Source organism: Pogoniulus pusillus, chromosome 17 (assembly GCF_015220805.1).
Source record: "Pogoniulus pusillus isolate bPogPus1 chromosome 17, bPogPus1.pri, whole genome shotgun sequence".
NCBI lineage: Eukaryota > Metazoa > Chordata > Aves > Piciformes > Lybiidae > Pogoniulus > Pogoniulus pusillus.
Window position 1 is genome coordinate 22,603,788 of NC_087280.1, and position 567,742 is coordinate 23,171,529.

The window sequence follows — 567,742 nt, forward strand, 5'->3', positions numbered from 1 at the left end:
GTGATCAGCATCTTCAGCTGATGCATCTGGACCTCTTTGTGAGCATCATTTGCCCATCAGTGCAGAACTGATGGTCTTGGCTGGACACAGACTGTTTTACTGGAACCAGCTCTACTCATGGGCATTCCTCTGGATCCAGACTCTGCGTCTGCACGGCCAAAATCTAAATTGTGGTGATGATCTGCATTGTTCCTTACTGAACTGTGTCCTTCCAAATTACTTCCTTGACAAAATCTGGGCTGAAATCCTGCTGTTCTGCTGAAAACGTGGGGGGTTTGAGCCTGATTTTCTACCAGACTGAGACAGAGGAAATTGTGTATTAAATGAACCCTCTCCGCATGCTGCATTCCCATTGATCTGGGGGCAGAGCGCAGCATTTCAACCCAATTGAAACATTTAGTTCAGATGTCAGCCCTTTGAAACAATATCTTCCTTTTGAAACAAAAGAAACATCCATTTTCTCCTTCAGCAGCATGTTTTGAGCAGCAACATGACAGCTTACAATTGCCAGGCTGTTACAAGTGGGGCATGCTGATATTATCTGTTTCACTCTTTGCAGGATGAAATCTGATGAGAATCAGGAAACTGCCACAAAGAAAACAACTTTGGTGTTTGTTTTTTCCCCCCCAAACCTCTGACAAATGTCTTCTCTCCATTACACCTCCCCTCAACTACTCTCTTTGCTTCTTGGGGTGGTTTTATTTTTGCCTGTCAGTCAAAAGCGAGTTTAAGCTCAGCAGCTTGGCTAATCCTTGGCTTCATTTCCCGCATCAGCTGTGTTGCAGACCCCTGTGCTATGTATACCTGTCCTCCAAATAGTGGCCTGAGACAAGCAAGGCATTTTCCATGAGTCATGAAGCAGCCACCAGATAGCAGTGCTATTCCATTTGTGCAGGCTGGGGCTGTGCTCTGACCCAGCTTTTTCTGCCACCCAATCCCACTCTCAGCACAGACCCAGCCATTTCTTCGGCTTCCGAAAGCTCTTTCCCAGGGCAGAAACAGATGAAAGTAGGAGGAAAATGGAAATTCTACCTCTATTAATGCTGCCAGAAAATGTGAATTTAAAACTGTTCACAGAAGAGGGGGAAAGAAAAAGAAAACAATCATGGCAGGATTCAGTGGCTGCTGAAAATGTTGAGTCACAACAAGGGCTCCTGTCTGCTTTCTGTTTGTTTCAGTGGCAGCTGAAGGAGGCTGGTTTAATTATTTGCTTTAAAGAGGGTGAGACAAGTGTTGATTTAGCAGTGTAGTCACCAAACAATGCCACATCCAGAGCTGCAGGACTCCAGAGAAACACATTCACAGGCTGCAATTGGCATCCTCCATGCAGCAGTGTAAGCCCTTTGTAGATTTTCTCCACAGCATGCAACAAGAAAGTTTATTTCATAGAATCAACCAGGTTGGAAGAGACCTCCAAAATCATCCAGTCCAGCTTAGCACTCCTTTGTAGGGAGGCTTCTACAGAAACTGGGTGGCATAGTATATTCTCTCTTTCTTCTTTTTGTTCAGAATGAAATCATAGAACCATAGAATCAGGCAGGTTGGAAGAGACCTCCAAGCTCACCCAGTCCAACCTAGCACCCAGCCCTGGCCAATCAACTAGACCAGGGAATCATAGAATTAGACAGGTTGGAAGAGACCTCCAAGCTCACCCAGCCCAACCTAGCACCCAGCCCTATCCAGACATCTGGACCATGGCACTAAGTGCCTCATCCAGTCTTTTCTTGAACACCGCCAGAGACAGTGACTCCACCACCTCCCCAGGCAGCCCAGATAAGGCAAAGAAGTCAGAAAGACATTGTCTGGTAACTAAACTGCAGCAAGCAAACTCATAGCAGAGTTATCAGCCAAATTAAGAGGTAGATACAAAGGGAAGAGGAGAAATTGATTTTGAAATGAATGTTGAAAAGAAATGGAGAGCTGATGAGGCAGGGAGAGAGCAGCCTGATCTTTCCAGGTGGCAGGAACTTCCCTAAGGAATATCACAGCTGCTCCTCTGACAGCAGGGTGTAAAGGGAAGAAACCACCCTCTGCCAAAGTTGGCATAACAGGTTCCTGCCTGCTCAAAGACCATATTTTTATGGAAGGTAGAGCAAAGAGCATTTTGTGCTGGCTCACAGAGTTTCCAGCAATGCTTCTCGCCCCAGTGAATCCTCAAACAGCTTTGCAGAAGTGATGTGGAAGGGAATGTGCTGTGAGATGCCAAGGGCCAATTTCCAAAGTTGCTGGCTTGCTAATTTATGGGTGTGGAGTGTGCTTACCCAGGATCTCCCTGCTCCCTTGGCTCTCTGGGCTAACTAGCCCCATGGGCAGGAATGCCCCTTGCCTCCAGGTGCAGCAGGCAGCGAGAGGCAGAGCTATGTGTGCACAACTATGCCTGTCCAGAGCCCGTTTAGAGATGATATACAGGTTAAATGTGCATCCAAGAGAGCAGGTGTCAGGGAGGGCAGTGAGCCACAGAATATTTCTGCTCTTCATCACAGAGCCTCTGGTTCCTTTACTTTGCTTCTCTTGTCTGGAGAGCTGGGAAGAGCCTGACAGTAAGGAAGAGGGGAAATTAAGATTGTAGAATCATAGAATGGTTTAGGTTGGAAGGGACCTCAAAGACCAGCCAGTTCCAACCCTCCAATATAGGCAGGGACACCTCCCACTAGAACAAGTAGCTCAAAGCCTCATCCAGCTTGGTTCTGAACACCTCCAGGGAGGATGTGGAGCACAGAAGCACAGCATTCTGTGCTTCTGTGCTCCACAACCTCCCTGGGCAACCTGTGCCAGTGTCTCACCACCCTCACTGTAAACAACTTCTTCCTCACATCCAGTTTCAATCTTCCCTCTGCCACTTCAAACCCATTTGTCCTTGTCCTGTCATTACAAGACCTTGTCAATAGTCCCTCCCCAGCCCTCCTGTAGCCCCCTACAGACACTGGAAGGCCACTCCAAGGTCTCCTCCAAGCCTTCTCTTCTCCAGGCTGCAGATCCCCAACCCTCTCAGCCTGTGCTCACAGCAGAGCTGCTGCAGCTCTCTGAGCATCTTGGTGGCCTCCTCTGGACTGGCTCCAACACTGCCATGTCCTTTTTGTGCTGGGGGCTCCAGAACTGTACACAGGACTCCAGATAGGGTCTCAGGAGAGCCAAGAGGCAGAATGCCCTCCCTTGCCCTGCTGGCCACGCTGCCCTTGCTGCAGCCCAGAGCAGCCTAGGGTGTAATGACAAACTGCTGTCCTGGCTGGTTGATGAGCCCAAGGGTGAGAGTATGGCTGTATATGCTTGGATGGGCTGATGGTGGAGGAGGTGTGTGGGAGCCCACACCATGCCTTCCTGCATCCCCACTGCTCCCAGAAAGTCACAAAAGCTCAGACTCTTTTTGTGGATCACAGAGTCACAGAGCTGAGAATAGCTGAGAAGTTCTTCAGTCAGTGCTAGCTCTGAGTTCTGCAAGATATTGCTGCCTAGAAAGGTTTGAGGCACAACCTTTACAGCATTTGACAATCCCAATATAAAGGTGACAAGCTCTGGAAGTGAAACTGACAGTCCCCAGAGACCTTTCCAGAGCTGCACAGGTGTCTGATGTGTTTGACCTAGAGGCAGGAGTTGGAAGTGAGTCTGCAAAGGGTCTAGAGTGTTTGCAATCAGTGGTTAATCACTTCCCAAAGAATTCCTCGATTGCATTTTATTGATCCTAATCTCCTGAACTTGCCTGTATGCTCTTTCTGCTGGATGTGAATAGTTGGGTTAAACAAGTCTCTGAAAATGTATTCCTTATTCCTATTTTGAGTCTCCTTTGCAATGAAAAACAGGGAGAAGAAAAGAAACGTGTGGGAAAATAGGTCAGAGAAGCAAAACTGAGAGGAAAAAGGGGAAGTGAAGATTATGAAAATGGAATGTTTCAAGTAGGTTATTCTTAAGATGTTAAACTCCAATAAATAGAGCTGTGTTCTGCAGAATAAAAATCTAAGTGCTTCAGTACAAGGGTGGGGGGACACTGAAGTAGGTTGCCCAAGGAGCTTGTGGTTGCTTCCTCCCTGGAGGTCTTCAAGATCAGGTTGGATGAAGCAGCTGAGCAGCTGAGTCTAGTTGAGAGGCATCCCTGCCCACGGTGGGGAGGTTGGAGTAGATGATCTCTAAGGGCCTGTGCTGGGTTAGGGTGAATCCCTTCTCCCCCACTAAACTCACTACAACACAGGTTTTTGGAAAGTCAGGGAAAATTAGATTGTATTTCTTATAAAGTAGGGTTCTAGGTTGGACTTGGTGCTCCTGAGGGGCTTTGCTAACCTGCATTGTTTCTGTGGCTCCACCACCTTCCTGGGCAGCTCATTCCACACTTTAAAGCTAATCCTTGTTCAGAAGCTCTAAAACTTGGGACATGCTGTCTTTTCTTTGGAAAATCCAGTACTTCTGGTGCTTCAGTGAGCAAGAGAAAAGTGCTTTCTGCTTCTTTCTGGCTTGAGTGGAGAAGCAGGCTCCCCAGTACTTCAAATTTGTCACCTATTTAAATAATTGCAATAATTACATCATAAAAACCTTCTTAGAAATAAGACAAATTAGCTCAATAGCTGCTGCACTGCATCTGAAGTTGATGAGGCTTTTTGTATTCATCAATTGCCTCCAACTCAGGGGGGAAAAAAACTGGCAGCAGTGGGATGGGAAGGGAATGTGTCTAAACTTCAGCAACTGAGAGGCTCTGCGTGCATCACTACTGGGGATGGGGCACAGGGGAAAGCAGAAGCTGTCAGTGATGCACCAGTACAGACCAGTGTAGTTATCCATCAGTGAGGCTCCTGTTGGTCTCTTCTCCCAGCTAAAGGATGAGAGGAAATGGGTTTGAGTTGTGCCAGGGGAGGTCTAGATTGGACATTAGGAAAAAACTTCTTCACTGAGAGAGTGGTGAGAGGTTGGAACAGGCTCCCCAGAGAGGTTGTGGAGTCTCCTGCACTGCAGGCTTTCAAGGCCTGTCTGGATGTGTTCCTCTGTGATCTGTGTTAGGTAGTGTTGTCCTGCTCTGGCAGGGGGGTTGGACTGGATGATCTCCTTGGATCCCTTTCAATCCCTAATATCCTGTGATCCTGTGACTCATGCCAAAGGGTTTTACTTCAATCAAGTATCATTGTTTGGCCATAACAAATAGAGCAGAGTGAGAAGAGGAAGGGGAAAAGTAAAGTGAAGAGAGGAAAGGGGAAGAAGAGGACCTATAACTACCAATAATGCAAGGGTCCCAAAGATGTCTCTCTGGTCCCAAGGTCCTTTCCTGCTGCTCCTCCTGTTCTTGTTGTTGGAAGAGACTTCTTCAGTTGGAGTGAAATGCAGAGGTGAAGTTGAGAGCTCAGGCAGAAGCTCTTGGAGCTCTCAAAGCTCTCACCTGTTGCCAGGGAGACATCCTTTTAAGTTTGACTTCACACCTGCTGATGCCCAAACTCTCCTCTCTCTGCTCCTCGAGGCCCCCACCATGTAAGGGCTCCATGCATGCTAGGGAGAAGTGCCTGAGGTGTGCTCTGGGCTAAGGAGGTGGGCTCAAGGTGTGGCCTGCCTTGGAGGCAGGTAGCCTGAGGCCAGGAGGTGTGTTCTGGTGTGATAATGGTATTATAATGAGCAGAGTTGACTTGAGTTCTCTGTTTCCTTAGCAACACCAAAACATCAGTCTCTGACGAGGGCAACTCCATTCTTTGGTTCTGAGATGATGGTCCTAAAGAGTGGAACCCTCCATCAGAGGTGGCAGCTATGGACCCTTGGTGCCAGGCTGGTTTCTTCCCATGAAGCCTTGCTTCTCTACCAGATTCCATTGTGTGGGAACAGCAACTCAATCATTACTATGGGGTAGGCCACTGCAGTCTTATGCTAAGATGTAAGCATGAGTTTTAGTCCACATCCTTGAAGGTAGGGGGGTCCTGATTGCTGATGGCAATGATGAGACAGAGAACGTTCTTCAGACCACTCCTTATGGACCCATCAGCTACTGTGTGATGAGAAGCTTTTGGAGTCTAGAGCAATGACAACCACACACCTCTCTCTCTGGCATAGAATCATAGAATCAACCAGGTTGGAAGAGACCTCCAAGATCATCCAGTCCAACCTATCCCCCAGGCCTAGCCAGTCAACTAGACCATGGCACCAAGTGCCTCAGCCAGTCTCTTCTTGAAGACCTCCAGGGATGGTGCCTCCATGAGCAACCAGAGGTTTTTTGAGCACTGAAGAACATTATTTGGATCACTTGGACACTGAGGTGCTGTTGTTTTGACTCACTGCTTTCTCTTCCAGCGCACTTATCAGAACAAGGATGTTGCTGCACATCTCCCTGCCTCTCCGTGTTGAATCCCAACTTGCCCTCACAGAAGACAAGGCTGTGACTCAGCACAGATTTGGGCAGGGCCACACTGTAATCAGCCTTCAACAGGAGAGCTGCACACACCTGCATTGGTTTGTCTGTGGCTACTCCCCTGAGAAGATAAATGGGCATTGACTTTAATGGGATTCTTGGTTGCCCTTCAGAGTTAAACACTATGTGTATATTTAATGGGGCAAGGGCTTATCTTCTTCTGTTTGTAGAACACTGAATGCCTTTGCCAGGACCTGACCAATACTAAATAATGCTGATAATGTGTGCCAGGATGCAATGAAACCCACCCTGCATTTTCAGTGCCAATTAGAAGCATTTACTTTGTGCAAGTGAGGTGGGCTGAGACACTAAATCAAGCAGGGATAAATCCATGCCAGATGTACTGTCAGGAATTGTGGGCATCTATTACTTGTGATGGTTGTGGTGGGAAGGGTCAGATGGGTCAGAACTTCCTCCCCTGGGATTGCAAACAGAATTGATCATATTTTCATGACATTCATTTCTTTTTTTGGTGTTTAAACACCAAAGAACATTTGATTATGTTCTTAAATCCCAGGATGGGGCAGGAGTCTGGACCCCAAAGGTGAAGGGGTGACTGGTTGCAACTTTTCCTATCAGTCTGGAGCTGTGCTTGGGCTGTGCAAGACCTCAGTGCTGAGCTAGCAGGCATCTGACTTCCATTATCTGCAGTAAAAGTGTATATGAGTGGAAGCCAGGACATGCCTGTTTGTCAAAAGCACTCAGAGCTGTTAAGTCACTGAGCTATGTGATGACACCTTTGTTCCTATTAGGTCTTGACCTGTGAGACCCACACCTGATGCCACCACGCAGCCCACCCTGCTTTGACCCAGCTGTCTGGAGGCTTGGCTGCTACAGCTGCAGGGCACAGAGGGACCAGATGAGGTTCAACCAGAGTCCTGCACCTGGGGAGGGATAATAAACTGCACCAGTACAGGCTGGGAGGTGACTGCTGGAGAGCAGCCCTGAGGAGAGGGACTTGGGGTGGTGGATGAGAAGCTCAACAAGAGCCAGCAGTGTGCACTTGCAGCCCAGAAAGCCAAGCAGAGCCTGGGCTGCAGCAGCAGAAGTGTGGCCAGCAGGGCCAGGGAGGTGATTCTCCCCCTCTGCTGCACTCTGGTGAGACCCCACTTGGAGTACTGCATCCAGTGCTGGAGCCCCCATTACAAGAAGGATGTGGGCAGGCTGGAGCATGTCCAGAGAAGGGCCATGATGATAGGACAAGCAGCAATGGATGGAAGCTGCAGCAGAGCAGGTTCCACCTCAACACAGGGGGGAAGTTCTTTCCTGTAAGGGACCCAGAGCACTGGCACAGGCTGCCCAGACAGGTTGTGGAGTCTCCTTCTCTGGAGATATTCAAAACCTGCCTGGGTGTGTTCCTGTGTGATCTGGTCTAGGAGATCCAGCTCTGGCAGGGGGGTTGGACTGGACAAGCTTTGGAGGTCCCTTCCATTCTGTGAACCTGCTCTGGACTCACAACGCTACAAACACAAGAGCATCCACCTCAGTGTTTAGCCTGGAGAAGAGCAGGCTCAGGGGTGACCTCATTGCTGTCTACAGCTGCCTGCAGGGAGGCTGTAGCCAGGTGAGGTTGGGCTCTTCTCCCAGGAAACCAGCACCAGAACAAGGGGTCACAGTCTCAAGTTGTGCCAGGGCAGGTCTAGGCTGGATGTTGTTAGGAAGTTGTTGTCAGAGAGAGTGATTGGCATTGGAATGGGCTGCCCAGGGAGGTGGTGGAGTTGCTTGTCCCTGGAGGTGTTGAAGCCAAGCCTGGCTGAGGCACTTAGTGCCATGGTCTGGTTGATTGGCCAGGGCTGGGTGCTAGGTTGGACTCGCTGAGCTTGGAGCTCTCTTCCAACCTGGTTGATTCTATGATTCTATGATTTATTCCCCTAAAATCACACTCTTGGGAGCCATTTGTGTCTCCATCAATTTGCAGCTTCAGTAGTTAATGGAAGAGATGTGTAGAACTCTTCCCCCTCTCAAAACCAGGACGTTTCTGCTTTGGAAGGTGTAAATAGTGAGCTAATAGGTGGGGTGGGAAACAGCAGAAGAATCAGGAGTGGCAGTTGTAAGATGAGAGAGTCACAAAAAGCTGATGCTGGAACAATCAGATCACCAGGGATGGAGGTGAACTCAGCCTCCAGTCTAGCTCTTGCACGCAGTGCAGTGCAGAGCTCTCCAGCAGCTCTCTCCAGAGCAGCCCTTTCATGTGGGTATCGCTGCCCCAGTTTCGCAGGAGTCAGCACTATTGCTGAGGCACTGAATGTCGAGGCAGAGGGATGGGCGGAGCTGGGACTGCTGCCAAACCAGCTACACTGCACTCAGCCAGCAGCTGCTGATGCCATCTGGATCAAGGTAACTATCCCAACGGCCCAGTATGGAAATCTAACTGGTCCAACCAGTATATGCTGGGAGAGTAATAGAGTAGGGATGCAAAGCAGCCTCCTGGTGTCAGCAACCGAGGAGGGATCACAGGCACACAGGATGTCAGGGGCTGGAAGGGACTCAAAGAGATCATCCAGTCCAACCCCCCCTGCCACAGCAGGGCCACACAATCTAGCTCAAGGCACACAGGAACACAGCCAGACAGGTCTTGAAAGGCTCCAGAGAAGGAGACTCCACAACCTCTCTGAGCAGCCTGTGCCAGTGCTCTGGGACCCTTACAGTAAAGAAGTTCCATTTTGTGTTGAGCTGGAACCTGCTGTGCTGCAGCTTCCATCCATTGCTCCTTGTCCTATCCCAGGGAGCAGTGAGCAGAGCCTGGCCCCCCTCTCCTGACCCCCAGCCTTCAGATATCTAGAAGCATTGATCAGATCTCCTCTCAGTGTTCTCTTCCCCAGACTAAGCAGCCCCAGGCCCCTCAGCCTCTCCTCATCAGGCAGTGCTCCAGTCCCTTCATCATCCTCACAGCCCTCCCTTGGACTCTTTCCAGTCCCTCTTAATCTGGGGAGCCCAAAACTGAAGGCAGTACTCGGGATGAGGTCTCAGCAGGGCAGAGTAGAGGCAGATTCAGGCTGGGGTACCTTTGTGTAGCTCTGTGTTACACCACATGTTTGTCCAGCTACTTCTGCTATGCACGAGTCCTGCTGGTGAATTATTGCCAGCAACCTCCTTCTAAGGAGAAGACAAATCTAAAGAGCAATGGAGGAGAGTCCAGGCACCCCTGTGCTCTTCTCTCTGGAGGCAGCATGGGTCATATCTCTACCTCACAGCTTCCTAATGCCACCCTGTCCTGGCACTGAGTCAGAAGGTCTGAAAGCAAAAAAGGCATCTGGAGCACATGTGCTGCTGCTGACTCAGCATTCTTAATCTCTTTATTTTGCATTTACACCGTGCTGGCATCCACTGGCTGCAGGCCAGCAGAGGAAGGCATGCACAGACAAACCAGGTCCCTGCCCTGAGCAACTCACCATTTCCTGCCCTGAATGATTCACAGGATGCCTGGTGAGGAGAGGCTGAGGGACCCTGGACTTCTTAGTCTGGAGAAGAGAAGACTGAGAGGGAATTAAATAAATGTTTATAAACATCTGAGGGCTGGTCAGGAGCAGGGGGGGACAGGCTCAGCTTGCTTGCTCCCTGGGGTAGGCCAAGGAGCAGTGGATGGAAGCTGCAGCACAGCAGGTTCCACCTCAACACGAAGGGGAACTTCTTTCCTGTAAGGGTCCCAGAGCACTGGCACAGGCTGCCCAGAGAGGTTGTGGGGTTTCCTTCTCTGGAGCCTTTCAAGGTCTGTGTGGATGTGTTCCTCTGTGATCAGTGCTAGGTCATGTGGCCCTGCTCTGGCAGGGGGGCTGGAGTCGATGATCTTTATGGGTTCTTTCCAACTCTTAATATCCTGTGTGCCTGTGATTTCACTTTAGGTAACAGTGCTTCAAGTCACTGCTATGGCTGACGTTGTGGGCTAGCAAACAGACAGATGGACTTTTTTTTCCTTACAGGCTCTGCTAAAGTCATAGAATCACAGAATAATAGAATCTACCAGGTTGGAAGTGTCCTCCAAGCTCAGCCAGTCCAACCTAGCACTCAGCCCTAGCCAGTCAACCAGACCATGGCACTAAGTGCTCCAGCCAGGCTTTGCTGCAACACCTCCAGGGATGACAACTCCCTGGGCAGCCCATTCCAATGCCAATCACTCTCTCTGCCAAAAACTTCCTCCTAACATCCAGCCTAGACCTGCCCAGGCACAACTTGAGGCTGTGTCCCCTTGTTCTGGTGCTGGTTGCCTGGCAGGAGAGACCAATCCCACCTCCCTTTAAAGATTCATTTATCTTCTTTTCTCTCTCCCTCTCTCTCTTTTTAATTGATCAAATGTCTTTGGAAAGTTTGAGTCTGTTTTTCCTGCTTTATCCTGGAAGCAAATAAGACAGATTTATGGCTCAATGTAAACTTCAGCCTTGTTTATAAATTGCTTCTGATTGATTAAGTAATAAAAATGCTTTTAAGACAGGGAGGTAAATCTACCAGCTAATTGCTCAGTGCTTTACATTAGAACCTTGTTACAGTGGCTGGGCTGAACAGCTCTGCTATTGCTCTCACCAGAGTCACACTGGAGCAGTCATCCCCAGTATGCTGCTCTGTCCTGACCATCAAAAGGCACAAACTGATAATGCTGGATCAATAAACAAAGTGAGCAATGTCTCTGAAACACAAGAACAAATCTTTCCTTCTCAAAGGTGATTTCCTAGGTGGAGATGAAAAGTTCAGCATGAGCCTGCAGTGTGAGTGCAGCCCAGACAGCAACCCTGTGCTGGGCTGCGGCAAGAGCAGTGTGGGCAGCAGGGCAAGGGAGGGGATTCTGCCCCTTGGCTCTGCTCTTCTCAGACCCCACCTGCAGTCATGGGTGCAATTCTGGAGCCCCCAACACAAGAAGGACATGGAAGTGTTGGAGTCCAGAGAAGGCCACCAAGATGCTCAGAGTGCTGCAGCAGCTCTGCGAAGAGGACAGGCTGGGAGAGTTGTGGCTCTGCAGCCTGGAGAAGAGAAGGCTTCCAGGAGACCTTGGAGTGGCCTTGCAGGATCTGAAGGGGGCTACAAGAAGGCTGGGGAGGAACTGTTGACGAGGTCTGCTAATGACAGGATGAGGAGAAATGGGTTTGAAGTGGCAGAGGGGAGATTGAAACTGGATGTGAGGAAGAAGTTGTTTACAGTGAGGGTGGTGAGACACTGGCACAGGTTGCCCAGGGAGGTTGTGGAGCACAGAAGCACAGAATGTGATCTGTGATCTTTGATCACATTCTGTGCTTCTGTGCTCCACAGCCTCCCTGGAGGTGTTCAGGACCAGGCTGGATGAGGCCTTGATCTACCTGTTCTAGTGGGAGGTGTCCCTGCCTATGGTGGAGGGTTGGAACTGGCTGATCTTTGAGGTGCCTTCCAACCTAAACCATTCTATTCTATGATTCTATGAGATAATTTCTCAGGCAGGAACATCACCAATTTCCAGGCATGGTCTGGCTGAAATACAGCCCAAGCACAGCTTCTCAGCTACCTCCTGTCTGCCCCCAGCAAGGAGCCTCAGGCAAAGAAATTAGCAGCAGGGAGCTGGATGTGTTAGAAGTGGGTAAGATGCAGAGTAGCTTGGACAAGGTAGTGTGATTCATATGCTAAACGCCTTCATTGTCCAACTGTTTTTCTCTGACACGAAGCAGGGACCCAGTTCACATCTTTGACTTTAAAGACCACAAAAATACATATCATAAATATTTAAGGGGAACTCATCAAGCCTGGATTTGTTTTTAACTTGTCAAACCTAAACTGCCAGAGAGGAGGGAAAGGTTGGCCATGAAGTGAACGCTTGGGTGGTTCCTCTAACACATGTTGGACTGAGAGTTAGTTCTGCTAAGTAATTCTGATGAAGTTCAGCCACACATAAATGCCATCCTAAAGCAACCCATGCATCAGTCCCCACTGCATTCGGGCTCATGCACAGGTAGATCAGATCAGACTCTTGGGTGACCTGAGCCAGCCGACTTCCACAGCTCTCCTTCCCAACAAATGCAAGCCAGCTGGCAAATCCAGATCAGCTCTGAAAGCCTCAGCAAGGTATCAGCCTCCCTTCCTGGCTCCCCCAAATCTGGGGGCATAAATGCACTTAGAATCATAGAATCAACCAGGTTGGAAGAGACCTCCAAGATCATCCAGTCCAACCTATCCCTCAGCCCTATCCAGTAAACTAAACCACTTCCACCCTCTCCTCTTTGTGTTGCTCTTTCAACCAAGTGGTCAATTAGTCTCTTGACTTCATGGCACCTTCCTGGCCTTCATCAGCCTCAGAGGCAGGAGGCTGATTGCTGGGCCTGATTGCATGGGGATGCAGCTGATTACAGAGCCTTAATTGTGATGACTAGAGAAAGACTACAAAGCCATTGAGTCTCAAAAGCCTCAGGGAGGCTGGGATCTGCTTCTGGGAAGCATCTGGACTAGCAGCTCTCCCTCCCTGATGGATGCTCCTGAAGTGCTGGGATGTGCTCAGGTGAAGGTAAGTTCACAAATGAGCTCTTTCATTTAAGGGGGGGGGGGGGGGTTGTGTGTGTAAATAGAGGTGTTTTTCTTATAGACTCCATCTCCTCAGCTAGGCCCACACAAGCAGACCCAGGCTGGCACTGCCAGCACCTGCAGCAGACACCCTCGCAGGAAGGTGATGCTGAGGGAGGTGGCTGTGACCGCAAAGAGTCGGCTGCAGCCAGGCCAGGTGGCCTCCCTCTGCAGGCTCACAGGTCTGAACAGGTACCTGAAGTTAGCACTTGTCTTTGTGTTGTGTGGGTTTTTTTGCACACCTGTGTGATAAAAATGAACCAGAGGTATGTAAGGCCTTTTTTATCACTGAAATCAAAGTAATGCTCTGACACAGAAGAGCTGCCAGCAGGCAGTGCTTTCATGTGCTCACCAGCTCCTTGGTGTGGCATCACGAGCTGATCCCCCAGTGCTGGAGCCAGTATCTTGAGGAGAAGAGCCTTAAACGTGGCCTTTTACACACCATGCATCCACTTCACTTAATTGTATCCATGTCCATACCTCGTGCTTCATTGTTAGGAGGTTTATTTGTTGTGTTTCCACCCTTCTGTCATGGCTTTGTTGTTATCATAGCCAATACTTTCAGGTGTCTTATCAAAATGCCCACAACCAAACCCACCTGGGATCTAGTTTACCTACATTCCAGCCTAATGAGCAAGCTTACCCTTGTAGTCTGCTCCCCAGCTAATGTGAGGTCAGGTTCAGGCTTTCAGTTAACACAAACTATCTAATCCAGCTCAAAATCAACCCAAAATCCCTCTGCTCATTACTCATTTGCTTAGTTAGCAAAGCTCTTCATGAAGGAGGCTTCTGAGGAGTCTAGGATCTTTTCAGCATGCACTGCTACAGTGCTGGAAAACTTCCACATCAGTAAGGCCCAGTATGGACATGTTCCTGTGCAACCTGATTTAGCAGCAGGGCTGGACTAGATGATCCCCAGAGGTCTCCTCCCACGCTGTGTTCGTGTGACCTAAGGAGATGGAGTGCAAAATGCTTTGCTGCCTTCTTGTGCCCAGCCTTATCCACCTTTCTTAGCTGCCTGCACACACCTCAAGAAGTTTTCCTTGTCCTTGCTAGGTGTAGAATCATAGAATGGGCTGGGCTGGAGGGGACCTCCAAAGGAGCATCTCTGCTATGAGGAGAGACTGAGGCAGTTGGGGCTGTTCAGTCTGGAGAGGAGAAGGCTCCAAGGTGACCTTACTGTGGCCTTTCAGTACCTTCCTTAAGGAGCCTACAAGAAAGCTGGGGAGGGACTTTTTAGGCTGTCAGGTAGTGATAGGACTGGGGGAAACGGAACAAAGCTGGAAATGGGCAGATTCAGATTGGATGTTAGGAAGAAGTTCTTCAGCATGAAGGTGGTGAGAACCTGGAAGGGGCTGTCCAGGGAGGTGCCAGAAGCCTCATCCCTGGAGGTGTTTAAGATGAGACCAGTTGAGGCTGTGGCCAGCCTGATCTATTGTGAGGTGTCCCTACCCATGGCAGGGGGGTTGAAACTGGATGGTCCTTGTGGTCCCTTCCAACCTTGTCTGATTCTACAATTCTAAGGTCATCTAGTCCAACCCCTGTCCTGCTGTCAGCAAGGACACCCTCAACTAGAGCAGGTATCAGAGGGGCATATTTCATGCCTCTCCTCTGAATCTTAATTACATAATAACAGAGCTAATCAGTCCCAGATGTCAAAAGTCATAGGGGAGTGTACTATTTCCTCACCCCCCACCTTACACATGCTGCTTTATGCAGTTAAGGAGCCCTTCTGCTTCTGGGTGGGCTAGATCCATGGCGATGCCTCAGATAAAGAGCTGAGGCATCAATGCTGGCTTCTTACTTTCTCCTGCACTTACAGAAGATTAATGGCAACTCCTAGTGAGGGGGGGAATAACACAGTATTTTACTTTGCTGGCAGCATGCACATACAATAAAAGTATCTATATTTTTTTTTTAATAAAAATCAATGATGACTTAAAATGTGCCATAAATGTTGCAACATTAATAAAAGATGATCCACATAAAATTAGACTTAAATGTGCAGTTTGCCCAGCTATTTACAACCCACATTTCAAACCTTACCCAGGCTTCCAGCAGAGAGTGGAATGGCCTAAACCAGCTGTCAGATGAAATAAAATGAATGCAAACTTGGTGGGAATAAACCAAACTGCATCCCAAAGATTCCTGATGGAGCTGCAGAGTCACCTCCCTATGGACTGGAGAGCAGGCAGCCTGTAGGCCTCACAAACAGATGAAGGTTCTATCAAGCAGAAGCTACTCAGGGTGCCACAGCTGTAGCAGTCACCAGCACTAGGAGCTTCAGCAGAGTGAGGGAGGGTTGGCTGTCTGAATGTGGGGCTCTGAAGGAACCACACAGCTCATCTGCCTGCTTCAAAGCAGGACTGACTGTGTTCTATAGTGCTTGGCAGATGTTGATGTAGCCAGTTCTTGAGCACTGGCTGTGCTGCACAGTGCAGCCTTGCCACATGCTTGGTTTCAGTGTTTGGCTGCTCCTCTCTTCACTTGCCTTCTATCTGATCCTGGTGCAATTTCCTTTGTTACTCCTTGTCCTTTCTGCATCAGGCTCAGAAACTATTCCCCTCTTTGCTGCACCTTTCAGCATGGCAGCAACTTTTTCTTTCTCTCTTTCCTATCGCCCCTCTTCATCTTGTCTTCTGTGAGTGAAAACAGCCCCATCTCCTTCACTGCTTCTTTGCAGGTCATGTTCTGCAGACTCAGATGTTGTTTCACCACTCTCCTCCAGCACCTCTCCAGCTGATCCTCTCCACGCTGTGCCTGTAATGGGCTGCAGCAGTCCAGCTGAGCGAGCACCACTCCAGAGCCAGCAAAGAGCTGACTTTTCTGCCCCTCCCAGGCCTCACTGCTGTTTGTGTATCCCAGCATGGTTTGCCTTTTTCTCAGCAGCGTGACATTGGCTGACTCTTGTTCAGCTTAATGGTAACTCTGTCCCCTTTATACAGGTATTGACCCAGTTGTCGCCGCTCTGTGTTTATTTTCTTGCCTGTCCCTGCTCATCTCTGCTGTGCTGAATTTCAAGCCTGTCCTCAGGTGTGGTTTGAGTCACTCTGAATACAGCCATTGTGACTAAATTGAATAAGTTCTTTTTCGATGTCATCATTCTGGAAATTAATGAAAATATTGCATAGCAGCAGAAGTGCCAGGCAGCCTGTAAATTCTCCCTGAGCTGTACCCTGCTACTCTAACAATGAGCCGTTTATTACTCTGGCTATGGCTTTTCAAACAGCTCCTCACAGAAAATATGAGCCTGATTCCTTAGTTTCTCATCAGCAACTGCTGTTAAAACCTTAGCAACCCAGGACACAGCATGCTTACTGTATTTTCTTAGGCATGTAGTCCCTTACCCTGAAAAGAGAGTAGAATAACTAGCTATGATTTTGTGACCAGCTACATGCAGTCCCTGTCTGGTAACACCCTGGCAGTGAAAGAAAATGGATCTCAGTGCAAGAAGAGAGGCAATTGCCTTGCCCAGAGACGTGCAGATGAACTCCTGAGAGAGGGACTGCCTAAGGAATGGGGAGAAACAAGCAAAGGAGGGATAAGAAAACCACTCTCTCCCTCTGAGGCAAATCTAGAGCACATAGTAATGTATTTGTGCTGGTACCATGGTAACTCTAAGGACACACAGAGAGCAGCACCACATGCAGCATTTATCCTGTTCAATGAGATGTACCTGTCTTAGCCAGCGAGTCAGACACAGTGTGTCAGGCACTGGGGCAGGCTAACAACCATAATGATCCCTCTGCCAGCTGCAGAGAGCTCTTGCTTCTGGATGAAGGGAGCAGGATCTGGCTCTTTCCAGATACTGTCAGTTTTGCAGGGTGGATGAGCCACTGAAGAGGGGGAAAAAGGGATTCTCAACCTGGTGTCTTGAAGGTGCCTCTAAAGAATGCCCCAAAGAGGTGGTCATAAATGACAGTTGGCTCCTTCTTGCAGTGGGAGCAAGTGTCAGTGACTGCAGCAGGCACCCTCTCCTGTGAGGAGGGACTGAGGGAGTTTTGGGCTGTTCAGTCTGGAGAGGAGAAGGCTCCCAGCTGACCTTATTGTGGCCTTTCATAATCTTAAGGGGGCCTACAAGAAAGCTGGGGAGGGAATTCTGAGGCTGTCAGGTAGTGGTAGGATTAGAGGGAATGGAACCAAGCTGGAAATGAGTAGATTCAGATTGGATGTTAGAAAGAAGTTCTTCAACATGAGGGTGGTGAGATCCTGGAAGGGGTTGCTGATGGAGCAGCTGGAAGCCTCATCCCTGGAGGTGTTTAAGGTGAGACCAGTTGAGGCTGTGGCCAGTGTGAGGTGTCCCTGCCCATGGTAGGGGGTTGGAACTGGCTGATCCTTGTGGTCCCTTCCAACCCTGACTGATTCTTTGCTTCTATGATTCTAAGTCCTGGTTGCAGAGAGTTCACTTAGAAGAAGAAAGGAGATGATGTCCCCATTTTGCTCTCCATACTTGCTTTATTTAGTGCACTCTGCTTGCTGCCCTTTGTGGACCCTAAACAATTTTGATTATTTATACCCTGAGATACACAGTGACTTTTATCAAAGACCCTGCTAGTCACTAGCTACCCACGTGAGCTATTTTTAGCAAGGTTAATCTTTCCTCAAAAGTCACTGCCTTTAGTTCCCTAATCATTCCAGTCGCTCTTCACTGAGCTCCCTCCAAGCTGTTTGGCAGGACAACCTTTTATTTTTGAAGAGCTCCTTTTGTGTTTTAATTCCAACTGGCATGAGCCAGCACAGAGATGCTGGGCAGTGTGAGTCACGGAAAATGCCTTCCAACCTTGACAAGGTGGAGGAGATGCAGGGCATCAGGGGGATGGGTGAAGCTGAGAGGGAAGACAATTGTATTATTTCAAATCACAGGATGTTAGGGGTTGGAAGAGACCTCCAGAGATCATCCAGTCCAACCTCCCTGCCAGAGCAGGACAATACTACCTAACACAGATCACAGAGGAACACAGCCAGACAGGCTTTGAAAGTCTGCAGAGAAGGAGACTCCACAACCTCCCTGGGCAGCCTGTGCCAGGGCTCTGAGACCCTTACAGGAAAGAAGTTCTTCCTCACATTCAGGTGGAACTTCTTGTGCTGTAGTTTACATTCATTACCCCTTGTCCTGTCACAGGGCACAACTGAGAAGAGTTTGTCCTCTCCCTGTTTGACCCCCAGCCCTCAGGTACTTATAAACATTGATTAGATCCCCTCTCAGTCTTCTCTTCACCAAACCAAGCAGCCCCTGGTCCCTCAGCCTCTCCTCACAGGGCAGTGCTCCAGCCCCTTCATCATCTTCATAGCCCTCCTTTGGACTCTTTTGAGCAGGCTGAGACAAAACCTGGAGCTGTACTAACTCACCTATTTCAGGGCAGTGCTCAGGTGTAAAACCTGAGAGCAGTGGATTGTCCTTAACAAAAGGGGTGGGTGAGCTCTCAAGACTTTGCCATCACCTTCTGCCTGTGAGGTTCGCTGTGCAATTCCCAGCTGCATGCAGCAGGCTAAGGTCTGCACAAGGACCACTAAGTCTGTCCACAAGCAGATGCATTCACACTTAGACTTGACAGTTTACCAGCCTGCACTGTAAATTCAAATGCCAAGGTTAGACCTCAGAGGAGCTGAACAAGTCTCACCTCCAAGATTTTTCAGCCTGCTACTCAAACTGAGAACACCTCTCAAGACATCTTGTGTATGCAGGGCAGAAAGCAGTGCCCCTCCTCACCCCTGCTCTTTCTTCATTAGGTTAGGATCCATTTCACAAAGAAAACCTGCCACATATTTTCATGTTCCTTTTTTTCCTAGGAGCAGCCAGAGGCTGGAAAACTGTCCTCTTTGTGTTGTTACCATGGAGAGAAAAGAAAAGCCCATTAACATTGTTACTTAGGCTCCTCGTGTTATCCATCAGTTGGAAGCATGGAGCAAGCTATATGAACCTCCCTGACCTGAAACACGGAGTGGCCAGGCAGTAAGCAAAGCCAACATATCCATCACCCTCTGCTAGTGCTCAGGGTCAGCTTGCTCACTGAAGAACAACAACATTTGCAAGAGCTGCTTAGCTTAAACCTTGAGTGGAGCTGGAAGGAAGAATCTGAGTGTATCACAGGCTCACAAGATGTTAGAGGTTGGAAGGAACCCAAGGAGATCATCCAGTCCAACCCCCCTGCCACAGAAGGACCATACAATCCAGCTCAGGGCACACAGCAACACAGCCAGACAGGCCCTGACAGGCTCCAGAGAAGGAGACTCCACAACCTCCCTGGGCAGCCTGTGCCAGGGCTCTGGGACCCTTCCGGACAAGAAGTTCCCTCTTGTGTTGAGCTGGAACCTGCTGTGCTGTAGCTTCCATCCATTGCTGCTTGTCCTATCCCAGGGAGCAGTGAGCAGAGCCTGTCCCCCCTCTCCTGACCCCCAGCCTTCAGATATCTAGAAGCATTGATCAGATCTCCTCTCAGTGTTCTCTTCCCCAGACTAAGCAGCCCCAGGTGCCTCAGCCTCTCCTCATTAGGCAGTGCTCCAGTCCCCTCATCATCCTTGTAGCCCTCCCTTGGACTCTTTCCAGCAGATCCCTGTCCCTCTTAAACAGAGGAACCCAAAACTGAAGGCAGTACTCAGGATGAAGTCGGACCAGGGCAAAGTAGAGGGGGAGGAGAACCTCCCTTGATCTGCTGGACACACTCTTCTTAATGCACCCCAGAATCCCATTGGCCCTCTTGGCCACAAGGCTGTAAGCAGTGGGCAATTTTGACTCCAAGCTGGCTTTAGCCCACCCCTCAGAAACATGCAGGCAGAGAGAAGTCAATGCTCTATTCTTTCCTTGCTTAGTTGCTTACTCCTCCCTTGCTTTATATCCCAAGGCAATTCCCCTTTGAACTAGAAATGAAGACTGATGACACTGGTGTCCAACAGCTCCAAAACTGACACAGCCAGGAGTTAATCTCCAATTGCATAATTTCACTGATCCCAGCAGGATTTACAGCTCCCAGTCCCTGTGCTGAGAAGAATGAAGCCAGTGCAGACTGGCTGTTCTTTATTACTCCTCTTAAACTTTATGTCTTCAAATATGCTCTGGTTATGAGTTAACAATACTGAAAAGATCAATACCAGAGTCTGACTAGGAGAGCTCCAAACATGTTCATAAAAGTTAAATTAGAATAATAAAATGATTATGGGCTCCAGGTTTGGGGTTTGGTGAAGGTTTTTTGCCTTGCCTGTGCACAAGATCTGGGTGGCAGTTTGCTGGCTGCTGGGGAGGCAATTCATATCTGTTCCCCTCCTCCTCTGCCCCCATTCTATCTTCCTTCAAGACACAAAAGGCTGCTTGGAGAGCCCTGCACAGTTCAAAGGGATTCAGGCCACGTTTAAGTGCTTCTCATGTTTTATAAGGAGGTGTTTTTTGTTGTTCTGAAGCAGGACTTTTGTAGGTGCCTCACAGAAGAGTCTCAAAAAATCCCAGAAAAGAATGAAACCCACAAAATCTATTTTCCATCTTTACTGCAAGAACATCTCTGCTGGATGCTCCAGACCACGACTGATTTCTAACCCTCTTTCCCACTCCCTGCAAAACTTGAAAAGAGAAACAATTTTGCTCTGTCCTGTTACTGTTTATTTCCTTCCCCCTGTCCCTTGAAATATCCTGGTGCAAACTGAAGATTAAATGCATCAGGTAGGCTTTGGGAAGTCTGCAGTGGTGTTTCTGTGAACAGCCATGAGCCATGCAGGTAAATCTGGCCCTAGTGTATTGTTAGTAACCTCGTGTTGATGTGTCCCACACATTAACACGTGCCTGGCTTGCCTGCTTCTACACTTCCTCTTCTTTGCTGTGTCTTTGCCAGGCTGCAGAGTGGACACCACCTCAGCTTGGTGGATGACTAAAAAAAAGAGCACAGAGTAAGAAGTGACCTTGTGGAGATGAGATGGGGGACCTGGGGTACAGCACAGGGTGTAGGCACTCAATCTCAGGGCACTTTCCTTTCCCCATGCCATGAGGAATTTATCATAGAATCAAGCAGGTTGGAAGAGAGCTCCAAGCTCAGCCAGTCCAACCTAGCACCTAGCCCTGGCCAAGCAACCAGACCATGGCACTAAGTGCCCCATCCAATCTTTTCTTCAACACTTCCAGGGATGGCAACTCCATCACCTCCCTGGGCAGCCCATTCCAATGCCAATCACTCTCTCTGACAACAACTTCATCCTAACATCCAGCCTAGACCTGCCCTGGCACAGCTTCAGACTGTGTCCCCTTGTTCTGTTGCTGGCTGCCTGGCAGCAGAGCCCAACCCCACCTGGCTACAGCCTCTCCTCAGGGAGCTGCAGCCAGCAATGAGCTCTGCCCTGAGCCTCCTCTTCTGCAGGCTGCACACCCCCAGCTCCCTCAGCCTCTCCTCACAGGGCTCTGCTCCAGGCCCCTCCCCAGCCTTGCTGCCCTTCCCTGGACATATTTCAACACCTCAATATCTCTCTTGAATAGAGGCACCCAGAACTGGACAGAAAACTTATAATGATTTCAGTGACAACTCTGCTCTGCTGTGGGTGGGGAGGGGATGTGCAAGTGTACCTGAGCTCCTGCTGCCGGACTTATCCTGTGCAATATCCAAATGCTCCTGAGAACTACCTGGAGTAACCTGGCTCTTGCTGGTGGGGAAAGGCAGGGGTGGGTGATTAGCATGCCTTTGTAATCTGATGTGGAGATTAGACAAAAACTGTTTTCCCCTTTAACACAGGACTCATGACCCCTGTGCTGGATTTGAGAGGGAAGTGTCTGCTCTTCATGTGGAAATGAGTCAGCCCATCCTGTGCCTGCAGTGAGCCAAAGAGACCTGAGCCAGGGGAACATGAAATGGGCTTTAATCTGATCACAAATCTCGCCTGTAGCCAGGAGAGCTGAGGGTTGCCAAGTGCCCTAGGTGGTAGAGACAAGTCCCCAATAATGGATGTGCAGCCTCAGGAGGATTAAAGGAAGGAGCTGGCAGGTGATGACATTGTGCTGGCTGCTGAAGCCAGCCCTGGCTGCCCTGTTACCCACATCATTTCTAGGCCTCTTGCCTTTGCATCACCCTTTCTTCTCCCTGCTGTTGGTGCACGGACAGGAACATAGTCATAGAATCAGAGAATCATCAGCTGCTTTCCTGCTTTAGTCTGCAGTTCCTCTGTGATGTGCTTGGACCAGCTAGAAACCAGCTTTGGTTAGCTCATCCCATGCAGCCTGCCAATGGAGATCAGGTGGCAGGAGAACACAGTACTCCAGAAATCCCATTGCTAATATGGCCAGCTTCTGGGAGGTGGTTTCCCTTCTAGGTTAGCTCTAAGACTAAGGCTGGGGAAAGAAAGAAGGGGGAGATTAAAAATGACATAGCAGGAGGGCAGGAAATATCATGGGTGGTCCAGCATCCCTTCTGAGATAGGATAGGAGGACATAGACACTCATACCAATTGGGTGGTTGGGATGCATGCCAATAGAGGAGTTCAGAGACCAAGTTCCTGGATCACTTGTTGAAAGCAGAGGGAGTCAAGCACTGAAGCTGCCTGGCAGAGGAGACAGCTGAAAAGAGAATCCCAGATCACCTAGATGGACAGGATGGCCATTGCCAGCCATGGGCAAAGGAACACAGAGCTGTCTGAGGGGAGATCTGCAAGTTTCTCATAAGGCAGTGAGGCTGTCTTGTGGGGAGAAGCACACTCAGGGGCAAAGAGTGCACCAGCACAGAATCACAGCATTAACCAGCTTGGAAGGGACCTTCAAGATCATCGAGGCCAACCTATCATCTAACCCTTCTAATTAACTAACCCACAGCACTAAGTGCCTCACCAAGCCTCCTCTTAAGCACCTCCAGGGATGGTGACTCCACCACCTCCCTGGGCAGTCCATTCCAATGCCAATCACTCTTTCCATGAAGAATTTCTTCCTAACATCCAGACTGAACCTCCACTGGTGCAGTCGGAGGCTGTGACCTCTTGTCCTATTGCTGCTTGCCTGGCAGCAGAGCCCAACCCCACCTGGCTGCAGCCTCCCTTCAGGTAGCTGCAGACAGCAATGAGCTCTGCCCTGAGCCTCCTCTGCTGCAGGCTGCACACCCCCAGCTCCCTCAGCCTCTCCTCACAGAGCTGTGCTCCAGGCCCCTCCCCAGCCTCAGTGCTCTTCTCTGGACACGTTCCAGCACCTCAATATCTTTCTTAAATTGAGGGGCCCAGAACTGGACACAGAACTCAAGATGTGGCCTAGCTAGGGCTGAGTACAAGGGAAGAAGGACTTCTCTGGTTTTGCTGGGACCATCTTGCATTTGGGTTCTAAGGGCTGGAGTATTATGCTGCCATAGTTTCAGTGCTGTGCTCCCCCGGGCAGACCACCTGGGCTCTTGCTCTCCATGATGCCTGTTCACTAACTCTCTCCTCCCCAGATAAAACTCAATGAGTCAGCTGTTAGTTCAAAGGCTCTGCATGGAGCAAAACCTGCTAGCAGACATCCAAAGAGCTCACCCTGCTGCTGCCACACACAGGGATCTGGGGAGGCTCACTTTGCTTTGAAAGGTGCCTGCGCAGCCCTGGCAGAGCAGCAGACACCACAGTGGGTGGTTGCCTGCAATCTATCAGCCCAAACAGACTACCAATGATTAGTCCTGCAGCCAGTCTGCTACTGCTGGCATTTTTAGTCTTATTTTTTTCCCCAAGTGCTGCTCTAGCACTTTACAGGTTGGATGGGTGGGCAGAGGTCAGTGGGGTGAGACTGAACAAGGCCAAGTGCAGGGTTCAACACTTTGGCCACAACAACCCCAAGCAGCACTACAGCCTGGGGACAGAGTGGCTGAGAGCAGCCAGGCAGAGAGGGAGCTGGGGGTGCTGGGAGAGAGTAGCTGAAGATGAGGCAGCAGTGTGCCCAGGTGGGCAGCAGAGCCAATGGCATCCTGGGCTGGCTCAGGAGCAGTGTGGGCAGCAGGACAAGGGAGGTTCTTCTGCCCCTGTGCTCAGCACTGCTCAGGCCACCCCTGGAGTGCTGTGTCCAGTTCTGGGCTCCTCAATTCAAGAGAGAAGTTGAGGTGCTGGAAGGTGTTGAGAGAAGGGCAGCAAGGCTGGGGAGGGGCCTGGAGCAGAGCCCTGTGAGGAGAGGCTGAGGGAGCTGGGGGTGTGCAGCCTGCAGCAGAGGAGGCTCAGGGCAGAGCTCATTGCTGGCTACAACTACCTGAAGGGAGGCTGCAGCCAGGTGTGGTTAGCAGCGAAGCTTTGTGCAGCTGCAGTTTCCCTGGCTGAGCTCTGTGCAGCAGCTCTCCAGCATTGCTCTCTCAGGCTCTGACGGGGAAAATTGCATTTCTCTTCTCTGACCTTGAGATCAAATTCCTCTCCCCACACCAAGTTTATTGCAGATCAATGGTTTTTAAGTGCTGACATAAACACAAATATTACAGCTGGGCAGTTGGCAATAGATACTGTTTATCAGAGCAGCATTCCTCAATAGTACACAATTATGTTTACATTTCTCTGCTTCCTTTCAGCTAAGGAGCTCAGGATTGCAAAGACTCAGAAGCCAGTGTGATGTAAGTCTAATGTTATTGATGAAGCCAAGAAAGCTGAAAAAGATAGAATGTACCAGCATGAGAACAGCTCCTGTGGCTCTGCTGGCTCAGACTGAAAGTTTGGTCTAGCCTAGAATTGTTATTTTCTGTGTGCATGGCCATAAGAAACCCTGTGTGACACTTCAAGTACTCTTTTCTTCCAAGCCATGACTAATCTGTGGCTCTGTAACTGAGTTTTGTGATATGAGTAGTTCTTAATAGGACTCATAGAATCACAAAATAGCTTAGGTTGAAAGGAAGCTCAGAGTTCATCAACTCCAATCTCCCCACCATGGGCAGGGAGACCTCTCAGCTAGACTCAGCTGCTCAAGGCCTCATCCAACCTGACCTTCAAACCTCCATGGAGAAGGCATCCACAACCTCCCTGGGCAGCCTGTTCCAGAGTCTCACCACTCTCCTACCGAAGAACTTCTTCCTCTGCTCCAGTCTAACCCTGCTCTGCCTCAGCTTCAAACTATCTCCTCTTGTCCTATCTTTAGACACCCTTATGGAAAGTCTCTCTGCAGCCTTCCTGTAGGATCCCTTCAGGCACTGGCAGGCAGCTCTAAGGTCCCCTCTGGAGTCTTCCTTCCTCCAGGCTGCACACCCTCATCTCCCTCAGCCTATTCTCACAGCAGAGTTGCTCCAGACCTTGGATCATCTTTGTGGCCCTCTTCTAGGCTCACTCCAACAGCTCTGTGTCTTTCTTATGCTGGGGACACCAGAACTGGAGGCAGCATTTGAGATGGAGTCTCAGCAGAATACAGGTCCATGGAACCAGGTATCATTTTAGCATTAACAAGAAGTTTATGAGGCAATGCTCAGTCAAACCACGTGGAGAGGAAATGAAGGCAGGAGCCCTTCCATTTCACCATCATCCAGCATTCTCACCCAGGCAGCAGCACTGCTACCTGATTTTTCTCCAGGGCTGCCAGACTCCCCAGGAACCCTGCAGCAACGCTGGAAATTAGACCTCTACCCTTAGATCGATCCACTCTTTTTTGTTATGGAGATCCACAACCCTCAGGCATATCCAGGAAGAGATTTCAAATGAAAAATGACGAGATTAGATTTCCAGCAAGTACAAAAGAGATGTAAAAGCCTTTTGAAACAGCACATTCTGTTCCCAGCCCTGCACTTGCATTCTCAGCGAGCGTTGCTGGGTAAATGAAGGTCACTGCAGGTACCTGCAGAAGTGTCTGGAGGGTTACTTTGAAATGAAAGGCTACTTCTTTCATTTCTTTCTGAAGTGTGGCCCAAGAGATCTGAAGATTGCACAAGGCTGGGCAAGGAGCCCAGCACTGCCTAGAAGCAGGAGCTGAAAAGATTTGAAATTTTCCATATTCCTTTTGTTGTTGTTGTTGCTGTTGTTGTTGGGTTGTGTTTATCTTGAAACCAGCATTTACAAAGAGCTACACAGCTCTTTGAAAAATCAATTCAGTGGTGCAAAAAGAAGAGTAATTAAAAAAAATTTTAAAATCCAAAGACCAGATGGTTTGGGAATTTAAGAGAGTCTAAGTCTTCACATCCCTGTTGTGAGGTCTGCTTGAAAATCATTAGCCACTATGAGACTTGGTTCTCAGGGAAACCAGGACTGCACTAAGGCATCTCATGCCAGTTTTTACATGGTGGTGTCTCTACTACTACGAGTACCTCCACCTGCTCACTGCAGCGTAGAATCATCATAAAACCAAGCAGGTTGGAAGAGAGCTCCAAGCTCAGCCAGCCCAACCTAGCACCCAGCCCTGGCCAATCAACCAGACCATGGCACTAAGTGCCCCAGTCAGGCTTGGCTTCAACACCTCCAGCCACAGCCACTCCACCACCTCCCTGGGCAGCCCATTCCAATGCCAATCACTCTCTCTGCCAACAACTTCCTCCTAACATCCAGCCTAGACCTCCCCTGGCACAACTTGAGGCTCTGTCCCTTTGTTCTGTTGCTGGTTGCCTGGCAGAAGTGTCCAACCCCACCTGGCTACAGCCTCCCTTCAGGTAGTTGTAGACAGCAATGAGGTCATCTCTGAGCCTCCTCTTCTGCAGGCTAAGGTTAGACATAAGGAGGAAGCTCTTTACACTGAGGGTTGTGAAGTAGTGGACCAGGTCACCATTGGTTTTGCACTGAGTTTCCACTGTGTGTAGGATTTCCTTCCTGAGACCCTGGGTAAGAGAACAGGGATGCTGGAGAAGCCATAGAGAGAAGGGATAAGCACCACTACACTGCTGTGTGTTTTAAGTCATGCTTGGGCCACAGGTTTCCCCAGTATGAAACTTAAACTGGGCGACCTCTTCAGCTATCAGTTTTAGTGGAGAAACCATGGTCTGAGTATGCTTTTTGAGGTTATCTCTTGTGTTGCAGCACAAGTTTCACTGGTACAGGAGAACAGAAACATCCCCTCAGGTTGCAAAGCCCCTTAGGATCACCAAGTCCAACCTAAAACCTTACTCTACAAGATTCACCTTAGGCTATAGCCCTAAGCACCATATAGCCCTAAGCACCACATCCAAACCACCCTGAAACACATCCAGGGTTGGTGCCTCTGAACCCTTTCCCTCTTCACGTTTCCTGGGGGAATAACAGGGCAAATGCCAGTCACACAAATCTTCTCCATCTGACCCATTTCACCACAACAAAATTTGTTCTGCTGTGGGAATAAATGAAGAGAGAGATGAAAAATGCTGGATGGGGATTAATTAATCATTTGGAGAGTCCCATCAAATTCTCAGAGCTCTACTGCTAGGGCTTCCTGAGCATCATCAGTATGTCCTGAGAGGCAGCCAGTGAGCAGGATCTGAACTAATCTATCTGAATGACTGTGGGATCCATCTGAAAGCAGCACTGAGAACTGGCCTATAAAAGGGCAGCCCATTTTTTTTTTGGTGGAAGCTACTTTGGGAAACAAATGAGGACTTTCCAATCTCTTTCAGCCATAAAAACCCAGGCACATCTCGCACTGCTGCTTGCCCATTTTAATTAAACCAATAATTAAATGTTAATGAAACTAAGGTTTTCCTGAAAAAAAGAGAATCATCAGTGATTGAAGAGTGTTCAGCTGAAGGAGGGAGGTGGAGTGGATACATCAGGCTCCCCCTTCTAGCAAAATCTTGGTGGAAATGGATGAAGAACTGGGGTCAGGTAATGAGCTGAGCAAGAAAGACACTAATGAAGTTGAGAGGCAGCTTGTTTCATATGCCTCTGTGTGGCTGTGTGCTTGTTTCTCTGCTTCCCCCAGGACAAGCTTGTATTCATAAGATTCTGATTTCTACCTGAGAAGCCAAGTCTGTCTAGATGCCAACACTGGCAGCCCCAAGGGTAATCAACACTTGGCTCCACACAGCCGTGGAGATATGAACCTCTGCAGTGGCTCTGAATTGGGGCTGGCCTTTGAGGTGAGTTATGGCTGCAAACGAGTTGAAATCTCAGGATTTCACTGGGCCTGCCTCCAGAAACAAGGCAGAGGCAGACACGAGCTTGCAGGGCCAAACCAGCAGCTGGCCAAATGTTCCCCAAAGGACCAAAGGGTGCAGATGTTCAGATGAACACTCAGGCATCAGTAGCAATGGCTGCTTGCCTGGAGCGCTGACAAAGGCTCACCTGGCCACAGCCTCTTTGACTTAAGGGAGGAATATTCAACAACTGTACAGATTGTAAATATAAATATACTAATTTTATTAAAAAAAAAAAAAAATATATAGATTGACCTCTTTGCTGTCTACAGCTACCTGAAGGGACATTGTGGAAGGGCTGCTGCTGGGCTCTTCTCACAGGTCACTGGAGACAGAACAAGGGGGAATGGCCTCAAGCTCAAGCTGGGGAGGTTTAGATTGGACATTAGGACAAAGTTTTTCATGGAGAGAGTGAATTGGCATTGGAATGGGCTGCCCAGGGAGGTGGTGGAGTTGCTGTGCCTGGAGGTGTTGAAGTCAAGCCTTGCTGGGGCACTTAGTGCCATGGTCTGGTTGCTTGGCCAGGGCTGGGTGCTAGGTTGGGCTGGCTGAGCTTGGAGCTCTCTTCCAACCTGGTTATTTCCATGATTCTATGAACTTATTTACGATGAACACAGACAGATTGTGTGATGTGGTTGGTAAAGCTATTTTGCAGCATGCATCTATCCAGCCAAGTTAAACAATTTAGGCAAGGTCCTTAGAAAACCTTTACAACTGGAGAGCCTTGCAGCACAAAGTGACGCTTAAAGGTTAAGCACAAACTTTCCCAAACTTGAGTACAGAGAGCTAGGTTACTCACTGCTTAGGAGCTTCAGTATCTGCACTCCAAAGGCAGCACCGGGAGAACACAGAGTGAAAGCCGCGGGGTGGGCTCGACGCGGTGATGATGCGATGGGGCTTTGCTGCTGGTTTAGTCCAGATCCAGCAGGTCGGCTGAGAAGGCCCACGGACACGAGAGAGGTCTCCCGTGGCTCTCAGGAAGTCATCGGGTGGTCAGCAGCCACCTGGGCACAGCAGGGTGCAGGGCTGCGGGATGGAGCGGTCCGGCTGAGCGCTGTGTGCGGCGAGGAGTCTGCCCCGGGCCGGAGCGGTCCGAGTGAGCGCTGTGTGCGGCGAGGAGCCTGACCCCGGGCTGGAGCTGTGAGCAACGAGGAGCCTGCCCCCGGGCCGGAGCGGTCCTGCTGAGCGCTGTGTGCGGCGAGGAGCCTGCCCCGGGCCGGAGCGGTCCGACTGAGCGCTGTGTGCGGCGAGGAGCCTGACCCCGGGCCGGAGCGGTCCGAAGTGAGGGCTGCGTGCAGCGAGGAGCCTGCCCCGGGCCGGAGCGGTCCTGCTGAGCGCTGTGAGCAGCGAGGAGCCTGCCCCGGGCCGGAGCGGTCCGAGTGAGCGCTGTGTGCAGCGAGGAGCCTGCCCCCGGGTCGGAGCGGTCCTGCTGAGCGCTGTGTGCAGCGAGGAGCCTGCCCCCGGGCCGGAGCGGTCCGAGTGAGCGCTGTGTGCGGCGAGGAGCCTGCCCCCGGGCCGGAGCGGTCCGGCTGAGCGCTGTGAGCAGCGAGGAGCCTGCCCCCGGGTCGGAGCGGTCCGAAGTGAGCGCTGTGTGCAACGAGGAGCCTGCCCCCGGGCCGGAGCGGTCCGGCTGAGCACTGTGAGCAGCGAGGAGCCTGCCCCCGGGCCGGAGCGGTCCGAAGTGAGCGCTGTGAGCAGCGAGGAGCCTGCCCCCGGGCCGGAGCGGTCCTGCTGAGCGCTGTGAGCAGCGAGGAGCCTGCCCCGGGTCGGAGCGGTCCTGCTGAGCGCTGTGTGCGGCGAGGAGCCTGCCCCGGGCCGGAGCGGTCCGGCTGAGCGCTGTGTGCGGCGAGGAGCCTGCCCCCGGGCCGGAGCGGTCCTGCTGAGTGCTGTGAGCGGCGAGGAGCCTGCCCTCAGGCCGGAGCGGTCCTGCTGAGCGCTGTGAGCGGCGAGGAGCCTGCCCCGGGCCGGAGCGGTCCTGCTGAGCGCTGTGAGCGGCGAGGAGCCTGCCCCGGGCCGGAGCGGTCCTGCTGAGCGCTGTGAGTGGCGAGGAGCCTGACCCCGGGCCGGAGCGGTCCTGCTGAGCGCTGTGAGCGGCGAGGAGCCTGCCTCCGGGCCGGAGCGGTCCTGCTGAGCGCTGTGAGCGGCGAGGAGCCTGCCCCCGGGCCGGAGCGGTCCTGCTGAGCGCTGTGAGTGGCGAGGAGCCTGCCTCCGGGCCGGAGCGGCGGGCCGGAGCAGCAGGACGGCGGGTCCCGGCGTCGCAGCTCGTTGCTAGACCTAGGCCGTTGCTGGGTCGTTACCTATACTGGGGCCTGGCGGAGCTCAAGCGGGCAGCTGTATCCCGGCCTAGGGGCAAGCCGGTTTCAGTCGCTCGGTTCGATCAGACAGGGCGAGGGCTGCCGGTCGCAGGCAAGTCCCTAATCAAGGCGCGGTGCAAGGCGTGGGGGCACACAGCGGCTCGTAGGCGAGCGGGTGGCGAACACAACAAAAGCAGCAGCAGCAGCAGCAAAGCGGTTTGCTGGGTTTGAAGCATTGTGAGCAGCGTCTTTGACTAACAGCAGCAGACAAAAGCAGCCCTAGAACCAATCCTGAGTTATTTCTCCTAAAAGGGAAAGCCTAGGACCTGACCTGTGTTTGTCACCACACAAAGCAAGCTGCGGAACAAGGCCGAACACGGGGCTGAGAGAGGCGCCAAAGACAAGGCCAAACACAGGGCTGTGTGAGGTGCCAAAGACAAGGCCAAACACAGGGCTGTGAGAGACTGAGGCGCCAAAGACAAGGCCAAACACGGGGCTGAGAGAGGCGCCAAAGACAAGGCTGAACACAGGGCTGTGAGAGGCGCCAAAGACAAGGCCAAACACAGGGCTGGGAGAGGCGCCAAAGACAAGGCCAAACACAGGGCTGTGAGAGGCACCAAAGACAAGGCCAAACACAGGGCTGTGAGAGACTGAGAGGCGCCAAAGACAAGGCCAAACACGGGGCTGTGAGAGGCTGAGAGGCGCCAAAGACAAGGCCAAACACGGGGCTGTGAGAGGCGCCAAAGACAAGGCCAAACACAGGGCTGTGAGAGGCGCCAAAGACAAGGCCAAACACAAGGCTGTGAGAGGCGCCAAAGACAAGGCCAAACACAGGGCTGTGAGAGGCGCCAAAGACAAGGCCAAACACGGGGCTGTGAGAGGCGCCAAAGACAAGGCCAAACACAGGGCTGGGAGAGGTGCCAAAGACAAGGCCAAACACGGGGCTGTGAGAGGCGCCAAAGACAAGGCCAAACACAAGGCTGTGAGAGGCGCCAAAGACAAGGCCAAACACAGGGCTGTGAGAGGCGCCAAAGACAAGGCCAAACACAGGGCTGTGAGAGGCGCCAAGGACAAGGCCAAACACGGGGCTGTGAGAGACTGAGAGGCGCCAAAGACAAGGCCAAACACGGGGCTGTGAGAGGCTGAGAGGCGCCAAAGACAAGGCCAAACACGGGGCTGTGAGAGGCTGAGAGGCGCCAAAGACAAGGCCAAACACGGGGCTGTGAGAGGCGCCAAAGACAAGGCCAAACACAGGGCTGTGAGAGGCGCCAAAGACAAGGCCAAACACGGGGCTGTGAGAGGCGCCAAAGACAAGGCCAAACACAGGGCTGTGAGAGGCGCCAAAGACAAGGCCAAACACGGGGCTGTGAGAGGTGCCAAAGACAAGGCCAAACACGGGGCTGTGAGAGGCGCCAAAGACAAGGCCAAACACAAGGCTGTGAGAGGCGCCAAAGACAAGGCCAAACACAGGGCTGTGAGAGGTGCCAAAGACAAGGCCAAACACAGGGCTGTGAGAGGCGCCAAAGACAAGGCCAAACACAGGGCTGTGAGAGGCGCCAAAGACAAGGCCAAACACGGGGCTGTGAGAGGCGCCAAAGACAAGGCCAAACACGAGGCTGTGAGAGGCGCCAAAGACAAGGCCAAACACAGGGCTGTGAGAGGCGCCAAAGACAAGGCCAAACACAGGGCTGTGAGAGACTGAGAGGCGCCAAAGACAAGGCCAAACACAGGGCTGTGAGAGGCGCCAAAGACAAGGCCAAACACGGGGCTGTGAGAGACTGAGAGGCGCCAAAGACAAGGCCAAACACGGGGCTGTGAGAGGCTGAGAGGCGCCAAAGACAAGGCCAAACACGGGGCTGTGAGAGGCTGAGAGGCGCCAAAGACAAGGCCAAACACGGGGCTGTGAGAGGCTGAGAGGCGCCAAAGACAAGGCCAAACACGGGGCTGTGAGAGGCGCCAAAGACAAGGCCAAACACGGGGCTGTGAGAGGCGCCAAAGACAAGGCCAAACACGGGGCTGTGAGAGGCGCCAAAGACAAGGCCAAACACGGGGCTGTGAGAGGCGCCAAAGACAAGGCCAAACACGGGGCTGTGAGAGACTGAGAGGCGCCAAAGCCTTTGTCTGCTTTCCTGCTTCTTCCACCCAGGGAGAAGAGGCGGGAAGAGGGGGCCAAGGTGGGTATTCGGGCAAGTGTTTAGGGCATGGGATGGATGTGTGTTCTAGGCATGATTTGGACCTTCCATCACAAGCTACTCTTTCGTTCTCTTTGGTAATGTAGTTATTTGGATCCTGCCCTTTCTGGGTTTGTTCCTCTCACCACAAAACCTGACCTATGGAACTATGTCAGAATGAGTTGGACAGAGAAGCAGAAATGCTGAAGGCGATGGAGTTGATGACTTAAGGGAGGAAGATTCAGCAACTGTATAGATTATGAATAAATCCCTGTATGAGTTGGTGATCAGAGGGCTGGAGCACCTCTCCCGTGAGCAGAGACTGAGGGAGTTGGTGCTGGTCAGTCTGGAGAGGAGAAGGATCTGAGGGGATTGTGGCCGTTCAGTATCTTAAGAGGGCTACAAGAAAGCTGAGGAGGGACTTTTTAGGCTGTCAGGGAGCGATAGGACTGGAACAAAGCTGGAAATGGGTAGATTCAGCCTGGATGTTAGGAAGGAGTTTTTCAGCATGCGGGTGATGAGAGCCTGGAATGGGTTGCCCAGGGTGGTGAGGGAAGCTGCATCCCTGGAGGTGTTTAAGGCCAGGCTGGATGAGGCTCTGGCCAGCCTGATCTAGTGTGAGGTGTCCCTGCCCATGGCAGGGGGTTGGAACTGGATGGTCCTTGTGGTCCCTTCCAACCTTGACTGATCCTATGGAGTTCATAGTTTGCTAGCAAAAATAGGTGGTTGGCTACAAATGAGGCACAATTCTGAGCTACTGATGAGGCAAAGGCTTTTCTAATAGACTGGAGGCTCTGTGGACCAGGAAAGTGTGAAAAGCATTGCCCTGTCTACTTCAGTTGGCAAGCTTGTGCTCTCAGACACAGCTGGTCAGCTGTGAAACTGCATTCAGTAGCTTCAGTAACTCTGTTGCTTCCAGAAATAGCTTTTGCCCGAGACAATTTCCACAGGGTTTGCCCTTTGACAAGAGGACTCTTCAGAAATTGCATCAAACCATCTTTAGCAGGTCTGCAGGGGTTCCTCCAGGAAGGCAGAAGAGAACAGAACAGGGAAAAAGCCCCAGTGATGGGAAGAGGAGGCAGAGTCTGGAATTGTGGATAGGATCTGTGGGCATACTGCATGCTGCTAGTTAGTGTTTCCATCAGGTTCAGGGATATGAGAAACTGAGGTAGCTTTTTTGACCTGCTTTTTTTTTTTCAAGAAGTCACTTTTCTGCACATCCAAAGGATTAAGAGGTTGTGCTGGTTTTGCTGGAATCCCAAGTTAGCCCCCACCTGCAGCCTGTTAGCAGTTTAGACTCAAGCAGGGCAGCTGAGCTGAATTGGCTACAGGTGTATGTACTTCAGACTATAAACATCCCACTCGTTATAAAGGCAGATGTTTGCTGTCCTCAGCTTTCTTCCTGGTTCTCCTGGCCCTCTTCCTTCTTGTCCTGTTCCAAGCAGGAAGAGAGAGGTCCTTGATGAGAGGCAGATGTGAGCCAGAGGCAACGGGGACAAGAGGGATGGCAGCAGTCTCAAACCAGGTGTATCTGCCACTTCAGAGAATCCATCGAGGTGAAGTGGTCCAGCGCTGAGGGTCAACTTGCAGCCTCTTCCTGAAGTGGCAAAAGCACGGCAAGAGAGAGAAGGCAAAAGTGGCAGGGGTGAGAGTGTGCCCTAGCCCTGCTGCCCCAGATGGGACAAATGAGCTGCCTGATGAGCAGCAGCCGTGACCAGGGACGAGAGAGACAGCAGCAGTTTCAACTCCAGCGTCACTCCTGTTTCAGTGAAGGCTTCCGGGGCACAGCCATCTCACAGACCCTTCCTAAGGTGGCAGAACTGCACAAAGATGCAGAGGAAGAAGGGAGAGAGGCAGAACCTCAGCCCTCCTGTCCTGAGAAAGATAATTGAGCTCCCTGCTGAGCGGCACAGATAAGGTGAAGAGTAAAGGTAATTGCGGAGCAATCCTCGGCCAGTGCGAGCTCCTAGGAGAGCAGCAGGGAGGACAGGTAATCAGCCAGGACTCCACAGTCTGCGTGCAGCACTCTCCACAGGCAGGGTGTGGAGGGAAGGAACTTCAGTTGTCATCACTCTCCCAGAAGAGGTCTGACCTATGGTTTTCACTCTTCTGCAAGCCGTGGCCAGAAGGACTGTGGTGACCCAAAGGAAACTCGCTCACAAGCAGACAGCTATCCTGGTCTCCAGCTTTTCATCCTTGCTAAGGTTTCCCTGGAAGCAGTTATCTCACTCAGGTAGGTTGTGTTAGCATCACTTTGTCAATGCCTCTCTCTTATCCTAAGGCAAGCAATGTCTCTGTAAATTTTAACCATCAGTCAGCAGTGTGGCACTTGGAGACATGGTTTAGTGGGCATTGTGCCAGGAGGCTGGAGCCAACCTCTTTTGGGTGATGCCCAGTGACAGGACAAGGGGCAATGGGTGGAAGTTAAGGCATAAGAGGTTCCATGTGAACCTGATGAGGATTTTTTTTCCCTGTGAGGGTGACAGAGCACTGGAACAGGCTGCCCAGGGAGGCTGTGGAGTCTCCCTCCCTGGAGATGTTCAAGAACTATCTGGATGCATTCCTGTGTGATCTGCCCTGGGGCAGTCCTGCTCTGGCAGGAGGGCTGGACCAGATGAGCTTTCAAGGTCACTTCCAGCCCCTGACATTGTATGATTCAATGATTACAGTGATGGGTTGATGGTTGGACTGAATGATCTTAGAGGGTTTTTGCAACCTTACTGATTCTGTAATCCTGCTTTCTTCCTATCCCTGAAGAGGCTTGCTTGCTATTCTGCTCCTGAGTACTGTTTTCCCATCTATTGTGACCACCATGGGCTGAATATGACTTCATGTACTCTTTATATTGGTATTAGGCTATTTCATTTCAGCCTGTTTTTATTTCAACCTGTGTACCTCCTCTCCTCTTCCTGATGCCTCTGCTAGGGAGGGGTCACTGGGTGGTGGAACAGCTGTTGCAGTTCAGCCATGGCTATGGGCCAAAGACAAAGGTAGAATGTTTATGGAGTGGAGGAAAGTCAGAAGGACCTTCTCTCCTCTCGTATTGCTCTCAGAGCCAAGTCTCTGTGAACTCTCCCTGCTTTCAATCACTCACAGCAAAATGTAGGGAAATGCTGTCCCTCAGCTTCTCTGTCTCTGAGATGATTTCCTTCCCCTTGGTGCAAATTTCCCTTCAAACATTGCTATGTTGCTGTTTGCAAGAGAACCATTCATCATCGAGGATGGGGAGGATTATAACGATGCAAGATGGTAAGTAATGTTCAACCTCAGTTCCAGCTGTTCCTGGTGCCTCAGTGATGGCAGCTTGCTTCCAAGGCCTCAGTAGCTCTGCTGACTTTATTATAACTGTTCTTCACCATGAGGGAGGTGAGACCCTGGAATGGGTTGCCCAGGGACATGGTGGAAGCTGCATCCCTGGAGGTGTTTAAGGCTAGGCTGGATGAGGCTCTGGACAGACTGATCTAGTATGAGGTGCCCCTGCTTATGGTGGGGAGCTTGGAACTGGATGGTCCTTGTGCTCCCAACCTTGGCTGATTCTATGATTAGGTCTCAAACTGTTGTTTAGATTCTGTCTTAGCCAAGTATCAGTGTGTGTTATGAGACTTCTCGTTCAGACCCAGAGAGTTCAACCCCACTTTACAGAAAGGCAGGTCTTGTGGGCTCAGGGGGATCAAGACAGGAGTTCTCTCACCATCATTATCACTGCTTCCTTGGGAAGCAGGGAAAAAAGGATCAATTTTCCTAGGAATTTTTTTGTGCTCAGCTCCATCAGTCTTAGAGAGAAGTCACTCCAATGGCTTCTGATGAGCCAGAGTGGGTGGGTAGAGAAAGTCATTCAGTATTGATCATCTGATGCAATTAATAAAGTTCAGTAGCCTGCTGTTGCTGGCAGCATCGACTGTGTGGGAAGAAGAGCTTGCAAGCTTGTAGGGAGTCACAGCACTTGTTACTACTGTGAAGGTCAGTCTTAGAAGTCTAGTGGGCTAAAATGCTTTCTGATTTCCTTAGGTGCTTCCACTTTCAGAATGCCCTGAAGCTGCCCCTCAGCCATTGCCTTGCCCGAGCTAGCTTGCACTGCACTAAATAGGAGCGTAAATAGGTCCTGCCTGACCAACTTGATCTTCTGATCTCACATTCTATGCTCCACAACCTCCTTGGAGGTGTTCAGGACCAGGCTGGGTGAGGCCTTGAGTGACCTGCTGAAGTGGGAGGTGTCCCTGCCTATGACGGGGGGGTGGAACTGGATGACCTTTGAGGTCACTTCCAACCTAAATCATTCTATGGTTTTAATTTATTTTTGAAGCTTGTGCCAATGAAATTAAAACAAGAGGATGGAGGATGGGCTACATTCTATTTGGGTAGAAATAGGTTTCTACCCAAAGTGATAAGGAATTGGAGTTAATTCATAGAATCAACCAGGTTGGAAGAGACCTCCAAGATCATCCAGTCCAACCTAGCACCCAGCCCTAGCCAGTCAACCAGACCATGGCACTAAGTGCCTTATTGAGTAGCCCAACTTTTCATGTTCTACGCTTGCTGGGCTTGTTAAAATGTTTAATCCACCAGACTACTCATTTGGGTTGAATTCTCTCTTTTTCTTTGTTTCTTACCTTTTCAGAGCCACCTTTGCCTAGTGTGGTGCTTAGGGGTATGACAGCAGTTGTGCATTCTGTGACAGGTCTGGAGGAGGGCAACAAAGCTGGGGAAGGGCCTGGAGGATAAATCTGATGAGGAGTGACTGAGGGAGCTGAGGATGGTTAGTGTGAGGAAGAGGAGGCTGAGGGCAGACCTCATTGCTGTCTACAGCTACCTGAAGGGATGTTGTGGAGAGGCTGCTGCTGGGCTCTGCTCACAGGTCCTTGGAGACAGAGCAAGGGGGAATGTCCTCAAGCTGAGGCTGGGGAGGTTTAGATTGGACCTTAGGAAGAATTTTATTTTCATGGAGAGTTGTCAGGGATTGGAATGAGCTGCCCAGGGAGGTCGTGGAGTCATCCAGCCTGGATGGGTAGTTTGGATGTGGTTTGAGGCAAATCTTGTAGAGTTGAGTTCTAGCTTGGTGCTCCTGATGGGCTTTGCCAACCTGCATGTTTCTGTGATTCTGTGAATGTTGTTTTGTGTGTCAGAGATGCTAAACATGAGAGAAAAAAATCACCTGTAACACAATTAGCTCTGCTAATAGGGAAACTTGGAGTACTGCTGTGTCTGGCTGATGTAGAGTCCATTTCCTTAAGCGGTCAACAAGCAGATTCTGCCTCATCTTGCACTTACACCTTGTGCTCACACTTGGGAACTTTTAAATTAGAACAGAGACGTTTTTAATCTGACAAAATTGTCACATTAAGTGACAAAAAAAGCAGAGCCAGGCAGTCAGGGCAGGAGGGAGGAATGGTTTCAAAAAGCTTGCTATGTCTGTGGAGAAAGAAAGGGGCAGGATGTTTGTCCAGCAGGAACGTTTACTGAGCTGTAACATCAGACCAAGGAGCCTTTGCCTTGCACTGCTTCCTAGGGAGCTGATGAAGAGGATTAGAGCATCTCATGCTACTAACTTAACTGTTTTGCTGTTATTTCATCCTCCTCCACTGCTTGTTCAGTACATCCCTACTGTTGTCCTTCAATATGAGAGCAGTATTATGGGTTATTTGGCCAGAGGTGAGATAGGCAGCTTCACACTGTGTGCTCTATCAACAGCCAGAAGACTCAGCAGCTCAGCTGCATAGCAGGTGATTCCCCTCCCACTGGACTGGGAGCAATCAGTAACACAACAGGTAGATCTGACTTGGACTCACTTGGAGCATTGAGTTGGGCAGATATTGTCCACCTGATCTATCTGAGGCATTGAACAGCACAGCAAGGGGCTCTGTAAGGATGAAGTGGGAACATCTAGCAGCAGTCAAGTGGTTAAATGCATCTTTCTCAAGAAAAGCTCTTTATGTGTATTTAATGTGACTGGCTTTTCACAAACTAGATTTAAATAAGAGCCCAACAACAGTACATTTCAGGATATTCAATGGTCTGTCAGGGTATAAGCAACATATTTTACTTGACAAGTGAAAATGTTGTTTCTCAAGTGAAGGGAAAACCAGCATGGTGCTGAGCCAGCACACTTTTGTTCTTGGTTTCTAAAGCAGTTTGTGGATGAATTGACCAACAGAGCACAGCTTCATTTGCCAAAATATTATCCATCGCTATTCCCAAAGAGAGCCAAAATGCCTGGAGGTCACCTGAATGCTGTTTGAGCTTAAGATGCAAAATCAGGATGCCTTCAAGCATGGGTTAGTGTTACTAGAGTGGGGGTCTTCTATTAATGCCCTTAATTGTATCTGCTTTGGAGACAAAGAAGTGGGAGCACCTATAGGAGCATGTCTCTCAGCGTGAGAAAGAACAGGGATGGAAGAAAGTATCCTGTCTGGTATCGTGACACAGCACACTGTATACCCACTGTAGCCTCCAGATCACACATCTTGTGACCTTTCCTATCCTATTTTCAGCAGCCTGATGGCCAAGCATATATGAGCCACAGTTTGCCCCTTAAGCTGATGCTCCCCAGGCCATGCCATTGCACAGTGACAAAATGAAAGGATAGATGGGTAGGGAGGTCTCCAGAGAAGCAAAGCTCTGATTAAACCTGTTTGTTCCTCTCTCTGCCCCAGGCACCCTGTACAGTAGCAGCCTCATGTTAAGCCAGTGTAACACCAGCAGCTTGTAGTGGACCCAGAAGATACTGTCTTCTGAGCCTTGAGTCACTTCCAGTACCCTCTGAAAATCAATTGCAGTCTGACAAATTGTGTTTCTACTTCGTTTTTGACTGTTTCACTACTGTAGAAGAGCAAATTATTTTGAGAGGCTGACATCTCCACATTCATAACATTTATTTTGGTTTGCCAAGCATGAGCGTGGTGAGACACTGGCACAAGTTGCCCAGGGAGGTGGTAGAAGCCCCTCTCTAGAATGTTATAAGGCCAGGCTGGATGGGGCTCTGACCAACCTGATCTAGTGTGAAGTATCCCTGCTCATGACAGGGGAGGTTGGAACTGGATGATCCTTGTTGTCCCTTCCAACCCTGACTGATTCTATGATCCTTGAGGTCCATTCCAGCCTTCATGATTCTATATATGATAAGTGTTGTGCTTGTAAGAAAGAATCATAGGATCAACCAGGTTGGAAGAGACCTCCAAGCTCAGCCAGTCCAACCTAGCACCCAGCCCTGTCCAATCAACCAGACCATGGCACTAAGTGCTCCAGCCAGGCTTGAACACCTCCAGGGATCGTGACTCCACCACCTCCCTGGGCAGCCCATTCCAATGCCAATCACTCTCTCTGCCAACAACTTCCTCCTAAGATCCAGCCTAGACCTGCCCTGGCACAGCTTGAGGATGTGTCTCCTTGTTCTGTTGCTGCTTGCCTGGCAGAAGAGTGCAACTCCCACCTGGCTACAGCCTCCCTTCCGGCAGCTGCAGACAGCAATGAGCTCTGCCCTGAGCCTCCTCTTTCCCAAGCTGCACACCTCCAGCTCCCTCAGCCTCTCCTCACAGGGCTGTGCTCCAGGCCCCTCACCAGCTTCATTGCCCTTCTCTGGACATGTTCTATAGTATCTGGGACAACAAAGCAGGAAGCTATCAATCAGGTGAAGAAGCAGTGGTAAGAGTAAGTAACTTTCTTTCAAGCTATTATGAAACAGTCTGTTCATGACTACGAGCTCCAGTACTACTGCAGGCAGGAGCAGAAGTAAGCATGGTGGAACCAATACTGGGATGTGCTAGTTTGAGCCTAGCTGGAATATTTTGGTGTGAAGAATTAGATGATAGGCTGTGAAAAGGAAACAATGGTGGTGGCTACTGCACTCATAGGCTTGCTGAGATGGATAAAAACAAGAACACAAATATAGATAACAGAGTTGCGCTTTGGCTGCCTCCCTTCTCTCTCTACCCTGCTGTCTGTCTAATCATCTGCTTCCTAACACCCATGTCTGATTCTCCAAACTCAACTTGAACGTAAGGCAAAGTCTGGGGTAAGGTAGAGGGGTGGAAGAGTGGTTGGGAGCCCCTCCCGGGCACTCTGGTTTCTGGGAGGGCTGCTGTGTTTCTGTATTACTTTCTAACTAGTCTATTTCTGTCTATAGGTATAGGTTTTGTAAATACCTGCTTGTACATTGTGTTAGGTTGCAAATATGGCTTCATTTTTTAATTTCCAGTTGGGCTGAGTCTAGTCTGGATGATTTTCTTAAGGTGTGGGGGGGAGCTGGTAACACCGAAACCATCACACAGGAGAAGGTGGAGTGGGAGATAGCAGAGCTGTGGCAGTGTCTGTCAGAGGGGCAGGAAGAGGAGAGCCTGGGGAGTGCAAACTGAAAGACAAGGGAAACAAAAAGTCTGTTAGAGAAAAAGCATCCAAAGAGGGGAAAAGGGAAAAAGGCAATATCCTCTTATTAAAATATATACATTTCTTGGCTACACATAATTGTGACAGGGGAGCTCATTCCTCTCTTTAATATAGATGAAATGTGGACAGTTAACTGGGTATTTTACACCAATATTTCAATTGCATTTCATAAAACTCAGGCTGGCTCTGGAATGAATAATTTATTCCATTAGATTCCCCCCCCCCCCCTTTTTTTTTTTTAATGGAACTTGGCTGTCCTCTTATCTATCTTACTGGTTGCAAAAATTGAAATAATCCTATTAGAAACCAGGTGTGAACTGGGAGTGCAAAACTGGTCTCATTTTATTTTTATTGAGGCAAATATCCTTGGGTTAATCACAGGTTTCCAAGCTGGGATTTTTTTTTTCCTTGTAATTTGGACTTCATTTAATGCTAATGTTGAAAAATTGAATGAGTTCTGCAGTTCATTGGCGTCAGCTCTAGACAGGCAACTTCAAGCTTGCCTGTGGCTGGTCACTGTATTCTGGTGATGGTTTTGTCAGTTGTTGTGTTCAAGTTGTCTCTGGGCTAATTTTGCTTTAGCTTGTAAATTGCTTTCAAGTGTCATTCAGTGGAGGATTCAAATAAGTAAGAACAGGCTGAATTCTGTTTTGGAGGGGTTGGAATTGGTGGGAATGTGAAGATAACCCAGGAAAGTGTTATCTAAATGTTAAAATCTTGTATGGGCCTTTCACTTTTAGTTTAGAAATGAGTGACACTCTGGTTGCTGGGTGTAGGACTTCTGTCTTCTTGTCTCACTCCTCAAGGAAAATGAAGAGGTTCTTTAATGTGAGGGTGGTGGCAGGCTGGAACAGGTTGCCCAGGGAGCTGGTGAAAGCCTTATCTCTGGAAGTGTTTAAGACCAGGCTGGATGAGGCTGTGGCCAGCCTGATGCAGTGTGAGGTGTCCCTGCCCATGGCAGGGGGTTTGTGGCCCCTTCCAACCCTGACTGATTCTATGATTCTAAATGTCCACATCAGCTCATCCAAGGAGACTTTAAACATTCTTGCATTGCATTGGAAAGATGCAGCTGAAAATCCATTTATTGTCGTTGTTATTTTGGGGGGCATAATGCTTCTGGGTGAAGGCTTGCAGCTTTTATAGCTGTGCAATTCCTTGAGGAGAACTTCAAACTTTCACAGGTAGAGAAACCATAGGAATAAGTTTGTGGTGAATATATTAGTGCCAGCTGATCCATGGTAATGGTTTCTGCATGTGCTCATAAAATGTGAAATAATTGGGCCAAGTGCTCTTTTAATGCAGGGGAAATAATCCTAAATCATCTTCTCTTTGCTATGGGGCTAAAACTATGTACATACTTAGTGGAGATCAGATGACATCTCTAACTTGTTTGTGTGTTTGAGCCCTGGAGCACGAGAAACAGAAAATTACTGGTCTGAGCTTGTGCAGCACCTGCGGAGAGCTCACAGGTCTTGCTTTGGTGTTTCTAATCCCCTCTGTCCTTTCCACAAGAACAGTAACTCTGGCACTAGCAGGAAGCTGGAGCCATGAGTTTAATTTCCATTTTGTTGAAGGATCACATAAACCTGAGGGCAGAAGGGAAACAGTGACATCAGTAGAAGCTAACAAGCTGATTTTCACCTGAGTTGGCACTATAATAAGGCTGGAAAGGGAGACTCCGTCTGCTATCCTTCTGGCACTTTTCTCTTTAGCTTCCCTAATTTATTCAACCTCTGTGTTGAGGTGGGACACTTCCTTCTCTTGGAAACTAACAGCAAAATCAGAAATGCAATAAAACCTGGAAGAAAAGGATCAGTGCTGGGCACAGTCCTGTACAATATCTTTATTAATGATTGGGACCAGGGGATTGAGTCCAGCATTAGTAAGTTTGCAGATGACACCAAGCTAGGAGCAGCTGTGGAGATGATGGAGGGTAAGAGAGCCCTGCAGAGCACTTTACAGGCTGGATGGGTGGGCAGAGGTCAGTGGGATGAGATTGAACAAGGCCAAGTGCAGGGTTCTACACTTTGGTCACAACAACCCCAAGCAGCACTACAGGCTGGGGCCAGAGTGGCTGAGAGCAGCCAGGCAGAGAGGGAGCTGGGGGTGCTGGGCGAGAGTAGCTGAAGATGAGGCAGCAGTGCCCAGGTGGGCAGCAGAGCCAATGGCATCCTGGGCTGGATCTCAGGAGCAGTGTGGGCAGCAGGACAAGGGAGGTTCTTCTGCCCCTGTGCTCAGCACTGCTCAGGCCACAGCTTGAGTGCTGTGTCCAGTTCTGGGCTCCTCAATTCAAGAGAGATGTTGAGGTGCTGGAAGGTGTTGAGAGAAGGGCAGCAAGGCTGGGGAGGGGCCTGGAGCAGAGCCCTGTGAGGAGAGGCTGAGGGAGCTGGGGGTGTGCAGCCTGCAGCAGAGGAGGCTCAGGGCAGAGCTCACTGCTGTCTGCAACTACCTGAAGGGAGGCTGTAGCCAGGTGGGGTTGGTCTCTTCTGCCAGGCAGCCAGCAACAGAACAAGGGGACGCAGTGTCAAGCTGTGCCAGGGCAGGTCTAGGCTGGATGTTAGGAGGAAGTTGTTGTCAGAGAGTGATTGGCATTGGAGTGGGCTGCCCAGGGAGGTGGTGGAGTCACTGTCCCTGGAGGTGTTGAAGCAAAGCCTGGATGAGGCATTTAGTGCCTTGGTCTAGATGACTGGCTAGGGCTGGGTGTTATGTTGGACTGGATGATCTTAGAGGTCTCTTCTAAGCTGGTTGATTCTATGAAATGGCTGTGGACTGATGTTTAAGGCCAGGCTGGATGAGACTGTAGATAGCCTGATCCAGTGTGAGGTGTCTCTGCCCATGGCAGGCGGGTTGGAACTAGATGATCTTCATGGTCCCTTCCAGCCCTGTCTGCTTCTGAATACCTGGAAACCTCTTGGATTGATAGCTGAGAACTTGATTTCAGAGGGTTTTTGCTGTACATCTTGCATTAATCTAACCATCACTGTCTCTTTTAGGCTCCTTTTTTAGTATTTTATTTCTTAATCACCCTTCTCCTGCTGTCATCTTTTCAAATCAAAAGGAGGGTCCATATTATACAATGCTTTATTGTGCTCTCTGGGAAGGACCAAGCGAACTACCCTAATATTTTAAAGAGACTTCCCTCTCCCTGGGTTTTGCTGTTGATGTTCCCTTCTTCTTGGGCTCACATATTTACAGTTAAATGTCTGCAATTTCTTCTAAAGCTTCTTCACATGGAGAGGAAGAACCAAATCTTACAGAAGAGATAATCCCACAGGAGGCCAATGTTGTGTTTTATGTAGGGCAAAAAGCTAAATACTGATCTAGCATCTCCCAATGCAACAGGCAGATGTGGTCACAAAGTGTATTTGTGAGCCATTCTAGGGCAGGAGGGCTTAAGGGATCTGGTAGTGTGATGTGGGCAGGGGAGGCATCCAAGCTGCCTGCAGCTCTTGCCTGCTGACATCCATAAGCCCTCGCTGCCTTCTGAAAATCCAGAGTGGAAATTAATAGTTCCAAACAGCTCTAGTGACAGGTACAATTGTCACAAGAAAGGGAATGAAGTGACAATGTGGAAGAGTTCCTTTTAAGCAGGTTCTAATTAGCTCTGAAGTAATTTTCTATCGTACTAATTTGCAGAAGACAAAGTGTGTTGGCACTGCTCATACACCCTGTGCCCCACCTTTCTCCTACCCAGCACATTTGAGGACACTGTGCCTGCAATCCCTTGGTTCTCTTCTTGACTTACATATGGTCTGCTGCCAGGTTTTGTTGAGTCCTGCTGATGTGAAAGAAACCTCAGATCTGCACTGGGTTTGCTGGGCAACGTTTTGGTAGTAGAAGGGCTACAGGGGGGTGGTGGTAGTGCCCTGGGGATAACTAATTTAAGAAGAGGGAAAAAGTGCTGTGCAGCAGCTGCAAGAGAGGAGCAAGGATGAGAGAAAGAGCTCTGCAGACACCAAAGCCAGTGAAAGAGGAGGGAGAAGAGGTGTTTCAAGTTCTGGAGCAGAGATTCCCTTGCATCCAGTGGTGAGGTAGGCTGTGCCCCTGCAGCCCACCTTAAAGGTGGAGCAGATCTCCACCTGCAGCCCATGGAGGACTCCAAGAGGCTCAAGCCACTAAAGAAGCCTTGCCTCAGAGTCACTTACAAAATGTATTAACTTTTGGAGAACTGAAGACTGGCATTGGATGTTTCCATTGCCTTTTTGCAAGGGAGAGATCCCTCTGTGTGCTTCCTGATCCATCATTTTTTCCCAGTACTTGTAGCTCACCCAAAGTGGCCCAGAATTCAATGCTCTAACAGCAGGACACCATCTCTCTATCCAAAATACACTATTTCAGGGACAGAACTCTTAAATTCAAATCAATTAATCTAACTTTTCTAAAGAAAACTAGCACCTTTGAGTCTGAATTGTCAAGGGAAAGGAGTCCATACACCTTCCTTTCTTCTTCTGCCTTGTCTGTAGAGCACCTTGTCCATGAATTGGTGGTTCTCAGTTCTGGGCTCCTCAATTCAAGAGAGACATTGAGATACTGGAATGTGTCTAGAGAAGGGGTGGCGAAGCTGGTGAGAGGCCTGGAGCACAGCCCTGTGAGGGGAGGCTGAGGGAGCTGGGGGTATGCAGCCTGCAGCAGAGGAGGCTCAGGACAGACCTCATTGCTCTCTACAACTACCTGAAGGGAGGCTGTAGCCAGGTGGGATTGGGCTCTGCTGCCAGGCAGCCAGCAACAGAACAAGAGGACACAGTCTCAAGCTGTGCCAGGGCAGGTCTGGGCTGGCTGTTAGGAGGAAGTTGTTGGCAGAGAGAGTGATTGGCATGGGCTGCCCAGGAAGGTGGTGGAATTGCTATCCCTGGAGGTGTTGAAGTAAAGCCTTTGTGGGGCACTTAGTGCTGTGGTCTAGTTGATTGGCTAGGGCTGGATGCTAGGTTGGACTGGGTGATCATGGAGGTCTCTTCCAACCTGGTTGATTCTATGTCCTTGTGATATTCTCTCTGAAGGGCCTGATGTGTCTCCATAAATGTTTTAATCTGGTTTGTCACTTGGTATTGGCATCCTGAGATGCTTCTGGCAGACAGAGAAACCAAGGAATGTCATGCTTGTACCACTTGTTCACACATAGCTGGGCTGAGCTGAGGAGAGTTTTCTTACCATTTGCCTAGAGCACTTGATCAATGGAGCTTCTCCAGAGTGTAACGATCATCACATGAGAATAGTCCTTGACCAAGAGTGAAGTGTTTTTATTCTGCTGCTTAGAAGATTAGGGTTTTATCTGCAGTCCATGATTGCTTCATTGACATCAGTAAAGTCTGTGCACACTATCTAGTATGCCTGTGTGGTGCTGAGTTCTGTAAGCATCTGCTTTGTGCCTGAACACCAAGATTCATGTTACTGCTTAAAAAAACCCTCTCAGTTAATCATTCAAAGGGAAAAGCTTCTAGTGAAAGGACTAAAAGAACCACACCAGAATAAAGGATTTGAGAGGAAAAAGACTGAAATTGATGTCCCCATATTGGAAAGGCAGGATCTAATATTTGTCTTCTGTATATCAAGTAATTATCTCCCCTGTCAGCCTTCAAACCACCCAAGCATTTCACTGGAAAATCCTTGTCTAACCCTCTGCTCAACTTCTTTATTTGCTCCTTGTTTAACAAGTCTTTGGATATTATTCAGCTGAAGCTCCAGGTGGATTCTGTGCCCTCCTAGGAATTCCAGCTATGACTCTACCAGCATGTGTTTAGTTTGAGGAAGAGGAGGCAGAGGAGAGGCCTCATTGGTGTCTACAAATACCTAAAGGGGATGTTGTAGAGAGACTGCTGCTGGGCTCTGCTCATAGGGAATTGGAGACAGACCAAGGGGAAATGGCCTCGAGCTGAGACTGGGGAGGATTAGGTTGGACATGAGGAAAAAGTTTTTTTCATGGAGAGAGTGGTCAGGGACTGGAATGAGCTGCCCAGGGAGGTGGTGGAGTCACCCAGCCTGGATGTGTTTGGAGTGGTGCTTAAGCATGTGGTTTAAGGTGACTCTTGTAGAGGAGGGTTCTAGGTTGGACTTGGTGCTCCTGAGGGGCTTTGCCAGCCTGCATGTTTCTGTGATTTCATCCAGGGCTAACCTGGCAGGCAGTGGTGTGACAGGGAGAATAAGAGATCCTTCCATAAGCAGTTTGCTTGGCATGGTGAATGCCCCCGAGGGGCTTTTCCAACCTGGATATTTCTGTGATGCTGTGTCTTGTGCACTGGGGAGTGAAGCAGGCTCTGAGTGACTAAACTACAGTGGTGGCCTCTGGAGTAAACTCTTCCCGAAGCTGCACCTCGCTGGTCTGTGCTGTGCAGCCATGAGATGCCTGTCTGCACACATTGCCGTAGTGGCTGCGGCTTGGGTGAACTGCTGGGTTTGGAAGCTGAAACCCCTCTGCGAGCCGTGGTGGACCTGCTCCACCTGTCCTTCATGCCGGCTGTATCTTCCGTTTGTTGTCAGCGCTCATTAAGACCGAGGGCATCTCCCTTGCTCTCTCTGCCTTCTCCGTGTCTCTGGTTTCACTGGAACGGAGTCAAAGGGACAAGAGTCCACGCAGGGTCTGGAACGGATCAGCAGGTCAGCTGGGAATGCCTGTCAGTTAGTCAGTGTGCTCCCTCCCTTCTCCCTGGCTTTCTTTGAGGTTTGTAGCTCTTTTGCTTTCTTGTTGCTATTGCCACCCTCCCCTCGCTCCCCCTGCCACACACCAAGCACCCAGACCTTTCCTGAGCACTTTACTTAATCCTCAGGATTCTTTATATAGGAATTAATCTTCTCGGCACAGTGGGAGCGCTTGCAGGGAGGGGGTGCATTTATCTCTCCTGCTGAGGTCTAGAGTTGCATTGCTGTGATTATTGGTGGGAGCAGCGTGCATGTGTCTGGGGATCTCTGTTTAGCTTCTTCGTTTCTCAAACGGCACAGGGACAGCAGCAGCAAGGCAAGTTGGCAGCTTTGCTTTCTAGCTGCATTGTGTCTGCTGCTAGAAAGAGGGAGTGTCAGTGGGGAGCAGCATGGCAGAACAAGAAGCCAGTGGCTTGCAAGTCCTCCTCTCCACCCTCCAGGTAAGAACGGCTTGAACTAATGAGAGAGGCGCTTGGGCTTGTTTTCCTCTTTAACTCACCAGCAGCGACTTGTTGGGCTGCGGCTGCTCGTCCGAGCTCCCTGCTGGCTTGTCTCTGAAAAGCATCAGCGCGCAGGAGCCCTGACCTGCACCTCCCGCCCTAAAAAAGCCTTTATGAAACGAAGTTTCACCGTTCGGAGACAGACGCTGGCAATCGCTGCTATGCATCAATCACCGAGGCCGCTCTGAGGGCAGTCTGGGCTTCCAAGAAGCCGCTGGGTTCAGCGGGGGAGGTGCGGATCGGCCGCTTTGCGATGAATGGGACCCGACAGCGCTGTCAGTCTGCGAGCTCGGCGAGCCCCAGCCGCGTACGCCGCTGCTCCCGGCGCTCCGCGGCACGACTAAACACATCTGCCTGCAAGCAGCCGCTTCCTCCCTGCCAAACTGCCTTCACCAGGGCCCTGAAGCACTCACGGGGAAGTGGCAGTAACTCTTTAGGCTGAGACCAGTGAGGTGCTGCGGTTGGGTGTGCTCAGTAGATGCTCCCGAGGAACTCGGGGAAGGCAAATTTCCTGGTTTGGGATCATACTTGTTGAACAAGCTTGATCACGGGACAGAAAGAGGTGTATTTCCCTCTGCTCGTGTTGATACTTTCCATTCTGTTTTCCCCCAGCATGGGTGTACTCTTCCTAGTCTTGCTGGAGAAGGTGTCTAAGCTGAGGCTTTGAGCACCTCATGCAATGGGGTTTGCCTCTTGAGAAGGACCCCGTGCTTCCATGAGCCATCGTTTTGTCATCATGGATAGGTGGGAACTGCTTTCCCAAGATAAGGAGCAGCTTTTAGCTAGGGTGCCATGTTTAGTTGTCTGTACTTCTCAGGTGCCTTCAGCCCCTATGTGCAACTGTGCTGATGTGAGTCAGAGCCCCATGGAGATGGGAGTTTGCCATCTGAGGCAGCAGCAGCCTCTGACTGCTACCTGTGTTAAAGCCCCACACGTTCAAGAAGCAGAAAATGAGGGATGTGTGAAACACCTGAATCAGCCCAAGAATTCATGTCTCCCACCCCTGCATCTCGGAAGGATTCTTACATCTGCAAGTGTGTGGAGAAGGTTATAAAGCCCCATGATACACAATTAACTTCAAAGTAATAGTTTTGCAGCTGAGCAGCCTTGACATTTTAACACCAGTTTAGGTAACTCTCAAAAGCTTTTTCTTCTGTCGTTCTCAAACCCTGGTTTGCCCTCTGGCACCCTGTTGTAGTGAGTTCTGCAGGTAAACTGGCACCCAAAAGGAAATTATTAGTAGTTTTATTAGTAGGCTTTTTTTTTAATCTAACTTGCTTGCAGCTTAATTTATGCATATTTTTTGTGAGGTCATGTTTTGATTGTATTCAAGTTCTAGCCTTCTTCCTATGCTTGTGGATAACTGAGAGCTGAGTGTACATCTCCTGGTTGTTAATGGTAGAGGGCATAAGAGAAAAAAAAGAAGAATCAACAGTCTTGGTACTCTCTGCAAAACTCAGGAACAGACCCAAACACAGCCCAGGATTAAATTGGAAGTTGTAGCTTGAGGTCACGCATGCAATTCACTGGCAAAGCTACATGGAGAGCTAGATTAGCAACAGTTAGGAACGTTGCAGGTGAAACAGATGGTGGTGTTGGTAAAGCTGCAAGGTAGCACAGCGTTCATCCCCAGTATTACAGAATCTAACCTTGGTTTCGAGACTTTTGTTTCCAAAAATTCTGTATTTCCTTAGAGAAGAGCAAAAGTCTTTCTTGAATATCATCAGCTAGGTGCAGAAGTTCGAGTGCTGGAGGTCAGCAGGTCTGTGGTTGATGACAATTACAATACTGCTGTGTTCTGATTTACCTCTTTCCCCCTGCCTTCGACTTTACCATTAAAATACTGTAACAAAAGTTAGGTGATTAAAAAAAATCCTTTAATTGGCACAGTTGGAAGGGTCTGGCCTGGGAAATAGTAACTTTTGTTGATTGCATTTGCTGATTAACATCTCTCCACACTGTTATTTCCTGCAACAGCTGTCCAAAGCATGGGTGCTTTGCTTCTGTGTCCTGCTGGATTGTCAGTGCTGATTTGTGTTCTTTTACTGGGCATGAAGAATGTCTGCAAGCTCTTGGTGTGTGCTTTCCATTTCTGTTAGCACATAATACTGCATTCGAAGTAGAAAGCTTTCAGGTGAGGAATGAGGGAACACTCAGCCACCAAGCCAGTGTTTATGAACATCAGAATGAAAACATCCTTTCTCCTTCAGTCACTCACCCAGGACTAAATTTCTGCCTCCCTTTCAAGCACAGGCACAGATTATTATTCTCAGAGCAATGTTTCCACCAAAGACAGGGTATGTCACCTTCAGCCAAGGCTGTGACCTACTCTGTCTCTTCCTGGTGTGGACTCTCACTCCTAGCCTCACAGTCTGGCTTTGGTAAGGATGGTGTGGCAAAACCAGAACGCTGTGCACTTTGTAAGTCAACTCCTGCTCTAGTCTGGGAAAGAAACACATTTGGTTTCTGAGCTCTTCAAAGCTGTTTCCAGTGTGATGGAGCATGATCCTCCACAGACAGCTCAACCCCAGAAAGTGCAGCGTGTTGCAGATGTTCTGGAAAGTGACAAGGTGGAAAACTGCCTTGGAAGTGCAGCTGCATTTTGTCATCAAAATGTCACTGCAGGGAAGAAGTGACATTTCAGATTTCTAGGTAGAAAGTGCTTCCTTGCTTACAAAGTGCAGCTTCAAAATGTGAATTTGGGGTTTAAGGAAAATCTTTCTCTCTGCCTCACAGGTTTTGTGTCAGCATGGCAGAGTCAAGCTCACAGGAGCTTGCTATAACTCCTCATTCTGCTTCTAACTCTGTTACCTTCCTTGCTCTCTTGGCTCTTCCCTGCTCATGTGTTCCTGCAGTTGTCACCTTCCACCTCTCTGGCTTTGATAGTGCTACCTCATTCTCTCCTGTCTCTTACTGTGTGACACAGATGTTCTCGCCTTGCATCCAGCTCTGCTCTCTTTCATCCACAGACACTGTGGTACTTAGACCAAGGCTGGGCTGGTTACTGCTCCTCAGCCTGCTCCCTGGCCACAGCATGGCAGAAATAAACACCCTCTGCATGCACATTTTTTTACCTGGTTGTAAAGCCTGACATTCCATTTCACAAGCAGGCTCCCTAATGCAACGTCCCAAAGAGGTTTGGGATTCTCTTCCCAGTAAGAGTGATTGGCATTGGAATGGGCTGCCTGGGGAGGTGGAGTCCCCATCCCTGGAGGTGTTTAAGAGGAGGGTGGATGAGGCACTTAGTGCAATGGGTTAGTTAATTAGAAGGGTTAGGTGATAGTTTGATCCTAGATGATCCTAGCTAGTTAATTAGAAGGGTTAGGTGGTAAGTTGGACTGGATGATCCTAGAGGTCTTTTCCAGCCTGGTTGATTCTGTTTCTTGTCTATTTTGATGCCAAGAGGAGGTATCTGGGCATTGGTTAAAAACATGTGTTTGTTGCTAAGAGGAACAACAGAAGACTGAAGCCAGGATCTTTCATTGTGTCCCATACTACTGAACCCCTTGAGACTTCCTATTCCTGATTGTCATGGCCCTGATCTCACTGCCAACTTCAAACCAATTAGCTAACCAAGAAGCATGTTGATTCTTCCCCTGCTTCCTCCCTGTTCTGTCCCTCACTTGCCTGGCCCAGATGTGAGTCCTGAGAACATCTCTCTGTTCCATGGCAGTGTACATTGTGTTGCCTGAGGAATCACAGATTTCCTGTTGGCTCTCAGCATGCTTTCCACATGCTTCCTGAAGCCATGGCCCCCCTCCACATAGTCTCCAAAGCTGGCAACCCCTGGAGCCGTTGGCAGATTTTTGGCTCAAGCTGTGTCCCACTATGTAGAACTCCACAGGTTCCCAAATGCTCTTTCCTAAGGTAAGAGGTGACAGTCTTAGGTACCGAGGAAGGATGTTGTTTGTGTGAAGGGATTCCTCTCTAATGGTGCCCAGCAGGGAACAGATACAGGATCCAGTGTTTGCTAACTTGAACCTCTGTGCTCTGTTGCACTGCTTCTTTCAAGCTGTTTTGCTGGCTGGCTGACAAGGCAGTTCTATTGTTATCCTAAAGACAAGTGGGAAGATATCACTGCTGCTCCAGTGACAGAATATAAACGTATTTTGCAAAACACACTCTTGTCTCCTCTGCATCCTGGTGCTTATTCTGTCAGCACAGCTGCCCAGGCTCCTGCCTTTGAGCAAAAGAGATGCAAAAATCCCAGGCAGTGCTCAGCAAGCAGAATGCCCTCTGCTTTGGGTTGGGGATCTAGGAGCTAAGGATCTAAATCTGTGGTTTGGGGAGGAAGCTTGGCAGGCAGGGCTTAGTGGAATTGCTTTAGAGGGAGCAAAAATCAATTCAAAACCAGATGGCCGTTTTTATGTGGTTCATTAACTGAGTTTATACTGAGCTGGTTGTATGTAGTGTGAGCAGTGGTGGACTTGCACAGCAAGTCACCTACTCCTTACAACAAATATTTCCAGCTTTGGAACAGCAGAAGTAGTGCAGTTAGGGCAGTGAAACACTCAGCTATGGGGATGGAGGGAAAACCCTTCATGGCAACACTGAGTGCTCCAGCAGCTCTTTTGTCTTTGCTTCCCAGGCCACTTTGGCTGTATGAGCCTGTTCGTTGCTTTAACTGTGGAAGGGAAGGATTAATTCTCTGCAAACAGGTCCCCCTGCAGCTTTCCAGGTCATTGCCTGTTCCTCCCATTTCGATTGGCATCTCCTGCCTGTCCGAGCAGAAGCTGAAGGCAACCTGGAGCTCTTCCGTTCAATCCTTTGCTCACCACCACGGGGCACTGCGAAACCAGGAAGGAGAAAGGAAGCTAACATCCATGCATTAGCCCCAAATCCCTGCCACCGAACAAACAATGAGGTTTGGTGCCCTTGTGAACCAGCACAGAGCACTAAAAGCCCTCGGAGGAAGCTGAGGCACATCTTGGATGCTGCCGAAATCCTTCCACTCTGCCGAAATCCTTCCACTGACTAAGCTGGGACCTGAATTTCGCCCTCTGTTCCTGGGCTGTCTGCAGCTGTTTCTCTGAGTGCACTGCTGGCTCCTCTGATAATGGCTCCAGTTGGGCTGTCCAGAATTTCCTGTGACTGCATTAATGAGAATTCAGGACCCCAGGGTGCAAAATGTACCCTGAGATTGATTGGAGCAGCAGCAGCTACAGCTGGACTGAGCAAAAAAGTGTGTGGCACTGGGACTCAGAAAAGCTTTCTCTGTTGAACAAGCCAAGTGGGCTCCAGTCTGTTTCTTGCCATCCCTTGTTCTTGCCTAGGGTAGCTTCTGCTTGGAGACAAACAAAGCTGTGTCAGGAATGTTCCTGGAGATCCTTTTATCCTTTCCTACTGATGTGGCAGGATAGGCACGTTGCTAAATCAGTCCAATGCACGTCTGGAGAAATGGATTATAGCACACTGCATTTGAGAGAATCATGTGTAAAATGGCTAATAATCCCACCATGCTTCACACCAGTGTTTGAGAAATCAGACAATAAACACTTGGGGGGGGGAGAGGGGAGCTAACAAAATTGAAGTTCTGGTGACAAGGTAGTAAAAAAAAAAGAAAAAAAAACAAATTAATGTTTTCAGTGCAGGTCTTGGATTCTGCACCATTAATAATGCACATGGTAAATGCTGAAGACAAAAACCTATATGGAGTGTTTGTCCTATATGGGCTGTTCATCCTGAGGCAGAGGGTTTGTGAAATAAATCAAGTTTGTCCTGAAATTTCCAAATTACTGCAGGGGGGGCAAATAGACTGTCAGGATTGGAAGGGACCACAAGGATCATCTAGTTGATCATCTAGTTCCAACTCCCCTGCCATGGGCAGGGACACCCTGCTCTAGATCAGACTGGCCTTAAACACCTCCCTGAGCAACCCATTCCAGGCTCTCACCACACTCATGCTGAGGAACTTCATGTAAACATGAGGATGATTTTTTCCCCTGTGAGGATGACAGTGCACTGGAACAGGCTGCCCAGGGTGGATTGTGGAGTCTTCCCCCTCTGGAGATATTCAGAACCTGCATGGATGTGTTCCTGTGTGATCTGTTCTAGGTGATCCTGCTTGGCTGGAGGAGTTAGACTGGATGAGCTTCGGAGGTCACTTCCAGCCCCTAACTTTCTGTGATTCTAAATGCTTTAAAACTGGTGATTCTTATCTGGTGAGGGCCTGACTTTGTCCTCATAGCCAGGCTGTGACTTGGATGATTTGGATGCAATCTAATGCACCATCCCATTCATTTGGGTGCAGCCTAACATCATCCCATGACAAACATCTTTCTGTTGTGTATTATTGGATGAGTGCTGCATTATAGACACTAAGGTACATGTTAAGCTATGCTGTGTAAGGAGATATATGGACTTAAAATATATATCTTAGTATAAAATACGTTCAAATGAACCTGCTTATATCTTTCTAAGTCCAGAATAATTCTTGGTGATTTTCCAGCTTCTACAGATGCTTTGTATGTCTGCAGATACATTTATACAGGACATCAGTATTTGTATGCCAGTGGAAAAATTTCTTCTTCTCCTTTTCTCAGGCTTCAGTAATTTCCCTCTGTGAAATATATGAGGAGATGTTTTCATACGGGCAGGTGCTTGCTTGAATAGATGCTGCTTGTGTTTCTTTGTGTAACATAATCTTGTTTTCAGTGCATTATGCTGCATTTTCTTGTGGTGCCTCAGATCTTTTCAACACATTTTTGTGCTTGATGCATGAGTCCAGACCTCTTGGCTTTATCTATAATGGGGGAAAAAAAAAGGTCTCTGATAGAAAATAATAGAAAATACATTCAAGGGCATCTTTGAATTGAAGTTTGTTAATTACATTTAGCAGAAAGAGCAAAAAAAAATACATATGACTGAGGCTGTGACCAGCCTGATCTAGGGTAAGGTGTCCCTGCCCATGGCAGGGGAGTTGGAACTAGATGATCCTTGTGGTCCCTTCCAACCCTGACTGATTTTATGATTCTAAATGTGCTTGCTGATAATGGTTAACTTTAGAAGTGCCTAGTGATGCCAGCAGAGCTGTTACTGATGTCTGTTAGCAGGAAGAAAGCCATTTCTTAAATGTCCTAGGAATCTAAGACATGGGAAGGGATTTTGTGTCACTTGGCCTGGAATAGCAGGGTTGAAAACTGCCTCTGGGGTTGTTGCTATCATAGGGATGCTGCCTTTGTGTGTGATCGTTACTGTTTGTGCCAGCATAGGTGGCACAATGGGCATCATTACTGCTCTTGTGATGAAATCTGGAGAGGATTTATGCCTTTGGAAGCACAGGTATAAAAGCTTTTCCTTCCATGGAGCTGCAGGAGGAGTCAGTGGGACAAGCAGAAGCAAGGCAGTGTTGGTTAGTAGCTACTGATGGAAGGAGCCATGCTCCTGGGAGAGGTTCTGTGCACACTGAGGTTGGTGTTTGCACACCTGAGAACTTCAGGCTTTCACAGCTCTTTGGAAGTCCTAAATCCATAGCTGTACTGTGTGCCCACATATGTCACTGGGTTCTGTCAGACTCCAGCCTCGTGACTGTTCTTCTCATCAGACCAGGATAGAAAATAATTCCCTCTTGCCTTTGCCTGTTCTTTTAATAAGTACTTGTCTCACAGACAGTCTATTTGCACCTGTTTGCCTACAAGCCCCGATGGGCCATGGGGTAGAAGAGCTGATCCACCAGCCTGGGCCATGCTGCATGCCGAGCTTGCTGCTCATCTCCACAAGAATGGATGAGGAGCTGTGATTCTCAAGCGGAGCAGGCTGAGTTTGGTCCCCCAGGGCATTGTAAGGCCAGAACGTGGCTGGAAATACACGAGACATGCTCCTTGAAAGGGAGCCACAACCATCCAAGAGCTGTCTGCTTGCATTCCAGTGTGATCTGCTCTAAGTCACCCTGCTCTGGTAGGGGAGCTGGACCAGATGATCTTTCCAGGTGCCTTCCAGTCCTGACATTCTGTGATTCTATGATCTTCATGAGGATCAGAAACAGTACAAATTAAGCTTATGAGACAGCCTTGCTTTTCCCTAGTGACAAACTGCTTCAGGAGGTGAGGAGAGTTTGGGGGGGGGAAGCCATAAGGCTTGCTCTTATCCAACTGAATGTTTGCTCGTGTCCATACTGAACCCAGTATCTGAAGGGGACATACAGGAAGGCTGAGGAGGGACTATTTACAAGGTCTTATAATGACAGGACAAGGGGTAATGGGCTTAAACTGGCAGAGATAAGATTGAAACTGGATGTGAGGAAGAAGTTCTTCACAGTGAAGATAGTGAGACACTGGCACAGGTTGCCCAGAGAGGTTGTGGAGCACAGAATCACAGAATGTGATCCGGTTCCCAATTCCCTGCCATAGGCAGGGACACCTCCCACTAGAAAAGGTCTTTCAAGGCCTCATACACCCTGGTCCTGAACACCTCCAGGGAGGTTGTGGAGCACAGAAGCAAAGAATGTGATCTTCAATCACACCTGCTTCAAACCACTCTACTCCAGGTGGAAGGAGGCCTCTGAAAATAAGAGAAGCCTGCTCATTCTCTTCCACAGGCCAGTGGAGGCACATCTGTATGGAGGACATAGTGACTCTTTTGGTTCTCTTGTGTTGTTTCACCCTTATAAAGAAAGCAGAAATCAAGAAATTGTCATTGATTTCATAAGATGTCTTCCAAAGAGAGCAAAGATAACACAGCAGAGGTTCTTCTGCCCACAGGCACTACTGAGCTATAAAAATAAAAGAGGAGAGTTAATGTTTTAGATTGGCCATCGATGGATTGAATAACATCTACTTGACATGAAATTCCATGGCCAAAGCTAAGTTTCCTTTAGGGGGTTTAGAGAGCAAGGTTGGGTTGTGTGGTGGGTGTTTTTCCCTCTTTTTCATCTGTTCTCCTGGAAGAACACAGCCTTATTTTCAAAAGATGCTGTAGGCTGAGGTGGAATTAATGAGAGCAGCAAAACTTTCATGGTGATTCTTATTAGAAAGGGAGTAATTTTCTGACACACAAGTCCTGTGGGAGAAATAACTGCTCTATCAAAGAACTCTTGGCTTTCCCTCCCCACCCCTTCTCAACAAGGGATGCTTTGAAACTGCAGCAGGCGTTCTCTGACACTACAAAGATGGAAGTACCACAGCATTGTGTTTTACTGCAATCAACTTCTGTGAAGCCTTTTATGCCCATTAATTTTTGGTGTAATTTACAGGCAGAGGCTTCCCACCAGGGCCCAGTGAGGATTTGATTGTTGTAGTAAACAAGGCCAGACTCTTCTCCCCTGGGCCCATCTGCTCTTGCTGCTACCTATTCCCTTCCTTTGAAAAGCAAGAGTGATGGTGCATTAATGACTAGAGCAGGAGTTAGAATCATAGAATCAGCCAGGGTTGGAAGGGACCACAAGGATCAGACAGTTCCAACCCCCCCGCCATGGGCAGGGACACCTCACACTACATCAGCCTGGCCTTAAACACCTCCAGGGATGAGGCTTCCAACACCTCCCTGGACAACTCCTTCCAGGCTCTCACCACCCTCATGCTGAACAACTTCTTCCTAACATCCGGTCTGAATCTCCCCATTTCTAGCTTAGCTCCAGTCCCCTCAGTCCTATCACTACCTGACAGCCTAAAAAGTCCCTCCCCAGCTTTCTTGTAGATACTGAAAGGCTACAATAATGTCACTTCAGAGCCTTCTCTCCAGCCTTTACAGTCTGGGCTTTGTTTTGGGGCTGCTACAGATTCCATCAAAATCCTTTAATGTCTGTGTCTCCAGATTTCTGCATGTGCTCAGTTAATGGAGATAAAATTCATCTGCCAAGTTAGGGCAAAGGGAGCCTTAGTTCACATTGTTTCCCAAAACAAGGGGTGGAAAAACTTCATAGAATCATAGAATGTCAGAGGCTGGAAGGGACCTCAAAAGCTCATCCAGTCCAACCCCCCTGCCAGAGTAGGATTTCCTATACCAGATCACAGAGGAATACATCCAGGCAGGTTTTGAGTATCTCCAGAGAAGGAGACTCCACAACTCTGGGCAGCTTGTTGTGGGGTTCTGTCACCCTCATAGGGAAAACAAATCCTCCTCATGTTCAAATGAAACCTCCTCTGCTTCAGCTGAGCAGACAACACTCCTGCAGCCTGGCTGTGATCAGTGCAATGCCTGTTGTCCTCTGCCATCCTCTAGGTGTTTGGGATTTTTTTTTTTTTGTGGGATACCTGCTGAAAAGTGAAAGCAGCTGATTTACAGTGAAGATGAAGTTGGCTCTCCAACATCATCTCCAAGAGAGATGTGGAGGTGCTGGAGTGGGTTCAGAGGAGGGCAATGAATCTGGGGAAGAGCCTGGAGGATAAATCTGATGAGAAGCAAGTGAGAGAGCTGGGGATGGTTAGTGTGAGGAAGAGGAGGCAGACGGGAGACCTCATTGCTGTCTACAGCTACCTGAAGGGACATTGTGGAAAGGCTGCTGCTGGGCTCTGCTCACAGTTAGTTGGAGACAGAAGAAGGGGGAATGTCCTCAAGCTGAGACTGGGAAGGTTTAAATTGGACATTAGGAAGAAGTTCTCCATGGAGAGAGTGGTCAGGGAGTGCAATGAGCTGCCCAGGGAGGTGGTGGAGTCGGTGGTGGAGTCAGCCAGCCTGGATGTGTTTGAGGGTGGTTTGGCAGTGGTGCTGAGGGTTATGGTTTAAGGTGAATCTTGTAGAGTAGGGTTCAAGGTTGGCCTTGGTGCTCCTGAGGGGCTTTGCCAGCCTGCATAGTTCTGTGATTTCATCCAGGGCTAACCTGGCAGGCAGTGGTGTGACAGGGAGAGTAAGAGATCCTTCCATAAGCAGTTTGCTTGGCATGGTGAATGCCCACCTGTCTGCACTGCAAAGGAAGGGAGGAGGCAGAATAGTGCACCTGACCTTTCCCTGCCATTCAAATTCTGATCTGATGAGGTCAGAGGAACAAACTGAAGTGCCTCTTTCAACCTTCAGTTTTTCCAGGAATAAATCAGCACCATCCACATGGAGGCAGTCTCTGGAGAGGCCAGAGGAAAGCAGCACTACTGCCTCGATATATCTGGCCTCCTTTTGGGGAAAATCTCCCATGTCTGAGTGGTGTTTTGTCCCATGCTAAAGTTAGCCAAGTCATGGAGAGAGCTGGAGGTGACAAATGAGAAAGAAAATACGTTCCTGACTCTGGTTTTCTTTGACAGACTCTCTTCCAACAGGGCTAAGGGCATTTGATCTCCCCATAACAGACAGGGATTTCAAAGGACAGCTGGAAGCAGTGATGCACTGAAGTGACTTTCTCTCTGAGGGAAAAAAAAATACCATGTTTATTAGCAGGTTGTTTCAAAAGTGTCCACAGCAGCAGCTGTATCTCACTGCCTGCCAGCTCAGGAGGGTTTTGTCTGAAAGGTGATCATCTGAGTGGCTGGCTGGTCAAACAGATGGAAATCTTCCTAGCTGAGTCCCCCTGCTACATTATAGCAAACCCCTGTGATGCCAATAGGTTTGTTTGAGAAGATGCTTAAAAAAAAGGGACGTGATCTGTGAGGTCTCTTCTAACCTTGGTGATACTGTGATACTGTAATAGGCTAACTGGAGTTGAGCAAAGCCTTTGGCACAGTCTGCCACAACAAGATCCTGGCAAAGCTGGCAGCTTATGGCTTGGACAGATTCACTCTGATATGGGTCAAGAACTGGCTGGAGGGCTAGGTCCAGAGACTGGTGGTGAATGGTGCCACATCCAGTTGGCAGCTGGCACTAGTGGTGTGCCTCAGGGATCAGTTCTGGGCACAGTCCTATTTAATGTCTTTATTGATGATCTGTAACAGGGGATTGAATCCAGCATCAGTGAGTCTGCAGATGGCACCAAGCTAGGAGCAGGTGTGGATCTGTTGGAGGGTAGAAGAGCTCTGCAGAGGGCCCTGGCCAGGCTGGATGGGTGGGCAGAGGCCAATGGGATGAGAATTAACAAGGCCAAGTGCAGGGTTCTACACTTTGGTCAAAACAACCCCAAGCAGCACTACAGCCAGGTAGAGAGGGAGCTGGGGGTGCTGGTAGAGAGGGACCTGGGGTTGCTGGTAGAGAGTAGCTGAAGGTGAGGAAGCAGTGTGCCCAGGTGGGCAGCAGAGCCAATGGCATTTTGGGCTGGCTCAGAAACAGTGTGGCCAGCAGGACAAGGGAGATTCTTTTGCCCTGTGCTCAGCACTGCTCAGGCCACACCTTGAGTGCTGTGTCCAGTTGTAGCCTCCTCCATTCAAGAAGTGAGGCTGTAGCCAGATGGGGTTGGTCTCTTCTGCCAGGCAACCAGCAACAGAACAAGCGGACACAGTCTAAAGTTGTGCTGGGGGAAGGATAGGCTGGATGTTAGGAGGAAGTTGTTGGCAGAGAGAGTGATTGGCATTGGAATGGGCTGCCCAGGGAGGTGATGGAGTCGCTGTGGCTGGAGGTGTTGCAGCCAAGCCTGGCTGGGACACTTAGTGCCATGGTCTGGTTGATTGGCCAGGGCTGGGTGCTAGGTGGGACTGGCTGAGCTTGGAACTCTCTTCCAATCTTGTTGATTCTATGATAAGATTTTTGTTAGTTTCTATCCTCCTGCCCCATGCTGGCAATGGATGCAAGCATCAGAGGTAGCCTGACACAGAATGATCTCTAGTAGGTATTCAGTGCAAGCCTCGCATTTCTTTCAAAGGTGGCTCACTGTGACCCCAAGACTGCATTTGCTCAGACCTCAGTGAGATATGGATGGGTCTGTAGAGAGAGCAGAAGTCCCTTCCCGATGCTAGAACACATGGCTCCTGCCAAAGGGCCTCTCTTTTCCCAAGACATATGCCAGCACATTCTGAGCCTGTTCCCTGTGTCAGTGTCTTGGGAAGGATAGCTCTTGGAGTTTGTTCTGGTGAACACCACAGGAGATCTCAATGGAGTGAAGTTAAGCAGTCTATAGAGGGTGGCACATGAGGAGACATTGTGCTCCTTTCCTCTTGGGTTGGGATGTCTTGGGTTGATGCTGTCCCTCACACTCTTTTGGGCGCAGCAAGTGTCCACGTTTGCTTCTAAGGACAGGTAGAGGAGGAATGGGTTTAAACTGGCAGAGGGGAGATTGAAACAGAACGTTAGGAAGATGTTCTTTACAGTGAAGGTGGCGAGACACTGGCACAGGTTGCCAAGGGAGGTTGTGGAGCACAGAATGTGATCTTCAAAGTTCTTTGCAGTGAGCTACCATATTGACAAGTATTTGTCCTCCTATGACGACAGGATATGAGAGTTGGGGCTCTGCAGCCTGGAGAAGGCTTTGAGGAGACCTTGGAGTGGCCTTCCAGTATTAGAAGGGGACTAACAGGAGGGCTGGGACAGGACTACTGATAAGGTCTTGTAATGACAGGATGAGGAGGAATGGGTTTGAAGTGGCAGAGGGGAGATTGAAACTGGATGCGAGGAAGAAGTTGTTTGCAGTGAGGGTGGTGAGGCACTTGCACAGGTTGCCCAGAGAGGTGTTCAGGACCAGGTTGGATGAGGCCTTGAGTGACCTGTTCTAGTGGGAGGTGTCCCTGCCTATGGCCGGGGATTGGAACTGGATGAACTTTGAGGTCCTTTCCAATCTAAATCATTCTATGATTCTGTGTTGCAAAAATGCCACAGTCTGGTTGCTCAGAGAGAGGTAGCGGTAGGAGTGAGAGCTCCCATTCATCTCTCACTTTGCAGCATCCCTGATCTACGTTAGCCTGGATCTCACCTCAGGAGCCTCTGAGAGGACAGTGAGCTTGTGTTCTTAGATTTAGCTCCTGTCACATTTTCCTGGAGGAAAAAAGCTGCAGTGGGCTCACTTACTGAGTTAATAAAATGCCTTTTAGCTTGACTGACCAGCACTTAGTTTGCAAGTGCTTCTGAGCTTCTCAATTGAAATAACAAGGGCTGAATAAAGCCCCAAACATATCTCTCTTTAATATGATAGCATTGGCTTGCTGAGTGTCTTGCACAGGGTGTAGACTAAAGATAATAAAAAACTTTGTTACCTTCCAGGATGGAAAATTACATAGCCCTGTCATACCTTTTAAAAACTTGGCAGCGTTCTCCCAGCACTGAGGGCTTTGCTTTTAAGAGATTGCTGTTTAAATCTAGACAAATGGGTCTCAGCAATGCAGTTAAACAGATCTTCTGCTCTACATTAGGAGGAATAATACTTTGAATCATTAATAATCTCGAAACAGAGGTTGCTGTTCATTGTGGCTGCCGAGTTTTGTTTGCTGTTTGATTTTTCACTTAGACCGGATGGTAAAAGTAGGTTCATCATTTTCACTTTCAGGTTCTATCTCTCAAGAAAATAAGCTGTGACTAACAATAGTTATTAGGTTTTTTTTTTCCTCTACTACTCATACCTCAATCATCATTATTAAGTGTTGACTGATTAAGGGCATTTTCACTGCTCTTCTGGGAAGCATTTTTGGAGGTGGGATAGGCTGACACATAAGGACGCTTGGTCTGGCAGGAGAGAGGGATGGAGTTTTACTAAACTAGAATGTACCTCACAGTGATCCTTTGCCTCAGCCTGTCCAAGCAGAGGCTGAGGCATCTGGGGTTGTTTAGCCTAGAGAAGAGGAAGCTCAGGGTTGACCTCACTGCTGTCTACAACTACCTGAAGGGACATTGTAGCCAGGTGGGGAGGAAGTTCTTCACAGAGAGAGTGATTTCCCTTTGGAATGGGCTGCCCAGGGAGGCAGTTGAGGCACCATCCCTGGAGGTCTTCAAGAAAAGACTGGATGAGGCACTTAGTGCCATGGTCTGGTTGACTGGCTAGGGCTGGGGGATAGGTTGGACTGGGTGATCTTGGAGGTCTCTTCCAACTTGGTTGATTCTATGATTCTAAGTCAGTGTCACACTGATGTGTGGCAAATGAGAGTGTTAGCACTGGAATACAGAGAGAAGCTGAGAATACAGCACTATCCTAGACAAGTGCCAGGGCACTGCTCCAAGACCTGGGTACTTCCATGGCTTTAGCATCACAAAATTAACTAGGTTGGCAAAGACCTCTAAGATCATCCAGTCCAACCTATGACCTAACTCTTGTAATTAACTAACCCGTGACACTGAGTGCCTCATCAGGCCTCCTTTTAAACACCTCCAGGGTTGGTGACTCCACCACCTCTCCCTGGGCAGCCCATTCCAATGCCAATCACTCTCTGGCAACAACTTCCTCCTAACATCCAGCCTAGACCTGCCCTGGCACAGCTTGAGACTGTGTGCATTCTTCTGTTGCTGGGTGCCTGACAGAAGAGACCAACCCCACCTGGCTCCAACCTCCCTTCAGGTAGTTGTAGACAGCAATGAGGTCTGCCTTGGGCCTCCTCTTCTGTAGGCTGAACATGCTCAGATCCCTCAGCCTCTCCTGCTTGGGCTCATGCCTAGCCCAAGCAGGAATATCACAGGAAATGGCCTTCAGCTGTGCCAGGGGAGGCTTAGATGGGATATGAGGGAAAAAAATTAAGTGAAGGAGTGGTCAGACATTGGAACAGGCTACCTAGGGAAGAGATGGAGTCACCATCACTGAAGGTGATGTGGCACTGCACTCATGGAGGCAGTGGATAGAAGATTGGACTTGATGATCTTAGAGGTCTTTTCCAACCTTAATAATTCTATGATTCTATGTCAGTAGCACCTTCACACAGCTATTTCCAGTTTTCAAAACCTGTGGTTTTATTAGATAAGACCCAAGTAGATATGGAAACTTTCCAAGGATTCTTCCACACTTGTATAGGGCTGGGTGCTAGGTTGGACTGGATGATCTTGGAGGTCTCTTCTAATCTGATTGATTCCATGATTCTACTTTGAGAAATGCCATTGCTTGGGGAAAAAAAAACAAACCCACAACTTTGTTAATTCCTAAATGCTACTCTTTGAAAGTTGGAGTGTTCTCTGGATTGACACCCATAAAAATCTCACAGGCAAAGACAGAAGTGTGTTGGATGCTGCTGCTCCTCCATCATCAGTGGAAAAGAGAACTACAACAGATGGAAAACCCAGATCCTTCTCTATTAAGTTTGGGTGGCAGTTGTGTTAAGTAACTGTAACTGAGTGGCATTTGAATGAAGCATTAATATTTAAAAATAGTTCAGTAACACCTAAAGTAATATAAAACACAGGAATAAAGCCAAGAAACAGCAATAAACAGTAGGTGCTAACGTGCCTGTAGAGATCATTGTGCAAGAATGGTTAATGCCTTACAGAAATTTATGGAGGGGCTGTGAAAGACATATGCTAGTATGAATTCTGGCATTAAAATAGATTAAAAAGAGGGGAGGGAGGGAAAAGTGAACAATGTAACATTGAATCCAGGCAGAATCTCTCGGTGTCATGGGTGACTTATTGTGAAACAAGAGCTAAAAACCTGGGAGAATCTATCTGCAGAAGAAATTACAGCAAGAACATTAGAAATAGTCAGAGGAAAGTCTAAAAGCCTTTTGCAGAGCATCACGTGTTTGGATTTATCTCAAAGATTCCTCATTCTCTTAACACTTCCAATTTGACAGAAGCATTTTAAGGTTATATAATAATGTGTTTTACTACTGGTTCTGCATAATAAAGTAATTGCTCTATTAGAGATGCATTAGTGAGAGGAACAAGTGATACAAAGGAACTCTGTATTGGGAGGAACTTGTGTGCAAGGGCAATCTTTCCTTGGAGAATGCAGAACTTTGGCAGGGAAAAAGAGAGAGAAAAGAAAACAAAATATATGAAGAGGGAGAGAAGAAAGGAGAGAATAATAAAGAGAAAATAGATGAAAAGGGACAAAAGAAAGGAGAAAGAGAAAGAAAAGATAATAAATGAGAAGGGAAAAGCAAAAAAAGAGAACAAAAGAAAGGAGAAAGTAAATGAAAAGGGAAAGGCAAGAAAGGAGAACAAAAATGAGAAAGTAAATGAAAAGGGTAAAGCAAGAAAGGAGAACAAAAGAGAGAAAGGAGAAAGTACATAAAAAGGGAAAAGCAAGAAAGGAGAGAAAAGAAAGCAATTCACTCTGCCAACACTACCCAATATGTTGTAGCTTATTAGGGCATGATCCCTGCAGACATCCAGATGTGAATACATTTTGCTGTGTGGCACTACTGGTCTGCCACAGACATACTGAACAAGCTGGCTCTGAAGCCAGCTGAAATACCTTGCAGGTTTTGTGAGGTAGCAGGTTGGAAAAGGATTAGGTGCTGGTTGATGTGCTTCTTAATTCCTGTATGGATGAATTAAATGTAGCATCTCCCTCATCCTTGGGCACAGGGATCAGTTGCTTCAGAAACAGGGCTAGAACCCACTAGCCCTGGAGGTGAGTAGCTCCTAAGACTCCTCAGAGAGGCTAGGTCTTTTCTGCTGCATGAGCTCCTGTGTGGTTGTGAGCAGAAGGCTGATGCCAGGGAGGGAAATCTTTGAACACTCCACTCCCCAAAGCACTGGAAGTGTGTGATTGAGAGCCAGACGGCTGTGCAGGCAACGCTCCTGCTTCACTTTGTTGGAAGAACTATCTGGGCTCTGCCACCAATCTTCTTAGGTAGTGACTAAGTGAATTTCCCACCACGGGGTGATATTTCCCACCAGGAAAAGTATAGGACAAAGAATCTGATCTTCTTGATGAGGGATGCAGTGGGGCAGGTGTTAATTAGTATTTGTGAAGAAATCTGTGATCCTGTGATGAAAGGTGTTATGTTAGTGCAATTTATTGCATTAAATATAGTAAGCTTCCTTGGCACAGATGATTTCCACCATGTTATTCACCAAGTTATTTTGGCTAGGGATCAGCTCAGGCCAAGCTGTTACATCTCAACACCTTCAGTGTTTCAAAGAATTTCAGAGAGAAGTTTGGAATTTGCCCATCTCTGAAGCAGTTTAGTCCCATAGAGTCTAGCACAAACTCCTTGAGAAGAGACCCTGAAGTTCAGAACACAGCCCCAGAGCCCTGTGTGCACCAAGGCGTTGTCAGAAGTTGGTTTTAAGGCATTGCTTCTGCCCAGTCGCCTGGGTGAGCTGGCATCCGCTGTGAAGGGTATGCAGTCATCACACCCAGCAGCAGGCCAGGGTGTTGTTGAAAGGGATACTGCAGGTTGTCAGACCCAAGTGCAGACAAGGGTGAGAGAAATCGTACCTTCAGGTGACAGCAGGCCATGAGGAAAGCCACCCACCTGAGTGCAGCAGAGCAGACAGAGGGACATTTTCATGGCTGTTTGCTGTATTCACACAATCACAGAAGCATCCAGATTGGCAAAGCCCATCAGGAGCACCAAGGCCAACCTAGAACCCTACTTTACAAGATTCCTCTCAAACCAGAGCCCTAAGCACCACTGCCAAACCACCCTTAAACACAGCCAGGCTGGCTGACTCCACCAGCTCCCTGGGCAGCTCATTCCACTCCCTGACCACTCTCTCTGCGAAAAACTTCTTCCTAATGTCCAGTCTAAACCTCGCCAGCCTCAGCTTGAGGCCATTCCCCCTTCTTCTGTCTCCAGTTCCCTGTGAGCAGAGCCCAGCAGAAGCCTCTCCACAATGTCCCTTCAGGTAGTTGTATACAGCAATGAGGTCTTCCCTCAGCCTCCTCTTCCTCACACTAACCATCCTCAGCTCCCTCAGTCACTCCTCATCAGATTTATTCTCCAGGCGTTTCCCCAGCTTTGTTGCTCTCCTCTGGACCTGCTACAGAACCCACAACTGGTGCTTTAGGCTGGTGCATTAGAGTTTGGCTTGGTTCTAGGCATCAGGAGGAGTGACAATTGCTGGTGCTTGGGTAAAAGGGGTGTGAGCCATGAGAGTGCTCTGCAGGGGCCAGCAGGAAGGACTCATCTCTAAGGTTTGGGAACAGGGTCAAGAACTTGTTGGACCATGTGTCTTGTTCTGGGAGGTCCCTTGGCTGCCCTGTGTACAGTCTGAGGGCTACATGATCCTATGCAGCTGTGAATGCCTCTCTTGCAGGATTAAAGAGGTCATGCAGGACGCTGCCCAAGCAGTAAGGTCCTCCTCTCTGAGTCTTTAAATAGCCTCTCTCCCTTCTGTCTCCTTGGAGTTTCCTCACTTGCTCAGGCCTGACTCCTCAGCAGAGGAAACCCAGATTAAGCCAAAGAAATGCACTGATTGTTGACCACAGAGGCTGGTGTCATCTGTAGTGCTGCTGAGGGTGTGTTTGGATGGGTGCTTTAGGAGCAGGGGTAGTAGGACCACAGCTTCCTGGGCTCCTTCTAATGCTGGATGGTGCTAGCACTGTAACAAAGGTGCTTCAGTAATACAAAAATCAGAGCTGTAATCACTCTAATTTGAATGCTCCCTCTCCAGAGGCTGCCTGCTGATATTTCAGAGATCCCTGAACCCCTTTTTCCCTTCTCAGAAATAACAATTTATTTTTCCCCCTAAACTGCCATGTATCCAATTCTGTGGATAATAACCTTCCAAGGAGAAGAAATCACAGTTAGCTTCGTGAATATTGAGGCTGAGGATGGGAGCACATAGACAAGAAGCTCTCCAGGGTATTTTGCTCTTTTATTTAAGTGTGAATTTTTAGCTCCACTTAAATTAGAAAAAGCAATTTACTCTGACAAGGCACAGAACATAAGGCACCAAACCTGGCTTCACAGTTATTGTAAAGCTGGGTAATCAGCTGTGGGAAGAAGATACCCAGCTGGCAAATCCATAATGCCAGTGGCTGTGCCCAACAGTTGGATCTGGTATGCACCTCTGCCTCACTAGCAGCAGAATGGCAGGAGGGGAAGCTTTGATTTAAGCATGAAAATAGTTAATAGCAGCCTGATAGTTTCTAGAGGTCTCAGGAGAAAGTGAGAACTACTGCTGCTCAGCCCCTAACCTAGGCTTGATTTTAGCTGGTGTTAATTTGAACCAGGCTGTCTCTTCACCAGGCTTTGAGTGCAGAGTGTGAAATCTTACTTGCAGATGCAAGTCTCATTACACAGGCAGTTAGCTTCTGACTGCTGCTATTTGTGTAAGCAAATTTATTAAGGGTAAGAGAAAAAAGGATATATTCTGAACCCATCAAATCCTTCTTCCCTGTTTAGAAACAACTAACTCCTGGAACTGGACATCCTAATCCTTGGCCTCTCTAAGAAAAACAACCAGGTCTGGAAGTTTGTTAGCCAAGTGCAGCAAAAGCTTTTCTTTAGGACCAGCCTGGGCTCTCTGCTGTGTGTTTTGGGGTTGTTTTTTTGTCAGTTATGAGATGACAGTTCTGGAGCCCCCAACACAAGAAGGACATGGAACTGCTGGAGTGAGTCCAGAGGAGATCCTCAGAGGGCTGCAACAGCTCTGCTATGAGGACAGGCTACAAGAGCTGGGGCTCTGCAGCCTGGAGAAGAGAAGGCTTTGAGCAGACCTTGGAGTGGCCTTCCAGTATCTGAAGGGGGCTACAGGAGAGATGGGGAGGGACTATTGACAAGGATGAGGAGGAATGGGTTTGAAGTGGCAGAGGGGAGATTGAAACTGGATGTGAGGAAAAGGTTCTTTGCAGTGAGGGTGGTGAGACACTGGCACAGGTTGCCCAGGGAGGTTGTGGAGCACAGAAACACAAAATGTGGTCTTTGATAACATTCTGTGCTTCTGTGCTCCACAACCTCCCTGGAGGTGTTCAGGACCAGGTTGGATGAGGCCTTGAGTGACCTGTTCTAGTGGGTGGTATCCCTGCCTATGGTGGGGAGCTGGCACTGGCTGATCTTTGAGGTCCCTTCCAACCTAAACCATTCTATACACTGAAAAAATAATTTACCAGTAGCATGGGTAGAAATCCTGCCCTGCCTTGTCTTGCAGGAATGGCTCCTTTAACCTTGCATGGATTATTTTTGTTGTGAGTGGAAATAGCTGCTTCCTATTTCTGCCCCCAGATCAAATATTTATTAGGAACCATCACACTGCACAAATTAATCCTCTTTGATTTCTTTCTGGGTAACCTCCTTAGACTGACAGCAAACTCTCCTGGTAGTTGGCATGTCTCATTTGAAGAAAGAGTTGCCTTTGGGCAAAGACATGAAAGCCCAAGAGTGAGGTAAAAGGCTGAGTTTATGGGGAAGTCTTCATCTTAAGGCAGTGCAGAAAGGGGAGCTGCACGGGTAGCTGGTGGTCTTCAGGTGGGACAGAAACAATTCCAGCCTCTGGATCTTCAGATCTTGCAGCAAAACCCTCTCAGGAGACTTCTCTGACAAATCAGGATTACTGTTACCGTGGCTTAGCTGCGATAATCTTCTCTGGAGTAAATAACAGCTTGCCTTCCTGTTTTCCCAGCAGCAGGACAAGGAGACAGAAAGTCCTTTCCTGCTTAATCATGGGTCAGCAAAATCACCTGAGCTGCCAGTCAGAAGGATCTGGGGAGCAAGCTGTTGTCCTCCAAACCCAATGTCACTAATCACTTGTATGCGATGTACTGCATTCAGTTTGGGGCTCCTCAGTTTAAGAGGGACAGGGATCTGCTGGAGAGGGTCCAGCGGACAGCTACAAGGATGATGAGGGGCCTGGAGCACTGCCTGATGAGGAGAGGCTGAAGGACCTGGGGCTGCTTAGTCTGGAAAAGAGAAGACTGAGAGGGGATTGAATCAATGTCTCTAAATATCGGAGGGCTGAGGGTCAGGAGGGGGGGACAGGCTCTGCTCACTGCTCCCTGGGATAGGACAAGCAGCAATGGATGGAAGCTGCAGCACAGCAGGTTCCAGCTCAACACAAGGGGCAACTTCTTGGCTGGAAGGGTCCCAGAGCCCTGGCACAGGCTGCCCAGAGTGGTTGTGGAGTCTCCTTCTCTGGAGCCTTTGCAGGCCTGTCTGGATGTGTTGCTGTGTGCCCTGAGCTAGACTGTATGGTCCTTCTGTGGCAGGGGGCTTGGACTGGATGATCTCCTTGAGTCCCTTCCCACCCCTAACATCCTGGGAGCCTCTGATCCTGTGATCAATGACTGTGTCCTGGGTTCTATATATTTATTTATCTATTAATTTTTATTTATGCCTTGTGCTCTCTGTCTCCTGCTGTTTTACCTATGAGGAGCTTCAGCCAAGCTAACCAAAACTCCAGAGTTTCAGGGATTAATTTCCAAAAACAAGCTCAGAGAGGAGCTATCATTTGGGAGCTGATTAACTGCACCTGAGCTCAGCCCTGTGATACACCTGGCTGGGTGAGAAAGGCAGCAAGCTTTGCTGGAGCAAGGCTAAGATGAGGGGATCTGGCCAACAGCTACAGCCATGCTTGATATTTTAAGTGATGGGTTTTGCTGCTTTAGCCTTTGTCCAGCTTCGAGCCCTGAAAAGCAGCCACAGGCTCTTGTTAATAGGTAACAATTTGGCTCTGACTTTATATCCCTTCAGTGGAATCCTGCAAGAGGGTGGGTGGTGTTTTGTGCAATTTCACTGGAGCCTCTGGGATCTTTGTGCTGCTCTCACTGCACCCATTTACCACGAATGCATCTTCATTAGCCTGTGAGCATGTGGATGTTAATATCTAACATCCCTAAATGCTGACAGGAAGGGAAAATATTTAGCAGGAGGAATTTTACATCTTTCCTTGCTTAGGGTTTATTCTTGAACCATCAAACACAGCTTTCAATAAAAATAACTAATGTGTTTATTTTAACCAGAGCTGGGTAAGTAATTTGCATTAAAGAAATGACTCTATTCATCTTTTTTAGCTCAGGCACAGGTTGTGGTTTTCTTATTTCTACTTACTGTTGGGGGGAAAAAAGATGATTTACTGATTTTTATTATTTTTAAAGTGTACTTTTTATGAATGGATCCTTTGGTAATTCATCCACAAACAGTTTGGTATGAGTACTAATTTAAACCCTGGAGGTGTTCAAGAAAAGGCTGGGTGAGGCACTTAGTGCCATAGTCTGGTTGATTGTCGAGGGCTGGGTGCTAGGTTGGACTGGATGAACTTGGAGCTCTCTTCCAACCTGGTTGATTCTCTGAGTCTGTGAATAGTTGCTAGTACACTGCAATGCCCAAATGTCTTGGATGACTTTGAAAATCTCAAGCTAACTAGTCAAGATCTGAGTAGTTTCAACAGGCAAATTGCAAGACAAGAGCAACTTTAGGGTTGTTTTTTGGGGATGGTTTGCTTTCCCCCTCCCCACCTCCACACAGGCATTGTCTTACTGTTATAAATTGGAGCTGTGTTCTTCTGCAGTGCTCTGTATTATGTAGTGGTGCCACAAAGGTTAGTGGGGAATAAGTTAGGATTTGTAATTTCATCCATTGGTGCAGCCAAGACAGGAGTCATCCAGAGGTGGGAGTCTGGTCTGGAGAAGGGAAGAGGTCTGGAGCAAGGAAGAGGTCTGGAGCAGAGTTTCCTGACTGGAGTGGTTTTGGAGTTTCACCACCACCACTAGATTAACCAGACTAACTCAGCTGGCTGGAAGTTAAGGAATGATGCTTTATATTTGCAGCTTAGCACAATTTACAAGCATATATATACAATCTGTTACAGATATTTACAACTGTATACAATAATATACAAGCTAAAAGTAATACAGAAATACAAGACCCCTCCCAGTGCCCAGGAGGGGCTCCCAACCACCTTTCTACCTTCTTTCACCTCTACAACTACCTGAAAGGAGGTTGTAGCCAGGCAGGTATTGGTCTCTTCTCCCAGGGATAGAACAAGAGGACACAGCCTCAAACTGTGCCAGGGCAGTTTAGGCTGGATGTTAGGAAGAAGTTCTACATGGAAAGAGTGATTGGCATTGGAATGGGCTGCCTGGGGAGGCGGTGGAGCCCCCATCCCTGGAGGTGTTTATAAGCAGGCTGGATGAGGCAATTAGTGCCATGGGTTAGTTAATCAGAAGGCTAAGGTGCTAGGTTGGACTTGGTGATCCTAGAGGTCTTTTCCAACCTGGTTGATTCTGTGATTCTGTAATTCCCTCAGTGGTGTGCTGGAGGAAGAGGAGCAAAGGGGCACCAATGCAGTCAGGGTTTTGGAGTTAACACATCCACAGTAAACAGTCAGGTGAAACATTTGGCAATATCACACAGATCTAATTTACACATTCTAAAGGTTGATCTTTCATCTCCCCTCGAGTCCTTTGTTCGCCTGAGTCCCTGGATTAAAGCACATGGCAAGTCAGAGGATATCTTATGTCATCACTATTTGTGTTAATGGCCTAGGAAACCCACAATCCAATCAGTTAAAATAAACAACCCGGTGTAATAGGAGCATAAATCAATGAAGACTTCATTACTGAAACCTTAATGTGTAATCCATCCACCTACAGAGGAAAGGGATACTGAGAGGCAGCAGGACAAAAGCAGAGGACAGCCTGATTTAGGCAGCCCTGATCTTTAAAAAGGTGCTGAGAACAGTAACTCTTCCTGGAGTCACTAAATTCGGTGGGTACTTGTCGCTCCTGACAGCCTGTCCCTGACTGTTTAAGTCCCTTCAATGAAAAATGCCAAGAATCTCTCAGGAAGGGAATTCTGATTGTGCTTTGCTTGCTCTGGGAGGCTTGAGACAGATCAGGACTGTGGAGTAGTGAGTGAAAGGATGAATTACTAAGATCAGCATATCACAGGCTCACAGGATGTTAAGGGTTGGAAGGGACTCAAAGAGATCATCGACTTCAACCCCCCTGCCACAGCAGGATCACATAGTCTAGCTCAGGGCGCACAGGAACACATCCAGACAGGCCTTGAAAGGCTCCAGAGAAGGAGACTACACAACCTCTCTGGGCAGCCTGTGCCAGTGCTCTGTCCTTCCTAATAGGAAAGAAGTTGCCCCTTGTGTTGAGCTTGAACCTCCTGTGCTGCAACTTGCACCCATTGCTCCTTGTCCTATCCCAGGGAGCAGTGAGCAGAGCCTGTTCTCCTCCCCCCGCCCCCTGACCTCCAGCCCTCAGAGATTTATAAACATTGATTAAATGCCCTCTGTGTTCTATTCTCCAGACTATGCAGCCCCAGGTCCCTCAGCCTCTCCTTATCAGGCAGTGCTCCATTCCTCTCATCATCCTTGTAGCTGTCTGCTGGACCTTCTCCAGCCAGGTGGGGTAGGGCTCTTTTCCCGGGCAACCAGCAACAGAATGAGGGGACACAGTCTCAAGTTATACCAGGGGAGGTCTGGGCTGGATGTTAGGAGGAAGTTCTTGACAGAGATTGGCATTGGAATGGGCTGCCCAGGGAGGTGGTGGAGTCACCATCCCTGGAGGTGTTGAAGCAAATCCTGAATGGGGCACTTAGTGCCATGGTTTTATTGATTGTCCAGGGCTGGGTGCTAGGTTGGACTGGATGATCTTGGAGGTCTCTTCCAACCTGGTTGATTATATCTCTGTCCCTCTTAAATGAAGGAACTCAAAAGTGAATGCAGCACTCAAGATGGAGTCTCACCAGAGCAAGAGCAGAGGCTAGAACTATCTGTATGACATAGGAATATGCAGAGCTGCTCTGACCCTGCTGCAGACTTTTAGCTCTGTGTGGTCCCTTGAGCCAGTGAGATGAATTTGGTCCCTTCTGTAAGGTGAGGGTGGCAGTGCCTGGTGAACTGAGTGTTGCTGCATTTCATTAAAGCCACATATTCTGTTTTTCTTGGCTCTGAAAGAAGCAGTAATCCTACCACCCTGAGCCTTGCCATTTCAACACGGTTCATAAAGGGACTGAACTTTTATGTTCAGTGCAGAGATCTCTGCTCGTTGAGTTAATGCAGTACTGAACGGGCACAGCAGGTTTTTGCTCTGGGCATGGGCCAGCTCTGAGATGGGAATGAGAATTGCACTTTGCCTGTGGATTTTAGCTAACAACAAAAGCAAGGTGAGCCTTCAGAGAGGCAGCAGTGCTCACAGACCCTCATCCCCTGAGTCCCTTGCTTCAGAAGTGCTTCTCTGTTTGCTCCGATCTCTCATCCTTACCTGACTCCTCTTTCTCTTTCTGCTGACCACACTTTGCTCTTTTATCTCACTCCCCTGCTGACACTCTTGTCCCTGTTGCTCACTTATACCAGCACGGAGTGTGAATTGAACAGTTAGAGTTTGGTAGTGCTGGGAACTGACCCAAGCTGATATGAAGGCAATTCTGGCTTTCAGAGATTTGGAGTTTGGTTTTGTTAATAATTATCCCCTGCTGTAGTGGGAATGTCCCTGCTGACTGCAGGGGGTCTGGAGTAGATGACCTCTGGAGGTCTGTTCCAGCAATTCAAGAGAGATGTTGAGGTGCTGGAAGGTGTTTGGAGAAGGGCAGCAAGGCTGGGGAGGGGCCTGGAGCACAGCCCTGTGAGGAGAGGCTGAGGGAGCTGGGGGTGTGCAGCCTGCAGCAGAGGAGGCTCAGGGCAGAGCTCACTGCTGTCTGCAACTACCTGAAAGGAGGTTGTAGTCAGGTGGGGTTGGGTTCTTCTGCCAGGCAGCCAGCAACAGAAGAAGGGGACACAGTCTCAAGCTGTGCCAGGGCAGGTTAGGCTGGATGTTGTGAGGAAGTTGTTGTCAGAGAGAGTGATTGGCATTGGAATGGGCTGCTTGGGGAGGTGGTGGAGTTGTCTTCCCTGAAGGTGTTCAAAAAGAAGCTGTATGAGGCCATGGTCTAGTTGACTGGACAGGGCTGGGTGCTAGGTTAGACTGGCTGAGCTTGGAGGTCTCTTCTAACCCGGTTGATTCTGTGATTCTGAGGGGTCTGGCATGTCACAGGGATGGATGGAAGACACTGTGTGCTTCCTTCTCAAGCGTAGTGTATCTTCATCCAGTGCAAAATCTAAAGCAGAATGTGTCAGGTTAAAGTATGGTGTTTACTGGGGCTCGACTGAAAATAAGTTTAGGGCATCTTTTCTATTTTCCAAATTCCAAGTTTCCTTGTGGTTGTATCAGCAAAGCTGCAAAAGCCTATGAGAAGGCTGGATAGGGACTGTTTGTAAAGGTCTGCAGTGATAGGACAAGGAGCAGTGGATGGAAGCTGTAGCACAGCAGATTCCAGCTCAACAGAAGGGGCTACTTCTTTACTCCAAGGATCCCAGAGCACTGGTGCAGGCTTCCCAGAGAGGTTGTGGAGTCTCCTTCTCTGGAGCCTTTCCAGGACTGTCTGGATGTGTTCCTGTGTGCCCTGAGCTAGACTGTGTGGTCCTGCTGTGGCAGGGGGGTTGGACTCAATGATCTCTTTGAGTCTCTTCCAACCCCTGACATACTGTGAGCCTGCAATGAGCAGCAATGGTTTGAATTTAGAGAAGAGGAGGTTTAGATTGGATGTTAGGGACAAGCTCTTCCCCATGAGGTTGGGGAAACACTGAAACAGGTTGCCCAGGGGGTTTGAGACCCCATCTTTGGATACAATCAAGGTTAGGCTCAGCAGGTCTCTGGGTAACCTGACATAGTGGAGGATGTCCCTGCTGACTGCAGGGGGGTTGGACTAGATGAGCTTTGGAAGTCCCTTCCAACCCAACCCGTTCTCTGATTCTGTGAAAGAGAGGAATTTTCTTGTGAGATTAATGTAATTTGAAGACATTCTTCTCTGACTGCCAGCAGCAAGGGGTGCTGTCATGGAAAACCATTTCACAGTTAGCAGTTCAGTGTGACAGATAATGTCCTCATTTTTGAGGTAGCCAGACCAACCCAAAAAAGAGAGATGTCATTTAGAATTGAGATGGAAAATCTGCAGAGATGCTGCAGCCTGTTAAATATTGTCTAGGATGATGAGGATGGCTGTCAGAGGCTTTTAAATTATATCAGCAATGTGATTCCACATATTCCTGGGCAGATGACACCAAAGGTACTCAGTATCCAAACAAGGATTGCCTCTTGTGCCTCTGTGCCACATGATGGACTATGGCTCTGTGTGCTGCCTCTTTCTAAACAGACCCCTAAATCTGGTGTGTTTCTGTTTCAGAGCTCCTGTGACAAGGATGTCATCCTGAATATTCTTGGTGTCCTCACTGACTTGCTCTCTCTGGGTAAGGAAACAAAACTCTGGGGCAATGCATGCGAGCTATGGCCAGGTAGGGAGTCCTCAAATAGCTCAGGGGAATCAAAGCTTCCTAAGCTTGACCAGCAAAACCTGGATTGTGTCTAGAGATGAACAGCCCTTCCTGAAGGGGGTCCTGAGGAGGGCAACCAAGCTGGGGAAGGGCCTGGAGAATAAATCTGATGAGGAGTGACTGAGGGAGCTGAGGATAGTGAGTGTGAGGAAGAGGAGGCTGAGGAATGACCTCATTGCTGTCAGCTACCTCAGCTACCTGAAGGGACGCTGTGGAGAGGCTGCTGCTGGGCTCTGCTCACAGGTCATTGGAGATAGGGCAAGGAGGAATGGCCTCAAGCTGAGACTGGGGAGGTTTAGGCTGGACATTAGGAAGAAGTTTTTCATGGAGAGAGTTGTCAGGGAGTGGAATGAGCTGCCCAGGGAGGCGGTGGAGTCAGCCAGGCTGGATGTGTTTGAGGGTGGTTTGGCTGTGGTGCTGAGGGCCATGGTTTGAGGTGAATCTTGTAGAGCAGGGTTGTAGGTTGGCCTTGTCTTGAGGTTCTTTTCCAAGCTGGATGTTTCTGTGCTTCCTCCTGTGTTTGCAAAACGAAGCTTTTTCTGTAAGTTAAAGGGAAATATCATAAGAAAGACCCAGAGAAAGTATCTTTTTTTCCCTCTGTGTTTCAAAGGCTGAATTTCAAAGCATTCCATAATCTCTGACACTCAACCAAAATGCCTCCTGCATCCCTCACTCCTTGAGCCTCCCACCACACACATCACCTATCCAGCTGGACCTCTCTTTTGAAGCACTGCAGTGCTGTTCCTTAGCTAGATGAAGGATTGACTACATGGAGGACAAGAGGCACTGTCAGCCCCCCTAGGAACTGCACATGTGGCTTTCTCCAGCCACGGAGCCTGAAGTTGCTGCTGCAGTTGCCCACAGATCAATATTTGTTGACACAGCAGGGCTCCCATGATTAGAAAGTAGTTTCTTTGCAGACCCAGATGTGTTTGAAAGCTGTCTGCAAAGCTTCTCTCAGATTCCTTTTTGTTTGGCAGAAGCCCACTGCTTGTTTAATTTCCACTATCTGAGAAAAGATCACTAAGCCTTCTGCTCCTTTGAAACCTGTTGATGTCTCTGCTGCTTCCTCTCTGCCACATTTCAGTCCACAATTAAAAACTCCTGCAGGACGTGGGTTTGGGGAGATAATGACTGCTGGAGCAAAAGGCAGTAGCCTGCATGGTTTCATGGTTTCCAGGCCAAGCCCAACTGAGAGCCAAGGAGGGCAACAAAGCTGGTAAGGTGCCTAGAGAATAAATCTTATGAGGAGCGACTGAGGGAGCTGGGGATGGTTAGTCTGAAAAAGAGGAGGCTGAGGCTACAACCATTTTTTCTACTACCTCCTGTTTAGCATCATAGAAGCAACCAGGTTGTAAGAGACTCCCAAGCTCAGCCAGTCCAACCTAGCACCCAGTCCTAGCCAATCAACCAGGCCATGGCACTAAGTGCCTCATGCAGGTTTTTCTTGAACACCTCCAGGAATGGCAACTCCACCACCTCCCTGGGCAGCCCATTCCAATGCCAATCACTCTCTCATACAGACATGGGGAGAAAAATGGCCTGAGAAGTAAAGAATTCAGCAAGGTGACCATGATGCTTCACCCCTTTCCTTACGTCATGGATCCTAGCTCAGTGGTAAACTGAGGATTGGGCCCTCAAGAGAGAGTCCAAAGAGGGGAAAAAGACCAGGGGGGTGACCATCACCTTGTAGTCAGCACCTGGGAGGTTGCACCCCAAAGAATGCATTCAGTTTTGGGCCCCTCACTAGAAGAAGGACATTGGGATGCTGAATTGTGTCCAGAGAATTTAGGCCTCATTGCTGTCTGAAACTACCTGAAGGGACATTGTGGAGAGGCTGCTGCTGGGCTCTGCTCACAGTTAGTTGGAGACAGAACAAGGGGGAATGGCCTCAAGCTGAGTCTGGGAAGGTTTAGATTGGCCATTAGGGGAAAGCTTTTAATAGAGAGAGTAGTCAGGGAATGAAATGAGCTACTCAGAGAGGTGGCAGCGTCACCCACCCTGCATGTGTTTCAGGGTGTTTTGGATGTGGTGCTTAGGGCTATGGTCTAAGGTGAATCTTGTGGAGTAGGGTTCTAGGTTGGCCTTGGTGCTCCTGAGAGGCTTTGCCAACCTGTGTGTGTGTGTGTGTGAGTTCTACAAAAGTCTTTGGGTTTATAGCGATACAACACTGCTGGAAGGTCATGGGAGCCCCACATGAGGCAAGGGTTTGTGGTAGCTGTGGATCAGAAAAGGGATGTTCTGAGCAAAGCCTCTCCTCTTGTTCGCAGGGACTGGCCGGAGGATCCAGTACGTGATCAGCAAGGGGGGCAGTGAAGCTCTGCTGCAGGCTCTCGCCATTGCCGCTCAGGCCAAGCCGCCTGACCACAGCATCCTGCTGCCCCTGCTTCGGCTGCTGGCCAGAGTCGGTCAAAGAGGTACTGCTGAGTGGGGGATGGACCTCTTGGGCTGTGGGAGCCAAAACTATCTGGGAGCCCCAGCAGTAATCAGCCCTGGAATGTGTCTGACAGACAGCTGAGGGTTTGTCATAGAAAGGTTTAGGACCTCAAGGATCACCCAGTTCCAACCCCCTGCCATAGGCAGGGACACCTCCCGCTACAACAGGTCACTCAAGGCCTCATCCAGCCTGGCCTTGAACAGCTCAGGGAGGGAGCATCTGTAGACTCCCTGGGCAACCTGTGCCAGTGTCGCACCAACTTCACTGCAAAGACCTTCTTTCTAATATCTAGTTACAACCTCCCCTCTGCCAGTTTAAACTTCATCAATAGTCCCTCCCCAGTCCTACAGTAGCCCCCTTCAGATACTAGAAGATCACTCCAAGGTCTCCTCTAAGCCTTCTCTTCTCCAGGCTGCAGAGCCCCAACTCTCTCAGCCTGTCCTCATAACAGAGCTGCTACAGCCCTCTCAGCATCTTCATGGCCTCCTCTGGACTGGCTCCACCATTGTCACTGTTTATGCCATTGATGAAGACACTAAAATGGCACTGGTCCCAGGTTAGACCCCTGAGAGACAGCACTTATTCCATCTGGACATCAAGTCCGAGATCAGGGCAATCCTCAGTTACCAATACAGGATGGGGGATAAAGCAACCTGTGGAGAAGAGCTTGGAGTAGTGGTGGATGAAAATCTGGAGATAAGCAGGCAATAAGTGCTTGCAACCCAGAAGGTCTACTGTATCTTGGGCTGGATCAAAAGCAGCATGACGGACAAGTCAAGGGAGGTGATTTTGCCCCTTTGCTCCGTTCCAGTCAGACCTCACCTGCAGTGCTGTCACTATCTCTGGTGTCTTCAGCAGAAGAAAGGCATGGACCTGTTGAAGGTGGTTCAGAGAAGAGTCACAAAAAAAGATCCAAGAACTGGAACACCTCTCCTATAAAAAGAGTTGAGAGAGTTGTTCAGCCTTGAGAAGAGAAGGCTCTGGAGACACCTTACTGAGGTCTCTCATCACTTAAGAGTGAGAGTAAAGATCGGGACAATCTTTTTAGCTGCAGCAGGACAAGGGGTGATTATTTTAAGCTAAAAGAGGGGAGATATAGACAAGACAGAAGGTAGAAGTTTTTCACAGTGAGGGTGATGAAACACTGACACAAGTGTCTCAGAGCAGTGGTAGATGTCCCAGCCCTGAAAACATTCCAGGTGAGTTTGGATGAGGCTCTGAGCCATCTGCTCCAGGTAAAGATGCAAAGGTGACCCTTAAAGGTTCTGTCCAACCCAAGCCATCTTGTGAGCCTGTGATTTGTAAGTGATGACACTAGGTAAATCCTATGTTTTCCTGTGTCCAGTAAGAATAGTGCTGACCTAACTCACAGATACAATTGAAAGCCTTTCTTATGAGGCCTTGAGTTATGAGCTTTGGTGCAAATCGGTTTATCAGCTCTGGTCTTTCTGGTAGTTTGATTCTTGCTTGCTTTTCATAGATAGGAAGTTTGGGCTGAAGGCACAGAAGTCAGAAGTAACTGATACAATACTGAGCTTGGCAAGAAGAAACTTGGGCCACCACCTGCACCTTATCCATTGCCTCTGGGTCCTGAGGGTTTGTGCTTATAATGGTAAGTACCTGGATCTTCCTCTTTTCCTCTTTGTGACAACCTCCAGAGATCTCTTTTTAGTCATTCCAGCACAAATAAACATAGAATCAGTCAGGCTTGGAAGGGACCATAAGGATCAGCCAGTTCCAACCCCCCTGCCATGGCCAAGGACGCCTCACACTTGATCAAGCTGTTCAGAGCCTCACCCAGCCTGGCCTTAAACACCTCCAGGGATGAGACTCCCACCACCTCCCTGGGCAACCCTTTTCAGGCTCTCACTAACCTCATGCTGAAGAACTTCTTCCTAACATCCAGTCTGAATCTCCCCATTTCCAGCTTTGTTCCACTCCCCTCAGTCCTGTCACAACCTGACAGCCTAAGAGGTCCCTCCCCAGCTTTCTTATAGGCCTCCTTAAGAAAGGCCACAATAAGGTCACCTCATTGCTGATTAAGGGCAGTGCCTGCATGCCCTGTTAATATACAGAATTAGGCCCAAAGGCCAGAATGACCACAGAGGGAGGTCATTCCCAAGGGGTCCATCCAGCCTTTACAGTGTGCATCATGTGTGGGCTGTGACAATAAACACATTCACAGCACTGGTCTCCTGTTCAAGAGTAGAGACAGGCAAGCCCTTTGCTTGAGACTTAGGTGCCTTAAGCCTCTCTGCAGTTCCCATGACCATAACAGCCACGTGTCTCACTGCTGCTGATTGCCCTGATCTTCACAGCAGCTTCATGAAGAAGGAAAATACAGGTGGAGAAAGACTGGAGGAGAGAAATCAGTTACTCATTCAAGGCCCCTCTGGAAGTACATATTAGATCCTGAGCCTAGTATCCCCTTTCATGCACTCTCCCAGCTTTTCTTGCTTGGCAGTGCCCTCAGCTTAAAAGATTCAAACAATGGGATTTGCACTGTTCTCTCCCAAGATCACTGCAGATTCATACAGCATTTCCCTGCTATAGGGCACTATGTTGTCAGCACAAATTTCCCTTTGCTCACCCTAACCCTTTCATTTCCTTCCTCACTTCCCTTGCCCGGTGGCTAACTCCTGATGGTCATTCTGTATGCAGTCTGCTGTATGCCTCCTATGATTCAGCACTCCTGGTGCCCAGCCCTGCAGGTCCCTTCTATCTGTCCAGAAGCTAGCTTCCTGCAATAGGCTCTCTCAGGCAGGCAGCCAAGCTTCAACATTAAAGCTCCCTCTCTGTGATAAGCAGCATTTGAAAGTCTGAGTGTGACTGAAAACGCAGCCAAGGCCAGCAGCTGAAACGTGCCTTTATTTGGGTTTCACAGCTGTGCAGTGCCTCTGTGCTGCCTCTCACCCAAAATGATGCTCTACACATTTTCCTGCTCCCTGCTTCAGTGCACCTGCACCCTCCTTCAGCTGCAGGGTTTGCAGAGGTTTTGGGAAGCACACCACAGCCTGACCTCCTTTCTGTTCATGTCAGACTCCAGAGCCCCTCCTCTGGAACTTTGCTGGAGCATTCTCCAGATGTGCTTCCCCCTTCCAAGGGGCTCTGTGGCCCAGCTGGGAAGCTGCAGTGAGGTTAAGTGAAGGTCTGTGTGGATGTGGCAGCAAACCAGGAGATTACATGCTCCCAGCCTTAAGAAATTATTTTTATGGAGTGGAACTAAAGAGGATCCAGAAGCACATAACAAACGCTGAGAGTGCTTAGGAATGAAAGCAGAAAAGATGAGTCTTTGTCACAATCTCATGCACCAGTTCTTTGCTCTGGGTTGTTCACAATCTCTGCCACCACTTGTGTGTGGCAGCCCACGCCTCACTCTGGGGAAGGATGAGTTCAAGCAGCCTTGTACACCACCCTGTCTCTAATGAATTACCAGCTAGTATGAAAGCAGCTGGCAAGCCTTGCAAAGCTTTCCATCACAGGACAAATTGGCAGGGACAAGGGTAGGATGCAGGAGATGATGAGGTCCTCTGGCAGCTCCTTGATAACCACTGGGAGATATTTACAAAATCACCAAACTCCACCAGTGGGCAGGCAGCCAGGCCTGCCTCTGGCTGCTGTTGATTAATTGATCCTTTCAACCCTGTTTGCTTGCATTTAATATTTCAGAGCTGTATTTGTCCCTTCTCTTCCTGTCTCATAGTGGGGAGGTCTGGCTAAGTACCTAGTTTATGCACAGGGCATTTCCAACATGAATTGCATGATCTAGCTGTAAAAGTCCCTGCTGCATTACTAAGTGAAGGATTAAAGATAAAATTGGTGCAGCTGAAGTAAAGCTGCATTCAGGAGCATCCCTGCCCCTTAACACTCCCATACTGATAGCACAGAAAGAAAACTCTGACCTCTATGCACCTGGGAAATAAACTGTCCTCATGAATTGCCTTTGGGAAACGTGGAATGAATTTAACTCCTGTCATATTGCTTGGAGATGACCCTATTCAGGCTGGACGTGAGGAGGAAGTTGTTCAGCATGAGAGTGGTGAGAGCCTGGAAGGGGCTGCCCAGGGAGGTGGTTGAAGCCCCACCCCTGGAGGTGTTTAAGGCCAGGTTGGATGAGGCTCGGAACAGCCTGATCTAGTGTGAGGTGTCCCTGCCCATGGCAGGGGGGTTGGAGCTGGCTGATCCTTGTGGTCCCTTCCAAGCCTGACTGATTCTATGATTCTGTTTAGCTGTGATTTGTTATCTGCTTACAGGAAAAAGGGCTTTGGGGAACCATGGTCTAGTTGATTGGCTAGGACTGGGTGCTAGGTTGGACTGGATGATCTTGGAAGTCTCTTCTAACCTGGTTGATTCTATGAAGGACTGAGGCACTGGTTTTGTGTCTGATTTTGGCTCAGACTGGATTTTGGCTCAGGCTGTGTCCACTGACAGCTTTCTGTTTCAGTTTCTGTGGTTATAAAATGCCTTGTGAAGTCCAGTTGGGAACCCAGAGATTTCTCATAGCCCCAAGGGCAGCCACTCTTCCTCCTTGCATCAGCTCTAAACACAACCTTGCAGGCCTCCTGCCTCTGATCTGATTGGGTTTTTTTTCCTCTTTGTTGGTTTAGTTACCACAGGAGCTACCCTTGGCATCAACGGAGCCATGGAGCTGCTTTTCAAAGTGATCAGCCCCTACAGCAAGAGACACGTCAGGACAGTCAGGTAGGCAGTAGCCCCAAGGGAACTCATCTTTCCAGGACAGCATGAAAGAAATAAAATTTTGGTTCCACTTGAAGAGGCAATGAAATCAGAAGTGGATGCACAATTTCCACTCACTTGAAGTCTGCAGGGTTTTTGAAGAGGCAGAAATAGTTCCCTGGAGGACATGTTAATGCTATGATTCATCATATGATTCATGCCAGTGGCCTTTTCTTTGGAGTGCACCCTATACAGTGGTGGCAGCTTGATTGAGAGGCATTGTCCTTCACTGCCCAGGCAGAACTGGCTTTTGAGGAGCATCTACTGGCTGCAGACAAACTGCTCTCACCTACTCTTAAGCAAAGACCTCCTGCCACCACTGCTCCTGGGGCAGGTGCAGCAGAGTCATGGCAGTGCTGCTTCATCCTCCTTTTGCAGACAGTTGTGACCAGGTCATGATGGTATTTTTGAAGTCTGACAGTTCTTACTACTATTAATCTGGGTCTGTTTTCAATCCCATGCCAAATAGTTCAGATAGCTTCTTTCTGAAGCCAGCAAGTCCATTTTATATCTCCACCTTAATGCTGAACATCAGTCCCTGAGTTGTCCTTCCTGAGCCCTTTGTCAGGTGCCTTCCAAGGCAAGCTTTGTAACGTGGAGAACATCCACAGAAGGACATAAAACAATTCACAGGATCACAGGACTCACTCCAACAGTTCAAATTCTACAAGACATGCAGTGCTTTGTGGAGCAGAGACTCCCTGCTTGTTCACACACACCTTAGGTGGGACATGGCAACATTCAGTCAGCTTTAGCTTCTGCATGGACCTGCCATGGGTGTGGATCACGGCTGGCGGTTGCTGTGGCTTTAGGCTAAGTAGCCCCCAACACAAGAAGGACATGGAATTGTTGAATTGAGTCCAGAGGAGGCCACCAAGATGCTGAGAGGGCTGCAGCAGCTCTGCTATGAGGGCAGGCTGAGAGAGTTTGGGCTCTGCGGCCTGGAGAAGAGAAGGCTTTGAGAAGACCTTGGAGTGGCCTTCCAGTATCTGAAGGGGGCTACAGGAGGGCTGGGGAGGAACTATTGACAAGGTCTTGTAATGACAGGATGAGGAGGAATGGGTTTGAAGTGGCAGAGGGGAGATTGAAACTGGATGTGAGGAAGAAGTTGTTTGTAGTGAGGGTGGTGAGACACAGAGAAGGTGTGGAGCACAGAATCACAGAAATAAAGATGTTGAGGTGTTCAGGACCAGGTTGGATGAAGCTTTGAGCAACCTGTTCTAGTGGGAGGTGTCCCTGCTTGGAACTGGCTGATCTTTGAGGTCCCTTCCAACCTAAACCATTCTATCAAGTGACTGATGGGTCCATGCCCTCTGCTTAACTCCATAAGCAAGTTCCACTTCCACTCAGTGCTTTAGTTTTCTTCTTATGGCAATGGTGGCTGTGATTAGCCTGGTGTTAGTTCTGCTGTGATAGCCTTTGCAGGGCAGGATCTGTGCATAGTGGAAGCCGAGCCTGTGGCTGTTAGGCAGTGGGACTGGCTGCATAAAAGCTTTGAAAATTAATTTTGTGCAAAGCTGCTGTTTTTTTTTTTTTCCCCTCCCCATTCACTTTTTACTCTGAGTAATGTGGAAAATTTGGTATCTGACACACATTTCCAGCCTAGATTTTTGCTGAGATTGATTTGGAGATGCAGCTTGTGCTGCTGAGGGTTGTAATGTAGGCTGTGAAGTAGGCTAAAACAGTCCCTTTTAAGCAGAAAGGGAAAGAAATAGCCTTCAGAGAAACACATTCCTTTTGATTTCAATTATTCCAGATTGTCAGTGTGCCTTATTGATGCTTTTCTTCCTTTTATCTGATGTACAAGAATTGTTTTGAGCTGTTTGTGAGTTTGCAGATGACACCAAGCTAGGAGCAAGTGTGGATCTGTTGAAGAGTAGGAGAGCCCTGCAGAGGGACCTTGACAGGCTGGATGGGTGGGCAGAAGCCAATGGGGTGAGATTGAACAAGGTCAAGTGCAGGGTTCTACACTTTGGCTACAACAACCCCAAGCAGCACTACAGGCTGGGGACAGAGTGGCAGTGTGCCCAGGTGGGCAGCAGAGCCAATGGCATCCTGGGCTGGCTCAGGAGCAGTGTGGGCAGCAGGACGAGGGAGGTTCTTGTGCCCCTGTGCTCAGCACTGCTCAGGCCTCACCTTGAGTGCTGTGTCCAGTTCTGGGCTCCTCAATTCAAGAGAGATGTTGAGGTGCTGGAAGGTGTCCAGAGAAGGGCAGCAAGACTGGGGCACTCCCCAGCCTTGCCCCGTGAGGAGAGGCTGAGGGAGCTGGGGGTGTGCAGCCTGCAGAAGAGAAGGCTCAGAGCAGAGCTCATTGCTGTCTGCAGCTGCCTGCAGGGAGGCTATAGCCAGGTGGTGTTGGTCTCTCCTGCTCGGCAGCCAGCAACAGAAGAAGGGGACACAGCCTCAAGCTGTGCCAGGGGCAGTCTATGCTGGGTGTTAGCAGGAAGTTGTTGTCAGAGAGAGTGATTGTCATTGGAATGGGCTGCCCAGGGAGGTGGTGGAGTCACTGTCCCTGGAGGTGTTGAAGCCAAGCCTGGCTGGGACACTTAGTGCCATGGTCTGGTTGACTGGCCAGGGCTGGGTGCTAGCTTGGACTGGGTGATCTTGGAGGTCTCTTCCAACCTGGTTGATTCTGTGATTCTTCATTGACCCGTTATTTCCACCTGGGACACACACACACACACATCCCCAACAGAAAATGGAAACACAAAATTTCCCTCAACAGATTTCAAGTTTCATTGCTAATGAGGCATTTTATTTATTGCTAAAAGCTTGGATTTATTTTCCCTTTGAAAAACCATGCACATTAATTGTTGTCTGCTTCAGCTTCTGCACTGCTAGCTCAGTTTCCTACTGTTTTTTCTTCTCTTCCCCTCCTAAAAGATTTGTACTCTTCTTAAAACTTACTTGTCTGTGTGTAAATGGAGGTTAAAATCTTTCCTGGGACTTAGCTCACAGGAAAAAGATGATTTGGTTCCCACCTACACTTGGTTTAATGAACAAGAACCATAAATCACTTGACTGGTAGCCACTGGGCTGATATGCCTAGGGCTTAAAGCTGCTTGTTTCATTTAATAAGGAGGAGCAGCTGAGAAGGTCAATGGCTCAGTGGAGGCAGCCTGTTTTACATCAGAAGCAGCACACAAACCTGTTTTGCTTTAAAAAGCATTTGCAACCTATTTAAAGGCATTTGCTTCAGGTCAGTAGGGATTGTAGAATCATAGAATCAGTCAGGGTTGGAAAAGACCACAAGGATCAGCCAGTTCCAAGCACCCTGCCATGGGCAGGGACACCCTACCCTAGAGCAGGCTGTTCAGAGCCTCATCCAGTCTGGTCTTAAACACCTCCAGGCATGGGGCTTCAACCACCACCCTGGGCAACCTGTTCCAGGCTCTCACCACTCTCATGATCAACATCTTCCTCCTCACCTCCACTCTGAATCTCCCAACCTCCAGCTTTGCTCCATTCCTCCAGTCCTGTCACTCCCTGACAGCCTCAAATGTCCCTCCCCACCTTTTCTCTAGCCCCCTTTATATACCAGATGGCCACAAGAAGGTCACTTCAGAGCTCCCTCTTCTCCAGCCTGCACAGCCCCAACTCTTTCAGTCTGTCCTCATGCAGAGCTGCTGCAGCCTCTGAGCATTCTCCTGGCCCTTCTCTGGACACACTCCAGCATCTCCACATCCCTCTTGTCATAGGGACTCCAGAACTGGATGCAGTCCTTGTGTTTGCTTGCAGTCTCTCTGGAAATGTTGCTTTCACTTGGGAAAGCAACTTCAAGAGATGGTGATGGGAATTCAAGTCCTGAGCCCAGGATTCCAGACTGTAGGGCGAGTTACTGATCTTCATTCCCAGCATTTATGAGTGCCTGGGATAGTGATGGTCTGCAATTCCAGGCATCTTCCCAGTTCATCAGAACTGGTGGTGGGTACATGTTAAAGTGTTCTGCTATGTTTCTGAGCTGTCCCAGTTTAAAAATGGTAAGGTGGCTGAGGGAGAAAGCTTCTGGATGGGCTTTCTGAAGTGAGTACAAGGAAGAAAAAGCAGTCATGTTCCTTGTGTAGCCCACCCTGTGCTCCTGGTCATCTGGCACTGGTGTGGCTCTTCCCAGAGCTCCTGTGGCTCTGCTGAAATCTGGAGTAGGTCATTTTGACATGGTTGGTTGGTCCCAGAAACATCTGCTTCTTTTTGGTGATCAGTGTGGGACTTGGAGAGAGCCCTACTCTGTAACCTGCCTGTGAAGGAATGTCCTCCCAGCCAGGCTCCAATCCTCCCTTTGTGCTTGCTCTAGATAAGGTCTTTTCACTTCATGACTATGTGCCACCATGGTTTGCCTTGCTGCTGGGAAGGAACAGCTGGCAACTGTGGGGGCTGGGATTATTCTGGTTCTTTGATCAGCTGCCAGGAATGCAGCATTGAAAATGCACCACATCTCTTGTGGGTACGCCTGTGGTGTCCTGTCCTGGGCTGCGGTGGCACCAAGGTCACTTTAAGAATCTGCACTGTGAGAGCTATTTTTTTAGCCAGCTAAGAGGTGGAAACAAGATCCATAGTTCTATTTATTTTTCCCAGTGCTAAAGCTCTGGGTTATTTAGAAATAGTCTCCCATGCTCCAATTGACCTTCTCTGGGTGTGTGCCAAGTATCTCTGATTCCCCTGGGACTGTGACTCATGGACTTTATTGGTCTTAGTTAGGCATTTGAAGTCTTCAGGTTGCTGGTACCATGACTGTGCCTGGATCTCTCCAGGACTACCCACTGCTGAAGGAAGAGCCACAGGAAAAAAATGTGCAACTCACTGAGGTTTAGAGAACTCTTGAGCAAAGCACTGTGAAATCCAAGCAAGATGGAGGCCCCAAACTGTCTTGACCAGCTCTGATGATGCTGTGCTGCAGAGAAAGCTTTCTGATCTCTTATGTAGGGGCAGTTTAAAATAAAGCCAGATGATGTTCTCTTTTTCACAGCTCTGTTTATGGCAGGAGCTGGGATATCTGATACCAGTGTGTGTGGGATGCTCAAATCTTCACTCCATCAACACTTTCCCTAATGCAACCTCCTTGATGTCCCACGCAACGCAGTGACCCCTACTCCTTTCACTTTCCACCTTTTCTTGTTCCTTCTATCATAGAATCAACCAGGTTGGAGCTCATCCAGTCCAACCTAGCACCCAGCCCTGTCCAATCAGCTAGACCATGGCACTAGGTGCTCCTCTTCTACTTTTCAGTACCCTCGCTCATTTTCCACCTGATTTATTTGGAGAGATACTTGGATATGTTGTGGGCAACTGGATGTGGAATGTGATAGTGGCAGATGTTTGCTCTCTGTCTAGCCAGCAGCTGGGTCTCTTCTGCAGGACTCTGTCTCCAAGTGGCCAAGCATCAGATATCCTCCCCAGGCTTCCAGCATGTCAGGCCAATGGCCTTGGAGGTTGTATGCTGTTTGTGGTTGCATGTTGTGCAAGCCTCCTCTAGGACTCTTCAGGTTAGATAGATCATCACAGTGACTTGAAACAGCAAACTGCAACTGCTGATTCTTTCAGGTGAGGGAGATCTGTGTTTGAGAGTGTGGTAGATGATGGTATGACTTGTGCCTGAGTCCTTCCCTTCATTACATTACCATTTCCTGTTGTAGGCTGTTACAGGCAGTCTGATTTCTGCAGTATTACTGAAAGCAATTTCAGGAGTCTTTCCAAATGTCTTTGTTTCTCAAGCCTCTTTGTCAGACCAAGCAGAGCTGGCTGTTGCTAAGTGTCTGCTTAAACCTCCTGCAAGACATAGCCTCAAGAATGAATATTTGTCAGAATGAAACTGTTTCTGTGAGTATTTGCAGAACTTGGCTTTCTGCACTGGGCTGTTCCAGTAAAGTTTGACTATTTAATTAAAAGTGGAAAGGGAAAAAAAACCCAGAAGTCTGGGAACAGTGCCAAATTAATTCACTAGAAAATGTGATATGCAGAAACTATCTGCCCTTGCCATGTCCAGCAATGCCCACTTCTGACATCTGATCACAAGTCTACTTCTGTTTGGTGCTTGCTGAGTGGTCCCAGCTCTTCAAACACTCGTCAATAATCTCCTGTTGGGTTAAAGAGAGGAAGTCCTCTCATGCCCACAGAATGGTGACAAAGCTGGTGAGGGGCCTGGAGCACAGCCCTGTGAGGAGAGGCTGAGGGAGCTGGGGGTGTGCAGCCTGCAGAAGAGGAGGCTCAGGGCAGACCTCATTGCTGTCTGCAGCTACCTGAAGGGAGGCTGTAGCCAGGTGGGGGTTGGTCTCTTCTGCCAGGCACCCAGCAACAGAAGAAGGGGACACAGTCTCAAGCTGTGCCAGGGCAGGTCTAGGCTGGATGTTGTTAGGAAGCTCCTGGCAGAGAGAGTGATTGGCATTGGAATGGGCTGCCCAGGGAGGTGGTGGAGTCTGTGTGGCTGGAGGTGTTGAAGCCAAGCCTGGCTGGGGTACTTAGTGCCATGGTCTGGTTGATTGTCTAGGGCTGGGTGCTAGGTTGGCCTGGATGATGTTGGAGGTCTCACTTCCAACCTGATTGATTCTATGTAACTCTGTTCCATCCAAGGTGGACTCTTCAAGTACTAAGAGCTCATTCTGTGCTCCACAACCTCCCTGGAGGTGTTCAGGACCAGGTTGGATGAGGCCTTGAGCAAGCTATTCTAGTGGGAAGTGTCCCTGCCTATGTCAGGGGCTTGGAACTGGATGATCTTTGAGGTCCCTTTTAATCCAAACCAGTCTATGAAAGTAATCTCCTGTGACCTTAACAACAGAAGAACTCAAACATCAGTGGGCCATGTCTCTTTTGGACAAAGAAATGTGTAGCAGGAGTCACCTGCACCCTGGAATTATCTCTCCTGTTCAGAATGATGGAGAAATGCATGAAAGAGATCCAACTGCAAAGGCATCCTAGACCCAGTGCAGGCAGTTAGTTTCCTCAGCAGTAATCCTGGCTCACTTCTCACTGGTAGGCTACCATAAATGTTTGCTGCAATTCCATCTCCTGGATAGCCCTAAATTTTCAACCAGAAGAATGGGTTCACAGCCATTGCCACCACCAACAGGGTGATCATTTTCTCTGCCAGTTGATAAGGTAGCCACTGTGACCAGTTCAGAGGAATGCTCCACATACAGCTTTATCCCTTTGTTTGATAGGAGACCAAAAGCAAATCATCCCTCATTCCTTTTGTTAGTCTGTGTTCTGCCATTAATTGTGTTGAGCAGTTTGGCTCTTTAATTGGAAAGGAACACAGGATTCTCTTGGAATGTGGTCAGAACTCATCACTGCTCAGTGCCTGCTTGTTCTCAAATTGCTCTTTGCTTCATTTGTTCTCTGCAGAAAATTCCCAGGAGGAGGTGGAATTTTTCTTCTGAGCTATGTCACAGCTAAATGACATGCTTCCCATCTGGCCTCCAGCTACATGGGATTGGCCTAGAACTCCTGCTAAATGAAACTGTTAATACTGTTCTGAATGAGATGATGCCAAGCTGGGGCAGAGCAAGTTCCGTGTGAACATAAGGAGAAACTTTTTGGCTGGGAGGGTGGCAGAGCACTGGAACAGGTTGCCCAGAGAAGTTGTGGAGTCTTCTTCTCTGGAGATATTCAAAACCTACCTGGATGTTTATAACTGGCTGGGGGTCAGGAAGAGTGGGTCAGGCTCTGCTCACTGCTCGCTGGGATAGGACAAGCAGCAATGGATGGAAGCTGCAGCACAGCAGGTTCCAGCTCAACACAAGAGGGAACTTCTTGACTGTGCAGGTCCCAGAGCACTGGCACAGGCTTTCCAGAGAGATTGTGGAGTCTCCTTTTCTGGAGCCTTTCAAGGTCTGTCTGGATGTGTTGCTGTGTGCCCTGAGCTAGATTGTATGGTCCAGCTCTGGCAGGGGTCTTGGACTGGATGATCTCTTTGAATCCCTTCTAACCTCTGACATCCTGTAACCCTGTGGTGTGTTCCTGTGTGACCTACTCTAGAAGGAGTATTGGACTGGATGATCTTTTGAGGTCCCTTCCAACCCCTAACCTTCTGTGAAGAGGGCAGAAGGGTTGGCTTTAAAATTCTTGTTGATACCAAATGCCTTTTCAACTTGACTAAGGCAGCAGCTAAGGTGGATCAGAGATGGGTGCAGCACTGAGATAAGTAAATAAACCCCAGTGCTCAAATTTAATGCAATGAGCCATTGTAACAACAGAAATTATCTTGGAGCTAAAGGTGTCCCAGTTTTATGGAGTTTCTTCTTCTCTGTTCTCTTTTTCTTTGGGCTCTATGTGGCTTCTCTCAAAGAATGGCCTGTTATTAATATTATAACAGCTTCTAAAAATCTCATTTCATACTGGTGGTTTCTCAGTGCTGCTTTGCAGAGTAAATAGAGTTGCACTGCAGAATTCATCCTTTAGTGGCATTGTAGCGTTAATAGCTGCAGATGAGAGAAATTGAAAAATTAAGAGGGAGAGGCAAGGGGGAAGGAGATGCTTTCAGACGACACTGCCAAAGAGATGACTAATTGATGAGGCAGAGAAGAACACCACACAGCAAGGTTGTTCCAGGTGGTTGGGCAAGCGTATTGCATCCAGAGACCCTGGCGCCATCTCTTGGTAGCCTCTGGTATGGCAAGATCACAGAATCAGAATCAACCGGGTTGGGAGATCTCCAAGTTCATGCAGTCCAACCTAGCACACAGCCCTGGCCAGTCAACTAGGCCATGGCACTAAGTGTCCCATCCAGGCTTTGCTTCAACACCTCCAGTGACAACGACTCCACCTGGCAGCCCATTCCAATGCCAATCACTCTCTCTGACAACAACTTCCTCCTAACATCCAGCCTAGACCTGCCCTGGCACAACTTGAGACTGTGTCCCCTTGTTCTGGTGCTGGGTGCCTGGCAGCAGAGCCCAACCCCACCTGGCTACAGCCTCCCTGCAGGCAGCTGCAGACAGCAATGAGGTCTGCCCTGAGCCTCTTCTGCAGGCTGCACACCCCCAGCTTCCTCAGCCTCTCCTCTTAGGGTTTGTGTTCCAGGCCCCTCCCCAGCCTTGCTGCCCTTCTCTCGTCACCTTCCAGCACCTCAACATCTCTCTGGAATTGTGGAGCTCAGAACTGGACACAGCACTCAAGGTGTGACCTGAGCAGTGCTGAGCACAGGGGCAGAAGAACCTCCCTTGTCCTGCTGACTACACTGCTCCTGAGATCCAGCCCAGGATGCCATTGGCTCTGCTGCCCACTTGGGCACACTGCTGGCTCCTGTTCAGCTACTATCTACCAGTACCCAGTCATGTAAAACCTGCCCAAGGAGCACCTTGGAAAGCAAAATCCATTTCTAAGTGTAAGGTGATGTGTCATGGGAAGGGAGGAGCTGATCTAGAAATGGATTCACTTAATGAGACTTTTATTTTCCAAGAGGTGTTTGCTTTTTTCTCCTGTTAGGTCTAGCTTATGTTTCACATCCACTTCAGGTGGGCATAAGGGTTTGTTGAAGAAGTGATGCTTTCAGCTGAAGGCCTGCCTGTGCTTGTCCCTTGCCTCTCCTCTCTCAGTGAGCTGGTGGGTTAGATTTGGACAGATGGCATGAGGACAAGCTGTTGCTCTTATTGAGCTCTTGACTTTTTGCACCCAGTGGCTATGGCAGATGCAGTTTATGGCTGACCTCACTTGATAGCTTTGAGTATGTTTCTCCTGCAGACAGCTCTGTGCTTGCTGGATGGGAGACTGTCTCTGTCCTAGCTCTAACTTACCCCATTCTATTTACATCTGCTAAGGCGTGCAGCAGGGCCTCTAGTGAGAGCTACCCAAGCTTCTTAGCACACATTATCCAGTCTGGGAGTATGATTCAAGTTGCCATTTCTGTCTCACTGTTGGTCTTTGTGCTAACTAGATTAAAGCTAACACTTGGGTACCTTGTTGCATTGCAGTCACATTGCCTCTTAGAAGCTCTCTGTGATATGGATCTCCCATACAGCTAGGGAAATCACTGTCACTCCCATCCAAATGAGAGGTGGGACTTGATTTCATGCATCAGTCACTCCTCTGAGTGTCTCCAGAGCTAACTGACTTATTAATGCTAACAACATTTCCTTGTAGCTGAGTACAACAGTCCTACAGGATAAGTCACATCTGGTGTGTAGTGGCTATGTTAAGCATTTTGTAAGTGGCAGAGAAGGAAGAGAGTGGGAGAAAAAATAATTACCCACCCCCAAAAACAGAGCTGGAAGGATTACAAAATATTTTGCAGTCTAGGAAGCAAATGAAGGGCTTAGGATGTCTTCTGGAAGCTGGCGGGGTTGTCTGAGAGTTGTGGAGTGCTCCTGATCTGGAGGTGCAGTGGTGGTAGGGCTACAAGAATAGAGAAGGCAAAAGAAAATGATCTAATGATAGAAAATACCTCTCATGTCTCAAGTGTTAATCTGAAACTCTCTTACTGTGGACAAGCCACTTGGGCAGAGTTTTCATGTGCTCAGTGCATTCACTAAACCCGCACCTTACTGAGCCTTTCCTAAGGGCAGTGAAGGCACAGGCAGTTGTGTTCATAAACCCACACCTTACTGAGGCTTTCCTAAGGGCAGTGAAGGCACAGGCAGTTGTGTTCATAAACCCACACCTTACTGAGGCTTTCCTAAGGGCAGTGAAGGGGACAGGCAGTTGTGTTCATAAACCCACACCTTACTGAGGCTTTCCTAAGGGCAATGAAGGGGACAGGCAGTTGTGTTCATAAACCCACACCTTACTAAGGCTTTCCTAAGGGCAGTGAAGGGGACAGGCAGTTGTGTTCATAAACCCACACCTTACTGAGGCTTTCCTAAGGGTAGTGAAGGGGACAGGCAGTTGTGTTCATAAACCCACACCTTACTAAGGCTTTCTTAAGGGTAGTGAAGGGGACAGGCAGTTGTGCTCAGTGAGGACAGAGAGGAGAGAAAACCAGCAGTGAGTTTGTGAAAGGTGTTATGCTTGGGCAGGATGCAAAGGCAGTGGACTGTGGAGTGAGTGCAGAGCTGGCTGAATGAAGAGAGGGTTGACCAGTGTGGTTCCATGTCCTGGTCAGTGTGTTTGAGGTGGGCATGAGGGGTTAAGCATCAGCCAGAAAGTGCTGGGGAAACTGGGACTGGAGGGGAGGGATCTGTAAGATCTGAGTTTACTCCTAGAGGTGGTGAACAGGTGCCCACCCTGCCTGCTTGCATCCACTTTGCTGTGAAAAGGGTACAAAGAATCCCTCCTCAGAAGTGATTTAGAGTCCTAGAATCAAGCAGGTTGGAAGAGAACTCCAAGCTCACCCAGCCCATGGCACTAAGTGCCCCATCCAGGCTTTTGTTTGACCACCTCCAGGGACAGCGACTCCAGATTAGGTTATGACAGGAATCTCTGAGAGAGGCCAGAAAGGGAGGAGGTAAAGCTGAGGGCACTCACTTGTGTGGCAGTGCATATGAGAGCCCAGGAATTTCCTCTCCTTTGCCTTTCACTTGATTTATTGCCATGTCTCCTCCCAGCCCCAAGCCTGTTATCCCTCTGAAGGGGGTAGAAAGCAGCTGCCAAAGCCTCCCCACAAAAGCTTTCAGTCCAAAGGTAGACAAGGGGAATCAGATGGAAACAAGAAGTGAAGGAAGCCTCAGTGTACAGCTTCTACAGCAACCATTGTGGAAAACACTGGCCCCCAGCAGGTGCTGTCCAGAAGGAAAACAACCCTAAGAACTTCCTGGGGTTGCTGTGGCTCTTCTCCAGCTCCACCAGTGCTGGAAGGTCTCTAGAACTATCAGTGGTTTTAAAGCACAGCAGTGATTAGACCTGCCCTGAGCAGCGTTATATCACACGGTGTCAAAGCCCTTAGCAACAGCCTTTCTGCACCAGGCTTCCCTGTTCTGATAGCCCTGCTGGAGCTGTACCAGCTGCAGCAGCAGCAGGGCAGCTAGGTTTAGCAGTACAGATGCAACACAGCTAACTCATTTCCAGCAGGCAGGAGAGAGAGAGAAATCCAAAATCTCCATGGTCTTTCAGGCTCTTTTGAGTACTTATCAAACAGTGATTATAGAGAATAAGAGAGCACTCATAAATACTCAAGTATTTAGCAAGCAGAGGTGGAGTGATTTGCCATCGGAATGGGATGCCCAGGGAGGTGGTGGAGGTGTTCAAGCAAAGCCTGGCTGGGGCACTTAGTGCCATGGTCTGGTTGACTGGATAGAACTGGGTGCTAGGTTGGACTGGCTGAGCTTGGAGGTCTCTTCCAACCTGGTTGATTCTATAAATGAGTTTGTAGGGTGAGAAGCTTTTGCAACAGCAGTGCTACAGATGCAGTGCAGATCTCTGGCTTGCTGACACTGGCAGGGCTCTTCTTGGTCTCTTTATCTGCAGGACAGCACTGGGAATGGCAGCAATGCCAGCAAAATCTGTAACTCAACCCAGAGCTGAGCTGCTCTGGGATGTGTTCAGAGACAGGGCTTGGAACACAGAGGGGAAAACCTGAAGACTTGAGGAAGTGGCTGGTGAGGAAGAACAGGGCTGCTGACTCCTAATACGGCTGCAGCTCTGGGGTTGGGAATGGAAATTCTCCTGGAGTGTAACCTTGGAAAGCTCACGGCTCACAGACCAAGCTTTTGCTGTCAGGCTGCAGCAACAGCCAGGCTATTGCAGATCAGAGAAGAGAAGCTCATCCCAGGTCTGTGGCATATCTACCTCAGGTGTTCCTTTCCTCTGCTGGCTGTGATTTGGGCTTTTTGTGGACCACAGGACATGCATTGCAGGGGCAGCACAGATAGAATCATAGAATCAGTCAGGGTTGGAAGGGACCACAAGGATCAGCTAAGTTCCAAGCCCTCTGCTATGGGCAGGGACACCCTACCTTAGATCAGGCTGCCCACAGCCTCATCTAGGCTGGCCCTAAACACCTCCAGGGATGGGGCCTCAACCACTTCCCTGGGCAACCCCTTCCAGGCTCTCACTGTCTGCTCAAAAGCTTCTTTTCCTGCTTGTTTTCCATTGTCCTTTGAAATCACACTCAAATATTTGTGTGTGTTTTCCCAGCTTGCACCAGCTTCCAGATTTTTTTCTCTGTAGGAAAAGAAAAAAAGGGGCACATGGAAGAACCATCCTGCTAATGATGATAATTTTTACTGTGCTCTTAAATTATTTATCCTTGTGGCTTTCAGTCTTGTATTTACAGCTCAAGTTTTACCAGCCTGGGCTTTGATATGGTCTGTTTTCAAATGCTAGAGTTTGGCTTGATTATATCAGATGGAAACTTTCCAATGAAAGGGGGTGGGGGGGAGGAATGTACTAAGCTTTATTACTTGGGCTTCTGCAAATTACTGCTTCACAAAGCCCTTGCAGTTATGCCAGTGTGGCACTGCAACTCTGAAACAGCAAATATCAGGAGAATTTGACTCAGTATTTGCTGCATCTTGGCTTGCTGCTACCTTTTTCTTCCCTCTAAATCCTCTAGCTAAATAAATGTTGTGAAGAACAGGCACCAGTGCTAGGATGTGACCAGATTATTGCTTAATAAGGAATTAGACATGAGTAACTGAAGAGAAAAAAATGAGTCTGAGGTTGACTGGAGCAGCTGTAACAGCGAGGTGCAACCAGTCTTGCAGGCTTTGTGGTGCAGTGACCTGTGTTCCTATGCATACTGCCTGCTCTCAAGACCCTTGCTGGTGGATGTGAGGCTGTGCTAGAGGCAGCCAAAGTTGTCCTGCTCGTCTTCTCACTTTTTAATGCATCCTGCTTGTTGAATCTCAGTCACCAGCTGGGCAAAGTGCTATATGGAAGGCAGCATGGACATCTGGGCTGCTTCAGAGTGTCCAGTGTAGAGCCACAAAGATGGTGAAAGGAATGGAACATTGCTCTTATGAGGAGAGCCTGAGGAAGCTGGGGCTGTGCTGCTGGGAGAAGAAGAGACTGAGAGATGACCTCAGCAGTGTTTATCAATATGTAAAGTGAGTGCCAGGAGGCTGGAGCCAGGATCTTCAGGGTGATGCCTGCTGACAGGACAAGGGGCAATGATGGAAGCTGAGCCATAGGAAGTTTCATGTAAACATCAGGTGGATTTTTTTCCCTGTGAGGATGACAGAGCCCTGGCACAGGCTGCCCAGGGGGGTTGTGGAGTCTCCCTCTCTGGAGATATTCAAAGCCTGCCTGGATGTGTTCCTGTGTGATCTGGTCTAGGTGATCTTGTTCTGGCAGGGTGGTTGGGATGGATGAGCTTTGGAGATCCCTTCCAGCCCCTGACATTCTGTGATTCTATGATAAAGAGAAGTGTGGGCAGCAGGTCAAGATAAGTGATCTTCTGCCTCTACTTTGCACTGGTGAGACCCCACGTAGAGTGCTGCATCCAGTTCTGGAGGCCCTGGGACAAGAGGGCCATGGATGTGCTGGAAGGTGTCCAGAGAAAGGCCACGACAATGAGCAGAGGGCTGGAGCTGCTCTGCTGTGAGGAGAGACTGAGGGAGTTGGGGCTGTGCAGCCTGGAGAGGAGAAGGCTCCCAGGTGACCTTCTTGTGGCCTTTCAGTATCTGAAGGGGGCTACAAGAAAGCTGGGGAGGGACTTTTTAGGCTGTCAGATAGTGACAGGACTGTGGGGGGAAATGGAACCAAGCTGGAAATGGGGAGAGTCAGCCTGGATGTTAGGAGGTTGTTCAGCATGAGGGTGGTGAGAACCTGGAATGAGTTGCCCATGGAGGTGGTGGAAGCCTCATCCCTGGAGGTATTTAAGGCCAGGCTGGATGAGTCTGTGGGCAGCCTGGTCTAGTGTGAGATGTCCCTGGGCATGGCAGGGGGGTTGGAACTGTCTGATCCTTGTGGTCCCTTCTAACCCTGTCTGACTCTATCATTCTATGATTCTATCATCTACCAGAGCATGCTCCTTCTCCACTTCCTGGGCATGCTGCTAAACCAGGCATCCTTCTCTTTCTCAGGACCTCTAGCTATACCTATCTAGCCTGTTATTGTTCTTTGGAATGCTAAGTAACATGGCACTGTGGGTGCAGAGCCTCACTTCTGACCTGTAGTCCATAGGCTGCCTTCCCTGCTCTAAGATACCCAACATCTGTGATGCTTGAGCTGCAGAGATGAGGGACAGGACAAGGACAAATTCACAGCAGGTGTTGGAGTGGAGCTGCATCTGCTGCTGTTGGAGCCTGTGGCCTCTGTGATGGTGGCTCAAGCTGCTTGCAGAGCCAGCTTCTGCAGAAAGTATGTCCTCATTTGCAGCATCTGCCCTATTTACTTTCAACCTGATCACATGTCCCCAGATGACTCTCCTGCCTTTGCTGTTACAGCTTGGAGATCTTGTGTCCAGAAAGCTGCTGCAGGGCAGAGTGAAAGCTCTTCCCTTCCCACACCTTGGCTCTTTTTGTGAAGATGTAGCTCTGAGTTCAATCCATGGTATAACAGTATCCCTATTTCCCCCTCCCAAGTGAGACAAACCACAGACTGGCAGAGGGAGATGAGCAGCAGGATGCCCTTTTCTCTGCTTTATTGAAAATCCCAGGCAAGTTAATCAGCTTTCCTCCCTGCTCTGCAATTGCAACATCTATTTTCTCAGAAGCTTCATGTTACTGTACTTGCCTGTTGCAAACCCAGGCAGTATTTTTCAGTCTGGAGAGGAGAAGACTCCCAGGTGACCTTCTTGAGCCTTTCAGTATCTGAAGGGGGCTACAGGAAAGTTGGGGAGGGACTTTTTAGGCTGTCAGGTAGTGATAGGACTAGGGGGAATGGAACCAAACTAGAAATGGGTGGATTCAGATTGGATGTTAAGAAGTTCTTCAGCATGAGGGTGGTGAGAGCCTGGAAGGAGTTGTCCAGGGAGGTGTTGGAAGCCTCATCCCTGGAGGTGTTTAAGGCCAGGCTGGATGAGGTTCTGATCAGCTTGATGTAGTGTGAGGTGTCTGGGCTCATGGCAGGGGGATTGGAACTGTCTGATCCTTGTGGTCCCTTCCAACCCTGATTGATTCTATGATTTTACATTTCTAGCCTCACTCTACAGGTGTCTGTCAGCCCTTTGTTTCGGCAGCACCCAGTGGGGAAATTGCCATTTCCCTAGCACACACCCTGGGAAAAAACCACCTGCTTATAAACTGGATGTTGAGGTCAGTGAGAGCTGAGTCCTCTGAAATAATGTCCAGATTTTCAGAGCTATTTAGATGTGTGGTGATGAAAAGGAATGTAATCATAACAGGGAGCCTCACAGCAGGTTAAAGGCTTAACTCCTGCAGTTAGAAGGTAATTCTGGCCTCAGTATCCAAAGCAGCTCACAAAAATTCTGCTGTGTGTTTAGACACAGAATTGGTTTTTAAATTCAGGTCAGGACATATATATGATGTGAATCTGTAGGAGAATGTTATTTTGTTGCTCAAGAGTGTTTATGCATTGTTCTCAATTGGAGCCTGATTTAATAGTACCAATTAAGCTCAGTGATGTATTCACTGTGGCTTGCAAACAAACATTCCAGTATTTCCACTCTTGTTTGTGTTTGGCAGCATCAGTTAGGAGCACTATTCTGTAAAGTGCCCGACTCACAATCAATTTCAGTGCTGAAGGCCAAATTATGTGTGTGAGGAAACACAGGCAGTGAAAGAGATGAAAAGTGGGGGAGGCTGAAAAACAGGACACTGTTGGTGACAGCTTCTGCATGTTTTGGTTGGAATTCCACTTGCATGTGAGCTTGCCAGGCAGCTCTAACTGACCATCCTCCTTTGGGGAATTCACAGACACCCCCAGAGCTATGCCACAACTTAGGGCAATAACTGCACCAGTGCAGGCTGAGAGGTGATCTGCTGGAGAGCAGCCCTGTGGAGAGGGACCTGGGAGTGCTGGTGGAGAACATCCATGGCACAGCAATGTGCCCTGGGGACCGAGAGGGACAATGGGGACCTGGAAGGCATTAAGCAGAGTGTGTGCAGCAGATCAAGGGAGGTTCTCCTCCCCCTCTACTCTGCCCTGGTGAGACCTCATCTTGAGTACTGCCTTCAGTTTGGGGCTTCCCAGTTTAAGAGGGACAGGGATCTGCTGGAGAGAGCCCAGCAGAGGGTTATGAGGATGATAGACTGGAACAGTGCTTGATGAGGAGAGGCTGAGGGACCTGGGGCTGCTTAGTCTGGAGAAAAGAAGACTGAGAGGGGACCTAATAAATGTTTATAACTATCTGAGGGCTGGGGGTCAGGAGGGGGGGACAGGCTCTGCTCACTGCTCCCTGGGATAGGACAAGCAGCAATGGATGGAAGCTGCAGCACAGCAGGTTCCAGCTCAACACAAGGGTCCCAGAGCCCTGGCACAGGCTGCCCAGAGAGGTTGTGGAGTCTCCTTCTCTGGAGCCTTTCAAGGCCTGTGTGGCTGTGTTCCTGTGTGCCCTGAGCTAGATTGTGTGGTCCTGCTCCGGCAGGGAGTTGGATTTGTTCTCTTTGTGTCTCTTCCAAGCCATGTTCCTGCTTTGCTTTACCTCCCTGGGAAGAGCAGGGCCTTGCTAAATGAGCAGTGTAGCAGGCAAGAAGATTAATTGGCATTAATACCTTTCTCCACTCTCTCCCTGCTGCAAACACGATGCTGTGTGCTGTCTGCTGCAGCTGATGTGTGAACAGCTACTCACACATTCAGACCACAGCTTTAGTCATGCAGGCAGGCTGTAACTGGACACTCACAGAAAGACAGAGCTGAGTAGGGCTGCAGGGTTATGTTATGACATGATTGCCAGTTCAGAGCCACCCGAGCCGCACCTTGTTATGCGGCATGGCAAGCGTGATTCCAGTAGCTGTGCTTGTGGGAAAGAGCTGCTTGCTCTGGCATAGTCAAGGCAACTCTGCAAGGCACCAATCTTCCCTAGAGGTTTTAAGCTTTAGGTTTTCCTTTAGCTGGGCTTTATGGATGTGCTTCATCTGCCTAGGACCAGAGGGGAAAGTGAAGTGCCGTATAAAGTCGCCCTGATGGATCTGTTTCTAGACCTTGCGTGTTACGGTACCAGTACCATTAGATTAAGAAGAACAAACACAGTTTTTCATCTTGCATTCAGTATCACTCATTCCTCCCTTCATTCTGAAGCAGCTGACTTGCTGTCATGCCAGTCAGCCTCGGGTTTTGGTAGAGCTGAAGGAAGGTGGCACTTTCTCAGTCCTTCAGCTTTACAGTTTGGGTTAAAGTCTCTTAAATTATGCACAGTTTTCAAATTAGTTTCCCTGAAAGATGTTTTTGTTTGTTTGAAAAAGACCAAACAAGCAAATTCCAAACAAAACAAACTTCAACATGCTAAGCAGTGAAACTGCAGGAATGGCTGAAATGGAGACTCCAATTTCCCCTCCAGTGCAGCAGTCCAGTTGTGTGCAGCAAAAGTTTGGTTTCGGACAGAGCTGCTTTAAGCTCAAGAGCTCCTTTCACTACAAAGTGCCATTTCTAAAGGTGATGCACCCTGAGATTACTGCAGCCTTAGAGATGAATTTTGCTAACCAGCAGTCAGGGAGAACTACAGCTCTTAGCCTTGTAAAAGTTGGGGCTGTTCAGTCTGGAGAAGAAGAGGCACCCAGGTGACCTTCTTGTGGTCTTCCAGTATCTGAAGGGGGCCTACAAAAAAGCTGGGGAGAGGCTTTTTAGGCTGTCAGGGAGTGAGAGGACTGGGGGGAAAGGAGCAAAGCTGGAGGTGGGGAGATTCAGCCTGGAGGTGAGGAGGAAGTTGTTGAGCAGGAGAGTGGTGAGAGTCTGAATGGGTTGCCCAGGGAGGTGGTTGAGGCCTCATGGCTGGAGGTGTTTAAGGCCAGGCTGGCTGAGGCTGTGTGCAGCCTGCTCTAGGGTAGGGTGTCCCTGGGCATGGCAGGGGGTTGGAACTGGCTGATCCTTGTGGTCCCTTCCAAGCCTGACTGGTTCTATGATTACTTTGAAACCAGCCTTGCTGTTGTACTGTCATAGCTGTGGGCACAAGCAGTGACATGCTGAGTACCTCACTAGCCAGGCTAACAGCAGCACAGGCTGCCCTTGGCTAGCTCACTGCCAGGAACTGATAGTATCCATAAAATAGATTTGTTTGCAGGCATTATGCTGTGAATGCAGGCTCAAAGTCCTGGATCCCCCCAAGCTCTACCTTCTCTCCTATAGTTCACCATCTGAGACTTCCCAGTGGGCACACACTTCTCTTAATGAGAACAGAAGTCACAGTTGCCCTGCTGAGATTTGGGCTTAGGGTTCTTAGATGACCTTATTGTGGCCTTTCAGTATCTTAAGGGGGGCCTACAAGACAGCTGGGGAGGGACTTTTTATGCTGTCAGGTAGTGATAGGACTGAGGGGAATGGAACAAAGCTAGAAATGAGGAGATTCAGACTGGATGTTAGGAAGAGATTCTTCACCACAAGTGTGGTGAGACTCTGGAACAGGTTGCCCAGGTAGGTGGTGGAAGCTCCATCCCTGGAGGTGTTTAAAGCCAGGCTGGATGAGGCTGTGGCCAGCCTGATCTAGTGTGAGGTGTCCCTGCTCATGGTATGGGGGTTGGAACTAGATGATCTTTGTGGTCCATTCCAACCGTGATTCTATGTTTCTTGGGTGCATTACCAAGCAGTGCCCTTAGCCTTCATCATGCAGCAAGCAGGGTTCCAGCAGGTATGTGGACTGTGTCCCTCTCCCTGCCTTTACTATGATCAGCACTCAGAGATGTTCAAGGCAGAACAAGCGAGAAGCAAACAGTGCTGAGTCTCCCCTCTGCGCTGGACACCTGCCTTGCTGTGAGCACAATGAATGTGGCAGTCCCTGGGGCCTCCAGAGGAGAAGCTGCTGGGTGTGGTGACCTTGATGAGCTACAACTAAATTGACAGTTAAGGAGTGAGCCAGCAGACCACTGCATTCTTTCTCTCCAGTGACTGGACTGGGATTGGAAGCCCGTCTGGGGAAAGGAGAAGGGTTTAACTCCGCTCGCTGACGTGCCTTAACTTTGTACAAGGTGTTGTGTAGGGCTGTGTTGGGGCTTGTTAGCAGATGTGGCCTCTGAGCATCCTCACCACTCATCTTAATCAATCAAGGGTAGCATGGAGCTCCTTTCCCAGACCCACTCCATGTGTCCCTTGGGTGGGAGAGCTGGATTCTCACACTGTCAGCGTGCAAGTGCCGGGCTGATGAATCTGTTAAGAATCCTGTCTTCCAGCCCCTTTGGCTTGATGTGAATGACAAGCTGTCACAGCCTGCCTCAGCCATATTGGTGACATCTGACCCTGGAGAGGGAGCTGACAGGAATGGGAAAGCTTCTGAGGCATGGCTTCTGCCTGAGGAAGCAGTGCCAGCTCTCTACCATGCTGTAAGAAATGCCTGTGCATGTTTTTTTGGCAAGGATTGAAGTGCATTTCTTGTACCTTGTTCTTCTTTGTTACTACTGTTGAGGCTAATTTAATTTAGGACTGCAAAGAATGCATTGCATTTTTAGTTGCCTCTCCCTCTGTACTTGTACACCAGAGAGCAGGAGACTTGTAAGGTTGCCTGGAGGATAGCCCTGGAGTGACTTTTCTTTCTGGGAGGCAGAGATGAAAGAGGCTGGGAGGCTAAACCTCTTCCTTGATCGTAACCTAACAGGCTCCAGGGCAAGCAGGGGTGTTTGGAAGATGCTACAGTGAAAGCTTTGAGCTGAACCTGGGAACTGAGAGATGCTTATCATATCAGCCATAAGAGCAAGAGAGGACCTCACACTGGGGTTCCTGCATCACAGCTACAGCTTCTTTACAAGCAGCAGCATGTCCTCTGGAGAACACATTGGCTTCAGCTCATCAAAATGGAAGGCAGAAGGAAATTTTGCTCCTGGATCTGTTTTAGGGCTAAAACCCAGGGAATCATCACTCAGTTTGCTGCCATTGACCTTGACACCTGTGCACACTTTGTTGTTTTGTTTCCACATTACCCCTCCCCCCCCAAACCCTTCTCTTAGAGTTAATAGTGGCATAAATGTTTAAATATGATAAATACTGCTCACTGTGGGTTTCATTTCTGTGCACCTTCTTGTTTGCTCACTAATTCTATTCAGCCAAATGAATTGAGTCACAGAGAATAGATTATACAGGAGATGCAGTCTTGTACTAAGCACAGATGTTCCTGCCATGTAATCACAGAACCACAGAATGTGGTTGCTGTGGTTGTTTGGACAGGGCTGGGTGATAGTTTGGTCTGGACTACCTTGGAGGTCTCTTCCAACCTGATTGATTCTGTGGCCTGTTCTAGTGGGAGGTGTCGCTGCCTGTGGCAGGGGGTTGGAACTGGATGAGCTTTGAAGTCCCTTCCAATCTAAACCATTCTGTGATTCCTGCATTTGAGATCAGGCTTGACAGGGCTCTGAGCAACCTGATTTAGCTGGGAGGTGTTCAAGAAACATGTGGATATGGCACTTTGGGCCACGGTTTAGTGGCCGTGGTGGTCTTAGGTTGATGGCTGGAGTTGGTGATCTTAGAGGTCTTTCCAAGCAAAAATGTGTTGAAGACTTGGTGGGGGCATTTCCAGGGAGGGTCAAAACCCAGACTGGTCACTGGAGTTGAAGTAATTAGTAGAAAAGGAATGTGTGATTTGTTTTCTTAATTCACTCTCTTTCATTAATGTTTATAAAGATGTGCAGAGCAGTGTCAGGAGGACAGAGCCAGGCTCTGCTCAGTGACATCCAGTGAGAGGGCATGGGGTGCAAGCTGGAGCAGAGGAAATTTCATGTAAACGTAAGGAAAAACTTTTTCCCTGTGAGAGTGTCAGAGCCTGGAGCAGGCTGCCCAGGAGGTTGTGGAGTCTCCTTCTCTGAGGACATTCGAAACCCACCTGAATGTGTTCTTGTGTGACCTGCTCTGGCAGGGGAATTGGACTGGATGAGCTTTGAGGGTCCCTTTCAACCCCTGACATTCTGTGGTTCTGTGATTACATGGCAAGCACACCTGTGCACAACAAGTGGGCCTCCAAGTCCTACCTGTTGGCAGCACATGGAACATTGCAGACTGAGCAGACACTGCCTTGAGCATGAATTTGCTAGTAAACTAGAAATAGTGGACATAGAATCATAGAATCAACCAGGTTGGAAGAGACCTCCAAGCTCATCCAGGCCAAGCTGTCACCCAGACCTGTCCAATCAACTAGACCATGGCACTAAGGGCCCCATCCAGTCTTTTGTTGAACACCTCCAGGGCCAATGACTCCACATGATGAGAGCTGTTTCCATGTAACTCCTGGAGCAGCAGTGCTATGAATATGCCAGCAGCCTAAGCACCTTTTGCCCACTCATGTTTCCAAGACCTGTGAAGCTTTTGGTTTTAAGCATTGAAAAGAAATTGCTGTGCAAGTGCCTGCATGGTTAAGATCTGTGTTTCTGGGCCACAAAGGAAATGACTATTCCAGGCATCTGTTTTGGATGAGCTCTGTCTTCTGGTAGGATTTCACAAGCACCTCTTGCTCTGGTGCATGCATGTTGTTTCTAAATGTCTCTCAGTTGTCAGATGTAAAATCATCTGAGTGAGTTGCTCTGTGAATGCTTAAACTCCAGTAGTTAAATACAGGTCCCAGGGGTTGGAGGCAAAATGCAGGCAGACAATGTATATACCCAAGGGCACTTAATTCCTCCTAGAGACAGGGGCTGTGGAAGCTTAGGAGCACTAAGCCCATAAGCTCTAATAGCTTGAACCTCCAGTCAGGGCTCCCATTGTGCTAGATGATGTCCAAATGCATATTGCATGGTCCCTGCCCCACGCTGCCTGTGGTATAAATAAACCTGACAGCAACAGGGGAGTGCACTGAGACATGGCAGGGTGAAGGGCAATAGCAGAGAGCATGGACTGAAGCAGTGGGGGTTTGCCAGGCAGGGGCAGAACCTTTCCTTGCATGCCTATAAAAATAGTGCTTCACAGCTTTATTATTACCCAGGTGTGACTGTCTCTTGGAATTAGATCAGGCATCGAGCTGAAGCATTTAATGAAGCACCAAGCTATTGGCTTTCAATCAATAGTTTGAAGAGGATGTTTTGTGTTTAAGCATGTGAAAGGTACAGGCTCACAGGGGAGGAAGAGCTGCCTGAATTATTTGGGAGTCTGACTTTCTTTAGATGGTTTATTTGTTCAGTTGTTGGCTTCTCTGTTGTTCCCAGTCCATAGTTCCAAACCTGTCCACAATGTCAGTGTGACCAAGCCTTAAAATCTTTCATGTAGTGTTCTTTGCAGCTCTGCTCTAGTCAAGTTTTTCATGAGGCTGTTTGTGGTTTTCCTTTATGTGTGGTGGGATTTTTGGGTTGTTTTCTTAATTACTGAATTGGAACAGGAATAAATGATCTGTTCAAGTGACAGAAGCAGAGGCACATTATTGTGTCCAGTTCTGGGCCCCTCAATTCAAGAGAGATGTTGAGGTGCTGGAAGGTGTCCAGAGAAGGGTGACAAAGTTGGTGAGGGGTCTGGAGCACAGCCCTGTGAGGAGAGGCTGTGGGAGCTGGGGGGGTGCAGCCTGCAGCAGAGGAGGCTCAGGGCAGAGCTCATTGCTGTCTACAGCTGCCTGAAGGGAGGCTGTAGCCAGGTGGGGTTGGGCTCTTCTCCCAGGCACCCAGCAAAAGAATGAGGGGACACAGCCTGAAGCTGTGCCAGGGCAGGTCTAGGCTGGATGTTGTTAGGAAGTTGTTGTCAGAGAGAGTGATTGGCATTGGAATGGGCCGCCCAGGGAGGTGGTGGAGTTGCTGTGCCTGGAGGTGTTGAAGCCAAGCCTGGCTGGGGCTCTTAGTGCCATGGTCTGGTTGATTGGCTCGGGCTGGGTGCTAGGTTGGACTGGATGATCTTGGAGCTCTCTTCCAACCTGCTTGATTCTATGATTGACCCTGCCTATGATGGGGAGTTGGAACTCGGTGATCTTTGAGTTCCCTTCCAACCTAGACCACTGTATGATTCTGTACTGTTCAGCACTAAAACTCTTGGGGTTAGATCAGAGTAGAGAAGAAAGCCTGAAAGATCCTGGCACTTGGTCTCCTCTGTCTATGACTATTTCCATCAAACACTGTCCAAATAGCTTGGATCTCAAAGGGTGGTCTAGGTCTAAGGCTTCTTCCTCTATACTCTTTAACCACCCAGTTTTGATGGCTGACCCAGTTGTTTTCCTTTGTTGCTGCTCCTGGTTCCTAAGCACTGGATCTGGAAGTTGCATTTGTCTACCTGTCTGTCTGTTGTAGTCCTGCCCTGTTATCCAAGCTGCTGACTTGGAAACACTTCAGAGATTTCCATTCTGCAGAGTGGCTCTCTCGACTGCTGCTCTGGTACTACAGGGAGTTGTTAATGCTTTCTGATTATGGAGGAGCATTGAAGATAGGACAACTTACACATTTATTACATTTTTAAAAATATATGAATGAGTCTGCATTGAGACAAAGCAGGAGTGAAAGAAAACACCTACATTTTACTAACATGAGAGCAAAAAAACCAAAGGAAGGCATCTGGACAGACTTAGCACAGTTTTAAATGGTGTCTTCCCCTCTCCCTCCTCCCTTCTTGAGACAAGTGCAGAGTTCCACACCAGGCACCTTAGCACATTCTCTGGTTTAGCCTATGGCTCATCATAGAATCAACCAGGTTGGAAGAGACCTCCAAGATCAAGTCCTCTTTCTTCTGCTCTTCAATTCTTCTTCCTCTTCCCATCTTCCCCCAGTCTCTTCTCTATGCTCTTGTGCACAACTTACTGTTTATTTGGTCTCTGGCTTCTTATCCCATGTTTGCTCATCTTGTGATCTTCTAATGCCAGAAAAGATACTGTTGGTTTTCCACGTGGTGTGCTACTATCACCAACACCACGTTTTGACTTGCTCTAAGCCTATTGTTGCACCTATCAGCAAGCTGCTGTGTCCAGTGAAAGTCCATCCTGCATTATCCTCTCTGACACAGCGTGTTTTGTGCAACCAAATTTGCTCAGCATCAAAGGGAATTTATATTCTGGGGATCCTTGCTGACAGCAGACTTGAAGTGTAAATTGCAATGCTGATTTACAGTCCACAGTTAAAACAAGTGCAGGTAGAGACCTCTACAGCATGTAGATGTGAATCCTTTCTCAGGGTAGCTGTGGACACTAAGAGTTTGCATAAGAAGTGTCCAGGGAAATATTATGGAAGGAAAGTCAGCTAAGAGCAATAAATGCTTCCTGAAGGCACCATTGCAAACTTCTGGAATCTCTGGGATGCAGATCGCTGGAGTCTGTTCTGGAAGTTCTATCACTGTGTGTTTGTTGTGGTCTTTTGGCCACAGAGTACTGGACTCGTTGGGCTTCCAGCTTAAGCTTGTGCAGCTGCTCTCTTCTGGCCTGACTAATCAGCTTTGCACTTAGAATACATATTTCTCATTTCAGTTCCTTCTTAATCACAGATAAAATTAGGGATACAGGACAACAGCCATCCCTAGTTCACTGTTTTCAAACCCTTTCCTCATTGGCAACTGAGCTTACTAGTCCTGTTAAAAGCAATTCGAGCTCCCTTTTCCAAGTCCTTGGATTGTTCAACTCATTGCTGCCAAGAGGATGTTTCTAGTGGGAGGTGTCCCTGCCTATGGCAGGGGGTTGGAACTGGATGATCCTTCCAACCTAAACAATTCTGTGATTCCAGAGCTTCATTTTCCAGTGCTTAAAACCTACCCTTTAATTTCCAGCTTCAATGTATCCACTGCCATTTCACATTCATTTGTCCTTATGCCAGCTTCTGTTCTTTTAGTCCATGTAGCTTCATGCCTTCCTCTGTGTTTACTTCTGCCCCCAACCACTGTACCTATGGAAAAAAATCAAGTCACTTGTCAACCATTCTGCCAAGGTGACAAGAATCTGATCTTTGAGACTTCTAATGAGAGTAGTTTCTGTTACCATGCTTGGTTCTTGCATGGTTCCTTCTAAATGCTGCACAAGCCGTTCAGGTGAAGCCTGCTATGAAAACAGTCACTCTCCCTTCTCTGCTGGCAGTGGCTTTTCTGAGACCTGATCTGTGCTTTTCATGGTTGTCACCCTGTGGGTCATGCTTGTCCTCATCCTCTAATGGGCTCATATATCCAGAGAGTCCTTCTACTCATTTCCAATGATGAGCCCCTGCTCATAACAGCAATCCTTATTAAACCCTCAATGCCTAACCTTGCACTTGGACTATTACATTTCATCACACTTCTGCTGCTTTAGAACCCAAGAGTATCCTCTTACTCCTGAAAGATGTCCTGAACTCCCTGCTGTTGGCAGCAGCTCCTGGCTGCCCACGGTCAGCACATTTTATTAGTGTACTCTGACTTTTTCCTGCCAAGGTCATTAATGAAAAAAGGGTAAAAGAAGATCAGTCTCCACACATCCTTGAGGGCTTCCACAGAAAGCTTCCCTCCAGATGAATAATTCTTCTTGTGACACGACTCCTGTCATTACCTCTTCAACCACTTCCTTCCCCAGCGTGCAGTTCTTGCACCAATCCTCATGTCCTCCAGCCTGCCTAACAATTCCCAGTGTGGCACTGCAGATAAATTACACCTACCACACTTCCCTGATTGAGATAATCCCTTCTCTTGGATAGCAAGTTAGGCTTGATCTGCTCTTGGTAAGTCCACTTGAGCCCTTAAACCTGTTTTTATCTATTTTGCAGTTCACCCTCATGCCTTTTGATTTGAATCTCTTTATTTATTTGTCCTCTTCCAAAACTTGTTCTAAATCCATGCATATCATCGAGGTCTGCAGCTACTCATGACTCCATCATGGAGGACATAACAGAACACAGCATAGTCATAGACTCATAGAATGGTTTGGATTAGAAGGGACATCCAGAGGTCATCTAGTCCAGCCCCTCTGCATTGAGCAGGGACATCCTCCATTAGACCAGCTTCCTCAGAGCCTTTGTGATGGTTTGGGAGTTACCTCCCTCCTGCCTTTATAAAATCACCCAGACTAGACTCAGCTGGCTGGAAGTTAAGGAATGAAGCTTTATATTCCCAGCTTAGCACAATAGTCAAGCTGAGATTTACAATGTATTGCAGATATTTTCAGCTGTATACAGAAATACACAAGTTAAAAGCAATACAGAAACACAATACACCTCCCAGAAGCCAGAGTCCCCAGGAGGGGCTCCCAACCTTACCCCAGAGTCTGCCTTATGTGCAAGGTGGGTTTGGAGGTGAGTTAGAAGCAGGATCCAATCAGAGGAGCAACACACACTCTGACAGACAGAGACACAGAGATTTGCTGGTTGGTTGATGGAAGTTTTGCTGGCAGTGTTACTGTTATGACAGTGGCACAGCTCCACTGAAAATCTTTGCAGTGTTCATAAGCACCCCCAAAATAAATCAGCTGCCTGCAGAAGATCCTTAGGTCTCTTGTGCTCAGAGCCAGGAATGCTCTGGTCCTTTTACTCTGCTGTTTTGATATGTGATTAAGACATCATATTAAGCCTGCAAGTGTAGGTATGAAATGTGATATCCTTTACAAGAGACATTCCTGGGTGTGAGCTTTGGGAGATGCTCTGGATGGAATTTTAACTTGCTTAGGGCTGTCTGCTTTGTCCCAGACTTTAAATTCAGGGAATGACTGAGTGGTCAGTGGTTGTAGCAGATCCCTTCTCTGAGTATGCAGAGTAGCTTTACAAGAGACATTCCTGGGTGTGAGCATTGGGAGATGCTCTGGATGGAATTTTAACTTGCTTAGGGCTGTCTGCTTTGTCCCAGACTTTAAATTCAGGGAATGACTGAGTGGTCAGTGGCCATAACAGATCCCTTCTCTGAGTATGCAGAGTAGCTGGCAGATGATGGTGTTCCTCCCACCAGCTGAATCATTGCTGTTTAGGTGGAGTTAAGGAAGCCAGGGCAGCAAGACTTCCACTGCTGAGGTTTTTAGCTGCTGATTTGCTGTTCCACCTATATTTGCAACCAAACTGCAAGAGAAATGCACACAATGTTGTTGAAGTCTGACATTAGATAGGGATGTTGACCCAGTGGCCTCAAGAACCAGCCCTTGGGCCTTTCTTAGCCTCAGACACTGTTAAGACACACAGCAAAAGGCAGCTTGATGATAAAAAATGTATCTATTTAATTCTATCTTTTGCTGCAGGATGATAATTGGCTCAGTGTGGAAGCTAATATGATTTTATTTGGGGATTGGTTTATAAAGAGATTACATTTTAAGGAGTCCTTTAAGCATGGAGGCTTTTGTAGCTGTAATCATTTAATCAGCTGTGGGAACCTGAAACTTCACAGCAGTAAGCCACGTTAGAAAGTGCATCTTCTTGCTTCAGCAGAACATGACTGGAGAAGAAAGTCATCTGTGGAGCTAATGGGGTGGAGATTGTAACACACAAGGAAGAATCTGGCCCCCAGATGGTGAGGCCTTTCAAGATGAAAATGTTACTGACCAGCTCCCATTCAAACAATGCTCTGCAGCCGTGGGCAGGTTCAATTGCACGTTGAAATGACATAGAAGGTCACATAAACCTCTCTGTTTCTCTCTGCCTTTTAGCTCCTTCCTCACTTAACTCTGATGGGCAAGAAGCCCTACCACAGAACTTTAGTATCTTACAAGTCCTGCTCTGCATAGAGATGTTTACATGCCACTGCATGTCACTGCAAGACGTTGTGATAATTAAATGGAGTTTCTTTTGTTAAAGCTGGTGGGAGGAAAGGGTAGAGGTGAACTTTGTCTGGGGAAAATGCAGGGAAAAAGAAGTGGAATTCAGCTGGGAATACTGAAGTGGATGTCCCAGGATGAGCCAGCAGTGTGCCCAGGTGGCCAGGAGAGCAAATGGCATCCTGGCCTGGCTCAGGAGCAGTGTGGGCAGCAGAACAAGGGAGGTTATTCTGCCCCAGTGCTCAGCACTGCTCAGGCCACACCTTGAGTGCTGTGTCCAGTTGTGGGCTCCTCAATTCAAGAGAGATGTTGAGGTGCTGGAAGGTGTCCAGGCAAGGGCAGCAAGGCTGGGGAGGGGCCTGGAGCACAGCCCTGTGAGGAGAGGCTGAGGGAGCTGGGGGTGTGCAGCCTGCAGCAGAGGAGGCTCAGGGCAGAGCTCATTGCTGCCTGCAGCTGCCTGCAGGGAGGTTGTAGCCAGGTGGAGTTGGGCTCTGCTGCCAGGCAGCCAGCATCAGAACAAGGGGACACAGCCTGAAGCTGTGCCAGAGCAGGTCTAGGCTGGCTGTGAAGAGGAAGTTGTTGTCAGAGAGAGTGATTGGCATTGGAATGGGCTGCCCAGGGAGGTGGTGGAGTGGCTGTGCCTGGAGGTGTTGAAGCCAAGCCTGGCTGGGGCACTTAGTGCCATGGTCTGGTTGATTGGCCAGGGCTGGGTGCTAGGTTGGGCTGGCTGAGCTTGGAGCTGTCTTCCAACCTGGTTGATTCTGTGATCTGCTGATGTAGATAGAAGGTCTTGTGTCAGGAGTGGGCATGTGCTGAGTCCCTGATTCAAAGATATGGCCCTTGGGCAGCAGTTTAAATACTTGCTTCATTACTTTGGATATGTGGGTGTTGCTTTAAATTTAATGGTCACTACAAATCAGTGTAACACTAAAGCTAGAGGGCTAATGGTCCTTTAGAATAACTGAATTAGCTGCAGGGACTGGAGCCTCTGCTGGTGTAAAACACTGCAGTTCTGTCAAAGTCCATCAGAAGCTGTCAGTTTAGGCCAGCTGGGAAGAGCAACCCAGAAGACTGAAGATGAAGGTTACAAAAATTATCAGAGAAATTGACATTATTTCTCCATCTCTCTTCTTTCCCCAGGGCAGCCATTGAGGCTCTGGCAGCTTTGCTGAAATCAAGTAAGAGCTTTTTTTTTTTCTTCGTATTCTTTTTGACTTTCCTTTCTGTGCTCTGCTGCTGGACAGAATGATCCTGCTGAACCTCATTTTCCTTGGTGTTAGCTCTTCCCTCAGTACCATAGGAAATAAAGTTGCTTCCATACATGTCAATGGCATCCTGCCCTGGATCAGGAACAGTGTGGCCAGCAGGACAAGGGAGGTTCTTCTATCCCAGTTCTCAGGACTGTTTAGGCTATACCTTGAGTGCTGTGTCCAGTTCTGGGCTCCTCAATCCAAGAGAGATGTTGAGGTGCTGGAAGGTGTTTGGAGAAGGGCAGCAAGGCTGGGGAGGGGCCTGGAGCAGAGCCCTGTGAGAAGAGGCTGAGGGAGCTGGGGGTGTGCAGCCTGCAGCAGAGGAGGCTCAGGGCAGAGCTCATTGCTGTCTGCAGCTACCTGCAGGGAGGCTGTAGCCAGGTGGGGTTGGGCTCTGCTGCCAGGCAGCCAGCACCAGAACAAGGGGACACAGTGTCAAGTTGTGTCAGGGGAGGTCTAGGCTGGATGTTGTTAGGAAGTTGTTGTCAGAGAGAGTGATTGGCATTGGAATGGGCTGCCCAGGGAGGTGGTGGAGTCTCTGTGGCTGGAGGTGTTGAAGCCAAGCCTGGCTGGGGCACTTAGTGCCATGGTCTCGTTGATAGGCCAGGGCTGGGTGCTAGGTTGGACTGGATGATCTTGGAGCTCTCTTCCAACCTGGTTGATTCTATGATTCTATGTCCAGCTATGATTCTTGGAGCCTCACAGCTCTGTGGGCACACAGGTCTATGGGAGATGGTGTCCTAGGGAGCAAGTTACTGGGGTAGCCATCTGTTGAGGGGACCATACCAGACCCTTATTTTGAGTATTCAGGGGGCAGTGGTTGTCCTGGAGCTTGGTGCTGTGGGAGAAAAGAGAAACCTCTCCAGCCAGTGACAAATGCTTGCTGCTTTGTTCCAGCATCAGTAGAGAGTGAGGTCAGGACCTGTCTGTCCTGAGGTGCTGCTGTGCTATGAGATGACCTGGTAACAGTGCTGCTGTTGGCAAAAGCTCGGGAAGCTTCTGTAACCCAGAAGAGGTGACCTTCTTCCCTCTTGCAAACTTGTCAGATCTGATAAGGTGCAGACAGGGCTGAGACCTAATGATTGCCAGGGTACAGTCCTGCTATGGCAGGCTGTGCTAAACACCTACACCAGCTGGCTGGGGGTGTTAAAGACCTTAATGTGAGTTCTCAGTCACACACTGCTGGTGTGACTGCTCCTGAAATGAACATGCTACCCTCTTTTTTCTTTTGCCTTTATCATATCCAAAAACACTTAGCTTTTTATTTCCAGAATTTAATAAAGCCTTGATTAAGAAGGAGCACTCTACTATTGCAGACAATCTACTCTATAATAAATCACAATGGTGCATTGTCCTTCTTCTCCCCCCCCTTCCTCCTCCTTTTTCTTCCCTTCCCCCTTCTCCTTTACTCACTATTAGGAATAAATGCATTTGTGAAAAATGGTAGCCCTGGAAGCAGTGCTTAAATGAATCTTCTGCAGTGGGATCATGCCTGAGGTGCAGCAGCTCGAGTGCTGAATCCTGAAATCGTGCCTCACTATCAACCTGACCACCTAGACTTAGAAGTGACCTGACTGAATGATGCCTCAGTATCAACCTAACCACCTAGATTTAGAAGTGACCTGACTGAATGATGCCTCAGTATCAACCTGACCACCTAGATTCAGAAGTGACCTGATGGAATGATGCCCCAGTATCAACCTGACCACCTAGATTCAGAAGTGACCTGACTGGACAATGCCCCAGTATCGACCTGACCACCTCCTGAAGGAGGAGGCTCAGGGGTGACCTCATTGCTGCCTACAACTACCTGAAGGGAGGTTGTAGCCAGGTGGGGTTGGGCTCTGCTGCCAGGCAGCCAGCACCAGAACAAAGGGACCCAGCCTCAAGCTGTGCCAGGGGAGGTCTAGGCTGGATGTTAGGAGGAAGTTGTTGGCAGAGAGAGTGATTGGCAGTGGAATGGGCTGCCCAGGGAGGTGGTGGAGTGGCTGTGGCTGGAGGTGTTGAAGCCAAGCCTGGCTGGGGCACTTAGTGCCAAGGTCTAGGTGATTGGCCAGGGCTGGGTGTTAGGTTGGGCTGGATGAACTTGGAGCTCTCTTCCAACCTGCTTCATTCTATAATTCTATGATTTAGAAGTGACCTTACTGCAAGAGGGAAAATCTTTCTGGCTTGAGCAGTACATTTTACAAAGGGAGTTGTGGTGCAACACCGCAGCTGCTTGCAAAACAAAAGCCAAAGAAGCCTTCAGGGTAGAGAAGTTGACAAAGAAAGGTGTGATAGTGAAGCAAGAGCTGAAAGTTGATCTGGCGGCCTGAGCTTTTCTCCTGTGCTCCTGTTTCATGCCAAGTGCTAGGAATGGAAAGTGAAATTCTGTTGTCCCAAGGTATTTATAGGATATGTTTTGTACTTGGAGGCTTGTTCTGGGTCTACAGATGAGAGCAGTGTATAGAAGCAGAGGACTAATTACCGAGAGAGGCTGAGAAATGTAGTCTCCTGGGGAGCCAGAAACACATGTTGTGAAAGTTTGGGGAGGAAGCTGAGAATGGTCTAGGGAATCTAAACAGGATGGGTACAGTTCCAAATTCTCTCAGCCTTTTTTGTGCTGGAGTGAAGTTTTTGAAGCCATTTACACTTAGAAATTTACTGTGTGACTTCTCAGGCAATTTAGGTTGTGAAGGCATTTTGGTTTGCTCTGCCTTGTGTGCTTTTTGTGCTTTAGGAAGTGCTTGGAGAGTTTCCAGTGCTAGAACAGCACAGCAATGGTTCTGGGTATTTGATCAGGTGCTTTCACAGAAGGCACAAGCCATGAGCTCCAATGCCCATGTCAAGCAAAGCAGTCCATCTTCTGTCACTCTGGCTGGTCACTGATGTGCAGATCCAGGTTCTCATGTTCACTTGTACTGTTGACCATGGGCAAGCAGAGGCATGACTCAGCAGAGGCATTACTTTGTTTTCAGGCACCCTTCCCAGTCTCTTATTGTGCCCCAAGCAAAGCCACAGGCTTGGGGCAGTGTGGCTGCGAAGCTGTCTGGCAGAAAACCATCTGGGGACTGTAATAGACAGGAGCTGAAGATGAGCCAGCAGTGTGCCCAGGTGGTGAAGAAGGCCAATGGCAGCCTGGCTGGGATTAGAAATGCTGTGGCCAGCAGGAGCAGGGAGGTAATTGTCCCTTTGGACTGTGCTCTGGTGAAGCCAGAGCTCGAGTGCTGTGTTCAGCTTTGGGCACTGCAATACAAGAGAGATGTGGAGGTGCTGGAGTGGGTCCAGAGGAGGACAACAAAGCTGGGGAAGAGCTTGGAATATAAATCTGATGAGGAGAGACTGAGGGAGCTGGGGATGGGTAGTGTGAGGAAGAGGAGGCTGAGGGCAGACCTCATTGCTGTCTACAGCTACCTGAAGGGACACTGTGGAGAGGCTGCTGCTGGGCTCTACTCACAGGGAACTGGAGACAGAAGAAGGGGGAATGGCCTCAAGCTGAGGCTGGAGAGGTTTGGATTGGACATTAGGAAGATGTTTTCCATGGAGAGAGTGGTCAGGGAGTGGAATGAGCTGCTCAGGGAGGTGGTGGAGTCACCTACCCTGGCTGTGTTTAAGGGTGGTTTGGATGTGGTGCTTAGGGCTATGGTTTGAGGTGAATCTTGCAGAGTAGGGTTCTAGGTTGGACTTGGTGCTCCTAAGGGGCTTTGCCAACCTGCAGGTTGCTGTGTTTCTCCTTCATGTACAGTTGAACAGCACTGTTGCAACACCACCAGCTACTGCTTCCATGGAAAAGTGATTATTATTTTTAAGGAAAACACATGGTCTGCTTCCAGCTGATGCTCTTCTAAGGCACTGGAACTGGGCTGTGGGAAATGGTGCCAGTATTGTGCAACCAGCCAGAGTGCCACAGCCTACAAGTCAGCCTCAGCTGTGCTTTTTGATGTATTCTGCAGTCTGATGCTGAGTGGTCAAGAATATCCTTTAGTTTTCTCCTTGTCCTGTGGCTCAGGACACAAGAAGCTCCAGGCTTGTGGAGCAGACTGCTCTGGTAGCTGCATACAAATGAGCAGGGAGGTCTGCTGGGAGGTGTGGGTTAGGAGATGTGAAGCCCGTTCTGTTTCTTCCAGAGATAAATCCACCCTGGCTGGAAGAGAGCTGATTTCTTTCTCATGATTGCATCAAGACAGCTTTCTCTGTCACAGTTGGCTTATGCCCATGACCTTAGTGCTTTTGAATGGTTCAGGGCCTCCTAGAAAGCTAAACCCACAATCTGGTGAATGCTATAGTGCTTGGAAATTGCTGATGAAATCAAGGGGATAAAAATGTGCATGGCAAAGCACCCAGAAGCCTGTTAGCATGTTTTAGATGGGATACAAACTAAGTGGGAGGCAGGAATCCTGGAATGTGCTGCAATGCTGAAGTGGGGCACTGATTACTGAGGGTTTGGGGAGCCTTGCAGCAGCTCACTTGCTGGGAAATCATAGAATGGTTGAGATTGGAAGGGACCACAAAGATCATCCAGTGCCAACTCCCTGCCATAGGCAGGGACACCTCCCACTAGAACAGGTCACTCAAGACCTCATCCAACCTGGTCCTGAACACCTCCAGAGAGGTTGTGAAGCACAGAAGCACAGAATGTGATCAAAGATCACATCACATTCTGTGCTTCTGTCCACGACCTCCCTGGGCAACCTGTGCCAGTGTCTCACCACCCTCACTGCAAAGAACCCTTTCCTAACATCCAGTTTCAATCTCCCCTCTGCCACTTCAAACCCATTCCTTCTCATCCTGTCATTACAAGTCCTTGTCAATAGTCCCTCCCCAGCCTTCCTGTGCCCCACTTCAGATCCTGGAAGGCCACTCCAAGGTCTCCTGCAAGCCTTCTCCAGGCTGCACAGCCCCAACTCTCTCAGCCTGTCATCATAGCATCTTCGTGGCCTCCTCTGGACTGCCTCCAACAGTTCCATGTCCTACTTGTGCTGGGGGCTCCAGAACTGCCCCCAGGACTGCAGGTGGGGTCTGAGGAGAGCAGAGCCAAGGGGCAGAATCCCCTCCCTTGCCCTGTGCCCACACTGCTCTTGCTGCAGCCCAGCACAGGGTTGTGTCTGGGCTGCACTCACACTGCAGGCTCCTGTTGAGCTTTCCCTCACCCCAGACCCCCAGGCCCTTTTCCCCAGGGCTGCTCTCAGCCATTCCCCACCCAAAATAATGGTGAGTTTCAGTTTTGCAGGAAGTGAAGGTTATAAAACAGGCAGGACAATGACAGAGCCCTTTTTGAGGGCCTTCCTGTAGGGCTGCTGTGTCCTGCAGTGCTCCGGCCCAAAGAATTGCTGTTCCGCAGGGAGCTGTGCTAGGGGTGAGTGTCCCTCCTGCTTGCGGCAGCAGCTGCGGCAGGGCAGCAGCGTTAGCGGGAGCAGGCAGATGGCAGTGTCCCTCCTCCCTGATGGGCTCTGCAGCAGGCAGCTCCAGCTCCTCAGCCTGCCAGCAGCTCTGCCTGACACTTCATGTGCCTGCAGAGCCAGGGGCTGGCTAGGACGTGGGGGGCTTCCCTTCTTGTCCTGACAGAAGCTGCACCTTGAGTGCTGTGTCCAGTTCTGGGCTCCTCAATTCAAGAGAGATGTTGAGGTACTGGAAAGTGTCCAGAGAAGGGCAGCAAGGCTGGGGAGGGGCCTGGAACACAAACTCTGTGAGAAGAGGCTGAGGGAGCTGGGGGTGTGCAGCCTGCAGAAGAGGAGGCTCAGGGCAGAGCTCATTGCTGGCTACAACGACCTGAAGGGAGGCTGTAGCCAGGTTCATATTTACATGGAACCTCCTATGGCTCAGCTTCCACCCAGTGCCCATTGTCCTGTCCCTGGGCATCACCCAGCAGAGCCTGGCTCCAGCCTCCTGCCACTCACCTGCACACAATGATAACCACTGCTGAGGTCACCTCTCGGTCTCCTCTTTTCCAAGCAGCACAGCCCCAGCTCCCTCAGGCTCTGCTCCTAACAGAGCTGTTCCATTCCCTTCAGCATCTTTGTGGCTCTGTGCTGGACTCTCTCACCTGCTAATTTATTTGTCATTTTTAGCTTTCATCTTGCTCTAGCACTGTCTGAGGGTGCAGGGAGCTCATCACTAAGCCCTCCATTGCCTGCCTGAAGCCCAAGAGTGGAAGACAACTGGACATGGGCTCTGTAAGCACCATTGGGTGCATCTCCTGACATCCTGGAGCAGCTTGGCCAGGGCCACTCAGCACCTTGAGCCACATGATGGCGATGCTGTAATAGGGATCCCTGCTGGTGTTTAACCTAATATTTATTTCTGATGAGTAATTTGTTTATCAGCAGGTTATTTGAATCTAATTTTGGTTGCATTTGTTATTCCTGGCTATCTGCACTGCTCGGAATTAGCAGCTTGCATGTCTTTAAGGGAATTAGCTAGAGCTGCTCTCAGGGGCATTTGCTCAGTGGATCCTGAGGGAAAGGGCTGGGCGAATGGGCAGGGTCCTCCCTGCAAGGCTTGCCTGGAAAAAACTGTAATGAGCAATTTAAAAAGACAGGTTGTAGTGACCTCCTGATCATGCTTATTTCACCAAGACAATTCTGTATGCTAACAGTTACTGCTGATGGCCTTTCCCCCCTCTTTCTGTATCTTTTCCTTCCTCCTTTTGTCTTCCTTATCCTCTCACCTTCCCTTTTCACCCCCAGCCTTTCATCTCTCATTTCCTGCTCTTTCCTCATCGTTTTCTGTCAACTAACCTTTATTTAACCTTTCACCTGCTCTCGTTTTTTCCTCAAAGCATAAGGATTATGCCTTGTGGCTGGTGGGATAAAACAATCAGTGTCACTCTGTTCCTTTTATGCTGGCATCAAGGAGGGGTAAGTCACTCTGTCAGAAAGAGAAAGTGATGTTCTAGCACATAAGCAGATTATGGTTTGTGAAAGGCCTGCACCCTCCATGGCTGAACTCATAATACTCTGCACCACATCTTCCCATGTAGGGCTTTGATCTTGTGTCAAAAGAGCCTCACGGTTAGACCATGACAGAGCCTGTAGCCATCGTCACAATGGCTGTGATTTGTCGCCTATTTCACTGGGTACTCACTTTGCATTATCAGTGTAAGGCTTCCTTACCTTCCCCTAGATTCAAACCACTACCAGCCTGGCCCCCAGTCAATCATAGAATGGTTGGAAGTGATTTCAGGAGTCATCTACCCCAACCTCCCCATCATGGGCAGCGACACCTCTCAGCTAGACTCAGCTGCTCAAGGTCTCATCCAGCCTGGCCTTCAACAGCTGAGGAAGGAGGCAACAACCTCCCTGGGCAGCGTGTTTCAGAGTCTCACCACCCTCCTACTGAACAACTTCTTCCCCAGCTCCAGTCTAACCCTGCTCTGCCTCAGCTTCAATCCGTTCCCTCTTGGCCTGTCTCTAGGCATCCACATGAGAAGTGTCTCTGCAGCTTGCAGCCTAATCAGAGCTGAATTGTGCAACCATCTAAACCAAGGTCTTTGCTCTTTCTGTGTGGATTTAAGAATGTGAATAGTCTCAATTCTGTATTTCAGTTCTCTTTGAGAAGAGCCCAATCTCTGTGGGGAAAAAAAAAATGGAATGTCCTTTACATTTTCTTCCCCTAAACTGCTCTTCATTCAAAGACTAATTTCAGAGGGGGAGTCATAGACTCTTAGAATGGTTTAGGTTGGAAGGGACCTCAAAGATCATCTTGTTCTAACCCCCTGCGGTAGGCAGGGACACCTCCCACTAGAACAGGTCACTCAAGGCCTCATCCAACCTGGTCCTGACCACCTCCAGGGAGGTTGTGAAGCACAGAAGCACAGGATGTGATCAAAGCACATTCTGTGCTTCTGTGCTCCACGACCTCCCTGGGCAACCTGTGCCAGTGTCTCACCACCCTCACTGCAAAGAACCCTTTCCTAACATCCAGTTTCAATCTCCCCTCTGCCACTTCAAACCCATTCCTCCTCACCCTGTCATTACAAGACCTTGTCAATAGTCCCTCCCCAGCCTTCCTGTGCCCCACTTCAGATCCTGGAAGGCCACTCCAAGGTCTCCTGGAAGTCTTCTCTTCTCCAGGCTGCACAGCCCCAACTCTCTCAGCCTGTGCTCACAGCAGAGGTCTGAGCATCTTCGTGGCCTCCTCTGGACTGGCTCAAACAGTTCCATGTCCTGCTTGTGTTGGGGGCTCCCGAACTGCCCCCAGGACTGCAGGTGGGGTCTGAGGAGAGCAGAGCCAAGGGGCAGAATCCCCTCCCTTGCCCTGTGCCCACACTGCTCTTGCTGCAGCCCAGCACAGGGTTGTGTCTGGGCTGCACTCACTCTGCAGGCTCCTGTTGAGCTTTTCCTCATCCCAGACCCCCAGGTGCTGTTCCTCAGGGCTGCTCTCAGCCATTCCCCACCCAGCCTGGAGCTGTGCTTGGGATTGCACCCACCCAGGTGCAGGAGCTTACATTTCACCTCATTGCTGGTCAGACACTTGGTGCTGGAGAGGGAAGAGTTGCTTTCATCTCCTGGGGCATGGCAATTTTCTTCTGTTTTGCTCCTCAGGGTGGGTCTAACAGAATCAAAGTATTGAGGAACTGCACTAGTCTCCGTTGACAACTTTAGCAGTGACTGCTTGCTGCCTTTGCCTTTGGCATGGGCAGTGTTTGTGCCTCCAATGACGATCTGGCTGAATCTGAACAAGTCTTCCATTTCCAGCAACCTTACTTGGAGCTCTTTCAAACCACTTTGGTCAGGAAAAAAAAAATCAAACTGGAAATGTGCAGATTTTTGTGCATGGGAATTTCCAGCCTACTGAGAAGTTACAACCAGAGGATCCTGTGGAATTGAAAAGTAAGGGAGAAAAAAAGGAAATAGGTTTGAAAACCAATCTCCTTCTGGAGTTAGTTCAGAAAGCTTGGAAGGGGCTGACTTGCTTGCTTTTAATTATTACACATGAAAAATGTAAAGAGGGCAAATTAGAGAAGAGCCATCACGTTGTCACATTGTTTGTATGACTGCCACTCCATTGGCCAGCACCTGGGACTAAAGCAAATATTTTCAGGTAGAAAGGGTGAGTTCTACTGAAGGGAACCTTGTGGCTGATTCCTACTCAAGAGGCAAAGCACAACACGTGTAGTTGCTAGGAAATGTTGCCTGTGTTCTCTGTCTTTTGCGCCAGCGTTGTTCATCCCCTCTGCCACACTGGTGAGAGCCCACCTGGAGTACTGTGTCCAGTTCTGGAGCCCCTGGGACAAGAGGGCTATGGATGTGCTGGAAGGTGGCCAGAGAAGAGCCACGAGGATGAGCAGAGGGCTGGAGCTGCTCTGCTGTGAGGAGAGACTGAGGCAGTTGGGGCCGTTCAGTCTGGAGAGGAGAAGGCTCCCAGGTGACCTTATTGTGGCCTTCCAGTATCTGAAGGGGGCTACAAGAAAGCTGGGGAGGGACTTTTTAGGCTGTCAGGTAGTGATGGGACTGGGGGGAATGAAGCAAAGCTGGAAATGGGGAGCTTCAGACTGGATAGAAGTTCTTTACCATGAGTGTGGTGAGAGCCTGGAAGGAGTTGCTGATAGAGGTGTTGGAAACCTCATCCCTGGGGGTGTTTAAGGCCAGGCTGGATGAGGTTCTGGCCAGCCTGATCTAGTGTGACCCTGCCCATGACAGGGGAGTTGGAACTAGATGTTGTCCCTCCCAACCCTGCCTGATTCTGTGCTCTACCTTAAGTACAGGCTCTGCTCACTTGCTCCCTGGGATAGGACAAGAAGCAATGGGTGTAAGTTGTGGCACAAGAGGTTCTGCCTCAACACAAAGGGGGAACTTCTTTACTGTAAGGGTCACAGAGCACTGGAACAGATTTCCCAGAGAGGTTGTGGAGTCTCCTTCTCTGGAGATTTTCAGGGCCCACCTAGATTCATTCCTGACCTAGATTGTAGGGTTCTGCTCTGGCAGGGTTGGACTCGACGATCTCTTTGGGTCCCTTCCAACCCCTGACATCCTGTGATTAACTAAATGAAGTTTACAGGGCTCTGAAGTTTACAGGGCACAATTACAGGAGCCTTCTGTCTTCTAACAAGAGTTGAGCTATTACCAGCTGCTTCTTGGGGCTACAGAGCCCACTGGGTCTGAATTGATTGCAGTGCTTGGTGGGTGCCTGGGTGTTATCTGTGAGGACAACTCTACAAGGAAGCCTCATGCTTATTTCTAGCAAAACTGGCTTCTCAATGACAAACTAAAACAACTCTTTCCCCTCTGCTTTAGGACACATCTTTGATTCCCAAGAGGCAGTCACTAGAGCTGCATGGGGAAGTTGGAGGTTTTTCTCATTTCTTATGCTGCCACAAAGTTAATTCAGCAGAGCATTCTTATCTCCAAACTGGAGCAATGTATGTTCTTGGCATAATGAATCAGCTGAGTGGCATCAACAAAGAGATTTATGCAGATAGAAAGATAAATATCTCTTTGTTCTGTCTGCTGAGCAGTGCATTGCTCATCACATTTCAGACTGACTGTGATTCAGTTTTGTGATTAATCAGGCTGCATGTTTTCCAGTGGTCCCTGTGCTCCTGGCAAACAATTCCAAGGGGATTGGAATGTGAGGATGGCTTCAGAAAAGTCCACAGAAACACTGGCAGTCATAGACTGGAAGTCTGGCTTCAGACTTTGTCCTTGTCCTTCAACACAGCATCAGAATTCTGCAGGAGCTGAGGGTTTCTCTGTAGTGTGACCACCTGCTAATTTAATGCATCTTTAACCACTCAATGCTTCTGTGTATCCATGTGAAATGTTTCTGGGTAACTGCACAGATCATCCAGGGCAGATATGCTGTGTTGCATTGCTTAAATGTTCACTAGTTAGCAGCACTGCCCCCGGAAGCCAGAAGTGGAGGGTCAGCTCTAGAGGTGCGAGACACAAAGGTGACACTGAGCATTTCCTTGTTGCCCATCCCAGGCTCAGCAGGCAGAATGGAAACTCTTAGCTAAGAAAATAGTGTGCCAGTGATAGGTTTGGGGAAGGGAGTGAAGGCAGCAGTTCCCTGCTAGAGATGCCAGAATAAAATTAGGAAGACAGACTGATGGCACCAAGCTGGGAGGCTTAGCTGCTACAGCTGCAGGCTGTGAGGCCATCCAGTGAGACAGAGCTGGGCACAGAGGAACCAAATGAGGTTCAACAAGGACAAGTGCAGAGTCCTGCACCTGAGGAAGGATAATAAACTGCAGCAGTACAGGCTGGGAGGTGATCTGCTGGAGAGCAGCCCTGTGGAGAGGGACCTGGGAGTGCTGGTGGAGAACATCCATGGCACAGCAGTGTGCCCTTGTGGCCAAGAGGGCCAATGGGATCCTGGAAGGCATTAAGCAGAGTGTGTGCAGCAGATCAAGGGAGGTTCTCCATCTCTACTCTGCCCTGGTGAGACCTCATCGTGAGTCCTGCCTTCAGTTTTGGGCTTCCCAGTTTAAGAGGGACAGGGATCTGGTGGAGAGAGTCCAAGGGAGGGCTATGAGGATGATGAGGGAACTGGAACACTGCTTGATGAGGAGAGGCTGAGGGACCTGGGGCTGCTTAGACTGCAGAAGAGAAGACTGAGAGGGGACCTAATAAATGTTTATAACTATCTGAGGGCTGGGGGTCAGGAGGGGGGGACAGGCTCTGCTCACTGCTCACTGCTCCCTGGGATAGGACAAGCAGCAATGGATGGAAGCTGCAGCACAGCAGGTTCCAGCTCAACACAAGGGGCAACTTCTTGGCTGGAAGGGTCCCAGAGCCCTGGCACAGGCTGCCCAGAGAGGTTGTGGAGTCTCCTTCTCTGGAGCCTTTCAAGGCCTGTCTGGCTGTGTTGCTGTGTGCCCTGAGCTAGATTGTATGGTCTTGCTGTGGCAGGGGGGTTGGATTTGATGAACTCTCTGTATCCCTTCCAACCCCTGACATCCTGTGAGCCTGTGAAAAGGCAGAGGTCACTCAGATTTGATCTAGTAGTCAGCTCACCGAGGTTTTGGTCAATAAATGTTAAGTATATAAAATACTTAGTGCAGATGGATTGGTGGACAATATCCTACTACTTACTGCCTTTAAAACTATTATGGGATGCAAAGCTTACTTGGTGTCTTAAATGTTCCATGAATTGAACAAAATGTCACCTAGCAACTCATCAATGTCTGGGTGTTGGGGATCTCTCAGCCTTGAGGAGGGTAATGGTTGGAGGTGTTCCTGCTCAAGGGGAGAGAATCACCACCACACAGCCAATCTGCCATGGAGGGAGAGCTCAACAGACTCTGATTATTTGTAGCATAAAGTGATTGTTTTGTAGTCAGATTTTCAGCTGCTAATGTAGTTCTGCTCACTTATGACCCCAGTCTCCAGCTGTTTCTCTGGAGGTTTGGTTCTGTATCTTCACTGATATGCTCACACAAGAGGAATGACTTCAGTTTGGTTTACCTCCTGAGCGTCTGTCTGCATCAAATTTCAGTTAGTTCAAGTGGAAGGGCTGCATCTGCCACACAGACCAAGCTTGGATTGCAATAGGAAGGAAATCCCATCCCTGGGCACTGTGTGGAAGAGGAACTTCATTTCCACTGGCTGTTATCCAGGGAAAGGGGACTAAAGAGATAACAACAGGAAAAGGGTCAAAAACCTGAGGCCATTGTACCTCTTACCATCACAGATCATTCATGCTCACTCCAGGAGAGGGGAGTTCTTGCTGCCTACAGATCTGTGCAGTGCTGCTTGTATCTGTGTGATTCACGTCCACCATCTGTATTTATGCCAAAATATAGATAGATACCTGTGCAGGTGCATCCTTAGATGGAGAGTCAAACAGACACAGGCAGGGGGGGAGGCCTCCTTTTTCTTTCCTGCCTTCTGGAAAGGTTGGCATACTTCCCCCTTCATTTTATTCACTGCTTTGTTGACTGTGCAACTGAGGAAAAAATGGGAAGCAAAAAAAAGCAGAAACCCACTGACAAGGCAGTAGATCAGAGAGGAGTCAATGGAATCAGACAGGAGAAGCAAAATTAATGTTGGATTGTTTGGGTTTTTTTTTGCCCCTTCAGCAAGTAATTCTCATAGCTTCAGATCAGAGTGCTGAAGAAACCAGAGTCTTGCCTCTTCCATCTCTTCACAGAACAGACTGTTGTGGCTTCATTCTCAAAGGAACACTTCTGACCTTAAAGGTGATAGGTAGTTCCAAAGATGAGGGAAAACCTAATGAAGCTCTTTTACTCCTCTTCCTCCATGCTTATCATCAAAACTGAACTGTAAACCAGTTGTCTGCTCTGGTCCCTGTGGAGCTGGGCTCCTAATGTGGAAGTCTGCCTTGAAAGACACAAGAAACACATCACAACCATTTAATGAGAACTCTTTTTAAGCTTCCCCCCCCCAGTAAATTCCCCAAGAAGCTCTGCCTGCAGAGCTTCCCAATATTTCCCTTATCCTATTGACATTGACACAGAGATCTTAGACTCCAAGCACTCAGTGCTAGGGGCTATAAATGCCTAGATCTAGTCTAATTTCATCAGTTTCTGAACAGTTCAGGGAAGCTCTGAGTCTGATTCAGGTTGTCCCTACCTTACATCCCCTGACTTTCATCTTCTTGTCATGTTTTATATACTTAGTGATTTTTACAGAGCTTCCCAAGTTGCTCTTCAGGGAAGAATGACTGATTGAAGGGGTTGGTCACTCTGCAGGTTGGTAAACATGACAGCTGGTTGAGGATTAGCAGGAAATCATGGATAAAATCATTGGGATTGATGAGGGATCCTCAAGCAATTAAAGTTTTCTTGCAGAAAGGTGAATAGTAAGAATGAAGCTGTGAAGGTCAAAGTGTTGGCAACCACTGAGCTCAGGAATGCAAGGTGTAGTGAAAGAGCTAGTATCAGATGGCTAACAACAAGGGGGGAAAGTGCTAGAGAGAGCTGCAGTCCAAGGTGTAAGAGATTGGGGACTGGAGTAGCTGTGGGACAAGTCAGTGTGGTCAAGTGTCAGAGTGGTGCAAAGATGCAGAGCAGGATTAAAAGGAGCTGACAAAATTATCTGGAGATGCTGTTTATTGCCTGCCCTCTGTTGCCAGTAGCAGAGAAAACTACAGGACAAGACCAGGCAGCAGAACTATCTTCCAATGCCTTCTCCAGGTAAGAGTTTCCTAGTGTATTGCAGAGAGCAGACTGAGGTGATCATAGGATGTCAGGGGTTGGAAGGGACCCAAAGAGATCATCTGAATCCAATCCCCCTGCCAGAGCAGGACCATACAATCTAGCTCAGGGCACACAGCAGCACAGCCAGACAGGCCTTGAAAGGCTCCAGAGAAGGAGACTCCACAGCCTCTCTGGGCAGCCTGTGTCAGTGCTCTGGAACCCTTCCAGCAAAGAGGTTGCCCCTTGTGTTGAGCTGGAACCTGCTGTGCTGCAGCTTCCATCCATTGCTGCTTGTCCTATCCCAGGGAGCAGTGAGCAGAGCCTGTCCCCCCCTCCTGACCCCCAGCCCTCAGAGCTTTAGAGACATTTATTAGACTTCCTCTCAGTCTTCTACAGACTAAGCAGCCTGAGGTTCCTCAGCCTCTTCTCATCAGGCAGTGTTCCAGTTCCCTCATCATCCTCAAAGCCCTCTGCTGATCCAAGGTGACTTCCTTCCTTTTCCAGTGCCTTCACCTACTTCAATGCTGGGATTGAGGCTTGCTGCTTCCTGCTATCTCTCTCCATGGATTTCCTTGTTGCTGCTATTCCTCATGCAGCACTTTCATGTTCTCTCTCTTAACCTCTAACTGCTTCTACTGTCCTGTAAATCCCCACTGATGACTTCAGTGTTCTAGGTTTGAGGAGCTCTGGTGCTTTGTTTAATGAACTGGAAATTAATTGGAACCTACTAGCTCTGGAGAACCCATACCAAGAGCCATCTGTTGTGACCTCCAAGTGCTGATTGGTATTCAGGGAGCTGAGCTCAAATCTTGCATATGCTTTCCTGGCCCTTTGGTTTGGTATGGACTTCCTGACAGCTTCTACTGGTCATCACAGCAAGGAATGTCAGGACCAGTCAGGAAAATGTTTAGGAGAGGGTGGTTTGAACAGAGAGAGCCTGGAGTCTGGTGTGGATTCTCATTTGTCCTGTGGGGCAGGTTAAGGACTGTAGGGGGTGAAGAGATGTCTTATGAACACTCAGTAGAATTTGTTTGATCACAAGTTTTGTCATCTTCTCCTTTTCAGTCTGATACCCCAGAGCTACTTGATTAAGGAATGTCAAGGGTTAGGGCTGGGCTGGCCATTGTGAGTGACAGATGCTCTCTGTTTGCCCCTCTCCTTTCCCAAAGGGAATGAGAAAAGGAATAAAGGAAAAGAGACTTAATGAACTGGAAAAGAAAAGCAAAATGAATGAAAGTAATAAAAAAAGACATAGACACAAAGCCAACACTGAGCCCAGCCCTGTGCTGGCAATTAGCCACTGGCACCAGATTGGACTCAGCAGGAGATGGGAACTGGACTCAGGAGGTGGTTTGTGGAACTCATGGATTCAGAAACCTGTAGATTGGGATTAAAGGCAGATGAACAGGGGCTCAGGGATGACCTCATTGCTGCCTACAGCTGCTTGAAGTGAGGTTGTAGCCAGGTGGGGTTGGTCTCTTCTGCCAGGCAACCAGCAACAGAACAAGGGGACACAGCCTCAAGTTGTGCCAGGGCAGGTCTAGGCTGGATGTTAGGAGGAAGTTGTTGGCAGAGAGAGTGTTTGGCATTGGAATGGGCTGCCCAGGGAGGTGGTGGAGTCACCATCCCTGGAGATGTTGAAGCAAAGCCTGGCTGAGGCACTTAGTGCCATGGTCTGGTTGGTGCTAGGTTGGACTGGGTGGTCTTGGGGGTGTCTCTTCCAACCTGCTGCACACCCCCAGGTCCCTCAGCCTGCCCTCACTGCGGAGCTGCTCCAGCCCTTGGATCATCTTTATGGCTTCCTCTGGACTCTCTCCAACACCTCTGTGCCCTTCTTACAATGAGAACACCAGAACTGGAGGCAGTATGGACCAAGAAGGCCTTAAAACAATGAGCAGCCACCACAGATGATCTCAGTGTGACCATAGCAAGAGTTTAACTCAGCATTTTCTCTTTGTTTCCAGAGCCTAACAGCCGCCAGGCAGTGAGCAGAGGATACCTGGGTGAATTGCTGAGGCTCTATCAAGACTGGCACCACAATGATGTCTCCAACCACTACATTTATATTCGTAGGGGTCTCCTGCTCTGCCTGAAGCACATCACCAACATCCAGATGGGCAGAGAGACTTTCCTTGGCTCCCGTGGCATGGAGATTCTCTTTGCAAGTGTGCAGGTAACTTTTGTGCTGAAGTAAGATGGGTTAGGTGTTAGTGTTGGGTTCTGCAGCAAATTCCATAGTTTTATCCTGAATTTATGTAGCATATCAATGAAAAAAAAAACCTGATCATGTTAAAATGACTCCTGGTTGAGTCCTGCTGTCTGCTTGTACTTCCTTTCCCAAGGAACAATGCAGTGTTTCTAGAGAAGAGTTGCTTGGGTGCTTCATGAGATGTTTTCTCTTGGGCATTCAGGTGGATAATTTGACCCTATCAATCTTTCACAGGGGAAAAAACAAGTTGTTTTAGCCAGGCCTTTGTTAATGAGAAACCTCCATCAACTATTTACCAGGAGACCCAGTTATAATCTCATGAAATATTGATCTGAGTTCATCAGGAAAGATGTCATGGTCCTGAGGAGGGGATCTCTGTAAGATATAGCAAGAGCAGGGTCAGAACAGAGGTGGCTTCCTCATTCCCTTACCAATGTGCTTCCTTAGTCCTCTTTGAGAAGTCATTTCTGAAGAGACCTTCAGTTCTTAAGCCGAGTGATCCTGCAGGGCCTGTTTCCCAGGGTCATTTTTACTGCCTGGGGCATGATCTCATTCTGGCCCCATCACAGGCAGTGGCAAACCTGTCACCTTCCTGGGCTGCAGCAAGAGCAGTGTGGGCATCAGGGCAAGGGAGGGAATTCTGCCTCTTTATTCTGCTCTCCTCAGACCCTACTTGCAGTCTCCTCTGTGCACTGCTGGAGCCCCCAGCACAAGAAGGACATGGAAGTGTTGGAACAAGTCCAGAGGAGGGTCACAAAGATTCTCCGAGGGCTGCAGCAGCTCTGCTGTGAGCACAGACTGAGAAAGTTGGGGCTCTGCAGCCTGGAGAAGAGAAGGCTTTGAGCAGACCTTGGAGTGGCCTTCCAGGATCTGAAGGGGGCTACAGGAGGGCTGGGGAGGGTCTATTGACAAGGTCTTGTAATGCCAGGATGAGGAGGAATGGGTTTGAAGTGGCAGAGGGGAGATTGAAAGTGGATGTTAGGAAGAAGTTGTTTGCAGTGAGGGTGGTGAGACACTGGCACAGGTTGCCCAGGGAGGTTGTGAAGCACAGAATGTGATTTTGTGCTCCACAACCTCTCTGGAGGTGTTCAGGACCAGGTTGGATGAGGCCTTGAGTGACCTGTTCTTGTGGGAGGTGTCCCTGTCTATGGCAGGGGGTTGGCACTGGATGAGCTTTGTGGTTCCTTCCACCCTAAACCATTCTATGATTCTATTTGCTGCTTCACCTTTCCCATCACTGTCATGAACAATTGCAGCTGAAAGAGATTTTTCACTTCACTTTCTTTATGAGGGGCTGCCCACTTGATCAGCTGGGATGAGATGGTCAGGACCAGCAGATCTTTCAAGTGACAGTGAGAAGTTCCTGGTCTGGAGAGGCTTGAATAGGATGGATGGGAACAGCTCCTTCAGGATAGAGTCAATCATGGAATGGTTTAGGCTGGAAGGGACCTCAAAGATCATGTAGTTCCAACCCCCTGCCATAGGCTGGAGCACAATGTCAGACTGTTCCTTCTCAAGAGCCTTCTACAACCCATGCAGCTATCTGAGATAACATTTCTTGATAGCTCAGCCTGAAAGCAACCCCATGGAAAGTGCAAACATGAGGTCACCTTGGGTGAGCAAAGAGGGGATGACACAGTAAGGCTGCAGCGAGCACTGATAATGCTAATCCTTCCACAGGCTGGCAGTGGAGTGGAAATGACAGCTCCAGGGGCCTCCAGTTTGCTTTTGTTTTTCTACTGTGGGCTGCTGGGCAGATTTGGGAAGGGGAATTACCAAGGTTAATAACGTCAAGGCTGAACATTCCCTTACTGCTCCTCTGGGCTGGTGCCTCGCCAAGACACGGTGCCAGGAGGCGAGCCCTAGGAGGCTTCTCATGCTCTTCTCTACTCCAACCTGGGGGAGAGGCTGCTGATAAATCCTTCAGGGTCTTCATAGCAGACAAAAATAGGAAATCTATTCTCCATCCATCCTCCTGAGAGACACTGCAGGCTGTAGTAAGAGAGAAAGACTTGAGACAGAGCAAGGCAAACAACTCCTGCTTGAGAGAGCAACCCCTGTGTGTGCACAGACGCTGGTTTGGTGCCTGCAGGAATTTGCTGGCTGGGATGATTAGCCTTGACCAAATGCTGAGCAGCTAATGATATTTTAAAGGTGCTAACAGCTGGCTAGAAAGGCTGAAACCTTTTTTTTCCTTTTCCCCCTTGTAAATTTTCTTTGAATCTATTGAAATGCAAAGAGTTTTGCCAAGATGGATTTGTTTTAACAGCATCCTGTGGAGCTTGTTTGCAGGAGGCTGGTTTTCAATCCAAAATTCTCCAGCTGCTTATTGTATGGGTGATGGACAGCTGAAATAGCTGAGCTTTTACTGGCCTTTAAGCCTGCATCTTTGCCCAGGGAGGTGGCTGGGGCCTCATCCCTGTGGATATTAAAGGTGAGGCTCAACAGGACTCTAGGCAACCTGATCTGGTTGAGGATGCCCTTGCTGACTGCTGAGGGGGTTGGACTGGATGAGCTTCAGAGGTCACTTCCATCCCAGACCATTCTGTGATCTTTACAGCAAGATCCAGCAGTTCAAAGAATGTCTCCTTACAGAGATTAGGAATGACTGAGGCTTTGGGGAGAGCTGTGGCAGAGGTTTGAGGGGAGAGCTGTGGCAGGGGTTTGGGAGGAGAGCTGTGATGGGTTTAGGGGAGAGCTGTGGCAGGGGTTTGGGAGGAGAGCTGTGATGGGTTTAGGGGAGATCTGTGGCAGGGGTTTGGGGGGAGAGCTGTGATGGGTTTAGGGGAGATCTGTGGCAGGGGTTTGGGAGGAGAGCTGTGATGGGTTTAGGGGAAAACTATGGCAGGGGTTTGAGGGGAAAGTTGTGGTAGGGGTTTAGGGGAGAGCTATGGCAGGGGTTTGGGAGGAGAGATGTGACAGGTTTGGGGGAGAGCTGTGGCAGGAGCTCAGGGGAACAGTTGTGGCTGGGGCTTTAGTTTTGTTTCTACCTGGAATGAAAAATAATTTCTGTGGTTATCTAATTTGTGACAAAGTTGCATTTTCTGCTCCCAAGCTCCACTTAAGTCTTTCATGGCAGTTAAATGGTATAGTCACAATAGTAAGCGTCTGGCTTTGTGTGCAGTAACAGAGAGCTGCCTGCTCTGAGACAAGCAAAGAGATTTGCATCCACTTTAGAGGAGACTGGTGTATAGAACATGATTTTGCTATTTCACTTATCCATCCAATTTCTTATGTCTTGCCAGGTTTCAGCTTTCCTGTACTATGTTCTACTCTAGGATAATACTCTTCCATGCTTCACTCTCTCTTTCCCAGTAGTAGCATCCCTTAGCATTGTTATTTTTCTGACTTACTGCTGTAGTGAAGCCTCCTTTTTCGTATGCATCACATGAATCATCAGGTCCAGACCATTCCAGTTTCAGCAGAGAAAAGGCTGAGTGTGGAAGCTAAAGGGTTGATCTCCCTGAATTCAAGTTTGCTTTGCAGGGAAGTTCTGAGCTAATGTTTCACAGGCTCACAGGATGTCAGGGGTTGGAAGGGATCCAAACAAATCATCCAGTCCAACCCCCCTGCCACAGCAGGACCATACAGTCTAGCTCAGGGCACACAGCAACACATCCAGACAAGCCTTGAAAGGCTCCAGAGAAGGAGACTCCACAACCTCTCTGGGCAGCCTGTGCCAGGGCTCTGGGACCCTTCCAGCAAAGAAGTTGCCCCTTGTGTTGAGCTGGAACCTGCTGTGCTGCAGCTTCAATCCATTGCTCCTTGTCCTATCCCAGGGAGCAGTGAGCAGAGACTGTCCCCCAGCTCCTGTCCCCCAGCCCTCAGAGATGTAGAGACATTTGTTAGATTCCCTCTCAGTCTTCTCTTCTTCACACTAAGCAGCCCCAGTTCCCTTAGCCTCTCCTTATCAAGCGGTGCTCCTGTCCCCTCATCACCCTTGTAGCCCTCCGCTGGTCCCTCTCCAGCAGATCCCTGTCCCTCTTCAACTGGGGATACATAAAGAAGAATGTTGCATATGGAATTTCATTCTCTTCCCAAATTCATAAGGTGCCACCATAACACAAATGGCATAGTTTGCACACAGACAAAGCAGGCCAGTGTCAGTAAAAAGAAAGCTTTTCCAGTACCATGATGGTTCCATGGTGTTTGCAGCCATCTCTAAACTGTGTTATCTTGGAATCTGAGTGCTCTTCATGAACAGTAATGAAAACAATCCCACACGTTCCCTGTAAGGGATCCAAAGGCTTGTTTGCACTTCTAATCTAATTTGCTCCAAAGAAAAATGACTTTCAAACAGCATCACTGAGTAATTTCACCTGTGGAAGTTCAGTGTCTGGATCAACCTGCCTTGTTCTTGGCTGTCTCAATTCACTCAGCAGTGGATTCATTTGGCTGCCCCAAGGTGGGCATTGGTGCAGTCCTGTGCTCCTTGTTCTAATAAAAGTGGGCAGAGGAGGGCAACAAAGGAGGTTAATGAACTGGTGGAGGGCCTGGAGAATAAATCTTATGAGGAGTGACTGAGGGAGCTGGGGATGGTCAGTGTGAGGAAGAGGAGGCTGAGGGCCAACCTCATTGCTGTCTGCAATTACCTGAAAGGACATTGTGGAGAGGCTGCTGCAGGGCTCTGCTCACAGGGAATTGGAGACAGAGCAAGGGGGAATGGCCTTAAGCTGAGACTAGGGAGGTTTAGACTGGACATTAGGAAGAAGTTTTTCATGGAGAGATTGGCCAGAGAGTGGAATGAGCTGCCCAGGGTCTCTTCTGCCAGACAACCAGCAACAGAACAAGGGGACACAGTCTCAAGCTGTGCCAGGGCAGGTCTAGACTGGCTGTTAGGAGGAAGTTGTTGTCAGAGAGAGTGGTTGGCATTGGAATGGGCTGCCCAGGGAGGTGGTGGAGTGGCTGTGCCTGGAGGTGTTGAAGCCAAGCCTGGCTGGGGCACTTAGTGCCATGGTCTGGTTGCTTGGCCAGGGCTGGGTGCTAGGTTGGACTGGCTGAGCTTGGAGCTCTCTTCCAACCTGATTGATTCTATGCCCAGGAAGGTGATGGAGTCAGCCACCCTGGATGTGTTTAATGGTCGTTTGGCTGTGGTGCTTAGGGCTATGGTTTAAGGTGAATCTTGTAAAGTAGGGTTAGAGGTTGGACTTGGTGCTCCTGGGGAGCTTTTCCAAACTGGGTGTTTCTGTGGTTCTGTGAAAACCAGAACAGCTTTACTAAATGATACTAATGCTGTTCAAGAGCATTATTCTGTTCCCACACAAACTTTCCTTATCTTTCCTTTAGCAACAAGCAAACAAAAGCAACCAAACATCAGGTGCAAGAGTGAATCAATTGCAATGCTGAAAATAGAAACCAGTTCTTCTTGGTGTTTGCTCTAACCACATTAAAACTTTCCTTGGAGATGAGTTCCAAATTGTCTTTTCTCTCCTGCTTGTTCCTAGCAGTCAGGGCTTTAGGAATACACATTAAGATTCTTGTAGTAAGTCTTGTATGTATGTCAGCTTTAGGTGATGTTTCTAGTCTCCCTACAGGAATCCTGGCTAATCCCACTGAATCTTATAAGGCTGTTCAATCAGACAGGAGAAACCAGAATACAACCTTGTACAGCTGAATAACTCCAAGTGCAACCATCTGCCTGACTGCAGGCAAAGTCCAACCTGGAACCCTACTCTACAAGAGTCACCTCAAACCATAGCCCTAAGCACCACATCCAAAGCAACCTGAAACACATCCAGGCTGGGTGACTCCACCACCTTCATAGGCAGTGCCTGACCACTCTCTCCCTGAAAAACTCTTTCCTAAAGTCCAGTCTAAAGCTTTGTGTGTTTATTTGTCTGTTCCTTTGTTCATTTTGCTTTAGTTTTGTTTGTATGGTTTTGGTGTGGGTTTTGTGGTTTGGTTTGTTTGGATTTTTTTTTGTTTTGTGCTTTTAGTTTGGTTTTTTTTTTCTCCTGTCCAGTCCAAATCCTATGGGATGTCAGACTTTGGTAATCTCTTCTTCTCTCTCTGGCCTGCTCCTTTTTATCTATGCTGCAGGAATGCAGAAATCATAGAATCATCACATCCAGATCATTGCTGTTTCAGCAGAGAAAAAGGCTGAGTGTGGAGGGTAAAAAGCTGATCCCCCTGAATTCAGCTTTGCTTTACAGGGCAGTTCTGAGCTAAGCATTCCTTCTCTTCCCAAATTCATAATATGCCACCATAAAATGCTCCATGCCTCCACCACCATGTCTGCTTTAGAGGCAGCTCAGGGGTGACCTCATTGCTGTCTACAATTACATGAAGGGAGGTTGTAGCCAGGCAGGGGTTGGTCTCTTCTGCCAGGCAAGCAGCAACAGAACAAGGGGACACAGTCTGAAGCTGTGCCAGGGGAGGTTTAGGCTGGGTGTTAGGAGGAAGTTGTTGTCAGAGGGTGATTGGCACTGGAATGGGCTGCCCAGGGAGGTGGTGGAGTCGCCGTGGCTGGAGGTGTTGAAGCAAACCCCAGATGGGGCACTTAGTGCCATGGTCTGGGTGATTGTTTAGGGCTGGGTGCTAGGTTGGACTGGGAGATCTTGGAGGTCTCTTCCAACCTGGCTGATTCTGTGATTCTATGAAAACAGATGGGATACTTTACACACAGACAAAGCCTAGATTGGAAGAGATCTTTAGAGGTCATCTACTCCAACCTGCCTGCCATAGCCTGCCTACAAAAGCACAGTTTTGGCAGTCCAAACCTATGCATTGGCTTTCTGCAGGACCCCTATTAAAGAACCTATCTTTGTAGTTAAGTTTTAGCTAGGATATTTTGATGTATGCTTCTATCATGCATTCCTTCAATGCACCCTGACCATATCACGTTAGAGGAGAGCCAGGGGATGCTGTCTCCTAAATGCTGTGCAGCAATGGAAGCCCTCTGAGGTTCATGCTAGTCTGTATTTCTGCAAGCCACAGACTGCAAGAACTTGAGTCTGGCTCTTGGCTGTTCCAGGGAGGTGGTTTGTTTCTTTGGGTGTTGGGTGATTTTGGTTTGGTTTTGTGGGTTTGTTTGGTTTGGTGTTGTTGTTTTGTTTTTTTCTTTTCTAATGGTGAAAAAGGAGGTAGAAGAAAGGTGAGGGAGGAGCAGAGAGGGAATTAAACCACTCCATAACTATGAAAACTTCACATTCTGCTCAGAAATTTCTCTGCTCTGGGAGATTGTGTGTCATAGGCAGGACAACTGCAAAAGCCAATTCTTATCACTGTTCTCCTTTGGTTCCTAGGACTGTTTGGCTGGCAAAAATCTGGATTCTATCATAACCACAGCAATACAGATTCTAAGAAAGTGCTACCCCAAGGAGTCTCTGCCTCTGAGAAGAGTAACAAGCTCCTATTGCTTCCCTCTTCCTGGAAATGCAAAGGCTGAACCTCCATGTGAGGCATCTGAAAGTAAGTGGCTGAAGAGTGAGCTCAGTAGAAGGAAAAGGAGGTCATGAGAATAGAATGTAAATGTGGGGAAGGGAGGCTTGGCAGCCTTGTGCTGAGGTTTAGGGTTGAGATCAATCTCATGTCTTACAGTGCCACTCAGTAGAAGTAAAAACTGCTCCTAGGTGGTCTTGAAGATCTGGCAATTGTGTTTGGGGAATACATGAGAGAAGATTAAAATGAGCAAGAGAAAGATGTGTCTGTGTGTGAGAAGAATCCTTTTAGCATCCAAAACCAAATAACTGAAGAGAATGGGTGTGGCAGAGGCTGAAGATACCACTGCAACCACAGATCATTTTAACATCTTTATTGATGGTCTTGATTCAGGCATAGAGAGTGTCATCAGTAAACTTGCAGATGACACCAAGGTAGGTGGCAGTGTTGGTTTGAATGAGGGTAGAGAGGGTCCTCAAAGGGAGTTGAATGGGCTGGATGCATGGGCCAACATCAATGGCATGAACTTCAACGAGGTCAAATGCCAGGTCCTGCATTTGAGTCACAACAACCCCAAGCAACACTACAGGCTTGGGGCAGTGTAGCTGGAGAGCTGCTGGCAGAAAGGGACATGGTGGTTGTAACAGACAGGAGCTGAAGATGAGCCAGCAGTGTGCCCAGGTGGCCAAGAAGGCCAATGGCATCCTGGCTGGGATTAAAAATGCTGTGGCCAGCAGGAGCAGGGAGGTGATTCTCCCCTTGGACTGTGCTCTGGGGAGGCCACAGCTCGAGTGTTGTGTTCAGTTTTGGGCACTGCAATACAAGAGAGATGTGGAGGTACTGGAGTGGGTCCTGAGGAGGGCAACGAAGCTGGGGAAGGGCCTGGAGAATAAATCTGATAAGGAGAGACTGAGAGAGCTGGGGATGAGTAGTGTGAAACAGAGGAGACTGAGAGCAGACCTCATTGCTGTCTACAGCTACCTGAAGGGACACTGTGGAGAGGCTGCTGCTGGGCTCTGCTCACAGGGAATTGGAGACAGAGCAAGGGGGAATGGCCTCAAGCTGAGGCTGGGGAGGTTTAAGTTGGACAGTAGGAAATAAGTTTTTCATAGAGAGAGTGGTCAGAGACTGGAATGAGCTGCCCAGGGACGTTGCCTAGCCTGGATGTGTTTCAGGGTGGTTTGGCAATGGTGCTTAGGGCTATGGTTTGAGGTGAATCTTGTAGAGTAGGATTCTAGGTTGGACTTGGTGCTCCTGAGGGACTTTGCCAACCTGCATGTTTCTGTGATTGTGCTCATGCATGGCTGTTTGTGGGGGGATCACTGCTCTGCAGCTTTTCCAGTTAAGAACTGTAGCAGAAGTTATCCTTTGTGTTTGCTAAAATTAAAGTGGGTAGCAGTCACTGCCTTAGGAAGGTGGCAAGACTCTGGAATGGGTTGACCAGGAAGGGTGTGGATAGCTTCTCTGTGGGGGTGTTCAAGACCAGGTTGGATGAGAGCTTTAGCAGCTGAGTCTAGCTGAGAGGTGCCCCTGCCCATGAGGAGGAGATTGAAGGAGATGATCTCTGAGATTCCTTCCAACTTGAGCTGTTCTGTGATGATTCTGTGAGTGAGAGACAGCGGCACTTGGTGAAAAGCAGAAGTGAAGCAAAGGCAGGATGGCCACCCTGCAGAAAGGGGAACTGGCAGACTCCATGACACACTCAAGTCATTTCTCTGTTGCTTTCCATTTCATAGATGCTCAAGCACTCTAATGATGATGGTGCAGTAAAACACCATAATCCAGATAATATAGATTAAGTGCATCCTCTAATACTATTGCAGCCAAGCAGAAAATCTCTGTATTGCTTTGTAATAGGAGCTGGATCTGTGTTATGGTGACATTTGTCATGGTTTTGAAAGGCAATGCTCGAGTCCAAGAGCACAGAGCTTTAAAAAGTGGCAGCTCCACTGCCAAATTCATTTACATTAGATTAACAAATAGGATGTGCTTTAATCAGGGTTGTGGTGGGATGCAGTTTGAAAGTGTGTGGCACACATAGAAGGCCTGGAGAAAGGTATTAGGTTGAACACCTTTGCTGCTACCTCTCTTCTACTTTTGCAGGTGATGAAAGTGATGGAGAGGAAGAGGCTGAAAAATACTTGGATATTGAAGATGTGGAGAGTAAGGATGAAGTAGGTATATAAGCTATAGTTTCCTTCATCATCCACCTTCTGGAAAGTAAACTTTTGCCTTGTTCGTTTTAACATCCTGATAAACTCAGCAGAGAATCATAGAATCAGGCAGGTTGGAAGAGACCTCCAAGCTCATCCAGTCCAACCTAGCACCCAGCCCTAGCCAGTCAGCTAGACTATGGCACTTAAGTGCCTGATCCAGTCTCCGGATTGTAGGTAAGCATGTGGTGCCACATAAATACACTTCATGAATAATAGAAGGGCACGTGAAAGAAGGAGAAGAGGAAGCTTTGTCTTTCATTGAGGAGGCTTCCCTGCATTTTTCCTTTCAATTGCCTTGTTTGTCACCCAAGGTGGTGCAGGTTTGGTGGCTTTTGTGTTCCTGCAGACTGACCAGGGACTGCACAGCTGGGAGTAATGATGCATTTTTGACTTCTCTATGTGTAGAGCAGAAATGGCACTTAGGAGGAGGAAAATGAATCATACCCTGGGGAAAACTAATTCCTTTTATTTTCACACACACACCCCCCCTTATACTGGAGCATATTTGAGCTGTGTGCCTACCTTAGGAAAAATAGTTGGTTCTCAGTCCCAGCTGGGTCATTTGAACCTGTATTCCTTCTTTATTTGCTGCTGCACATAAATAATACAATGAATTATTCACTACTTCTCTGACTTCTCCCTTTTTGCACTCTTCCTGTTGCTACCTAACTAGCAAAGCCCCCTACCAGCTGCAGATGAATGCAGACCTTTTTGCTGTGGAAGGACACAGAAGCACATAACAGAGATGGGAGGCACTGGGTGCTGCTGACAAGTTTTATCCACATAAAGTAGTTTGGGAAGGCGAATTCAAGAAATGAAGTTGCAAGTACACTCTAATTAGATATGATTGAGCCTTCTGTGCAAGAGTGTTCTCATCCCTTGCCCTGTCTTTTTCTCCTCAAGCATTAAACTGGAGTTGCCCAGTTTAAAAAGGAAGTTAAAAAGCCCCATGTGGACTCAGTGTCCCAACTTACCCCTGTCTGGCTGTTTTTATCTGAATATTAGAGCTCATCAAGATGCTTATTAGAAATAAAATTCATAGTGAATTTATCTTGGTCTTTAATTAGTTATTCACTTGGAAACAGATCCTATATTCCTCTGAACTATTTCATTATTCATAAGGATTTACCAAGTAGCTGTGAGCAAGGGTTTGAGTTTTTATTTTACCCAAGAGCTTGCTCAGAATATGAGTTTTAACTATTGTTTGTCTGCTGTGCTGCTCACCTCACATGGCAAAACCATTCTAAAAGGGGGGAAAAAAGGGCAGGGAATTGATGAGGAACTTCTAGTATGTGTGTATGTTGCACAATGTTTACAATCATGGAATGGTTTGGGTTGGAAGGGACCACAAAGATCATCCAGTTCCAACCCCCTGCCATAGGCAGGGGCACCTCACACTAGAACAGGTCACTCAAGGCCTCATCCAACCTGGTCCTGAACACCTCCAGAGAGGTTGTGGAGCACAAAATCACAGAGTGTGATCAAAGATCATATTCTGTGCTTCACAACCTCCCTGGGCAACCTGTTCCACTGTCTCACCACCCTCACTGCAAAGAACTTCTTCCTAACACCCACTTTCAATCTCCCCTCTGCCACTTCCAACCCATTCCTCCTCATCCTGTCATTACAAGACCTTGTCAATAGTCCCTCCCCAGCCCTCCTGTAGCCCCCTTCAGATCCTGGAAGGCCACTCCAAGGTCTGCTTAAAGCCTTCTCCTCTCCAGGCTGCAGAGCCCCAACTCTCTCAGCCTGTGCTCACAGCAGAGCTGTTGCAGCCCTCGGAGAATCTTTGTGACCCTCCTCTGGACTTGTTCCAACACTTCCATGTCCTTCTTGTGCTGGGGGCTCCAGCAGTGCACACAGGACTGCAGGTGGGGTGTGAGGAGAGCAGAATAAAGAGGCAGAATTCCCTCCCTTGCCTCAGGGTTTGAAGTGCCCTGGGCCCTCTTGCATTCAGGCAGTTTTATCTTTTCTTTTGACAAGAGCTGAGAAATGAGTCTGTTTCTCAGATGCAAATCACTCCTTTTGGCGTTTTGTGGAGGATAATTACTACTGACACATTGAGTCATTTACCTAATGCTATGGCATAATGCCCCATCATCAATGCCACATCTTCAGCCTTCCCTCTTGCTCCATATTTTCCTGGTTTCTTATGCAGTGCCTGAATGCTCGACACAGTTGGGCTTTGGTTCTCATCTGTGCTGCGGAGCAGGCTGCATATGGATGCACAATTGCCTCTGACTGAAAGTTTCAGATAGGGCTCTTATCCCTGATTCATTGATAGATGAGATCTGAAAAGCTATTTTTTTGGTTTAAATATAAGAATATCAAGGAATTTGGAGTGTGGAGAAGATGGATTGGGCAAAGAGTTCCACAGGTTTTATAAAGTAGCACTGGGAGATAAAAATAAAATGCAAGCAATTGGTGCTGTACAAGTTCAGTGATAGGGACATGGACCTTTCAGTTTGATTGGTAGGTACTCAGAAGCCATGTGGGTGTCTGAATCAAAGGTAGGTGTGTTAAGCTTTCTATTTTTGTGAGGACAATTTTGGCTTCAAGATGCTTGGAGAGGTTTCTTGCTAAACATGCATTAGTTTGGTTATTGTTCTTTGGCTCAGAATATTGCCAATTACATCTCCAGTTCTGGGCTCCTCCATTGCAGAGAGATGTTGAGGTGCTGGAAGGTGTTTGGAGAAGGGCAGTAAGGCTGGGGAGGGGCCTGAAGCACAGCCCTGTGAGGAGAGGCTGAGGGAGCTGAGGGTGTGCAGCCTGCAGCAGAGGAGGCTCAGGGCAGAGCTCATTGCTGCCTGCAGGGAGGCTGTAGCCAGGTGGGGTTGGGCTCTGCTGCCAGGCAGCCAGAGACAGAACAAGGGGACAGAGCCTGAAGCTGTGCCAGGGCAGGTCTAGGCTGGATGTTGTTAGGAAGTTGTTGTCAGAGAGAGTGATTGGCATTGGAATGGGCTGCCCAGGGAGGTGGTGGAGTGGCTGTGGCTGGAGGTGTTGAAGCCAAGCCTGGCTGGGGCACTTAGTGCCATGGTCTGGTTGACTGGACAAGGCAGGGTGCTAGATTGGACTGGATGAGCTTGGATCTTTGATCACATTCTGTGCTTCTGTGCTCCACAACCTCCCTGGAGGTGTTCAAGGCCAGGTTGGATGAGGCCTTGAGCAACCTGTTCTAGTGGGAGGTGTCCCTGCCTATGGCAGGGGATTGGAACTGGATGACCTTTGAGGACCTTTCCAACCTAAACCATTCCATGCTTCTAATTTCACAGCCTTCATGAGTATGATAAGAACAGTTATGGGAGTCATGCAACATGTTTGGTGTCACTACCAATCGAGGGGTATTATGCAGACTATTGACTTGACTTTAACAGTCATCATGTGGGGAATGTTTGCTCTATGTGCTTTTCTAATTCTGCTTTGGTAGGATTATGACCTGGAGACAGATGTGACCAAATTGAGATCACAACCAGTGCTTGACCGGCCAGAGGAAGAGCTTGAACAGTATGAAGCCATGTGCCCAGAACTTGCCCAGAAGTTTCAGGTACTACCACAGTGCTGCTTCCCTGCTTTGTAAGACACTCAAGAGTTTAAGTACTAATTGAAACGGAGCAGTGAGGAGATAACCAAGATAGGGTTTGGAAAAGCAAACCTAGGATTGGAAAAAGTCTAAGACTTTATGCTGTGGTTTATTGGTGTGAATCAAGAGTGATGGAAAAGGGACTGATGTTGTTTGAGCACATTTGGCTGGATGGGGATTAACTAAGCACTGATGAATCAGGTGTTGCTGCATGAGAAACCTGTCAGGTAATAATTTATATCCTTGATGGCAATTTGAATGTCAATATCAAGACAAGAATGAGATGTGGAGAATAAATACTGTCAGCTGGTGGTTTGAAGGAAGGGAGAAGATTGCACCTGCTGCTGAGATGCACAGTTCAAATCACTGCTATCCTGCAGTCTGGGACAAGGATTGGACTCTTGTACTCATTGCACGGCTTGGAATTTAGGAGAGTTAGAAACATGAATCTTGAAAGGATCACTGGCTTAGTACAGCTCCTGTACACACAATGCTGGGACATTTATCATGGCCATGAGTAGACAAATGGGATTAAATTATGCTCTTGTATGAAGGTAGGGGAGGAGTTTTGCATGGCAGATTTGCCTCCTTTGATGTAATAGTTACACTTTTAACAGAACACCTTGCACATTAGCATCTCTGATCTGTTCAGACAGTTGTGGTTGGAGATGACTCATCCAGATGACTTGGTCTGATCCTTTTAGTTTCTAAGGATTGCTGTTGGAGTAGCTTTGTGGACAGAAAAATTCTGGCAGGTGGTTTCTGGGTTGATTTTACTCTGTCTTATTGGAGTGGTAGAGTTTGGGGAGAACTGTAAATGTTTCTGTTCTTCCTTGAAAGGCTTTCTCTGGAAGGAGGCACAATCTGGTTTTAGTTTCCTTTTAACCTCTGGGGTTTTTTTGAACTTTAAAGGTGCTCGAATTTGAGTCTGAGGAAGAGAAATGCTTGGAGAACAGGACTGAAAGTCTTCCCTCTACTCCCTCTCATTTCGTTCCAAGTGCTGCTTCTGTCAAACATTCAAATTGCAAATGGAGAAACCAGTGTGTCACAGAGATGGGACCAGATCCAGGGAAAAACGAATTCAGAGTCCCCTTTCAGTGCTGGACAAAGGAGGAGAAATGCAGGTGGGATCAGACTGATGGAAAAAGAGGTAATGAAGAAGCAGCCCAAGGTGCAAGCTCCTGTGAAGAGGAACATCCAGCCAGGAGTCATGCGTTTGCTTTGCGTCCTCCCCCAGAAGATGTTGCAGAGAGGCTGGAGAGCTCAGACTTGGTGACAAAGCTTCTGGAGAAACACCAAGGGGACATTCCCTTCCACAGCCCTCTCTTCTACTTGGCTAGGGCCAAGTGTGTTAAGTCCATTCCATCCTACAAAGACTTGGCCTTCCCTGATTTCTGGGGTCACCAGGCACCTCCTCACAGCAAGCCCGTGCTGGAACGCAACTACGGTGTTCAAAGGTGATTGGCATGACTACACTGAGAGCTCTTGGGCTCAAAACTGGCTTAGGTAGCTTCTGGCTAAAACATCTCTCTATGTTGGGGCAATTACAGAAGGAATTTCTGCTTATCAATTTAGTTGGTCCAAGGCCAAAGAGCAGGTTGGGCTTTCCTCCCCAGGACAGGAAAGTGTTCTGTGGATTGTGAACAGGATTAGGCTTCTCTCTGACATGGGCTTTCTGTGTGTCAGTGGAGAAACTGTGAACTGTCTACATGGTTTGCTTTGTCTCACAAATCAAAGTGGCAGCTGCTTTTAGTGCTTACAGCACCGGGTCTCAGCTGTCTCTTTGAGGAAGGATCCTTTCTGTCCTCTCGGGGCCGTGTGTCTGTGTCGGGTTCTCAGGACTCTCCCTGTCCACCCTTTTGTGTGCCTTGCTGTGCCTTTCACTCTGCCTGCTCGATCAGGATATTAGGGGTTGGAAGGGACCCAAAGAGATCATCAAGTCCAATCCACCCACCAGACCAGGACTATACAATCTAGTACAGATCAGAGGAACACATCCAGACAGGCCTTGAAAGGCTCCAGAGGAGGAGACTCCACAGCCTCTCTGGGCAGCCTGTGCCAGTGCTCTGGGAGCCTTCCAGGAAAGAAGTTGCCCCTTGTGTTGAGCTGGAACCTGCTGTGCTGCAACTTACACCCATTGCTCCTTGTCCTAAATGGAGTCCTGCATAACCTCCCTTCCTTAGCGTGCACATCTGCTTCTGGGAGGTCTGTTACAAGTCAGCAGCAGCGACAAAGTCTCTCTCTGCTGCCCAGCCTACTAGAAGACAACATATATGGCATGCAGCATGCAGAAAGAAATGAAACCAGGTCTCACTCTGGCACACTGCTAGAGGCTGCTGGTTTTCTCTTTTTATTTGAGGGCTTGAGATGAGAGGAAAGTTGCATTTTGAAGTTGTGCTAGGAGTAGAAGCTACTCTTGTAATTGCAGCTTTGTTCTGTGCGTGGCTGTGTGCCGTGACTACGTTTCAGATACCAAAGAGGCTGGGTTAAAGCTGGTCCATGCTTATCTGATGGCATTTGTGAAGGCCAACTAATTTCTGACCTCTAGAGAGACAATGGTTCTTCTTGCAGCAAATATAAAAGCTAAAAATCTGATTTAGAGGCAAAAAAGATCACTCTACCATCTTCTCTTGCACTGTTGCTCTGAAAGCTGTGCCTTTATGACTGTAATAACACATGTAACCATACAGCTAGAATGGCAATAATCATATCATGCTTCAGGGCATAACATGATTGCTGCAAAGGTCAGGAAGAAAATCTGATATTTCACTTTTGATCATCTTTGGGGATCAGAGAACTTCAGTTTAATAATGAGCGGAAATTAGCTTGATTTAGAGTCAAGATTCTCCATGAGAGACTAGTAGGTCGATCAGTTATGGCAGGTATTGCCTCCCAGGGCAAGGCTGGCCATTTGGGGAGACTGACATTGACTGGGGAGAACTGGGGATAAATCAAACTTGACAGAGCACTGCAGAGAATACAAATTTCACACACAGTCATTTAACCCAAAAGGCAACTTGTTGCAGTGGGAATGGAACAGGAGCTTGCTCATGGCAAAATCAATAATATATGTACACAAACAAAGTTTACCTGGAGTTGGCATGTGGAAGCCTCCTTTCCTGCCAGCCCTCCAAAAGAATCTCTTAAGCTTGTTCATATTGCTTCTACAAGATTAGTCTGTGTCAAGCTTTCTTAGTGTCACTCCAATGTGCTTTATTTCCCTGTTACTGTTTTCTCTCCTAGGGACAAGGTGCTAGATGACATTCGCCGCTTAATCCAGCCAGGTGATGTGATAGGCAGAACTGTTTTTGATGTAGATGAGCCCAGGTAGGTAACTTAAGTACTATGATCAGGGGCAATGCCAGGGCTGGTGCGATGGTTTGGGAATTACCTGCTCCTCTCAACTCTTAGGAAATCACCCAGACCAGACTGAGCCAGCTGGAAGTTAAGGAATGAAGCTTTATAGTCACAGCTTAGCGCATGGTACAAGCAAATAGTTGGAATGTATATACAGCTACATACAAGTTAAAACTAATACAGAAACACAGCAGCCCTCCCAGAAATCAGTGCCCAGGAGGGGCTCCCAACCACCCTTCCACCTTCTTTCCACCCCTCTACCTTATCCCAGAGTTTGCCTTATGTGCAAGGTGAGTTTGGAGGGTCAGCAAGGGGGGGTTTAAAAAGCAGAAGGATGAATTACACAGAAGCAGCCCAGGGCACCAACTGTGACAGAGACACACACACTGACTCTCTCTCCCACTCTGTCTTATCTATATTTGTGTTCTTGTTTTTATCCATCTCAGCAAACCTGTGAGTGAACCAGTATTGTTTCCTTCTCACAGCCTATCATCTAATTTCTCTCATTAATATGTTCCAGTTAGCCTCAAACCAGCACAGCTGGGTTAGGGAGAGAACTGTTTACTTGTTCAGCTCTGACAGAGAGGAAAGAACCTAGAAGGTAAAGGTCCAGCAGGAAAAGAAATACAGGAGGAGGAGATTATTTATATGTGGCTCTGGGGAAAGGATTTGCTGTGGAAGTCACTGGAGCATGAGAATCTCAAAACCTTTTAGACAAGAAAGACTCTATAGATCAGGGGAACTTTATTATGTCTCTGGATACATCTGGATTGCATGTGGTGATTTGGAACATGTAGGGTTTATAGCTCTGAATCCAGATGCTGTCTCTATGCCCTGAAGCAGCATCTCCCAGTGAGGGTGCACTTCAGTGTCTCAGGCTGTACATGTCCCCTGAAAGGTGTGCCACTTAGCAGAGCCTTCTGAAAACAAACATCTGCCTTTCTGAGCAGTTTTAAGTCCTCACATGTGGCCAGCAGTTACAGGCTTTGAGAAGATGTAGTACACAGCATCTGGGAGGGTCCTAAACATGAAGAAGCTGAATTTAGAGGAGGGGTGAGTGACTCAGAAAGCATTTAGAGAGAGAAAAAAAACTGAAGGCCAGTTTGAGGCAGATTGTGAAGTTGTTCAAGGTGAATGTGAGGGTTCCTAAGCTTTAGGAAGAGGAAACTCTACAGAGGAAGAGAGAATAAATAAATAATAACTGTATAAAGCTGCCTTGTGCAGTGAATGAACTGATGGGAATAATTCAGTGAGGAAAGGAACTGGAGACAAGGAAGCAAATATGAATCACAGAATGGTTGGAAGGGACCTCAGAGATCATCTACTGCAGCCTCTCTGCTGTGGGCAGGGATGCCTCTCAATTAGACTTGGCTGTTCAAGGCCTCATCCAACTTGTCTGTCAACACTCCCAGGGAGGAGGCATCCACAACCTCCTTGGGCAACCTGTTCCAGGGTCTTACCACCCTCCTACTGAAGGACTTCTTCATAAGATCCAGTCTAGCCCAAGTCATTCTCCCATGTGCTATTGCTAGACACCTTTGTGAAAAGTCTCTCTGCAGCCTTTCTGTGGGATCTCTTCAGGTGCTGGAAGGCAGTTCAGAGGCCCCTCCCAAGAAGATGGAACAAAAACAGGTGCTGGGGAAAGAAAAGCTGAGCTTTCAAAGCACTTAAACAAGAATAGGGAAGAATGTTGCATTGGATAGGAGCAAGTTCTTTACCGTGATGGTGGTGGAGCACTGGAACAGGTTGTCAAGGGAGGTATTCAAGGTGAGGCTCAACAGGGCTCTGGGCCACCTGATCTAGTTGAGGGTGCCCCTTCTGTCTGCAGAGGGAGGTGGATTAGCTGGCCTTTGGAGTTCCCCTCCAAGCCAGACCACTCTGTGACTGTGGATTTGCTCACCTCTTGCTGTGTTTCTTATTAAAAAAACCCAAAAAGAATAAAAGATGAAAACCTGTTTGAGTGTACAGAAGGTGCTGGGGAAGGCTTCTTTGAAGCAACCTGCTATAGGTATCCTTGCTTTGATCTCTTGCAGTCCCTCAAGCCCAGGTGTTCCAGGCTGCCTGCAGTTCTTCTCCCAGTTTGAGTCGGGAAACCTTCGTAAAGCCATCCAAGTGCGCGAGTAAGTACACCTGGGTGGCTGTGCCCCTGTCTGCCTTCCTGCTGTCACCATGGTGTCACACAGGGGACTTTCCTGGCTTTGGAAAGGTTCCTCCAGGGAAGCAGGTTATGAGTTACAGATCTTATCATGCCTTTTGACACCTAGATGTCGGGGTGGTAAACAGGAGTGAGACAACAGAGCTCAAAATTACAGAAACATTCTGCTTGGTGAAGCCCCTCAGGATCACCAAGTCCAACCATTAACCCTACTCTACAAGGTGCACCCTAAACCACAGCCCCAAGCACCACATCCAAGTGACACAGTGAGGGTTGGTGACTCCACCACATACCTGGGCAGCTCATTCCAGCCCCTGACCACTCTTCCTGGGAATTATCTAGTCTAAACCTACTCAGTTGCAGCTTGAGGCCATTCCCCCTTGTTCTATCACTAATTATCTCTGAGACCTCTCCACAAGGTCCTTCCAGGTAGCTGTAGACAGCCGCAAGGTCTCCTCTCAGCCTCTGCTTTTTCAAACATCTCCAGCTCCTTCAGTCACTCTTCTTAAGATTTATTCTCCAGGCCCTTCCCCACCTTCATTGCCCTCCTCTGTGCTGGCTCCAGCACCTCCACACCTCTCTTGTACTGCAGTGCCCAAAACTGAACACAACACTCAAGCTGTGACATCACCAAAGCTGAGTCCAAGGGAACAATCCCCTCCCTGCTCCTGCTGGCCACAGCATTTCTAATCCCAACCGGGCTGCCATTGGCTTTCTTGGCCACCTGGGCACACTGCTGGCTGCTATTCAGCTGCCTGTCAGTTACAGCCCCCAGGTCTCTTTGCGCCAGCAACTTTCCAGCCACACTGCCCCAAGCCTGTAGCATTGCTTGGGGTTGTTGTGACCCAAGTGCAGGACCTGTTGAAGCTCATCCCATTAATATTTGCCATGGATGCAGTGGTTTTGAGGTGTCTGTCACAGTGTGAGCATTTGATGTGTCTGGGCACTGCTGCTTTGGGCTTCCTTGACTCTAACAGGATATTAATGAATTTGATCTTCATAGAAAGAGTCATTGGCCATTGGAATGGGCTGCCCAGGCAGGTGGTGGAGTCACTGTCCCTGGAGGTATTTAAAAGGGGAGCACTTAGTGCCAAATTAGAAGGTGTTAGGTGGGAGGTTGGACTCGATGACCTCAAAGGTCTTTTCCTACTTGATTGATCCTTTGATCATGGAGTTTGCTGCCCTCAGCAAGTTCAGTGGCAGGCTACTGAGGTGTCCATGGCCACCCATTAGATGTTTTTTTTTCTGGTCTTCCCTGGCAGATTTGAGTATGACTTAGTTATGAATGCAGATGTGAACAGCAACCAGCACCACCAATGGTTCTACTTTGAAGTCCGTGAGATGAAGTTAGCCGTTTCCTATCGCTTCAACATCATCAACTGTGAGAAGTTCAACAGCCAGTTTAATTATGGTATGGGTCTGTGGGGATTTGGGGTGCTCTGCAGCTCACAAGAATATCTTTTTAATGCCAGAAAGGTCTTGAACTTTTCATATCTAGAAGTATAAGGGAGACTGTAAGTTTAATCTTATCTACCCTAAAATCCCCTTACTTTAGATTTGTCAGAGGACCTCTCTCTCTGTCCTCTGGAGGACTCTGAGATGTAAGCTGAATATTAAGACCTTGGGGAGGATTTGTGGGGAGAAAAAGAATAAATCATTTTTTTTCTGTGTTTAGAGAGCAGAGCAGAGAGAGAATGGGACTGGGGTTGGGAGAGGGAGGGAGGAAGGCAGGCAAAAAAAAGCCTATTGGAATCGAATGAGCAGCCCAGAATTGGAAAGTGCTTCTAAGATTTAAATAAATGTAGATAATCCTCAAGCAAATATTCATGATCCTTTGGCTTTATCCAAAAAGATATCTCTGCCTTCAGACCTGCTGAGACTTCTGCTGATATTAATGATTAAAGACATTTCTGTTGCTTGCTCTCTTTGAGCTCTTGTCATAGTCTGTGGTTCAGGAGGAAGGCAGCATTGCTCAGAAATAGGCAGGGCAAATCCCAGCTTTCAGTGCCCATTTTAGAAGACAAATTATTTCTTCTGCATGGAGACTGTGGGTTGAATTCTTAGCTGGCACAGGCTGGTGGGTTTTTTTTCCCCCTTTTTGATTTGTTTCCATGGAGCTGTGTTAATTTAGACCAGCTTAAGACCTGACTCAGAATGTTTAATAAGCCACTAATATCAGACTTTGCATTCTTCTGAAGCCCTGTGGATACAGCCTTCGCCATCACCAGGAGAACTCTCTCAGGATCAATGTACCTAAACAAATAGCACTAGGAGCTTGAATGGCTTCTAGCTTGGATCTGTGAAACTGGCCAAATGAGGGGCAAAATGAGTTACACAACATTTGCTCTTTCTAAGGGCTGGAGTTCAAGTGTTATTAGAGATGCCAAATGAAAATGGCTGTTGTGTTCTTCCATTAGTTCGTTGTGGGGGGAGTTGGGGGTTTGGTTTTTCTTTCCTTTTCTTTGGTGGTTGATGTTTTGGTGTGTGGTGCTTTGTAGTGTTGTTTGGTTTGTAGTTCTTAACTGTGGTTCCCTGAATTGCCAAACAAGTCAGTGTGTCTACCAACAGCCTGAAAACATCAGGGTCTAAATGAGAACCCCAATAAAACCAGTAGCTTCGCAGCTAGAGATTCTGTCTGTTGATAGTGGGGAATTTCTTGTTACCTGCTGGTTGTTAGCATTCATAATCTCATTTTGTGCACCTGCAGTTGTCCATGATCCATGTTCAAGCATGCAGCCAAAAAAAAATATATCTGGAAGAAAAAAAAAAGGTGAAAATGCCACCCAGGGTAAAGGGGGAGCCTGAGCTGTGGCTTGCTCCAGAGTGGTCTGTAGGTGGCATTGGCTGGTAAAGCAATTCTTCTGTGGGTTACCTCTGCTCTATGAGGGCAGGGAAGCTAATGTGGCTTGGCTGAGTGAGGCTCATTACCCCTTCCAGCACATGCATCATGTTTACACAGGCTGTTGGTGAGAAATGCTGTGTGTTTGCTGCGTTCCCTCTGCACTTTCCTGGCCTGACGCCCGCGCTTACGACGTTAAAAGCTTCCAGTCGAGGTGCGGTGCTGAAGTGCCGTGGGTGGCAATGCTTTGCAGCTTTTGGTTGCTGATCTGTTTGGCTTTCCCCCTCCCTTTAGCTCTTGGTTAGATGGCACTGTGTAGCCTTCAGAGCAGCAAAAATGCTGTTCACTGAAATAGCTGTGACCAGGAGCAGAGCAAGGCAGTGGGAGCAGAGCAAGGCAGTAGGTGCAGCCTCCGCCTCTCTGTCCTTTCCTCGTTCTACTAACTTACTGTTCCACAAGAAAAAAGTAGGATTTCATCTGGAGCCTGGTTGTGCTTGCCTTCTAAAAGTGAATGTTTCCATGGGGGGAAGTAGAAAGGAAAAGCTGCTTGTATGTATTTTAATTGAAGTGAGATGGCAGAGCAGAATCAACCACCGCTCTCCGGGCTGAGGTTTGTGTCCCCTTTGGGAGGGAGAGGCTTGGGCAGACCTCCTCTCAACTCACTGTGCTCCATGTCCTACAACCAAACACAGAATCCCTGCTTGTGTGTGGTTTATGATGCTGGTTCAGGAAACAGCAAGACAGAAATTACTTGGAGCTGTACCCTGGTTAGCAGTACCCCATAACACGGCCACAGGGGAGCTGGAAATGCTGTTCTGCTGTGGTGTTTGCCAGCTCTTAAAGCACTGGAGAGTGTGAAACTGCATAGCTGCTTATGGAACTATTTCAGGAGGTCTAATGATTTTCAAGCATCTCCTCCCAGCACAAGAACAGCCGAAAGAAGGCTCAAGGGGCAACTTATCAACATGCACAAATACTTGTAAGGGAGTTTCCCCCTTCCTTAAGCAGGGCTTCACAGAAGTGCTGCCTGCACCATTGCTAGCCCAAGCTATGGATGTGCTGGGTCCACGAGAGCTGTCCGGCACCACCTCGAAGCAGAGGTCACCCCTGCAGTCCTCAGCTGCCAGTGCCTTGCAAGGGTCACCCTGAGCAGAGAGCTTTGCTGGTGAGGACAGGATCCTGAGTCAGAGCAGGCAGGTGTGTAGAGCAAAGGGATCTGGGACAAAAGCTGCCTGCAGATGGGCTGGCTTCATCCAGCTGTGAGTCATGTACAGGCAGCTCAGATCAGAGACAGCCTCATACCTTGGGGCACAAAATGGTAATATTTTGGAGGCCAGGAAGAAGTCATCTTCTGATATAAAACAGTACAAAGAAAGCAGCTCTTGTTGTCAGCATTTATGGCACACAGGTATTAGTTGGGTCTAATGACATACTTAAAACCCTCCAGGTTTTCTTGCTGCTTTCTGAAGGCATGGTGCTGGGTACGCTGCACATCTCAAGCCCCATGGTAGGATTAGGGTTGCAACAATGGTGCAGTGAAGCATAACATATTGGATTAAACAAACTACTGATCTTGTTGATACCTTGATCCCTATTCTTTTTGTTTCCCTTCCCTCTATTTCTGAATAGGGCTCCTTTGCAAAGGCCAGCATAAAATCATAGAATCAACCAGGTTGGAAGAAACCTCCAAGATCATCCAGGCCAGCCTAGCACCCAGCCCTAGCCAGTCAACCAGACCATGGCACTAAGTGCCTCATCCAGGCTTTTCTTGAACACCTCCAGGCACGGCGACTCCACCACCTCCCTGGGCAGCCCATTCCAATGCCAATCACTCTCTCTGACAACAACTTCCTCCTAACATCCAGCCTAGGCCTCCCTTGGCACAATTTGAGATTGTGTCCCCTTGTTCTGTTGCTGGGTGCCTGGCAGAAGAAACCAACCCCACCTGGCTACAGCCTTCCTTCAGGTAGTCAGCAGGACAAGGGAAGTTATTCTTCCCCTGTACTCACCACTGGTCAGGCCACACCTTGAGTGTTGTGTCCAGTTCTGGGCTTCTCAATTCAAGAGAGATGTTGAGGTGCTGGAAGGTGTCCAGAGAAGGGCAGCAAGGCTGGGGAGGGGCCTGGAACACAGCCCTGTGAGGAGAGGCTGAGGGAGCTGGGGGTGTGCAGCCTGCAGCAGAGGAGGCTCAGGGCAGACCTCATTGCTGTCTACAACTACTTGAAGGGACATTGTAGCCAGGTGGGGTTGGTCTCTTCTCCCAGGCAACCACCAATAGAACAAGGGGACACTGTCTCAAGTTGGAATGGGCTGCCCAGGGAGGTGGTGGAGTCGCCGTCCCTGAAGGTGTTCAAGAAAAGCCTGGATGAGGCACTTAGTGCCATGGTCTGGTTGATTAGCTAGGGCTGGGGGATAGGTTGGACTGGCTGAGCTTGGAGCTCTCTTCCAACCTGGTTGATTCTATGATTCTGTGGTGGTCTGAAGCACGAGGCAGAGCAGAACATGTTGTCCAAGCTGAGAGCAGTGAGGCAGAGCAGAACATGTAGAGCAGAGCAGCATGCAGCTTAGCTCCATTTCTATGACTTGCCTGAGTGTAATGCCTCTTTTGGCCACAGAAATTCACCAATCAGAATGGCCTTTGCAAACCCAACCATGTTAGGTGAAACCAGGGCTTGCTCACCCTTGTTTGGGCAGGACACTAACAAGTACCTAAACACCTGTTTATCACTTTAGGAGGAGACATAATGGTCCAAGCCTTTGTTTTCCTCTTGCCCTTGCCCCTCAGCAGAAGGGTGGGGCAAGCCAGGACATCTAATAGGCCTATTGGCCTGCCAGGACATGCAGTTACTTCAAATAAATTATCTGCAGATAAAGCACAGGTGAAATAATGCTGCTTCTTGTTTAGCCCTTTCCTCCTCACCCCTGTCTTTTGCACCCAGGGCAGTCCTGTCACTTGCCCCTGTTCTGTTTTGTGCAGGCATGCAGCCGGTCCTGTACTCGGTGAAGGAGGCTCTCCAGGGCAGGCCCCGCTGGCTGCGGGCAGGCCATGACATCTGCTACTACAAGTAAGTGCATGACTGATCTGTGGCTTCTGAGAGGAGATTGAATCCATGTATACAAGTGTCTGAGGGGTGGATGTCAAGTGGAGGGGGGCAATCTCTTTTGGGTGGTGCACGGCCATAAGACAAGGAGCAATGGCTGCAAGCCGGAACAGAGAAGGTTTCACTTCAAAGAGAGGAGAAACTTCTTTACAGTGAGGGTGACAGAGCTGTGTCCAGCTCTGGACTCTCCACTTGGAGAGAGAAAGGGATCTGCTGGAGAGAGTTCAACAAAGGACTGTGAGGATTACTGGGGGACTGGAACATCTCTGCTATGAAAAGAGACTGAGAGCCCTGGGGCTGTTCAGTGTGGCGAAGAGAAGGCTGAGAGGGGATCTGATCAATGTCTATCAATATCTGAGGGGTGGGTGTCAAGATGAAGATGCCAGGCTCTGTTTGGTGGTGCCCAGTGATAGGACAAGGAACAACAGGTACAAGCTAGAACACAGGAGTTTCCACCTTAACGTGAGGAGACACTTCTGAATGGTGAGGGTGATAGAGCCCTGGGACAGGCTGCCCAGAGAGGTTGTGGAGTCTCTTTCTCTGGAGACCTTCCAAACCTGCCTGGAACTGTTCCTGTGTGAACTACCCTGGGTGATCCTGCCTCGGAAGGGGGTTGAACTTGACCTCTGGAAGCCCCTTCCAGCCTCTAAAGTTGTGTTATTCTGTGATTTGTCCCCTCCTGCTAACCATGTTCATCTGGTCAGATTTGTCAGGAGCCAAGCAGTTAGGACTTGGTCCTGACAACGGACAAAGGGGAAACAGGCAAAGGTTCTTAATGGTGTCTAAGCTTTTCTTGTGGCATTTGGTGCAAAATTCAAGTAGTTAATGGCAAAAGGCAGGAGGATAGATCCACAGAACTGCTAAGTCAGAAGCAAAAAGTAACTGATTCTAGTTGTGTGGACAAGGCTCAGGAGTGGCACTTAGCTATTGTTCACCTCGGTGTTTTCGCAGCGTAGGGGAAACCTCTCAAATGCACAACACTGTTGTGAAGCAGCATGCAGCCAGGTGGGGTTGGTCTCTTCTGCCAGGCAGCCAGCAACAGAACAAGGGGACACAGCCTCCAACTGTGCCAGGGGAGGCCTAGGCTGGATGTTAGGAGGAAGTTGTTGTCAGAGAGAGTGATTGGCATTGGAATGGGCTGCCCAGGGAGGTGGTGGAGTCACCATCCCTGGAGGTGTTTAAAAGTTGTTTGAGGATAGGGTTTAAGGGTGAACTTTGTAGAGTAAGGATAGTGGTTGAACTTGGTGATCCTGGGGGTCTTTTCCAACCAGAATATTTCTGTGATTTTTGATGCTCTAAAGAGTCCTCATTCCTTCATGGAGTCATCTGATGAGGCTGATTTTAGGAGCTGATGTGAAATAACCTGCTTGTTCTTTGCACCAATTTGTGCTGTAAGTGACAGCTTTTGCTGTGAGACTCAGAGGTGGCTGCATTCACAAGTAGGTTTGATGAGCAAACAAACCCAAGCAACAATAAGTGGGCTGCCTTCTGGAATCACAGAATCATAGAATCAACCAGGTTGGAAGAGACCTCTAAGATCATCCAATCCAACCTAGCACCCAGCCCTGGCCAATCAACCAGACCATGGCACTAAGTGCCTCATCCAGGCTTGGCTTGAACATCTCCAGGCACAGCCACTCCACCACCTTCCTGGGCAGCCCATTCCAATGCCAATCTCTCTCTCTCTGGCAACAACTTCCTCCTAACATCCAGCCTGAACCTGCCCCAGCATAACTTTAGACTGTCCCCCCTTGTTCTGTTACTGGTTGCCTGGCAGAAGAGCCCAACCCCACCTGGCTACAACCTCGCTTCAAGCAGTTGTAGTGGAGCCTCAAACTTGTGTTGATCTGTGATGGTTTGGGAGTTACCTGCCCCCCCTAACAATGAAATCATCCAGACTAGACTGAGCCAGCTGGAAGTTGAGGAATGAAGCTTTGTATTCACAGCTTAGCACAAGGTACGAGCAGACATTTACAGTATATTACAATAGCTACAGTTGTATACACATTAAAGGTAATACAGAAACACAGCAGCCCTCCCAGAAACCAGAGTCCCCAGGAGGGGCTCCCAACCACCCTTCCACCTTCTTTCCACCCCTCTACCTTATCCCACAGTCTGTCTTACATGTAGGGTGAGCTGGAAGGATCGGCAAGGGGAGTTAGAAGCAGAATGATTAGTTGGGTTACACAGATCCAAGGAGACAGACACCGACTCCGACAGATAGAGACTCTTACCTATGTTTGTGTCCTTGTTTTTATCCATCTCAGCAAGCCCATGAGTGCAGCAGACATCCCCATTGTTTCCTTTTCACAGCCTATCATCCAATTTTTCTCCTTAAAATATTCCAATTAGCCTCAAACTATGACCCACAAAAATATCCAAGTCATCTCAAACACCTGCTGTGCTGTGGGATTTTGCTGAGGGCAAGCTGAAGGCTCAGATTATCCTCTTTCAACCTGGCACCTGTCTGTAGCTGCTTTCTTTTGCTGCAAGTTCTAATCACTAACCTTTACCCACCTGCCCTTTCCTCCTTCAAGAGGTAACCTGAGGTGTAGTTGCATGCCTGTAACCTTTGCCTTCCAGGAATGTGGGCTCCTGGCTGGGCAAACTTCATGCACTGACTACTGTGAGAGTGGCTCATTAACAAGGCAGTAACTGCGCAGTGATTAAACAGCAGCTGACACCCAAGATTAAGCCATGATTGTACAATTAAGCTTGTAATCAGATTCTTGTTCATAATACATGAGAGAATGGAGTTCTGCTGATTTGGAACATTCTGGGTTTTCCAGCTGTGCACTGAGTTGTACCTCAACCAATCCATCTATGATACCTACTTATTTTCTCTCTCATTTAGTGCTCGTTCTACTTTCCCACACAGTTTTCTAGGTACAAGACTGTACATACATACACTTGTGTGCACTTCTATCTCTACTGAGGCTCCAGTCTTTTTAAGTTATAGGTGGGGTGCAATGTGAAAAAAGTATGTTTGGGGTTTGCTGAGAGTAGGAGGAGCCAGCAGTCCCCTAGTGATAGCATGACACCTGTATTTTGGAGAAAGCTCTCTTTCTTTCTGCTCACCCTGGTGGGACTGACATGTTTTGGCTGCTTAGGCTGGGCAGGCTCTGCTCATTTGCTCCCTGGGGTAGGACAAGCAGCAATGGATGGAAGCTGCAGCACAGCAGGTTCCAGCTCAACACAAGGGGCAACTTCTTGGCTGGAAGGGTCCCAGAGCCCTGGCATAGGCTTCCCAGAGAGGTTGTGGAGTCTCCTTCCTTGGAGCTTTTCCAGGCCTGTCTGGATGTGTTGCTGTGTGCCCTGAGCTAGATTATATGGTCCTGCTCTGGCAGGGGGTGTTGTACTTGATGATCTCTTTGGGTCCCTTCCAACTCCTGACATGCTGTGAGCCTGTGATGAGAAGGCTGAGAGGGGATCTGATCAATGAGTATAAGTATTTGAAGGGTGAGTGTCATGGTGAAGGTGCCAGGCTCTGTTTGGTGGTGCCCAGTGACAGGGCAAGGAGCAACAGGCACAAGCTGGAACTCAGGAGATTCCACCTCAACATGAGGAAAAACTTTTTCACTCTTAGGGGGACAGAGCCCTGGAGCAGGCTGCTCAGAGAGGTCATTGAGTCTTCTTCTCTGGAGACTTTCAAAACCCACCTGGATGTGTGTTCCTGAGTGACCTGCCCTGGGTGATGCTGCTTTGGCAGGGGAGGTTGGACTTGGTGATCTCTGGAGGCCACTTCCAACCCCTAAAGTTCTGTGATTCTCTGATTATATTTTTTTAAGGGAACTTCATCTAATTACATTTTACCAGGAGTTATTGACAAACATGTGAAAAGAACACTCAAAGATGCCCATAGCTGCTTTTGCAACAGGGCTTTAGCTGAGAGCCTCAGAGCTGCAGGACAGTGGGAGGAAAGGAGCATCTGTAAGATGCCTGCGTCTGGGTGATGCACGTTAGCTGATCTGTGCTGCCATCCATCCTCGGTGAGCATGGGATAGCTCACTCATAGAGATGAATGTTGTGGCACAGATCTGTCACCACTCACCCTTCCCATGTGTCTCAGGAGAGGTTTTTTTTGGTGTCGAGGAGGATATTAGCAGTGCTCTTGTCAAAAGGAAGCTGAGTGACACTTCTGCTCTTATTTTATTGCCTCTTGGTGAGGTGACAGGATACAGCCATGATAAACAGAGCTGTAGTTACTACAAGATCATCTAATTCATTGGCCATGCTGGCAGCTTTTTGTGCACTGAATAACATTCCTTTCCAGCAAATTATTTAAGGAACAATAGCAGCATGCTGAAGTGCTGACAGTGTGCTTGTGCCTTTGGTTTCGTGGCTCGTCCCCAGCATATCATCTAACCTCCAGCTTGTGCAGACAATAGGCAGCTCACAGCTATTAATGAGCTACATGGAGTGCTGTGTTCTCATGTCACTACTCAAGACTTTACTGCTTGGTGATCATAGTGGTGTCAGAGCTAGGTCTATTCAGTGTCATAATAACCATTAGATGAAATATTACTGTGTCCAGCTTTGGGCTCCTCAATTCAAGAGAGATGTTGAAGTGCTGGAAGGTGTCCAGAGAAGGGTGATGAAGCTGGTGAAGGGGATTGGAACACAGCCCTGTGAGGAGAGGCTGAGGGAGCTGGGGGTGTTTAGCATGGAAAAGAGGAGGCTCAGGACAGAGCTCATTGCTGTCTACAACTACCTGCAGGGAGGCTGTAGCCAGGTGGGGTTGGGCTCTTCTGCCAGGCACCCAGCAACAGAACAAGGGGACACAGTCTCAAATTGTGCCAGGGCAGGTCTAGGCTGGATGTGAGGAGGAAGTTGTTGTCAGAGAGAGTGATTGGCATTGGAATGGGCTGCCCAGGGAGGTGGTGGAGTGGCCGTGCCTGGAGGTGTTCAAGAAAAGCCTGGATGAGGCACTTGGTGCCATGGTCTGTTTGACTGGATAGGGCTGGGTGCTAGGTTGGATTGGATGATCTTGGAGCTCTCTTTCAACCTGGTTGATACTATGAAATCATCATCACTGCACTAGCAGGGCCACATTTCAGTTGCAATGACATCTGCATGAGAGGGCTGAGCCCTCAATCTCACCCTGAGAACACCTGACCTTTACAATACCCATGGAGACCTTAGGAGCAGTGTGACTGTGGGAATATTCTGCTTCAGCTGGGAATCTGTCTGCACTCTTGACGTTAAAGATGCCTTAACGTGGATTTGGCCTTAGAAAAGGAAGTTGTGTTGTGCATCTTCCAGTTTCCACTGGGGCAGACCCCAAAATAGCAGCACTGCCCCCATAAACTGTTAAATACTGCTTGCTTTATTGTATGAGGCAGAGTGTTGCTAATGCTTATTGCACTTTGCTGCTACACATAGTAAGAAGGTGAAAACATGTGAAATGAGGGCATCATACTCCAGGTGGCAGAATGACTTTGGTCAAAGGGAGTGCACCAGCAGATCAGAAGTAATAAATGGGTTTACTTAATTTCAAATTCTGTTTTGAAATGGCCTAGGGATCTTGGATATTGATAAGTTCTTGGGTCATTTCAGTTCAAGCTGGCTCAATGCCATATTCCATCATCTGCCAGAGCTGTGTGCTGTCTCATATGCTGCAGATAGGTGATCTCTTCTCCCAGGCAGCCAGCAACAGAACAAGGGGACATAGTCTCAAGCTGTGCCAGGAGAGGTTCAGGCTGGATGTTAGGAGGAAGTTGTTGTCAGAGAGAGTGATTGGCATTGGAATGGGCTGCCCAGGGAGGTGGTGGAGTTGCCGTGTCTGGAGGTATTGAAGCAAAGCCTGGCTGGGGCACTTAGTGCCATGGTTAGAATACAATAGAATAGAATCAACCAGGATGGAAGAGACCTCCAAGCTCATCCAGTCCAAGCTATCACCCAGCCCTATCCAGTCAACTAGACCATGGCACCAAGTGCCAACAACTTCCTCCTAACATCCATCCTAGACCTACCCTGCCACAGATTGAGGCTGTGTCCCCTTGTTCTGCTGCTGGGTGTCTGGCAGAAGAAACCAACCCCACCTGGCTACAGCCTCCCTTCAGGTAGTTGTAGACAGCAAAGAGGTCCCCCCTGAGCCTCCTCTTGTGCAGGCTGCACACCCCCAGCTCCCTCAGCCTCTCCTCATAGGGTTTGTGTTCCAGGCCTTTCACCAGCTTTGTTGCTCTTCTCTGGACACCTTCCAGCACATCAACATCTCTCTGGTCTGGTTGATTGGCCAGGGCTGGGTGCTCAGTTGGACTGGCTGAGCTTGGAGGTCTCTTCCAACCTGGTTTATTCTATGATAAAGGCAAGCTGACCAAGAAATGTTGTTCTTGTATGACTTGGTGCTTTAGAACTCCTGAGTTACAATCCAGCTTTACTGACCTGCCTGCATCTTTGGCTAAATGGCTTCAGCTATCTGTGCCTCTCTTGCCTCATCTACAAAGAACAGAAAATTAGAGTTACTTATCTGCTACCCAAAGAATGGGGAAAGATAAATGAGGAGCAAGTTTTAATTAGATAATGCTTGCAAAAGCATTTAAGCTCAAAAAATTACCATGCAGTGTAAGTGATAAGTAGCATTATAATTATTATTAATTAACTTTCTATCACAGCCAGGCTAGAAATACACAACCTGCACATTACTTCTGAAGGAGAACAGCAAGTCAAATGATTTCACTATTAACAAAGTGATTGAAAGGCACAGTAGGTTCAGCTTGCATGCTGATTAAAAACCCTCACACTTTGGTCTCTCATCCTCTTTCCAATAATCAGTGTATTAGTTTCTAGAGAGCATGTGAGGATTTGAATGTTTTAAGAGAGAGAACAGAAATGTGGTAGCAAGGGCCGGATGTTTCTGAGCTCTTTTGTTCCTTCCCTCTTCCTTGCTTGTTAATTTGTGCTTCATGCTGGTGTGGTAGAATGTTGTGATGAAAAAGAAGTGAGGAAGAGAGCCTGGTGGAGGAGCAAGAGGAGGTAAAGGGCCATCTGGGAGTGACAGCAGTAGAAGGAAAGAGAGGCAAAGAGGAATAATGCTTTTTAGTGGGTATTGCTCCTTTCTAAATGATTCAGAGCTGCTGCATTGTGTGATGGCTTCCCAGTAAGCTGCAGCAAGAAACATCATATTGAGTGCTGTGTCCAGTTCTGGGCCCCTCAATTCAAGAGAGATGCTGAGGTGCTGGAAGGTGTCCAGAGAAGGGCAGCAAGGCTGGGGAGGGGCCTGGAGCAGAGCCCTGTGAGGAGAGGCTGAGGGAGCTGGGGGTGTGCAGCCTGCAGCAGAGGAGGCTCAGGGCAGAGCTCATTGCTGTCTGCAGCTGCCTGCAGGGAGGCTGTAGCCAGGTGGGGTTGGGCTCTGCTGCCAGGCAGCCAGCAACAGAAGAAGGGGACACAGCCTCAAGTTGTGCCAGGGCAGGTCTAGGCTGGATGTTGTTAGGAAGTTGTTGTCAGAGAGAGTGATTGGCATTGGAATGGGCTGCCCAGGGAGGTGGTGGAGTGGCTGTGGCTGGAGGTGTTGAAGCCAAGGCTGTCTGGGGCACTTAGTGCCATGGTCTGGTTGACTGGATAGGACTGGGTGCTAGGTTGGGCTGGCTGAGCTTGGAGCTCTCTTCCAACCTGGCTGATTCTATGATTCTATCTTAAGCAACCTGTTCTAGTGGGAGGTGTCCCTGCCTATGGCAGGGGGTTGGAACTGGATAAGCTTTGAGCTCCCTTCCAACCTAACCCATTCTGTGATCCTATGGTCTCTTAGGCTGTGTTTTCTCTTATGAGTAGTTCCTTTTCATGCATGAGCAAAGAATATTGAAGCCTCACATGAGAACTTGCTGTTGCTACCAGACAGTTTGCTGTAGATTGAAGCAGCTGTCAAGAAGTGATTAAAAAAAAAATCTAGAAAGATCTGTTCTGGGAGAGTGATTTGCTGGGACAGCAGAGGTGCTCACAGCAGGAGCTCTTCAGCTCTGTCATCATGAGATCTGAATGCTGTCAGGTGTATGGACTAGTGACTGCTGTCAAGGTCAGAGGTGTCTGGTGCTGTAAAAGCTCTGGGTTAAGTGGCTGGTTTAGAGAGGAGAAATGGTTTTGACTACAGAATTACAGCCTAGAGAGAAAGAACCTTTTACTGGAGCATTAGGTGCAGGTGGGAATAATGTCTATGTGAGATACTTAGGGAGCATCTACCTGCAAAGACCTGCTTCCTCCCACACCCCTAGCTACAGATGTGAATGTGGAGGGAAGACTCAGAAGATCTCAGCACTTTGTGACTGTTCTTTATGAACAAGCTCATCTCACCTTCCAAATCATAAATCACAGAATCAACCAGGTTGCAAGAGACCTCCAAGATCATCCAGTCCAACCTAGCACCCAGCCCTAGCCAGTCAAACAGACCATGGCACCAAGTGTCTCATCCAGGCTTTTCTTGAACACCTCCAGGCACAGCCACTCCACCACCTCCCTGGGCAGCCCATTCCAATGCCAATCACTCTCTCTGACAACAACTTCCTAACAACATCCAGTCTAGACCTCCCCTGACACACCTTGAGACTGTGTCCCCTTGTTCTGTTGCTGGCTGCCTGGGAGAAGAGCCCAACCCCACCTGGCTACAATCTCCCTTCAGGTAGTTGCAGACAGCAATGAGCTCTGCCCTGAGCCTCCTCTGCTGCAGGCTGCACACCCCCAGCTCCCTCAGCCTCTCCTCACAGGGCTCTGCTCCAGGCCCCTCCCCAGCCTTGCTGCCCTTCTCTGGACACCTTCCAGCACCTCAACATCTCTCTTGAATTGAGGGGCCCAGAACTGGACACAGCACTCAAGGTGTGGCCTGACCAGTGCTGAGCACAGGGGATACAATAGAGGCTGTGGAGATGAGTGCTTTCCTTCTCCCCTGTCCAAGAGATGGTTCTTAATCACTGTCAGAATTGCCAGGAGCTAGATCAAATGTCATTGCTGTGACTCAGTGGCAGCCTGAAGCCACAGAAACACACAGAAGAGTTGAATGGACGTTTCTATATTCAAGAGTCCATCTTTTTGGTGTCTTTGTCCCTTGTTGAGGTGGTTTATTCACAAAATAAATGCTGGGGTGAAGGGTTCAACTGAGTAAATCTGTTAGGTTTTTCAATGTGCACTGTGACACAGGGGTCCTGGGCTGTCTATTGATCCAGTCAGGATCATTCACCCTACATCTTCCCAACTATTAAAGCGAGGTGAAATCCCAGCAGCACTGTATTGTGTCTTCCTCATGAAAAAGAGATGATGGTTTTGGAGGGTTTGACAAGAATAATTATCTTTTCTCTCCACCCCTCTGGATAAAAATGAACAGCAGCAAAATAAACCAGAACTGTAAATTTCAGGAGCTGAAATGGCATTTTTTTTTGGTTGCCTCTTCTTGTTTTGCATTTTAATGCAACATTGATGACACCATTTGTCAAAGAAACCTCACAGTGCTTCACAATCAGAAGGTTCAGCAGGAGCATAATTGGTGCAATGTGGGGAAATAGGTTGTTTGAAATTTACTTATGGATTCAGGTTGCTCTGAGGCTTCTTCCTAAAGTGTCTTCCTGCCTCCATGCTTGAAAGAAAACTTTCATGGAATTAACCAGCTTGGAAAAGACCTTCAAGCTGGAGTCCAACCCAGCACCTTCTGTTTAACTAAACCATGGCACCAAGTGCCTCATCCAGTCTCCTCTTAAAAACCTCCAGGGATGGGGACTCCACCACCTCCCCCAGCAGCCCATTCCAATGCCAATCACTCTTGCTGTGAAGAACTTCTTCCTGACATCCAGCCTAGACCTGACTTGGCACCGAATCATAGAATCAGTCAGGGTTGGAAGGAACCACAAGGAGCAGGCAGTTCCAAGTCCTCTGCCATGGTCAGGGACACCCTACCCTAGAGCAGGCTGCACACAACCTCAGCCAGCCTGGCCTCAAACACCTCCAGCCATGGGGCCTCAACCACCTCCCTGGGCAACCCATTCCAGCTTCTCACCACTCTCATGCTCAACAACTTCATTCTCACATCTAGCCTGACTCTCCCCACCTCCAGCTTTGCTCCATTCCTCCCAGTCCTGGCACTCCCTGATAGCCTAAAAAGTCCCTCCCCAGCTTTTTTGTAACCCCCTTCAGATGCTGGAAGGCCACAAGAAGGTCACCTGGGAGCCTCCCCTTCTGCAGCCTGCACAGCCCCAACTCTTTCAGTCTGTGCTCACAGCAGAGCTGCTGCAGCCCTCTGAGCATCCTCCTGGCCCTGCTCTGGACACTCTCCAGCATCTCCACATCTTTCTTATAATAGGGGCTCCAGAATTGGATGCAGTACTCCAGGTGGGGTCTCACCAGAGTGCAGTAGATGGGGGGAATCACCTCCCTCAACCTGCTGACCAACTTACTCAACCTAAAGTGATTCCTTTGTTAGAGAAAGTAGCCTGCAAGAGATCCAGTTCTGGGACTAGACTGAGATGGTTGCTTCAAGATTTTGTGGTCTGAATGAGTCTCAAGGCTGTCAGTGCAATAGGAGACCTCTAGCTTCACCCGGAGCCTCCACCCCCACTTGCTGTCTTCCATGCTTTGCTATCAGCTCTGGTGATTGGAATCCTGACCCATCAAGTGGTCTGGCTTGGCACAGAGCTGCTGCATCCCCACAGACTTGTCTGATGATCTAGTTGTGTTGTTGAAGCTGTCTATCACCCTGGGCATGGCCTGTGGGAAGGACACCTGTTTGTTGAAGCTCTTCTCCTGCCAGCTCCTATACTGAGCTCAGCCCTGCCATCTTTTAGGAGCATCTGGTCCTTGCTTCTCCCTGGCAGGAAGAGGCTTGGGACTCCAAAAAGGAGGAGGAATCCAAAACAGGATTTCATTTTGGTAGCTTAAAACCTGTAAAGCTGTATGTGGTTGCTTTCCTTATGTGAGCAGTCTCTCCCCATCCCCACTCTCCTCCTCTTGCTGCTCTGCACAAAGCCTTAGAACACACTGCAAATATTTTGATGTTGATCCTATTTATTTACTGATATTATTCTTGGCAGCTCTTTTCTGTCTGTGCTAGAATGGGCTGGTTGGTTAGGTAGGGTGTTCACGTTTTCTCACTCTCCAGGCATTCACAGAGTATTTTCAGGTGGCATTGTTCAGGGCTGTGAATAGATACCTGTGTCTGAGCATGTAGATGTTGGAAGCAGTACAGCAGCATCTGCTGAATCCATCAGAGTAAATATCTCTGGCCTCTGCTATGTGAGCTAATATTAGCTGCCTTCTTTCTTATTTGCACCTTCTCAAATGGAAGCAAACCCTTTTCCTGTGGGAAGGCTGCCATCCATCAGCAGTGGCTACCTTCAGTTGGCTGCCCTCTGTGCTGCCACACAGTTTTGCTTCTCTTGTTCCCTGCTGGTCTTTGTACACTGCATGGATCCCAAGGCGCCCTTGGATCTGGTGCAGAGTCATTAACAAGTCATTAGAAGTCATTAAAATCATGAAGGTTGGAAGAGACCTTAAAGGTCATCGAGTCCAACTGGAAGCCAGCTACCAGCAATGCTAAACTGGAGCCTCAAGTGCAACATCCACATGCTTCTTCAACTCCTCCAGGGGTGGGGACTCCACCACCTCCCTGGGTAGGCTCTTCCTAGGCATAACCCACTCTATTTCCCTCCTAATCCACAAGCACAGCCTTCTGTGCTTTCTGCTTTCACCCCATCCTCTTCCTCTGGGTCATTCCCACCATCCCCAATATCCACTCAACAACACCATCCCAACCCCAAAGCAGCACCTTATTCCCATCCCTGTCTAGTGGAGCCCTGGTTTCTCTAACCTTCCTTAGCATCACAGAATGGTTTAGGTTGGAAGGGACCTCAAAGCTCATCCAGTTCCAAAACCCCACCATAGGCAGGGACACCTCTCACTAGAATAGATCACTCAAGGCCTCATTCAACCTGGTCCTGAACACCTCCCTGGGCAACCTGTGCCAGTGTCTCACCACCCTCACTGCAAACAACTTCTTCCTAACATCCAGTTTCAATCTCCCCTCTGCCACTTCAAACCCATTCCTCCTCATCCTGTCATTACAAGACCTTGTCAATAGTCCCTTCCCAGCCTTCCTGTAGCCCCCTTCAGATCCTGGAAGGCCACTCCAAGGTCTCCTGGAAGCCTTCTCTTCTCCAGGCTGCACAGCCCCAACTCTCTCAGCCTGTCCTCACAGCAGAGCTGCTGCAGCCCTCTCAGCATCATGGTGGCCTTTCCTGGACTCACTCCAACAGTTCCATGTCCTTCTTGTGTTGGGGGGCCCAGAGCTTCATACACTTCTTTCACACAACCCCAGGGTGTGCTGGATGTTGTTTAGCGCTGGGTTATGTTTTTGTGCCTGTTGGCTGCTGGCATTGGGTTGATTGTACTTGCACAGAGCCCTCTCTCTCTTGCTACAATGACTGGCTGAGCTTGGAGCCCATCTTTAGCAAGAGATGAAAGCTCACTAAGGGTGGATGCTTCTCTGAATGCTCAGCTCTCTGCTAGCTGTGACAAACATGTACCTAGAGGTGACAATTCTCTTTCCATCCTTCCAGAAACCACTACCGCTGCCGGGCAGCTACAGGAGAAGGCACGAGAGGAAAGTTCTACTACACACTCACCTTCAGCATCAAGTTCCCTCACAAGGATGATGTCTGCTACCTGGCTTACCATTACCCCTACACCTACTCTACAATGATGGTAATACTCATATGTGCATTTAAATGAGCTATGGGGCCTGCCAGGTCAGAGCTGCTTGGGTACACTTAGGTGCTGAGCTAGCCAGAGGGATGTTTTCCCAGGCAGGTAGCAGTCATGGTGCTGTTACTCCCTTGTTTGCAACTGCAGCCTCTGCCAGCTCTGAGGCCTAGAATGCTGTAGGAGAAGAGGTCTTCAAGAAAAGACTGGATAAGGCACTTAGTGCCATGGTCTAGTTGACTGGATAGGGCTGGGTGCTAGGTTGGACTGGATGATCTTGGAGGTTTCTTCCAACCTGGTTGATTCTATGATTCTAAGAGGAACTCCTGCATGCAGCAAGATGAAGTACAAACCATTAAGTGTTTATGCCAGTCACAAGACAAACCAAAGATGTCTCTATCTGCTTAGAGATGTAGGATTATAGAATCATAGAATCACAGAATGGTTTAGGTTGGAAGGGACCACAAAGATCATCCAGTTCCAACCTCCTGCCATAGGCAGGGACACCTCCCACTAGAAGAGGTCACTCAAGGCTTCATCCAACCTGGCCTTGAACACCTCCAGGGAGGGAGCAGCCACAACCTCCCTGGGCAGCCTGTGCCAGTGTCTCACCACCCTCACTGCAAACAACTTCTTCCTAACATTCAGTTTCAATCTCCCTTCTGCCACTTCAAACCCATTCCTCCTCATCCTGTCATTACAAGACCTTGTCAATAGACCCTCCTCAGCCCTCCTGTAGTCCTCTTCAGATACTGGAAGGCCACTCCAAGGTCTCCTTCAAGCCTTCTCTTCAGGCTGCACAGCCCCAACTCTCTCAGCCTGTCCTCACAGCAGAGCTGCTGCAGCCCTCTCAGCATCTTGGTGGCCTTCTCTGGACTGCCTCAAATACTTCCATGTCCTGCTTGTGCTGGGGGCTCCAGAACTGCACCCAGGACTGCAGGTGGGGTCTGAGGAGAGCAGAGCCAAGGGGCAGAATCCCCTCCCTTGCCATGTGCCCACACTGCTCTTGCTGCAGCCCAGCACAGGGTTGTGTCCGGGCTGCACTCACACTGCAGGCTCAAGGATCATCCAAGATATTTGCATAGGGCTTCAAGTATGACACAGGACCTCTGGGAGATTCAAATAGTGCTAGAGCAGGACCTTCTAATGCTGTATGGCTTCGATGACACCAGACACATTGCTTAGGAAACTGATTCCCACCTGCCAAGGCAATGAATTAATTCTTATTGACCTCATTAATGGTTATCAATATGTGCAGGGTGAGTGCCAGAAGGCTGGAGCCAGGCTCTGTTGTGTGATGCCCAGTGACAGGACAAGGGGCACTGGGTGGAAGTTGCGGCACAGGAGGTTCCATGTGAACCTGAGGAGGAAATTTTTCCCTTAAGGGTGACAGAGCCTCAAAGCCAGGGAGTGTGCTCCAGTCGTGGGTCTGACTTTCAGCCTTGAAGGCAGATGTATGCTGTGGGCTGCAGAAGGAAAGAAAAATGCAGTGCTGAAAAGTTGTGTGGACTTCTTCAGCACTATACTTTATTGCTGAAATGCAGTGCCTCATCATTATTTCACTGCTATTGATCTCTGTCTTCTGGCACAAAGCAAGACAGACTTGGAGAGTTTGTATGCTCTGGGAATTCCTGAACATCTCACCTGCTCCTGAATGAATAGAATAGAGATGAAAAAGATGTTATTCCTGGTCTCACAGGGCCAGGTCTGGAAGTATTTGCAATGTCTTTTCAAATATAAAGGTTATGGAAGTTCAAAGGAATTCTGATCCAGGAAAAGTTCCAGCACCTCAACATCTCTCCTGAATTGAGTGGCCCAGAACTGGACACAGCACTCAAGGTGTGGCCTGAGCAGTGCTGAGCACAGGGGCACAAGAACCTCCCTTGTGCTGCTGAGCCAGCCCAGGATGCCATTGGCTCTGCTGCCCACCTGGGCACTGCTGCCTCCTCTTCAGCTCCTCTCTTCCAGCACCCCCAGCTCCCTCTCTGCCTGGCTACTCTCAGCCACTATGTCCCCAGCCTGTAGTGCTGCTTGGGGTTGTTGTGGCCAAAGTGTAGAACCCTGCACTTGGCCTTGTTCAGTCTCATCCCATTGGCCTCTGCCCACCCATCCAGCCTGGCCAGTTCCCTCTGCAGGTCTCTCCTACCCTCCAACAGATCCACACCTGCTCCTATCACTTGATAGGAGAGAGAAGAGACTGAAGGGTGGTTGTGGCCAGGAGGAGGTTGCTCTCTTCTCTCAGGTGGCCAGCTCCAGAACAAGAGGACACAGCCTCAGGCTGCGCCAGGGGAAATTTCGGCTCGAGGTGAGGAGAAAGTTCTTCACTGAGAGAGTCATTAGGCACTGGAATGGGCTGCCTGGGGAGGTGGTGGAGTCGTCGTCCCTGGGGCAGTTCAAGGCAAGGTTGGATGTGGCACTTGGTGCCATGGTCTAGCCTTGGGCACTGTGGTAAAGGGTTGGACTTGATGATCTGTGAGGTCTCTTCCAACCTTGGTGATACTGTGATACTGTGATACTGTGATTCCCACCTCACTCCAACTTCCTTTCAGGGAACTATGGAGAGCAATGAGATCTCCCTTCTGCCTCCTCTTCTCCCAACTAAACAATTCCATTTCCCTTAGCTGGTCCTCTTAAGACCTCTTCTCCAAGCCCTTCACCAGCTTCATTGTCATGTTGTCATGCCCAGCTCTTTAGTCAAGGCAAAATTATTGCCTCTAATAATTCTGAAGGCCTTATTTGATTTCAAATTGAAGATTTCAAGGTCTTGTAATGACAGGATGAGGAGGAATGGGTTTGAAGTGGCAGAGGGGAGATTGAAAGTGGATGTTAGGAAGAAGTTGTTTGCAGTGAGGGTGGTGAGACACTGGCACAGGTTACCCAGGGAGGTTGTGGAGCACAGAAGCACCCAATGTGATCTCTGATCACATTGGGTGCTTCTGTGCTCCACAACCTCCCTGGAGGTGTTCAAGGATGAAGCCTTGAGCAACCTGTTCTAGTGGGAGATGTCCCTGCCTATGGCAGGGGATTGGAACTGGCTGATTCTTGAGGTCCCTTCCAACCTAAACCATTCTAAATGTCCAGTGTTGCAATTTGCTCATTTCCACATTGAATTTCCACAGTAAATAAACTAAATCAAGTTTGTGAACCAGTAGATTTCATTTTAAAAGCATTTGTCCAGTGCTGAAGTAGGTTGGTTTTTACATATCAGTCATAAATTAAAAGTGATTAGAAACCCAAGGGCTCAATTAACTACAGGGTGCTTTGGGGAAGAAGATAAACTCCCATGTGGAGTTAGTCATTTGGAACTGGTTTGAAATATCATATATATTTAATAGTTACAGGCATATTTATTGGAAATACACATTGCAGCCTCCTCTTTGAACTGGCTGCACTCTGCAGTTCATTACTTTCTGTCCATTAGTGATTACATTTATTTTATGAGCAGCCATACATCTGGTTTTACATCCCAGTGTTAATTGTTTGGATATCTAACTGGAAATCTCTGTGGCCAGCCCTCCCCAATTAAGTTTTGCTGGGTACCAGGAACATAAGTAAATGATGATATTGGATCCTCTCTATTTATGTGAGATCATTAGATGTGGCTAATAATTGAATTTACTTTACTGAGCAGTATGTTAATTGTTTTATGACAGAGATGGCTGTAAAGCTCAGTTCTGTGCTTGCCTTCCAATGGGTACTGGGAAAACAGCCTGAGAGCTGGCAAGCTCCAGGGTGTGAGAAGCAGGGTTAAGAGTAGCTCTGAAGAAAGAGGCTTGGGGGTGTTGATGGATGAGAAGCTCCCCAGGAGCCAGCAGTGCTCTCATGCATCCCAGGAGGCAGCTGTGTGCTGGGCTGCAGCCAGAGGAGTATGGGCAGCAGGGAGAGAGGGGATTCTGCCCCTTGGCTCTGCTCTGCTGAGGTCTCACCTCCAATCTTGTGTCCAGTTGTGGCATAAGGATGCAGAGCTGCTTGAGTGAGTTCAGAGGAGGCCACAAAGATGAACCAAGGCCTGCAGCAGCTCTGCTGTGAGCACAGGCTGAGGGAGCTGGGGGAGTGCAGCTTGGAGAAGGGAAGACTCCAGGGGGACCTTAGAGCTGCCTGCCAACAGTTCTTCTATGCCAATGAGATAAACATCTAGGAACTGGCCAGGTGAAATCATGGAATCTGAATGGTTTGGCTTGGAAGTGATCTTTCAAGCTCCCTAGGAGAGAAATGCAAGGAAATGAGCAGGGAACATCTCCAGCTAGATCCTGCTAGGGGCATACAACCGTGTGCAGCTTCAGTGAACTGGGAGCTGTTCTGAATGCCTTGTGCATATCTGTGAGATGGGAGAAAGTGGTGATATTACCTTGCAGAAGAGAGAGAGGCTGCAAAATTAGCAAGAGCTGAGGTTAGTGCCAACAATATCACACAGGTAGTGAAATGAAATCAGCTTCCACAGACCATGAGCCCCTTTGTAAACCTGCTTCCTTATTTTTTGTCAGTCCCATCTCGATATGCTGGAACAAAGCAGGAACCCCAAGAAGGTTTACTGGAGGCAGCAGACACTCTGCCAGACACTGGGAGGAAATGGATGCCCACTGCTCACAATCACTGCCATGCCAGAATCTAAAACAGGAGAAGACTTGGAACAGTTCTGTAAGTAACCAAAAGGAGCATTAAAAAAAGACACTGCTGAGCTGTGGTCATGTCAGCAGTGGCAACTACAACCTGGTTTATGCAGGTGTTGGTTTTCTTGCTTTTGGCAATCTAAATAGGGGGACCAGTCAGCTACAATGCTCAGTTGAAATCACAGGTTTGCAGAGAGCTTAGAGCTGACACCACTCAGTGCTTCATTTGTTTCTTTAGTGATCTGAATAAAAGCTGCTGAGGGGCCTGGAACACAGACCCTACGAGGAGAGGCTGAGGGAGCTGGGGTTGTTTAGCCTGGAGAAGAGGAAGCTCAGGGGGGATCTCATTGCTGTCTACAACTACCTGAAGGGAGGCTGTAGCCAGGTGGGGTTGGGCTCTGCTGCCAGGCAGCCAGCACCAGAAGAAGGGGACACAGCCTCAAGCTGTGCCAGGGGAGGTCTAGACTGGATGTTGTTAGGAAGAAATTGTTGTCAGAGAGAGTGATTGGCATTGGAATAGGCTGCCCAGGGAGGTGGTGGAGTGGCCATGCCTGGAGGTGTTGAAGCCAAGGCTGGCTGGGGCACTTAGTGCCATGGTCTGGTTGGTTGGCCAGGGCTGGGTGCTAGGTTGGACTGGCTGAGCTTGGAGCTCTCTTCCAACCTGCTTGGTTCTATGATTCTGTGAATTACAAAGCCCTCGATCGAACATCTCCCCACAGCAAGAAGCTGTGTTCAAATAACCCACAAAAAAGGTGTGTTTCATCATAGTGTGATGGTTTGGGAGTTACTCACCCACCCCCACCTAAGAAAGTCACCCAGACTAGACTCAGCCATCTGGAAGTTAAAGAATGAAGCTATGTTTACAGCTTAGCACAATATACAGGCATATATATACAGTTATATACCAGAAACACAATGGCCCTCCCAGAAACAGTCTTCAGGAGAGCTCCTGACCCAGTCCCCCCTTGCCCCTCACTCTTTCCCTCCCTTCAGAGATAAAGCAGATCAACCCACATATATCTGACGTGGTAAATGCAGAGATCTGAGGTGAGATGTCAAAAAAAGATGACAAGGAAGTTAGAGGAGAAAGGGTTAGATCAGACTAGAGTTAAGGCAGAGGCAGCCACAGAGACCAGACCACCAGAAAGAAGGCACAGCCAGAAGTGAGAGCTTAGAAGTGTGTGGGAAGTGAATGTCTTATCTCTATTTTGCCTATTTGTGTTTCTCAGCAGAAGAATGGCTGATATAGAGTACATGTTGGTGTTTTTTTTCTTTCTTCTCACAGCTAAGGATTTAATTTCCTTCAGTAAAATATTTCAATTAGCCTCAAACCAGCAGACATAGGAGAACAAAAAAATGCAGCTTTAAAATCTCTATTGCAAATCACCATTCTTGCTTTCTGACCAGCTCTACACCATGCCCAGGTCTGCAGTTGCCAGTGATCACAGAATCACAGAATGTTTTAGGTTGGAAGGGATCTCAAAGCTCAGGCAGTTCCAAACCCCAGCCATAGGCAGAGACACCTCCCACTAGAACGGGTTGCTCAAGGCTTCATCCAACCTGGCCTTGAACATCTCCAGAGAGGGAGTAGCCACAACTTCCCTGGGCACCCTGTGCCAGTGTCTCACCACCCTTACTGGAAAGGACTTGTTCTTGACATTGGGATTAAACAAATCTGGGAGAAAATCTCACCAGTCCTACACCAGTGGGATTAGAGCAGGGAAAGGTTAACAGTCGTAGAATCAGTCAGGGTTAGAAAGAACCACGAGGATCAGCCAGTTTCAACCTTCCTGCTATAGGCAGGGACACCTCACACTACATCAGGCTGTATAGAGCCTCATCCAGCCTGACCTTAAACACCTCCAGGGATGAGGCTTCCACCACCTCCCTGGACAACCCCTGCCAGCCTCTCACCACCCTCATGCTAAACAACTTCTTCCTAACCTCCAGTCTGAATCTCCCATTTCCAGCTTTGTTCCATTCCCCCCAGTCCTGTCACTACCTGACAGCCTAAAAACTCCCTCCCCAGCTTTCTTGTAGTCCCCTTCAGATACTGAAATGTTCTCATCTTTGGCACCAGAGACATCATTATTGTGCCAGGTGTGGTACAGCATGGAAGAAAGGATGGAGCACTGCATTCTCAGAGTGCAGCAGAATGCACTTTGGAGTGTTAAAAGAGAGCCTGAAAGGCTTTCAAAGGTTGTTAACCTGTCTGTGAAGCCAAGGCTTAGCTTCCTTATTTGGCACAGAGCTGCTGAAAGATTCATAAAGGATCTCAGCACAGTTTGGACAGATACTTGTTTTGAATGCTCTAGGCTGGTGTAATATGCAGCTTTGGGGTGCAGATGTGTTTTCTACAGAATGAAATAGTCTCTAGTTTGTGATATTACATGAATTCAGCATGAGCCTGGAGTGTTGACCCAGCCATGTGCCACCAAACAACTCCTCCTCTGAAGCTTTGCAATGCAGTAAGGTTAAGAACTGTATCAGGCCACATTGTGGCCAGCAGGACAAGGAAGTCATTCTGCCCCTGTGCTCAGCACTGCTCAGGTCACACCTTGAGTGATGTGTGCAGTTCTGGGCTCCTCAATTCAAGAGAGATGTTGAGGTACTGGAAAGTATCCAGAGGAGGGCAACAAAGCTGGTGAGGGGCCTGGAGCACAGCCCTGTGAGGAGAGGCTGAGGGAGCTGTGGGTGTGCAGCCTGTAGAAGAGGAGGCTCAGGGCAGAGCTCATTGCTGCCTGCAGCTGCCAGCAGGGAGGCTGTAGCCAGGTGGGGTTGGTCTCTTCTGCCAGGCAGCCAGCAACAGAACAAGGGGACACAGCCTCAAGTTGTGCCAAGGGAGGTTCAGGCTGGATCACAGGATGATAGGATGTTAGGGGTTGGGAGGGAGCCAAGGAGAAATGGGATGACTGGATGTTAGGAGGAAGTTGTTGTCAGAGTGATTGGCATTGGAATGGGCTGCCCAGGGAGGTGGTGGAGTGGCCGTGGCTGGAGGTGTTGAAGCCAAGCCTGGCTGATTGGCCAGGGCTGGGTGCTAGGTTGGACTGGATGAGCTTGGAGGTCTCCTCCAACCTGCTTGATTCTATGATTCTAAAACTTCCTAGACCTATCCACAAACCAGCAGAACTCAGTCCAAACAGAACATGTAGAGAACCCAACTGCTGAACTGAAATAGAGTTTGAGGGAAAGGCAGTGTCAAGGCAAAGCAACACAGCTTCAAGTTTCTGAGACTGTAGAAGTAGGTGATGAAAATATTTGTTGTTCTCTCAAGCAGAAGAACAGCAAGACAGCAGCACACCATGTTTTGTGCTGGGGGGATGCCTCTGGGCCAATCTGAATAATCACTTGTGTGCCTATTTTGTTTAAGCAGCTTGGATAATTATGGCTTTTGGGGAGACAGCCTAATTTGTGCTGCTTTGTGTGGCTTTGATCAGCATTTACTTCTCAGTTTCCTCGTGTTGTATGACATGCCATCCTCTCTGTGATGTGATTTGGCTGCTGGAAGGACCTATTATCAACCCATTCCATGCTAAAAAGATAACTCAAAAGTAAAACCTTGGAGGAAACATGATTGATAAAGAAGCACTGGGTGAGTTAGGAGCATTGGGAGGACAGTGTGAACAGCTCAGGAGGACTGCAGTGGGAAGGAGTTATTGTAGCAGTGGAGGTGCTGATAGAGTGGGAGAGGCCCAGAGACAATGAGGGCATGGCATCCTCTCTGTCAGCTCTGCTTTCTTTTCCTTGCTCAACTCTTTCAGATCAGTCTTGTCTGGCTTTTGATTAATGTGGGCCTAAGATGGTTAAATTTGTCTGAGTTAAATTTATGAAGGTGCACCTTGCTAATAGGAAGCACAAGGCGTGCACACTCCCAGCCACTGCACAGCCACCAGCTGCTGGGGGAAAGAAAAATGGGCTGCTGCTTGCCTTCATTATTCCTTGTTTATGTCAGCCTTCACTGTGCACCTTAGGCTTCTTTCTTCTTCCTGTCTCCCCTTCATGTGTGGGTGATGTCCTGAATAATTTTTATTAAAGGGACCTGGGGGTGCTGGTAGAGAGGAGCTGAACAGGAGCCAGCAGTGTACCCAGGTGGGCAGCAGAGCCAATGGCATCCTGGGCTGGCTCAGGAGCAGTGTGGGCAGCAGGACAAGGGAGGTTCTTGTGCCCCTGTGCTCAGCACTGCTCAGGCCACCCCTGGAGTGCTGTGTCCAGTTCTGGGCTCCTCAATTCAAGAGAGATGTCGAGGTGCTGGAAGATGTTGAGAGAAGGGCAGCAAGGCTGTGGAGGGGCCTGGAGCACAGCCCTGTGAGGAGAGGCTGAGGGAGCTGGGGGGGTGCAGCCTGCAGCAGAGGAGATATTCAAGAGCTGCCTGGCTGTGTTCCTGTGTGATCTGCTCTAGGTGATGCTGCTCTGGCAGGAGGGTTGGACTGGATGAGCTTTGGAGGTCTCTTCCAGCCCCTGACGTTCTCTGATGGTGTGACTCTGTGTGCTGTCCTCCTCTGAGCTGTCATTTTGCATTTGCTGGGTTTAATCCCCCACTCTGTTGACGTTAGCAACATATCGGTGTCCTCCGCGTTCCTAACTAGCAGGCAATCTTATCATCGCCTGGGTACATGTGTTTAGATCTTTTTACTCACACTTCTCTGAAGAGTTAATCTGTCCATTTGTTCTGCCACTTAGAGCAGTATCCTGCAGCTTTTGCAAGGTCTAGTCAGCTGTCTGCCAGGAAGTTGAGACAGGCACAGGCAGCACATTTGCCGGCCTAACACCATGAGCAAAGGCTTTGCAAACCCTTCCCAAGCAGACGTGTGCAGCTAATGCCGCCTTCACAGAGCTCTGTGTGGCAAGCTCAAGCAAACTGGAGCTCTGCAAGCACCTACTAGCTTGGCTGAGCAGACTGCTGGCCCCAGGACCTGGAGCTCTATCACAGAATTAACCAGGTTGGAAAAGACCTCTAGGATCATCAAGTTCAACCTAGCACCTAACCCTTCTAACTAACTAAGCCATGGCACTAAGTGCCCCAGCCAGGCTTGGCTTCAACACCTCCAGGCACAGCCACTCCACCACCTCCCTGGCCAGCCCATTCCAATGCCAATCACTCTCTCTGACAACAACTTCCTCCTCACATCCAGCCTAGACCTGTCCTGGCACAACTTGAAACTGTGTCCCCTTGTTCTGTTGCTGGCTGCCTGGCAGCAGAGCCCAACCCCACCTGGCCACAGCCTCCCTGAAAGGCAGCTGCAGACAGCAATGAGCCATGATCTAGCATTGAGCCTTGTGGTGAAGGGTTGGACTTGCTGATCTATGAGGTCTCTTCCAACCCTGATGGTACTGTGTTGTGTGCTACTGTGCATTACCCCATGTCCTGTCAGTACACAACCTTGAATCTCCCCTTTTCCAGTTTGAACCCATTACTCCTTGTCCTGTCAGTTCAAGACCTTGAATCCCCCTCTCTTCCAGTTTGAACCCATTACTCCTTGTCCTGTCAGTACATGACCTTGAATCCCCCTCTCTTCCAGTTTGAACCCATTACCCCTTGTCCTGTCAGTACAAGACCTTGAATCCCCCTCTCTTCCAGTTTGAACCCATTACTCCTTGTCCTGTCAGTACAAGACCTTGAATCCCCCTCTCTTCCAGTTTGAACCCATTACTCCTTGTCCTGTCAGTACAAGACCTTGTAAATAATCCCTCCCTAGCCTTCTTGTAGGCCTACTTCAGGTACTGAAAGGCCACTACAAGGGCTTCTCGAAGCCTTCAATGTCTCTAAGGTGGTACAGCTGCTCAGCATCAGCACTGCTGCCTTCTCAGCTGAAAGACACAAACATTGCATGTGAGCATCTGCCCTGGGGGTTAATCCCATGGGGGTTAATCCATCATCCAGTTAATCTCAGCCTGCTGAGAGCAGCAGCACTGCAGGGTGGGGTGGGACACTGTGTTTATGGTATCACAAAGCAATTACCAAGCTCTCTTCATGGCTGGTTGTGCTGTTGTGACTCCCATTAGTAATGCTGATTGTGTTAGGAGTGTTTCCTCCCAGCCAACGCACCTGATGAGTGCCTTTTGTTTTCAGCAGCGTGTAGTAGCATTGTGTGGCTGTGTTGAGAGGCTTCAAGTTAAAGCTAAATGTCCCAGGTAATTAGCAGCAGTGGCGAGGGAAATTAAGCAAAATAAGGCAGTAGCAAAGAGATCTACACCTGTAATAGCTGTCACTTGGAGCTGCTTTTCTGTCATCACATCTCCTCTTTATGCAAGGTTAGGGAATGCATTATGAACATTATCATAAAGAGCTAATGACACCTGCTTATCTTCAGTGCAGATTGTGGGGGAGTTGACAAGCATTTTCTAGGTGAGTCTGAGCACGATTCTAAAGATGGAAAGAGTAACATTTTGGGGGTAGGTATGGCAGGATGCTCCTACCCTTTGAATCTGCAGATGCTCCTAGAAGGAGGGAGAAAGCAAGACCAATGAAGTGTGTTTACTTGGACTCATCTTAAGCCTATAGAATCAGGAGGGGAAACGTTCTAGCATCTCTCATTTTGCTTGTGGAAGCTGTTTAGGTTGTTGGTTTGCAACTTTGATCTTGCCTCAGAAGGAAACAAGCCCTCTGCCTTTAACTATAACTTGCAGCAAAGAGCAATCCCAGAGTAAAGAACAGCAGAGGATGTAAACTGCAGAGGCCACTTAGGCAGGACACTGGGAAATGATGATCATGTGGAAAATGTACACAGTTTAATTAAGCACATTGATTAAATCAATATGATTCAAACAGCTTAGTTCTCCAATCAGCTTAATCTCATTAAATGTAATTCAGGCCTCGATAATTGATTAATAATGCATTATAGTTTATGAATTATTGACTTCAAGTTGTAATAACTGCCTGGTAACCAGTGTTGCATGTCAATTATGAAAGGTTCAAGCTCCCTCCTCTTGCATACCTTTCCCAAAGCTGAAGTTGGCAGGGATCAAATTAGATCATAGAATCATATGATCCTGGTGGTCCTTTCCAACCATAGCCATTCATAGTGCTTAGCTGTTGTGCTGAGGGATTTGGTTTAGTCAAGGACTTGCCAGTGTGAAACTAATGATTGGACTCAATGAGCTTGAAGGGCTTTGCCAATCTAAGAGATTCTGTGATTCTGCTCCCTGCATGGGAACCAGTGTTGCATGCCAATTATGAAAGGTTCAAGCTCCCTCCTCTTGCATACCTTTCCCAAAGCTGGAGTTGGCAGGGATCTAATTAGATCATAGAATCAGTCAGAGTTGGAAGGGACCACAAAGATCATCCAGTTCCAACCCTCCTGCCATGAGCAGGGATGTCTCACACTAGATCAGGCTGTTTAGAGCCTCATCCAGCCTGGCCTATCAGCACCTTATTGGAGTCAGTTCACCCCAAAGGAGAATGCAGTCTTTAAAGGAAGCTCTCATCTGATGATGTTGAAACTGAGAGGTAGAATGTCCTGCTTTGATTGGTAATGATCTATCAAGCAGCCAGCAGAACTGCCTGGAGCAATCCAGCTGGAATGCTAACCTGGCATTGTGCTGCTTGCAAACAGCTGACAACAACGAGTGCATCTGTTGTTGTAGCACCACTGCTTCTATACTGCCTCCAGAACATGTGCACAGGGTATAGCTGATGCTGCCGTACTCTTGGGTCATGTTTCCATGCCAAATGTTCCACATATTTGCCTGGGTATCTTGAGTGGCTACAGCAGAAAGGACCAGTAGGCTCTTAGAATGGCATCTCTATATTGCAAGTGCCAGCCAAGAAGAAAGAAACATTGCTGCTGTGGATGAAAACCTGAGGAGAGACCCAGGAACTGGAGAAAGCCTCTGGTTCTCAGATGCTTCCCTGTTATCCTGCATTTCCACTCAGTGGGAACACAGGGAGATGTCCCAGATTGTTTCATTTCTGCCTATCTAGGTACTCAATGTGGTCCAAATTGCAGAAAGCACCCACCAGCATTATACTGCCTTAAAACATTTCAGTCAAAGAACCTGTCCTGCTTTTTCCTTTCATCCTTTCTCTGTCTCTGCTCCTTATTTGTTGTTACAGTTAAAACTGAACAGATTTTAGCATGCATCAAAATTGCAGAGATGGTGATTGAGCAAACTGTGGAGTGAAACAGGTTTTGCTTTGTTCTTGCACCTGCACTAGTGAATTTTCTGTCTCTGTGCTCCCTTGAATTGAAATTTTGCTCCTATAATTTGTAGGGGTGCCAGACAGAGGTGCTGGTTCCTCCTCTGCTTGGTAGCAAACACTGGTTTTGGTGACAGGAAGAATCAGGTGTTGTGAAAACTGTGATCCTGTTTTAGTGCAGCAGTGAAGAAAGGCTGAATAAAATTGTCATGTTTTGTACAGTGCTGAATAATTACAGAGTTGAGACTCCTTTTTCACTTCTTTTCTGCTTCAGTAGACACCTTATTGAACCTCTGAAGCCAAATCAATGCTCTCCAGATATGCTACAGTGATTGTGTGTGCTCTACATTTCTCAACATCTTCTTTCCATTTCGAACATCTCCTCTCACTTTTCTTTCTGATGCCCCAGTCACAAAAATGGGGGGAGGGGGAAAGCAGACAAATTCCTGCAAAGATGTGTTCCCTTTGGAGTCTGCTGCTGTAATCATGGAATCATCAGAGAATGGCCTGGGTTGGAAGGGACCTCCAAAGGTCATCTGTTCCAACCCTCCTGCAGTCAGCAGGGACATCTTCCACTCCTCAACTACCTCCCTGGGCAGCCTGTTTCAGTGTTCCAGCACTCTTATGGTGAAGAAGTTGTTCCTCACATCCAATCTGAATATCTTCTAATCATAGAATCAAGCAGGTTGGAAGAGACCTCCAAGCTCAGCCAGTCCAACCTAGCACCTAGCCTTGGCCAACCAACCAGACCATGGCACTAAGTGCCCCAGCCAGCCTTGGCTTCAACACCTCCAGCCACAGCCACTCCACCACCTCCCTGGGCAGCCCATTCCAATGCCAATCACTCTCTCTGCCAACAACTTCCTCCTAACATCCAGCCTGAACCTCCCCTGGCACAGCTTGAGTCTGTGTCCCCTTGTTCTGTTGCTGGCTGCCTGGCAGCAGAACCCAACCCCACCTGGCTACAGCCTCCCTTCAGGCAGCTGTAGACAGCAATGAGCTCTGCCCTCAGCCTCCTCTGCTGCAGGCTGCACACCCCCAGCTCCCTCAGCCTCTCCTCACAGGGCTGTGCTCCAGGCCCCTCATCAGCTTTGTCTCCCTTCTCTGTGTGTTCTCTAATGTCAAACCATTGCCCCTCATGCTATCTCTGCAGGCCTTTGCAGACAGTCCCTCTGAAGCCTTCTTGTAGTTTCCTTTAGGTACTTGAGGGCAGCTCTCATGTCCCCTTGGAGCTTTCTCTTCTCCAGGCTGAACAACCTCAGCTCCCTCAGCCTGTCCTTGTAGCAGAGGTGCTCCAGCCCCTGGGTCATTTCTGGACCTGCTGCATCAGGTCATGCCCTTCCTGTGTTGAGGGCTCCAGAGCTGGGCACAGCACTGCAGGTGAGGTCTCACCAGAGATGGCAGAATCACCTGCCCTGTTGCTTTGAATGCAGCCCAGGATGGCTTTGGGCTGCAAGTGCACATTGTGTGCTCATGTCCAGCTTCTCACCCACCAGCACCCCCAGCTGCTTTTGTTTTCTAGAATAACCTTCCTTGTGACACTTGGAAATTTGCTTTAAGCCTTCCTCTCCTTAGAGGATAGAGCCACAGCATTTCCTGCTGTTTCCTCTACACTTGTCCTGCTGCCTTGCCTTCTTCAAATGATAACAGCCTTATCTTTGTCCCAAGAGATTTGCAACCTTTGCATGTCCTTCAGAGAGAAGAAATGTTGTGATTTTCTGAAAACACAAGCTGCCAATGTCATCTTGCTTGGTGTGGACTTGGGAGAGAACACAAGCAGTGCTCAGCATAGGCTACCTGTCACTCTCCCAGAATTATCAGAGCCTTTTCTGATTCTTTAATGAATTAAACATCTTGAAAATCTAAAGCAGCACCCATCTGGGTTGATAATTATTTTCATTTGGGCTTCATTTGTCAAGTGTCTCAGAAGTGTCTTCTCCCAGGAGTGTGGTGCTGCTTGTGCTTTTGGTAATATGGCATTGAAAGTTCTGAATGAAGCAGAAAAGAGTTTGGTTTAATGTGTTTCTTGCATTGCTTTGGCAACCTATAACCAGCTGCTTGGTCTCACAACACCCCAGTGCCCTGGCCTCATTGCAGTGATGCCACAAGCTTCTGTAGGAGTGAAAGGTTGCCCAAGTTCTTGCCTTGGCAGAAAGGGGAGTAAAGAAATGAATCTTCTCTCCCTTAGATGGAAACAGCTCAGGAAAAACCTGCAGATGCTGTGCTTCCAGTGCCCAATCTGCCGATCTGGTAGAGGTATTGAAACTCTGCCTGATGGAGCCCCCAGGCAGCTTTTACTCCTTCCCATGGTGACCAAAGATTGAACTGCTACCAGGCTTCTGTTATCAACTCCAAATCAGGGCATGGAAAAAGCCCCCTTGTTGCAGTGAGCTGAACATTTCCCATGCCTGGCCATAAATTCCAGTCACACTTGGTCCTGTGGGGCATCTGCTAAAAGGTCAATGTGGTGCTGTATCAATTAGCTGGAGGAGCATCTGAATTGAATGAAATCTGTTCTTGGTGTGACAGAGATGGGCTCTGTGAAAGGAGGGCATAATTTTTTAGGGTCAGATTGATTGTGGAGACTGAATATTGTTACGAGCAATGTGCTTGTTAAAGGATGAAGACTTAATGTTTGTGCCTCAAGATAAAAGCAGAGGTCAGGAAGGGGTTTCTTCCAGCTGGTCACATTATTGCCCAATTGCTCATGTGTCTGACTGCACAGGTTATTGCTTTCCACACACTGTAAGGTCTGGAGCATCTGCTCATGCAGGGTACAGAGTGGTAGGCCTGAAGGTAGGTAGGTTTGCCCCTCAAACCTGGGTTAGATCAGTTACTTTTGGTTGGTAGAGCTGAAGTTCTGGGTGACCATGAGCCAGCAAAGTGCCCTTGTGGCCAAGAAGGCTGATGGCATCTTGGGGTGTATTAGAAGGGCTGTGGTTAGTAGATCACAGAGTGGTTCTCTGTCTTCTACTCTGTGTTGGTGAGGCTGCATCTGGAATATTGTGCCCAGTTCTGGGCCCCTCAATTCAAGAAGGGCCTCAGGGAACTGCTTGAGAGTGTAGCACAGAGCTCCCAAGCTGCTGCAGACAGTGGAACATCTCCCTGTGAGGCCAGGCTGATGGAGCTGGGGCTTTGGAGCAGAGGAGCTGAGGGCTGCCCTCATTCATGTTGATAAAGATGTGCAGGGCTGTGTGGGGAGGACAGAGCCAGGCTCTGCTCAGGCATGTCCAATGACAGGACAAGGGGCAAGGGTGTGGGCTGGAGCAGAGGAGGTTCCAGGTGAACATAAGGAAAACCTTTTGGTAGCAAGGTTGGGCAGAGTAATCAAAGTGAGCTCTGCCACTCTCCTAGCACCCTTCTTTCATTGCTTTTAGTTTGGGAACTCAGCCTGGGTTCAGTTTTAGGGGAAGGTGGTCAAGTCTTGCACAGATTGTGTTAAAGAACTCCTAAGCTGTGAGAGAAACCAGAGTGAATCCTGCTGCCAAGGAAGCTTGCTAGTTCTAGGTGGTTGGTTTTCTTTTCAACAGCCTATGAATCTTGCTATGCACAGGCAAAACCTTCCTCAACAGCCAGCACTAACAGACTGGAAGCAGTGTGGGTTGGCATGATAAGGCTCGTGTTGTTCTCACCTTTATCCCTTGAAATTGGGCAGTTTCGTGGTGCTTCTAAATCTTGGCTGCCTGCTTTGGCAGGGCTGTCTGCTGCAGCTCACTTGGAACCAGGAAAGTCATTCACCTGATACCTCAAGGCTGTGAAACCTTTCTGCAGAGCATTGATCCAATTTCTGGATGTAATGTTCCTAGCTGCACAGGCTTTTTTGGTCTAATAAAGGCTGACCCAGGCAGGCATGCACTAGGAATGAGCAGTTGTTTGGATGTTGTGGAACAGCTTTACTGCCTGCTTGCCAGAGCTGCAAGCACTGAGTTTGGTCAGCTACCCTGCCCTGCTGAGAACACATCTGCAGTATTGTGTCCAGTTCTGGGCTCTTCACTTGAGAGAGGCAGGGATCTACTGGAGAGAGTCCAGCAAAGAGCTATGGGGATTGCTGGGGGACTGCTATGAAGAGGCTGAGAGCCCTGGGGCTGTTCAGTGTGGTGAAGAGAAGGCTGAGAGGGGATCTGATCAGTGTCTATAAACACCTGAGGGGTGTATGTAAAGATGAAGGTGCCAGGATCTTGGTGGTGGTGCCCAGTGACAGGACAAAGAACAACAGTTCAGTTTTGGGCTCCCCAATTTAAGATGGACAAGGATCTGCTGGAAAGAGTCCAAGGGAGAGCTGTGAGGGTGATGAAGGGACTGGAGCACTGCCTGAGGAGGAGAGGCTGAGGGACCTGGGGCTGCTTAGTCTGCAGAAGAGAAGGCTGAGAGGAGATTTAATGTTTCTAAATCTCTGAGGGCTGGGGATCAGGAGGGAGGGACAGGATTTGCTCACTGCTCCCTGGGATAGGACAAGCAGCAATGGATGGAAGCTGCAGCACAGCAGGTTCCAGCTCAACACAAGGGGAAAATTCTTGACTGTAAGGGTCCCAGAGCCCTGGCACAGGCTGCCCAGAGAGGTTGTGGAGTCTCCTTCTCTGGAGCCTTTCAAAGTCCAGATGGATGTGTTCCTGTGTGCCCTGAGCTAGATTGTGTGGTCCTGCTGTGGCAGGGGGGTTGGAGTGGATGATCTCTTTGGGTTCCTTCCAACCCCTGACATCCTGTGAGTTTGTACAGGTACAAGCTGGAACACAGGAGCTTCCACCTCAGTGTGAGGAGACACTTCTGTATGGTGAGGCTGAGGGAGCACTGGAACAGGCTGCCCAGAGAGGTTATGGAGTCTCCAACTTGATAAACCTCCCTGGATGTATTCCTGTATGACCTGCCTTGCGTGGTCCTGCTTTGTCAGGGGGGTTGGACTTGATCTCTGGAGGTCCCTTCCAGCCTCTAACATCCTGTGTTGCTGCCCACATACACGTGAGGGGGTCTGCACTCATGTAAAACGTAGCCAAGGCTATTTCTCAGTGCTGGTCTTCATAGACATCTGCTGGAGAGCACCGATGTGGGCAGAGGCCTGTTTGTACCACACTGTGTGTTGTGTCTGTAATTCTGAACACCTGCCTCCCCCAGTTCCCACCTGCAAGGTCACTTTGCTGGGAGGGTCTGTGTAGATTTCTGCCTGACCTGTTTAACTGAGTTTAATTTCTCTAATTGGAGAGCAGGACTGATGCAACCATTCTCATTCCATTAAGACAAGCAGAGCAACACACTGAAACCAGCAGTTTGCAGATGCCACAGGCTGCCACTTCTTGTTGCTGGTGACTGACAGATCCTACAAACAAGTATTTGTCCCTGCAATTATGCAGATCCTACAAACAAGTATTTGTCCCTGCAATTATGCAGCAATATTAAAACAGGCCTAAAAATACCTTGTAATGATTTCCCCCCCCCCTCACCTTTCTTTCCAAATGCTGTTCTGCTAGGGAGAGGATTTGTCCATCTCTACATCAAAGAGAAACTTGTTAGCTCTCTGAGCTTGCCCACCTGTTTGTAAGGCAGGAATAGAAATTGCTAATAAACAAGTGGAGACAGCTGCTCTGTTCAGACTGCAAATGTGCTGATGAGATCAACTAACTGATGAGTGACACTGGAGATGCTGCAGAGTGCACCAGAGCTAAACTGGGATGTCTGTATCATTTCAGGACACTTATTATATGGCTGTTGGACGTGGGTTTCTAGCTGACAGAAAAATATGGGTGTTGCTGTCTCATTTTAGGTCATTTTCACACAGAATCACTGAATTAACCACGTTGGAAAAGAGGTAGAATCATAGAATCAGTCAGGGTTGGAAGGGACCACAAGGAGCAGCCAGTTCCAAGCCTCCTGCCGTGCCCAGGGATGCCGTACCCAGGGACACCCTACCCTAGAGCAGGCTGCACACAGCCTCAGCCAGCCTGGCCTCAAACACCTCCAGCCATGGGGCCTCAACCACCTCCCTGGGCAACCCCTGCCAGCCTCTCACCACTCTCTTGCTCAACAACTTCCTCCTCACATCCAGTCTGACTCTCCCCACCTCCAGCTTTGCTCCATTCCCCCCACTCCCTGACAGCCTAAAAAGTCCCTCCCCAGCTTTCTTGTAGCCCACTTCAGATCCTGGAAGGCCACAAGAAGGTCACCTGGAAGCCTCCTCTGCTCCAGCCTGCACAGCCCCAACTCTTTCAGTCTGTGCTCACAGCAGAGCTGCTGCAGCCTCTGAGCATCCTCCTGGCCCTGCTCTGGACACACTCCAGCATGTCCATAGCCCTCTTGTAATAGTGGCTCCAGAACTGGATGCAGTACTCCAGGTGGGGTCTCAGCAGGGCAGAGTAGAGGGGGAGAATCACCTCCCTTGACCTTCTGAGATTGATTGAGTCAAATCTATCAACCTAACCCTTCTAATTAACTAAGCCATGGCACCAAGTGCCTCATCCAGCCTCCTCTTAAACACCTTAAGCACCTCTCCTCACAGGGCTGTGCTCCAGGCCATCCCCAGCCTTGCTGCCCTTCTCTGGACACCTTCCAGCACCTCAACATCTCTCTTGAATTGAGTGGCCCAGAACTGTACACAGTACTCAAGGTGCAGCCTGACCAGCACTGAGTACAGGGGCAGAAGGACTGAATGTTTTTTTTCCTTCTGACTTTTGCTGCCTTATTTTGATCTCTGATTTCACAGAATTGGTAGCAGAAGGGCTAGCAGTAGTCAGTGGAACTCCTCTTTGCCACTGGAATGGGCTGCCCAGGGAGGTGGTGGAGTGGCTGTCGCTGGAGGTGTTGAAGCCAAGCCTGGTCTGGTTGATTGGGCAGGGCTGGGTGCTAGGTTGGGCTGGCTGAGCCTGGAGCTCTCTTCCAACCTGGTTGTTTCTATGATTCTGAACAGAAGGCTGGGAGGGAAAGTTTCATTTTCCAAATGACCAGCTACCCCTTTCATCTGTAAAGAGGCCTCCTAATGAATTGCTTTGCCAGCTTTGCCAGGCCAGCTTTTATTTCAGAAGGCTTGTGGCATCCTGAAGAAGTTCCCTGCCTTTTCTCCCTGCTCCCTCTTACCTTCACGTTAACGAACTTTGCATAATCAAATCAGGCCCTGGAACCAACAGGCCTCGTTCCAGATCTTAATCTGCTTCCTGAGGAAGGCTTTTTTTTTCTTTCAGTAGCATTCAGAACATTCTGCCTCTCAAATCAGCAGTGCATTTAGAATTTAATTTGCTCTATCAGTTGCAATTGTCTTGCCACTTAGCTGCGGGGGGAGAAAAACATTGTCATTTTCCTTGCCACTTTAGAGTTCTTTTTACAAGCTTTTTTCTCTGCTTTCTTCAGTGTATTTGTTTAAGGAACTGTTCTTCTCTCTTCGCCTCCTCATCCTAGAATAGAATCATCATAGAGTTGACCAGGTTGGAAAGGACCTCCAAGCTCAGCCAGCCCAACCTAGCACCCAGCCCTGGCCAATCAACCAGACCATGGCACTAAGTGCCCCAGCCAGGCTTGGCTTCAACTTCAATGCCTCCAGGCACAGCCACTCCACCACCTCTCTGGGCAGCCCATTCCAATGCCAATCACTCTCTCTGCCAGGAGCTTCCTCCTCACATCCAGCCTAGACCTGCCCTGGCACAACTTGAGACTGTGTCCCCTTGTCCTGCTTCTGTGCCTTTGAAATAGGTGAGGCTAAATAAAACAGAGATTTTTCATTGAAATGTGAGCAGGAGCCAGCACTGTGCCCAGGTGGCCAAGAAGGCCAAGGGCATCCTGACCTCAATCAAAACCAGTGTGGCCAGCAGGAGTAGGGCAGTGATTGTGTCCTTAGAGTCAGCCCTGGTGAGGCCACATCTTGCGTGCTGGGTTCAGTTCTGGGTACCACAGGATAGGAAAGACATTGAGGGGCTGGAGGGTGTCCAGAGAAGAGCAGCAAGGCTGGAGAGGGGTTTGGAGGGCATCAAATGAGGAAGAGCTGTGGGTGCTTAGTCTGGAGAAGGCTGAGAGGAGATGTTATTGATCTCTTCAGCTACCCAAAAGGAGGTTGGAGTAAGGCTGGGGTTGCTCTCTTCTCCCAGGATAGGATGAAAGGAAATAGGTTTGAGTTGTGCCAGGGAGAATTAGGTTGGACATGAGGAAAAACTTCTTTAGTGAGAGAGTGGTTAGGGGTTGGAACAGGCTGCCCAGGGAGGTGGTGAGGTCCTCATGCCTGGAGGTGTTCAAGAAGCTGTAGCTGTGGTGCTTCAGGGCATGGTTTAGTGGCTATGGTAGATGGGTTATGGTTGGACTTATCTTAAAGGTCTTTTCCAAGCTGTGTGAGTCTAGGATGGGGACAGGTGTGCTAAGTACAAGTGAACAAGGAAGCAAACACTGACTTGGAGGTATGTCTTGGCCTGCAGATGAGGAAGGACTTGTGCATGACATTAAAAGGTATTATGGAGTTTTCTTTTGATCCTTTTGGAGGTTCTAGAGCTCTCTCTTTTGTTAGTCCTCTTTCTCAAGGGAGCCAGAGACCTTCTAGTGGGAGGTGTCCCTGCCTATGGTGGGGGGTTGGAACTGGAAGAGCTTTGAGGTCACTTCCAACCTAAACCATTCTTTGCTCCCATTCTATGCTCCCATTCTACTACAAGACCCCATTCCCTTTACTCCTCCTTTTCTGCTTTCTTACCATCCTTCACTTCCTTTGTGAGCCTGGAAGCAGGACATAAAATGCTGGATGCAGGAATGTCACAGCAGTCTGTGAATGTGCCTGTGCTAATTTGAAGAGGGGTAGGCGTGTTTCATAAGGACAATGGCAGCTGTGTCATAGCATCACGGTGTAGGACAACTAACATGACAGAGAGAACTCTCCTGCTGATGTTTAAGTGTGGGATTCAATTCCTCATGACTAATGACAAGAGGAGGAAGTGTTCTGAGGTAGTGGATTGTGCAGAAAATCACTTAGGTGAAAGTAGATGACACAGGACTTCAAGACTGGAGCTTGAGAAACAGATACTGAGCTGCCAACTTCAAGACTGGGGGTTGAGAATCAGATACTGAGCTGCCAACTTCAAGACTGGGGCTTGAGAATCAGATACTGAGCTGCCAGCTCTGTGACTGATTTGTATTTTATCACTGGGCAAGTTGATCCTTTCTGGCAAATCCCTGCTTTCTTAATTTGGGACACACTTGAAATTTGTTTTATCTTCAGCCTGTGAACTGTTTCAGGTGAAGATAAGCAAGGTGGAATTTGTTATTGTTGGCATCAGACTGACAGGGCTCCAAAAGGATGTTCAGGTCTCGTGGTGAACACCTAGTAGCTAGTGATTAAAGTGGAGATGAAGAAGAGAGGTGGATGGATATGAGGGCAGGAAGTCCTTAAATTCCTTCTGGGTCAGGCTGTGCTGGCCAGAAATAGAAGTAAAGAGAGGCTTTGGTAGTACAAAAGTAAAAGAAAGCTGCAGTAGATAATGCAGGGCTCAAAGGTGATCCAGGGGCTGGTTGGCTCTGCTGTGAGGACAGGCTGAAGGAGCTGGGAGTGTTCAGCCTGGAGCAGAGAAGACTTCAGAGAGATCTTAGAGCTGTCTGCCAGTGCCTGAAGGGATCCTCCAGGAAGGCTGCAGAGGGACTTTTCCTGTGGATGTCTAGAGACAGAACAAGAGGGAATGGTTTGAAGCTGAGGCAGAGCAGGGTTAGACTGGAGCTGAGGAAGAAGTTGTTCAGTAGGAGGGTGGTGAGACTTTGGAACAGGCTGCTTAGAGAGGTTGTGGCTGCCTCCTACCTGGGAGTGTTGAAGGCCAGGTTGGATGAGACCTTGATCGATCAAGTCTAGCTGAGAGGTGTCCCTGCCCATGGCAGGGAGGTTGGAGGAGATGAGCTCTGAAGTCCCTTCCAACCTGCACCATTCCATGAAAATACTTAGGATCTGATTTTTCCTTTGTTCCTGCTGTACTGGAGGAGTTTCTGACAGATTGTGTTGCCTTGTATGGAATAGTGCTCCCTTCCCATCCCCACTGCAGCCTGGTGTAAAAAGGTGCAAGCAGAGCTGAGGCCATTCCATCCTCTTCCTGACCAGCAGTGGACAGGGTAGGCTCTAACAAGATTAGTGTCTCAGCTGCTTTGTCACTCCGTAGTGCTGCACAGGTCACCCTGGCACAGCTTGGGAGTCTGTCCTGTGGCAGAGCAGCAGAGTGCATTCAGCAGAGCAGGCGTTGAAGGCTGTTGTCGAAATGCAGTCCTGTAAATCCTGGCCCCTGGCAGCCCAAGCTGTTGAGTTATGTTTTATGAATCAGGTCACAGTGTGTCTGTCACAGCCTCCAGATGCCAAGCTCCTTCTGTGACAGTTTAGTCGAGCATTTTGAAAGGGCACAAAAACAACAGCTAGAGGGTCACCATGAGGCACAACTTCACACGTGGGAATTGTGCTTCACAAAGAGCAAATGGCCAGGGGCAAAAGAGAAAGCGAGAGACAGATGAAGAGCTCAGGGGTGTCAGTGGATGTGGTGCTTCTGCTGTCCCTCTTCTCCCTGTGTTTAGCACATACTGTGGATGAGCAATAAAAATGCTGTCACCCTGGAGAAGAGAAGACTCCAAGGGACCTTAGAGCTGCCTGCCAGTACCTGAAGGCGTCCTGCAGGAGGGATGGAGAAGGACTTTTCATAAAGATGTTTAGAGACAGGCCAAGAGGGAATGGTTTGAAGCTGAGGGAGGGCAGGGTTAGACTGGAGCTGAGGAAGAAGTTCAGTAGGAGGGTGCTGAGACTCTGAAATAGGCTGCCCAGGGTGGTTGTGGCTGCTTCCTGCCTGGGTGTGTTGAAGATCAGGTTGGATGATGACTTGAGCAGCTGAGTCTAGTTGAGAGACATCCCTGCCCATGGTGGGAAGGTTGGAACAGATGATCTCTGAGGTCTCTTCCGACCTAAGCCATTCTGTGATGATAGATGTTAGGGATTGGAAGGGACCCAAAGAGATCATCCAGTCCAACCCCCCATTGCCAGAGCAGGACCAGGCAATCTAGCTCAGGGCACACAGGAACACAGCCACACAGGCCTTGAAAGGCTCCAGAGAAGGAGACTCCACAACCTCTCTGGGCAGCCTGTGCCAGGGCTCTGGGACCCTTACAGCCAAGAAGTTGCCCCTTGTGTTGAGCTGGAACCTGCTGTGCTGCAGCTTCCATCCATTGCTGCTTGTCCTATCCCAGGGAGCAGTGAGCAGAGCCTGTCCCCCCCTCCTGACCCCCAGCCCTCAGAGATTTAGAGACATTGATTAGATTCTCTCTCACCCTTCTCTTCTCCAGATTAATCAGCCTCTCCTCACCAGGCAGTGCTCCAGTCCCCTCATCATCCTAGTAGCCTTCTGCTGGGCTCTCTCCAGCAGATCCTTGTCCCTCTTAAACTGGGGAGCCCCAAACTTGCTTATGATCTCTGTGCATAGCTGGTGGCCTGCAAGCGACATGAAATGCCTGTAGACAGATTGAAACACTTCTCCTCCTCATAAATCATGACTTGCTGCTTGATTTCTATACCCTTTTAAAAAGAACAGTCCCAGGACCCACCTTCTAGCTTGCCAAAGATCTCTCCCACCAGCTGGAATATCACTTGCAAGGCAGACACTGTGACTTTATTCATCAGCTTATCGAGATGTGGCTTGAAACGAGGCTCAGCCCAGCTAAAACAATCTCTGTTTGCACAAAGGGTAGCACTGGCAAAATGCTCCCCACGAGGCCATCAAACCTGCCTCAAATAAAACTTAATAGACAGAAATCAAATCAAATTAAAGCATGCAGCTAATGCATGCAAACTGTGAAATGGATTTGGATTAGACAGAAGCAGTGAGACTGAATAGTTGGTTCCTTCATCCATGACAGAAGCAGAGTAAATAATAGAGGAAGAAATCATTTAAGGAGATCTTTTGATTTTGGGGAGTTGATGGGGCTGTTAGATGGCAGGTGAAGGTTATTTTTGATGTAAGGTGTTTTTCATTACCTGCACACATTTTTTTTTTTTGCAGTTAGAAAACATCAGTTAGAAGTCTCTTCATATTTGGAAAACAAGGTATTAGCATAAGAGGCTTTGTTAGATAGAGCAGGAAGATAAATCATCTTTGCAGCGTTAGCCATTAGCCTGTCATGACCATGATTTACTGGGGTTTTTCTTTTATTTAAAGAGGTGTTTGTTCTAAAAGCATGCTGATAGTTTGCTGAATGGGAGATTAAGTGGAGGTGGAGGTCCTGAAAGACAGCAGGTTTGATGGGAGTGTGTCTTGTGGCAGCTTGAGAGAGAGCAGCCTGCGCTTCACGGGCTCCAAAGGGTGCCTGAGCTACAGCGAAGGGGTTTTGTGGCATTGCTGGCTGGAAAAGTTCTGCTGGGGAAATGATGGGGGGGAAAGTGCAGGAGGGGACTGGGATTGAGGGAAGATTGCAGTGTCAGTTTGCAGGAGGGCATTGGGATTGAGGAGAGATTGCAGTGTCAGTTTGCAGGAGGACACTGGGATTGAGGGAAGATTGCAGTATCAGTTTGCAGGAAGGCACTGGAATAGAGTGCAGAGCCAGTGGCATCCTGGGCTAGCTCAGGAGCAGTGTGGCCAGCAGGACAAGGGAGGTTCTTCTGCCCCTGTGCTCAGCACTGCTCAGGCCACCCCTGCAGTGCTGTGTCCAGTTCTGGGCCACTCAATTCAAGAGAGATGTTGAGGTGCTGGAAGGTGTTGAGAGAAGGGCAGCAAGGCTGGGGAGGGTCCTGGAGTACAGCCCTGTGAGGAGAGGCTGAGGGAGCTGGGGGTGTGCAGCCTGCAGAAGAGGAGGCTCAGGGCAGAGCTCATTGCTGTCTGCAGCTGCCTGCAGGGAGGCTGCAGCCAGGTGGGGTTGGGCTCTTCTGCCAGGCAGCCAGCACCAGAACAAGGGGACACAGCCTCAAGTTGTGCCAGGGCAGGTCTAGGCTGGATGTTGTGAGGAAGTTGTTGTCAGAGAGAGTGATTGGCATTGGAATGGGCTGCCCAGGGAGGTGGTGGAGTGGCTGTGGCTGGAGGTGTTGAAGCCAAGCCTGGCTGAGGCACTTAGTGCCATGGTCTGGTTGACTGGATAGGGCTGGGTGCTAGGTTGGGCTGGCTGAGCTTGGAGCTCTCTTCCAACCTGGCTGATTCTATAAGGGTCAGTTTGGTGATGCCACAAATGAGGTGAACCTGCAGAAGGTCCTTCACTGTGAAGCTGTTGTTGTTGTTATTATGATGTCTTAGAAGATTTCTTTTGTAAACTTTTCTCTTTCCTTTCCATTTTCTCTTGAGTTTTCAGTATGTGACAGAACACACAAGTTAAAACTCTCATAGCTTGCTTACTCCAGGAGAAATAGAAGATCATATTTTAAGGCAGCATTCCCTGCCAGGGTATTTGTGGAGCACTGGAGTGATAAATACCAAATCAAGTGAAGACCAAGGATTTATTTTTCCCTTTAGAGTCCATCTGTGATGCTTTTATCTTAACCAAAAATTGATATTTTATCCCTTTGCTAATGAGAAGCTCTGATTGCACTTCTGTTTAATATATTTCATTTCTTACAAATCATTCCCTAAGGAAGACCTCAAGCTGGAGGCAGAGATGGATCTGTGCCTCTTAAAGGCACAGCATACATTTAAGGATAAGCATTGTTGTATGCTGTAGGTGGGGTTAGGTGGGGGTTTAAATCTCTGTTCTTTAGAGACAGCTTATGGGCAAAAAGCTCTTTCCTATAGAATTTGTCTTTTGTAGAGCAGAGTTGCTTGAAGGACTACACAGCAGACAACTTATTTTCCTGTTGGATTTGGCCATTATTTCCAGTGGTGAAAAGAACACTGTCAGGTGCTCCATTTTTCCAGACCTATTTTAGGGTTAACAGACCCCAGTGAGGGTCTAAAGTGGATCTTATCCCACCACAGAGCAACTAGGCAAAATGCTAAGGCTGTCACACAGCTCTTTACTCTTCCTCTCCTGCCTGAATTCCCAGAAGGAGATTTTTTTTCCCAGAGAAATAAGGGCTTTGGAACAGGATCCATTGAAATTAGTAAAGAAAACAAATGCCTCTTGGGTTACTTCTGTCCCCAGCTACTGCAAGATTGTTGTGTGCAGATTGGAGTCTTGTGCTCTGGGCAATGTGGTTTTAATGGTAGCTTCTGGGTCTCCACAGGGGAGACTCTTCAGTGTAACTCACTGTTACTCAGCCTAAATGTTCCTTTGTGAACTTTCAGCCCATTAACCCTGGCTTCACCCTAGCTTAGTCCTCCCAGCAATTCCTCTTGCTGCTGTGTCTGCTCACAAAGCCACGGCAGTGAAGGTTGTGGGGTGCTGCAGTGGGGTAAAGGCTGTGTCTCTGCTAAGTAGGAGACATGGGTTGAGGGACTGCTGACAGTGTGAAAGCCTTTTGCTCCTGGAGTGTGCTCTGGGGGCAACCTCCTGCAAGTGCCTCCAGCTGCAGCCTGTCCAGCTGCCTGCCTTTGCTTCTGCACAGAAGTCACTGGTGTCAGCCATGGAGCTGGGGCCACAGCTGGAGGGAAGCCCAGGGCTTGGAGTTCACAGCTCACCCTCTTGACCCAGGCAACCAAGAAGACCAGTGGCAGCCTGGCTGGGATTAAAAATGCTGTGGCCAGCAGGAGCAGGGAGGTGATCGTCCCCTTGGACTCGGCTCTGGGGAGGCCACAGCTTGAGTGTTGTGTTCGGTTTTGGGTGCTGCAGTACAAGAGAGATGTGGAGGTGCTGAGAAATGAGGAGGGCAACAAAGCTGGGGAAGAAACTGGAGATTAAATCTGATGAGGAGTGACTGAGGGGCCTGAGAATGGTTAGTGTGAGGAAGAGGAGACTAAGGGCAGACCTCATCGCTGCCTACAACTACCTGAAGGGACATTGTGGAGAGGCTGCTGCTGGGCTCTGCTCACAGGGAATTGGAGAGCAGAACAAGGGGAATGGCCTCAAGCTGAGGCTGGGGAGGATTAGATTGGACATCAGGGAGAAGTTTTTTCTTGGAGAAAGTGGTCAGAGACTGGAATGAGCTGCCCAGGGAGGTGGTGGAGTCACCCAGCCTGGCTGTGTTTCAGGGTGGTTTGGCTGTGGTGCTTAGGGCTGTGGTTTAAGGTGAGTCTTGTAGAGCAGGGTTCTAGGTTGGACTGGGTGCTCCTGAGGGGCTGTGCCAGCCTGCATGTTTCTGCCATTCTGTGATGCTCTGCCCCCTAGGTGCAAAGGTAGCCTCATCCCCTCAGGGATCAGACATGCAGAGGTTTCTCTGGCCAAGGATGTACCTAGGAAGTGCAGAGTTCTTGCTCTCAGTGTTGAGATGGGCCTTGCAAATGAGTTATATGGGCAGGGAGTGAGTAGTGGATACATAGAATGAAATGTAAGAGTAAGGGGTAAAAATATTGCTGTTTTGCAGCTGAAGTCTTATTAAAGTTCTGTCTGTCCTATTTGGGCAAATTCCTTCTAAAGTATCATGTGTCACCAAAATCCCATTAAACTGTCACATAAATTATCAGAGTTTCTTTTTTCCATCACTGTGGATTACCCAGGGAGATATTTTTATGACAATTGAAGCTTTTTCAGGCTGCTCCTCCTGCCTGATTTCATTTCAGATGAAATCCTTCTCTGGGAAAACAGCCCATGGATTTCATAGCTCTCTGGATCTCTGCACTCTGCCTGCACAGCAGTTATCCTCTAGGTCTCTGATGCATTTATCTCCTGCCTGCACCTCCTTTTAGGCATGGAGCAGTTTAGGGCAATGCTGCCACGTCTCCAGTCATACTAAATGAGAACAGTGGACAGTCTCTTTTGATGGATCTCTGCTCTGCTGTCTCCTGAGCAGTCACTGACTCGTTCTTCTCCCAAGCCAGTTTTATCATCAGACAAAAAAAGCCAGGAGGGGAGAGAGTCAGACATGCTTGTAAACCTTTATTTTTCTACTTGCCAGGTCTTGGAGGTCTTGCATCTCTGCAAGAAAATCTATGTTCTTTCCCATGCTGGTTGGAAAACACATGGATTGATGGCAGTGCAAAACACTTGAGTATCTGAAATTGCCTGCTGCTGCAGAACAAATTAAGGCTGTGTGTGTTTACAGAAGCACAGGATAACAGATCCTTGCCTGCCTCTGACAGATCCTCTCAAGCTCCCTACATCAGATAACTGGATAAGCTGTTGGGAGGCCTCTTGGAGAGGATCATAGTGTTTGTTTCTTGTTCATTTCTGTGCATACACAGAAGCTAAGAACCAGTAGACCTAAGGCTAATAGAGAGGCTTTGGAAGATCATAGAGTCATAGAATCAACCAGGTTGGAAGAGACTTCCAAGCTCAACCAGCCCAACCTAGCATTCAGCCCTGTCCAATCAACTAGACCATAGCACAAGGGGACACAGTCTCAAGTTGTGCCAAGGGAGGTCCAGGCTGGATATTAGGAGGAAGCTGTTGGCAGAGAGAGTGATTGGCATTGGAATGGGCTGCCCAGGGAGGTGGTGGAGTCACCGTCCCTGGAGGTGTTCAGGACAAAACTGAATTGGGCACTTAGTGCCATGGTCTGGTTGATTGGCCAGGGCTGGGTGCTAGGTTGGACTGGATGAGCTTGGAGGTCTCTTCCAACCTGTTTGATTCTATGGTTCCAATGTCATCCAGTCCAACCCCTTCTGCAGTAAGCAGGGGCATCCTCAACCAGCTCAGGTTGCCCAGAGCCCTTTTCATCTTTTCCTTTCTGAGTTTAAAACTCCTTTTCTCCACCTTTTCTTTGTGAGTTGTGACTTTTTGTCAGTCTTGATATCCTCTTCAGTTTTCATTGAATTGATTTTTAAGCTGCAGTGGCCTGCAGCAGATACCCCACTGCAGCTGTTTGCTTTTGCTCCCTGGCTTGAGCAGAGCAAAGCAACCACATTCCCTGTCTTTACATCCCAGGGGTGCTGCTGTTATTGGAACTGCTTTGCATCACTAACTCACTTGCTCTAATCCCCCAATCCTTCTTGGCAACAATTCTTCCTAACCAGCTGGCCCCCACCTTGATTTCACTCCTTTGGAATCTGGCTGAAGGGAGCAGAGAGACACAATGAGAACCAGAAGCTCACATGAGAGCAGCTGATGAGACCTGGGCAGGACCAGGAGCCCTGGTGGGAGACTTCAGGGCTGTGTAGCTGGCACCAGCTCTCAGTCATCACATTGAGTGACTCCAATACCAGCATGATTAGCTGCAGAGCCCTCCAGAACAGTGCACAGGGAAATGGGAGCCTCTGGGGAGCAGTTGGTGGGCTGGGGAGAGCCATGGTGTCCACTGGGCACAAAGCCACTGCCTCTCTGAGCTCTGCACCTGCCACGACTGACACAGCTGCCTTGACACAACTCTTGTGGGAACATGCTGCCACCTCAGTGCCAGGCTGCAGGGTGGGCTCAGCCCTTAGGCCAGCACTGGCCAGCAGCAGGAAGCAGCCCTGTGGGAAAGTGAGTCCAGCTGGAGGCACTCCTTTGTTTAGTGCCACAGCTCCAGGAGGGAGCTTGCTTGCAATGATTCTAATGAGGCAGCTGCACTGGAACAGCCAAATGGTTTCAGTTCTGAAGCTCACTGCTACCCAGGTGGCTCAGAGGGTGTGCAGAGCAAGGCAGGATGTACCACTGGCTGTGGAGCTGGCATGTGCAAAACTGGGTCATAATACAGTTGTGGGAAACTCCAGCTGCTCTGATTCAGCTCCACACACTTAGGCTGGGGATGTTATAAAGTGAAACAATTGGCAAAGGGTTGTGGTAGGTTTTCCAGGAGTATGAGTTCTGAAAATAAGATTTGGTTGCTCCTCCACCTGCCTCAAGAGGTAGGCTTTGATTTGAGCAGGAATTAGTTCAGCTGGGTTTCCTTTTGGCTTCAGGTATACAGAAGGTCACACTAAATAGAATCATAGAATCAGCCAGGTTGGAAGAGACCTCCAAGCTCAGCCAGTCCAACCTAGTACCCAGCCCTGGCCAATCAAACAGACCATGGCACTAAGTGCAATGAGGCTGTGACCAGCCTGATCTAGGATAGGATGTCCCTGCCCATGGTAGGGAGGTTGGAACTAGATGATCCTTGTGGTCCCTTCAAACCCTGACTGATTCTATGATTCTAAATGCCCCATCCAATCTTTACTTGAACACCTCCAGACACGATGACTCCACCACCTCCCTGGGCAGCCCATTCCAATGCCAATCACTCTCTCTGCCAACAACTTCCTCCTAACATCCAGCCTAGACCTGCCCTGGCACAGCTTGAGGCTGTGTCCCCTTGTTCTGTTGCTGGGTGCCTGGCAGAAGAGACCAACCCCACCTGGCTACAGCCTCCCTTCAGGTATAGAATCATAGAATCAGCCAGGTTGGAAGAGACCTCCAAGCTCATCCAGTCCAACCTAGCACCAAGCCCTAGCCAATCAACCAGACCATGGCACTGAGTCCCTAACCCAGTCTTTTCTTGCACACCTCCAGGGACGGCGACTCCACCACCTCTCTGGGCAGCCCATTCCAATGGTAGCTGTAGACAGCAGTAATAAATAATGGCAGTGGTTCCTGCTAGCTTCAGAGCTTGGGGTTTTGGAGTCTGCCTCCCAAACAGACTCAACAACTCACTTCACCAATCTGCTGGAGTTAAGCAGGGCTAGTAGGATGTCAGGGTTTACCAAAGCTGGGTAGTCTGTGCCCTCATTCAGCTCTCTGATCATCTCTGATTCAGAGGTGGATGAATTCATAAAACACAGGCACAAAAGGAGGTTGCCAGGCAACTTGGAGCCTGAAACTCCCCCGCCAAGCTATGAAGGTAGAGAGGAGGCAGCCGAGGTGATTTGCAATGTTTACTTCTTTGCCATAGGTAAGAGTAAAACCCCATCTAATATAGACCTGCTTAAGAAAGGAGCAGCTCCTCGATAATCCTGGAAGACAAGAGCTGGCCCTGCCAAACTGGGTGTTGTCCCTTGGTTAAGATGTGCCTGATTTGGGAGCATTTAGCCAACAGCAGTGTCAGCAAGCAGGCAGCACCTGGGGGAGAGAGGAGCTAGGGAGGAAGGGATGTCTAAGGCATCTGGAAGACTGACAACTATTGGGAAGGTTTTAGGAGGGGAGCAAAGTGTCTGACACAGACTGTGCCTCAAACCACTCTCATCTTCTCTGTCATCTCAGGGTTTGATGCTTCTTACCAAGGTACTTTATTCATTGCACATCACACCACGTCCTGTCTTCTCTCCAGCTTTGTGTAGCCACACAGCCTTGGGCAGATCAGCTGTATCCAGGACAGGGTGTAGCTGTGACACACATGGAAGTGCTGTGTCATGGTGTTTCTCTTTGCCCATCGTTTGACTCGGAACACCCTGGAGAAGCTACAGCTAATCAAGTCAGTAGGGAGAAATTAGCTTCCTTAGTTTCTCTCTACTATGGCCTGGGGTAAACCTGCCCCTTTGATTTGTGTGATGCTGGTGATAAAGTCATGCTGTGTTTAGGTACAAGGCAGGGTGGGGGAGGGAAGTAGTGAGTCTTAATGGCCCTGGGCTTGGGGTAAAGAGAAGAGAGGTATGCAAGAGCACAGCCAGAAAAATTCCAGTCGAGCCCTGGATCTAGGTTGAATTTCTCACATGCTGTGTAAATAATTCCCACTGCCTCCTCATAAAATCCTAGCCCTGTGTTCTTGCAGTGCCCTGTCCCTTTACAAATGGCATGACTCAAATCTCAGCTGGAAATAATTTACAGCATCAGCCCAGGTCAGGGCATCTGGAACTGCAAATGCAGTTCTTTCTGTGCTCCTCTTGATGAGGGACACTGCTGTGTTAATGGGGTTCTGTTCCTTTCTTTCAGCCTGCTCTTTTCCCAACTGATGTCACGATTAGTGCCATCAAAGTCACCTCTTAGTGAACTCTGGTGAAGACATGACTAGAGGAAGGGCCTTGTAAGAGGCAGGAGATTAAGCAGCAAGTTAGCAGTGCTGGAAGAACAAAGCTCTCGTTTTAATGAATACATATACAGTCAAAATGAGTGAAGAGGAGGGGAGATGGAAAGTAATACATTAGTAGGATTGATACTCAGAGGGGTTTTACTCCAACTTCTGCGAGAGGAATCAGTGGTACTTTCCCCTCTCACCTCAGGTACTGATGGTGCCACCTTGTATTCTGGGCATATTGAGATTGAACACAGTGTAATGAGCTGTGGTCTGTCAGGTAAGGCTTCATGTAGCATGAAAGGCTTCCCCTGCTTTCTCTTTTCATTATTTACATTCCCAGAGGAGGCTGTGTGCCGTGAGGGCTTTGCAAAGATTAATGGCTAACCTGAGCTTTCTGGCAGCCTCCCCAGAACTTGAGGGGAGGATCTGCTCAAGTGTTGGCCTGAGGATTTTGAAGATAAAACTCAGCTCTGTGCCTGGAAGGATGTATATGAGAGATGCTGAGGTGCTGGGAGGTGTCCAGAGAAGGGCAACAAAGCTGGTGAAGGGCCTGGAACACAAACCCTATGAGGAGAGGCTGAGGGAGCTGGGGGTGTGCAGCCTGTAGAAGAGGAGGCTCAGGGCAGAGCTCATTGCTGTCTACAGCTACCTGAAGGGATATTGCAGCCAGGTGGGGATTGGCCTCTTCTCCCAGGCAACCAGCAACAGAAGAAGGGGACACAGTCTCAAGTTGTGCCAGGGCAGGTCTAGGCTGGATGTTGTTAGGAAGTTGTTGTCAGAGAGAGTGATTGGCATTGGAATGGGCTGCCCAGGGAGGTGGTGGAGTCACCATCCCTAGAGGTCTTCAAGAAAAGCCTGGATGAGGCACTCAGTGCCATGGTCTAGTTGACTGGACAGGGCTGGGTGCTAGGTTGGACTGGATGATCTTATAGGTCTCTTCCAACCTGCTTGATTCTATGATTCTATGATCCCTAAGATAGTTTTAGTGGAGCAGAGGTAGTAGGGCAAGGGGCTCTGAAACAACATAGAGAGAAGGGCAAGTAGGCACCAGTGCAAATCTGTAGACTGTGCTGGGTAGCACCAGGGTGATCTGGTCAAGACTGCAGTCTGAGGGGTTGTTGGAAGGCAGGAAAGATGTGAAACAGTCAAACTGAGTGCAGAAATCTTGCCTGGTGCCTGTGAATTGGAGTGCTGAGTATGCTGCTGTCCACTGCTTCCAGGAGCTTAATGTCTGCCATGCTTAACCACAGTATCAGGGCATGGAGGTAATTGGATATGCTGTAAAACATGGGATTGAGTGCCTCCTGCCAGCCACAGAGTTCAATCCTTGTTTCCCAGGTGTTTCAAGGGTAGCAAGTTTTATGGCCATGTCATCAGCTCCTTGCTCTATTTGCTGCTTCAGGAGCCTTCATGCTGGGTGCAGTCTGGGGAGGGGGCACCGCTTGGATATGGGATTTGGCTGTGATGGCTTCCATGGGAGGAGCAGGCAGCCAGCAAGCTCTGTGCTTTCTGTGCTGGTAAATACCTCTGTTACAGCTCTCTTGTGGATGGGATGTCAGAGCTGTGGATGTTCTTGCCAGGAGGGGAGCTTTAAAAGGGAACTTGAACTGGAACAGAGAGATTGCCTTGGCTGGACCCACAGCATGTGGGCTCCTCCATTGCTGCCCACAGGGAAACAGTGTGGGTGATTTCTGTCTGGTCTCTTCCCCCGCTTCCCACCCCCTGCTGTTTCCTGGGCTTTAAGATCTGGAAGCTCCAGAAGCTTTTCTGACGTTGACTCTAAGTGAGGCAAGATTGACTTTGATCATCCTTGAGAGGAAGAACAGAAGTCAGGTCTGTGCTGGTCCCATGTGATTTGCAATTAGCAGAATTACAGCAACGTTTCCTGCGCTTCTGAGAGCAGAAAATCCTTGCTTAGTTTCTTGTTTCCACTGAGGAAATAACCTCTCAATGAAGATGCTGTGCTCTCGCTCTCAATATAGGAGAGAGATAAGAGTTGTTAAAGCTGTATTCATCAGCTGCAGAGGAGAACACGTTTTGCTTTGCTTCGTGCTATTTACAGCTGGTGTCCATTAGGAGTCCTCAGGAGCCTCGTTCTCAGCTACCACAGCCCAGCCCCGTAAGTTTAGCTCGGCAACGAGCCTGCAAAACAGCGCTAAATCATGGTGATGGCAGAGAGGAGGAAACGGTTGGAAGTGGCAAAATGCTGCTGATGTCTTTGTGAAAGCTGCTTTTGGCTTGTTGCTGGTTTAAAGCATTGCTAAGGTAGGCTCTAATGCACAACTAGCTGGAGCAGAGTGGAAATCGCCCGCCCTGATTTTTGGCTGGGAGTTCTGCAGGAGCCAAAGGAATCTTTTGCAGCCCATAAGTGCCTTAGGCACTTGTGTTTATGCATTGGTCAAAATATACTAACCTCCCAGTAAGGGGAGGTGTGAGAATGGTACAAGACAAGTATATGGCTGTTAAGAAAAATGGAGTTCTGGTTGCTTTCCTGGACCTTGATGATGATTGCTCTGTATGAGCTCTTTCAGCTGAGAGTGTAGTTCAGTCTTCTAGTGCCCACCAGCTGCTTAAGAGGAAAGCAGGGAAATCTGGAGCCTGGGAGAGGGGGACTGTGGCCAGATCTCAGTGCATGCCTGGAAGATGTAAATAAATTGTAGTGTAATGTAGCTATTGAGCAGAAAAATTAGTGGTTATTCCTTAGCTGAGTGTTTTTCAGCGTGGTGTCTTGCCTTCCTGAGGCATGGTAATTGATTAATGGTTTGGAAAGCATTTGGAACTAAATTAGGGAGCTAAGAGCAAAGGTGTACAACTTGCTCATTCAGCATTTGTTTCCCTAGGCTGCCCAGGGAGGTGGTGGAGGCACCATCCCTGGAGGTGTTGAAGAAGAGCCTGGATGAGGCACTTGGTGCCATGGTCTAGTTGACTGGCCAGGGCTGGGTGCTAGGTTGGGCTGGATGAGCTTGGAGGTCTCTTCCAGCCCGGTTGATTCTATGACTCTGATGCCTTCGGTTGTGTTTTCTGTCCTGTTACAGCTCCCAGAGCTGTCAGCTGGGGTCTCTCAGCTCACACAAGGGAGCCTTGTCTGAGCCCTGGCTTTGCCCAATAGAGCAAGACAAACCGATCTCGGCGTCGCCCTGATGTGCTGGCTGATAATGGTTTCAACTGAAGTAAACCTGTCAGGGTGACTTGTGACAATGGCCTGAGATTGTGAGCACTCACAGAAGGATCATTTTAAGGCAGATAATTGCTTTGTCCTTTCCCTTTATTTCCTGTGCCTGGCAGGTGTCTCCCTCTGCCTTCTCCCATTTCCCTGGCCCAGCCGTGGAGTATGCTCAGCACAGATGGGATTCTTGCAGAATCTGCTGTCAGACTTGGTCATTTCCAAGCATATGGATAGGGAGAGTTTCTGGAGACTTACAGCTAGACCAAATGCTGCTGCATTTTTTCCACAGGAATACCAAATAACATATCTGAGGACAAGGAAACTTTCCCTGCTAAGTTACAAGTCTGCTTTGAAGCGATTTCAGTAGAGCTCACCAATGAAGTGCTTGGCAAGGATTTGATTTTAATGAGCCTCCTCCCTTTCCTCCTCCCTTTCCTCCTCCCTTTCCTCCTCCCTTTCCTCCTCCCTCTCCTCCTCCCTCTCCTCCTCCCTTTCCTCCTCCCTCTAGGTTTGAACTAGATGATCCTTGAGGTCCCTTCCAGTCCTGACAGTTCTATGATTCTCTAAATCATCAACAGCTTTGAGTACTCTGCCTCTGAAATTCATAGAACCAACCAGATTGGAAGAGACCTCCAAGATCATCCAGTCCAACCTAGCACCCAGTTCTGTGCCTCATCCAGTCTTGTCTTGAACACCGCCAGGGATGGTGACTCCACCACCTCCCTGGGCAGCCCATTCCAGTGCCAATCACTCTCTCTGCCAACAACTTCCTCCTAACATCCAGCCTAGACCTGCCCTGGCACAGCTTCAGGCTGTGTCCCCTTCATCTAGTTAACACATTAATGTTATACATTTTATGTGTAACTTGATCACAGGATGTCAGGGGTTAGAAGGGACCCAAAGAGATCATTGAGTCCAAGACCCCTGCCAGAGCAGGACCACACAATCTAGCTCAGGGCACACAGCAACACATCCAGACAGGCCTGGAAAGGCTCCAGAGAAGGAGACTCCACAACCTCTCTGGGCAGCCTGTGCCAGGGCTCTGGGACCCTTCCAGCCAAGCAGTTGCCCCTTGTGTTGAGCTGGACCCTGCTGTGCTGCAGCTTCCATCCACTGCTGCTTGTCCTATCCCAGGGAGCAGTGAGCAGAGCCTGTCCCCTCCTCCTGACCTCCAGGCCTCAGAGATTTAGAGACATTGATTCAATCTCCTCTCAGTCTTCTCTTCTGCAGCCTAAGCAGCCCCAGGTCCCTCAGCCTCTCCTCACCAGGCAGTGCTCCAGTCCCCTCATCATCCTCGTAGGCCTCCCTTGCACCCTTTCCAGCAGATCCTTGTCCCTCTTAAACTGGGGAGCCCAAAACTGAAGGCAGGACTCAAGATGAGGTCTCAGCAGGGATTGATTAGTTTGGAGCCAGCAGCAGAGGGGAGATCAGACAGCTTGGGAGCTCTTGTGAGACCCCATCTCAAATACTGTGCCCAGCGCTGCTGTCCCCAGCAGCAGAAGCCACAGAGCTGTTGGAGTGAGGCCAGAGGAGGCCACAAAGGTGCTCCAAGGGCTGGAGCAGCTCTGCTGTGAGCACAGGCTGAGGGAGCTGGGGGTGTGCAGCCTGCAGAGGAGAAGGCTCCAGGGGGACCTCAGAGCTGCCTGAAGGGATCCTGCAGGAAGGCTGCAGAGGAACTTTTTGTGAGTGTGTCTGGAGACAGGGCAAGGGGAATGGTTTGGAGCTGAGGGAGGGCAGGGTGAGACTGGAGCTGAGGAAGAAGTTGTTCAGTGTGAGGATGGTGAGAGTCTGGCACAGGCTGCCCAGGGAGGCTGTGGCTGCCTCCTGCCTGGGAGTGTTGAAGGCCAGGTTGGATGAGGCCTTGAGCAGCCAAGTCTAGTTGAGAGGTGTCCCTGGGCATGGTGGGCAGGCTGGAGCAGCTGAGCTCTGAGGTCTCTTCCAACCTGAGCCATTCTAGTGTTCCTTGGAGTCCTTGCAGGCACATATATCTACTTGAGAATTTGGAAGTTCTAAGTTGTCAGTGGTGAGATACAGAAAGTGCAGCAGAACCACAGAAAATCTATTTCTTGGTGCTTTTGAAAACTCAGTGAACTTTGATAGGCTCAGACTTCCAGGAGTTGGCAGAGAACATGCTGGTGCCATCCTGAGAGGCCTACTGCAGCAAGGCTGGGGAGGGGCCTGGAGCAGAGCCCTGTGAGGAGAGGCTGAGGGAGCTGGGGGTGTGCAGCCTGCAGCAGAGGAGGCTCAGGGCAGAGCTCATTGCTGTCTGCAGCTACCTGCAGGGAGGCTGTAGCCAGGTGGGGTTGGGCTCTGCTGCCAGGCAAGCAGCAACAGAACAAGGGGACACAGTCTCAAGCTGTGCCAGGGCAGGTCTAGGCTGGATGTTGTTAGGAAGTTGTTGTCAGAGAGAGTGATTGGCATTGGAATGGGCTGCCCAGGGAGGTGGTGGAGTGGCTGTGCCTGGAGGTGTTGCAGCCAAGCCTGGCTGGGGCACTTAGTGCCGTGGTCTGGTTGACTGGATAGGGCTGGGTGCTAGGTTGGACTGGCTGAGCTTGGAGCTCTCTTCCAACCTGCTTGATTCTATAATTCTATGCTAGTCCTGAGGACCAAACCTGGCACCAGTTGGCAAACAGCACCTTCAAGAAGCATCTGGCCTTCTTAGAGTTGTGTTCCCCTTGAAATACACCTGTAATTATCTCAATTTATAAGGTATCAATCTCACTGGTAGAGATCTCTTCTGGAGAGGAGGAGGCTTTGAGGAGATCTTGGAGTGGTCTTCCAGTATCTGAAGGGGACTATAGGAGGGCTGGGGAGGGACTGTTGATAAAGTGTTGTAATGACAGGATGAGGAGGAATGGGTTTGAAGTGGCAGAGGGGAGATTGAAACTGGATGTTAGGAAGAAGTTGGTTGCAGTGAGGGTGGTAAGACACTGGCACAGGTTGCCTGAGGAGGTTGTGGAGCACAGAAGCACCGAATGTGATCTTTGAGGTTCTTTGCAGTGAGGGTGGTGAGACACTGGCACAGGTTGCCCAGGGAGGCTGTGGAGTTAGGGTTAGGGTGCTCCACAACCTCCCTGGAGGTGTTCAGGACCAGGTTGAATGAGGCCTTCTTCTAGTGGGAGGTGTCCCTGCCTATGGCAGGGGAGGTTGGAACTGGATGCTCTTTGAGGTCCCTTCCAGCCTAAACCATTCTATGATTCTGTGTTGCTCAAAGAGAAGTCCCAGCTAGATTTTGAGTTGGTTTTGCTCTGTTTTGCAGGCAGTCGTCCCTACGTGTTCCTGATGGCTCGTGTTCACCCTGGGGAGAGCAATGCCAGCTGGGTGATGAAGGGCACCCTGGAGTTCCTGGTGAGCACTGATCCCATTGCTGACCTCCTACGGAAGTGTTTCATTTTCAAGATTATCCCCATGCTGAATCCTGACGGAGTCATCAATGGCAAGTGAGTTGTGAGCTGTTCTTCTTCCTGGGTTTTGCTGGCTCTGCTTTCCCCTCTGCACCTTGTGCTCCATGGTTTGGGTGAGCAGAATTCCCTTTGTCTCTTGTTTTATTCATTCTGTATGCAAAATGTGAGCCTAAGATCCAGCAGAGTGTCATGCATTTGTCAGAGGTGTGTGGTTCTGTTGGAGGGTAGCAGAGCCCTGCAGAGGGACCTGGCCAGGCTGGATGGGTGGGCAGAGGCCAATGGGATGAGATTGAACAAGGCCATGTGCAGGGTTCTGCACTTTGGCCACAACAACCCCAAGCAGCACTAAAGGCTGGGGACAGAGTGGCTGGAGAGGAAGACAGGCAGAGAGGGAGCTGGGGGTGCTGGGAGAGAGGAGCTGCAGATGAGGCAGCAGTGTGCCCAGGTGGGCAGCAGAGCCAATGGCATCCTGGGCTGGCTCAGGAGCAGTGTGGGCAGCAGGACAAGGGAGGTTCTTCTGCCCCTGTGCTCAGCACTGCTCAGGCCACCCCTGGAGTGCTGTGTCCAGTTGTGGGCTCCTGAATTCAAGAGAGATGTTGAGGTGCTGGAAGGTGTTGAGAGAAGGGCAGCAAGGCTGGGGAGGGGCCTGGAGCAGAGCCCTGTGAGGAGAGGCTGCCCATGGAGGTGGTGGAGTCGCTGTCCCTGGAGGTGTTCAAGCAAAGCCTTGATGAGGCATTTGTTGCCATGGGCTGGTCGATTGGCCAGGGCTGGGTGCTAGGTTGGACTGGCTGAGCTTGGAGGTCTTTTCCTACCTGTTTGATTCTATGATTCTCTGATATGATCTCTTAAATGCCTGCATGGAGTATTAGTGGTGCCAGAGAAAAGGATCTCTCTTGATAAATGGAGGCTCCAGCAGCAGGGCAGGCTTCACCTGCAAGGCAGATATGCTTGGGAGTAGCTGGCTCTAATGAATGCTTTGTGTAGCCTAGTGGAGGGAAAGATGAGTAAGGATCTATTCAATTTTCACTTTTTCATGGAAATATTTCCACATAGTAAAGCTCCCTCCTTCTCCCACCTCCTTTTCAATCTTCCCTCCCACGTTTCCTAAGAGATACTGAACCTGAGCCTGGAAAATACTGATTCTCTTTTGCATTCTTTGCCTTTACACCATCCCTGCCCACCCACGACAACTTACCTGCCTTCTCACTGCATGTGAGTGGAGAAAATACAACTCTGCTCCTAATATGTTAACATGAAATAAATATTACTGTGCAGCCAGTGCAAGAGGAGTTCCTTTTGAAGGCTTTTGCAGAGTGCACTAAGATGAGGCAGACTTGTACTTTGCTAGGAAAAACCTCAAGTGTCTCTGGAGATGATGGAGTTTGCTCACTTCATTGTGTGTTTGTGGAGTGACTCTAGGTTAATAACTGGCAGCCTTGGCTCTGATGCAGGACATGATGGGTCATATCCCACAGGGAGATGGTAAATTTGCTGTTCTGAGGAGTAGGCATTGCAGGTTTGGGCTGTAGCTGCATCCCCTGGCTCATTGCAATGCAGTGTGCAACAAATCTTGAAGCTGGGCTTAGATGGGCCCTGAAACATGCAGCAGAGAGTGGAGGAACAGGTTTGGATTTTGAATTTGTAGGTCGAGAGAGGTTCTCCTTCCCCTCTACTTTGCCCTGGTGAGGACTCATCTGGAGTACTGTGTCCAGTTCTGGGGCACTCAGTACATGGAGCTGCTTGAGAGGGCCCAGTACAGAGACACAAAGATGATTAAGGAAGTTCGTTCGACATCTTCCTTGTGAGGAGAGCCTGAGGGAGCTGGGGCTTGGTGAGGAGAAGACTAAGGGGTGACCTCATCAGTGTTTGTAAAGATGAGTGGCAGGAGGCTGGAGCCAGGCTCTGCTGGGTGATGCCCAGGGACAGCACAAGGGGCAGTGGGTGGGAATTGAGCCACAGAAGGTTCCATGTGAACCTGAGGAAGAATTTTTTTCCCTGTGAGGGTGACAGAGCACTGGAACAGGCTGCCCAGGGGAGTTGTGGAGTCTCCCTCTCTGGGTATATTCAAGAACTGTCTGGATGTGCTCCTGTGTGATCTGCTCTGGGTGATGCTGCTCTGGCAGAGGGGCTGGACCAGGTGATCTTCTGAGGTTGCTTCCAGCCCCTGACATTCTGTGATTCTATGATTCTTCCATCTGCTTTTGTGTCAGGTTGTACAGATCAAATGCTGCAGAAGAAGCAGAGGAGCAATCCTGAGCAACAAGTGACCTGAGCTGGGTTCTGATCTAATTCATTCCAGCTTGGAGTGAGATGTTCTGCAGAGAGCAGCTTGGGCTTCTCTGCCAGTCTCTAGACTGCACCTACAAACAGTCATAGCTTTTGTGCTGCTACACTCCCCAAGACTAAGTTTGGGAGGACCATTCAGGGCAGCTGGATACTGCCCCAGAGTGTATGAAGCCTCTGCTGGCACTAAATGCTTCCTTGATCCTTCCAGACAGCAGAAGCGAGAAGGAAAGGTTGTGGCTTTTCCCCTGCTTTCTTTTTTTCCCCTTTCGCTGCACTTAATTAAAGTTTCCAGCAGATGGAGGGCTGGAGGGAATGTCTGACCTTTTTTCTCCAGCTGTCAGGAGTGAGTGTAGAAGAGAAGGAGGCCTCAGGAGGCAGGACATGGCTCTTGGTGACACCTGGATGAAGTGCACTGCCTGAGCTGGTGTCACAGGGGAAGGTGTTTTGCCTTCCCCGGTGCAGATGAGCTTAAACTGCAGTTAAATCTGGTGAGAGTTGAAGTTTAGTGTGCCTGGCAGATGGGACAGGAGCAGGGGAGCAGGGACTTGGCCATAGTTCTGTTATGGGTCCTGGGGCAGGGAGGGAACTACTTCTTTATGCTTTTAAACATATTTATGCCCTGAAGCCTCCTGTGGCCCTCACATTCTCCTTGTTTCTTCTCATGTCCTTTCTTAGCAGTCTTGGATCCTTCTACACTGCAAGAAACCCTTTTGTTCTGAGCCTCAGGTTTAGTGGTGGTCTGCTGAAGATAATCACACAGATTGGAGAAGGAAAACATCTTTCAGGCCCTTAGTGTCTCCAAGTGCACATGCAGATTTATTTGGCTACTTGGTGTTCCACCTTGTCCAGGTTTAAAACGCTGTAGCAGACTCTGTTGGCTTTAATGTTGAGAGGGAAGCTGCTTTCTGCAGGAGCTGGTCTGTAGCCCATTGTCAACCACAGCACTTGTAAGAAGATACTTGCTAAGTATTTCTTGCATCTGTAGAATCTATTTTACAACTCATTTCATGAAGCAGTTTGCATACCCTGGGACTCACAATCCCTTTTGTGGAAGTCCCACCAGGCATTGCCGAGCAGGCTGCTAGAGTGTCTGGTGTTTCCTCTGCCAGCATCCCAACTGTTCTGTTCTCAGCTTAGACAAGTTGCTGTGCTCTCACACCTTCCCCCCACGAGGGCTGGACATACTGAATACATCAAATCCACTAACCAAGCCAACAAGTATCTTGGCCCTGCCTTCTTGCCACTGGGAACATCTAGGTGTGGTAAGCAGAGATCTTCTCTCTCGCTGGGAAACAAAGATTCCTTCTGTTTCACTGCCTCTGCTTTCATCTTGGCATCTCAGTATCTTTATTTAAGAAAGAACTGGTTTCTCTTTCTTTGTTGGCAGTTCTTTGACTCTCCTTCCTCTGCCTGCTCCCCAGCCCTGTGTGCTGGTGTGTGCATAAGCCACAGAGACAAATGCCAGTGTGTGGTTACAAAGCTTTTTTTCCAGCAGCCCAGCTGCGTCCCTTTCCCTGCTGCAGGCACAGCTCAGCAGAAGATGCTCATCCCAGCAGGGTACCAAATCATCACACTTTTGGAGCTTGCACACAGCAACAAAGATGATCAGGGCCTTGCTATTTGCTTTGGTTAATGTGATCTGAAAGTTACATGTGGAGAGTGTTCCTCTAACACAGATAGGATTGCAGTAATGTGATTATGCTCTGGCAGAGCGTGGCTGAGCTGGGAAGCAGCTCTCCACCTTCCCTTGCACTTCTGTCACTGCTTGAGAATCTGCCTGTGCAGCTGCACTTGAACTCGTGATGTGCTCACAGACTGTCTTCAGGTCGAGAGATGTTCTCCTGCCCCTCTACTCTGCCCTGGGGAGGCCACATCTAGAGTACTGTGTCCAGTTCTGGCCTCCAAGTTCAAGAGGGACATAGAACTGCTGGAGAGAGTCCAGCATAGAGCCACAAAGATGCCAAAGGGAATGGAACAGCTCTGTTAGGAGCAGAGCCTGAGGGAGCTGGGGCTGTGCTGCTGGCAGAGGTGACCTCGTCAGTGTTTATAAAGATGTAAAGGTGAGTGGCAGGAGGCTGGAGCCAGGCTCTGCTGGGTGATGCCCAGGGACAGGACAAGGGGCAATGGGTGGAAGCTGAACCATAGGAGGTTTCGTGGAAAGATGAGGAGGAATGTTTTCATTGTGAGGGTGACAGAGCCCTGGCACAGGCTGCCATGGGGGGTTGTGGAGACTCCCTCTCTGGAGATATTCAAAGCCTGCCTGGATGTGTTCCTGTGTGATCTGCTCTGGGTGACCCTGCTCTGACAGGGGGGTTGGACTGGATGAGCTTTTGAAGTCCCTTCCAGCCCCTGCCATGCTGTGACTCAAGTGTCCCTGCTGTGTACCCTCCTGTCAGCAGCCTGCTCACACAGTTGTTCCCCAGCATCTGCTCGGACCTGTGAGCTATCCTCACCCACGCCTGGCACTGCCACACATCTACTCACAGTCACTACATGGTAGGCAGCACTTTGTGGTCTTGGCTGGACTTCTGTAGATAAATATTGCTGTTTATTACACCTAAATGTAGGATTATTAATCCTATCAGTACAACCTAATTTATACCACCATAAACAGCAGGAATAAACGATGCCAAATTCTAGCAGCACTCGATGTTTGCCAACTGTGCCTCTTTGATGAGGGTTTCCCCCTCCTCCCCATTTCCCAGAAGTGTTGAGTTAAAAATGATTGGCCTTGCAAGACCATTGATCAAGCAAGAAGTGTTCAGGTATTCTTGTGCCACTGACAGATTGCCTGGGTGGCAAACACCACAGCTCTCAGTTCCTGTCTCACTCCTACCTTGCTACCTTCTTCCTTTTCCTTTACCCTCACTTTATTTTCTCTCACTCTCCTCTGCCTTCTGCTGAATCAAAGAAGCTTTTCATTAAAAAAAAAACCAAACCTTGATGCATTTTATAAATGAATTGAACCAATCTGTGGAGGTTGAAAGTCTCCTTCCCTGAAGACTTTCAAAACCCACTTGGACATGTTCCATTGTGGCCTGCCCTATGTGATCCTGCTTTGGGGGGGGGGGTGGGGGTTGCCTCCATCTCTGGAGGTCCCTTCCAAGCCCAGACATTCTGTGATTCTGTGAGATGGGAGCTGGTGAGTGTCTCCTTGGTAAAGGAAGATGGGTTTCTTTTGAAGCTGCATGATTTCTTCAAAGCCATGGAGTAACCATAGTAGCAGTTATGAAGAGGAAATACTCATCTGCAGTTTGGATTGTAGCCATGGTCTATGCTTTATCTGCTCCCTCCTGTGCCTGCCCTCCCACAGCAGGGGCTGAGTAAGCTTTTCTGCTGCTCAGAAGTAAGGCAGGTGAGGTGATGGGTTCCTTGCCTCTCCATTGATATTCACTCCCACTTAATTTAATCTGTTTATTCTACCCTGCTCTATTTATGGCTCTGTCTTCATTACCTCCTCAGTCCAGAAGTGAAAAGCTGGAATGGAGGGATAGAAATGTCCACTAAAATCCTTTCTAGAACAGGTGCCCTTTGCATGCTCTCAACATACACTGGGTATGCTCCCACTTAGTCCTGGGAACTTGGGCCTTTGTTTTATGGAGGAGGAGCAGGAGCACATTTCTCTCTTCACCCCAAACACAGTATTTTTCTATGTGGGTTTTTTTTCTCTCTTGCTATTGATGCTTACTCTCTTTCACTGAGACATTGTGCTCTCCAAACAATAAGAGGCAGAACTGATCAGGCACAGGGAAAAAAAAAAAGCTAATGGCCAGGCTAAAGAATGGGTCTATGATCCAGACCTGCATCCTCAAGGATTAGATATTGAGGTGATGTCACACAAATCTGTACAACTGCAGACATCCCTCTTGTCCTCCCCCTCCTTCACTTTATTTCTTCCTGTGGTCAGAGGCTTGAGGAGGAGTTTAATTCTCAGAATGTAGCTTGCATAACTAAATTGTTGCCATGCACTCTGCAGAAACACTCCAAAGGCTCTCTCCAGACCAGCTAATCTATGATGTGCTTCCCTAAGGATAGTGCAGAGATGTGGGAAGGCTGGAAGAGGAATTTACCTTTTTAAAATCAGGGTTGTTTCTATTGGAAGAGACCTTTTAAGATCATTGAGCTGTTAACCCAGGTCACCACTAAGCTGTGTCCCTCAGCACCACACTCACACATCTTTTAAACATCTCTAGAGGTGGTGACTCCACCGCTTCCTGGGCAGCCTGTTCCAGCACTTGGCAGCCCTGTCAGTGAGCAAATCTTTCCTAATATCCCACCTAAACCTCCCCTGTCACTTTGTCTTTTCCTGTCACTTGTTACTTAGGAGAACGCTGACCTGCACCTCACTCCAACCTCTTGTCAGGCAGAGGACAGGAGCACAGGTCTGGTGAGGAACAGCTGAAGGAATCAGGCTTGTTCAGCCTGAAAAGGAGACTGAAGGGAGACTTCATTGCTCTACAACTCCCTGAAATGAGGCTGGAGCCAGGTGGGTGTCAGTCTCTTCTCCCTAGTAACAAGTGATAGGACAAGAGGAAATGGCCTGAGATTGTTCCAGGGGAGGTTTATGTTGGACATTAGAAGAAACCACTGAAATGGTTCTCAAAGATTGGAACAGGCTCCCCAGTTTGGTGGTTGAATCTCCATCCCTGGGAGTGTCTAAAAGAGACAGAGACATGGTGCTGAGGGACATGCAGGGAGAGAATGATTGGACTCAACGATCTTAAAGGGCTTTTCCAACCCAAACCATCCTGTGATTCCATATACCATGAGCTGCCATCTTCCTCATCTCTCAACTCTGCAGGCTGTTCCCTGCTGTAGCCAGAACTGGATCTGGCTCTGCACTGTGCTCTTCTCTGAGTACCTTTGCATGCTGTGGAAGGTGCACCAGTTTCACCCAAGCCCACACCTTGAGTACTGTGTCCAGTTGTGGGCTCCTGAATTCAAGAGAGATGTTGAGGTGCTGGAAGGTGTTTGGAGAAGGGCAGCAAGGCTGGGGAGGGGCCTGGAGCACAGCCCTGTGAGGAGAGGCTGAGGGAGCTGGGGGTGTGCAGCCTGCAGCAGAGGAGGCTCAGGGCAGAGCTCATTGCTGTCTGCAGCTACCTGCAGGGAGGCTGTAGCCAGGTGGGGTTGGGCTCTGCTGCCAGGCACCCAGCACCAGAAGAAGGGGACACAGCCTGAAGCTGTGCCAGGGCAGGTCTAGGCTGGATGTTAGGAAGAAGTTGTTGTCAGAGAGAGTGATTGGCATTGGAATGGGCTGCCCAGGGAGGTGGTGGAGTGGCTGTGGCTGGAGGTGTTGAAGCCAAGCCTGGCTGGGGCACTTAGTGCCATGGTCTGGCTGCTTGGCCATAGCTGGGTGCTAGGTTTGACTGGCTGAGCTTGGAGCTCTTTTCCAACCTGTCTGATTCTATGATCCTTGGCTCTCCCTCTGTGACAGCCCATCCTTAACTCTCCCTCTGTGATAAACATCCATCTGCAGGCAGCTTCACCCCAGGCCTCTCCCTTCTGACAGCGCTTCCAGTGCAGCATTGTTTATTCCTTCCTTTATCAGCCAGAGCTGCTGGGCCCCCTGAGTTATTAGGTTTACTCACTCATTGTCAGTGTTTCCTCTTTGGTAAATATGCCCATGTACATCTCTGCTCCCCAGGAATATTCTTTCTCTTCTATTTACTGCTTTTCCCAGGCCCCCACCTCCTCATCTCCTTCTCCACCCAGTGGCCCAATAACAGCCAAGGAGATAAATAAGCTCCATAACTCTTCCCAGCCATTATTTTGTTGTTGTTGTTGCCCTGCATGGTAATATATATAATAACAAGGAAACAAATCTTATTACTAAAGTAATTACAATAAATAACAAGCCGAGAGGGGAGATGAAGGAAAGGTCTATCGGGGGAGTGATTGCAGCAGGAATTTTTTATCAATTTAATTTACTTGAGATGTTCTCTGCCACTTGGTTGCTACCCTGCTGAGGGGGGTGGGGGGGGTCTGTGACTAATTAGCAGCCAGCTGTTGTTCTAACACCCTCACCTAATTTATTGTGTGGCTGAGGCTCCAAAACAGGAGCTCGTGCGATATGGTTGTCTGTGGAACTTCAGCACCAGCCTGGGGTCAGTGGTTGGCTTTTATTGCTTGGTGCTTTTTTGTTTCCCAGCAGGTGATTAGCTAAAATTTTGGTGCTTCTCTGTGATTCCTTTTTATCTTCCAGCCTATCCCATGTGCTTCCAGGATTTGGGACTGGAGAGTATGCTCAATTTGTTGCATTATAACTGCCTGTCTCAGTGTCCAGCTTACTAACAGTCCAACACAACTGCTAGCTTCTGACAGACTGCCCAGGGAACTGCACTGCTGTCATAGAGTCATAGAATCAAGCAGGTTGGACGAGACCTCCAAGGTCATCCAGCCCAACCTAGCACCCAGCCCTATCCAGCCAACCAGACCATGGCACTAAGTGCCCCATCCAGGCTTTCCTTGAACACCTCCAGGCACAGCAACTCCACCACCTCCCTGGGCAGCCCATTCCAATGCCAATCACTCTCTCTGCCAACAACTTCCTCCTGACATCCAGCCTAGACCTGCCCTGGCACAGCTTGAGACTGTGTCTCCTTGTTCTGTTGCTGGGTGCCTGGCAGAAGAGACCAACCCCACCTGGCTACAACCTTCCTTCAGGTAGTTCTGTGTGCCTGGGTAGAGAATAGAAAGGAGGCAGCAATAGCCTGGTATGGGCATGTTCCAGGCTTTGTTAAGCTCTGAAGCCTGGGACCTGTGATGGTTTGGGAGTTACCTGCCCCCCACTCTTATGAAAGCATAGAAACACATAGAATCATAGAATCAAGCAGGTTGGAAGAGACATCCAAGCTCATCCAGTCTAACCTAGCACCCAGCTCTGTCCAATCACCCAGAGTAGGCTCAGCTGGCTGGAGGTTATGGAATGAAGCTTTATATTCACAGCTTAGCACAATGTACAAGCAGAGAGTTACAATATATGTACAGCTACACATAGAAACAAACGAGTTAAAAGTAGTGCAGAAACACAGCAGCCCTCCCAGAAACCAGAGTGCCCAGGAGGGGCTCCCAACCACCCTTCCACCTTCTTTCCACCCTTCTACCTTATCCCAGAGTCTGCCTTACATGCAAGGTGAGTTTGGAAGGTCAGCAAGGGGGGTTTAGAAGCAGAATGAATTACACAGAAAGCAGCCCATGGAGAAAAGCACAGGCTTCCAGAGACACACACTGACTGTCTCACCTACGTTTCTGTTCTTGTTTTTACCCATCTCAGCAAGCCTATGAGTGCAGCAGACATCACCACTGTTTACTTTTCACAGCCTATCATCTAATTTCTCTCACTAAAATATTCCAGCTAGCCTCAGACTGGCCCAGGAACACACCCTCCTGTTTGCTTGGTTTCTGGTGGAAGTTGCCCGTTGTTGCTGCTCTCCAGCAGAGCAGAGATTATTGTGCCCTCTGTCTTCTAAATGGCCATGAAAACTAATTAGTTAATGGCTGGTTTAGGGAACTGAAGAGATCTAATGCCTTGGCCCCTCTTCCATCAGTCTTACCTTTGCAGAAGCCTGTGCTGTCTTCTAAAGGCTCTTCAACAGTGAAGGTACCCCAGGAGTTGAGTGCATCTCCCTGGGCTCTTTCAGACCCAATCTATGCTGCTGATGTGAGGTCACCTGGGCCCTGTCACTCCAGCAATCACTGGCTGTGGCCTCGGGGGCAGCACTCTTTAGGACTGCTAAAGGCTTCAGCTTTTAGCCTCGAAATGATTTCATTTCAGAGCAGCACTCCATTTTCAAGTGAGCATGAATATTAGATATGAACATGATGTTCCTCAGGCTGGCAAAGGAATGGGTTTGTGCTGTGGTGGTGTCTGCTCTCCTGACTGATGATGGGTGTTCCTAATCAGATGTGTGTGCTCTCCTCTGAAGACGTTTCAGGAGCCAGGAGACTGGTGCACAAAGCTAGCTTTTAGGAGAGTTAATGAGATGATTGAATTATAGTATTATTCCTGTTAGCTTGATTGTCTACCATTATCCCTTTTGTTTGTTATTATGCTTATTTGAATCCCCTTCATGCTGTATTATTCCCATAACAATTGTGTCTGTGCTAGGCTCTGTGTAGAGACAGGAGAAGAGCAGCTGGTCCCTTGTTAGGGGCTTTGGTGCATTAGTGGCACTGCCTATGAGGTAGGACTGGGAAGAATCAAAAGCATTCTGGGCTGCTGGCTCTCATTCAGTGTGCAGTTCTGGAGCCCCCAGCACAAGCAGGACATGGAAGTGTTGGAGCCAGTCCAGAGGAGGCCACCAAGATGGTGAGAGGGCTGCAGCAGCTCTGCTGTGAGGACAGGCTGAGAGAGTTGGGACTCTGCAGCCTGGATAAGAGAAGGCTTTGAGGAGACCTTGGAGTGGCCTTCCAGGATCTGAAAGGGGCTACAGGAGGGCTGGGGAGGGACTATTGATAGAGTGTTGTAATGACAGGAAGAGGAGGAATGAGTTGAAACTGGTAGAGGGGAGATTGAGACTGGGTGTAAGGAAGAAGTTGTTTGCAGTGAGGGTGGTGAGACACTGGCACAGGTTGCCCAGGGAGGCTGTGGAGCACAGAAGCACAGAATGTGATCGAAGATCTGTGCTCTGCAACCTCCCTGGAGGTGTTCAGGGTCAGTTTGGATGAGGCCTCCAATGACCTGCTCTAGTGGGAGGTGTCCCTGACTATGGCAGAGGGTTGGAACTGGATGATCCTTGGGGTTCCTTCCAATTTTAACCATTCTATGATTCTGTAATTCAGCCTCATCCACCTTAGCCCTGGCTGTAGGAGGAGGGTGGGTTTTGTACTTACAACTCTTCTTAAGTATTATGTCCTGCCTAGGGAAAGCATTCCCTTGCAATGACTTCTGCAATCACCTGATGAAGGTTTGTGAAGGATATCTCAGTAGCATCAAAGAAATGCATGAAAAATCTGGGGTGTCTGTGGTGTGGTCAGCAGGAGCAGGGAGGTCATTCTGCCCCTGTGCTCTGCACTGGTTAGACCTCACCTTGAGTGCTGTGTTCAGTTCTGGGCCCCCCAGTTTAAAAGGGACATTGAGATGCTTGAGTGTGTCCAGAGAAGGGCGACGAGGCTGGGGAGAGGCCTTGAGCACAGCCCTAGGAGGAGAGGCTGAGGGAGCTGGGATTGGTTAGCCTGGAGAAGAGGAGGCTCAGGGCAGACCTTATTGCTGTCTACAACTACCTGAGGGGAGGTTGTGGCCAGGAGGAGGTTGCTCTCTTCTCTCAGGTGGCCAGCACCAGAACGAGAGGACACAGCCTCAGGCTGTGCCAGGGGAGATTTAGGCTGGAGGTGAGGAGAAAGTTCTTCCCTGAGAGAGTCATTGGACACTGGAATGGGCTGCCCGGGGAGGTGGTGGAGTCGCCGTCCCTGGGGCTGTTCAAGGCAGGACTGGACGTGGCACTTGGTGCCATGGTCTGGCCTTGAGCTCTGTGGTAAAGGGTTGGACTTGATGATCTGTGAGGTCTCTTCCAACCCTGATGATACTGTGTGATACTGTGTCTAGTTGACTGGCTAGGGCTGGGGGATAGGTTGGACTGGATGATCTTTGAGGTCTCTTCCAACCTGGTTGATTCTATGATTCTATGATTCTTGGAGCTTGCAGGAGGCATCTGCACATCTTGAGCCAGCTGGCCACAGGGATAAGCCTCCACTGAGAAATATCAATTACTACTGAACTTGGATTTTACTTCTCACTTGGTTGTGGTAGGCATCAAATACTGGCACCAAAGTTGAGCATTTTGGAGATGAGCTAATTCCAGGAGTGAAGGGACTGTTTTGGTGGCCTATGCCAAGATCAAGTCTGCTCTCAGAGTTAATGACTGTTGGAAGCTACAGATTCAGAGATGGAGCTGTTATTCATAGGGACTGGGAGAGGGGAGTCCACAAAATGAAACTGTAAAAACTTCACTTTTATAGATGCCATGAAGAATGTCCAATACTTTTCTGCAATATCCACTCTACCTGGAAAGCTGAAATTGCCTGGGAATGAAGGTTATTGTCTCTTGTAATATACCTTCCTATATTACACTGGGTAATAAATCAGGCACTATTTCTTTTGCCCTGAAAACTGGACATCCCTGGAGTTCCAAGTGACATTTCATGTTTTATATGACCATCCAGTCCCTTTTAAGTATTAAAACACATCATTTGGGGTGAAATATGCACAGAAATTCTTTTTGAAAGCCTATAAATAAAACCCTTTAGAGCTTAAGTTATACAAGTGGAAAGCTGCTTCTCCAGGAGTTTGCTTTTAGAACAAATCTCTGTTAGATCAGCTCTGTGTTTTGGCTATGTTGGGCTTTAACATTTCTATTTATCTCTCTGTTTCTCCCTCACTTTTTTCCTCCTCTCTCTCTGGAATCTGTTTTTCAAGTATAACAGTCACAGAATCCTGGAATGCTTTGGGTTGGAAAGGACCTCAGAGATCATCTACTCCGAACTCCCCACCGTGGGCAGGGATGCCTCTCAGCTAGGCTCAGCTGCTCAAGGCTTCATCCAGCCTGGTCTTGAGCACCCCCAGGGAGGAGGCATCCACAGCCTCCCTGGGCAGCCTGTTCCAGAGTCTCCTCACTATCCTACTGAACAGAATCACAGAACAACTGTGATTCATACTAACAGCATCGCAGAGCAGTTTCTTCCTCATCTGCCTCACCTTCAAACCATTCCCCCTTCTCTTATCTCTAGATACCCTGATGAAAAGTGCCTCTTCCTGCAGGATCCCTTCAGCTATTAGAAGGCAGCTCTAAGGATGCCTTCTAATCACAGAATTAAACAGGTTGGAAAAGGCCTCTAGGTTCATTGAGTCCAGCCTATCACCTAACCCTTCTAATTAACTAACCCATGGCATTAAGTGCCTCATCCAGCCTGCTCTTAAACACCTCCAGGGATGGGGACTCCACCACCTCCCTGGGCAGCCCATTCCAATGCCAATCACTTTCTGCCAACAACTTCCTCCTAACATCCAGCCTAGACCTCCCCTGGCACAACTTCACACTGTGTCCCCTTGTTCTGTTGCTGGCTGCCTGGCAGAAGAGCCCAACCCCACCTGGCTACAGCCTCCCTTCAGGTAGTTGTAGACAGCAATGAGCTCTGCCCTGAGTCTCTTCTTCTGCAGGCTGCACACCCCCAGCTCCCTCAGCCTCTCCTCACAGGGCTGTGCTCCAGGCCCCTCCCCAGCCTTGCTGCCCTTCTCTGGACACCTTCCAGCACCTCAACATCTCTCTTCAATTCAGGACAGAGCTGGACACAGCACTCAAAGTGTGGCCCTGACCAGTGTTGAGCACAGGGGCAGAAGGACTTCCCTGGTCCTGCTGGCCACACTATACCTGATCCAGGCCAGGATGCCATTGGCCTTCTTGGCCACCTGGGCACACTGCTGCCTCATGTTCAGTCCCTTGTACTCTTCTCTAAGCTGCACACCCCCAGCTCCCTCAGCCTATCCTCATAGCAGAGGTGCTGCAGCCCTTGAACCATCTTTGTGGCCCTCCTCTGGACTTGCTCCACCAGCTCTGTGTCCTTCTGCTGGGGGCACCAGCACTGATCCAGGAGTCCTTAAAAGCTGGTGAAGTACTGTGATAGGAGAGAAGCTATAATGTGGCCTTAGACTGGAGAAATGGGCTGGCAATTGAAAATGGTGTTTATAGAAATGGCATGAAGAGACTTATCCACAGAAATCAGCTCCCTTTGAAAGCTTGGGTCTCCAAAATTGCTTGTGCAAAAATGTACCTATGGAGGACCAGCTGAAGTTGAATTGTTCACCTGTGCTCGTGGCTCATATGATTGCAGATGCAATTGGGCTAATTACATGGGCAAATTTTGCTCCAGTGATTTCAGCAAATTGCCATCCCTAATTTTTAAATCCACCTAAATGTCCTGCAGAAGCATCAAGAAAATGAAAGGCAGAAAATTGAGTCAATGTTGGAATGACAGAGTGAGAAATCAAAACCTCTTCTGCAGCCTAAGAGGCAGCTCTGCCAGGAATCAGGGGTGGGGAGGTGGGGAGGGGGAGAGGAAAGTGCAGTTTTAATGCTGCAAAGTAACTCTGAGTTTTGAAGGGGTAGAAAAACTGGTGAGTTTCTGAGGTTGCATAGCCTAGGAGGTGGGAGGGAAAACAAAGAGTGAAACTGAGGGGAAAGGGATCCAGTAATGGTGAATCTTGGCTCTGTACTTGCTGTAAAACCCTAAAGTTAGTTTTTGAACAGACCCTACCTCAGTGACAGCAGAGCCCTGAGGGGGCTCACATGGGACTCTGAGCATGCTCTGCTGCATAGGGGTGGTGGTGGTTCATACTGTAACACCTACTGGAACCATGCTCTGTTGGACTGGATGAGCTTGGAACTCTCTTCCAACCTGGTGGATTCTCTGATTCTAGGATCAGAATTGTGCAGAGCTTAGCAATTTGTCCTTAGAATGAAGTGGCTTGTTGGACAAAGCCCCTTGTGAAGTTCTTCTATAAAATGCTTCCACATTCCTGGCTTAGACTAGGTTTAGACTAGATAAAATTAGGAAAAAAAATTTCCCAGCCAGAGTGGTCAAGCATTAGAATGGGCTGCCCAGGGAAATGGTGGAGTCCCCAACCCTGGAGGTGTTTAAAAGTCATAGAATCATAGAATCAAGCAGGCTGGAAGAGAACTCCAAGCTCAGCCAGCCCAACCTAGCACCCAGCCCTGCCCAACCAACCACACCATGGCACTAAGTGCCCCAGTCAGGTTTGGCTGCAACACCTCCAGCCACAGTAACTCCACCACCTCCCTGGGCAGCCCATTCCAATGCCAATCACTCTCTCTGACAACAACTTCCTAACAACATCCAGCCTAGACCTGCCCTGGCACAGCTTCAGGCTGTGTCCCCTTGTTCTGTTGCTGGGTGCCTGGCAGCAGAGCCCAACCCCACCTGGCTACAGCCTCCCTGCAGGTAGTTGTAGAGAGCCATGAGGTCAGTCATTTGGATGTGGTGCTTGGGGATATGGTTTAGGGTGGACCTTGCAGAGTAGGGATATCATTTGGACTTGATGATCCTGAGGGGCTTTGCCAACTGCAACACATCTGTGCTTCTTAGGACTTTTCCATGTCTGGGGAAAGAGGACCCAGAAAGTGGTAGTAAACAAGATAGTCTCAGTCCTAATTCACCTTTGGATTGCTCTCATTTGTCTGCTGCAAATGACAAGGATTTAAGGAGTACTTTTTTAGTAGTTGGAGAATGCACCTCTTGGCCACAAGGGCACATTGCTGTGCCATGGAGAACTTGCTGGTCACTAGGACTCCAAGGTCTTTCTCATGGGAGCTGCTTTGCAGCAGGACAACCTCTAGTCCGTACTGGTGCCTGGTATTATTCCTGCCCAGATGCAAGACTCTGCTCTTGCTCCTGCTGAACTTCAGGAGGTTAATATCGAGGTGTGATTGCAAGGACTCTTCCCATGAGAGCATCTCTGGTAGCAGAATTTCCTTCTCTGTGCCCCACCTTTGCCTGTTTTTCTCCATAACCTTCAGGATCTCACCTTTCAAGAGAGAGGGAAGTACAAAACCTCCCAAGCACACCCTAAGGCCAAACTTTGTTTCCCACTTCTAGCTCTGCTTCATGGTATCTTCCACCAGCAGTAGCAGGGGTGATGCTAGTGGAAACTTATTTCTTGAGGGCTGCTCCCTTCAGTCGTTGTCTGTTAGGTAACAGAAGATTATTAACATAAAAACAAAAGTCAGAGATTAAAAAAGTGATGATTTTTCTGTCTTCCTCCTAACATTTATGGCACATAAGAGAATGTAAAGTGCAGAGCAGCTGAACGGTCATAAACTATTTTAATACCACTTAGAAATGAGAAGGAGCAGGGGAAGAGGCTTATGTAGCAATGTAGTTTATTGCACTAATCAGTCACTTCTGCAGAGCACTAGCATGGTTTTAAATCCTTTACTCCAGTGATGTTAAAAAAAAGTGGTGGTCTCTCATCTGAGCCTCTAATAGATCTTGGTCTGTATGATAGAAATCTGTAACACTGGCTGAGCTAGCAGTGAATTCTGTGCTTGGGTATAGTGTTAGGCTGCAGCAGGAGAAGTGTGGCCAGCAGGTTGAGGGAGGTAATTTTCCCCATCTATTCCACTCTGGTGAGACCCCACCTGGAGTACTGCATCCAGCTCTGGAGCCCCCATTACAAGAGGGCTGTGGAGATGCTGGAGAGTGTCCAGAGCAGGGCCAGGAGGATGCTCAGAGGCTGCAGCAGCTCTGCTGTGAGCACAGACTGAAAGAGTTGGGGCTGTGCAGGCTGGAGCAGAGGAGGCTCCCAGGTGACCTTCTGGTGGCCTTCCAGGATCTGAAGGGGGCTACAAAAAAGCTGGGGAGGGAATTTTTAGGCTATCAGGGAGTGACAGGACTGGGGGCAATGGAGCAAAGCTGGAGGTGGGGAGAGTCAGACTGGATGTGAGGAGGAAGTTGTTGAGCAGGAGAGTGGTGAGAGGCTGGCAGGGGTTGCCCAGGGAGGTGGTTGAGGCCCCATGGCTGGAGGTGTTTGAGGCCAGGCTGGCTGAGGCTGTGTGCAGCCTGCTCTAGGGTAGGGTGTCCCTGGGCATGGCAGGGGGGTTGGAACTGGCTGCTCCTTGTGGTCCCTTCCAACCCTGCCTGATTCTGTGATTCTATGATTCTGTGAAAGCAGCTCTGGATTACAGCTATGATAGCAGAGCAGTAACACAAGCTCTGAAAGCAAAGCAGAAGATGCTGAGGGAGATTAAGGTTAAGCTGTGTTTTGCTCAGCTGGTTTTAAGGGGAACACAGAACAGGTGCTTTGGATTAGACTGCAAACACAGCAGGCACTTCACTTGTTGGACTACCTGCATGGGACAGCAAAAGATTGTTGATGTATCTGCCTAGTGTCTCACTATCAGCACATGTAAAGGTTGAACATGCAAATCCCAAGAGTGAGGGCAGTGGGAGAATAGTTGTTCCCTGCCTCCAGAACCTGCATGTCACATAAAGAGCTTCATTGAATGGTTTGGGTTGGAAGGCACCTCCAAAAAGTCACCAAGTCCAAACCCCCTGCACTCAGCAAAGGCATCCTCCACTCCATTGCTCAGAGCCTTGTTGGGTCTGACCTGAGTACCTATAGGGTTGAATCACAGAATTAACCAGGTTGGAAGAGACCTCTAGGATCATCAAGTCCAACCTATCACTTAACCCTTCTAATTAACTAAGCCATGGCACTAAGTGCCTCATCAGCCTCCTCTTAAGCACCTCCAGGGATGGGGACTCCACCACCTCCCTGGGCAGCCCATTCCAGTGAGCCCTCAAATACCTTCCTGTCCAACCTGTTGCAGTGTTTCACCACCCTCACAGTACAGAACTTGTTCCTGACATCCAATCTAATTCTCTTCTAATTTCATAGAATCATAGAACCATGTTGTGACTGAGCAGATGTGTGGCAGTGCCAGATATGTGTGAGGATAGTTTATAGGTCTGAAAAGGTGCTGGGGACCAACTGCATGAGCAGGCTTCTGACATGAGGGTACACAGCAGGGACACTTGAATCACAGAAGCACAGAATGTGAGGGGCTGGAAGACACCTTGAAAACCCATCCAGTCCAACTCCCCTGCCAGAGTAGGATCACCTAGAGCAGGTCACCCAGGAACACATTCAGGCAGGCTTTGAATATCTCCAGAGAGGAAGACTCCACAACCCCCCATGGCAGCCTGTTCCAGTGCTGTCACCCTCACAGGGACAAAACCCCTCCTCATGTTTAAATGAAGCTTCCTATGCCTCAGCTTCCACCCATTTCAAACCATTGCTTATCACTCCAGGCTTTTGTAAACAGTTCCTCTCCATTCCTCTAGAGTAACTTGGGGAGTGAATTGTCTGGTCTTGAACAGATGCCAGTTTCCAAGAGAGTAGATTTAAGTCACAGCCATTTCTGTCTCTTTCCCTGACATGCAGGTGAGGGCACCCTTGAACTGTGCAACTTCTGTATCTCTCTTTAGACAGGTTAAAGTGATGGATAATCCCATCCAGCACACAGCCTGCTCAAAATCAAACAGTGGCCATTTCCATGGCTTTGAGCTTTCAGATTCATGGCACTAATACAGCTGGGAATGTAAATAAAAAGGAGAATATGAAGAGAAAGCTTCAGTTGCTGTAAACAGCAGAAATAATCCAACTCAAGTGCATCTTTCCATTATAGAGTTTCCTAGCAAAACAAAAGCCCTGCTCAGGGCTGTTAGCTGTAATGAATTAGCTTTGCTAGTGTTCAGACCTCTCCCTTCTTTTAAGCAGTGTTGATTCTCGTTGTGTGTACTGAGGACAGCAGTTTATCTGCTGCATCTTTTCTCCCAGAGGATCTCAGAGTGCCATAACAAACCATTTCCTTTACTCTCAGGCATTGCTTACTGTACCATCTTTGAGCTGGTACCAAGCAGATTCTTCATAACCTCTGAGCCTGTTGCCTCTTCAAGGTGGGAGTTGATGCTTTTAAGCCACTGGACAGAAGTTTAGAAAGGCTGGAGGGGGCCTTTTCATAAAGATGTCTAGAGACAGGGCAGCTCTGCCGAGACCTCACCTCCAATCCTGACTCCACTTCTGCTGTCCCCAGCAGAAGGACACAGAAATGCTGGAGTGAGGCCAGAAAAGGCCACAAAGATGCTCCAAGGGCTGCAGCAGCTCTGCTGTGAGCACAGGCTGAAGGAGCTGGGGGGGTGCAGCCTTCAGAGGAGAAGACTCCAGGGGAACCTTAGAGCTGCCTGCCAGTGCCTGAAGGGATCCTGCAGGAAGGCTGCAGAGGGACTCTATCTGAGGGTGTCTAAAGACAGGACAAGGGGGAATGGTTTTAGGCTGAGGGAGAGCAGGATAAGACTGGAGATGAGGAAGTTCTTCAGTACAAGGGCAGTGGTGGTGAGACTCTGGAATAGGTTGCCCAGGGAGGCTGTGGATGTCTCCTCCCTGGGGATGTTCAAGACCAGGTTGGATGCAGCCTTGAGCAGCTGAGTCTAGTTGAGAGGCATCCCTGCCCATGGTGGGGAGCTTGGAGTGTCTGACCTCTGAGGTCCTTTCCAACCTGAGCCAGTCTATAAAGAGCTGTGGTAACTGTGGTTAGCCACAGATGTTGTGAACCACAGGGCAACTTGAAAAGAAGCCAACCAAGCAATCAAACCCCTTCTCTCTTGTGTTTTGCTTGAAACATTTTCCCAGTATTTATCAAGCTCCTCCTCTCACAGTCTCAGGTGGAATTGTTGGTCCCACAAGAGCACACACCTACCAGGCTCAGTTCTCCACAGGCTAGCTCTAGGTTGGCTGTGTTAGATGAGCATGGAGCAGCTTGGCAGTGCTGGATGGTGGTGCAGTGACAGCTGAGGTTCCAGACTTGCCTTTCCTCTTCTGATGCAGGAGGAGGTGAAATTTGGACTGGCTAATGTAGGGAGGTTCTTTGCTGTGAGCATGGGGGTGACACTGAAGCAGGTTGCCCAGCGAGGTTGTGGGCAGGGAGCCCAGCAAGGTTGTGGGTGCTCCCTCCCTGGAGGTGTTCAGGGATGAATTGGCTGGGGACACTTAGAATCATAGAATCAACCAGGTTGGAAGAGATCTCCAAGCTCAGCCAGTCCAACCTAGCACCCAGCCCTGGCCAATCAACCAGACCGTGGCACTAAGTGCCCCAGCCAGGCTTTGCTTCAACATCTCCAGGGATGGCAACTCCATGACCTCCCTGGGCAGCCCATTCCAATGCCAATCACTCTCTCTGCCAACAGCTTCCTCCTAACATCCAGCCTAGACCTGCCCTGGCACAACTTGAGACTGTGTCCCCTTGTCCTGTTGCTGGTTGCCTGGCAGAAGAGCCCAACCCCACCTGGCTATAACCTCTCTTCAGGTAGTTGTAGACAGCAATGAGCTCTGCCCTGAGCCTCCTCTGCTCCAGGTCTTCACTTCATCTGGTGAGGGCTGTCCCTTGCCATGACAGGGGGCTTGAAACTGGATGATCTTTGGGATCCTTTCCAGCCCAGCCCATTCCATGAGTTTGTGCTTCTGTCATTGCCAATTCTTGCTTAAACTTGACATGAGCCTAAATAAGGAGTTTGCTTTGAGGTCTGCCAAAATCTCTGTGGTCCAAACGGTGCAGCATTCTCTGTGTGTAAATGCAGATACAGCCATGGTAACAGAAGCCAGCTTTGATCCAGATTGTCAGGAGTGAAAGGATGCAGTTGTACTCAAAAAAGATATCTTCATTTGCATGGGCAATTACTCGAGCTGGGGCTTAGACATTGAACTGGCCATTTGTGCTCTCATTTGGGATTATTATGCTCATCCTACAGGAATGGATTTGTGCAAATCAGCAGCATAAATATGCATATGTTTTGTTGGGTGCTATTCTGAACACACTCTGCCTTACTTGGACATAAACTGGGATTGATTTATCTCTACCCCGCTCCCCCCCACCCTTTATTTTGTTCCTCCATGAAATTTTGCTTCTAATCTGAGGAATGTGAGCTGTGGTGGTTTGAACAGCATTTCTTCAGCAGCATGTTTTCCTTTTCCAAGTGGTTAACTCTTATAATTGTTTCTGTAATGTAAGCCAGTATTTCTAGCTAACAGTTATTTAGGGCACTCTCATGGCAAGCCACAATTCAACTCTCTTGCCTACTGGTCCAAATAATGACCAAAGCTTGCCCCTAGCTGAATTATTTTGCTTCTTACTTCCTCCTTCTACGCATAAACAAGTCTGTCTTTCTGCCAGACTGAAATACAAAGGAAAGCAGAAGTGAGATTGTTGATGCAGAGGGCCATGAAGGTGCTGAGGGCTGCAGCAGCTCTGCTGTGAGAACAGGCTATGAGAGTTGAGGCTCTGCAGCCTGGAGAAGGGAAGGCTTTGACAAGACCTTGGAGTGGCCTTCCAGGATCTGAAGTGTGCTACAGGAAGGCAGAGGAGGGACTATTGACAAGGTCTTGTAATGACAGGATGAGGAGGAATGGGTTTGAAGTGGCAGAGGGGAGACTGAAACTGGATGTTAGGAAGAAGTGAGGGTGGTGAGAGACTGGCACAGGTTGCCCAGGGAGGTTGTGGAGCACAGAATCCTTGATCACATTCGGTATTGTCCTCCACAACCTCCCTGGAGGTGTTCATGGCCAGGTTGGATGAGATCTTGAGTGACCTGTTCTAGTGGGAGATGTCCTTGCCTATGGCAGGGGGTTGGAACTGGGTGAGCTTTGAGGTCCCTTCCAACCTAAACCTTTCTATGACTCTGTGAATACCTACAAAAACAGGTTGCCCAGGGAGGCTGTGGAGCACAGAAGCACAAAATGTGGTCAAAGATCACATTCTGTGCTTCTGTGCTCCACAACCTCCCTGGAGGTGTTCAGGACCAGATTGGATGAGGCCTTGAGCAACCTGTTCTAGTGGGAGATGTCCTTGCCTATGGCAGGGGGTTGGAACTGGATGAGCTTTGAGGTCCCTTCCAACCTAAACCATTCTATGATTCTGTCCTCCATCCTGGCAGCCTGGGGAAGAAAACTGCATGTAGGGGTGTAGAAGGCCTTTGGAAGGCTTTGTGGTGACTTGAATACTGGAGGCTCTTGCTCTGTTTAATATATCTCTAGAGAACATCTGCTGCAAATACTGAGCAGAGAGGTTGAAGAGGTCTAGTCGAACTTGGGACTGGAAGACTGCTTGGGCTGCTGGTAAACCACTGCTCAAAGCCTTTGATTGCACCAATATTTGCACCCAAACTAAAAAGCTTTGCTTTGGCTGGCTTGTGAGAGCCTCTGGAAATGACACCTGTAAAGCTTGTGCTCAATGCACCTTCTGTGATTCTCCTTTGAGAAGGCAGACATTAGGAGAGGACAGCAGTGATGTGACACCCCAAAGCTATGAAGGAAGAACTTCATTTCTCTATTCTCTGTATTAATAATCTTATTAAGAGTCAGCATAATAACTGTTTGTTGGTTCATTTCCAAGCACTGATTTGCCTGTGGTTGTTTGGCAAGCAAATTATGTGTCCATGGAATGGAAATCACAGAATCATAGAACTGCTGAGGTGGGAAGAGCCCTCTGAGAGCCAGTCCAGCCACTGTCCTACAGCTCACAAGCCCACCACTGCTGTCCAGTCACTGCCACTGAACCATGTCTCTCTGTGCCTCTTTTAGGTACCCCCAGGGATGGTGACTCCACTACCTCCCTGGGCACCCTCTTTTAGGTACCCCCAGGGATGGTGACTCCACTACCTCCCTGGGCACCCTCTTTTAGGTACCCCCAGGGATGGTGACTCCACTACCTCCCTGGGCAGCCTCTTCTAGGTAGGGCTTGACAACACTTTCTGTGAAGAAACTGTTCCTCCTGCCCAACCTAAATCTTTCTTGGCACAACTTGAGGCTGTTTCCTCTTGCCCTGTGGTTGTTCAACGCTGCTTAATGACAAAGGACACGTGAAAAAGGCAGACAAACTTGCAACCAAAAGTGCCAGGAGGAAATGTGTCTGAAAGAGTAGAAGCTGGTCAAGTTCTTGCAAAAGCTACAGCAGGTCAGATTTTTTTTAATGAGAAAGCTGAAGAATTTGGGGGACAAAAGCTTTTCCCTTATTATAGAATCACAGCTTGGTTTGGGTGAGAAGGGACCCTTAAGGTCCCAAATCCACGAGGCTGCCTGGCAATCACCTAATGAAGTGGCAAGCCATGTGTTTTAAAATCACTCATGACCCAAGCTGGCAGCACAATTCCTGGGATTTAGCACTCTTCAGGCTGGGGAAGTCTAGAAAAGATTTAAAATGATATCAAGTTTGTCTAACCTGGGAGATGCTAACAAGTACAAAATGTCTCTGGGAAATGGTTCATGCAAGGCAGGGCCAGGAATGATGGTGGGAAGCTCTGTAGATTGCTCAGAGGTGCAGGGTTGTAACTTTGCCTCTCTAAATGGTGACTCCAGAGCACACAGCATGGCTGCTATGACAATTTACCCTCTTAGACATGGGAGCTGTGCTCAACCATGAGGTTCTTCAAGGACAAGCCTTTGGCACTGTCTGCCACAAGCAGCTCCAGGCAAAGCTGTCAGCTCATCACTTGGACAGATTCACTCTGATATGGGTCAGGAATTGGCTGGAGGGCTGGGCCCAGAGAGTGGTGGTGAATGGTGCCACATCCAGCTGGCAGCTGTCACTGGTGGTGTGCCCCAGGGATCAGTGCTGGGCACAGTCCTATTTAATGTCTTTATTGATGATCTGGAACAGGGGGTTGAGTCTAGCATCAGTGAGTTTGCAGATGACACCAAGCTAGGAGCAGCTGTGGAGCTGTTGGAGGGTAGAAGAGCTCTGCAGAGGGACCTTGACAGGCTGGATGGGTGGGCAGAAGCCAATGGGATGAGATTGAACAAGGCCAAGTGCAGGGTTCTACACTTTGGCCACAACAACCCCAAGCAGCACTACAGGCTGGGGCCAGAGTGGCTGAGAGCAGCCAGGCAGAGAGGGCCCTGGGGGTGCTGGAAGAAAGTAGCTGCAGATGAGGCAGCAGTGCCCAGGTGGGCAGCAGAGCCAATGGCATCCTGGGCTGGCTCAGGAGCAGTGTGGGCAGCAGGACAAGGGAGGTTCTTCTGCCCCTGTGCTCAGCACTGCTCAGGCCACAGTTTGAGTGCTGTGTCCAGTTCTGGGCTCCTGAATTCAAGAGAGATGTTGAGGTGCTGGAAGGTGTTGAGAGAAGGGCAGCAAGGCTGGGGAGGGGCCTGGAGCACAGCCCTGTGAGGAGAGGCTGAGGGAGCTGGGGGGGTGCAGCCTGCAGCAGAGGAGGCTCAGGGCAGAGCTCATTGCTGTCTACAGCTGCCTGCAAGGAGGCTGTAGCCAGGTGGGGTTGGGCTCTGCTGCCAGGCACCCAGCAACAGAAGAAGGGGACCCAGGCTCAAGCTGTGCCAGGGCAGGTCTAGGCTGGATGTTGTTAGGAAGTTGTTGTCAGAGAGAGTGATTGGCATTGGAATGGGCTGCCCAGGGAGGTGGTGGAGTGGCTGTGGCTGGAGGTGTTGAAGCCAAGGCTGGCTGGGGCACTTAGTGCCATGGTCTGGTTGCTTGGCCAGGGCTGGGTGCTAGGTTGCACTGGCTGAGCTTGGAGGCTCCTTCCAACCTGGCTGATTCTATGACACTGACCAAAAAGAGCCTGTTCTGTTCTCTGGAGAGTCATGGATGCCCAGGTGGTGCTGCTCTGCAGGTAGAGGGCTCTGAGCAGGGCAGAACATTTGCAGGAGCACACTCTGGGGGCTGGAGAAGCAGAGGGAGAGTCACAGCCGTGGCTGTTTCACGCTGGAGGAGGGAAGATAAATCAGGAAGCAAGGAAAGAGGCATGAGTGCTGCTGACTACTTCTGTCTGCATTCAGCCTAAACACACTGATATAACAAATTAATCAGAGCCAGCACTGTGCTCAGGCTACATTCCTGCAGGCTAATGGCAGAAGAGCCTGGATGGATCATGGCTTGATTGCCATCTGTGCTAACACATGGGAGTCGGCTCAGAGACCTGTGGATTGATGGGAGTGTAAGCAGAGCAGAGCTGATGTCCAAGCAGTGGCTCCAGCCCCCTCTTGTTTGACTTTTCAGGTGTCACCTGGGAAGTGCCTTGCTGAAATTTTGCATTAGGGAGTGATTTCTGGTTACTTTAGGTTGCTCAAAACAGAGCCTGCTGGATAATCTCAAGAGGCTTGAATTGGAGCCTTGGCCCTTGAGGGGTCTGCAGTACCCTTGAGATATGTCTGCATTAGGCAGCCAAGTTCAGGAGCTTATCTGCATTGCTTTAAGCTTGCTAGTTTCACACCAGCCCATTAGAGAACCTCTTTCCCAGACTGGGAAGGAGATGAGACTCTCAATTCTCTGATACCTGGTGCTCATAGGCTGCCTTTTCTTTATCCACTTCAAAATGCCACTTTGGACTCTTGATGGAGTTAGAGATTTTGATCTTGCTTCCTCTCTGCTAGACCTCTGCCTTTTCTCTGCTGTTCTTCCGTGCTGAAGACTCAATGTCTCACATGTGAGATGGTGAAAATTAAACAAACAAGCTGGCAGACAGACAGAATGGTTCTTCATGTCTGGAAAGCTGCAATGAGCTGTGACTTAGGAATTAGAGTGCTTCATATTCAAACTTTTCTTTTTGATGCATTGAGGTGGCACAGGAGCTGACAGTGACATATGGAGAAGGCCCTCTTAGCAGGATTGAGGCTGTTGGGTGATAAATGACACAGTGTGTCAAAGGACTTCTGTTATCCATCATGATGGCTTCCTCTGAACACAGTCTCCCTGAAAAAAGAGGAGTAGCTGCACAAAGAGCTGGGGGATGCTGTAGGTAGGGTCAGTGGTGTATTCAGAGGAGAAAATGAGGAGGCTGGGAGGTGCATGCTCCTGTGGGAATTCATAACCTCTCAGTTCAGACTTTTAAAGTCAGCTTTTGCTTAAACACCTGAGGCATCTCACTTTTATGACTTGATCAGGAGTGAACATTAGCTCCAGCAGTTGTCTCAAAAACTGTTCAGTCGTGAGGTTTCAAAGCTCCAGGTTCTCAGTGCTGGGCAGCTAAGCTTTCCCTAAAGAAAGGCTGTTTAGCATCAAGGTTTGGATTGAAAGCATGCTTCTGTCTCCTGATACACCCCCAGGCTTCCCCTCTGCCTTCCTTTCACCTCTGTTTGGCAGTTTGCACTGAACTGCAGTGCAGTGGAAATTGTGATCTGTCCTCTCCTATGCCCATGAGAGGCCTGGGAAGGAGGCAGAGTGAGCAGCAGAGTGGTACAGTTGTTGTTATGAATGTTACAGACAGAAAGTACTTTGGAGGGAAGGAACAGACCTTTGCCTCACAACACACCTGATAGATAGTAGGTAGATAGTGCCTGAACATGACCCTGCAGTGTGCCCGAGTGGGCAGCAGAGCCAAGGGCATCCTGGGCTGGCTCAGGAGCAGTGTGGCCAGTAGGACAAGGGAGGTTCTTCTGCCCCTGTGCTCAGCACTGCTCAGGCCACATCTCCAGTTCTGGGCTCCTCAATTCAAGAGAGATGTTGAGGTACTGGACCATGTCCAGAGAAGGGCACCAAGGCTGGGCCTGAGTCTTCCCATTCCAGCAGCTTTTTGATGTCAATGATAAATAATCTGCCCACACTGGTGGGGTTTGGCACTCTTTTCCTAACTGCTGAGTCTTGTCTGGTGCCTGCCACCAGTGTGTGACAACATGTGGAACCCTTTCTTTCCATGTGGAGCTCTTCCTTGGTGCTTTACTGATAGACAGAGCTGTGAGAGGCAGGGAGAGAACCTGCAGCTCCATACATATTCTCATTCTCCCAGGAGCCAGCAACAGAAGAAGGGGACACAGCCTCAAGCTGTGCCAGGGCAGGTCTAGGCTGGATGTTAGGAGGAAGTTGTTGTCAGAGAGAGTAATTGGCATTGGAATGGGCTGCCCAGGGAGGTGGTGAAGTTGCTGTGGCTGGAAGTGTTGAAGCCAAGCCTGGCTGGGGCACTTAGTGCCATGGTCTGGTTGCTTGGCCAGGGCTGGGTGCTAGGTTGGCCTGGATGAGCTTGGAGGTCTCTGCCAACCTGCTTGATTCTATAGAGGAATGCCTTCTGCAAGGCAGCTGCCACTACTGTTGCCCGTTCAAGTTAGGAAGCCCTGCTGCAGGAGGGAATGTGTGCTGTAACATAGTCACCTCTCCACTGCAACCTTTTTTAGTCCTTCTCTTTCTGCTTTTCAGCAGCTGTAATGGCTTTTTCCCCCCTCCTTGTTTGATTAATTGACCCTCAATAGCAATGTAGTCTGTAAACCTAGACAAGTAGTCTGCCTCTCTCAAACCCTGAACTCCTAAAAGCCTGATTCTGAGTCCACTTAAGTGGTGTTTGTGTGCCCACATGCAGAGTAGTAATTGGTGCAGAGTATCAAATGTCACTACTTGACATTTCATTCATAACAGTAGTGTTTGAAGTGAAGGCTTTAACCTGCTGGCTCACCAGTGGCCAGTGTCAAACAAACTGGGATGGTCTTCATCTTACACATCTCAGTCAACAAATGGATGCCTGAAGATAATTTAATCAGAGCCCATGGGGGAACTAGCTCAAGAAAATCCCTCTTGCTTCCAGGCTATTACTGCAGGCTTCTTCCCTGTGAGATGAGAGACGAGCAGAGACCTGGTTGAAGAATGGCTACACCACCTCTGCAGCCTCTCTAACAAACCCGTCTCTGGGAGCATAGGATTGCAGGTCCCTCAGGGTGCATCTGCTCTGTAATTCAGTACAGACCCTCAGGTTCCATGGGTTTTGAGCTGGAAGCTCCTGTTCCAGAGCAAAATCTGCTAAACACAAGCCAACCTAAATATATGGATAACTTAGCCCTCTCCAACTCCCAGCGCCGCTGTGCTCCACTTTATTTGACAGTACAGCTTTGCCTTCACAAACTCTTCATGTGATGAGACACTTATTTCAGCTGTTGACCCCTATCAATGACCCCTCACTGGGACATCAGGTGTAGAGAACCAGGCTATTATCTGCCTTCCACTCACACATTTCTAATCAAAGCAGCCAATTTTGCTAACGCCTACAGCTGAAGTCACAGTGAGGGGGACCCGGCTGAGTACAGAGGAAAGAAGTGTTTGGAATGGCAGAGCCAGGGGTGAGAAATCTTCAGGGTGAGGCTAAGAAAGAAAAGTCAAGCTGGGAGAAAAGATGAAGCAGAGCAGGGAGAAATTCAACATTCCTGTTTCATATCTAATGTGAGAAGTTTGCTATCTACAACTACCTGCAGGGAGGCTGTAGCCAGGTGGGGTTGGGCTCTGCTGCCAGGCAGCCAGCAACAGAAGAAGGGGACACAGCCTCAAGCTGTGCCAGGGCAGGTCTAGGCTGGATGTTGTTAGGAAGTTGTTGTCAGAGAGAGTGATTGGCATTGGAATGGGCTGCCCAGGGAGGTGGTGGAGTGGCTGTGGCTGGAGGTGTTGAATCCAAGCCTGGCTGAGGCACTTAGTGCCATGATCTGGTTGGTTGCCTAGGGTTGGGTGCTAGGTTGGGCTGGCTGAGCTTGGAGCTCTCTTCCAACCTGGCTGATTCTATGACCCTATGATTCTAACTCCTGAGAACCAGTCAGTGAGGAAAAACATCTCTGCATCCTCTGCGAATCTCTCCATGGACCTTTAGCTCTCTCACACCACTGAATGTTGCTGCCATGCCACCTCTGTGCCCTGTTTTCAGTGTATATGCTTAAGACAAAGCAGCCTTAAAAAGGTAAAATTGAACTCCATCCAAAGCAACTCTACTAGGAAGACATTTTTATGTTTACTCCAATTATGACATCTGTTGAGTCTTTCTCTTCTGGCTGTTGAATTCTCCCAAGACTTAGAGATGACTCAAATATTTGAGGTCTGCTATGTGGCACCTCCTGCTTTGATCGTTAAAGCTACAGTCCAAGCTCCCAGCCCAGCACTGTTGTCATTGCCTATAACCAGAGAAGCCTTGTTAAATAGGGCAATAATCCTTGTGACATGTCAAATAGAATCACAGAATCACCAAGGCTGGTAATGACCTCTAAGATCATTGAGTCCAACCATAACCCAGCTACCCTGACCACTAAACTATATCCTGAAGTACCACATCTACGGCTTCTTGAACAGGGATGGGGACTCCAGCACCTCCCTAGGCAGCCTGTTCCAACCCCTCACCACTCTCTCACTAAAGAAATTTTTCCTAATGTCCAGTCTAGACTTCCCCTGGCACAACTCAAACCCATTTCCTCTTGTCCTGGTGCTGGTTACTTGGGAGAAGAGCCCAACACCAGCCACACTCCAACCTCCTTTCAGGTAGCTGTAGCAAGCAATAAGATCTCTCAACCTCCTTTTCCCCACTCTAAACACCCCCAGCTCCCTCAGTCCTGCAACCCCCTCACCAGCCTCTTTGTTCTTCTCTGGATGTGCTCCAGTACCTTGATGTCTTTCCTATCCTGTGGAGCAAAGAACTGAACCCAGCACTCAAACTGTGGCCTCACCAGGGCTGACTACAGGAGCACCATCACTGCCCTACTCCTGCTGGCCACACTGGTTTTGACCCAGGCCAGGATGCCCTTGGCCTTCTTGGCCACCTGGGCACAGTGCTGGCTCCTGTTCAGCTGGCTGTGCTGTTCCCCACCTCGAGTAGCAGTTGGATTTGGCAACCACACTGCTTGCTCACTTCCCAACATGATGTAGAGGGGTCACTTTCTCCTATTTGAATGGTCTAACTGCACTTCAGGAGCAGGTGAGCAGCACCAGTGTCTTATCCCCTGCTAGGGCAGCTTGTCACTCATTTGCAGTCACCAGTGATGCTCTGGCCTCTCAGACTGGATACCAAAGCACTGCCTTGATCCACCTTTGTCTCTGATTTTCATGTTTGTTTTTTTTCTGCTGTAAAGTTCCTGCAGGCTGTAATTGCTCTTTGGGACTGCTAACATTGCATCGTTAGCCCTGGGTTTGAGAGCAGCTGTTGTGTTCTGCTCCTGTATGTTTCACTGTCTGCTTTATAATTATGGTCCATAAATTGTGTTGGGATTCTTGGTAACGAGGAGTGTGCTGGCAATGGGATTCTTTTCAGTGGCTGTCTCATTTTCCACAGACAGGGAAGGAAGAGAAGCGTTGGAAAATGATGAGAGGGTGCTGGGTTTCTCATCTTCCCCAGGGTTTGACTCAAGCAAGTCTTTGTCTGGCATTTTTGCTAGGATCAGAATCAAATGTTCTCCCAGAGCTACCTGGATTTGCAGCACAAGCCAGCACCACCACACTGCAGAAGCTTCTTAGCCATAGGAGATTGATATTAGCATCTCTTCCAGTGGCTGACTTGATTCCTCATTTGTAATTCTCAGCAGTGGAGCTAATGGAAGATGCTCTAAGCAAAGCCCTGGGTCCCTCCATGTAAACAAAACAACATTGAGAACCCCCCTGAGGAACAAGATGGGCTTCTTTTTGTTATGTTTTATACCTTTAGAGTTATGTGAACAGAAATGTAAATATTTTCCCCTGCTATCCCATCATACAATGTTTTTTTCCCTTACTGTATCCCCATAAGGATTTAGATCCTAATTTCTTTTCACTTCAGAATCTGCTTCTCTTTATCTTTCACTTTTGCCCCTTCTTTCTCTGTGAATGCCTTTCTCTCCCCATGCAATTCTGCTTTTGCCTTTTTTTTCCCTGCCACTTTCCCACTCCTTTATTCTTTTTTTTTGGTGTGGATAATCCACTGGGTTAATTTAAAGTGGAATGGGTTGGGCATAGGAAGCTCCAGAGCATCCTGTGGCAGCCATTCACAGAGCTTTGTTTCCTGTTCACAGAGAGATTGTTTGGAAACAAGGGATTTTGGGCAGGTGAGTGTGAAAGGAGGACATCACAAATCACTTTCCACAGACCATGTAGAAAAGTTTTCAAGTTTCTCTAGCTGCTCTCAGGTCTTCAGATTATTATGTGGATTTGGTATCCAAGATCCTGGAGTGTTGTATGCTGTTCTGGAGCCCCCAGCACAAGAAGGACATGGAACTGTTAGAGTGAATCCAGAGGAGGGCCACAAAGATGCTCAGAGGGCTGCAGCAGCTCTGCTATTAGCACAGGCTACAAGAGTTGGGGCTGTGCAGCCTGGAAAAGAGAAGGCTTCCAGGAGACCTTGGAGTGACCTTCCAGTATCTGAAGGGGGCTACAGGAGGGATGAGGAGGGACTACTGACAAGGTCTGGTAATGACAGGACAAGGGGTGATGGATTGAAACTGTCAGAGGGGAGATTGAAACCGGATGTTAGGAAGAAGTTCCTTACAGTGAGGGTGGTGAGACACTGGCACAGGTTGCCCAGGGAGGTTGTGGAGCACAGAATCACCCAATGTGATCTTTGATCTCCACAACCTCCCTGGAGGTGTCAGAACCAAGTCAGATGAGGCCTTGAGCAACCTGTTCTAGTGTGAGGTGTCCCTGCCTATGGTGGGGAGTTGGAACTGGCTGAGCTTTGAGGTCCCTTCCAACCTAAACCATTCTATGATTTTATCCTAGGAGTTACTTAAGGTATCATGAGTTTTAGGACATGCAGAGCTGGTTAAAAAGGTCTGTTCTTAATGTCATCTACCTTCAGTGCACCATGTTCTGGTGTGCTCTGTGTCTTGTTTCTCTTTCTGTCCTCTCTGGTTTTTGGGATCACATGGGATGTAAAATGCTAATCCCCAGGAAGAAAGCTTCACACAGAATCATTTCTCAGTATTTTATCCATCTCTGATATAGGTAACTCAGGTTGTAGATGCCCCCTCCCTGGAGGTGTTCAAGGCCAGGTTGGATGGTGCCTTGAGCAACTAAGCCTAGTTGAGAGGTTGACAGAGGTGATTCTGCTTCTCTGCTCTGCTGAGACCTCAGTTGGAGTATTTGGTCCAGTTCTGAAGCCCTCAACAGAGGAAAGACATGGACCTGATGGAGTGGATACTCAGTAGGACTGTAAAAATGACCAGGGGTTTGGAGCACCTCTGCTGTGAGGACAGGCTGAAGGAGCTGGGGTTGTTCAGCCTGGAGAAGAGAAGGCTCCAGAGTGACCTGATAGTGGACTTCCAGTACCTGAAGGAGGCTACAAGAAGGCTGCAGAGGGACTGCTTGCAAAGGGCTGCAGTGATAGCACGAGAGGCAATGGTTTGAAACTAGAGAGGAGGAGATTTAGAGTGGATGTTAAGGAACAACTTCTGCACCATGAGGGTAGTGGAACACTGCAACAGGTTACTCAGGGAGATAGTTGAGGTCTCATCCCTGGAGATACTCAAGGTCAGGCTTTGCAAGGCTCTCAGCAGCCAGATGTAATGGAGGATGTCTCTTAGCACTGCAGGGGGTTGGACAAGACAACCTTTGGAAGCCTCTTCTAACCTAAAGCATTCTGTGATTCTGTATTCTGCCAATATGCTTCAGTAGTGACCTGTGGATGCAGTTGTGTCACTGTGGAGTCTCTCTGTGCTCTCATCTGAAGCAACTCTTTCCTGTTAGCTCTCCTGCATGTGTGAAATCATTCTTCCTTTGCTGTTGAAGCAAATGGGCTATATCACACTCCTTAAGTAGCTGTGCTCCCCGTTGGCCTGCACTATTACAGCACTTCCCCCTATTACTTATGTAGAACTGTTTTATATTAAATAACAGAGAGTGTTAAATGGTCTCATTATTAGCATTCAGAAATCTTTAATGTAGCTTAAACTCTCCTCAGGTCTCGAGCAAGCTCAAATCCCATTAAAAAGATTCCTGGGTTTATATCTTCCAAACCATAGCTTTCATTTCTGTGGCAATTTCCCTTCATCTCCAAGAAATAAGCAGCAGTGCTTGTAAATTATCTGGCTAGTAATTCAGTGATTACAGTACTAATGACATATTGTGCAAAACAGGTGGGGTGGTGCTGGGGAAGGATTAGGAGAAATGCCTTGAAAAAGGCAGCAAATTCCTCTGCTTCCCCCTCCTCAAAATGAATTTGGCTAAGTGAAGCAGGATTGGATTTGCTTACTTGTTTGAAAAATCACCTTAGCAGTAATTCATTAATCTGCAGGATACATGAAAGGACCTCTGGATTCCATGACTTAGTGTAAACATCTCTGGAGTCTCACTCTCAGTATCTGCATTTCATAGAATCATAGAATCAAGCAGGTTGGATGAGACCTCCAAAATCATCCAGCCCAACCTAGCACCCAGCCCTGGCCAATCAACACAGCATCAGCCAGGTTGGAAGAGACCTCCAAAATCATCCAGACCAACCTAGCACCCAGCCCTGGCCAATCAACATAGAATCAACCAGGTTGGAAGAGAGCTCCAAGCTCAACCAGCCCAACCTAGCACCCAACCCTGGCCAATCAACCAGACCATGGCACTAAGTGCCCCATCCTGCTCATCCCCAATAGGTAAAATGTATCTCAGCATGATTGAAATGATTTAAAAGCTCCATCGTGGGGCTTTGCTTAGGTAAAATTAACTCATGTATGCTTTTGGGTTTAGTTGTGTGATAGGAGTAAAACCTTTGTCTGTGTGGAGCTAATTGTGATGTAATGCTCCTCTTGCTTCCAGTAGGGGTTTGGGAAGGGAGTTACTGCTGTGTACTGGCATATGTGGAGGTAAAAATGAGATGTCCAGCAGGGAAAGGAAATGTTCTTATAGAATTTATGGATGATTTTGTTTCTTTAATATTCTGCCATGGCCTTCTAGTGGATACATCTGAGGGGAAGATAAACTTCTTAGGGTGATCTTTGAGACATCTGTGTTTCATCTTGCTATAGGATGGTCACTGATGGAGCAACCCACTAGAGGCAGGAGTTCTCTTTTTTGTTTTCCACTTTTGAGCAATGTCTTCATGATTTTCTAACCCTGCTACCACTGCAGCTTTGAAGTATAATCAGAGTGGCTTAGGTTGGAAGGGACCTTAGACATCAGAACAGAACAAAGGGACGCAGTCTCAAGCTGTGCCAGGGCAGGTCTAGGCTGGATGTTAGGAGGAAGTTGTTGTCAGAGAGAGTGATTGGCATTGGAATGGGCTGCCCAGAGAGGTGGTGGAGTGGCCGTGCCTGGAGGTGTTGAAGCCAAGCCTGCATGAGATCTTGCATGACCTGTTCTAGTGGGAGGTGTCCCTGCCTATGGCATGGGGTTGGAACTGGCTGATCCTTGAGGTCTCTTCCAACCTAAAGCATTCTGTGGTTGTATAATGGCATCTGACAATCTCAGGCAGAGACATTTCCTGTGTGGATGCTCTGGGCCGAGTTGGAAACATGGCGAAGCGATCAGGTTAACGGAGCAGCAAAGGCACATCTGCAGCTGCAAGCAGACAGCTAAATAATAACCATAACTCAGCAACTAAATCAATCAACATTCCAGCAACTCTGAACGTGATTAAGGGACTGTGTCCATTCAATCAGCCTTAGTCACTTTGCATCTGATGAAATCCTGAGACCTGGGTGTAAATAATATGGTGAGGATGGAGTTGACTCAGATGTCCCTTTGCGGGGGTGGGAAGCTTGTTTGGGAATGAGCTTCACCTCAGCTCACTGAGTCAGGGTACCCAGGGAAGTCACTCTTTGTTTCAGGGCTCTTATTTAACACCTATGGAAATAAAGCCTGTGTCCATCCATTTGTCCTGAGCTTTATTCCTGACACTCCCTCTGCTTCAGGAGGATTTACTAACCTGTAAGAAATATGACTTGGCTGAATCAATTCCTCTTGCTACTTTGTTCAAGTGGCAGCTCCCAAACTGCTGCAGCAGCAAGATTCCTTTTGCTTCTTAAGGGATAGTTTGTGTCTTTTAAGTTTTATGTTCCTGGAGATTTTTGGTGGGGTTCAAGTGTAATTTATAGCAGAGTTTGTGATGGATGCAGGCTAATTTACTCTGGACTCTGTTCCAAGGCATTGTTGTTGCTTCAGATAACATCCCTGCTGAGATGGTGGATGTGAGTGGAAGTTGGCACAGGAAAAAGCAAGTAAGAGGAGACCTCCTGAGGCACTCCAGTTGAAACAGTGATGTAACCTGTCATTGAATGATGTGAGAAACTGTTAGGCAACTTGCTATGGACCATGACAAATCACCTCTGGAGGAGCCCACGGGACAAGCAGAAGTAGCTGTGAAGGAATAGCATGAAACCCCAAAGCTGTCACTGTCTGTGAGGCCGAGTTGGCTCTGTGCATGGATCTCACTGACCCTGCTAGATGAGTAAGACCTGGTAATTATTTGTCCTCTGGAGTAAGGCAGTAGCACGAGGATTTATTAGAGTTAACAGGGATCTTGGAATAAATGGTGACAGCAAATCAGTCACTGACCACTGACTCATCCTATCCTGTTTGTAGGCCAACAGCAGAGATCTTTAAATTAGGTTAATTCATTCTTGTTCTCTTGCTCTTGCAAAGAGAAAATGTAAACTGTGAATCAGAGGTGGCCAAAGGCACTACTCCTCTTTCAGGATCCATACTGATTGTGCTTTGTGATAGATTGAAAAGCTCTTTGGGGACAGTGGGGCCAAGCTCTGGTGTCTTGCTGCCAATTCAAGGCAGTGAAGGCTACCCAAAGATTATGCCAGTAGCATAAGTAAAGATAGCCCCATGGTATCCTATCATCTTCTCATTGCTGGGCCAAACATCCACTTCTGGCAGTGCTGGGCCTGAGTCTTCCCATTCCAGCAGCTTTTTGATGTCAATGATAAATAATCTGCCCACACTGGTGGGGTTTGGCATTCTTTTCCTAACTACTGAGTCTTGTCTGGTGCCTGCCACCAGTGTGTGACAACATGTGGAACCCTTTCTTTCCATGTGGAGCTCTTCCTTGGTGCTTTACTGATAGAGCTGTGAGAGGCAGGGAGAGAACCTGCAGCTCCATACATATTCTCATTCTTCCAGGAGCCAGCATCAGAAGAAGGGGACACAGCCTCAAGCTGTGCCAGGGCAGGTCTAGGCTGGATGTTGTTAGGAAGTTGTTGTCAGAGAGAGTGATTGGCATTGGAATGGGCTGCCCAGGGAGGTGGTGGAGTGGCTGTGCCTGGAGGTGTTGAAGCCAAGCCTGGCTGGGAGCACTTAGTGCCATGGTCTGGTTGATTGGCCAGGGCTGGGTGCTAGGTTGCACTGGCTGAGCTTGGAGCTCTCTTCCAGCCTGGTTGGAACCATAGGCAGGGACACCTCCCACTAGAACAGGTCACTCAAGGCTGCATCCAACCTGGTTTTGAACACCTCCAGAGAGAGTATATCCACAACTGATGTATGCTGTGTTGGTTTGCTGTTGCCCATGAGATCCACTCTAACTCCCAATACCTTGTTTTTCTCTACAACAAAGAGTTTCTATGCCACTTAAGGTATTATTTGCCTTTCTGTAGACTTGGACTTGTTGTTCAAGAGAGATTTTGCAGCTGATGGAAGTTAGTATGAGAGAGAATTCGTTGGAGGTTGGGTGGTGTTCATTGTGAGTTCATGGAACAGATCTATTACTGGCATGGATGTGTCTGAACACCAAATGGGCTTGACTGGGAGGTCAAAGAAGGGAGAGGTGAGATAGCCAGGTGCCAGTGGTGAAGCAGAGCTCTCAAGTCCATGATGGTTCAAACTTATGCTAAGCACAATGTCCTTTGAGCTTTATCAGTGCCTCTGATGGAATTATCTTAGGCTTACACCAGCTGAACGAGAGCTGTGCCTGTGCTCTCCAGAGGCTATGTTCAGGAGCATCCACCAACATGGAGCACCTAGGGTGTAACTTTCATATTGGGGAAAACATGAGTTTGTGGTTTTGGATGTAACCCACCAGGCTGTTAATTCATCCTGAGCATCTGTGAACCATTTGAGACAGTATTTCTTTTGGACAGCAACCAGTACTGTGTGCTACAGAAAACACCATCATCTCCTCCCAGCAAATGTGAACAACAATCACCAGCCTGACCTTTAATCACTGGAGAATAGCTCATGACTGGAACTGTGAGAGGTTCATATTTCCTCTAAAATGCTTCTGCTTTGAAATTCAGTGCTTCTTTGGCTGTTTGAAGACTTAATGTGTAGGAGGCCACCTAATCACTTTTCCCTGTCTGATGCTGTTAAAACACATTCTGTGACTGAGGGAGCTGGGGATGGTGAGTTGGAGGAAGAGGATTGGCCAGGGCTGGGTGCTAGGTTGGACTGGATGAGCTTGGAGCTCTCTTCCAACCTGCTTGATTCTATGATTCTATGAGGGGAGACCTCATTGCTGTCTACAACTACCTGAAGGGACATTGTGGAGAGGCTGCTGTTGGGCTCTTCTCACAGGGAATTGGAGGCAGACCAAGGGGGAATGGCCTCAAGCTGAGACTGGGGAGGTTTAGATTGGACATTAGGAAAAAAAAGGTGGTCAGGGAGTGGAATGAGCTGCCCAGGGAGGTGGTGGAGTCCCCCAGCCTGGATGGGTTTCAGGGTGGTTTGGCTGTGACTGCTTAGAGCTATGGTTTGAGGTGAATCTTGCAGAGCAGGGTTCTAGGTTGGACTTGGTGCTCCTGAGGGGCTTTGCCAGCCTGCATGGTGCTGTGGTTCTGTGATCCCAAGCAACTCACATTCCCTCAACTGAGCCAGGAAGCGTTAGACTGAAACCAGACTACGCCTTTCCAACCCATTTCCTCACCTCCCAAATTTATGCTGTGCTAATGTTTACAGCCAATTGCAGTTAGTGCCTGGCTGCCTGCGAGCAGCTGGTGGCTGATGGCAGGGCAGCTGTAGCCTGCCACAGGCACCGCTGGAGTGCCTGCACCTAGCCAAACGCTGATACCTCCTGCCCTACAGCTACCTAATTGCAGCTGGGATTTTGCAGCTGTGGAGTCACACCATGAGAAATAGATTCAGTGCTGCAATTCAGTCAGCCTGCTTTTCAGGCCAACAGATTTGCCTTGTGAGCTGAAGAGCAATGAGCTCTGTGGACCTCATTCTTCTTTTTTATCCCCTTTCTTTGCCTGGTTGCAGCCACTTTTTGCTCTCTGTGGCTGGGAAGTTTCAGTTCTCAGGAACAGAGATAAGCATCCATCATGGCATCAAGCTTTGAGGACCACTGAGTAATTGCTTTCCTCCCTGTGTATAGCTTGAGGTGAAAAAAGGAAATAATTAATAAAACAATTATGAATGTTTGGTTCTTTTTGAATCATCATTTTCCTTTCCCACTTGCCCCTCATGTGTACCCTGCAATCTCAGACAAGTCATTAAACTGTTTTGCAGTTACTTTACCCAGCTATGAAGTGATGGCAATAGTACCTTAAAGCTCTTTGGGCTTAATTTAATCATAATAGAAGAATTTGAAAGGTTTGAGTGCTTGGAAAAAAAAAAAAATGAATTGTCTGCTGGAAATGGAGATTTCACATCAGCCATGCTCTGAGGGGGGCAGGGATAATTCAGTGGGCTTTGTTTGGGTATAAAGGTAGAAGTTTATTATTGGACATTCAGAAATGCCATCAAGTATAGAATCAGCCAGGTTGGAAGAGACCTTCAAGATCATCCAGTCCAACCTAGCACCCAGCCCTGGCCAATCAATCAGACCATGGCACTAAGTGCCTCAGCCAAGTTTTGCTTGAACACCTCCAGCCACAGCCACTCCACCACCTCCCTGGGCAGCCCATTCCAATGCCAATCACTCTCTCTGACAACAACTTCCTAACAACATCCAGCCTAGACCTCCCCTGGCACAGCTTCAGGCTGTGTCCCCTTCTGTTGCTGGCTGCCTGGCAGCAGAGCCCAACCCCACCTGGCTACAGCCTCCCTGCAGGCAGCTGCAGACAGCAATGAGCTCTGCCCTGAGCCTCCTCTGCTGCAGGCTGCACACCCTCAGCTCCCTCAGCCTCTCCTCACAGGGCTGTGCTCCAGGCCCCTCCCCAGCCTTGCTGCCCTTCTCTCGTCACCTTCCAGTACCTCAACATCTCTCTTGAATGGAGGAGGCCAGGACTGGACACAGCACTCCAGGTGTGGCCTGAGCAGTGCTGAGTTTGGGGCAGAATAACTTCCTTTGTCCTACTTAATGTTAGCATTCCAAGCAAACACCATGCTTGTTTCTCTTTCAAATCCATTTTGGAACAAGAGGGGAAAAAAAATCATTGTGCTTCATTTCCACATCATCCTATTGAGACCCACTACAGGGACATCTCCACTGATAACAATGGCTTGAAGTTACAGCTAAAGCTATTTCTCAGTGGCAGAATATTGCTCTTCAGAAAAGAGGGTTGAAAAGCTGTTGGTTCAAAGTTGGAGTTTAGCATAATTGTAATGACAGGGCAAGGGGCAATGGGTTTAAATTGGCAGAAAGGAGATTCAAAATGGATGTTAGGAAAGGGTTCCTTGCAGTGAGGGTGGTGAGATCCTGGCACAGGCTGTGCTGGGGGAAGTCTAGGCTGGATGTTAGGAGGAAGTTGTTGGCAGAGAGAGTGATTGGCATTGGAATGGGCTGCCCAGGGAGGTGCTGGAGTCACCATCCCTGGAGATGTTCTAGTAAAGCCTGCATGAGACCTTGCATGACCTGTTCTAGTAGGAGGTGTCCCTGCCTATGGCATGGGATTGCAACTGGCTGACCTTTTAGACCCCTTCCAACCTAAACCATTCTATGATTCTCCTGGGAGGCAAAGGTTGTGCTGCTCTGTTAGGATGGGCTGTGCAGTAGAGCAGTGCTGCTGCTCAGCTTTTGGGTTTGAGTGTGTGTGAGCAGTTAAGACATGCTCAGCAGTTTTATATAGGGATGCAGCATCTTGCCCTGTGAGGAGGTCCCAAGGACTTTGTTACTTAAGGAAAAAAGTGCAGCCCTCAGTGGCTGATTTCTCCAAGTCCAAACACCCTGATCCTGTGCTCTGGATAGCCTCTGGATGTGCTGAGTTGGATCAGCCAGGAGATATAAATTGCTTTCAATAGCACTGACTCCATTTTTAGCCCTGGGCTTTCAAAGTAGAAGAGCTATAGCTGTAAATTACCCTTCTATATGTCTTACAGTAAGTGATGGAGAGGTTGTAGTAGAGCTCTCCTCTTTGCTCCTTTTCTCCATGTCTAAATAAGGAATTCTGTCAGCCTTGTACTTTGTCATCTACTTCCCTAGGAAGTATTTCAACTTTTGATCAGGACCTGATAATCTTAACTCCTTGACAAAGGACACTGCCACTCACCTGGCAGATCTTCAAACATTTTGTTAGTAAGATGCTCCAGCATCTGAAAGGGTCCTACAGAAAGGCTGGGGAGGGACTACTGATAAGGTCTTGTAATGACAGAGTTAGGAGGAATGGGTTTGAACCTGGCAGGGAGGAGATTGAAACTGGATGTTAGGAAGAAGTTGTTTGCAGTGAGGGTGGTGAGACACTGGCACAGGTTGAGGGTGGTGAGACACTGGCACAGGTTGAGGGTGGTGAGACACTGGCACAGGTTGCCCAGGGAGGTTGTGGAGCACAGAAGCACCCAATGTGATCAAAGATCACATTGGGTGCTTCTGTGCTCCACAACCTCCCTGGTGGAGGTGTTGAGGACCAGGTTGGATGAGGCCTTGAGCAACCTGTTCTAGTGAGAAGTGTCCCTGACCATGTCAGGGGGTTAGAACTGGATCATCTTTGAGGTCTCTTCCAACCTTAACCATTCTATGGTTCTATGACTCTATAAGATGAGATGCTGATCATCAGTTTCATTCCTGGATGTCCTCAGGCTTACCCATCAATCCCAGAATATTCTCTATTTGTTCCCTTGTAAGAGATGATTCTTCTTCTATATTACCTTAAAAACAAATGTGGGGAAGGTGCAGAAGAAAGAGCTAAGGGAATAAACCTCCAACTGTTTGGATAAAGCACTGCATCCTCCATTCTGGAATATTGCTGATGCCTTCTGTTGCTTCAAGCTTCCTGATTCAATTTAGGAACCAAGTTAAAAATGAAGATTGGTTGCCCAGATCCATTTATTGTTTGTTTGGTTGTTTTTATTCTCTCTTTAGGAAGCTAGTTAAGAATCTCCTGACTGGGGAAGATGCTGAGAGCTTGCAACTCTATTAAACTTCAAGAGGCAGTGCTGAGTAGCTTCATATTTTGCAAAATCAGGTCACTTATTTTAGGATTCAAGCAACTTCACTTTACAAATCTGTTTCAAGAGGGAATTTTTTGATCCTACTACATCTCAATTAAAATTTGTCAATTGCTGTGCCAAAAGAGCTTAGATTTTTCTGCTCACATGAGTATCTGTGAAGCTCTTCTATGCATTTGTTCCTATCTAGTGCCCTAGTTTTGATGCACTAGAAACTTCCAGCAAGACATCTACAGTTCATCTGCAAGGCATGGCATCTATTGCAGTTCTTGCAGCTCCCCTGAGCCTCTGGTAGCATCTCTTAGGAATCTTAAATCTGTTCATAGAATCATAGAACTGCTCAGGGTGGAAGGGACCTCAGATGTCATCCAATCCAACCTCCCTGCCATGGGCAAAGATGGCTCTCAATTAGACTTGTCTGCTCAAGGCTTCATCCAGCCTGGCCTTCAATACACCCACAGAGGAGGCAGCCACAACCTCCCTGGGCAGCCTACTTCAGAGTCTCACCACCTTTGTAATGAAGAACACCCTTGTAATGAAGAACCTTCCTATTAAAGAACTTCTTCCTCAGCTCCAGACTAACCCTGCTCTGCCTCAGCTTCAGACCATTCCCCCTTGGCCTGTCTCTAGACACCCTGATGAAAAATCCCTCTGCAGCCTTCCTGCAGGATCCCTTCAGGCACTGGCAGCAGCTCTAAGATTCCCCTGAAGCCTTCTCCTCTGCAGGCTGCACCCCCCCAGCTCCCTCAGCCTGTGCTCACAGCAGAGCCGTGCCAGCCCCTGGATCAACTTTGTGGCCCTGCACTATCTACTGCCTTCCTGTAGGATCCCTTCAGGTACTGGAAGGTAGCTCAAGGTCTCCCTGGGGTCTTCTCCTCTCCAGGCTGCACACCCCCAGCTCCCTCAACCTATCTTTACATCAGAGCTGCTCCAGCCCTTGGATCATCTTCGTGGTCTCCTCTGCCCTCACTCCAGCAAACTCTGCATCCTCCTTATGGTGAACCTTGAATTTTCAGTGCCAGCTTTATTTAGCACTTGAAGAGAATTTGTTTTGTTCCTTGGCTAGGGCTGGGTGCTAGGTTGGACTGGATGATCTTGGAGGTCTCTTCCAACCGGGTTACTTCTATGAATTCCCTTCAAGCTTTGCCCAAGTCTTGCCAGCCTTTTTGTTCTCTCTGCAGAGTTCAATTCCCCTTTTGCTTTTTGCCTTTGCAGTTAATTTTGTCTGTTGCTGCCTGTTCTGTGGGTATATTTTAGTCCTCCCCCCACCCCTGCATGTTTTGCAGAGCTCTGCAAACCCATCAGGTTTCTCCAGTGGATACTTTATTTTAATAAGTGTGTATTGAATGCTTCGTTTAACTTTACTGTTGTGAAGTGCCCAGAGACACTCTGCTTGGATGAGCAGTTATGTAAGTGTGATTTGGGGTAGGTTTTTCAGTAGCAGAATTAACATGCAGCTGAGGTTTGAAGGCTCATAGCCCTGTGAGGAGAGGCTGAGGGAGCTGCCTTGTTTAGCCTGCAGCAGAGGAGGCTCAGGGCAGAGCTCATTGCTGTCTACAACTCCCTGAAGGGAGGCTGTAGGCAGGTGGGGTTGGGCTCTATTGCCAGGCAAGCAGTGACAGAATAAGGGGACACAGTCTGAAGCTGTGCCAGGGCAGGTCTAGGCTGGATGTTGTTAGGAAGTTGTTGTCAGAGAGAGTGATTGGCATTGGAATGGGCTGCCCAGGGAGGTGGTGGAGTGGCTGTGGCTGGAGGTGTTGAAGCCAAGCCTGGCTGGGGCACTTAGTGCCATGGTCTGGTTGGTTGGGCAGGGCTGGGTGCTAGGTTGGGCTGGCTGAGCTTGGAGCTCTCTTCCAACCTGCTTGATTCTATGATTCTGTGACTTCTCTTTTGACTTGGAAGTGTATTGCAAGGAGGTCTGATCCATAAATATTCTTCATCTCCACAGAAGGGAACCTTTATTGCAAAGAAAACAGACAGTATTTTATGGGAGCTCCTGGCTCCTCAGGGGAATTCACAGGCAGTTAGAAATCCCATGTCAGGAAGGAGAACTATATCAAGCCTGGATTCACGGTGCTGAGTAACCTGTGGGGAAATATTAGAAGAGGTTTAATTGTAATGCAGCTGGCCTGTGGAGCTGGTAGAGCTCAAGTCTGCTAACACTAAAGGGTGCCACTAAAGTGGGAATTTCTAGTGATGGTGTAGAGGGATATGCATGTGCTGGAATGTGCTGCTGAAAATGCAGGGACCATGAGGAAAAAAGGTACAGCACCAATATAGGCTGGGCAGTGACTGGCTTCAGAACAGCCCTAAGGAGAGGGTTTGGGGGTGTTGGTGGATAAGAAGCTAATATGAGCTATCAGTGTGCTCTGGCAGTGCAGAGAGCAATGAAAGCCTGGGCTGCAGCAAGAGCAGTGTGGGCAGCAGGGTGAGGGAAGTGATCCTCTCCCTCTACTCTGCACTGCTGAGACCCCACCTGGAGTACTGCATCCAGTTCTGGAGTCCTGGGACAAGAGGGCTGTGGAGCTGCTGGAAGGTGTCCAGAGAAGGGCCACAAGGATGAGCAGAGGGCTGGAGCTGCTCTGCTGTGAGGAGAGGCTGAGGGAGTTGGGGCTGTGCAGTGTGGAGAGGAGAAGGCTCCAAGGTGACCTTCTTGTGGCCTTTCAGTATCTGAAGGGGGCTACAAGAAAGCTGGGGAGGGACTCTTTAGGCTGTCAGGGAGTGATGGGACTGGGGGGAATGGAACAGAGCTGGAAATGAGGAGATTCAGCCTGGATGTTAGGAGGTTGTTCAGCATGAGGGTGGTGAGAGCCTGGAATGGGTTGCCCAGGGAAGTGGTTGAGGCCTCATCCCTGGAGGTGTTAAAGGCCAGGTTGGATGAGGCTGTGTGCAGCCTGCTCTAGGGTAGGGTGTCCCTGGCCATGCCAGGGGGTTGGAACTGGCTGCTCCTTGTGCTCCCTTCCAAGCCTGCCTGATTCTCTGATTCTGTGATTCTATGTTTCTGTGTTAGCAGTTCTGTATTCATAACCACATTGCTCTTAGAAGGCTGGGAAAAAAAGAAAGGCAAAGGTGGAAGGAAGATGGGGAAAAAGGCAACAGCTCCAGCAGGAGCAAGTAACACAGTCTAGTGTTACCTCCCTTAGCTTTCCTGGCTTGCAGAGGGAAGGAGCTGGCAAGCTGCACACTTGGCTTTGTGCTGTTCTGTAAGCTACCACTCAGCGTAGAGTGCTGCTTTAGCAGAACCACGAGCTGCTAATGCAGGCAGCTTAGTGTCTTTCTACATGCCAGCCTCTGGCCAGGTCCACTGTTAATCACTTCACAGCCTCAACTTCAGCCAGGTCCCTTTTTGTGCCTGTATACTGAACTGGGCAACTTGGTGCCAGAGGGAGAGCAGCGTTAGACTGGAGCTGAGGAAGAAGTTGTTCAGTATGAAGGTGGTGGGTGGTGAGACTCTGGAATAGGTTGCCCATGGTGGTTGTGGCTACCTCCTGCCTGGGGGTGTTGAAAAAAGACTCCAGGGGGGCCTCAGAGCTGCCTGCCAGTGCCTGAAGGGATCTGCAGGAAGGCTGCAAAGGGACTTGTGCTGAGGGTGTCTAGAGACAGGCCAAGGGGAATGGTTTGAAGGTGCACATGCCTTGGTTTTTGTTTTAACTGGGTGCCTGCGATTGTCTCTGTTAAGCTGAGATACCACACCTCACCCTCCTGCATTATTTAGTTTGGTTTGAGAACAATCATCTGCAAATTGCAATCCTTAGCACTCATTTATATGCAGAGATTGCACCCATTTCACTAACAGATTTTAAATCAACTCAGTTAATTCGATGCAACCCATATGTGAGCAATTAGCTTAAAGTCAGGAATCCTTCAGCTCCATGGATATAAGCCACATTTAAGACAGGAAAGTCAGAATACAGACGTTGGAAAGAGGCTAAAGCACATGAATTTCAGAGTAAAGTTGTAGTTAATTTGATCTGCTTTCGTTGGATCTCAGGTTCTATTTCTGGTTTTTCACTGATTTACTGCTTCCTTCCATGAATGGCTTCTCAATAGCCCTGCCTGCAAAATTAGGATGTGCTGACATTGCTAACAGGAGGATGTAAGTGGGGCTGCTTGGGAAAATGGGCTTTTTTTCCCCTATGGAAAGCTTAAGCTTTTCTGTGAATGATGGGCAGGCAAAAGTGGAGCCAAATCTGCACGTTTAAAAATAGGATTTTCACTGGAAAGTGTCATGGTGGTGCCTTTTGGGAGTTGTTTGGCTGCCCTGAGGCTTTGGCTCCCCCAGAAAAACTACAGCTCCTGTGCTGAATCCTAACTCTGCATCTTACTGAGCTGCTGGCATGGGGGTTTGATACTGCATTCAGGGGACATGGGCCAGCCAGAGGGAGCCTCTGGCAGAGAGCAGTGGGTGCCTGAGAAACCTCAGCAGATCACAGAATCATAGAATCCACCAGTTTGGAAGAGAGCTCCAAGCTCAGCCAGCCCAACCTAGCACCCAGCCCTGGCCAAGCAACCAGACCATGGCACTAAGTGCCCCAGCCAGGCTTGGCTGCAACACCTCCAGCCACAGCCACTCCACCACCTCCCTGGGCAGCCCATTCCAATGCCAATCACTCTCTCTGACAACAACTTCCTAACAACATCCAGCCTAGACCTGCCCTGGCACAGCTTGAGACTGTGTCCCCTTGTTCTGGTGCTGGCTGCCTGGCAGCAGAGCCCAACCCCACCTGGCTACAGCCTCCCTGCAGGCAGCTGCAGGCAGCAATGAGCTCTGCCCTGAGCCTCCTCTTCTGCAGGCTGCACACCCCCAGCTCCCTCAGCCTCTCCTCACAGGGCTGTGCTCCAGGCCCCTCCCCAGCCTTGCTGCCCTTCTCCAAACACCTTCCAGCACCTCAGCATCTCTCTGCAATGGAGGAGCCCAGAACTGGATACAGTACTCAAGATGTGGCCTGAGCAGTGCTGAGCACAGATGTTCTGTTTGAGTGGCACAATTTGGAGTTCTGACTGAAAAGTCAAAGTTTTGAGGGGAGGTGCTTGTTGGAAAGAACTTCATTAGTTGAAAACTTACTTTTCCATCCAAACTCAGTACTAAAAAGTACTGCTTTAAGGCTTTAATTGTTTTAAAAACCAATATCTTTATCATTACAAAATTCTGAGAAGAGACTCTGGAGATTGGCCCCAGCTCAAGGACAATGTCAAGAAACTGAAAATCTTAGGTTTTGTTTGCTCCTCAAACCCTTATTTGCTTCTTGCTACAAGAGTACAAAGGATTATTATTATGATTTCTCTCTTAAAGGAGAGTGCAAAGCAGGTGAATGAGTTCTCTGGTGTTTAATAGTTCCTGTTGCTACAGCTAGAAGAGAGAAAAATCTGCTGGGCATCCTTTGATGTGGAGCTGGGAGGGAGTTCAGCTCATCTAAAGCTAACAAAGCTAGAAATGGGTAGATTCAGACTGGAGGTTAGGAAGAAGTTGTTTGCAGTGAGGGTGGTGAGACACTGGCACAGGTTGCCCAGGGAGGTTGTGGAGCACAGAAGCACCCAATGTTATCTTTGATCACATTGGGTGCTTCTGTGCTCCACAACCTCCCTGGTGGAGGTGTTCAGGACCAGGTTGGATGAGGCTTTGAGCAGCCTGTGCTCCACAACCTCCCTGGAGGTGTTCAGGACCAGGTTGGATGAGGTCTTGAGCAACCTGTTCTAATGAGTGTGTCCCTGCCAATGTCAGAGGGTTGGAACTGGCTGATCTTTGAGGTCCCTTCCAACCTTAACCATTCTATGGTTCTATGACTCTATAAGATGAGTCCCTTCCAACCCTGAGTGATGCTATGATTCCATCTGTGCCAATGCTGTTAACTCACCTTTGCAGCAGCCCATGTGAGTGCCCTGTCTGGTTTAACTATGACATGTGTAGCAGTAGCTGGGGTGATGCAGATGTCCTGCATCTCTAACTGGTTTGTGACCAAGTTTGAGTTGAGAAAATGAGTCCCTTGTAACAGAGGGAGCAAGGATAGAGACACAGTGACATGCACTACACAGGACAGCATCATCTATCTTGGGAACCAAGGGTTGTCCATTGTGACAAAAGCAGCCAGATGTAGCACATGGAAGACTGAAGGCTCATTATGCTAATGAGGATCAGTGCTCAGCCCTAGGGAGGTGAGAGGAAACTGGCAGAATGCTACTGCAGGATAGCATTTGTCCAAAAAGAAACATCATGCATCATGGATACATTAATCAGTGCTGGGAGGGAAGAGTCGTGCAGGAGCCACAAAGTGAAATGGATCCTTTTAGTGGCATCCTCAAACTGGTTAGCACCCAGATGGCACAAGTGGTACTCAGGAGAGAGAAGTTTGGCATGGTGTGGAAGGTGCAATAAAAAAGAGCAGCAACCCTCCCAAAATCTGCCTTTGAAATGGTTAGAAATAAACTAAATTGGGTAGTAAGAGTTCACAGTGCAACTAAAAAATCACCACTGCTTGGTGCTTTGTGGGCATCCCTCAGGAGGAGTTGACTTTCTGCCCTTGGCTTTCATCCTCTAGTTAATCTATGCCTGCCTTGGTGCTCTGCTGCTAACTGTGGTCTTTACTCAAGATGAAAGTAGGTGTGGAAGTAAGATGTGATGCAAATAAGGTTTAAGGGCAATTAGCCTGGCAGCAGTAGAGCCTGAAAGGGGAAGGGAAGGTAAATATCATTTAGGAATGCACTGCACACTTAAAGAAGAAGGGATATGGAATAGGGATTGTGGCTTAGAATCACAGAATGGTTTAGGTTGGAAGGGACCTCAAAGCTCAGACAGTTCCAACCCCCTGCCATAGGCAGCAACACCTCCCACTAGAACAGGTTGCTAAGGGCCTCATTCAACCTGGTCCTGAACACCTCCAGCTTCTGTGCTCCACAACCTCCCTGGGCAATCTGTGCCAGTGTCTCACCACCCTCACTGCAAAGAACTCTTTCCTAACATCCAGTTTCAATCTCCCCTCTGCCACTTCAAACCCATTCCTCCTCCTCCTGGCATTACAAGACCTTGTCAATAGTCCCTCCCCAGCCCTCCTGTAGCCCCCTTCAGACACTGGAAGGCCACTCCAAGGTCTTCTGGAAGCCTTCTCTTCTCCAGGCTGCACAGCCTCAACTCTCCCTCAGCCTGTCCTCATAGCAGAGCTGCTGCAGCCCTCTCAGCATCTTGGTGACCTCCTCTGGACTGGCTCCAATAGTTCCATGTCCTTCTTCTGTTGGGGGCTCCAGAACTGTGCACAGCTTCTGAAGTCCAAATTGCTTTGGCTATGTTGGGAAGGCAAAACTGCTGCTGAGCCTGGTTCTGCACAGGCATGTTAGCATTTCTGTTGCTTGCATCAGAAGGAAAGAGTGAATGATCAGGAGTGAGCTGTTAGCTGCAGCAGCGCTGATGGGACTGGTTTCATTCATCAGTGAATGCCTTGCAGCTACTCACCTGCATTTCACTGGAGCAAGGACTTGTCACAGAAGCCACCCCTATAGTCCCTGTGCTACCAAACCCTTGCCCTGCCAACACAGTCACACGAGCAGGCTGTTTCATTGCACTGCTCTGGATGCAAAGCCTCCAACATTTGCTTTCCTTGGGTGACATTCTGTATCTAGAAAGCTTATTGGCATTACAGGGTAATACCAGGGTGCAGCACCTGGGTGGCATTGGATGAGCATCTCTGTCTAATGGGCACATGATGGAGACAGTCATTGTGGTTTCAGCACACAGGCTTGAGCAAAGGCAAGGTCAAGGGCAGAAAATGATGTTTCTGTTTCTGACACCTTCCTTTGAGTTACGAGGGAGAGCTTTGCTGGGGCTGCTGCTCACTCACATCACTGAGTCTTGCTTGCCACAGAGGTTTTTGACCAGGTTGGAAAAGACCTCTGAGATCATGGAGTCCAACCTATCACCTAACCCTTCTAATTAACTAACCTATGGCACTAAGTGCCTCATCCAGCCTCCTCTTGAACACCTCCAGGGATGGGGACTCCACCACCTCCCTGGGCAGTCCATTCCAATGCCAATCACTCTTTCTGACAACAACTTCTTAACAACATCCAGCCTAGACCTACCCTCACACAACTTGAGACTCTGTCCCTTTGTTCTGTTGCTGGTTGCCTGGGAGAAGAAATTAACCTCACCTGGCTACAACCTTACTTCAAGTAGTTGTAGAGAACAGTGAGCTCTGCCCTGAGCCTCCTCTTCTGCAGGCTGCACACCCCCAGCTCCCTCAGCCTCTCCTCACAGGGCTGTGCTTTGGCCTCCTCCCCAGCCTTGCTGCCCTTCCCTGGACATCTTCCAGCACCTCAACATCTCTCTTGAATTGAGAAAGAAGAAATCAAGGATTTCTCTGCCTCCTTTTTTTTCCCCCTCTCCAGATTGATCTGAGCTTTTTGAATGGCAAGACCAAAAGACCTCAATGCAAATACTCCTGCTTCCATCCTAGGCAGCAGTCATTGATAAAGTCCAGCCTGCTGAGACTGCATCCTGATGCTCACTCGTGCCTGTGACTTTTTGTATGGCTATTCTTATCCTATGTTACTACTGCTGTCTGCTTTTAAGATGCACAGTGAATGATGATGCTGCTCTCTACATATCAAACACAATATGTCCCTTTAGATTTCATAGTTCCATGTGCCCCAGGTGCTGTTGCTATCAGTCCTGACATCATCCATTCAATATGCTGGGCCCTGTCTTTCCATTGAAAAGTGATGGACAGGAGATTTGGAATCATTTTATCTCCCAAGCGCAGCAACACCTTCCCTTTAAAAAGTGTATTTTCTCTCTCCATTTCCTGTCTTCTTCCTTGTCTAATATCTTGTGCATTACATTTATCTTCCCAATCTCTTTGCTCTGCAGCTCCTGTCCCCTTTTGCTTTGTTTTTTTCCTGTGTATCTACCTTGTTCTCTCTCTTTTCCCTGCGCTCTTCCCATTCTGTATCTCTCCAGGACACTGATTCGGGCTTGTTGCAATCGACTAAAGAGTTCTGTTGAACTTATCAAGCTTCTGGTTAGAACCAGGTAGCATCTCCCCATCCAGACATGTGGCTCATGCAGAACTTACTGCAGTTTAATGCAGGACCTGAGATTGTTTTGCCCTCCAAGCCACCAAAGCTGGAGAGGAAGCCAACAAAGAAAACACCTCTTTGTAAAATGTGTTGTCAAGCTCTGAGGTGCAAGATTAAAAGCAAGGTCTTAGAAGTGCAAACAGATTTCAAATACAATTTCATCTTAAACAGAACAGATCTATTCTTTAGCTACTTAGCCTCTTTCTCATTAACTCCCTGTGAGGTGTCCCTGCCTCCAGAGCAAGAGTCTAATGCCTCAGTTAAAGCTGTTACCTCCTATGGGATCAGAAGGGAACTTTGAACCTGATCTTTCTTGTTGTGGTGTATGAACTTCAGATGCCAGGGATCTAGTTTTCATAAAAGAGTTCTCTTGCTGCTTTTATACATCTTCAGAGCTGAGGATGGCATAGAGATAAGGGATATTTTGGCTGGCAGATGGTGATGGGATTTGAAGCTAGCACTCACCAACAAACTCACTGAAGTGCAGGGCTAGGAGGATGATGAGGGGACTGGAGCTCTGCATGATGAGGAGAGGCTGAGGAACCTGGGGTTACTTAGTCTAGGGAAGAGAAGACTAAGAGGGGATCTAATAGTGTCTATAAATCTCTGAGGGCTGGGGGTCAGGAGCATGGGAACAGTCTCTGCTCACTGGAAGCTGCAGCACAGGAGGTTCCAGCTCAACACAAGGGGCAACTTCTTGCCTGGAAGGGTCCCAGAGCCCTGGCACAGGCTGCCCAGAGAGGTTGTGGAGTCTCCTCTGGAGCCTTTCAAGGCCTGTCTGGATGTGTTGCTGTGTGCCCTGAGCTAGATTGTGTGGTCCTGCTCTGGCAGGGGGGCTGGACTGGATGATCTCTTTGTATCCCTTCCAACCCCTGACATGCTGTGTGCCTGTGGTCCTGTGAATGAAGTGACTGCTTGAAGCCAGCCACATGAGTTACTTTTTGGCCAGGAACTGGATAGCCTGAATCTTTGGTTTATTCATCTTTACTGGACTATGCACATGTGAAGGACATACTGGCCAGGTGTTTCTTCCCCTAGGCAACAGGAAGAACTGAACACCTTGCCCTGTGTGACTGTGACAGTCAGTGTTTTCTGACCATGTTTACTTAGTAAGGATCAGAGGATCTCCTCTTCCACCAGCTTCAGACCTTCTCTGGAGTCATTCTACAGATACCTACAGAAACACTACTGGGGACTGCTTGGAACCCATTGGAATGGGCTGCCCAGGGAGGTGGTGGAGTCCCCATCCCTGGAGGTGTTCAAGAGAAGACTGGATGAGGCACTTAGTGCTATGGTTTAGTTAATTAGAAGGGTTAGGTGACAGGTTGGGCTTGACTATCTTAAAGGTCTCTTTCAGCCTGGTTAATTCTGTGATTCTGAGGGGTCAAACATATGTTGAGGTGCTGGAAGGTGTCCAGAGAAGGGCAACAAGGCTGGTGAAAGGCCTGGAGCACAAAGCATATGAGGAGAGGCTGAGGGAGCTGGGGGTGTTTAACCTAGAGAAGAGGAGGCTCAGGGGTGACCTCATTGCTGTCTACAACTACCTGGAAGGGAGGTTGTAGCCCAATGAGGGTTGGTCTCTTCTCCCAGACAACCAGCAACAGAACAAGGGGACATAGCCTCAAGCTGTGCCAGGGGAGGTCTAGGCTGGATGTTAGGAGGAAGTTGTTGTCAGAGAGAGTGATTGGCATTGGAATGGGCTGCCCAGGGAGGTGGTGGAGTCACCATCCCTGGAGGTGTGGAAGAAAAGACTGGATGAGGCACTTAGTGCCATGGTCTGGTTGACTGGACAGGGCTGGGTGCTAGGTTGGACTGGATGATCTTGGAGGTCTCTTCCAACCTGGCTGATCCTATGGTCTATGATCTATTTTGCTGTGCACTTAGTAGCCATGCACTGCTCTGAGCCCCCTACCAGCTACCCCATCAAAGAATGTCCTGGCTGTAGAAAGCTGAAAGAGGAGGCAGGGCCAGAAGAGAAGCATCAGGCTTGTGAAGAAGGGAAGTGCTGTTTAATCACTGTGAGTGTAGCTGCATAATGCCTCTGACCTGAAGATACAGAGCAAGCAGAACTCCAAGGAATCTCTACACAGACACAGGGGTGGGGGTTTCTTTACTGCTTGGAGTTTTTCTTGGCACACCTTGTCATGATTTCCTTTGAGCTGCTACCAGTTCCTTCCAAGGTGGCAGGCAGGCTTGCTAGCGCCGCAAAGGAGACAAGGCAAGGAAGGCACTTAGAGCTTGGAACTGTGCTGCAAGAAATGCTTTTGATGTGAGCAGTGGATTTCATTAAATCCTAGCAAACACACAAAGCCATCCTCAGCTTCCCAGCCCCTTTATTTGCTATCAGCACTTGAAATCAGCTTAATATTTTACCTTCACCCTTGGCTGCGGAGCATAACGGACAAAACCATTACCTGCATGTGGCAATGCTGCTAGGAGAGAGAAGGGAGGAAGGAAAGGATAAGGGGGGACAGGGCTGGCAGGGTGGAAAGCAAACAGAGTTTAACAGTAGGATGGAGGAGGGAGTGGGATGGGAAACATCAGCCTCTTGGAATTTAATTAAAGTTCTGCATCTCCTCGAGAGCTGTGGGTGCAAGCTGGCAGGATGAGGGCTAATATGTAAAGGTTAATTGTTGAAGGCAGAAAGCTTGAGCTTTGCTTCCAGCCCTTGCCTGTGTGCAACATCAGAGAATTAGAGAATCAAGCAGGTTGGAAGAGAGCTCCAAGCTCATCCAGCCCAACCTAGCACCCAGCCCTAGACAATCAACCAGACCATGGCACTAAGTGCCCCAGCCAGGCTTGGCTTCAACACCTCCAGCCACAGCCACTCCACCACCTCCCTGGGCAGCCCATTCCAATGCCAATCACTCTCTCTGCCAGGAGCTTCCTCTTCACAGCCAGCCTAGACCTCCCCCGACCTGCCCTGGCACAGCTTGAGACTGTGTCCCCTTGTTCTGTTGCTGGCTGCCTGGCAGCAGAGCCCAACCCCACCTGGCTACAGCCTCCCTGCAGGGAGCTGCACACAGCAATGAGCTCTGCCCTGAGCCTCCTCTGCTGCAGGCTGCACACCCCCAGCTCCCTCAGCCTCTCCTCACAGGGCTGTGCTCCAGGCCCCTCCCCAGCCTTGTTGCCCTTCTCTCAACACCTTCCAGCACCTCAACATCTCTCTTGAATTCAGGAACCCAAACCTGGGCCCAGATAATAAGAGCTTTTTCATCGTGGCTGTAGAGTGAGACCGCACCTACTAAACAAAAACCAAGCAATCAGCAGCAGCTGTGAACTGCAGGGGATGGGATTGGCTTTTTGTAGGGTCACCTCTGAGAGCTCACCATTTGTGTCAGAGCAACAGAGTTGGTCAGATGCATTATGGACAGTGCAAGCTGCCTAGGAGCGAGGGTGCTGTGCACCACAGAGGTGCTGGCAGGCTGTGTGCTGCCTGTGCTTGTGTTTGAATGTGCTGCTGTGTGGGCCAGAGGGGAGGCAGAGCCTGCAGCAGGGAGCACTGGAGCCTCACTGCCTTGCCTGCACTGCTGTAATGTCAGTGAACAGACTTGACTGGGAGGTTTTCTCACAAGCTTTTCTAGCAGATGATGAAATTTCTTTATGTGTCCTGAAGGAATGAGGATTTATATTTTTTTTTACAGAAGCTTTTAGTTTACTCTTAAGAAGTAATGAAATCAAAATTGGCCTGGCATTGGCTTGATGCTCACTTCTGTATTTACTGACTCCCTTTAGGAATAATTTTCAGTTGTCATGCTCCTACTCCTCTGCATATTTAGCTTTGCTTGCTGGTTTCTTCTCCAATGTGCACTGAGCCATTTTGGCTGAGGGGCACTGCAGATGGACAGATTAAGAAGGACATGGAACTGCTGGAGCCAGTCCAGAGAAGGCCACCAAGATGCTCAGAGGGCTGTAGCAGCTCTGCTATGAGGACAGGCTGAGGGAGAGTTGGGGCTGTGCAGCCTGGAGATGAGAAGGCTTCCAGGAGAGCTTGGAGTGGCCTTGCAGTATCTGAAAGGAGATACAGGAGAGCTGAAGAGGGACTATTGACAAGGTCTGGTAATGAGAGGAGGAGGAGGAATGGGTTTGAAGTGGCAGAGGGGAGATTGAAACTGGATGTTAGGAAAGGGTTCTTTGCAGTGAGGGTGGTGAGACACTGGCACAGGTTGCCCAGGGAGGCTGTGGAGCACAGAAGCACAGAATGTGATCTTTGATCGTGCTCCACAACCTCAATGGAGGTGTTCAGGACCAGGTTGGATGAGGCCTTGAGCAACCTGTTCTAGTGAGAGATGTCTTGTCTTGAACACCTCCAAGGACGGTGACTCCACCACCTCCCTGGGCAGCCCATTCCAATGCCAATCACTCTCTCTGACAACAACTTCCTCCTCACATCCAGCCTAGACCTGCCCTGGCACAACTTGAGGCTGTGTCCCCTTGTTCTGGTGCTGGCTGCCTGGCAGCAGAGCCCAACCCCACCTGGCCACAGCCTCCCTGCAGGCAGCTGCAGACATCAATGAGCTCTGCCCTGAGCCTCCTCTGCTGCAGGCTGCACACCCCCAGCTCCCTCAGCCTCTCCTCACAGGGCTGTGCTCCAGGCCCCTCCCCAGCCTTGCTGCCCTTCTCTCAACACCTTCCAGCACCTCAACATCTCTCTTGAATTCAGGAGCCCAGAACTGGACACAGCACTCCAGGTGTGGCCTGAGCAGTGCTGAGCACAGGGGCAGAAGAACCTCCCTTGTCCTGCTGCCCACACTGCTCCTGAGCCAGCCCAGGAAGCCATTGGCTCTGCTGCCCACCTGGGCACTGCTGCCTCCTCTTCAGCACCCCCAGCTACCTCTCTGCCTGGCTGCTCTCAGCCACTCTGGCCCCAACCTGTAGTGCTGCTTGGGGTTGTTGTGGCCGAAGTGTAGAACCCTGCACTTGGTCTCTTTCCATCTCACATGAGTTCCTGGCAGAAATACAGCTGCTGACCTTAGCCTAGCAGCTATTGTCCTGAAGCTCAGGAGAGGTGAGCCTAAAGGTTTCTTTGAGCTGAAGAGCCTCTAAGAAGCCTGTCAGTTGTGGGGGGTTTGGCTGAAGCCTCCCAGCAGCATTTGCTGCTTCCTCATGTGTTAGCCTTTGTTTATGCTTTCTGCTTTGCTGCAGGAGTAACAGTAGGAGGAAAGGAGGTATTCAGATACCAGAGAAACTAGAGCAGACTCGGAAGAGATCTTGTGATGTTGCCAGAAACCCCAAGATGGCATTAGAGACCTGTTTTTTTTCTACATTAAATATGTATTAAATATTCTTAGTGACTCTTAGTATTTATCTTCTGCTTCTAGCTGGCTCTCAGTTGTTTAGGCTTTTTTAAAGCATTCCTGCCTTATGACCTTTTTTCTTCAAGCATCATTTACAAGGGCATTGAGGATGTCACTGATGCTACAAACAGCACACTCCAGCCTCAATCAGTGCAAGGCTCTGCCACTACAGCAGATCATGTCCCCAGGAATGCATTTGCATTCCATCCTAGGAGACTGGAACAGCAAACCTGGGGCCACCTCCATAACATCCAGCACTTAGTATTGAACTATTTCATTCACTTTTAGTTTTTTAGAGCACAAGCCAGCCCAAGTGATTAATGCCAGCAGCAGCATTCTAGTGCTGAACTGGATAGCAGTGAGCTCCTGCAGTCCAGCAGACAAATCCTGTCCTGGGCTGCAGGCTGCATCCAGAGGAGTGTGGGCAGAGGAGCAAGCAAAGGGAATCTGCCCCTGGACTCTTCCCTGCTCACCTCCAATCCTGCCTCTAGTTCTGCTGTCCCCAGCTAGAAGAAGGATACAGAGCTGCTGAAGTGAGGGCAGAGGAGGCCACAAAGATGATCCAGGGGCTGGAGCAGCTCTGCTGTGAGGACAAGCTGAGGGAGCTGGGGGTGTACAGCTTGGAGAAGAGAAGACTCTGGGGAGACCTCAGAGCTGCCTGCCAGTGCCTGAAGGGGTCCTACAGGGAGGCTGCTGAAAGACTCTTCATGAGGGTGCCTAGAGACAGGCCAAGGGGGAATGGTTTGAAGCTGAAGCAGAGCAGGGTTAGACTGGAGCTGAGGAAGAAGCTGTTCAGTATGAGGATGGTGAGACTCTGAATAGGCTGCCCGGGGAGGCTGTGGCTGCCTCCTCCCTGGGTGTGTTGAAGGCCAGGCTGGATGAGACCTTGAGCAGCTGAGTCTAGTTGAGTGCTGTCCCTGCCCATGGTGGGAAGGTTGGAGCAGAGGATCTCTGAGGTCCCTTCCAACCTGAGCCATCCTGTGACAAGGAGCCAGCACAGTATCTTGTACATGCTGGAGGGTTGCTTTCTGAATTTCATCAGCACATTGTGATTTGAAAACTGTGAACCAAATGGCAGCAAACCCTTTGAGAAGTCCGAGGAGGCTTGGATCTCCACCCTCAGTGAGGAGGAAGATTGGGTGGGTTTTGCAGAGCTGAGCAGTGATGTGCTGCTCCACACGACCAAGCACCCTCCACAATCTGAGTGAGTAACAGAATATGTTCAAACCAACTCAGGGAAGCATTTTCTTGGTGCAAATTTGGGATCCTTGTGTAGCTTTTTATTCAGGCTTTGCACTGAAGCTAGGTAATTGTTCCACATAATGATGTAGCATGCATCAGGATCTTCTTGATGTGCTTTAGATAGCTGCATTTCTTGTGAGTGGAGGAGCTTAAATGAGGTACCCAGCTCATCTCATCTAAGTGCATTCATATTTCAGGCTAGTCAGAGAGATTCAAGTGCCTGTCTTCAATTAGAATGAGTAGGAGTTGGATGTACTTGTTTGCTGTGGAGGCTTTGAGAAGCCTGTGCTCTGTGGAAACTATGGGTGGATTTCATAGCCAGCAGAGAGTTTGGAACATTCAGAAGGCTTTTTGTTTGTATGTAGCTTTTTGATCTGTGCTTACTGAGGTAAAGGGGAAAAAAAAACCCACACCAAACTGCATTTCTTTTCAGGACTGCCACTATGGAAACCTTGGGAGGAAAGGAAATGATGAAATTTATATCTCCAGAGTTTTGATACTGATTGTTGAGGAGCTCACCATGAGCTGGCAGTGCACTCATGCAGCCCAGAAGGCAAATTGTGTCCTAGGCTTCAGTGAGGAGCTCCATTTCTCAGACTCCCTGTGTTACCTGGATCCAGGGCTACTGAGATTCCATTTGTTACCTGGGCATGTGCAGCACAGAAGGCAAATTGTTTTCCAGGCTATATCAGGAGTAGTGTGAGCAGCAGGGCAAGAGAGGGGATTCTGAACCTTTACTCTTCTCTGCTGAGACCTCACCTCCACTCCTGCCTTCACTTCTGCTGGCCCCAGTAGAAGGACTCAAAGCTGCTGAAGGGAGTCCTGAGGAGGCCACAAAGATGATCCTGCTATGAGGACAGGCCAAGGGAGCTGGGGGTGTGCAGCCTGGAGAAGAGAAAACACTGGGGGGAGCTTAAAGCTGCCTTCCAATAGCTGAAGGGATCCTACAGGGAGGCTGCAGAGGAACTTTTCCTGAGATTGTCTAGAGAGAGGTCAAGGAGGAATAGTTTGAAGCTGAGGAAGAAGAGAGTTAAACTGGAGCTGAGGAAGGAGTTCTTCAGTATGAGGGTGGAGGGCGGTGAGATGCTGGAATAGGTTGCCCATGGAGGCTGAGGATGCCTCCTGCCTGGGGGTGTTGAAAGCCTTGACCAACTGAGTCTAGTTGAGATGTATCCCTGCCCATGGTGGGTGATCCCTGAGGGCCCTTCCAACCTAAGCTCTTCCAGGCTTCTATGAAAGGCACCTTTGAATTACAGCAGGGACTCTTGGTTCATTCCAGCTCCAAGCTCAAAACCTTTATCTTTGTGTTGTAGTTAACAACCTCTGTCCCTGTGCCAGAGCTTGCTGGAATCAGGAACTTTTTGCAGGCAGATTGTGTTTTGCTGGTTTGTGATGTGTCTCTTTCTGATTTCAGCCACCGTTGTTCACTGAGTGGGGATGATCTGAACAGGCAGTGGCTGACACCTAATTCCCAGCTCCATCCAACTATTTACCATGCCAAAGGGCTTCTCTATTACCTGCGAAGCATTGGCCGAGCTCCTCTGGTGAGTGTCTTCCAAGATCTTTTGTGAGTTACTGTTTGCTTGCTGCTTGCATGGACAGTCTCCTTTTAGAGCTAAAGTGATTTGGAAAGCATCCTTTGCTGTTGTGCTATCCTCTTACACACTTCCAAACCTCTTCCTCTGGCTTGGAAGTCTTAGCTGATGTTTATTATTTACCAAGTGTTCCAACCAGCAGCTCCAAAGTTCTGAAGCTCTGCATACCTGGAACATAAACTTGAACATTAACCCCCTCAGAGCTCTTTTAGGCTGTCAGGTAGTGACAGGTCTGGAGGGAATGGAACCAAGCTAGAAATGGGAAGATTCAGGCTGGATGTTAGGAAGAAGTTGCTCAGCATGAGGGCAGTGAGAACCTGGAAGGGGTTGCCCAGGGAGGTGGTGGAAGCCTCATCCCTGGAGGTATTTAAGGCCAGGCTGGATGAGGCTCTGCACAGCCTGATGTAGTGTGAGGTGTCCCTGCCCATGGCAGGGGGTTGGAACTGGCTGATCCTTGTGGTCCCTTCCAGCCCTAACTGATTCTATGATCCTGTGATATCCTGGAAATACTCCAAGTTAACTGGAATATTATGAGTAGCTGATTGTTATCTTCCTGCCAAGGATAAGAAGAATTCCACACAGATTTAGTGTGAATGGACTGTGCAAAAACTCATGCTGGAACATCCCAAGCAATCACCAAAACACAGGAAGCAGCCCTCAAAATATCTCAACTGCCTCAGTGCTTTGGTAATGGGAAGGAAATTGGGGTGGGTTTGGTGGGTACCAGGAGTTCATGAAATAGATCTCACCTAAAGTTACAACTGGGATAGGGCTGGGATCCATCCCATCTGTTCAGCCATCCACGGAATGAAAGGATCTGAGACCTCAGGAGAAAAGCCATGAGGAGGTTCAAATGTTAACAAACAGCTGTGGGTGTACAGAGCAGCAGGCTGGCTGATGATAGCTACAGTCAGGCAGGAAATGTCCACAACCACTAAATTCCTGCTGGGTTTGAGGAGAAAAGCCCCAGGCAAGATGAAAATGTCTGTAAGCCTTTTAAAAGTGAATCCTTGTGGGAATGTGGGCTTCTTGGCTAAGACAACAGCCCTGAAATTCAACTCTTCAGGCAGAGGAATAGTGTGGAAGTTCACCTCAGCTGTGAATTTGCTCACCAACCTTTCCCTTCGCTTCAGAGCAGTCTTGTTCTGCTCTGCTCTTTGCTAGCTGCCCTCTTGCAATGCACAGCCCTCCTTGCCATATCCAGGTGCCCAAAGCTGAGCACTCAGTGCAAGTTTCATCCTTGCTGAGTGAAGGCAGACTATTGATTTCATCCTCTCCCTCACTCTAAGGCTGCACGTCAGACTAGGTAAACTGATTTTTCTTTGCCTTTGAAGAGTGCATTGATTTTAGTTTAGACATGCTCAGAAATGCCTGTTCTCTCCTCCAAAAGTAAGCTGGGCTGCTGCTGCTGCCTCTCCTTTTTTTCTTTCCTTCTTTTTCTTTCTTTGCTTCCTTTTTTATTTCTTCTTTTTTCTTACCTTCTTTTTTTCTTTCAATTGTTTCTCTCACTTTTTCCATTCCTTCTTTTTGTTTTTCTTCTTTCTTTTCTTCCTTTTTTCCCTTTGCTTCTTTTTTCCCTTTCCTTCTTAATTTCCTTTCCTTCTTTTTTCTTTCCTTCTTTCCTTTTTTATTTCCTTTTTTTTCTTTGCATATTTGCTCTTTTTTCCTTTCCTTCCTTTTCCTTTCCTTCTTTTTTCTTTCCTTCTTTTTCTTTTCTTCCTTTTTTTCTTCTTTTTCCTTTCCTTCTTTTTTCTTTCCTTCTTTTTCTTTTCTTCCTTTTTTCTTTCTTCTTTTTCCTTTCCTTCTTTTTTCCCTTTCCTTCTTATTTTCCTTTCCTTCTTGTTTTCCTTCCTTCCCTACTTCTTTCTTTCCTGCTTTTTTCTTTCTATTTTTCTCTTTTTTCCTTCTTTTTTCTTTCTTTTTTCTTTCTATTTTTCTTTCCTTCTTTCCTTTTTTTCCTTTCCTTCTTTTTCCCCCTTTCCTTCCTTTCCTCCTTTCCTTTCTTTCCTTCTTTCCTTCCTTTTTTCTTTCTTTCCTTTCTTCTTTCCTTCCTTTTTTCTTTCCTTCCTTTCTTCTTTCCTTCATTTGTCTTTCCTTCATTTTTCTTTCCTTCATTTTTCTTTCCTTCATTTTTCTTTCCTTCATTTTTCTTTCCTTCATTTTTCTTTCCTTCCTTCCTTTTCTCTTTCCTCCCTTTCTTCTTTCCTTCCTTTCTTCTTTTCTTCTTTTTCTTTTTCCCCCCTTTCCTTCCTTCTCTTCTTTCCTTCCCTGTTTTTCACCTTGGAGATCCCATGGAGCCAAGTTCACCAATAGCCAAGTGACTTCTGTGAAGTGATTTAGTTTCATTTATCCTAGGGATGTGCAAGCAGCTGCTTCAAAGCAAAGCACAGCTGCTTGAAGGAGGAAAAGAGCTTTAAAGCTAACAGCCTTTCAACCCAAAGCCATTTTAAGTGATGAGTTCTAGAGACAACAGCCCACTAAGTCCTATTCTTCTTTGTCACAAAGAGCTGCATGCGCTGCGGCATTGCAGTCCTCTGTGGCTGTGGCATCTCCTTTCAATTAATAGAAGCAAAGTAAGAGGGTTTGGAGACCTTTTGTCTGGAAGATCTGATGGGGAGAGGAAAATTGCTCCCTCCTTGAGCATTTGTGGTGAGAAGTTGGTCTAGAAGCTGCAGTTGACAATGCAGTTGCAGCATGCAACAGGGAGCCTGCAGCTTGCACAGAGCCTGAGCTGCAGTGAATACAGGATGCTGTTGGAGAGGGCAGAGAACTTCCTAGGAACCAGGAGGCACTGAGCAGTTTGCTGCCATTCAAAGGCATTATATCCTGCTTGGAAACAAGCTTCTGCCTGCAAGGGTGCAGCTCACTGTGAGGGAGAAGCCCTAGGTGTAGCTGCTTCAAAAGTCTGTGATTCAAAGTCCTGTCATGACGTTATTAAGGGGTGAAAAAGGAGACTTTGCACACACACAAATACATTTCAAACCCTTCTGTTTCCAACAGATCTTCTTGCTTTCCATTTTGCTTTTCCTTTGTTTTAAAAGGGGCCTGGTTGTGTGACTCATGAGGGGGTTGTTTTTGAGTTACAGAGCAGCCCTTACCTTTAGGATAATCAGTGCTGGCAAAAAAAAAAGCCTTTAAATAGATGAACATTTGCATGTGGCCTTGAGTCAGACCCCAGGGAGTGCAAGCCTTGGGATTTTGACTGGTTTGTGTTAGTATCCCAGTCATGTGGAAGGACAGGCTGGAGAGAAAAACACTGCTAGGTCTCACATTTGCTTAGTGTTTTGCAGGCACATTCCAGGAAGAATTCTGTTTGGGATTCTCAGGCTACAGAATATGGCTTAGGCTTGACTGAATGCAGAGACATCAGCCCTCCACCAGTGTGACAGCCAGGCACAAAGACACAGGGTAAAAAAGAACTGGGCATGAACATTGGAAGTGACTGCTGGAGAGCAGCCAGGAGGAAAGGGACCTGGGGGTGCTGGTAGATAGTAGGCTGAAAATGAGGCAGCAGTGTGCCCAGGTGGGCAGCAGAGCCAATGGCATCCTGGGCTGGCTCAGGAGCAGTGTGGGCAGCAGGACAAGGGAGGTTCTTCTGCCCCTGTGCTCAGCACTGCTCAGGCCACACCTTGAGTACTGTGTCCAGTTCTGGGCTCCTAAATTGAGGAGAGATGTTGAGGTGCTGGAAGGTGTTTGGAGAAGGGCAGCAAGGCTGGGGAGGGGCCTGGAGCAGAGCCCTGTGAGGAGAGGCTGAGGGATCTGGGGGTGTGCAGCCTGCAGCAGAGGAGGCTCAGGGCAGAGCTCATTGCTGTCTGCAGCTGCCTGCAGGGAGGCTGTAGCCAGGTGGGGTTGGGCTCTGCTGCCAGGCAGCCAGCAACAGAAGAAGGGGACACAGCCTCAAGTTGTGCCAGGGCAGGTCTAGGCTGGCTGTGAGGAGGAAGTTGTTGTCAGAGAGAGTGATTGGCATTGGAATGGGCTGCCCAGGGAGGTGGTGGAGTGGCTGTGGCTGGAGGTGTTGAAGCCAAGCCTGGCTGGGGCACTTAGTGCCATGGTCTGGTTGCTTGGCCAGGGCTGGGTGCTAGGTTGGGCTGGCTGAGCTTGGAGCTCTCTTCCAACCTGCTTGGTTCTATGATTTTATGCAGTATCCACAGCCCCAGCTGAAACACAGCTCTGTGCAGCTTGCAAATGGAATGAAAGTATTTCTAGCAGCACTGTGGTGAGAATCAGTGAATGATCCCATGGCCTGAAACAGCAACCATGCTGCAGAACCTGCCTTGGAGAATCTGTTGCCAGTAAAGAAGTCTCATTCCAGACCTGTCACTGAGGGATCATCAACAGATTTCCTGAGGGGCAGGATTATAGACCTGCTGCTGAGCAGGGAGCCCTGCTGGCTGACTGTCTGATCATCCCTGCCTGCTTCTGATACATAACATCATATTTTAGGCAGATAATATATTGTGGGGTTTGCCTGTTGGTAATTCTGTGAATTGGTAGGTAATTGATACCCAATTGAGCTGGGTTCTCAATCTTGAAACCAGGCAAGCCCCATAAAATCCTCATTGATATTCATAAGCATAAATTTTAGGTGACACCTGTGGTTAACCTAAGCTATGATAGCTATTGCTGATAGCTTAGATGAAACACTAGCTGGAGAAATGTCTGTCATTAAGAGAAGCAATAAATGCAGCTCTCTGGAGGCAGTACAGGTTAGTTGCAAGTGCTTCAGACAAAGTTGCTTCAAGTGCAGGGGGTACATAAACAAAACATGCACACAGCCTGGGGAAGGGAAGGCTGAATCTCTGGGATCTGTGGAGCCTTTGGAGTTGATGTTGGTTGTAGGTTTGCACCAAAGAGCAGCTTTCAGACTTCCCTGCTTGACTTCCCCTTTCTGCCTTTGCTTGGTGGCAAGGAGGAGCATCGTTGTGGGGTAGGTTGCTGCTCACAGGCTTCAGGTGTTGGAAGTTGTTGGCAGAGAGTGATTGGCATTGGAATGGGCTGCCCAGGGAGGTGGTGAAGTCCCTGTGCCTGGAGGTGTTGAAGCAAAGCCTGCATGAGGCACTTAGTGCCATGGTCTGGTTGAGTGGCCTGGGCTGGGTGCTAGGTTGGACTGGCTGAGCTTGGAGCTCTCTTCCAACCTGGTGGATTCTATGATTCTAAGTGTGTCCTGCAGGGATGGAGATCACAGAAGCACAGACACATGCAGGTTGGCAAAGCCCCTCAGGATCACGAAGTCCAGCCTATGACCCTGCTCCACAAGATTCCCCTCAAACCATGGCCCTAAGCACCATATCCAAACCACCCTTAAACACATCCAAAGTGGCTGACTCCACCACCTCCCTGGGCAGCTCACTCCAGTCCCTGACCACTCTCTTTGTCCTAATGTCCAATCTAAACCTCCCCAGCCTCAGCTTGAGGTCATTCCCTCTTGTTCTGTCTCTAAATACCTGTAAGAAGATCCCAGCAGCAGCCTCTCCACAATATCCCTGTAGATGTGCAGACCCAGAGGACTGCAAAGAGGTGGAGCTGAGTGGTGATGCTGGAAGGAAAAGTTGACAGGTCCACCTAGGTAGGGTGAGTGAAATGGCTCTTTTGTGCCTTAGCTTCTTCAGTATGTCAGGTTCCTGTCAGTGAGAGAAGCTGAAAGAGTGCACATGCTCAGTTCCTGGGTAATTAAACTCCCTGACTTGCTAGAGCTAAACTTAGTTACTGCATAGCTGGTAAATAAACATCCTAGAGTAGATCTTGCCCTAACAGTTGGTGGAAGGAGCTCATCTGCTCCATCTGTTTCTCCCCTCTTGTGTAAGTATTTACGTAAGGACATGAATATCTCTTTACCCCATAGTTAGACTCATAGAATGGTTTAGGTTGGAAGGGACCTCAAAGAGCATCCAGTTCCCACCCCTTGCTGTAGGCAGGGACACCTCCCACTAGAACAGGTCACTCAAAGCCTCATCCAGCCTGGTCCTGAACTCCTCCAGGGAGGTTGTGGAGCACAGAAGCACAGAATGGGATCTTTGATCACATTCTGTGCTTCTGTGCTCCACAACCTCCCTGGGCAACCTGTGTTTCACCACCCTCACCCCCACCTCTCTTTAGACTCATCTATGATCCTTCCCTACCAGTGTTTCACCACCCTCCCCCTCACTTCTCTTTATACAGATCTGTGATTCCTCCCTACCATTCTTTTGCCTCCACTATAAGCCCTGGAAAGCTGTTTCAGAAAGATCTTGAAGCTCCTCTCTCCATCTTGGTGTCTACAGCTTTAAAAGGAGCAGATTCCTCCTCTTTAGAAATTCTTGTCCTTCCATTGACAGATTTCTGAATATTCCTAATAAAGACATGGAGAAATATATGTAACAGCAGTGTGTATATTGACTTCATATCTCAGAGGGCACAGAGATTGATTATTCTTTAAGGCTTGGTTCAATATTTACCTCTTGGGTCATTAAATTGTGATTTTCATTTCTATAGGAGTCGATATCTGCCTATAAAGGCAACCCAAACTTCCGCTCAAGCTGGGAGGAATGTGCCTTGTGCCTGGTGTCTGTGACACCTGACATAGGGGAGGTGGATTAGATAGACAGATTAGTGGAGAGTTAGATTATTTGCCAAGAAGAAAGATCATGTTCTGCACTTGGCTACCAGAACATGAGCTGGCAATGCACACGTGCAGCCCAGACACAACCCTGTGCTGGGCTGCAGCAAGAGCAGTGTGGGCACAGGGCAAGGGAGGGGATTCTGCCCCTTGGCTCTGCTCTCTTCAGACCCCACCTGCAGTCCTGGGTGCACTTCTGGAGCCCCCAACACAAGCAGGACATGGAAGTGTTGGAGCCAGTCCAGAGGAGACAACCAAGATGCTGAGAGGGCTGCAGCAGCTCTGCTGTGAGGACAGGCTAAGAGAGTTGGGGCTCTGCAGCCTGGAGAAGAGAAGGCTTCCAGGAGACCTTGGAGTGGCCTTCCAGTATCTGAAGGAAGCTAAAGGAAGGCTGGGGAGGGACTATTGACAAGGTCTTGTAATGCCAGGATGAGGAGGAATGGGTTTGAAGTGGCAGAAGGGAGATTGAAACTGGATGGTAGGAAGAAATTCTTTGCAGTGAGAGTGGTGAGACACTGGCACAGGTTGCTCAGGGAGGATGTGGAGCACAGAATCACCCAATGTGATCAAAGATCAAAGATCACATTTTGTGCTTCTGTGCTCCACAACCTCCCTGGAGGCGTTCAGGACCAGGCTGGATGAGACCTTGAGTGACCTGCTCTAGTGGGAGATGTCCCTGCCTATGTTGGGGGGTTGGAAGTGGCTGAGCTTTGAGATCCCTTCCAACCTAAACCATTCTGTGACTCTATAGCGTGAGTAGACATTAAGGTCAACCCCAATTAATGTAGAGATCTGCCAGCATTGTGCCATACAGCTGCACAGTTATGCTCTCCTGAAAATGACATAGCAGGGATCTAAAGGTGCCAAAGTGATGATTAATTGCTCAGGAAGGCACAGATTTCATACGCCATGAGGCTAAAGCTGGAGTTTAGGAGTTCAAAAGGAGAAAGAGCCTGACGAGTTGCTGTGGTGTTGTGTCACAAGCTGCCTTGAAGCCTTAGGTTCCTGAGTTGCCATGGATCCTTGCACAGGTGTCATATTTGTTTCTGCTGCAGACAGAAATGTGCCAGCCTTGACTCTGGATCCTGGAGATGGTGTCACAGCAAATAAACGAAGCAAGATGCAACTGGCTAACAAAGTTTGACACAGGTTACAGGCATGGCCCAGAGTCCAAGCTCCTCTGAAAAGACCTGAATAAAAAGAAGTTGTTAAGCTCACCCTACTCTTAGAGTGCTTACTGTGAAGAACCAGGAAACTTTATTCTTTGGTGTTCAAGCTTTTGCCTTTTTTTGTGCTCTCCCTAGGTGTTCTGTGATTACCATGGACACTCCCAGAAGAAGAATGTGTTTCTTTATGGCTGCAGCATCAAGGAGACCCTGTGGCAAGCAGGCTGCATGGTTGACACAGCAGTTATCACAGAAGATGTTGGCTACAGGGTAGGTCCTGCTTTGTCTCCTTCTGCAGTTACTGCTGCCTGTGTGCACCTATCACCAGGGAGGTGGTGGAGTCACCATCCCTGAGGGTGTTCAAGAAAAGCCTGGATGAGGCACTTGGTGCCATGGTCTGGTTGACTGGCTAGGGCTGGGTGCTAGGTTGGACTGGATGAGCTTGGAGGTCTCTGCCAACCTGGTTGATTCTGTGATTCTATGCTGCTAGTTAAGATAAGGCCTGATCTTGGAGATAGGTGCAAGTCTTTCTTACTCCAGAGGAGCAATGGCCCAGAGATAACAACACAGGAGGATAGGATGAGGGAGCTTGGGGCATGAAGCTGGAGAAGAGAAGACTGCAGGGGGACCTCATAGCTGCCTTCTAATAGCTGAAGGAATCCTACAGGAAGGCTGCAGAGGGACTTTTCATGAGGCTGTCTAGAGATAGGAAAGGGGGAAGGATTCGAAGCTGAGAGAGAGCAGGGTTAGACTGGAGCTGAGGAAGAAGTTCTCCAGTACAAGGAACAGGTTGAAATAGGCTGCCCAGGGAGGTTGTGGCTGCCTCCTGCCTGGGAGCATTGAAGTCCAGGTTGGATGAGGCCTTGAGCAGCTGAGTCTGGATGAGAGGTGTCTGTCCACGTCAAGGAGATTGGGATAGATGACCTCGAGGTCCCTTCCAGCCTGAGCCATTCTACGCTTCTGTCTTCCCTTAGGGTTGCTACATCTTCCATGTTCATCTGCTGCTGTACACAGGGTATGGAAACTTTACTGCAAGAAGGTGCTGCAGCACTCTTGATGAGGGTCTCTGTGGCAAACTCTGCTTCACAAAACAAGCAGGGACAGCACTTACAGTCGGCTGGGGCACAGTGCCATGGTCCGGTTGATTGGATAGGGCTGTGTGATAGGTTGAACTGTGTGAGCTTGGAGGTCTCTTCCAACCTGCTTGATTCTATGATTCAGGACATCTTTCACTGTGTTTGAATTCAGAGGGCTTGAAGAGGCTGAGGATGGTTCACTGTCACTCAACCTGAATTCAAATGCTGCTGTCAGCATCCAGAACCTGTCTTGAACCTGCGATGAAGAAAGGCTCCAAAGCTACCCACTGCAGTGGCCTGTAGGAAAGATTTTGTGGTTCAAACTACTCACACTGGAGCAAAATGGGAGATGCCTACAGATCTGCCTACAGATCACCCTCTTCCTCCTTAGCATGGGGAAAGTGGGTTTGTAGAACCCAGCTACACTTAGAGGCTGCAGCAGAATCCCAGCCCTGCCTCAGACCTGCTCCCTTGCTCTGTTTGCACAGCCTTTCTCTCTTGCATTCTGTAGGTAGCTGGGGATTAATCCAGCCTCCATGACTTATTTTTCTCCTCTGGAGCAAGACATCAAATACCTCAAGATAATGTTGGTGTTTGGACTTTACCTCATAGGTCATAGATTTCAGCTGTAGCCCCTGGCACAATATAGAGGAGTAAGAGTCTTCATTACCTCCTAACATTCGGTGGCCTTGGGTAGCTTGTGCAGCGCTGGCATCACAAAGCCCAGCTTGAAGATTTGTCCTTTTGATAGCTGTTGCAGGCTCCTTTGACAGCAATCTGCCAGGACAGCAGTTGAGAAATATAATTCCCCTCTCTCCTAATGGGGTTGGATGTTTATGGGCAGGGTCCTGTGTGAGAGGAGCAGCTTCCTTTGCTAAACCCAGCTGTGCCTGAGCAGGGGAGCAGCCACACTGCTGCATTATCATGAAAGCATCCCTTAAAGGAGGGTGTTTTCACTCTTTCAAGATACACCATTGAAAGATAATTAAGGAGAAGGATAAGTAGAGAAGAAAGAACCATTAGTGTGAAATCCAGTGAAGGCTGCTGAAATGAAAAGAATATTAAATCCAGATTTGTTAATGCTCCCAAATGAGTCCTGCGCACGGAGACCTTTCTGGTACCTGCCAGAGTTTTGATTTAATTAAAGGGACAAGATTGATTAGGAATAAAATTTCACTTGGCTTAAAACTGCAAAAAGTGGATTAGGGACTGGGGATTGGTTTTGGATGGTGTGTATTTGCAGGACAGTCTGTGTGTGGGTGCAGGTAAAGGCTATGCTTCCATGTTCACAGAAGCACAGAATCATGCAATCAACAGCTTGGAAGAGAGCTCCAAACTCATCCAGTCCAACCTAGCACCCAGCCCTGGCCAATCAACCAGACCATGGCACTGAGTGTTGGTTGTTTCTGTGATTCTACACTGATTGGGTAGGGTGCTAGGTTGGACTGGATGAGCTTGGAGATCTCTTCCAACCTGCTTGATTCTGTGTTGACTGGACAGGGCTGGGTGATAGGTTGGACTGGATGATCTTGGAGGTCTCTTCCAACCTGCTTGATTCTGTGTTGACTGGACAGGGCTAGGTGATAGGTTGGACTGGATGATGTTGAATGTCTCCTCCTACCTGGTTGATTCTGTGTTGCTTGGCCAGGGCTGGGTGCTAGGTTGGACTGGATGATCTTGGAGGTCTCTTCCAACCTGGTTGATTGTATGATTCACACACAGTCTAACTGGATTTCAGCATCATTCTGATGCTTGTAAACACCCAGGGGATATGGGTCTGCTGCATTTTGTTTAATTCCTTTTCAACCCATAGCCAGGGAATCCTGGAAGCACTACATGGAAGCACACTTCCATAGGGGAACTCCTTGTCAGATTGTGGATGGTAGTGGGAGGAGATGTAGTATAGCTGGAGGGGAGAAAGCAGGAATGTCAGGGACTGACCCATGACGGGAAGGGCCATGAGCATGATCAGAGGGCTGCAGGCTCCTATCCTGTGAGGACAGGCTGAGAGAGTTGGGCTTGTTCAGTCTGGAGAAGGCTCCAAGGAGACCTTCTTGTGGCTTCCAGTACCTGAAGGAAGCTACAAGAAAGCTGAGGAGGGACTTTCTAGGGCATCAGGTAGTGATAGGATTGGGAGGAAAGGATCCAAGCTAGAGGAGAGGAGGTTTATATTAGGTATAGAAAGAAGTTCTTCACCATGAAGGTTATGAGACACTGGAGCAGCTTGCCTGGGGAGGTGGTGGAAGCCTCATCCCTTGAAGTTTTTCAGGCCAGGCTGGATGTGGCTCTGGGCAACCTGATCTAGTGTGAGGTGTTGGAACTGGATGATCCTTGTGGCCCCTTCCAACCCTGACAGTTCTGTGGTTCTGTGACTGCAGCTCTCTGTGCAGCACCACAGGAAGCTGCAGGTTAAGGTCTGAAAACAAAACTCTTGCAAGTGACTTGGGTGTGAAAATCCTTGATTGTGAGTGAGATACATCAAGTGTGCTGAATCTCTTCTGGTTTACCCACGGGGTTGAAGTAGATACTGGAATCTGAGGGTTTCACATGAGATGGACATGATGCCCTGGGTGGAGCTTTCACTATCTACAGATAGATCTGATTATATGCACATTAAACCCCACAGGTTTCTCTCTCTCTGTATATATATCTATAACATGTATAACATAAACATATGTATAACATAAAGACAAGCACATCTGCTCATTTTCTCATCACTGCTGATGTTTTCCCATAGACTCTTCCTAAAATCCTGGACAAAGTGGCCCCTGCATTTGTCATGAACAGCTGCAGCTTCCTGGTGGAGAAGTCCCGGGAGTCAACGGCCAGGGTGGTGGTGTGGAAGGAAATGGGTGTGCTGAGGAGCTACACTATGGAGAGCACATACTGCAGCTGCAGCCATGGACTCTACAAGGTGAGTAAACCTGCCAACAAACCTGTGCCATCCTCCTAACACACAGCTCACAAGCTTGGAAGGCTAAAGTGCAGGGGACAGTTGTTGTCTTGATGTTTGGCATTTTCTGGTTGTCTTGATATTTTGGTTACAACAACCCCAAGCAGCACTACAGGCTGGAGACAGAGTGGCTGAGAGCAACCAGGCAGAGAGGGAGCTGGGGGTGCTGGGAGAGAGGAGCTGCAGAGGAGGCAGCAGTGCCCAGGTGGGCAGCAGAGCCAATGGCATCCTGGGCTGGCTCAGGAGCAGTGTGGGCAGCAGGACAAGGGAGGTTCTTCTGACCCTGTGCTCAGCACTGCTCAGGCAACACCTGGAGTGCTGTGTCCAGTTCTGGGCTCCTGAATTCAAGAGAGATGTTGAGGTGCTGGAAAGTGTTTGGAGAAGGGCAGCAAGGCTGGGGAGGGGCCTGGAGCAGAGCCCTGTGAGGAGAGGCTGAGGGAGCTGGGGGTGTGCAGCCGGCAGCAGAGGAGGCTCAGGGCAGAGCTGATTGCTGTCTGCAGCTGCCTGCAGGGAGGCTGTGGTCAGGTGGGGTTGGGCTCTGCTGCCAGGCAGCCAGCACCAGAAGAAGGGGACACAGCCTGAAGCTGTGCCAGGGCAGGTCTGGGCTGGATGTTGTTATGAAGTTGTTGTCAGAGAGAGTGATTGGCATTGGAATGGGCTGCCCAGGGAGGTGGTGGAGTGGCTGTGGCTGGAGGTGTTGCAGCCAAGCCTGGCTGGGGCACTTAGTGCCATGGTCTGGCTGACAGGCCAGGGCTGGGTGCTAGGTTGGGCTGGCTGAGCTTGGAGCTCTCTTCCAGCCTGCTTGATTCCATGATTGTGGCTGTCTGCTTCCTCCAGAGCCATGCGGCCATGCCTCGGAGTTTCTCTCCAGTGAAATGTTTTCATGATCCCTTGCTCTTTTACCTTCCATGTCACAAAACTTGCTCTGAGGTTTCATTCAACAGTGAGATTTAAAGAAACTCCACTCTGGAGCTGAAAGCATTTCCCTGAAGGAGAGAATGTTTCTGATATGACATAGGGCACTTACTCTAATAAAGGCTAGCACAGCACTGTAAAAACTGTGTTGGCAGATCACATGGATGTCTTTGAGCCTAGTTCTAAGGTTATTAACTTGAATACTGGTGCAGCAAGCTCCTTGGTAGAGGCTAGCAATGTGAGCATTTGTCTGGCTAAATATGAGAGCCTGCTCTGAGAATCCTGCATTTGAAGGTGACCAGTTGCTGTCAGCCAAAGGCAGCTGATCTGAAGCTGTTTTTGACAGCTGTCCTCAAGCTCAAAGATATGTCTGCTACTGATCTAGGCAGAACTGAATTCCATACTGAGTGAGATTCCAGGCTTGATGGGAGCTGGGGGTGTGCAGCCTGTAGAAGAGGAGGCTCAGGGCAGACCTCATTGCTATCTACAACTATCTGAAGGGAGGCTGTAGCCAGGTGAGGTTGGTTTCTTCTGCCAGGCAAACAGCAATGGAACAAGGGGACACAGTCTCAAGTTGTGCTGGAGGAAGCCTAGGCTGGATGTTAGGAGGAAGTTCTTAATGGAAATAGTGATTGGCATTGGAATGGACTGCCCGGGGAGGTGGTGGAGTCACTGTCCCTGGAGATGTTCAAGCAAAGCCTGGATGAGGCACTTAGTGCCATGGTCTGGTTGACTGGACAGGGCTGGGTGCTAGGTTGAACTGATAAGCTTGGAGATTTCTTCCAACCTGGTTCATTCTGTGATTCTGTGATCAGTAGGAAGGGCTGGGCTGATACCAAATGCATCATAGACATTGGAATATTGTGTCCATTTCTGCCCCCCCACCTCAAAAAGGACAGGAGCTGCTTGAGAGAGTCCAGCACAGAGCCACAAAGATGATTAAGAAAGTTGAACATCTTCCTCATGAGGAGAGCCTGAGGGAGCTGGGGCTTGGAGCTTGGAGAGGAGGAGACTAAGGGGTGACCTCAGTCATGTTTATAAATATGTGAGGGGTGAGCCTGGAGCCAGGCTCTGCTGGGTGATGCCCAGGGACAGCACAAGGGGCAGTGGGTGGAAGTTGAGGCACAGGAGGTTCCATGTGAACCTGAGGAAGAACTTTTCCCTGTGAGGGTGACAGAGCACTGGCACAGGCTGCCCAGGGTGGGTGTGGAGTCTCCCTCTCTGGAGATATTCAAGAACCACCTGGATATGCTCCTGTGTGATCTGCTCTGGGTGATGCTGCTCTGGCAGAGGGGCTGGACCAGGTGATCTGAGGTCCCTTCCATCCCCTGACATTCTCTGATTCTATGATCCGTCTATGAGATCTCCTGGCAGTCCTAAAGCACACAGAACCAACCCTGGTAATTGCTTTGGTGTGATCATGATTCTCTATCCACTCAAATGGTGAATTCTGCCTCTTGTTTATTCCCCAGACCTGTTGCTTTCAGTGCAAGGCTTCCACATTCCACCTCATTTCTCCCACTAGGGAGCAATCCTTATCTGTACAGCACTAATAAGCAGTTAAGGATCCTGAAAGACCCTTAAGGAAAGAGTCATTATTACAAATAACAATTAATTAATAAGACATTCAAATTATTATCTTTGAAAGCTCTATGCTAATCCTTTTACCTCTCTGCAAATTGCAGCCAGGAAGTACTCAGCTGCTGTTCTAAGCATGCTCTGCTATCCACACATCAATCCCAGGGCAGGAAAGGCAGGGGAGAAAAACGACAGACAGCTTAAAGAAAGAGAATATAATTGCCCTGGGCATTACATCCAACACTCCCTACTCCTGAGAAGTGCTAATGGGTTTTTAATAGGCACCAGAGGTCAAAACAGTGGTTCTGAATCTCTTTTAGACAGTGGGGAAATGTGCCCTGACTGAAGTCAATGCCAAGGCTTGTGGTGATCTGCATAGAGGAGGAGCGCAGCGACCGCTTAGCGAGACCTAAAACCAGGGACCCAGCAGATTGTATCAATATCTAATGATTCATCCTCCTCCAGCCTCTGGGAGGTATTTAGAATCATAGAATCAACCAGGTTGGAAGGGACCTCCAAGCTCATCCAGTCCAACCTAGCACCCAGCCCTAACCAATCAACCAGACCATGGCACTAAGTGTCTCATCCAGGCTTTTCTTGAAGACCCCCAGGGACAGTGCCTCCACCACCTCCCTGGGCAGCCCATTCCAGCCAATCACTCTCTCTGTGAAGAACTTCTTCCTAATATCCAGCCTATACCTACCCTGGCACAGCTTGAGACTGTGTCCCCTTGTTCTATTGCTGGTTGCCTGGGAGAAGAGGCCACCCCCCACCTGGCTACAATGCCCCTTCAGGTAGTTGTAGACAGTAATAAGATCACCCCTGAGCCTCCTCTTCTCCAGGCTAAACAGGCCCAGCTCCTCAACCTCTAGTGCCCTATATCTGTTATGTAAGGGCAGCTGGGGATGTGAAGATGGCTGGAAGGGTTTTCCCTTGCCCCTTCTGGCAGGCACCTGGATCCATTCTTCTTGGTTGCTCTGTTCGTCTCCCTCTGGCAAGGGGGACTGCAGAGCATGGTGCTCTCTTTTACATTCCCTTTCAGCCTTCAGTCGTTCCACCTCTCCCTTGAGTTCAGCCACCAGGTTAAGCAGACAATCAGTCTGCTCACACCTAATGCAGCCAATGCCTGGGTCTCCCTCGACTTCGAGTGCCAGGCTCCAGCACTCCTCACACCCACGTTTGCTTCATTTGTGCCATTAGAAGCTCGAAATAATAGGAAGGAGACATGAAATGCCACGTTCAGATGCTGCATTTAAGCTCTGTGCTATCCATAGGGGCCCTCTTATGTAGCTGAGCTACCGAAAATAAGCAGGAAGACCTAATGCAGATGGTTCAGGATTCCTTTTGTGGTTGGTTGGTTGTTTCTGTCAAAGAAATCCTTTAAAGGCTATGAAATTATTCCTACATTCTTTTTCATCACTGAGCAGGACCACTCAGGGCAAAAAGCCACTTGAAATGTGAGAGCTTGTGACTGGTGGCAGAATCCAATTTTCTCCTGGTCCATAAGGATGTCTGCAAGCTGTAAAGTAGGTCTGAAATTTCCCTTCTGGACACCCTGAAAGCCTGAGTCTCTGTTGGGTCATTGAGTTGTTTGTCTGAGGACATTGATCCTCTTTGAATTTCTTTTTCATTTGTTCAGGGTTGTGATTCATCTCAAGGATGGAGGAGAGGAAAATATTCCTCTGAGGGAGCATTTCTTCATCATCAGGATAATTCAAACACTTTGGCTAGTTTCTCTGGTGCAGGCAGCTTTAAAATCATTCCATTCATTGTTTCCAAGGGCCCAACTGATCAGGGTCAAAATGGAACAGGATTTCTTAGGCTGGCATTTAAGCTGGAGCTGCATCTAAACACATAAACTGTCTCTTTCAACTAACTGATATTAATAGGCTGTTTCCTCTTCCTCTCAGTGGCATTTAGAGCTGGCCCTTGCTTGCTTGTTCTCACAAGTGGATTATTTATGGTATGGACTTAATAGGATGACTGAAGATTTCATTGAATAATACTCTTTAATGCTCAGCTTCCATCTATAAAGCCCAAACTACTTCATTAATATCTGCAATTATTCCTGTAAACTGGAAACTATTCACTTAAGAGGTCACTTTTTGTTTTCTAGAGACTTCAACCTGAGTTCTTCCCTCTTGGACCTTCAAATTGATGTGTGTCTAAGCAATAAGTTGAGACCAATGCTCAGGCAGCAGATGTCAGCAATCCAAGACTTAGAGCTCTCAGACATTTGGATTAGTAGATGTGTGTTTAACTGTGAACAGAACCAGGCTGTTAATTGCTTAGGATTGATCTCCTTCTAGGTATCTATCCAGGATGGACATCCAGTTGGCAGCCAGTCACTAGTGGTGCTCCCCAAGGATCAGTGCTGGGCCCAGTCCTGGTCAATATCTTTACAGATGATCTGGACCAAGGCACTGAGTTCAGCATCAATAAATTTGCATATGACACCAAGCTAGGAGCAGCTGTGGAGCTGTTGGAGGGTAGGAGAGCCCTGCAGAGGGACCTGGCCAGGCTGGATGGGTGGGCAGAGGCCAATGGGATGAGACTGAACAAGGCCAAGTGCAGGGTTCTGCACTTTGGCCACAACAACCCCAAGCAGCACTGCAGGCTGGGGCCAGAGTGACTGAGAGCAGCCAGGCAGAGAGGGAGCTGGGGGTGCTGGGAGAGAGGAGCTGAAGATGAGGCAGCAGTGTGCCCAGGTGGGCAGCAGAGCCAATGGCATCCTGGTCTGGCTCAGGAGCAGTGTGGGCAGCAGGACAAGGGAGGTTCTTGTGCCCCTGTGCTCAGCACTGTTTAGGCCACCCCTTGAGTGCTGTGTCCAGTTGTGGGCTCCTCCATTGCAGAGAGATGTTGAGGTGCTGGAAGGTGTTTGGAGAAGGGCAGCAAGGCTGGGGAGGGGCCTGGAGCAGAGCCCTGTGAGGAGAGGCTGAGGGAGCTGGGGGTGTGCAGCCTGGAGGAGAGGAGGCTCAGGGCAGAGCTCATTGCTGTCTGCAGCTGCCTGCAGGGAGGCTGTAGCCAGGTGGGGTTGGGCTCTTCTGCCAGACAGCCAGCAACAGAAGAAGGGGACACAGTCTCAAACTGTGCCAGGGAGGTCTAGGCTGGATGTTGTTAGGAAGTTGTTGTCAGAGAGAGTGATTGGCATTGGAATGGGCTGCCCAGGGAGGTGGTGGAGTGGCTGTGGCTGGAGGTGTTGCAGCCAAGCCTGGCTGGGGCACTTAGTGCCATGGTCTGGTTGGTTGGGCAGGGCTGGGTGCTAGGTTGGACTGGCTGAGCTTGGAGCTCTCTTCCAACCTGGTGGATTCTATGATTCTATGACAAGCATACCCTTATGTTTTGGATACCTTGAAAGACAATACAGACAGCAGCTAAGATTTAAAGCATCTCATTATATGCAGCAGAGGGACCCAAGCCCAGCATCACTCAGTGAATCAGTAGCCAAACTCCTAGTAGAGTGCAGCAGATCTGGACCCTGCTTCTCAGTGATGAAAGTAAATCATTCAAGTATATGCTTTGCTGGCTATGAGCACAGATACAGTGCTTGAAGATGCACAAAGACACCTAACAGGGTTTGTGCAAAGGATTTAGGAAGAACCAGGAAGCCTTAGAGAGGTGGCAAGAGATCAAAACATTAACTGCATAAGCCTGGTAAATGTGTTCCCTGATACAATATGCGGAGGAAGGGCTGAGGCAGACCAGAACTGTTTCTGCTAGTCCAGAAAAGATGCTGCCATTGTATTTCCAAGGAGTGTCCTCTCTGGGGTCTGAAATGCAGTCCTGATTTTAAAGCTAGTGTAGTGATCGAAGGGAAAGGCAGGAATTTGGTGCTATTAATATGTAAATGAGGAAGAATAGTGACCCCTGCCCCGTGTAAGAGCAATTTGATTTCAAACGGAGAGGAGGGCAGAAATGAAAGGAGGGAAGAGATGGTTTGTCTGTGTGATCCATGGGAAAGCAAGAAGCCAACTACCCTTAATGAAGTGAGGCATAAAACTAAAGGAACCATTGATCTTATCTAATGTGTTGTTCAATATAAGAAAGAAGAAAAGAATTGGGAGGAAAGAAATGCTCAAATCCTTGTTCCTTTTGCCTGGATTACCCAATCGAGGCTTAGAGGAGCAGTGTCTCCCTTTGGAAGATGCTAAAAACAAAGCAGTTAGTTGCCACTGAGATTTCTCCCTCCATCTTTGGCCACTTCACAACTCTAAACTCTAGGGTCAAAATAGCAAAGAATGGGGGGAAAAAAGTATTAAATCCCACACCACCATCACCACCACCCCTACCCTACCCCCACCTCTCATTTCAGACTGTGTTGTTCCCTCCATGGAGCTTTTATCCCTCCAGCTTTCCATCTGAGTTTTATTGCTGCCTCCCCTTTGCAGGATGTAGACCTTCTTAGCAGGAAGATGAGAAGGTTAGGAAGGGCAGGTCCAACTTCACCTCCTTTTATGATCAGGTTTCCTGCCTGGTGAATGTGGGGCAGGCTGTGGATGGAGTCTACCTGGACCTCAGCAAAGCCTTTGACACTGTCTGCCACAACAAGGCTGGACTGGGTGATCCTGGAGGTCTCTTCCAACCTGGTTGATTCTATGATTCTATCATTTGTTTCTTGAGCACTGCATGCAAGGCTCAGGAGCTCAGGAAGGAGCTCTGCTGAGCACAGCTGCAGTTGTGCCCCCAAAGCAATGGAACCTTCAGTGATGTCTGTTGCTATTTTCCCAAGTTTCTGGGGTGGTTGATTTTTAAACTTGCCTGCCCCTTTGCTGCTAGAATGTTCCATTGTTAGACTCCTTTTGATTCCTCAGTACCCAGCCTACTAATCATGCCCCTTCTATGGCCCAGTGCCCTGTGCTGTTCTCTTTGTTACTGCATCTATCGCCCTGCAATCTTCGGTGCATACAGCTCAGCTCCACATTCTATCATCACAGAACCACAGCATGGCTCAGGTTGGAAGGGACCTCAGAGCTCAGCTGTTCCAACCTCCCCACCATGTCCAGGGACACCTCTCAACTAGACTCAGCTGCTCAAGGACTCATCCAACCTGGCCTTCAACACTCCCAGGCAGGAGGCAGCCACAGCCTCCCTGGGCAGCCTGTGCCAGACTCTCACTGCCCTCCTGCTGAACAATTTCTTCCTCAATTCCAGTCTAACCCTGCTCTGCCTCAGCTTCAAACTTCTTGGCCTCAAGCTATGCCAGGGGAGATTTAGGCTCGAGGTGAGGAGAAAGTTCTTTACTGAGAGAGTCATTGGACACTGGAATGGGCTGCCCGGGGAGGTGGTGGAGTCGCCGTCCCTGGAGCTGTTCAAGGCAGGATTGGATGTGGCACTTGGTGCCATGGTCTAGCCTTGAGCTCTGTGGTAAAGGGTTGGACTTGATGATCTGTGAGGTCTCTTCCAACCTTGTGATACTGTGATACTGTGATAGACACCCTCAGGAAAAGTCCCTCTCCAGCCTTCCTGCAGGATCCCTTCAGGCACTGGCAGGCAGCTCTAAGGTACTCCTGGAGTCTTCTCCTCTCCAGGCTGCACACCCCCAGCTCCCCCAGCCTGTGCTCACAGCAGAGCTGCTGCAGCCCTTGGAGCATCTTTGTGGCCTCTTCTGGACTTCTTCTGTTCTTCTTCTGCTGGGAACAGCAGAACTAGAGTCAAGATTGGAGGTGAAGCCTCAGCAGAGCAAAGCCAAAGAGCAGAATCCCCTCTCTCGCCCTGCTACCTGCACTCCTCCTGATGCAACCCAGCACCTGATTTGCCTTCTGTGCTGCACATAGATGGAATCTCAGGATCTAGGTAATGCAGTGAGCCTGAGAAACAGAGCTCCACACTGAGTGCATGGGGTGCTGCAAAAGCCTTTCCTCAGCATGTTGTGCCTGGTGGAGGAGATGCAGCACCAACAGAAACAGATTTAACTTCTTGCTTGGAAGGGATTATAGGCAACGAGGAGTAACAAATGAGTTTGAAAATCATTGCAGATACCTTGACAATGCCCTTTGAAGGAGATTTTGCTGGTGATATGGATCCCTTATTGAAGAAAGCCCTTGGGAGAGCAGAGGGAAAAAAGAGTTATTTTTTTTCCCTGTCCACTTTAATGCTTTTAAGCCAGAGGAATTGAACAGTCCAAACTGTCTCATTGGTCCTGATTAGAAAGAAAAGCCATCCCACTGCAGAGACACCAGAAGCAGCATGGCCATGCAGCTCCTAAGGCTTTCTTGGTAGTTGTGGAACCAGAGTGGTGAAAGTCAGCCTCCTGGGAAGATCTGATGCTGTTGATCTCCCTTAACCTGGCTGGCTTCTTTAAACTGAGTGATGGAGCAGAGCAGTGGTTTGCCCCAGAAGTGTGGCTGAGCTACAGCAGTGTGTCACAGGGGCACAGAATCACAGAATGTTAGGGGCTGAAAGGAACTTCGAAAGGTTCATGGGGTCCAACTCCCCTGTCAGAGCAGGGTCACTTAGAGCAGGTTACACAAGAACACATCCAGGTGGGCTTGGAAAGCCTCCAGAGAAGGGCACTCCACAAGCTCTCTGGGCAGCCTGCTCCAGGGCTCCAGCACCCTCACCATGTAGAAGTGTTCCTCGTGTTGAGGCAGAACCTCCTGTGTTCCAGCTTGTTCCTGGTGTTTCTTCTCCTGTGGCTGAGCACTGCCAAAAAGAGCCTGGCACCCTGACTGATTCTATGGTTATCCTCTGATTCTACTCCTAGGCTTGCTGAGAACACATAGCTAAGAGGGAGTGTGTGTCTCTGTCTGTCAGAGGCTGTGTTTCTCCCTGAACATCTTCTGTGTAACTAATCCTTCTGCTTCCAACCCTCCAAACTCACCTTGCGCACAAGGCAGACTCTGGGATAAGGTAGAGGGGTGGAAAGGAGGTGGAAGGGTGGTTGGGAGCCCCTCCTGGGGACTCTGCTTTCTGGGAGGGCTGCTGTGTTTCTGCATTACTTTTAACTTGCATATAACTGTAGATATTGTAACTATCTGCCTGTATCTTGTGCTAAGCTGTGACTGTAAAGCTTCTCTCTTTAACTTCTAGCTGACTGAGTCTAGTCTGGGTGATTGGGTAACTCCCAAACCATCACAGCCTGGAAGCCTTATGTGCTTCTACTCCTTCCAAGGTGGACCTCAGCCCAAGCAGCCAAACAGTCACCACCCTCTGAATTGTCCATCAGACTGCAGCACTCTTCCTCTGTAGGTATCTGTAGGCAATGAAATAGTTTCTTCATTCTTCCTTACCCAAATTACTCCCCAAATTCCTCTGTCTGCTCTCTTCATAAGCAGTTTACTGCAGTTAATCATGAGCAGTTTATTGCAGTTAATAGGCAGAACTTGAGTGGTTTTGATGGGGTTTGCAGGCCACATGGTACTGCATCTCCAGGAAGATGGATATGGTTCTTGTAATTGGAAGTCTGTTGCACAAACTTAGAAATCATTTCTGCTGGCCTTTTGCCATTATTCAGCTCCCAGCAAATGTGGTTTCAGCAATATTCTTGCCATAAAGCATCTTTGGTAAGTGCTTGCAGAAAGAAAAGGTAGAGAAACAGGAGATGATCTGTGCTGCCTGCAGTATGCTTCTGCAAAATGTCTGCATCACCTCTGCAGCCCTGGCAGACTTTGTTTCTCATTTCTTCCATCCTCCAGACCTTGCACTTCATACAATCATGGAATGGCTCAGGCTGGCTCATCTCCTCCAACCTCCCCTCCATGGGCAGGGACACCTCTCAGCTAGACTCAGCGGCTCAAGGTCTCAGATCAAAGATCCCATTCTCTGCTTTTGTGCTCCACAGCCTCCCTGGAGGGGTTCAGGACCAGGCTGGATGAGGCCTTGAGTGACCTGTTCTAGTGGGAGGTGTCCCTGCCTATAGCAGGGGGCTGGAACTGGCTGAGCTTTGAGGTCCCTTCCTACCTAACCCATTCTATGATTCTATGATCTGTGCCATGGTAACCAGCAGGAGCTTGAGGATGGCCTAACTTTGGCTGCCTCAGACTGTTCAGGAAAACAAATGACAGATCTGGGACAACTTTGTAGGGATTCTTTAGCTTCCAAGAGCATCTGGAGTTTGCCAGTAGGACTATCCTGGCTGCTCTCAGCATTCTTGAAGGGTAACAAAAGGCCTGTAGTGGTAGGATGGGGCAGTGCTTTAAAATCAAGAGAATAGATTTAGATTGAATGTTAGGAGCAAGTCCTGCACCATGAGGGTGCTGGAACACTGGGACAGGTTACCCAGGGAAGTTGTTGAGGCCTCATCCTTGGGGATATTAGAAGTGAGGCTCAACATTGCTCTGGGCAACCTGAGCTAGTTGAGGATATCCCTGCTTGCTGCAGAGAGGTCGGACTGGATGACCTTTGGAGGTCCTCTCCAACCCAGACCATTCTGTGATGCTATGAATAAGGCAGCTGCATTGAGGCAAGTCTGAGCAGAACCACACAAGATGTGAACACCATCTCTGTCCCTAGAACTCAGTTGTTTAGCCTGGAGAAGAGGAGGCTCAGGGCAGAGCTCATTGCTGTCTACAACTACCTGCAGGGAGGCTGTAGCCAGGTGGGGTTGGGCTCTGCTGCCAGGCAAGCAGTGACAGAATAAGGGGACACAGTCTCAAGCTGTGCCAGGGCAGGTCTGGGTTGGATGTTAGGAGGAAGTTGTTGTCAGAGAGAGTGATTGGCATTGGAATGGGCTGCCCAGGGAGGTGGTGGAGTGGCCGTGGCTGGAGGTGTTGAAGCCAAGCCTGGCTGGGGCACTTAGTGCCATGGTCTGGTTGGTTGGGCAGGGCTGGGTGCTAGGTTGGACTGGCTGAGCTTGGAGCTCTCTTCCAACCTGGTTGATTCTATGATTCTATGATTCTTAGTCTTTGTTGCAGGTGCTCAGCATTGTCACAGGGGAGGACCATTTCTATGCCTTTCCAAGTCTGCAAATTATGCAAGAAGGCAACTCAGGCCTCCCTGCTCTGTCTTCCCAATTCCTGAATCACTGCACCCCCAGCTTAGCTCTGCTGCCTGGGAAAAGATCAGTAGTTGAGTAGGGTCATTTTTCTCATTAGCACTTCTGAAGAAGTCTTATTTCTTATTTGTTTGGGCTTTTTGGAGGCAGAGTAACTGGCTCGGGTTTTGTTAACCCTATACAGGACTGGACTTGTCTTCTGGCAAGAAAACTGCTTGAAACCTTTACCTGAGGAGACTGAGCCCCTCTTGTGTTTGGTGAATGAGCCTGGCACAGCACTGGTGTCTCTCTGGCTGCTGGGGAAGCCAACAGTTGTGCTTTTCAGAGTGACTGAGCAGTTCCTTAGCTCTTTCAAGAAGTCAGCATAGGAGTGTTTGCCTGCCAAACACTGTGCACCAGTGTCCAACCAGCGCTACCTTGACACAGACTTTGGATAAATGTGTCCCCCCTGGCAGCTGCTGGTTTCAGCTGTCACTCAGACCATCTGCTTCCCTCTTCCTGGGATGAAAGATGTGTGTTAGGGGACTGAAGGATGTTCCATTGTGTTTGAACTCAGATGGTTACTGGAACCAGGGGAGAATGACACTTGAAGGAGAGGAATGGGCACAGAGCTTTCACAGAATCACACAACCAAAGACCTCTAAGATCATCAAGTCCAACCTATCACCTAACCCTTCTAATTAAGTAAATCATGATTCTAAGTGCCTCAAAGATCACATTCCATGATTCTGTGCTCCACAACCTCCCTGAGCAACCTGTGCCAGTGTCTCACCACCCTCACTGCAAACAACTTCTTCCTAACATCCAGTTTCAATCTCCCTTTTGCCACTTCAAATCCATTCCTCCTCTTCCTGTCATTACCAGACCTTGTCAATAGATCCAGGAAGGCCACTCCAAGGTCTCCTCCAAGCCTTCTCTTCTCCAGGCTGCACAGCCCCAACTCTCTCAGCCTGTCCTCACAGCAGAGCTGCTGCAGTCCTCTGAGCATCTTGGTGGCCTCCTCTGGACTGGCTCCAACAGTTCCATGTCATCTTGTTTTGGGGCCTCCAGAACTGCACACAGGAGGAAACACTTCTTTGTAGTGAGGGTGATGGAGCATTGCAACAGGCTGCCCAGAGAGGTTGTGGAGTCTCTTTCTTGGGAGACTTTCCAAACCCACCTGGGATGAGTTCCTATATGACCTGCTCTGGGTGATGCTGCTTTGACAAGGCATCCAGTTGGACTGGATGAGCTCTGGAGGTCCCTCACAACCCCTAACATTCTGTCATTCTGTGTGAAACAGAAAACTAGGGAAGTGAAGCAAATTAGATGCCTAAAGATGAGTTTTCATGTTCTGTTCCAACCATTGCAGTGGTGTGAGAAACCAACCATTGCAGTCACACCCCCCTCTGCAGGATTGCTCTGGATGGAATGCTGCTGAGTCTCCTTTGAAGCCAACTAGGCAGTCTTGGCTGGCATGACCTTGAATCCCTGTGGGATCCTGGCCTGCTAAAGGAAAAAAAAACCCTCATGGGAAGGATAAGGAGTAGAAAAGCAACATTCCTACTGAAAACTAACTGCAGCATTTGAGTGGAGCCCCTTTACAAGTCCAAATCTCAGTGCAGATCTCCTTTTCAAGCTTGCCGTGGAATTACAGCAGCCAGCTTTTTGATTTCTGATGTCTCTCTTGCTTGCTAATCCTGCCCCGTGTGGATTTATTGTACAAATCTATTTGGCAGCTGAAAATTGCCCTTTGATGAAGCTCCTACTCTAATAATGAACTCCTCAGGCATGGAAAATAAGAATGGGGAGGTGGCAAAAGCACAGGCTGCAAGAGTCGTGTTTGTCTTTTCAGTCTGCATGGATTTTAGCAGCATCAAAATTTCAAAGTCTTTCACACACAGGATTTTCTGCACAGATTGATTTTGCTCCTCTTAGGATCATAGCATTTGCCATGCTGGATCAGACCACTGGGCCATATAATCAGGTATCCTGCCTCATACACAGGCTGCTTCCTCACAGCTCCGAGGAAAACAAACCCATCCTCTAACGCAACTGATTCAATTACACTAAGACATGGAAAGGAAATAATCCTACCAGCCTGACCTGCCTCTCCTCCAGGCTGCAGCATGAGGCCTGATTATCATTATCAAAACCTTGAAATAATGAACTCCATTCCCTGTGAATAATTTTGGCACTCTCTCATCCCTTCTCGTCAGCTTTCCTCAGCCAGGGCTCCCCACGGCACTCAGTCCCACTAGTTGATGCCTGGCTCCTGCATCTGGGTCAAGGCAATCCCAAGCACCAACATAGGCAGGGCAGTGATAGGCTTGAGAGCAGCCCTGAGGAGAAGGTTTGGGGGTGCTGGTGGACAAGAAGCTAATATGAGCTGTCAGTGTGCTCTGGCAGCCCAGAGAGCAACCAGAGCCTGGGCTGCAGCAAGAGAAGTCTGACCAGAACCTGGGCTGCAGCAAGAGCAGTGAGGGCAGCAGGGAGAGGGAAGTGATCTTCTTGCTCTGCTCTGCACTGCTGAGACCCTATCTGGAGTGCTGCATCCAGCTCTGGAGCCCTGGGACAAGTGGACCACAGGTGCTGGAAGGTGTCCAGAGAAGGGCCACGAGGATGAGCAGAGGGCTGGAGCTGCTCTGCTGTGAGGAGAGACTGAGGCAGTTGGGGCTGTGCAGTGTGGAGAGGAGAAGACTCCCAGCTGACCTTATTGTGGCCTTCCAGTATCTGAAGGGGGCTACAGGAAAGCTGGGGAGGGACGTTTTAGGCTGTCAGGTAGTGATAGGACTGGGGGGCATGGAACCAAGCTGGAAATGAGGAGATTCAGCCTGGATGTTAGGAAGAAGTTGTTCAGCATGAGAGTGGTGAGAGCCTGGCAGGGGTTGCCCAGGGAGGTGGTGGAAGCCTCATCCCTGGAGGTGTTTAAGGCCAGGCTGGATGAGGCTGTGGGCAGCCTGATGTAGTGTGAGGTGTCCCTGCCCATGGCAGGGGGTTGGAACTGGCTGATCCTTGTGGTCCCTTTCGACCCTGACTGATTCTATTATGTAAAAGAGCACCTGGCAGAGTAAATCCCTTCAGGAGTGTCTGATTCTCTCTCCACCCTTTCCATGTGATTCTATGGTATGTAGCTGCTGTCTATCACACAATGCAAACCCTGTGCTGAAATGTCAGCTCTCTCCTTTCACCCTCCTGTCACTTTGCTGGTTTCTGTAGCCTTGCAAAGATGCACATCCCACAGCTGCACCAGCTCCCAGTCTGTCTTTGTCAGCTTTCTTTCCATGTTCTCTGCCTTTATTGCCTCTGTTATCTACCCCTAGGTCCCCCTGTTATCATCTCCTCTAAAATCAAATTAGATTCATTTTCTCCAGTCTCAGACTCTGCAGATCCAACCAGCTTTGGCCTCTTTGGTCAGTTCCTTTGCTCTGTTTCTATTCCACTTCTATTTTTTTCCATGCTGTGCCAAACTCTCCTACTAATTATGTTAAGTTTTTTCTCTCTCTCTTTTGTTCTCCAACCACCAAATTTGTTTCAATTTACTTAACATACCAGGACTGATTGCTATTGCTCTGAATTGAAAGCATTCAATTCCTCCTTCACTGCCAGAGTGCTGACATTTCTTTTAGCTTAAATCACACTATGTGTCCTTGCCTGGTACTCCAAACATCATCAAGGACACATGGATGTCTGCAGAGCCTGCCATGTGGTGGCTATGGCACTGAGGAGAATCATAGAATGGTTTAGGTTGGAAGGGATCTCAGAGATCATCCAGTTCCAACCTCTTGCCAAAGGCAGGGATACCTCACAGTAGAACAGGTCACTCAAGGTCTCATCCAACCTGATCCTGAACACCTCCAGGGAGGATGTGGAGCAGAGAAGCACCGAATGTGATCAAAGATCACATTCGGTGCTTCTCTGCTCCACATCCTCCCTGGGCAACCTGTGCCAGTGTCTCATCACCCTCAACCTGTGCCAGTGTCTAACCACCCTCACTGCAAAGAACTTCTTTCTACCATCCAGTTTCAATCTCCCCTCTGCCAGTCTGCCAGCTCTTCTAGCTAGAGAAGGTCAGTATTAAAATCTCCACACCTGGAGATACCACAAGGTTGTGCTACTGGGACAGGCTGAGGGCTGGGCAGGAAGAAATTGGATGGAATTCCACAAGGGCAAGTGCAGAGTCTTGTACCTGGGAAAGGACAACCCCAGGGAACGGGATAGATTGGGACTGACCTGTTGGGATTGCTCAGCCTAGAGAAGAGAAGATTCTAGGGGGACCTGAGAGATGCCTTCCAATAGCTGAAGGCTGCAGAGGGACTTTTGCTGAGGTGTCTCACAAAGGGGAATGGTTTGGAGCTGAGGCAGAGCAGGGTGAGACTGGAGCTGAGGAAGAAGTTGTTCAGCAGGAGGGTGGTGAGACTCTTGCACAGGCTGCCCAGGGAGGTTGTGGCTGCCTCCTTTATGGCTGTGTCAAAGGCCAGGTTGGATGAGCTCTTGAGCAGCTGAGGAGTTGAGAAGTGTCCCTGCCCATGGTGGGGAGGTTGGAGTAGATGAGCTCTGAGGTCCCTTCCAACCTAAGGCATTCTGTGATTCCATGGACTGAAGGCTTGATTAATATTCCACTGTCACAGTGAAGGCAAAAGGGCTCAGTTCTGCTCTTGTCTTTGATGTGCAGAGGCAGCCTGTGCCGTAGCAGGGGAGGCTGCAGTGGCTGAGAAAGGCATTAAACACTGAAAACAGACTCTTGGAGTTTTAATGGTGAGAAGGGACCATTAACTCCTCTCATCTGACCTGTTAGACATCATAAGCCTTTGGGCTCCACCAGGCAGCTTTGTACTAAGCCTGATAACTTGTGTTTGTGTAAATAGGTTTTGCAGAAAAACATTCAGCCTGGCTTTGAGAGCATCACATGGCTGGAAATCCATCTGGGCCTTTGGTGTTTGGTTCCAGGGGTCAGTAACTGTTAAATATTATTGCCTTATTCTAATCTGTATTCATCTGCCTGCTGGGCTTAGCTGCATCCTGGTTGTTTTTCCTCTACCAGTTCAGAAAGGCTTGAAGTAACTTGCAGATGGCTCACTTAAAGCCACACACAATGCATCCAAGCCACCATTCAATCATTTCTTTTGGTAACTAATTAAACAGGCTGAACTCTTTCAATAATGTTCCCCTGTCAGAACACGCAGGGAAAGTGCCTGTGGATTAGCAAGAGGTGCAAGTGGAGAGTCCTGTGCTAAACCACATTAAGCTACATGTCAACACTCTGAAGCAGAATTAAGGTGGCCTTAATTAAATTTGGCTTAACTCATTTCTAAAGTAAATTAAGCCAAACTGAATCACAAACACTTTAATTCTGCACACCAGGGTAGAAACAGGGGCTCCTGCATGGGATACATCTGTAAAGCAACTGAATACCTGTGCTGGTTGAACTCTGAGCCAGCACTGGATATGCCCAACAGGAAAGATTGGAATTTGAATGGAATGGAATGGAATGGAATGGAATAGAATAGAATAGAATAGAATAGAATAGAATAGAATAGAATAGAATAGAATAGAATAGAATAGAATAGAATAGAATAGAATAGAATAGAATCTCCAGGTGGTTTCTGGTTGCAGTTTGCTGGGCTCAAGATGTGTTCTGTATTCTGGATGGATCTCAGGACTCAGGAGGGGGAGAAGAAATGTTTCACTGCTGTTCTCTGCTGCTCCCTGATTGATATGTAGAGAATCAGCCAGGTTGGAAGAGACTTCCAAGCTCATCTAGTCCAACCTAGTATCCATCCCTGGCCAATCAACCAGACCAATGGCAGTGTACTGCTTCTTCAGGTACTGGTAATTCAGGTCTGCCTATTGCAGGGATGCTGCCAGAGTCTAGGAAAGGCACCTGCTTGGCACACTGAATCAGGCTAGAAAATAGGATAAGCTGCTTCATGAGTGCTTGCACTAATAGGAAATGTGTGGCAGTGGAGGTCAGTTTGGATGAGAGCTATCTGAGATTTCCCACAGCAGCAGTAAATAGTACTAAAGAGTCCCAAGATTACAGGTGACTCTTTTCTACCAGAGAAAGGGCTTGGTGTCCAGTGTAATTCTGTTCTGGACTACAGCAGAACTGAAAAAGGATACATGAATCTCTGGTGTGAGAGTTTGTCACCTAGACACAGTGATCATGACCCAGATATATTTAACATGGGGAGAGGACAGTGCTCCTAGGAGTGTGTTCTTGTATATTTTTGTTTGCCTTACAAAGAGTTGATTTTCTCTCATCTAGACTCAGGTGCTCAGGGCACATCCAGCCTGACCTTCAACACTCCCAGGGAAGAGGCATCCACAGCCTCCCTGGGCAGCCTGTGCCAGAGTCTCACCATCCTCCTACTGAAGAGCTTCTTCCTCAGCTCCAGTCTAACCCTGCTCTGCCTCAGCTTCAAACTATTCCCCCTTGGCCTGCCTCTAGACACTCTCAGCAAAAGTCCCTCTGCAGCCTTCCTGCAGGATCCCTTCAGGCACTGGCAGGCAGCTCTAAAATCTCCCTGGAGTCTTCTCTCCAGGCTGCACACTCCCAGCTCTCTTATAGCAGAGCTACTGCAGCCCTTGGATCATCTTTGTGGCTTCCTCTGGACTCTCTCCAACAGATTTGTGCCCTCCTTCTGCTGGGGACAGCAGAACTAGAGGCAGGATTGGAGGTGAGGTCTCAGCAGGGCAGAATAAAGGGGCAGAATCCCCTCTCTTGCCCTGCTGCCCACACTTCTCTGGTTGCAGCTTAGGATCCTATGAATAAAAATTCAGGTGGGTTTTTTTTGGCTGTTTTTCAGATAATGAACACCCAGAAAGGCAGAGTTCTGAGAACATACTCAGTTCAACCAAATCCTGATTAAGCAGCAAGGGAAGGCAATAATTGGAGTGAGGAGGACAGTGAATCATAATATTGATGAAAAATCTCCATGATAGATGGGTTATAAGAGGAGAGATTTCTGTTAGTTCAGCCTGAGTTTCTTGTTTGTTAGCACTAATTGTTTGCTACCATTTCTGAATGTAATGAGTAAACAACAGTAGAGGTCATTTTCCTTAATGTGGCTGATGAAAGTAATCTTGGGAGGGATAACAGCACAGATTTAATGCTGCTGGGAAGAAAAAAAAAAACAGGGGAAAGAGATATCAGGCAATGTAATGTAGGAAATGGGCACCGTCCCTGGAGGTGTTCAAGCAAAGCCTGGCTGGGGCACTTAGTGTCATGGTCTGGTTGACTGGATAGGGCTGGGGGTAGGTGGGACTGGATGAGCTTGGAGGTCTCTTCCAACCTGCTTGATTCTGTGATTCTGAGAAGCTAAAATGTAAAGATCTGTGGCAATCAGTACTAAGAAGAAGGCATTTAACAGCTGGAGCAGAGAACAAGCTCTAGAACACTGTTCAAGAAAAGCCTGGATGAGGAAGTTGTTGGCAGAGAGAGTGATTGGCATTGGAATGGGCTGCCCAGGGAGGTGGTGGAGTCTTCATCCCTGAAGATGTTGCAGCCAATCCTGGCTGGGGCACTTAGTGCCATGGTCTGGTTGACTGGCCAGGGCTGGGTGCTAGGTTGGGCTGGATGAGCTTGGAGCTCTCTTCCAACCTGCTTGATTCTATGATCCTAAGGAAAGTCTCTAACCTGCTACACTCTCACAGACAAGTTTTGGCTTAAACAAAAGCAAACAGCTTTCTCAAAACATTTCTAACCAAATCCCTTACCAAGTTCCATCCCTCCTTAGCTCTTGGAATAAAGCAACAAGCTTCCTTTGGGGGTGCTGGGAATAATGACTGGACTCCACAGTAAAACTCCACAGAGATTCATATACAGCAACAACCAGAAAGATAACTTTTAATGAGTTTGAGGAAGATGCTACAAATGAGTTTGAAAGGGAAGTATGTGCAGGCAGGCCTAAGAAGCCCCCAAATTTCATCCATTTTACAGTAGCTTATTCCTGATGGAGAGCTCTTATCTATTTTGTAAAATAGGGTTTAAAATAGATATGTGGATTTGCTTCTGCCACAGGACCAAGAGGGCAGTCTGCATTGATGGAAGGCACTGGGCTCTTTCAGCTCTTTCTTTGGAAGCTGTTGGATCAGCAGATCACAAGTGCAGAAACTTGCTCCTCTGATTTGGAGGGGAAGCTGCTAGCTTTGAAAATGATTTTGTCTTGCAAGATAATAGAAGGCTGAGCAAGGAGAAATGTGGCTGGAAATGCTGTCCCTACACGAAAGTGGTGAAGGGAGAATCTGACACTCCTGAAGGGATTTATTTTGCCAGTCTCTTTTATACACAATAGAGTCAGTCAGGGCTGGAAGGAACCACAAGGATCAGCCAGTTCCAAATCCTCTCCTATGGGCAGGGACACCTCACACTACATCAGGCTGCCCACAGCCTCATCCAGCCTGGCCTTAAACACCGCCAGGCATGAGGCTTCCACCACCCTGCCAGGCTCTCACCACCCTCCTGCTGAACAACTTCTTCCTAACCTCCAGTCTGAGTCTCCCCATTTCCAGCTTAGTTCCATCCTCCCTGGCCCTATCACTACCTGACAGCCTGAAAAGTCCCACCCCAGCTTTGTTGTAGCCCCCTTCAGATACTGAAAAGCCAGAACAAGGTCACCTGGGAGCCTTCTCTCCAGACTGCACAGCCCCAACTCCCTCAGTCTCTCCTCATAGGAGAGTTGCTCAGAGAAACATAGCACAGGTTATCAGGACTATAGGCTCCCTAATCCACTGCTTGCCAACAAGTGCTGACATATAATTAAGTGGCAAAGAACATGGTGTATTTTCACCAAATCATTTTCCAATCCCTTTTGATTTTCATCAGGAGTCTGGAAGAATCTGGGTGACAGAACTGCTCAGCTTGGCCCTGTGTAAAAGAGGTTAAGTTTTGGGTTCCATTTGTTTTATTGTGTTGTTTCTTAGCTCACTGATGAATAACTCCTGGCTACACTCAGCCTGGGAGGGAGAAAAACAATCCTGAGCTATCCCTTTGTATGTACTGGGAGATCCAAGTCTTGCAGGGTGTAATTAATTCATTTATAAAGGGCAGAGAGCTGCATTCTTCTGTTTTCCCATTCTAACACTAATTACTAGAAATTATTAGCATGGTGCAAATAAATGCATGAAGACTGTGCACAATTTACAAGAGAAACAGATATGAATCTGTGTGTATGTGTTCAGTTAGCTACCTGCCCTGAATCACACATTAGGTGAGGGCTTGTGCTGCTGAGGTGTTTTGTGTGCAGTGAATACTTGGGAGTGCACACTGGAAGTGCCTTGGTGGAACCATAGAGAAGCTTAGACTGAAAAGGATCTTAAAGGTCATAGAGTGGCTTAGGTTGGAAGAGACCTCAGAGCTCCTCTGCTCCAACTTCCCCACCATGCCCTACCTCTCAACTAGACTCATCCAACCTGGCCTTGAGCACCCCCAGGCAGGAGGCAGCCACAGCCTCCTAGGCAGCCTGTGCCAGACTCTCACCACCCTCCTACTGAACAACTTCTTCCTCAGCTCCAGCCTAACCCTGCTCTGCCTCAGCTCCAAACCATTCCCCCTTAGCCTGTCTTTAGGCACCCTCAGACAAAGTCTCTCTGCAGCCTTCCTGCAGGATCACTTCAAGCACTGGCAGGCAGCAATAAGGTCCCCCTGGAGTCTTCTCTTCTCCAGGCTGCACACCCCCAGCTCCCTCATTCTGTCCTCACAGCAGAGCTGCTGCAGCCCTTGGATCATCTTTGTGGCCCTCCTTTGGACTCACTCCAGCACCTCTGTGTGGGAACTAGTCCTGCCCATGTTCTGTGTGCAGATGTGCAGTGGTGTCCCTGATGAACATACTGTCTTAACTGTGTCCTTACTGGGCACTGTTTGTTCTGGTACCTCTGTCTTTGAAACGTGTCCTTTTGCATCCGTGTTCATGTGCATCATAGAATCTCAGAGCTGCTTTGGTTGGGTAAGACCTCTAAGATCAGCAAAGATGTGTCTGCTAAGTGCCCATGAGCCCAAGCAGAAGACAGCATGATGGACACAAATCCAGAGGCTCCACCTCTGTCATGTTTAGCAATCATTTTGCATTAAGCAGCAGGGGATTTCCCTCTGCAAAACAAGAGGCACAGATGAAATCAGAGGGTGTCTGTGGCAGTGGCCATACAGCTGGCGCTCAGTCTGAGACAGAGAACTTCCCATATGTGACTTTTCCACTCACTGGTCCTCACAGATGTGAACTCTGCTAACAGCAGCTAATGAAGTCATTTGGATTTGGTGGTGGTGTTGGTTTTGTGTTCAGAGAAATGTGCATGAGAGGTTGGCAGAACCTGGCAGTTCTTGAAAGTCATGTCTCATCTTTCTTCCCACTGTCAGCTAGCTCCTTCCTTTAATCTCTGAGCACAAGATCTGCCAATACAAGCCCAGAAATAGCCTCTCTCACTTGAACTAATGTTTGCCCACAATAGCTAGGGAAGAGGAAAAGAAAGCTATTTTTGTGCTGGATTCTAACACTCAGCCACCCTTCTGGCTTCAACAAAAATTAATTTGGCACCTGCAGTTAAAAAGGTTTCTTTGTACTGGAAAAGCTTTTCATAACCATAGTCAAATATGAATTGAGAGGTGTTAGCCACTTATGGACAGGAAGGTGTCAGACAAGTGGGTGCAGTGTAGTGCAATGAAGCTGGACTTGACCTAGCTGTAGTTTAGGATGTTGTAAGCTCTGTGTTGAGGAGTGTGGGGAAAAGCAGGGTGTGCACCAGCCCAGCACCAGGGCTGAATGGCAAGACCTGTAGAGCTGAAGGTGAAGGTCTTTCAAGGTCCCTTTCAGCCCCTGACATTCTGTTATTCTGTGACAGGTAGGTTCATCTGTCTGGAGCACAGCCCTGTGAGGAGAGGCTGAGGGAGCTGGGGGTGTACAGCCTGAAGAAGAGGAGGCTCAGGGCATGATGCTGCTCTGGCAGGGGAGCTGGACCAGATGATCTTTTGAGGTCCCTTCCAGCCTCTGAGAGTCTCTGATTCTACAATCTTCCTGCTCCCAGCAGCTGTCATTTCATCTGAGTCTCTTTCACATATTGCTGCTTTATTACAAAACCAGATACAAGTCCTTTTCTGTTAAAGCAAACTCTCCACTTTAGATTTTAGGGGTGAGGCTTTTCTTGTTAGTCTCTGATTATTATCTGTTTAATCCAGTGTAGCAGAATCTCAGCTGAATAGCTTTAAACAGTTGTCTTCCTAGCAGTGAAAGCAGCACAAGAGCTGAAGAGAGACTGTGGGCTCTCTCCCTGGCTCTGCCAGTGCCCTTGATGAGGTGCCTTTGACTAGGTTACTCCCGTTCTGATTCAGCATCTCAGCCTGCAGTTCTGCCTTCCTGTCTCCCAGAGGGCATCCTGCGATTAATTGAGGGATGTATCTAAACGGCTTTAGCATGCAAGCCAAAAGTCACCAGGGACAAAGCTGTTACTAGGGCAGGAATAAAGGTCAGGCCCTTGCTGACATTGTTGTCTTGATTAATTAATGCACTAATCTCTATAACTCCACTTCAGCAAATATAATTTGGCCTCATTCGTTGTTTTGCTCATTTTTTTCTGTGGCTTAGCTTTGAGAGAATTAATGAGAAGACCTAAATGGAGCATTCTGTCTGCTGTCCCCTCAACCAGCCCTGCTCTGCTCCCTCCTTGGCATCTTTTGCCCTTGCTTGACTGAGGGCCTTGCAGCAAAGTCTCTGTGCCAGCTAAATGACACTTCACTGGCTACCAAACCAGACTTAACCTTCTGTATGGAGTTTGGTGGGCATTACCTGGTTGTTTGAATTGTTAACTGTGTGAGGAACTGACTGAAGGGGAGAGGTAGATTTGCTGCTGTTATCTCTGGTTATTTCGTATGGGAAAGTGCAAGACCAAAGCTGGAAAGTGTTAGGAAGTTTGTGTCCCTTGGAGAAGCCTGCTGAAGGGCTGGGTCACCATCTGTGACTGCAGGGAAGAGATGCCAGTGACTGATTAAGGGAATGGAACAGCTCTGTTATGAGGAGAGCCTGAGGGAGCTGGGGCTGTGCTGCTTGGAGGAGGCTGAGAGGTGACTTCAGCAATGTTTATAAAGATGTAAAGGTTGAGTAATAGCAGGCTGGAGCCAGACTCTGCTGGGTGATGCCCAGTGCCAGGACAAGGGGCAATGGGTGGGAGCTGAGCCATAGGAAGTTTCATGTACACACAAGGAGGAATTTTCTCCCTGTGAAGGTGACAGAGCCCTGGCACAGGCTGCCCAGGGGGGCTGTGGAGTCTCCTTCTCTATAAATATTCAGGAACTGCCTGGATGTGTTCCTGTGTGATCTGCTCTAGGAGATCCTGCTCTGGCAGGGAGGCTGGTCTGGATGAGCTTTGGAGGTCCCTTCCAGCCCCTGATATTCTGTGATTCTGTGTGATGCAAGCCTAGGGCTCAGTGTTTTGGGATGGCTGCTTTCAAACACTAATAATACCCAGGGTCTGAGTTGCTGTCCCTGGAGGTGCTGAAGCCAAGCCTGGCTGGGGCACTTAGTGCCATGGTCTGGTTGATTGGCCAGGGCTGGGTGCTAGGTTGGGCTGGATGAGCTTGGAGCTCTCTTCCAACCTGCTTGGTTCTAAGAAGCTACAGGGCTTCAGAGGATCAGGTTGCCCAGGGAGGTGGTTGAGGCCCCCATCCTTGGAGATATTCAAGGTCAGGCTCAACAAGTCTCTGAACAACCTAATCTAGTGGAGGATGTCCCTGCTGACTGCAGGGGGATTGGACTAGACAACCTTTGGATCTCCCTTCCAACCCAGGCCATTCTATGAGGGAATGCCTGCGGTGAAGCTCAGCTCAGCATTCCTGCATGAGCAAGAGGGAATATTCCCTCCAGGTTGTTACCTAGTGGGAAATCAGAGAACTGAAGAAAACCTCTCTTTGTCTTCTACTCAGCTCTTAGCTGTGGTTTGCTGTACTTTGCATGCCTTTGTGATTACATCCGTTCCTCAGTCGGGTATTGTTTTCTGCTTGAGTTGGGAACGTTTCCTAAAGCTGTTCTGCCTTCACATCGCTCTCATTTTCCTTCCCAGGCCAATTTCAGACTGAATTTTGACAGATTACACAAGTGCAGAGCTTTTTTTCCACCCCACCCCCCTGTCCTATCCTACCTCATCATTTCCCTGTATCATTTGTTTTCCCTTTGACAGATTTTTAGCACTGTCAATCTAATATGCAGCAGAGGTTGAAGTGCATCACCACAGCGCAGCGCAGCGAGGGTAATCCCCTGCTAACTGTGCTGGGGAGAGCCAGGCCAAGTTAGCTTCCTGCTGGATGAAACCAAGCCTTGGCTTTTCCTTGCTTTTTCTTTTACCCTTTCTTCTTTTTTCTTCTTCATTTTGCCTTTTTAAAATCTTTTTATTTTTTTCCTCTTTTTTCCCTTTTTTTCTTTTTTCTTTTTCTTTTTCTTTTTCCTCTTTTTTCTCTTTTTTCCCCCTCTTTTTTCTTTTATCTTTTTCCTCTTTTTTCTCTTTTTCCCCCTCTTTTTTCTTTTATCTTTTTCCTCTTTTTTCTCTTTTTCCCCCTCTTTTTTCTTTTATCTTTTTCCTCTTTTATTCTCTCTTTTTTCTTTTTTCTTTTACCTTTTTTCCTCCTTTTTTTCTCTTTTTCTCTTTTTTCTCTTTTTTCTTTTCTCTTCTTCCTTTTTTTTATTTCTTTTCCTTTTTCTTCCTTTTTCCCCCCTTTGTCTTTTTTATTTTTCCTTTTTTCCGTTTTTTTTTTCCCTTTTTCCTCTTTTATTTTTTTCTTTTCTATTTTTCTTTTTTTCTTTTTCCCTTTTTTCTTTTTTCTTTTTTCTTTTCTCTTTCTCTTTTTTTATCTTTTCTCTTTTCCTTTTCATTCTTCTTTTTTTAAAATCTTTTCTCTTTTCCTTTTCACTCTTCTTTTTCTTTTTTCTATTTGTCTTTTTCCTCTTTTTTCCCTCATTTTTCTTTTTTTCTCTTCTCTTTTCCCCTGTTTTTTCTTTCCCCTTTTTTCTTTTTCTTTCTTTCTTCCTCTTTTTTCCTCTTTTTTAATATTTTCTTTTCTCTCTTTCTTTTTTTCCCTGTGTTTCTTTTTTCCCCTTTTCCCTCTATCTTTTTCTTTTCTATTTTCCTTTTTTGCCCTTTTGTTTCTCTTTTTCTTTTTATATTTTCTCTTTTTATTTTTCTTTTTTTTTACCTTTTTCCCTCTTCTTTCTTTCTTTCTTCCTTTCTTTCTTTCTTTCTTTCTTTCTTTCTTTCTTTCTTTCTTTCTTTCTTTCTTTCTTTCTTTCTTTCTTTCTTTCTTTCTTTCTTTCTTTCTTTCTTTCTTTCTTTCTTTCTTTCTTTCTTTCTTTCTTCCTTTCTTTCCTTTCTTTCTTTCTTTCTTTTCTTTCTTTCTTTCTTTCTTTCTTTCTTTCTTTCTTTCTTTCTTTCTTTCTTTCTTTCTTTCTTTCTTTCTTTCTTTCTTTCTTTCTTTCTTTCTTTCTTTCTTTCTTTCTTTCTTTCTTTCTTTCTTTCTTTCTTTCTTTCTTTCTTTCTTTCTTTCTTTCTTTTCTTCTTTCTTTCTTTCTTTCTTTCTTTTCTTCTTTCTTTTTCTCTTTTGATTTTTTTTCCTTTTTTTCCTTTTCATTTGTCTTTTTTTTTTTTTTTTCAAACTGTTTGTCTTTTGGATTCAGAGCAGCTGTCAGGGGCACCAGGTTTAAGCCAATTGCTTTAGCAATTGAGGGAGGTGAGGCTGTTTAGTTTGATGAGGAGAAGCTGAGGAAGCTGGGGCTGGTTAGTTTGGAGGGACCTCATTGCTGTCTACAACTACCTGAAGGGACACTGTGGAGAGGCTGCTGCTGGGCTCTGCTCACAGGTAACTGGAGACAGAAGAAGGGGGAATGGCCTCAAGCTGAAGCTGGGGAGGTTTAGATTGGACATTAGGAAGAAGTTTTTCATGGATAGAGTGGTCAGGGACTGGAATGAGCTGCCCAGGGAGGTGGTGGAACCTCCAACCCTGGATGTATTTAAGGGTGATTTGAATGCGGTGCTTAGAGCTACGGTTTAAGGTGAATCTTGTAGAGTAGGGTTCTAGGTTGGACTTGGTGCTCCTGAGGGGCTTTGGCAACCTGTGATTGTGTGATATGCAGTGATACTCCTCCTGACAAGACACTGCTGCTAGTGACATCCAAAGTTGTGTGGCTAGCAGATTGCTTGAAGTGATCCTGCCACTCTGATCTGGTGAGACCTCACCTAAAGTGCTGTGTCCAGGTCTGGAGCCCTCGGTACAGGAAGGACATGGACCTGATGAAGTAGGTCTAGAGGAGACCCATGACAATAAGCAGGGGGTTGGAGCAGCTCTGCTATGAGGACAAGCTGAGGGAGCTGGAGGTGTTCAGCCTGGAGAAGAGAAGGTGGCAGGGAGACCTGACAGAAGCCTTTCAGTACTTGAAGAGGGCTTGCAAGAAGGATGGAGAGAGACTGTTTGCAAAGGCTTGTAGTGATAGGATGAGGGGCAACAGCTTCAAGCTAGACAAGAGTAGATTAGATTGGATGTTAGAAACAAGTTCTGCACCATGAGAGTAATAGAACACTGGAACAGGTTGCTCAGGCAAGTGGTTGAGACCCCATCCCTGGAGATATTCAAGGTGAGGCTTGACAGGGCTCTGGGCAACCTGACCTAGCTGAGGACGTCCGTGCTGACTGCAGGGCAGTTTCAACTAGATGACCTTTGAAGGTCCCTTCCAACCCAGACTATTCTGTGCCCTGCAGTGGATTTTCTCAATATGTGCCTCTGATCTTGAGTTTTAAATCACTGCCAGCTTGCCAAAGGAAAAAGCTGAGTGAATCTTGGAGTGGCACAGCAAAGAGAATTGGCTCTTGTTGCTTCTTCCAACTCCATTATCCAAACACTTGGAGGAAATATCAGATTTAGGAACTCAAAGGGCATCAGAAGCGTCTTGGGAGTAGCAGACCTGATGATAGGTAGTTTTGGTTTTACATCTTTGTCTTCTTTTGTTCCCAGCTACCAAGGATTTTTTAGCTTGGACACTGTCTGCTTTGTTCCTCTGCAAGTCCCTCCATGTACTCCCCCAAACCCAAGCAGTGATCCTCCTTTTGGGCAGAGCACCTGATGGCAGCAGAAATGATTGCAGCCTCACAAACAGGGCATTAACATTTTCAGTAGATATCATAAAAGCAGGTTGGAAAAGGACTCCTAAGAAACAAGCAGCTTGTTCTTATGCAAATTTGCTCAGGTGGTGTGGCTGCAAGAGGAGAAATCCTGAAAGCTTTTCATCTGGAGCTCTGTCCTTGAGTGGTCAGGAGGTTTTCAAAGGCTCGGAGACTTGCGGTTTGTTTTGACAAGGGCTGTGTTCTTCTCACCTGATGCATTCGTCAGCTGCTAAGTGTTTGCCTCCTGCTGCCCCCCTCTCTCTGAAGTAAACAACGTGGAATATCCACTGCAGAACAAGGGGAAACATCAACTGCTTTTGTGTGAGTCGCATCAGTTATCCCGCTTGCTAGAGAGCCGCCTCCCTTCCCCTCGCCCCAGCTCTGTCTCTCTGATCATGTCTCCCTTTCTTCAGTCTGCTCCTTACAGTCTTCAAAGGCCTGATTTCTTGTGCTCTCTCTCTCCAATAGCACAGTAAGTGGAGATGTTAAACTGAGCCTGTACTGGTGGGATTATGTAGAGAAAACGGCTTAGAGGTGGCTTGCAAAAGCCTACAGCCAGCTGCCAGGTCTGATACTCCTCCTTGGCAAGCAAGCCTAATTATCTGGAATCTGCATGCTGCTGGACAAGCACCACAGGTTCATCTCTCCTGGAACGAAGCAGAAGCTTCACTTTTGAGCTCAGATTTTTCTTTTCAGAAAGCGTTTTCCACCCAAAATTTAGGTAGAAGTATCCATCAGTCATCTTAGTGGTTGTCACTTTGTACCACTGGGCAAGTGGGCTGGTGATAAAATGAGCCTTTGGACTCTGCCAAACTAAATTCTGGTGCTGGTAGCTGTTCCACCTAAGAAACCTTTCCTGCTGTTTGACTTCTGACTGTGAAGTCCATGTTCCCAGGACTCGTTGCAGGATGTCCTTCCTAGCCCAGCTTCTTAATAAAGTCATCAGTGCCTTGCCCTTGGGCTGGCTGGTGAAAATCTCCCTCTGACTTAGCTTTCTCATCTGTTCTTCAGCTCCTTATGCTGCATTACTGCATGACATGTGTTTTACATGATCCTAGGTTAAATCAGAGCAGACATCAAAGAGAGTCCAGCAGTGCTGCCTGAGTTGCCCTCAGTGTTATCACCTCTTCTCTAGTGGCTACAATCATAGAATGGATTAGGTTGGAAGGGACCTCAAGGATCATGCAATTCCAACCCCCTGCTATAGGCAGGGACACCTCCCACTAGAACAGGATGCTCAAGGCCTCATCCAACCTGGTCCTGAACACCTACAGGAGGGTTGTGGGGCACAGAAGCACCCAATGTGATCACATTGGGTGCTTCTGTGCCCCACAACCCTCCTGGGCAACCTGTGCCAGTGTCTCACCACCCTCCCTGCTAAGAACTTCTTCCTAACAGCCAGTTTAAATCTCCCCTCACATTCTGTGCTCCACAGCCTCCCTGGAGGTGTTCAGGACCAGGTTGGATGAGACCTTGAGTGACCTGTTCTAGTGAGAGGTGTCCCTGCCTATGGCAGGGGGTTGGAACTGGCTGAGCTTTGAGGTCACTTCCGACCTAAACCATTCTGTGATTCCATTTTAATACATTGTAGAATTGTAGCTGCTTTCTGTGATGCTGAGGGTGTAGGGAGTGACAGGTGAGGAGGGCAACTTTGATGGTGTTTGACCAAAGAGAATATGTGAGATTAAAAAAAAAAAAAAGAAGGAATTAGCCTGGAGGAAGTAATTTATAATTTAGGGGCAATAAAAAAATCTCAGGTAGCTCTTGAGTCTTGTCAGAGTAAGAGGATGGACCTCCAGTGTTTGACAGGTTAGAACACTGAGCACTGGAATGTGAGAAAGAGGAGCCATAGATGGGATGGTGTCCCAGGCACCCAGCAATGGAACAAGGGGACACAGTCTCAAGTTGTGCCAGGACAGGTCTAGACTGGATGTCAGGAGGAAGTTGTTGTCAGAGAGAGTGATTGGCATTGGAATGGGCTGCCCAGGGAGGTGGTGGAGTTGCCATCCCTTGAGGTGGTGCAGCCAAGCCTGGCTGGGGCACTTAGTGCCATGGTCTGGTTGATTGGCCAGGGCTGGGTGCTCGGTTGGACTGGCTGTGCTTGGAGCTGTCTTCCAAGCAGGTGATTCTGTGATTCCTCTTCACCTTGCATCACTGTGTGAGGACCTGCTGAGGTTTTCAAGGAGATCAACACAGAGTTTCAGGATATCTTCTGAGTATGTGCACATAATTCTTCCATCGTGGAAGCTGCCATGTGGCATGCAATGTGGTCTGGGCAGCAAAACTACCACCAGGTGGATGCTCTGAGGCCATTGGCAGAAGAGCTTGGAAGAAATGAGTGGGAAAAAAAAAAAAGGAAGTATGCTTCAAGGCACAATCAAAAGGCTCTGGAAGAAAATCTTGGACCCTCAAGCTGGAATCATAAGAAATTGTGTAGGCTGAGATTTGGATTCATTCTGGAGCTGTTTGTGCTGCCTCGGAGCCACAGGAGTGGTGGCAGAGCTGGTAGACAGCCAGGATGGGAAGCGAGCAGGATGCTGTGGGACCATGCTGGCTGGTTTATCTACAGTGATGATGCTTGCTTGCTGTTTGCTGTGTTGTTTTATGTCTGGCTAAGGCTGCAACTTACAGAATCAGATGAAGCCCAGGTTTTGGTCCTGTAGGAGTTGTGAGGAAACTAAGAAGCAGAGGATTTGAAGTGCTAAGAAAAGAAAAACCCATGACAAATGACCTGCTGACTAGACAGCAGAGTGTCAAACGTGCTTAACAAGCTGCTAATTCTGATTCCTCAAGCTTAGAATCTTAGCTCCATGGAGTAAGAGAACCACAAGCACTGGGATACAGGCAGGGAGAATTACGAGGGCTGAGAGTGTTAACAGAGCCTTGGTGTGTTGGTTTGAGACTAGCTGGAATGTTTTAGTGAGAGAAATTAGATGATAGGTCATGAAAAAGAAACAGTGGTGATGTCTGCTGCACTCACAGGCTTGCTGAGATGTACAGAAGAACATGAAGATAGCTAAGTGTGTGTGTGTCTGTTGGAGCCTGTGCCTTCCCCCAGGACTGCTTTCTATGTAATCCTTCTGCTTCTAACCCCCCATGCTGATCCTCCAAACTCACCTTGCATGTAAAGCAGACTCTGGGATAAAGGAGAAAGAGGTGGAAGGGTGGTTGGGAGCCCCTCCTGGGGACTGATTTCTGGGAGAGCTGCTGTGGTTTTGTATTACTTTTAACTTGCATATATCTGTAAATACTGTAACTGTCTGCTGGTGTCTTGTGCTAAGCTGTGAATATTAAGCTTCATTCCTTAGCTCCCAGCTGGCTGAGTCTAGTCTGGGTGATTTCATAAGAGTGGGGGGGACAGGTAACACCCAAACCATCACACTTGGTGATGTGGTGGATCTGCATTTCGTTTATGAGAGTGTTATGGAGATTGGAGAATGAAGGAGAAATGGCACATAAAAGTTCCAATAGCTGAAGGAAGCCTCCAGGAAGGCTGCAGAGAAACTTTTTATAAGGATCTCTAGCAGCAGGACAAGGGGGAATGGTTTGAAGGTGTCAGAGAGTGTCATAGAACGTCAGGTTAGGTTTAGACTGGATCCAAGGAAGAAGTTCTTCAGTAGGAGGGTAGTGGAACTCTGGAATAGGTTACCAAGGGAGGCTGAGTCCTCAATTTGGATGATACCTTGAACAGCCAAGTCTGGGCTCCTCAGTTCAAGAGAGATGTTGAGGTACAAGAGGAGGCAGAGTGTCCAAGGTGTCCAGAGAAGGGCAGCAAGGCTGGGGAGGGGCCTGGAGCACAGCCCTGTGAGGAGAGGCTGAGGGAGCTGGGGGTGTGCAGCCTGCAGCAGAGGAGGCTCAGGGCAGAGCTCATTGCTGTCTGCAGCTGCCTGCAGGGAGGCTGTAGCCAGGTGGGATTGGGCTCTGCTGCCAGGCAGCCAGCAGCAGAACAAGGGGACCCAGCCTCAAGCTGTGCCAGGGGAGGTCTAGGCTGGGTGTGAGGAGGAAGTTGTTGTCAGAGAGAGTGATTGGCATTGGAATGGGCTGCCCAGGGAGGTGGTGGAGTGGCTGTGGCTGGAGGTGTTGCAGCCAAGCCTGGCTGGGGCACTTAGTGCCATGATCTGGTTGATTGGCCAGGGCTGGGTGCTCAGTTAGACTGGCTGAGCTTGGAGGTCTCTTCCAAGTTGCTTGATTCTATGTCTGTGCCCATGGTGGAGAGGTTGGTGCAGATGATCTCTAAGGTCCCTTCCAACTTGAGCTGTTCTCTGATAAAGTTTTTTCCATGACTTTCAAATCTGAGTCAAGACTGTAAGATTAATTTTCATGCAGATTTTGGGTTGCTGTGCCTTCTAGGTGAGTCAGAGCTGATAAAAAGAGAGCTTCATTAAAGAAAAAAAGCATCAAGAAATTCTGGGAGGTATGCAGTGAGAAACAAAAGGACTGATTGTGGAGTTAAAGCCTAGTTAAAAGGGTAGAAAAAAAGAAGTAGGACACATAAAGCATCTTTAGGGTGGAAAGAAATTGATAGCAACTTGACACCAGGTACCACTCTGTGGACTGGTGCTGGCCAGTATTTATAATTGCAATGACTGGAAGGAAAGGCAAACAGTAAGATATTAAGATTTACTGTCTGCAGCTGATACAAATTACACAGCAGGAAGAAGGGCTGCAAGACTGTGGGTACTGGAATGGAAGATGAAACATAGGCAGTGGCAGGGTAAAGCATCTTTGAAAGAGCGGTTTAAAGCCTTCAGACACATGGTTGGCCTCAGAATTAGTTCTAGCCATTCAAGAAAACATAAGTAGCTATTAGAAAGACAGCTTGATAAAGATGTCTGTGCCATGTGCAGCAGCAGCAGTAAAGAATAAAAGTGAATAAGGTGCCTGCATGTGTGAAAGAAAGAGGCAGACTTGGAAGATGTTCTAATATCCTTACAGACTTGAATGGCAATGCCTCCTGTGGAACAGTGTTTGTCATAGGTCATTTCTTTTGGAAGAGAGAAAGCAGTGATACAGAGGGGCTGGAAGGAGCACATGAAAGTGTTTAGTGGCCTGGAAGGCAGCTTCTGTATGAGGGAAACATAAGGGGTACTAGAGCTGTTGAGTTGTAAAGGGAAGGAATAGAGCCTTAGAGTGCAGAGAGAGGACAGCAGTGTGCAGCAGTGAGTCCTGTGCTGGGGAGAGGCTTCCCAATGTGTGACAGCAAAATGGACCTCATTGCCCTCTACAACTAGCTGAAAGGAGGTTGTAGCCAGGTGGGGTTGGTCTCTTCTGCCAGGTACCCAGGGACAGAACAGGAAGACACAGCCTCGAGCTGTGTCAGGGCAGGTTTGGGCTGGATGTTGGGAAGAAGTTCTTCATAGAAAGAGTGATTGACTTTGGAATGGGCTGTCCAGGGAGGTGGTGGGTCCCCATTCATGGAGGTGTTTGAGGAGGCTGGAGGAGACACTGAGTGCCATCAGTTAGTTAATTAGAAGGGTTAGGTGATGGGTTGGACTGGATGATCTCAGAGGTCTTTTCCAACCTGGTTAACTCTGCCATTCTGTGTTTGGTGGCAGCATGGTGGGAAGCAGGGACTCCACTCTCTGTTCTCATCTCCACACCATTGCTGCAAGGCCAAGATACAGTTTCACCGCTTTGCAAGTCTCCATAAGGCAGCAGTGTGGGAGCAGTGTGTCAGAGACAATGTGAGGCAGTCTGTTATCAGGCTGGAGGAACCAGGACAACATTGAATGGAATTCCACAAGGGCAAGTGCAGAGTCTTGCACCTGGGAAAGAACAGCCCCAGGCAACGAGATGGGTTGGGGACTGACCTGTTGGAAGGCAGCAAAGGGGAAAAGGATCTGGGAGTCCTAGAGGATGGGAGGTTGGCCATGAGCCTCCAATGTGCTCTGGTGCCACGAGGGGCAATGCCATCCTGGGGTGGATTAGAAGGGCTGTGGTTAGTAGGTTGAGAGAGGTTCTCCTGCCCCTCTGCTCTGCCCTGCTGAGGCCACAGCTGCAGTACTGGGTCCAGTTCTGGGCTCCCCAATTCAAGAGGGACATAGAACTGCTGAGAGAGTCCAGCACAGAGCCACAAAGATGCTGAAGGGAATGGAACAGCTCTGTTAGGAGCAGAGCCTGAGGGAGCTGGGGCTGTGCTGCTGGGACAGAAGACCAAGAGGTGACCTCAGCAGTGGTTATCAATGTGTGCAGGGTGAGTGGCAGGAGGCTGGAGCCAGGCTCTGCTGGGTGATGCCCAGGGACAGCACAAGGGGCAATGAGTGGAAGCTGAGCCATAGGAAGTTTCATGTACACATAAGGAGGAATTTTTTCCCTGTGAGGGTGACAGAGCCCTGCCACAGGCTGCCCAGGGGGGTTGTGGAGTCTCCCTCTCTGGGGATATTCAAAACCCTGCTGGATGTGTTCCTGTGTGATCTGCTCTAGGAGATCCTGCTCTGGCAGGGGGTTTGGACTGGATGAGCTTTTGAGGTCCCTTCCAGTCCCTGACATTCTGTGATTTATCTTCTCTATAAAGCTGTTCTAGTGGCTCAGTGCAAGAATGGGAGGTGCCATGCTCCCAGAGTCTCATTTTGCATGGGAAATAAAACACTGTGTTCTTTTGGTCAACACACATTTTCACCACCTCTGTGGTGGGAAGCAGAGCACCTATTTTGTTGGAGCAAGAGGGAAAAGCTGTAAGGTTTCCTCCCTTGCAGTTTACAGCTTGGTGAATTTGAAGATGCAAACTACTTTGGATGTCCCCAGCAGTGTTACTTTAAATACTCTAAAGGCAGAGAGGGGAAAAAAAGCAGCAAGATGTTGTGTCTTACTTGGCCATTGCATGGAATGAAGATGCAGCAATTGATTCTTTATGTAACTCATAATTAACCTGAGGATCCCCACCGTGGGTAGCATTATGAAGACAAATGCCTTATTAAGACTTCTTGGAGCACATTAGACGTTTTATGAATAGCTTCTGCATTTAGATTAGTCAGGAATGGAATTAGAAGTGTCCTAACTCCTTTTGTTTCAAGACATGTTGTGATCACCAGCCAGGATGACTTACTTTTTTTAACACCCTTGGTGTAAAGAGGTAAGTTCAGAGCTGGAAATAAGGCTTGGGTGGGCCAAGAGTAATTTTTCTGTGCACTGAGGTTATTTATACAGGCAAACTTCTAAGTGAGAGCAGAGAGGGAGGAAAAGTGATCCAGGGATTAGGCTGCCAATTTAGGACTTGCAAAAATTCAGCTTCTTGCTTTCCCAGACTGCTTTTAAGAGCTAATTCATTTGACACAGATTCTGAGACATACATAAAGCCTCACCTCAGACTTAATCTTCAGGTACCTCAGGCTATATAACCTGGCTGTGACTCATTCCAGGTTCCACAGGGTTCAGATAGTAGGAAAAGGTGTGCATGTGAGAGGAAGTCATGGGTAGACTGCTGATGAGTTTTGGAGGCCCTATCACAGATGGGAATATAACAGTTAACCTGCTGAAAATGAGCGTGAGGAAGAAGAGTACAGCACCAATATAGGCTGGGCAGTGACTGGCTTGAGAACAGCCCTGAGGAGATAGACTTTGGGGTGCTGGTGGATGAGAAGCTCAATCTGAGCTGTCAGTGTGCTCTGGCAGCCCAGAGAGCAACCAGAGCCTGGGCTGCAGCAAGAGAAGTGTGGGCAGCAGGGTGAGGAAAGTGATCCTGCTCCTCTGCTCTGCTCTGGTGAGACCTCACCTGGAGTACTGCATTCAGTTCTGGAGCCTCTGGGACAGGAGACATATGGATGTGCTGGAAGGTGTCCAGAGAAGGGCCACAAGGAGCTGGAGCTGCTCTGCTGCGAGGAGAGACTGAGGCAGTTGGGGCTGTTCAATCTCGAGAGAAGACTCCAAAGTGACCTTAGTGTGGCCTTTCAGTATCTGAAGGGAGCTACAAGAAAGCTGGGGGGGGACTTCTTAGGCTGTCAGGTAGTGATAGAACTGGGGGCAATGGAACCAAGCTGGAAATGGGTAGAGTCAGACTGGAAGTTAGGAAGAAGTTGTTCAGCATAAGGGTGGTGAGAACCCTCGAAAGCATTGCCCAGGGAGGTGGTGGAAGCCTCATCCCTGGAGGTGTTTAAGGGCAGGCTGGATGAGGCTGTGGGCAGCCTGATGTAGTGTGAGGTGTCCCTGGGCATGGCAGGGGGGTTGGAACTGGCTGCTCCTTGTGGTCCCTTCCAACCCTGACTGATTCTATGATTCTGTGATTTCACTGCCTTGAGCAAAGCACTTGGTTGTCACCAGTGGGAGGTAACTGCCTGCTTTCCTCACTGCTACAGAATCTCTACACGCCTTGAACTGTTCCTTAGTTTTGTTCTGTCTGCCAAACAGAACATTTAAGTGTCCCAGTGCAGCATTTGCTTTCCTTTAGGAATTATATTTCTATGTAATAGTTTTGGGTTATTTTAATGGAGGGGAGGTGGAATATTAGCACTGCCCATGGTTTTTGTTTGTGCTATCAGGAGCTTGCCCTCTGCCACCTTTAAGAAGCATAGGAATATAGAATCTTAAAATGGCTCAAGTTGGAAGGGACCTCAGAGGTCATCTACTCCAACCTCTTTGCTTCTGTACCCAAGAAGCTTGCTCAGCCAAAACACCATCTGAGTTCAGCAAAAGTTTTGTGATGGGTTCAAAGCAAGCTGGGCCTCGTGTCCTCACCACATGGGCAAAGCACCAGATGTAATGAGGACAGGCATGCAGAGCCAGGCACACCTCTCCGAGGGTGAGGAGGGGGTAGAGGTTTCCATTAGCTTCCTTCTTGTTATCATTCCTCTGTATCAGCATCCACTGACCTCAACAACCCTTCCTTCTTTCTCATCCTTTTATCTCTCCCATCCTTTTATCTTCTGTCTCTAACTCCAACCCCTCTCATCTTTCTTTCTAGAAATTCCTGTAGCCTATATAGGTGTTGTTTTTTCTTGCATCTTCAGTCTTTTCTGTTTGCTTAATCCTCTTGAAATCTTCTGGCCCAAATTCCCAGCCCCATCCCTTCCACTTCATCAGTTTTGCATGCCATACCTGCTGCTCAGGAGTCTCTGGGGGCATGAGAAAACCTGGTTTATTCCTTACTGTCCTACTTGTCTAAATAAGCAGCTCCCCAGCATGTGTCTGCACATTTTCATTCCCGAGGGTTGAAAGGACAGTACCCTTCAAGGCTGGCCCGAGCTAAAATTAAGGCTGCAGACACCAGGCACAAATGTTTCATTCAGCTCCCTGGTTTATCCCTCTAGAGCCTCCAAATGATTTCTATTAGTATTCCAAGGGAGAGCTCACTGATGGAATTAGTGAGAAACCAGACTGTCAATTTATTTATACCCTGCCTTAGGGCATAACCATTGTGCATGTGTAAAGCTATTGAGATGCAGAGAATATGCTGTAAGTGTGTATCTATTGTATTGACTGCCAGGGGGGTTGCAGGGCAAAGCTGCTGCTCCCAGGCTTGAGCAGTGACCAAAAGTGGGAGAGGCTGCTGTGAACTGGTTGTGCTCTGTGCCAAAGACCCTTTTCAGGAAGCAACAAATCACTCTGAGATCTTCTGTCTCCCTCTGTTTATTAGCATCTCCCAACTCGAATTTTCCTCTATCTCTGGTTACCCTTGTGGAGAAATTTCTAATTATACTTCTGGAGCCCTTCCATCATCTTCAGCAATATCTGTGTTATGAAACTATTGCAGCCTGTGGCTACAGGAGCATTTAGAACAATGAATAACAAAGGTGTGGGCTTGGTTGCTTTTTTTCCCCGTTGCATTGTGATGTAGCCTGTGAGGAATTCTGAGGGCAAGTGGAGAGAGGTATTGGAACCGTTTAGCTGTGGATGTGTATTTGATGCATCAGTGCTCAGTATGAACGAGCTGGTTTTTTTTTCCACTATGATCTGATCAATTTTGTTTAGAAAAATGTGTGTTGACAGTGTCCTGGACAAGTAATAATTCCAGCAATAGCTTTTACTTCTGCTCCTCAGCTTCCTATTACAGTGACAGTGTCACAGCACAGTAGTCGGTGCTGTCAATTAGGCGATGCAGATGAGCATCCTACTGTCCCAGCAAGCCTTTTGGCAGAAGAAGCAAGAAATGAATTGGTTTAACTAGACCCAGAGTCGTTAGACTACAGTGTCTGCTTCATTCATCCCACTGCCTGTGCCACCTACCTCTGGGATTTGTTTCTTCCCATGAAAAATGAATGCACCCAGAACTGGGACCGTTGTTAGGCAGCACCTCCCATGCTGTCTGTTGCAGGATGAAAATGGGGATGGGGATTAGTCCAAGTTGTTTAGCTCCATTATTCTCTGTAATAGCCAGGAAACAATTAACCTGTTAGCCCTTAACACGATGGCTGCGAAAGACAACGAGTCGGGGCCCATGAGACCAATTTGTGTTAGGGGAGCATGAGGCATCAGGATGCTGCCTGTTCCATACTGGTAGTTCCCTGTACCTGAGAGCAGGAGCTGTGGGGAGATGTGAGCAGACAATCAAAGTAAGGTAGCTGTGTCAGCTTGTTTCTGAGGCTGGGCTAAGCAGGCCTGAGGAGCTTGGCTGCAGCTCTCCAGCGCAGAGGTAACTGCTTCCTGCTGCACAACTCGCTTAGGCTCTCCTGGCTTGGAGGGTTTTGCACCATGCTTCACTGCTCAGGTAGTCATGGGCAAAGAGGACACAGCTGCACAGCGCTGGGCTAGAGATGGGGTCACTGCGAATGCAGAGTGGCAGGACGCTGCAGGAGAGGTGCCATCAGGCAGAGCAGCTTCCTCCTGTACAGCTGTGGCTGGCACACCTTGTGCTGTCACTACATCTGTAAGCGAGGCACTGGCACTGCCATGGAGCCTGCCATCAGCTCCTCACCCAGACCGAGGTGACCGAGGCGTGCCTGCCATCAGCCCCTCACCCAGACCCAGGTGACCGAGGCGTGCCTGCCATCAGCCCCTCACCCAGACCCAGGTGACCGAGGCGTGCCTGCCATCAGCCCCTCACCCAGACCGAGGCGTGCCTGCCATCAGCCCCTCACCCAGACCCAGGTGACCAAGGGTGCCTGCCTTCAGCCCCTCACCCAGACCCAGGTGACCGAGGCGTGCCTGCCATCAGCCCCTCACCCAGACCCAGGTGACCAAGGGTGCCTGCCATCAGCCCCTCACCCAGACCCAGGTGACCGAGGGTGCCTGCCTTCAGCCCCTCACCCAGACCCAGGTGACCGAGGGTGCCTGCCATCAGCCCCTCACCCAGACCCAGGTGACCGAGGCGTGCCTGCCTTGAGCCCTCACCCAGACCCAGGTGACCGAGGCGTGCCTACCATCAGCCCCTCACCCAGACCCAGGTGACCGAGGCGTGCCTACCATCAGCCCCTCACCCAGACCCAGGTGACCGAGGCGTGCCTGCCATCAGCCCCTCACCCAGACCCAGGTGACCAAGGGTGCCTGCAGCCAGCCCCTCACCCAGGCCCAGGTGACCAAGGGTGCCTGCAGCCAGCCCCTCGGCTAGGCCCAGGTGACCAAGGGTGCCTGCAGCCTGCCCCTTGGCTAGGCCCAGGTGACGGAGGGTGCCTGCAGCCTGCCCCTCGGCTAGGCCCAGGTGACCAAGGGTGCCTGCTGCCAGCCCCTCGGCTAGGCCCAGGTGACCGAGGGTGCCTGCAGCCAGCCCCTCACCCAGGCCCAGGTGACCAAGGGTGCCTGCAGCCAGCCCCTCACCCAGGCCCAGGTGACCAAGGGTGCCTGCAGCCAGCCCCTCACCCAGGCCCAGGTGACCAAGGGTGCCTGCAGCCAGCCCCTCGGCTAGGCCCAGGTGACCGAGGGTGCCTGCAGCCAGCCCCTCGGCTAGGCCCAGGTGACCGAGGGTGCCTGCAGCCAGCCCCTCGGCTAGGCCCAGGTGACCGAGGGTGCCTGCAGCCAGCCCCTCAGCCAGCGCTGCCACCTGCCCCTGAGCCAGGCCGCGGCGTGCCTGCTGCCAGCCCCTGAGCCAGGCCAAGTGACCTCTCTCCTAGTAAGTATTTTTCTTTCTTGAGTTTCCCGTCGCATATTTTCACAACTCTGCTTTGCAAGCAGAGTCTAAACACCTTTGCACGTGTGTGTGCTGCAGGGCTGCAAGGGGAAGGCCTGGAGAGCAGGCTTCCCTCTCAGCAACGCGAGTGGGACCAATTATTATCCACTCCACCAGCTCCTGGCATTGCTGACAGCTGCCATCAATAACATTAGTCTGCTACGTCAGTTCTGTCAACAGCTTCGCTTTAATGCTGGTCCTGCTGTGCACCTCCAGCTCCTCCCTCTGCCAGGAGCTGAGGAAGGAGAGAGGGAATGATATGAGCTGAAAAATGGAAGCCTGTCTGCGTTTGAAGTGAATCAAGTCTGTTAGCAAGAAATCCTCTTGCTGAGGTTTCCAGCTGCTCCTCCCGAGCTGTCTGGTAGCTCAGCAGGATGGGTCCATCGTACAGCAGTGCATGAGCAATTACTGTCTGAAGCTCCTGAGCTATATTGTAGGTTTTTTATTATTATTATTTCTCTGCTCATAGTTTCTTAAGGCCTTTTCATATCCTGAATAAAGCTCCAGGGACTCATAAAGCCACAGGCTGAGTTTTAGAGCAGTCACCATTCGCATCTCCTGGATTGATAGGTATTTAGTATGTTGCCTTGATCTCGCCAGCAAGACCCTGAGGTGCACCCCAGGGAAAGCCAGGAGATGTTCTTTGTGGTTGGGTTTTTTTTTTTCTTCTGCCCCTGAGAAAATAACTCTTTTGCTGTGGAAATGACATATTTTAGCTCAGAAATGTCACCGCTTCTGCCTGCCGATCGTAACTCTGCCACACCGAAACGCCTCCGCTCTGTCAAAGTACAATCATAAACCATTTAGGGAGGTATGCAGAGCCACTAAGCACTCTCATTGCTTTGCACTGATGACCTTTGGTGCCCATAAGCCTTTCCTTCTGTTTTCTTACTGTTATTAATTACTGCTGAGGTTCACTGTACCTGGGTCTTGCTTGGCAAAGCTTGCAATGGAGGTGAATAGGATGGAGAGGAGAAGTCATAGAATGGTAAATGGTGTCAGAGATTTGCCACTGTGATAATAATATTGAGGAGACTGTTGTGGGAGCAGAGGTTAGTTCTCCACAGACCCTAGACTTTGCCTAGCACTGAGGTTGTGGTTTGTCAGATTGTCTGTGTGCTTTTCGTAGAGTCATAGAATCAGACAGATTGAAAGAGACCTCCAAGCTCATCCAGTCCAACCTAGCACCCAGCCCTACTCAATCAACTGGACCATAGCACTAAGTGCCCCAGCCAGGCCTTGCTTCAGTACCTCCAGGGATGGCGATTCCACCACCTCCCTGGGCAGCCCATTCCAATGCCAATCACTCTCTCTGCCAATAACTTCCTCCTAACATCCAGCCTAGACCTGCCCTGGCACAGCTTGAGACTGTGTCCCCTTGTTCTGTTGCTGGCTGCCTGGCAGCAGAGCCCAACCCCACCTGGCTACAACCTCTCTTCAGGCCATTGCAGACAGCAATGAGGTCTGGACAGGTCCTATGCTTATTTAGTTGTCCAGCCATTCAGTATGTATCTGAGCTCAGTTGCAATTTGTGGTGTTCATGGTCATAACTACAGATTGATGCTTTGCTCACAGAGCCTCAGAAAGGAAATAAGAATACAAATCTTTATGATGGGAAAATACATTTGTTATCAGAGAGGGCATTTGCAATGCCAGGTCATACCTGCACATGCTGGACCCCTTAAAGATGAAGTGGTGGCCTTCATCCTGTCCTCTAATGAAAATGCCCAGAAAAAGCTTTTCAAGAAAGCTGCAAAGGTTTCTGTGAGGAATCTCTTCTTTCTTCTCTCCATGTGCACGTTTTTGGCTTAGGAGAAGAAGAAAAAAAAAAAATCATTTTGACTCTACAGAGCTGCTCAGGCCCAAAGGTCCTGAAAACACTTTACAAACAACTTGATGCAGGGGGAAAAAGAAGCCAGAGCGTACAGAGCTTCATTACCAGTAATGAAGGAGCTGGTGGAAAGTCAAGTGCAGGCCATGCTGGCATGGGGCTCCCGCCATGCTGGCATGGGGCTCCCACCATGCACAAGGCTAATGCCATGGCTGTGGGCTCCTGAGAGTTGCTAGGGAAACAGTCCTGAAATGGAGCTGGAGGTGTCATCAGAAGGCTGTCTGCAGCGGTGCTTTGTGCTGCAGAGGCACATGAGGCTGATATTGGCAGACACAGCAATTGTTCAGCAATTGATTCAACCCCTGATGTGTTAGCGTTAAGGAGAACATGTGACACGGCCTCTAAATGCCAAAGAGGAGAGATTTTGCAGTTCCTTAGTTTCTTTTTAGTATAGCTGAGCTTTGTTTGTCTCCTGCTCTCTCACCATTTGGATGGAACTGCCATTGATTGCATTGACTGACTCCTGGGCAGGCCCTGGGTGTGTTCCTTCTTAGCTGGAGCTTCATTTCATTTTTCTAATTAGGAAAAAAGAAAAGCAAACACAGACCATCCACAATCAAATCTCTTTCCAAGTGAGGATCCACAACTTGGAGGAGTCCTTCCTTGAAAGATGATGCTAATAATCCAGCCCCTGCTTCCCTATCTCTGCTAGAAAGAGATCAGTTTTTAGGCTGAGGAACTCCTTAGAGGTGTTTGTTGGTTTACAATTACTTTGCAGTTTGTTTCCTTAACAAACCATTCATAAGTTGTTAATGATCCCTTCCCCCCTTCTTTTTTTTTTGCCCCCCAGCTTCCTTTTTATGTTGCCACTGCCCAGTGTTTACAATCATGGAAATGACTTTTTTCCCTCCCCATTACTTTAGGGAGATGACTTCTTTACAGAGAGAAAGAAAATATGAATCCTAATGATTTCTAAAAGTGGATTTACAGTCAGCTCCTCCTGGGCTCTGAGTCTAATTCTTAACAGTGATTACTTCTGCAGCTGGAGCTGAGGCAGTTCAACTGTTTGCTTTCTTTTTCCCATTACTAAAATAGAGGCTTAGGTAGAACCTGGAGACCAAATGCTGCCAGTTAATTGACAAATCATAGAATGGTTTAAGTTGGAAGGGACCTCAAAGCTCAGCCAGTTCCAACCCCTTGCCTTAGGCAGGGACACCTCTCACTAGAATAGGTCGCTCAAGACCTCATTCAACCTGGTCCTGAACACCTGCAGGTGTTTGATCACATTCTGTGCTTCTGTGCTCCACAACCTCCCTGGGCAACCTGTGCCAGTGTCTCACCACCCTCACTGCAAAGAACTTCCTAACATCCAGTTTCAATCTACCCTCTGCCACTTCAAACCCATTCCTCCTCATCCTGTCATTACAAGACCTTGTCAATAGACCCTCCCCAGCCCTCCTGTAGCCTGCTTCAGATACTGAAAGGTCACTATAAGGTCTCCTTGAAGCCTTCTCCAGGCTGCAGACCCCCAACTCTCTCAGCCTGTCCTCGCAGCAGAGCTGCTGCAGCCCTTTGAGCATCTTTGTGACCTTCCTTGGACTGGCTCTAATAGTTCCATGTCCTTGTGTTGGGGGCTCCAGGACTGCACACAGGACTCCAGGTGGGATCTCAGGAGAGCAAAGCAAATCATTCTGTAAGGGAAATTTCCACACGATGCAAACATCAACAAATGTCTAATTCAGAGTGGAAGAATGCATCACAGCATTATCAGGTTGGAAGAGACCTCTAGGATCATCGAGTCCAACCTATCACCTAACCCTTCTAATTAACTAACTCATGGCACTAAATGCCTCATCCAGCCTCCTCCTAAACAGCTTCAGGAAATGTGACTCCCTGGACAGCCCATTTCAATGCCAATCACTCTTTCCATGTAAAACTTCTCAACCTGCCCTGTTGCAGTTTGAATGCTCAGAGTTGTCCCTCTGTAAAACACCCCTGCCCCTTTCCATGCAGCTGTGAGGTGCACACTCAGTACTGAACCTTTCTGCTTTTCTCCATCAGGGTGTGCAGCTGGGGACACAAGAGCTGGAGGAGATGGGAAGTAAATTTTGCCTGGGTTTGCTGATCCTGCACCTCAAATCCCTTCCCTGCAGCCAGAAGGTGATGGCTCAGGCAGCACTCCTGCTGGATCTGGAGGAGGAGATAACGGATCGGGCACAAAGGTCAGTGATGGTGGCGTTCCGATTGCTCCTGTGGGGATGTGTTTTGAGGTTTCACTCTCTAGTACTGAACTCTGCTCCTGGTTGAGATTTGCCTTGTGGAAAATGGAGTGTGTTGAAAGTAATTGGACACGAAGATACAATTGACAGTCAAAGAAAGTGCTTAGAAGAGTGGTTCCATGCCCTGCAGCCATCTGTGTAGATACAAAAAGGTGACAGAAATGGATGTGATTTATATTTGCCAATGGAGTTCCATTTTCCTATCAAAACTGATTACTGGAGGATAAGGATGGTATTTCCCCAGAAAAAAAAATGCATCAGCAGGCAACATTTTTCTACTCATTGGAATGTCAGGCAGGGTTTTATTCACCTCACATCCTCCATGGAGAGGATCTCTTACAGGGAAGACATTCTCGAAGAACTGCAGGGTAGAGAACAAATATTGCAGATTAGAAAAAGAGTTTGATATCATCATTTAGAAACTGTAGGCCTGATTCTGCCAGGATGCTTCCAGAAATTCCTCTTTTCATAGAATCAAGCAGGTTGGAAGAGACCTCCAAGCTCAGCCAGCCCAACCTAGCACCCAGCCCTGGCCAATCAACTACACTATGGCACTAAATGTCTCATCCAGTCTGTTCTTGAACATCTCTAGGGACGGCCACTCCACCACCTCCCTGGGCAGCCCATTCCAATGCCAATCACTCTCTCTGCCAAAAACTTCCTCCTCACACCCAGCCTAGACCTGCCCTGGCACAGCTTGAGGCTGGGTCCCCTTCTCCTGGTGCTGGCTGCCTGGCAGCAGAGCCCAACCCCACCTGGCTACAGCCTCCCTTCAGCAAGCTGCAGACAGCAATGAGCTCTGCCCTGAGCCTCCTCTGCTGCAGGCTGCACACCCCCAGCTCCCTCAGCCTCTCCTCACAGGGCTGTGTGCTAGGCCCCTCCCCTGCCTTGCTGCCCTTCTCTGGACACCTTCCAGCACCTCAACATCTCTCTTGAATTCAAGAGCCCAGAACTGGACACAGCACTCAAGGTGTAGCCTGAGTAGTGCTGAGCACAGGGGCAGAAGAACCTCCCTTGTCCTGCTGCCCACACTGCTCCTGAGCCAGCCTGGGATGCCATTGGCTCTGCTGCCCACCTGGGCACACTTCTGGCTCATCTTCAGCTACTGTATACCAGTACCACCAGTACTCTGAGCTTGGGGACTGAGTCTCTTCTGATTGACTTTTCCCTCTCCCATTTCCTCACAGAATTGGCTACTACAGAAATTTAGAGCATAGATATGTGACTTACTGATGCATAGGAAGAAGTAATGATCCCATTTATTATTTAGGTGGTGTTTTTTCCCAAAGTGCAAAGTTCATTTCTTTGCTCCCTACATTCAATTGGATGTATTGAAGTGAGGTTGTCTCATTATAAATATATGGACAGTTTGGCCTGGAGAAATGTCAGAGTAGCTGAGGGGCCTGGGAGTGTTTAATCTGGAGAAGAGAAGGCTGAGGGGAGATCTCTGCTCTCTGCAGGTACTGAAAGGAGGTTGGAGTGAAGTGGGCATTGATCTCTTCTCCCCAGTAACAAGAGATGGGACAAGAAGTAATAGCCTCAGGTTGCCTCGGGGGAGGCTGAAGTTGGGCATGAGAAGAAAATTCTTCACTGAAGGGCTTCTCAAACCCTACCACAGGTTGTCCAGGGAGGTGGCTGTGTCCCTGTCCCTAGAAGTGTTGAAAAGGGTCAGAAATATGATGCTGAGAGACATAGAATCATAGAACCATAGAACGGATTAGGTTGGAAGGGACCTCAAAGATCATCCAATTCCAACCCCCTGCCATAGGCAGGGACACCTTCCACTAGAACAGGTCGCTCAAGATACCATCCAACCTGGTCCTGAACAGAATCACTCATCAGAATGATTCCTTGCTCCACATCCTCCCTGGGCAACCTGTGCCAGTGTCTCACCAACTTCCCTGAAAAGAACTTCTTCCTAACATCCAGTTTCAATCACCCCTCAAACCCATTCTTCCTCATCTTGTCATTATAATACCATGTCAGTAGTCCCTCCCCAGGCTTCCTGTAGCCCCCTTCAGATACTGGAAGGCCACTCCAAGGCCTCCTGGAAGCCTTCTCTTCTCCAGGCTGCACAGCCCCAACTCTCTCAGCCTGTGCTCACAGCAGAGCTGCTGCAGCCCTCTCAGCATCTTGGTGGCCTCCTCTGCACTGGCTCCAACACTTCCATGTCCTTCTTCTGTTGGGGGCTCCAGAACTGCACCCAGGACTGCAGGTGCCTTGATGGGGTTAGAAAATGATTGGACTGGATGATCTTAAACAATTCCATGATTCCATGAGTTGTGATGAACTCATACTCAATGCAAACAGGATCTTCACAGAATTTACTTCAGCACTGAGTTTTCTGTGAAATGAGAGGCTGAAGGGAGCTGGGGGTGTGGAGCCTGCAGAAGAGGAGGCTCAGGGCAGAGCTCATTGCTGTCTGCAGCTGCCTGCAGGGAGGCTGTAGCCAGATGGGGTTGGGCTCTGCTGCCAGGCAGCCAGCAACAGAACAAGGGGACCCAGCCTCAAGCTGTGCCAGGGCAGGTCTAGGCTGGATGTTGTTAGGAAGTTGTTGTCAGAGAGAGTGATTGGCATTGGAATGGGCTGCCCAGGGAGGTGTTGGAGTTGCTGTCCCTGGGGGTGTTGAAGGAAAGCCTGGATGAGGCACTTAGTGCAATTGTGTAGTTGATTGGCTGGGTGCTAGGTTGGACTGATCTCAGAGGTCTCTTCCAGCCTGGTTGATTCTATAATTCCATAATCCTTTCCAGGCCACCATCACTTGTAGCACTGTGTACGAGCACATATGCTTGCAATAATGTTGTTCCAAGACAAACAGAGAAGGAAAACTTAGTGATGTGATATGATTTGAAGCTCCCCAATGGCTTTGTCATCAAAGAGCTCTCTCAGCTTTGTTAGTGTAAAGCAAGTTTTTCAGTTGCAGAAATGCTCCTGTGATTTATAGCAGGCTTCCAGGCTTCTCCCTGCAGGAATACTTAACTGACATCACTACCACCTGTTCCTTGCACCAAAACCCATCTTTACAAGCTTGTTCACAGTGCTTCATGTTTACCAGGGGTGATGGAAGGGGGGGAAAAAAAAAGAGAGCTAAAAGACAGAGTCATTGCTTTGGATTAGCTGTGCCCATTTGTAGGTGTACACATACAAATGAAGCACTTGAAGTGTTGTGCTAAGCACCGTGCGTGGTGTGGACAGCCACCGAGGATGGATTGGTGTGACATTAGAGGGAGCTGCTGCAGCCTGGCTGGGTGGGTGGTTCTGAGGTATAAATCAAGCTCTCGCTTTGGAGCTGGAGCTGGAAGAGCCTTTGCATGAAAATGAGAGGTCAGGACGGGTCCAGAGGAGGGAAATAAAGCTGGGGAAGGGCCTAGAGAATAAATCTTAGGAGGAGTGAATGAGGGAGCTGAGGATGGTTAGTGAGGAAGAGGAGACTGAGGGGAGACCTCGTTGCTGTCTACAGCTGTGGGACATTGTGGAGAGGCTGCTGCTGGGCTCTTCTTACAGGTCATTGGAGATAGAACAACAGGTAATTGGAGATAGAACAAGAGGGAATGTCCTCAGGCTGAGACCGGGGAAGTTTAGACTGAACATTAGAAAAAAGTTTTTCATTGAGAGAGTGGTCAGGGAGTGGAATGAGCTGCTCAAGGAGGTGGTGGAGTCACCCAGCCTGGTTGTGTTTCAGGGTGGTTTGGCTGTGGTGCTTAGGGCTGTGATTTAAGGTGAATCTTGTTGATAGGATTACAGGTTGGACTTGGTGCTCCTGAGGGGCTTTGCCATCCTGCATGGTTCTGTGATTCTGTGAAATGTTTGCAGGTTGCTTGCATGCAATGTTGCTTTGCATGCTTAACCCCCCAAAAAGTGTGCAACATCCTTGAATGCTCTCTGTGCTCTCTGCTTCTGAATGTGCAAGTAGGTGTGAAAATGTCCAAAGTTTTGTGTGTCTTTGCCAAAGCAGAGTCAGGCTCGGGGATTTGGGCTCCTCAGTTTAAGAGTGAAGGGGATCTGCTGGACAGAGTCCAAGGGAGGGCTATGAGGATGATGAGGGGACTGGAGCACTGCCTGGTGAGGAGAGGCTGAGTGACCTGGGGCTGTTTAGTCTGGAGAAGAGAAGACTGAGAGGGGATTGAATCAACGTTTCTAAGTCTCTGAGGGTTGAGGGTCAGGAGTGGGGGACAGGCTCTGCTCACTGCTCCCTGGCATAGGACAAGCAGCAGTGGATGGAAGCTGCAGCACAGCAGGTTCCAGCTCAACACAAGGGGCAACTTCTTTTCTGTAAGGGTCCCAGAGCACTGGCACAGGCTGCCCAGAGAGATTGTGGAGTCTCCTTCTCTGGAGCCTTTCAAGGCCTGTCTGGCTGTGTTCCTGTGTGCTCTGAGCTAGATTGGACTGGATGATCTCTTTGGGTCCCTTCCAACCCCTAACATCCTGTGATCCTGTGTGAAACCCTTCAGGTGCAGCACAGGAAATTCTTGTTCTGATTTTTTTCTTCCGTGCTTTACCTCATGAACAGGGGTGGCCTTAGACAGCTTGCAGGCCACCTCTATTCTAGGGGTCTGCACTCTCCTGCTCCCAGGAAAGGATACCCATGGTAGCTATTTAAGTGGGGAGCAATGGCTCTGACTAATATTTTCTGGCAAAGACATGCCTAGAAAAGGTACGACCCCTTTGTGACTCTTACCAGAGTGATACTCACTCACATCAAAAGGAAAGAATGGATGTTGTGCAGCCTTGATGAAAACACAGCCTTTATTTGCTTTGCTGGGGTTTTCTTCTGCAGAAAACAAGCCACTGTAGTGCTGTGAGCAGTGTGATGCATTGCACAGTGCTTATGCTGTAGACCTCTCTCTCCATCTAATCTACCTCTTAAATATGCATTTCTGAGTGCCCATCTCTCTAGTACTCTGGGTGACAGGTCAAGCCATGGAACAAGAAGTTAAGGCAGCACTGGATATAGCTGTCTCCCAGATGAAATGTCTCATTGCAAAGGTAGATAGATCAGAGGCTGTGGAGCCAGAGGTCTTTTCTGTTGTGAAGTCCCTGCAGTTCATGTCCTACATTTGTCTCTCTTTGCCCTGGTGTCTGGAGCGCGTGGCACTGACTTGGTCTCGGCATCCCACTCCGACAGCAAACGTTTTCACCTGTCAAGGTTTATAGCTGCATGTGTCTTTTAATTTTCCTTTTCAGGCTGTCTCTGCTCTGGCTATTTTGCAGCCTTATTCTTTCACCACTGCTGTGAAAGGGATGAGGAAGCAAGCTGGACACTGCCTGCTTCCCTGGGATAAACTATTTGCTGTGCAATTTATACAGCTCTGTCAGAACCAGTGGTTAGCAAATTGGAGCAAGGTAATAGGTGTCAGTGAAACGAGTGGTCTAGTGGAGGCATCCTGGGTGGATGGGGGATTTCTCACACCAGTTCAGGTCCAGTGAGTTCAGTGTCATGTCTCCAATGAGGCAAAGAAAGGTGAAAGAAGCCTTGAGTAGGTTTAACTAAATAGAGTTTGGTACAGAGACAGAATTTCTTCCTGTCCCTGCTCTGCAGCCTCTTTCCCCCCATGTGTGAGCAGTAAAGAGAGTCCTTTACAAGCATGGGAGCATAACTCTTGGATAAGTTGGTAGCAGAGCTGTATCTGAGAATAAATGTGGGTGGATGAACCTTCCATGAGTAGAAGTCTACTGCTAGTAGGATGCTAGGGGAAATATTCTAAACCCAGTAAATCCTTGAACATCCCAAAGTTGGCCTAAAAGTTCTGTGCCACTGCTCCCCAACGTGTCTAATGGAAGCTATCACAGGAACATGCCAAAAGGTGGAGAAAATCTAAGGGGCACACAAGATACAATGTGTGATGGTGAGAAAGATGGATTCAATTGCTCCAGACGTTAGCTGATGTCTGAATTAGCAACCTGTGCTCCTGGGACACTTCACTCTCACCTTGTGACCTTCCTGTTGCACAAAACTTACTTAGGCCTTTGTTGTTTGTGGCTTTTCTTCTCACAAGTGATATTTAGGTGTTTGTTCTGCACCAAAGAGCCTAGCACTCAGTAGGGTTGGACTTCTGGACCACTTTACCCAGGTCAAAGTCCAAGTATGTGGAGAGTTTCCTGGGCTTTGCAGCCACCTTCAAAGAACTAAGCCATATGTCAGGTGCTCACATAAGCACTTTGTTCTGCCCTCTCTCAGACCTGACCTCAGCACCATGCTATTGTCGTGCCCCAGGAAGGATCACAGCATCCTGCTGTGTTTTGCAGTCAGTTCTGCCATTCAGAAGCTCTCTGCTGAGAAAAATGAAATGCCAGCTTTTGCTTTGGACATCATGCTTTTTGGTAATAGGTTTCATGCCTCATTTGGTGTAAAGGCAATTAGGTTTTAAGTCAACACTGTCCAGGTAGCTTCACATTTGTTATGACTGCAAAGAGGATGAGAAGAAACTGTTTGTTCACTTAAAACAGGTTTGAGAGACAGGGAGAGCAAGCACAGCCCTCCACTACAGGTAGGGTAGAATGGAATGGAAAAGGGTTGGATAGGAGGGGAAGGGTAGGATAGGATCAACTTGGTTGATTTGATTCTGTTCATTTCAATTCTGTTCTAACCAGTTTGGAAGAGACTTCCAAGCTCAGCCAGCCCAACCTATTTCTCAGCCCTATCCAGTCAACCAGACCATGGCACTAAGTGCCCCAGCCAGGCTTGGCTTCAACACCTCCAGCCACAGAGACTCCACCACCTCCCTGGGCAGCCCATTCCAATGCCAATCACTCTCTCTGACAACAACTTCCTAACAACATCCAGCCTAGACCTGCCCTGGCACAGCTTGAGACTGTGTCCCCTTGTTCTGTTGCTGGCTGCCTGGCAGAAGCACCCTTCCCTTCTTCCTCTTTGAACTGCTGGCATGTTCCCTCCTTTTCTTTTCCTCTGCCCACCAGCTTGTGCTGGGAAGGGTTTTGCATAGGCAGCAGCAGCTGTGGCCATTTGTTCACGAGATCACTCTTATGTGTTGAGACAGGCTTTTGAGAACTCATTCTGCACGTTCTGCTGACTCAGCTGTTATTAACCTCACATGTTTCTTTATCATTTCTTGCCTTGCCTGAGCAGAAGCAAACCTCTCTTCGCCCCAGATGGTAAATATGTCTAGCACTACCATTAATCAAAAGCAGAAGGCTTAATCTCTACTCTGATCCTTTGTCCAGATGTAATCTTTTCACCTTCTGTACACTGAGCAAGAGTTAGATTGGTCAGTGAAGGGATGACAAACCCAGCAACTGGCAAGAAGGATTTGCAGCTCTTTTGGAACCCTGCTTAGTCTTCTTCTCCATCACATTGCTGCACCACCATGATCAATACTGAGCTGCTGGGTTTCCCAGCTTCTCACCAGGATGCACCTTCCCTTGGGTGCTAGGTTGGACTGGATGATTTTGGAGGTCTCTTCCAACCTGGTTGATTCTGTGATTCTATTCTATGATTGTGGCTGTGTAAGCAACTCCAGTCATTGTGGCCAAAATCTGAGTCAGAGCAAGCAAAAGTGAAGGAGCAGAAAAAGAAGAGGAAAGTTCAAGCAACAAACTAACACAAGCAACAAGCTAACACAGATAGTGGCTCTGCTCTGCCCTGGTGATGCCACATCAGGAGTACTGTGTCCAGTTCTGGGCCCCCCAGTTCAAGAGGGACATAGAACTGCTGAGAGAGTCCAGCACAGAGCCACAAAGATGCAGAAGGGAATGGAACAGCTCTGTTAGGAGCAGAGCCTGAGGGAGCTGGGGCTGTGCTGCTGGGACAGAAGACCAAGAGGTGACCTCAGCAGTGGTGATGGGAAATGGTTCCCTTGCCCTGGTAGTTTGGGTCTCTCTACTCACAGGTGAATGTGGGTCTCATTCCTTCATCTTATATTTGTTGTGGTTATACAAGTTGGAACAATTTTCAGCTGAAGCATCTGAGCACAACACACTACTTCACACTGCCATCATCCCATCTCCTCATGGGTAGGGTCTGCCAGCAGTGGCAGCCCTGAGGCAGGCTGTACAGATGGACTTGGGGTTGTACAGATGGACTGAGACTCACAGCTTCCAGTCCTCCCACACACTGATGGGCTCAGCTCAATAGGATGAAGTTAAGAAGACCAAGTGCTGGGTCCTGCCCTTTGGTCACAACAACCCCAAGCAACGCTCCATGCTTGAGGCAGAATGGCTGGAAAGCAGCCAGTGGGAAGGGATCTGGGATGCTGGTGAGCAGCTGAACAGGAGCCAGCAGTGTGCCCAGGTGGCCAAGAAGGCCAATGGCATCCTGGCCTGGATCAAAACCAATGTGGCCAGCAGGAGTAGGGCAGGAATGATGCCCCTGTAATCAGCCCTGGTGAGACCACAGCTTGAGTGCTGGATTCACTTCTGGGTGCCAAAGGATAGGAAAGACATTGAGGGGCTGGAGTGTGTCCAGAGAAGAGCAGCAAGGCTGGGGAGGGGTTTGGAGAGCATCATCTGAGAAGCAGCTGAGGAAGCTGGAAGTGTTTAGTCTGGAGAAGAGAAGGCTGAGTGGAGACATCATTGCTCTCCACAGCTACCTGAAAGGAAGTTGCAGTGAGGCTGGGGTTGGTCTCTTCTCCTAGATAACTAACAAGAGGATGAGAGGAAATGAGTCTGAGTTGTGCCAAGGGAGGGTTAGATTGGACATGAGGAAAAACTTCTTTAGTGAGAGAGTGGTGAGGGGTTGGAACAGGCTGCCCAAGGAGGTGGTGGAGTCCCCATCCCTGGAGGTGTTGAAGAGGCGCTTGAGGACATGGTTTAGTGGTCATGGTGGTTGAGTTGTGGTTGGATTCAATGATCTTAAAGGTCTTTTCCAGCTGTAGTGATTCTATATAGGTGAGGATGAAAGTGCTCTTTCATCATGTAGTGAATGTAACCTCAGGGGAAGAAGTCATCAGGAATTATGTGAGCATTTTGATTCAGATTTCTATTTGATTGCAGATTTGTTTTTCTGAGAGTAAAGATTTGGTGCATTTTTAACCTTGATCATCTGTAGACATTAAATACCTTGTGGCAGCTTTCAGAAGAGGAAGATGTTTATTGATTCTGTTTTTTTAGCTTAGTCAGATATTGTGCTACTGGTAAAGGAATTGGAAATTTCTGCTGCTTTCTGTGCCTCCCTGGATGTGGTATTGCTGCATGTGGATGCTGCAGGGAAAAGTGCTGTGGGAATTCATTCACCTAAGTAAGCTGAACTTGCACCTCCCTTTGGTGGTGCAGAACATGGGGCCAAAAGGAGTTCCTAAATGTAGAATCAGGCAGGTTGGAAGAGAGCTCCAAGCTCATCCAGTCCAATCTAGCACCCATCCCTATGCAGTCATCTAGACCATGGCACTAAGTGCCCCAGCCAGGCTTGGCTTCAACACCTCCAGGGACAGCCACTCCATCACCTCCCTGGGCAGCCCATTCCAATGCCAATCACTCTCTCTGACAACAACTTCCTCCCAACATTCAGCCTAGACCTGCCCTAGCACAGCTTGAGGCTGTGTCCCCTTGTTCTGGTGCTGGTTGCCTGACAGAAGAGCCCAACCCCACCTGGCCACAGCCTCCCTGCAGGCAGCTGCAGACAGCAATGAGCTCTGCCCTGAGCCTCCTCTTCTGCAGGCTGCACACCCTCAGCTCCCTCAGCCTCTCCTCACAGGGCTGTGCTCCAGGCCCCTCCCCAGCCTTGCTGCCCTTCTCTCAACACCTTCCAGCACCTCCACATCTCTCTTGAATTCAGGAGCCCAGAACTGGACACAGCACTGCAGGGGTGGCCTGAGCAGTGCTGAGCACAGGGGCAGAAGAACCTCCCTTGTCCTGCTGCCCACACTGCTCCTGAGCCAGCCCAGGATGCCATTGGCTCTGCTGCCCACCTGGGCACTGCTGCCTCATCTTCAGCTCCTCTCTCCCAGCACCCCCAGCTCCCTCTCTGCCTGGCTGCTCTCAGTCACTCTGTCCCCATTCTGTAGTGCTGCTTGGGGTTGTTGTGGCCAAAGTGTAGAACCCTGCACTTGGCCTTGTTCCGTCTCATCCCATTGGCCTCTGCCCACACATCCAGCCTGGCCAGGTCCCTCTGCAGGGCTCTCTTACCCTCCAACAGCTCCACAGCTGCTCCTAGATTGGTGTCTTCTGCAAACTTACTGATGCTGGACTCAATCCGCTCGTCCAGATCATCAATAAAGATATTGAGGAGGATTTCATATAGGACTTGTGAGATCAGAGGCTAGCACTGATGCAGTGTGACAGGTGTGAGAGGAGCAGAAGCTGAGCTTTGGCTTTCGAATGGTGTCATGTTGCTGTAACCATTTAGGATCAGTTCAGCAAACACCTTAACTCCTGACTGTCTTACAACACTCTCCAGTGATCTTTCACACTGGAATTGCAAGAGAGGGATATCTTCCTGCCCCTCAGGATCTGACCTAAAGAATTGTTGCTTCTGCTATTGAGAGGGGGGAAAAAAAAAGACCTACTTCAGATTTTGAGTTTGATCTATTGCAGGCTTTAGATTTTATTGTCATTACATGCCTGGATAATTATGTTTTCTAAATAAGAACGTGAACCTCCTTCTATCCACCCCTTCAGCCTTCTTATCCTGCACTCTTCAGTGCCTCTCCTTTTGTTATTGCTACCAAACAAGCCCAGCAAATTCTTTGGAGGTTCAGCCAAGCAATGCAGCAGCCTATAATGAATATATTTGGTATTCAGAAGGCTTTCATGTAGCTTTTCATAGGTGAGCCACTGTAATTCAGCAACTTTTCATTAAGGCTTTCTGGAGCTGTCCTTATTTTCCTCCTATTGATTTCTATTATTATTATTATGAAATACCTTGGGAGCTGCAGAGCTTCTGGTGGTTGTTAGCAAATTCCAGCCCCAGCTATGCCAGGCTGGGTACAATTATTCATGCTTCTTTTAGAGGTAATTAATTTATCATTTAATGGCTGATAATAGCAATTTAAAAGGCAGCAGAAAGGAAGGAGAGGAAAAGAGCAAACAGAAGAGAGCAAATGGAAGAGAAAGGCATCATAAAAGGAACTGGGAGCATGGGCAAAAGCACTGCTTGCTGTCATAGCTGAGGTCATTCAAATTGCTGTACACATAGAGAGCTGACTGGGCTGCAGCTAATGAACTTGTATACATCCAGCAGAACAGATGGGCTCTGCACTGCCCTTTCTGTCTAGCACATTGCCATGCAGCTGTCTGGGACTGGACATTCTCCTGTCGATCAGAAGCATCTGGATTTTGCTGGTGCAGTCCTTTTCCCTTCAGATCTGTCTTGAAATGTGAAAGTCATTGGGGTTCTTCACATGCTGGCATTGGAAACATAAAGCTGATTGCTCTGGAGAGTTCAGAAAAGATTCCCATTTAATCATCATCATAGAATCAAGCAGGTTGGAAGAGAGCTCCAAGCTCAGCCAGGCCAACCTAGCACCCAGCCCTATCCGGTCAACCAGATCATGGCACTAAGTGCTCTATCCAGTCTTGTCCTGAGCACCTCCAGGGGCATCAACTCCACCACCTCCCTGGGCAGCCCATTCCAATGCCAATCACTCTCTCTGCCAACAACTTTCTCCTAACATCCAGCTTAGACCTGCCCTGACACAACTTGAGGCTGTGTCCCCTTAATAACGAAGAGGACCAGCCATGCAGCCTCCAGTTCCTACCAATACCTTACACTGTTTGTTTGCAGACATCTGTGGTATTTAGCAGTCTCAGTGCTTGAACTCATGCAAGGTCTTCTGGCAATATTGTTAAGAAAACTACTTTCTAAGGACCGTGGATTTAGGTCTTCTTCTATCATCTCAAATGTAATGAGCAATGAGGTCTGCTCTGAGCCTCCTCTTTTCCAGGCAGGAGAAGCAGTGGAATGAGTGAGCCAGATGGCAGATAGGTGAAATGCACTTCCAGCCCTGTAAAAGGAAGCACATTTTTTTGTGGAAGCAGCATATTTTGGCTCTGATGAGTTGTTCTTTTTATTGCAGTTGTCGTGTGCAGTGACCTCTAATTAATCTGCCCACCACTCCCAACAGAGCCTCCTCAGTAACACACTCAAGCAGGTGAAAATAAGACTGATTGAGGGTCAAAACAGGCTTTAGTCTCCTGTGCATTGTGGTTAATTGTGGTGTGTAGAGTGCAGGAACAAGAGGGAGTTTGGTCTGTATTATCTGGGTCAATTAACTGGATTATCAGGTCGCTCAAGACCTCATCCAACCTGCTCCTGAACACCTGCAGGGAGGTTGTGGAGCACAGAAGCACAGAATGTGATCTTTGATCACATTCTGTGCTTCTGTGCTCCACAACCTCCCTGGGCAACTTGTGCCAGTGCCTCACCACCCTCACTGCAAACAACTTCTTCCTAACATCCAGTTTCAATCTCCCCTCTGCCACTTCAAACCCATTCCTCCTCATCCTGTCATTACCAGACCTTGTCAATAGTCCCTCCCCAGCCTTCCTGTAGCCCCCTTCAGATACTGGAAAGCCACTCCAAGGTCTCCTGGAAGCCTTCTCTTCTCCAGCTTACATTGCTACTGCCTAAATTACCTTTCCTGCTACGGGCTAGCAGGAGCTGATTCCCCTCTACCACCACCAGTGAGATGCAGATGCTTGTACCTGTGGAAGTTATCCAGACAAAAAGAGTGAAGCAGAGCTAAATGTCCTTGCTACAGCAATGCTCTGAGGCACATTGTGTCCACATGGCTGTATCTTTCCTCTGCAAAGGCACCTCAAGAGCTGCAGCTTCTGCTTGCTTTCAAGACAGGCAGCACATGGAAGGCCTTTTGGTCTGGTGCCCAGCCTGCAAATGAGCCTGACCGAGCTTCTTGTACAGTGGTGACAGTCTACAACAGCTATCTAGGAGCACATCAAACAGCTTAGCAAGGCAAATGAGAGGCTAAATAGTGAAGGGGTAGAGAAGGCAGAGAAGTTCATAATTAAAGCTGTCGAGTTGCAGTACAGGGAGCACATAGCCTGGAAGAAACGTGGGTGGGCGAGCACAAGTGTCACATTTGGAGGTGAAAGTTGGCACTTGGACAGCATTTTAAAGTACTCCAAAGCTACCTCCACTGGCATCTCGGCAGTATTGTGTGTTCTGTCAGAGGCTCTGGCTGCTCGCTGTGTTGTGGCTGTGACTTACACACAGACCTGCCCCTTCCTGCAGTGCTAGATGCTGGGAAAAAGAGACATGCTTTTGTGAGGGACAGGAGGGAAGTGTGTGCAGGGTTGTGGTTTCAGAGCCCAGCACACGCATGTGCCAGTGTACATAGAATGGTTTAGGTTGGAAGAGACCTCAAGGATCATCCAGTTCCAACCACCTGCTGTAGGCTGGGACATCTCCCACTAGAACAGGTTGCTCAAGGCCTTATCCAACCTGGCCTTGAACACCTCCCTAGGCAACTTGTGGCAGTGTCTCACTACTCTCACTGCAATGAACCCTTTCCTAACATCTAGACTGAATCTCCTCTCTGCTAGTTCAAACCCACTCCTCCTCATCCTGTTGACTTTGTCAATAGTCCCTCCACAGCCCTCGTGTAGCCCCCTTCAGATACTGCAAGGCCACTCCAAGGTCTCCTCCAAGCCTTCTCTTCTCCAGGCTGCACAGCCCCAACTCTCTCAGCCTGTTCTCATAGCAGAGCTGCTGCAGCCCTCTGAGCATCTTCATGGCCTCCTCTGGGCTGGCTCCAACAATTACGTGTCCTGCTTGTGTTAGAACTGCACCCAGGACTACAGGTGGGGTCTGAGGAGAGCAGAGCCAAGGGGCAGAATCCCCTCCCTTGCCCTGTGCCCACACTGCTCTTGCTGCAGCCCAGCACAGGGTTGTGTCTGGACTGCACTCCCACTGCAGGCTCCTGTTGAGCTTTTCCTCACCCCAGACCCCCAGGTCCTTTTCCCCAGGGCTGCTCTCAGCCATTCCCCACCCAGCCTGGAGTTGTGCTTGGGATTGTGCCAAGCAAAGTAGTACAAGATAGTCCCTGTGGCCTCGGATAATTCATTGTGTCCTCTCAGAAACTGTCTGGATATATTAGGATGTATCTCTTTAATGTGATGCTGGCAAAAACAACCTGTGAGAATTGGGCTGGAACTGAGACTAGTTGGATGTGAGTGGGTAGAGCCACATGAAATTAATACTCAGAGCAGAGATATACTGAGGTTTAAGACCCCAAATATACTTCCCACAGATGGTCTTAAGTTCATTTGCATGTACAAAATGAAGTCTCATCCCCTGTTGGCCCTGACCATTCTGTAACATTTAGCAATGCAGCCCCAGCTAAGGGCTCTTCCTTGGGAGAAGTCCAGGACACAGCACTACCACTTTCTCAGAACTCCCACTCAGCTCTGCTCAGGCCACACCTTGAGTGCTGTGTCCAGTTCTGGGCTCCTCAATTCAAGAGAGATGTTGAGGTGCTGGAAGGTGTTTGGAGAAGGGCAGCAAGGCTGTGGAGGGGCCTGGAGCACAGCCCTGTGAGGAGAGGCTGAGGGAGCTGGGGGGGTGCAGCCTGCAGCAGAGGAGGCTCAGGGCAGAGCTCATTGCTGTCTGCAGCTGCCTGAAGGGAGGCTGTAGCCAGATGGGGTTGGGCTCTGCTGCCAGGCAACCAGCAACAGAAGAAGGGGACACAGCCTGAAGCTGTGCCAGGGCAGGTCTAGGCTGGATGTTAGGAGGAAGTTCCTGGCAGAGAGAGTGATTGGCATTGGAATGGGCTGCCCAGGGAGGTGGTGGAGTCTCTGTGGCTGGAGGTGTTGAAGCCAAGCCTGGCTGGGGCACTTAGTGCCATGGTCTGGTTGACTGGCCAGGTCTGGGTGCTAGGTTGGACTGGATGAGCTTGGAGCTCTCTTCCAACCTGGCTTGATTCTGTGATTCTCTGTGTGGGATTGATTCTGGCCTGGAACAGTGCAGAAGAACCTGTGATGTGCTGAAGAGGGTGTGGGATGCTTGTATGAAGTGAAGAAAGCATACTGAGATGCACTGACAGCTCTGTGGAGAGCTGTAGCTCTGAAATAAGTGGATTTAAGATACAATGGCCAAACCAAACAAGAACTCACCTCTGTTCTTGCAAACTTTCCCAAGGATTTGGTGTGGCTTCCTTCTGTCTTGATAGATGCTGAGAGTTCAGGCAGTTGCTATCTGGACCGTGAGGGCTGAGGAAAGCCAAAGTGCCAGGGCAAGGGCTGCTGCCAGAGCAGGAGGGAGAGGCAGACTCAGTGCATTGTAAGAGGGAAGAAGAAAAAAGCTCTTCCTCTGCATGTATTTGGGGATTTGTTCTCTGTATCCTTCTCTCTTCCATCTCCCTTTATTATTTGCATTTGTTCCTGTTAATATTTGTGCTTTGTAAATGAAGGAAAACTCTAATTTCTGAAGGTTAGATTTCATTTTTGAGGTAGCAGTAGCAAGCTCTGTGGTCAGACTTCCAAATAGATCTGTAGCCATTCAAAAAGACATCAGCAGCAGCCTTATCTGTGGCACATTATTCACCGTTTAAGCTGGAATGGCTTCCTTTGAAGTGTTAAGAGTTTCTTACGACCTTAAATCCCTATTTCAACACCAATTGGAGGATTTGGACTTGGGAGATGGAATAAGCAGTAGTAGCAACTGAGCGCTGGGAAAAGATTCTGCTGTCAGGCCACTATCATCAGGAATTAAGAATAAGGGGAAGAGTGGAAAGCATCTGTTCTCCATCTCTTTCTCTGTCTAATCTGTTTGCTCTGTCTCATCTGCTAAACAAACGTTTGCATCATCCTCCCCTACTTCAGAACTGTTTCTGAAGGTGCCATTCTACAGCACCCTCCAAAGGGCACCAGCATCTCGTTAAAAGATAAGAGCCCAATGCATTCCAAGAGAAAAGCAAACGCCCATCTCAGAGAACACAGCAGTTTCCTCTCCCGTTCAGCTGCAGGGGGCAGCCAAGAATTTGGGTAAAGTTCTGCTACCTGGATTTGTCTTGGGAGCTTTGCCTAACACTAATACCTGGAGGTTGTTGGTTTCTTCTCTCGGAGCACACAACCTGTGTTTTCAGCGGTGAATAAGTGGATCAGAAGGAGGGAGGATCCACTGTAGTACATCACTTGTGAACAAGTGGATCAGAAGGAGAGAGGATCTGCTGTAGTACATCACCTGTGAACAAGTGGATCAGAAGGAGAGGATCCACTGTAGTACATCACCTGTGAACAAGTGGATCAGAAGGAGAGGATCCACTGTAGTACATCACCTGTGAACAAGTGGATCAGAAGGAGAGAGGATCTGCTGTAGTACATCACCTGTGAACAAGTGGATCAGAAGGAGAGGATCCACTGTAGTACATCACCTGTGAACAAGTGGATCAGAAGGAGAGGATCCACTGTAGTACATCACCTGTGAACAAGTGGATCAGAAGGAGAGGATCCACTGTAGTACATCACCTGTGAACAAGTGGATCGGAAGGAGGGAGGATCCACTGTAGTACATCACCTGTGAGCAGGTGGATTGGAAGGATTCGTGCACTGCAGTGCATTCAGTCCGTGGTCCCTTCTGACAGTGCTCAGCACTGGGGGCTTCAAAGAAGGCTGCAAGACATTAACCCACTCCTATCCTCGGGGAGGTGCCTCTCTAGCTTCAGTCAGTGATGGATTTCTAGCAGGATCCAGGAGAATCTGTAGCCTTTCCTGCAACAGGAATCCTGTCTAATGAAACGTTCCAGTGCTCCCATTCTCTGTTTAAAGCACCTAATGCTTTTGGAATCTGACATTGCTCCTGGCTGCATCCTGCTACCTTGTGACTGTTCCAGATGCAGCTGTGTGCTGTGCAGAAAGAGAAGCCATTTCCTCTCATCAGCTGGGCTTTCACCTTTGCAAGTGCACCTTTGTCCTCTGCTGTAAGAGAGAGTAATTTGGAGTGCCTAAACTGGCAGTTGTTTTGTAAACAGCTATCACCTCCCTTCTCCTGCCTCTGCTCCTGAAAGATGCTCAATTCTTTTTAGTCTTCCTGTGCCTCTAACTACTTTTGTCACCTGCTTGGTGAGCCCTGCTTCTTTATGTGGTATCTTTTAAGATCTAGGAAGAGAAGATTTCAGGATGGCTTTGCTAGAGAAAGGGCAGCATTTGTTAAAGTAACAGTTTGTTAATATTGTGAGTGTTGTCCATGTGCCTTGTTCTTCATAGAATCCTAGAATGGCTCAGGTTGGATGTGACCTCAGAGATCCTCCAACCTCCCTACCATAGGCAGGTTCACCTCTCAGCTACACTCAGCTGCTTAAGGCTTCATCCAACCTGCCCCTGAACTCCCCAGGGAGGAGGCAGCCACAGCCTCCCTGGGCAGCCTAGTCCAGAATCTCACCACCCTCCTACTGAACAACTTCTACCTCAGCTCCAGTCTAGCCCTGCTCTGCCTCAGCTCCAAACCATTCCCCCTTGGCCTGTCTCAGACACCCTCAGCACAAGTCCCTCTGCAGCCTTCCTGCAGGATCTCTTCAGGCACTGGCAGACAGCTCTAAGGTCCCCCTGGAGTCTTCTCCAGGTTGCACCCCCCCCAGCTCCCTCAGCCTGTGCTCTGGAGCATCTGCTTTCAAGAAGGATGGTAGGTTTCTAGAGTAATCATGTCTGTCCTCACCTGATTTGATGAACTAAAACCATTTTCCCTTTAAGCAATTATCTTAGAAGATTGCTGGCCTGGCCATAAATGAGCTAAGTGAAGGAAACCAGAGTCTCTTGTCTGAAAGGGCACAGCCATAAAAAAACCAAAACAACATCTCTTTTAAAAGGCCTAAAAGCTTTAAAGAAAGACGAAATCAGGGTTACATGTCTGGCCTGCAGACAGTGCTTATTGTTACCTAAATAGCCCAAAAGAGCTCAAAAAGAGCCCAGTAGAAAAGAGACAAACAAAGCAATGAGATGCTGCAGTTTGTGCATGCTACAGGTGGAGGAACAAAGGACAAAGCAAGGGGCCCTGTAAGAGATGGATATGGAAGGGTATGGGCAGGCCAGGGCTTACATTCTCCCCCTGCCTTCCCCTGCAGCTCATGCAAGTGATTTTCAATACCACAAAGAACCTGATGCCTTAGTTTCTGGGGTTCAGGACTGAAGAGAATACAAAAAGATAATAATAATAATTGTCTGGAAATATAAATAACGAATTAGGCTGAAAAATTGGTTTAGCCATTTCTGACAATGTCTCTGAGCTGTCTTGGCCCCTTTCAAAGAGGAGAAGTCTGGAGACACGAGATGCAGAAACACAGCTTTTGTTCACTTTTTCTCTCTTGCTCTTTAAAATCATACCCAAACTTATTGTGCAAATGTACTGTTCAGGATCAAAGACTCAGCTCCAAGAAAAGAAAATCCCTGGAGAGCAAGGCCTGAAGGCTAAGCCCACAGCACTGCTGCTGCTGTCTGGGCTGTTCAGGAAATCACTCGAGCCAGCAGCTGGTGCTACAGCAAGTCAAGAGCAGTGTACTTCATGTCCTCCCGTCGCTTTTGATCTGCCTCATCTTTGCCAGCTCACGTTCCTCAGGTGGCAAGGAATTTATCTTCACCAGTGTCAGATGTCCCTAAGGTTCTTCTGTAATGTAGCATCCTTAATTCCTTGCCTTTGTCTAAAATGGAATAACCTGGAGTTTATCTGGGAAGGGGTGATGGATAGGAGCACTTGAGGTCTCTGCCCTCAAGTGGATCTTAGGAAGAAGTTCTTCAGTAGTAGGGTGGTAAGACTTTGGAACAGGCTGCCTAGGGAGGTTGTGGATGCCTTCTCCCTGAGGGGTGTTGAAGTCCAGATTGGATGAGGCCTTGAGCAGCTGAGTCCAGTTGAGACATGTCCCTGCCCATGGTGGGGAGGTTGGAGGAGATAATTTCTGAGGTCCCTTCCAACCTGAGCCACTCGAGGCTTCTGTGTCTCATTCCTGGCATTCCCATCCCCTCACAGAAGGGATTTGAGGGAACCAGCTATTAGCAAAGCAGCAGCAGGAAGGTGTTCAGTGAGGCTTCAGAGATGGTTTCCCCTGCAGGTGTGACAGAAACAGCCACGAAACCAGCAAACCTGTTTGCAGAGAGATGTCTCCTGCTTCGTGCTTCTTCCCTGCAGTTGCTTGCATTGCTTGTGGGATGCTGGGTTTGTGTGCTGGGAATGCTGCTGCTAACACAGCTTAAACACAACACCTCACCAGCAGCTGTGCCCTTGATTCAGCATTAAAAATGTCCTTGACACACTGTGGCATCTGGGGAAAGGTTTGTGATGCTCATTGCTGGTAGCACTGCTCTGCCACACATTTTGTACAGGAACCCCCCCTCTACATTTTGGCTTAATTTTGGGGAGGAGGCTGGTTTGGTTTGGCTTCCTTTCATATGTTCTTGGCTGTTGTTCTGTGGGGTGACCTTAATGTTTCCCTGAAGGGTATATGAGGACTGTTGGGGTAGGTCTGTGATCCTGGGAAGAGAACATTTCCTATCCTTGCTGTTTCTGTGACTTGTGTCTTGCTTCTCTTTATTTATTTGCTTCAGTGGTTTGGTTTTCTGGTTTGGGTTGGTTGCTGCTGGGGTGGGTTGGTGCTCAGTGGTCTTTTGGGGGTTTTGTTTGGTTGCTTGGTTTTTTGTTTGGTTGGTTTGGTTTTGCTTGCTTGTTGGTTGGTTGGAAGTTGATTTGGTTTGGGTTTGGGTTTCTTTTTAACCTGAACAGCAAATAATGTTGTGGGGTTTTTTACAGTGAGGATTCCAATTTCAGACCTTTTGAAATGCTGGGACAGGAATTATGACTTCATTAAGTACAAGAGGGACAGGCCAAATTTCCTTTCTTTTTACAAGAGTGTTGAAGGGGGAGTGAAGCAGAGCAGTCTGTCTGTCCTTCCCTTCCACACCAGGAAAAGTAGCATCTGAAATATGTTAAGAATCCTCTGAGCCTTGGGAATGATGAAGCTCAGATCCCTGTTGTGCCTCCCTCAGCTGAGATTCCTCTTTTTGGCATTTGGACTTGATCCTTTGCCCACTGAGTGGCATTTCTGTGCAATTTGCAGTTGGCCTCTCAGATCTGTGGGTGATGTAACTGGGCATAGTTTTCAACTCTTCTGCAGTCTCTACACCTTCTGTGTGTCCAACCAACTACACTATAGTAATGGCACAAGTGTGCCTGGAGGATTTCCCTGCTTGTTTGCTTCTTGCTTTTCTAGTCCTTGCCTGTGCTCTTTAAGGGGTCAGCAAACAAAGACATGGAGGCACACATACCTTTGTTTAGTCCCTGCTGATGGGTCAGAAGTGGAGATGACCCTGGAGGTCTTCAGGAAAAGACTGGCTGAGGCACTTAGTGCCATGGTCTAGTTGATTGGATAGGGTGGGGTGATAGGTTGGACTGGATGATCTTGGAGGTCTCTTCCAACCTGGTTGATTCTATGGTTCTATGAATAGGACAGGAGATGAGTTTCTACTCTGCAGTCAGTAAAGGAAATTCACTGGAACTGAATTAAACATGAAACAGACACAAAGAAGGGAATAGATTAGCAGGGCATTAACTCATTAATTAGATTCATACTAAAGTTCAGAAGAGGGTTCCCTTCAAGATAAGAACCAAGTTCAAAGATCACTGAGGGGCACAGTGCTTTATTTCTCAACTCTGTCAGCTTTTATTTCAGCCCAACATTTGCCTGCTTGAAATGGCATCTCAAACAAGAGCTGCTGGGAGGAATTCAGCAGCTGGCAACACCAAAGCACCCAAGAAGCAAAGCTGTTATCAACCCATTCACATGGCTGCTGGGGAGGGGAAATTAATTAATGAGAGATATTTTCCAAAATCAAGACTGTTTATTAATGTTGCTATGCAGAACTCTCCCCACCCCCAACCACTAATTCTAATAATATTTTGGTTCTTACATGGTCGTGGAAACATTCTCTGGCTAATATCTACATCTAATAGAAACAGCAAAGTAGAGAAGCATTAACTGAACTGGAAGAGGCTATTCCCACGGTCAAACGCTGCTTGTGGCCAGCACAGTTTGCCCAGTAGCTGGGCCCAAGCTCTTTCTGCTCCATGGCAGAAGGCAGTAGAGAATCACAAAGAGGCATTTAAACATTTACTCACAGATTATCATTGTTACCCTCATGGGGACTAGCCACAGTCCAGGCAGTGCCCAAACGCTTTCAGCGCACTCTGTCTTGTTGGACGTTGCGGCTTGAATCTTCCCAGCTGCCTCAGTTCTGATTTAAATTCCCAGAGACTCTAATAAATTTGATAGAACCAATAACAAGTTGTAGAGTGCCCTTTCCTCTCCTCCCTCCCTTCCCAAAAGAAAGGAGTTAGAAGTAGAGAGGAAAGGTAAGCACACCCACAGAGAGAGTGATTTCCCATTGGAATGGGCTGCCCAGGGAGGTGGTGGAGGCACTGTCCCTGGAGGTGTTCAAGAAAAGCCTGGATGAGGCACTTAGTGCCATGGTCTAGTTGACTGGATAGGGCTGGGTGCTAGGTTGGACTGGATGAGCTTGGACCTCTCTTCCAACCTGGTTGATTCTGTGAAATCAATCTCACTCGATTTGGAAGTTAAAAAGAAAAGCTTAACAATAACTTAAAAGAGGTATCTGAGGTAGGGAAGTTTACAAAAGGTATAGGGAAGGAAGAACAGCAAAAATACACAAAATGTGTAAATGCAACCCAAGTTTGTGATGGTGGCTTTGTCCCACTCGTGGGTGAAGGCCACGTGGTAGAGAAACCAGGAGCAGATGGTATACAGGGAGCGGAGTGATGCAGAGAGTGGGGCAGAGAGAGACAGGAGCAGGCAGTCCCCCTGTTTTTATGGGACAGGAAGGGGGGCAGTGGGCTAACCTGGTGGTGTTCAGACCTAGCCCTGGGAAGGGTCAAGACCCCTAGGGTCAGCTTCAGGGTTACTCCCCCTGGAGTGTTAACCCTGTACACCAGCTTCTGGGGACAGGACGCAGACAATCTCTGCCCTTGTCTCCTGGCTGCTTCTGTGTGATCTGTGTACATTTGGTCTGGTTGACTGGATAGGGCTGGGGGATAGGTTGCACTGGATGATCTTGGAGGTCTCTTCCAACCTGGTTAATTCTATGATTCTATGTCCAGGGATTCTAGGCAGGACCATCAGGTGCAGAGGCAGATGTGGTGCAGTCTCAGCATGGTGTCACGCTGGCCACACAGGCTGATTGCATACAGGCATCTAGGGTCTGCTCCTGGTAACTGGCAGCAGTGGAGTTTAGCAGGCAGCAATAAGGCAGTGTGCAATGGCAGCAGGGCTGGGCACAGCAGAGAGAGCAGGCAAAGAGCAGGGGAGCAAAGCAGGTTGTTCACCTGCATATTTCCTTTTATCAATGTGGGCAGAGATTCATTGCCCTTTGGACACAGAACAGCCAATCAGGATGGCAGTTAGCCAAACCATAGCATATTAGGCAAAGCCACAGGCTTGCTTTTCCCTAATTTGGGAACAGCACAGGCCTTGCACTAGGCAGGCACAAGCTAAGTGTGTGCACCTTACACCACAGGGCCTGGGCAGGCCAGACCCAGTGGCTTCAGGTCCTTTTGTGTCTGTTTCTGTGCTTGCCTCTCTGGTGGAGCAGAAAAGCCTGCCTAGGCAAGGCAGGACATGGATAAGCCTATTTTGGGCCTATCAGAGCTACCATAACAATGGCCAAGCTCAGGTTCTGGTGTTAACACAAGTGCAGATGCCCTCTCTGCTGTGCCACCTTGCTTGGTGTGTGTGGTAACACATGGCACGCAGCTGCACAGCAGAGCTGGGGACTGGTGCTTTGAGACTGGGTTTTGCAGCATGTTTTTAATGAACTAACAACCCCAGAGCTGAAGCAGTGGTTCAAATGAGAGCCAATCCACGTGAGGAAGGCCCCATGCTTTAGGACTTACCCTTTCTCATCTTCTGGGGTTTTTTTTGCTGCTACTCAGCAGGAATGCAATCAAACTGTACTTGGGAACGTCTGAGCTGCCTGTTTGCCACTGAGGACTTTGCTGGTAGTGAAGTTTCTACATTGTTTATTTAGAGTTAAGTGTTCTGCTGAGTCTCTTATCACTTTCTGTAAATAACAACTGTCCTCAAAATTCTTCAGGCTGATTACTGAGCCTGACAATCTGTGTGTTTTGAGTCGCTGAGCCATATTAATCCCTAATACACTCTGGTCTGTGAATGGAAAAAGCTAATGCATTGAGGATGCCACCAGAGGTAAAAGCCAAAGGACTCTGTTTTTCGTGGGGGACACATGCAAAGAGCTTTGGTTGTGACAGGAATACATCTCCCAGTGGCAGCAGTGCATGTTTCTGCTACACATCAAGTGTTAGAGGAGTCTGCCATTGAATCTCACCCAGTAGAGGTTTTATAGCAGCAGAGATAATTCATTTGTAGAAAGGACAAGGCACACGTTTTTTTCACTTACTTGTAGCTTGTCAAGGTAGACTTTCTCAGAATCACAGAAACATGCAGGTTGGCAATGCCCCTCAGGGTCAACAAGGCTAACCTAGAACCCTGCTCTACAAGAATCAGAAACATGCAGGTTGGCAAAGCCCCTCAGGGTCAACAAGGCTAACCTAGAACCCTGTTCTACAAGAATCAGAAACATCCAGGTTGGCAAAGCCCTTCAGGATCACCAAGCCCAACCTAGAACCCTAATCTGCAAGAATTAGAAAGGTGCAGGTTGACAAAGCCACTCAGAATCAGCAAGTCCAACCTAGAACCCTAATCTGCAAGATTCACCTTAAACCACAGTCTTAAGCACCACATCCAAACCACCCTGAAACACATCTAGGCTGGGTGACTGCTCCACCTCCCTGGGCAGCTCATTCCACTCCCTGACCACTCTCTCCATGAAAAAACTTTTTCCTAATGTCCAATCTAAACCTCCTCAGTCTCAGCTTGAGGCCATGAGTTTATTTCACTTATTGTTGAAGTTAATGCTGGGGGCAGCCCACATAGACACACATTGAAACTACACCAAAGTCCTGCAGCCTCACCAAACGTTAACCGACTAAAAGGTCAGAATCCTGCCACATCAGTTAACAGAAGCTTTCTTTACAGTCATGGAGAGTGGTTCCATCTGTCTTACACACCTTTCATAGGTTCCACTTGGATTTAGTGGCAGAGTAACTGAAAAGGGAAAGCTATTTCATCAGAGGAAAAGAATGAGAGAGGAGGAGGCATAGTTTATGGCTGTAAGCTGCTATCCTTTCTCTTTTAGAGTCTAAGCATCTTGCTACTGGAGCATGAAAGCTGGAAATGCATCTTCTCAAGCCCTATTGAAAGGCACCTACTGGCAACCCTTGCAGATGGGGCAATGGGAGGAGGTATCAAGTCTATAGGCTATATAAAATCCTATGCAGAGTTTATGCTCTGATAATTCAGTCCTGTATAATCCACACCAGACTGCTGAAATATATAGACTTGTACAGAGGATGTGATTCAAGGCAACAGAAGTCTTTGCTGTGCTTTGGATCAAGGCACTTAAGAACGCAGAGTACACATTCAGTGAGCAAAACATTTCTTCTTTCTGCTTTTACCAGCGCTAAATGCTTCGCCCCTTCTTTTGTTTCCTTCTGCAGTCACAACAAAGGGGTGTTGCAAGTGGCTCCAGAGAAACAAAGCCTAGAACAGAAAAGGGATTTAGAGAGAGGAGATGAGGTGAAATGGGTAAGAAAAACAATATCCAGCACTACATTCCCAGCTCAGCCTTCTGAAGGGAAGCCCTCTGCTCCTGAGCTGTTAGGATTCCCTTGGCAGCTCTGCCCAGAGTGGCCTCTCTCCTTCATCTCTGCTTCTGTAAACTAATACCCAGTCAGTGCTGAAGCATTGTACACAGCCTTCATTAATCCAGTTATGACTAACAGCTCACCAATGAAAGCTGCTGCTAATTCCCTTCCTTCTCATCTCTTCTGGACTGTTTCTGAGGAGGAATGAGTTTGCAAGAAAGGTGTGACCTGTAATGCTCCCTAGGTTTAGCTGTAGCACAGGCCAAGCTGTACTCAAGCTTGCACAGCTTAGTGCACACCTTGATACAGACAGATTTCACCTCCTTATCTTCCTGCATTGACCTTACAGTGATTCCCTGTTAAATGCAGTTGTCTCTGCTAGCAGTTGAGTTTCCTGGTTTGGGTGCAAGCTTACAGCACATCCCATTGCTGAGAAGCAGCTACTCCTGCAATGCTTGGTGGAGCAGGATCCAAACCATCACACACTGTTCTAGCAGATCTGACCTCTTAAATTCCTGCTGCTCCTTTAGCTTTGCTCTGCCAGTTAGTAGGGGAAATATTCCCATTGGAATGGGCTGCCCAGGGAGGTGGTGGAGGCACTGTCCCTGGGGGTCTTCAAGAAAAGACTGGATGAGGCACTTAGTGCCATGGTCTGGTTGATTGGATAGGGCAGGGTGCTAGGTTGGACTGGATGATCTTGGAGGTCTCTTCCAACCTGGTTGATTCTATGATTCTGTTCTTCCTATGTGAGCACTATGGGAATGGACAGAGACAGAACAAGGGGAAATGGCCTCAAGCTGAGTTTGGACATTAGGAAAAAGTTCATCACAGAGAGAGTGGTTAGGGAGTGGAATGAGCTGCCCAGGGAGGTGGTGGAGTCACCCAGCCTGGATGTGTTTAAGGGTGCTTTTGATGTGGTGCTTGAGACTATGGTTCAAGAGAAGAGGAGGCTCAGGGGTGATCTCAGTGCTCTCTACAACTACCTGCAGGGTGGTTGTAGCCAGGTGGGGTTGAGATCGTGTGCCAGGCAACTAGCCACAGAACAAGGGGACACAGTCTTAAACTGGCCAGGGCAGGTCTAGGCTGGATGTTGTTAGGAAGTTGTTGTCAGAGAGAGTGATTGGCATTGGAATGGGCTGCCCAGGGAGGTGGTGAAGTGGCCGTGGCTGGAGGTGTTGAAGCCAAGCCTGGCTGAGGCACTTAGTGCCATGGTCTCATTGCTTGGGCAGGGCTGGGTGATAAGCTGGCCTGGCTGAGCTTGGAAGTCTCTCCCAACCTGGTTGATTCTATGATTCTAAGGTGATTCTTGTAGAGCAGGGTTCTAGGTTGGACTTGGTGCTCCTGAGGGACTTTATCAACTTGGATGTTTCTGTGATTCTGTGATTTAAGCTTTATATGTGTTAACATAAAATCAGAGAAGTTAAAGGTTGGCAGAGCTCTCCATAGGTCATCTCTTGCCCCAGTGAGGACCAAATTCACCTGTATCATTCCAGTTAGGTTAGTCTCATCTTGTCTCCAAGAGCACTAATATTGATCTTGCCAATCCCTCGCCAAATGATCTCTTTCAGCTCCTAGTACTCGTTTGCCACATCTTGAGGTCCTGCCACGGGAAGTTTTTCACAGTTCTTTTTTTTGCACTACCCAGTCTAGACACAGAGAACTGCTTGTTTACTTTCCACTGTGTCCTCTGCTCCCTCCTCAGCTAGTCCAAATCCTCCTTGAACTTCTTTGCCCAAACTGGAAGCAGAGCACTGGTGGAGATCTTCCTAGTACTGGCTGAGGAGTAGACAGATTAATTCATGGCTCAGCAGCTCACATTCTTTAAGCCCTGCCAGGACTGTGTTTGCATTTTTGTAGCAGAATGGAATGGATAACTCATGTTCAGGTTGCAGTCTTCAATAATGCCAATTCTTTTGTTGTCCAGTAGAAATGCTACCCTGTCATTGCTCCTCATTTGTGTGTTTGTGCCATTGATTATTCCTGCCTAATTGTAGCAACTGGCACTTGACCCTATCGAATTGCAACTGTTCTCTGCAGGCTCCATCTCCACTTTGTCCATAGTGTTTGGAATTTTAATGCAATTTTTGTCTTAATCTGCAAAGTGAATTAATATCTTTCATATTTCATCCAAATCTTTAATGAAAATATTGAGTTGTACCAAATCCATGGCTGAGTCACGTCAGAGCTGTTGGAGTGAGGCCAGAAAAGGGCCACGAAGATGATCCAAGGGCTGGAGCAGCTCTGCTGTGAGCACAGGCTGAGGGAGCTGGGGGGGTGCAGCCTGCAGAGGAGAAGGCTCCAGGGGGACCTCAGAGCTGCCTGCCAGTGCCTGAAGGGATCCTGCAGAAAGGCTGCAGAGGGACTTTTCATAGGAGTGTCTAGAGACAGACCAAGGGGGGAATGGTTTGGAGCTGAGGCAGAGCAGGGTTAGACTGGAGCTGAGGAAGAGGTTTTTCAGTAGGAGGATGGTGAGACTTTGAAATAGGCTTCCCAGGGAGACTGTGGCCCTCTCTGCCTGGCTGCTCTCAGCCACTCTGTCCCCAGCCTGCAGTGCTGCTTGGGGTTGTTGTGGCCAAAGCATAGAACCCTGCACTTGGCCTTGTTCAGTCTCATCCCATTGGCTTCTGCCCACCCATCCAGCCTGTCAAGGTCCCTCTGCAGGGCTCTCCTACCCTCCAACAGCTCCACACCTGCTCCTAGCTTGGTGTCATCTGCAAACTTACTGCTGCTGGACTCAAGCTATATTCCTCCTCAGAGCCAGCTTTGCCAGGGCTTCCTGCTCACAGTCAGTCAGATTTCCAAGAGGAATAAACCCACTTTGTTCTGGTACAGCATGGCTCAAACACTGATTGCAGATTTCATCACCCTCCTGTTACAAACTGAGGAGCAAAACCTTTGCTCATTTTATTGTAAAGACCTGGGGTTTAGCTCTCATTTTTCAGGTTCCCCTTCCCAAAGTCTTTTCATTCTTTGTGAGTATTGACAGGAGATTTTGTTTGATTGAAGGTATTTGAAAGTAGATTGGAGGTAGGCTCTGGTGTATTGACACTCCTCTAGTCTTCCTGATGCTCTTTAATAACCCAGACCAGCCTACTGAATCATCTGATTGTACCAGCTGGATGCCTCAGGACTGTAAACCCAGGAAGATTTGCTTTCAGAGCTCTCACTGGGTACCCTTGGTTTACCTTGTAGAATCAGGGGGAATCCAGTAACTTGAGCAGCCTTGATACTGAGCAGTGTCAGTGATGTTTCAATATCTTAAGGGGCTACAAGAAAGCTGGGGAGAGACCTTTTAGGCTGTCAGGTAGTGACGGGACTGAGGAGGATGGAACAAAGCTGGAAATGGGAGATTCAGACTGGATGTTAGGAGGAAGTTGTTCAGCATGAGGGTGGTGAGAGCCTGGCAGGGGTTGCCCAAGGAGGTGGTGGAAGCCTCATCCCTGGAGGTGTTTAAGGCCAGGCTGAATGAGGCTGTGGGCAGCCTGATGTAGTGTGAGGTGTTCCTGCCCATGGCAGGGGGTTGGAACTGGCTGATCCTTGTGATCCTTTCCAACTCTGACTGATTCTGTGACTCTGTGTTTCTCTTTCTTTTCCTTCTGACTGAAGTGTAGGTAACTTTTTCTTTCATTTGTTGCTGCCTCTTCCCTGCCTGGTGCTGGAGTGAAGTTTGTCATCTACCCTGCTGAGCTTTTTCATTACTGTATCCTATTAGTTCTGGGCTGTAAACATTTAAAGCTTTCCTCATATGATTTTATTGGTGTTCTGCACTGCTCAGAGCCTAAGGATGACATATTCAAATGCAATCAGCTTTATTGGCAGGTCCTTGTGACTGATCTCACTGGTGATAGAGGGTACCACTATTGTCACAGTGCTCATTTACTGACTGTCCTTGATCATCATGCCAGCACTGTCAGCAAATCTATTTCCCACTCTAATCAGTGTTTCAGAGGAAGTGGATGAACACCTCAACATTCAAGCCTCTAATTCCCTTGCCTGTCCATTCTGAAAGATCTGCACCTTCGTATTCATGTGCTACGCATTAATTTTCCTCTTGCTTGCCTCCAAAGACTATTAGACAACTAATTTCCTGTCCAATAGTTGGTTTGTCCTCAGCAGGCTTCTTTGTCCTTAGGAACTGTACATAAATGTGATGCTGAAGACATAATTACTGCTGCCTCCACTTCTGGTGGAGGTTACCCAGGGATATGGTTGAGGCCATGTCCCTGGAGACACTCAAGATCATGATGTGTCCCTGGGCAGCCTGATCCAGCTGGAGGTGTCCCTTCTAAGTGCAGTCAGGGTTGGGTAAGATGATCTTTGAGGGTCCCTTCCAAGTGGAAGCAGTCTGTGAGTCTCTGAATCTGTGAAAATGAGGCTCAGGTCTACATCACCAGGTCCACTTGGAGAAAGGCTGTAGGAAGAAGGATGTTGAACAGTGATGAGTCAAAGAGTGAGAGAGTGTCCCAAGCCTGCAAAGCCTGTTTGATCCCAGAGTTACAGCATGTTAGGGGGCGAAGGGGGTGAGAGAGTGTCCCAAGCCTGCAAAGCCTGTTTGGTCCCAGAATTACAGCATATACAGACCTTGAAAGATCATAGATCATAGAAAGCTCTTCACCCTTATGGTGAAGAACTTCTTCCTAACATCCTATCTGAATCTACCTATTTCTAGTTTTGCTTCACCACCCCCCAGTCCTAGCACTACCCACAAAGAGACCAATCTCCCTGCTAGAGCAGGACTACCTAGAGCAGGTCACACAGGAACACATCCAAGCAGGTGTGAATGCCTCCTGATTGGGAGATTCCACAACCTCTCTGGGCAGCCTGTTCCAGGGCTGTGTCACTCTCACAGTGAAGAAGTTTTCCCTTATGTTCACCTGGAACCTCCCCTCCTCCAGCCTGCCCCCAGTGCCCCTTGTGCTGTCCTTGGCCATCCCTGAGCAAAGCCTGGCTCTGTGCTCCAGACACTGCCCTGCACATCTTTGTAGACACGAGTGAGGTCTTCCCTCAGGCTCCTCTGCTCCAAGCCCCAGCTCCCTCAGCCTTTCCTCACAGGAAGGTGTTCCACTGCCTCCAACATGTTTGTGACTGTGCTGGACTCTCAAGCAGTTCCCTGAGGTCCTTCTTGAAAGGATCTGTCCAGTGGAAGGCTTCTTAGACTCCTGGTTTAGGACACCCTTTAATCAAGACGTTTGAGCTTTGATAGTTTCTTTTGCAAGGACTGTAGGCTTAGTGGGATAGAGCAGAGAGTATCTCACTATGTACATATGGAGGTGAGTGTCTTGAGGTGTAGGAGTGTGCATGCCTCAGTGTTTTGGAGCCTATTGTCAATTTTCCCTGGTGTTTATTATCTGAAGATTGAAATGTGTAGCTGCACTCCGTTGAGCCCTTTGTCTGCTTTAATTACAGCAGCTTCTAGCTCATATTGATTTATAGCTTGCTGAAAAGAGTATCCCATAGGATGGAAAGCAGTGTGCAGAAGAGAAGGCTGAGGGGAGATCTTATTGCTCTCTGCAGCTACTTGAAAGGAGCTTGGAGTGAGGATGGTGTTGGTCTTTTCTCCCAAGTAACTAGAAATAGGACAAGTTGTGCCAGGGGAAGTATAGAATCATAGAATCAAGCAGGTTGGAAGAGAGCTCCAAGCTCATCCAGTCCAACCTAGCACCCAGCCCTGGCCAATCAACCAGACCATGGCACTAAGTGCCTCATCCAGGCTTTGTTGGTCATGAGGAAAAACTTCTTTAGTGAGACAGTGGTGAGGGGTTGGAACAGGCTGCCCAGGGAGGTGGTGGAGTCCCCATCCCTGGAAGTGCTCAAGAAGCTGTAGATGTGGTGCTTCAGAGCATGGTTTAGTGGTTGTGGTAATTGGATTAGGGCTGGACTCAATGATCTTAAAGGTGTTTTCCAGCCTACAGGAGAATGTGTAGCTTGGACAAGAGAACCTCTTCCCTCACCCTGTCTGTCACTAGCTGAGATCATAGAATCATAGAATCAATCAGATTGGAAGAGAGCTCCAAGCTCAGCCAGTCCAACCTAGCACCCAGCCCTGGCCAACCGACCAGACCATGGCACTAAGTGCCCCAGCCAGGCTTGGCTTCAACACCTCCAGGCACAGCAACTCCACCACTTCCCTGGGCAGCCCATTCCAATGCCAATCACTCTCTCTGGGAAGAATGATCCTCCAGGTCCCTTCCAACCTAAGCCATTCTATGTTTTTAAGAAAAGGAGCTTCCACCTTCTCTAACTGCTGCTGTTTGCCTGAAGAGATGAAAACAGTTCTGTGAATACAGAATCCAATCTAGTTGGTTGGTTAGGGCTGGGTGCTAGGTTGGACTGTATGATCTTGGAGGTCTCTTCCAACCTGCTTGATTCTGTGATTCTAGACTTAGGCTGAGGTGGGCACAAGGTGGAAGGTGCTGGTGCAAAGCCCACTGAACGTGAGGCTGTTGAAGTCAGTGAGCTTTGGAGCAGCCCCCAAGTGCACAGTGTGTGAGAGAATGCAGTTTTCAGCAAGGCAAATTCAGTCCTTTTGTTTCCTTTCCCCTTTCTTCTTTCTTTTTCCCCCTCACATCACATTTGTATCTAATCATGTTTTGTATCTTTTGTGGAGCAAAAGGCACTCTGATGGCCTGCCTGCAATCTGGAGAATAATAATCAGTTCTGTGATGCAGCCTTTTAGCTGAATGCTAAGAGGGAGGCAATGACAATAGGGAAAAAAAGAAAGGCAATTTTCTTGGGATCTAATTCTTTAGACCTTCAGAGGAGTAGTAGGCACATTTGTAGGTTGAATGTTTCAAAGCAAAGACTGAGAGGAAAGAAGGACACAGGAAAATAACACCCAAAACTAACCAACCAAAGAAAGAACAAAGGGAAAGGCAAGAACAAATATTTCATATGGATGTCTGATTTCTCTCCCCTGTTCCTCCTCTTCTGCTCAGAAGGAATGTCTGATTGTTCAGTAAGGGATAAGGTGAGATACGAAGCATGATACAAAGTTAGGAGGAGTCTTCATAGAATCATAGAATGGTTTAGATTGGAAGGGACCTCAAAGCTCAGCCAGTTCCAACCCTCTGCCATAGGCAGGGACACCTCCCACTAGAACAGGTCACTCAGGACCTCATCCAACCTGGTCCTGAACGCCTCCAGGGAGGTTGTGAAGCACAGAATGTGATCTTTGATCACATTCTGTGCTTCTGTGTCCCAAAACCTCCCTGGGCAACTTTGCCAGTGTTTCACCACCCTCATTCCAAAGAACCCTTTCCTAACATCCAATTTCAATCTCCCCTCTGCCACGTCAAACTCATTCCTCCTCATCCTGTCATTACCAGACCTTGTCAATAGTCCCTCCCCAGCCTTTCTGCAGCCCCCTTCAGATCCTGGAAGGCCACTCCAAGGTCTCCTCAAGGCCTTCTCTTCTCCAGGCTGCACAGCCCCAACTCTCAGCCTGTCCTCACAGCAGAGCTGCTGCAGCCCTCTCAGCATCTTGGTGGCCTCCTCTGGACTGGCTCTAACAATTCTATGTCCTCCTTGTGCTGGGGGCTCCAGAACTCTACACAGATTCTAAAACTGCAAGGTCTATCAGGTAGCCTGGGAAGGGAGTTTGTTTCTTCCCACAACTGATGGGTGAGTTCCTCCACCTTGCATGTCCTCCAAGATCATTTTGAGACTGAGCTTTTGTGTGACTCCAGAGAGCTGCAGCGGGGCTTGGGACTGAGTTCAGGGATAGGAGAGTGATGAAAATGCAAAATCAGGCAGGACTGGAAAACCAGGAGATGATAAAGGTGAAGCCTGAGTGTCTTAGCAGAGCTACCAGACAGCCTGAGACTAGAATTACAGTATGTGCTCCAGGTTCCTGTTGTCACTCATTGATGTTGTTTAGGCATCTTCCTGCCCTTGAAAGCATAAACAGGGACTGTGATTCACTCTGAACCCTGTGCTGCTAGTGAGGGAACAGAGAATGCATCCAGCAGTGCTGAGAAGCAAGGGCTTGATTACTGGGCTGCATGGCTGTGTGTGGGAACCTGCCTCTCCTGCCCAGCACTTGCATTTTGGGGCATCTGTATGAGGACTTAGATAATCAAACTCTGACCAAAAGTGTTTGGAAAACTCTGGAGAATGTGACTGGGAAGTTCCTGCAGAGTTTGTTTTCTTTATTCCCATGTCAACAGATTTCCTATTTCTAATGGTTTCTTCTTTTATGGCTTTGGCCTCCTCTTTTTCTCTGTTCTGGCCACATCATAGGAAGCCAAAGCTTTCTAATCTGCCTTTGTAATACATACCAAAGAGGAGATTAGTTTTAAAATGAGAATAGAAAACAGTACCTGCCTCCCTCAGGTCAGCCTGAGACAAAGCTAGAACAGTGCTGATCTCTGTGGGGTCCTGGTTACTGCATTGATTCCTCTTTGCCTTTCACCCCTGCATTAAAATATAGTTCAGAGAACCAGCAGCAAAGATTACCTGGAGGGACATCTTATGCAATCCTTCTCAGTGACACCCAAATCCAATTTGCTCACTCCACAAATCACAGAATGAGTTTTCTTTCCCTCCCGAGGGTACCTCTGGTACCAGGAGAACTCCTTTAGAGCTTTCATGTCAAACTGGCTACTTTCTTAACTACTATACCAAGAGAGAGTATGGAAACAAAACCTCTTAGCAGAATTTCCTCTTCTTACAAAGTGACTGTGAGAGGTTATGGCAGCACCAACATGATCCTGTGACTTTAATTAGCTCTTTTCATCTTGGGTACAATATGATGCAATTTGCCTTGGAGCTTTTGGTGTAAAGAACAGCAACAACCAGTTGGCAGCTGTCACTAGTGGTGTCCCTCAGGGATTAGTGCTGGACCTGGCCCTCCACCACCTCCCTGGGCAGCCCATTCCAATGCCAATCACTCTCTCTGCCAGGAACTTCCTCCTAACATCCAGCCTAGACCTGCCCTGGCACAGCTTGAGGCTGTGTCCCCTTCTTCTGGTGCTGGCTGCCTGGCAGAAGAGCCCAACCCCACCTGGCTACAGCCTTCCTTCAGGCAGCTGCAGACAGCAAACCAACTTGAGCCATTCTAGGAGTCTGTGAAGATAACCCAGCAGACCTAAGGCAACCGAGTCAGCTGTGTGTTCATAATTGATCTCAGCATCTCTCTTGATGAAGGCCAGGGAAGACCACCTCAGATGCAGAGGGGAGGTAGAACAGGTTGTGTAGATCAGGAATGTTTTCTAGTGTGATCTTCAGAGGTGAAAGTTTCATGCAATTAGAAAAAAAAAAAAAAAACAGACCAATGAGAAGGATCTTTCCCTACATCTGTCTGGAATCATATCCCTGATTCTCTGCTGGTGGACAAGGAGCTCAACGTGAGCCAGCAGTGTGCACTTGCAGCCCAGAAAGCCAACTAAATCCTGGGCTGCATCAGGAGCAGTGTGGCCAGCAGGGCCAGGGAGGTGATTCTCCCCCTCTGCTCTGCTCTGCTGAGACCCCACCTGGAGTACTGCATCCAGCTCTGGAGCCCCCATTACAAGAGGCCTGTGGAGATGCTGGAGAGTGTCCAGAGCAGGGCCAGGAGGATGCTCAGAGGCTGCAGCAGCTCTGCTGTGAGCACAGACTGAAAGAGTTGGGGCTGTGCAGGCTGGAGCAGAGGAGGCTCCCAGGTGACCTTATTGTGGCCTGCCAGGATCTGAAGGGGGCTACGAAAGAGCTGGGGAGGGACTTTTGAGGCTGTGAGGGAGTGACAGGACTGGGGGGAATGGAGCAAAGCTGGAGGTGGGGAGAGTCAGGCTGGAGGTGAGGAGGAAGTTGTTGAGCAGGAGAGTGGTGAGAGCCTGGCAGGGGTTGCCCAGGGAGGTGGTTGAGGCCCCATGGCTGGAGGTGTTTAAGGCCAGGCTGGCTGAGGCTGTGTGCAGCCTGCTCTAGGGTAGGGTGTCCCTGGGCATGGCAGGGGGCTTGGAACTGCCTGATCCTTGTGGTCCCTTCCAACCCTGCCTGATTCTGCGATTTGTTGAGGTCTTTTCTTTCAGCAAAGAATTAGCCTGAGGAACTCCCAAGCCTGTGTGTTTTTCTAGGAAAAGAGAGTGCAGGGAAGCAAATTGTGAAAGGCACTCTGGATACCTCTCTGCAACGACAAGCACTTGACATCTTCTCTTAGTGTCAGCCATCCCAGAGCATTCTTGTTCCCCACAACACGGGACTTCAAGGAAGAACAATCAAAGGGAAGTAAAAAGCCTTTTTTCTTCTTGCAACCACTCTTCTCCACTCAAGGTGTGTGGGGGAGGGATTGAGTGCCCTGAGATAGCAACACTGAAAAGAGAAACAAAGGAGTAGAAGCTGCCTGCCTTCATCCTGCTGTCATATCCCTGCTCTTGCTTTGTGTTTTGCTCACACTGAGCACATTGATGCTGAGCTTCCTGTGAAATGAGGTTGTAGTGGCTTGGCTTCTAATTAGATTAAAACTGCAGTGCAAAATGCTGCATTTTGAGTCCTCTTAGGAGAAGGAAAAAAGGGAAGGGATCATAGTACTGGAGAAAGGAGAGAAACAGGGAGTCAGAGAAGGAATGCCTGCAGAAAAGCAGGGATGAAGTCCTGTCTCTTCAGGAATGTGTGTCTCCAAGTCCTGATTCTTCTGGGCTGCCAAGTGAGAAAGGACAACTGTCCTTCTTCAGGGACATAGCAGGATCTGATGAATCCTCTGTTTTATCACCTTTGAGGGCAATTTTCCAGTCCTGCTGCTGCTATATTTACTCACAAGGATTGAAGCCAGAGAGCAGAAAAGTAGTGCAACCCTCACCTACAATTTGAAGCAAGCCTGGGAACCTTGTTTTATGGAGGCACTTGAGATGTATTATTTCAGTGTCAAAGGTAATGGTTTCAGCTGCTAAATTCTTTTGTGGAATTAGAATTTGTTGCTGTTTGTTTTCCATCCTGTGTGGATATATCTAAACTGCAGGACTCTGGCAATGTACCACTTGTGGTTTTGCTTCTTTTCACCCCCATTTTGGTGTTGTAAATCCATGAGTGAGGGCTAGAAAGAAGCTATGGGCCTGAAGAGCGACTGCTCTGGGAGGTTGATGCACTGCAGGCAGTCATATGCCATGCAGTCTCCTGATAGCTTACACTGTTAGGAGCCAAGGGAGACTTTCAACAAGCTAAAGTGATTCTCACTTTGGCTTCTTGGGATAGCTGCTTTATCCTGTGTGGTGAGAAGATGAATGGGTATGGAGATCATCCTTCCAAGTGCCAGGGAATTCATAGACGTCATGGAATGGTTTAGGTTGGAAGGGATCTTGAAGAGCAGCCAGTTCCAAGCCCCTGCCATAGACAGGGACACCTCCCACTAGAACAGGTTGCTCAAGGCCTCGTCCAACCTGGTCCTGAACATCACCAGGGAGGTTGTGGAGCACAGAATCACCCAGTGTGATCTTTGATCTTTGATCACACTGGGTGATTCTGTGCTCCACAACCTCCCTGGGCAACCTGTGCCAGTGTCTCACCACCCTCACTGCAAAGAACTTCTTCCTAACATCCACTTTCAATCTCCCCTCTTCCAGGTCAAACCCATTCCTCCTCATCCTGTCATTACCAGACCTTGTCAATAGTCCCTCCCCAGCCCTCCTGTAGCCCCCTTCAGACACTGCAAGGCCACTCCAAGGTCTCCTGGGCTGCAGAGCCCCAACTCTTGTAGCCTGCCCTCATAGCAGAGCTGCTGCAGCCCTCTGAGCATCTTTGAATCATCACAGATCATCATAGAATGGATTAGGTTGGAAGGGAACTCCAAGATCATCCAGTTCCAACCCTCTGCCATAGGCAGGGACACCTCCCACTAGAACAGGTCACTCAAGGCCTCATCCAACCTGGCCTTGAACACCTCCAGTGAGGTTGTGGAGTTAACACTGCAGGTGTTAACCCTGGGATCTGGTGCACAAGAAAGGCTGATGGAAAAATTCCACTTGTCAGAGAAAGAAGTCAACACACTCATGACTTTTAGTGCAGATGCACTGGAGTGAGAGCAGGGATGGTGGAAATAGCCTTGACAAAGAAGGAGTAGCAGGCAAAGTGCAGGTGACAGTGCAATTTATCACATGGCCGCGAAATGTATTAGCTGCCTATCACCCTCAGTTATGTAAAACAAAGAGAGAGAGAATTGATTAAACTCTGACCTCTTCCATCTCCTGCCTGTCATTTTAGTTGTCCTGACAGAGGCTGGTGTCTAGTCATTAAACACACAGCTCCTCAGTTTCAGATTGCAGCACTAGATTAATAGTTCATGTTTGCAAGTTCATAGGATGTCAGGGGTTGGAAGGGACCCAAAGAGCTCATCCACTCCAACCCCCCTGCCACAGCAGGGCCACACAATCGAGCTCAGGGCACACAGGAACACATCCAGACAGGCCTTGAAAAGCTCCAGAGAAGGAGACTCCACAACCTCTCTGGGCAGCCTGTGCCAGGGCTCTGGGACCCTTGCAGCCAACAAGTTGCCCCTTGTGTTGAGCTGGAACCTGCTGTGCTGCAGCTTCCACCCATTGCTCCTTGTCCTATCCCAGGGAGCAGTGAGCAGAGCCTGTCCCCCCCTCCTGACCCCCAGCCCTCAGGGATTTAGAGACATTGATTAAATCCCATTACAATCTTTTCTTCTGCAGACTAAGCAGCCCCAGGTCCCTCAGCCTCTCCTCACCAGGCAGTGCTCCAGTCCCCTCATCATCCTTGTAGCCCTCCACTGGACTCTCTCCAGCAGATCCCTGTCCCTTTTCAACTGGGGAGCCCAAAACTGAAGGCAGCACTCAAGATGAGGTCTCACCAGGGCAGAGTAGATGTTGTGTGATTCCTTTCCCTTCAGCTTGGCTCAGTGTGCATGGTGGAATCTCTCTTCTAGACTTAGCTGTTTACCTCTCACAGAATTCTGGTGGGTCCCTCACTCATGTTGCTCTTTTGGCCAGATATTCCTGTAGGTGGCTCAGAATCTCTGTCTGCCCGTGGTGTCTTCTGAACAGCCTGACATCAAATCCCACATGGAGGACAGACAGAGACCATTCTCAGTTCCCAGGCCTTGGAGAAAGAGAGGAAACTATCTTCAGAACTCTAATTATACAAAGAATTATGGTTTTGCCCAGGACAAAAGAACTCAAAGTAGCAAATAATTTAGCACCACACTTAAGAAGAAGTTTTACAGGTTTCTGTTATAGTCTCTGTTTCCATCTGGTTAGCCCAGATAAGGCTTTAAAAGAAGCTCTTTTCCATGGGAGCTTAATACTTCCACCTCCTGTTTGCTATCTGGGGAGATGGATAGCTGTAAAGGTAAAACAAACCTTAAAAACTGGCTTCTAATTATGAAAATTAATTAGTGAAGCTGCACAGGCTCTTTAATCAATATAGATAGCAACCTGACCTGAGTTAGCAACCAAGCAGCAGGCAGGCTCTGTGGAGTCAGAATTGCAGCATCAGAGGCTGACTGCTGTGGCAAGGATTGCTGTGGCAAGCTCCTAGCTCCAAGCTAGGAGCAGGTGTGAATCTGCTGGAGGGTAGGAGAACCCTGCAGAGGGATAGAGGGACCTGGCCAGGCTGGATGGGTGGGCAGAGGCCAATGGGATGGGATTGAACAAGGCCAAGTTCAGGGTCCTGCACTTTGGCCACAACAACCCCAAGCAGCACTGCAGGCTGGGGCCAGAGTGGCTGAGAGCAGCCAGGCAGAGAGGGAGCTGGGGGTGCAGGGAGAGAGGAGCTGCAGAGGAGGCAGCAGTGCCCAGGTGGGCAGCAGAGCCAATGGCATCCTGGGCTGGCTCAGGAGCAGTGTGGGCAGCAGGACAAGGGAGGTTCTTGTGCCCCTGTGCTCAGCACTGCTCAGGCCACCCCTGGAGTGCTGTGTCCAGTTCTGGGCTCCTCCATTGCAGAGAGCTGTTGAGGTGCTGGAAGGTGTTGAGAGAAGGGCAGCAAGGCTGGGGAGGGGCCTGGAGCACAGCCCTGTGAGGAGAGGCTGAGGGAGCTGGGGGTGTGCAGCCTGCAGCAGAGGAGGCTCAGGGCAGAGCTCATTGCTGTCTGCAGCTGCCTGCAGGGAGGCTGTAGCCAGGTGGGGTTGGGCTCTGCTGCCAGGCAGCCAGCAACAGAACAAGGGGACACAGCCTCAAGCTGTGCCAGGGCAGGTCTAGGCTGGATGTTGTTAGGAAGTTGTTGTCAGAGAGAGTGATTGGCATTGGAATGGGCTGCCCAGGAAGGTGATGGAGTGGCTGTGGCTGGAAGTGTTCAAGAGCAGACTGGCTGGGGCACTTAGTGCCATGGTGTGGTTGGTTGGGCAGGGCTGGGTGCTAGGTTGGTCTGGCTGAGCTTGGAGCTCTCTTCCAACCTGCTTGATTCTGTGATGTATAAGAGATGTTAGAAGCCTTTAATAGTGCAAAAATCCACTGGGCCTTTGGGAAGCATTCCAGCATTTCTCTGGCCCACAGTACGCAGAATGGATGCAAAGGAGTTTCCATTTAGGTGTCTGTGCATGTCTTTATCCATCCCTGTGTCTTCAAGGGCTGGAGCACCCAGCTAGTGATGTGGTCTGGTTGATTGGGCAGGGCTGGGTACTAGGCTGGACTGGACGAGCTTGGAGGTCTCTTCCAACCTGGTTGATCCTATGAAAAGCATTGTCAAGCTGCTCCTACTTGTGCCAGCTATCAGCAGCCATGCAGGACCTTTCTGGTAGCTAAGCAACAGAGTCCAAAACCGCCTGGTGGCTACCTCAGCTATTTCTTTAGGCTTTCTTTTTCCTCCTGTGAAAGCTGTAAGAGTGAGCAGCCAGGTAGAGGAGAAGCCAGGGAAGCCAACAGTGAATTTCTTCCTGTATCTCCAAGGAAGAAGCCAAAGCAAGGAATAAGATCTGGCCACCTAAATGTGAGTTACAGAAGAAGAAAAAGTTCTGTGAGTTCAGCTGAGCCTTGGGAACCTTGCAAAAGCCCAGCAGGCAATCTGGAAACCTCATAGAACCTTTGTGTCCCTGGGAGTCCTCAGTTGCTACCTAATAAATACAAGTCTCCTTATGTTGATTACAGAGTTCTGCCTGCTTTAGTTGTCTGGGTCTATTAGTCACCAAATTAAATTTGGTATAAGTAATAGTGAAGCACTTGCAGGTAGTTTTGTTCAAGAAATAATGAAGAGCAGCCTGAAAATCAACTTACTTATCCATTTGTTCTGTGGATAAATGCTGGAGAAAGTCATAATAGCAATAACTGAGATTTATTTAGCTCCTTTCATTCGAGAGAATCCCAGAGGGCTTTTCTCACAGCATACAAAGAGATTGCTCATTCCCTGCTGAAATGCAACACTTCTGGGGTGGAACACAGCAACTGCTCTACTCCTTCAAGAGCTACATCAAACTTATTAACAGGTGGAGAGAGAAGTAACAGCAGTATTTTCTGTAGACAGAGTAGGATCTTCATAACTGGAATTTGACAGCATCTTGGATTTTAAAAGTTTAGTGCAAGAAAGGGCAGGGTGATAGAAACCTTGATTTGATGTCTTATCCAAAAGACAGCTGCAGGCTGGGCAATGGCTCAGTACAGACCAACAAGCAAGGCCATCCTGTCTGTATTCATTGCTAGCTCTCTGCAGCAAGTGGGTTTTCCTTAGAGACCATTCCATCACCCAGCTTCAAACTTGCCTGCTGGATAAAATACCATGAGATCATACTCTTAAAGAGGTGCAAGTCCTGCTTTACTACTCTTAATCAAAACTGGATTTTCTTTGCCTAGATTCACTTGCCAAAACCTAAATTAGGTGTATGGTGCTGGGAAGATCTCTTGGGGAGCTCAGGAAGAGATGCTGCAGTTTATTATCAGGCTTGCACGCAGCAGAGCTGATTGCAGCACATCCACTGCTCTGTGATGGCTACATTGTGTTAGTGAGGTGAGACCATATGAAATGACCTGCTGTTGGAACACCTCTGCTACAAGGAGACACTCAGGGAGTCGCACAAGTGAAGCTTGCAGGGCACATCAGTACCAAAGAGCAGCTGCTTTGCCTGCATTTCTGCCTTTGGATTTGCCCCCAAAGCAGGGGAGATGTTTCAGGAGAGGAGAGGCTCTCAAAGGCAGGCTCATGGCACTGTGTAAGCCCAGGGCTGTGCTGGCAGGAGGGCACACTGGCAGCCATGGAGATAGGCTGGGCTTGCTCCACCATGGTCAGGCAAGTAAAAGCTGCCCTGCATGGCCTGTGAACACAGGGGATGTGGGCTCAGAGAAGTCTGCCCCTTGCCTGGAGTACAGCCCAGTCTCACTTCTGGAAGTGTTTGGACAGACTTCAGAAATGGCTTTTTGATCCCTTAATTACACCTTTCCCTCACCACTGCTGATGGCAAGGCAGCCTGAGTCACAGGCTGATAAAACCTTGTGGCCTTCCACCTCCTCCTGCAGCTTTCTCCAGCCTCACCCCAACACCCTGGGTCTGGAAAGTGTCCAGAGAAGGGCCAGGAGGATGAGCAGAAGGCTGGAGCAGCTCTGCTGTCAGGAGAGAGTTGGGGCTGTGCAGCCTGGAGAGGAAAAGTCTCCCAGGTGACCTTCTTGTGGCCTTTCAGTCTCTTAAGGGGGCCACAAGAAAGCTGGGGAGGGACCTTTTAGGCTGTCAGGTGGTGACGGGACTGGGGGGAATGGAGCAAAGCTGGAAATGGGGAGATTCAGACTGGATGTTAGGAGGAAGTTGTTTAGCATGAGGGTGGTGAGAGCCTGAAATGGGTTGCCCAAGGAGGTGGTGGAAGCCTCATCCCTGGAGGTGTTTAAGGCCAGGCTGGATGAGGCTGTGGCCAGCCTGATGTAGTGTGAGGTGTCCCTGCCCATAGGAGGGGGTATGGAACGAGATGATCCTTGTGGTCCCTTCCAATCCTGACTGGTTCTGTAATTCTATGCTGGGTGAAAGAGAGGGAGAGTGCCTAGTCCAACCTCAAGCATTAATCATACACACACAGGCAGAACACTGATCTTGTGTCAAAGTTCTCTGTGTCTGATCATTGCATACCTTAGTGGTTTCCATTGCTTCCTCAGGCTGCAAAGTTCTGCTGCAAAATAGGATTAAGAATAAAATCCTATTCTGTGTTGTCTCTACCTAGTAATTATCAGAGACAAGTAACTGAAGGTTAAGGCTGGCTTTCTAGTGCTGCAACTCAGAGCTGGTATGTAGTGGAAGGTGGCAGAAGAAATTCCTCTCTGAGTGACCTTTCCTAATTAATGAGCAGTTGAGGGGTCACAACCACAGAACAGATAAATCAGGGAACAGTCTGAGCAAACCTAAGCAGTAAATTATGGCACAACACAAGAACATCAATCACTCTCCTTTGGCTTTGATATCATACCCTGTAGATGCAGGCTAGATAGAGACAAGAAAACCCAAGTGCCAAATCTGAAAGCAATGAGACCAACCCTTGGTCTGGCTGTGTGATGGGAAGTAGAGAGCTGTAAGCGTCAGGTTGTCCTCTTCATCCTCCTGCCCTCCAGATTATCTTAGTGCATCTTACTTCCTCCCCAGCCTTCCTGAAGGCTCCTTTCAGACACTGGAATGCCACTATAAGGTCTTCTGGAAGCTTTCTCTTCTCCAGGCTGCAGAGCCCAAACTCTCTCAGCCTGTCCTCAGAGCAGAGCTGCTGCAGCCCTCTCAGCATCTTCGTGGCCTCCTCTGGACTGTCTCCAACACTTCCATGTCCTGCTTGTGCTGGGGGCTCCAGACCTGCACCCAGGACTGCAGGTGAGGTCTGAGGAGAGCAGAGCCAAGGGGCAGAATCCCCTCCCTTGCCCTGTGCCCACACTGCTCTTGCTGCAGCCCAGCACAGGAGTTGCTGTCTGGGCTGCACTCCCACTGCAGGCTTCTGTTGAGCTTTTCCTCACCCCAGACTCATGTTCAAGGCCATGTTGGATGAGACCCTGAGCAGCTGAGCCTAGCTGAGAGGTATTCCTGGGCATGGTGAGGAGGATGGAGTAGATGATCTCTGAGGTCCTTTCCAACCTTAGCCATTCTGTGGTGCTGTGCTGGAAAGCTGGGACAGGATCGACCTGGGTTGGTTTTGTCAAGTTGACTTTTGGTGCGGTTGGATCTTTGTCATCCTTGTCCTGGCTCTGATGTACAGATTAGCCCTGTGATTGTAATGACTATTGGCAGCCCTCTGCAGCATGCAGATCTGAGGCAGCAAAGCAGCCATGTGGCAAAGATGCTAGGTGTAAGCACAGCCTGGCTCAGGTTTGTCATTTGTCAGCTGTCTGGGTCCCGTTGCGCTGTATCTAAAGAGTGAAGTCAAAATATTTCTCAGCATCATGGAGCAGCTATAAATGATGCCATAAATATCTAAGCAAAGATGGGAATCACCAGCACTCAGCTGTAGCTTGCATATGGGCTATGACATATTGCTGCTCAGGAAAATTTAATTGAAACCAGTTCCCATGGGAAAACACAGCTTTAGTAAAGTGGATCTTTTTCAGGTAATCAAAGAATTTCCAGCCCTCTGCCAAGAAATGATCAGAGAATCAGAGAGTCAACCAGGTTGGAAGAGACCTCCAAGCTCAGCCAGCCCAACCTAGCACCCAGCCCTGCCCAACCAACCAGACCATGGCACTAAGTGCCTCATCCAGTCTTGTTTTGAGCACCTCCAGGCACGGCCACTCCACCACCTCCCTGGGCAGCCCATTCCAATGCCAATCACTCCTTCCATGAAGAACTTCCTTCTAACATCCAGCCTGAACCTGCCCTGGTGCAGTTTGAGGCTTTGTCACCTTGTTCTGTTGCTGTTTGCCTTGAAGGAGAGCCCAACCCCACCTGGCTACAGCCTCCCTGCAGGCAGCTGCAGACAGCAGTGAGCTCTGCCCTGAGCCTCCTCTTCTGCAGGCTGCACACCCCCAGCTCCCTCAGCCTCTCCTCACAGGGCTCTGCTCCAGGCCCCTCCCCAGCCTTGCTGCCCTGCTCTGGACACCTTCCAGCACCTCAACAGCTCTCTGCAATTGAGAGGCCCAGAACTGGACACAGCACTCAAGGTGTGGCCTGAGCAGCGTTGAGCACAGGGGCAGAGGAACCTCCCTTGTCCTGCTGCCCACACTGCTCCTGAGCCAGCCCAGGATGCCATTGGCTCTGCTGCCCACCTGGGCACACCTCTGGCTCATGTTCCAACCTGAGCCCTTCTAGGATTCTATGATTTCTTACCTTATTCACCCATGAAATGTTGGTGGTGCCAATTGGCTTTGGCCCCTGCTGCTTGATCTGTCCCTTGTAAACAACCTGAATTGTGGCTTGTGCCATCCTGTGGCCAGACCTGGTTCCCCTGCTTAGTCCAGGCTGTAAATCCAAGCATTGCATTTTCTGGGCAGCAGGCTAAAAGGCATCCAAGAGAATAAAAAAGCTTTTATTTATGGCATTGCCCAAAGACTGAAGTGTCAACAGGGAAATAATACTCCTTTCTTATAAACACTGTTATGCTGTAAGTGAAGTCAACAAAGAGTTGTGCTGCTGGCCTCAGTGGGAGCAGGACTGGATCCAGGGAAGTACATCATGCTTCCTCCCTTTTACACACACAGCCTGTTGCTGCAGAGCTGAGAAGGCTTTGGGATTGACTTACCCTAATGTATGTTATTTGAAGTGACTCAAATAGCTGCTATTACTATTATGATTATTAGGACAGGGCTTGCAGACCACAATTAAGATCTGGGGACAGTACAGCTTGGCATTGTACAACTCTGAAGAGAAACATGGCTCTCTGATTTGCTGCTTCCCTGAAGCTGTGTGCACACTGTGCCTTTTGTTGTGGAAGAGTTTGGTACCTTTTATTTCAGTGCATAATTATTAATGGGATTAATATCTTCATGCAAAGCGATTTCTTTGTTGCCTTCCTCCTAGAACTCTTCAGTTTCCCTTCAAGGCCAAGCTGACCTTATGGTCAACATGGGGGTTTTGAACTCTAGGGAAATCTGCCTGTGTCCTTGCTGTTGTTTGAGTCATTCTGTCTTCTCCACGCATACACATTCTTTTCTCTCTTGGATTTCATTCTGCTCTGGCATATTCTCAGTGCACAACTCAGGGAGAATGAGATGGACAAATGCCTTTCAATTTAAGATTCATCGAAAGCTTTTTCATGCTGAGCTGATGGCAGGGGAAGCTGCATCACTTGGAGATCTGTCTGGGGAGGTGAGAGCAGCCTGGGAAATACTTCTGTAGAATCATTATAGTAGAATCAGTCGGGGTTGGAAGGGACCACAAGGATCATCTCATTCCAAACCCCCTCCTGTGGGCAGGGACACCTTACAGTACATCAGGCTGGACACAGGCTCACCCAGCCTGGCCTTAAACACTTCCAGGGAAGAGACTTCCACCACCTCCCTGGGCAACCCCTTCCAGGCTCTCACCACCCTCATGCTGAAGAACTTCTTCCTAACATCCAGTCTGAATCTAACCTTTTCCAGCTTTGTTCCATTCCCCCCAGTCCTATCACTACCTGACAGCCTAAAAGGTCTCTCCCCAGCTTTCTTGTAGCCCCCTTTAAGATACTGAAATGATGGGCTCTGGAGTCAGTCACTATTCCAAGGAAAGAATCATAGAATCAAGCAGGTTGGAAGAGAGCTCCAAGCTCATCCAGCCCAACCTAGCACCCAGCCCTGGCCAAGCAACCAGACCATGGCACTAAGTGCCCCAGCCAGGCTTGGCTTCAACACCTCCAGCCACAGCCACTCCACCACCTCCCTGGGCAGCCCATTCCAATGCCAATCACTCTCTCTGCCAGGAGCTTCCTAACAACATCCAGCCTAGACCTCCCCTGGCACAGCTTGAGGCTGGGTCCCCTTCTTCTGTTGCTGGCTGCCTGGCAGCAGAGCCCAACCCCACCTGGCTACAGCCTCCCTGCAGGCAGCTGCAGACAGCAATGAGCTCTGCCCTGAGCCTCCTCTGCTGCAGGCTGCACACCCCCAGCTCCCTCAGCCTCTCCTCACAGGGCTGTGCTCCAGGCTCCTCCCCAGCTTTGTTGCCCTTCCCTGGATACCTTCCAGCACCTCAACATCTCTCTTGAATTCAGGAGCCCAGAACTGGACAGAGTAGACATGAAGACATGTTTCTGGACACAGAACCATGTATGTGGAGAGCTAGAAGAAACAAATATTTGTGGGTACAGGTGACCAGGTTTTGGCATCCATAACTGAGACATTAGCTTGGCCAACTTTGTTCCTCTTGCTTTTGAGAGGTGAAATATAGAGATTGAATTGATCTCCAGAGGAAAATCAGGAGAAAGGTCTACCTCTCTTCCTCTTGAATTGGTCTTCAATTACAGCTCAATATTGGTCTTAGGATATTAGTCTCATGTCTGGTTTAAACAGATGCAGCTCCATGGGTTTTTCATGGAATTCCCTGATTTCCCCCTGTTGAGGATTTGGCTCATTGTTGTAGCCATGGCAGCTGGAGCCCTGGCCAAGATGAAGTCACTGTGCTGGGTGTAATCCAGATACAAAGACTGTCTCCAGCAAACAGCACAGCTTAGAAGGGGAGTCCTCAACTGGCACAGTTGGGAAGAAGCTTAAATCATTCCTGCCTTTAATCTTTTGGTTTTGTTTTCAGTGTAATGCAAACTGCTATTAATGGAGTTAAAGGGATGAAATGGAGCAGGGTAGATCAAATTCTCTTTTACTGAAGGAGATACCTTGCATTTCCCTCCTGGCAGAGCCTGCTGTCAGTTAGGATATGTGTGAGTTTGAGACGTGTTGTAACCACTGCATAGATGGTTCCTAGTCCAAGTATTGTGCATCTCTGCCTCTTCTGCTGCACTGGCTCTGGCTTTTGTCCCGTTCTCACAACCACTTCAGCACATCAGGCCAGCAGAAAACCCAACCAGCTAAAAGAAAGGGAAGAGTTATCTGTGCCTGCCAAGTGCTCTGAAGTGTCTCAGCAGTTCATCACTGAGCTCGGCAGGAGGACTCAGTCTGAGATGGGATTGATCTTTCTGTTTGAGATAAGGACATGTCTAACTGACCAGCTTCAGTTAAGCATCTGGTTCTAAGGTGGCAAATGTTCTTCTGAGCAAACAGCATCTGGACTGCTCTAAGCCAATGCACAGCTGTTTGTTCCTTGAAGGTGGAAACCTGTGGCAGCTCCTTTCCTCCTGAGTATCACTATGAAAATCTCTTCCATAAGCCTGGGAATCCCAGGGGAGGTTTAAATTGGTTATTAGGATAAAAATTCTTTCCTGCAAGAGTGGTCAGACACTGGAATGGGCTTCCCAGGGAGGTGGTGGAATCACCATAACTGGAAGTGTTTAGAAAATGTACAGACTTGGCAGTTTAGGATATAATTTAGTGGGCATGGTGGTGCTGAGTTGGCGGTTGGACTTGATCTTAGAGGTCTTTTCCAACCTCAATAAAATTATAGAGTCATAAAATCAGTCAGGGTTAGAAGGGACCACAAGGATCAGCCAGTTCCAACCTCCTTGCCATGGGCAGGGACACCTCACACTACATCAGATTGGCCACAGCCTCATCCAGCCTGGCCTTAAACACCTCCAGGGATGAGGCTTCCACCACCTCCCTGGGCAACCCCTGCCAGGCTCTCACCACCCCCATGCTGAAGAACTTCTTCCTAAGCTCCAGTCTGAATCTCCCCATTTCCAGCTTGGTTCCATTCCCCCCAGTCCTATCACTGCCTGACAGCCTGAAAAGTCCCTCCTCAGCTTTCTTGTGGCCCCCTTAAGATACTGAAAGTCCACAGTAAGGTTGCCTCAGAGCCTTCTCCTCTCCAGCGTTTCTGTGATCACTGTGGTGGTTATTCCCAAATGCCTCATGGCCTCCTGCAGTCACAGGATGTCCCATGGCTGTACTCTTCTCTGAGGAGCACAGCCACCTGCAGCAGGGCTTTCTGTAGCTGCAAGTAGAGCCTTTGTGCTTCTCCTTCTGGACCTTGGACTAACATTGAGACAGGTCTGCTTTAAAATCATAAAAAGAAGTAAGTTTTCAACTTTGGACTAATGTGGAGAAAGATCAGCTTAGAAAATCATAACAAAGAAGTAAGATTTTGAGCTTGGACTAATGTTGAGAAAAATCAGCTTAAAAACATTGAGCCCTGTGAGGAGAGGCTGAGGGAGCTGGGAGTGTGCAGCCTGCAGCAGAGGAGGCTCAGGGCAGAGCTCATTGCTGTCTGCAGCTGCCTGCAGGGAGGCTGTAGCCAGGTGGGGTTGGGCTCTGCTGCCAGGCACTCAGCACCAGGAGAAGGGGACCCAGCCTCAAGCTGTGTCAGGGCAGGTCTAGGCTGGATGTTGTTAGGAAGCTCCTGGCAGAGAGAGTGATTGGCATTGGAATGGGCTGCCCAGGGAGGTGGTGGAGTGGCTGTGTCTGGAGGTGTTGAAGCCAAGCCTGGCTGGGGCACTTAGTGCCATGGTCTGGTTGACTGGTGCTTGGTTGGGCTGGATGAGCTTGGAGGTCTCTTCTAACCTGGTTGATTCTATGGTTAATAATAAAAAAGTCAGATTTAGAACTTGAACTAATGGTGAGAAAGATCAGCTTTAAAAATCATAAAAAGAAGTAAGATTTTGATCTTGGACTAATGGTGAGAAAGGTCAGCTTTAAAAATCATAAAAAGAAGTAAGATTTTGATCTTGGACTAATGCTGAGAAAGGTCAGATTTAAAAATCATGGAAAGAAGTAGGATTTCAAGCTTGGACTAATGCTGAGAAAGGTCAGCTTTAGAAATCATGGAAAGAAGTAAGATTCTGAACTTAGACTAATGGTGAGAAAGATCAGCTTTAGAAATCATGGAAAGAAGTAAGATTCTGAACTTGGACTAATGGTGAGAAAGGTCAGCTTTAAAAATCATGGAAAGAAGTAAGATTCTGAACTTGGACTAATGGTGAGAAAGATCAGCTTTAGCAATCATGGAAAGAAGTAAGATTCTGAACTTGGACTAATGGTGAGAAAGATCAGCTTTAGAAATCATGGAAAGAAGTAGGATTTCCTCTCTCCTCTCTGCTTGTTTTTTTCATGCCATGCCATGAATCTGTGCCTGGAAAGGGCCTAGCAGCAGGCACTGCAGTATTAGGGGAAAATGAGGTGCAGAGTTATTTTTAACCCCCCTGAAATAGCACCAGACAGATTCCATTTATAGGGACTTGTACTTGTCTTCCTCTGTGCCTTGCAAAGGATAATGATTTCTGTGAAGTAATGATCCTCTCATCATAAACAGGAGCCCAAGTGCTGAACCTGCTGCCCTGCTTGATATTTCTATTAGGTTTTTGGGACTAACTTCCCTCTCTTCCTTTCCCCACACCCTTTAAATAAAGACACTCCGATGATTTTTTTTCCCTCCCCTCCTCCATCCTCCTTTTTTTCTTCATTATAACAAAATTAAAAGCTGGAAAAGAAGCCTCTCGTGGTGCTAAATTGTTACCTGCTAATAAAACTTGGAGGAGCCATACATGGTGAGGATTTTTTTTCCCCCCATAAATCAGCAGTGGAGGGAATTAGGTGGCAAGAGATGGAAGGGCAATGTTTAATCAGCTCGTGTAGGAAATCATTAGCTGCATACCCTCATTCCAGCCCTGGCTCATTCTTCATTCCCAATGGCTGCTTTGCCACCAGACCATTAACATTTTTCAATGACTTTCTAAATGCAGTGAAAAAGCAGAGAAGTGGTGAGCTACCAGTGGGCATTATGGAAACAAAAGGCTGAACGATGGAGCCTGTCTTGGCTTTGTTTTCTTTCCTTTCTCTTCCCCCCCCTCCTCCCCTTCTGATTGGAAATGTACCAAGGTAAGAGACAAGTGACCTGTAGCCTGGGAGTCCATCTCCTCCACCAAATAAAAAGAGACAGGAGATTTAGTAGCAACATGGCCAAGAATAAGGTTTTTTATGAGGTTTTCAGTATGTTCTCATTTATGGTTCTGTCGATTTCATGGCCTTTTGCACAATCTACCACTCTGATTCAATTCCTGCCTGCAAAACTGATCAGAGATTAAGTTGTGGTGGTTTTTTTTTTTGCTTAAGTGGCACCAAAGGGAAAAAAATGGAAAAAAATAAATTGGGAGACATTTTATTTGTCCCAAATTCAGGTCAAACTGAACTAGTGCTGTTTGGCCAGCATCTTATAGCTCGTAATGGCTCCAAAACTCAACTCTGTGTCTTGCTTGCAAGGGCTAAGACAAAACTTCATCTTCCACTGCCAGTTCTTTATTTGATCTGAAAGAAAATAGCTCACAGACTCAGCTGAGATAAAAGCCTCACCCTGAGCAGTCACTGTGATTTTCCTTGGGACTGCAGTGTGGAATCTCCTTCTCTGGAGACTTTCAAGCCCTGTCTAGATGTGTTCCTGTGTGACTTGTGATCAGTGTTAGGTAGTATTGTCCTACTGTGGCAGGGGGTTGGACTGGATGATCTCCTTGGGTCTCTTCCAACCCCTAATATTCTGTGATCCTCTGAATCCAACCCCCCTGCCACAGCAGGACCACACAATCTAGCTCAGGGCACACAGCAACACAGCCAGACAGGCCTTGAAAGGCTCCAGAGAAGGAGACTCCACAGCCTCTCTGGGCAGCCTGTGCCAGGGCTCTGGGACCCTTCCAGCCAAGCAGTTGCCCCTTGTGTTGAGCTGGAACCTGCTGTGCTGCAGCTTCCATCCATTGCACCCTGTCCTATCCCAGGGAGCAGTGAGCAGAGCCTGTCCTCCCCCTCCTGACCCCAGCCCTCAGAGATTTAGAGACATTTATTAAATCCCATTACAATCTTCTCTTCTGCAGCCTAAGCAGCCCCAGGTCCCTCAGCCTCTCCTCACCAGGCAGTGCTCCACTCCCCTCATCATCCTCATAGCCCTTCTATGTCTGTCTACCTCTCATGAAGCTCACTTGAAACCCATGACAGAGCTATGTAGGAAAACACATTTCTTCCTCAGCAGGGTGACCTGTCAGTGGTGGGGAGAAAGGGACTTTGAGTGAACAATTTGAATCTCAGGTAGGACTAATTGCATTCAGAGAGGATGTTGATATGAAAGTATTATGGGGTGAGTGGTTCCAGAAATAGTCCTCTAACACAAGGAGAGAAGGATAAATTCAAGTCCTGCTTTACCAACGCTTCAAGGAGTGTTGCCATGTTTTGGGAATGCAGTCAGGCAAGGTCCTCCGTTTAGAAAGAGAAGTGGAGAGCTGATTCAAAGAGACACAATTCCCCCTGGCTTCCTGATAGGTGACCTAATGCCAGGAGAGAAAAGCTGGAGTAGCAACCCCTTCCACAGATGGAAGGTGCTTTTAAACGGATCCTTCCCAGAAGGAAGTGTGCCACTTTGAGGATAAAGTTTGACAGCTCTACACAGAACTTTTTTTCCCTCTTTTTTCCATTTCATCTTTGAATTCAGAGGCTGTTTTATTCAAGCATTAGCTGGCACTTCATCATACCCTGACTCGTTCAAGCATAGGGACTGCAAAACCCAATGTGAAAGAAGAAACCAGCCTGGGAAGCAGAGGATATACTTGCAGTCAAATCTCCTTTGCCAGGCAGTTAAAGACATAGAGACCAGACTGATCAAAATGTCCTTGTGCTCTGATGCTGGTTTGCTTTGGTGAACTGAAGGGGTCTTGGAGCAAGAGACAGCCTACACCTGACTTTCCTCAGGGGATGCAAGAAGAGTGCCTCTGTCCTCAGGAACCTCTTGCCTTATTCTTGTTATCTTGGACCTGGGATAGAACTTGAAATGATAGATTCTGGAGTAAGTGTGGCCATAAATCAATGTTGCACTTATTGTTCTTCAGCAGATGCAGTCTAGCTTTAGATTGGCCCTGACTCTTTTTTCACCTCTTTTGAGCTGTGGGAAGCAAAACACAGCCCTTGTGCATCTCAGCCTGTATTATACTCTTAGCCTTCTCCCTCTGTTTCAGAACACCTTTATGAGGTGTGCAGAGGCCAAACAGCAGAGGCCACACGAGGAGAAGCACAAACTCGTTTTGAAAGGTTCAGAATTTCTGGGGACAGCTTGGAAGGAAGATGCCACAGTGTGAAGTAAAAGGCTGAAAGAGCCTTGAGGAAGTGTGCATGAGGCTGTGAACTCTAAAGGTGTAAATCTGGCTGGTGTTTCCCACAGCAGTTTGACACAGGTTGTCCACGTTCAGAGAGAAGGAGAAATCTCACTGTATGCATTTGGAAGAGCCAAGTTTAACTGCAGACATCAAGTCTCTGCTGCCACAGTGAGAGTCCCAGTGCTGTGCATGGAGATATGGTTGGGTAAAACCAGAGAGTCCAAAGCACTTAGTTCTGGAGGCAGATTGCCACGTGTGCTGTGATGGTTTCCTCTTTTAGGCTGTCGCTTTAAATTCAGCCCCTGTCATCTCTGAGTAGGATGTGTTAGCCTGCAGTGGCTCTTTGACCTACTTGAGGTTAATTGGTGGTTTCATTCCATCCCTTCTTCCATGCCTGTCCACATCCAACTGCCCTGTTTCCAGCTGCTCCCAGAGAATCTCTTTGTTTTTCACCCTGGCTTTTTGCAGTGCCCTTATTTTACAGAGACATATCAGTTGCCAACTGGCATCAAACCGGTGGCACATCTGCTCTTTGACTGGTGAAGAGCAGCCAGGATCTGCTGCCATGGGGAAATGGGCAGGGAAAAAGAGATATCTCATCCCTGCAGATGAAAGATGACTTCTGCCCCTAGGTTTGCTGTAAAATGAGATTTGGACCAACACCCCAGCTCCACGCTGACACTCAGTCCAGATGCGAGTGAGCAGGAGCACAAATGGATTGCACTCGTTGCTGTTGTTAGTAGCTGTATCTACAGCACCAGAGCTGTGAACTGAGACCCTGCTGTGCTAGGCAATGTGCAAACCTGTGACAGAAGGGCTGCTTCTTCCCCAAGGAGCCCACAGCTTATGGATGAGGCACGAGAGCACAGATGGGTGGGTCCAAAAAGAGGAGAGAGGAAATGATTTGCCAGTCCTAATCAACGAAATAGTCAGAAATTGCAGCCTGTCATTTCCATACTTCTACAGGCAGCACAGCAAATGAGAATGCTAATGAGGGAGTTGAAGGATGTCTGTAATATCCTTCCAAGTCTGAGGTGAGGCTCAGAGATGGTTGCTTGAAATTGCAGCAAGCCTGTGATGAAGCTGATGTGGTGCCATCTTTGGAGTAAACAACCTTTTACTGCTGTGAGAAGAGCCTGAGAGCACAAAGGCAGCAGGCAGAATGCCCTGGTGTGAGTGGAAAGCACTGGAAGCCATGAAGAGATGGTGGTTGTGTCACCCAAAGGCAGTTTTCTTAGTGTCACAGGAGTGTTGGATGCTGTGAAGGCACAAAGAGATGGTGCTTTTGCCACCCAAAGGCAGTTTCTTAGTGTCACAGGGGTGTTGGATGCTATGCAGGCAGGAAGAGATGGTGCTTTTGCCACCCAAAGGCAGTTTCTTAGTGTCACGGTGGTGTTGGATGCTGTGAAGGCACAAAGAGATGGTGCTTTTGCCACCCAAAGGCAGTTTCTTAGTGTCACAAGGGTGTTGGATGCTGTGAAGGCACAAAGGGATGGTGCTTTTGCCACCCAGGGGCAGTTTCTTAGTGTCACAAGGGTGTTGGATGCTGTGAAGGCACAAAGAGATGGTGCTTTTGCCACCCAAAGGCAGTTTCTTAGTGTCACAGGGGTGTTGGATGCTGTGAAGGCACAAAGGGATGGTGCTTTTGCCACCCAAGGGCAGTTTCTTAGTGTCACAGGGGTGTTGGATGCTGTGAAGGCACAAAGAGATGGTGCTTTTGCCACCCAAGGGCAGTTTCTTAGTGTCACAGGAGTGTTGGATGCTGTGAAGGCACAAAGAGATGGTGCTTTTGCCACCCAAAGGCAGTTTCTTAGTGTCACAGGGGTGTTGGATGCTGTGAAGGCACAAAGGGATGGTGCTTTTGCCACCCAGGGGCAGTTTCTTAGTGTCACAAGGGTGTTGGATGCTGTGAAGGCACAAAGGGATGGTGCTTTTGCCACCCAAAGGCAGTTTCTTAGTGTCACAAGGGTGTTGGATGCTGTGAAGGCACAAAGGGATGGTGCTTTTGCCACCCAAAGGCAGTTTCTTAGTGTCACAGGGATGTTGGATGCTCTGTGAGGCTAAAGCAGCCCATTGAGAGATTTCAGCTGGGTTATTGTTGTTTCTTCTAGATTTAGAGATGGATGTTCTGATGAGCTGTTATCTGCTTTGGGATCGTTTCCTTCAGTGAGAACTTGCTGCTGGCTTCCCCCAGGTTATCAATATGTGGTCAGAGTATAATCAGCATGGGTGCAGAAGGTGTTGCTCTTCCTGACAGCCTCTATCAGCTGTGCACCAAGACCTTTCTCTGTTAGTATTTGGGTTCAGCTGTAAGGTAACCTCTCACCTGAAGCCTTCAGTTGCCTGCAATGCCCTACCTGGGAAAAGAGAGAGGCACTCTTTTTGCACTTCATTACCTGAGCCGTGTTCAGTGGAGGCATTTGAACTTCTGTGGCAAGCCTTCTCTACAAAGGGCCCTTGGCAGTGAATAAAGTCCCCTCCCTGGTCTGGAGGAGCTGTCAGAATGCAAGGCACACAGTACATATGCTTGGGAGGGCAGGAGGGGGCTGCTCATGAAATGGCATTGATGTTTTTCTTGGGAGGACCTCTACCCCTTTGGCTCTTGGGATATGCTGCTGCACTGGTTTTGTTTTGATAACTGGAGTCAAGGGCAAGCAGGTTTGCTGTTGTTTGGCTTTGTTTTTATTGGAGAAATCCAGATGAAACTCAATAAATGAACACCAGCTGTGGGCTACATTGGAGAAGCTCTAAAGCAGGGCAAGAGGCCATGGAGAGGATGGAGATGGTTTCTGTGAACTCTGTGCATTACTCAGGGCCACAGATCAGGACACTGGAGAGTTGTAAAGCAGAAATCTGATATTCAACCATTTGAAATTGCTGTAACTGAAAAGATTCTTCACCTTCATTTCAGTGAGCCAAAAGGCTTTTTTTTTCATCCCCCCTAACCCAGATTTGCCTGAGCTGGCCTCGTCTTGGAGGTCACTGCAGCTTTTAATAGCCAAATACTCCTACTGCCCTTAAATATATATATATAAATTAACAGACTTAGACCCAGAAAAATCCCATTTGTTCAGGCTGATGGAGCCATGACCATGGAGCAGATTGTAATAAGCACTGAGTTCTGTTGAAACTGCACTCAACAGCACTAAAGGAAATGTTCTCCTCCCACTGGAGGTCAGCAGTGAAATGTTTTATCAGCTGAAGGCAGTGAGGACATCTCTGCTGAACGTGACAAGCAGCAGGACTTCACCATTAGGTTTTTTTCCTTTCCTTTTCTGTCAGCTTCTGATTAAAGTGAAATTTAATCAGAATCAGAGCTGAATGAAGAAAATCACTTTGTCTTCCTGCTCTTTATCTCTGTCATTTTAAATCTGGGGAGGGGTGTTTTCATTCAAAGCCACATTATATCTCTTTACTAACATGTCTAATTAATTGAGAGGCTCAGGAAAGCAACAGACTCCAAAGAGTGTTGCTGGGCCACTGCCTGGTGCTGCCTCTGTGGCTCTCAGCCTTTTTTTGGTTGGTTTTTGAGAATAAAAAACATGACCTCATGTGAAATTATTTTAATGTTTTCTTCCTCCTCTTTATGCAGTCTCTTTAGATGCTTGTTCCACTTGATCTCAGCAGGACTTGCAGGATCCCAGTGTAGCTTTAGAAATGGATATATATATAATTTAATCATAGAATCAAGCAGGTTGGAAGAGACCTCCAAGCTCAGCCAGCCCAACCTAGCACCCAGCCCTATCCAGTCAACCAGACCATGGCACTAAGTGCCCCAGCCAGGCTTGGCTTCAACACCTCCAGGCACAGAGACTCCACCACCTCCCTGGGCAGCCCATTCTAATGCCAATCACTCTCTCTGACAACAACTTCCTCCTAACATCCAGCCTAGACCTGCCCTGGCACAGCTTGAGGCTGTGTCCCCTTCTTCTGGTGCTGGCTGCCTGGAAGCAGAGCCCAACCCCACCCAAGAGATCTTGGAGATCTCTTCCAATCTGGTTGATTCTGTGATAGAAATTGCCTCCCTCTTTAGCAAGAAGTACACTAGTGAAAACAAAGCAAAGACCTTGTAGTCACTCTCAGCCCCTATCACAACCCAGTGGGGAACTGCATTTTCAAGGCAAAGCCTTCCCCTGCCTTGTGGCGTGTTGCTAAACTAAAGGGCCTGCTGACCCACACATGGGAAAGCTCAGAACCCCTCAATCAGCTGCTCAGCTCTCTATCTGGGTCAGAATTGAGCTGGCATCTAAGTTAATAGGACAACTCTGTTCTGCCAGTCCTGGCTGCTGTGTCCCAATGGGTTTGCTCCTAAGTAACAGAGCAGAGCCAGAAACAAGGGTCATTATGGAAATAAGAACTGCTGCTTTCCAGCCTCTATCTGCCAGCAGCAGAAGATGACATTCATTTTCCTAATCCAGTTCTGGCTTGTCTCGATCTTGTACTGCAAAGCATGCATGCAGCAGTGGTAGCTTTGCAGGGCAGGAAAGAATGGCATAAGGAAGCAGAGAGGAAAATAGCTACTTCTCTTCAGGAAACTGAGAGCAACAAAAGGCAGGCTTCCTACTTCAGGGGAGCTGCAAAAGGCAAATAGCAGGGAATGTTCCATCAATCCCAGCTCTATTTTTTCCAATTGCTGCCTGATCACTTTGAAGCAATTCAGCCTGAGCCAAGCATTTCCATTGCTTAGTATTTCCTGAGCTACTGTAGGCTGCTCCTTAGCAGAACACAAACAGGTGATTTCAAACGGACCAGGCTGCAGCAGCTTCTCTGGTAGCTAGGGAGTGAGCAATGAGCCTTTAAATTACAGCTCTTCAGAGCTGCCCTTACGCTATGCAAAACTGTAATCAGACCTCAGTCAGTGCTAATGGCTCCAGTGCCTGTGCTGGCAGTCTCCCCTAAGCCATCACCTCACGGGTCCCTCTCCAAAGAACCACCAGTGTGTTTTAGGCACACTCCAGATAGCTTAACCACCTCTGCCTAGGAGAAGGAAGGGCTGGTGTGACAAGATAATCACTGCTCCGAGATGAGCAGCTGCTCTTATGCAAAAGCACTGAAGCCTGGAGTGTCTCTGGTGAGCCTCTTGCAGCATTACTTACAGCCCCGGGGCTGGGAAGATGGGTGGAGTGCTGGGAATGAAGGAACAAGCCAGGCTCAAACTCAGGGCTCCTTTGTTCCTTTAACTGCTTGAGAGTGTCCAGCGCAGAGCCACAAAGATGCTGAAGGGAGTGGAACAGCTCTGTTAGGAGGAGAGACTGAGGGAGCTAGGGCTGTGCTGCTGGGAGGAGAGGAGACTGAGAGGTGACCTAAGCAGTGTTTATAAGATGTAAAGGGTGAGTGCCAGAGCCAGGCTCTGCTGAGTGCCCTGCTCTGCCCTGATGAGGCCACAGCTGCAGTACTGGGTCCAGTTCTGGGCCCCCAGTTCAAGAGGGACATAGAACTGCTGGAGAGAGTCCAGCACAGAGCCACAAAGCTGCTGAAGGGAATGGAACATCTCTGTTAGGAGCAGAGCCTGAGGGAGCTGGGGCTGTGCTGCTGGCAGAGGAGGAGGCTGAGAGGTGACCTCAGCAATGGTTATCAATGTGTGCAGGTGAGTGGCAGGAGGCTGGAGCCAGGCTCTGCTGGGTGATGCCCAGGGATAGGACTAGGGGCACTGGGTGGGAGCTGAGGCAGAGGAAGTTTCATGTACACATGAGGAGGATTCTTTTTCCCTGTGAGGGTGACAGAGCCCTGGAACAGGGGGATTGTGGAGTCTCCCTTTGTGGACATATTCAAGACCCACCTGGATGTGTTCCTGTGTGATCTGGTCTAGGAGATCCTGCTCTGGCAGGGGAGTTGTGCTGGCTGAGCTTTGGAGGTCCCTTCCAGCCCCTAATACTCTGTGATTCTGTGATCTGCTCTAGTGCCAGTGAGAGCACTCAAACCTGCATTTGGTCAGTAAAAGCCATTTCAAATCTCAGCGTGTGCTGATACCAGACAGGGCATTTGTATTGCTTCCAGGAGCCTGGTAGATAGTGTAACTGTGTGAAAAAAGCAAAGGAGATAGCATTTGGTGAAGGGCCTGGAGAATAAATCTTATGAGGAGGGACTGAGGGAGCTGGGGATGGTTAGTGTGAGGAAGAGGAAGCGGAGGGGAGGCCTCATTGCTATCTACAGCATGAAGGGACATTGTGGAGAGGCTGCTGCTGGTATTTGGTGACAGGGCAAGGGGGAATGGCCTCAAGCTGAGGCTGGGGAGGTTTAGATTGGACATTAGGGAAGTTTTTAATGGAGACAGTGGTCAGGGTCTGGAATGAGCTGCTCAGGGAGGTGGTGGAGTCACCCAGCCTGGATGTGTTTCAGGGTGGTTTGGATGCAGTGCTCAGGGCTGTGGTTTAAGGTGAATCTTGTAGAGTAGGGTTCCAGGTTGGACTTGGTGCTCCTGAGGGGCTTTGCCAACCTGCATGGTGCTGTGGTTCTGTGGTTTGTCAGTACCACCAACTGTGCAGAGAGAGAACAAGTCCTTTTCAGATGCATTGCTGTTGTTTGGAGCTAGAGTCTTCTCACTTTGCTTTGCCCTGTACTTGGAGCACGTTCACAGTGCTCCTGTGCTCTGCTCACAGACTCTGGCTCTGGGATGCTGAAGGGGTAAGGCAGGCAGTGCTTCCTCGTGGCTGCACAATTCATTTGCCAGTCTACAATGTGAATTATGGCAGGTTTCATGCTCTGGAGCATCAAAGCTGAAAGTGGGATGATCCCTGCACTTCACCACAATTGGCTCAGCTGCATGCCAGGCCTGCAGTAACACAAAGCTCTTGCTGTGGTGTAGCTCCTGGGTGGGATCTGTCAGATCCTGATTGCTTCAATCAGGCCACTGCCTGCATTCACTATTAATTGACATTTGTGGCTTTAAAGAGTTAGGAGGGGTGAGCTGTGTTGGGACCTAAGGCTTGATTCTCAGCTCTGCTAAACCTCTCTCTGCTGACAGCGCTAGATGCTGGGGTCAGCTACAGCCTGGCCAGAGCTCCTTCCAGGGAGCTGAAGTGTGCCCTGAAGGGACATTCAAGCAAGCCAGAATGTGGGGAGCAACCTTTCAGAGTCTCTGCTCCTCCCCTGTGAGCAGATCTTTACGGTAACCCTGCCTCTTGGAAAGTATCAGATGTCCTCTTCCACTCCAGGGGGAAGCTGTTTGTGTGGAGGATGGATGCTCAGGGTAGGCCAAAGTGACATCTCTAAATGCCCTCTTCAAGTGCAGGGGAAATTTCAAGAGCTTTTTGCAAACAGGACTGGAAAAGGAAACTGCAGAATCAATGAAATATTTTGAATGTTTGGTCCCGAGGGCTTTGAAAAAGAGGTGAGATCCCTGATTGTATCAGCAAACAAGTTAAAAAACAAACCCAAACCCTCCCTTCTTGCTAATTCCTTAAAGCTTTAGCTGTTTGCTCTCTAAACACATTGGAAGGGGTTTCTGATTAGTGTTCCACCTGTAGCAGAGCAAGGAGGAGAGGAAGCTGCTGAATGGTGGAGAGAATTTGGCACTCCAAAGAATTGTAATTGATTTCTGCTGCTTCCTCAGGCCAAGGGTGCTTCACACAAGGTTGATGCAAGGGCACATCTATTGGCAGCTGGAGCATTTGTGTCTCCTCTGATGGTAGCTAGAATCCAGCACTGTCAGTTCAGTTGATATTAGACTTGCTGGGTCTGTAGATCCACGTGTCACATTGTCAATGGTCATTGACTTGCAGTGGCCAGTGCTTGGGTATAAAGAAGGCAGGTGAAGGTAGGGGGAGTTACCAGGCTTAGCTGAGATGGGCTTGAAATAGCCTCCTGCCATTGCCTCAAGTCAGTACACAATAGACTCTTCAGCAGCTATGGAGGCAGAGCTGAAACTGGACTGACTGGAGGTGAGGAGGAAGTTCTTCACCATGGGAGTGGGGAGAGCCTGGAATGGGTTGCCCAGGGAGGTGGTTGAGGCTCCATCCCTGGAGGTGTTTCAGGCCAGGCTGGCTGAGGCTCTGGCCAGCCTGATCTAGGGTAAGTGTCCCTGGGCATGGCAGAGGGGGTGGATCTGGATGATGCTTGTGGTCTCTTCCAACCCTGACTGATGCTATGATCATTTTTGTGGCACTTCTCACATCTCCAGGTGTTTATACAGACAAATGTCTGTTTTGAAAGCCAGTCACAGAATCACAGAATGGTTTAGGTTGGAAGGGACCTCAGCCAGTTCCAACCCCCCAGCATAGGCAGGGACACCTCCCACTAGAACAGGTCACTCAAGGACTCATCCAGCCTGGTCCTGAACACCTCCAGGGAGGCTGTGGAGCACAGAAGCACAGAATGTGATCTTTGATCCTTGTGGTCCCTTCCCACCCTGCCTGATTCTCTGAAATTACCCCAAGAACTCAAAGGTTAGGTATTGCCTCTGAGGAATGCATCCTAAATGATTCCTTCTGCCCAATTATTAGGACTGAGAAGGCTCTTGCTGAGCTTGGCTGAACTTGGGTTGATTCAGGCAGGGCAGAGTGGAGCCAACCTTCTCCAGCTGGGTGAAGAAGCAGAGGGGTGGGGAGGTACAGCTGGGGCAGGGGATGTGCCTACTGCTGCCTTTCATGGCTGAGCTCTTACAGCTCTATGTGAAGTGCAGACTAGAAGTGAAAAACCCTTCAGGCTGAGGGCTGAGTTGGCTCAGCAGTACCAGCAGGGAGGTGTTCCTGGGAGAAAGAACAGTTACTGCTAGTGTGAAAGTAAGAACACTGCCTGGCTCTTTTAAAAGATCACCTGTAGGATGGTTCCTAAAGCTGAGATGAACACGAAAGCATTCCAAACCTGGGAGCAATCATGCCTTAAGGAAAAGCTGGTACCAAGAGAGCTCAAACAAGAGGGATAGGTCATGCAGCTAGAACCATATTTAAACTGCCCTGTCTCTGAGGTGTTTTGCTTCACTGCTGAAACCTTGGGTGTTTTCCCTCCTGTTTATGAAGATGGGATAGTGATGGTCAGAGGCCACAGTAGTTTGCTAACTCGTGGCTCTGAATGGCAGCTTCTTCTAGTCCCAGGCTACTCTCAGCTTTCCCTCCTGAGCATCAAATTAGCCATTTCCAACCATTCTCAGCACAGCACTTTCCTCTGGCTCTGCTATTGCATCCAAGTCTGTGGTAGATGTCCTTGTGATGAGTACAGAAGAGGGCCACAAAGATGCTCCAAGGGCTGCAGCAGCTCTGCTGTGAGCACAGGCTGAGGGAGCTGGGGGTGTGCAGTCTGCAGAGGAGAAGACTCCAGAGGGACCTCAAAGCTGCCTGCCAGTGCCTGAAGGGATCCTGCAAGAAGGCTGCAGAGGGACTTTTGGTAGGAGTGTTTAGAGACAGGCCAGGGGGAATGGTTTGAAGCTGAGAGAGAGCAGGGTTAGACTGGAGCTGAGGAAGAAGTTGTTCAGTCAGTGGGTACTAAGACTCTGGCACAGGCAGCCCAGGGAGGCTGTGGCTGCCTCCTGCCTGGGGTTGTTGAAGGGCAGGTTGGATGAGTCCTTGAGCAGCTGAGTCTGTTTGTGAGATGTCCCTGCCCATGGTGGGGAGCTTGCAGTAGCTGATTTCTGAGGTCCCTTCCAACCTGAGCCATTCTGTGGTCCTATGCTTCAGTGTGCTGAGGAATGTATAAGCAGCTGGACAGCACTGTGTCCAGTGCTCATGGCAGTGCTGAGCTGGAGGTTGGGCTCCATTATCTTTTCCAACCTTAACGATTCTATAGTAGTGTGTTTGAGTCCAGCTCATGGGTGGCTTCATCCAAGGCTCACTGCCATTGCTGTCTCCAGGGTTGCTGTTCCTGCTCTGTATAAAATGCACTGAAGCTCTGCCCCAGGAGAACGGCTGGGAAGCTGGAGAACACAATCCCACTTCAAAGCTTTGAGGGCAGCCTCCTTTTCCTATCTCCCACAGCTGTGGTGAGATGAAAGTATCACAGTGATCAGAGCCGCCAAATGGATGGATCAATAGAGAGCTATCAGCAATTAGCACCCTTGTGACTGCCTGGCACATTTGTTATCTGTGGAAGCAGCTGAGTCAAGGTGCCTGGGGGGATAAGCAGCTCCTAGCATACAAAGGTATAAGGAAGAAGGGGGGAAAGGGATAGCTTTGTTCATTGGAGGCTCCTCCTGTGCCTTCCCTTCACGGCTCTCCCAGCTTCGAGGCATGTGCAGAAACATCTGAATCTCAGCAGGGGCCAGGTGGCACAGTTTGCCAAAATGCATCTCTCTTTGGAGTCAGTTTGCCTACCTCACAGCATTCCCAGCTGGGCTTTTATTTGCTTCAGACCTGCACAGTCACTTTCTCCACCAAAAGAAGTTTTCGTGACGGTGTCACCAGCCAGGATTTAGCAGCGATGGGATTTGATAGAGAGGTGGAACTGGGGAAAACAGATCAGAGAATCATAGATTGGCCTGTCTCTAGACACCCTCAGGAGAGGTCCCTCTGCTGCCTTCCTGCTATTGACACGCAGCCCTAAGGTCCCCCTGGAGTCTTCTCTAAGCTGTACAACCCCAACTCCCTCAGCCTATCCTCCAGCTCTTGGATCATCTCTGTGGCTCTCCCTTGGACTCACTCCAAGAGCTCTGTGTCCTTCTTGTGCTGAGGACACCACAACTGGATGCAGTATTTGAGGCAGGGTCTCACAAGAGCAGAGGAAAGGGGCAGAATCACTTCTGATGACCTGTTGGCTGCACTGACTTGCTAGAGATCAGCTTCCTAAAGACTTGCAACTCCTTAGAGGCCTCTACAAGCAGCGTGGATAGGGCTGGGTGCTAGGTTGGACTGGATGATCTTGGAGGTCTCTTCCAACCTGGTTGATTCTTTGATTCTATGTTGCAGCTACTGCTAGGCTGTGTGGTGGAGAAGCCTCTTAGCTTAGTCCAGTCAAAGCTGCCCTAGCAGCTGGCACAGAAGGTGCCATGGTAAATTATAGATAGTTAAACTGGCAGAGGGGAGATTGAAACTGGATGTTAGGGAGAAGCTGTTTGCAGTGAGGGTGGTGAGACACTGGCACAGTTTGAGGGTGGTGAGACACTGGCACAGGTTGCCCAGGGAGGTTGTGGAGCACAGAAGCACCGAATGGGATCAAAGATCCCATTCGGTGCTTCTGTGCTCCACAACCTCCCTGGAGGAGTTCAGGACCAGGTTGGATGAGGTCCTGAGTGACCTGTTCTAGTGGTCTATAGCAGGAGGTTGGAACTGGCTGAGCTTTGAAGTCCCTTTCATCTTAAACCATTCTATGCTATTAAAAGCAGCACTGTTGGCCCAGGTGTCCTTGTCTGTTTGGGCACTATCTAACATTCCAAGCATGCCCCTGCTGCTCTCTTCCTGTTGCATTTCTCCACAGCCCTGATGGGTCCCTTGGTTGTTGTTGGCCTAAGGTCTGAACAGAGACATTCTCATTGCAGACACAGACAGACGATGCTTTGCCCTAGGGTGGGGGCCTGCAATACATAACCAGAGCTGCTTGACATCAGCTGAATGGGAAAACTTGTGTTGGCAAATGGCCTTTGCAGCAAATGATTCTTTCTGTTAAGCTGGAAAAGGTTGCCTGCTTTTATTTTATTTTATTTCATTTCTCCTCTCCTTCCTCCCCCCCAAAAAAAACCCATTTTGGAGTTGTTTGAAGGTTTGGGGGTTTATTTGCTGGAGATTTAAAACAATTCACCTAGATCTTGCCTTTGATTTTTGTTTGTTTTCTACGTGTTGCCTTGGAAATCCATCTGTGACTGGGGTTATTTTTCTTTGTCCATATGTTCTATCCTTGGACACTTTCCTTTTCCCCCCCTCCTGTGTGTTTAAGGCTGTGTTGTCATCCTGCTGCTTCTTTTTTTCTGTTGCCCTTTCTTTTACCTGCTCTGAAAGCTCTCCCTTATTTCTTTCTTTCCCTTCTTCCCTTTTCTGGTTATTTAACATTTCAACCTTTTCATATTGGCTTGGTAGACAGCTACTGCATTTTTTTCTGCCTTCCTCCTTTGTGTTCAGCCCTTGTACTTGGCTGGGTTTTGTGTCACACCTTTAGCCATTTGCCACACCTTTCTACTTCTGCTTCTTTGAGTCCCTTTTCCTTTCTGAATGTCTGAGGGCAACCACCATTCTTTTAGTTATTCAAGCATTAAACTCCCCCTCCCCCCCCAGGCATCAACTTTATTTCAAAATCTGTGATGAAAAAAGGCAATTAAGATCCTGTAAGGGGGGGGGGGGAAAGAGAGAGAGAGGAAAAAAGAGAGAAGAATAAAAGAAACAAACCCCAGACATCTCAGCCTCTGCTCCAAATGACAATTACAGCAATTCATAGTTATGCTTTAAATGCTTGGGGCTGCTAAATGTAGGCTGCCCTGGGAGATAGGATCCCAAAGCTGGCTGAGAGAAATGAAAGGCAAGGATGGAGTGAGCAGGATTCTTTAAAGCCTCTGCAGAAAATGGAGGGGAAAAAAAACCACCAAGTTTGAAAATAACCCAACTTTTTTTTTTGCCTTTTCTTTCTTCCTGTTGATCAGTAGAGGATTTTCACAGACTTAAACTGTATTTGACTTAATGAGACACATTCAGAAGTGACTTTAACTGAATCTAATGACTGTGAGTCTGTTCATTTCTCTGGTTTTCTCAGCATATTAGTGTGCTGTAATTTGGAGTCAGATTCTCTCCCACTTAGAGCCTTGTAGCTCATATCTACTTAGTGGTTACCAGAAGGTTTTACCTGGGCAAAAGGATAACTTAGTGCTGGCTGGAGGCAGAAACCTTTCCACTACCACAGTCCCAGGAAGAGATCTCCAGGCTACAAGAGTTGGGGCTCTGCAGCCTGGAGGGCTTGTAGCACTAGGGGAAGGGGCAGTGGTTTTAAAGCAGAGAAAGGAAGACTTAAACTGGACATTAGGAAGAAGTTCTTTATTATGAGAGTGCTGGAACAGGTTGCCCAGGAAGGTAGTGGAGACTTCATCCCTGGAGACTTGATGGGGCTCTGAGCAACTTGATGTCCCTGCTGACTGCAAGGGGGTTGGACTAGGTGACTTTTGGAGGTCCCTTCCAACCCAGTGCATTCTGTGATTCTAGAGGTGTGATTTAGGAAGATGTGGGATGATATTTAACAAGGCCAAGTGCAGGCTTCTGCACTTTGGCCACAACAACCCCAACAGCACTACAGGCTGGGGACAGAGTGGCTGAGAGCAGCCATGAAGAAAGGGACCTGGGAGCACTGGTAGATAGTAGGCTGAAGATGAGGCAGCAGTGTGCCCAGGTGGCCAAGAGAGCCAATGGCATCCTGGGCTGGCTCAGGAGCAGTGTGGGCAGCAGGACAAGGGAGGTTCTTGTGCCCCTGTGCTCAGCACTGCTTAGGCCACAGCTTGAGTGCTGTGTCCAGTTCTGGGCTCCTCCATTGCAGAGAGCTGTTGAGGTGCTGGAAGGTGTTTGGAGAAGGGCAGCAAGGCTGGGGAGGGGCCTGGAGCAGAGCCCTGTGAGGAGAGGCTGAGGGAGCTGGGGGTGTGCAGCCTGCAGCAGAGGAGGCTCAGGGCAGAGCTCATTGCTGTCTGCAGCTCCCTGCAGGGAGGCTGTAGCCAGGTGGGGTTGGGCTCTGCTGCCAGGCAACCAGCAACAGAACAAGAGGACACAGTGTGAAGTTGTGCCAGGGCAGGTCTAGGCTGGATGTTGTTAGGAAGTTGTTGTCAGAGAGAGTGATTGGCATTGGAATGGGCTGCCCAGGGAGGTGGTGGAGTGGCTGTGGCTGGAAGTGTTGCAGCCAAGCCTGGCTGGGGCACTTAGTGCCATGGTGTGGTTGATTGGCCAGGGCTGGGTGCTAGGTTGGACTGGATGATCTTGGAGGTCCCTTCCAACCTGCTAGATTCTGTCATTCTATGTTTAGCCTCCTGATTTACAGTGGCCAGGACAAGGGCAAAAGTGAAGAAGCAGCAGGGTGAAAAGTGTGTGGAAAAACCAAAGTGAGCGAGCTGCAGGAGTTTCACTTCTGCTAGCCTGGAAATGCTCCACACGTGCCAGCTGGTAATTACTTCTAATGAACGTCTCTGAAGCACTTTGATATGCTCAGATGAGTGGTGCTATGGGAAGTGTATGTCTGCTGTTTAGATCTAAGGGATAAGCCACCAAGAACTACCCATACAATTATCCTCTTCCGAGCTGTTGGCTCGCTGGTGCTGTCCCTAAATGTGTTATTAAAGAACTAGATTCCTTTTTTTTTTCCAGAATATAAACTTCAGAGGTAATAATCTAATGATGGTTCCTGTTAAGGGGTAATGTGGAGCACTGACAATTCCTGGCAGCAGTGCTGAGCATGGAATTTGAGTCCTTTCTTTCCCAGAGGAGTGATGTCATAATTATCCCTGAATCCATCCATCCAGCTGCACGCCTCAGCTGTGCATCTCCTGTGCCCATCAAGCCAATGATCAAGCAATCTGTTCCTTGCCTTTTCCTGTGGAATGTGCTTAATTAGGTGTTTCTTTTGATCTCTTGATTTGTAACAAGATCCCTTAATGAAGAAATGTTTCTGCTGCTTTTTGTCACTGGCATCCTGAGCTGGAACTTTGATTGTTTGATGCTTCCCTTCTGTGAGGTGTATCCCAATCCTCTGCCTTGCTGGGCTTTGGAATGGGGCCTCATGGAAATTTACTGTGCAGTGAGGTTGTAGATACCTGGAGTCTTGTGTGCAGTTCTGCACCTCACTGTGCAGTGAGGTTGTATGTACCTGGACTCCTGTGTGCAGTTCTGCACCTCACTGTGCAGTGAGGTTATAGAGTCCTGTGTGCAGTTCTGCACCTCACTGTGCAGTGAGGTTGTATGTACCTGGAGTCCTGTGTGCAGTTCTGCACCTCACTGTGCAGTGAGGTTGTATGTACCTGGAGTCCTGTGTGCAGTTCTGCACCTCACTGTGCAGTGAGGTTGTATGTACCTGGAGTCCTGTGTGCAGTTCTGAACCTCACTGTGCAGTGAGGTTGTATGTACCTGGAGTCCTGTGTGCAGTTCTGCACCTCACTGTGCAGTGAGGTTGTATGTACCTGGAGTCCTGTGTGCAGTTCTGCACCTCACTGTGCAGTGAGGTTATAAAGTCCTGTGTGCAGTTCTGCACCTCACTGTGCAGTGAGGTTGTATGTACCTGGAGTCCTGTGTGCAGTTCTGCACCTCACTGTGCAGTGAGGTTGTATGTACCTGGAGTCCTGTGTGCAGTTCTGTACTCTGTACAGTTGGAGCCCCCAACATAAGAAGGACATGGAAATGTTGGAGCCAGTCCAGGGGAGGCCACCAAGATGCTGAGAGGGCTGCAGCAGCTCTGCTGTGAGCACAGGCTGAGAGAGTTGGGGCTGTGCAGCCTGGAGAAGAGAAGGCTTCCAGGAGACCTTGGAGTGGCCTTCCAGTATCTGAAGGGAGCTACAGGAAGGCTGGGGAGGGACTACTGACAAGGTCTTGTAATGGCAGGATGAGGAGGAATGGGGTTAGACTGGCAGAGGGGAGATTCAAACTGGATGTTGGGAAAGAGTTCTTTCCAGTGAGCTGCTGGAGCAGCTTTTCTGTGAGGACAGGCTGAGGGAGCTGGGGCTGTGCAGCGTGGAGAATAGGAGGCTCCAGGAAGACCTAGTAGCAGGTGTCCAGTACTTGAAGGGGGCTACAAGAAGGCTGCAGAGGGACTGCTTGCAAAGGCCTACAGGGACAGGATGAGGAGTAATGGTTTGAAACCAGAGAAGAATAGATTTGGGTAGGCTGTGAGGAACACATTTTTTACCCTGAGGGTGGTGGAACACTGGAACAGCTTGCCTAGGGAGGTAGTTGAGGCCCTATCCCTGGAGATACTCAAGGTCAGGCTTGACAAGGCCAGCCTGGCTTGACATGGTCCCTGGAGGTATTCAAGCAAAGCCTGGCTGGGGCACTTAGTGCCATGGTCTGGTTGATTGGCCAGGGCTGGGTGCTAGGTTGGACTGGATGAGCTTGGAGCTCTCTTCCAACCTGCTTGATTGTGTGATTCTGTGATCTAGTGGAGGATGTCCCTGCTGACTGCAGAGGGGTTGGACCTGTTGAGGTCCCTTCCAACCCAACCCACTCTGTGATCCTCTGTTCCTGGCCATGGCACATGCAATCTAAGTGATAGGGGGCATTGTGTTTGTGGGAACACTGCAGTATAGAAGCTCAGGTTGCAGTGGAACTGGTGGCATCAAAACTGTTCATTGCTAATCTTGGTGAACATCTGCTTTTGCCTTCCCATCCCATGCCTTTGTATTGCTGCAGAAGCCCCTTCCTCAGCTGTGCAGGGTGCTGATGGCATCTGTTCTGGAGACAGTTGAGAAAAGTTGGCTGTGGCCCTGATGAAGTAGAAGAACCTAATTACCAAGCTAAATCTGGTTAGAATCATGTACTGCATCAGATTAAGGCCAAAATGTGTGACTTTAAAGGGGTTTCAGCCAAATTAAGAGGGAGGGAGGAAAGGAAAGAAAAATACTTGATTAAAGTAGAGCTCTTCCTTTTGCAGATATGCAAGTTAGGTCTCTTTGCAGAACCAGTTGGAGGCTGGTGACATTTGAGAGTTCAAGAGAAGTGAAGCACCAGCTGGAGATGAGTATCAAGGAACAATTTTTTCAGCAAAAGTTTTTACAAGAGGCCAAAGGTAGAAAAAAAAAAAAAAAAGAAAGAAAATAAAACCAGAAGTATAAAAATCTTCTCTTCATAGATGCATATCACTTGAGAAGGGAATAAAGCTTTCATGGTTAGTGTGTCTTTAGGTTCTGCTCTCAAAATGACCTGTGTATTCACTGTAGCACAGCTTCAAAGGGGACTCTCTTCTACAGCAGAGCTCATGGTGGACCTTTTAAGTTTCCATCTCAGGGCAGAACTGCTTTTTCTCAAGAAAAGGGAAAAAAAGAGAAAAGTAAAGAAGAGGAAAGAAAGAAGACTGTTTTGAAAGGAATACTGTAGTTTGCTTCTCTGCAGAGATTGGCTGGTTAACCCTTTTCATAGTTAAATGTGTGTGAAAAATGAATAGGAAGAAGAGAGACAGGAAGGTATAGCACAGAAGAAGGAGATGTGTGGCAGATCTCCTTGTGGCAAATCCGAGTTTTCTGCACATCTCTCATTTTAAAGCATTGCCAGATGGTGCAGCCCGTGGGAGTAGCTCTGTTGGACTCCCTGGGACTGCTTAATGGCAAAGCAGCAGCATCAGCTGCATGGCCTGACCCTAAGTGGTCTGCATGTACTAAAAGCTGTGTAGATAAGCCACGGCAGGAGGAAACATCACATGCTAAGAGACCTTATGCCATCCAGCCCTGCCAGCTGGAATGCATCCCAAAGGACAAACCAACTGCTGGGGTAGTGCTGGGTAACAACAAGGTCAGAGAAACCTGCTGGAATGTACAACCTGAGGAGTGGGTCCTGAAACAGTAGTTGCTGTTTGGCTGATGCAAATGTCTGTGCTGGTCCTGCTCGGGTGCTCTGTGATTAAAATATTCATGTGCTTAGTGCTGGGACATCTGTGCCTGAGAGGGGCATGGGGATGGAACTACTCCCTCCTTTTTTCCAGCTGGCTCTTTGATCTGGCATGCAGTAAGGTTCAGTGATCAGGATGGATGCGTAGAGAAGGTGTTCTCTGCCACACAGTGCTCTGCTCCCTTCTCCTGCCTGACCTCCAGCACATCCCCAAGTCTCTTTGTTCACAGTCTGTACAGTAGGGAGAAAAGCTCTTCTGTGCCTTCTCAGGCTATTGTGAGGATGAATATGTTACTGATTGTAATGAACTCACAGACTGAAACTGTGGGAGCCATATAAGCACCTGAGATAAGTAAGAAGAAGCCCACAGGAAAGGGCAGTGCACTAAAGCTTTCATTGCCAGAACTGCATCTTTCACATCCTGCTGAGCTTTGCCTGCTGCTGATCACAATGGACAACTTAGGCCCTGAAGCAGGGGGATTGATATCCTTTGTGTTTTATTTTTATCCAAGCTGGTGCAACCCAAAAATGCTATCTTACCTCTTCTTAGTAGTGTCTAATCCTTCCTGGGCTCTGTCTGAGCTCTTTGTCCATGGACTACCGTGTGGGAGTGAGTTCCACAGGTTAATTACATGCTAAACAGTGCTTCAGTTTTGTCTCTTTTCAATGGGTGGCCCTTAATTGCAAATTGCCCTCCAGGTCCTGTGTTATGGGAAAGAGTAGAGAGAATGGGAGCAAGTAATTGCCCTTCTACACATTATCTGCAGTGCTTCCTCCTGTATCTGCTCTTTCACTTTACTTTCTACCCCTCATCATCCCAAAGCTTTTCATTCTCCTTCTAATGGATTTACTTTCTTCCCCCTCCTCCTTTACTTTTCTTCCCCCCATAACAATGCAATCTGCTTTTGCTGTCCTCCATCATTTCTCTTTCTGCTTGGCCTTTTTGGTGACCAAACTTGAGCACACTGTGCCAGCAGAGGCTGAAACCTCTTTTTGCACAGAAGAGCAGAATGTAATCTGTGTTATCCTCTGTCTTTCTTGGAGTCTTCTTTTGGATGGGGGTTCTTTGGTGTTGCAATCCCCAGGAGCTCTTGAAAATGAACTCACTGGATGAGGCTCTGGCCAGTCTGATCTAGGGCAGGGTGTCCCTGGGCATGGTAGGGGGGTTGGAACTAGATGATCCTTGTGGTCCCTTCCTACCCAGACTGATTCTATGATTCTAAAACCAGGAGTGATTTCCAGGAGAGGAGAGAGCTGTGGTGCTGGGGAAGTGATGCTTGGATCACCAGATATCATCAGCCTCCTGGAGGCATTCTCAGTAAACTTTTAGGTGACTTAGAAAGACTCTGGAGCTCACTGCTGCTCTTTGTGCCTGCAGAGCAGAGCCTGAACCTGGTCAGTTTATGCAAAAGATGCCAAAACTGTGTGGATAGTTTATGGATGTTATTAAATACAGGCAAGAATTAAACTCTATTTTCTTTGGAGATTAAACAGCTCTCCAGCCAGTAGAAGTAAATCCTGAAAACGTTTTTATTGATAGGAAGGGATAGAAGTTGCTGTTTCCTTTTAAGAAGAAAAGCAAATGCATCTAAGAAGATCTGCACTGGGTACTGCCTGTTGGGAGCTGGTGATGCACATCAGCTCTGTCCCTCCTGCATGTCTGCCTGGCCCCTTTCTAGCAGCCTGTAAACATCCAGGGGTGGCACTGGGTGAAGTGCTGCTGACAGACTCCTGAAGTAGTGTGGATAGGTACTGTCTAGATAGATAGATGCATGCATAGAGAGATGTTTTTATAGGCACATCTCTCAGTGTATCAGGTGAACAGACACTTAGAGCTCATTCATCATGGCAGGCATGGCTCAAAATTGGGGTTTGCCAGCTCTACATCACTTCAGAAAGTCAAGTGTTGATATGAAGCCTGCAATCCTATCATGCAGTATCAATGAATCCTGGCTCACCAAATGGCACAAGTTGGAAAGGACCTCAGAGATCATCCACTCCAAGCTCCCCACCATGGGCAGGGACACCTCTCAACTAGACTCAAACTTCAGCTCAGCACTTCCATGACCACTGAAAACAGTGCTGTCCAGCTGCTTATGCATTCCTCAGCACAGTGAATCATGGAACCATAGAATGGCTTAGGTTGGAAGGGACCTCAGAGATCATCCACTCCAAGCTCCCCACCATGGGACACCTCACAAATAGACTCAGCTGCTCAAGGCTTCATCCAACCTGGCCTTGAATGCCCCCAGGGATGAAAATGATGACACAAATACACAAACTCTGTTATTCTTCAAAGCATTTTGACCCTGGGGTGAGGGAAATCTAGGTTGGACTTTGCTGTTCTCTTGTCTGTCCTCTCTACTATCATTTGTAATAAGACACTGTCATGAATTCTCTCCACTCCTTTTTAAACCATACAAAACCTGAGGGTCCATAAAGGAGCATTTATGCCCAGATCATCTTCTGATATACACCAAGAAAGATTGTGTAGAGTTTTCAGGACTGTGCTGGTTCATACCACTTGCAGTACCTTGCCTGTTGTTTTCTAGGCTGTCCTAAACATAGCCATGCTGTTAGCTACTCTGCTTTTCTTTGCAGCACTTAGGAATGGTGTTTGGTTCCCACTCTCCACTGTTTCTGAGAGATGCAAACAACAAGTTAAAAATACACTGAAAAAATGTCATGCCCTGGAGGGAATGAGGGGAAAAGTGTGGAGCTAAAGCTATGTAGTCTAAAAAAGAGAAGGCTCAGGGGATGTGATCAAAGTCTATAAACACCTCCCAAGGAACAGAACAAATTGTTTGGGAAAGGGAATTATTTACTCTACAAATGTAGGAATTATTTACTCTATAAATGTACACAAGCAGCAATGATTTGGATGGATGAAAGAGAAGCCTGAGTTAGTCTGAAAAGCTTTTCAGTGTTGGGAATTAGGATGTCAATGCCCAGTGTCAGTGAGCACACATAAGACGTGTTGTAATGTGATGGTGTTTGGGGAGTGGTGTCTGCTGGACAGTGCTGCTGCCAGCCCTGAACTTAGCTGAGTAAACTGTGGTGCCTACCTCAAGTTTAAATGCTGAACATAAAGGTGAGATGACTTCTGTGCTTAATGCATTTTAAGATGAACAGCTTAAGCAAGAGTTCTAATCTCAGTTGCTGGGCCTATCTGTAGGAGCCTTTCCTCTGAAAGCTTAACTCCAGTAGAGCTCTATCTCTAGCCAGTAGGCAGCTGGAGAGCTGAGAAATGTGTTGCAGCCAAGCCTGGCTGGGGCACTTAGTGCCATAGTCTGGTTGATTGGCCAGGGCTGGGTGCTAGGTTGGACTGGATGAGCTTGGAGTTCTCTTCCAACCTGGTTGATTCTAAGCATTAAGCATTAGAAAACAAGGGTGGCTTGGCTTCTAGCCCAAATGTGAAGACATTCCAAGGAGGAATATTTACCTTTCCAAGTCTCTTCCAACCTGGTTGATACTGTGATTCTATGGTCTAGTTGATAGGCTAGGGATGGGTGTCAGGTTGGAGGTCTCTTCCAACCTGCTTGATTCTATGATTCTATGGTCTAGTTGACTGGCCAGGGCCAGGTGCTAGCTTGGACTGGCTGAGCTTGGAGGTCTCTTCCAACCTGCTTGATTCTATGATTCTAAATAATGGCAAGATTAATTGTTTTCTGAAGGCAAGAGTTGATTTCACCCTGTTATCTGCAGGCAGAAAGTTCTATTTCCCCAGTGCAAATCCTGTAGAACTTCTTTCACCAACCCATAATTTTCCAAGGCATATTTGTTTGATTGCATTGAGCAGAAGGGTTGTAATTATAGCCATAGGAAAGCCTGTTGGAGAGGTTGATGTGCTGACCTTTAAAACACAAAGAACCTTGACACAATCTCAGCCTCCCCTCACCATGACAATCACTTTTTTTTTGACCTGCTTTTGTCAGTTCTAAGCAGAACTCTTGGCCAAAAGATCTGTCAGGAGCAGTTCATGGAGTGATGCTTTGCAGGAGCCAGGCAGACAGCAGAGCATGACCTAGAAAGAGTAAGGCTCTGCTCTGGGGAGGCATGGGGTCACCTTCAGTAGAAGTGCAGTGCTGTGAAACAAAGCATAAATCAATAAACATGGCTGAGGTCTTGAAAACAAAAGTGAAAGGCAGCATAAATGTGTCCCAGAACAATCTCTGAGGGACCCAAAGGAGCACTGGAGATTTAAGAAAGCCTTGCAAGGTCACCTGGAAAGCAGCAACGGAGTTTGGGTACTACACAAATGGGTCCTTGCCACTGACTCTCTCCTAAACACTTTGGTTTTCCAGCATCCTGAAGCAGAGAGGCCAAGGACAGACCAGGGTGTGTAAATGCTCTGGGACCCCAGAGGTCTGTCTCAGGGCTACAGTTTTAGCTTTGAGTGCTCAGTAGAATCATAGAATCATTAAATTCAGGAGCCCAGAACTGGACACAGCACTCCAGGGGTGGCCTGAGCAGTGCTGAGCACAGGGGCACAAGAACCTCCCTTGTCCTGCTGCCCACACTGCTCCTGAGCCAGCCCAGGATGCCATTGGCTCTGCTGCCCACCTGGGCACTGCTGCCTCCTCTTCAGCTCCTCTCTCCCAGCACCTCCAGCTCCCTCTCTGCCTGGCTGCTCTCAGCCACTCTGTCCCCAGCCTGTAGTGCTGCTTGGGGTTGCTGTGGCCAAAGTGTAGAACCCTGCACTTGGCCTTGTTCAGTCTCATCCCATTGACCTCTGCCCACCCATCCAGCCTGGCCAGGTCCCTCTGCAGGGCTCTCCTACCCTCCAGCAGCTCCACACCTGCTGCCAGCTTGGTATGTACTGCTCAGTCAGTGTAGATTTCTCCTGGTGCCTGTCCAGCCTCACAGGTTCCTTTATTTCCTTTCCCTTACAATTTGGCTGTGCCAAGTGAACAGGACAGTGGATACTGAATGTAAGTGTGTCAAGGTACTTCCTCTGCACAGTCCTCTTACCCTTAATGAACATAAGGTGTCTTGTTCCTGTAGACTCCTGCACAGCCAGGAAATAAAAAAGAAGGTTTCAAGAAGTTTCTGAGCAGAAAGTGAGAGCAGGAGATTTTTATGGGCTAGGAGGCTGTTAGGAGCTTGCTTTGAGAATTGTGTTGATATTATTCAGCATAGCAGAGCTGAGAATTCAGAGAGCACCTTGAAATGATCACACTTCAAGGCAGCCTGGAGGCAGCAAGTTCTCCACTCAGTGCTAGGAAGGCTGTTTCCAGATGGAAATGACTGAACCCACTTCTTTTTTACCTTCCATTTGGCCTTTCAGGAGGCACTGCTGAGTCCAGAGTATAGGATGCTTGATGCAGCTCTTCAATCCTCATGGCAAAGGAATTCTTCACCCTCACTTCTTGCTGAAAAACCTCATTCCTCTAAACTGTCCCTGGAGCCAGCATCTCTCTTCTAAGCACGGTGCTCCTACAACTTAGAAGGCACAGCCTTTAAATCAAATTGGGTTGTTTTTTTCCCCCCTGCCTTGACCTGGGGTGGTTGACAGGCAACAAGCCTCTGCTCAGATCATTAGTGGAAAAATAAGTTAATAATAAATAATGGATTTATCCATATAAAGGCCAAGCTTTGGCAGCTGCAGAAGGACCAAGGCAGTCCATTAAAGCACCACATTAATTCAAGGCTGCATTCACTCTTCGAGTAGGGCAGTTGGCAGAGTTGCTCAGGGTGTCTCCAATGAGTTGAAATCATCTCAGTTTTGCAGACAGCTCAGATCTTGCTGGTGTGCAGTAAGCTGCATTTCTGCTTGCTGCAGGGTTTTCTGAGAGAGACAGGCAGTCCACCTGGAACCACTCTGCAGCTCGCTTCAGGGTGAACAGTCTTGCCTGGAAACCCATTTTTGGAGTGAAGAATGAAGCTGGATGGACACAAATTGGTGGAAATCCACCCTCCCTCTTCCTTCTGCCACTTTCTTGTCTCATATTTTCTACTTTATACCTTAAACAGAGAGTCAGTACTTGAGAAGGGCCTTGCAAGTTCATGAGATCTGAAATGGTGCTTTTTCCTTCCCAAAGTTATCAGAGCTCTTTGGCTGTTCAATGCATAACTGTATTGAACAGCATAACTGTTCAATACATAACTGCCTCAGCTAGTTAGTATGTCCAGAAACCTCATCACTAAAGACACCAAGCAGTGTCCTGAGTAGCTCAGTGGGAATTGGGCTGCAGTCTGAAGGATGGAGCTCGTGACTTAATAAGCTTTTTTGCTGCAGAGCTTCAATGGTGCTACAATTAATTAAGCTTTTCTTCTTCAGAGCTCTCCAGGGGAAGGGTCTGGTAGCCTAAGAGAAGCTTTCCCTCATTCTCACCCTATTTCTTCACATTCCTTCTCCCCAGCAGGACAGTTTTTATGTCTCTGGTTTGAACCTTCCTCATTTGTAAGAGAGGAACTTAATGGTACCATTGTCAGTTGCAACATCCGCAGGCTCTGTGGGAGTTGTAGGTTAAATAGCATTCAACCATCAGAAAGTTTTAGGAGCTGCCAGCTTAGCTCTGAAAACCAAGTCAAGGCCAGGAGCCTCCTCTTCTGCTAGCTCCCAGTCTGGTTCAGAGGAGCAGTCCCTTCCCACCATGCTGTTCATTCCATTTCCTGACCAGTTTTACATGCTGCACATAGTTGGTGCAATGTTGGCTTTTAGATTTCTTCTCAGCATCTCTGTCACCATCCTGTTTCTCTTTATCACCCTGCATCTTCTCCTTCCAGCCTGCCCTGACAGCTTAGCTTAGCCTTTCCCTTTAGAGATAGAATATAGAGGAGTCAGATAAGAGAAAAACCCAACCTGACAAAAGAGAGTGACAGATTTTGCTGGCCTCTTGAACTTACTCATGAAGGCTTAATCTTGAAGGAGTAGCTGGAGAGAAAGGAGATGAGGAAAAGTTTGGAAGACCAAGAGCTGTGGCATGGTGGCCTGGAGCACAGCCCTGTGAGGAGCTGGGGTTGTGCAGCCTGGAAAGGTAGAGGCTCAGGGCAGACCTCATTGCTATCTACAACTACCTGCAGGGAGGCTGTAGCCAGGTGGGGTTGGGCTCTTCTGGCAGGCAACCAGCACCAGAACAAGGGGACAGAGTCTGAAGCTGTGCCAGAGCAGGTCTAGGCTGGATGTGAGGAGGAAGTTGTTGGCAGAGAGAAGTGATTGGCATTGGAATGGGCTGCCCAGGGAGGTGGTGGAGGCACCGTCCCTGGAGGTGTTGCAGTCAAGCCTGGCTGGGGCACTTAGTGCCATGGTCTGGTTGGTTGGGCAGGGCTGGGTGCTAGGTTGGGCTGGATGAGCTTGGAGGTCTCTTCCAGCCTGCTTGATTCTATGACCTGGCTGAGCTGTGGAGCTATCTTGAAGATCTTAGATTAAAACATTACCTTCTGGGTGACTTGAAGCCAAGTTCCTTTTTCTGGTGCTCTTTGCAGTGTAGCATGTGTCACAAAAGCATCTGCAACAGCTGAGAAATCAGCAGAGGGCATGGCTGCTGGCAGAGGCTAAACATGTCTGGAGGAGCTGCCAGTTGGCAAAGTGGCTACAGCTTTCTTTCAGGTGCTCACTGCTTAGGGAACATCAAAAGCAGTGTGTCAAGAGGGTGATTTGCCATTGGAATGGGCTGCCCAGGGAGGTGGTGGAGTTACTGTGTCTGGAGGTGTTCAAGTAAAGCCTGGATGAGGCACTTAGTGCCATGGTCTGGTTGACTGGATGGGGCTGGGTGCTAGGTTGGACTGGATGAGCTTGGAGCTCTCTTCCAACCTGGTCGATTCTATGATTTTATGATTCTATGAAAGCACCTGCAGTTGAGAAGTAGGCAAGAGAAAAGAACCAGAGGAGAAAATATTAGCAACACAAGAAATCAAAGGTGGAAGAGAAGGCTCTGAGCTGGGCATGAATGTGATCCAAGGCATCGCTGGCGCTCAGGCTGTGAGTGCTTCTGATGTGTGGTGTTAACCACTGGGAGCTGAGGAATCAAGGATAACTAGGGAGTAAATAATATGCATATATGGCTTATTACAGCCTGGAGAAGGTTATTCTTTTGCTTAGGTCACTCCTGGAGCCACAGGAGTCTCTATCCAAGATGCTCCACCTCCAGTTTGCTTTAGCCATTTAATCCTCCAGCCTCTTCTGCCAGTGACTCATCTGAGCAGAGTCTGGAACCCAGCGAACGTTGCCATCTCCATGATTAATGATTTCCTCCATTGAATTGCAATTACAGGTTTTAATCAGTTCATTATTCCACCTAGGCTTTTTTGGGGCTTGACAGTTTTTGCTGTGGAAACTAATTGAATTGGCTTCACCTCAAGGCTTTCCTGCATTAAAAAAAAAAAAAAGAAGGATTTGGTCTTGCCTTTGGGGATTGTGGGGACTAATTGGCCAACTCAGCTTTAATTTTCTCTTTTTCCAACGTGGAAGTTAAAAAAAAAGGGAAAGAAAAAAGCTAAAGATTCCTCTTTTCCACTGCCTTTTCCAAACTCTGCTTCCTTTAGAGAGCAAAGCTGGTGCATGCTGAAAGTTCAACCTCAGATAACAGTTGGGAATTTGTTGCTTTAGTCAAAATTGTTCATATGTTTTTCTCTACCTCTGGTTGAACACAGAGACTACAACATCTTCCTGCTGAGGAAAGGCTGAGGGAGTTGGGTCTGTTTAGCTTGGAGATGAGGAGCCCAAGGGGAGACCTCACTCATGCTTGTAAAGAAGTGCAGGGCAGTGTCGGGAGGAGAGAGCCAGGCTCTGCTCAGAGATGTCCACTGGCAGAACAAGGGGCACTGGGGTGGCAACATTTCCCTGCTGAGAAAGGCTGAGTGAGCTGAGTCTGTTCAGCTTGGAGCTGAGGAGCCCAAGAGGAGACCTCACTCGTGGTTATAAAGATGTGCAGGGCAGTGTCAGGAGGACAGAGCCAGGCTCTGCTCAGGGATGTCCACTGGCAGAACAAAGGGCACTGGGGGCAAGCTGGAGCCGAGGAGGTTCCACATGGACAGAAGGAAAAACTTTTTCACTATGAGAGTGCCAGAGCCCTGGAACAGGCTGCCCAGATTGGTTGTGGAGTCTCCTTCTCTGGAGGCATTCCAAACCCACCTAGATGTGTTCCTGTGTGACCTGCTCTAGGTAGTCCTGCTCTAGCAGGGAGATTCAACTCTTTGAGGGTAGTGATAGGACTGGGAGGGATGGAACCAAGCTAGAAATGGGTAGATTCAGAGTGGCTGTTAGGAAGAAGTTGTTCAGTATGAGGGTGGTGAGAGCCTGGAAGGAGTTGCCCAGAGAGGTAGTGGAATCCTCAGCCCTGGTGGTTTTTAAGGCCAGGCTGGATGTGGATCTGAGTAACCTGGTGTGAGGTGTCCCTGCCCATAGCAGGGGGGTTGGAACTAGATGATCCTTGAGGTCCCTTCCACCCTGGACAGTTCTATGATTCTATGACCTTTTGAGGCCCCTACCAACCCCTAATATTCTGTGATCTGTGAACTGTTCACCTTGGCTACTTTTCCCCTTCAGCTGCTCTAATGGATCTTGTTTGTGAGGGAGGTCCTGTGACCAGCAAACTTCTTGCCTGCAGCTTCTTATAAGTCATCCTTCAGTTCTGTTTTGCCCTGTGCCATGTTAGATGAATTCAGAGATGAGCAAGCAGTGGATTCTCCCGAGATGTACACTGTCAGAGAAGAATTCAAATTAGTGGATACTTAGTGCTCTGTACAGCTGCCAGAACGCTCACAATTGCACTCCATCATGCAAGGCAGATGTGATCCAAAAGGAATTTCAGCATCAGCTGGAGGCAGACTGAGCTGTTAACACAGTGTGAGAAGATGTGCAGTCAGTAGCTGCAACAGCTCTCCCAGGTAGAACAACCTGCTCAGCTTCCACTCTGATGGAAGTGCTGCCAGTTTCTTTTCTGTCTCCTTCCTTACTTTACAGTGCTTGTTTAGGTCACACAAGGCAGATTTCCAGGAGCACCCTGTGAATGTCCATTCCTTTCACTGCATTCCAATCCCAAGCACCAATATAGACTGGGCAGTGACTGGCTTGAGAGCAGCCCTGAGGAGGGGGATTTAGGGGTGCTGGTGGACAAGAAGCTCAATTTGAGCTATCAGTGTGCTTTGGCAGCCCAGAGAGCAACCAGAACCTGGGCTGAAGCAAGAGCAGCGTGGGCAGCAGGGTGAGGGAAGTGATCCTCCTCCTCTGCTCCACGCTGGTGAGACCCTACCTGGAGTACTGCATCCAGTTCTGGAGCCCCTGGGACAAGAGGGCTATGGATGTGCTGGAAGGTGTCCAGGGAAGGGCCACGAGGATGAGCAGAGGGCTGGAGCTGCTCTGCTGTGAGGAGAGGCTGAGGCAGTTGGGGCTGTGCAGCCTGGAGAGGAGAAGGCTCCCAGGGGACCTTCTTTTGGCCTTTCAGTATCTGAAGGGGGCTACAAGAAAGCTGGGGAGGGACTTTTTAGGCTGTCAGGGAGTGACAGCCTAGGACTGGGAGGGAATGAATGAATGAAAACAAGATAGAAATGGGTAGGTTCAGCCTGGTTGTTAGAAAGTTGTTCAGCATGAGGGTGGTGAGAGCCTGGCAGGAGCTGCCCAGGGAGGTGGTGGAAGCCTCATCCCTGTGGAGGTGTGTAAGGCCAGGCTGGCTGAGGCTGTAGACAGCCTGATGTAGTGTGAGGTGTCCCTGGGCATTGCAGGGGGGTTGGAACTGGCTGATCCTTGTGGTCCCTTCCAGCCCTGACTGATTCCACGACTCTCTGATTTGCCTGTGAGCCTGCCTTAGAATCTGTCTTACTCTGTGAACTGTAAGTGGCATGTGGCTTACAGAGCAGCCACGGCGAGGCCAAAAAAGGTAAGAAAGAAAGGAGCAGCTCCCAGTGATGACAGCCACATAACAAGGGGGATTATCAGAGCCCTGAATCTTGTGCATTTGGACTCAAGATGAGTTTCCTTGTCACTAATCCGTGGATTTACTTAGAGCATGTGTTTTAAAGTCCAGTATCCAAGCTGGAAGTTGGAGCCAGTCATTTCTCTTCCCTATATGCAGTGCTGGAATCCTCTCTGCCAGGGCTTGCAGGTTTTGTTTGAGGGAGAATAATCCAGTCCCTGGCTGGGATGTTTTGGAAGGGGGTGAATTCAGATCATGGAAAGCTGCACATATTTTACTGCCAGTGAGGTTTGGAGGTGGAGATTTTGAGAGAAGGGAGTATTTTAGGGAGCCAAAGTCTGTTATCTGATGTGGGTTTTGGTTTATGTTTGGGGTTTTTTGGGCTTCTTTTTGGGTTTTTTTTGTGTTGGTTTGGTTTTTTTTGTTTGTTTAGTTTTCTTTTGTTTGCTGTTTTTTTTTTGTTTGGTTTTGTTGCTTTTTTGTTTGGTTTTACATATTTTGTTCTTTGATGAGTTAAAGTGTTTCTGAACCTGCTTTTTCATCAGTGCAGGAGTCTGCAGGCAATCTGAGTGTCAGGGAAGATGGCACAGAGGCATCATCCTAAGCTCCATTTTCCATTGGTGCTTTGCTGTAATTAGAAGACTCTTTGCCTTGATGGGAAAGGCACACACAGAAGTGAGGCAGGGCTGTACCATCCACCTCAGAGCTGGGCTTCCTTTCATGAAAGGATAAAACCATCACTTTCCACTTCACAGCAAGAGTTGAAGGCTTCAGTCAGGAGTGAAAAGGTGCACCATGCTGGAGAGCTGTTTAAAAATACATGCTGCTTATTAACAAAGCACACATGGAATAGTTTGGAGGGTTGTTGGTGGTTTTTTTTGTTCTTTCCCCCTTAATTCTTTCAGTTATTAAGGTGTGAAAAGGTGAGATGGGTTTGAAATGATGAAAGAACATCCTGTCCTTTCAGGCAGGGTGATTAGTGCTATTGGTATCAATAATATCATAGAATCATAGAATCAACCAGGTTGGAAGAGACCTCCAAGATCATCCAGTCCAACCCATCACCCAGCCCTAACCAATCAACTAGACCATGGCACTAAGTGCCTCATCCAGGCTTTTCTTGAAGACCCCCAGGGACAGATCCTTTTGGTGGTGTTGTCAGGGAAAAACGTTCATCTGGAAGCCCACAAGGCAGTATCCAGAAGGGAGCTTATTAAAATGTGCCTCTCTTCCCTTTCCCCCACAGCCCTTTGGTTTAATTACCTCACTAATAACAATGCAGGATCCAAAAAGTAACTTCCTCCCTGGTGCTTCCAAGGTGCAGCAAGACAGAGAGATATTTATGTGCTCTGGCCTCACAGGGGATGTACAACTGGGGAGCCATAGGGATGCAGCAGAGGCTGGGAAGTGCAGCCTGGCTTGGGATTGCAACCACCTCTGAACACACTTTGCAAGCAGAGAGAGATAGAGAGAGAGAGCTTTGTGAGCTCCAGAGAAACAAACAACAGTTCAGTTCCTTGAACGTGCAAAAATAAAGCTCTGTTGTTTAAAGAGCACACAACTGTATCTACCACCTCCTGATGCTTTTGACAGCAATCACAGGAGGAGCAGATTGGATCAGCAAAACTTCACTCAGCCCTGACAGTTTGATTGTGCTGCTGTGGAGGATGTGACAGATGTTGGAGCAGCACCAGCAGCTCCGACAGCATGCAGCAGGCGCAGAGCCGGGGCTCAACCTTTCCTCCCCCTTGAAATGATTTGCATTCTCCGAGGGGTCGGAACGTGGGGGCGATGGTTTTACATGTGCGGAGAGGGAAGATCGAGACAGGTAGGGGGAGGGAAGAGTCGCCTCCAAATGATGAATTGCCCAGCAACGTTAGGCAGATGTGTGGAGCTGGAAGCATGCTGCTTGCCTCTCCTGAAATGATGCAGAAATGAATCCTAGCTGGGGCACAGGAGGCTTTGGAGCCTCGCTGAGCAAGGGGAGAAGAGATAAGCAGGTTCCAGCGGGTGCAGAGCGAAACCAAGGAGCAAAATACTACCAGCAGAGGCAGGGCTGAGGAGGTTTGGCAGCTCACCCCTCCTTGGCAGCTCACTCCTCCAGTAGGTAATTACCTACCTGTGGCATCGTTGCCAGCTCTGCTGAGCGCTGCTCGCCCTTGCTGCTTGTCCCTCCCGCGCTCAGCGTGGCCGAGGAGCCAGGCAAATGGAAGGGGGAGGATTCGAGTCACGCCGCAGAGGATCTGATGGAGGCAGCAGGCGTGTGCAGTGCTCACGCTTCGGGGGCAGCCTTTGGGAGCCAGCGCCTGGCGTGCCGCTGCCAGTGATGAATGCAGCCTGTGTGTTCAGGGAGTTCTGCTAGCTGTACCAGACTGCTCTCCTCAGCATAACTGAGTTGTTGATTTGCCTCCTGTGCTTCATGGGCATCTCTTCTGCTCTCTGGTGTGTGCACATAGTGAGCCTCTATTACGAGAATGACCTGGACACGCTGGAATGTGTCCGCAGAAGGGCCAGGAGGATGAGCAGAGGGTTGGAGCTCCTCTCCTGTGAGGACAGGCTGAGAGGGTTGGGCTTGTTTAGTCTGGAGAAGAGAAGGTTCCAAGGAGACCTTATTGTGGCCTTCCTGTCTCTGAAGGGGGCTACAAGAAAGCTGCTGAGGGGTTTTGTAGAGTGTCAGGTAGTGATAGGACTGGGGGGAATGGATCCAAGCTAAAGGAGGGGAGAATCAGATTCGATGTAGGAAGAAGTTCTTCACCACAAGGGTGGTGAGACACTGGCACAGGTTGCCCAGAGAGGTGGTGGAAGCTCCATCCCTGAATGTTTTTAAGGCCACACTAAATGTGGATCTGGGCAACTGGATCTATTGGAAAGTGTCCCTGCCCATGGCAGGGGCTTGGAACTGGCTGATCCTTGAGGTCCTCTCCAACTCTGACAGTTCTGTGATTCTACACACACGAGGTCAGCAGCCACATCTCATGGTCACCATTTGTTGCTTAGCATTACAGCAGTGCTTGTTTTTATGTGGGTAAAATATAATCAGAAGCTCACCAAGCGAAGGCAGCAGACAGGTGGAAGGAGTCTGTGGGCTGTGAATGTGTGCTTTGCAGCACCAGCCTTACCCAACACATCTCTTCCTAGTCAGCTTTCAGGTGTGGGCACAAATTGGCCACCAAGCTGGCTTAGACTTGTGTAAGAAGAGCTTTGAACTGGTTTTGGTGTGGGAAGGAGCTGGAATTTTGTGCAACAGGGAAGAACCAGAGGATTAGGAATCAAGTGTTTTACAGAGAGAGTGATTGGCATTGGAATGGGCTGCCCAGGGAGGTGGTGGAGTGGCTGTGGCTGGAGGTGTTGAAGCCAAGCCTGGCTGGGGCACTTAGTGCCATGGTCTGGTTGCTTGGCCAGGGCTGGGTGCTAGGTTGGGCTGGCTGAGCTTGGAGCTCTCTTCCAACCTGCTTGATTCTAATTCTAATGGAAAGAGACCTGCTACAACCTTAGCTTTAAAACACCACTGTTCTCCCAAACTTTTTACACCCCCCCATTCCAGTGGTTTTTCTTTCCCACTACTAGTAGAAAACATTCCCTGATCCTCTGCCCTTTCCTTTCTCGGGTCCCTCCTAGAGATTGTGCTTCTTACGGATGCCTCCAAGACAGGAATCAACCTACAGAATAGGGGTTTTATATGACCATGTGCTCCTGCAGGTTTTTCTTTCTCTCTCCTTTCAAGTGCATCCCAAGCAGGTGGCAGCTTTCTATTTTCATTTATTCACAAAATGAACCAAAAGCAATAATCCAGCCTACACCTTCTGCTTGAACTACCTTGATCCCAGGCCTCCTCCTCACACTCTGCTCAACTTGAACTCTGAATTCTTTCCATATGCAGATGGGACAACAAATACCCTGACAGCAGACTGAGCCAGCAAACCACACATTATGTTTCTTAGCAAGCCCCCATCAGCTGCTAACAGGCTGGGATTTCAGGCTGCTGGAGTCACCCTCCCTGGAGGTGTCTCAGCCTTCTCCACACTAAACACCCCCAGCTCCCTCAGCTGTTCCTCATGTGATGTGCTGCCTGGGGAGGTGGTGGAGTCCCCATCCCTGGAGGTGTGTAAGAGGAGGCTGGATGAGGCACTCAGTGCCATGGGTTAGTTAATTAGAAGAGTTAGGTGAGAGGTTGGACTCATTGATCCTGGAGGTCTTTTCCAGCCTGGTTAATTCTGTGGTCCTAGACATGCTAGCAGCATGCTAGACATGAAGCTTCCAAAGCTACCCAGCAAAGGAGAGAATCCATACAGCCACGTGAGGTGCCTGGGCATGCACATGGGCACAGAGTCATATCAGAGTGAAAATCATCCTCATTATCCAACAGTAGTTAATCAAATCTCTCTGGTTAGAGGGTATTTGTGAGTTGGAGATCAGCAGGCTGCTAGGGAGACCTTAGAGTAGGCTTCCAGTACCTGAAGAGAAAGTTGGGGAATGACTTTTCAGGACAAGGGGAAATGGATTGGAGTTTGAGGAGGGGAGATTTAGACTGGAGATCAGGAAGAAATTCTTTGCAGTGAGGGTGGTTAGGCCCTGGAATGAGTTGCCCAGGGAGGTGGTGGATGCTCCCTGCCTGCAGGTGTTCGAGGCCAGGTTGGATGAGGTCTTGAGCAACCTGAGCTAGTGCAAAGTGTCCCTGCCCATGGGTGTGAGGGGGGAAGGTTTGCAACTAGATGATCTATGAGGTTACTTCCAACCTAAACCATTCTATGTATCTATGAATCTAGATTCAGTTTTGGAAAGAAATTGTCTGCTTATCTCTCCCATGCCCTGCAGCTTCCCTACTTCACTGAATGTGCAAAATCAAGGAGACAGGATAGGCAGACAGCCTTGGTGCTGAACTTTACAGGGTTTGATGGATTCCATACTTTGGGTTCATCCTTTTCTGCACTGACCCTGTTCATAGCCTACATCTGTCTCAGCTCAGGCATCTCACTGGGGGTTGTCCTTCTCAGCAGCATGGTGCTTTGCAGAATGCAGGTCAAATCTGTGTGGCTAAACAGAGCTGGGGGAGTCCCCTCTGCTTCATAGAATCACAGAATCAACCAGGTTGGAAGAGAGCTCCAAGCTCAGCCAGCCCAACCTAGCACCCAGCCCTGCCCAACCAACCAGACCATGGCACTGAGTGCCCCAGCCAGGCTTGGCTTCAACACCTGGGGAATCTCTTTCTCTGGAGCCTTTCAGGGCCTGTCTTGATGCATTCCCCTGTGACCTGAGCTAGACTGTGTGGTCCTGCTCCTGCAGGGGGGTAGGTCTCTTTGGATTGCTTCCAACCCCTAACATCCTGTGATGCTGTGATCCTGTGAAACCTCCAGGGACAGTGACTCCACCACCTCCCTGGGCAGCCCATTCCAATGCCAATCATTCTCTCTGACAACAACTTCCTCCTAACATCCAGCCTAGACCTGCCCTGGCACAGTTTGAGGCTGTGTCCCCTTCTCCTGTTGCTGGGTGCCTGGCAGCAGAGCCCAACTCCACCTGCCCTGAGCCTCCTCTGCAAACAACTTCCTCCTAACATCCAGCCTAGACCTCCCCTGGCACAACCTGAGACTTTGTCCTCTTGTTCTGTTGCTGGGTGCCTGCAGAAGAGCCCAACCCCACCTGGCTACAGCCTCCCTGCAGGCAGCTGCAGGCAGCAATGAGCTCTGCCCTGAGCCTCCTCTTCTGCAGGCTGCACAACCCCAGCTCCCTCAGCCAAAGAGTTCATCAAGAGATGGAGGCACTGCTAAAAATGATTTGATTGTTTACCTATGGTTAAAATACATCCATTATGTGTGATCTGCTCTAGGTGATCCTGCTCTGGCAGGAGGGTTGGGCTGCATGATCTTTCAAGGTCCCTTCCAGCCCCTGACATTTCATGCTCCTGTGATGTCCCTCCATTGATGAGGAGGCTAACCACAGGGTTTAGCTTAGACTAGATGCCTAATTCTAAGTGGCTAAACTCCCTGAAGCTAATTGTGCTCTTTCTTCCCATGGTTTAGCACTGATGTTGTACACCTCTCTTGGGATGGCAAGCCACAGCAGTTAGCAAACTGAAGGCCAAGAATGGGAAATAGCAACAGGGAGGAAAGAAAAAAAAAAAGAGAGAGAGCTCATCTAAATTTTCCTGATCTTAATTCCCACAGGAGGAACTGATTTTGATTGGAAAGTGGAGCCTGGGGAGGGCACAGGTGTTTGGGGTTTGGGTTTTTTCCTTTCTTTTTTGTACTTGCAGAAGGTTTTTCTCATCCCTAGAAACCTTATGTAAATAAATGCTGCTGGTTCTCTGCTGTGCCTGCTTCCTTGGCTGGCTGTGCCTAGAGTAGCAGGCAGCAGAGCAAGTATGTGATGACATCAGGAAAACAGCCCTACACAAGCATCCTCCCAGTTGAAAAGGGACAGGGATCTGCTGGAGAGGGTCCAGCAGAGAGCTACAAGGATGATGAGGGGACTGGAGTACTGCCTGGTGAGGAGAGGCTGAGGGACCTGGGGCTGCTTAGTCTGGAGAAGAGAAGACTGAGAGGGGATTTCAGCTATTAACTATCTATAGCTATTAAGTATCTATTTAAGTCTATTAACTATCTGAGGCCTGGGGGTCAGGCTCTGCTCACTGCTCCCTGGCATAGGACAAGGAGCAATGGATGGAAGTCCAGCCCAACCTAGCACCCAGCCCTGGGCAAGCAACCAGACCATGGCACTAAGTGCCCCAGCCAGGCTTGGCTTCAACACCTCCAGGGATGGTGACTCCACCACCTCCCTGGGCAGCCCATTCCAATGGCAATCACTCTCCCTGGGGAGAACTTCCTCCTAACATCCAGCCCAGACCTCTCCCAGCACAGCTTGAGTGGAGTCTCCTTCTCTGGAGCCTTTCCAGGCCTGTCTGGCTGTGTTCCTGTGTGCCCTGAGCTACATGGTCTGGTCCTGCTCTGGCAGGGGGGTTGGACTCGGTGATCCCTTTGGATCCCTTCCAACCCCTGCCACCCTGTGATCCTCTGTGCAAGAGAATCCAGATCACAGTCTCGGGTGGTCATGGCCTCAGCTAGGTGGGGTAAGCAGAATAAAGGTTTAGAAAAATAAGGTGGGGCCTTGCTATGCTTTTTCAGCTGATTTTAGGCTAAAAGAAGCTAAGGATCAGAGCAATGAGGCAGGCAGGGCTAAAGCCTCTGAAATCCCTGCAGGCCTTGTTATGTGTGTGAGGCAGAGAGCACGTATCTCTGGGTTGGGGAAGCTATTGCACTTGGTTTAAGGGTAATTAAAGCCTGTGAGTGGCAGCAGGGCTGACATGTGCTGCAGCAGACACCTTCCTCCATCTGCCTTCCTGCCTGCAAACTCATCTCTGTGCTGAAGGAAGGGGAATGGCTCAGAGCCTTCTGCCTCTGCCCTCATAGGCTTTCTGCTCTGCTCTCCCTGCTGCCCCTCACAGCTTTTCTCTGCCCTGGGTGATTTTAGCAAGAGTACCTGGGGTTTGCTGGGATCTAGATCCTTATTCCTGCTGTGGCTGAGCCATAGAATCAGAATCATGGAATCAGTCAGGGATGGAAGGGACCACAGGGATCAGCCAGTTCCAACCCCCCTGCCATGCCCAGGGACACCTCACACTAGATCAAGTTGTCCACAGCTTCATCCAGCCTGGCCTTAAACACCTCCAGGGATGAGGCTTCCACCACCTCCCTGGGCAACCCCTTCCAGTCTCTCACCACCCTCATGCTGAGCAACTTCTTCCTAACATCCAGGCTGAATCTCTCCATTTCCAGCTTTGTTCCGTTCCTCCCAGTCCCATCACTCCCTGACAGCCTAAAAAGTCCCTCCCCAGCTTTCTTGAAGTCCCTTTAAGATACTGAAAGGCTACAAGAAGGTCACCTGGGAGCCTTCTCCTCTCCAGGCTTCACAGCCCCAACTCCCTCAGTCTCTCCTCAAAGCAGAGCAGCTCCTGCCCTCTGCTCATCCTCGTGGCCCTTCTCTGGACACCTTCCAGCACCTCCATGGCCCTCTTGTCCCAGGGGCTCCAGAACTGGCTGCAGTACTCTAGGGGGAGGTCTCACCAGTGTGGAGCAGAGGGCAGGATCACTTCCCTCTGCTGCCCACACTGCTCTTGCTGCAGCCCAAGCTCTGGTTGCTCTCTGGGCTGAAGCCAGAGCACACTGACAGCTCAGACTGAGCTTCTTGTCCTCCAGCACCCCCAAGTCCCTCAGGGCTGCTCTCAAGCCAGTCACTGCCCAGCCTATATTGGTGCTTGAGATTGCCTCGGCCCAGATGCAGAACCTTGCACTTGGTCATATTGAACTTCAACAAAACATCTATTCCTATCAGCAGCTCCTGTCATGCTCTAGAGTGTACAAATTATCAGCCCTGTGAGCCATTGGGAAGAAAATAGTCCCTGCACCACTACATTTTTGTTAGCTGCTGTCTGCCACTGCAGTGCCAATGAATGCAGGAGGGAAAGGAAGCTGCATTGGTATTTGTAATCTGCCCCATGGCCCATTTTGGTTCCAGTAAATCAATAGGAGTGAAGATTAATTGTGAGTATTCAGTTCTTGAAGTGAATGAGCCTGCAGTTGTGCAGGCAGCACTTGCAGTGCACAGCCTGGGGCTGCTGGCTGGTGGCTGTGTGACAAACAGGCACAGGGAGATCTTCTCTTGTACCAACACAGGAGGTTATCCTGCCCCTGTGCTCAGCACTGCTCAGGTGACACCTGGAGTGCTGTGTCCAGTTCTGGGCTCCTGAATTCAAGAGAGATGTTGAGGTTCTGGAAGGTGTTGAGAGAAGGGCAGCAAGGCTGGGGAGGGGCCTGGAGCAGAACCCTGTGAGGAGAGGCTGAGGGAGCTGGGGGTGTGCAGCCTGCAGCAGAGGAGGCTCAGGACAGAGCTCATTGCTGTCTGCAGCTGCCTGCAGGGAGGCTGTAGCCAGGTGGGGTTGGGCTCTGCTGCCAGGCACCCAGCAACAGAAGAAGGGGACACAGCCTCAAGCTGTGCCAGGGCAGGTCTAGGCTGGATGTTGTTAGGAAGTTGTTGCCAGAGAGAGTGATTGGCATTGGAATGGGCTGCCCAGGGAGGTGGTGGAGTGGCTGTGGCTGGAGGTGTTCTTGCCAAGCCTGGCTGGGGCACTTAGTGCCATGGTCTGGTTGGTTGGGCAGGGCTGGGTGCTAGGTTGGGCTGGCTGAGCTTGGAGCTCTTTTCCAACCTGCTTGATTCTGTGAAGTCCATCCATGCTGCTGGACTCTGGGTCCCAGTCCTCCAGGAGGTTGTTGCCTGATCTTTGTTTCTGGAAGAACTCTCTTGAGTAGCTGGAAAGGGGGTTGAAGGCCATCCATGATTGCACATAGATGTGTTTACACCAAAATAAGGAGCAGAGGCATACAGAGCTGGTTATTGTTCCCATTATTCCATCTGCCTAATAGCAGGACAAAATTGCTGGCAGAATGGAGCTCAACACAAGTGAAACCAAAAAGCCTGAGGCACTCATGGAGAGGGAAGGGAAGGTTTGGGCCTTGACCTGTGACAGTCATTTGCATCCTTTGACTGCACCTCTAAGTCGAGCTGAATCAAAGCAAAAGCAATCAGGGACTCCATGACTGGCAGAAGGTTGCCAAAGGGAGAGACAGAGAGAGCAGAAGTTCACATGGCTTGTAAAGATGACATTTCTCTCCCTGGTTCCTGACTGAAAAAGGGCAGGAGGGACCAAGTTATGTGATGATAATCTGGAGGGGGTTTCCCCTTGAAAGGGATGTCAGCCCTTTGGGGTTCTCAGCCCTCTGATGGAGTAAGAGAGGATTCAAGCAGTGGGAAGGATGCAGATGGGATTGCTTGTGAGTGAATGATTGCTGAACTAGTTCCCACACAGTGTCTCTGGAGGGAGAGTCTGCAGGGAATGCAGTGCCCTGTTCCTTCCTCTGATGGACATTTTGCTGGTCTCCTCTTTCTGGAAGTAGAACTGCAGGTTAAGGAAGGGTTTGGAAAGAAATTGAGAGCTGCAGAGTTGAGATCTGTGTTCTTTGACATGACAGATCACACCAGATCAGGCTGACTACTGTCACATCACAAAGTCAAGCTTTGGATGCCTTTTCTGTTCCTTCTCACTACTGCCTGGCATAAAGACCTTCCTCAGGGAGAAAATAGAAATGTCTGAAGGAGGGTAGGGAGGGAGAGAATGTGAGGGTACAAAGGCTCTGCAGAGACATCTGGACAGATTAAATCCATGGGATGAGGTCTGTAGGATGAGATTAACCAAGACTGAATCCTACCCTTTGGTCACAACAACCCCAAGCACTGCTCCAGTGGGAAAGGACCTGGGGTGCTGGTGGGCAGCTGAACAGGAGCCAGCAGTGTGCCCAGGTGACCAAGAAGGCCAGTGGCATCCTGGCCTGGATCAAAACCAGTGTGGCCAGCAGGAGTAGGGCAGTGATGGTGTAACCCTGTAGTTACAAGATCACAGGATATTAGGGGCTGGAAGGGACCCAAGGAGATCGAGTCCAACCCTCTGCCACAGCAGAACCACACAATCTAGCTCAGGGCACACAGCAACACATCCAGACAGGCCTGGAAAGGCTCCAGAGGAGGAAACTCCACAACCTCTCTGGGCAGCCTGTGCCAGGGCTCTGGGATCCTTACAGGAAAGAAGTTGCCCTTGTGTTGAGGTGGAACCTCTTTTGCTGCAACTTATACCCATTGCTGCTTGTCCTATCTCAGGGAGCAGGGAGCAGAACCCAGGTGAGATCACAGCTTGAGTGCTGGGTTCAGTTCTGGGTACCACAGCATAGGAAAGATATTGAGGGGCTGGAGAGTGTCCAGAGAAGAGCAAGAAGGCTGGGGAGGGGTTTGGAGAGCATCAAATGAGGAACAGCTGAGGGAGCTCAGAGTGTTTATTGTGGAGAAGGCTGAGAGGAGATCTTATTGCTCTCTGTAGCTACTTCAAAGGAGGTTTGAGTTGCACCAAGGGAGGGTTAGATTGGACATGAAGAAAATCTTCTTTAGTGAGAGAGTGGTGAGGGGTGGGAACAGGCTGCCCAGGGAGGTGGTGGAGTCCCCATCCCTGGAGGTGTTCAAGAAGCTGTAGCTGTGGTGCTTCAGGACATGGTTTAGTGGTCATGGTGGTTGGGTTGTGGTTGGACTCAATGATCTGAAAGGTCTTTTCCAGCCTTGGTGATTGAATGAATCCAGAACACAGGTTGCAGCACAGCAGTCATGGTGAAATTCCTCCTAACCAGAGAGATTTGATTAACTACTGTTGGATAATGAGGATGATTTTCACTCTGATATGACTCTGTGCCCATGTGCATGCCCAGGCACCTCACGTGGCTGTATGGATTCTCTCCTTTGCTGGGTAGCTTTGGAAGCTTCATGTCTAGCATGCTGCTAGCATGTCTAGGACCACAGAATTAACCAGACTGGAAAAGACCTCCAGGATCAATGAGTCCAACCTCTCACCTAACCCTTCTAATTAACTAACCCATGGCACTGAGTGCCTCATCCAGCCTCCTCTTACACACCTCCAGGGATGGGGACTCCACCACCTCCCCAGGCAGCACATCCCAATACTAATCATTGGAATGTTCTTCCATCTGACATCCAGCCTAGACCTGCCCTGGCACAGCTTGAGACTGTGTCCCCTTCTTCTATTGCTGGGTGCCTGGCAGCAGAGCCCAACCCCACCTGGCTACAGCCTCCCTGCAGGGAGCTGCAGACAGCAACGAGCTCTGCCCTGAGCCTCCTCTGCTGCAGGCTGCACACCCCCAGCTCCCTCAGCCTCTCCTCACAGGGCTCTGCTCCAGGCCCCTCCCCAGCCTTGCTGCCCTTCTCCAAACACCTTCCAGCACCTCAACAGCTCTCTTGACTTGAGGAGCCCAGAACTGGACACAGCACTCCAGGTATGACCTGAGCAGTGCTGAGCACAGGGGCAGAAGGTTCTCCCTGGTCCTACTGGTCACATTATTCCTGATACAGGCCAGGATGCCATTGGCCTTATTGGCCACCTGGGCACACTGCTGCCTCACGTTCAGTCAGCTGTAGTCCTTCTCCCTCAGAGCCCTTATCCTCCCAGCAGTGATTTCCCACCATGGCTTCCTGGCTCACCTCCCTGAGTATCAGGAATGTAGCAAGGGTCCTGTCTGAGGTGCTTAAGCAAGGGCTGGCTGCTGGTGGTGGCAGGAGGGGTGCCCATGCCAGGCTGCAACGACTAGCTGTCAGGGAGATGCATGGTGTCCTTTCAGCAAGTGAACACAAACAGATGAGGGTGAGGGTGGTATTTCTCCACTCCCTTAATTAGAGCTATGTGATAGCAGAGGCACAAATGGAGATGTGTTCCATCATCCCTGGTTAGGAGGGAGGTAGGGCAAAGAAGCTGGTTTGTTTTTGTTAGCCCCAGGCAGCCACTGCACCATGATATGTGTTCACCTCCTCCTTTTTATCACTCTCCTTTTGGCTGTTTATTTCTCCTTTTGTTACTGCCTGCATTTCTTTCCCTTCCTTACTGCCTTCAGATTCCTAAGAGGAACCAGTTTCCATTTTAAACAGCTGGAGCCTTCTCTTCTTCCATACCAGACTTGCCTAAGCCAATTGTTCACAACTGCAGTAAACTTTAAAGACCACCTGTAGGGCTGGTATCTATAGACATCTCAGTGCTGCAAATAAAAGAAACTGAGACCCAGAGTTAGCAAATACTCCTGGAAAAGCTGAAAACAGAGCTCAGGAACTGCTTTCTCAGCTCTGAACTCTCACCTCTGCTTGCTGTGTAGGTAAGTGAGAACTTCTGCTCCATGAACTGTTGGAGCGAGGCCAGAGGAGGCCACGAAGATGCTCAGAGGGCTGCAGCAGCTCTGCTGTGAGGACAGGTTGAGAGAGTTGGGGCTGTGCAGCCTGGAGAAGAGAAGGCTTCCAGGAGACCTTGGAGTGGCCTTGCAGTGTCTGAAGGGGGCTACAGGAAGGCTGGGGAGGGACTATTGACAAGATAATAAGAGGATGAAGAGGAATGGGTTTAAACTGGCAGAGGAGAGATTGAAACTGGATGTTAGGAAGAAGTTGTTTGCAGTGAGGGTGGTGAGACACTGGCACAGGTTGCCCAGGGAGGTTGTGGAGCACAGAAGCACAGAATGTGATCCCATTCTGTGCTTCTGTGCCCCACAACCTCCCTGGAGGTGTTCAGGACCAGGTTGGATGAGACCTTGAGCAACCTGTTCTGTGGGAGGTGTCCCTGCCTATGGCAGGAGGTCGTAACTGGCTGAGCTTTGAAGTCCCTTCCAACCTAAACCATTCTATGTGATGTGTAATAAAGCAGGAGCATGAATGTGCTGCAGTGAGAGGAGGTCTGGAGCTTTAGGAAACATGCTTGTAGCAAAGGTGCTCCAGAAGAAACATGCTTGTAGCTCAGGTGTTGCAGCCAAGCCTGGCTGGGGCACTCAGTGCCATGGTCTGGTTGATTGGCCAGGGCTGGGTGCTAGGTTGGGCTGACTGAGCTTGGAGCTCTCTTCCAACCTGTCTGATTCTAAGCATTAAGCATTAGTAAACAAGGGTGGCTTGGCTTCTAGCCCCAATGTGAAGACATTCCAAGGAGGAATATTTATCTTTCCAAGTTGCTGTGGGAGGAGAAGAGCCACTCAGCTCCCTTCAGTCCCCTCTCTGCCCCTCAGAACCAGTTCATCACAGCATCAGCTGCTTCGCTGTTCGCCCACACAGCTTGGAAACAGAAGCTCCTCTCAGCTGGCTGCACTAGGGGAGCATGGGGTGGGGGTGTCTCAAGCCTTGCCCCCCCAGGCATCTCCTGCAGGAAGGCCAAGGAAATGTAAAGTCCCTGGTGCTAAATTCAGAGGCTTTGGCAGGTAGACAGCAACAACAGGAGGCGGAAAGAGGCAGCTGCGCAGGGGAGGAAACTGGGATATAAATACATGTTTAATTGCAGCTTAATTACAATTACTTACCAGGCAGAGTTTATTTAAATGCAGTGTAATTAGAGTGAGACCTTGATTTAATCACAGGCTTATCAGGTGTGGTTACTACTATTTCCCTCTGCTTTCCTCCTCTTTCACCTCCTCACGCCCTCCCTCTGCCTCAGCTTGCCCAAGGAGTAAAAGCCAAGGCTTGAAGTAATCAGAAGGTGTCCCTCTTGGAAAGCTTTCAGTTTCCTGAAAATTCACTTGCCAGGTGGCTACCAGCCCAGAATCTTCTCCCTGGAAATTGTGAATCCCCCATTCTGGCCTGGCAAGCCGTTCTTCTTCCTTAGCAGCTAATGATAATGGATCCTCATTAGCTGGGAATGACTTAGCATGGATATAATTCATCACTGGTGGCAGCCCTCATCACCCATCTGCTCACCATGAGTGGATGATGTAGCCCAGTCAGATGAGATGGATTGTTCTTTCTGATCTACCTTGGGAGTGTCTCCACACCTTGTTCCCATCACTGCACACTTTGTCTTCGCTCCATGGTCTTGGTGCACACGAAGAGAGGCATTTGGGCAGAACCTCTTGGCTAGCTGACCCTCAGTCTCATCATTCACCATTTTCCTTCTGCCACTGCTTCTTTCTGTGCTCCTTGCCATGAGTCTGGCCGTGGCTGTAGCTTACTTACTTCTTTGAGAGACAATCACTACCATCACGAGTCTCCTGCGGACCTATTGTATGCTCATGGCTTGCTCCTGCAGGAAATCTTTTCCCCCTGTAATTATCATAGCACTCAGCTCTTTCATGGATGTTGTGTGTTTAAAACACTATTAAGCAGTTCCAACCAGAATAGGAAAGGGAAATTACAGTTTATTCTCTGCCTTCTCATCTGGGGGCTGCGTTGCCTTCTGCCACCTTCTTCCCTCAGGGTTAGTCACCCTGGGGCTGATAACCCCTCCCAAGAACATAGTTATTCCTATCCCTCACCGTGAAGAGGCTGAGCCACAGGCTGGCAGTCATAGCTGGCAGGCTGCAGAGATGTGGTAGACTGTGATGGGAAGGGAAATATGCAGAGCAGTTTGCCAAAGCCCACGATCAACTGGTGGCCAGGCTGAGCCAGGAGCCTCTCTGCCAGCAAGGATTCAAATCCTCCTGTTCTGCTCTGCTTCTTCAGCCTCTTCCCTGCTGCCTGTGCTTTGCTGTGAAATGTGCTCAAATTTGGGCATTTCCACTTGCTTCTGTGAAATGCAAATCACAGATCACAGCTCACAGGATGGGCAGGGGTTGGAAGGGACCCAAAGAGACCCAGTTTAATCCACCCATGAAATGGTGAATCTGTTCATTAATTACTGGGGATTTTATTCTGCCATCGAACCACACTGGCCCTAACTGAAGGAAAGTTGTGGACTGTTGGGGTCTTTGCTCAGGGAACCAAAACCAGGCATGTAGAAGCTTTTCCCTCCCTCCTTTTCTGTGTTCTGCTCCTTCCCTTCCCTTCCCTTCCCTTCCCTTCCCTTCCCTTCCCTTCCCTTCCCTTCCCTTCCCTTCCCTTCCCTTCCCTTCCCTTCCCTTCCCTTCCCTTCCCTTCCCTTCCCTTCCCTTCCCTTCCCTTCCCTTCCCTTCCCTTCCCTTCCCTTCCCTTCCCTTCCCTTCCCTTCCCTTCCCTTCCCTTCCCTTCCCTTCCCTTCCCTTCCCTTCCCTTCCCTTCCCTTCCCTTCCCTTCCCTTCCCTTCCCTTCCCTTCCCTTCCCTTCCCTTCCCTTCCCTTCCCTTCCCTTCCCTTCCCTTCCCTTCCCTTCCCTTCCCTTCCCTTCCCTTCCCTTCCCTTCCCTTCCCTTCCCTTCCCTTCCCTTCCCTTCCCTTCCCTTCCCTTCCCTTCCCTTCCCTTCCCTTCCCTTCCCTTCCCCCCCCTTCCCTTCCCTTCCCTTCCCTTCCCTTCCCCCCCCTTCCCTTCCCTTCCCCCCCCTTCCCTCCTTCCCCTCAATCCCTCCCTCCCTTCCTTCCTCCCTCCCTTCCTTCCTCCCTCCCTCCCTTCCTCCCTCCCTCCCTTCCTCCCTTCCTCCCTTCCTCCCTTCCTCCCTTCCTCCCTCCCTCCCTTCCTTCCTTCCTCCCTCCCTCCCTCCCTCCCTCCCTCCCTTCCTTCCTTCCTTCCTTCCTTCCTTCCTTCCTTCCTTCCTTCCTTCCTTCCTTCCTTCCTTCCTTCCTTCCTTCCTTCCTTCCTTCCTTCCTTCCTTCCTTCCTTCCTTCCTTCCTTCCTTCCTTCCTTCCTTCCTTCCTTCCTTCCTTCCTTCCTTCCTTCCTTCCTTCCTTCCTTCCTTCCCCCATCCCTTCCTCCCTCCCTCCCTTCCTTCTCTCCCTCGCTTCCTTCCCTCCCTCTCTTTCTTCCTGTCTATCTTCCCCCTCCCCCCCTCTTTCAGCTGCTCCTGACATGTTAATAGGCTCTTTGATCACTTCTAGGTGACCTGACCATCCTTTGTACTGTTCTTGTCATGATTCATCTGGAGAAGAAAAATGTAGGAACAAAGGGAAAATGAAAGCAAGAAAAGGGTTTAGCTTTTGCTGTCCTTCCTTTCCTGGCCTTGAGACTGTGTCTCTCTCCATCTCACTCCAACTGGTGCTCCTGGTGAGGAGGAAATCTCTGCCTGTCATAGGCTTTCTAAGAGCTGAGGGGGTCATCAGGTCCTTCATACCCCAGTGAAGTTGGTAAACAGGCTGTGAAACCCATTTAACCTGTTGTGCTGAGCCTCACCTTGCAGATCACAGTACACCAGACAGAGCCAAATGGATTTTTCCCTCTGCTTTAATATTTATTTGGCAGTGCATTTTTAATAGGAAGGGACCTTCACTTATCAGCCTGAGAATGCCAAGTGGGGAAAAGAAGGGAAGGGACAAACTCAGTGAAGTGGATGCAAAGAGGAAAGATGGGAGGAGAAAAAGGGGATGGGAAGGGAGGGAGGCAACAATCACTGCAGCTGCTTTGTTTGAAGATGAGTTTCTCAGCTAAATGCAGCTCCCTGCCCTGCCAGCAGTGAACACTTCATGCACAGCAGGGGAAGCAAATAAGCTTGGGAAAGAATCTTTGACCCAAAGGTACTTGTAGCCTTCTGGAGTTCATTCCTCACATGGAGGCTTTGCATCAAAACAGATAAATTCATCAGTGATCTGTTTGCACAAATTGGCAGGAAAGGAAAAGGAAACTCTGGCTGTGGTCCAGGCTCTGTGCTTGCATTCTGGGGCTCTGTGTGCCTGAGTGAAAGGGAGAGTCAGGGCAGAGACAGATACCACTGACTAGATAAAGAGGTGATGTGGAGAGGTACAGGCAGTGCTTCAGGGGGACAATGAGCATTAGGTGGAATGAGAGTACAGCTGCAGTCATAGAATGGTTTAGGGTGGAAGGCACCACAAAGATCATCCAGTTCCAATCCACCAACATAAGCAGGGACACCTCCCACTAGAACAGGTTGCTCAAGGCCTCATCCAGCCTGGTCCTGAACACCTCCAGGGAGGTTGTGGAGCACAGAAGCACAGAATGGGATCTTTGATCACCTCCCTGTGCAACCTGTGCCAGTGTCTCACCACCCTCACTGCAAACAACTTCTTCCTAACATCCACTTTCAATCTCCCCTCTGCCACTTCAAACCCATTCCTCCTCCTCCTGTCATTACCAGACCTTGTCAATAGTCCCTCCCCAACCCTCTTGTAGCCCCCTTTAAATGCTAGAAGGCCACTACAAGATCTGCTCAAAGCCTTCTCTTCTCCAGGCTGCACAGCCCCAACTCTCTCAGCCTGTGCTCACAGCAGAGCTGCTGCAGCCCTCTCAGCATCTTGGTGGCCTCCTCTGGCCTCGCTCCAACACTTCCATGTCCTGCTTGTGCTGGGGACTCCAGAGCTGCCCCCAGGACTGCAGGTGGGGTGTGAGGAGAGCAGAGCCAAGGGGCAGAATGCCCTCCCTTGCCCTGGGCCCACAGTGCTCTTGCTGCAAATTCTGTGCTTCTGTGCTCCACAACTTCCCTGGAGGTGTTCAGGACCAGGTTGGATGTGTTCATGTGGGAGGTGTCCCTGCCTATGGTGGGGGATTGTAACTGGTTGAGCTTTGAGATCCCTTCCAACCTCAACCATTCTCTGATTCTCTGACTCTGCTGTACTCTGATCCCCCTGCAGGTCCTGGTGCACACTGGTGGTGCTTTGCTTAGTTTCCTTCCTCTGCAACTTAAATGCACAAGGCCACAGCAGTGGCAAGAGAAGCCCAATAACTTGTGTCCTTCTCCTGCAGCACCTCCTTCTCCTCCTCCCTGCAGTCAGTGTTTAAAACAGTCCTCCCCAGGAGCTGATTGAAATCCTTGCACTGCCAGGCATGATATTGGCTATGTGTTTCATAAATCACCTGATGGGATGCACCCTCCTAAAGCCTCACAGAACTCCACCAACTGTCTTTTAGCTTGCTATGGATGCTGCCTTCAGGGCCAAACCCCAGTTCACAGAGAGAAGAGGAGATTATATATATATTTAATGGCTTCAGACACCAAATTGCACTTTAAATTAGCATTGAACTCTCTCATCCATTCCCAGTAATGATGCTTAATATCATCGTTGAGAGAATCAAGTGCTTCACGTGGTAGGTGTCATTTGAATCCTGCTCAGGATGCTATCCAACAGCTTTTGGGTATGACATGCTGGGGAAGTGATTAAAACCCTGTCAGGTAAAGTGAGAATAGTGAGGTTTTGGTTTTCCCTTCTCCCCTTCATTGCAGTTTTTCTTCTAGCAGCCAGTTTCCATCTCTAAGGATATATCTTGTAATAATAATTGCTTGTTATCAGTGGATATATTCCAGGGCAGCTAAGATATCTAAATCCAGCCCCCAACAGGGGAAATTGAGAGGTCTGAGTTTAAGGAGGGTTAGGTTAATCTAGCTCAAAGGAGACCCTCTGTAAGAATCACAGAATCAACCAGGTTGGAAGAGAGCTCCAAGCTCAGCCAGTCCAACCTAGCACCCAGCCCTGGCCAAGCAACCAGACCATGGCACCAAGTGCCCCAGCCAGGCTTGGCTTCAACACCTCCAGCCACAGCCACTCCACCACCTCCCTGGGCAGCCCATCCCAATGCCAATCACTCTCTCTGACAACAACTTCCTAACAACATCCAGCCTAGACCTGCCCTGGCACAGCTTGAGACTGTGTCCCCTTCTTCTGGTGCTGGTTGCCTGGGAGAAGAGCCCAACCCCACCTGGCTACGTGAGGCATTTCCTGGCTGTAGGGAGGAGTGTGGGAGAAGAGGATGCCAGGCTTCTGAAGGGGCAGACCTGGAAAGCAGCAAGGCAACAGACAGCTCAGGGAATTTGCTTTCTTCATTGTCTCCCAACAGATTGCTTCTTCACTGGAAATTTCTAGAGCAGCACAAGTGTCCAGAGAAGGGCAGCAAGGCTGGGGAGGGGCCTGGAGCACAGCCCTGTGAGGAGAGGCTGAGGGAGCTGGGGGGGTGCAGCCTGCAGCAGAGGAGGCTCAGGGCAGAGCTCATTGCTGTCTGCAGCTGCCTGCAGGGAGGCTGTGGCCAGGTGGGGTTGGGCTCTGCTGCCAGGCAGCCAGCAACAGAAGAAGGGGACCCAGGCTCAAGCTGTGCCAGGGGAGGTCTAGGCTGGATGTTGTTAGGAAGTTGTTGTCAGAGAGAGTGATTGGCATTGGAATGGGCTGCACAGGGAGGTGGTGGAGTGGCTGTGGCTGGAGGTGTTGAAGCCAAGCCTGGCTGGGGCACTTAGTGCCATGGTCTGGTTGACTGGATAGGGCTGGGTGCTAGGTTGGACTGGCTGAGCTTGGAGCTCTCTTCCAACCTGGCTGATCCTATGATTCTATAAAGCAAATTCATTGTTATTTCAAAGTGATTCCTGTTGTTGGGCAGCCCAGAAGGGTGAGCTGGTTGGTGGGGAAGCAGTGGAGGTTAATAGCCCTGAGAAAACTGCTGTGTAATAAGAGCTTTGACTCCTCGCAGGATGGAACCACATAATGTTGCCATCCTTCTTGCACCTTTCGTGTGTGCAGCACTTCACATGCACTGAGTGTTTTACATTGTCATCTGGACTGATAGCTGGGCTGATCCTCCTGGGCTTTGCTGCTCTGCTTATGAGAGGTAGGAGAGTTTTCAAAGTTTTAGGCTTAAGCTAACATCTAAATCACAGCTTTCTGCAGTCACCTCGGCAGCATTTCTGGCCAGGGCTGCTTGTTGAGCTGATCTGATAACCCATCCTGCCTCAGAGAGGCTTTTTTTGTTTCCTGCTTGATGCTGAATTGCCTGTATCATGCACCATTAAACCTGACACAGTTTATCTGCAGCTTGGCCGTGCAGAAAAGGGGAAAGTCCAGTGTCAGCCTGGCAAACTCAGGGTAAAGTCAGGGGCAGTCAGACTTGGCTGCTCCTGCTCTACCATAGAATCATAGAATCAACCAGGTTGGAAGAGAGCTCCAAGCTCAGCCAGCCCAACCTAGCACCCAGCCCTGGCCTATCAACATGACTATGGCACTAAATGCCTCATTCAGGCTTTGCTTCAACACCTCCAGGGATGGTGACTCCACCACCTCCCTGGGCAGCCCATTCCAATGGCAAACCATCTTCTTATCTCCACCATTCCCAGAGCCTGAGCTCTGCAGCAACATACAATGGGGTGCTTTTTGAAGGGGTTGTGTGCTACTGACACCAGAAATGTTATTGCACAGCTACCTCAGTAAGGTGGTGCAGGAAGGAAGATCTATGGAGAAAAGCTATGGAAGAAGTTGTTCACCTTAAGGGTGGTGAGACACTGCAAACCTCATCCCTGGATGTTTTTAAGGGCAGGCTGGATGTAGCTCTGGGCAACCTGATCTAGCAGAAGGTATCTCTGACCATTGCAGGGGGGTTGGAACTAGATCATTCTATGAGATCATCCCCTACAAGAGTTGGGGCTGTGCAGCCTGGAGAAGAGAAGGCTTCCAGGAGACCTTGGAGTGGCCTTCCAGGATCTGAAGGGGGCTACAGGAGGACTGGGAAGGGACTATTGACAAGGTCTTGTCTTGACAGGAGGAGGAGGAATGGGTTTGAAGTGGCAGAGGGGAGATTGAAACTGGATGTTAGGATGAAGTTGTTTGCAGTGAGGGTGGTGAGACACTGGCACAGGTTTCACAGGGAGGTGATCAAAGATCCCATTCTGTGCTTCTGTGCTCCACAACCTCCCTGGAGGTGTTCAGGACCAGGTTGGATGAGGCCTTGAGTGACCTGCTCTAGTGAGAGATGTCCCTGCCTATAGCAGGGGGTTGGCACTGGCTGAGTTTTGAGGTCCCTTCCAACCTAAACCATTCTATTATTCTGTTCCATGATCTTTGAGGCCCCTTCCAACACTGCTAATTCTCTGATTCTCTAATGCTGATTGAAAAGGAGGAACAAGAAAAGAGTTTCTATCAGAGCACACAGCAGTCAGGAACCCTGCATGCATTCATGAGTACAACCTCCCTCAATGCACCCCCTCTCCAGAGTGTGTTTCCATATCCCAGCACTTGGATCTGTGCTGTTTGTACTGGCACAAAGAACTTCTGTGGGCTTTTTTTTCCCAGTGCCTTAGGGGACAATTCATGAGCCAGAACATCTCACTGTCTGGTCTTTTCCTAGTGTTTCAGTTCCTGGAAGACAGAATCCAGCATGAGGAGAGCAGATGTCACTTTATTTTGGTGCAATAAGCAGCTTCCTGAAGCAAGGAGACAAAATGAGGAGCTGGGAAAACATGGATACAAAGGGAGATGCCAGGAAATACAAGATTTCCTGACTAATGAGGTTTTCAGGTCCAGTGGAACCAGCATGCAAGACTCCTCACTCTTTGTTTCCTCAGGCTGGCTGGCTGGCTTCTTCTGCTAGGCTGGCTAGCTGGACAGCTTCAAATTAGAGGCCAGGCTGGGTACAGAAATTCTGCCAGCTTGCAGCAGTTGATTTCCCACATGAATAATCTCCCCTTGGCTTTGATGGCTTAGGTTGTTTTCAGTACTGCAAGGATTTCAGCCCTGCGAGGCCAAGTGCAGGCTCCTACACTTTGGCCACACCAACCCCAAGCAGCACTACAGGCTGGGGACAGAGTGGCTGAGAGCAGCCAGGCAGAGAGGGAGCTGGGGATGCTGGGAGAGAGTAGCTGAAGATGAGGCAGCAGTGCCCAGGTGGGCAGCAGAGCCAATGGCATCCTGGGCTGGCTCAGGAGCAGTGTGGGCAGCAGCACAAGGGAGGTTCTTCTGCCCCTGTGCTCAGCACTGCTCAGGCCACCCCGTGAGTGCTGTGTCCAGTTCTGGGCTCCTCCATTGCAGAGAGATGTTGAGGTGCTGGAAGGTGTTGAGAGAAGGGCAGCAAGGCTGGGGAGGGGCCTGGAGCAGAGCCCTGTAAGGAGAGGCTGAGGGAGCTGGGGGTGTGCAGCCTGCAGCAGAGGAGGCTCAGGGCAGAGCTCATTGCTGTCTGCAGCTGCCTGCAGGGAGGTTGTAGCCAGGTGGGTCTGGAAACTCCTGATTTTCTTCTCTGAAGCCTTGGTTTGCTCAGAGCTTTTAGCCCAGCCCCACCAAGGTTATTAAGCACCTATTTTCTTATGGCTTGTGGTAGAGAGAAAGGCACTTCCATAGAAGAGGCAATTCAGTAGCTTTGTGCCCTCCTTCAGGCAGGTGAAACCATCCCACAAGCTTGCCAAGCAGCTGGAGTGATGGAGCCTTCAGTGGCTGTGCTGTTGGGGAGATTGGGCAAGGAATAAAAAGCAATGCCCAGGATCCCATTGAGTGTTGAACCCAAATCTCTCAATCCCCAGGGCCAGGAGCAGCTGGCCTGTGAGGAGGGGCTGAGGGAGCTGGGGTTGTTCAGTCTGGCAAGGAGGAGGCTGAGAGGAGCCCTCATTGCTCTCTACAGCTCCCCAAAGGGAGGTTGGAGCGAGAAGGGGGCAGCCTCTGCTCCTTGGTGTCAGAGGGAATGGCTCCAAGCTGCAGCAGGGGAGGTTCAGGCTGCACGTTAGGAAATGTTTCCTCACTGAAAGGGCTCTCAAACATTGGAATGGGCTGCCCAGGGCAGTGCTGGAGTCACCATCCCTGGGGGGTGTTCAAGCAGCCTGTGCAGCTGGTGCTTAGAGACGGAGTTCAGTGTTGGATTGAGTTGAGGGTTGGACTAAATGATTTTGGAGATCTCTTCCCAGAGTACTCTGTTATGCAAGGTCACTTCCCATCCTTAACGTTCCATGCTCCTGTGATCCATCTTTCCAGTCACTTCCTCTCCCTACCTTAGCATCACCTGGGGCTGTAAATCAGTGAGTGACATGACGTGCTTAGGGTGTTCTCCACGCAGTGATTGCCTGCCTGCTCTGCAAGCTGTGCTGTAATTTGCCCCATCCATCCCAATCCAAGTCATATTTTGATTAAATGAGTCCTCTTTTTTATCAGTGTCTGTTGCTTCAGCTTTCACTTGCAGCACCCTCACTCCTGTCATGTGTTGGTGCTCTTCTAAGGACTTTAGTGGGGAGTTATCTTTGCACAGGTAAATAACATACACAGATACTCACTGGCAGCAAAGGCAAGGAAATGTAATTGCAACTTTGAAGGAAAACAGAGGGAACATTTTGACAGGCATTGGAAAATTGATTTGTTTTCATATTTTGGTTTTCTTCCTCCTAAAATAATCAGGGAATAGTTAACAGCCATGTAAAGAAAAAAAGTGGTCCCTCCTGGGAACTGGGAGATGCTACAAGCACCAAATGGATTCATCTGCAAAGAGCATCCCCACTGTTCCACAGGTGAAATGCCATTAAAAGCCTACAAGAGGAACACAGGAAAGGTATTAGGGGACCTGTTGTACAGCAAGCAGCGATGGCAGCACTGCTGTGTGCTGGAGCATGGCTGGGGCTTTTGGGCAAGGTGATGCCATCTCATTAGTACCCTCATAATGAAGGACTTCTTCCTCAGCTCCAGCCCAACCCTGCTCTGCCTCAGCTCCAAACCATTCCCTCTTGGCCTGTCTCTAGATACCCTCAGCGAAAGTTCCTCTGCAGCCTTCCTGCAGGATCCCTTCAGGCACTGGCAGCAGCTCTAAGGTTCCCCCTTGAGTCTTCTCTTCTCTAGGCTGCACACCCCCAGCTCCATCAGCCTGTCCTCACAGCAGAGCTGCTCCAGCCCTTGGATCATCTTTGTGGCCTCCTCTGGCCTCACTCCAGCAGCTCTGTGTCCTTCTGCTGGGGACAGCAACAAGGGAGGCAGGTTTGGAGATGAGGTCTTGGCAGCACAGAATAAAGGGTCAGGATCTCCTCTCTTGACTTAGAATCATAGAATTAAGCAGGCTGGAAGAGACCTCCAAGCTCACCCAGTCCAGCCTAGCAGCCAGCCCTGGCTTTAGTTGTTTTCTCAGTACAGGCACTCCAAACCATCCATCCCAACCCTAAATGAGCAATACAGGAGAAGGTGTAGCTTGGCAAGAGAACCTCTTCCCTCAACCTGTCTGTCACTAGCTGAGATCATCGAATCAGCCAGGTTGGAAGAGAGCTCCAAGCTCATGCAGTCCAACCTAGCACCCAGCCCTGCCCACCCAACCAGACCATGGCACTAAGTGCCCCAGCCAGGCTTGGCTTCAACACCTCCAGCCACAGCCACTCCACCACCTCCCTGGGCAGCCCATTCCAATGCCAATCACTCTCTCTGCCAGGAACTTCCTCCTAACATCCAGCCTAGACCTGCACTGGCACAGCTTGAGGCTGTGTCCCCTTGTTCTGTTGCTGGCTGCCTGGCAGCAGAGCCCAACCCCACCTGGCTACAGCCTCCCTGCAGGCAGCTGCAGACAGCAATGAGCTCTACCCTGAGCCTCCTCTTCTGCAGGCTGCACACTCCCAGCTCCCTCAGCCTCTCCTCACAGGGCTGTGCTTCATTACCCTTGGTTATATGTTCCTGGCTGGTAGCTCCTTCTGGCACAAAGAATCCTTTTAGCCTCTGCTTGAGCTCTGGAGCAGCATGAAGGTGGTGCTTCATGGTTGCCTTAGCCCTCCATGCCAACTGTTCTTCATCTGTGCTAAGCTACTAGAATCCATCCTCGCTCTGCCTGACAGACACATTTTAGGAGGCAGGGAGAGCATAATGAAATATTTGCTGTTCTTCATGAAACATCTGGCAGGGCTTTGGCAGCATCAAGGAATTAGCAAGAGTTGCCACTGCTCTGCTGGAGCTGACATTTTCCCCATGTCCTTAATGGAGTCCAGAGCCTATGCAAAATCAGCTGCGTAATGAATGAGGTTCAGTGAGGGTTTGGATTCGGTTCCATATGCTGTTAGAAACAGAACTGATCAGAATGTTTTGAAACCTATCAAACAGAAGCAGTCAGATTTGTTTCATCTGAGTCTCATTATGCCTCAGAGAAAAGATTTAGGGTGAGGGCAGAGTCTGAAGCTTTAACCCATGTCTGAACCTTCAACCCAAGTCTGTTGCCAGTCGCCTGAGATCACACATCGCCCATCAGATGTTTCTGCTATTAAAGCCAGGGTCAATTTGCTTCAAAGGCAAGATAGATTTGTTTGAGCCTGCTTTCAGTGTCTGAAGGGGGCTACAGGAGGGCTGGGGAGGGACTATTGACAAGGTCTGGTAATGACAGGGTGAGGAGGAATGGGTTTGAAGTGGCAGAGGGGAGACTGAAACTGGATGTGAGCAAGAAGTTGTTTGCAGTGAGGGTGGTGAGACACTGGCACAGGTTGCCCAGGGAGGTTGTGGAGCACAGAAGCACAGAATGGGATCAAAGATCCCATTCTGTGCTTCTGTGCTCCACAACCTCCCTGGAGGAGTTCAGGACCAGGTTGGATGAGGCCCTGAGTGACCTGTTCTAGTGGGTGGTGTCCCTGCCTATAGCAGGAGGTTGGAACCTGAGCTTTGAGGTCCCTTCCAACTTAAACCATTCTATGCTATTAAAAGCAGCACTGTTGGCCCAGGTGTCCTTGTCTGTTTGGGCACTATCTAACATTCCAAGCATGCCCCTGCTGCTCTCTTCCTGTTGCATTTCTCCACAGCCCTGATGGGTCCCTTGGTTGTTGTTGGCCTAAGGTCTGAACAGAGACATTCTCATTTCAGACATAGATAGATGGTGCTTTGCCCTAGGGTGATTCTGTGCTCCACAACCTCCCTGGAGGTGTTTAGGACCAGGTTGGATGATGCCTTGATTGACCTGGTTTAGTGTGAGCCTATGGCTGAGCTTTGAAGTCCCTTCCAACCTAAACCACTCTATGATTCTGTGGTTCTGTGAGGAGTTCTGAGGCTAATGTGTACCACTGGTGCTCTCATCCCTTCCTGCAGAGAACAAGGGTGTTTGGTTGATACCATAGTTAGGAAAGAGAGAGAGACTTTGTGTCTGTCTGTGCCCTCAAGAATACAAGGCAGGATGAGGCTGTAGACAGCCTGATGTAGTGTGAGGTGTCCCTGGGCATGGCAGGGGAGTTGGAACTGGCTGATCCTTGTGGTCCCTTCCAACCCTGACTGATTCTATGATCCTAGTATATCTCAAGTCCATATCAGATGGTCTAAGTCTCCCTTCCAGTGGCCTGCTGCTTTGCCAACTCTCACCTGAAGACTAGAGTCAAAGGACTGCCCAGGTCAGTAGCCAGCTCTTACCCTGAGGTTGGTTCCACTTGAATGCAACAACATCAAGGTTCAGTGATCATCTACTGTTATCTTTCAGCTAGCTGTAGGAGTGTCTCCTGAGACCTTCTGTGCCTTGTAATGGAAGCTGTGCTCTGAATACAGAGCAAACCATGTAATTGTGTGCTGTGTGGGTATCCGAGTGCATGCTGATACACCAATATGTGCATCTATTATTTATCTACCTGTGAGGAAAGCTAACTGAGGGATGGTGATCTGCTTTGGGTGCTTGTTTAGATGTATTTCCATACACACATCTATCACAGGTGGGTTCTCAGGAACATCAGCCTGCTTGTCAGCTAAAAATAGCTTCTCACAAAGAAAAAGCCAGCAACCAAAAGGTTTCCTTCTCCTCCAAGGGTGGTTGGAATTTAAGCATGTTATTAGTTCAGGCAGGTAGGTAGATGTCTGCCTGTGATCTGCTGTGCAAACAAATGTTTGCATGCATAGATATCTGCTCGTGTGAGGCTCCACCTCCAACACTGCTGTCCCCAGCATCAGAAGGACACGGAGCTGCTGGAGTGAGGCCAGACAAGAGCCACAGAGATGCTCCAAGGGCTGCAGCAGCTCTGCTGTGAGCACAGGCTGAGGGAGCTGGGGGTGTGCAGCTTGCAGAGGAGAAGGTTCCAAGGGGACCTCAGAGCTGCCTGCCAGTGCCTGAAGGGATCCTGCAGGAAGGCTGCAGAGGGACTTGTGCTGAGGGTCTAGAGACAGGCCAAGGGGTAATGGTTTGGAGCTGAGGCAGAGCAGGGTGAGAGTGGAGCTGAGGAAGAAGTTCTTCAGCATGAGAATGATGAGACTCTGGCACAGGCTGCCCAGGGAGGCTGTGTCTGCCTCTTGCCTGGGGGTGTTCAAGGCCAGGTTGGATAAGTCCTTGAGCAGCTGAGTCTCGTTGAGAGGTGTCCCTGGGCATGGTGGGCAGGCTGGAGCAGAGCATCTCTGAGGTCCTTTGCAACCTGAGCCATTCTGTGAGTTATCTGAACCAGCTTATAGAATCATAGAATCAACCAGGTTGGAAGAGACCTCCAAGATCATCCAGTCCAACCAAACCTCTTCAAAGATGTAGCTGTCAGCAAAGCTGCCTCAAATGGAAGAGGAAGGTGCTAGCAGCTGGGGAAAGCAAAGGGGACATGGTCACCCTTTGCAGCTGTGGCTCTGCTGCAGTTGGAAGAGACCTCCAAGATCATCCAGTCCAACCTAACCTCTTCAGGGATGTAGCTGTAAGCAAAGCTGCCTCTGCCAACCTCCCATCCACCTTGCCCATGGAGTTTCTCTGCTTTGTGCCCCACAAATGGAAGAGGAAGATGCTAGAAGCTGGGGAAAGCAAAGGGGACATGGCCACCCTCTGCAGCTGTGGCTCTGCTGCACATCTGTGCAACTGAGACACAGAGCAGACATTTCTTGGCCATCTTAAAACACATTGCTTTCAAAATCCCAAATCCTTTAAGAGCCTCAGAGAGAACTAAGGGCTATGTGCATGTGAAATTTGGACTCTGGAAATTAAATATATAGACCCAATTACAAACCTTGGATGAAGTCAATGCAATTACATGAGAGACCACCAAGGGAAACAAGAACCCAGCAGAACCTGCACTCCTCTCCATTATTTATCCTCAGCAGTACAAACTTACAGCATCTAAGCAAAAATCTTTCCACATTTCTTTTTCCCCCTCCCCTTGCAGTGCCAATGTCTCAATTACTGGAAACACCCAAAAGCAATTAGAGGGATTCCAATAACCACCCTGTGCTACTGTGCTTGGGCTGCTAAGCATCATCAATAGCATGATCACCATTCTGAGAAGAAATTACTGGAGAAGCTGGGAGAAAAGCTCCCAAAGGCTGTCAAAATCACATTTTTTTTCAGCAGCTCTTACATTATTCAGTGTCCTGATGAGTCTCAGTGAATGGCTTCCCATACAGGAGAGCTTTGGCTTTAGAATGCTGATGTCTGGGTGGGAGGCACTTCCTTTGTTTCTCACACTAACCCCAAAGGCACTTGATGGCACTGCCTGGTGGATGGGGTTTATCTCATCTATTTTCTGTCCCCCTCCTTTTATTCCTTGTGTTGATCTTTGATTTGTAGTGAATGCAACAAGATCACAAAGGGACAGGCTTTAAAGGATTGACTCTTAGTTGCTTCACTGGAGCTGGCCATGGATTTGTGTTCAGCAAAGCTACAACATCTAGCCCAAGGTAGCAATGCAGAGCAATGAGAAGTCTCATAGGTACTCCTGGGATCATAGAAGCACAGAATCAGTCAGGGTTGGAAGGGACCACAAGGATCAGCCAGTTCCAACTCCCCTGCCATGCCCAGGGACACCTCACACTAGATCAGGCTGGCCTTAAACACCTCCAGGGATGAGGCTTCCACCATCTCCCTGGGCAATCCCTTCCAGGCTCTTGCCACCCTCACTTGAAAGAGCCTTTTGCTAACATCCAGTTTCAATCTCTCCTCTGCCACTTCAAACCCATTCTTCCTTGTCCTGTCATTACAAGACCTTGTCTATAGTCTCTCCCAAACCTTCCTTATCCCTTTAGATCCCTTCAGATCCTGCAAAGCCACTCCAAGGTCTCCTCCAAGCCTTCTCTTCTCCAGGCTGCACAGCCCCAACTCTCTCAGCCTGTGCTCACAGCAGAGCTGCTGCAGCCCTCTCAGCATCTTGGTGGCCTCCTCTGCACTGGCTCCAACACTTCCATGTCCTTGTGTTGGGGCTCCAGAACTGCACCCAGGACTGCAGGTGGGGTGTGAGGAGAGCAGAGCCAAGGGGCAGAATGCCCTCCCTTGCCCTGTGCCCACACTGCTCTTGCTGCAGCCCAGCACAGGGCCGTTCAAGGCGTTCCCATTTCCCAGCCACGTGCAATGGGAGGTGTGTGCTCAGTGCCTCCTCTGCTCTCACACAGCCACCAAGCATCTTCTCACCACTAGCAAGAGTAGAAGCAGTCATTCCTGAGAGGATTCTTGAAGAGAGCTTCTCCCAAATACCAGCAAAATGCTGTCCAAGGCTGAACTGTTGCAAGCCTGAATGAACATTAGGGGACAGTATTGGCCAGGAGTCAGCCTGCTCCTTGCTCTTCCTGCTCTCCCTTCATCTGCAGGTTGTCTTCCATCCTCTCCTAATGATAAAGCCTCTCTTGCTCTTTACTTATCTAACTGGTGCACCAGACATCCATTTTTAATCTGGCCAAATCAATTATGAATATTAGAGCCTACAAGTACCCTGGGAGCTCCTGCAAATCTAATTAGCATGAGTCAAGCAATGAATTACACCTTTGTCTTGGCTGTTTGCAGCAGGAATGGTTGTAAGAAAACCAAACAAAGCCAACAACCAACAACCTACACTCAAAACCGAGACCAAGAATCTCTCAGGCACAGCAAACAGAAGTCTTCAGAGCAGTGTTTAATCCTCTTCCTTTTGTGGAGGAAAGGGTGGGCCATTGTGGGATGAAAGCCAGGGCAGTTGGCATAGCCATGGGCTCAGCATATGTCTTCTCAGGAGGTCATAGAAACAGAGAATGGGTTGGGTTGGAAGGGATCCCCAAAGGTCATCTAAGCAAGGAGGCACAGCTTGAGGCTTGTTGGGCCAGCCAGCCCAACCTAGCACCCAGCCCTGCCCAACCAACCAGACCATGGCACTAAGTGCCCCAGCCAGTCTTTTCTCTTAAACACCTCCAGGGATGGTGACTCCACCACCTCCCTGGGCAGCCCATTCCAGTGCCAATCACTCTCTCTGCCAACAACTTCCTAACAACATCCAGCTTAGACCTCCCCTGGCACAGCTTGAGGCTCTGTCCCCTTCTTCTGCTGCTGGGTGCCTGGGAGAAGAGACCAACCCCACCTGGCTACAGCCTCCCTTCAGGTAGTTGTAGACAGCAACGAGGTCATCCCTGAGCCTCCTCTTCTCCAGGCAGTGCAGTGAAGTGCAGTGATGGAGTTGCAAAGCCATTGCAGGGCATGCAGCTCACCTTGGACCAGGCAAATCACAACACAGAGGGAAGCCTAAAGCTCTTCTGCACTGGCACCTTGTCACTGTAATGTAGTTCTTACAGGTCTGAGTATCTGAAAGCATCATTCTTGTTCCATTTATGTCCTAAAAATACTGTTTTATGAAGCTATTAAAGGCAGAGCTGCACCCTGGGATAAGTGCAAATGTGGCTACTTAAGAGTATTTTTTAGCTTCATGATGAGGAAGCAGAGTTCCTGTACAATACTTTTTAATAAAACATATGGATTCCTCAAAAGCAGAACTGCTCCAGACCACACAGCCCCTCTGGAGTGGGTGGAATTTTAATGTCAGGGAATCAAACAAGGAAAAGGCAATGCAGTCCCAGGTCACTGAAGAGAAGGCAGCAGATCTTTGAAAGCTGCAGGACACTTCACTTCCCAGCACTTCCCACACTTGTTTAGCCTGCAGAAGAGGAGGCTCAGGGCAGAGCTCATTGCTGTCTGCAGCTGCCTGCAGGGAGGCTGTAGCCAGGTGGGGTTGGGCTCTGCTGCCAGGCAGCCAGCACCAGAAGAAGGGGACACAGTCTCAAGTTGTACCAGGGCAGGTCTAGGCTGGATGTTGTTAGGAAGTTGTTGTCAGAGAGAGTGATTGGCATTGGAATGGGCTGCCCAGGGAGGTGGTGGAGTGACTGAGGTTGGAGGTGTTGAAGCCAAGCCTGGCTGGGGCACTTAGTGCCATGGTCTGGTTGGTTGGGCAGGGCTGGGTGCTAGGTTGGACTGGCTGAGCTTGGAGCTCTCTTCCAACCTGGCTGATTCTCTGATTCTATGAAATCCAGTCTGCAACTGTTGGTCAAACTTTGCTGCAAAAGGAGGAGAGATTTCCCCTTCTGTGCAGGTGGTAACCAACCCCACCTGGCTACAGCCTCCCTGCAGGCAGCTGCAGACAGCAATGAGCTCTGCCCTGAGCCTCCTCTGCTGCAGGCTGCACACCCCCAGCTCCCTCAGCCTCTCCCTCCTCACAGGGCTGTCATTTCTTGCTGCAGAGAGAAGATGAAGACATGTTTACTGGTTGCTGACACATTCTTCACCAGGGAGTCATCAGCACGTCTGTGACCAGCAGTGGTTCCTAGACTTAACTTTCTCCCTTCATTTTTCATGTGAGAAGCATTTAACCACTCACTTCCAGCTTCACTCTGGCAAGCCTGTAGCAAATTTTGCCAGAGCAATAGAAAACAACAACAGCAGCAACAAAAAAGGGTAAATGCTCTATTTCCTTCTCTGCTGCACTGCAGCTCTGAGGCTTGTCAAGTGAAGGTCAAGCAGCAGCCCAGAACAATGGTCACAGATCCCCTAAGAGGGACAGTTGTCAGTGTCTGTTCTTTCCAGCAGCTAAAAAAAAACCCTGACCACATTCTGTTCTGAGCCAGGCAGTAGAATGTGGAGAGGATGAGTGACCTGCCACACACACAGAATGTGGGTGAAAAATAGCAAGAAATTGTTTCAGTTTTTCTCCATGCCCTGGGAGACTGAGCTCAAGGGAAGGAGAATTATGTACAGAAATCACCACCAAGCTTAGGTGTCTGAGAATCAGAGAATCAAGCAGGTTGGAAGAGAGCTCCAAGCTCAGCCAGCCCAGCCTAGCACCCAGCCCTGCCCAACCAACCAGACCATGGCACTAAGTGCCCCAGCCAGGCTTGGCTGCAACACCTGCAGGGACAGTGAGCTGGGATGCTGATGGTCAGAGGCTACAGCACTTTGCTAATTCATGGTTCTGAGTGGCAGCTTCTAGTCCCAGGCCACCACAGAGCTACTCTCAGCTTTCTGTCCTCAGTATCAAATTAGCCATTTCCAACCATTCTCAGCACAGCACTTTCCTCTGGCTCTGCTATTGCATCCAAGTCTGTGGTAGATGTCTTTGTGATGAGGCCAGACAAGAGCCACAAAGATGCTCCAAGGGCTGCAGCAGCTCTGCTGTGAGCACAGGCTGAGGGAGCTGGGGGGGTGCAGCCTGCAGAGTAGAAGGCTCCAGGGGCACCTAAGAGCTGCTGCCAGTGCCTGAAGGGATCCTGCAGCAAGGCTGCAGAGGGACATTTGCTGAGGGTGTCTGGAGTCAGGCCAAGGGGGAATGGTTTGAAGCTGAGGGAGAGCAGGGTTAGGCTGGAGCTGAGGAAGTTGCTCTTCAGTAGGAGGGTGGTGAGACTCTGGCACAGGCTGCCCAGGGAGGCTGTGGCTGCCTCCTGCCTGGAGTGTTGAAGTCCAGGTTGTTTGAGTCCTTGAGCAGCCAAGTCTAGTTGAGAGGTGTCCCTGGGCATGGTGGGGAGCTTGGAGGAGATGAGCTCTGAGCTCAGTTCCAAGCTGAGCCATGCTGTGATTCTGTGCTAAAGAGCCTTTCAGACTTGAAGTGGCTGAGTGTGATTGCTGCCCGTGTCAGCAGCTAAAGGATGCTGGTTCCATCTCTTTGCTGTTTGGTAGCTCATTATGTGATTTGTGGTGGTGGCATTGATCCAGTGGCTATCAGTACAAATTAGAGAAGCTACAGCTAAGGTCACTGCTAATTGACTTGCTTGTTGACTGTGACAGCAAAGGAGCAAAGGGCAGAGCCAGCTAGGAAGAAAGGCTTCTTTCCTGACCTCTAAAAGTGGTCTAGGCACATCTTCACTTGTGGGGAACCTCTCCCTGCACTCTATCTGCTCTGGAATTGAGTTCTCCTGGTCTGGATATTTTGAGGCAACAAAGGAGAGCTTTTGAAGCCCATTAGAAATGCACAAATCCTTCTTCCTAAAGAGCATCCCTTCAGTGTTCAGTGCAAGTTATGTTTTCCATTCTCTGTGGGTTGTTTTCTCTACTAGACTCCCTTCCTTAGTAAAGTGGTTTTGTTCTGGGAGTTATTTTCCCCCGGGTTGGGTTTTTTTGGGGGCAGAAATCCAGTCCTAATATCATTTGTGCTACCAAATATATATAAATATATATATATTCAGAAAGTCTGTCACTGAGTTTCCCATCTTTAAGCAATGACAGAGACTTCATCTTTTCAGTTGTTGTGCTGTTAATGCAAAGGTTTGCCCTTTGCTCTCTTGGCTGCAAACTGAAATCATTCCGTCTGTAAAATAGGTGGCAGCTCTGCCCTGTGCCAGTGATCACCTTTCAGTATCTTCAGGGGGCCTACAAGAAAGCTGGGGAGGGACTTTTTAGGCTGTCAGGGAGTGATAGGACTGGGAGGAATGGAACAAAGCTGGAAATGGGGAGATTCAAACTGGATGTTAGGAAGAAGTTCAGCATGAGGGTGGTGAGAGCCTGGCAGGGGTTGCCCAGGGAGGTGTTGGAAGCCTCATCCCTGGAGGTAGAATAGAACCATAGGATTGTAGAATCAAGCAGGTTGGAAGAGACCTCTAAGATCATCCAGCCCAACCTATCCCCCAGCCCTATGCAGTCAACCAGACCATGGCACTAAGTGCCTCATCTAGGCCTTTCTTGAACACCTCCACCACGTTCCTGGGTAGCCCATTCCAATGGCAAATCACCCTCTGGATGAGGCTGTGGACAGCCTGATGTAGTGTGAGGTGTCCCTGCCCATGGCAGGGGGGCTGGAATTGGCTGATCCTTGTGTGGTTCCTTCCAACCCTGACTGATTCCATGATTCTATGATGCTGGCAGTTGCTCCCAAACACACAAGTGCAGTATTGAAAGGAGGAATGCTTTGGTTCCTTTTGATTCCAGCACCTTCTCAGGTGCTGGAAGGTGTCCAGAGAAGGGCAACAAAGCTGGGGAGGGGCCTGGAGCACAAACCTTATGAGGAGAGGCTGAGGGAGCTGGGGGTGTGCAGCCTGCAGCAGAGGAGGCTCAGGGGCAGAGCTCATTGCTGTCTACAACTACCTGAAGGGACATTGTAGCCAGGTGGGGTTGGTCTCTTCTCCCAGACAAGCAGCAACAGAACAAGAGGACACAGCCTCAAGCTGTGCCGGGGTAGGCATAGGCTGGATGTTAGGAGGAAGTTGTTGGCAGAGAGAGTGATTGGCACTGGAATGGGCTGCCCAGGGAGGTGGTGGAGGCACTGTCCCTGGAGGTGTGGAAGAAAAGCCTGGATGAGGCACTTAGTGCCATGGTCTGGTTGCTTGGCCAGGGCTGGGTGCTAGGTTGGACTGGCTGAGCTTGGAGCTCTCTTCCAACCTGCTTGGTTCTATGATTCTATGATTGCAAAGCCTCAAGGGCAGGGCTTGTAAGAGAAAAATCTGCTTCCCCTGAGTTTAGTCAGCTTTGAACACTATCACAGGGACTTCAGATCCTGGCAATTCATGTGCACAATGAAAACCAGAAACCAAACCCCCTGGTCAGGCTCAGCAGAGACCACTGCTGCTGGTTGTGTGCGCCGGGAGCATCGTCCTGCTTGGCTTGGTTTGGTTCTTGCCACAGACTCACTTCCAGCACGAGTTCTTCTTGACCCAGATTTTGGAGCAGACTGAAGCAGAGCCAGAAACTGTAAAAGTGCATAATTATTCTTTTATTTATTTGATGCTGTACAGCTCTATTAAGCTTCCAGAGAATCCTTTATACTCGAGCTTTGAAGGAAACTAAGCCAGAGATCAGCCAGAGGAGAAGTGGGTCGACACCGCTTGTTTCTGCCCGCAGCAGCCTGGAGCCAGTTAAGATCTGCACCCTTCAAGCTAGGAAAATCTTACTCCCTTCTTTTGGAGTGCAGGAGAGAAAAGGGATCAATACATCCAAAAGCAATACTTTACACCTTTGGTATGTGCTGAAACCTCAGCTGCTGGCAGTGCTGTGAAACAGCTGAGAGATGGAGGATTATTCCGGTTACTGACATGTAAATGAGCAGACCACACATTAAAGCTGTGTGTGCTCCATCTGCCAAGCCATTCCTTCCTCCCAGCTTGGGACAGATTAGAAGCTTTGGCCCAGAGGTGAAAGATGATTGCTCCTTTCCCAGTTTCCCCAAAGCAATACATTTGAGCCTGATTGAAAACACTGACCTGGAGGTAAAACCCAGTGTTTGTCCCCTGGCTCATCCAGGCCCTGGCGTGGGTAGCTTCTTTCTGGACTCAGAACCTTACCCAGCTGCCCTGCTGGGCTGGGGGCAAAGGAGACCCAGGCAGCTGGGTAGGAGAAAGACCCTGTCCCCCAGAGCCAGCCAGCCTGGTGATTGCAGTGCTGCTGTAAACACTGCATTAGGCTGGCCTAACACAATGGGCATTGAAATGGGCACCTCAAGAGAGCCTAAAACCATTCCTGCCAGTAATGAGGTGGCATAACCCAGCTCCTCGAGTTCCAGAGAGTGTCACTGGGACATCCATTGTGAGCTTCTGCTCAGCCTTGCCTCTGAATTTGGCCTCTCCCTGAGAAGTCACCTTTGCCAAGCCTCTTGTTCCTTCCCAAAGCAACCACTCCTTGTATTTCTCCTCTCCTTGGCCACAGCCTGCTTCAAGACTTGAGAGCCTCCACTTTTTGGTAGTGCTGCCTCACATTAGCAGTGCACAGGACAAGAGGAAAAGATGCCAAAGCACTTCAACCACCTGGATTAATTAGGTCTTACATTAAATGTGGAATTAGAGTGAGGTGGATGATGATTAAACCAGCAGCCTTCTGGAAACTGGATACCTCCTCCTCTACTCTATTTCAACCTCTCTAACCTTGCAAGTGCCTTGAGGTGGTGCCTGCATCCAAAGCAGTCTGTTTCTGTATAGGCAGCAGCAGTACCAGTGCTCACCATCAGACCAGGTTTCTCCTGGGAGGCAGGGGAGTATCACTCTTCATCTTACAGCTGGCAAAGCAGACACAAAGGCAGGCAGGATCTCGCCTAGAGCCATCTCGTGCCTTATTAGCAAAGGCAGGGTGGAACCCAGGAAACACATTTCCCTCTTGCTTCTCCTACCCCTAGAGAGGACAGCCTCCTTTGATGACATCCAGTCTCTCTTGTGATTTCTCTGCAGACGCTGCAGCAGCAGCAGCCTGGAGACTGATGATGAACCTCCTTGTGTGGAAGAAATCGATTACAATGCTGACAGCTGCTCTGACGGCGAAGAGGACTTCTCAGAGCTAGACCAAGAGATCCAGGAGTGCCTTTCATGGGCAGAAGGAGAGAGAGAAGATGAGGGAGCAACCATGGGACAGACATGCAGCTCCAAGGCTCTCAGGGGGCTCTACATTTCTGGGCAACCAGCATCCAGCAGTGCAGCTCTGCCCCTGCATTCCCCAGCACTTGGGATGTACAGCGGCTTTGAGAGCAGCCCTGTCTGAACGAGGCTTTGACTTGCAGAGCAGTAAACAAAAAAGGGTTGCTGCTCATGTTTGCCTGTTTGCCAGCTTCAGCACCCTTCCCAGATGTGTTGCTCTGGTTCTGAACAGACAGCTGTTTGTGTGATTTGTATTCATACAGGTGTTGAGAATGGCTCCCTATGCTTTGTGCACGAGGCAGAGCAAGGGGCTGCTGGCCCAGGTGGTATTGGTGAGAAGATGCTCCATTCCTGGACATAAACCCAGCTCACTGCTGTCTCCAGCATGTGGCTTCCTGCAAACTGGCCTGAGGAGTGGTATTCTGAGACTGAGGAACCAGAGATAATCCTCCTTTTCCTAGTTTAGGTTCTTACTTTGGGAAGCAGCCTTTGCCTGAAGAAGTGGCAGTTGCTGATGGGGTTGTTCAGCCTGGAGAAGAGGAGGCTCAGGGCAGAGCTCATTGCTGCCTACGACTACCTGAAGGGAGGCTGCAGCCAGGTGGGGTTGGGCTCTCCTCCCAGGCAACCAGCAATAGAACAAGGGGACACAGTGTCAAGCTGTGCCAGGGCAGGTCTAGGCTGGCTGTTAGGAGGAAGTTGTTGTCAGAGAGAGTGATTGGCATTGGAATGGGCTGCCCAGGGAGGTGGTGGAGTTGCTGTCTCTAGAGGTGCTAAAGCCAAGCCTGGCTGGGGCACTTAGTGCCATGGTCTGGTTGCTTGGCCAGGGCTGGGTGCTAGGTTGAGCTGGCTGAGCTTGGAGCTCTCTTCCAATCTGTTTGATTCTATGATGCCTTTGGCCAGAGCTGTCCTTTGGCACTCCTTTCTCTCGAGGTGTAGAGCACTTACCTGTTTCCTGTCTGGGCAGAATTTGTAGCCTGTGTTCAACAGGCTCTGCATGCCTCTGAGTTGGCCAAATCTCAGCATCAGTGTGGCAACACCAATGTGCCAGTGACAATAGAGAGTGGTCCTCTGAAAACCTGCTCAGTTCTCCTCCTTGCTGCAGTGGAATGATCCAGTCCAGCACAATCACAGCTGTGTCACTTCAGGCTTGAACTGATGAGCCCAAGTGCAGAATTTGTTTCACAGGTGCTGTGAAAGGACATTTTCTTTGTGAGATATCCTTACAGCTAAGGGAGTACAATGTAAATGGTTCATCCTGGGGAACTAGAGCTACTGTTTAAAGAGATTTGAGTCATTTTAAGGAGAAAAAAAACCAAGTTCTATTGAAGTAGTCAAGGGTTCTCCCAGTGTTCTGTCAGTAAAGTAGTGAGGATGTCAATACCCAAAAGTGAATTTAGCCTAAGCATCAGCTCAGTCACTGCTTGTTCTTTGTTGGTTTTACTGTGATACCACTAAAGAAACTGAGCTCAGGGGACAGGACCCTGTTGTGCCAGGCAGTAATACAGCAGCAGACATTACTGGTAGGTTATGTACAGGACAGGCTGAAAGAGTTGGGGCTGTTCAGTTTGGAGAAGAGAAGGCTCCAAGGTGACCTTCTTGTGGCCTTCCAGGATCTGAAGGGGGCCTACCAAAAAGCTGGGGAGGGACTTTTGAGGTTCTCAGGGAGTGAGAGGACTGGGGGGAATGGAGCAAAGCTGAAGGGGGGAGATTCAAAGCGGAGGTGAGGAGGAAGTTGTTGAGCAGGAGAGTGGTGAGAGGCTGGAATGGGTTGCCCAGGGAGGTGGTTGAGGCTCCATGGCTGGAGGTGTTTAAGGCCAGGCTGGCTGAGGCTGTGTGCAGCCTGCTCTAGGGGAGGGCATGGCAGGGGTGTTGGAACTGGCTGATCCTTGTGGTCCCTTCCAACCCTGACTGGTTCTATAGGAAATGTTGTACCAGTGAGCCCCATGAGGGAGTCAGGAGAGCTTCTCCTCTGAGCCCCCAATAAAAAGAAATCACTTATAAGTCTTTCCTTAAAACTGGCTGCAAACAGAGATTCCTGAGAATCCAACCCAGGCTGAGAGCCCAAATGTGTGCCTGGCATCCCTAAAAGCATGGAGCTCACACCACCACATCTCACAGCTTGTGTGGCCTGAACTTCTCATGTCTTAGATTCTGCTGCTGCTGCTGCAGATAGAGAACTGCCTTGAACCCAAATGGAATTAATTGGATGAGAAAAGAGACTCCCAACCCTGTCACTCCTTGGTGAGCCTCAAGGAGAAGTATGACTGCACAGTGTGTCTGTAAGGCCTCCACTACCAGTGAGGTAATTAATGATGATTAATCTTGCTGTGTGACTAAAAGCACCATGTCATCTTCTCAGCTTTGTGCTGTTTGTGGAGAGAATTCCTGATGCAGAACGAGGTTTCCTCTGATGCATTTCTGAACACCTTTCTCCAGACTGCCAAGCTCTATTCTCCAGCTTGCTCTTTGGAGATGCAGCTCTGTGTCCAAAGCTCTGGCTCAAAAGCCAGGCAGCTTGGGTCATTAGAAGCTGAGCTTCTTAGACCATGCTAATTCATTAGGTATGGTGTGTGTCTCTGGACAGGTGTCCTGCTGGGAAGGAGGAGGCTCAGGGCAGAGCTCATTGCTGCCTGCAGCTACCTGCAGGGAGGCTGTAACCAGCTGGGGTTGGGCTCTTCTGTCAGGCAACCAGCAACAGAACAAGGGGACACAGCCTCAAGCTGTGGCAGGGCAGGTCTAGGCTGGATGTTAGGAGGGATCTGTTGTCAGAGAGAGTGATTGGCATTGGAATGGTCTGCCCAGGGAGGTGGTGGAGTGGCTGTGGCTGGAAGTGTTGAAGCCAAGCCTGGCTGGGGCACTTAGTGCTATGGTCTGGTTGGTTGGGCAGGGCTGGGTGCTAGGTTGGACTGGCTGAGCTTGGAGCTCTCTTCCAACCTGGCTGATTCTGTGAAGTCCATCCATGCTGCTGGACACTGGGTCCCAGTCCTTCAGGAAGTTGTTGTCTAATCTTTGTTTCTAGAAGAGCTGTCTTGAGTAGCTTGTAAGGGGATCTTGGGGGGGTCTCTTCCAACATGGTTGATTCTGTTCTGTTCTGTTCTTTTCTATTCTTCTGGCTTTGGGATGCAGCTTGTTGCACACAATCATGAGTTTTCATAAAAGGCTGGCTCACAGGAATGGGCCAGAGCTGTACTGAGCACTGCTCAGGCCACACCACGAGTGCTGTGTCCAGTTCTGGGCCTTTCAGTTCAAGAAAGATGTTGAGGTACTGGAATGTGTCCAGAGAAGGGCACCAAGGCTTGTGAGCCACAAAGCTGCTGAAGGGAATGGAACAGCTCTGTTAGGAGATGCCTGAGGGAGCTGGGGCTGTGCTGCTTGCAGAGAAGGAGGCTGAGAGGTGACCTCAGCAGTGGTCATGAATGTGTGCAGGTGAGTGGCAGGAGGCTGGAGCCAGGCTCTGCTGGGTGATGCCCAGGGACAGCACATGGGGCACTGGGTGGAAGCTGAGCCATAGGAGGTTCCATGTAAGCATGAGGAGGATTTTTTTCCCTGTGAGGGTGACAGAGCCCTGGCACAGGCTGCCCAGGGGGGCTGTGGAGTCTCCCTCTCTGGAGATTTTCCAAACCTGCCTGGATGTGCTCGTGTGTGATCTGCTCTGGGTGATGCTGCTGTGGCAGGGGGCTTGGACTGGATGAGCTTTGGAGGTCCCTTCCAGCTCCTGACGTTCTGTGACTCTGATCTGCTCTAGGTGACCCTGCTCTGGCAGGGGGGTTGCACTGGATGAGCTTTCGAGGTCCCCTCCAGCCCCTACGATGAGCTCCCTCCAGACATTCTGTGCCTCTAGGTAGCTCCCTCTCATGCTCTGAACCAAATGCGGTGGAGCAGCAGCGCTGCCTCTCAGCCGCCGGCGCTGGGAGCTGCAGGAGGTCGAGCGCTGGCAGAGGCAGCGAGCGGGATGCAGGCGCAGGAGCTGAGCCGGGAGCCGAGCGGCGGTGCGCATCGCCTGCCCCTGCAGAGCCGCTGCCGTGCCGCCTCCAAAGCCTGGCCAAGCTTGCTGCCTCTGGCACCTCCTGTGCCGGCAGACCTGTAGAGGTCAGGAGAGGGCCTCGGCTGTGCCTGCTCCCTGCCTGCCATTAGCATTCTCCCTGAGCCATGGTAATTAGGCAGAGCTCGGCTCTGCACAGAGGAACGGAAGCGCATTGACTGCCCTAAACAGAGTGTAAAACAACTCGAGATTAACTCCAGCCTTGTTTATTCCTGCACGCTGGTGACGCCGGTTTGGAGTTTCCCCAGTGAATGGAGCCCTTGTTCCGCCTGGGCGCTGAGGAGTCAGGCTGCAGCCTTCCCTTGCTGCCACCGCCTGCCCCAAGGAGTCTGGAGAAGGAGAGGCAAGTCACCCCGGGCCCCAGCGCTGTCATCCTTCTGGAGGCAGCAGAGCTCTCAGGTTGAGACATGGGCCAAAGATTTCCGTGATGGCAAAAGGGACTGTGTCCCAGAGCCACTGCATGGGCAGGGAGGCACCGACTCATAGAACCATAGACTCACAGACTGATAGACTCACAGACTGATAGAACCATAGAATCACAGACTGATAGACTCACAGACTGATAGAACCATAGAATCACAGACTCATAGAACCATAGAATCACAGACTGATAGAACCATAGAATCACAGACTCATAGAACCATAGAATCACAGACTCATAGAACCATAGAATCACAGACTGATAGACTCACAGACTGATAGACTCATAGAATCACAGACTGATAGACTCACAGACTCATAGAACCATAGAATCACAGACTGATAGACTCACAGACTCATAGAACCATAGAATCACAGACTGATAGACTCACAGACTCATAGAACCATAGAATCACAGACTGATAGAATCACCGACTGAGAATCACAGACTCATAGAACCATAAAATCACAGACTCATAGAACCATAGTATCACAGACTCATAGAACCATAGTATCACAGACTCATAGAACCATAGAATCACAGACTCATAGACTCACAGACTCATAGAACCATAGAATCACAGACTGATAGAATCACAGACTCATAGACCCATAGAACCATAGAATCATAGACTCATAGAATCACAGACTCATAGAATCATAGACTAATAGAATCACAGACTCATAGAGCCATAGACTCATAGAACCATAGACTCATAGAACCATAGAATCACAGACTCATAGAACCACAGACTCATAGAACCATAGACTAATAGAATCACAGACTCATAGAATCATAGACTCATAGAATCATAGACTCATAGAATTATAGACTAATAGAATCACAGACTCATAGAACCATAGACTCATAGAATCATAGACTCATAGAATCATAGACTCAAGACTCATAGAATCAGTCAAGGATGGAAGGGACCACAAGGTTCATCCAGTTCCAATCCCCTGCCATGAGCAGGGACACTTCACACTACATCAGCCTGGCCACAGCCTCATCCAGCCTGGCCTTAAACACCTCCAGGGAGGGAGCAGCCACAACCTTCCTGGGCAACCCCTTCCAGGCTCTCACCACCCTCATGCTGAACAACTTCTTCCTAACCTCCAGTCTGAATCTAGCCATTTTTAGCTATGTTCCATTCACCCCAGTCCTGTCACTCCACATACTGGAAGGCCACAAGAAAGTCACCTGGGAGCCTTCTCTCCAGGCTGCACAGCCCCAACTGCCTCAGTCTCTCCTCACAGCAGAGCAGCTCCAGCCCTCTGCTCGTCCTCGTGGCCCTTCTCTGGACACCTTCCAGCACATCCATGGCCCTCTTGTCCCAGGGCTCCAGAGCTGGATGCAGTACTCCAGGTAGGGTCTCAGCAGCGTGGAGCAGAGGAGGAGGATCACTTCCCTCACCCTGCTGCCCACACTGCTCTTGCTACAGCCCAGCCTCTGGTTGCTCTCTGGGCTGCCTGAGCACACTGACAGCTCAGACTGAGCTTCTTGTCCACCAGCACCCCCAATTCTCTCTCCTCAAGGCTTTTCTCAAGCCAGTCACTGCCCAGCCTATATTGTTGCTTGGGATTGCTTGGGATAGTCCCCACTGCTAAAGCAATTTTGGGCTCTTGCCTGGCACATTAACTTTTTTACTGATGCCTTTTGTCTCCCTGACTCTCTTAGTGGCTGTGAATAGCTCTGCTCTCCTTCCCCCCTCCAGGGATTACATGACATGGGTAGAAGATGCAGCACCCAGCAGCGCTCACACTGCACCCTCTGTTCAGCCTCTTGCCAGCTCTCAAGCCTGCCTGGCCACAATAGTCCTTTCCTATCAGAGGCGATCCAAAGGATGCCTTGTCAGTGCCTAGTGAAATACAAGTGTGTGTGTGTGAGAGAGTGAGAGAGAGCCTCAGGGCTGAAAACTAAAGAATGAAACAATAGAAATGAATAATAATAATTAAAACTCAAAAAGAACCAAGCCAGCAAAGTCAACAACGAAGACCAAAATCTAATTAGTTTTATCTGCTGTTTGTTCTGAGGCTGTCAGAGGGCTCTATCCCTTGGTTTTACAGCACTCTGGAAAATAGCAGTGATGATAATAAGGATAATAATAAACAACTGTGCACTGGGGTGGTTTGGAAGCAAGCAGGAAGCAGATGAGGCAGAGGCAAAGCCAGCAGCCCCTCTCCTCTGTTGCTTTTCTCCTCCTGCCAGAGAGCAGAGATGCAGGTGGTAGCACTATCTCCTCTTGTATCTGTCCTTGGGCGGGATCTGCTGCCCCTGTCCATCACTTAGAGGCACAAAGAATGAGTGGGCGACTGCTTGGCAGCTAATTTGGGACACTCAGGTTGTGTTTCTTGCTCTGCCACAGATCTTTTGTGTGCCTTTGACCGAGTTGTTCATCTTCAGCTCCCAGCTGATGCGAGGGATAAACAAGGTTCACAGCAGACACAGTGGTGTGAGTGAAGGTAGGTGTCTGTTCTAAGGGGAGGAAGGGGAAGATAAGGGGATCTGTCCACACTGCTTTCAGTTGGTGCCAGCTGAGAGGGCACCTGGAATCACTCTGTGCACCTCTGTGACCTAAAATAGATTGTATGGTCCTGCTCTGGCAGGTAGGTTGGACTCACTGATCATAGAATCAACCAGGTATAGATTGTATGGTCCTGCTCTGGCAGGTAGGTTGGACTCACTGATCATAGAATCATAGAATCAACCAGGTTGGAAGAGACCTCAAAGATCATTCAGTCCAACCTAGCACCCAGCCCTAGCCAATCAACCAGACCATGGCACTCAGTGCCTCATCCAGGCTTTTCAGTCCCTTTCTGGAACTGGTTGCCAGTTCTGTTGCTGGTTGCCTGGGAGAAGAGCTCAACCCCACCTGGCTACAACCTCCCTCCATAGAATCATCCAACCCCTAACACCTTGTGAGTGTGGTGGGAGCTGCCATCACTACATTCCTTTTCAGTGAGGTATGGTGAAGGTTCATTAGGCTGTACCTCTTCAGTCTGTGCTGGATGACTTCAGAAGTCCTTGCAGGTTGTGCTCAGCCTATCCTGTCCCGTAGCCTGGTCCTCACAGCTGGAAATGCTTACACCTGTTCTAGGAGGAGCAGGGTTGTGTGGTTTTCCAGGCAGAGGGCTGCACATGAGGCTCCAGCAGGAGATGACATGCAAAGCCTTGGAGAACAAAAAACCTCTGCTTGTAATCACATCAGGAAAAGATGAGGGAGAAGGTTAAAGAGAGAAGAAATGCATGAGAGGAGAGGAAGGAGAGGGCTCAGCGCAGGGAGGGGCCAGGCAGGAATAGGAGCAGGGGGCAGTTGGAGGAGAGGCAGGCAGAGAAATGGGAGGATTGTTCCTATTTGTGCATCCTCTTCCGTCCCCAGATAATGTGTCAGTATCAGCGCTAGCCAGAAGCAGCCCTCTCTGCCGCAGAATAAATCTGCCACTGTATTCCCCAGGCCACAGCCGGCAGCCAAGTCTGCGTCCTCAGCGCTGCATTGTGTGCTCGGCGCTGGCCACTGAGAGTGCTTTTCAGGATGGCTAAGCCTGTAGCATTCCTGCCCTGAGGCTTCCTCGGCAGGAACTCACAGCCTCAGAGAGGTTCTGCAAGATCCCTGCCATGGTATTGTCGAGGCAGCAGTTTGTGGCTGCTTCCCTCATCTTTTCTTTCTTCTGCTGCTTTTCGTTCACTTCTTGGAAGTGCAAGGGAGAGCAGTGATGGAGGACAACGGGGGGGGGGGCTGAGAGGGGATGCCTGTACTCAGCACTGCTCAGGCCACACCTTGAGTAGTGTGTCCAGTTCTGGGCCTCTTAATTCAAGAGAGATGTTGAGGTGCTTGAATGTGTCCAGAAAAGGGCACCAAGGTTGGTCAGGGGCCTGGAGCACAGCCCTGTGAGGAGAGGCTGAGGGAGCTGGGGGTGTGCAGCCTGCAGCAGAGGAGGCTCAGGGCAGAGCTCATTGCTGTCTACAACTACCTGAAGGGAGGCTGTAGCCAGGTGGGGTTGGGCTCTTCTGCCAGCCAAGCAGCAACAGAACAAGGGGACACAGCCTCAAGCTGTGCCAGGGCAAGTCTGGGCTGGATGTTGTTAGGAAGTTGTTGTCAGAGAGAGTGATTGGCATTGGAATGGGCTGCCCAGGGAGGTGGTGGAGTACCTGGGTGTCTTTAAAAGGAGGCTGGCTGGGGCACTGAGTGCCATGGGTTGGTTAGGTAATTAAAAGGCTTAGATAATAGGTTGGACTCAATGATCTTGAAGGTCTTTTCCAACCTGGTTAATTCTGTGATTCTGGGAAGGTAGAAGGTCAGCCCAGTAACATCTCTGCACAGTGGTGAGACAACTGTTTTGGCATCAAAGGGGTTTTTAGCCTTTGACTAAGCTGCCAGTAGCTCATGCAGGAACCAGCAAGAGAAGACAAATCTACCACTAAAACCAATCACCCATCAGATGCCCTGGCAGTATCTGCAGCCCCAGTAAACTAGCATAGCCTTTGGCTAACTGAGCTCTGGGCACCGAGGGCTGGCTCCACACCAGCTGATATAATTGCAATCACAACTCTGTTTCTTGCCCCCTGGCTTCTAAATACCTGACTGAAAGCTTTTCCTGAATGCTTTCCAGTGCATGGTCTGGCAGGTTCCCTGCCTTTGGCTTAGCACCTCCATGAAGAGCTCATTTAGCTTTTCCCTGCCTGTTTCCCCACCTATGAAGTGGGGTTTTGACATTTAGTTTCAGTGGAATGGGTCACAGTGAGGCTTGAACACAGCTTTGCATATGCTTAGAGAAGGCAATGTATAGGACATCATACATAGGGTGAGAATTGTTCTCAAGCTGTGCCAGGGGAGGTTTATATTGGATACAAGGGGAAGAAAAATTCTTTATGGAAAGAGTGGTCAGGCATTGGAACAGGCAGCCCAGGGAGGTGGTGGAGTCCTCATTCCTGGAGCTGTTCAAAAAATGGGCTCTTTGGGATGTGGTTTAATGGCCCTGGTGGTGTGGGGTTGGTGGCTGGACTGGGTGAGCTTAAGGGTCTTTTCCAGGGGAGACAATTCTCACAGAATCAGTCAGGGTTGGAAGGGACCACAAGGATCAGCCAGTTCCAACCCCTCTGCCATGCCCAGGGACACCTCACACTACATCAGGCTGCACACAGCCTCATCCTGCCTGGCCTTAAACACCTCCAGGGATGAGGCTTCCACCACCTCCCTGGGCAACCCCTTCCAGGCTCTCACCACCCTCATGCTGAACAACTTCTTCCTAACCTCCAGTCTGAATCTAACTTGGTTCCATTCCTCCCAGTTCTATCACTCCCTGACAGCCTAAAGAGTCCCTCCCCAGCTTTCTTGTAGCCCCCTTAAGATATTGAAATGCCACAATTGGGTCACTTCAGAGCCTTCTCTCCAGACTGAACAGCCCCAACTGCCTCAATCTCTCCTCATAGCAGAGCAGCTCCAGGCCTGGATCCTGTGGTTCTGTGATCTGCCAGCAATGAAATAAAAATGCTGCCCATCACTCTGACCACTGCTCACTCCTTTCCCAGGGCAGTTGTGTTTCCTTTGGTCTCCATGGAAGGCAGCACAGGCACCCCAGGCGAACCCTCAAGGTAGAAACATAGCATTGACCAAAAGGCTGAGGGCTTTTTAACAGCATAGTGGTGTTCCAAGAGCCAGGCAATGTGCTGGTGAGTAGGAAATGTAATCGAGGTGACAGTGAGACATCTGGGGGAACAATGGAGGAATCTGGTAAACCTAGAACCTGGCTACAGCCTCCCTGCAGGCAGCTGCAGACAGCAATGAGCTCTGCCCTGAGCCTCCTCTGCTGCAGGCTGCACACCCCCAGCTCCCTCAGCCTCTCCTCACAGGGCTCTGCTCCAGGTCCCTCCCCAGCCTTGCTGCCCTTCCCTGGACACCTTCCAGCACCTCAACATCTCTCTCCAGTTGAAGAGCCCAGAACTGGACACAGCACTCCAGGTGTGGCCTGAGCAGTGCTGAGCACAGGGGCAGAAGAACCTCCCTTGTCCTGCTGCCCAAACTGCTCCTGAGCCAGCCCAGGATGCCATTGGCTCTGCTGCCCACCTGGGCACTGCTGCCTCCTCTTCAGCTCCTCTCTGCCAGCACCCCCAGCTCCCTCTCTGCCTGCCTGCTCTCAGCCACTCTGGCCCCAGCCTGTAGTGCTGCTTGGGGTTGGTGTGGCCAAAGTGTAGGAGCCTGCACTTGGCCTTGTTAGGCCTTTCTCACCTTCACAAACAAATTCTCTCTTTGCCCTTCTCAGTGTAAGAGACGCTCTCAAAGTCCTGCTCCCAGACAGCTCTCCTGCAGGACAGCTCCCTCAGTCCATCAGTTTGGAGTCCCTACTCAGTGTAAGGGCTTTTCTATATCCTTTGCTCTGTTCCCATCCCCCTGAGCAGAAGGACTCAGGTTATAAATATCTAACAGCAACTGTTTTGGTGCTGAGAGTCACAAGGCAGTGATGATTCCAGCCCCCTGCATGTGCTCTCCTCCTGTGGCACACAGTGCACACTGCCTTCCTTCCAGGGTATTTATAGCAGTTCGTTTTCTTCCCTCGTGTGCTCCTAGCCCCTTCTAGCTCATTCTGTGCCAGGACCTCTCTGTTTCCCTGCAGGCAGGTTTTGGTAGCATTCAGTTCTCTCTCCTGGTCACCTGCTGCTGCTGTTCCAACTTTTCTTGTTTTAAAACAATTAATTTCTCACTTCAAGGCATCGATGAGGTCCTCACACAGCTTTAGTGTCTCACTTCTGCTCTTCTCTGGCCTTGCTGTTGCACCTCTGCTCTAACCTCTTAAGTCAGTGCTTGCTGGCCTTGTATTCTGCTTCCCTTGAGCCAGCCTCCCAGTTCCCTCGTGCTTCACAGCCAATTAATCCTTCCTCTGCTGTTCCTACTTTCTCTTTCCCTGTGTCTGGGAAGCTAATGAACTCATAGCTTGGTGTATGTACCAAGGCTTTATGTTCTTCCTGATTCTCCTGACACTTGACATTTAGGCCACACCTTGAGTGCTGTGTCCAGTTCTGGGCCTCTCAATTGCAGAGAGATGTTGAGGTGCTGGAAGGTGTTTGGAGAAGGGCAGCAAGGCTGGGAAGGGGCCTGGAGCAGAGCCCTGTGAGGAGAGGCTGAGGGAGCTGGGGGTGTGCAGCCTGCAGCAGAGGAGGCTCAGGGCAGAGCTCATTGCTGTCTGCAGCTGCCTGCAGGGAGGCTGTAGCCAGGTGGGGTTGGGCTCTGCTGCCAGGCAAGCAGCAACAGAACAAGGGGCCAGAGTCTGAAGCTGTGCCAGGGCAGGTCTAGGCTGGATGTTGTTAGGAAGTTGTTGTCAGAGAGAGTGATTGGCATTGGAATGGGCTGCCCAGGGAGGTGGTGGAGTGGCTGTGGCTGGAGGTGTTGCAGCCAAGCCTGGCTGGGGCACTTAGTGCCATGGTCTGGTTGGTTGGGCAGGGCTGGGTGCTAGGTTGGGCTGGCTGAGCTTGGAGCTCTCTTCCAACCTGCTTGATTCCATGAAAACTCTACATCCTCTCATAGGTGTGTGCAAAGGATGCTTTGCTGAGGTGTTTCCTTGACTCAACTTCTGAGTGGAGCAAATCAACCTAGCTTTAAACTCACTGCAAGAAGACAGACCAGGGTCACTCGTGCAGGTATTGTTTTGCTTAAGTGCCAAGGACAACACCATGGGAAATCAAGTTTAAATTTTGTTTTTAATTAGAGGACCCCAAATGCTTCTCTTGCAACTCAGTTCCCTGTTAGCACATCTCTATTTCTATCACCATACCTGCCAGTCTCCCCTCCAGCCTCCCCTCTCCTTCCAATCTCTCCTCATCCAGTTCTGTACCCTTTGCTCTGCCATAGAATGGTTTAGGTTGGAAGGGACCTCAAGGATCAGCCAGTTCCAACCCTTTGCCATGGGCAAGGACACCTCCCACTAGAATAGGTCGCTCAAGGTCTCATCCAGCCTGGTCCTGAACACCTCCAGGGAGGTTGTGGAGCACAGAAGCACAGAATTTGATCCCATTCTGTGCTTCTGTGCTCCACAACCTCCCTGGGCAACCTGTGCCAGTGTCTCACCACCCTCACTGCAAACAACTTCTTCCTGACATCCAGTTTCAGTCTCCCCTCTGCCAGTTCAAACCCATTCCTCCTCATCCTGTCATTCCAAGACCTTGTCAGTAGACCCTCCCCAGCCCTCCTGTAGGCCTCTTCAGATACTAGAATCATAAAACAGAATCAGAGAATGTCAGGGGCTGGAAGGGACCTCCAAAGCTCATCTGGTCCAAACTCCCTGCCAGAGCAGCATCACCCAGAGCAGGTCACACAGGAACACATCCAGGTGGTGCTTGAATATCTGCAGAGAGGGAGACTCCACAACCCCCCTGGGCAGCCTGTGCCAGGGCTCTGTCAGCCTCACAGGGACAAAAATCCTCCTCAGGCTCACATAGAGCCTCCTGTGCCTCAACTTCCACCCAGTGCCCCTTGGCCTGTCCCTGGGCATCACCCAGCTGAGCCTGGCTCCAGCCTCCTGCCACTCACCCTGCACACATTGATAACCATTGCTGAGGTCACCTCTTAGTTTTCTCCTCTCCAAGCTCCAAGTCCCAGCTCCCTCAGGCTCTCCTCATAAGAAAGATGTTCAACTTCCTTAATCATTTTTGTGGCTCTGGAAGGCTACTCTAAGGTCTCTTGGAAGCCTTCTCCAGGTTGCAGAGCCCAAACTCCCACAGCAGCTCTCAGAGCAGAGCTGCTCCAGCCTTCTGCTCAGCCATCCTCATTCCTCCAGAGCCAAGCCCACCAAACCCTGGTGATCCAGGCTGGGGGCTGCATCCCAGATGGAACCAGGGCTAGAGCAGAGACTTTTGATTGGCAGCTGGCATCCAGGTAGGTGCCAGGAGGCCTGGAGCAGGGAGTGCACACTGAAGCCACTCTGCCAGATGGCCTGGCTGCTCTGAGCTGTAAGGGCTGCTTTGTACTTTTTAGCTTTACTGATGCAGAGAGAACATTTTGAACTGCCTAAGCCTTCTAACCCTGTATCACTGGCACATGAACAGCAGCAGCAGCAGCAGCACACTGTTGAACATAATAACAAGAGGGAAAGAGCTGTGGAATTAGAAAGGAGTTTAAATCTCAGGGTTTGCAGCTCAGAGCAAGAGGCTTTGGCTGTGTTATTTCCAGGAATGGCTTGAGTCATGTTTGAGAAGAAAGGGTAAGATGAATTCCTTCATGGCTGCAGCTGGATAAATGATTTGCCCATCATTTTATCCACAATTTGGCCAATTTCTAGCTGCTTCTTCCTGAGTGTGGGAACAGTGGCTGTGTTCTGGGGGTGTGTGTGCTGGGCAGGCAGCTCCAGCCCTTGGCATCTAGCAGTGAAATTATTCCCCAAAGACAGGTATTCAACAGGGTTTAGCTCGGTGCAACTGAAGGCAGGATTTGGTCTGTGGTATTCAGAGTGATTCATTTTTCACCTCATCAAGTAGGAAGAGAGGAGGTTAAAAAAAAGAGAGAGAGAGAGAGAGAGGGAAAGTTGTTTCACTTGAGCAGCAGCAGCACTTGTCTCCGGAGTCTGAGCTGGCACAGGCTGGTAAGCGACAGCGCACCAAGGGGCATGACAAATGTTGCTTGGCAACTCCATGCCACGGAGGGGAAGTGCTCAGCAGGCTGAGCATTGCAGAGGGGCTGAAAGTGAGATGGTGCCACAGCAGGCTGCTAGCTCCTGCCTGGCCCTCTTACAAATGAGTCATAGAATCAAGCAGGTTGGAAGAGAGCTCCAAGCTCAGCCAGCCCAACCTAGCACCCAGCCCTGGCCAACCAACCAGACCATGGCACTAAGTGTCCCAGCCAGGCTTGGCTGCAACACCTCCAGCCACTGCCACTCCACCACCTCCCTGGGCAGCCCATTCCAATGCCAATCACTCTCTCTGGCAACAACTTCCTAACAACATCCAGCCTAGACCTGCCCTGGCACAGCTTGAGGCTGTGTCCCCTTGTTCTGGTGCTGCTTGCCTGGCAGCAGAGCCCAACCCCACCTGGCTACAGCCTCCCTGCAAGTAGTTGTAGACAGCAATGAAATCACAGAGTCACAGAATGGCTCAGGTTGGAAGAGACCATAGAAGTCAGTACTCCAAACTCCCCACCGTGCCCAGGACTCAGCTACTCAAGGTCTCACCCAGCCTGGCCTTCAACACCTGCACAGAGGAGGCAGCTACGTCCTCCCTGGGCAGCCTATTCCAGAGTCTCACCACCCTCATAGTAAAGAACTCCTTTCTCAGCTCCAGTCTATCCCTGCTCTGCCTCAGCTTCAAACCATTCCCCCTTGGCCTGTCTTTAGACACTCTCAGCACAAGTCCCTCTGCAGCCTTCCTGCAGGATCCCTTCAGGCACTGGCAGCAGCTCTGAGGTCCCCCTGGAGCCTTCTCTTCTGCAGGCTGCACCCCCCAGCTCCCTCAGCCTTTGCTCACAGCAGAGCTGCTCCAGCCCTTGGAGCATCTTTGTGGTCACCTCTAGACTCCCTCCAGCAGCTCTGTGACCTTCTTACATTGGAGACACCACAACTGCACCCAGTATTTGCCCCAGGAATTGCTGCAGTTGCAGGCAAACAAAGCCTTTTGCATCGAGAGAGAGTAATGGTAAGTCATAAACCATGAAGTGTTTCCTGCCTGCACCTCAAGAACAAAGAGACTTTGGATCTCTTAATACCCTGAATGTCACTCAAGTCTCCTCCAGGCAGGTCAGCTGTGAGCAAACCTTAAATGGCTTAGAGGTGCTGCTTGCTTAAACACCTACAGGGATGCTGCAAAAGCTTATTGTTCTTTGCAGCCTCACAGTTCCCTCAGCCTCCTTGTTGGAAGTGTCAAACCTCAAAGTAGTGCTGTTGAAGGCCTGATAATCTGAGAATGCCAGAAAGTCCAAGTGTGCTGGTCTGATTTAAGCCTTCCAGAGACTCCAAACCTAACAGGACAATGCATTAATAGGATGCTCTCCCCTCTCCAAGCCTTTGGAAAGAAAGGAATTAGATGTAGAGAGGAAAAGGGGTAAAAGACCCAAAGAAGAGTCTTGCTTCCATTTGGAAGTTAAAAGGAAAACATTAACAATTAATAAAAGCCATTTAAAGTAGGGGAGGGACAGAGAGCTATAGGGAAGGGAAACAAGGTTCAAATACAGATATACAACCAGGTTGATGTTAATGGATGGAGGTGGGTTCAGGAGGGGGGTGGCCACATGGCAGAATAGGAGCAGCAGGCAGGGAGAGCAAAAAGAAACAGGAGTTTCCTCTGCTTTTATAGGGGGCTTAGGCAGGAAGTGGGAGTGGGCAAACCACTACACCTGGGGTCAGGTTCAGACCACCCCCAGGGAGCAGTCAGGAGGACCTAGGGTCAGGTTCAGACCACCCTCAGGGAGCAATCAGGAGGACCTAGGGTCAGGTTCAGACCACCCTCAGGGAGCAATCAGGAGGACCTAGGGTCAGGTTCAGACCACCCCCAGGGAAGAGTCAGGAGGACCTGGGGTCAGGTTCAGACCACCCCCAGGGAAGAGTCAAGAGGACCTAGGGTGAGGTTCAGACCACCCCCAGGGAGCAGTCAGGAGGACCTAGGGTCAGGTTCAGACCACCCTCAGGGAGCAATCAGGAGGACCTAGGGTCAGGTTCAGACCACCCTCAGGGAGCAATCAGGAGGACCTGGGGTCAGGTTCAGACCACCCTCAGGGAGCAGTCAGGAGGACCTGGGGTCAGGTTCAGACCACCCTCAGGGAGCAGTCAGCAGGACCTAGGGTCAGGTTCAGACCCCCCTGAGGAGGGTTCAGCCTTTCCACCAGTCTGGCAGCAAGAGGCCAGTTGCTAAAGCTGGACAGGCAGGTTTTCAGGCCCAGGGTCCCTCCAGCAAGCTTTGTGCCCACTGAAGGAGTGTAGATGAAGTGGGACAAGTGTGAGCACACGGAGCAAATCCCTTGTTGCTGGGTTGCAGCAGGTTTTGCCCAGCTCCTGGGTGTTCTCAGCAGCTGGCAGCTCCAGAACACACTTCTCTCTCCCTTATTAGCATTACCAGGCCCAATGCTGCTGTGAGGATCAAGAGATACCTTGCAAGCTTCACAGGGACCTGAGCAGAAGTGGGACTTGGGGTGTAAGAGAATATTCTGTTTGAAGCTGGGAGTTCTGCTTCCCTCAGTGTAGCTCTGGAGAGAATAAAGTGCTCCTTTTCCTCCCACTTCATGCAGCATTGGACTGCCCCCCTCTTCCCATGGAGCCCTGGAGGTTCAGAGCAAGGGATGTTTGCACAGGCCTGGCTTTTCCTTGCTGCCTACAGTTAACTGCACTCCAAGAGCTTTGTTGTGCCACACTGCAGGAATGCTGCAGGTGTTGCCAAAAGCATCTGCTTGCCTTAGGAAGTCCTAAACAGCCTCTGCTGACAAGACACAGAGTCACAGGTTGGAAGAGACCTCAGAGCTCAGCTGCTCCAACCTCCCCCACCATGCCCAGGGACAGCCAGACTCAGCTGCTCAGGGACTCATCCAGCCTGGCCTTCAACAGCCCCAGGCAGGAGGCAGCCACAGCCTCCCTGGGCAGCCTGTGCCAGGCTCTCACCACCCTCACACTGAACAACTTCTTCCTCAGCTCCAGCCTAACCCTGCTCTGCCTCAGCTTCAAACCATTCCTTGTCCTGTCTCCAGACCCCCTCAGCACAAGTCCCTCTGCAGCCTTGCTGCAGGATCCCTTCAGCTACTGACAGGCAGCTCTAAGGTCCCCCTGGAGCCTTCTCCTCTGCAGGCTGCACCCCCCCAGCTCCCTCAGCCTGTGCTCACAGCAGAGCTGCTGCAGCCCTTGGAGCATCTTTGTGGCCTCCTCTGGCCTCACTCCACAGCTCTGTGGCCTTCTTCTGCTGGGGCCACCAGAGCTGGAGGCAGAATCGGAGGTGAGGTCTGAGTGAGCAGAGCCAAGGGGCAGAATCTCCTCTCTTGCCCTGCTGCCCACCCTGCTCTGGGCACACAGCTGCCTGCTGGGCTGCAGGAGAGCACTGCTGGCTGCTGTTCCTATGCCCTGTTGTGCTGCAGTGTTTGAGTGGCACACAGTCCTACCTGGTGCAAGTAAAACAGGCAGAGAGTTCCTCTTGGGCATTAAGAGTCAGATCTGATCTTTTCCAAGCTGCTTTCTACATCTTACCACCTGCAGGAATGGAAGGCTTGCTTCACTGTTTTATCTCCTTGTTTTAGCTCTCCCACCCCAGTCTAATGCCTCCTCATCACCTCACTGCCCTTGGCAGCCTTAGGAATCTAACCCAGGTGCAGCTGCTTGTGGCCTTCGTGGGGTTTTTGCCCACATGGCTCTTTCTGCAGAGCCACGCAGGCTGTTGCTGCCTCTGGCTGCATCTGGCACTGCTCTGGAGTAGTCATGAAAATGTTCAGCTTCTGAGTGCAGCTAAAGCCCTCATTTCTGTCTTGGAATCACAGAATCATAGAATCAGCCAGGTTGGAAGAGAGCTCCAAGCTCAGCCAGTCCAACCTTGCACCCAGCCCTGGCCAAGCAACAACACCATGGCACTAAGTGCCCCAGCCAGGCTTGGCTTCAACACCTCCAGGGACAGCCACTCCACCACCTCCCTGGAGCCCTTTGCTTTATGTAAAGAGTGCTCCATAAATTGCCCTTCTGCCTTTGTCTGGTGTTGGAGGCTCAGCCTTTGTGAACCCTTCTCCTTTTTTTCAGTGGCTCTCCTCTTACACTCATTGAAACAATTCCATCTTGTGTCCTGACCACTGCTCCTGCATCCTCTGACACCCTCAGCCTTCTTCTCATCTTCCACTCTCAGGTTTTGTGCTGCTCAAATTCCTCTCTGCTTTTCCATTTGTCTTCTTCCTTCAAAAATACACATTGGGAAGCAACCCCCCAGCAAAGACCCCAGCACTCAGGTCCCAATTAAAGTCTCTCTTTGCTCTCCACCCAACCTTCTTGTGAGAACCACTCACCCCCTTAGACCCAGACAGGCATTCAGCAGTGAGGCAAAGGCTTCTTTGCTGCATGGAGGGGAAGAATTAGAGACTGAGAAGGTCATGCTGAGCCTCCCTAGCCCTTCACATACACATGTGGATAGAATCATAGACTCATAGAATGGTTTAGGTTGGAAGTGACCTCAAAGATCATCTAGTTCCACCCTGCACACACACACCATAGGCAGGGACACCTCCCATAGAGGTAGATAGAGAGATAGAGAAACAGAGAGATAGAGAAATAGAGAGTTAGGGAGGTAGAGTGATAGGGAGATAGAGAGAGTTGGGAGGTAGAGTGATAGGGAGATAGAGAGAGTTAGGGAGGTAGAGTGATAGGGAGCTAGAGAGGTAGGGAGGTAGAGTGATAGGGAGATAGAGAGTTAGGGAGGTAGAGTGATAGGGAGATAGAGAGAGTTAGGGAGGTAGAGTGATAGGGAGCTAGAGAGGTAGGGAGGTAGAGTGATAGGGAGATAGAGAGTTAGGGAGGTAGAGTGATGGTGAGATGGACAGATAGGGAGATACAGAGATAGGGAGATGGACAGATAAGGAGACAGTGAGACAGGGACACAGATACAGTCCCAACATCCACACTTGGGTCTGTCCAGGTAGGTGCCCCTCACTGCCCCAGCACCCTGTGCTTGCCAACCTGCTGCCTTCTGTTGCTGGCCTTTGATTTCAAGTTAACCTCTTGCAGGCAGCATCCCTACAGAGGGCAGCCAGGGGAAGCTGGGATTTAGCTTTCAGTCCTGTTTTCCTGGTCTTTTGGTTTCCTGTAGCTTTCACTCTTCTCCCCCAGGGGCATTACTCCTGAAGCATTCCCTCACTCTTTGCTTTCCTTTCACTGATATTCACAGGCAGCAAAGAAAGAAAGGGGCCAGGGAGACCTTTGTTTCTGCTTGCCAGCCATGCCAACACCTCTGGGGGGGGGGGTAAGGGGGCCACAATCAAGTCTGCTTCTGCATGGCAGAGTTACAATACCTCTAAAAACCCAACAAACCAAGAAAAATAATTGCCTTTGGTTAAAATGTAAAGGTCCCATCTTCTTTTGGTTGTTGCCATTAATGTGGGCTGCAGGCTGGGGGCCTTTGAAGTGTTTCTTTCTGGCTCATCTCCCTGTTCTTTTCTTTTTCCCTTGGTTTTAGTGTGGGTTTTTTTTTTTCCCTTTAAAATAAAATTAAAGGAAAAAAAGAAATCAAATCAAATTTAATTCTCTCAATTATCTGCCCTTTCCAGCTCACACTGAGAGCTGTTGATTTGCACAGGCTTGCAAAACCCTGCCTGGCACACTCCAGCTACCTGGCAGCCTCTAAATGGGCAGCCAGTGGCAGGGGAAAGCAAAGAGGCAGCACATCTCTCTCATTAGCTGCCCTGACCCCTGCTTGGATGCTCCAGAGGGGAAGAGGAAGGAATGGAACAGTTACCTTGCCAGAATGCCTCACTCCCCCTCTGCAGAAGCACCACTCAGCAAGGCATGGATGCATACACTGCTGGGATTAATTAAGGGCATCCAGAACTATTTTCTTTGTCATCTCAAGCCCTTATAGGCTGATGGACTCCTTTACATCACCTAACCTTGAGGGCAGTGTTTTGTTTGCCATCCTGGGAGTGGAGTAAGGACACCAGGCTGCACCTTCGTGGCCCCTCAGATGTTATCATCGCTGCTGGCTGCTAGCAACGGAGCTGGGGAGGGGCCTGGAGCACAGCCAGAGTGGATGAGAGCAGCCAGGCAGAGAGGGAGCTGGGGGTGCTGGGAGAGAGGAGCTGAAGAGGAGGCAGCAGTGCCCAGGTGGGCAGCAGAGGCAATGGCATCCTGGGCTGGCTCAGGAGCAGTGTGGGCAGCAGGACAAGGGAGGTTCTTCTGCCCCTGTGCTCAGCACTGCTCAGGCCACACCTGGAGTGCTGTGTCCAGTTCTGGGCTCCTGAATTGCAGAGAGATGTTGAGGTGCTGGAAGGAGTTGAGAGAAGGGCAGCAAGGCTGGGGAGGGGCCTGGAGCAGAGCCCTGTGAGGAGAGGCTGAGGGAGCTGGGGGGGTGCAGCCTGCAGCAGAGGAGGCTCAGGGCAGAGCTCATTGCTGTCTGCAGCTGCCTGCAGGGAGGCTGTAGCCAGGTGGGGTTGGGCTCTGCTGCCAGGCAGCCAGCAACAGAAGAAGGGGACACAGCCTCAAGCTGTGCCAGGGCAGGTTCAGGCTGGATGTTGTTAGGAAGTTGTTGTCAGAGAGAGTGATTGGCATTGGAATGGGCTGCCCAGGGAGGTGGTGGAGTGGCTGTGGCTGGAGGTGTTGCAGCCAAGCCTGGCTGGGGCACTTAGTGCCATGGTCTGGTTGATTGGCATGGGCTGGGTGCTAGGTTGGACTGGCTGAGCTTGGAGCTCTCTTCCAACCTGCTTGGTTCTATGCTTCTATGAAAGTGATTTCTCTTTGCTTTGCTCAGAGCTGTGGTCTGGGCAATGGAAGTGCCTGGGGTGTTCATCTCTTGGGTGCAGGGGGCTTGACCAAAGGGGTAAAATGGCTCAGTGATGTTACAAACCAGTTGGAGACTCAAGAGAGAGCTCAGCTCCCCTCAATCAATGACCAGAGCACTTTGGAGCATACTCAGCACTTTCCTGCAGGCTCTCCTTCACAAATGTCATGCAGAGGCCAGACAGCTCATATTCAAGGAACCACCTGCCTTGACCTTTATAACCTTCAACTCCTAGTTTCTTCCCCATAAGAACAGATCTGAATGCCTACCAGCAGCTTCTCTCCCTCTCCTGACAGCCTGCCTGCAGGAGGTTTCTGTCTGGTCTTTAAAGAGGAAGAAGTTCTTCCAAATGTGGGCAACCTCTTGCTCCAATTACAGGTATGAATCTGAACCTTGCACTGCTGGGCCAGCTCAGCTGCTCAGGGAGGCAAGAGCAAGCCAAATAAAAGCAAAACTGTCAAATAAAGGCAAAGGATTAAGAGCAACTTCAAGTTTTGGAGTTTGGAGTTTGCAGGACTGCAGGATGTCAGAGGTTGGAAGGGACCCAAAGAGCTCATCCAGTCCAACCCCCCCATGCCACAGCAGGACCACACAATCTAGCTCAGGGCATACAGCAACACATCCAGACAGGCCTTGAAAGGCTGCAGAGAAGAAGGAGACTCCACAACCTCTCTGGGCAGCCTGTGCCAGGGCTCTGGGACCCTTCCAGCCAAGAAGTTGCCCCTTGTGTTGAGCTGGAACCTGCTGTGCTGCAGCTTCCATCCATTGCTGCTTGTCCTGTCCCAGGGAGCAGTGAGCAGAGCCTGTCCCCCCCTTCCTGACCCTCAACCCTCAGAGACTTAGAAACGTTGATTCAATCTCCTCTCAGTCTTCTCTTCTCCAGCCTAAACAGCCCCAGGTGCCTCAGCCTCTCCTCACCAGGCAGTGCTCCAGTCCCCTCATCATCCTCACAGCCCTCCCTTAGACCCTCTCCAGCAGATCCCTGTCCCTCTTCAACTGGGCAGCCCAAAACTGAAGGCAGTACTCAAATGAAGTCTCACCAGGGCAGAGCAGAGTTGGAGGAGAACCTCCCTTGATCTGCTGCACACAGTCTGCTTAATGTCCCCCAGGTCCCCATTGTCCCTCTTGGCCAGCAGGGCACATTGCTGTGCCATGGATGCTCTCCCCCAGCACTCCCAGGTCCCTCTCCTCAGGGCTGCTCTCCAGCAGTCACCTCCCAGCCTGTGCTGGTGCAGTTTGTTATCCCTCCCCAGGTGCAGGACTCTGCACTTGTCTTTGTTGCACCTCATCTGGTCCCTCTGTGCCCAGCTCTGCCTGTCCAGGGCTCTGGATGGCCTCACAGCCTGCAGCTGTAGCAGCCAAGCCTCCCAGCTTGGTGCCATCAGCAAACTTGCTGAGCAGATTCTGTCTGTCTGTCTGTCTGTCCCCTCATCAGTGTCACTGGTGAAGATGTTGAACAGGACTGGACCCAGCACTGCTCCCTGGGGGACTCCACTGCTTGCAGCTCTCCATCTGGACCTGGCACAATTGATCACCGCTCTTTGAACTCTCTCTTGTAGGCAGGTCCTAATCCACCTCCCTGCCTGCTCTGCCATCCCACCCTTGCTGGCCTTACTAGGATGTCTCCTGCCCATTTCCCACTCAGCTGCATTGATTTATGAAACTAGATCATCTAAATATTGTCCCTAGCTGGAGACAGTCTTCAGTATGGGGATGTAAAGGTAGTGGAGTGCTAAAATCACTCATTCCAGTCTTACTCAGGACCTGGCTGCCTTTCCCCTTTTCCTCTCAAGCACAGGCATGAGTCTTCCTTTGTAGGCAGATGCTGTCTTAAAAGCATCATTTTGAAAGCCTCCTCTTTTTGTTCCTCAGGCTGCAAATTCCTCTTCCTTTATTTTCCTTTTATTTTTTTTTCCCCTAGAAGAAAACTACTAATTGGGGAGAACTGATTTTAAAGTGATTGAATGAATCCTCCAGCCTTAGATCTTCTCATGCCTCAAGCAAGAACACATCAGAGAGCTCCAAAGGTGTCCAGTGATGCATCTCTAGAGTCCCTTTTGTAGCATGTTTGCCTCAGAACTGAAAGGTGAGCTCCCTCCTGTGTAAATCTGCATTGCAATGCTGTAATTGTGGCTGTGTAGTCACTGCAGACAGACTCAGACAGATTCCTGCTACAGGACATGCCAGAGCCCAGCTGGGTCTAGTTTCTGGGGCACATCTATAAGCAGAGCAGTGTGGGACAGCGAGGTGAGGGCAGGTCATTGAGTCCAAGAGGGGACTTGTTGCACACAGAGGTCTCTGATACTTGGGAGAGCAGCTCCAGCTTCAGCCATGTCATGAGTTACATGCTACAGGCTGGGGCCAGAGTGGCTGAGAGCAGCCAGGCAGAGAGGGCCCTGGGGGTGCTGGGAGAGAGGAGCTGAAGAGGAGACAGCAGTGCCCAGGTGGGCAGCAGAGCCAATGGCATCCTGGGCTGGCTCAGGAGCAGTGTGGGCAGCAGGACAAGGGAGGTTCTTCTGCCCCTCTGCTCAGCACTGCTCAGGCCACCCCTTGAGTGCTGTGTCCAGTTCTGGGCTCCAATTCAAGAGAGATGTTGAGGTGCTGGAAGGTGTTTGGAGAAGGGCAGCAAGGCTGGGGGGGGGCCTGGAGCACAGCCCTGTGAGGAGAGGCTGAGGGAGCTGGGGGTGTGCAGCCTGCAGCAGAGGAGGCTCAGGGCAGAGCTCATTGCTGTCTGCAGCTGCCTGCAGGGAGGCTGTAGCCAGGTGGGGTTGGGCTCTGCTGCCAGGCAGCCAGCAACAGAACAAGGGGACACAGCCTGAAGCTGTGCCAGGGCAGGTCTAGGCTGGATGTCAGGAGGAAGTTGTTGGCAGAGAGAGTGATTGGCATTGGAATGGGCTGCCCAGGGAGGTGGTGGAGTGGCTGTGGCTGGAGGTGTTGAAGCCAAGCCTGGCTGGGGCACTTAGTGCCATGGTCTGGTTGCTTGGCCAGGGCTGGGTGCTAGGTTGGGCTGGCTGAGCTTGGAGCTCTCTTCCAACCTTGTTTGCTCTATGGCTCTATGAGACTGTTGTGGTTTGACATGTCACTGTGTGCCACTGAGCAAAGGTACCTGAGAGGCATCACTGTTGGTCGTGCCAAAGGGGAGACAGGCTGGGTGAAACCAAAACCTCTTCTGCTGACATAGACTCATAGAATGGGTTGAGTTGGAAGGGACCTTAAACATCATCAAGCTTATACCCCTTCCCATGGGCACAGACACCTTGCACTAGACCAGGTTGCTGCAGATAACACCCAGGCTGATCTTGAACACCTGCAGGAAGGAGGCTCCTGTTTCCTCCCTGGGCATCCTGTGCCAGTGTCTCACCACCCACACTGCAAAGAATTTTCCCCTCTCCAGTCTTAATCTTCCCTCCTCGAGCTCCAGTCCCTTCCTCCTCATCCTATCACTACAAGCCCTTGTCAGATGTCTCTTCTTGGCTTTCTAGTAGGCCCCCTTCAGACGATGTGAGGTGTCCCTGCCCATGGCAGAGGGGCTGGAACTAGATGATCTTTGAGGTCCTTTCCAGCCCTGACAATCCTATGATCCTACTGCAAGGCTGCTCTAAGCTCTCCTCAGAACCTTCTCTTTTCCAGGCTGAACAGCCCTGACTCTCTCAGCCTGTCCCCTTAGCTGTTCCAGCTACAGCTGGTAGCTTCTACAGCTGTGATAATTTGGCCATGTGTCTCTAGCTTGAAACTGACACAAATCAGATGAGACATGGACTGTAGGAATCTGTCTGGGTGCATCTAATCCCAGCCAGCCTCCTGCTCCAGCCCACGTGTTTGAACACCGAGGTGGGTGCTGTGCTCCTCAGCAGCCCCTGGGGTGAACTGTGCAAGAAAGGATGTTAAAGATCTGCCCAGGCTCACCATAACCCTTCTGGGCCTTCTGGGTTTTACATCATCAGACCTCTATCTGTTTCTCCCAGAAATGAGAGGATGAAGAACGTGACCCTTTGGTTGCTACGGGAACACAGCATGAGGTTTGTGTTGGCTGCGCTCCCTCGCTGCTGCCTCTGGAGCTGAGTGTGAGCAGCACTCATGGCATCCCTCCAGCCCTTGCCCAGGGTCGGTCTCAGGGTGTCTGAGTCTGGGAGTGGGAGACCACAGAATGTCAGGGGCCAGAAGTGACCTTGAAAGCTCATCCAGTCCAACCCCCCTGCCAGAGCAGGGTCACCCAGAGCAGATCACACAGGAGTGCAGCTGGGCTGGTTTTGAGTATCTGCAGAGGGGGAGACTCCACAGCCCCCCTGGGCAGCCTGTGCCAGGGCTCTGTCACCCTCACAGGGAAAAACAATCCCTCCTCAGCTCACATGGAACCTCCTATGGCTCAGCTTCCACCCAGTGCCCCTTGTCCTGTCCCTGGGCATCACCCAGCAGAGCCTGGCTCCAGCCTCCTGCCACTCACCTGCACACATTGATAACCACTGCTGAGGTCACCTCTCAGCCTCCTCCTCTCCCAGCAGCACAGCCCCAGCTCCCTCAGGCTCTGCTCCTAACAGAGCTGCTCCATTCCCTTCAGCAGCTTTGTGGCTCTGTGCTGGACTCTCTCCAGCAGTTCTATGTCCCTCTTGAACTGGAGGGGGGGGGCAGAACTGGACCCAGTACTGCAGCTGTGGCCTCAGCAGGGCAGAGCAGAGGGGCAGGAGAACCTCTCTCAGCCTCCTAACCACAGCCCTTCTAACACACCCCAGGATGGCATTGCCCCTCCTGGCCAGCAGAGCACATTGCTGGCTCTGGCCAACCTCCCATCCACTAGGACCCCCAGATCTTTTTCCCCTTTGCTGCCTTCCAACAGGTCAGTCCCAACCTATCCTGTTCCCTGGGGTTGTCCTTTCCCAGGTACAAGACTCTGCACTTGCCCTTGTGGAATTCCATCCAATTTCTTCCTGCCCAGCCCTCAGCCTGTCCCAGCCTGGCTGAATGGCAGCACAGCCTTCTGATGTGGCAGACACTACCTGTGTCACAAGAGGAAGGTCTGAAGGGATGAGTGGCTGTAAGTCATTCCTGCTACAAACTTGCCCTCAAGATCCTAAGTAGGGAGTCCACAAGAACCTCCAACAGACTGCCTCTCCTGGGGGGAAGAGCTGGGAAGTTTTAGAGTGGAGGGAGAAATGGAGCACTGGGGCACCTGGTGCTGCTGCAGCATCACAAAGAGGGTGTGAGGGATCCTAGCATTTCTAGCACATTCCTTCTTCCTGCAGGTGTTTAGATACTCCACACCTTCCCATCCTTTTGGACATGCTCCTGTTCAGTGGCTGGCATCCATGCTCTCCCCTCTCTCAGTCATAGAATCACAGAATCAAGCAGGTTGGAAGAGAGCTCCAAGCTCAGCCAGTCCAACCTAGCACCCAGCCCTGGCCAACCAACCAGCCCATGGCACTAAGTGCCCCAGCCAGGCTTGGCTGCAACACCTCCAGCCACAGCCACTCCACCACCTCCCTGGGCAGCCCATTCCAATGCCAATCACTCTCTCTGACAACAACTTCCTAACAACATCCAGCCTAGACCTGCCCTGGCACAGCTTCAGGCTGTGTCCCCTTCTTCTGGTGCTGGTTGCCTGGCAGCAGAGCCCAACCCCACCTGGCTACAGCCTCCCTGCAGGCAGCTGCAGACAGCAATGAGCTCTGCCCTGAGCCTCCTCTGCTGCAGGCTGCACACCCTCAGCTCCCTCAGCCTCTCCTCACAGGGCTCTGCTCCAGGCCCCTCCCCAGCCTTGCTGCCCTTCTCCAAACACCTTCCAGCACCTCAACATCTCTCTTGAACTGAGGGGCCCAGAACTGGACACAGCACTCCAGGGGTGGCCTGAGCAGTGCTGAGCACAGGGGCACAAGAACCTCCCTTGTCCTGCTGCCCACACTGCTCCTGAGCCAGCCCAGGATGCCACTGGCTCTGCTGCCCACCTGGGCACTGCTGCCTCCTCTGCAGCTCCTCTCTCCCAGCACCTCCAGCTCCCTCTCTGCCTGGCTTCTCTCCAGCCACTCCAGCCTGTAGGCTTTCCTGAGCCTCAGCTTGAACATAACCAAGAAGCACTTTCATGCTGTCACAGAAGCCATTTGGAGCTTTCAGAAAGACACTTTTGGGGGGGTGGCTCTCCTTATTGTCTGCTATTATTTCTCTTTTGACAGACCTTCCTTGCAGTCCTCACCTAATATCATTTTATCAAGGGAAGAAATATATTTGTAAAGATCCTACACAAGTGAGTTTTGCTGAAGCAAAGGGAGGGGGGGAGGCTGCAGCCTTGTTTAGGAGACAGGTGCAAGCCATTGTCTGTCTGTCACAGTCTGATGAGTTAAATGAGCACCAGAAAGGCTGTGAGCTCCCCGGGAGGTGATAAAAGAAGGCCCAGTTGAGGACAGCTGAGATGGTTTCGAGGGGGGAAGGAGAGGGAGTGGTGAAGATGGAGGTTGTGGTGCAGTCAAAATGGAGACTCATAGGGACTGCAAGGAGTGAAAAGTGCCACCCAGGTGGTTACAAACCATGATAAAAGAGGCTTTAGGAGACCACCGTGGTCAGTGCTGGTCTCCAAGACCTGTCAGAACTTTAGCAGAGGCTGGCAAAGAACAGCAGGAACAGGTTAGGAATGTGAAGCCCATTGCTAGGAAAGCCTGTGGCTGGCTGCTGTAAATCTTTGCCTCTCCACCACTTTAGCCACCTCCTGCACCCCCTGAGTGACCATGCATGGGCACAGAGCTTCAATGTGAGCTCCAAAGGGTAATGACACACTCCAGCAAGTGGCTGCATTTGGAGCCTGGGCTTAATAGGAGCTCGTGTAGGGCCCGGGAGACGTTGGGGCAGGCCGGCTGAAGAGCCCTTTCTCACCTGCAGCTTGTTTGGGGCTGATGAGCTGCACCTGCCCGGTGCCTGCACCTGCCCCGGCGGCTGCACCTGCCCAGTAACGGCCGCAGGGGCGCGGGGAGGGGAGAGCTGCCCCGGCCGGAGCTGTGCCGTGCGGGCTCGCAGGGGAGGGAACGGACTTGTGCAGGCTGCCTTGGAGCCAGCATGAAGAAGTCCAACTTCTGGCTGGTGGGTGAGGGCAGCCTGCAGGGCACTCCGCTCCTTGCCGCCGCGCCGGGACGCTGCCCCTGCGGCGCTGGGTGAGGGCGAGCCTGGCCTGCGCTGCCACCGCTGCCAGGGCTCTGCCCGGCGCTGCCTCAGCTGAGGGCTGAGCGGGAGCTGCAGCTGCCCCCGAGGAGAGGAGTCGGCCCCCAGCCTGCCCTGCAGACACTTCGGAGCTGCTCCGCACCGCGCTGCGCCCGGCCCCAGGTACGTCCTTGGCTGTCGTGCGGCGCTGGGACCGCAACGAGCTGCGGAGCGGCTCCACCGCTAGCGGCAGGGGCACGGAGGGGTCTGGCATGTGCTCAGCAGGGGCACGGAGGGGCCTGGCATGTGCTCAGCAGGGGCACGGAGGGGCCTGGCATGTGCTCAGCAGGGGCACGGAGGGGCCTGGCATGTGCTCAGCAGGGGCACGGAGGGGTCTGCCATGGGGCGCGGAGGGGTCTGGCTTGTGCTCAGCAGGGGCACGGAGGGGTCTGGCATGGGGCACGGAGGGGCCTGGCATGTGCTCAGCAGGGGCACGGAGGGGCCTGGCATGTGCTCATGAGGGGCACGGAGGGGTCTGGCATGTGCTCAGCAGGGGCACGGAGGGGCCTGGCATGTGCTCATGAGGGGCACGGAGGGGCCTGGCATGTGCTCAGCAGGGGCACGGAGGGGTCTGGCTTGTGCTCAGGAGGGGCACGGAGGGGCCTGGCTTGTGCTCAGGAGGGGCACGGAGGGGCCTGGCATGTGCTCAGCAGGGGCACGGAGGGGTCTGGCTTGTGCTCAGGAGGGGCACGGAGGGGCCTGGCATGTGCTCAGCAGGGGCACGGAGGGGCCTGGCATGTGCTCAGCAGGGGCACGGAGGGGCCTGGCGTGTGCTCAGCAGGGGCACGGAGGGGTCTGGCATGTGCTCAGCAGGGGCACGGAGGGGCCTGGCATGTGCTCAGCAGGGGCACGGAGGGGTCTGGCATGTGCTCAGCAGGGGCACGGAGGGGTCTGGCTTGTGCTCAGGAGGGGCACGGAGGGGTCTGGCATGTGCTCAGCAGGGGCACGGAGGGGCCTGGCATGTGCTCAGCAGGGGCACGGAGGGGCCTGGCATGTGCTCAGCAGGGGCACGGAGGGGCCTGGCATGTGCTCATGAGGGGCACGGAGGGGTCTGGCATGTGCTCAGCAGGGGCACGGAGGGGTCTGGCATGTGCTCAGCAGGGGCACGGAGGGGCCTGGCATGTGCTCATGAGGGGCACGGAGGGGTCTGGCATGTGCTCAGCAGGGGCACGGAGGGGTCTGGCATGGGGCACGGAGGGGTCTGCCTGTTGTCACCTCTTTCTCTGTGTTGGGCTCGGACGTCTCCTGCTTGTTTCCACATGCAAAGGTCATCGCAGCTGCTCTGTCTTGCAAACAGGGAGCGCTGGGACCCGGCGGGTGTGGGTGATAAGGATCTCTGTTGGGCAGGCAGCTTGGCTGGGTGGAGGACTCTGTGATGGCTCTCCGGGGTGATTTCTGGTGGGAGCTTTGTTATCGAGAGCATCTGAGGGGTGTTTAGCTTGCTGGAAGCAGTGTTTGGCTTTGGGGTTGCAGGCAGTTCTGGAAATGCTGGCAGACCTCCCCTCCATCACCCCAGTCCCTCAAAGAGCTGAGGGGCCTGGAGCACAGCCCTGTGAGGAGAGGCTGAGGGAGCTGGGGGTGTGCAGCCTGCAGCAGAGGAGGCTCAGGGCAGAGCTCATTGCTGTCTGCAGCTGCCTGCAGGGAGGCTGTAGCCAGGTGGGGTTGGGCTCTGCTGCCAGGCAGCCAGCAACAGAAGAAGGGGACACAGCCTGAAGCTGTGCCAGGGGAGGTGTAGGCTGGATGTTGTTAGGAAGTTGTTGGCAGAGAGAGTGATTGGCATTGGAATGGGCTGCCCAGTGAGGTGGTGGAGTGACTGAGGTTGGAGGTGTTGAAGCCAAGCCTGGCTGGGGCACTTAGTGCCATGGTCTGGTTGGTTGGGCAGGGCTGGGTGCTAGGTTGGGCTGGCTGAGCTTGGAGCTCTCTTCCAACCTGGCTGATTCTGTGAGCTCTTGATGGTCCTTCCACCTGTTCCCAGCTGGCTGTCCTGACATGGAGCAGGAGAGGGCTTGAGATGATATGCTGAGGGGGATGTGTGTGCTGCTGGCTCGGGTGCTCCATGGCTGAAAGTGGGCAGAAAGTGGGGGTTTGTTGCCCTGCGTGAGGGGCTGGCTCCATCCTGACTTTGGCAGGTGCTGAAGGGAGCATTGGTGTGCTTAGCATCAGAAACAATCACAGAATCCTAGAATGTCAGGGGCTGGGAGGGACCTTGAAAGGTCATCTGGTGCAGCCCCCCTGCCAGAGCAGCATCACCTCAACAAAGCTGAGGAACAAACCACGTTCTCCCCTGACTCTTCTCACCCTTGTTAAAGGGGGGTAGCTTTACCAGGGCTGAGATGGAGGAGTAGGATGCTTTCATCTCCCCTCTTGACCTTTTAGGCTTTTCACCAGCTTCTTTTTGGCGTGCTCAACAGAACCAAAGCCTTCTGCTTCCCAGGAACCATCTGGCTGGAGTGTTTCTGAGCAGATAAAGCCTTGCAGCTTTACCAAGTTCAGGGTCATTAAACTTCCAAACAAACCTTCCTCTTGTGATTTCAATTGGAGACAACAACTACCTTTGCTGCCTGTCTGAAGCTAATTGACAGTGTTGGTGGGACACCTGTTGTCCACTGAGGCTCCTGTTGCTCTCCCAGCATCAAGGCACAGCTCTTTCCTTTAGTTCTCCACTCATCAAAGCACTCTCACAGCCCTCCCATATGTCTCCTATGCTGAGTTCTCTACCTCAGAGGAAACCTCCACGTCCCCAGTGTGGGAGACTTCTGTTCCTGTAGCCTTTAGTTGATTTTTTGCTTTAGGTTTGAAGTGTTGGGTTGGTTTTTCCTCCCCCTTCCTCTCTTTGATTCCATCTCTTTGCTCCTAATCCCACCACCTGGTAAGGCTCACTCTGCAGATCCTCTCTGCCTCCTCAGTGTATAAACCCTTCAAATATTTGTGGGCATTTATCACTTCCCCCCCACCTCCCCCACCCTATGCTTAGTCATCTCTCTTCCAAGCTGGACATGTTTAGTTCTAATCTTTCCTTGGGAGTGAGTCCCTCCAGCACTCATAATTCCCCTCTGTGTGCTCTTTGAGTGCTTTCCAGTTTGTCTGCAGTTCAGCAAAGAACATTTCCTCTTTGGGGTGTTTCAGTGTGAGCAGGCACCAAAAAAATAAAGCCAAACATTGAAATTAGGGAGAAGCTTCCTGGTGAGAAGAAAAATGTTTACTTTTGGCTCCTTGCTTCTGGGATTAGATGAGATTTTGGGTGTTCCTGCTGCACTGGAATGGGTTGCAAAGGGAGGTTGTGGAGCAGAGTCACAGAATGTGATCTTTGATCTGTGCTCCACAACCTTCCTGAAGGTGTTTAGGACCAGGTTGGATGAGGCCTTGAGCAACCTCTTCTAGTGGGAAGTGTCCCTGCCTATGGCAGGGAGTTGGAATTGGTTGAGCTTTAAGGTCCCTTCCAAGCTAAACCATTCTATGATTTCTAGGTGAATCACAGAATCAAGCAGGTTGTAAGAGAGCTCCAAGCTCAGCCAGCCCAACCTAGCACCCAGCCCTGGCCAAGCAACCAGACCATGGCACTAAGTGCCCCAGCCAGGCTTGGCTGCAACACCTCCAGCCACAGCCACTCCACCACCTCCCTGGGCAGCCCATTCCAATGCCAATCACTCTCTGACAACAACTTCCTAACAACATCCAGCCTAGACCTGTCCTGGCACAGCTTGAGGCTGTGTCCCCTTGTTCTGTTGCTGGGTGCCTGGCAGCAGAGCCCAACCCCACCTGGCTACAGCCTCCCTGCAGGCAGCAATGAGCTCTGCTGCAGGCTGCACACCCCCAGCTCCCTCAGCCTCTCCTCACAGGGCTGTGCTCCAGGCCCCTCCCCAGCCTTGCTGCCCTTCTCCAAACACCTTCCAGCACCTCAGCATCTCTCTTGAATGGAGGAGCCCAGAACTGGACACAGCACTCCAGGTGTGGCCTGAGCAGTGCTGAGCACAGGGCCAGAAGAACCTCCCTTGTCCTGCTGCCCACACTGCTCCTGAGCCAGCCCAGGATGCCATTGGCTCTGCTGCCCACCTGGGCACTGCTGCCTCCTCTTCAGCTCCTCTCTCCCAGCACCCCCAGCTCCCTCTCTGCCTGGCTGCTCTCAGCCACTCTGGCCCCAGCCTCAGAACAGGCTCAGCTTCTCATTCCCAGTCTCTATCTTGAGGTGAAGCCTTTGCCCATGGGTGATTCTTTTTCCCCTAGTGTGCTGTGGGGTGCAGGTGCCTCAGAGACAGTGACTACATCACATCCAGTGCTGAATCTTTGTTCCTCAGCTTTGTTCTTCTCTGGCACTGGTGGGCATGGTGCCAGAGGAGCAGTGGAGGGCAGCCAGCTCCTTTTTCATCTTAGGAAGATTTTTTTTCCCCTTCTGGCCATTTGTTCCTGTGTTGTCTAAGCTGTATAAAAAGGACTATAATTTAAACTAGGCTCTGTTTCTAGGAGCCCCACATGGACTTTTTTTGTTGGTTGGGTTTATTTTTTCCCTCTTTCCAATAACCAACCCAACAAATTCAATAGTTAGAACTTTGTTAATTAAAGCTGTGCCCCAGAGGGGTAGCCTAGAGATGCTGTTCAGTCTCCACCTCTCCCACTGAACCCTGTGGTGGGTGTTGAGGCATTCCTGGTGTCTCAGCACTTTGTGCTGTCTGAGAGGACATGCTGTGGGTAGAACTGGAAGGAATGATGGGGAGCAGCAAATGCTTCTTCATTCATTAACTACACCAAGGTCTGCAGCTTTACTGCCTGCATCAAGGGCTCTTTAAATATTCCCCATCAGCACCTAGTGACCTGTAAGGCAGCAGCAGTTTGTCTAGCCAAGAGATGATGTCAAATTCATTAGCCTGAGATGGGTGTCAGCATTAAAATGCTTCCTAAACCAGAACAAAGCCAGTTACAAACCAGCACTGTCTGCTCTGCCTTTAAAACATGATGCAGTCTGGATTTCTGCTGCAAATGGGAGAACAGTGTGCCTGTCACCTAAGAGGAAGGGAAAGATTCTCTTTTCCTTCCTTCATATACCACATTCCTCTGCCTCTAGCTCCCAGACTGATAGTTGGCAAACATCTGGTTTGATTCTTGTCCCAAGCATGCTGAGCTCTGCTGACTGGGCAGGAAGAGTTTCTCTCTCGTGGTGTGGTGACTCTTTAGATCTATTAAACCAAGCTGCAGAATGGAAGGGAAAGCAAGATCAGACAAAAGCAGCACTGGTTGGAGAGGAGAAGCCTAGTTCAATTTTAAGCTGCCATGGCAGGGAGGTTGGTCTAGGTGGTCTCTAAGGTTCCTGCCAACCATAGCCATTCCCTTGTACTTAGCACTGCCCAGGCTGCAACTTGAGTGCTGTGTCCAGTTGTGGGCTCCTCCATTGCAGAGAGATGCTGAGGTGCTGGAAGGTGTTTGGAGAAGGGCAGCAAGGCTGGGGAGGGGCCTGGAGCACAGCCCTGTGAGGAGAGGCTGAGGGAGCTGGGGGTGTGCAGCCTGCAGCAGAGGAGGCTCAGGGCAGAGCTCATTGCTGCCTGCAGCTGCCTGCAGGGAGGCTGTAGCCAGGTGGGGTTGGGCTCTGCTGCCAGGCACCCAGCAACAGAACAAGAGGACCCAGCCTCAAGGTGTGCCAGGGCAGGTTGAGGCTGGATGTTGTTAGGAAGTTGTTGTCAGAGAGATTGATTGGCATTGGAATGGGCTGCCCAGGGAGGTGGTGGAGTGGCTGTGGCTGGAGGTGTTGCAGCCAAGCCTGGCTGGGGCACTTAGTGCCATGGTTTGGTTGATTGGCCAGGGCTGGGTGCTAGGTTGGGCTGGCTGAGCTTGGATCTCTCTTCCAACCTGCTTGATTCTATGGTTTGAGTACTTTTGCTCATGCCAATGCTGTGCCACCAGCTGATGCCATTATACCATCACAGAATATAGAAACAAGGAACCCAGACCCTTTTGAGTGAAGAGCAAAAGCTGCTCTTGTTTTGACACTGGATTGACTTTTCCAGCTGCCTGTTGAGGCAGCCTTGGGGGGTCATGCTGAATGGTGCCTTGCAGATGCACACACTGGGTATTAAACAATGAGAATGCCTTTACTCGCAGGTTGCCTTCCACCCTCCTAGTTGTCACAGCATTCAGAGGCACTGAACAATGGGGCTTGTCTACAGAAAGAGAGCCACTGCCTCTAACACAGGCTAAGCCACACAACATCAGAATGTCAGGGGCTGGAAGGGACCTCCAGAGCTCATCCAAACCAACCCCCCTGCTAGAACAGGGTCACCCAGAGCAGATGACGCAGGAGTGCATCCAGGTGGGTTTTGAATATCTCCAGAGAGGGAGACTCCACAGCCCCCCTGGGCAGCCTGTGCCAGGGCTCTGTCACCCTCACGGGGAAAACATTCCTCCTCATGTTTACATGGAACCTCCTATGGCTCAGCTCCCACCCAGTGCCCCTTGTGCTGTCCATGGGCATCACCCAGCAGAGCCTGGCTCCAGCCTCCTGCCACTCACCTGCACACATTGATAACCATTGCTGAGGTCACCTCTCAGCCTCCTCCTCTCCCAGAGCACAGCCCCAGCTCCCTCAGGCTCTGCTCCTAGCAGAGCTGTTCCATTCCCTTCAGCAGCTTTGTGACTCTGTGCTGGACTCTCTCCAGCAGTTCTATATCCCTCTTGAACTGGGGAGCCCAGAACTGGACCCAGTACTGCAGCTGTGGCCTCAGCAGGGCAGAGCAGAGAGGCAGGAGAACCTTTCTCAACCTCCTAACCACAGCCCTTCTAACCCACCCCCGGATGGCATTGGCCCTGCTGGCCACCAGAGCACATTGCTGCTGGCTCATGGTCATCCTCTCATCTGCTAGAACCCTCAGATCCTTTTCCCCTTCTCTGCCTCCTACCTCAGTTGCTTTGCAGAATGGCTGGAAAGGGAAGCAGCTGGAAAGGAAGAAGCAGCCTGTCCCCTCATAATTCTTATGTGTCCTGATCCTTGAAACATCTCCATGTCAGCTGCTTTAACCCTTCCAAACTGCTCATTAGCATCATCACTCCAGCAGCAGGCTGGGCTGCTCCTCTGCTGCCTTTGCTGTTGCAACCAGGCTTGTCTTGCCCAGGGGAATCAGCAGCCGAGCTGGCTTTGGCCTGTCACATTTGTCTCCTGCCATCCACATTTGGGAAGGCTGCGTGGGGGAGGTGTTCTGCTGCTGGAAGAAGATGCAGTTGCTGAAGAACCATTCGGTTGACAAAGTGTTTTACAAGCAAGCTGTGCAAGGGAATCACTTTGCTGCTGAGACGCAAAGCTGTGCTGTTTACTGCTGAGTCTCAGGAGGCAGAGGTAGATGTGGTTCAGCACAGCGTGACTTGAAGGGTTTGGTTGAGCAGGGGTGGGATGAGCAGCATGTTTAAAGCAAAGCATCCATTCAAATGCTCTGAACTGAGGCTTATCCTGAGCAAATATTTGACAAGCAGCCTCTCGTTTAAGTACAAATAAATGTGTTGAAGCTTAGAAGCATAGAATGAAGCAGGATGGAAGAGAGCTCCAAGCTCACACAGCCCAACCTAGCACCCAGCCCTGCCCAACCAACCAGACTATGGCACTAAGTGCCCCAGCCAGGCTTGGCTGCAACACCTCCAGCCATGGTGACTCCACCACCTCCCTGGGCAGCCCATTCCAATGCCAATCACTCTCTCTGACAACAACTTCCTAACAACATCCAGCCTAGACCTGCCCTGGCACAGCTTGAGGCTGTGTCCCCTTCTTCTGGTGCTGGCTGCCTGGCAGCAGAGCCCAACCCCACCTGGCTACAGCCTCCCTGCAGGCAGCTGCAGGCAGCAATGAGCTCTGCCCTGAGCCTCCTCTGCTGCAGGCTGCACACCCCCAGCTCCCTCAGCCTCTCCTCACAGGGCTGTGCTCCAGGCCCCTCCCCAGCCTTGCTGCCCTTCTCCAAACACCTTCCAGCACCTCAGCATCTCTCTGGAATTCAGGAGCCCAGAACTGGACACAGCACTCAAGGAGTGGCCTGAGCAGAGCTGAGCACAGGGGCACAAGAACCTCCCTTGTGCTGCTGCCCACACTGCTCCTGAGCCAGCCCAGGATGCCATTGGCTCTGCTGCCCACCTGGGCACACTGCTGGCTCCTCTTCAGCCTACTATCTATCAGGACCCCCAGGTCTCTTTCTTGCCCCATTTCTAGCTACTGGCAGCAGAAAAGAGTTTGTAAACAAGGATCCATCAGGTTTAATGGCTCTTTCTCCCTGCCTTGAGTTCCCCCTTTAGCTTGCCTGCTCCACTGACTGCTAGAAAAAACGAGTCTGGGGCAATCTTCTTTACCCAATCCCCCTCTGAATGCTTTCTGAACTGCTGCTCTTTGGCGTTGATTAGTTCTTATGCCCTGCTGTTTGAAGTCAGCTCTGCATCAGTTCAAGTTCTCTGAACTTCAATAACTCAGACAAGGGCAGATCAGGTTTTTCCCTTCTCCTGTTCCCAAGGTGTTCCTGAGAAGAGACGTTCAACCCCTGGCCTCATTTCCCTTCATCCTAATGGAGTGATAACAAAACGCATGGGCGACTTCTCTAATTAGTCTCCTGTTCCTCAAGGTCTTTTGCTCCTGCCTGCTACTCTCTCTGGCAGTTCAGCTCCTTGGGCTCTGTTGGTATTTCCCTAAACACCTTTAATAGTTCTCTCTTCTTCCAACTGATCTGTTTGGACAACTGGGATGTGGCAAACAGAAAGCGATGTAGTGTTCACCATTAATTGATCCTGATCTTCCCCTCCACTTGTTGCTGTTGGGGGCTGATTTTGATTCACTCTCTGTAATTCACTCTCTGCTTAGGGGACCTTGGTTAATTTTCACTTCATGCCCCAACTTCTCAGCCTTTATTAAAATGAAAATGCACATCTATATTTAGTGTAGCTTCCCTGAGTTTGTTTCCTTGCAGATTGTTTGTCTCACTGTAATTAAAATGAGAGAATCACAGAATCAAACAGGTTGGAAGAGAGCTCCAAGCTCAGCCAGCCCAACCTAGCACCCAGCCCTGCCCAACCAACCAGACCATGGCACTAAGTGCCCCAGCCAGGCTTGGCTTCAACACCTCCAGGCACGGTGACTCCACCATCTCCCTGGGCAGCCCATTCCAATGCCAATCACTCTCTCTGACAACAGCTTCCTAACAACATCCAGCCTAGACCTGCCCTGGCACAGCTTCAGGGTGTGTCCCCTTCTTCTGGTGCTGGGTGCCTGGCAGCAGAGCCCAACCCCACCTGGCTACAGCCTCCCTGCAGGCAGCTGCAGGCAACAATGAGCTCTGCCCTGAGCCTCCTCTGCTGCAGGCTGCACCCCCCCAGCTCCCTCAGCCTCTCCTCACAGGGCTGTGCTCCAGGCCCCTCCCCAGCCTTGCTGCCCTTCTCTCAACACCTTCCAGCTCCTCAACATGTCTCTTGAATTGAGTAGCCCAGAACTGGACACAGCACTCAAGGTGAGGCCTGAGCAGTGCTGAGCAGAGGGGCAGAAGAACCTCCCTTGTCCTGCTGCCCACACTGCTCCTGAGCCAGCCCAGGATGCCATTGGCTCTGCTGCCCACCTGGGCACTGCTGCCTCCTCTTCAGCTCCTCTCTGCCAGCACCCCCAGCTCCCTCTCTGCCTGGCTGCTCTCAGCCACTCTGGCCCCAGCCTGTAGCACTGCTTGGGGTTGTTGTGGCCAAAGTGCAGAACCTTGCACTTGGCCTTGTTCAATCTCATCCCATTGGCCTCTGCCCACCCATCCAGCCTGTCAAGGTCCCTCTGCAGGTCTCTCCTACCCTCCAACAGCTCCACAGCTGCTCCTAGCTTGGTGTCATCTGCAGACTTACTGATGCTGGACTCAATCCCCTGTTCCAGATTGTCATTAAAGATATTGAAAGGGCAGTACCCAGCACTAATCCCTGGGGCACACCACTACTGCCAGCTGTGCCCACTGCTGTGGCACCATTCACCACCACTCTCTGGGCCCAGCCCTGCAGGTGTGGGTGGAAGATGAGAACAAGATCAGCAGTTGGTTGTCCCACAGTTCCTAACATCAGGAAAAGTAGGAGGCAGGCTTTTTCCCTCCTCAGCTGCACTCTGTGATTCCTCTGCTTTCCAACGAGCATTAATGATAGGTGAAGAAGAAAAAGGGCCAGTGTCTGTAGGTGATGGGATGCTGAGGCTCTTCTCCTCACCATGCATCAGCCTCCTAGGAGATACTGTCTCAGACCAGATTTGTTCAAGGGAAGGCTTCTAATGTGGAATTGTGTCAAATGGTGAGGAGTGGCACAAAGAGATGATCAGAGTCCTCTAGCACTAATTACCTGAGCGCTATAGAAATCCCTCACTCCATTCAGGTTCCTTTCTAAAGGGAGGTCTCAGAGGAAACAAATGAAGTCTAGCTCTGCAAGTGCCAGCTGAGATGGTAGAGAACAGGGAAGTCCTGGATTAAAGCAATCAGCTTTCTGAGGCCTGTCTGACTTGATTCTTGCCACCCTCTCTCTTCTCCTTCCCTCATTCACGCGCTGGAACGTAACGAGGAAGCTCTGCCTTTCTCATCCCTGCTTTCATTCTCAAATCTCCAGGCTCTCTGCAAATATTAACTGGCAAAATGACACAGCCACCTCTCCATCTAGCTCATCTCAAAGCCTTTGAAGATTGCCCATCACGATCCAGAGGAGGGTGATGAACAGAGTTATTACAGCAAAACAGTATTCAGCCAAAGGAAATGATTCCGTCTGTTAGCATATGATTGAAGGACTCCTGCCCCTTGCCACTGGTAGCAATTCAGGACAACAGCTGCCAGGGAGTAAAAAGCAAAGGTAATTGCTGTTTGCCCAATGTCCAGCCATGGGATTTAGAATCAAGGTTGGGAGTGGTTTGCAATTTAAGTTTGCAAATAATTGCCTTTGTAATGTCTTCTTGCAACTGCAGAGGAGGAGACTGCCCCAAAGTAGGGAGAGCCTGAAAAACAAAAAGAACATTCTGGAACAGTAAAGCTGAAGAACATTTTCCTACCCAGCAGGAGGGAAGGATAAAAGCAATTTGAAATCAGCATTAACCTTTACATCAGAAATATCACTGGGTGCCTGCTTGTGCTTGAGGATTCTCTGTCGCTGCTGCTGAGTGTCCTACCCAGCTGCATCAGAGTCACACATTCAGAGGGCTCCATTTGAGTCAGCACTGGTAAGAGGCAGAGTTTGCCACTGCTCAGGCCTCACCTTGGGTGCTGTGTCCAGTTCTGGGCTCCTGAATTCAAGAGAGATGTTGAGGTGCTGGAAGATGTCGAGAGAAGGGCAGCAAGGCTGGGGAGGGGCCTGGAGCACAGCCCTGTGAGGAGAGGCTGAGGGAGCTGGGGGTGTGCAGCCTGCAGCAGAGGAGGCTCAGGGCAGAGCTCATTGCTGTCTGCAGCTGCCTGCAGGGAGGCTGTAGCCAGGTGGGGTTGGGCTCTGCTGCCAGGCAGCCAGCAACAGAAGAAGGGGACACAGCCTGAAGCTGTGCCAGGGCAGGTCTAGGCTGGATGTTGTTAGGAAGTTGTTGTCAGAGAGAGTGATTGGCATTGGAATGGGCTGCCCAGGGAGGTGGTGGAGTGGCTGTGCCTGGAGGTCTACAGCTACCTGAAAGGACATTTTGGAGAGGCTGCTGCTGGGCTCTCCAAAGAGGAGTTCTCACAAGGAACTGGAGACATTACAAGGGGGAATGGCCTCAGGCTGGGGAGGTTTAGACTGGACATTAGGAAGAAGTTTTTCCTGGTGAGAGTGGTCAGGGAGTGGAATGAGCTGCCCAGGGAGGTGGTGGATGTATTTAAGGGTGATTTGGATGTGGTGCTTAGGGCTATGGTTTAAGGTGACTCTTGTAGAGTAGGGTTCTAGGTTGGACTTGATGCTCCTGAGGGGCTTTGCTAACCTACACGTTGCAGTGGTTTTGATTCTGTAATATTCCCAAGCCTGACCCAGTAGCACCACTGACTGCTGACCTTTGCTTCTCTGCTTTTTGTCCTTCCATCCCCTGCCACTCCACCATGCACTGCATTCAATCCCTGCCAGCCCAAACCCTTATCACCGAGGCACATGCAAACATCTGCCAAGGGTCACGAGGTGAACAAGGAATCAGCCCAACAGGACCAAGGCAGAGCATTAAAAATGATTGAGGCTTCATTGAGTAAATCTGCAAAATGATTTCCCTTTCAAATCTCAGGGAAGCAGCTGTGTAATTTCTGCCTGCAGATTCACCACTGTGCTGTTCATTATCTGATTATCACCATCTACAACCTTCCTGGTGCTAATGCACATTGTCTTCCTGGCTCTTGAATTAGTGAGATGTGTCTGACACTGAATTTGCAAGTAATTGCTACAGCTCCCTTCAATGAAGCATCTCTCAGGACAGTTGTGGAAATGAAATGTTTCTTCTCAAGCCATTATTTGCTTGCTCCATCCCTCTCCTGTTAAATAATTATCAAGTTCAAAATGAGTCGTGTGAAATGTGCCTGCCATGTGTAGGAAATGGAAGGCTCAGAGATGACAGGGCTCTCAGCAGAGGAATGCTGGCAAAGTCTTGCCTTCCCTTCTCTCATCACCAAAAACACAGCCCATCCCCCAGGCTGCTGCTGGGACCTGACAGACAGACTGAAGGAGTTGGGGCTGTGCAGGCTGGAGCAGAGGAGGCTCCCAGAGGACCTTTTGGTGGCCTGCCAGGATCTGAAGTGGGCTACAAAAAAAGCTGGGGAGGGACATTTTAGGCTGTCAGGGAGTGACAGGGCTGGGGGGAATGGAGCAAAGCTGGAGGTGGGGAGAGTCAGCCTGGAGGGGAGGAGGAAGTTGAACATGAGGGTGGTGAGAGGCTGGAATGGGTTGCCCAGGGAGGTGGTTGAGGCCCCACGGCTGGAGGTGTTTCAGGCCAGGCTGGCTGAGGCTGTGTGCAGCCTGCTCTAGGGTAGGGTGTCCCTGGGCATGGCAGGGGGGTTGGAACTGGCTGCTCCTTGTGGTCCCTTCCAACCCTGACTGATTCTATGATTGTGTGCTTGTATGGCTCAGCCACAGCAGGAATAAGGATCTAGGTCCTAGCAAACCCCAGGTATTCCTGCCAAAATCCCCCTGGCTGATCCTTGTGGTCCCTTCCAACCCTGACTGTCCTATGATTCTGTAAGTGGAGTCAACTAAGCAGCTTTGCAGGGAGCCCATTCAGTGCTGCATTGAGATTTCTGCTTTGAGGTTTCTGTATTGAGTCCATTCCAACTCTCACAGAATAAGGTGTTAAGTGATCACAGGATGTTAGCAGCTGGAAGGGACCTCTGGAGACTTCAGCTCCAGCCACCCTGCCAGAGCAGGACCAGAGAGTCTAGCCCAGGTCACACAGGAACATCTCCAGACTGGGCTGGAAAGTCTCTCCAGAGGAGGAGACTCCACTACCTCTCTGTTCAGCCTGTGCCAGTGCTCTGTGATCCTTACAGCAGAGAAGTTCTTCTTCATGTTGTGATGGAGCTTTCTCTGCTGTAGTTTCCATCCCTTGCCCCTTGTCCTACCACAGGGCAGAAATGGAAGAAGCTGTCCCTGTCTCTTCCTTCCTGACCCCCAGCCCTCAGATATTTATGGACATTGATCAGATCCCTTCTCAGTCTTTTCTCCAGCCTAACCAGCCCCATGGCTCTCAGCCTCTCCTCATTAGGCAGTGCTCCAGTCCCCTCTGCATCCTTGCAGCCCTCCCTTGACTTCTCTCTAGTAGATCTCTGTCCCTCTTGCACTGGGGAGCCCAGAACTGGATGCAATATTCCAGGCAGGGCCTCTCGAAGTGACTGAAGGAACTGGAGCTGTGTTACACCAGTAAGTGTCACTAAGGGGCAAATACCAGCATTTGCAAGGCCAGACCCTACCTTCCCAATAGCCTGGACCACAGGCTGTATGAGGAGAGGCTGAGGGAGCTGGGGGTGTGCAGCCTGCAGCAGAGGAGGCTCAGGGCAGAGCTCATTGCTGCCTGCAGCTGCCTGCAGGGAGGCTGTAGCCAGGTGGGGTTGGGCTCTGCTGCCAGGCACCCAGCACCAGAAGAAGGGAACACAGCCTGAAGCTGTGCCAGGGCAGGTCTAGTCTGGATGTTGTTAGGAAGTTGTTGTCAGAGAGAGTGATTGGCATTGGAATGGGCTGCCCAGGGAGGTGGTGGAGTGGCTGTGGCTGGAGGTGTTGAAGCCAAGCCTGGCTGGGGCACTTAGTGCCATGGTCTGGTTGGTTGGGCAGGGCTGGGTGCTAGGTTGGGCTGTGTGAGCTTGGAGGTCTTTTCAGACTTGGGTGATTCTGTGATTCCTGTACTCTCCAGAGCTTGATCTGGCTCCAGCTCCCAGTGTTTGCAATGCACTATAGCTATGTATAGCAGTGTGACTGCAGTGAGGTTACTCGAGATTTACACAGCCATAAAGCCCTCCTCTGTCCTCTCACTGGAGGGTTTTATAGGGTGGGGATCAAACCTGAAAACCTTTATTTCATAGTAACTAAAGCAGACAAATCAGCAGTCCTGCTGCTGCAGGCAGACATTTGCACAAGGTTAGTGTGAAATACATTAATTGTCTGCTTAAAATAAATGCCCTTTGTGTTTTTGTTCATTATGAGCTCCTTCTTCTCCCTCAGCTCAGTGGCACTTTGATGGCTCAGCCTTCATTTTAATAGTCATAGCTTGAAGAAATTGAGTAGGACTGAAGAAGAAATAGAGGTCTCTGTTTCTCCTGTAATCTCTGCTTAGGGACAGCTCTGCCTGGTGTTAAACGTGTGCTTTTTGAAGTAGGTCTTCTCTATTCTCTGGCAAATCTACTTTCTTCTTCAGAAGCAAAGAAACTTCTTTGCAGGAGCCAAAACAAATCCTCAGTTTCAGTGTCTTCTTGGTGCTTGTTTCTGAATGCTGGAAAACAGATTTCCAGCTGTTGTTCCTGTAGTTGTTTGGTTTGCCAGCATAGAATCAAGCAGGTTGGAAGAGAGCTCCAAGCTCATCCAGCCCAACCTAGCACCCAGCCCTGGCCAACCAACCAGACCATGGCACTAAGTGCCTCATGAAGCCTCCTCTTGAACACCTCCAGCCACAGCCACTCCACCACCTCCCTGGGCAGCCCATTCCAATGCCAATCACTCTCTCTGACAACAACTTCCTAACAACATCCAGCCTAGACCTGCCCTGGCACAGCTTGAGGCTGTGTCCCCTTCTTCTGTTGCTGGGTGCCTGGCAGCAGAGCCCAACCCCACCTGGCTCCAGCCTCCCTTGGTTGGTTCTATGGCTTTGTGGAAGTGTTTGGTTTCCCATGCAGAAGTTACTTTTTCTGCTTGCTCTTCTGAATGTGTGCAAAGGGCAAGATTCCTGCCACCTGCAGAAGCAGCTGTGCAATGGAAACCCATCAGCCTGGTGGCATGGCAGCCTCCATGGGAGATGCTCAGTTACACTCAACAAGGGAAGATGTCACCTTCTGTGTTCAGAGTCTCTTGTTCCTTGGAAGGGGAAAAAAAAAGGGCAAGCCATGGAAAGTGTGAATGGGAATCACAGAAGCATCCAGGCTGGCAAAGCCCCTTGGGAGCATCAAGTCCAACCTAGAACCCTGCTCTACAAGATTCACCTTAAACCACAGCCCTAAGCACCACAGCCAAACCACCCTGAAACACATCCAGGCTGGGTGACTCCACCTCCCTGGGCAGCTCATTCCACTCCCTGACCACTCTCTCCATGAAAAAATTCTCCCTAATGTCCAATCCAAACCTCCCCAGCCTCAGCTTGAGGCCATTCCCCCTTGTTCTGTCTGCAGAGCCCAGCAGCAGCCTCTCCACAATGTCCCTTCAGGTAACTGTAGACAGCAATGAGGTCTGCCCTCAGCCTCCTCTTCCTCACACTACCCATCCCCAGCTCTCTCACTCTTTCCTCATCAGATTTATATTCCAAGCCCTTCCCCAGCTTCATTGCCCTCATCCAGGCTTTTCTTGAACACCTCCAGGGACAGTGCCTCCACCACCTCCCTGGGCAGCATGAGGGTGGTGAGAGCCTGGCAGGGGTTGCCCAGGGAGGTGATGGAAGCCTCATCCCTGGAGATGTTTAAGGCCAGGCTGGATGAGGCTCTGTCCAACCTGATCTAGCGTGAGGTGTCCCTGCCCATGGCATGGGAGTTGGAACTGACTGAACCTTGTGATCCCCTCCAACCCTGACTGATTCTCTGACCCCCCCCAGGTGCCCTGTCCACTGCAGAAGCTGATCTCTCCATGCTCTGTAGCACAGCAGCAAACAAGGACCCATTTGTCTGAGTTAGTAGGCGACAGGAGGGAAATGTGTTTGCTCTTGTACACCATGGAGTGATCTGTTGTTTGTAAGCAGATTGCAACTGAAGAGGTGTAGAGCAGCATTCCTGGCTTTGTGCTCCACTTCATCACAGAGCAGAGCAGACCCTGAGGCCCTGTGCAAATTTTAGGGCCTATGAAAACTAAACAATAAGCAAACCATAAATTAACAGGTGCTAAAAAAGCCAGGCTGGTTGGTTTGCTTTCCATGCTGCTAAGAGGGCCAGTTTCCAGCAGGAGTTACAGTAAACACATTGATAGCTCTATCCAAGGCAATTTGCTACCAGTTCCAATACCTGATGGGCCCTCCAAGTGTTAGGCAGCATCATCCAGTCCTGAGCACAACAAACCTCACAGGTCACAGCAGGAATATCTTGCTCTTGGGGGGTTTGCTAAGAGCATTAATCCTAGAATCAAGCAGGTTGGCAGAGAGCTCCAAGCTCAGCCAGCACAACCTAGCACCCAGCCCTGCCCAACCAACCAGACCATGGCACTAAGTGCCCCAGCCAAGCTTGGCTTCAACGCCTCCAGGGACAGTGACTCCAGCACCTCCCTGGTGGTGGCATTCCAATGCCAATCACTCTCTCTGCCAACAACTTCTCCTAACATCCAGTCTAGACCTGCCCTGGCACAGCTTGAGACTGAGCCTCCTCTTCTGCAGGCTGCACACCCCCAGCTCCCTCAGCCTCTCCTCACAGGGCTGTGCTCCAGGCCCCTCCCCAGCCTTGCTGCCCTTCTCTGAATCCTAGAATCAAGCAGGTTGGAAGAGACCTCCAAGCTCACCCAGTCCAACCTAGCACCCAGCCCTGGCCAATCAACCAGACCATGGCACTAAGTGCCTCATCCAGTCTGTTCTTGAGCACCTCCGGGGACAGTGACTCCACCACCTCCCTGGAGGTGTTCAACCAACCTGTGCCAGTGTCTCACCACCCTCACTGCAAACAACTTCTTCCTCACATCCAGTTTCAATCTCCCCTCTGCCACTTCAAACCCATTCCTCCTAGATCTAGTGTGCAGTGTCCCTGCCCATGGCAAGGGGGTTGGAACTGGCTGATCCTTGTGGTCCCTTCCATCCCTGACTGGCTGATCTCTTTGGGTCCCTTCCAACCCCTGACATTCTGTGAGCCTATGATCAAGTTTATAGGAGAAATGAGAGGAGGGGAAGAGCTGGGGCAGGGAGAAAGGAGAAGAGTTCTATGATTTGAAACAGCAAACACCAGCAAAGGGAAAGTAAATTCTCTTTCCCCAGCTCTGTCCAATCACTAGAGATCTGTAATGGGAACTTTATCAGCTGTCAGTTCAGACCTGCAGTTAAATAGTCTTGAAGTCTCCATGGGATGTTGCAGGGAAACAAACAGTAATAACCAGCACTTAGCTTTGATCTTTCCCTGTCACAAGGCAAGGGGTGGGAAGATGCAGTTAAATTCTTATGCTCCCTGCCCAACAAAGAACTAGTATGGAAATGGCAATTGCACACTGGAACACTGTGCTGGAAGCAGGCTCCTCCTGCAAACCTTGATCACATTCTGCAGTTGCATTCTGTGCTCCACAGCCTCCCTGGGCAACCTGTGCCAGTGTCTCACCACCCTCACTGCAAAGAAACCTTTCCTAACATCCAGTTTCACTCTCCCCTCTGCCACTTCAAACCCATTTGTCCTTGTTCTGTCATTCCAGGACCTTGTCAAAAGTCCTCAGCCTTCCTGTAGCGCTCTCCAGATCCTGGAAGTTCACTCCAAGGTCTCCTCCAAGCCTTCTCTTCTCCAGGCTGCACAGCCCCAACTCTCTCAGCCTGTCCTCACAGCAGAGCTGCTGCAGCCCTCTCAGCATCTTGGTGACCTCCTCTGCACTGGCTCCAACACTTCCATGTCCTGCTTGTGCTGGGGGCTCCAGAACTGCCCCCAGGAGTGCAGGTGGGGTGTGAGGAGAGCAGAGCCAAGGGGCAGAATGCCCTCCCTTGCCCTGTGCCCACACTGCTCTTGCTGCAGCCCAGCACAGGGTTGTGTCTGGGCTGCACTCCCACTGCAGGCTCATGTTGAGCTTTTCCTCACCCCAGACCCCCAGGTCCTGTTCCTCAGAGCTGCTCTCAGCCATTCCCCACCGAGCCTGGAGCTGTGCTTGGGATTGCCCCAACCCAGGTGCAAGGTCCTCCACATCTTTGCATTCTCTCTACTCATAATCTTAGTGACTTCTTCTACACCCCAGCTCCATGAGCTCTGCCTGTCTGTGAGCTCTTCAAGCTGAGGAAGGATCACTCCACGAGGCAACTCTCTTCCAGCAGCTCCCTCACTCCAGTAACCCAGGGATTCCTAAGGGTTGTTGGTCACTCCACGAGGTGGTGGTGCCCAGGGAAAGAAGCCTCCTCTGAGGCTCACTGGAGCCTCCCGAGTTTTGAACCAGCCCTTCACATAGCATAACCTCACACAGATGCAAACTCTCAGCCGCCGATGTGAGCACTTTCCCTGCTTGTTATTACCCTGCCTGACAGCCACAGGATCTCCATGTGTTTAAACCCTGAGCATGCTACAGCAATTGACTGTGTCCTTCCCTGCCCCTGGCACAAGCAGGATGGCTCTGCATGTGTCTCCCACACGTGAGAGAGCTCTCTGGAGCAGGCAGGAGCGACGCGTGGGTATCGACACCACATTAAGATGATTTAAGCCATTATGCATGATCCATGAGCCCCTGGGCCTCTTGTCCTCATTTCAGATTGCCTGCTTACCTTTGACAAGGACTTCTCCCAGAGCACAGGCCCCTTAGCTCCTCCTTTGTCACTCTGTGGAGTGCCTGTTTGCAGAACCCAGGGCGATAGCAACGTCTCTGACTATTCTGCTGCTGCTTTTGGTGCCTAAGGTCAGGCTGCCAAGCAGCTTCCTCCGTGCCTGCTGCATCTGTATAGAAGCATTTAACAAGTTGACTCAGTGCCTGGCTATTTCAGGCTCAGCAGGTTAAGGAGCTGCCCTGGAAGCCCAAATTCCTCTAACTTTCTCAGACATATGTAGCTTGCTTGCTGTGCTTGGCTCAGCAGCTGTTGCTCGTTGGGTTGGCTGAAGGCAGGCTGCAGAGGGGCATTGCCCTGGACAGAACCGAGGTGACCCCCAGTGTCTGCTGCTTGCTGGCAGGGGTGCAATGGCAGCAGGGGCTTGTGTGCTGATTGTCCAGACTCACAGAGGGAGAAGACAAAAGATATGGCCATGGCAGGCTGTGATGTGTGGCTGTGTCCAGTGCTGCTGTCCCCAGCAGGAGGGAGACACAGAGCTGTGGAGTGAGACCAGAGGAGGCCACAAAGGTGCTCCAAGGGCTGCAGCAGCTCTGCTGTGAGCACAGGCTGAGGGAGCAGGGTGGGTGCAGCCTGGAGAGGCTCCAGGAGGACCTCAGAGCTGCCTGCCAGTGCCTGAAGGGATCCTGCAGGGAGGCTGCAAAGGGACTTTTGCTGAGGGTGTCTAGAGACAGGCCGAGGGGAATGGTTTGGACCTGAGGCAGAGCAGGGTTAGACTGGAGCTGAGGAAGAAGTTGTTCAGTATGAGGATGGTGAGACTCTGGCACAGGCTGCCCAGGGAGGCTGTGGCTGCCTCTTCCTAGGGGTTTTGAAGGCCAGGTTGGATTGGACCTTGAGCTACTGAGTCTAGCTGAAAGGTGTCCTGGGCATGGTGTGCAGATTGGAGGAGATGATCTCTGAGGGCCCTTCCAGCCTAAGCCATTTTGTGATTCTGTGAGCCTGGGATGGAGGCAGGAGTCAGAGCAAGCAGAGCCAACCAGAAAGCTGTGGCCACCTCCTGCCTGGGGGTGCTGAAGGCCAGGTTGGATGAGTCCCTGAGCAGTTGGGTCTGGCTGTCCCAGTGGCAGCACAAGGGGGAATGAGCATAAACTGGAACACAGGGAAGTTTCATCTGAACATGAGGGGAAACTTCTTGACTTTGAGGGTACTGGAGCCCTGGCACAGGCTGCCCAGAAACTCTCCATGGAGATATTCAAAACCCACCTGGACAGGTTCCTGTGCAACCTGACTTAGATGAACCTGCTTTAGCAGACAGACTGGACAAGATGATCTCCAGATGTCCCTTCCAACTCCTACCACGCTATGGTGGGGAGCTTGGAACAGATGAGCTCTGAAGTCCCTTCCAACCTGAGCTGTGCTAAGGTTCTGTGATTCTCTGATGCTGCTCCTATGGTGTATAGTGCACAGAGCAGGCAGGCTGTGAAAAGCCCAACCCTGTGTTGCTGCAGATGAAAGGTGAAGCTCATCAGTTTTCCTTCCTCCTGGAAGGGGAGAACTTCCCCTGCACAGAGTAGCAGAAATCACTCCCTTGCATTATCTCTTTGGCTTTCTAGCAAGTCCTTGCCAGAATTGTGCTGTCTGTGGCTGAACATTCCAACCCCAGCTTCTTCTCCCTTCCAATCTCCTGCCAGTGTAAGCAGTGGGTGAATTAGAAGTTCAGTAGCTAATTGCCACAGAAGCTGTGCTCTTATTCCTCTGCATGCCCCACACTTGCACAGAGGCCTCTGTCAACTCACTGAGCTTCTCTGGAGTCTATCTTTAGGCTGCTAAGTTTGGTCAAGTTACCAAGTCTCTGTTTAACTGTGAGCATGCCTGGGGCTTCAAATGAAGAGAAGCTCATCTCAAAGAGGGCCCTTCAGGCAGGACTGCAGCATCCATCACTAATAGATATGTATTTTTACAAACAATCTGGCCATTAAAGGTTTACTGCATGCCAACAACGTATCAATGGCTGTAACTAACTGTTTATAGGGCAGTGAAAAGCCCCAGGATATTTCAGAGTTGGCTTTGAGCCTTTAGTTTGCCTCCTCCCCAAAACAAAAAGCAGGCCTGTAAATATCTTCTGAGCAGCTTGAAACAATTTTGTTTTACCTACTGACTGAGCAGCAGGAGGTGGTGGTGGTGTTCCAGAAGAGCTGCTGCTACCTCTGTGCTAGCAGTAGCTTGTGGTGTGCAGTGGTGTTACTAATTCCTTGTGCAGTTCCTGAATTCAAGAGAGATGTTGAGGTACTGGAAGGTGTAGAGAGCAGGGCAGCAAGGCTGGGGAGGGGCCTGGAGCAGAGCCCTGTGAGGAGAGGCTGAGGGAGCTGGGGGTGTGCAGCCTGCAGCAGAGGAGGCTCAGGGCAGAGCTCATTGCTGTCTGCAGCTGCCTGCAGGGAGGCTGTAGCCAGGTGGGGTTGGGCTCTGCTGCCAGGCAGCCAGCAACAGAACAAGGGGACCCAGGCTCAAGCTGTGCCAGGGCAGGTTCAGGATGGATATTGGGAGGAAGCTCCATATGTAACTTTTCCCTGTCTGTGGCCAAATGAGGAAATGTTTTATGGGTAGTTCTGATGGATCCAAGACCTTTTGTCGTGGGGATGAGGTAATGCTGCCTTGCAGTTCTGCATGAAGCAATGTTTTGGAGCAGAGAGCAATCTCTCCCCGACACAGACTGGGCACAAATGCCTCGTCCCTGTTACAGAGCATTTCATAGATTCTGATTCTCCTCTTCAACCAGGTTGGAAGAGAGCTCCAAGCTCAGCCAGCCCAACCTAGCACCCAGCCCTGCCCAACCAACCAGACCATGGCACTAAGTGCCCCAGCCAGGCTTGGCTGCAACACCTCCAGCCACAGCCACTCCACCACCTCCCTGGGCAGCCCATTCCAATGCCAATCACTCTCTCTGACAACAACTTCCTAACAACATCCAGCCTAGACCTGCCCTGGCACAACTTGAGGCTGTGTCCCCTTCTTCTGTTGCCGGGTGCCTGGCAGCAGAGCCCAACCCCACTTGGCTACAGCCTCCCTGCAGGTAGTTGCAGGCAGCAGCTACAGTATTCATCTCACAGTACTGTAGGATGCAGTGTACTGACCCAGTTTTAGTTCTCTGTAGCCTGCAAGGCACTGGTTGATCTCCAAGGGGAGTGAAGAGATGTCCATAGGAGGGTCTGCCTCTCCAAGGCTGGCCACATTGAAGAGTGGCTGCTGCTCTGGCTCAACTGTCCCTCCCCACAGGCTGAAATGAACCTTCTGAGCTGTTTGTCTCCCCCTTCCCCCAGCATTAAATTCACTCAGAAGAAAGCTTTGCTAAATATACCCGGTGTGGGTGCCACTCGTTGCTAAACAGAGACTCTGATTGCATCTGCTTTGAATTTCCATTTGCCTCTGATTACCTGAGCAGCCCTTGTTTGTGCTGCCTCTCTCAGTCTCTCTTTGGCAGGCACCTCTGAGTTTGGAAGAGTTTCCTCTGCAGCTTAATCTGTGCTCAGGATTCCCAAATGCACTTCTCAGAGACCTGGTTGCTCCCTCCTCTTGTTGCTGCTATCAAACTCCTCTGCTCTTCCCCTTTTTAATGTACTCCTACCCCCTTTGGTTATCTACTGTCTGCAGTTTTTAAGGCAGGCTGGCTTGTGTGGTTGCAAACAGGCTCCTGGGAGCAAAAGAGAGTCAGGGAACAGTTTAACCCACAGCAAACCTGCCTGGTGTGTGGGGTTTTGTTGAGGGGGGAGTTTAGAGTGTTTCAGGCCAGGCTGGGTGAGGCTGTGGGCAGCCTGCTCTGGGGTAGGGTGGTTGGAAGTGGCTGATCACAGTATCATAGTATTATCAGGGTTGGAAGAGACCTCACAGATCATCAAGTCCAACCCTTTAGCACAGAGCTCAAGGCCAGACCATGGCACCAAGTGCCACGTCCAGTCCTGCCTTGAACAGCTCCAGGGACGGCGACTCCACCACCTCCCCGGGCAGCCCATTCCAGTGTCCAATGACTCTCTCAGGGAAGAACTTTCTCCTCACCTCCAGCCTAAATCTCCCCTGGTGCAGCCTGAGGCTGTGTCCTCTTGTTCTGGTGCTGGCCACCTGAGAGAAGAGAGCAACCTCCCCCTGGCCACAACCACCCCTCAGGTAGTTGTAGACAGCAATAAGGTCACCCCTGAGCCTCCTCTTCTCCAGGCTAAACAACCCCAGCTCCCTCAGCCTCTCCTCATAGGGCTTGTGCAACCCTGCCTGATTCTAGGTTTTAGTTGCAAAAGGGACTGTGGTGTTTGTAGCTGTGATAGTCTAAGGAGCTAGAAAAGACATTTATTAGACAAACTGATGCAGCTGAAGAACAGAGACAGCAGTGTCAGACTGGAGAGCTAAGTCTAATGTAAGAAATCATCAGAGCTTTGTTAGAGAGCTGAGTAATACAATCTCTGTGGGAAAATGCAGTTGGCAGAATGAAGAGTGTTAGCAGAGGAAGAGAGAGGTGAAGAGGTAATTATCTCCTAGGAGAATGCCACAGACACACTCAGCTCAGGCCAGCCTGGGAAGGGAGAGAGGATATCATGCACTGTAAAACCAACATGACAACTGGTGTTTTGGAGGCTCTGGGAGGTGGAAAGAACTGCTGTCTCCAAGGAAAACAGCACCAAAAGAGAGGGGAAAGCTGCAACTCGTGCAAAGAGGGAGGAAAAAAAAGGCAAAGAGAGAAAAGGTGCTAAGCAGGGCTCTTCCCTAAAGGGGATGCTCTCTGCTGAAGGAAACTGCCTGCTTGGAGACACTGCAAGCCTCTGACGAGAAGGGCTTGGAGTGATGAAGCAAACCTCCTGTAGCTGTCATGTTCTCTGCTGCTCTGCAACCTGTGTGGAAAGGCATCGAGCAGTTGCAAGCTGCAGTGGAAAGAGATCTTGTCTGGATTTGAAACAGCCTTTCCTCTTGATCCCAAAACTGAATCAGCCAGGGAAAGGCCAGGGAGAGATCTTGTCTGGGTTTGAAACAGCCTTTCCTCTTCATCCCAAAACTGAATCAGCCAGGGAAAGGCCAGGGAGAGATCTTGTCTGGATTTGAAACAGCCTTTCCTCTTCATCCCAAAACTAAATCAGTCAGGGAAAGGCCAGGGAGAGATCTTGTCTGGGTTTGAAACAGTCTTTCCTTTTCATCCCAAAACTGAATCAGCCAGGAAGAGACAAGAGAGAGATCTTGTCTTGGTTTGAAACATCCATTCCTCTTCATCCCAAAACTGAATCAGCCAGGAAAAGGCCAGGGAGAGATCTTGTCTTGGTTTGAAACAGCCTTTCCTCTTGATCCCAAAACTAAATCAGTCAGGGAAAGGCCAGGGAGAGATCTTGTCTTGGTTTAAAACATCCATTCCTCTTCATCCCAAAACTAAATCAGTCAGGGAAGGGCCAGAGAACCACCTCAGACACCCCCAGACTGACTCAGCTCAGCAGTGCTACTTAATGACATTTTAAGCACTTCCAGCTCCATTATTCTGTGTGGAAGAACAGCTCCGTGCCTCAGATCTCACTTTAGGAGATGAGAACTGGATTTAAGACTTTCCCTTCCCAGGTTTCCTGCCTGCCTTTTCGATGGGGTTCATTCTTCTCTCATTTTAGCTGTCAGATCTAAGCTCTGAGGTGGACAGGATGAATCTCTCTCCCGAGAGCCTGATCTGTGGCTGCTGACAGCAGGAGGAGCCTCACAGCAGCAGCAGCAGCAGCAGCCTGGGTCTTGGAGCTTTTATTTGGCCAGATAGATGAGAGCAATCACAGCCCCCATCGATTGTCTGAATTTATTTGTCTTCATTCCTTCCCTGCTCCTCAGAAAGGAAGTGCAGTGTGGAACTTCCTTATGGTAAAGAAATAGATGCATTGAGGCTTACAGCCTAGCAAGAGCCCATCCTAAGCTGTGCACCATATGTGAGTTAGGAAGATGGATTCTGATCCTCCAGGGGTGTGTGTGTGTGTGGTGTGAGTGTTTGAGTTTCACTCTGACTTCCCTTCTCAAAGCAATATTCTGAATCCACAAGAAGGGTCGTAAGGAGGAGCCAGAAAACTACAGAGCTGTCAGCCTGACCTCAGTGCCAGGCAAGGGCATGGAACAGGTCAACTTGAGTGCCATCACAAAGCACCTCCAGGGTGGCCAAGGGATCAGGCACAGCCAGCATGGGTTTAGGAAGGGCAGGTCCTGCCTCACCAACCTGATCTCCTTTTATGATCAGGTTACTGCCTGGTGAATGTGGGGCAGGCTGTGGATGGAGTCTACCTGGACTGCAGCAAAGCCTTTGAAACCACCTGCCACAACAAGCTCCTGGCCAAGCTGGCAGCTCATGGTTTGGACAGATTCACTCTGTGCTGGATCAAGAACTGGCTGGATGGCAGAGCCCAGAGAGTGGTGGTGAATGGTGCCACATCCAGCTGGCAGCTGGCACTGGTGGTGTGCCCCAGGGATCAGTGCTGGGCACAGTCCTGTTCAATATCTTTATTGATGATCTGGATGAGGGGATTGAGTCCAGCAGCAGTGAGTTTGCAGATGACACCAAGCTAGGAGCAGCTGTGGAGCTGTTGGAAGGTAGGAGAGCCCTGCAGAGGGACCTGGCCAGGTTGGATGGGTGGGCAGAGGCCAATGAGATGAGATTGAACAAGGCCAAGTGCAGGGTTCTACACTTTGGCCACAGGAACCCCAAGCAGCACTACAGGCTGGGGCCAGAGTGGGGAAAGCAGCCAGGAGGAAAGGGACCTGGGGGTACTGATAGACAGTAGGCTGAAGAGGAGGCAGCAGTGTGCCCAGGTGGGCAGCAGAGCCAATGGCATCCTGGGCTGGCTCAGGAGCAGTGTGGGCAGTAGGACAAGGGAGGTTCTTGTGCCCCTGTGCTCAGCACTGCTCAGGCCACCCCTTGAGTGCTGTGTCCAGTTCTGGGCTCTTCAAGAGAGTTGTTGAGGTGCTGGAAGGTGTTTGGAGAAGGGCAGCAAGGCTGGGGAGGGGCCTGGAGCAGAGCCCTGTGAGGAGAGGCTGAGGGAGCTGGGGGTGTGCAGCCTGCAGCAGAGGAGGCTCAGGGCAGAGCTCATTGCTGTCTGCAGCTGCCTGCAGGGAGGCTGTAGCCAGGTGGGGTTGGGCTCTGCTGCCAGGCAGCCAGCACCAGAAGAAGGGGACACAGCCTGAAGCTGTGCCAGGGCAGGTCTGGGCTGGCTGTTAGAAGGAAGTTGTTGTCAGAGAGAGTGATTGGCATTGGAATGGGCTGCCCAGGGAGGTGGTGGAGTGGCTGTGGCTGGAGGTGTTCAAGAAAAGACTGCATGAGGCACTTAGTGCCATGGTCTGGTTGGTTGGCCAGGGCTGGGTGCTAGGTTGGGCTGGCTGAGCCTGGAGCTCTCTTCCAACCTGTTTGATTCTGTGATTCTATGAATCCCTCTATTTTATTTCTTTTTAGCTGCTAGTCACAAAAAGCAGCAAATCTTCCACTGAAACCCATGCAGAAATCATTCCCCCTCCCCCTTTTTTATTTCTGCCCCCCCCCCCCCCCCCCCCTTAATTGTTCTGTTCACACTTCAGCTGAAGTGTCTGAGTGGAGGGTTTAATTTAGATTTAATAGGATAATTATGGCATGACAAATTAATGCCAAACAATTATTAAGCACCTCTCTGGTGAGGCTTCTGGAGTTTGTAATAGGATAGCTATCAGCTACCTGTGGTTCGACTTCAAGAAGCCTGCTCCTAACAATCACAGCACTTATTTAACATGCAATTTCAATACTAATTTAGGGATAGGATTGTCAGAAAATTACTTAATTTCCCTGACATCTAAAAGCCACTACAGCCAATTTTTTTTTAGCAGGGAGCTCAGGTGTGGCCCTGAGGGAGAGAGAGATGTGAGCGGTGCTGGTGTTAGCACTGCTGCCTGCACTCCAGCTTTGCAAACAGTGATTCAAGCCCCCCAGATCTTCCCTCCTGCATGCCAGACCATCTGCTGGCAGCAGCATTCATGGAATCAAGCAGGTTGGGAGACAGCTCCAAGCTCACACAGCCCAACCTAGCACCCAGCCCTGCCCAACCAACCAGACCATGGCACTAAGTGCCCAGGCCAGGCTTGACTGCATCACCTCCAGCCACAGCCACTCCACCACCTCCCTGGGCAGCCCATTCCAATGCCAATCAATCTCTCTGACAACAACTTCCTAACAACATCCAGCCTAGACCTGCCCTGGCACAGCTTGAGGCTGTGTCCCCTTGTTCTGTTGCTGGCTGCCTGGCAGCAGAGCCCAACCCCACCTGGCTACAGCCTCCCTGCAGGCAGCTGCAGGCAGCAATGAGCTCTGCCCTGAGCCTCCTCTGCTGCAGGCTGCACACCCCCAGCTCCCTCAGCCTCTCCTCTCCTTGATGTAAACCATGCCATAACTTTGTGACCTTCAGAGCTCTTGGTTTGGAGATTGAGGGCTTTGCTTATTTTGTTTTGCCTTTTCCCAGAGGATTGGGACAGGAGGATAGTCAGGTTGTGGGCATGCTGCTGATTTTGTGGCTGGAAAGCTTAGCTGGTTAGCAGCAGCCTGAAGAGTGAACCTGGATGTCAGCCTGGCATTACATTTTGATTAGTGCTTTAATTTACACATGACTCCAAAAGGACCAAAGTACATCTAAGTGTCCAGAGCTGCTAGTCATTTATTTATTTATTTACAAGGGGCTTCCATTTGTAAAGGAATAAATAACAAACCTTCCCATGAGCTGGGCAAGGAGCTTGCAGCAAGGCATCCAGGGTGGATACAAGTGCAAACCTTCCAACCAAAAGTACCTTTCCCTTCCACAAGGTAAATGAAGCTTCTGCTGTGTGTCTTTGCTTCTGTGTCTGTGTGTGGAACAGGTTTGCAAGGAACTGAAAAAAGAAAAAGGGGATTGCCCCAAAGGGCTTGCCACAAGGCTGGGGGCAGAGTGGCTGAGAGCAGCCAGGCAGAGAGGGCCCTGGTGGTACTGGGAGAGAGGAGCTGAAGAGGAGGCAGCAGTGCCCAGGTGGGCAGCAGAGCCAATGGCATCCTGGGCTGGCTCAGGAGCAGTGTGGGCAGCAGGACAAGGGAGGTTCTTGTGCCCCTGTGCTCAGCACTGCTCAGGCCACCCCTGGAGTGCTGTGTCCAGTTCTGGGCTCCTCCATTGCAGAGAGATGTTGAGGTGCTGGAAGGTGTTTGGAGAAGGGCAGCAAGGCTGGGGAGGGGCCTGGAGCAGAGCCCTGTGAGGAGAGGCTGAGGGAGCTGGGGGTGTGCAGCCTGCAGCAGAGGAGGCTCAGGGCAGAGCTCATTGCTGTCTGCAGCTGCCTGCAGGGAGGCTGTAGCCAGGTGGGGTTGGGCTCTGCTGCCAGGCAGCCAGCACCAGAACAAGGGGACACAGCCTGAAGCTGTGCCAGGGCAGGTCTAAGCTGGATGTTGTTAGGAAGTTGTTGTCAGAGAGAGTGATTGGCATTGGAATGGGCTGCCCAGGGAGGTGGTGGAGTGGCTGTGGCTGGAGGTGTTGCAGCCAAGCCTGGCTGGGGCACTTAGTGCCATGGTCTGGTTGGTTGGCCAGGGCTGGGTGCTAGGTTGAGCTGGCTGAGCTTGGAGCTCTCTTACAACCTGTTTGATTCTATGATTCTCTGCCCCCAGGGCTTGCCCCTTCTCTGCCCCAGGGCTTGCCTCCTCTCTGCCTGCCTGTTGCCACCAGCAATCCCCACAGCTTCATTTAAAAATGGCAAGGCAGCCTCTCCTCTCCCTGCCACACAATGAGGCTTGCTCCATCTTGGAAGGCATCCAGCCCCTGATGTGATGCTTGGTGCTGAGCAGATGTTTAGATTGAGCACCCCACAGAAGCTTGAGCTCTTCCTTTTGGGGTGAGGGTCATCACTTGCCTTTTCCAGGGCTGTTTGGCATAGCTGCAAGACATGAACTAGATTTGAACTTAGTTCTTTGCAGATTAATCCATCCCTATAAAGATTCCTCTTCCGATCCCATTATTTACGAGAGAAGATTGTTTCTCCCCTCCTCCTTCCTCCTCACCCCTCTTCCTGGCTTCAAATCTCATTGCTGTGCTATCTGGTTTAATTTAACCCACAGCAATTAATGTCCTTGACTGGCAGTGTTTAAACAGCAAACGATTTCATCCTGTAAATGGTAGTTTGCTGCCTGGAATGCGAACAGATCTTTAACAATTACATCAGCCTATATTTCCTCCTGGCAGTTGTAAATAAAACACTTGCTGCAGTCTGTTGCTCCATGGAGCCAAAGCTACCTGTGACATGAACATAATTAATGCAATCATTTAAGGAATTGCCAACATGGAGTTCTCTGATGCTTGGCTTGGTGTTGCTCTGCCTGGTTTTTGCTTCTTCAGCACAGGGAGGTGCAGCGATGGAGTTTAGCTGCTCGCTTCTCGTTGCCAAGGTGTGGCTCATGTCAGCTCTTCAGGTTGGTTCTTCTGCACCAGGTTCAGGCTGGATGTTAGGAGGAAGTTCTTCAGAGCCAGAGTGATTGGCATTGGAATGGGCTGCCCAGGGAGGTGGTGGAGTTGTTGTCCCTAGAGGTGTTTAAAAAGAGGCTGGATGAGGCACTTAGTGCCATGGGTTAGTTAATTGGGAGGGGTTAGGGGATAGGTTGGACTCAATGAACTTAAAGGTCTACTCCAACCTGGTTAATTCTGTGATTCGCCATGAGGGTGGTGAGGCACTGGAGCAGGCTGCCTAGGGAGGTGGTAGAAGCCTTGTTTCTGGATGTTTTTAAGGCCAGGCTGGATGAGGCTGTAGACAGCCTGATGTAGTGTGAGGTGTCCCTGCCCATGGCGGGGGGGGTTGGAGCTAAATGATCCTTGAGGTCTCTTCCAGCCTTGACAGTTCTGTGATTCGATGTTAAGACAAAACTGAGCTGCTGAGAGGGACATGTGTATGTCTACCAGATGAGGATGTCCCTGCTTGCTGCTGAGGGAGTTGGGCTAGATGCCCTTTGCTGATCACAAAGATGCTCAGAGGGCTGCAGCAGCTCCACTGTGAGGACAGGCTGAGAGACTTTGGGCTCTGCAGCCTGGAGAAGAGAAGGCTTCGAGGAGACCTCGAAGTGGCCTTCCAGTATCTGAAGGGGGCTACAGGAGGACTGGAGAGGGACTATTGACAAGGTCTTGTGATGACAGGATGAGGAGGAATGGGTTTGAAGTGGCAGAGGGGAGATTGAAAGTGGATGTTAGGAAAGGCTTCTTTGCAGTGAGGGTGGTGAGACTCTGGCACAGGTTGAGGGTGGTGAGACACTGGCACAGGTTGCCCAGGGAGGTTGTGGAGGACAACAGAATGTTTGATCTTTGATCCCATTCTGTGCTTCTGTGCTCCACAACCTCCCTGGAGATGTTCAGGACCAGGTTGGATGAGGCCTTGAGTGACCTGTTCTAGTGGGAGGTGTCCCTGCCAATGGCAGGGGGTTTGGATCTGGCTGAGCTTTGAGGTCCCTTCCAACCTAAACCTTTCTGTGATTCCTTCCAACCCTATTCTATGATTCTACACAAAAATGACTACAGAATCTCCCTACCTTGAGCATCCTCAACAGGTGGAAATTGTCCATGGACTGTTTGGCTTGCTTCTTTAGTCCCTGCCCTGAGGGGTTAAAGGAGGAGAAAGGTTTGCATTAAACTCACTCTTTGGTTTCTCAGCAGAGGTTCTTAGCTGTGAGCATTGCTGCCTGCTGCTCAGAGGGTTTGGTTTGAGTACTTAGCTGAGGCTGTGCTCACTGCCATGGCTTGGATCCCAGCAGTGACCTTGCAGCAACAACCTTCAGATGTAATCAGCTGCAGAATGCTTTGAGCTAGCATTTCTGTCTATCTTACTGCACCAGCAGCTCCCTTTTTGCTTCAAGAACTTCGAGGAATTAGTCTTTAACAGCTTCTGCAACCTTGTTTTCAATTGCTCAGCTTCTAGCTGAAGCCAGGATGGGGAGAAGGCTCCAGCTGATTCAGCTGTCTTGAGAGGCTTTCATAGAAGGTGGTGATTTGAGGAAGACTGACAGGAGACCCAGCAGTGTTTCCTGATGTCTCACACAGAATCTGAGTCCTGAGATGGTAAATGCAGCTAAGGAACACTAATTATCAGCCCCAAGCTAATAAGAGCCTATTTAGCATGGGGCTCTGCTTTACTCTGAGTAGTGCCAGTGCCTTCAGAAGCTTGACTTGAGGAAAAAGCCAGTTCTGAAGCTATCAGTGCTCAGGTAGGAGATTTGAGGCTTTGGAATCTCCCTTCTCCAGATGAACAGTTCACATTTCCTGACATCAGATTAACAAATGGAGGCTCATTTATTATTTATTATCTTGCTTGGCTGATATTTCACCTGCTGCCACAGCTGATAAGTGCAACAGAGCCTTCCCATGGGGCTTCTCTCACAGCAGCAGATGATACCCTTATTGCTGTGGAGAGATGGGAAGGCAGATTGGAATGGGCTGCCCAGGGAGGTGGTGGAGTTGCTGTCCCAGGGAGGTGTTGAAGCAAAGACTGGGTGAGGCACTTAGTGCCATGGCCCTGTTGATGGAATAGGGCTGGGTGCTCGATTGGACTGGGTGAGCTTGGAGATCTCTTCCAACCTGCTTGATTCTATGATCTTTCATAGTCTGTCTTTGAGGATAGTGAAGCTATGGCTGAAGTCTCAGGGTCTCCTCCTCCATAGCAAAAGGTGCATTTTCTATCCATCAATACCACTCTTAAACCCCTGCCTGAGACAAAGTACACATCAAAAGAAAATGTTCTAACATACCTTAAAGTTGTTTGCATATTTTTGAACTAGCATGAAGCCCAGAAAGCAAATCACAGCTTGGGTTGCAGCAAGAGGAGTGTGGCCAGCAGGGCAAGAGAGGGGATTCTACCCCTTTGCTCTGCTGAGACCCAAGCTTCCAATACTGCCTCCAGTTCTGCTATTCCCAGCATAATAAGAATCATAGAATCAAGCAGGTTGGAAGAGAGCTCCAAGCTCAGCCAGTCCAACCTAGCACCCAGCCCTACCCAAGCAACCAGACCATGGCACTAAGTGCCCCAGCCAGGCTTGGCTTCAACACCTCCAGGGACAGTGACTCCAGCACCTCCCTGGTGGTGGCATTCCAACGCAAATCACTCTCTCTGCCAACAACTTCCTCCTAACATCCAGCCTAGACCTCCTCTGGCACAGCCTGAGACTGTGTCCCCTTCTTCTGGTGCTGGGTGCCTGGCAGCAGAGCCCAACCCCACCTGGCTACAGCCTCCCTGCAGGCAGCTGCAGACAGCAATGAGCTCTGCCCTGAGCCTCCTCTGCTGCAGGCTGCACACCCCCAGCTCCCTCAGCCTCTCCTCACAGGGCTCTGCTCCAGGCCCCTCCCCAGCCTTGCTGCTCTTCTCTGAATCCTAGAATCAAGCAGGTTGGAAGAGAGCTCCAAGCTCAGCCAGCCCAACCTAGCACCCAGCCCTGGCCAAGCAACCAGACCATGGCACTAAGTGCCTCATCCAGACTGGCCACAGAGCTGCTGGACTGAGTCCAGAAGAGGCTACAAAGATGATCCAAGGGCTGTGGACTTTTTGTTGTTTATGAGATGTTGGTTGTTTGGTTAGTTTGGGTTTAATCTACTACAGAATTGTTTGAGAAACCCAGGGAGCCTCTGTGCTGCTGCTGATTTCCTCTTTCAAATGCTAGAGGAGCCAAGCCTGGCTTAGTGCTTTACTTGACTGAGCAGTCACAAGGAGGGGAGGATTGGTGGCAAACCTCTCACAGGCAGACGTTGCAGCTAAGAGGATATAAAAGGAAGCATGCATGGGACTAAAGATGGGGTTTTGGCAAGTGAATCTTCAGTGCTTAACCTGATTTTCAGTTGATTACAGATAATTAACAGTGCAGAAGAGTGACATTACTGCACAAGCCAGTCAGCAGGGTTTGGGTTTTTTTTTTAACAGAGTCAGGCAGATTGAATAATAAAATGGAGAAGAAAAAACCCAAAACAGCATTAAGGCAACAGTTTGGGTTCTGATGAGGAAAAGGGTGTTTGTTTTTCCAGCACCTCTGCCCAGACTGGGTTCTGCACTTCAATTCCAGTGAGACCATGACAGATCTGTGTGTTTACAGGCTCACAGGGTGTCAGGGGCTGGAAGGGACCCAAAGAGATCATCCAGTCCAACCCCCCTGCCACAGCAGGACCACACAATCTAGCTCAGGACACACAGCAACACATCCAGACAGGCCTGGAAAGGCTCCAGAGAAGGAGACTCCACAACCTCTCTGAGCAGCCTGTGCCAGGGCTCTGGGACCCTTCCAGCCAAGAAGTTGCCCCTTGTGTTGAGCTGGAACCTGCTGTGCTGCAGCTTCCATCCATTGCTGCTTGTCCTATCCCAGGGAGCAGTGAGCAGAGCCTGTCCCCTCTTCCTGACCCTCAACCCTCAGAGACTTAGAAACGTTGATTCAAGCTCCTCTCAGTCTTCTCTTCTGCAGCCTGAGCAGCCCCAGGTCCCTCAGCCTCTCCTCACCAGGCAGTGCTCCAGTCCCCTCATCATCCTCACAGCCCTCCCTTAGACCCCCTCCAACAAATCCCTGTCCCTCTTCAACTGGGGAGCCCAAACCTGAAGACAGGACTCAAGATGAGGTCTCACCAGTGCAGAGTAGAGGGGAGGAGAACCTCTCTGGATCTGCTGGACACACTCTTCTTGATGCAGTGAAGCATCTTCTGTTAGGGTGTTCTGAGCAGGCTGGGGTCTGGGCTGTTGTGTGTTTCCCTGGATAGGGCTGGGGGGGCTGAATGCTGAGGTTCTGCTGCCCCAGTTCTTGCAGTGCCTGCTGCTTGGCTTGTCACAGCACAGCCTGGGTTAGCAGGAAAGTCCTTCCACTACCATGCCACAGCAGGAAGCCACAGTTTTGCCCATCTAGAAGCTGCTGAACTTTGAAACCTGGCAGCATGTACCTGGTTACGGTGCCAGGAGCTCAACAGCTTAATGCCTCTCCATGCCACTGAGCACCATCATTCCTCTCCTAATTACAACCTGGTCATTGTGGAGAGAAAGAAAGCACAGTCAGGCACAGCTCAGTTCTAATCCTCTAACTGCTGCTCAAATGAGCTGCCCTTGCATTGTGTGGTGATGCCAGATTAGGGTGGGCAGGCAAAAAACAGGGACAATGATCCATCTCTCTGTGTCCTACAGGAAGATCCTGCACGTTTAAACGCCCCTCTGGCATAACTCAGCTCACTCCAGATGGACCAGGGACATCACCAATGCTGGAAAGTGGACAGGCCAATCTTCTATAAGGTTTGTAAGCTCCAGTAGGTCCTGTGGGGTGGCACAGGGTGGGCAGCTGATGCTTGAGTTGTCTTGGTGCGTGTGAGCACAGGCGAGATGCAGTACAGCACCATGGCCTTCAGGGAAAGGGCTGCTGGACATTGGTGCATCAGCACCTGAGACCTGGAGGCAGCTTAAATGGTGACCTCCATAGCAGTGCTGATGTTGACAGATTGTTACAGTCTCCCCTGAGTGAGCATAAGTGAAGCCTTGCTAAGAGCAAGGGAGCAGGGCATGATTTTGGTACCCAAGAATAGCTCATCGTATGCTTCCTTTGCCACCATGAGCATCTCTACCCTCCATCCAGTGCTCTCTCTCTCCCAAGCACCCTCAGCCTCCACGATGGTTGACAAAATGTGTTTAAAGGTCCTAAATTCCCCTGCCAGTTCAAATGCAATCACCTGAAGAACGTGTGTGTCTCTACCCCCTGCTAAGAGACAATCACCAGGCAGGGTGCAGCTCTCAGACATTTCCCCAGCCTGGGGGGTTAGGGAGCATGGGAAGAGGGGAAGGGGCCAGGAAACCTGAACTCTCTTCTCGTGGAAGCTGACAAGAGCCGAAAGAATCATGAATTCCAGCACCTGTGTGGGTGCATTAGTCCTGTGTATGCCTAAGGTGTTCTGCACAGACCCCAGGCTCCTGCTAAGGCACTTCCAGGCGGTGTCTCTTTGCCGGAAGAATGAAAACCTCTGTTGTGCCTTGAAAATTACTCACCAGGTGAGCTTAAATATTCATCTGCTTCAGGTTATTAATCATCTGGAAGGCAAGAAATCTCTTTGAGCCAGGCAGCAATGGGGGCTCTCTTCTGTCACCTGTGGCAGAGGTGGGATAACACACCTGGGAGCGGTGGCAGCCAGCCTAAGGCGATTGTCTTGCACCGAGTCTCCTTTGCACCGTTCTGCCTGCAGCTAGAAGCACTTCTGAAAGTGCTGAGCGTGTTGCCTGAGCTGGAAGAGCCAGGGGCAGAAGCAGGGCCAGAATCAGCAGGTAAGGGCACATATCAGGTTTTACTTGTAGGGTACAGGGAAAAGCCCAGGCAGGCCTGCAGCAAGCTGAGCCTCCCAACTTCCCCTTCGCGCTGCTGCGGAGCTTTACGAGCCGCAGCCGTGTCAGACATGCAATAGGCTCACATCAGATTCTGCAGCCCTGCAACTCTGAGAGATTAAAAATGGAGTGAGCCATAAATATTTGAAATCCCCTGGAGCTGGCATGTGTACTGTCTTTAAGCAGACCTTTTTGATCTGGTAGCTGTTTTGTCTGTAACAGCAACATGCTTCTCGCAAGGTTGCCTTCCCCCTCCCCTCCTTTCCCTTCTTTGGCAGCAGAAAGTTTCACGTTGCTCTGGCACAACAGCAGCAGAGCATCACAGGCAAGAGGTGAGACAGCAGCCTTGCCCAAGCAGCCTTTCCTAACCCTCTCACCTCCTCTTCCTGCTTCCCCTCCTGTCTGGATTTTGCTCAAGTGTGTAGCGATCTGCTGGCACAAAGGATGGTGAAGTAGTGGGGTCAGGCCCTGCATCCCAGCAGGAATCACACAGCATCACAGCAACAGGCAGGCTGGCAAAGCCCCTCAGGAGCACCAAGCCCAACCTAGAACCCTACTCTGTGAGATTCAATTTAAGCCATAGCCCTAAGCACCACAGCCAAACCACCCTGAAACACATCCAGGCTGGCTGACTCCACCACCTCCCTGGGCAGCTCATCCCAGTCCCTGACCACTCTCTCCAGGAAGAACTTGTTCCTGCTGTCCAATCTACACCCCCCCAGCCTCACCTTGAGGCCATTCCCCCTTGTTCTGACCCTGTGAGCAGAGCCCAGCAGCAGCCTCTCCACAATGTCCCTTCAGGTAGCTGTAGACAGCAATGAGGTCTGGCCTCAGCTTCCTCTTCCTCACACTACCCATCCCCAGCTCCTTCAGTTGCTTCTCATAAGATTTATTCTCCAGGCCCTTTCTCATCTTCCTTGCCCTCCTCTGGACCCATTCCAGCACCTCCACATCTCTCCTGTATTGCAGTGCCCCAAACTGAACACAATGCCAGAGCTGAGTCCCAGGGGACAATCCCCTCCCTGCTCCTCCTGGCCACAGCATTTTTAATCCCAGCCAGGCTGTCACTGGCCTTCTTGGCCACCTGGGCAGGTCTAAAATGGGGAGATTTCTTTTATTGACTCAGTCTACACCAAGAGACAGCAGTGAGCATAAGAACTTTGGCTGCTAACCTCCCCTGCTGCTTTCCACACTGCTACAGACTTCACAGTGGGGAGACTTCTTTTGTTGAGCCCTGGGGAGATGTAGGACAGCATGAAGTATCTTCAGGGCAAGAGAAAGACCAGGTTGTGGCATGTTGATCTGCTCTGAACTAGAAACTGCATCTGCTGGGCTGCTTTACCTAGTCTGCTCCAATGGCCTCGTGGAGAATGTAGGAGACTCTGTCCTTGGGCAGTGTTTTATCTGAGGGCTTCTGTTGAGCTTGCTGTGGAAGAGGCAGTGCTGAAATCTGCCACTCATCAGAGTGATGGATGCTGGCAGGCCCCAGTGCAAGTTACCCAGAGCATTGCTTGAGCTTTAGTTGTGCTTGAGCAGCCTGGGAAGACTGGCAAAGGCTTCACTGCAGGGTGGGCAAACACTTGGTTGAGTTTCCTCTGACTGACACTGGGAGTGTGATCAGGCTTCTCTTATGTTCTCTGCATCTGTTCTAATAAGCACTAGGACAAGAGCCAGGAATCACCCAAAGGAGCTCCTGCTTGCATCCCAATGAGTGTTGCTGGGGGGGAAGGAAGAACAGGTTCCTGCCCTTGACTTGTGACAGTTTTCCCATTGGAATGGGCTGCCCAGGGAGGTGGTGGAGGCACCGTCCCTGGAGGTGTTCAAGAGAAGACTGGATGAGGCACTTGGTGCCATGGTCTGGTTGACTGGCTAGGGCTGGGGGATAGGTTGGACTGGATGAGCTTGGAGGTCTCTTCCAACCTGGCTGATTCTATGAGATTCTAAGAGGGAAGGAGTTTTGCAGTGAAGCAATACAGTTTTTATCAGCACAGGATTCCTTCAGTCAACCACATCCAAAAGTGACCCCAGGGTGCCCCAGCGTTGTCCCTTCTGTGCTGGCTCTGCCTTGGGAATTGAGTTTTGCACACTTTGCTCTGCAAGACTTCTCTCTCGAGCTGGGGAGTGATTGGCAGCTGGGTGATCCTCATTAGCAGGCTCATTAGCCTCTGATATGGATCACTCTATAGGGGGAGACGGTGGTTCTCCCTGGTAAAACATCCTATGCCATCAAAGACAGGGAGTGGCTCACCCTCTTTTCCTGACACTTGAGATGAAATGCAATTATGTCCTTCCCGAGGCCAGAGAGTAGACAGATAATAGCAAGCACTCCCTTCCCCCTGATGAACTTCATTCCTGAGCCCTTTCTCCGCAGGATTTCCCCACCCACCTTTGCTTCAGTGATGCTGCAGACAGACCTCTTCAGGGCACAATTCAGGGCAGCTCATAGTCTGGTGCTCTCTCAGTCTCCTGCTATTTTTAGTCTGGTTTCCTAAGAAGCTAAAGAATTACTAATCATCTCCTCCATCACCTTTGCTCTGTCAGTGTCTCAGTCTTCCTCTAATGGTCTTTGAATTATCTCACTAATTTCAGCCCTTCTGGACAGAAGAAATTCTGCTCCACTGGGTAAAGTAGGTGAGGCAGATGTACATGGCTTCTGCTGAACATGAGCAGTGCCTGTCCTGCAGTGACCTAGGTGGCTGTCAGCACATGCACAGGGCTGACACAGGCTTTTCCCTGCTCCAGCCAAGTGATATGGAAGTATGGAAGGGGGGAAGACTTCAGGGCTGAGCTAGGATTGCAGATGAGAATCATGGAATGTCAGGGGCTGGAAGAGACCTCGAAAGCTCATCTGGTCCAGCCCCCCCTGCCAGGGCAGCATCACCCAGAGCAGATCACACAGGAACACCTCCAAGCAGTGGAATATCTCCAGAGAGGGAGACCTCCCTGGGCAGCCTGTTCCAGTGCTCTGTCACCCTCACAGGGAAAATATTCTTCCTCAGGTTCACAGGGAACCTCCTGTGCCTCAACATGGAATCATAGAATCAAGCAGGTTGGACATGGAATCATAGAATCAAGCAGGTTGGACATGGAATCATAGAATCAAACAGGTTGGAAGAGACCTCCAAGCTCATCCAGTCCAATGTAGCACCCAGCCCTGGCCAATCAACCAGACCATTCCCCTTGTCCTGTCCCTGGGCATCACCCAGCAGAGCCTGGCTGCAGCCAGTGGCACTCACCCTGCACATACTGATAAACATGAATGAGGTCACCTCTCAGTCTCCTCCTCTCCAAGCTCCCAGCACCAGCTCCCTCTTATAACAGCTCCCAGGCTCTTCTCACAAGGAGGATGTTTTTCTTTCATCATCTTTGTGTCTCTGTGCTGGACTCTCTCAAGCAGCAAACTGTCCTTCTTGAGCTGGGGACAAGGTACTCCAGGTGAGGCCTCACCAGGGCAGAGAAGAGGGGAAAAATAACTTCCCTTAAGGGGCAATCATGATTTGCCTTCTCAAGGCTGGCAGAGAGGTAGGATCCTGTTTGGAGTACAATTTCCAAGCTCAACTGCACTGCTGATGGTAGGTGGTAAAAGGGTTTTGACTGTTAAAGATGTCCTAAGGACACTGTTCAATATCACTTTGGGCAGCCAGAACACCAGAGATCCTCCTGGGGTTGTTTAGCCTGGAACAGAGGAGGCTCAGGGCAGAGCTCATTGCTGTCAACAACTACCTGAAGGGAGGCTGTAGCCAGGTGGGGTTGGGCTCTGCTGCCAGGCACCCAGCACCAGAACAAGGGGACACAGCCTCAAGCCATGCCAGAGCAGGTCTAGGCTGGATGTGATGAGGAAGTTGTTGTCAGAGAGAGTGATTGGCATTGGAATGGGCTGCCCAGGGAGGTGGTGGAGTCACTGTCCCTGGAAGTGTTGCAGCCAAGCCTGGCTGGGGCACTTAGTGCCATGGTCTGGTTGGTTGGGCAGGGCTGGGTGCTAGGTTGAACTGGCTGAGCTTGGAGCTCTCTTCCAACCTGCTTGATTCTATGGGCCCAGGGAGGGGAAAGACTTCTCATCCCCAGCTCAGTTCCCTCAGAGGCTTATCTAAATTTCCTCTCCTCTAACTCCCAAACCTTCCTTGCAGCCATCTCCTGAGAAGATCTTCAAACACCTCCTATTTAGCCAGGTGCAGCCCTGCACTCTACTCACATTGCTAACAGAGACAGCTCTCACTTGCAGAGCAGAAAATTGCCTTCACCCACTCACCAATGAGAAATGAGTTCCCTTTCTTCTCTCCTTGGAAAGCTGGAGCTGTACCTTCAGCTCTAACTTCTCTTCACCTTGTACACTTTTGAATGTTCTAATGGCTTTGTAATCAAGATTCAGTTTTGACACAGAGCTTGTTTGAAGCTGCAGAGCTCTTTGAGAGGCTGGGGTCGTTCAAGGAGACAAGTGTTGCTGTTTCTTTGGCCTTTGTCAAGCACTTCTAACAGAAGGCATATCTGACTCCATCAGACAGAGGGAGTTAATTGGAAGCCTGACTGTCTGCTCTCTGGCAGGCTGAAGAGCATGTCAGTCAGCCACAGACACGGCTTAGGGAGAAGGTCTTCACCATCAGGGTGGTGAGAGCCAAAGGGGTTGCCCAGGATGGTGGTGGAACATCCCTGGAGGTGTTTAAGGCCAGGATGGGTGAGGCTGTGGCCAGCTTGATCTAGTGTGAGGTGTCCCTGCCCATGACAGGGAGGTTGGAGCAGGCTGATCCATGTGGTCCCTTCCAACCCTGACTGATTCTGTTGTTTTTTATGGTTCACAGCATCCTGAACCTTCCTCTGCTGCTTCTTACCCCCTACCAGCTTGGATTTCCAAGACAGCAATGCAGGGAAGATAAAATGTTCATGTCTCTGGGCTCTAAGTGTAGTATTCATTGTGACCAGATTTGTGTGTATGGACAAGGCATGGCTCTGACACTCCCTGTGTGACAGGGCTGGCCTGCCTGGATGGGAACATAGAAAGGGTTAGGTTGGAAGGGACCTCAAAGCTCAGCCAGTTCCAAACCCCTGCCATAGGCAGGGACACCTCCCACTAGAACAGGTCACTCAAGGCCTCATCCAACCTGGTCCTCAGCACCTCCAGGGAGGTTGTGGAGGTTGTGCCAGAGCAGGACCACACGATCCAGCACAGATCACAGAGGGACACATCCAGACAGGCCTTGGAAGCCTGCAGAGAAGTCTGGAGCTGCTGCCAGAGCAAAGCTCCTTGCCCAGTAACTACCTGAAGGGAGGCTGTAGCCAGGTGGGGTTGGGCTCTGCTGCCAAGCACCCAGCACCAGAACAAGGGGACGTAGTCTCAAGCTGTGCCAGGGCAGGTCTAGGCTGGATGTTGTTAGGAAGTTGTTGTCAGAGAGAGTGATTGGCATTGGAATGGGCTGCCCAGGGAGGTGGTGGAGTGGCTGTGGCTGGAGGTGTTGCAGCCAAGCCTGGCTGGGGCACTGAGTGGCATGGTCTGGTTGGTTGGCCAGGACTGGGTGCTAGGTTGGGCTGGATGAGTTTGGAGCTCTCTTCCAACCTGGCTGATTCTATTCTATGATTCTATGATTGTATTGCTCTGTTAGGTTTTGAGCCTCTGGGAAGCTTAACTCAGACCAACACAGAAGTTCTTCAGTAAGAGGGTGGTGAGACTTTGGAACAGGTTGCCCAGGGAGATTGTGGCTGCCTCTTCCATTGGGGGTGTTCAAGGCCAGGTTGGATGAGGCCTTGATCAGTTGAGTCTAGTTGAGAGGTGTCCTTGCCCATGGTGGGGAGGTTAGCATGGATGATTTGTGAGGTCCCTTCCAGCCCAAGCCCTTCTGTGATTGTCTTTGCCTTGCTCCAACCTGAAAGGAGAAGTGTGTTGGTCGGAACTGCATCCCACTCAGACTGCCAGCTGCAGCAGCATGAAGTTGTCTGATACAGCATCCGTGTGCCCCAGGCAGGGGCTGGAAGCAGCCAGGCTGGCTCTGCCCTGGAAGCACTGAGCAGTGCCTGCACAACCTGCTGCAGCCTTTCAGCAACAGGGAGGTGGGGGTGTGTTAGAAGCCATCTTCAGCTACTGGCTGTCGCTTCTGATCTGCAGGGCCATGCTGACTGTGCTGGAAGCAACTCCCTGCCTGTCCTGAGTCAAGCAGGTCGTTGGTTGTAGCCAGCAAACAGCAGTCTTTGCCAGATTGATACAGTTGGAAATGGGACTGGCAGCATCCTGCACCTCTTCCCCCGCCTCCAGGCACAGCAGTGTGGGTAATCAGTGCCCTCCATTAATGTGTCCTCATTTACAGCCCTCTGAGGGAGGGTTGTAGATCATTGTGGAGCACAGGACAAGCCAGGAAGGCTTCCTGCAAGTGTGAGAAAGTGCTCAATTTACAGCTGCATGGGATAGCTACGAGGCTCCACAGAGCTTTTGAATGTTCCTTCAGTGGACAGTTTAATTAGGCTAAATCTGCCTGGGAACCTTCTGCTGAGCCCCTCCTGTCACTGCAGGTTAGGCTCTCTGTCTGTAGCCACAGCTGGGGTAGGAGGAAATAGCAGTGTGAAGAAAAGCAGTTCATTTTAGGAGCAGAGTGTGTGGCAGTACCTGAGAGGTGAGGAGATGAGCAGATACAGCTACACCTCCCTGGGGTTCTAGCAGCAGGGTCCAACCTAATATAGACTCATAGAATCAACCAGGTTGGAAGAGAGCTCCAAGATCATCCAGTCCAACCTAGCACCCAGCCCTGGCCAAGCAACCAGACCATGGCACTAAGTGCCCCAGCCAGGCTTGGCTTCAACACCTCCAGGGATGGTGCCTCCACCACCTCCCTGGGCAGCCCATTACAGTGCCAATCACTCTCTCTGACAACAACTTCCTAACAACATCCAGCCTAGACCTCCCCTGGCACAACTTGAGGCTGTGTCCCCTTGTTCTGTTGCTGGTTGTCTGGGAGAAGAGCCCAACCCCACCTGGCTACAGCCTCCCTGCAGGTAGTTACTGGGCAAGGAGCTTTGCTCTGGCAGCAGCTCCAGACTTCTCTGCAGGCTTCCAAGGCCTGTCTAGATGTGTTCCTCTGTGATCTGTGCTGGATTGTGTGGTCCTGCTCTGGCAGGGGGGTCAGACTTGATGATCTTGGAGACCTCTTCCAACCTGGTTGGTTCTATGCTTCTGTGTCCTTGGGACCCTTCCAACCCCCTAGCATCCTGTGATCCTGTGAACTGCAGGAGGGGCTGTGCTGTGGTGAGCTCTAACCCAAAGTGCCACAGCAACCTCTGTTGCACTTTGCTCTGGCTTTCTCTCAGGCTGCATTTTGAATTGCACTGTAGGTTGGGGACTGACCCAGTGAAGGGGAGTGGGACCTGGGGGGTCCTAGTGGATGGAAGGGTGACCAGGAGTAGACTTCCCAGTGTGGTGGTTGAATCCCTATCTCTGGTGGTGTTTAAAGGTGGTAGAAATGTGATGCTGAGGAACATGGTTTAGCACCAACCAGACTTAGTAGAGGTAGATAATGGTTTGGACTTGATGATGTTAACAAAACAGTTCTATGATTCTAAGACAAATCTCTCTCATGGTGTCCCTTAAGCTTCAGGCATGATTTGTGCTTCTCCTGTGCCCTTTAATCCCTGCACAGGTTGCTGAAGCCTTGGAGCTCTACCAACAAGAATTGAATGGCCTAAAATACAGATAAGAATGTGAAAACTAAGACTGGTTTAACACCAGCCTTGGTAGAGTGAAATAATAGTTGGACTTGATGATCTGAAAGGTCTTTTCCAGCCAGAATGATTCTGTGATTGATTCTAGGAGCCAGCAATGTGCTCCTGTGGCCAAGAAGGCCAGTGGCATCCTGTGGGGGGGATTAGGAGGCTTGTAGGTCCAGAGAGGTTCTCTTGCCTCTCTACTCTGCCCTGGTGAGGCTGCATCTGGAATACTGTGTCCAGTTCTGGGCTCCTCAGCTTAAGAAGGGCAAGGAACTGCTTGAGAGAGTCCAGCACAGAACTACAAAAAGGAGGAAGGCAGTGGAACATCTTTCTGGGGACAGACAGAGGGAGCTGGGGCTCTGTAGCTTGGAGAGAAGGAGCCTGAGGGCTGATCTCATTAGTGGTTATCAATGTGTAAAGGTGAGTGCCAAGAGGATGGGGTCAGGCTCTGCTTGGTGATGCCCAAGGGGCAGTGGTTGGACTTTGAAGGATAAGAAGCTCCATGGAAACACAAAGGAGAAGAAATTTCCCTGTGAGGGTGACAGAACACTGGAGCAGGCTTCCCAGAGTGGGTCGTGGAGTCATCTTTGGGGAGGCTGAAAACCTGCCTGGATGCCTTCCTGTGTGATCTACCCTAGGTGATCCTAGATGGGGTTGGAGGATCTTTTGAGGTCCCTTGTGGCCCCTAACGTCCTCTGATTCTGTGATTTATGAGGACCCAGGAGCTGTGTTGTGCTCACTCCATGTGTAGGCTCTGCTCTGGAGCTGTTGCTTTCCCTGGCTGCTGTCCCACTCCTTGTCACACCTGCTTTGATGTATTAAGCCATCACTTGTTGCTGCGCCTGCTTTTTAATCCTTTTAATGCCTTTGATTGCTTGGGCGTTGAGAGACAAAAGGAATAAACAGCTGGAACAAAGGCTGAAATGTGGGCTTGGAGTGAGCTCTCCTCCTGCTGCAGTCTAGGCTGGTTTTGCTTTCTCACTCTCAGAGCTATTCTTGTGCATTTGGTCGCTGTGATTTCTGGATGAGGCTTGCACGAAAGGGAGCATTGTCTTAGGTCAGGGTCAGCGGCTGAGGTGTTCTGGGAACCAGCTGGACTCTTGCTTGCCTTTGAGCTCCTTAATTCAGTTGGTAATTAAGCTCTGAAAGCACTCCTCCTCCTCCAAATCAAATCAGGGCCTTTGCCTCTCTGCTCGGGGCTGTTCCCTTTGCTGCAGCCTGGGCAGTTACTTCTTTGAATGCTGACCACAGACTCTGTCTCATCCACGTGTTAGACACATTCCAGAGCCAGCATCATTTTAATCAGCCATCTCCTCTTCCCTCCCAGTCACACCCCCAGCAAGTCCCTGCCATTCCCCTGCTGCCTTGCTTTCCCTGAACCTGTTTCTCTCAGCTCCTTCTGCTTCTGAACCCTTCATTGCCTTCCTCAATAGCTCACTTCTCTCAGAGCTTTGCCATTGATTCATTCAGACCATCCTGCATCTGTTATGCCTGTAAGTCATAATAGTCCCTGTGGGGCATCCTACAGCAGAAGCCTGAGAGACATCTGAAACGAGCACAAAGCTGTTTGAGATGTTCATGTGAGTTCATCAGGCTCATTGTGCTCCTGATCCTTTGGGCAAGACTCAACTGATTTCCCTGGGCCCCTTTTTGACAACTGGATGAGGCACTTGGTGCCATGGTCTGGTTGACTGGATAGGGCTGGGGGGTAGGTTGGACTGGATGAGCTTGGAGGTCTCTTCCAACCTGGTTGATTCTATGATTCTAACTGCCCAGCCAGGAAAGCAAAAGAGCCTACAGCCTCCTGCAGCCTTCCTGCTGCCCTCCTCACCTCTATAGTCTGATGGTACTGAGGGCAGGGATCCATTCAGAAGGACCTGGACAGGCTGCAGATCTGTGCCCAGGCCAACCTCATGGTATTCAACAAGATGAAGTGTGAGGACCTGCACCTGGGTGGGCACAGCTCTAGGCTGGGTGAGGAATGGCTAAGAGCAGCCCTGAGGAACAGGACCTGGGGGTCTGGGGTGAGGAAAAGCTCCACAGGAGCCTGCAGTGGGAGTGCAGCCCAGACACAACCCTGTGCTGGGCTGCAGCAAGAGCAGTGTGGGCACAGGGCAAGGGAGGGGATTCTGCCCCTTGGCTCTGCTCTCCTCAGACCCCACCTGCAGTCCTGGGGGCAGTTCTGGAGCCCCCAGCACAAGCAGGACATGGAAGTGTTGGAGCCAGTGTGAGCACAGGCTGAGAGAGTTGGGGCTGTGCAGCCTGGAGAAGAGAGGGATTCCAGGAGACCTTGGAGTGGCCTTGCAGGGTCTGAAGTGGGCTACAGAAAGGCTGGGGAGGGACTATTGACAAGGTCTGGTAATGATAGGAGGAGGAGGAATGGGTTTGAAGTGGCAGAGGGGAGATTGAAAGTGGATGTTAGGAAAGGGTTCTTTGCAGTGAGGGTGGTGAGACACTGGCACAGGTTGCCCAGGGAGGTTGTGGAGCACAGAAGCACAGAATGGGATCTTTGATGTTCAGGATCAGGTTGGATGAGGTCTTGAGCAACCTGTTCTGGTGGGAAGTGTCCCAACCTATGGCAGGGGGTTGGAACTGGCTAAGCTTTGAGATCCCTTCCAACCTAAACCATTTTAGGACTCCACCTGGGGAGTGACTTGCACCCAAACATTTACAGAGCCCTTCTGGCTAGGCCAGGCTGCAGGAGCATGCTGTAACTGGAGTGAGTTTGTGATGTCCCATACATCCTGAGGGGCAAACAGACCAGACCAAGATGAGTAACTTTCTCATTCCAGGGCTCCAATTGCTCAGCAAGATTTACTGTTTGCTCTTAAAGCTGACAACTGTCAGCATCATAACACATTGCTCATGAGCTACTCAGTGCCCAAAATGTGCCTTGGGCTGGCTTTGCCCTTTTTCCCCACCCACAAAGCCCCAGGTACCCTCAGCAGGGTGTTTTACACTGCCACAGCTCCCTACATCTCTGCCCTAAGAATGGGAAGGATTTTGCTGTCTGTGTGTATGCTTTCAGATGTGTGAACATATCTCATTTTCTTGCCTGCCCCTGGGGCTTTGGCTGTGTTAAAGTTTTGGCAACGAAGCTGTGCCTCAGGAAAAATCTTTGTAACTAGGGAAAAAGAAAGAGAAGGTATTCAAGCAGTCAGTGCAGAGCAACCAAAGTCCTCTGGCTTCAGAGCAACTGCATTGCCTTGCTCCTTCTTTAATACACCCTCGTTTAAGGGCACTGCCTCCTGTGCTTGCCCCAAACTCTTAACTCGTAGAATCAGCCAGGTTGGAAGAGAGCTCCAAGCTCAGCCAGCCCAACCTAGCACCCAGCCCTGCCCAACCAACCAGACCATGGCACTAAGTGCCCCAGCCAGGCTTGGCTTCAACACCTCCAGCCACAGCCACTCCACCACCTCCCTGGGCAGCCCATTCCAATGCCAATCACTCTCTCTGCCAACAACTTCCTCCTCACATCCAGCCTAGATCTGCCCTGGCACAGCTTGAGGCTGTGTCCCCTTGTTCTGGTGCTGGCTGCCTGGCAGCAGAGCCCAACCCCACCTGGCTACAGCCTCCCTTCAGGCAGCTGCAGGCAGCAATGAGCTCTGCCCTGAGCCTCCTCTGCTGCAGGCTGCACCCCCCCAGCTCCCTCAGCCTCTCCTCACAGGGCTCTGCTCCAGGCCCCTCCCCAGCCTTGCTGCCCTTCTCTCAACACCTTCCAGCACCTCAGCATCTCTCTTCAGTTGAGGAGCCCAGAACTGGACACAGCACTCCAGGGGTGGCCTGAGCAGTGCTGAGCACAGGGGCAGAAGAACCTCCCTTGTCCTGCTGCCCACACTGCTCCTGAGCCAGCCCAGGATGCCATAGGCTCAGTTTTCTCAGTCCCCACACACAAATTGCTTTTGCAGTTGATGTTAAACTTGAGCCAGGATCTTTCTTAGGTCCATGCATGCCCCAGAGCACTTCCTAGACAAGCCCCTCTCTCTGATTCTTGCATTTCTTGCCCTTCTCATGTTGTCTTTTTGCTTCAAGCCAAAAGGTACAATTAATGCAAGCCATCAGCCTTGTTCCTTCCAGGATGACAGGCATCCAGAGCTGGGCTTTGAAGAGTTCTACAGGCTAAGGCTTGGTCCTGGTGGTAAATATTTAATGGTGTGGTTTGTTTAGTGATAATTTATTAGGTAAATGACAACATCAAAGGCATAATCACATCTCTGATAGGGGGATGAATTAGTGTGCTCTGTTTAGTAGAGACATGAACATTTGTAATTAATAAAGTGTTCTTCAAAGATGCATTATTTACTCATTTGAATAGTAATGAGAAAACAATTTATCTTATTTAATGAACCATTTAAAGCTGGTTTAGGCAGAGAGAGCAACAGACTCTTCCTTTGGCATTCTTTTTTTTTGCTCCTCTTCATGATACTTTAAGTGTTTAGGGACCTAAATGCATTGACTGCATCAATGTTGATAAAGAGGAGTGCAGCCTCAGCAAGTATGCAGATGGTACCAAGCTGTGTGGCACAGGTGACTTGCTAGAGGGCAGGGATCCATCTAGAGGGACCTGGACAGGCTGCAGAGCTGTGCCCAGGCCAACCTCATGGCATTCAGCAAGGCTAAGTGGAAGGTCCTGCACCTGGGTGGGCACAATCCCAAGCACAACTCCAGGCTGGGTGAGGAATGGCTGAGAACAGCCCTGAGGAACAGGACCTGGGGGTCTGGGATGAGGAAAAGCTCAACAGGAGCCTGCAGTGGGAGTGCAGCCCAGACACAACCCTGTGCTGGGCTGCAGCAAGAGCAGTGTGGGCACAGGGCAAGGGAGGGCATTCTGCCCCTTGGCTCTGCTCTCCTCACACCCCACCTGCAGTCCTGGGGGCAGTTCTGGAGCCCCCAGCACAAGCAGGACATGGAAGTGTTGGAGCCAGTGCAGAGGAGGCCACCAAGATGCTGAGAGGGCTGCAGCAGCTCTGCTGTGAGCACAGGCTGAGGGAGTTGGGGCTGTGCAGCCTGGAGAAGAGAAGGCTTGGAGGAGACCTTGGAGTGGCCTTGCAAGATCTGAAGTGGGCTACAGGAGGGCTGGGGAGGGACTATTGACAAGGTCTTGTAATGCCAGGATGAGGAGGAATGGGTTTGAAGTGGCAGAGGGGAGATTGAAACTGGATGTGAGGAAGAAGTTGTTTGCAGTGAGAGTGGTGAGACTCTGGCACAGGTTGCCCAGGGAGGTTGTGAGTCTTGGATCCCATTCTGTGCTTCTGTGCTCCACAACCTCCCTGGAGGTGCTGAGGACCAGGCTGGATGAGGCCTTGAGTGACCTGTTCTAGTGGGAGGTGTCCCTGCCTATGGCAGGGGGTTGGAACTGGATGAGCTTCCAGGTCCCTTCCAACCTAAACCATCCTATGAGGGCTGTGTCAGGAGGATGGAGCCAGGCTGTGCTCAGAGATGCCCAATGATAGGACAAGGAACAATGAGTGCAAGTTGGAGCATAGAAAATTCCAAGTGAACATAAGGAAAAGGTTTATCCCTGTGAGGGTGCAGAGCCCTGGAGCAGGCTGCCCTGAGAGGCTGTGGAGTCTCCTTCTCTGGAGACATTCCAAACCCTCCTGGATGTGTTCCTGTGTGACCTGCTCTAGGTGATCCTGCTCTGGCAGGGGTGGTTGGACTGGATGAGCTTTGGAGGTTCCTTCCAGCCCCTAACATTCAGTGATCCTGTGAAACAGAACAGGCTGAAGTCTGTAGAGCTCTTTCCATTGCTTGAGCCATGAAGTCAGATTTAGTCCATCTCGGTACCAGCTACTGGTACAAGCTCTTGGTGTGGCTGGGGGGCATGCACCAAAGCATCCCAGACCAGGCTCTATCCAAATGTTTTACTGAAGAAATAATTGCAGCTGTCATGCTTGAAATGTCACCTGTTGGTAACCTTGGTTTATTCAGGGAACAGAATCATCTCCAAGTACAAATCTGGCCTGAGAGTCTCTGGAGAAATCCTTCCATGAGCTTACTTAAAGGTTACCTGCAGTTTGGCTGCAGAATGGAGTCCAAGCTGCTCACACGAGTCTGTCATTGTGCAATCCTAGAAAGTGCAGTGTGCTTTGGGGTTTATTCAGTGTCCAGCACAAAGGTTTTGGCCTGCTTAGAGCTGTGGATGCATGCCAGGATTGAGAAATGTATTGATCAAGATGAGTAAAGAGGGCAGGAATGGAAACAGAACCTGGAAGTGAAATGGGAAGGTCAAGCAACCAAATATAATCACAGCTTACCCAGGACCTTGTCCTGACACTGAGGCTCTATTAATTAGGGCATGTTAATTCTAGCAAGTGTTCCCTCACCCTGAGGAGGAAATGGTTAGGTTGTTGGAGAATTTGGATGTCTTGTCCAGAGAAGGGCAGCAAGGCTGGGGAGGGGCCTGGAGCACAGCCCTGTGAGGAGAGGCTGAGGGAGCTGGGGGTGTGCAGCCTGCAGCAGAGGAGGCTCAGGGCAGAGCTCATTGCTGTCTGCAGCTGCCTGCAGGGAGGCTGTAGCCAGGTGGGGTTGGGCTCTGCTGCCAGGCAGCCAGCACCAGAACAAGGGGACCCAGCCTGAAGCTGTGCCAGGGCAGGTCTAGGCTGGATGTTGTTAGGAAGTTGTTGTCAGAGAGAGTGATTGGCATTGGAATGGGCTGCCCAGGGAGGTGGTGGAGTGGCTGTGGCTGGAGGTGTTCAAGAAGAGATTGGGTGAGGCACTTAGTGCCATGGTCTGGTTGGTTGGCCAGGGCTGGGTGCTAGGCTGGGCTGGCTGAGCCTGGAGCTCTCTTCCACCCTGGCTGATTCTGTGAGCTCTAAAGGTCTTTTCCAACACAAACCATTCTATGATTTCAGGATTCTTTGCCTGAAGTGTAACAGCAGCAGGCAGAGATTTACTTCAGAAGTGGAGTTTTGTCCCCTTAGCTTCTTCCCAAGAAAGCCTTTGTGGGTGATAAGCATTTGTGTTGGCCAGTGAGGTCTGGTGTCCCTCACCTAGCTGTGGTTAGCTGAGATGGAAATATTTCTTCAGAGAGAGGGTTCTCAAACACTGGAATGGTCTGCCCAGGGCAGTGGTGTGGTCACCATCCCTGGATGTGCTTTAGCAGTGTGTGGACCTGGTGCTTAGAGCTGTGCTTTAGTGCTGAACCTTCAGGGCTGGGTTAGGGTCGGACTGGATGATCTCTGAGGTCTCTTCCATCCAGATGTTTCCTGTGAGTCTTTAGTAGCTGCTTCAGGCAAATCACAAACCTGGGTTACTTATTTTCCCTTTCTGTCACCATATGCCTGCAAAAGTACAATAAACAGACAAATGGGGAGGGAGAGAGAGGGAAAAAAAAGGCTGTTAGTCAGAAGAAAGCATCAAAAAGGTGAGAACATCTCTCTCCAGAATGACTACTGCATGGAAAATGAGCCTTGAGAGGGGGTGGGGGGAAATAAGGGAAGCCATGGGAATGAACAACAGCAGAATGCTACAAAACGTTGTTGCTCCTCAGTAGAGTTTTTACCCATCAGCTCTGACATAAGTACCATATTCTGGCTGTAAAACATAATTAGAGCAGTGAATCAGAAAGGAGCTGTCCATCGAGTAGCACAGTGTGTTCTCAGCCAAGGAGAGGGATGTGGAACTCATGCAAATAAGGCCCTGTTCCCTTGCTCCCTCCTTAGGAAACCGAGTGTGACACAGTCGGCAGGAAGAAACGTTTGCAGCTCACTGCAGCTTTCACTGCTCTTTGGAGCTGGAACTTTGAGCTCTGCATTCAGGCAGACAGGCTGCCTCCCTCCAGCAGCTCCTGCTCAGGCTGCCTCCCTCCAGCATCTCCAGCTCAGGCTGCCTCCCTCCAGCACCTCCAGCTCAGGCTGCCTCCCTCCAGCATCTCCTGCTCAGGCTGCCTCCCTCCAGCAGCTCCTGCTCAGGCTGCCTCCCTCCAGCATCTCCAGCTCAGGCTGCCTCCCTCCAGCACCTCCAGCTCAGGCTGCCTCCCTCCAGCATCTCCTGCTCAGGCTGCCTCCCTCCATCAGCTCCAGCTCAGGCTGCCTCCCTCCAGCATCTCCTGCTCAGGCTGCCTCCCTCCAGCATCTCCTGCTCAGGCTGCCTCCCTCCAGCATCTCCTGCTCGGGCTGCCTCCCTCCAGCATCTCCTGCTCGGGCTGCCTCCCTCCAGCAGCTCCTGCTCAGGCTGCCTCCCTCCAGCATCTCCTGCTCGGGCTGCCTCCCTCCAGCATCTCCTGCTCGGGCTGCCTCCCTCCAGCAGCTCCTGCTCAGGCTGCCTCCCTCCAGCATCTCCTGCTCAGGCTGCCTCCCTCCAGCATCTCCTGCTCGGGCTGCCTCCCTCCAGCATCTCCTGCTCGGGCTGCCTCCCTCCAGCAGCTCCTGCTCAGGCTGCCTCCCTCCAGCATCTCCTGCTCGGGCTGCCTCCCTCCAGCATCTCCTGCTCGGGCTGCCTCCCTCCAGCAGCTCCTGCTCAGGCTGCCTCCCTCCAGCAGCTCCTGCTCGGGCTGCCTCCCTCCATCAGCTCCAGCTCAGGCTGCCTCCCTCCAGCAGCTCCTGCTCAGGCTGCCTCCCTCCAGCAGCTCCTGCTCGGGCTGCCTCCCTCCATCAGCTCCAGCTCAGGCTGCCTCCCTCCATCAGCTCCAGCTCAGGCTGCCTCCCTCCATCAGCTCCAGCTCAGGCTGCCTCCCTCCAGCATCTCCTGCTCGGGCTGCCTCCCTCCAGCAGCCCCAGCTCGGGCTGCCTCCCTCCAGCATCTCCTGCTCAGGCTGCCTCCCTCCAGCAGCCCCAGCTCAGGCTGCCTCCCTCCAGCAGCTCCTGCTCGGGCTGCCTCCCTCCAGCAGCCCCTGCTCAGGCTGCCTCCCTCCAGCATCTCCAGCTCAGGCTGCCTCCCTCCATCATCTCCAGCTCAGGCTGCCTCCCTCCATCATCTCCAGCTCAGGCTGCCTCCCTCCAGCAGCCCCAGCTCAGGCTGCCTCCCTCCAGCAATTCACAGTGCAAATGTGAGTTAGGAGACACTGCTGTGTCTCAACTCTATCAGAGTCACAGAATTAACCAGGTTGGAAAAGATTTCTGAGATCATCCAGTCCAACCCATCACCTAACCCCTTCCAATTAACTAAGCCGTGGCAATAAGTGGTTTGGATGTGGTGCTTGGGGATATGTTTTAGGGTGAATCTTGTTGAGTAGGGTTCTAGGTTGGACTTGGTGCTTCTGAGGGGCTTTGCCAAGTTAGGTTCCTCAATTGCAGAGAGATGCTGAGGTGCTGGAAGGTGTTGAGAGAAGGGCAGCAAGGCTGGGGAGGGGCCTGGAGCAGAGCCCTGTGAGGGGAGGCTGAGGGAGCTGGGGGGGTGCAGCCTGCAGCAGAGGAGGCTCAGGGCAGAGCTCATTGCTGTCTGCAGCTGCCTGCAGGGAGGCTGTAGCCAGGTGGGGTTGGGCTCTGCTGCCAGGCAGCCAGCACCAGAAGAAGGGGCCAGAGTCTGAAGCTGTGCCAGGGCAGGTCTAGGCTGGATGTTGTTAGGAAGTTGTTGTCAGAGAGAGTGATTGGCATTGGAATGGGCTGCCCAGGGAGGTGGTGGAGTGGCTGTGGCTGGAGGTGTTGCAGCCAAGCCTGGCTGGGGCACTTAGTGCCATGGTCTGGTTGGTTGGGCAGGGCTGGGTGCTAGGTTGTGCTGGCTGAGCTTGGAGCTCTCTTCCAACCTGCTTGATTCTATGGTTCTGATTCTATGATTCTGGCTCTATGATTCTGCATTATGCATCCAGCTAAGCAGACTGAGCCTTATGATGGCTTTGGGCTGCTTTCATGTTGCCTCGGTTTTGGAGGCACAGCAGTGTAGTGATGCATATCAGCTGGACAAGCAACCCTGAATGGGGGGGGGGGTAGGTGGAATTTCATTGCTTGCACATTCCCTGCAGCTAAGACTTTCTCCCTGAGGAGCTGCTGGAATCCAACACAAAAAGTGCTTATGCTGGTTAATGTTTGAGATTAAATAGACCCTCCCCACCCCAGCCTGACCCAGAATCTGTGATGAGAAGCTTCTCTTGCCCAGAGGGCAAACTCTCAGGGATGTTTGTCCCTGAGGAACCCAACTTGCCTTTCATTTGTGCCCAGGGAGCATTCATTATGTGCTAAACACAAAACCCATCTTGGGGAAGCACAGCTGGCAGCAGAGGCCTCTTCAGATGCATTCAGCTCTCCCAAGGCAGCTGAGTCAGGGCTGCACGTGCTGGCTGCTATCTTGCCCTGTAAGGATCTGTGCTTTAACTCACTTAGGAAGTGTTTTTCCTCCCCACCCTGTGCCTCCAGAGTGTGTGGGCAGCACTTAGGCATGGTGTGCAGCAAGTAGGACTTGTCTATCAACTCCATGTCGTTCTGGCAGCCCAGAAAGGATCATGATTTGATACAGAATAGCCAAGGCTTTGCTGACTGCTGCTAACCCAGCTGGGCTGCACAGCTGTGCAAAACTTTTGCACACTTCAGCTGTCCCTCATCAGGCTCTGCCTTCAGGTTTCTTGGCTGCAAGAATGAACTTTTCCTCTTGAAAGCAAAGAAATAAAACCTCCCTTACATAACTCACAGAAAAGCCACTGACATTTGGAAACAAAAGCATTTGAGGTGCCCAAAGCATAGCAAAGGCTGGGAGGTAGATCCAGGACCCAGTGGAGACCTCTGACCTTTTGAAGGCATTAGCTGAATGCCAGGCTACAGGTGTCTGAAGGCATTTGGGGCATGATTGTTTTGCCACTGGATCTTTCCCTTTCAACCTCATGAGCCCCTCCCAGCAGGTATTGAGGTGCCAGTGAAAGGACTACTTTGCTTCACAGTATGATGAGTAAATATGCTCAGGACTTTGTTGAGGGCTAAAATACCAAAGGATGTTCAGTTGCTCTTATCAACTGAGTTATCTCAGCCTGGATGTGTGTCAGGGTGGTTTGGATGTGGTGCTTTGGGCTATGGTTTAAGGTGGATCTTGTAGAGTAGGGTTCTAGGTTGGACTTGGTGACCCTGACACCAGTTTCTGTGACTCTATAATGTCAATGTAAGTGGGCAAGCACCAGAGAGAGGCAAAAAACCTCTCTTCTGCAGAGCAGAAACATCTCAGGGATATGGCACTTAAAGCAGTAGGAATCGCTGCTGGGGCTGATGTGCTCAGGAACACCTCCCAAAGCTTCTGCCTTTGCTGGACTGAGTTTCTTCTAGAGAAAGCATCATACTGCAGGCAGAGTTCAGATCACTTAGCTCCACTTCGCCTATTTGAATGCAGAATTAGAATCACAGAATCAGGCAGGGTTGGAAGGGAGCACAAGGAGCAGCCAGTTCCAACCCCCTGCCATGCCCAGGAACACCCTGCCCTAGAGCAGGCTGCACACAGCCTCAACCAGCCTGGCCTTAAATGCCTCCAGGGATGGGGCCTCAACCACCTCCCTGTGCACCCCATTCCAGGAACACATTTCAACAAGTCAGCTTTCCTGTGCTTTGGTCATGCCTCTCTCTTTTGCTGCTGTGGCTTCCTTGTTTCTGTGGAGCTCCAGACCATAGACTCAGAGAATGGCTTGGGTTGGAGGGGACCTTGGAGATCATCTCCTCCAAGCTCCCCACCATGGACAAGGACACCTCTCAACTAAACTTGGCCTTCAGGACCTCTCCAGGCAGGAGGCAGCCACAACCTCCCTGGGCAGCCTGTGCCAGAGCCTCACTGCCCTCACATTGAACAGCTTCTTCCTCAGCTCCAGCCTAACCCTGCTCTACCTCATCATAAAACCATTGCCTCTTGCCCTGTCTTTAGACTCCCTCAGCCCAAGTGCCTCTGCAGCCTTCCTGCAGGATCCCTTGAGGCACTGGCAGGCAGCTCTGAGGTGCCCCTGGAGCCTTCTCTTCTCCAGGCTGCACCCCCCCAGCTCCCTCAGCCTGTGCTCACAGCAGAGCTACTGCAGCCCTCAGCTCATCTTTGTGGCCTCCTCTGGCCTCACTCCCAGATGGCTCAGCCCTTCCCAAGTCCCTTTAGTCTCTGCTGCTGTATTCCCCTCACAGGTTCATCTCATGGCCTCACACTCCTGGGTCATTACCAGCCAGTTGTTAGAGCACATAATGAAGAGCTGCTCTTTGTGCCCTTCTCTTTCAGTCTGACAAATGCAGAAAGGTTGTCCTAGCCAAGTGGAACATCACCAAGCCTCACTGAGGGAATGAATTGCAGAAAGGAATGCATTTCTAGGTTTTAGCATCAATTGCATCATTTTCAGTGTAATGGCATCCCTGCTATTAACTTAGCAAGAGGAGAGGGACCTGCTGGGAATCATTTTTCCACTTTCATTTTAATCAAGGAATCAGTAAATTAATAGCAGCTCCATGAAAGCAGCACAGCCCAACCTCTTTTCTTCTCTTTTTTTTCCCCTGTTTCTTTTCCCTGGTGGATATTTACTCCAGGTTTTAAACAAGTTCTTATCCTTCATTTCTTATGTTTTCCACAAATTCTCAGCTTCACTGCCAGGAAGGTTTAGCTGGAGATGAGAGCAGTGCTGCTTGAGTGCCAGCTCATGAAGTTTCTGCTGCAGCAGTCAGAAATGTGCTGATCCATTTTGTGCTGGGAAGTAAAGAAACCTCAGCTGGCCTACCCAAACAGAAGGGAAGAGATGTAATGGTTCCATGGTGCAGTGGTTGTCACCTCTGCTTTACACAAAGAAGGTCCTGGGTTGGGGCCAGAGTGGCTGAGAGCAGCCAGGCAGAGAGGGAGCTGGGGGTGCTGGGAGAGAGGAGCTGAAGCTGAGGCAGCAGTGCCCAGGTGGGCAGCAGAGCCAATGGCATCCTGGGCTGGCTCAGGAGCAGTGTGGGCAGCAGGACAAGGGAGGTTCTTGTGCCCCTGTGCTCAGCACTGCTCAGGCCACCCCTTGAGTGCTGTGTCCAGTTCTGGGCCTCTCAATTCAAGAGAGATGTTGAGGTGCTGGAAGGTGTTTGGAGAAGGGCAGCAAGGCTGGGGAGGGGCCTGGAGCAGAGCCCTGTGAGGAGAGGCTGAGGGAGCTGGGGGTGTGCAGCCTGCAGCAGAGGAGGCTCAGGGCAGAGCTCATTGCTGTCTGCAGCTCCCTGCAGGGAGGCTGTAGCCAGGTGGGGTTGGGCTCTGCTGCCAGGCAGCCAGCAACAGAACAAGGGGACACAGCCTCAAGTTGTGCCAGGGGAGGTCTAAGCTGGATGTTGTTAGGAAGTTGTTGTCAGAGAGAGTGATTGGCATTGGAATGGGCTGCCCAGGGAGGTGGTGGAGTGGCTGTGGCTGGAGGTGTTGCAGCCAAGCCTGGCTGGGGCACTTAGTGCCATGGTCTGGTTGGTTGGGCAGGGCTGGGTGCTAGGTTGGGCTGGCTGAGCTTGGAGCTCTCTTCCAACCTGCTTGATTCTGTGATTCTGGAGCCTTCTCCTCTCCAGGCTGCACCCCCCCCCCCCATCTCCTTCAGCCTGTGTTCACAGCAGAGCTGCTGCAGCCCTCAGCTCATCCTCGTGGCCTCCCCTGGCCTCACTCCAGCAGCTCTGTGCCCTCCTTATGATGTTTATGAGATTCTTATTCCTTCTCTTTAAGAGTAAACAACAGAAATAAATATCTCCCTGGAAAAATAGATGTTTGGGTTGAAACCTGCATCAAACATCTTCCCTTGATTTAAAAGGGAAGGTAAAGGGGGAAAATTGTTCCTGGAGCTTGTGATGTATTAATCAATATTTATATGGTTTACACTGCTCAAGATCAAGTCAGCACTGCCTAATAAATTCCCCCACCCAGCCAGAGGTGCTAAGCTCTTGACTTGGATGAGGCAGTCGTGTAGCAAGGCAGCAGCTGGAGTCCCCTCTCCAGCCAGCTAATGAGCATTCAGTGCCACGTTGCTGTTCCTTTGTTTTCCTTTTTAATTACCATGCTGGAGGCTGACTGCTGTGGTTGAGCTGAAGAATGAAGCCTTCCAGCCCTGTGCCCTCTTCTCACTCCTTGACTGCCTTCACTCTTCTTTCCAAGATACACAGATTAAAGGCAATGATATTTCCTGGGAGAATTAGTCAAGGCCAGACTTGATAAGGCTCTGAGCCACCTGATCTAGTGCAGGATGCTCCTGCTCACTGCAGGAGGGAGTTGGACTAGATAACCTTTGGAAGTCCCTTCCTACCTAAATCATTCAATGATAGAGTCATAGAATCAGTCAGGGTTGGAAGGGACCATGAGGATCAGCCAGTTTCAACCCCCTGCTGTGGCCAGGGACACCTCACACTACATCAGGCTGGCCAGAGCCTCATCCAGCCTGGCCTTAAACACCTCCAGGGATGAGGCTTCCACCACCTTCCTGGGCAACCCCTGCCAGGCTCTCACCACCCTCATGCTGAACAACTTCTTCCTAGCATCCAGGCTGAACATACCCATTTCTAGCTTGAATCCATTCCCCCCAGGCCTATCACTCCCTGACAGCCTAAAGAGTCCCTCCCCAGCTTTCTTGTAGCCATACATGCAGCTCAATCCCTTCCATGACACCACCTTTGCAGCTCATGCAAGGTCTGATCCATCTCTTTCTTCCAGACCTCAACTGTCACATGCTTGAAGATATTATGGAGCACAAAGAGTGCTGAGAAACACAACTGCACAGAAGTGAGGGCAGAAGGACACTGCATTTGAATGAAGAGGTAAGAATCTGGGCCCCCTGCCCCACTTTTTGTCCATTTTGGCACTCATGAATGTAGATGTGTTCCCCTGAGGTCTGGGGAAGCTTCATGTGTCACCTGCTCAGCCCTGCTAATGCTCTGTGTCTGCATCAGGGATTTCTTCCTCTGATAGCAGAAGCAGCTTTGTTTGCAGTGTTTTCCTGGGCATCACACTGCACTGAGGTCCTGGCTGAGTGGGTTTGCAGTCTTGTCACAGAAATCTCTGTCTTTATTGTGAGTAAATGTCATAGGTTGTAGTAAATGGCACAGCTTAGGTTAGAAGGGACCTCAAAGGTTGTCTGCTCCAACCTCCCCACCGTGGGCAGGGACACCTCTCACAGCTAGACTCAGCTGCTCAAGGACTCATCCAGCCTGGCCATGAAGGAGGCAGCCACAGCCTCCCTGGGCAACGTTTTCTAGAGCCTCACCACCCTCATAGTGAATCACAGAATGGCTTAGGTTGGAAGGGACATCAAAGCTCAGCCAGTTCCACCACCCTGCCATAGGCAGGGACACCTCCCACTAGAACAGGTCACTCAAGGTCTCATCCAGCCTGGTACTTGACACCTCCAGGGAGGCTGTGGAGCACAGAAGCACAAAATGTGATCCCATTCTGTGCTTCTGTGCTCCATAACCTCCCTGGGCAGCCTGTGCCAGTGTCTCACCACCCTCACTGCAAAGAACCCTTTCCTAACATTCAGTTTCAATCTCTCCTCTGCCAGCTCAAACCCATTCCTCCTCATCCTGTCATTACAAGACCTTGTCAATAGTCCCTCCACAGCCCTCCTGTAGTCCCCTTCAGATCCTGGAAGGCCACTCCAAGGTCTCCTCCAAGCCTTCTCTTCTCCAGCCTGCACAGCCCCAACTCTCTCAGCCTGTGCTCACAGCAGAGCTGCTGCAGCCCTCTCAGCATCTTGGTGGCCTCCTCTGCACTGGCTCCAACACTTCCATGTCCTGCTTGTGCTGGGGGCTCCAGAACTGCCCCCAGGACTGCAGGTGGGGTGTGAGGAGAGCAGAGCCAAGGGGCAGAATCCCCTCCTTTGCCCTGTGCCCACACTGCTCTTGCTGCAGCCCAGCACAGGGTTGTGTCTGGGCTGCACTCCCACTGCAGGCTCCTGTTGAGCTTTTCCTCACCCCAGACTCCCAAGTCCTGTTCCTCAGGGCTGTTCTCAGCCATTCCTCACCCGGCCTGGAGCTGTTCTTGGGATTGCATTGCCTCAGGTGCAGGACCTCAGACTTGGCCGTGTTGAACTTCATGCACTTCTTTATAGTGATGCAGATTAAGGGAGTTTCATAGTGACTCTCTGTGGTGCTGGAGGAAGAAGAAGGACAGACAACTGTGTGCATGTGGGTAGGTCTGGCAGGGCCATGGTGCAGAAATAAGGCTCTCACACAGGCAGAGTGTTTAAAAGGGCAAGCAGAGCTTTCAGATCTTTTGATTTCAGAGTTGAAAGTGGCAACATGGGGACTGGGCTCTCAGCATGAGCTTCACAGTTTGCCATCAGTCTCTGCCTTTGAGTATGTGGAGCCTGAGTGGATCTTGATAATTCCCCAAGCACCTGCTCAGATTATTTCATCACCTGAATGAGAAGCGACAAGTGGAAGGTGGAGTAGCAAAGCCTCATCTCTCTTGGCTCTGCCTGATGTTTTCAGGGCTGTGGAAATGATGAGGAGGATATCCTGGACTTGAAGAGCTTCTGGTGTATCCCAGTGGGCAGGGAATTCACCTGGGAGACAGAAAACATCTGGTTTATTCCCAGCTCTTCTTCCTCTGCTGGATGACTTCATGTGTTGAGCACTTGGGCTGCTTTGTGTCTCCATCTTTGAGGGGACTTTACATGCTATTGGAAGGAAAGAGCAGCACAGGTGTCCCTGTGACAAGTCTGGCCTTTCTCCTCTTGCTCAGGGAGAACAAATCCAGAGCAGTGAACTCTAGAGCAAGCTCCAAGTAAGTCTCCCATGGCTCTACCAAACTGCAGGCAGCCCTGGAGGTAGCTGGGTTTGCTCTTATGGAATCATAGAATTGACCAGGTTGGCAGAGAGCTCCAAGCTCAGCCAGGCCAACCTAGCACCCAGCCCTGCCCAGCCAACCAGACCATGGCACTAAGTGTCCCAGCCAGGCTTGGCTTCAACACCTCCAGGCACAGCCACTCCACCACCTCCCTGGGCAGCCCATTCCAATGCCAATCACTCTCTCTGACAACAACTTCCTAACAACATCCAGCCTAGACCTGCCCTGCCACAGCTTGAGCCTGGGTCCCCTTCTTCTGGTGCTGGCTGCCTGGCAGCAGAGCCCAACCCCACCTGGCTACAGCCTCCCTGCAGGCAGCTGCAGGCAGCAATGAGCTCTGCCCTGAGCCTCCTCTGCTGCAGGCTGCACCCCCCCAGCTCCCTCAGCCTCTCCTCACAGGGCTGTGCTCCAGGCCCCTCCCCAGCCTTGCTGCCCTTCTCCAAACACCTTCCAGCACCTCAACATCTCTCTGCAATTGTGGAGCACAGAACTGCACACAGCACTCAAGGTGCTGGGCACAGGGGCAGAAGAACCTCCCTTGTGCTGCTGCCCACACTGCTCCTGAGCCAGCCCAGGATGCCATTGGCTCTGCTGCCCACCTGGGCACTGCTGCCTCCTCTTCAGCTCCTCTCTACCAGCACCCCCAGCTCCCTCTCTGCCTGGCTGCTCTCAGCCACTCTGGCCCCAGCCTGTAGTGCTGCTTGGGGTTGTTGTGGCCAATGTGTAGAACCCTGCACTTGGCCTTGTTCAGTCTCATCCCATTGGCCTCTGCCCACCCATCCAGCCTGTCAGAATGGCTGGGGCACTTAGTGCCATGGTCTAGTGGATTGGCTAGGTCTGGGTGCTAGGTTGGGCTGCATGAGCTTGGAGGCCTCTCCCAACCTCCTTGATTCTGTGATTCTATGAAATGCTTTGGCCCAAGAACTGAATCCAAAGCAATCCTTTTCCTGGGAAAACTTCCATTTTAATGTGTTTTGCTAAAGAAGCAATGAATGATGTTTCTCAAAGCTGCTTCTCAGCCCTTTAAGCTGAGTGCTGAGCATACAAAACCTGGGAGGAAGGAGAGGCTTTAGTTCTGCTGCTTTCTGCAACAGACTCATTGAAACATAAGAACTTGAATGAGAGCCAAAGCTGATCCTCAAGTACAACCTAAGTTCTTTGCTTGGCTGGGTGATAAGCCAGGTGCCTTAACCAAGCTCTCCTCTTCTGACCCTGTTTTGTAAGCTCTGCTTTTGTCTTGAAGGGTTATGGCAGGGGTCTTGTACTCAGCTGGGGTGAGAAGCTGCAAGGTTTTATCACAGCTGTGGCAGTAGCTTGCAGCATTCTGTGGTGTACATTTGCTGTGGTAACTGAAAGAGTAAGTTTCAGTGAGGGCTGATGTGCAGGTTATGCCTACAACTACCTGAAGGGAGGCAGATATCAGCATTTGCAAGTCCAAACCCTACCTTCCCAATAGCCTGGAGCAAAGGCTGTGTGAGGAGAGGCTGAGGGAGCTGGGGGTGTGCAGCCTGCAGCAGAGGAGGCTCAGGGCAGAGCTCATTGCTGTCTGCAGCTGCCTGCAGGGAGGCTGTAGCCAGGTGGGGTTGGGCTCTGCTGCCAGGCAGCCAGCAGCAGAAGAAGGGGACACAGCCTCAAGCTGTGCCAGGGCAGGTCTAGGCTGGCTGTTGTTAGGAAGTTGTTGTCAGAGAGAGTGATTGGCATTGGAATGGGCTGCCCAGGGAGGTGGTGGAGTGGCTGTGGCTGGAGGTGTTGCAGCCAAGCCTGGCTGGGGCACTTAGTGCCATGGTCTGGTTGGTTGGGCAGGGCTGGGTGCTAGGTTGGGCTGGATGAGCTTGGAGCTCTCTTCCAACCTGGCTGATTCTATGACTTGTAGTGTTCTGAATAGCATCTTCCTCAAATTCCTCTCAGTGTTTGATGCTTGACTGGGGCAGAGAACCCCAAGCAGACAAAACAGGGTGGGAGGCACTGCTGTGTTCTCACTGTGCTGTCTGATATGGGAGTGGGAATTGCCCTGGGGAACAGTGGGCAAGATCCAAAAGCTTTTCCTTCCCAACTCTTGTCACTTGAGCTCTATGGTAAAGGGTTGGACTTGATGATCTGTGAGGTCTCTTCCAATCCTGATGATACTGTGATGCTGTGAAGTCCCCAGCCGAGGTGCTTATCTGTCCTGGTCTAACTCACTGAGAGCTCTGAGCTCCTCTGGGAGGTAGCCAAGTAAACCTTTGCACTGACAACACAGGAGGTTGCAGTCAGCTGTTAGAGTTACCATCCCTAGAGGTGTTGCAGCCAAGCCTGGCTGGGGCACTTAGTGCCATGGTCTGGTTGCTTGGCCAGGACTGGGTGCCAGGTTGGACTGGCTGAGCTTGGAGCTCTCTCCCAACCTGGCTGATTCTATGATAAAGCTTCTGACTTGTCAAATCTGAGTGACAAACCGAGGAAGGCAGCCCTGCTTTCAGCTCTGGGAAGCACTCCATGTCTAGCAGTGCTCTTAGAAAGCTCAGGTACCCTCTCCCCTCTGAGGAGGGCACCTGGGGGCCACCCACCGATGCTGATGTGCTTGCTGTGCACCTGCTCCACTTGTTTCACTTGCAAGGGGCAAAGGGCTTGAGTCTGTGCAGCAGATCCAATAGTCTGGGCAGTGTGCACCAGCAAGAGACCCTTTGGCATCTGTGCAGTGAGCCATGGGCTCCTTGCCTGTGCTCTCCAGAGCTCCCCAGCCCAGGCTGCTCCCTGCTGTAGCAGGCTTCAGCAGCACGTAGCAGGCTTTCAATCTCAGCCTCTCAGAAACAGACTCATCTTCAAAATCTATAATGCAATTCACAGAGTCAATTTTTCATCTCATGTTCCATGTCTAGGGCCAGCCAAGTCTGTAGGAGTTGCAGTCTGCAGGGTTTAGTTTTTTGCCTGTTTTGTTTGATTTTGGGTGGTTGTTGTTGGTTTGGGTTTGGAGGTTTTCTTTCTTCCTTTCTTTTCTCTCTCAGATGATTAATGTGAGTCATGGAGTGACTTTTTTCTGCTTCTCTGCTGGTTTGATTGGCTTTGCAAGGCCAAAATGAAGCCAGTCCCTTGCAGAAGTGTTTGAAGGCCTTTGCTGATTCATAGATTCAGTCAGGGCTGGAAGGGAGCACAAGGAGCAGCCAGTTCCAACCCCCCTGCCATGCCCAGGGACACCCTACCCTAGAGCAGGCTGCACACAGCCTCAGCCAGCCTGGCCTCAAACACCTCCAGCCATGGGGCCTCAACCACCTCCCTGGGCAACCCATTCCAGCCTCTCACCACTCTCCTGCTCAACAACTTCCTCCTCACCTCCACTCTGACTCTCCCCACCTCCAGCTTTGCTCCATTCCCCCCAGTCCTGTCACTTCCTGACAGCCTCAAAAGTCCCTCCCCAGCTCTTTTCTAGCCCCCTTCAGATCCTGGAAGGCCACCAGAAGGTCCCCTGGGAGCCTCCTCTGCTCCAGCCTGCACAGCCCCAACTCTTTCAGTCTGTGCTCACAGCAGAGCTGCTGCAGCCTCTGAGCATCCTCCTGGCCCTGCTTTGGACACACTCCAGCATCTCCACATCCCTCTTGTACAGATATATCTAAGTTAAAAGTGATCCAGAAACACCACAGCCATCCCAGAAATCAGTCCCCAGGAGGGGCTCCCAACCACCCTTCCAGCTTCTTTCCACCCCTCTACCTTATCCCAGACTTTGCTTTACATGCAAGGGGAGTTTGGAGGATCAGCAGGGGGGTTAGAAAGCAGAGGGATGAGTTACACAGAGAGCAGCTCAGGGAGAAACACATCCTCTGACAGACAGAGACACACACTCCCTCTTAGCTATGTCTGTGTTCTTGTTTTTGTCCATCTCAGCAAGCCTAGGAGTGCAGTAGACATCAGCACTGTTTCTTTTCACAGCCTATCATCTAATTTCTCTCACTGAAGCATTCCAGTTAGCCTCAAACCAGCACACTTAGATTTTCCAGCTGCTAGATAAAGCTTCCAGGTGAGCTGGTGAGGCATAGTTAGGCAGCACACCAGAAGGGACAGGAAAGCTCATCTGACATCAGGGGGAAAAAATCCTCCTTGTCTCACACAAAGCAAAATAACTCAAACCATGCATCTGGCACAAGTAACCCCTCCAGAGCAGAGAGCAAGGCTCAGCTCAGCAGCTGGCTGCAGAGAAATGCATGGCTGGGCTGGTGTGTTGCTCAGTTCAGTGGTGGGTGAAGAGGCTGAGCAGAGAGATCTGGATATAATCATTTGATTTCCAGGAGGAAAAAGCCTCATTGCAAACTTTTGCTCCCTGTCTGGCAGAGAGGCTCAGCAGCAGCCCTAGGCTGGAGCACACTGCCTGCCATTTTCACACTGCTGAACTGAGGAATTGGGCAGCAGAGGGAAATGCTCCCAGCTCAGATGACCCATTTTAGTGCACTTGGAACCATGTGCATTTCCTTGCCAGCTGTGGTTTAACCTTTGCAAAAACAACAGCAGCAAAAAATCTGTCAGTCTGCAAACTGGGAGCTGAGAAATAAAAACAGGAGGGGGAAAAAAAACCCAAACAATTCTGTCAGTCTCCAAAATGGGACCTGAAAAGGTTTTGTTTAAAGGAAGGCAAGAGATGAAGCAGGGAGAAGCTCCTCCAGCTTTTTTTTCATGTCACCTCTCCAGAAAAAGCTCTTTTCCACCTCACAGTTTGGATGAGGACACTCTGCTCACAGAACCTGGTTTTGCCTGCCTTTGAGCCATGTTATGAGCACCAAGTGCTGAAGAGTCACTGTCTACCAATGCACTCAGCTCCTGTCCCTCCCCTCCAGCTAAACCTGTCCTGTCTACCAATGCACTCAGCTCCTGTCCCTCCTCTCCAGCTAAACCTGTCCTGTCTACCAATGCACTCAGCTCCTGTCCCTCCTCTCCAGCTCAACCTGTCCTGTCTACCAATGCACTCAGCTCCTGTCCCTCCTCTCCAGCTAAACCTGTCCTGTCTACCAATGCACTCAGCTCCTGTCCCTCCTCTCCAGCTCAACCTGTCCTGTCTACCAATGCACTCAGCTCCTGTCCCTCCTCTCCAGCTAAACCTGTCCTGTCTACCAATGCACTCAGCTCCTGTCCCTCCTCTCCAGCTAAACCTGTCCTGTCTACCAATGCACTCAGCTCCTGTCCCTCCTCTCCAGCTAAACCTGTCCTGTCTACCAATGCACTCAACTCCTGTCCCTCCTCTCCAGCTAAACCTGTCCTGTCTAACAATGCACTCAGCTCCTGTCCCTCCTCTCCAGCTAAACCTGTCCCATTTACCAAAGCAAGGAGTTCAAAGCAGCAGCTCTTTTGTTTCAACTCCCTCCCTTCAAACTGCTGCATCCTCTCCTGACACCTGGCAAGCCTTTGCTCTTGCAAGCTCCTTCTCTGTTTACCTCCCATGTGGTTCTGCCATTAGTTAACCCACAGAGATCTGAGTTTCAACCAGAATCATTCATGAAGGGACAGCAGAAGTGCTGGAGGATTAAAAGGCACTGCACAGTTGGTTTAGATCTGGTGCCTTTACAGAGGGAAAACACTTCCAGGGGTGAGTTTGTAGTGTTAATGAAGATCTGAGACATGTGAACAGCAGAAGGAAGGTAGCAGGAAGGTTTTGACAATGCTTGTGGAGCAGAGAGGAGGGAAGTCAGCATGAATGCATCCATCTTTGTCAGCATCCCATGTTAGCATCTCTGCTGGCAGGGTGTCCTGGGGCATGCAACGGAGTCACTCACAACGTTGCTGTCACCTCAGTTTGGTGGCCTGCCCCTGTCCAGTGATGAGGACAGAGGAAGCAGTGCATCCTTAGCAAGTTTGCAGATGGTACCAAGCTGTGTGGCACAGTTGACTTGCTAGAGGGCAGGGATCCATCTAGAGGGACCTGGACAGGCTGCAGAGGTATGCCCAGGCTAAACGCATGGCATTCAACAAGGTGAAATGTAAGGTCCTGCACCTGGGTGGGCACAATCCTAAGCACAGCTCCAGGCTGGGTGAGGAATGGCTGAGAGCAGCCCTGAGGAACAGGATCTGGGGGTCTGGGGTGAGGAAAAGCTCAACAGGAGCCTGCAGTGGGAGTGCAGCCCAGACACAACCCTGTGCTGGGCTGCAGCAAGAGCAGTGTGGGCACAGGGCAAGGGAGGGGATTCTGCCCCTTGGCTCTGCTCTCCTCACACCCCACCTGCAGTCCTGGGGGCAGTTCTGGAGCCCCCAGCACAAGCAGGACATGGAAGTGTTGGAGCCAGTGGAGAGGAGGTCACCAAGATGCTGAGAGGGCTGCAGCAGCTCTGCTGTGAGCACAGGCTGAGAGAGTTGGGGCTGTGCAGGCTGGAGAAGAGAAGGCTTGGAGGAGACCTTGGAGTGGCCTTCCAGGATCTGAAGGGGACTACAGGAGGGCTGGGGAGGGACTATTGACAAGGTCTGGTAATGAGAGGAGGAGGAGGAATGGGTTTGAACTGGCAGAGGAGAGATTCAGCTGCTCACCCTCTCATTGCTCTGCCTGTCCTGCCTGGTAGACATTGGGATGGTAGAGTTGAAAGCGATTTAGAGTAGAAATGCAGATGAAGTTTACATGAAGCAGCAGCAGCAGCATCTTGTCAGCTGCTTGCTGGAAGGCCCTGGCTCCCTCCCAAGTTCCCAGGCAGTGGTTTGCTGAGGTGGAGCAGAAGCAGCAGGTGCCTGCAGGCTGCACACACTTGCACTATCCGTTCACACAGCAAGGCCTTCCCTCTGCCAGGTAGGGGGGGATGAGGAGGAAGGAGAAAAAAGGACCTGATCCCAAGTTGGGCTTTGGATTCTCAGTGGCCTTAGCGAGGGTATCTGCCTGGTCCTGTGTTGTGCTCAGCGTCTGACAGGAAAGGGCTGAGGCTGGACAAGCTTTGACACCTCCCTTTCAGCTTCTGCCTTGCCTTTGCTGGCATGCTCTGCCTCATCTTCCAAGTGTCCAAAATGTGTCTAGGCTGTGTTATCCTGCACCTAAAAACTTCTGCACAGATTGTGGTAGAGCGATTGTAGCGTCTGAGGAAGAAAGGACTGGAGCTGGGGGGGTGCAGCCTGCAGCAGAGGAGGCTCAGGGCAGAGCTCATTGCTGTCTGCAGCTGCCTGCAGGGAGGCTGTAGCCAGGTGGGAGTTGGGCTCTGCTGCCAGGCACCCAGCACCAGAAGAAGAGGACCCAGGCTCAAGCTGTGGCAGGGCAGGTCTAGGCTGGATGTTGTTAGGAAGTTGTTGTCAGAGAGAGTGATTGGCATTGGAATGGGCTGCCCAGGGAGGTGTTGGAGTGGCTGTGGCTGGAGGTGTTGGAGCCAAGGCTGGCTGGGGCACTTAGTGCCATGGTCTGGTTGGTTGGCCAGGGCTGGGTGCTAGGTTGAGCTGGATGATCTTGGAGCTCTCTTCCAACCTGGCTGATTCTGTGACTTGTGGTGGTCTGTCTAGCATCTGTCTCAAATCTGTGCAAGCTCAAATTCCTCTCAGTGTTTGATGCTTGACTGGGGCAGAGAACCCCAAGTAGACAAAACAGGGTGGGAGGTACTGCTGTGTTCTCACTGTGCTGTCTGATATGGGAGTGGGAATTGCCCTGGGGAACAGTGGGCAAGATCCAAAAGCTTTTCCTTCCCAACTCTTGTCACCCCACACCATTGTCTAGATGAAGTCCCCAGCCGAGGTGCTTATCTGTCCTGGTCTAACTCACTGAGAGCTCTGAGCTCCTCTGGGAGGTAGCCAAGTAAACCTTTGCACTGACAACACAGGAGGTTGCAGTCAGCTGTTAGAGCAGTTTGGTTGACGTGGATGACTCTGGGCTAATCTTGACTCTCCCTCTATCCCTGGCAGCATCTTTCCCTTTCCAGAATGCCATGCAGCCCTTCCCAAAGATCCTGGGCTCCTGCTTTTGAGGGAAGGGAAGATCAAAAAATAAGTGAAGAAGAAATAAACCTTGACAGCTGAAAGCTTTTATTTCAGAGGCTTGAAAGCAGTCAGATAAGGCTGACTTTGTCCCCACCCCAGGCTGGAAATGTTGTGAGCTGGTATTTGGCACAATGCTGTCTGCTTGGTGAATGAGTCCCTGATTGCTTTGGGATGTGAGGGGGAAAGGCTGTGGTCAAGATGAAGCATTATGGAACAGGTAGAACTCAGGAGGAGTGCTTAAAGTAACATCTTGACATTTCTTCCTAGCTCTCAGAAGGACTGGATTTAATGATGCATTTATCTCTGGTGTGCTTGACCTCATGTCTGCTTTCCCCAGGTTGGCCCCCCAAAAAAAATCAATGGCAAGATTTTCATCAGCTCTAATAAGTTTGTGGAAGAGGATAATTTACCCAGACCCCTTGTTGTACATGTTTGCACCGTGGTTCCAATTGATTATCTGTGCCAATTATTAGCTATGAATCAGGATTGGAGGGAAAATAACCTGTGCTTGGTTCAACTTCCTGCTCTCTGAGGGTTTCAGATGATAGCATCAGCAGCCTCCTCTGCCCCTTCTCCTTCTATTACACTGTTTAATTGCTACATTTCCCTCCTAAATTATCTATGGGTGATTTCCCCCACCCCACCCTCCTTTTATATCACAAAAAGTAAAGCAAAAACATAGAGTGCTTGGAGGAAACAAAAAGTCCCTTCTTTAATTACAGCTCCAAGCAACTTCAACCCAGACTGAGGGGCTCAAGAGAATAGAATCAAGCAGGTTGGAAGAGAGCTCCAAGCTCATCCAGCCCAACCTAGCACCCAGCCCTGCCCAACCAACCAGACCATGGCACTAACCAGGCTTGGCTTCAACACCTCCAGCCACAGCCACTCCACCACCTCCCTGGGCAGCCCATTCCAATGCCAATCACTCTCTCTGCCAACAACTTCCTAACAACATCCAGCCTAGACCTGCCCTGGCACAGCTTCAGGCTATGTCCCCTTCTTCTGGTGCTGGCTGCCTGGCAGCAGAGCCCAACCCCACCTGGCTACAGCCTCCCTGCAGGCAGCTGCAGACAGCAATGAGCTCTGCCCTGAGCCTCCTCTGCTGCAGGCTGCACACCCCCAGCTCCCTCAGCCTCTCCTCACAGGGCTCTGCTCCAGGCCCCTCCCCAGCCTTGCTGCCCTTCTCCAAACACCTTCCAGCACCTCAACATCTCTCTTCAACTGAGGAGCCCAGAACTGGACACAGCACTCCAGGTGTAGCCTGAGCAGTGCTGAGCACAGGGGCAGAAGAACCTCCCTTGTCCTGCTGCCCACACTGCTCCTGAGCCAGCCCAGGATGCCATTGGCTCTGCTGCCCACCTGGGCACTGCTGCCTCCTCTTCAGCTCCTCTCTGCCAGCACCCCCAGGTCCCTCTCTGCCTGGCTGCTCTCAGCCACTCAGTCCCCAGCCTGTAGTGCTGCTTGGGGTTGTTGTGGCCAAAGAGCAGAACCCTGCACTTGGCCTTGTTCAATCTCATCCCATTGGCCTCTGCCCACCCATGCAGCCTGGCCAGGTCCCTCTGCAGGGCTCTGCTACCCTCCATCAGCTCCACAGCTGCTCCTAGCTTGGTGTCATCTGCAAACTCACTGATGCTGGACTCAATCCCCTGTTCCAGATCATCAGTAAAGGTATTGATCAGGCCTGTACCCAGCACTGCTCCCTGGGGCACACCACCAGTGCCAGCTGCCAGCTGGATGTGGCACCATTCGCCACCACTCTCTGGGCCCAGTTGTTCATGGATTAGATTCAGCTTTCCTCCCCAGCCATGCACTTCTGAAATAAGCCATTTAAAACCAAAACCTCAAAAAGACCAAAACCCAACCCCAAACCTCAGAGTGTTACACAACTCTGGGGATCTTTACAGCTACAAAGGCCCAGCTGGGCTCTGCTGACAGCCAGCAATTAGCTGGCACTGCAAGAAGTGGAAGGCAGGCACCTTAGTGGCTCTCTGCTGTTGGGTCCATCAGAGGGATGTCATCGACCCTGACAGTTACCAAAAACCAAACCCTTTCTGAGCAAGAGCAGGCTGAGCTCTTCAGCTGTGTGCTTAGCAGAGGGCAGGCTTGGGAGCAGTGCTGCCTGGTTAATTAAATCTCACTTTCTCCCCTTTATGCGGTAATTACATCAATTAGAAGTCAGACCCTAATGTGGGTTTTTTTTTTTCTCTGAGGGGATATTTCTGAGAGCTGAAGTCCTTGAGAATGACTGTTAGAGGAAGAGGTAGGAGGTGGAGGAGTTGGCTCTGTTTCAGGGTGCTCCACGGCTGCCAGTTGCCAGGAAAGCTCCTCTAGCAGGTTTCCAGCGCGCAGAGGAGGTGCACTCCAGCAGCAAGCAGAGGGCTGGGGCACAGACTGGGGTTGTTCATGGCCTTCCACTTCCAGGCTGAGGAAGGCAAACGTAGAACTGGCTTCTGCAAATCTTTTAGCCTCTAAAGGAGCTCTGGGACCTAGTAGGAGACTCTGTCCTGTGCAGGTCTCCTAAAGAAGCCATGGTTTAGGGAGGAGATAACAATAACGAATGATGCTAATAATAAGCTTTGGCTCTGCTGCTCCTGAGAGGCAGCAAAAGCAAGCTCAGGCCATAGAAGAATTACTGGGCCTCTATTAGGGTAACACTCAATGCAGCAGTCTCAGTCCTCCTAAGGTTGTTATGGCAAGTGTGGAAAGAGAGCTTTCCACCCTACACAGGAGCTCCACCTTTTGCTTGGCTAAGGGGTGAGGCCCCTGCCAACTTAGCTAGGCTGACAGCACTTCTACACCAGGAAAACCCAACAGTTCTCACACCTGTCCAGCTTCCTGGGCTCTTGCTTTGGAGCTTGCTCTGACAGACCCACCACAGGCAAGGTTTCTCCTTCCTCACTGCTGCCCTGCTCGCTTAGCTAAATGCTCATTTCTAGGTGTTGAGGTAAGGTCCTGCACCTGGGTCAGTGCAATCCCAAGCACAGCTCCAGGCCAGGTGGGGAGTGCCTGAGAGCAGCCCTGAGGAACAGGACCTGGGGGTCTGGGGTGAGGAAAAGTTCAACAGGAGCCTGCAGTGGGAGTGCAGCCCAGACACAACCCTGTGCTGGGCTGCAGCAAGAGCAGTGTGGGCAGCAGGGCAAGGGAGGGGATTCTGCCCCTTGGCTCTGCTCTCCTCAGACCCCACCTGCAGTCCTGGGTGCAGTTCTGGAGCCCCCAACACAAGCAGGACATGGAAGTGTTGGAGCCAGTGCAGAGGAGGCCACCAAGATGCTGAGAGGGCTGCAGCAGCTCTGCTGTGAGCACAGGCTGAGAGAGTTGGGGCTGTGCAGCCTGGAGAAGAGAAGGCTTGGAGGAGAGCTTGGAGTGGCCTTGCAGGATCTGAAGGGGGCTACAGGAGAATTGAGGAGAGACTACTGACAAGGTCTTGTAATGACAGGATGAGAAGGAATGGGTTTGAAATGGCAGAGGAGAGACTGAAACTGGACATTAGGATGTTGTTCTTGGCAGTAAGGGTGGTGAGACACTGGCGCAGGTTGCCTGGGAAGGTCGTGGAGCACAGAAGCACAGAATGTGATCTCTGATCACATTCTGTGCTTCTGTGCTCCACAACCTTCCTGGAGATGTTGAGGACCAGATTGGATGAGGCCTTAAGCAACCTGTTCTAGTGGGAGGTGTCCCTGCCTATGGCAGGGGCTTGGAACTGGCTGAGCTTTGAGGTCCCTTCCAAGCTAACCCATTCTGTGATTCTCTGGCTGGATGATAGCCTCTCTCAGTACACTCTTTCCAGCTAGCTTGAAAATAGGAGCTGTTGTGGCAGCCTTCAGCCCCTGCTGCTGCTTGGAAACACAGGCTATACCTCTGAGAGCTCCTGGGTACCAACAGTGACGTGACCATTTGGAGCCATGAGGGATGATGGTGATTCCAGACCAGCAGAGAGAGCTCTTGATATACACTCACAGCCAAGGACATTGCAAAAGCACATCACAACCATTGCCATGGCAACTAGATTTGATGGACTTCAGGGCAGTAGGAAAGCAAAGAAGAAGTTGACTTTAGGGCAGGGGAAGAAAAAAAGCCCTGTAGTTATAAATATTGTGCCAGTGCATGTGGACCATTTGTCTGTGCTGAGGGTGTGTGGGGAAGCATTCACACATGTGAGGGTAGTGAGGTGGAACTTGAACCAAGCCACTGCCCTGGCCATTCATCTCATCCAGGACCCAGGTCTTGCCTACTGCCAAACATATGGGGCTTTATTTTCATGGCTGGCTGCTGAGTCACTGCTTCTACCACTTTAGGAACACAAGCAATTAAAATGCATTAAAAAGAAGGAAGGGGGAAAAAAAAGGGGGCAGGAGTTTCCCACCTCTCAGCTCAGCCTTGGAGTCTCCTGGGAGTGTTGGACCTTGGGAAGCCAACAGGACTGCTCTGCGTAGCGATGAGCTTTGCAGGCTGCAGATCAGGCACATGCACTTGCTTGAAAACAAGCCCCCAAGTCAAAATCTCTCTGTGAATCTGTGTCAGACTTCTGTGTTCTAGCAGAGCATATCCTTGCCAAGTGACTGGGTCAGGTGCTGAGAGGGGATTGCATTAATTCACTTCCCTGTAAACAGCACATTCGAGAGGGAGAAGCAGTGCCACATGGCAAACAAGCCTGGATTAAACACAGCTTCCCTTCCCTCCCTGAAAACAGCTCTGGGTGTGCTGGTGGTTGAAGGCTAATTGGAGAGGGCTTGTGGTGGTCCCACCAGAGGCAGGGGAGTGATTCTGTTGCTTCTGCCAAGTGGAGTTGAATGCTTCCAGCTTTCGGGTTGCGCTCCAAGAGACAGGACGCTTGGCTGGGGTTTAGGAGTTGTAGTGGGAGCATCAGGGAGCAAAGAAACAGGGAAGCTTTTATTGCTCAAAGAAAGTGAGTTTCTCACAGGCAGCTTTTGAAAAACAGCTGCTCAGGATGGAGCATGGCCCAAGCAAGCTTTGTTCTTGCCTTGCCTTCTCCAGCAAGAGCAGCCCGAACCCCAGAGCTCTGGCACGGACACTGCTCAGGCCACCCCTTGAGTGCTGTGTCCAGTTCTGGGCTCCTCAACTGGAGAGAGATGCTGAGGTGCTGGAAGGTGTTGAGAGAAGGGCAGCAAGGCTGGGAAGGGGCCTGGAGCAGAGCCCTGTGAGGAGAGGCTGAGGGAGCTGGGGGGGTGCAGCCTGCAGCAGAGGAGGCTCAGGGCAGAGCTCACTGCTGCCTGCAGCTGCCTGCAGGGAGGCTGTAGCCAGGTGGGGTTGGGCTCTGCTGCCAGGCAGCCAGCACCAGAAGAAGGGGACACAGCCTGAAGTTGTGCCAGGGCAGGTCTAGGCTGGATGTTGTTAGGAAGTTGTTGTCAGAGAGAGTGATTGGCATTGGAATGGGCTGCCCAGGGAGGTGGTGGAGTGGCTGTGGCTGGAGGTGTTGAAGCCAAGCCTGGCTGGGGCACTTAGTGCCATGGTCTGGTTGGTTGGGCAGGGCTGGGTGCTAGGTTGAACTGGATGATCTTAGAGCTCTCTTCCAACCTGGTTGATTCTATGATTCTGTGTGCTGCTGGGAGCCAAGCCTGGCTGCACACCCTGGCTTGGAGGCTTAGAGCTATCCTCAGGTGTGCAGCAGGAGGTGCTTTCCTAACTGACAACTCAGCAATGCAAGAAGCAGCCAGAGCCAGGCAGCCTGTGAGCCCACACAGCACCTCCAGCACCTGGTTTCCATCGGGCAGGACCTATGCTACCAACACCAGCTTGCTGGAGCCCCTTTCTGTCGGGGCTCATTAGCACCACTAAATCCCAGCCACAGCCCTGCTGCTCTCCTCAGGCAGCTCGGGATGCAGCCTTCCCATCCCCCACCCCTCTCTCGTTGGCATTCGGGAGTTAGTTATTTATACCAGGAGAGACAACTGCTGCGTGTCAGAGGTGGTGGCAGTGGAATGCTAAGCAGGCAGGAGCAGGTCCCACAGGTGCTGTGGGCTGTGGAGTGGATTTGGCCAGTCCTACGTGACAGATATTCCATAGCACCATATGGAGCTGAAGCCTTCCCCAGGAGTCTATCACTAATTCATCTAAGGGTGACTTTTGTTGTCAGTGCTCAAGTTAACACTGGGCTTTTCTTGTTTGGTTTATGGGTTTTTTTTTCCCCCCTCTGTTTTGCCCCGTTCTCTTCTTTGTGGGAACTACTCAAGGCAAGGAGGATTATTAATTACTCTGTTAAAAGAATGATGTCTGCAGAAAGGTTGTTCTTGCACCTAGGTGTGTGAATGGGACCTGTGTGATTTGGCCTCAGGAGGAAAAAGAACTCCCTTCCCACCCTTCTCTTGTGAAATCACTGCCTTAGCAGTCAACCTCTATTACAGGATGGCAGGGGTGGGAAGGGACCCAAAGAGATCATCCAGTCCAACCCCCCCCCGCCACAGCAGGACCACACAATCTAGCTCAGGACACACAGCAACACATCCAGACAGGCCTGGAAAGGCTCCAGAGAAGGAGACTCCACAACCTCTCTGGGCAGCCTGTGCCAGGGCTCTGGGACCCTTCTAGCCAAGAAGTTGCCCCTTGTGCTGAGCTGGAACCTGCTGTGCTGCAGCTTCCATCCATTGATGCTTGTCCTGTCCCAGGGAGCAGTGAGCAGAGCCTGTCCCCACCTCCTGACCCCCAGCCCTCAGAGATTTAGAGACATTGATTAGATCCCCTCTCAGTCTTCTGTTCTCCAGCCTAAGCAGCCCCAGGTCCCTCAGCCTCTCCTCATCAGGCAGTGCTCCAGTCCCCTCATCATCCTCATAGCCCTTTGCTGGACTCTCCAGCAGATCTCTGTCCCTCTTCAACTGGGGAGCCCAAACCTGAAGGCAGTACTCAAGATGAGGTCTCACCAGTTGGAAGAGAACCTCCTTTGATCTGCTGGACACACTCTGCTTAATGCCCCCCAGGATCCCATTGGCCATCTTGGCCCCCAGGGCACATTGCTGTGCCATGGATGCTCTCCACCAGGTCCCTCTCCACAGGGCTGCTCTCCAGCAGTCACCTTCTAAGCAGAGGTGCAGGATTTATTCTGTGCAAACCCTGTCATCTCTCAAGTGATATTTTTTAAACTATTACTATTAATTTCCCCTCTCCTGTTTGCAGAAGTCCTTTGTGAGCTCCTGTCTGCCAGCTGGGCTATTTAGCTGGGAGTTTTACGGGAATCAATCCAAGCCTTTGGCACATGGTGGAGATTGTTCACCTTGACCCTTTGCTTCTTATAAACAATTACTGGATGCTCCAAGTTGTGTACACACACTTCAGAGCCCTGATCAAATGGCTGCTGGGCCTGACCAGCAATAATTAACTGAGCTGCTTTCCCAGGTCAGGATCTCCTGACACACGTAGAAATAATGGCTATCCACCCTGCTCCTCCCACTGAGCTCCTTTGCTTGCTCCCTCCTCAAACCAACCACTTTTAGTGCTGTTTATTTCCAGAATCCCCTTGTGCTGAGTGCTACAAAGAAGCAGAACTGATGCCTGAATGCTTGCAGCCAAAGCATGTCTCTAATGCATAGAATCATAGAATCAAACAGGTTGGAAGAGAGCTCCAAGCTCATCCAGGCCAACCTAGCACCCAGCCCTAGCCAGTCAACTAGACCATGGCACTAAGTGCCTCATCCAGGCTTGGCTTCAACACCTCCAGGGATGGTGACTCCACCCCCTCCCTGGTAGGTCCTCAGAATGTTGTTCCAGAGCTGATTATCTCAGTACATTCCTATGTCAGTGTAACTTTAAACTACCTATCACCTTCTTCTCTTTCTGAGACTGGCTTAGCCTGTGCTTACCAAGCTTACAGCATCTTTAATATCATCTAGCATCATAGGAATCTTTTGGTTGGAAAAGGCCTTTAAGATCATCAGCCAGACACCACCATACCCATTAAACCATGTCCCAAAGTGAAAAGAGTTCATCACCAAGACAGATTCACAGAATGCATCAGATTAGCCTTTTAAAGCAAGAGCTGCCTCCTGCTGAAAGCCCGGAGATGCTTTCTTGCTCTGTTGCTCTCCCACTGACAGTTCTGGTTTCTGATGTCCAGCCCAAGATATCTTCTTCCCCCTTGCCCTGTCCCCTAGGTTTTTCTCCACTCCCCTTGCCAAAGTGCTCCCCTCTTTGAGGAAAGCCTTTCTCTGTGCATGGAGAGGCAGCTTGGGGTCAGGAGTCACAAGCTGCACTCGATGCCTGTTGCTCTTGGTTGCTGCGTAGCCTGAGAGCGCCGAGGGGAAGATTGATGCAGTGGCGAGCACAGCTCAGGCTGCACGCTGCTTGCTCCCTGAGAGCCCATCACAGGCAAGATTGAGCTGCAGCAGCAGTTGTTGGGATGACTGGAGAGTTAATTCCACGTGGAGGACAATTAGCAGTTCCTGGTGAATCAGAACCTGCTATGCAGTGTGTGCTGTCGTGCACAGAGTTTCCCTCCCTGCCCTTTGAAGGCCTTTACTTCACATCCAAGCCACCTTCCTGCCTCCTGCCTCCTGCAAAGCAAGGAGGTGATTGTCAGGCAGGGAAAGAGGCCTGACACTGTGCAGCCTCTAACACCTGGGTGCCTGCTCCACCCCTGTGTGCAGGTCTGTGCTGGGTAGAGATAGATGATGTTTAGGAGGGTGCTGCTCGTCCACCATCTCAGTGTGTGTTGAGCAAAGAGGGGAGGGGAAATGGATTCAGTGAGAGATCCTCCTTCAGTTGTGCTCTTTTCCACCAGCAGGGACCTTTAAAGCTCTTTTGCTTCGGTGCTCAGATGCCATCTGAAGAAGAAGCACTGAGCCATCCAAGGCTGACCACTGTCATACCGTGACATGGGAAGGTGGCTACACTTTTACAGACCTTCAGTGTCATCAGCTTCCAAGTGATGGGTGTTAGAGGCTCATGCAGTTATATCTCACACGTTTCCACCCCAGCATCAGCACTGCAGGCAGAGTTGAGATCACTTGTCTTCACTTCTCCTATTTGAATGTAGTTAGAATCACAGAATCAGTCAGGGCTGGAAGGGACCACAAGGATCAGCCAGTTCCAAGCCCCCTGCCGTGCCCAGGGACACCCTACCCTAGAGCAGGCTGCACACAGCCTCAGCCAGCCTGGCCTTAAACACCTCCAGGGATGGGGCCTCAACCACCTCCCTGGGCAACCCATTCCAGCCTCTCACCACTCTCATGCTCAACAACTTCCTCCTCACCTCCACTCTGACTCTCCCCACCTCCAGCTTTGCTCCATTCTCCCCAGTTCTGACACTCCCCAGGAGCCTCAAAAGTCCCTCCCCAGCTCTTTTGTAGCCCCCTTCAGATCCTGGAAGGCCACCAGAAGGTCCCCTGGGAGCCTTCTCCTCTCCAGCCTGCACAGCCCCAACTCTTTCAGTCTGTGCTCCCAGCAGAGCTGCTGCAGCCTCTGAGCATCCTCCTGGCCCTGCTCTGGACACACTCCAGCACCTCCACAGCCTCTTGGAGTAGAGCTCCAGAGCTGGATGCAGGACTCCAGGTGGGGTCTCAGCAGAGCCGAGTAGAGGAGGAGAATCCCCTCCTTGGCCCTGCTGGCCACACTTCTGCTGCTGCAGCCCAGGCTCTGCTTGGCTCTCTGGCCTTCAATTACTTTTTTCTTTCCTTTTCTTTTATTTCTTTTTTTCTTTTTCAAGTAGGGTAGTTCTGCACCAGGTTCTGCAGGGTTGGGTTTAAAGGCTAATTGCAGCCTCTTTCAAAAAGTCTTCACCTGTGCATTGTGCATGTGCTGCAATTTAAACTCCCCTTTCATTTTGGCTTGGTCTAGGAATGCTTTGCAGTTCCTCTGCTCTTTTCCTTGCCATTGGAATGGGCTGCCCAGGGAGGTGGTGGAGTTGCTCTGGCTGGAGGTGTTGAAGCCAAGCCTGGCTGGGGCACTTAGTGCCATGGTCTGGTTGGTTGGCCAGGGCTGGGTGCTAGGTTGGGCTGGCTGAGCTTGGAGCTCTATTCCAACCTGGTTGATTCTATGATTCTGTGGACAAGATGTACCAGTGAGAGGCAAACCAACCAAGCAGGTTCTTATGATGTTGTTCATTCATAGAATGGCTCAGGTTGGAAGACACCTCAGAGTTCATCTACTCCAGTGTCCTCACCATGGGCAGGGACACCTCTCAGTTAGATTTGGCTGATCAAGGCTTTGTCCAACCTGGCCTTCAACACATCCAGGAAGGAGACAGCCACAGCCTGTGCCAGAATCTCACCACCCTCTTACTGAAGAACTTCTTCCTCAGCTCCAGCCTAACCCTGCTCTGCCTCAGCTCCAAACCATTCCCCCTTAGCCTGTCTCTAGACACCCCCATGAGAAGTCTCTCAGCAGCCTTCCTGCAAGATCCCTTCAGGCACTGGCAGGCAGCTCTAAGGTCCCCCTGGAGTCTTCTCCTCTGCAGGCTGCACCCCCCCAGCTCCCTCAGCCTGTGCTCACAGCAGAGCTGCTCCAGCCCTTGGAGCATCTCTGTCACCTCCTCTGGCCTCACTCCAGAACTGAGCATAGTATTTGAGGTTGGGGTCTCAGCAGAGCAGAGTCAAGGGGCAGAATCCCCTCTCTTGCCTTGCTGCTCACACTCCTCTGCATCATGCAGCCCCTGATGCAATTTGCCTTCTGGGCAGCATGAGCTGCCTGCCAGGTTTGCCCTGAGCTGGCCAGCAGCAGCTCTGCACAGAAGCTGTTGTTGTATTTCACTGACATTTCCATCATGCCTGAGACCAAGGTTGGGTTTTTTTTCCTCTCCTTGTGGCTAGGGTTAATATTCAACTGAAATGTTCTGTTGCTAAGGAACCACCTTGTAATGCTGAATTCATTAATGCTTCCTCCAGTTTGCTCTCAGGAACCTTGTTAGGTAGTGCTTCCCACTTTTATCCTAATTAACAGGTACCTAGGAAAGGAAAACAGAGGTGCTTCAGTAGGAAGCTTTTCTGCTTATCCTGTGCCAGTTGTTTTCCCTCAGCCTGGGAGGAAGCTGTAGCATTTCTGACCTCGAGCTCCTAATTCTCTTCCAGTAAGTTGCAATATCCTCTGAGCAGAGCAAATCTAATTCCCAGCTTGGTGCTGACATCACCTACCAAGCTGGCTGGGTGGGATCTTCCCACGGACACGTGGTGAGGTCAGCAGTTGCTTTCAGTCCAGGCTCAACGTTTCACCCAGGGTTGATGTGGGGTTTTTTGGCAGCCTTGTGTGAAGTGTGGCAGGCTGGCACTGGGTGTGACACAGGGACCCACTGGAAGGGCTGAGTGGTGGCATGCACACAGTTGGCAAGCTGTAGAATCAGAGAAACAAGCAGGTTGGAAGAGAGCTCCAAGCTCAGCCAGCCCAGCCTAGCACCCAGCCCTGGCCAAGCAACCAGACCATGGCACTAAGTGCCCCAGCCAGGCTTGGCTGCAACACCTCCAGCCACAGCCACTCCACCACCTCCCTGGGCAGCCCATTCCAATGCCAATCACTCTCTCTGACAACAACTTCCTAACAACATCCAGCCTAGACCTGCCCTGGCACAGCTTGAGCCTGGGTCCCCTTGTTCTGGTGCTGTTTGCTCTTCTCTCTGCCTTTTTAGTGTCTTTTTCATCTCCTTTACTTTGACCCTTTCCTTCTTTTATTATTTAATCATAGAATGGTTTAGGTTGGAAGGGACCTCAAAGATCATCAAGTTCTGACCCCCACCATAGGCAGAGACACCTCCCACTAGAACAGGCTGCTTAAGGCCTCATTCCTGGGCAGCCCATTCCAATGCCAATCACTCTCTCTGCCAACAACTTCCTCCTAGCATCCAGCCTAGACCTGTCCTGGCACAGCTTGAGGCTGTGTCCCCTTATTCTCTTTCTGGTTGCCTGGCAGAAGAGACTCTGCCCTTGGCCTTGTTCAGTCTCATCCCATTGGCCTCTGCCCGCCCATCCAGCCTGGCCAGGTCCCTTTGTAGGGCTCTGCTACCCTCCAACAGCTCCACACCTGCTCCTAGCTTGCTGTCACCTGCAAACTTACTGCTGCTGGACTCAATCCCCTGCTCCAGGTCATCAATAAAGACACTGAACAAGAGCCTTGCTTTTGCCATGCTGAGTGTTCAGGCAGAACTGTTGATGTCACAGACATTTTATTTGTTGCCAAGCCTGATTAGATTTACCAATATTTAGCAGCCAGACAGAGAATTAAGAGATCTTAAGCAGTCAGGTCCTATTAGCAATTTGTCTTTGACATTACCCTGTTAATTGCTTTGTTCTCCTTTTAAGAAGCTGGTCCAAATTCCTTAAGAATTGTGAAATGGAAGGGGCTTGAGTAGCCATTAATAAGAATTCTCTTAAATAAGGCAGGCAGAAGGCTGCCTGGTTTGGAAAAGCTGGCAGCAGTGTTCAGGTGAAAGAGAGGCAAATCAGAGAGAGGTTTGGGTTGGAAGGGACCTCAAAGCTCAGCCAGTTCCTTGTCATAGGTAGTGACACCTACCACTAGAACAGGTCACTCCTTCAGCCTGGTCCTGAACACCACCAGGGAGGGTGCTAGGTTGGGCTGGATGAGCTTGGAGCTCTCTTCCAACCTGCTTGATTCTATGATTCTATGTCTGCACAGCTACACCTTCTCCAGTGCATTCTGAGCTTAGTTAGCAGTGGCAGTCCTTTGCTGGAAGGTGTTTTCATCATCACAGAATCAGCCAGGTTGGAAGAGAGCTCCAAGCTCAGCCAGCCCAACCTAGCACCCAGCCCTGGCCAAGCAACCAGACCATGGCACTAAGTGCCCCAGCCAGGCTTGGCTGCAACACCTCCAGGGATGGCAATTTCTGCATCATGAGGGTGGTGGAACACTGCAGTAGGGTGCCCAGGGAGCTGATTGAGGCCCCATCCCTGGAGCTATTCAAGGCAACACTCAACCAGGCTCTGAGCAATCTGATCTAGTGGAGGAGGTCCCAGCTTGCTGCATTGAAAACCAAGTTGCTCCAGCCATAAGTGATGCTTCTACATGTTTATGTTGCCAGCATGTGGGGCTCACAGTGCCTTGGGCTGAGCTAGTGAACTCAGGAGATGATTCAGTTTGGATTCCATCTCTCCTTTGCTCTTCCAGGATTGCCACCTGCTTTTCCCTCTCTGCCTACCTCTGAATGATGATGGGAGCCTGTCTGGAGGAAACAAGTCCTAGGACAGCCTGGTCTGATGAAAGGTAGGAAAAACCCCAATTGTTGTCAGCTTTTCAGAGGTAAAAAGTAGAGGCCCACAAAAAGTCTCCTTGAAGAAGTGAGCAGTGCTTCACTTGGCATCCCTGGCAGGTGTTTGGATTGCTGTAGCAGCACCGCTCCAGCCAAGAGACTATTGAGTGATTCATGCCTGTCTCTCTATTTCTGGCACTGGGGAACTGCTGACCCAGCTCACACACGAGCTGCAGAGCTCAGCAAGCAGCCTTACACTTTCTAGGCACAAGCAAGCATTGTAGGCAAGAGCAAAAAGGCAGGGGCAGAAAATCAAGGCACCCCAGAGGAGGTGGCACGCTTGGAGGGGGCTCTTCAGAACTCCATTTCCCCCTTCTTTTGTCAGTGCTCAGGCACTCACTGTGTTTAATAACTGCACCAAGGGCTGAAAAACAGCTTGGAGGGACACTACAGGGCCAGAACTGGGCCCAGGGGACAGAAGAAATCCACCTCCCTGTTATGCAAGTGCTCAGTGTCTGAAAACGTTCTGCATAGGGAGAGTGGTCAGGGGCTGGAATGAGCTGCCCAGGGAGGTGGTGGAGTCAGCCAGCCTGGATGTGTGTAAGGGTGGTTTGGATGTGGTGCTTGGGGCTATGATTTAAGGTGGATCTTGTAGGGCAGGGTTCTAGGCTGGACTTGGTGCTCCTGAGGGGCTTTGCCAGCCTGCATGGTTCTGATTCATGTAGGGCAGGGTTCTAGGCTGGACTTGGTGCTCCTGAGGGCCTTTGCCAGCCTGCATGTTTCTGTGATTCTGTGATCTTGTACATGAAAAAGAGCAGTGAGAAAGAAGCCCTTGCAATTTCTGTGCAAACTCTGCAGAGAGAGACAATGCTGAGAGGAGAGCACATTTGCAACACCTAGCAGTAAGATATTAAGACACTCTCTAGTCTCATGGAATCTATTCAACAGGCTCTAAGGGCTAAGCATCATTTGGAGGAACTCCTCAACAGGAGAATTGGTTTAAGGTGAATATGGTAGAGCAGGGTTCTAGGTTGGCCTTGGTGATCCTGAGGGGCTTTGCCAACCTGGTTGTTTCCATGATTCTGTGAACCTTGCAGAGGACAGACCTCTCTAAGCTCCTCTCTCCCAACACCCCCAGCTCCCTCTCTGCCTGGCTGCTCTCAGCCACTCTGGCCCCAGCCTGTAGTGCTGCTTGGGGTTGTTGTGGCCAAAGTGCAGAACCCTGCACTTGGCCTTGTTCAATCTCATCCCATTGGCCTCTGCCCACCCATCCAGCCTGGCCAGGTCCCTCTGCAGGGCTCTGCTACCCTCCAACAGCTCCACACCTGCTCCTAGCTTGCTGTCACCTGCAAACTTACTGCTGCTGGACTCAATCCCCTGGTGCAGATCATCAATACAGATATTGACCAGGATGCTGCCGACAAGCCCAAGAATCCTGTACAAATTACACCCCCATCATAAAGATTTCCTGGAAGCTAATCCTATTTGTGTTCCACTCTGTGTTTCTCAGTTGCCAGGCTCCTGCCATCCTTACACCTGGAACCTTTTCTTCCTTAAGCTGCTCTTTCAGTGCTCGGGTCCAAGGTTGCGCTGCAGAGCTTCAGGGTAACCAAGCAGCATCTCTAGATTTTAAGGGCCACAAGTCCCATGTTTGTCTGTGCAGGGGTGCACAGGAGTTACTGTCTGAGTGGATTTGCAAGAGATACAGTATCATGGCTGAGTGTTCTGATAAGACTGGAAGGAAATACATTCAGAATACTTTTGGGTAAAAATTGCATGTTTTAACTTCTTGTCCCAGTTCAGGATTAAAGCAACCAGAGGCATCTGCTCCTCTTCCACAAGATAGAAATGCCAGGTTTGGATAAGTGCAGGGGGTGCTGGTAGAGAGGAGGTGAAGATGAGGCAGCAGTGTGCCCAGGTGTTGTTTAGGAAATAAAGAGCACTTTCTGCTGAGTGGCCAAGCCTATTCCCCAGGGTCTGAAGGCACTTAGTGCCATGGTCTGGTTCATTGGTCAGGGCTGGGTGCTAGGTTGGACTGGCTGAGCTTGGAAGCCTCTTCCAACCTTCTTGATTCTATGATTCTGTGATCTCAGTTTCTCCTCTCAGCCTCTTTGGAAGACAAAGGGGAAGCAGTCTGGACCTAGCCCCTACCCCAGATATTCCACACTGTGTTGTCCTTTTCATTGCCAGGTTAGTTTTGCCTTCCTTCCTTTTTTTTTTCTCCCCTGGGTCTCCTGCCAAAGCTTTCCCTGCTTTGTCAGGCTTTTATTCAGTGAGCTATTTATTCTGTGGAGGGTGGGGAGGGGAAAGCCTGTTTAATCTTAGCAATTTTTTTTTCTTTCCACTTCAATAGCCTCAAAATTTTCCCTGGAGAGCTGTAAGCCCTTTAAATATATTTTGGTTGCCAGATTTCTTATGTCCTCTCTCCAGGAAGCCAATTTTGCTTCTAAGCTCTTGAGAAAGGGCCAGTCTCATCTCTTCTCACACTTTGAAGCTGTTGTATGCCACCTCCTCTCTTTTCTCTTTCCTTTCCTCCCCCCTTAGGTTTAATACTTGTCCCTGAGGCAGCATCAAGGCCAGCAACCCCTTGCCAGGCTTGTGTTAAGCTCCTTATTCCACTCTGGGTCTTTCATGCTGTACCCATCAGCAACTCATTCTGGTGTTGCATGACAATCATCCCCACATGCATTGCTGTGCACCAGGCTGAAGATAGCAGCCACAACTAAATGCTTCCATGGCTGTGTGCCCTGCTCTGATTCAGCAGCTCCAGGGGGGAACTGCTTTCTGCTCTGGCTTTTGCTTTTGGTTCCAGCATCAGCTCTTTAGGAAACTTGGCAGGGTTCCTGATGTCATTTTGGCCACACCAATTTTTGTGGAAGGCTAAAAAGGTGTTTCCAAGAGCCCTTTTTTCTTTTGATCATCAACCCCTGGAAAGATTAGCTGAGGGTGCAAATCCCAGAAGAAAATAGGATCCTGGGATCCTGCTGGTTCCTTGCAAACCAAACTTCTTTTCAGAGAATCAGAGAATCACAAAATCAGAGGATCACAGGATCTTAGAATCATAGGATCATAGAATCACAGGATCATAGGATCACAGAATGACAGGATCACAAAACCAGAGAATCATAGGATCACAGGATCTTAGAATCATAGGATCATAGAATCACAGGATCATAGGATCACAGAATGACAGGATCACAAAACCAGAGGATCATAGGATCACAGGATCTTAGAATCATAGGATCATAGAAACACAGGATCATAGAATCAAAGAAACACAAAATCACAGGATCATAGAATCCCAGAATCTTAGGATCATAGGATCACAGGATCATAGACTCACAGAATCACAGAATCTGAGGATCATAGACTCATAGAATCACAGAATTGCAAAATAGGAGGAACATAGGATCATAGAATCCCAGAATCACAAAATCTGAGGATCATAGACTCATAGAATCACAGGATCACAGGATCATAGAATCAGAAACAGAATCACAGGATTACAGAATCACAGGATCACAGAATCATAGAATCAGGCAGGGTTGGAAGGGACCACAAGGAGCAGCCAGTTCCAACCCCCTGCCATGCCCAGGGACACCCTACCCTAGATCAGGCTGCCCACAGCCTCATCCAGCCTGGCCTGAAACACCTCCAGGGATGAGGCTTCCACCACCTCCCTGGGCAACCCCTGCCAGGCTCTCACCACTCTCCTGCTGAACAACTTCTTCCTAACATCCAGGCTGGCTCTACCCATTTCCAGCTTTGCTCTATTCCCCCCAGTCCTCTCATTCCCTGAGAGCCTAAAAAGTCCCTCCCCAGCTTTCTTGTAGCCCCCTTCAGATCCTGAAAGGCCACACTGAGGTCACCTGGGAGCCTTCTCCTCTCCAGACTGAACAGCCCTGATTCCCTTAATCCCAGAACACAACAGGACCCTGGGATCCTGCCAGTTGCTTCCAAACCAAGCTCCCCTTCCAGATATCTTGATTTGTTTCTGTAGCACTTGAGCATGACCAGGCAAAGCCACAGTGCCTAACAAGTCCCACTGCACAGGCAGGGATGAGTCTGGTTCAATTACAAGAGGAAAGTGGTTCCAGCCTGCAAACTGAAGGCAAGACAGCTTCTAGTGCCTGTAACTCAACCAGCAAATGAGTTGTGCAATACCTGACCTCTGGGACAAACACAAGTCCCTTCCTAAGATGCTGGAAGGTTTATAAACAATGCAAAAGAAAAAGAGGTTAAACAGAAAATGCAGCTGAAGTGTTCTGTGGTGACCTGAGGAGAAGGAGGATTTACTCTGCTGACTGCCTGCCTGACTGGCTTCAGTGGTGAGATTGGAGCCTTGTAAGCAATGTGCCTTCAGACACTGGGGAACAGGCTTGGCTACCCAACAGAAAGTGCTCTTTATTTCCTAATCAGCACTTCCAGCAGAAGGAACTCTTGGGCTCTCTTATTCAGGATGAGAAATTGTTTCTGGGATCAGGGAGATGCCTTTTCCCTGCCCCCTGCTATTTAACACACATCAGACTTTGCACACAGAAGGGTGCTTAAGGAGCACCTTTCCACCCAGGAGTTAACACCAGGGTGCACACATTGTTGCATCAGACTGCCAAGGCTGTTAGTACCCTCAGACAAGCCTTCCCCGAGGCACTGTCCAGCTGGAGTCCAAGAGGTGCAGAGGGGCTTTAATAAGCCAAGAGTGGATCTGGGAGTGGAGCTTGCTGAGTGTCCTGCTTTGTGCTCTGATGAGTGTGTGCTCATCTCAGAGACAAACAGTGGGCCAGAAACACAGCTTCTGCCCACTCAGCATCCTGGCAAGGGGAATAGAAGAGAAGAGAATGGGATAGGACAGCATAGAATTGAATAGAATAGATGGGATATGATAGGATAGGTTAGGATAGGATAGCATAAGATAGGATAGGATAGAATAGGATAGGTTAGGTTAGGTAGGATAGGGTAGGATAGGATAACATAGCATAGCATAGAATAGAAATAGAATAGGAATAGAATAGAATAGAATAGAATAGAATAGAATAGAATAGAATAGAATAGAATAGAATAGAATAGAATAGAATCAACTGGGTTGGAAGACAGCTCCAAGCTCAGCCAGTCCAACCTAGCACCCAGCCCTGGCCAACCAACCAGACCATGGCACTAAGTGCCCCAGCCAGGCTTGGCTTCAACACCTCCAGGCACAGCCACTCCACCTGGGTGCTAGGTTGGGCTGGATGAGCTTGGAGCTCTCTTCCAACCTGGCTGATCCTATGATTCAGATTTGCTGAATGAGACCATTTGAAACCAAATCTCTTCTCCCAGGCAACCAGCAACAGAATGAGAGGACAGCCTCAAGTTATGCAGAGGAGGTCTAGGCTGGATGTTAAGAAGAAGTTCTTCTCAGAGAGAGTGATTGGCATTGGAATGGGCTGCCCAGGGAGGTGGTGGAGTGGCTGTGGCTGGAGGTGTTGAAGCCAAGCCTGGCTGGGGCACTTAGTGCCATGGTCTGGTTGCTTGGCCAGGGCTGGGTGCTAGGTTGAGCTGGCTGAGCTTGGAGCTCTCTCCCAACCTGCTTCAATCTATGATTCAATGATTCTATGAGATGACAAATTCTACACTGAACTTGCCCAAGTTTGCTCCTTTTTCTTTGCTTCTTTTTTTGACCAACTTCTCCTCAGTGAGTGCCTTCTGCTGACAGTATCATTTTAAGACCTGCAGCTGAACCAAGGAGCCCTTTCCCCTGCTCCTCCTGCAGTTTTGGAGGATGCAAATTTCTGTGAGCATCTAATGTGATCTCTTCAATAATTTTCACGCCACAGGAAAAGTTTTTACCCTCTTAGCTGTTGATTTTCTGCCTCATTATTTTACCAAGCTGGATTTCCTCAGGAAAAATGTTAATGCTACTGAGGCCAAGGCTTTGCTTATTTGTTTCTCTGTCCTACAAGACTGCTCAATTGAATTAGATTTGTTCTTCTTGTTATATTGTGATACACAAATAGCTCTGTCTCCAGTCCAGCATTGGTCGGGACTGAGTGAGGACTTGTTGCTGTAGGGTCACAGAACTGTGTATTAGAGATGTGGGAGTGAGGCCAGAGGGGGCCACAAAGATGCTCCAAGGGTTGCAGCAGCTCTGCTGTGAGCACAGGCTGAGGGAGCTGGGGGTGTGCAGCCTGCAGAGGAGAATGCTCCAGGGGGACCTTAGAGCTGCCTGAAGGAATCCTGCAGGAAGGCTGCAGAGGGACTTGTGCTGAGGGGGTGTAAGACAGACACTCCAAGGGGGAATGGTTTTATGCTGAGATAGAACAAGGTTAGACTGGAGCTGAGGAAGAAGTTGTTCAGTAGGAGGGTGGTGAGACTCTGACACAGGCAGCCCAGGGAGGCTGAGGATGATTTCTCCCTGAGGGTGTTGAAGTCCAGGCTGGATGAGGCCTTGTGCAGCTGAGTCTAGTTGAGAGGTGTCCCTAGGCATGGTGGGGATGTTGGAGATGATTATCTCTGAGGTCCCTTCCAACCTGAACCTTTCTGTGATCCAGATTTTCTCTATTCCTCAGGCTCAGAACATAGATTTGTGTTAGCAGGGACTGCAGAAATATGCCTGGCTGGGCTGTGACTTCTTCCCAGGACAAAGGAACTCTTCTGCTCAGTAACTGGGCTAAAACAGCAGCAGCTGGAGATCTTCTTTGGGATTGGGGTTTTATCACTTCTGCTTGTTTGTTCATAGTTCACCAGATCAGATTCCCAGAAGCCAATACATGTGTGGTGCATCTCCATGCTATGCTCTTCACACAGCTCTTCAGTGTGCTAATACTCAGCTTTTTCATAAGAGAAATCATAGAATCATAGAATCAGGCAGGTTGGAAGAGAGCTCCAAGCTCAGCCAGTCCAACCTAGCACCCAGCCCTGGCCAACCAACCAGACCATGGCACTAAATGCCCCAGCCAGGCTTGGCTTCAACACTTCATGGCAGCATTTCTTGTGGCACTCAGAAAATCATAGGATCAGAGAATGTCAGAGGCTGGAAGGGACCTCTGGTGCAGGCCCCCTGCCAGAGCAGCATCACCCAGAGCAGATCACACAGGAACACATCCAGGTGGTGCTTGAATATCTGCAGAGAGGGAGACTCCACAACCCCCCTGGGCAGCCTGTGCCAGTGCTCTGTCAGCCTCACAGGGAAAACATTCCTCCTCAGGTTCACATAGAGCCTCCTGTGCCTCAGCTTCCACCCACTGCCCCTTGGCCTGTCCCTGGGCATCACCCAGCTGAGCCTGGCTCCAGCCTCCTGCCACTCACCCTGCACACATTGATAACCATGACTGAGGTCCCCCCTTAGTCTCCTCCTCTCCAAGCCCCAGCTCCCTCAGGCTCTCCTCATAAGGAACATGTTCAGCTCTGTGGCTCTAAAACTGCTGACTGCTTCTGTCTGTGCTTTCATGGTCCACATCTTCCCTTCCTTCTTTCCTCAAGAGTTCCCCACAGTTCTCCCACTCTAGAAATGATGCTTTAACCCTCCCCTACCCACCAAACACACCATCCAGGTGTCATCCAAACCAGTGCTTCCTAAAAGTTGGCTCTACAGTCTGATGCACTAAATACTGCTTAGAGCATCCAAGGCTCCAAATCACTTGGGGGGGAACAGCTTGAACCCAGTAGCAAATTACCCTGGGCAAACTTACAGATCTGTAGAGACTTTCATATTTCACTTCAGCTCAAACTCCAAATGTTTAATGTGTGGGCTCTGGACAAGAAATCAGCTGGAAAGCAGAACCTCTCTCTGTAACCCTTTCATAAATCCATTCCTGTATTTTTAGTAGCAGCTGTAGCTGCCAACAGTTATCTGTCATGTCTGGCCTGTCTGGCCTTCTTCACTGTCATATCAGAGTGCTCAGGTTAAATAATGTGCTGGCAGCATGGTTTATTTTGCAAGAGGATTTTGATAAGCACTAAAGGGAAGGTCTGATAGCACTGCCACAGAACTCCTACAAGGAGAGCTGCATCTGCCCTTTCTGTATCAGAATGAGCTCTGCCAGTGCCTTCCCAGCACCAGCTGCTCTTGGTGGCCATCCCAGACCCACATTTCAGTAGCACCCAGCAAAAGCTCCTTCCTTCTGCACTGAGAGCAATGAGTCCTCACAAGGCCCAGTCCTGGTCTACATCTTTATTGATGATCTGAACCAGGGGATTGAGTCCTGCATCAGTAAGTTTGCAGATGGCACCAAGCTAGGAGCAGGTGTGGAGCTGTTGGAGGGTAGCAGAGCCCTGCAGAGGGACCTGGCCAGGCTGGATGGGTGGGCAGAGGCCAATGGGATGAGACTGAACAAGGCCAAGGGCAGGGTTCTGCACTTTGGCCACAACAACCCCAAGCAGCACTACAGGCTGGGGACTGAGTGGCTGAGAGCAGCCAGGCAGAGAGGGAGCTGGGGGTGCTGGGAGAGAGGAGCTGAAGAGGAGGCAGCAGTGCCCAGGTGGGCAGCAGAGCCAATGGCATCCTGGGCTGGCTCAGGAGCAGTGTGGGCAGCAGGACAAGGGAGGTTCTTCTGCCCCTGTGCTCAGCACTGCTCAGGCCACCCCCTGAGTGCTGTGTCCAGTTCTGGGCTCCTCAATTGCAGAGAGATGTTGAGGTGCTGGAAGGTGTTTGGAGAAGGGCAGCAAGGCTGGGGAGGGGCCTGGAGCAGAGCCCTGTGAGGAGAGGCTGAGGGAGCTGGCGGGGTGCAGCCTGCAGCAGAGGAGGCTCAGGGCAGAGCTCATTGCTGTCTGCAGCTGCCTGCAGGGAGGCTGTAGCCAGGTGGGGTTGGGCTCTGCTGCCAGGCAGCCAGCAACAGAAGAAGGGGACCCAGGCTCAAGCTGTGCCAGGGCAGGTCTAGGCTGGATGTTGTTAGGAAGTTGTTGTCAGAGAGAGTGATTGGCATTGGAATGGGCTGCCCAGGGAGGTGGTGGAGTGGCTGTGGCTGGAGGTGTTGAAGCCAAGCCTGGCTGGGGCACTTAGTGCCATGGTCTGGTTGGTTGGGCAGGGCTGGGTGCTAGGTTGGGCTGGCTGAGCTTGGAGCTCTCTGCCAACCTGGCTGATTCTTTGATTCTGTGATAAGGAGGCCAGGCAGCACTGTCTGCCACTGTATCCCTGCTATCTCCTGTGCACAGAGTGCCAAGGGAGGCAGGTGGGGGAATGTTTCATGGCTATTGACAAACGGTGGCAGGATTCAGATGGCTGAGCTCATTTCCACTCTGGCCCTGGGCAAGTCTGAACCTCTATCTCCAACATTGTAGAGGTTTAGCATATCATCTGCTCACACTTGCTCCCTGCTTCAAGGTCAGACCTGCTAAAGAAAGGATCTGCATTCATTGTCATGGGAAAGAGAGGATTGCAGGGGGACTGTCAAGAATGGAAAACACTGGGAGCAGAAAGCAAATAAAGCAGACTATTTTTACTGACCCACTTCATGTTTCTATATTGCCCATGTTCTGAGGAACCATGGAATCAGAGCATCATAGAATCACAGCATCAGTCAGGGCTGGAAGGGACCACAAGGATCATAGAATCTCAGCATCAGTCAGGGCTGGAAGGGACCACAGGGATCATAGAATCACAGCATCAGTCAGGGCTGGAAGGGACCACAAGGATCATAGAATCTCAGCATCAGTCAGGGTTGGAAGGGACCACAGGGATCATAGAATCACAGAATCAGTCAGGGCTGGAAGGGAACACAAGGATCATAGAATCACAGAATCAGTCAGGGTTGGAAGGGAACACAGGGATCATAGAATCACAGCATCAGTCAGGGCTGGAAGGGACCACAGGGATCATAGAATCACAGCATCAGTCAGGGTTGGAAGGGAACACAGGGATCATAGAATCACAGCATCAGTCAGGGCTGGAAGGAACCACAGGGATCATAGAATCACAGCATCAGTCAGGGCTGGAAGGGACCACAGGGATCATAGAATCACAGAATCAGTCAGGGCTGGAAGGGACCACAGGGATCATAGAATCACAGAAATCAGTCAGGGTTGGAAGGGACCACAGGGATCATAGAATCACAGCATTAGTCAGGGCTGGAAGGGAACACAGGGATCATAGAATCACAGAATCAGTCAGGGCTGGAAGGGAACACAAGGATCATAGAATCACAGAATCAGTCAGGGCTGGAAGGGACCACAGGGATCATAGAATCACAGAATCAGTCAGGGCTGGAAGGGACCACAGGGATCATAGAATCACAGAAATCAGTCAGGGTTGGAAGGGACCACAGGGATCATAGAATCACAGCATTAGTCAGGGCTGGAAGGGAACACAGGGATCATAGAATCACAGAATCAGTCAGGGCTGGAAGGGAACACAAGGATCATAGAATCACAGAATCAGTCCGGGCTGGAAGGGACCACAAGGATCATAGAATCACAGAATCAGTCAGGGTTGGAAGGGACCACAGGGATCATAGAATCACAGAATCAGTCAGGGCTGGAAGAGAACACAAGGATCATAGAATCACAGCATCAGTCAGGGTTGGAAGGGACCACAAGGATCATAGAATCTCAGAATCAGTCAGGGTTGGAAGGCACCACAAGGATCAGCCAATTCCAACCCCCTGCCATGGGCAGGGACACCCTACCCTAGATTGGGCTGCCCACAGCCTCACCCAGCCTGGCCTTAAACACCTCCCTTGTCGTACTGACCACACTGTTCCTGATCCAGGCCAGCAATAATCAGCAATGATGAGAAATAAAAGACAGAACTCTCCTGGCAGTTTAACAGGATTTTGGTAAGATCTGAATTCACCTAAGTTGTTCTTCAGGGTTCTGTCAGGGACTCCCTCAGACTCCCCTTCCCCGTTTGAATGGAGGTTAAAGCAGACGGATGCAAATCTTGGGGCAGGTTCATTCAATATTATGTAGGTTTTATTCTTATGAACCCACTGGGGATTCAATAACAGTTATTTTTGAGTTAGCAGAGTCTCTTCCTGGTGCTTGGTAGAGATCTTGGTCGATTAAACAAGGGCCTGGGTCTAGCAGATGTTGAAAGGTACTTTGTGCTGAGTTAGGAACTGGCTGGAGGGCTGGACCCAGAGAGTGGTGGTGAATGGTGCCACATCCAGCTGGCGGCTGTCACTAGTGGTGTCCCTCAGGGATCAGTGCTGGGCCCCATCCTCTTTAGCATCTTCATAGATGATCTGGATGAGGACATCGAGTCAGTCATCAGCAAGTTTGCAGATGACACCAAGCTGGGGGCAGATGTGACTGAGTTGGAAGGCAGAAGGGATCTGCAGTGGGACCTTGACCACCTGGACAGATGGGCAGAGTCCAGTGGGATGGGGTTCAATAGCTCCAAGTGCAGGGTGCTGCACTTTGGCCACAGCAACCCCATGCAGAGATACAGGCTGGGGTCGGAGTGGCTGAGAGCAGCCAGACAGAGAGGGATCTGTGGGTGCTGATTGATACCCACCTGAACATGAGCCAGCAGTGTGCCCAGGTGGCCAAGAGAGCCAGTGGCATCCTGGCCTGCATCAGGAATGGTGTGGTCAGCAGGAGCAGGGAGGTCATTCTGCCCCTGTGCTCTGCACTGGTTAGACCACACCTTGAGTCCTGTGTTCAGTTCTGGGCCCCCCAGTTTAGGAGGGACATTGAGATGCTTGAGCGTGTCCAGAGAAGGGTGACGAGGCTGGGGAGAGGCCTTGAGCACAGCCCTACGAGGAGAGGCTGAGGGAGCTGGGATTGGTTAGCCTGGAGAAGAGGAGGCTCAGGGGAGACCTTATTGCTGTCTGCAACTACCTGAGGGGAGGTTGTGGCCAGGGGGAGGTTGCTCTCTTCTCTCAGGTGGCCAGCACCAGAATGAGAGGACACAGCCTCAGGCTGTGCCAGGGGAGATTTAGGCTGGAGGTGAGGAGAAAGTTCTTCACTGAGAGAGTCATTGGACACTGGAATGGGCTGCCCGGGGAGGTGGTGGAGTCGCCGTCCCTGGAGCTGTTCAAGGCAGGATTGGACGTGGCACTTGGTGCCATGGTCTAGCCTTGGGCACTGTGGTAAAGGGTTGGACTTGATGATCTGTGAGGTCTCTTCCAACCCTGATGATACTGTGATATGATACTATGATACTATTTAGAGTCAGGCTGAGCAAACCGCGGGCGGATTTCTGCAGTGAGGTCCTCGAGGTTTTAACAAATATTGGTCTTATCTCAAGAAAAGCAATGCTGAAGAAGGAGGAAGCTAATAAGGTTGAGCAAGGCAAGAGCTCCACTTACAAATCTTTTATGTATTTAATAAATACATTTATTAAATGAAGTGGGGCTCTGGGTGGAGATTGTATCGGCAGAAGGAATTCATCTCCGGTAGGACTTAGTCAGACTAATTCCCCATTTATTAGATGTTCTTGAGATGTAGAGAGGCCACAGCAGGCTTTAATGTGCATCTGGGAGGCTCTGCAGAGTGCCTCTGAGGAAGAGATGAAGAGCAGGTCAGCAGTGGAGATGTGCAGGGTTCATGGAATGGTTTGGGTTGGAAAGGACAGGATGAAGAGATGAAGAGCAGGTCAGCAGTGGAGATGTGCAGGGTTCATGGAATGGTTTGGGTTGGAAAGGACAGGATGAAGAGATGAAGAGCAGGTCAGCAGTGGAGATGTGCAGGGTTCATGGAATGGTTTGGGTTGGAAAGGACAGGATGAAGAGATGAAGAGCAGGTCAGCAGTGGAGATGTGCAGGGTTCAAGGAATGGTTTGGGTTGGAAAGGACAGAATGAAGATCAGGTCAGCAGTGGAGATGTGCAGGGTTCAAGAAATGGTTTGGGTTGGAAAGGACAGGATGAAAAGCAGGTCAGCAGTGGGAGCAGGTCAGCAGTGGAGATGTGCAGAGTTCAAGGAATGGTTTGGGTTGGAAAGGACAGAATGAAGAGCAGGTCAGCAGTGGAGATGTGCAGGGTTCAAGAAATGGTTTGGGTTGGAAAGGACAGGATGAAGAGCAGGTCAGCAGTGGAGATGTGCAGGGTTCAAGAAATGGTTTGGGTTGGAAAGGACAGGATGAAGAGCAGGTCAGCAGTGGAGATGTGCAGGGTTCATGGAATGGTTTGGGTTGGAAAGGACAGGATGAAGAGATGAAGAGCAGGTCAGCAGTGGAGATGTGCAGAGTTCATGGAATGGTTTGGGTTGGAAAGGACAGGATGAAGAGCAGGTCAGCAGTGGAGATGTGCAGGGTTCATGGAATGGTTTGGGTTGGAAAGGACAGGATGAAGAGATGAAGAGCAGGTCAGCAGTGGAGATGTGCAGGGTTCATGGAATGGTTTGGGTTGGAAAGGACAGGATGAAGAGCAGGTCAGCAGTGGAGATGTGCAGGGTTCATGGAGTGGTTTGGGTTGGAAAGGACAGGATGAAGAGATGAAGAGCAGGTCAGCAGTGGAGATGTGCAGAGTTCAAGGAATGGTTTGGGTTGGAAAGGACAGGATGAAGAGATGAAGAGCAGGTCAGCAGTGGAGATGTGCAGGGTTCGTGGAATGGTTTGGGTTGGAAAGGACAGGATGAAGAGATGAAGAGCAGGTCAGCAGTGGAGATGTGCAGGGTTCATGGAATGGTTTGGGTTGGAAAGGACAGAATGAAGATCAGGTCAGCAGTGGAGATGTGCAGGGTTCATGGAATGGTTTGGGTTGGAAAGGACAGGATGAAGAGATGAAGAGCAGGTCAGCAGTGGAGATGTGCAGGGTTCAAGTGCAGGGTTCTGCACTTTGGCCACAACAACTCCAAACAGTGCTACAGGCTGGGGACAGGGTGGCTGAGAGCAGCCAGGCAGAGAGGGAGCTGGGGGTGCTGGGAGAGAGGAGCTGAAGCTGAGGCAGCAGTGCCCAGGTGGGCAGCAGAGCCAATGGCATCCTGGGCTGGCTCAGGAGCAGTGTGGGCAGCAGGACAAGGGAGGTTCTTCTGCCCCTGTGCTCAGCACTGGGACAGCCACCAGCAAGTACTTAGGACACTGAATACTCAGCATTTTTAGCATCAGGGGAAAGATGCATCCTGCAGATTGCAGTGGAGCTGAGCCCTCAGCCATAGTGCAGGTGGAGCAGCTGGGCAAGCAGCTGGTAGTCATTTGTCTTTCTTTACCTATGACTTCTGTTGCTGGCCAGCTCAGCTCTTGGCTGCATTGCTGAGCCCAACAGAGAGGTCATGAGTTGTTCTGGTCATTTAAAGTGTGGATCTGTGTCCCCTGGGAGCTGGAGCAAGGCTCTCAGGTCATGCCTGGTGCCCCTGGAGAGCTGCTAGATGGTCTTAGGGCTCAGCTGCTGCTGCTCTGGGGTATGTCATGCTAAGTAGTGCTCCTTGAAGGAGGGGCATAAATTCGAGCTACAGTTCCACTGAACAAAGAATCATAGAATCACCCAAGTTGGGAGAGACTTCCAAGCTCAGCCAGTCCAACCTAGCACCCAGCCCTGCCCAACCAACCAGACCATGGCACTAAGTGCCCCAGCCAGGCTTGGCTGCAACACCTCCAGCCACAGCCACTCCACCACCTCCCTGGGCAGCCCATTCCAATGCCAATCACTCTCTCTGACAACAACTTCCTCCTAACATCCAGCCTAGACCTGCCCTGGCACAGCTTGAGACTCTGTCCCCTTGTTCTGTTGCTGGCTGCCTGGCAGCAGAGCCCAACCCCACCTGGCTACAGCCTCCCTGCAGGCAGCTGCAGACAGCAATGAGCTCTGCCCTGAGCCTCCTCTGCTGCAGGCTGCACACCCCCAGCTCCCTCAGCCTCTCCTCACAGGGCTGTGCTCCAGGCCCCTCCCCAGCCTTGCTGCCCTTCTCTCAACACCTTCCAGTAGGATCAACTGAGACATAGTTCTTATATTCATAGAATGTTTACCAGCCTGCCACTTAGCATGGGAAGAGAAGCAGAAGCAGAAGCAGAAGAGAGCTGAGCTGAGATTCAGCTCACACAGACCTTTGGGAGGAACAATTATAAAATGCAAATACTATGGACAGGTCCTTAACAAAGCAAATCTATCCATTACCTGCCTCATGCTCTCCTATCAAGGATTCATTTAAGGAGAAAATCTTTCTTTCTTTCTTTCTTTCTTTTTCTCCCCCACTACCACCCATGCCCCATGATGTTAATGCAAGTTGCTGGTCAGATTCCTCATTCTGTCACCATGCCAAAGTAAGGTGACTCCTAAATGCTCACTGTGTCACATCAGATAACCATAGCACTGCTGGGCATCAACTTGTGTTGAGCAGCTTTTTGCAGCATGAAGGTTTGTGGCAGGTGAAAACTCCTTATTTTTCAGCAGGAACAGAGATAAAACCATACTCTTGGCCAGAGCAACTCCCACTTGTTGGCAGTGAGCCACCAGTGAGATTCACACACAGATCACAGCTCACAGGATGGCAGGGGTGGGAAGGGACCCAAGGAGGTCATCCAATCCAACCCCCCTGCCACAGCAGGACCACACAATCTAGCTCAGGGCACACAGCAACACATCCAGACAGGCCTGCAAAGGCTCCAGAGAAGGAGACTCCACAACCTCTCTGGGCAGCCTGTGCCAGGGCTCTGGGACCCTTCCAGCCAAGCAGTTGCCCCTTGTGTTGAGCTGGAACCTGCTGTGCTGCAGCTTCCATCCATTGCTCCCTGTCCTATCCCAGGGAGCAGTGAGCAGAGCCTGTCCCCCCCTCCTGACCCCCAGCCCTCAGAGATTTATGGACGTTAATTAGATCCCCTCTCAGTCTTCTTCTCCAGTCTGACCCAGGTCCCTCAGCCTCTCCTCGTCAGGCAGAGCTCCAGTCCCCTCATCATCAGTAACATTCCCCTAATCAATAACAGTTGAATGGATAGGGCTGGGTGATAGATTGGACTGGATGAGCTTGGAGGTCTCTTCCAACTTGATTGATTCTATGATTCTAATTAACTAACCCATGGCACTAAGTGCCTCATCCAGTCTGTTCTTAAACACCTCCAGGGATGGTGACTCCACCACCTCCCCTGCCAGCCCATCCCAATGCCAATCACTCTCTGTGAAGAACTTCTTGGTTCTATGACTCTGTGGTTCTATGACTCTGTGGTTCTATGATTATTCACATTTATCACCATCTCTAAAAGATGGAAGGAGAAGGAGGAGGAGGAGAAGGAGGAGGGAGAGGAGGAGGAGAAGGCAGAGGAGGGAAGAAAGCAAGAAATCAAATGCCAAAAAAACCAGTGTCTTGAAAGGATGAGCAGCTGAAGAAAGACAGGGAATTCAGCCCCCCCAAAAACAAAGGACACCCTGAGCTAAGGCTCTGAATGCTGGACTTGCTAAAAGGGAAGGAAGAGCTGGAAGACAGAATGCATAATGTGGGAATACACAGAACCCTTCACAGCAAGAACCTGGCTGGTTCCTAGCTGACTTCTGCAGACTCAATTGTCTTCACCTTGCTGGAAGGTGTCCAGAGAAGGGTGACAAAGCTGGTGAAAGGCTTGGAACACAAACCCTGTGAGGAGAGGCTGAGGGAGCTGGGGGTGTGCAGCCTGCAGCAGAGGAGGCTCAGGGCAGAGCTCATTGCTGTCTGCAGCTGCCTGCAGGGAGGCTGTAGCCAGGTGGGGTTGGGCTCTGCTGCCAGGCAGCCAGCAACAGAAGAAGGGGACCCAGGCTCAAGCTGTGCCAGGGCAGGTCTAGGCTGGCTGTGAGGAGGAAGTTGTTGTCAGAGAGAGTGATTGGCATTGGAACGGGCTGCCCAGGGAGGTGTTGCAGCCAATCCTGGCTGGGGCACTTAGTGCCATGGTCTGGTTGGTTGGGCAGGGTGCTAGGTTGAACTGGATGATTTTGAAGCTCTCTCCCAACCTCCTTGATACTATGATTCTATGAAAAGCAAAAAGAACCCCTAGAAAACGACCTCACTGTAACATCCCCTCCCCATTTTTGTGCCAGTGTTTAACAGCAGAGTGCTCTGCTGACTCTTTCCCCACTAAGAACCCATTACTGTTAACTCAGTGTGCCACAGGACTTCTATGGGCATGCTAACTAGCACTGTCAATAATTGAACCTAAGTGATACTTGTTAAAATAAATGAACAAAGTGTATCTTGTAATGCAGGAGCTTTGATTTTATTTCTCCATTCTGTGGTTTTTTGTTCTCTTTTATTGTGTTTGATTGCTAATTTGCAGAACTCTGCACTCCCAGATCCATCTCTTAGTCATTAGTGGAACTTGTTCTGATCTGTTTCATGAATAGAAATGACTGCCTGGTTTTGATAGCAGTGAAGTAGGGGATGGCATGGCTCTGGAATAGAGTCATAGAATCAATCATACAATCATAGATTCATAGCATCATAGAATGGTTTAGGTTGGAAAGGACCTCAAAGCTCAGCCAGTTCCATCCTCGTGCCATAGGCAGGGACACCTCTCACTAGAACAGGTCACTCAAGGCATCATCCAACCTGCTCCTCAACACCTCCAGGGAGGTTGTGGAGCACAGAATCACCCAATGTGATCTTTGATCACATTGGGTGATTCTGTGCTCCACAACCTCCCTGGGTAACCTGTGCCAGTGTCTAACCACGCTCAACCTGTGCCAGTGTCTAACCACTCTCAACCTGTGCCAGTGTCTCACCACCCTCAACCTGTGCCAGTGTCTCACCACCCTCACTGCAAACCACTACTTCCTAACATCCAGTTTCAATCTCCTCTCAGCCAAGTTCAAACCCATTCCTCCTCTTCTTGTCATTACAACAGCTTGTCAATAGTGACAGGAGGAGGAGGAATGGGTTTGAAGTGGCAGAGGGGAGACTGCAACTGGATGTGAGGAAGAAGTTGTTTGCAGTGAGGGTGGTGAGACACTGGCACAGGTTGCCCAGGGAGATTGTGGAGCACAGAAGCACAGAATGGGATGAAAGATCCCATTCTGTGCTTCTGTGCTCCACAACCTCCCTGGAGGTGTTGAGGACCAGGTTGGATGATGCCTTGAGTGACCTGTTCTAGTGGGAGGTGTCCCTGCCTATGGCAGGGGGTTGGAACTGGCTGAGCTTTGAGGTCCCTTCCAACCTAAACCATTCTGTGATGCTATTGTATTTGTCACTATGTGCAGGTGAGTGGCAGGAGGCTGGAGCCAGGCTCTGCTGGGTGATGCCCAGTGCCAGGACAAGGGGCAATGGGTGGGAGCTGAGTCATAGGAAGTTTCATTTCAACATGAGGAGGATTTTTTTTCTCTATGAAGGTGACAGAGCCCTGGCACAGGCTGGCCAGGGGGGTTGTGGAGTCTCCCTCTCTGCAGATATTCCAAACCTGCCTGGATGTGTTCCTGTGTGATCTGGTCTAGGTGACCCTGCTCTGGCAGGGAAATTGGACTGGATGAGCTTTGGAGGTCCCTTCCAGCTCCTGACATTCTGTGGTTCTGTGATCTGGAGTGGACTACAAGGAAGCTGGTGAGGGACTTCTTAAGGTGCCAGGTAGTGCTAGGAGTGGGGGGAATGGATCCAGTCTAGTGGAGGGCAGATTGAGAGTTGATGTTAGGAAGAAGTTCTTCAGCATGAGGGTGGTGAGACCCTGGGACAGGTTGCACAAAGAGGTGGTGGAAAACTCATCCCTGGAAGTGTTTAAGGCCAGGCTGGATGAGTCTCTGCGCAACCTGATCTAGTGAGAATGTCTCTGCCCATGGCAGGGGGGGGTTGGCACTGAATGATCCTTGAGATCCCTTCCAACTCTGACAACTCTGTGATTCTGTGAAAGAAGAGAAGAAGTCCACCAGACTTCCATACAAATCCTCTTTGCTGCCATAACAAGGATTGAAAGTTCCCTTTCCAGGCAGAACCTAAAAGGTTAAATGTCCCAGCAGAGCTGCCACTGTCACCCTCCCCATTTTCCCCCCTCCCCCCAAAAAAAACTCTTTTTTTTTTTTCATTTTCTCTTTTTTTCTTCTTTTTGACAAAGCCAATTATCTGAAAATGACAGGAAATGATTAGTCATGTTAATTAAAACTCATTTTCTTCCCCACTCCTAAAAAGGTCAGATCCTCAGCTGTATGGAAAATTGAGCCTTCATGCACTTTCATTTGATTTCCCATTCAGGCTCTAATTAGTTACAATTTGCTGCTAAAAGTGATCCTCTTTTTTTTTTCTTCTTTAATAAAGCCTTTTTTTTTTCCCCTCCCTTTGTTTCTTTTTATCCTTTCCCTAGGCCTTAGCAGGTTTCGTATTGTTATTATCATAGAATCATAGAATCAAGCAGGTTGCCAGTGCTGTGTCCAGTTCTGGGCCCCTCAAATCAAGAGAGATGTTGAGGTGCTGGAAGGTGTCCAGAGAAGGGCAGCAAGGCTGGGGAGGGGCCTGGAGCACAGCCCTGTGAGGAGAGGCTGAGGGAGCTGGGGGGGTGCAGCCTGCAGCAGAGGAGGCTCAGGGCAGAGCTCATTGCTGTCTGCAGCTGCCTGCAGGGAGGCTGTAGCCAGGTGGGGTTGGGCTCTGCTGCCAGGCAGCCAGCAACAGAACAAGGGGACACAGCCTGAAGCTGTGCCAGGGCAGGTCTAGGCTGGATGTTGTTAGGAAGTTGTTGTCAGAGAGAGTGATTGGCATTGGAATGGGCTGCCCAGGGAGGTGGTGGAGTGGCTGTGGCTGGAGGTGTTGCAGCCAAGCCTGGCTGGGGCACTTAGTGCCATGGTCTGGTTGGTTGGGCAGGGCTGGGTGCTAGGTTGAGCTGGCTGAGCCTGGAGCTCTCTTCAAACCTGCTTGATTCTATTCTGTTCTATTCCCCTTGCCAGGATGCTGAGTGGGTAGAAGCTGTATTTCATAGAATCACAGAATCAGCTCATCCAAGCTCAGCCAGCCCAACCTAGCACCCAGCCCTGCCCAACCAACCAGACCATGGCACTAAGTGCCCCAGCCAGGCTTGGCTTCAACACCTCCAGCCACAGCCACTCCACCACCTCCCTGGGCAGCCCATTCCAATGCCAATCACTCTCTCTGACAACAACTTCCTAACAACATCCAGCCTGAACCTGTCCTGGCACAGCTTGAGGCTGTGTGCCCTTGTTCTGTTGCTGGCTGCCTGGCAGCAGATCCCAACCCCACCTGGCTACAGCCTCCCTGCAGGCAGCTGCAGGCAGCAATGAGCTCTGCCCTGAGCCTCCTCTTTTCCAGGCTGAACAAGTTTTGACACTCTCCAGTCTCACAAAGTCTCCCTGACAGGCTGTAAGGGATAAGCATCCTTTGGGGGAACTCCTCAACAGGAAGGATTGATTCATGTCAGGATTTCCAGCCTCAGCTTGCAACCAGTGCTCTGTCCCTTCCCCATTTGCCTTCAGCTCCCTCCCAAAGAAAATTGCCTCTTTTTTTTTTTATCCCCCTTTTTAATGAGACTTTCTGCTTCCACATCTCCTCCTACCTCCTGTGGGTGCAGCAGACCTGGGGAACAAATAGGAGTGTTATTACTGCAAATAACAGCTTAGCAGAGCTGCAGACTAACTCCCAGTGACTTAATAGAGCCCGTCACCGTGGAAGGACCCTTGAGTAGCACAAGTCAAATGAGAAACCACTTAGCAGCACAGCAGTGTGGGAGATTAAAACACCTCTTTGCTGCATGTAAAGGTCAGTGAGGCAGTAAACTCCTTAAAGGGGAAGACAATGCATTTCATGCCCCAAGGAGCAAGCCTGGAAGGACAGGTGTAAGCCGTGTGTATCAGTAATCACTTCTAAAGGAAGGTGTATTTATAGACAGCATTTGGGGGAGTTAATGGCATGCAAATGCAGTGGCAGCCTGGGGACCCACTGCTGGCTCCCCAGCTGGGGTGAAAAGCCTCAGAGTTATGCCTGGATTTTCTCTGTGCCCTGCTGTAAACCCACTGCTGACACCTGAGACACCACCTGCCCAACCTGCCCTACTCTCATGGCGCTGCACTCTGCCACACAGCAGCTTCCAGCTCAACACAAGGGGCAACTTCTTGACTGGAAGGGCCCCAGAGCACTGGCACAGGCTGCCCAGAGAGGTTGTGGAGTCTCCTTCTCTGGAGCCTTTCAAGGCCTGTCTGCATCATAGAATCATAGAATCAAGCAGGTTGGAAGAGAGCTCCAAGCTCAGCCAGCCCAACCTAGCACCCAGCCCTGCCCAACCAACCAGACCATGGCACTAAGTGCCCCAGCCAGGCTTGGCTGCAACACCTCCAGCCACAGCCACTCCACCACCTCCCTGGGCAGCCCATTCCAATGCCAATCACTCTCTCTGCCAACAACTTCCTCCTATCATCCAGCCTGAACCTGCCCTGGCACAGCTTGAGGCTGTGTCCCCTTGTTCTGTTGCTGGTTGTCTGGGAGAAGTTGTGTTCCTCTGTGCCCTGAGCTTGAATGTTCTTGTGTCAGCCACACATTTTTCTGTGAGATCTTTCCCTTAGCATTTAAGTCATGGGTTGGTGTCCATGTGGCTTTGAACCAACACTGGGAAATAAGATGCTGTGTTTCCCAACACCAGGAAGGGTGTCAGGGGCAGGGGACAGGCTCTGCTCACTGCTCCCTGGGATAGGACAAGCAGCAGTGGATGGAAGCTGCAGCACAGCAGGTTCCAGCTCAACACAAGGGGCAACTTCTTGGCTGGAAGGGTCCCAGAGCCCTGGCACAGGCTCCCCAGAGAGGCTGTGGAGTCTCCTTCTCTGGAGCCTTTCCAGGCCTGTCTGGATGTGTTGCTGTGTGCCCTGAGCTAGATTGTGTGGTCCTGCTGTGGCAGGGGGGTTGGATTGGATGATCTCTTTGGGTCCTTTCCCACCCTTGACATCCTGTAGCCTCTGATCCAGGCTTGGCCACTAATGGGATTGCTCACCAAGCAGGCACAAACCCATGCATGTGTGCACTAATATGCATCTTAAAGGCTTTCAAATTGCTTTTGTCAACCAGATGCTTGAATGAATCTGTGCAGCCAGCAAGCAGCAATGGCCTCATCACTCTGTATTAGGTCACTTGCTTAGCTAATTGGGCTGTTGTTGGGTTCACCTCAGTTCAAAGATCTCCCTCTCCTGCACATTGGTGCTGCCTTTCTAGTCCAGCCAGCTGGCAAAAATCCAGAGGGCCACAGAGGTGATCCAAGGGCTGGAGCACCTCTGCTGTGAGGAAAGGCAGGGGGAGCTGGGGTTGTGCAGCCTGGAGAAGACAAAACTCCAGGGATGTCCAGCAACAGGACAAGGGACAATGGTTTGAAGCTGAAGGAGAGGAGGTTTAAACAGGATCTTCAGAAGATCTGTAGTATGAGGGTAGTGGAACTCTGGAACAGGCTGCACAGGGAGGCTGTGGATGCTTCTTCCTGGATGTATTTAAGGCCATGTTGGAGAAACTCTGTTCATTGTGGGAAGGTTGGAGTGAGTGATCTCTGAGGTCCCTTCCAACCTAAAAACAAAGAAAAAAATAGAATCAGAGAATCACAAAGTGGTTTAGGTTGAAGGGACTTAAAGTACCATCCAGTTCCTCCCCCCTGCCATAGGGGGGGGACATCTCCTACTAGAACAGGTCTCTCAAGGCCTCATCTAACCTGGTCCTGAACACCTCCAGGGAGGTTGTGGAGCACAGAAGCACAGAATAGGATCAAAGATCTCATTCTGTGCTCCACAACCTCCCTGGGCAACCTGTGCCAGTGTCTCACCACCCTCACTGCAAACAACTCCTTCCTAACATCCAGTTTCAATCTCCCCTCTGCCACTTCCAACCCATTCCTCCTCATCCTGTCGTTACAAGACCTTTCATTAGTCCCTCCTCAGCTTTCCTGTAGCTTCTTTCAGATCCTGCAAGGCCACTCCAAGGTCTCCTGGAAGCCTTCTCTTCTCCAGGCTGCACAGCCCCAACTCTCTCAGCTTGTGCTCTGAGTCTCCTTCTCTGGAGCCTTCCAAGGCCTGTCTGGATGTGTTGCTGTGTGCCCTGAGCTAGATTGTGTGGTCCTGCTCTGGCAGGGGGGTTGGGCTGGATGATCACTTTGGGTCCCTTCCAACCCCTGCCACCCTGTGAGCCTGTGACCACAGCCATCACCACGCACTGCCTGTGCTGTGCCTGCGCTCCACATCCACAAGTCACAGCTGAACCTATTTCAAAACCAAAAGGATCTGAGAGCTGTACTTGAGAATGATCTGCAGTGGGAGGAGGAGGATGGCATCGTTTCTGTGAGCAAATGCAGCCTTTAAATGCTTGTTTATCCCAAGTGGTGCAAGAGCAGCCCTGCTGGAATGCACCAGCTACCTGGCAACGCCGAGACACCCATGGTGTGTGGAGACCAGATTGGTCAGGCTAGACTGCTCCAGGCAGAGTTACAAGGGTGAAACTGTGCAGATGACACCAAGCTAGGAGCAGGTGTTGATCTGTTGGAGGGTAGGAGAGCCCTGCAGAGGGACCTGGCCAGGCTGGATGGGTGGGCAGAGGCCATTGGGATGAGACTGAATAAGGCCAAGTGCAGGGTTCTGCACTTTGGCCACAACAACCCCAAGCAGCACTACAGGCTGGGGCCAGAGTGGCTGAGAGCAGTCAGGACAAAAAGGGACCTGGGGTACTGATAGATAGTAGGCTGAAGAGGAGGCAGCAGTGCCCAGGTGGGCAGCAGAGCCAATGGCATCCTGGGCTGGCTCAGGAGCAGTGTGGGCAGCAGCACAAGGGAGGTTCTTCTGCCCCTGTGCTCAGCACTGCTCAGGCCACACATTGAGTGCTGTGTCCAGTTCTGGGCTCTTCAAATCAAGAGAGATGTTGAGGTGCTGGAAGGTGTTTGGAGAAGGGCAGCAAGGCTGGGGAGGGGCCTGGAGCACAGCCCTGTGAGGAGAGGCTGAGGGAGCTGGGGGTGTGCAG

At 49.8% G+C, this 567,742-nt stretch overlaps 1 protein-coding gene and 2 long non-coding RNA genes across 4 annotated transcripts; all 3 read left to right on the forward strand.

Moving 5' to 3' along the window:
* Positions 1-12,739: 12,739 nt before the first annotated feature.
* LOC135182728 (uncharacterized) lies at positions 12,740-21,744 on the forward strand. 2 transcript variants are annotated; one of them, XR_010305298.1, is made up of 4 exons: positions 12,740-12,827; positions 12,925-13,075; positions 15,567-15,948; positions 21,592-21,744. It is a non-coding gene; the product is annotated as an uncharacterized LOC135182728 (long non-coding RNA). The 2 variants fall into 2 exon arrangements; XR_010305297.1 differs by having other exon boundaries at positions 12,741-12,827; positions 12,921-13,075.
* Positions 21,745-47,724: 25,980 nt separating this feature from the next.
* On the forward strand, positions 47,725-435,446 carry AGBL1 (AGBL carboxypeptidase 1). Its single transcript, XM_064157083.1, has 24 exons — positions 47,725-47,775; positions 47,960-48,142; positions 75,600-75,663; positions 78,018-78,164; positions 79,665-79,796; positions 82,792-82,885; positions 112,551-112,588; positions 128,705-128,913; positions 136,194-136,359; positions 138,433-138,503; positions 141,973-142,089; positions 143,038-143,582; positions 145,369-145,452; positions 147,516-147,602; positions 148,900-149,048; positions 153,454-153,541; positions 166,108-166,252; positions 170,734-170,887; positions 205,256-205,436; positions 263,168-263,297; positions 271,248-271,379; positions 274,923-275,099; positions 318,600-318,760; positions 435,081-435,446. The coding sequence occupies exons 1-24, from the start codon at positions 47,725-47,727 to the stop codon at positions 435,385-435,387; spliced, it is 3,612 nt and encodes a 1,203-aa protein (XP_064013153.1). The 3' UTR covers positions 435,388-435,446.
* Positions 435,447-463,365: 27,919 nt separating this feature from the next.
* On the forward strand, positions 463,366-520,922 carry LOC135182729 (uncharacterized). Its single transcript, XR_010305299.1, has 3 exons — positions 463,366-463,450; positions 497,469-497,573; positions 520,857-520,922. It is a non-coding gene; the product is annotated as an uncharacterized LOC135182729 (long non-coding RNA).
* The last annotated feature ends 46,820 nt before the right edge of the window (positions 520,923-567,742 follow it).

Bases quoted from the DNA above. Each gene is read 5' to 3' on its own strand.
- AGBL1 (XM_064157083.1), top strand. From the start codon at position 47,725: ATGGCAGAACAAGAAGCCAGTGGCTTGCAAGTCCTCCTCTCCACCCTC. The intron at 112,589-128,704 runs GTAAGAGCTTTT...CTTTGTTTCCAG, and splicing joins GGCAGCTTTGCTGAAATCAA to AGCCTAACAGCCGCCAGGCA. The intron at 149,049-153,453 runs GTATGGGTCTGT...TGTTTTGTGCAG, and splicing joins CAACAGCCAGTTTAATTATG to GCATGCAGCCGGTCCTGTAC.